This window comes from Phodopus roborovskii, unplaced genomic scaffold (assembly GCF_943737965.1).
Source record: "Phodopus roborovskii unplaced genomic scaffold, PHOROB, whole genome shotgun sequence".
Classification (NCBI taxonomy): domain Eukaryota; kingdom Metazoa; phylum Chordata; class Mammalia; order Rodentia; family Cricetidae; genus Phodopus; species Phodopus roborovskii.
The window spans coordinates 19,233,854-19,810,569 of record NW_026125295.1 but is presented as its reverse complement, the minus strand read 5'-3'; the positions used below and the strand labels follow the sequence as shown (position 1 = coordinate 19,810,569).

At 44.8% G+C, this 576,716-nt stretch overlaps 1 protein-coding gene across 1 annotated transcript; it reads right to left on the bottom strand.

Moving 5' to 3' along the window:
- Positions 1–95,771: 95,771 nt before the first annotated feature.
- Ephb1 (EPH receptor B1) lies at positions 95,772–511,947 on the bottom strand. Its single transcript, XM_051206222.1, has 16 exons — positions 511,521–511,947; positions 390,723–390,787; positions 366,011–366,692; positions 240,349–240,504; positions 216,935–217,270; positions 189,579–189,703; positions 181,857–182,019; positions 177,344–177,452; positions 176,480–176,544; positions 164,288–164,410; positions 150,737–150,984; positions 141,729–141,944; positions 109,645–109,794; positions 102,854–103,047; positions 101,193–101,348; positions 95,772–97,261 (listed from the first exon to the last, which is right to left on the bottom strand). The coding sequence occupies exons 1-16, from the start codon at positions 511,576–511,578 to the stop codon at positions 97,153–97,155; spliced, it is 2,955 nt and encodes a 984-aa protein (XP_051062179.1). The 5' UTR covers positions 511,579–511,947; the 3' UTR covers positions 95,772–97,152.
- Positions 511,948–576,716: the final 64,769 nt, after the last annotated feature.

Here is a 576,716-nt window from a genome sequence, read left to right as displayed (position 1 = left end):
TGATGAATCAGGGAATGGGAGGGCTTAGGGATGGAAGCCTCAGAGGCTGGAGTCAGAAAATTAAATACCATGGAACCTTGGGAGAGTAACAAGGTCAAGTTGGGGGAAGAGAAGTTGGCAAGACCCCTCCCCCCAATTCCCGGATTGAGCATTTAAAGAGAGTGAGTAAAGAGATGTCAGAGAATCAAAGAGTTCAGCATGTCAGAGATGGGTGATGGGTTTGTCCGTCTATTGGACAGAGGCACTGTGGTTGGCTCTGAAGAGACAGACATGAACAGAGAAGTTTGTCCTTGAGGAGCTGATGGACTTGGATATGTGAGGACAGTAATAGGATGGTGAACAGTGTTCCTTTCTGTTTGTGGAGCACTTACTGTGGTGAAAAGTAATTTATACAACAGCTTGCACTGTTGTTACAGAAGCTTACTACTTCACTTAATTGATTAAAAAGAGAGAGAGAGAGATGACCTATCCAAGGTCACCTGGGTAGCAATTGTAAGAGCTGGAAATCAAAACCAAGCATTCTTCTGGTGTTAAATGAAATAGGACTATTTCCAGGATGGGATGAATCATGAATCTCTGCCATGTAGCACAGAATAGCCACAAACAGTGAAGCTCAGCATGGTGAATGCCCCATGTTGCAGGGCTGCCTCAATTCACTTTATGTGGGGCAAGCAGGAAGATGCTCAGATTATTGTAATTCCCAGGTGCAATGGCAATTGATCAGCTCTGTTGGGCTTAGCAGAGGATGAAGGGAAGGATGCTTTACAAAGACCCAATCATAGCATGTGCAAGGAGGCAAGTATGGCCATGCAGTGGTCCCTCTACTTGCAGAAACACCCTCCATCTGGTCACCTGCAAATAGGTGTGTCAGTCCTGTTTTTCATGATTCACTATAACATTCATCTGTGACAAAATCCACTGGTAGGTGATTCTTGACTGGACAGCTGAAAGAGTCATCTAAGTCTTTCTCGGGGTATCTGAAGGCCAGAGTATGCATCCTGCTTCTTACTAGCTTTGTATCAATGGACTAGTTACTTAACCTTGGTACCCCCCCACTTCTCCAATTTTAAAGTGTGACTATAATACTTATTTTTAATGGCTTTGTTTTGTGAACTTAAATATGTGATATTAATCTAAAGTGTCTGGGTTGGGACCTTGTACAGAATGAGGGCAAATAATTCTAAGCATAACTATATTTATATCTAAGACCATATTTATGTTCATCCTTTAATACTCACATGCAAATAATCTTACCTGCAATGAAAAATCCACACAGCACACTAAAACCTGAGACAGGGAAACACTGGGTTGCATGGACTTGGACTCAAACTCTCTAAGAGCTGTTGTGGTTTAGCTCTTGGATGGGACACACTCCTTGGTTTGACTTGCTTTGTAGCACACCACATCTTATGGTATAGTACCACACCATGCTCCAGAAAGAAAACTTTGAGGATTGAGCAAAAGACACATATCTATCTGATTAGATACTTGATCAAGGATTAAGTCTAACAAGGCATGGATCATGCACCCATTACTACTCACCTGTGAAAGCTTGTACAACTTTGCAAACTACAATGTGAGTTTCTCAGCTTTAAAATGGAGCAATGCTTCTACCCACATTAGCAGACATTTGTTAGAACTGAAAGAAATGTGCATAAATCTTCTACAAAAAAAGTGTTTCTTATAAAAAAAGTCCATTAATATTAATATCAAAACACTGCTAAGTTGCTCCCAATGGGTTGTGGATGCAGCCAGTATGCTACTATCAATGCAGCTAAAAGTTATGTGGGCAATGGGCTGGAATTTTTAGCTAGAGAGGTTGATCTATATTCCATTTTCCTCATGGGTTTACAGAACAGTACTCCCATTGATCCAAAACAAATTTAGATAAATTATATTGGTTCACAAATTGATCTTCTGTGAGAGTTGGCTTGGCTCCCACTGTCATGTTACCAAGAAGAAATCAACATCATCTTGAGATAAGGGAGACACAGAAGGATCAATCCTAGCAGTGCTTGCAAAGAAAACTCACAAAGCAAACTATGCTGGAGAGAACTCTCATCTGTGAGAACTGATAGGGTGATGAATGATGTTATTGACATCTGGGGCCACTGTAGGCAGGTAACCTTGAATTCTTCTGCCTCAGGTGTTGCATTCATGAAATGGGGATAATTAAAACACCCAATTCAAAAGTTTGTTGTGAAGATTAAATACATGTAAAGTGCTTATAATCTAGTAAGTTCTGGCTGGCCATTACATATTGCTAACAATACAAGAATCAAATGCACTAAGGGTTGCCCAGGATGGGAGTGGGAAAGAAGATCTTGGGAATTCTTTCTAAATTTTGGGAGTTCACCCTAAATTTTATCCACCACCCCAAAATAATTAGTACCTTTTAAATGCAGTTCCTTGAAGAGGGCATTTCCCAAGTGTTAGCTGTGGGCCTTGCAGGGCACATGATTCTTGTGGGAACCTACAGAGGAAGAACAAAAACTGTCAGGTAGCACCTCCACCGCCCAGGAGATTTCCATCTAAAGGACTCTAAGCAGCGTGCACTCATCTTATATAGGGACTAGACAATTTCTCTAGCTCAGGCAAGGGGAAACGAGTTGGATGCATGATCTGCTTTAAGCAAGAATCCATGAAAGGTTTATGGACATGTGGACATTGGAAGCACAGTTAGTGAGGCTACTCTGATAAGTTGACGAGCTGTGGGCAGACAAAGCAGGCTGCAAACAGGTGGTTTATCCCAAGGGGCTACTGCAAATAATATTGTCATATGAGCAACAAAATAAAGCATGCTAGCTGTTATGGTACTGAAATCCAACCCATATACTGTCATCAGCCTGGGACACAACATTTCAGGTGTTCAAAAACCCAGATCTAAAGATTAATGTCCACAACTACAGCAGGATCCAGGGCTATCCCATCCACCATTGTAAAACAGTGTTCATTTTGACTTATCGGTGGAAGATCATCTCAGTTGTCCACATCCTTAGGCCATTGACAACCAACTTGGAGAAATTATATATTATTCTGGAGACCATGGAGAGCTGCTGACTCCTGCTTTCCTTGAAAATTCTCTCTGCTCAGGTTGGGAACATGATTGACTCAGTAAAGGGCTTACTTTGAAAGCACAAGAACTTGACTTGCATCCCCAGAACACACATCAAAAAAGCCAGGCGTAGTGGCACATTCTGGCATTCCCAATGCTGAGGAGACAGAGAGGTAGATCCCTAGGACATGCTGGTCAGCCAGGCTCATCTACTTGTCAATTCTAGGCCAATGACAGACCTCAATAAAGGTAAATGAATAATGAAACTCAAGATTGTACTCTGGTTTCCACATGCATGCTCACTCATGTGTGTGTACACACATGTCCACATGCTCACCTACACACATACACAAAAATACAGTGGGCAAAAATCCTTGTTTCAGTGACAGTCGTCTGGTCCAGTCTTAGTGGCTGGCATGAGGATTTCCCCCACAGGATTTCCCATGGCTCTCTAAACCTGGTGGGAAGTGACACCAAGTCTGCCAAATCAACTCTGGATCACTTATCTGCTCCACTAGCCTTCCTCGGATCCCGATTTTGTCCCTGTGGTAGTTACTCAGCCCACTTTCCCATCCTTTTAGGGAAGATATCGGTGCTCTGATTTTTGTATCCTGTACAAACAGTTATTTTATGCTGCTAATTATTTTGTATGCTTTTTTTTTCTCACCTTAATCTTAAACCTGTCTTTCTCCCTGACTGGCCTCCTACAGCCTTACCTGCTACTTTGATCCTACCTCCTAATTCCATTGTCTTCCTGGGATAAAAGAGAGAGAGGCTGATGAAGTGAAGGGCTGCTATAGCAAAGGGCAGTTTGGACCTATTGGTGAAGCTTCCTTGAAGGTAAATTGAACAATGATTTCTGATTCTTTTAATTGGAAGAAGGAAGTGTTCCTCATTTTCTTTAAATATTTTTTAAATTTGGGTAATTTTAGTAAGGAGGTTGGTTATATTGGAAATTTTGATTGATCAAGAAATGTAATTATTTTAATTTGGACGTATGCTAAATATGATTGAATAAAACAACCATTTCCCCTTAGTTTTAAACAGATTATAGTATTCTTTATTCTGTTCTCTGGAGATGGTTATTTTGCAAGAGCTGGGTCAAATAGCCACTTGATTGGCTTGTTTTTCAGACTCAAAGCACAAAAATGATACTGTTCTCCTTTTCTCCATGAATACAAGAGAATGATTAAAAAGCAGTCCAATATAGAAATTTCTAGAAAATCTGATAGAAAACATCAAGGGGGCTAACCAGAATCCACCTACACAGGGTCCACCATGATGCTGCCCTTTCATCCATCAACCTGGACATTTTGTAATTCTGTCCTTTCCTCCCTATGGCTTCTATTACCCTCCTGACCAACCACTTGATTTCTTTAGACAACTCTGTCTACTTAGGCTTTCTCCATTTTTTTTTTCATTCACCCCTAATCTATAAACAACTCCTTGAGATCTTAGAATCTGTATTTTACCAGGATTCTCAAGAATGTAGTGCACAGGTCTGCAAGAACAATTCCTTGTTAAATATATGGTCCCTGTTGAGGAAGGTAATCCAGAAGGACTTGTACTCTACAGTTTATGACCATGGCTAAAGACCTAAATGCTTGTTTTCTGCAACTATATTATTGCAGTCTATGTATAAATAACTAACTGAGGATGGGAGTTAGCACATCTATCACTTATAAACAAACAGCTTTGGCAATAGGGACCAGGAAGACAACACTGGGCTTATGGATGGAAGCCCTGCAAGATCAGAGAAATGATGGCAGAGCAGAAACTCAGTTAGAGGCCAAGCCCTGATATCAGGCTACCTGCGTCAGAATCTTGATTTTTCATTCACTTTTTTATTATTATTTATTTTTCTTATTTTACATATCGATCCCAATTCTTTCTCTCTCCCACTCTCCCATGTTCCTGGACCACCCTCCCATCCATCCTCCCCCCCCCACTCCACATGTAGGGTGATGCCTTACAGGAGGGATCATCTATATCTGTCAAGACATTTGGAGTAGGGACCTCTTCAGTCACTTTCTAAATGAAATGTTTTTTAAAAGTGCCTTTACCTGGTATTGAACAATGAAAAAAAAAATGGTGCTGAGAACAAAGAACTAAAAGATAAAAAAGTTATCACTGTAGAAGGCCCCTGGAAAGAGCATCTGGAGTTCAACCTGACAGTATTCAGAAATTGGCAACTCTTACTAACATCACCTGGAATCTCTTTAGCAAGCCTCACAATGGCATTTCTATGTGCTTGTGTTTGTCTGGAGGATTACCTTGTGCATGGATTTAGCAGTAGTACTTGTTAGCCGTGTCATGGGACAGGAGGAGTCATAAGACAATTACACTGTGCTTAGACCTGTTTCAGGTGCTCTCTCCAAATGTGCATATCTCTGAGTTCCAGACGCCTTCCCCTTTAAGCCACAACAGTTAACAAACTATTCATCACCTTGGAAAGTTACCTTCTGCCTCTCTGTAGTTCACACATCACCAGAACCTCATTCCTAGGCAAATAGTGATCTCTATCATGTCATTACACATTGTTTTGCATTTTCTAGAAGTTTTTCATTAGTAGATCCATGAATTGTTTATCCTTTTTATATGGTCTATTTTAACAAAGCATAGCTACTCTGAGCAGCATGCATGCTGTGTACACAAACCAGTTACCAATTTTTATTGCTGAGTAGAATTACAGTGAGCGAGTACACCACATTTGTTTAGCCATTCATCTGTGGATAGAGCTTATGCTGTTTCCATGTTTTTCTGTTTTTGTTTGATTATTGTGTCAAATACAGCAGCTATGAATATGTATGTATCTTTTGGCATTTGCATTTCTACCTAGGAGTGGAATGACTGGGTCAAGGGTGGGGGTATGTTCCACTTTCTGATAAACTGCCTAACTTTGGCTCCCATTAGCAGTATATAAGGGTTCCAGATCTATGGTATGTTCTGCAACATGGTTGTGGTTGTTCTTTAAATTTAGACTTTCTTCTAGTGGTTGGCTCATAGTCTTTCAATGTGATTTTAATTCACACTTCCCTGGTGACTAATGATGCTGCACATCTTCTCATGTATTCATTGGCTATTTGAATATGTTCTTTTGTCCGCAGGATTTTAGCCCATTTTACAGGCTTGCCTTGTTATTGAATTTTGAATGTTTTCATTCAGTCAGTATTCTCTGAAGTGTATTGGTAAATATTTCCTCTAAGTAGATGAGTTTTTTACTGTTGTTGTTGCTGTTTTGTTTGTTTTCTTGATGATGTCATTTCAGACGTCAGAACATGAACACTCTTAAAACAGATGTATACTTGATATATACTAAAAGAATTAAATTGGATTATGGGGTACTTTGAATGAGAATAACCATATGCATTCATATATTTGAATGATCTCTAGCCAGTGTAACTTTTTGGGAAGGATTAGGAGGTGTGGTCTTCTTGCTGGAGTAAGTGTGTCACTGGGAATGAGCTTTGACAAGAGTCCATACCAGGTCCAGTGTTATTCTCCCTGCCTACCTGCTGCTATCCTTCTTGCCATGATGATCAGGGACTAACTCTCTAAAACTGTAAACAAGCCCCCAATTAAATGCTTTCTTTTATAAGACTTGCCTTGGTCATTGTGTTTCTTCACAGCAATAGAACAGCAACTAAGACACAAGATAACTACACCCATATTTGTTGTCTCACTATTTGAAACAGACATGTTATAGAATTGACCTAAACACACACACACACACACACACACTCACACACACACACACACACACACACACACACACACACACACACACAGAGTGATAGAGAAGAATACAATTGTGTGTTTTTTAGGAGAGTAGATAGAAGTGAAGATCATCATGTTAAGTGAAATAAGCCAGATCCAGAGACACGAATATCACATGTTGTGTTGTGTCTGAGATGTGGCAACTAGTGGGACAAGAGACATAAAAGTAAAATGAGGACTATTGGAAATGTTGAAGAGGAAAGTCTGGAGGAAAGAGAGGTAACCTGAGAGGCCAACTCAGATCCTAGGGTTACAAGGCAAACTCTTTTATTGACAGAGATATTGCTCTATCCCAGATGATTGATTCTGAGTCCATTATTTTTGTATGGTGAGGAAAAGATCAATATTTATTAACATTTTTCACCATATAGATACCTGGACCTCATTTTTGAAAGAATTTTCCTTTCTAGTGAATTGCCTCAGTTAAAAATCAACTACAAATATATATTGTGGATTTATTTACTTTCTCACTTGTTTATTTATTATTATTTTCAAGGCATTGTTTCTCTATATAGGCCTGGCTGTCTTGGAACTCGCTTTGTAGACCAGGCTAGCCTTTAACTCAGAGATTTCCCTGCCTCTACCTCTGAGTTCTGGGATTAAAGGTGTGAGTTATTTTGTCTGGTTTGGGATTTCTGGATTCTTAATTTCTGTCTCTATGATCTATGTATCTTTTCATCAATATCAAATGGTCATGCTTACTAAAATAAGGTCATATAAGTCCCATAACACTGTTCTAAATACAATTTGCTTGGGTTAGTTTAGCTGCTGTGAAGTTTTATATAATTCTCAAAATTTATAAACAGAATTAAGAATCTCCATATACTTTTTTTGTTTTGTTTTGGTTTGGTTTTTTGAGACAGGGTGTCTCTGTATTGCTTTGGAGCCTGTTGTGGAACTAGCTCTGTAGAGCAGGCTGGTCTCGAACACACAAAGATCAGCCTGCTCAGCAAATCTTCATATACTTTTTAACCTTCTCAATTCCTACAAGAGTTTTGATTGGAATTATAATGAATCTGGAGAAAAAATACTATCTAATAGCATTGACCCTTCTAATGGTGTTACAGGAAGCGGAAACATGAATAAATAAAAGTTCTGGAGGTAGATATCGGGGTTCAAGCTGAAGATCAGGGAAACAAAGCAACCGCCACAAGCTCTCACCTCTAGCTCAAGCTGAAAGGGCTGATCCACGCACAAGCTTTTTACCAAGTCTCAAATTGCTGCCTCTCCTCAGTGTGGCTGGAGAATGAATGCCTCCTACTGACTACTTGTTCCTGTCTTTTATAACCCTCTAGGCTGGGATTAAAGATGTGAGCTATAATTCTCTTTTAGACTTATTCAATCTTCTGTATATCTCGGTGGCATTGGAAGCATAGAGATCTGTCTACCCCTTAATCCTGAGTCCTAGAATTAAAGGTATGTACTACCATCTCATAGCTTCTGGCTGCTGGGATTAACGGTGTGTGTGATTCACCACTATGTGATCTCTATAGCTTGAGGCTGACCTTTCTTTTCTGAATCCTCAGCCAAACTTTAATAAATCAAAAATAATATATCACTATAGGAAACTCATATATTTGTGCATTTATGTTGATCTCTCTCAATTTCTCTTTGAAATGTTTTATAATCTCAACAGCCTTTGGCCTCTTCCTTAGATTATTCCTACGTAGTGTAGTTTTGGGATATGATTTATATAAATTTTTTAAAATTTTACTTTCCACTAGGTTGTTATTGGCACATACTAATAAAATTTACTTTTGAAAAATAATACTCTAAACTATTATCTTGCTATTACTCATTAATTTTCATTAATCCTAGCAATCATTTTAATGATTCTGTAGGATTTTCTATGTAAATAATCACATCAACTACAATTGAAAGGGATTTTACATTTTTTTCCTTTCTAGTTTGTAGTTTCCTCCCATCTTAATGCAATCACTAGAACCTCTAGAAAAACGCAGAATCAATGTAGTGAAAGTGGTCATTTTTGGCACATTCCTACTAGAGACAAAACATTCATTCAGTTTTTACATTAAGTATGATCTTAGTTATATTTTGTTTTGCTTTGTTCTTGTGTATTGATGTTCAACTTGAAACAGTTCTTTTCCTTTCTTAGCACCAATAATATGTGTTTATTTTGGCAATACAAGTCTATTAAAATTCCAGGAATATTCTTGTGGGTATCTTTAGAAAATTATGTGCCTATTACACCATTTCAATCGGAAGTTCTCATTGTCATTTATGGACAGTGCTACTTAGTTTTTCTGTTTCTTCTTATGTCATTTTTGGTGCATATATATATATATATATGTATGTATGTATATACATATACATACATACATACATACATACATACATACATACATACATATATAGTTCTCTTGTTCTCTCAACATACAGAGATTCAACAGTGGAAAACCTGTTCCTTGTTGAATATTGGTGGCATATGTATCTTTCTCTATTATACTTACTTGTTTAGTTAAAGTTGATCAGTTTTGTTGAGATTTTTAAAGAACCAGCTTTCTGTTAAGCTGATTTCCTCTCCATAGTATATAAAATCAGCTTTTATGCTATGTCTCATTATTTTTGCCCTGCCCTTCTATATTTTTGGGATTTATTTTGTTCTTTCTTATTTCTTAATCTGAAACACTAGGTCATTGGTTTTAGGGCATTCTATCATAGTACAAACTAAAACTGTGAATGTTTTCACACCATAAAGTGGCTTTTGGAATGTGGTTATTCCTTGAATTAAAACAAAACAAAATGGTAACCTTGAACCTGAGACATCATTTAGCTCAATTTATGTTACTTCCTAGCCCACAATACCTTTTCTGAAGGAAATAATTCTGTAATTGTTTCAAGTGTATCCTCTGCCCATCTTCTAGCCCAACCTGAATGGAAACCCATGCCTTGAAGACCTTGACTATCTCCTTCTAGCAATTTTGAATCAATTGGACCTGTTTATTCCATAGAAACAAAGGATTTCTTCTTTGAGCCAAATGGGATGTACAGTATCTCATGAAGTATGAATGTGCTGGATTGGGATGATGTTGAGTAGGGCTATTAGAATTCATAAGGTAGCATGTGGGGCTAAGAGTCAGCCTCTGGGTGCTGGCATAGCTCTGCCACAGTAAGGTGGCATATAGTTCTCTCCTCACTCTCTCTCTCTCTCTTTCTTCTCTTCTCTCTCATTCCCCTCCCTTTCCCTTCTCTTCTTTCTCTTTCTCCTTCCCCCCCCTCTCTCTCTCCGAGTCTGTCATGCCAAGAGCATGAGCTATGGAGTCCTCAATGAAGACTGCTGATGTCAAAGTCCCATATAAGCTAACACCTATATGGGCACATGTTGCCCAGGACATCTTTCTGACCTAACTTTCCTCCCTATTCTTGCTCTCTACTTCTCTATCAGAACTCAGTTTCTATTTGGAAGGATTGGTTTTAGCCATTGCACAAAGATCTGTACTCAGAAGGGTTCTTGGTAACGCTGATGCTCTGCTGTCACTTCAAAATTCTTAAGAACTTTACAGAAGGGGCCTTGCATTTTCATTTTGTACAGAGGCCTCACGAGTTCTGTAGCTTATCCTGTTTGGCCTGGAAAATTCCTTGAAGACACATGATAATGCCTTGGTGGGTAAAGTGGGCATCGCAGTCTCCTGGGAAACTGTTTACAAGTGAGCAGAGCATAGCACAGTACATGCAAACCAGGATGAGGTGTTGTGTTTTCACATCTCACTAACAAGTTCAGCAGCAAGACCCCACCTGCATGCTTCCTTGCAAGTAGAATTTTTGGAAGGCTGAGCTATATTTTGCCAGATATTCTTCATCATACACCTGCCCCAGCAAATCCCGCAGTACTACTCATTCACATCTAGCAACCCAAGAATCAACAGATTCCATATGGCAATCCTCTATAAATGAAAGCTCTTTTAATTAGTGATGGGACACCTCAAATAATTTCAACAGATGCTTTCATTTCATGAAAACAGGCTCATGCCTTTGCAACTGGGCAATATTGTTCTAATTATAGCACAACCTGCAGCCCGATTGGGTATGTCTCTCAGGGAGTCTTCCTTAGGGAGGGAACATGGGTTGAGGGAGATCTATTTTATTCACCCTCCCACACCCATGCCCTGTCTTATGTCACCAGATCATGCCTGCTAGCTGTTTCCTGCTTCCTAATATTTTGATTTCCAGAGCCTTTATAAAGTCAGGAGAGGAGCATAGAAAGAGCATAATTACTCAACAGCAGGAAATATTAGGAAAGGCATCGAGGTTTCTCTCTTTTCCATAACTTTCTTTCAAAGAATGGGTCCAGTGATGTAAGGAGGCAGGGCAATGCAGACATATGCTGTCTCTCTGAGCAGTGTCCCGAGAGTCTATGAAAGAGATGTCGAGGCCATTTTCTTTACCTAAAACTCACTTAAGTCAGAAGGGAAACACACACTATCTCTGAACAGACTGGCTTTATTTCTGGAAGTGTCAATCTGGTTCTGAGCAGTACTTGGAGAGAGGGCCTGATGGGCTCACTGCACGGGGTAAAGCACCTTGCTTGGGTCCCTGAGACTCTGGTGGCAGTTGCTGCCTGACTAGTTTGGGGGTTGTCTTCTACTTCTGTGCACATGGTTGGATTATGTTTCCACTTTTTCAATTCTATAGGAGTATGAGAGATACTTTGAACCATGAAACATAAGCAGACAAGAAACATGCCCCTTCCAGAGGGAATACATGGAACAACAAATCTCCTTCCTTTTGCTGTGGTAGTCACGGAATCAGATACCAAGAATAACATCTGTCCCTGAGTCCTTTAGTGTTCAGTCATAATAGAGTCTGGGGACAGAGCCTGAGACACTGCCTTGTTTGGCCATGCCACTCTTGAAGCTTTTGTTCATGCAGTATAATCAAACCTATCCTGATGAATCTACTGGTGAAGAGAGTGAGCCAAAATTAGCGCTCTAGTGACTTCCCACAGGGTCTCTCTGAGCTGAAACCAAGAGGGCCTTCTAGAGAGAAGACAGGGAATGGGCAGAGTAGGAACCAACCAGGAAGGATATATAATGCCTGCCCATCTCAGGAACACATATAATTAATTCTGGAAGTAGAATAGTTAGCCAAGACGCCCTCTGGCCATTTTTAGGCAAGAAAGGGACATCCGGACTGTGTAGGGAGGAGAGACAGAGAGGATGACTCATGACAGCTCAAGGGACAGTCTAAAAGGGGATGCAATGGGTGCTATCTCAGAGAAACAAAACAGACAACAAATGCAAAGTCTCCTGGCACACCTGACAGCCTTGCTGTCCCTGGTCATCAAAGGAACATCTTTCTCTTCACAGGTTGCACTGAACTCATTCTGGCTGATGAGGAGCCGGAGGTACACTTAGATGTGTCATGTGAAGGTGAGTTTCCAAGAATGGCTGTGGCTTCCTGATGTCTAGCCTAACAGTCTTGTAGACTCTTCTGGTTTACTTGTCACCCTCTGACATCCCAGAATCCAAAAATAAGCTCTACTTCTGACCTTGGATTGAAGACCCCTGATTTAAAGCAAATTTGATCTAAAGCTTAAAGCACCAGCTGATCATGGCTTCCACTGGAGAGCCCATAAGGACATACAACGATCCTTAAGTGCTTCAACTTTTCTTTTCTTTTTTTAACCAAGGCAGGGTATAAACAAAAATGAAAGCAAATAAGAAATAAGCGAGCTCCTTATTTCAAACCTCTACCCCCACACGTTCCAATCTGTTTTATTACCAAGCTAGTAAAAGTAATGGGGTTAAATTTAGATAAAAGCAAGGAGACATGGCAACTTTTATTTTAAGTGGCACATAACATATTTAAATTGGTCTCTCTGTGTAAATACTTGAAGCTGAGTCTCTGTCCAGCCTAGGAAGCTTCTCATTTTGCCCACTGACAGTGCGTTGCTGAACAGATGGGTCTTTGGCATCCACTGTCGGGCTGCCCACAAGTGTCTGGTTGGCATCTACTTCCTGCTGACTTAGGGGTATTGACAGATTGATGTAAACCAGAGTTCGGAAGCCTCCTTCAGCTCTGCTCAGAGGTAAGTGATTTGATAGGTGACCTCCAAGGAGTTCTTCCATCCTGAAAGAGTGATGATCTAAGATAGGGTCCCTAGGCAATGGACCTTGCCCTGCCCTGCTGCTCTGGCCTTCAGCTCTGTGTCACAGCTGCCACTCTATAATCTGGCATGGTATTCCCCGCATGGTATTCCTGGTCGTCTTCCCAGATGAAGACACAAAGAGATGAGCTTAAAGAGCTAAACAAAAGAGACTTGGGTTTAGAAAACTGTATCATAGCTCTCCATTTCCTTGGGTCTTGCTTTTCATTTCTACGAAATGGGGAGCTCAGGCTGATGGTCCTCTGGGAGCTTACAACACAGGGAAGGTACCAAGCTAGAGTACCATCCATGCAGATGGATGGGTCCATTCCATGGAGACTGATTCAGTGAAGCTGAGGTGGTGAGAGCTCCTAGGTGATGTTGATGTTGCTGGTCTGGGACCACACAGTTGGGACTGTGTTTTCCACCTTGCATTTCCTTATAGCCCAGTTTCTAGCCACAAACTCGTGAGAACAGAGACAGCAGACAAGTTGCCCTTTTTGATTAGTGGTGCTGTTCTCCTGACTCTTGGGCTAGGGACTGTCCTGGGGTAGGTAGGCTTGGCTGAGACAGATGAGGATCAGGGCAGTCAGGATACATAGGGTCCTGGGGTCTCCTGATCTGACCTTCAGAGCAGTATGATCACTTTGATTTTGCATACTCCTGAATCCCCTATCTCTCATGTCCTTTATTCTGATATGTGGAAAAATCAATGCCTGGAAGGTATTAGAAAAGCCATCGAATTGCCCTTACCTGCCACCAGGTGACACTTGATATTGATTTAGCTTATGAAAGTGATTCACAGGTTTGCTGAAGCCTGGAAAAGATCAAATGTTATGAGCCTCATGATCCCATCTTCCATCTCTGCTCTCAGCTAACACTAGAGGAGGTAATTGGGAAATAATAGACCAAAGAAGCCCCTTTTTTTTGGTATGCTCACAAAAGAACAAAATACAGAAGAATCATTTCATTGGGACACAGGTATCTTAGCATCATTCGTTTTTATTAAAGGGCAATTTCCCCTTTAAGTGCAACATTCTGTAGATATGACCATTATAGAACAACAGTTTATAGCACAACCAGTAAATCAAAGGAAAAATCACTGTGGAAGAGGAGCTCTTTGCAGATATGCCAGTGGTTCTGTGCTGGGAAGCCATCTTTTTAAAAAAAGAAGGGCAGGAGTCTGCCAAGGAGACCATACTGGAGTAGTTGGGTCCGCTGGAAAAAGCTATCTCTTTTAAGTAGAAGAATACTAGTAATAAGAGAGATGATTGCTGACTTGACTTCAGGCAATTCTAACCTCTTAGAATCTTGATTGATGGTAATAAACAATGAACTTATTTGTAGGGCTGTCACACAAGCTAAGATTGTGAAAAGGGCTAATGGCTGGTACACAGCAGAACAAGTGTTAGTCTGCTCTTGTATTGTCAAGGTGTTGGAAATAATAGTGGCTAAAAGTAGAAACAGCAGCAGGAGAGCCAAGGATCTTTTATTCCACATTGTAGAGCCTCTGCAGCCTGTATAGCCTTGTAGATCAAGGGAAGACCACATGTCCCAACCTCCTTTTGGCAGTCTAGAACCATGTGACAAGATTCTAGCCAATAGATGGCAAGCTGTTTCCAGACAGGGGAGGGGTGGCCTGCTTAGAAATATTTTTACATTATGCTTCTTGCCTATGTTGACCTTGGGTATGAACGCTGTGTTTCTTAGCTGCAAGATGGAGGAGGGCTACATGACCTGTACTATAGTTTATATGTGTGATAAGCAAGTCTTTTTGGACCAGAACCTTGGGGCCCAGGATTTTGTTACTACTGCAGTGTTGATACTCTCTTGGAAAACACAAATGCCTAGGCCATGTTAAACAGCCGCTTTAGAAGGATGAATAACTAAGTCGACCTCAATTAATTTCCACAAAAACATCACAAGTTCACTGGTCCCTCATCTTTTTGGATCAGTGCTGGAGTCCTGAAGAATGACTTTCTGTTGGCATGAGTTATACAGCACAGCTCAGCTCAGGGAGGAAGGAGTCGGGATTCCTAAAACTGGCTGCTGCTTTGCATGGAATTTCTTTTCCTCATTAGGGTAGGTCAGGGGTCCCTTCATTTAATCATTAAGGAATTCCATGTTCTTAACCACCAAGTTCCATAATGGAATCTCACTAAAACATTCTTCTTCTTTTTTTTTTAATCATTTGTGAAACTATTTCACATTCTTCTGTGCTGGTGTATAAAACACCATGAGTGAAATGAATATTGTTACATTAGAATTCTATTGTTTAAATCTGATTAAATACTACAGACTCTTTCCTCAGTAAATGTCCTTACCATCTCCCTCTATGGAGTTATATTCTCTATTGCTCCACATTCTCCATTTCTTACTGTGATGTTTTATGTCTACATTGTTTGCTATCTCTATTCCCTTGCCTTTAGGATGTGTTCTCCATACAGACAAAACATCCTCTGTGTGGTTGTTTCTTTGTTTATAAATGCATCTCCATGTCTGGCATTATAATCCACATATAGGATATCTTATAATGTGTTAGTTAATATTGGTAAGCTATCTTCTTTCATTCCTTTTTCAGTGTTGGTCTTTGTGTTAAGCATAGTTTCTGTTAAGGTGTTACCTTGATTAATTTGTATTAGTTATCAAATGCTACCATTTTTTTTGTTGTTGTATTTTTAGATAAAGTTTCTCTGTAGCTTTGGAGCCTGTCCTGGTACTTGCTGGCCTCCAGCTCACAGAGACCTGCCTGGCTCTGCGTTTTGAGTGCTGGGATTAAAGGCATGTGCCATCACAAATGGGCCCATATTTTTGTTTAATTAAGGTAACAGGGCATTCATATACAACTGAGGAATAATAAAGAGGGAAGCTTGCCTGGTAACATCTGATAACAAGACTGTGACATCATTGCCAAGACACAAGGCACTGCTATTGCTATTGATAAAGTCACCAACATTTCTCACATTTTCCTGCACCCCTGCATTTGTATGAGTGTGTGTGTGTGTGTGTGTGTGTGTTCCAATATAGGCTTTTATCCAATGTCACAATCAAATACTAAATGACTCTAATACCACAAGAGCCTCTTCTGCATGACTCTGATGACATCATTCTCTATCCCTTGCTTTGGCACTTTACAATCTCATCTGTGCTACATTTAAAAACCTTTATATTTTCAGGTCCTAGAGAGATGGTTCAGTGGGTAAGTATAAATGGAGTTCTTAATTGGTCTAAATAATAAAACTCCAGAGTCAGATATAGAGGAAAATACTAAGAGATCAGAAAGGAGGAGCAAGCTACACCTTACCTCCTTAGCATCTATTTCTGTTTCTCCGTGCTTATATCCTGATTGCCCCCAGCCATCTCACTTTCTGTGTACACCTAGCCATCTCACTTTGTCTGTCTGTACAGACCTCCAGACCTCTATGGTTAGCTAGTGGCAAGTTCCGTTCTCTGACCTTCAGACAGACTTTATTTGTACAAGCAAGATATCACCACAGGTAAGAGTGCTTGCTGCTCTTGCAGAAGACCAGAACTCAGTTCTTGTCATCTACATCAGATGGCCAGATCACAGGGATCCAATGTTTTCTTCTGACCATGTCTTTCTTAGAGTTTCTGTTGCTGTAAAGAGAAACCATGACCACAGAAACTCTTAGAAAGGAAACCAATGCATTGGGGCTGGCTTAGAGTTCAGAGACTTAGTTCATTGCCCTTGTGGGCAGGAAGAAGGCAGACATGGTGCTGGAGAGGTAGCATCCAGATCAGCAGACAACAGCAACAAAGTGCCACACTGGGCCTGGCTTGAGCATCTGAGACAACAATACCACACCTATTCCAACAAGGCCACACCTAGCAATGCCACTCTCTATAAGTCTATGAGGACCATTTTCTTTCAAACTATCAGAGACCTCTAGGGACACACACACACACACTAAATAAACAATTGGAATTGCACAGTACATACAATTGGAGTTTGATTTTTTTAAATATACCATTTTATACCATAAATTAACAATTTAGTAGCATTTAGTACCTTTTCAATCTGCCACCATAACACTGATTACATCAAAACCCTATGTTAATATAAAGGAAGAAACTATACCCACTGAGTTGTTGTCCCAGACCCACAATCTATGTCAGTTACTACTCTCATGCATGCTTCTATGAACTTAGCTGTCTGAAATATTTCACATAAAAGGATTCACAGTATATGCTCATTCATATGGTATTCTTCCCCTTAACAGAACCTTTTAGTTTTTATTGCTGTTGTATCATGTACCAGTAAGTCATTCCTTTTCGGGGCTGAATACTATTTCTATTGTACCGATATACCACATTTCTGTTTATTTATGTACCATTCATTGACATTCTTGTTGCTTCTATCTCCTGTCTACTGTGAGTAGTTCTATTCTTGAGCATTCATGTGATGCTTCTGCTTGGCACCCATTTTCAGCTCTTTAAAACATCTATCTAGGAGTGCAATTCGGGGATTGCATCATATGGTGATTTTCACATTTTCTGAGAAAGTGTGAAGCTGCTTTCTAAGATTGCTGCACTATTTCACATTCCCACCAGCAAGGTGTGATTATCACCAATGCTCCACATTTTCACCGGCAATTACTAGTTTTCATTTTGTATTGCACATAATGTAATAGCCACGGAGTGGTGTCTCATGGAGGTTTTGTAGCAATGATGGTCAGGTTTCTCATTAGCCGTCAGTGCTTCCTTGTGGGAAGATACCCATTCATGTGTCTTGCTCATTCCTTCATTTGGTTGTTTATATTACTACCATGGGAGTTCTTTGTGTATTCTCGGGACCAGACACTTCTCAGGTCTTTCCCATTATTATTCTATTTCTCCCCCAGTGCCTTTTGAAACACTTTTATTTTGGCAAGTTCTCATATGTCTGCTTCTTTCTTCTGTCTTTTGGGCATCGCATCCAAGAATCCTTTGCCAGAGTCATGGGGATTTGCTCCCGCAGTTTGTTCTACAAATTGTTTTTTAAAGCCTCTATATTTAGGGTTTTCAACCCATTTTAACTTAATTTTTTATTAATATACAGTCTCATTGATTTGTAACTTAATTCCTTTGCTGTGAAAAGCCAACTTCTCTATGATGGAAAAGATTACTTGTTCTTCCCTTGATGGATGTTCTTGGCACCTGTGTTTAAAACAAATTGACTATAGATGCATAGATTAATCTGTGGCCCACCATGTCTACCTCACTACCTGTGTCTAGCCTCATGCCAGTATCACAATGTTTGTATTACTGGTGGTTTTGTAGTAAACTTCAAAATTGGAAGATGCAACCACTACAACTTTCTTCTTCTTCTTCTTCTTCTTCTTCTTCTTCTTCTTCTTCTTCTTCTTCTTCTTCTTCTTCTTCTTCTCCTTCTCCTTCTCCTTCTCCTTCTCCTTCTCCTTCTTCTCCTTCTCCTTCTTCTCCTTCTCCTCCTCCTCTCCCTCCTCCTCCTTCTTTTAAAGACTGTTCTGCTTAATTCAGGGTGCTATGAAAGTCCATATGGATAGTAGGATCTGTTCCTTTTCCTTTTATGCAAAAAATACTATTGGGATTTTGACATGACTTGAATTAAATTACTAGATAGCTTTGGGGAGTTTGGTGATTTTAACAATATTTAGCCTTCCAATCCATGAATACAGATGCCTTTTCATGTATTGGGTTTTATTAGTTTTCGTTCAGAAATGTTTTACAGTGTTCAGTATACAACTCTTGCATGGTTCCTAAACTTGGTTAAATTTATTCTGAAATGTTCTATTCTTTTTATAGCACTGTAAGTGCTATTGCCTCCTTAGTTTTTTGTTTGGATTGTGCATTGGTAGTATGTGGAAATATAATTGACTTTGTTGTCCTACAGTTTGGCTGTATTTGCTTATAGCTTTTTAAAAAGAGTATCTAAATTATGTAGACAGACACAAACACACTTGTTCGTGTGGATGTTTTAGCTTCATTATTTCTCAGTTTAGGTACTTTTAATTTCTTCACCTTGTTTAAGTTCCCTGGATAAGCTTTCATGTGGATAGAACTGACAAACGGGAGCATTTTGTGTTGTTGATTATTGTGTGAAAACAACTGTACCTTCAGTATAGTATGTTATCTGTGAGTTTTTCATAAATGTTCTTTGTCAGGCTGAAGGCATTCCCTTCTAATTTTTAAATTGTAAGATGTTAGATTTCTGTATCAGTTGCAATTAATGTGTGCTTTATTGACCTTATTAACATGGTAAATTACATTGGTATGTTTATCATGTTTTAAAGTTTATTGCTTTTGATACAGATATATTTTTTTTGAGACAAGATTTCTCTGTAGCTTTGGGGCCTGTCGTAGACTTCGTTCTGGAGACCAGGCTGGCCTCAAACTCACAGAGATATGCCTGCCTCTGCCTCCCAAGTGCTGGAATTAAAGGCGTGCCCCACCACCACCTGGCTCATCAGTGAAAGCTTATTGAGGAATGAGCTGTAAGAATCTACTTAGTAACCTGTTATTGAGGAATGAACTGTAAGAATCTACTTAGTAACCTGTTATTGAGGAATGAGCTGTAAGAATCTACTTAGTAACCTGTTATTGAGGAATGAGCTGTAAGAATCTACTTAGTAACCTGTTGCTGCTATAGCAGCTTAGCACAAAGTTAGTGGGTTTTTTTCTAACATAATATTTTCCATTGATTATTCGGAAATTTCACATTATATACCACCCTGATTGCACTCACTTCCTAGTTGTTCCAGATCAGTTACCCTATACTTGTGGTCTCTTCCATTCAGCAGCAGCAGCAGCAGCAGCAGCAGCAGCAGCAGCAGCAGCAGCAGCAGAAGAAGAAGAAGAAGAAGAAGAAGAAGAAGAAGAAGAAGAAGAAGAAGAAGAAGACAAAGAAGAAGAAGAAGAAGACGAAGACGAAGAAGAAGGAGAAGAAGAAGAAGAAGATGAAGAAGAAGAAGAAGAAAGAAAGAAAGAAAGAAAGAACCACATGTCCAATATGCATTGATCATGGTCATGCTCACTGGAGCATGATTAAACCCCCAATAGCCAACCCCTTAAAGAAAACTGTATCTTCTTTTTTTTTTTTTTAAGAATTTATTGTTTCTTTGAGAATTCCACATTATATACCCCAATCCCACTCATTTTCCAGTCCTTTTATATCCACCCTCCCCCCCTTGTAATTCCCCCCCGCCCAGTCTCACCATGGAGGCTGTGGTGAGTCATGGTGTGGCACACAGTATACCAGTGTACCCTTTTGCCTAAACAGCTTTCCTTGCAAATGAGGAAAGCTGGCCCCAGTGGCTTGGATGCTGGAGAGCTGGCAGGCTTATCAACTCAGCCACCACCCAGGCCAGTCCAGAGCTCTGGGTTGGTCTACTCCATCTTTAAACTGCTGGAGCCTGTGAAGGGGCTGGTCCTGCAGAACCAAAGCTGCATGACCTCCATGACACAAACCAATAGCAGTGAACCCAAGAGGAGTCCTGGTGAAGATCCTGTTCTGATGGTGTAGCAGAAGCCAGAGGCCTTGAGATGAAAACTGAGCTTTTAAGTCAGTGGGTTTTAAGAGCACAACTTTATTCTGTTGTAGTTCTGGAGGTCAGAGGCTTAAAATCAAAGCATCACAGGGCTTCTTTCCTTAGGGGATTTCAAGACAGAATCAGTCTCCCTTTCCAGGTTCTAAAGAATTTTGCTCTTTTGCAAAGCCAGCTTTCCTCTCTCTGACCTCATTTTCCATCCCTCTCCCCTCTTCCAGGATCTCTCATCGAAACCACTCAAATAATCCAGCGTACTCTCCCTTCTTCTGGATTGTCATCCATACCCACAAAGCCTCCCTCATCATTTAAATAATATATATCTTTCAGAGGGCCATTATTCCACTCACTACAACTGGTCCTGTGAAACTTTCCTGGGGATAAATGAGCAAATGCATACTTGGGTCAGACAGAGAAACAACAGTACAATGTATCAATAATACCAAACTACAAATTGGCAAATTAATGAGTTTATTGGGATTGCTTATTGGGTTGTGGGCAAGGGTTTCCTTCTAAGTTCAGGGACAACTCAAAGGCAGTTTTATTGCTGAAGAGCCTATTCAAAACTGGGTGATGATTCATGGAAGCTTACTTCCGACTCTTTGCAAGGCTCCCAGACATCCAAATAGATTGGAGAGCCTCCTCCAGGCAGCTGGTCTGGTCAGTCTTCTCCCTAAGCATTTGATTATTGCTTCTACAATACTGGGAAGAACCTTGTGGTTCTTGAAAGTTTCAATTCTCTGGGGCTTATACAGTTGTTTACTTCCTGAGTCTCATGAACTTTCCTTCTCCACCAGAAAGGAAGAGTTGACTTCACAAAACCCACTCAATTATGAAAATTTACTTCCATTTAGATATCATTGTTCTTGACATTTTAAAATATCATCGCCTTCGATATCTGATGATGTTATAGTTCCTTTCAGTCTGTGTGACTCATAAAACACATGAGGGAAAAGGTTGTTTGTGGCAGGTGCCCTGTACATCTATTCTTCCCATTCCATCTTTAAACACTGAGATTACTTTATTTCTCACTTTACTTTTCCTTAAAGCATTATCCTTTGTCATTCATTAAAGATGTATCTATTAGTTATGTGTTATTTTAGTTGTCTAATGCCAGAAGATGTCCTTATTTCTCCTTTATCCTTAAAAGATAGTTTCACTGTATAGAATTTGCTGTTTATGATTCCTTTTTCTCAGTGCTTTAAAGTATTAAGCCATTTCTCTCTGCCCCTTGTCCCTCATGGCTTCAGATGAGAAGATCATCATTTTTAATAGATTGTCTTACACAGGTATGTTATTGACAGTCTGTTTTCAGTATTATACTTTTTTGGTTTACATAAATTTAATTATACTGTGTTATGACACAGATATCTCTAGGCTTATCTTTTAGAGGCTCTTTTTTTAACTTCTTGGATCTGTAAATTTGTTTATTTTACCAAATGTCGGAATACTTTGCTTTAAAGAATTATTTTTACAAATACAATCTCATTCTACTCTGTCTCCTTCACATTTGGACTATAATTCCTTGGGTTTGGTGAGTAGATCTTGGCCTATATTTGTAGGCTCTTGTTTCATAGGCAGACTAGCGTTGAAGCCTTTGTGGCAGTGTTTTGGTCTGCTTAGCTTATTGGACATCCCTTGAGTTCCCACTGGCTCCTCTTCAGTTGTGATCATCAGATACTCCTCCATGAGGGAGTAAAAGGTCCCCCAAGAGTCTTTCATTATTTCCTCACATACATCTTCAGAGTATTCTGGGTAGAGGATAAAAGTCTAGAGCTCAAGGGACAAAGGAGCTTGTAGAAACATGCTTCTTGCTGTAGCTTGGTCTCTGACCCTCCTGGCCAGTGTCTCTGTGTAGGAGAGGTGACTTCCCAACAAAGAGGTTTCCCAGATCAGTCTGCTGTGACTGAATCTTTTCTGCAGACTTCATCTGCCTGCATCTCTAGCTCATCCTGTAGATTGGGAACCTGTCATGTCTGGTGTGGAAAGTGACTCCCTGACTTCTTACTTCTAATAGCAGGGTCCTGAGAAGTTCTCCTTGCTGACTGTACTGGGTCTTCCTCATCTTGGTAGAGGCACTTCTGTTGGTTCTAAAAGACAGAGTGTCCTCGAGTTGCCATGAATCACCAGGTTGGGGTTGGGAATGCTGGCTTTAGTAACCTGTCTCTACTAGATAGATGAGGGATGCAAGGCACCCTGTCTCTGCTCTTCATCTAGTCTTGAAACCAACAGATGAACTTTTTTCTTACCACCACTTGGAGTTGTCTAGTCATTCCTTGCTCCATATATAATGTTTATAGGTGTGTTCAGTAGAAATAAGAAAGGAAAAGCTGGCTCATGCCATCTCTCTGAATAGATGCCACTATTTTTGATGAAAGCATCTTCTCTGCTCTCATTGGCCCCTATCATTGGAGTTTTATTGAACACATTCTGGATACTTCCCTTCCCTTTTAAATATGTTTGTGCTCATATTTCTCATTTCTATTTTTCCATGCTGTAGAACATTCCTTATATTTTTCATGTGCTAGTTTGGTTTTTATTTATGCTATCTTTCTGCTCTGTTACTTATGACTTTGGTTTTCTGATTTCAAATATTCAATCTCTTTCCCATCTCTGATCACTCTTTTTTATTTACTTTTTCCTCATAGGACTCTAAGAACCTGAGTATGAAGTGCAATTTTTAAGTTGCCTTCATTTCTTTGCTTGCATTCATTGGCTTCTTTAATTCATTGCATTGTTTTGCTTTATTTGGTCTCTCCCTCTTTCACACTGTTCATTTTTCTTCAAAGTCAGCTGGTCAGGCTGACTTTCTCCATTTATGATCAAAGGACAAGGCTGTTTGGTAGAGATGGTGGTAAGGAACGCCTGCGGTCGTGTACAAGGTTTTGAGAGAAGGGTGTTCCCATTAGTGTCTGAATGACTTGGGCCTAACCCATTTTTTGAGTGGCATTATACTAGTTTTTGTTTGTTTTGTGTGTGTGTGTGTGTGTGTGTGTGTATGTGTGTGTGTGTGTGTGTGTGTGTGTGTGTGTGTGTATGTGTGTTGTGCTGAGGAGGAGGGGATATACCCTTATGATTCCTCTCCATTTTCCTTAATAGCTGTGCAGTGGTCCAAAAGGGTATAGCTAGAATTGGATGCTTCAGCCAGAAAGTCCAGCACCAGCTAGCCTACTAGAGGTACCTTCCCTGAGGGCTACTCAAGCAGATCCCACCCTGAAACATCTTAGAATGATCGTGTAAATATATTTTCCCTAAAATATGAAGGACATAAAGCCTGTGTGGTTTCAATATATGAATGATTGTAGTCAGATATTCACTTTGTCTGCTTCTGTGGCCCTGACCACGCCCATTAGGGGTGGAGCCAGGGGCAGAAGTGACCTGTGGAACTAGGTCTCAGGAGGAGCCAGGGAATGCTCCCTTGCTGGACATGGAGAGGAGAGCATCCGGTGGAACTTGCTGGTGTTCATCTGTCTAGGTTGTAAGTTATTTCTCCCTGAATAAACACCTATTCGGCCTATTTGTTTATCCTGATCCTTGTTAAACCGCGATAAATTGTCATTCCTGAAGTCAGAGTACAGGCTCCATAGCCTGCTTGTTTATTTGTCATGTGATGAGTCACAGCTTCACTCTCCTTTAAGGGGATTTATGGGAATACATTCCATTAAAAAAGCCTAATCCTCACAAAATGGTTAAGTGATTAAAAATTCTGGCGAAGAAAATATTAACCAAAGATTTAAATACCAATGCTAGTAAGCACAAGGCAACTAGACACTTCTAACCTTTATTTATCACACCATGTGAGGTGAATAATGATGATGTCTTAAGAGCTGATGGAGATTTGGCACCCAAAGCTCACAACTGTCATGGAGAGCATTTGGAATACAAACTTTCATTCCTGATCATTAATGATTAACCTTACAATTTATGTGCATTGAGATATTTGCTAATGAATCTAATATATTTATATAAATTATAAAGTGACATACATTGTAAATATGATTTTTTAAAAATGAATAATGAATATGTATCTCACAACAATTTGAAACCACTGCTGCAGGCAGTTGCAACTAATAATTCTGATTGTCTCTCATGGCCAAACACAGGCTGGGAGATGTTCTGGGGTACCCATGGGAAACGTTGCTTTATGCTATGAGCGCCTTCTCCCTGGCTGGTTTTGAGTTACAGAACTCATTATATATGTATTATATCATCCATAAATTTTTTATCACTTCTTGTTTCCTTGATGACACTTTGGCTTAAATTGAGTGCTGCCTCCTTTTATTCCCCGCAGAAGTGATTGACTCTTGTGTAAGGACCTGTGGGTGGAAGGAGCCTTTGTGTAGACCACCATCCCTAATCTGAAGCCAAAGAAGATTGCCACTGAACTTTGAAAATGAGCAATTTAATACTGACTGAGGCCCCTTTGTACACGATACTTGCTTTTTAGTTTGGCTGGTATTTAGTAAGACAAAATCCCAAACAAACAGAAGCAGATTGAGCCAGGAACCAGTGGACAGAATATGCAAGCTTGGATTCCATAAGACAGTAGGGAAGTCCTGCTCCAACACGTGGCTGTGGCATGTTGTTAAGAGTTCGTTCAAGACATGGTGGGGATAGCAACCTGTTATTAGCATTGGGTAACGTTGTCTCAAGGAAAATAGTAACATGCACTTTTATCTTTTTTTGGAAGTGTATGTGTATATGTGTCAGAGGGGGCAGGGTTTGCATATCCATGTGTGGGTATGGGTGCAAGTACCCACCACGCATGTACCTGTGGAGGACAGAGGTTGAGGTCTGGTTCTGTCCCTCATAGCTTTTGAGGCAGGGTCCCTCAATGAACCTAGAGTTCACCAACTGGCTAGACTGGCCTGTCAACAAGTGTTGCCAATGTTCCCAGCACTGGAATTACAGGGAGCATTGCTATGCTAAGGCTTTTATATGGATGTTGGAGATTTGACTTGAACAGCAAATACTGTACCCATTGAACCATATCCCAAGCCACTGGAAGGTGCAGAAGCGTATCCCCCCATCAGTGTAAGGTTAACACTGAACTAGAGCAAATCATTTTCAAGCCACGCCAACCCCAACCCCAACCACAATGAGAATCACCTTTGAGCGTCCTTGCTTGCTCCAATCCTTGGAGGCTCCTGTGTTTGTTTTTTAATGAGAAAAGCTGTTTTTCACAAGAAGGCCCTCCCATTGTACAGTTTTATGACACTCACACTCCCTCTTAAATATGTCAGGTAGCACATTCAAAATTAGGATGAATTTAAATTAATAGAGTTTGAGATTCCTTTTTGAAGAATTTCACAAGGCCCTTTGAAATAACCAAGTGTCACAAACATAGGTTGAAACATAGACATCAGGCACAGAATATCCTAGAAGATGATACAGTTGTCAAGTAGGTATTTTTTTTCCTTCTGCAGTGACAGGTGGCTCTGACAGCTCTGGTTTGTCAGCACAGACATATGAGGATGAGGGGAATCAAAAATGAAAGATGCCAGTGAAAATAATCCCTTCTGTGGCTGGGAGATGATCGGGATACTTCTGTACCATGATGACATGCCCAAGACAGGATCAAAGCAAAATTTCTCAAGCCAAAAACAAAATTTCCTCTGATAATTCCCTCTTTCCAGCCTTTTCTGTATTGACTGGTCTTCCCAGAGTATGAGCAGGAAAGGGTAATCCGTTTAGGTCTATGGATTTTTAAAGGCCTCAAGCATCAGGAAAAGAGCAGTTTTTCATCTTATGTCCCTGAGTAGAAGGTCCCAGGAAATCTGGTGACACTGGAATGGTACAGTAGTGTCCACAGCCCAACATAACAGAACCTACCTTCCTAATTTGGTGATGCTTGCACTTGGTAAGGTCCATTTCTACTGAAGCCTTTTATGGTCTTATCTAAGAAAGACTTAGAACTATGGTTCTCATCCTGTGGGTTGTGACCCCTTTGGGGTCCCACACCAGATATTTACATTACAATTTAAAACAGTTGCAAAAATAGTTATGAAGTAGCAATGAAATAATTTCATGGTTGGAGTCACCACAACATGAAGAACTGTATTAAAGGGTCACAGCATTGGGAAGGTTGAGAATCATTGCCTTAGAGGAACAGCTCACCTCAAACTTTTTGGAATTATCTGATAGCAAGGGTTATTAGCTTTTAGGAATGAACCATTTGAGGAACCTTACTGAGAAAACAAGGGCCTCAAATCAAGCTATACCTGGGCATCCCCACCTCCAACCCAACCATAATGATGGGAACAATTGAAATCAAGTTGAGTTTTCTCTGGTCCAAAGTCTTTGAAATATGGATGGAGTTTAGAGCTGGGATGGATGCAAGAAACAAAGGGCTGCAACACAGGGAGATGGACTTCTGCATGGGTCCCAGACTTGCTCATTTATGTGATTAACCATGGCTTTGCTTTGCTTCCCATGGCTTTTCTGAATGTCTGGGAAGACATCTGTGTTTACTTCCTTCGCTGTTCTTCAAGTCTCATGACAAAGAGTTTCCCAGGTTCTTCTTATTATGTTACTGATGTAATGTTATGTTCCCCCTCTTACTCTTCTGCTATACAGTTTGAAGGCAAGGTTGATATTCACCCTAGTATTCTGATTTTTAGAAACCCTGACATCTATTTCCAAGCTTGTTTCCCCTTGGCGACTTTGTGCTTTGCAATATATCAGGCTATCACTTTATCTGAAAAACAGGGAGAGGGGTCTTCTCCAAAATACTATAAAAAGACAGGAAAATGGGTGTCTAAACTCTTAGGCTTCTTGTACATACTGAAGACTGAAACCTAAACATCTTACGAGTTAGAAAAGTTAAGCAAGCTCTCTACCACTGAGCTGCATCTCTGTCCCTTTTCTTATTTTCATTTTGAGACAGGATTTGGCTATGTTATATAGGATGGTACTGGATTCATTAAGCAGACTGGCAAACATCAAAATCATGATTCTTTTACCTTAGCCTTCCAAGAAGCTGGGATTATAGGTATGCATCACTGCAGAGCTTATACCATTTGACTGAATGTGAAGAAAGCAGAAATCTAAAGGCCACAGCAGGAGAGAAAGCTAGTTTCCAATTCTAATTTTTCTAAACATTCAGAAATTACCAGCCTTGGTTTGCTGGGAATGGAATAAAATTTAGGATGTTAGGGATTGTCAATATGCACTCCTTCTCCCCAGGAAGGCAGCAATTGCTATTGCTTCTTCTACATTTTGTATGATTGTAGAGGGGAGGAAAAGGCCTCTATCTGGGGAACAGCCCCATGAAAATTCAAGGGTACCATAACAGAAAAGGAACACTTATGCAAGATTATATAGAGAATATCTGGGCCACTAGGGCCCTTTTCACTTTCAGTCACCAGACTCAAGCAGCCAGACTTGACTTTCCAGAATGACAAGAAGATTCTTTTCTGGGGCATCTGACTGATATAGAAGGGTAGGTGAAGATAGTTGAAGATTCCTCAAGAAACAAGACAGCCAAGAGTCTGTGTTGCCAGTCCATGCCCTGGGGTTCCCAAACATCTGCAAGGGAGGTATCCTGCTAACTGCCTAGTGCTCAGCCATACTTCCAGTTTTCTAGCTCCATGAAACCAAAGAAAAGTGGTTACCAAGAATTTCTTTCAGAGAGAGAAAAAAATGTAACCTTAGATGCAAAAAAGGAAGAAAGAAAGAAACTACAAATGGGAATAAATCACTGGAAAGATTAGAAGATAAAATCGACAGGAATATTTACAAAATAGAAGAATAAAAAGTAGGCACAGACTCAAAAGGAAATCATAGGTCATTTGGGGACACCCTAAAGATGTAAAATCAAAGTGGTAGCCGTTCCCAAGAGACAATTTGGAAGGAAGACAGTTAACCCAACTGAGTGCTCAGGAAAAAGCTAGGGCCATATATATTACCATCATCAAATTATTATCATCTTGTAAAAAGTTAAATAAATGTGTGTGGTTGTTGAAAACTATTGGGAAGTGCGCAAGACCGAGCTGCAAAATCCTTGCAAGACGGTCACATTAGGATGATCCCGAGTTTCTCTGGCTTTCTGTCTGAAGATGCTTCCTTACTATGCTACAAATAGGTGGATTCCAACAGAAGCCAAGTTTCTCTAAACTGAGGAAGCAGATCCAGCTCTTATAGGGGCTGAGCATCCTGGAGTGATTGTTATGTGAGTACCTCTAAAGTCCAGCAGTGAGCAGATGCTGTAGAATGGGAGGCACTAGAATTTGCATCTACCAGAGTGAGAACTCCCTGTTGAGACATGGGAATATTCAAGCCCTCTGCTAAAAGGCTACATCTTAGCTACAAGGGTCATATTATTTTATAAGAAAGAAAAAGAAAGCCCGTAAGGTAGACATACACTACTTGACAAAATTTTTAATCCAGCCATTACGAAAAAATACTGGCAGAATGAGAGTTATACCAAGAACATAGAATTGAAATCGGCACCTTGTAAAGACATCTGCCTTTTTGTCCCCATTGCATCATTATCCATATTACCCAAGGCATGGAGGCAATGTCCACTGACAGATAAATGGATTTAAAATGTAACATGAATGATGGGATATTTACTTGTTAATAGCCTTGAAAAAAATGGACAAATTGCCATTTTCAACATCAAAGATGGACTTTGAGGACATTGTGTTCAGTGAGAAAAGCCATATTTAGAAGCAGAAATACCACGTGATGCAGCCTACACAATGAAGCTAAAACAAATGCATAGGAGCAGAGAGAGCAGGACAGTAGTTACTGTAGTCCTGTGGAAAAGAAGCCAGAAAGTGTTAGGTGAAGCACGCAAAGTTTCATCAGACCAGAGGTCTGCTGGATAGCACTGTGCAGGCATTAAACCTTGCCGCTTTATATAAAGCATTCGCACACAGATATAGACAAGTTCTCATTATAAAATAATATGTGAAAGGGGTATGAGGAAACTTTTGTGAAAAATTAATAGATTTATAGCTAGTGCAATGTCTTCATGGGTACATTAGACTCATTGAGTTGTATAGATTCAATATGTAAAGGTTTTAGTAAAACATTTTTATTTGTATGTGTATTTTTGTGAGATTGTATTTTAATTTCAGCAATTCTCCCTTTCCTTTCCTCTCTCAAAACCCTTACCATGCTCCTCCCCACTCTCCTTCAAATTCATGGCCTCATTTTTCATCAGTTGTTACCACATGCATATATGTATCTGTACATACATAAATATTCCTAAATATAACCGATTGAGTCTATATAATGTTACTTGCACATACATTTTCAGGGCTGACATTTTGGCAGTGGTCAAACAATTGGTGTATTCTTCTTTGGAAAAAGGCCATGCTCTCAGCTTTACTCAGTTGCCTTGTTCCTTGTGTAAGATTGAGGCCTCATATGCTTTTCCTTGCACAGTGACACCTAAGCTCAAAGAACATTGCAGAAGAGAGGGCAGAAAGTTGGTAAGAGCCAGTGGATCAGGGACAATGCTTTGAGATAGTGTGTGTATGTATTTTGGTTCATGTGAGTAGATGCCATGTGTGTATGGGTGCCAGTAGAGGATGGAAGAAGGCGTCAGACCCCTAGGACCTGGAGTTAAAGTGGTTATGAGTTACCTGATGTGGGAGCTGGGAATTTAACTTTGATCCTCTGGAAGAGTAGTAAGTATTCTTAACCACTGAACCATCTCTCCAGATTCAATGTATAAGTTGTTTAATGTCAATTATATGTCAATAGGGTTGCATTTTAAAAAAAGAGGAAAAAGTAATTATTTCAATAAATATAGAAAAATGACAAAATCCATACTTTCTGATTATTTTAAAGCCTTTCAGAATTAATAAAAATGAGTCACAGCAATCTGATTTTTAAAAATTCTGCCCTCCCCCAAGTCCTATAGCTAATAAATATCACATTTGACAACAAAATGCTGAGTGCCTCTTCCCTGATAGAATCAGTCTATTTTCTCTTGCCACTTCTACCAAGTTTGGTGTAAGAGGTTGCTGGGTAACAAATTCCTTCCAGGTAGGAAGTAGTCTTGTGGGACTTGGAACAGGAAGAACACTGTCATGAGCTGTTCTGGTCCATGATGCAAATACAGCAGATGACAATTGAAAATTCGGATGTCAGCTCACCAGATGTATAATTCTCTGATGGAGAGAACCCTGTTCAAGCAAGGCTTACAGAACCACAGACTCTGGAAACCAGCTGTTTCCATCTGTAAATTCACATGTGCAAAAACAGCTGTGGAATCTTCCCATTACCATACATTTTCATGTAATTTGTACATGTAATCTCATGATTGCATCTCAATCTTATTGGCACATATAACTGTGGCTGATCAGGAAGATGACTTCTTGTTAAACTGTATAATTTCAGTATTTAGAAAACATACTAGGATACGCTTCATAACCAGATCTGGTATTCCATGAGGACTGTAGGAAACTTAGATCCTGTATTTTATCACTGGTTCAGACTAGCATAAAGAGAACAATTTCTTCTAAGTTCTAAGATAAGCCACGTACAATTAAGAGATTCAAACCTTAAGAGCAAACTCTAACTAGACTGAATGTCTCTGTGAATGGATTGCAAGTTAGACTTTCACAGGTAATATTCAAGGAAAGAGGTGTAGATGTCTCGTTTGTTGAATCAAAGTTTTTTAGACATAGAGAGACCTAAATCACTTGCTGGTTTCTGTTGTCAGATCTAACTGATAAAACATGGACCGACAATACTCTCAAATTTCTTAAGCAATTAACACTCTTTACAAACTTCTAACCAGTTTATGGCACAAAATTCAAAGTTCAGCTAACTAACTATTTATATTTAAGTCCTAAAATCTATATGGAGGACAAGAATAACAATTAAGTCCAGAAAGAAACAACTTCATGTGTGAAAAGTTTCACAGATATCTAAGGCTACTAAAGATGGTCTGGCCTTACAGTCTTGATAGCCAGGGCTACGAGGATGGTCTGGACTCACAGCCTTGAATAAAAAATTTAACTAGCTTTTCCCTTGTGCTCTAGAGCTGCATACAGGATAAGAAAATGTATTTTTAGGTTTGGGATGTCTTCAATGCCACTGCCTGGGAAAATGCCAAACACCATGTCCCTGCCTATGTTGCCATGGTAAATGGCTCTGCTCTTTATCATTTACTCAAGGAATGCATTGTGACCCTCAAAAGAAGTTTCTGTAATCTTTTTTATTGCAAAAAAATTTGCTGTTGAATGTGTATATAAACTATGTGAACAAAGGAGTTAGAGAGAATTGGAATCAAAGACTTGGAGCTAGATAATTAGAATGAAAGAATTAAGGCTAGAGAATTGGAACTAGAGAATGAGAGCTGGAAATATAAAGAACATGGTCATTAGGTCACATACGTGAGTGCTTTTCCCTCAGATAGACAAAAACATATTCCTAAAGACCCTCAGATAAAACGTTTCCTAAGTCCTTGATGCTTTGATGGCATTCTGTCTGCAACCTTGGTGCAGTTCTAGGAGTTGGTCTCATAGACTGAAATTAGCAACAGCCACAAAGCCCCTATCCAAGTTTATTCTAATGCATGAGGGACTCTGACCTATTGAGTAGCCTACAAGTCCTACAGGGGACTCTAGGGTCACAGTTTCCATGAATCATCACACATCCTAGGGTGGGTTATTTGGTCATGTGGCTTCTTTTGTGTTGCCCTCGCCCACTGTAAGCAACCCTTCACTCATATGCCTATAAGAAGCCCTAATTAACTTATTGGTTTGTCAAATTCGATTCCAGTAGAATTGTACCCTGGTATGTTATTGTTTCTCTCTCTGGGGTAAGTAGAGTAGCCTCTGTATGCTACAGAGATCTAACACAGATTATGAATAATCAGTATAATTGCTTACATAGAAAACCTTAAAGAATTCACACACCAAAACAAAACACCCCTACAAAATCTAAGTTATGAACCTGGCATGGTACACAAAGTAACATCAATATACCAAATGGCATCAAGTATAGTAAATGACATCAAATGTACCAACATTACTAAGTACTTCATATACACATAACAGTTAGAATATTAGAAAATCACACAGTATGTGCAACACAGTCCAAGCTTCAAGACATAGTAGATAGAATATAAATAGATAACAAGATCTATAGATGATAGGTAATAGATCCAATAGACAACAGATACTACAGGATCAGAGAAAATATGACCACAAAAATACATATGAACTTTCCCACTGAAAAGAACAATGTCTGTTTCATCTGACTTTTTATCATTATGACAAATGACATTTCTGTCTTCACAGTTGCCCAAATCAGAAACCAGAAAGTCATTTCTAACCCAACTTCTCCCTCAAGCATCCCATCCAAACAATCACCATGTTCTGTTAATCCTTCCTTCAAAGACAGCTTTAATCTGCCCACTTCTCTCCCTCTGAGTTGCAATCACTCTGGTCCAAGCCATTATCATTTCTCACTGGGACTGCCTCCTAAATCCTTTCCCCAAATCCAATACATTTTGCACAGAGCAATCACAGTGATGTTTTCAGGAAGTATACAGGACGATGCCTCCTTCTACTTAACACCCTTCAAAGGTTTCCAATTGCCTTGACTGCCACTGAAGCTCCTACCTGAGGCAGAAAGGGGGCAATCCCCAGCCTATCCTGCCCACCTTGTTCCAATCTCCTGCCTGCAACCTGCAAGGCTAGTGGACATTATGATGTGGAAAAGCAGCCATTGGTCTCCTTTGTCAGCCAGTGCTTCAAGACACGAAACAGCAGACCTTGTGAGAAATGAAGCTGATAGTAGACCGGCCCAGGGTCTGTTTGCTTCAGAGGTCTAGAAAGTCCTGTCTTCGGGGGGGGGGGGGGTGGAGAGAGACATTAGATTGAGCCCTGGAGGACAAGAAAGAAGAATTCTATGAGAAAGAGGGGAACGGGGACTATAATAGTGACCAGCATAGGCAGGAAGGGTAGATGGCAAGAGGCAGGAGGAGTTGCTGTTATAAGGACAGTCAGTGTTTACACTGTGGTGAGGGAAAGCAGAGGAAGAATGTAGGGTTCCACTCCCACCCCCAGACTTGATGCTGAATACCACAGTTGACCATTTGGGGGAGATTTCTTTCCCAGCTGCTGAGTAGGGGCAGCTTAACCCCAAGTTGATGGAAGAAATGCCAGCTGTGAGACTTGGAGGTTCATCCATCAGAGGTGGGAGTTGGTGAGAAGGCAGGAGGAGCCTCAGCCTCTTGACCTAAGAACAACACTGGTATTGCACCCTGCATCTAAAACCTTCATAGATCCCTTGGTCCTTGGTATGAGCTTTCTGATGCCTGGGTCTCTTAGGCCAGAAATTGTGGCTAAAATTCATCAAGTGCTAGAGGCTACTCATGTAAGCAATGTACAGAGTCAATGGGTTTTGATAAGAAGTGGAGAAGGGATCAATGCCAGGTTGGGGCCAACCTGGCCCTTGAGTCCATTGCTTCCTTAACATTCTTCACAGACTGCCTGTTTTGAAGGCCCCCCTTTTTATTATCTCAGGGAAACTGGGTAGAAATGATGATTTCCCTGCCATCACAGCACTGTGTGTGTGACATTCACATACCATTGAGCATTGGTGACAATCATCCTGACTCTTGTAGCTGTAGATGGAACCCAGTCCTGGTCACCCTCAAAGCACCTCAAGACTCACTAGACTGTTCTCCAATCTCCTGGGCAAATCCACTTCTAGTTCTAAGCTTACACTCTGCTTTACACAACATCCACTGGGCTTTGAGGCAAATGGCTTTCATATTCAGCTATAACGAGGTACCACGAGGTTAGACTCACATCACAGGGTTTCTTACAGCAAAACTAGAGTAAGAGTTAGCTACTAAGGTGTCAAAAAAGAGGATGAGAAGTGTCTAGTGCATAGAGCTCATTAAGTCTTTGTTCTTGTTATTGTCATCATCATAATCACCCAAATCCATGTGAAGGCAAGGTCATACCCACTCTCTGCCAGCCATAGTCTAGAATTGAACAATCTCTTGACATAGAGCCACATTTCTCCAATAACCACATGAGATGACCTTTCCTATATGTTAGTACCAATCTCAGGTAACACATGCTCAGCAAGCATGCTAATGTCCACTTCCTGTAAACTTCCTGTAGGCATTACACATCCTGGGCTTCCTCGCTGAACCAAAATGCCCTGGTCTATAGCCTGGTGACTAGGAGTGAAAGATAGCTCAGAAGCTCTTTTCCTAGAAGGAGGAAAGGGCTTTTCAAGGGCCCCAGGGAGGAAGTGTCTGGGTACAGGAGTAGTCTCAGAGCATGGAAGTAGGAAGATACTGAATCAGGAGCTCCAACTCTGTGACTAGACAGGACACCAAGGTGAGGACCAGCAAGAGAAGGGACTTTGGGCACACTGACTTCAGGTTAATAAACCCCAAAGGCAGTCCACAGTCAAGAGGAGAAGACACACCCTCTCCTTCCAAACCCAGGTTCCTAGTGAGGATGTGGAACATTTCCTTCCTTATTTGTTTGTTTGTTTGTTTGTTTATTTATTTATCAAAACAAGGTGTCTCTGTATAGCTTTGGAGCCTGTCCTGGGTAGATCAGGGTAGCCTCAAACTCATCAGGGACTCGCTTGATGAGTGGAAAGGGGAGATGTGCCTTATGCGACAAGGCACAGCCGAGGGAGGGCAGAGCTGGGTAATGTCTCTGTGTGTCCCTTACAGAGTTTAGAAGCTCAATCAGCTACTTATTCTTGGGAAGCTGAGGTCAAGCAATCTCCATAGCTGGGACAGTTCATGGCTTACCCCCACAGCAGGCTTCTTCTACAGAGCTGCTCTTAGAGAGGGAAGGCTCCAAGCAGCCTTCCTGCAGAACACTGTGTGTGCCTGTCTCCCTCCCTTCCCTGGAGATGATGTAGAGTAAGAATCAGGTGGAGCCAGTGTCTCCTACTTTTCTATAATTTCACACAGGAAGGCAAGTGGCCAGGGCAGGGTAATTACCCCTGGCCTTCCCATCTGTGCCGGAGAGAAGCCTGGCTCACAGCCACCGGCGCTCTGATCTATGCTCCAGACAAAGGAGCTCCTGACAAGCAAACTGACACTGCCATTGCTCTCGTGCCAGCAAGAGACACAAGTTTAATTAAATGGGTTGCTTAAAGCTGTGGCAGAAGAGCTGGGACTCAGACGACCCTTCTTCTGTGTGACGTCACCCTGCTCGTGGGTGCTCTTTCTCTGTTCCTTGGGACTAATCTCCCCTTGGCAGCTGCCTTTCTCTGGCTTCCGACCACTGAGATTTCTTTCACTTGTGCCTTCAAAGCCCTTTGCAAAAATACACTCCAAGGCCAGAGCCAGTGGGAGGTGTGGGGAGGAAAGAGCGCTTTCTCTGTGGGTCCTCTCTTCACATCCTATCTGACCCTCTCCGCCCAAGCCCTCACCACTGTCTGATGTGTGCGTTGCCTAAGAGCAGAAAATGTGAACACTCTACTGAGCTTTGGACTTTAGCTAAGAGGCACCCAATTTGATCACAGTCTATAGGCATAGATACAAGCTATGAGAAAAATAAGACACATCTCTCAGCAATCTCCTTCTGTGATGGCCGAAGGAGCCTGACGATGAGCGAACTTGGCATCTCCAGAACAATGGGGCCCTCATCCCCAGGATGCTTTCTCAGCGGGATACTGGGAGAAAGACAGTTATATTTCTGAATAGATTTATCCAAGTTCCAGAAGGCTTATCTTCTGGGGGTCATGGCCAGATACTCCCGCATCGTAGCCCACTACCTATGGCCTGAGCTTTGCTTATCTCTGAATTTTGCTGTTTTATATAAAGGTCTTACTAGGCAAAGTGACTTCTGCCTATGTTCTCAGCATGATTCACTGGGAAGGCTGAGGTAGGAGGATTGCTGTGAGTTTAAGGCCAACCTGGTCTACATGATAAGTGCCAGGCCAGCCTGTGCTACATAGTGAGGCCATTTCAATAATAATAATGATTAATCAAGGCCTGAGAAAATTACCCAGGGGTATAGTGATTGCTGTGCAAGCATGAGGACCTGAGTTTGTTTGCTCCCTAGGGCACAGTTGTAGCATAACTGCAACTACTGATGAGACAGAGACTGGGATCTCTGAGACCCATTCGCTGACTCAACTAACTGACTTCTTAAGTTATGGGCCAAAATAGACCTTGTCTCAACAAAACAAAAAGGTAGATAATGCCAAAGTTGTCCCCCAGTTTCCAAACAGTAGTGCACACCCATGCATGCACACCAACCCACCCGCACGCACACACACACACCATTATTGTTCATAAATATCTCCTTACTTGGAAGTGTTAGGTAGGGTATTGTGTTTCTTCATTGGCCCCTTGAAACTGACCGATCCTTAGCAGGCTACCATATTGAAAGTAAAAAGGAAGAGAAAATGAATAAATAACCCAACTGTGTGTGATAGCTGGGTGTCAGAGATGGGTGGGAGACGATGCTATTCCTGGTGACTTATTCTCAGTAAGAAATTTATCGGGACAGGGAGAATGTTTAATCAGAGGAAGAAACAGATGAATCAGCCTCGTCACATCCACCTTCTGCAACTGCAATGGCTGCGGAAGGGCCAGGAGGAAACAGGACTTTTTCTACCCCTCTTAACAGTTTTAATTTTTTAAAGGCATTAAAATTCTTTTAAAATAAATGAAGAGTGTTGAAGGTTTTTTTTTTTTTTTTTTTTTTTTTAAATAACTGTGACTTGACTAAAAGTTGGATTGAGAACGTCATTTTTTTTTTCCGGGAAATTTCCCCTAGCCTTTGAAGTACTCCCAACTATAGACTCCCTTCAGAGGGAAAATGGTTGTTTTGAAAGTTGCCTTTTAAGCGGCAGCAACGTTGTTTTTCCTCTACAGAGAGCTGCTCTTGTGCACTTCAAAAGCAGAGCGTGTCAGCCTTCACCACCCTGTTTCTCCCCTTTGAAGTGAGTGTGGGGGCCGTGGCTGTCTCCTGATCACACTCGCAGAATTTCCACTTCATAGTGTTCAAAGCTCTTTCACAGCCATTATCTTATTTGATCCTCATTGCAACCCCCAAGGCAGGCAGGGAAGACAGCTATCCCCATTTCGCAGATTAGAAACTGGGGTAGTCAGAGCTGGAAGTTTGTCTTCAAGTGATAGGACTTCCGGAATAGAGGTGGTTAGGACAGTGCTTAGCCTTCAGTGGCTCCCTCTGGGATCTTCTGAAGAACCAGGCCTTCCTGCTTCCTCTAGCATCTGGAGGATTAGGGACTGGGGAGTCAGAATAGGCAGCATCCTGAAGCATGGCTGAGTCCAGTGTGTATGGCGTATGTATGCTCTGAGCCCTAGAGATCGAGGTAGGAGTTCACTCATAAGACAACACATGGAGCAAACTAAAGTCCCCCAAGCAAAGCACAGCATTGGCAGATTGTGCCCCTTCACCCTACACACTCCAGAAATGCTACCAGCTCTATGACGTCATCTCTCCTCACCTCTGTGCTTAACAGAAGCACAGGCTTGGGCCCTTGGCTCAGAGGCTACTGTTCCAGCTAAGCCTGGTGGTATTTTCTGTTGATGGTATTAATACTAATGGTATTTTCTGTTGGTTTTAAAGCCAGTCTGTGTGTTAATTTTTGTCCACAGCTTACCTTAGCGCTTCCTCAACCTCATGCATCTTGTATCTGGTAACTTCTCCTGAGACCTTGACAGAAAACTGAATGAATCCAACATTCCATGGTGAGGGAGTGTGGGGATGGCAGGATGGGTGACCCCAAATACTGATATTTCTCTCTCTAGACTGGGGGATCAGAGAGGTTTCCAAGAAAGAAAGACCCAGTCTGGTGACTGAAGTGTGAGTAGGTGCTAGCCAGGAAAGGATGGCGTGGAGGGGCAGGGAGAGGGAACAGGGAGAGAGGGCATGCTCAGATGAGAAGCCAGATAGCGGTAGGGGATTCTTTGGGGGCTAAAAGTAGCTCAAAGTGACTAGAACATAGAGTTTGAGAAGAAAAGGAGGGCTAATAGATGAGGCCATGCCATGAGGGCTTAGTCATAAAGGAATGAATTTAAAATCTTGGACTTTTTCCCGAAGGCAATGTGCAGCCTTTAATAAGGGTTTTCAAGTAGGAGAATGTCAGCCTCGAATTTGCATTTTAGAAAGATCATCATCCAAGTTGCAGTCTGGAGAATCGAGCATAAATAGGCAGAGGCCCAGCCTGTGCCACAGGATGCTCTAGACACAGGTGACTGGGGAAGCAAGCAGCACACCAGTCCCTGTGTTTTTGGATTCTCTAAGCTCTGTCCTCTTATTTAGCAGGGTCATCAGAACCTTCAGTTCTCTGCCTGGGTTTTTGTTTGTTTGTTTGTTTTTTAGTTCCCCACAGCCATGCCATTGTAGAGCTAAGATCTGAGGATATTTCATTTATATAAGGAGTACCCATCTGCAAAAAAAAAAAAAAATACCCTGTTTCTGTCAAGTCAAAATTAAATATATTGTCCATCAAGTACCCAATATCTTTTTTTCAAGATGCTTCTCAAAATGGACCTCTGCTTTCCTTACTACCAAGAAAATTAGTCGGTGGTTTTTCTATATACAAAGTGAGGGTTGTTGGGAAGGACAATAGTGATTAAACAGTGAGGGTCCTGGATCATCTAAGGAACTAAAAAAAGAAAAAAAAAAAAACAAGTGATAATGGGGTGTTAAGGTTAGGTGTTAAATGTCCCCAAAAGCCCATTTGATAAAGGCTTAGAACCCACTGTGGTGCTACTGGGAGGTGGGAGAACCTTTGAGAGGTGGGACTAAGTGGAAGGTCCTTAGGTTACTGGTTGGGGTGCTCCCAGTCTCTTCCTGCTTCTGGGTTCATGGTATAAATCATTTTTTTTCTGCAACAATATGTGTTGCAAGATGCCCAAAGTAATAGAATACTAGAATTTGGATTAGAACCAATAGGGCCTTTAGCTAAAATAAACCTTTCCTTTTAAGAAATTAATTGCTTCTTTTTGTTGTTGTTATAATAATGAGAAACTGACTAATTAGTACAAGGAGATAGTGAACTTGGAAATAGGGGAAATGTGGGTTCAAGTCCTGGCTGCCTAGTTCTTTAGCCCTGGGACTGTGGGCAAAATGCTTCATTTCAATCAACTTTGCATCATCCTTCTAGTGTGGCGGACATCTAGTCAGTCTCATCTCAACGAACTTCACTAATTTGTAAACTGTGGAAACTAAAGCTAGCACTTCCTCCACTAGGATAGAAGAGTGAATGAAAAAACACATGTAAGTGGAAATCACTATCAATGCCTTTCTCCTACCAAACCTGCAGACTTCATTTCATCAGACTGTGAAGACTATGTAAGCTCCATTTTTTTTCCTGCTTTCTTTTTAAATATTGGGAAACTCAGAGCTAGTGCAAAGCTTAGCAAGTATCTAGGACTGTGCTCTTATTGTTCACTGGGTACCCCCATTCTGCTTTGTATGCCTCTCTTTGTCCCCCCCCATCCCTGTGTGTGTGTGTGTGTGTGTGTGTGTTATTAGTGCTTGAGATAGGGTTTTGCTGTTGCCCAGGATGTCATTAAATTGGAAACTTTCCTGATTCTGCCTCCTGAGTAGAACATCTCAGACGTTCATTTAAATTGTATAAGTTCATGATATACTTACTTAATAATTTTATTTGGTTATTAGCATTGTGCCAGGGCAATACAGCCCCTTGGTATGACTATGGAGAGTTGTCTTTTGTTCTAGTCTTTGATCATAAGTATAAACTTTATCATTAGCTGTATGTGGAATGATGGGTGGGAGAAACTGTGGATGGTCTCTGACAGGAAGAGTCATCTATCTTAGAGCTGGCCCTTGAAAGAGTCGTCTGGAACAATGCATTGAGCGGGTACCAAAGGCAGTGAGGCATGCAGGCTCGTGTAAAAGGTAGTATATGATTGACAAAATGCAAATGCTTTAGAACAGTGCTGGTTTTAACTTAATTGGGTCTCTTGCAGTATCACCAAGACCCAGATCGTCTTTCGTCTATCTCTCAGCTCTGTTCTCTTTCATGTACTAGCTTTCTGCCAATACTCACATTCCAGTAAGATGTGTGTGGCTCAGGCCTACAGGTGTTCAGTATCAGCCTCCAGCTTCTTTCTGCCCTTGTCTGAGAATTTGTAAGAAAGCCTTTATGCATCTCATTCACTTTAATTGAATTACTTTATATTGCCTCTTTATTTCTTCCTCATTGTAGCTAGTGTGATTTGATATTCTGACTCGCTAAAACCATCCCAGGCTAACCTCTAGAATTAGGGATGGGTCATTTTGTCTCACTTGAATGGACCAAAAATGGCAAAAGGATGGTTTAAAACTTAATGACATTTTCCCAGAAGAAGATGAGTGGATGCTGTGTGGAAAATGAATGAGTAAAGGAGGGCTAGGGCTGGGCCAGGATCAGTTCCTGCCTTCAGAAACCTGAAATCATACCCTGCTCTGTGACAGTGAGTAGACATCCCATGTGAGATGGCTTTCTATTAAATCCTGCCAGGGAGAAGCATTGGGAAGACTAGAGAAAAGGGAAACTCGGCAATTTTACTTTTATATGTTCTATCATTCTCTTTCCAATAACAATGGATGGTTTGCATCTGCTTCCAGCTCCCTTTGTCCTCCACCATTTTTGCCTCCAGTTCTGCATGTTCATTGTTTGTAGATATAACTAGAGTTAGAGTCCCCACATTCTGGAGGGCAGGTGCAAAGTCTCTCTCAGAGGGAAATGGTTACTACAGAATAATGGCAGAATTAGACCAGTTTATATAATCGCAAACCCAGAAAATAGTCTTGGGAAGGATTTGTAGTGTGGAACACCAGAGAGAACTGTCTACAGCAATGGGGCAGACTGAATTTATTGACATGGTTGCTTAGTTAGCTGACTGAAACCTAAGCTCAGCGATATTGACATACTCAAACACCATGGGTGTGATATAGTCTAGAAGAAAAGGTAAAACTGCACGGGAAAATAACATTGTTGTGACAGGTTTACCATGTACAAATTCCACACTGAGTCCCAGCAACCCCACCTAGAAAGTTATAGTTGCACTCCCTATCTTAAGAAGAGAGTTAGTGTGAATAGCACCAGGAATCGTAAACGGGCTCTGATGTAACCACCCAGGGACCTGGAGATGTTCCCACTCTGGAGTGTTCTTAGTTGGAATGGAGTTGACAGAGTTCTGAAGTAACTGAAGACAGCATCAGAACAAACTTCTAGGATAAGGTGACCATAACTACCACAATGAGCAACATAAATAAAAGAGTCATCTTTGGTTAATCTTGGACAATGCCTTCTGGACCATAGACAAGAACAAGATACACAATCTATTAAAATATTGTTTAATTTATATAAGGGGGAAAGCTAGAGTCCAGTAGTCAGAGACCCAGATTGAGATTCCAAACCGGGAATTCCTGATCCAGGTTTGGAGGAAAATTCTAGTTCACAGGCCCAGAGCCTTTGGGTACTGCTGAGGTCAGTTCCCCAGATCAGAAATAACATCAGCTATTTCTTTATCTCTTCTTCACAGGAGAAGGTGGTACCCAGAGTGTTCAAGAATTGCTAGATACTGGCCCTGAGTTACATTATTCATTTCAGATCCAAACACCACAGTAGTCTACTGGCAAAGCGAATTCTTATGAAGATTTGAAGATAAATTAGGCCCAGTGCAGCTCACAGTAATCCCACTGGGTTTATTGATCCTCATTATGCTTATTTGCAAGTTCTTTAATGCATAATTAGAACAGACTACTCAGCAACTAATAGAACAACCACATTTGTTCCTGGAGCTAAGAATTAAGGGTTTAGTGTCAGAAAGCCTTAATAGAGGCTTCTAGAACTTATTTTCCTTTATGAACTAATAATCTAAAAGCAAGACCACATCTTAGAAGAAACTACAGAGATTAAAGGCTTGAACTGTACAAGGCGGGTGGTCTGCCTACATCCCATTTGAAATTGTTTGTTGGTTTGTACAGACGGTAAATGGACAGATCTTGGAGAATGACTGCAAAATTCCATAAACTTAATCAGATGCTCACACCCACAGCAGCTGTTGTTTCAGTAGTGAAATCTCGCAAGATGAAAATCAGCATCACCCATGGAAACTGTTAACTATTGTGTAAGACTTTGTCACTAAACTAAGGGCCATAAGAAGTGGTTCCCTTTCACCTGACAGGGTCTGTAGTGCACTTTCATTGATGCCTGCCCTTTGCAGAGCTATCAGTTCTAGAAAACAATGCACCAGACACGAACTGCTGTTTTTAAAGTGCCAGATGTCTTAGAAGTTTTGAGATACACTAGTGCCCAAGCATTGGAGATGCATCCTATAACATCTTGGAAACTTGTTGCCTGGGTGGCATGTTTAGGATGCCTATGATCTAGAGCCCAGGAAACCCTGTGGAGTTGTATAATTGAGTGTGTGTGTGTGTGTGTGTGTGTGTGTGTGTGTGTGTGTTTGTTGGGGGGGTGATAATTAGACTTTTGGCAGAAGTAAAAAAATTTATGAGCACTCAACAAACAAAACTTAATTCAAAATCAACGTCCACTGAATCTGTAGTGTGTCTAGCTGTGCTTATCCATGTGGCACTATAGGACTCCACTGCAGCCTTGGCTCTGAATACACAACATGTGCACTTTGCACTGGGCATATGTCAGACCAGTAATTTTTGCCTAAAACACTCAGCTCAAATTTAGGACTATTGTATGGTATGAAATCTTGTGATTTTATTGTACATGCCATTTTTTTTACTATTACAGAAACATAGTGGTTTGAGTGTGGAAAACAAAGGCTTCTAATATTTTCCTACTATCATTCCTCAGCATGTAAGTGTTAGATTTGTAAGTCTTTGGATTAAATTGGGTTAAGAAGTTTGAGCTTAAAAATACTGCTGAGTTGTTAGCTCAAGTTTCATAAAAAAATAAGATTAAAAATCTTTTGACTGGAGACCATGACAGAATTTCCAACAATTTCAGATGAAATTAGACTGTGAGAGGGGAAAGTTTAAAAAGTCATGACCTACATCATGACTAGGATATGAAATAGGAGATCACATGGGATATGTCCTTCAAAGTGAAACACCATCTCTCACTATGAAGATGAGACATTTCTGGAGCTGCCTTAAATTCAAGATATAGCATATAGTGTGTGGAGAGTAGTGTGAATGGAACTTAGAGAAAGAGAAGCCCTTGTTGGCTCATCAGCTTCTGCCCAAGCTCCTCTAGACTTACTTCCTGTGACTATAGGTCCAGCATCATGAATGTTCGTGTACCTTTTGTAAGCCTGTGTATGTATCTTCCAGTAAGTTGCACAGTGGGGAGACTTGGGATTCTGGAAGAAAACTCGTTTCTCTTCTACAAATAACTTTTCTCTTGTTATTTGTACCAAGTACTGTTAAGGTGACACTTGATTTGAGATGCTCATCATCAATCAGTATGTGGGAACCATTGAAGAAAGTCATAAGGTTCTGTATGTATCGGAGCTGATTATGTCAACACCCACAGGAAGAAGAATGCTATAATTTTACTGTCTTGCAAGTTTATCACTGTTTGTCAAATATTCTAGATCTTGTCTCTACAATTGCCTTTCATGTCTGAAAGTGGACAAGCTTTTCTCCTTTAGTTATTTTCCCCTCACCTTCAATAGTTGGCTCATAGTATCCCACAGTTGCAAAATAGCTGATGAATGATAGAACATTATCCATAGTCAATGCAAGTAGAGATGATAAAGAAAATTTCAGCCAGCATTCCTATCCATCACAAAACAGACTTCTAAAAAACATCTGCTTAAACCCCATTGGCTATAACCATAGACTGACAATCTCTAGCTGCAATGGAAGATGGGAGACTACTTAATTCCTTTTCTGTAGTAAAAAGTAGCCCGAGAGAGAGAGAGAGAGAGAGAGAGAGAGAGAGAGAGAGAGAGAGAGAGAGAGAGAGAGAGATTGAGAGTTGAGATGGCTGTTTGGTCCACCAACCCCAGAATCTGACACAGGCATAGCTAGTGATTCCCAGTTCTTGGAGAAAGAAATTGCCTTGTGAAACCACATCTGGGCATACTATATCATCATCAGATAGTAGATGCTGGCCATCTTTTTCTGTTCCAGCCCACAAATACAGATTCACATCATCTAAAACTATCAGGAAAGGTCTAGGGCATTGAGACATTGTGTGTGTGGTGATTTTGTGAGTAAAAAAGGCATTCCTTGCAGTCTGTTTTTTTTTTTTTTGCATTTAAAGGTCTTTGAAAGAGAGTTGGGTCAATACTAGGGTTGTACTATTTGGACCAGGTTGATTTCTGTCTTTGGTATAAACAGTTGATGACAAGATCAATACATGCCTTCGTGTCTGAGTCCTGGGTTATCTTATCTTGCAGTTTTCAATTAGGGATAATGGAATTCATATGGTACTTGCTTAGACTGAGGTGCCTAAGCCTGCAGCTTACCAAAAATAAAGTTGGAATCAACTATGAAGTTTTATTCAATGAGATGATGGGCCTAAATTCTGGGGAAGGAAGAGATTAACTTCTTGAAGTTCATGAGGTATACTGGGGTAGAGGACATATTTGTCTAATTACATGGGGAAAACATTTTGCAAGGACTTAAGCCTGTAACCAAATGCATATTTAAAGAAATGCCAGAGCTGGAATCCATCTCAAAAAGCTCTGCTGGCTTCAGGCAATGAGATAGAGTGTCATTGGGGTGGGGATGGGAATTGACACTGTCTTCAATCTGTCATGGAATAGTATTGGATTGTCAAGTCTCACATAGGCATCCTAAATTACCACTATTTTGGAGGGCTTGCCATAAACCACCCTTTGTATGTATTTGTGGCAATATTTTAGTAGAAGTTTTAAAACTGAAACATAAAATCCACATGTAGCAGAGCACAAATCATAAATGCCTCATGATTTAGACACACTGATGTCACCTCTGCCATGATAAAACGCAGAATATTAGTAGTGTCTCAGAAGCCACCCTTCACATTCTTTGTCAATACTCTTCCCTCCAGGGTGACCATTATCCTGATTTTTAATAGGGTAGCTATAATTCTCTTGCTTTCAAAATTCATATGAATGGAATTACAGAGCATGTAGTGTAGCCCTTTGTACTTGGCTTCTTTCACTCTGTACTGTAGTGATGGGATTTGTCCATGTCTAGCACATAGTGTATCTATTATTCTCATTGATGAACAATATCTCATTGTATGAATACATCATGGTTACTTTATTCCTTCCTCTGCCATGGTCATCTGAGTATTGTCAATTTCATACCATCATGCACAGCATCACTATGAACAGTCTTTCTTTGTAAATTTTTATTGAAAATAAAATACAGCCTGACCCAGTTTCCCCTCCCTCTACTTCTCCCGGATCCTCTCCCCCAAACCTCTCCTTTCCTGCAGGACCACTCCCCCCCACCCCGTTTCCTCTTCAGAAAAGATCAGGCCTCTAAGAGAGGACAGCCAAACAGAACAAAGCAATACAATAAGTCAAGACAAAAGCTCTCCCATAGGGGTTGGACAAAGCAACCCAATAGGAGAAAGCAAGTCGCAAGAGCAGACAAGAGTCAGAAACATATCTGCTCCTACTATTAGAAGTCCTACAGAGACACCAAGTTAACAGAGATAATGTACACACAGAGACCCATGTAGCCCCCATGCTTGCTGCCTCAGTCTCTGTGAGCCCTGCTTCAATGATTTGGCAGGCCATGTTCTTCTTGGGTCCATCCCCTCTGACTTCTACAATCTTTCCTCTCCCTCTTCAAGGAAGATCTCTGATCTCCAAGGAGAAGGATCAGATGAAGACCTCAAATTTAAATTATCTCTCTGCATAGTGACCAGATGCGGGTCTCTGCATCTATTCCCATCTGCTGCTGGAGGAAGTCTCTCTAATGATGAGCAAGCAAGACACCAATCAATGAGTATAGCAGAATACTTTCCCCCCCTCTCTCTCTCTCTCTCTCTCTCTCTCTCTCTCTCTCTCTCTCTTTTGACAGTCATGTTTGGTTTTACCCTGGGTGTCTGGGGGTATCCCAGTCTTTGTTCCCTGTACATCCAGGCAGTGTAGGACAGAGGCTAACTCTTGTGATTTAATTCAAGTTAAATCAAACACTGGTTACTCTCACAAATTGTATGCCAACAGTTCCCTAGAACATTTTGCAGGACAAATTGTAGGTCGGGGGTTTTGAGGCTGGGTTGGTGTCCAAACTTCTCTTTCCATAGCCTGAAGAGTACCTTCTTTCACAAAGGAGACTAGAATATAGGGGTGAAGGCAATGTTTAGGTACTAGCTTGAACTCTCTTTTCAATAAGCTGTGTGGCTATTGTCCTTAGCAATGGAAACTCACTTTCAGTTTTCAGAGCTACCTTCTGTCCTAGCATCAGCCTGGAATATTTAGGGATTTCCATGGGACCCTACCCCTAACTTCCTCCAACAACAACTCAACCAAATGTAACCTAGTCCCACCACTGGAATGGCTGGCTACAAAACATGACCGTTCAGATTCTGTATCCTCCATTACTAGGAGTCTTTTCTAAGGTCACCTTCATATATTTCAGGAAGTTTCCACTGCACAATTTCCATTCACAGTAAAACTGCACTAGTTCAGGGGTGTGGGAGGGTTCTCTCTCCCCACGCACCCCATTTCCAGCTGTCTCTCTCTGACATATTTTCCTCTGTCTCTCCCCCAACAACATGATCCTTCCTGCTCCTATCCCTATTTGCCCCTAGTCCACTCACAAATTTATTCTATTTCCCCCTCCAGGGAGGTCCATGCGCTCCCCCAGATCCCTCCACTTTATTTAACTTCTCTGGGTCAATGCATTGTAGCTTGATTATCATTTACTTAACAGCTAATATCCATTTATAAATGAATACATACCATATTTGTCTTTCTGGGTCTGAGTTTCCTCACTTAAGATGACTATTTTGTTGTTGTATCCACTTGCCTACAAATTTAATGATGAATTTTTTTTAACAGCTGAATGATACTTTATTGTTTAAAGGTACCACATTTTATTTACCCATTCTTTGGCTGGGGGGGCATTTTGGTTGCTTGCAGTTTCTGGCTATTATGAATAAAACTGCAATGAACACAGCTGAGCAAGCAAGTGCTCTTGTGGTAGCTTGGAGTGTCCATTGGGTATATGTCCAAGAGTGGTTGGTGTTTTAGTTAGGGTTTCTATTGCTGTGAGATACCATGATCATGGCAACTCTTGCAAAGGAAAACATTTAACTGGGGCTGGCTTATAGTTTCAAAGGTTTAGTCTATAATCTTCATGATGCATTGCATGCAGAAAGATGTGGTGTTGGAGAAAGAGCTGAGAGTTCTGCATCTTGATCTTCAGGCAGCAGGAAGTGAACTGACCAACAATGTCACACCCATTCCAACAATACCTCATAGTAATACCGCCCACTATGGGCCAAGCGTATGAGTCCATGAGTCCATTCCTATTCAAACCACCACAAGTGATATAGCTGAGTCTTGAGGTAGATTGATTGTCAGGTTTCTGAGAAACTGCCGTATTAATTTCCATAGTGGCTGTGAGAGTTTGCTTTCCCACCAGCAACGGAGGAGTGTCCCCTTTGTTCCACATCCATGTCAACGTGAGCTGTCACGGAGCCATGTCACATGAGCCATTCTGACAGGAGTAGAACAGAATCTCTAAGTTGTTTTGATTTGTATTGTCCTGATGGCTAAGGATGCTGAGGACATTTCTGAGCCATTTGAGATTTCTCTGTTGAGAACTCTCTGTTTTGATCTATTCTCCATTTTTAATGTTTTTTGGGGGGGCATTGATATCCAATTTCTTGTGTTCTTAATATATTTTGGGTATTACACCCCTCTCAGGCTGCCTGTTTGTCTGACCCACTATGTCCTTTGCCTTACAGAAGCATTTTAGTTTCATAAGAGCCCATTTATTAATTGTTGATCTTAGTGCCTGTACCACCAGTGTTCTCTTCAGAAAAGTGTCTCCTCTGCCCCAATATGTTTAAAGCCATCCCTCATTTTCTCTTTTGTCAGGTTCAGTGGGTCTGGGTTTTGTTGAGGTCTTTTCTATACATGATTTTTGGTAGAGGTTGGCCACATTTCTATAGAATTGCTTATATATTTATGCACATATGCTGTCCCACTGAATTTTTGTTAGATTGACACAAACTAGAGTCATCAGGGAAGAGAAACCTCGACTGAGAAAACGCCTCCATCATATTGCCTGTAGGCAAGTCTATGGGGAATTTTCTTGATTAATTTTTGATGTGTGAGTGCTAGCCAATAAGGTGTGGTGCCACCCCTGGGCATGAAAAAACGGGCCAGTAAGCAGCATTCCTTCATGACCTCTACTTCAGTCCCTGCCTCCTGGTTCCTGCTCTGAGTTCTTGCTTTGCAACTTCTCTCAGTAAAGGACTATAAACTGTAAGTTGAACTAAGCCCTTTCCACCCCAAGTTGCTTCTGGCTGTGATGTTTTGCCACAGCAATAGGAAACAAGCTAGAACACATGCATGCATTGCCATCTCTTATTCAGAATTAGTAACGATTGTCTCTAGGGAACTTGGAGTTGGGTCATCCTCTAGAAGTGTTTGGAACTCTTGACATTTGCTGGGAAAGAAGAGGTCTGGTTAAAAGAAGAAGGCATTCATGGAATCCTAAGGGCTTCTTTACTAGTCCATGTTGCTTTTCTTCCTATCTGGCTCTTACTTCTAGATGTGTCCTAGAAATTCTCATTTAACTCCTTTAGCTGTTTGTAAACATAGTCAGACTCCCACTATGTGCTGGACGCTGTTAGCTCTTTACTCTATTTTTCTCAATTAAAATTCTACAGGGCCATGAGAAGGTTTGTCTCATGTACAGCTGGGAAAACCTTCGCTTAGAAAGTGAAGCTACAATGCAAGTCCTGATCCTCAAGCCATTCTGCTTGTTTCTTTCAGTCGTGCAATTGCTTCCCAGCTTACTCCTACACCTGGCTTTGACAAATTTAGACTTCACTAAAGGTGGAACAATGCATTGACACTCTTCCTCCACCTTGCTCTTCTCAAGCACCAGAGGCAGTGTGGGGAGGAAGACTTGGTAACACTTCTCAGTGAAAGCTAAAGCTTTGAGACTATTAGAAAATCTATAAAGCAGCATCAGGGAACAATCCAAATGAGGCAGGTATAAAGCAGGTGACGTGGATGGAGCTTTATTGAGAAGCAAGTCCGTGCTCCTGAGGTGCTCTGGACCTAGTGTTGATCAGATGCTGTCCTGAGCACACAGGACAGCCATTTGCTCAGTAAGTGCTGCGAATGATTTTCACATCAAGATGCCAAGCCCTCGAGATGCAGAGGGGTGAACAACGTGGTCTCTTCCCTGGAGGATCTTGTAATCTACTGGAGAAGGCAGTTGGCTAAACAAGTAATTACCAAGGTGCCTTGACAGAAATATGGGATGGACCTGGCACAAAAATGTGGACAATCCTCTTGGGGAAAGGGGCTGAGAACAGAGTTAAGAGGACTCTAAGGAGGATGCTTCTAAAGACATAAACAATGGAAGGCACAGACATCGGGTACAAAGGAACAGCGCCACTGGATGATAGAGATGAGATGAGGGACCCCGCCCTTGTGTGAAGACAGGTGGACATTAGTGAGTTCCTGGAGAGGGTCCTAACTATTGCTAGTCAGCACTATTTCCACCAATTACTGGTAACCCTGGTGAAAGGACTGCATTAGTGTGGAGAGCAGACCTTGCTCTTCGGTAAGATGGCTATTTGAGCACAATGAAGTAGAAGTGATATCCATCCCCAACCCCAGGGATCTCTGGAAACCCTGGACTTCAAGGTATAGACTGCTTCCTCGGGCTGTCAGGCAGCTTTTCTAAAACTCCTGCAGCTGAGCAATGGGAGCCTTCTAAGTATCTGTCCTCCAAAGCATAGTGCTCCTCGGGGACCAGTTTTTCCCGAGCTGTGTCTGAGGGGCTGCACATTGTCAGTGCGGCGAGTGTTCACACTTCCAGCTAGGAGGAAATGTGACACTATCAGAGAACTAAAAAAAATGCTCAGTCCTCCCCAGGGAGGTTCTGTAGGCAAAGTGCAGAAAGGGTTCCCTGGGTGAAGCCTCCCTCTTGCCAAGTGTTTATCCAGAGCTGGGTTCATTCTTCCCAGTGGAAAACAGAGGATGGAAGTGTTCCATCCAAATATCTCCCAGTGTGGGTAGAAAGCAGAGGTCCTGAAGTTCTGCCACACTTCGGGGGTCGGGGAGGTCCTCGTCCCTGCTTCCTGGCTCCAGCAATGCCTGAGAACTCTGCTGTGGAAGTGATAACAGGAGATCTGAATGCTCACAAAAAGTAGTGTATAGAGGAATTCCTGCTGGTCATGGCCACACCTAGTGGCCCAAGAGTCCCTGCGACTACAGTCGTAGAGCTGCAAACTTCTCCTCTAGACCAAGGGTTTACCTGTTACTGGGCAGATATGTCCCCCACTCTCCCCTATCATGGACATGATAGAAAGATGTCTCAGGAGGAAGGAAAGTTGGGCTCAGTGTAGTGGTGGTGGGTTTTCTATACAGACACCTCTTCTCGAAGTGGACACATGGCCCATGCTAGACCCATCACATACACTGGCCTGAGAACTGTCCTGCTGGCGAAAGAGACAGGAAAAGATTGACGTGTCATCTGAGAAGGCGACACGGCTGCCATGGATACAAAAGCCTCATCCCTAAGAGTTCTAAGACAAGCCTCTCTGGCCTCAATTCTGTGAGCTTCCTCAGGAGCCTCTGATTAATTACATAGACTCTCCCTCCCTGGGGATTTGATATTTCTCTCCCCCCCCCTTAAAGTCAGCCCGGAAATGGTTTCTGTTGTTGCAGCAGAATCTCAGCTGATATAGAAATTGGTTCTAGAAATTAGTTGTAGGCAGCAGGCCCTCGGGGTATGTGGAATTGGTCATGTCCCAGATGGAATGTGTAAGCACAGGGACGCAGAGCAGATACAGCAATTCCGTGTTGTAGTTACCTGAGATGACACTAACTCAGTGAAGGGACAGCCCTGAAACTGCAGAAACAACGCGGAGAGGGAGAAGGGGGGGGCATCTGATACCCTAAAGCAAGTGGCCAACAAATATCTCTCTATAACATACATAAACTTTCATTGCTTGGGAGTGGCCATGGAAATTGATTTACAGCTTTATCCACCATAGACATGAATGGGTGGGACTTGTGACACTGCCATAGGGTATCTGTGAGCACGGGTACCTCTCCAAACCCTTCCCTCATCTCTGTTGTAGAGAAGCGATGCTGACTCTGTTCCCAGCTCATTGCTTGTTTCCCAAATAAGCCAGATTTGAACTCTCCACGGCCCGAGGGGAGTAAAATGAATAATCAGGATATGGATGTGCAAAAGTTACCCTGGAAATAATTGCAGGTCCATTGTCTGTGGAAATGTAGGGAACATCATTTTTGAGAAATAATGAGGGCACAATATAACCTTAAATGAGTCAGAGTTATTTGGACACAGAGCCTACTTGGACCTGAACTCTGCCACTTGTGTGAATAAGAATCTCTGCTGAACTGGCCCATTGCTATATGGCACCAGAAAGATGGAGGGGCTTAAGAAATGAGGAAAAGATTCAAAGGCCAGCATTCTTGCTATTACCATTGAAAAGCCTCAAAAAGATTCTGATTCCCATCGCCTTGAGGATAGTAAAGAAAATGCCAGAAGCTTGAAAATGCTCTGCTGGCAGCCCCCTCTGGGTCAAGATCATTGTGTGTAGATGACTCTGAGCCAAAATATAACATGTTGTCCTTGGGGATGAAGGAATGCAGGGGTGACAGATACAGGGCACACCTTGAAGTGAAGCCACTTTGGATGTTCTGATAGTCAGTAAGGGAGTGTGGCAGCCAGTTCTCTGTGGATGGCCTTCCTTGTGGCCACTGCTAGCTGTGGTTAATCCACCGCATTCCCTCCACACGTCCTGACCACCTCAACCTCTGTATTGCCAAACGGAGGACATACTGCAGTCAGGACTCCAGTGATCTCTGTGGCCTGAAATAACAAGGATTTAAGTCTCACCCAGCCAACACTGTTTTCTTTACCAAGAGTCAGTTAGGGAAGAGGCTGACAGAAAGGACAATAGTCATCACCATGACTTGGGAACAGTGGCTTATAAATAATACCTACTGTTATGCTACCAGGACAAGCCCATATCTAAAAGAACCTGCATGTTGGCAGCAAAGATTAAAATCCTCTTGCTGGACACATCCCCTTAGCTAATGGGAGTAAGAGGATACTCATTTTGGTGGTTTCTTTTCTTCATTCATTTATTAATTCACTCATCCTTCCCTTCATCACCCAATCACCTTCTTCATCAGTACTAAACTGCCACTCTACTTAGGTGACCATGAGGTAGATCCTCCAGAGCCAAACTCCTTGGATTGGAGCAGCAAGGGCCAGTTCCTGGGGGAGCTGCTTATGGGAATGGGACCATGACCAATTCGAGCCCACAGACTGTGTTCCTCAGGAATTTGTTGCTTCTTGGTCGGTTGGGTTGCAATTAGCCCAAAGCCAGACAGGGAAAGGGCAGCTTCAATACCGGTGCTGATGTGTAGGCTTCCAGCTTCCTGACAAGGGTATGGGAAGCTATGAGAATGCCAGACCTTGAGGATCAAGTCCTGGGTTGTTCACTCTTGGCAGTAGGGCAAGCATCCCTAAACCTGGTAAGGCTATTTATATGGCTTAGGTTGGCCTATGGTTTTGTGGAGGGGTTCCATTGCTGCCAGGCCATGTATATCCCTCAAATCTGCTCCAGTTAAGTGGAAAGAATCTGTTACAAAGAGTGTAGAATCCCAGGTTGATGGTTAGAAGGTCATTACATTGTGGCATGTGCTATCAGGAAGCTCCTGAGTGGCACCACTCAGGCAGGAAGAAGAGACAGCTGGCCCAGGTCAATTGGAGATTGATTTACTTGACATGCTATGTTCTATGTCTATTGAATTTCCACAGATGGCTGATCTTCAGTTGATATCATAGCAGACAGAAAGAGAGTGGTAGGATGGGCTGCCTTCTTGAATCCTGGATCTCTCACCTGATCCCTATAGATGGACTTATGGACAGGCACAGCCTGGCCAACCTTGAGGACAGAGACAGTTCTAAGTAGCAGCTTTGTAAGGAGCTGGGATCTGCGGCTTGTTGGCCTAGAGTTAACAACTTAGAGTTTCATCTTACGTGTCCTGAATTGAAATCTGAGGCACTCCCCTTTTACAGCCCATGGTTCTCTTATAATCATCTTGACCTTGGTCATTACCCTCATCCTGTGTTGAAACCCTAAGTTTGAGTTCCTGTATGTATCTGAGCTATGGCAGGCCTGGCTTACATCAAGTCCCTCAGGTATTTATCCTGTCCTTGTCTGTGTCTGAGGTCCTGACATGGCTCATATTTCTATCTTGATCTCAGTGTTTGTTCCCTGCTAACCTGCAATTTCATGCTCTATCCCATCCCAGGACCCAGCCTTCGTTACCCCCAATTTCAGTATCAGCTGCCAGAGCCCTCTCTGCTTCAGACAGGAAGTCTCATGCCACATCCTCACTGCGGATGTCTGTCTGTCTATATCTTGGCATGCCATACACACTGGTCATCTCCCCTGCCCTCAAGATTTTAATATCCCAGCAATTGGAGTCATTCCTGCTTCCTTGCATCTTCCCACTGTCCCACCTGCTAAGACAAATTGTCAAGAACTCCTTCTACATCTTGTTGCCTGTACCAACTCGGTGACTTAAAGGGTTTGGGCTGTGCCTTGTGCTGGATGTTGGGCCTGTCTCTTATGAAGAGGAAAGCTCTGTCCTCTGGTAGTCACCTAGATATAAACTTCATATAGACCAGAAAGAGAGGGGACATTTGCCTGTCTGGAGGACAGGAACCGTATTTTATGCTAAAAGGCCTAATTACATGCTTCTAGGTTATAAGGGGGCACGTTGACAGGAAGCTGCCAGAGGTTTCCCAATAGCTAACAGGAAGGGCTAAGCTGAGTCTCAGATATTGACTCTGTCTTGCAATCGAGTACCTAGTATCACGTGATAAACATTTTAAGGCACACACAGAATTAAAGGCAAACAAGGCAATCATAACTGTAGAGCAGGGTGTAATGGAATGAATGCTGAGTGCCAAATAGTCTGTTTCAGCCCTGTGCCTGGTTAGAGACATAAGAGTTACATTTGTGGATACTGACTGGACCTCTCAGTGGAAGAGGTCACATATGGCCACCAGGAAGAGGTGGCAGGGCCATTACCAAGCTCCTGATGGAGACAGTGTCTTGGGAGGTGGGGTGGATCTGAATGGACTTGCTCCGTTATTTTTCTGTGCTTAGACATCCATGTTCCCTCCGAGGCTTCTTGTGACAGTGTAGTTATGAGCAAGGGCTGGTCTGTGGTGCTGAGGTCTGGACCAGGTGTTTCCAGATTCTTGACCTCTTAACCAAAGGGATGACGTTAAAGGCTCACAGATTTGTAAAAGAAGCAAGGTAGTTTTATTTGGAGTGAAGTGATAGTGCATCTGGAAAGGGAAACAAAGTCAAGACTGGCTCTGGCCACATGAATGAGAATATACAGGTTCACTGATTATTGTTTGGGAGTTCCTTTGATGGAACTAAAGAGAAAGAGGAACTGATTATTAAAGGGTGTATTCATGTATTCAGTTGGTTCTCATTTTAATTGATTAATCAGGTCAGCATTAACTTTTCCTACTGCATGCCCCTTTGACAATGCATATGGTTTTAGTCACATGCACACCAATATACATGGGTATAAGATGATAAATAGGGGATTCTCCATAAACGTTTTCTAGAGAACACAGTCGTGCCTTACGGAATGTGCATGCTAAGCCAGGCATCTCCAGGCTGGAGATGCCCTTCTATTCTTTACACCCAGATATATTGAGAATACACCTGAGTAGAAACTGTCTGCATTTGACTTTTTCTATGGTCAGGGAAACTTACACTATTGTTCAGAAACTGGAATATGTAGAGATGAATGCTAGTGGGCGTCCAGGCCTTGCTGAGGTTGTTAGCTGCATAGGGGAGTGTGTAGTATATGCAAGTGAGGAAATTATTGACCAAATGCATTACTATAAGAAGAGTATGCACACCCCCAAACAACCGAGCCCTGTGTCTGCCTGCCTCAGCCTTGGAAAAGACAGACTTAGGCTATAAAGATCCTTCATTTCTGTCCCTTAGTTTCCTCAGGTAAGAGATGGAGACTCCAACACTTACATCAGAGGACTGTTAGGCAATTACTTGAGATGATGTACATAAAGCACTTAGCATGGTAGCTTGGAGCACAATAAATTGTCAACAGATGATATCCTTTCACTTAATTCATTGCAAATTTTGGTGCCCAGATTTTATGTTCATTAAGAATGAAGGCAGTGTCCTTTTCACTTATCATTTTCAATTGCCTGATGTTTGGTTCTGAAAGGATCTTTTTCCTATAGCCTTGGGAATGGTTCATCTCCTTGACAAGCCATTGTCCAGCCTCACCCTTCACCCACTCACACCTTTCAGAAGGTGCCACAAACCAAGTCAGACATGCTGTGTGGGAGAATTTGCCTTTCATGATCTGTAATCCTTAAGGACATCTGATAGTGCATTTAAACCTCTCATAAGAGGCGGTGCAACCTTTCTGTTAAGGAGAACAGGAATGCAGAGAGAGCCTGTGTACAAGGGTGTGTAAGGACATTCAATAAAACACAAATCTAAACAGAGGAAAGAAGGATCAAGCTCACACTTTTTAACCAGAGTTCAGCATGGAATATTAGCTTTTTAAAAATAATTTATTTAAATTCATTTTATGTTCATTGGTGTGAGGATGTCAGATCCCGTGGGACTGGAGTTAGACAGTTGTGAGCTGCCATGTTGGTGCTGAGACTTAAACCCAGATCCTCTGGAAGAGCAGCTAGTGCTCTTAACTGCTGAGCAATCTCTCCAACCCCAGAATATTTGCTTTATTCTCTTTCAGAAACTGAGTAGAACTTTATGTGGTCTATCCCCCTCAAAACTATTAAACATGCATGTGAACCATACTCTCTTTTTTATCCAAATTAAGAAATAAATTGTCTAATAAGAATATTTGTAAGATCATCAAAAGGGGACCAGGCAGAACTATAGGAGGAATGAAGCATCCAAAAAGAGGGGTTAGGAAGTGAGATGATGGCATGCCCTCTCCTTACCCTACCATCAGTGACCCATGTATAACCACCAAGCAGACCCAGGATAGAGTCCCACCCGCCAGCAGGCATCATGTTCCATACATGAGCTAAGCTTAGTATCCTGCCAGGCTGGGTAATTAGATGTCAGCTGGGGATCATTGTCCTTCATCTTTTTTTCTTCACATCTTTCTCCTTCTCCTGGTAAGGATGAATGGAAGGGGAGGTTTTCATGTTATTCTCTTACATTTCTCCTTCATTCATCAAACAGTTTTCATCCCTCACTGTCAAGGTGCGTGGCTTTGAGCTTAGGTTAGAGAACTATTGACCATATCAGCATAGCTGGAAGATGACACCTCCCACTGACTTGCTTTGCCTTTGTCTTTGCACACTGCCTCATGCTTTGATACTGAAGAGGACAGATAATCGTATTCACAATGAAAATAAAACCCCCACCCCATAAAGCCAGTTTATAGTCACAAAGAATGGCTGGTCTTTACTGTCTGCCAGAGTGATGCCAGGTACCAGTCACTAGGGATACAAGACAAACAGGACAACATCTTCTCAGTGTCCTCACTACCAGGTAAGCATCATGTGACAGAGAGACCACTAAAATCATCCAAGGCAGAGTGATGTAGGGCTCTCCCTGCCTTTTTTCCTGTTCTTCACATGAGTATCTATGAACCAGTTAGTGTGGCCTTTGCACACTCCTCTAGTACTGCCTGTCTTTTTATTATAGTCCCTTAGATAACCCACATGACCTGAGTCACAAGTTCTAATTCCGAAAAACCTCACTGGCCTTTGTTGATACAACCATAAATAAATATTATATGTCTGTTGCATTTCCTGATATTCAGCTCCTAAACGTCTTACAATCTTTTTTTTTTTTTTTAATGTATTCTACATGTTGAGATGACTGGGGCTGGGAGACCCTAGACAGTTCTAGAATGGGCCTAATTATCAGAGAGACCAAGAAGGGTTTGGAGATTGACTTGATGGCCACTGGCCAATGATTTAATTATCTTGTGGCCTTAAACCCCCCAGAACCATGGTTTTTGGAGAGTTGTCATGTTGGTGCACATACTAGGGTGTTAGAAAGATGATGTCCCTACAAAGGGCATGGACGTTCCATACCATCTCCCATACCTTACCCTGAACATGTGTCTCACTTGGCCATCCCTGAGTTGTAACAGTGTATTCCTGAGTACTGTGAGTCACTCCAGTAAACCACTGAAACTGTATAGGAAGTTTGAACTCTTGAAATTTATAGCCAGAAGAACAGGTGGTAATCTGGGATTGGCAACTGGCTTTGGAAGTGAGAGGGTTTTGTGAGACCAAGTCCTTCATCTGTGCGATCTGTGCAAACTGTGGGTAGCAAGAAGGAGGAATGGATTGAATTATAGGGCGCTCTGATAGTGCCCTCAAATGGAGACTGGACTCTGTGACAAGCTCAGTGCCTACATTTTGAGTCAGCACTATTTTTAATGACATCTGTTCAATCTTGTTCTTACTTTCCTTTGTAGCAAGAAAACCAAAACAAAAGAAAAAGACACTGGAGAAAGCTGGTCCTGGTAGGTTTTGTCTTGGGTTTAGAACTAGGGATGGTTCTGGAGTTGGTGTAAGGACATGACTGGTCTTGCTGCAGGCAACTCTAGCCAGCAGTTCACTCCTTTGACCAAGCACAGATACTCTGGTGCTCATAATGCCTTCTTGCCTGCTGCTTTTACAAGTAGTAGCCCACCAAAAGCCAATGTTACCCACGATGCTCACCTGTATCCCCTAGTGTGCCTTCCTTCTTTTCTTTGCCCTTCAGCAGCCACCTAAGGTCCCTGGTGCCACACAGTTTCCAAGCAAAACTGGGACAGGAAATCAGCACTCTTCCTTTCCCACAGATCCACAGCTGTTCCTGCTCCACGGGTGGAGAGCCAGGCCCGCCATTTCAGGAGAGGAACAAACTTAGGTGCCACTGATTTCTGCCAGCAGGAGGATAGGATGTCTACATCCCATTGAAGGACATGCCCAGATCTTTCCTGGCCACGTGGTGAGCAAAAATCTGTCAGTGAAGTCTGCTGCCTTGGCAGTCAACATGCTGCAAGTTCATCGAGAGCCCAAGAGCCAAGAAGCTGGAGTTAGAAAGCAGTGTGGCTGCAGACAGACTGTGAGAGTCTGGCACTGCAAAGAACTCATGGGCAGCACGGTCAGGCACCAGACACGGTCTCACCGTACCTTCTAAGTGAAGAACACCCAATTAGAGCCAGGATGGGCGTGAAGAATACCAAGAGACCTCAGGGCTTCTTGACAACATTCAGATGGCTGTTTCCTCCCGATGCACTTTCGTAGAGAATTCCCTTCAAGCTACCTCTATATGTTGGGGACATTTAATTGCCCATTCCCTTTGCCTTGCTAAAAGGGGCTAACTCTGTGCTGTGGTGACTGTTCAAACCAGCAGTGCTAGCTCACAGGGTGGAAACTAACAACAGGACCTATGAGAAAATTTTCCTTGTATGGAGAGAACTTTCACTTTCCCAGAGTGTCTGCTTATTAGCCTGAGTTTTGAAGTTCTCAGGAATCAGGCTTAACGTGACAGCGTTCCAACAATCTGAGAGTATTAAGAGATGCAGTATCTCCCCTTGGCTTGGGAAATCACACACTTCTCCGGTGAGTGTTCCTAAGGACCTCTCAATTCTTTTATTCAGCAGATGTTTGTATCTCATTCCTTGAAGTGTGGTGAACAGCCTGTGGCATAGCATCATCTGGTGCCTTCTAGAATACAGGGTCTTAGCTACCATGTAGGCCTCCTGAACTGGAACACTCATTCTATTAGGACCCGTGGGTGACTTCACACATATTAAATCCCAGGAAGCAGTGTTTTAAGCACACTTTATGGTAACTCACAGACACAGTTAGGTTTGAGTATTCAGAACTCCTTGAAGGTCTGTGTGTTAGTTGTTTATTCCTCAGCTTGTGGTGCTATTGGGGGAGGTGGTGGATACTTTGGGAGGTGACTAAGGACAAGAACATATTTCCTAGCATATACACCTGGTCTTTAATTCCTTCCTCTGCCCTCCTTCCTGTGAGCCACGGGGTGAACAGCCCCCCACTGTCATAATGGCCCATGTCAAAATGCATCCAGAAACATTGAAGCCAAGAAACCATGGACCTGGACTCCTGAAACAGTCAGATAAATACAGCTATAAGTTATGTATTTTCTCATAACATTAGAAAACTAACTATCACAACACAGAGACAAAGTAAGAGAGTTGACAGAGACAGTAGACAACCTTTATGCCAAATAGCAGGTGAATGATTTGCTAAGTTGTGATAGATTAATATTACAAGACATAATGCATTATCACAAGAATGATAAACTACATAGATACCTGGGGATGTGATAGTAGCAACCTGAATGTTAGTTTGCTAATAACTAACGTTTACAGAGAGCACTAACTACACCCTGGACTCCACTCAAGGCATAGTCACGATCCCCTCTTCGAGTCACCACAATAGTCCCACAAAGTGGGACTGCCATTTCGATAGTGGTGAATTGGGCTAAGGGGAGGCAAGTAATTTCGTGTGATCATAGAGCTAGAGCCTAAATAATTTAATTCAGAGCCTATGAGCCTAAGCACTGCTTTAGTCCAAAGATAAAGCCAGTCACAGAACTGTGTCTTATGCTGTGACTTCACCACTGAAGACACATTTTGAACATTCTGTGATGTTGTCATATTGTGTTTTTGTAATAAAAATAATAAAACAGCACACCTCAAACTGATGACAGTTTGATCCAGCCCCAGCAGCATTCCTATATTTCTATCATCTTGCTTACAATGCTTATAATGTAAAAATGATACAGACTCATGATAAAAAATCAGATATATAAAAAGACATAATGAAAACTAGAGGAAACCCTCCCCACCCCCACTTTCCACTTCTGATGTAACCACTCTTAGCAGCTTCTTGCACATCTCTCCAAAAAATATGTTCTGCATCTAAAATAAGGAACACATAGAGGTACTAGTATAACATAATATACTATAATATAATACACGTTGCCGGCTTAGCTCAGATATAGCTGTGAAAGCGGTCTTGTGATTGGCTTCTGTTTTATTTATGATCAGTTGGAACACCCAGATTTTCTCACATGAAGTGTTATTAAGTTTTCATCTTTCCATCTTGTGCAGTTTTTTTTTCTCACGTAAATGTAGGATTATTTTATGTCTTCATATTGAATTTCTTGTAGCCAGTTGCGATCTTACATTCCTTTGAATTGAGTCTTTTTTATTTTTAACTTCTGATTCAAAAGTGCAGAAATCCTTCTCTCAAGTCTAATAAACATGCCTTGGATTTCTTGTCTTGGAGGGAATGACAACTTTAGGCTGGGGGCAGAGGTGGCTCCTGGGCGTTGGTGGTTGGGGGTGTCAGTGTAAGTGAAGCAAAAGAATATTTCACAGAATGTAACCTGGAGATTCATTCTTACATTTTGTTTCTCTTTATCTTCCAAATATTTGACAATGGGCATGAGTTAATTCTGTTTCTTAAAAAAAGAAAGACTAAAACGGGAATGTTACAGATTTGGTGTTGTTTCTTTTTTACTCCCTGCCTGGACAAGACTCTAGCTACACACTCCTGTTTCTGCACAGCTGGAATATCTCTCATACACTTGTGCTGCATGAATACTCACGGAGGCGGTCTGCTCAGGCCCATGAAGAGCTGGGCTTTGGGATGTGAGCAGAGGAGGCGCTTCAGTTATGATGTTTCTCCAGCGGACCACTAACGGTATGAAAAGCGCACCCTAGGCAGTGCATGGTCCAGAACACAGAGCCCTTGGAGTACATGGGAACTCAGTCTGACAAGAGGCTGCTTCCAGAATCAACTGACAAACCCTTGAGTGGGGAAAGTAAATGTAAAATTAGGAGGATTTTATACTGTACTGATATGTTCAGAACTGAGGGAAAGGAGAGGCCAACGGCAGCCGCCTCCCTTCCTCCAGTTGCTTGGAACCCTGTCTCTTTGCTAGAGACACCATCATTGCTGCTTCAGCTGTGCTGCAGTCTGCTTCCACCCTTTGATCACCCGCCTGATACCACTTTCTACATCACCCGCCTGATACCACTTTCTACAGGGCGGGTCATAAGGTGGAAGCCATTCTCTCCGACGGGCCCCACTATTCTTTCCCTCAAAAGCCCATAGTAGAGAAGAAGATTCGGCTTAATCGTGAATGATTTATGTTCCCTCAACTTCTTGTGTGGCAAGTCCCAACCCCTGGTAACTCTGAATGGGTTCTTATTAAGGAACACGGCTTCTGCAGGGATAGTCAAGATCCTAGAAGAGTAGAGCAGGCTCCTAACCCACAATGAGGGAAATCATTATGAAGTGGGGAGGCTGGGACACAGAGACAAGCCTAGGGTGACACAGTGGGAACATGAAGGCAGAGATCAGGGAGAGGCTAAGAGACAAAGACCACAAAGGGCCGCTAGAGCCCTGGGGGCCCCAATTGCTCTTGGAGTGCTCTGTCCCCCTCAACAGCCTCAGAAGAAGGGACCAGTCACACTTCCACTTTACTGGCTGGGCCTCTAGAGACACAAGAGACTAAATTCCTGTTCCACACATTCCACAGGTTGTGGTACTCTGCTTCAAGGGTCCCAGAAGCTAATATCTCAGCCATTGGGCAGAAGACCAAAGCTTCTTTGCTTAGCATCCCTGCTGGGGCAGTTCTGGCTCTAGGAATCCCTTCCCTCAGAAGCTGGGCCCTGTATCTCTTCAGGTTGAATGAACAGGTGAGGTGTTCTCTTCCAAATGTTCCCATGCAGGATGAGACATTTATCTCTTGAAGAAAGGCACTGCATCTACCCCTGCTCATGCCTGCCAATCAAATAATCCAGTTCTAGGCCCTGGGTCCATTTCCACAACTACTTTCCTTTGTACTTTGTAACGAGTAGTTTTTCCCCCGCCGCCGGTCAGGTCCCAATTCTGCGCCAGCCCCCAATAACATACTGAGACACTGTATTTTATATTAATGCTGTTGGCCAAGTACTTGTTTCTTATCAGCTAGCTCCATCTTAAGTATTAACCTGTTTCTATTAATCTAAGTATTTCCTCATGGTCTCATCTTACCAGAGAGAGAGGCCACCGGCATTCTGCTTTCTCCGTCTCTCCATCTTGATTCCTCCTTCCTACTTCCTCTAATCCTCCTTGTCTCTTAGTCCAGCCTATCTTGCTTTCCTATTGGCAAACAGTGCTTTATTCATTAACCAGCATGAGAAACATATTTACAGAGTGACCTCTCCCATCAGTACCTCCTGTGACTGACTTCCTTCAATACTAATAGTGTGAGTCCTCAGTCCTTTCTGCAATCACTAGTGAGAGTGTCGTGCTGCACTGTCTTCCATTACACGCTAAGTCCATTCCTTATCCATCAGAAATGAGCATTCCCCAGGAAGCAGACTTATGTCCCAGTATACCAAGCCACATCTTGACACACAGGCAATCCTGGAAGGGCAACATGTGCAAATGCCTTCATAACACAAAACCATAGAGGCCTATGGGGCACAGTTCATTTACTTGGATAGAAATTTCATCAAAATATGAAATAAAGGAAATCCAAATCAGTATATTAGACAGATGGAGCTAAGTTCTTAAAGATTACCTAGTTCTGTCTAGTTCAGCGGTAGAGTGCTATCCAAGCTTATACTAAACCCTAGGTTTGATCCCCTGATACTACTGGGTGTGGTGGCACATAGCACTTGGGAGGTGGAGGCAGGAGATCAGAAATGAAGGTTATCCTGGGCTACACTGGGAATTCAAAGCCAGCCTGGATACATGAGTCCCTATCTCAAAACAACAACAAAGCAAATAGTCCAGCTTAGGCCCCCCTTTTACTTTTACTTGAGGTCAGAGAGAAAATGTCTTGGCCAAACAGAAAAGTTGTCAAGACCAAGAGCAGGGTTCAGGGTTTCCATATCAGTTTTGGATGACATTGACCATGTATCTTTAGGTGTAGGGGTCTGGTGAGAGTTTATAACAACCCTAAATTATCTAATCATAGCTTTACTTTCTAATCTCTCCTATATATATATATATATATATATATATATATGTATGTATGTATATGAATAACCCTATATATAGTGTTAATATTGTGTTATTACATAAATTACATTATTAGAAAATTTCATTGTGTAGTAGAGAAATTACAGAGGGTGACATCTGAATCGGTTAAGACACTCATTGCTCTCTTGCCTTTAGCATTTCCAATGGTACCACAATGCTAGACAATTTTATTTTTTATGTCCCAATCAGATGGTACTAGTTTTAGTCTAAAAATCTTGCCTTTTATAACATAATCGAATGTCTGTCTTATTACTCTCAACTGTAGGCATTAACTACTCCCATTAATATAGAGGGTAGGAATGAGTCTTTCTTTCATTTTTTGCACATTCAAATTGTATAACATTTATTTTTAGCCTGTACCTATAATTTCTGTTACCAATTATTCATGTGTTGATTCAAAAATAAGTGGCTAGCATTCAATATATTATGAATATGTAAATAATGAAAATTGGAGATACCAATACTGTAGGGTTTTTGTTGTTGTTCACCTCAAAAACTATACCTTCCGCTTTGTCGTTCAGAAGGACAACTTAGGAAAAAAAAATGTATCATATTCCTTATCTTCACTGCTCTCCCTTCAACTCTCCTCTTCCAGGTTGTTACATGCCTCATTTCTAATTTGCTTTTAATGATAGGACCATGTTTTTCTTGGGCAGTGTTCCATTCTTCTGAGCTATCCCCAGCTCCTTTTCCATCTGACTAATAGATAGCCATTAAGTACCCTGCTCAGGCTGTTGACTGAATGAACAGCCTACCTCTCTGTGAGGAGCTGGAAATGTGGAAATGTGCTGTCCTATTTTCCTGTGACTATACTCTAGTATGACTTTCCAGCAGTACCCTTGTCTTGAGAGTCTGTGTTTTCTTCCTTATTTTGTTCAGGGGGAGACAAGGAATTTGGGGACACATTCTCAAGCATTCTCTGGGTTGTCTAATCCATTGGTGAACTTGAGACATCTGGGCTCAGTCGATGCATGTCCTTTTTCCCTGGGACGTTTAGGATTTTCTCTTCCTCCTTGGAGTTCAAAAACTTCACTAAGTATTCTCTCAGTGAGAACTGTTGCCTTCCATCCCTCAGCAGAGCCTGTTCATCAACATTCCTACTCCAGTGCTGGGTAATTTCTTCTCCTTTCCTTTGTGGTTTTCCATTCTCTCTCCATTTGCCTTTACCAGCTTTTCTTTTAACTCTCTTGTATATAGATGTCAGACCCTCTACAACTTCCTTTTGAATCTTTAACTTTCAATTACAGTTTAATTTTGCTTTATATTCAGAAACAATATTATCTGAGGCCGGCTCTGGCTTCAGCCATGTTCTTGTTATTCAAAATACACTATTGTTTTGCATTTCTGTAATTGTACTTGATTACTAAGAACACCTTTTGTATTCTGATTGTGCTTTCTAAATTATCCAGTTCTTCTAGGGATACAATTTCCTGTTCAATTGTTGTGTGTACTAAGAATTATTATTATTAAGTACACAATATTCTGAACTTGTCTTTTGCTCATTTTTGGATGACATCCTGACTTGACAATGATTGAATCAGAACCCTGGAGTCACCCTAATTACTTGTAATAGTTATATTGTATTTTTCTTTCTATTTCCCATATGTGCCATTTTTAACAATATCCTGCATAAAAGATAGATTTTTAAAAATAATTGGATATTATAGGAATAATACTGCAATGATTCTCTCTGTAGGGATATCTTTGTACATTTACATTAGTATTTAATAACTGTATTTTCAGATATACAGATTACTAGTCTAATAGTGTCTCAGCTAGGGATTCTATTGTTGGGATAAAACATCATATCAAAAAGCAATTTGGGTAAAAAGAGTTTATTTCCTCATCCAGGCAAATCAGGATAGGAGCTTGAGGCAGAAATCTAGAGGTACTCTGCTGGAGCAGAGTCCATAAGAGAGTGCTGCTTACTGACTTGCTCCTCATGGCTTGCTTAATCTGCTTTCTTACACCAGCCCAGATGGACAACCAGCCTAGGGGCAGCATGGCCTACAATAATCTGGGTCCTCCTACATCAATCATAGTCAAGAAAACTCACCACAGGGATGCCTACAGGCCAATCAAATGGGGAAATTTTCTCAACTGAGGTTCCCTCTTTCAAAAAGAACCTAGCTTGTGTTAAGCTGACATAAAACTAGCCAGCACAGAAGGTGTGTGTGTGTGTGTGTGTGTGTGTGTGTGTGTGTGTGTGTGTGTGTTGGTTACCCATTTGGATATGTATGCTTAATTCTCCATCCACTGAATTTGTATCTATTTTTGTGCCCCAAAGAAAGAAAAGAGTTCTGTGCCTTTCCTAATCCCCCACAAAGTAGACTATTGGACTCAAATAACACGACCAATGAAAAATGGTTTTACAGGGTAGACCAATTTACATTTTTTATTATGAGTAATATCGATCAAAACTTTTATATTTTCAAAAGTTCTTTGCAATTTAAACTTATGTTAACTAGTGACTTCTGAACTCCATTTCTATCAAGTTATTGATGTTTTCATGGAAGTTCTTTTAGTGTTAAAGAAATTAATCTTTATTTTTAGGGAGTTAAAAGCACTTATTTTCAGTGCTTATGAAGTTTACCATCCCAGATTCTCAATAGACTTTTCAAATGGGAATAGATTTAAATTTCAAGGAAAAATGAATGGAGCACCAAGTCCCTACATCTGCCCACCCTAGTTTTCCCTACTATTAATATCTTACTTTAATTTAGCTTTGTTGATGGCTAAATTGTGATATATAATTATTAACTATAGTCAATGTATGTAGCTTTCACTTATTTCTACCCATTAACTGGTATGTTCCATGATCTTTGCACATTACATTCAGTCATGCCTCCATAGTCTATTCTTGATGTCACATGCTCCTAGACTTTCTTCTTTTATGACCTGGGCAATTTCAGTAAAAATGTTGTGATGTTTTATACAATATCCTTCTAGAGGAGGCTTGTCTGATATATTTCTGGTCATTAGACTTAGAAGCATACACACTGTAAATGTGAGTTATTATTATTGCTAATGTTGCCTTTGGGTAGCTAGTAGAGGTGTTCAGGTGCTTCAGCCAAGCAATGACTCTGCTTCCCTCTTACTTAACAATTTGGAAGGAATCATTGCCTGTAGTTCACACCTAGGAATTTGATTTTTAGAACCTCTGTTTGTAGATAGAGGATCTTTGTGAATTATTGGGAAATCACCTACATCTACATACTCAGAGAATCTTTGTGAATTATTGGGAGTTCTCCTACATTCTCAACTTGTCTGTTCTCCCCATGTGCAAGTAAATGTTAGTTTATTCAATCATTTGTTTATGTCAGTGTGGACTCTTGAATATTTGTGTTATACTTTTGCTTATAATTATATACTATTTTACTTATTTTGCTGTTCTAGCTAATCAAGTCCTCTACTAGAGGAGAATTTTAGTGTGGTTGTATATACTGGGCCTTTGGGAACTCTTTCTGTTGGTTCTGTATTCCTTTTGTATATCCCTGACAGTGCACATTTGCTTGTTTTATAAGCATTTCTTCATTTTTTACTATATCAGGATGCTCTAGCCTAATATCTTCTATTTATCATAACTCAGTCCTAAGTTCAATTATTTATTTTCAAGGATCCCTCTTTTCTCATTGGAAAAACCAAGGTCTAGTTTCAAAGTATGTTCATTGCTATTAGAGCATCATTTCTTCCAGGACCTTTTCAACTGATTAAACAAGGGTGTGTGTGTGAGAATGTGTGTGTGTGTGTGTGTGTGTGTGTGTGTGTGCGCGCGCGCGCACGCACACATGTGCAATCATTGGTTCTATCTATAGTTTTTCCATGTGCAGAAGGCCCTGTAAGTGAAGTCATATGATATGTACTATTTTTTGAAGATCACTAAGAAGTGTATACTTAAGATCCATCTGCATCATTGTGTGGCTTACTAGTTCTTTTCTTTTTATTATTGTATAATTACGCAATATATGTACACCTGTCTATTCATTTATTGAAGGAAAGTTTAATCACTCTGGTTAAGAGTAAATAGGAATAAAATGGTACTAAGTCTTTGTGTGGAAATGGTTGTGCGTGCATAAATAGGCTTTTAAATCAAGTTGGAAGATACCAAGAAGAATGTTTGTTGGGTTGCATAGTAAGAGTGTGTTTGACTTGATAAGAAATTGCCAATCTCCCTTTTAAAGTTTCCACACAATTTTACATTGCCATCACAATTATTGAGTGCTCAAACATAAATGGAGCTTTTTTATTAGCCTCTCCAAGGCCCCCAAAGCATTGCTGAAGAAGAGACAGAAAGAATGGATGCTGGAAGATGAGGAGGGGTGCTGTGAAATATCGCCATTCATACATGGCACAGAAGCAAAGCCTTTGAAATCTTGAACACCCAGAAGCTATGCATACATGTGCCACGTATGTTCAAGGTTGGAACCTCTGACACCCTATCATGCATGGGGGGATACATCCGTGAGGTCTCAGTCCTTCCAGAGGAGCTATTGACAGTGGGGGGAGAGGGTGACATTTTTTCCCAGTGAAGTAGACACTGGTGAGTTACCTCTCGCAAATAGGTTCCATCCATGCCAATGCAAGTGATCCTAACTAAACTCACAGGATCAAAAACAGGCAGAAATATTTTTTATTTTAATAAACTCAAATGTACCAATATTATTAAGGATTATATTTTTATATGTTCATCAGAAAACCTATAGCATATAGGCTTTATCTTTTTGAGAAGTTTCATAATTTCATATTTTATACTTAAACCTTAAACCAGGCCCATTTCCTGGTTAATTTTTATAAAAAGAGAAGGTGTTTCTTTTAAGCCTGTAGAGGTATAATTCTCTAGCCCCATGTGCTATTGTGCATCAAGTGCCTAGTGCTTTTGTACCATTTTTCAAAGATCAGATGACTGTAACTAAAGTCTATTTTTTATGTCTCCAAAACTGTCAATTCTGCTTAAAACTTTTGATTATGTGTTCTGTATATAAAAGTCTAAAGTTGTTAAGGCTATTTAAAAATGTATCATGTCTTTGATTGGTATTTTAGACATATACAATTTTATCTTAATTTGATCTCTTCAGTATTGAATAAAGAAAATAGTTAATGAACTTTCATCTGGGAGTTTCAGAGTCGCCTGAACACTGCGTGTCTTAAACTCCATCATTTCTACACTGACACCAAATGCCATCCTTCTCATATATACAGTGTGGGATGAAGACAGACTGGCTCCATTTCTCCCTTACTTCTTTCCCTCCACTGATACGTTTCCCTGTTAGATGTCAACAGCACACTCTGTAGATTAATATTCATCTATAGTAAGTCTTAATATTTATTAGACTACTTTCCCTTTACTATTGTTACTTTTCAAATTTTGTTAGATATTTCTTTTTTTTAAGTGAGAAGTTTTGTTAGAAAGGGGAGGGAGGGAGAAGGAAATAGAAAAGAGGTAAACCAACAGAGAGAGAACAGAAGAGAAGAGGGAGGCAGGAAAAGTTCTGTCTGCCCAAACAGAACAGTGGGAAGCTTGTTAGATACTTCAAAGTGGTTATTTTTCCATATCATATTACTTTTCTGTAATCAACATATATTCTTAAAATATGAAAAAGTCCACTCCAGTTTATCTATTTCAAAATAATGGTTTCGTTTTCTAAGGTCCAAATTGATATTAAACTAAGAATAACTGTCTTCCATCTAATATTGAATTTTCCAGTCCAATAATACAATAGCCTGTGCATTATTAAAAACTTAATTTTGGTCTCCCAATAGTACTTTAAAGTTATTTTCACAAAAATGCTATCCAGTAAGTATATTAAGTGAAAATGATCTAATCATACCCATCACAAAGCCAAATTGTCAGTCTGGATAAAAAAATAAATAAAACCTCCATTTGCTGCCAACAGGAAATACTTTAAACATATATATTCTTACTATATCTATATATTAAGAATAAAAGCAAGGAAATGATGCAGAATGTTGTCATTGATCAAGGCGAAGAGGCAATTCCATGTGACAAAGATATTAACACATCAGGAGAACATAGTTCCAATATTTATTCCACAGCAACAGCATTGAGAAACCTGATGGGACTATAAAAATATGCAAGTGAATCCATGCTTACCTGTGTTGGTAATTTCATATCTCCCCTTCTAATAATTGATATAAAATTATTAAAGAGACAGAAGACTTGCACATCACCATAAGCCACAGGAAAACCACAAAGGCCTCTTTGATGAGGGATATCCTTCTGTATATATGTTTCTCGTATTGGTTAATAAATAAAACACTGTCTGGCCAATGAGGCAGGAAAATAGGTGGGACTAGGATGAGAATTCTGGGAAAGGTAGGCAGAGGGAGCCCATAAAGTCAATTGCCATGTAAGGATGGGGAAGAAAGGACACAGCAGGCATTCTCCAGTAAGATAAGATCATGTTGCAATACATAGGTTAATAGAAATGGATTAATAATTAAGTCAGAGCAAGCCCATAAGAAGCCCTAGTCATCAGCCAAGTGATTTATAACTAATATAGTTATAAAGACAAGAACCTCTGCAACACCTCTTGGCATCCATAGGGAATTCCCCCAATTGTTCAAAGAAGCAAGTCTGCAGGATGCGTTCCTAGCTAGGAGCTAGGAGTAGAGAGAAGGAATGCTGGTTATTTTTCCTTTAGGATCGGGGCAAAGCAGTCAAGGCACACCCACACTTATTCCCAAATTCCTTGATAACTTCTCACTGGAGGTCCTAATCCAGAGAAATTATAGTGAAAGGAGAGGAGAGAAGGAGAAGGAGATGGGGAGGGTAAGAGAGAGGAAAAGGAAGAAGGGGATGGAGAGAGGGGGCAGAGAGGGGATGTCCAAAGTAGAAAAGAAAGAAGGAAAATATTGAGTTAGCACACAAGTGTCCATGTAGAAACCCCAAAGGGTGTACACAAAGCTACTAGAATTATATAAATGATCTTAGAAAATTAACTTAAAAATAGTATTTCTATCTACTATAGATGAACACTTGGAAATATAAATTAAACAGTTCCACTTACTACAGCATCATAAACATGACTCGCTAAGAAAATACTTCTCAAGATTTGTATGCTGCAACGATAAAACATTAATGAAAGCTATCAAGAAGGCTCTAAATAAATGTGGAGATATGTCTACAGATCTATAAATTCAATGTAACCCTATTGAAAATTCTAGCATGTCTTTTAGAGATCAGAAAGCTGATTACAAAATCTATATGGAAAAGTAAAGGAATTAGTACAGCTTGGGCATCCTTACAAGCACACAAAGGGCAACTGATCCCTTGTTTTGAAACTCTAAAACTACACCAATTAAAGCAACATAATATTTGGAATGATGAGACATTCTGATGAATAGAACACAAGAGAAATAGCACGGATAGATCCAAACATTTATGATCAATCACTTTTCAGTGCCAGATCCACACAGTTTGATAGATAAAGGATAGACTTCTTGGGAAATGTTGATAGACCAGCTGTATAACTACATGAAAAGCAAACAAACAATAAAAAAAGCAGAGTCTCAGCCATTATCTTATAGATAATAACTGTGTATAGGATCTCTAATAACTATTATCCTTGTTCATCAACATATAATGTATGCTATGTATTAACAATAATGTGAATCACAGGACTAAATAAAAAAAACCAAGGCTAGAGATAATTTTACCTTTGTTTAGAAAATGATATTTTTTAGAGAAGACAAAAGACATCACAAGCTAAAAATTTTTAGAAATAAGTTAAATTTAATCAAAATGAAAATTTTCACATTTGAACCTTAAGAAAATAAAAAGGGAAATCATCACAGATAAATGTCTGCCAAGAACAACAGAGGGAAGACATTTCTCCAGAATGCCTAGGAATGTGTCTTTGCTCTTAAATGCCTTAGGTTTGATGTGGTATTACATGCTTGGTTTTGTCTCTGCTCACTCTGGCTTTAGTGAGATAATCAAAATGCTTACTAAGGCATTTATGGTCTCAAGTTTTGTGCTTAGGTCTTTTATATAATTGTATTGATTTTGGTGTATGATGTGAAAATCTAATTTTTCCACATGGATTTACAGTTTTCCTTGTGTTTTCTCCATTGTAGCCTTGTAAAATATTAATTGGTAGTCTATGCTCTCCTTTGGCCTACATATCTGTCTTCAATAACATACTGTTTTTGTTACTATATCTTTGTAACATGTTTTGAAAACATAATGTATACATTTACAGTTTGTTTTGATTTGCTGAAGACTATTTTGTTGACCCCTGATCCTTTTTATGATACTATGTAAATTTTAGAATTAGTATTTCTGTTTTTATGAAAACTAGAAGAATTTTGATAGATATTATGCCAAGTGCTTATATTGCTCAAAGTAGTGTGGACATCTTAGTGGTGTTAATTCCTCTAGTCCATGAGCATATGACACTTCCTACTTCATTTATGTATTCCTCTATTCTTTTTAGAGTGGACTATAGTTTTGAGTGTTGAGGTCTTTTGCTTCCTTGATTAAATGTATTCCTAAGCTAATGTTACTATAAGTTGAATTGTTTTCTTTATTTCTCTTTGTGATAAATTGCTATGACTTTGATAACAATAAGTATAATCCTCCTGTGAAGAGACCTTAAATCCGATCAAAGAGTGACTGGTTACCCTATTGGGCATATCTTGTCCCACAAGTTGTTGTCTATTATTGTAGCTCTCAGAATTCAAAGCAGGGAAGATTGTTAATAACTTTACTCCCTTACTGGGTCAGTATCAACTTGATTTATCATATCCCATGACCAAAGTGTATAGAGCCTTACCATCAAGTTCTTATGGGCAATTAAGAATAATGATAATACCCTGTACATTTTTAGGAGTCTCAGATGCCCCTGACCAATAACTCCAAGGAAGATTCTGGGAAGAGCAACACACACACACACACACACACACACACACGGAGTGGAAAGAGAGAGAGGAAAAGAGAGTTATACAATGGTAGGTTCCCATATGACATTTTCAAACATCCTTAGTTTTAGTTATCTTTCTTCCCTGAACTGATCTCTGCCCTACCTTCCCATCCTTAAATTTCCACCCCTTTACCCATTCATACCATCTATGTTCAACTATCCCCAATCCTTAACATCTTTTTGAGCATTCAGAGTTTGGTCGCTTTCAGCAATGACAACAAATAATGACAGAGATGGTATTTTTCTGGAAGAAAAGGATGACCACCTCATCAGCTGGTTGATGTGATTTAAGGAAAGCAACATAGTAACCAAAATGTATGTTCAACCAGGCAATAAACTGGCCTCCACCTTGCTGTCCATCAGTGATAAGGCACTGGGAAGGCGGTTACAGGTCACACACTAGGAAATAGGTTCAACCACAGCTGCTTCTATAATATAATCTTAGGCTGTTATAACTCCTTAGCTGTGGGGATTTCATTACAGATACTGTGGTTAGCTTTATCAAGGTCACCCCATTGTGGTGCAAAAATAAAGATATTTTCCTGGGATCAAAGGCCTAAGAGATCTTTCTTTTCAAATAACTTTCACTAAAACCCACCCACATTCCCCAGTTGGCACGAAAAATATGGAGGTTTGTAATCAAAATGTACAGAAAGAAGGAGGGCTGACAGACCTTTAGCTGGTTGACTGGAGACCTGGAGACCTGGGTTATCTCAATCCAGTTGAAGAAAATCTGGAAGGGCTCTCTCTTCCTGGTGAGCCCTCCTGCTATCCCTGTGAGAGGACTGGAGCAGGTTCCAGTTCCATTTTGGTCATGCCTGTTGTTTACAGTAGGCACTGACTGGTATAAGAAACATTTCGCTAAGCCAGAAAAACTCCATTGGATAACCATAAATGAATTAGTACTCAGTGTTTTACAGGCCTGCATTGTATTCCCAATGATGATGAACGTGACCCACTGCAGAATAAAAAATGGGCCATGGAAATCTAGACAAATGTTAGCTGTCAGCTCTGCCACCTTGGAAATTTCCCTCAGTTTGTATGTGCAAATCAGATGAAGATGTAGAAAGTGTTATGGTCTTAAATGAGGAAAGATTCTTCAGGTCAGTGCAGACTCCTCAAAGGAGGCTAGCGCATCAAGCCCAAGCCAGCCAATAGTCACAGACATTAAGGTCCTGTAATTGTGGCTGCTGAATCACACAGTTCCAACCCAATATGATGTCAGGTTTGCTGAAAGCAATTTGAGTTCATTTGCCAGTGTTGAGAGCAATCGTTGTACTGTTCCCAATGGAAAGTGGCTGTACCTCATCTATTGGTGTGGGGCAGCTTTCCCTAATCCCCCTGATTCTTCTACTCCCACTTCCCAACCTCAGCTACTTTAACATAGAGATGATTTGGGATGGGCTCAAGGACTACCTCATGTCTAATAAGCACCAACAGCCACCTGTCTGAGCATGCTAGAGAAGGCAGTGTTGGGAGCAGGTGCCCCATTACCCATCCTATACGTTGCCTGGATTCGGCTTCTAGAGCATGAGCAAGGATAGGAACAATGTGGGAAATTAACATATTCTTGGGGTGGAATATTTTTAGGTCAATCAATGTCCTGTTGCTGTGGCTTGCACTGCTGACTGTGTAAATGAAACAGAAGCGCTCCTCATTTAATCATGTATGTCTCCAAACTCCCAGGGGACATCTTATGGTCGTGGTGTACACAACTGAACACTGTGTTTCTTCCTAACATGCATACTTAGGATATTTGCGAGTTATTTGAATTTCTTCTTTGGAAGCTTATCTATTAAGATCTTGTGCTCATCTTTAATTGTACTATCTTGTTGAGTTTCTTTAGTCTCTTATGCATTTTCGATAATAAGCATTTGTCAGATGTTTTCTTTCATATCATAAATTCTTTCTTTGTTCTATTATTTACTTTGCTGATCAGAAACTTTTCCACTTATTATAATTTGACTTACCTACTGTAAGTATGGAAAAATGTAGCCTAATTTTCCCTAGACTCTGCCCCCTAGCAGTGAGTAGGCAAAAGGTCATTCTTGACTGTTTACGACAGGGCGGTTTACAGACAGCACCTATGAGTGCATGAGAACAGGAAATGAGCCAAGCCACACTACCCAGGAGTCCTATTGAAAGCAGACTTCCTGGGCTAAGCGCGGGCTTGGATAGTTCAAATTGATTGGTCCACTATTGCGGTAAATAAGGATCAGGATAAACAAATAGGCTCCACCCCCCAATGGGCGTGGTCAGTGCTACAGAAGGACTACCTCACTACAGTCCACACTGGATGCTATGAGATGATTGGTTTGTAATGCATGGGCTTTGTTGTAACCCTATAAAAGGTACCTGAACCCTGTACCCAGGGTTCCAAGTCCTCTACCCCACGTGGAATATGGCTGCGGACCCCAGTGCACTGGAATATAAAAGACCTCATGCTTTTGACCGCTTCTGGTGAGTGATTGGGGGGGGGGGCACCTTTCCTGAGTCGGGGCATGAGGGTCCATGCCCTCTGCGGGTCTTTCACTACTTTTGCCTATATTGCTCCTATTGTGGGATCTCATTCAAAAGAAACATTGTCACTACTGTAATCTGGGTAGAAATGAAAATGTTCTAAGAGACACTTGTGTCTCTCCATCTGACTTTCAGATTATTGAAACAATGAACCCCAAGGAAATGTGGGTTTCTCCAGCGATCTCATGCTTAGAGAAGGCGAGGGATCTAGCCAGAAGGAAGCTTGTCTTTTGAAAAGAGATTCCACACAGCTGGAACAACATCTCAGACCCCTTCCATAATGAAACTGAAACCCAGATAATGCTGGGTCAGTGGTGGCTGTGGCCTCACCTAACCTGGACTCTTTAGCTCTGGGAATCTTTGGCCTGTTTCTTTTGTCTGTTTGTTTGCATTTTGCCATTTTGTTTTTGACTTTGACCTTACTCCAGGACTTGAGGGATTTGCTGATCTTTATTGTCCCTCTTATCAATGTGACCACATTGAATGCATCTCCTTTTTGGGCTTTGCATATGTACTTTAGCTCTTTTGTTGGCTTATTTAATGGCCAGATCTGACATGGGCACAGGCTGTGGTCCCCAAATCTGATAACAATACCAATGTCATAAAGTGTTTCTATTATGTTTTCTTTAGGTACTTTTATAATCATGGTCTTACATTTTAAGTCTTTAAAGCATTTTTTGCACTAATTATTGCCTAGGCTAAGAGACAGGGGTCAATCTTCTGCTTAGGAATTTCCAGTTTCTCCAAGATCATTTAAGGAGAAGACTCTTCCAATTGTAGGATTTGGTGACTTTTAAAATAAATCGGTTGGTTCCCAGCATATGGATTCCTTCCTGGGATCTCAATTCCATGTCACTAGTTTATGCATTAGTTAACTATAGTCTTAGTAGTTTTTCTTTCATATGAGCTAGATTTTGACATCTTCTGTCCAAAGCCTTTACTACATTGACGATGATGTTACAAGGCTGAATCTCAATGACTCTGGTTGTAGTGTGGTCGCACTACTGCTAGAAGAGGGCATTAGATAAACCACAATGAAGCTTAATCCCTCTTCTTCTAAGGAAGACTTCGTTGGGCTTTTCCAGCAGATTCTTCATTCTCAGGTGGATCTTTAAAAGCACCAAGGCTGCACTTGTCCAAAGTGTGTGACTGATCTGAGAAGTCTTGTTACATCCTGGGACTTATGACCTCATTCTGTTGGAAAGTGGTCACCAAGCATCAGTAGTCAAATGAAAATACCATTGTTAAAGGCTTAGCCAGGATGGCTCCAGCAGCATATTGAATGCAGATGGGTAATTGGCAGTTGTCCTCCCTCCAGGATAAAGTTTGCCTATCACTGCACCACTTTGGAAGAGTATTGTAAAGCACCTGTTAAAGCAGTGTCACAGATATGCCATGATGCAGCAATTTCACCTTTAGATGGAAATAAAAATGTATACATGCATGAACAAAAAAATAATACATATATACATCAAATGATACCGGTAACAATATTCATTTTACAATTATTCACTGTAATCAAAAACTGGGAATAGCATAAACGTACCCTAACAATAGAGAAAATAAAAAAATCTCAGCATATTTATGTGACAGAATATTATATGTTATTAAATAAGTAGATTACTGTTATAAGACTATCAATGGATTTTGGAAATATGATTTGAGCAAAAAAAAATCAATCACAGAATAATGTGTACTGTATTATTCCATTGAACTGAAATTCAAAAGAATTCAAAACAATCCGGGGGCGTAAAGATGGGGAGGAGAGGCTCGATGCCAGTGGCTTTCTGACTTCCTAATCTGGTGGCAGCTGCGTGTGTGACTTTGCTTTATAAAAATTCATCAAGCTGTCGAAGCAGCATTTGGATAAATTTCCCTGTATCTATTACACTTTAATCAAAAGTGCTATGAAAAAAATTAGAGCTGTTGCTAATAAAATGTGATGGAGACTGGGGCAGATCCACAAACAGGAAAGTGATACACTAGCCCTGGGTGGTAAGGAAGCATGAATCCAATGTCAGTTTCTAACATATTAAACTCCTTTCTAAATCAAAAGTGAGACATGCCATGATTTCTGGAATTCAAATTTGATTTCATGGATTATCCTTTCTATAAAAGTTTGGAAAAGTGGAGAATCCATTTACATTTATAATTCCGGGTAAAACAGACAGACATTCCTTTGTCTAAAACCTACATTATGGCAGCAGCCAATATTACTGTCTATTATCAAGCAATAAAGATACATTTGCATTAACAGTATAATCATCTGCAAACACTAGCATTGAATTTTTTCAAGACGTTCTAGAAAGCACAATGAGGAAGGAAAATTAAATAAAAATTAACAACTTGAAGTTAATACTCTCTGTTAAGATTGCCATGATGGTGCACATCTTTATTCCCAGCACTCAGGAAGCAGAGGCAATGAGTTCAAGGCCAGCCTGGTCTACCAGACCTACATAATGAAATTCTGTCTCAATAATGATTGTGATTGATGATGATGATGATGATGACAATGAAATAATAATCTCTGTTAAAGTAAGATGTACCATATGCCTAAAATATAAAATAATGAACTCATTAAAGAACTATTTAGTAATATTACCTTTCAACAAATTGAATAATTAAAAAGACATGTATTTAAAAGTAATTCAAAGAATACCAAAGAAGAGGGTTGGAGAGATGGCTCAGTAGTTAAGAATATGTACTGGGCTTGCAGAGGACCTGAGTTCATTTCCCAGCATACACATCTGGTGGCTCACAACCACCAGGAACATCATCTCTGCAGATCTGATACCTCTGGCCTCCACAAACACCTATACTTACATGCATATATAACCCCCCATGAAACACATACACACATAATTTAAAATAAAAATTGAAATATAACTTTCATGGAGATTCAGTAAAAAATGAAAGGCATTTGTAATAAATGTCCAACAAGGTGTATAAGATTAAGATACGATTTCTAACTAGAAAATGGGTCTTCTGTAGATGTTCTTTTTCTACTATACAAATTTAATGCTTATAGTTTTACCAATAAACACACCTGAATCTGGGAATTTCACAATTTTATCCCATAACGTGCCTGGAAAAATATGCAGGTGAAAATCATTATGAGAATTATGAAAAGTGAATAAGGATGGATGACTCATGGTACACCTATTAAAATGTGCAATGAGGCTGCAATAATTAAGATAGTGCTGTGTTAGAATAAGAGCTGGCAGATTAATGAAGCCACTATGATGTCCACAAACATCATGTGTGTGTGTGTGTGAGAGAGAGAGAGAGAGAGAGAGAGAGAGAGAGAGAGAGAGACTGCCTCAAAAGATCTGCTTCAAAGATAGCAAATGAAATTAAGGTAAGTTACCCAAATCCTCCCCAACCATAAACATCATTCTACTGTGTTCAACATGGACATCTCGCTTACATGTGGTCTTGTAAAATGGTCATATTCTACGCACACTTCACTTCTCTTACTTTACTCACTCAACCTTTGACATGAAAATCTATTCAGGTTTCCATATGGAAATTTAGTCTTCTCTTGTCTGGAGCACATGGCACTCTTTGGCATAGATATACAACATTTTGCCTATTGCATCCTCTGTATACAGAACTGGGCACCCAGACTGTCCCAGTTTCTCATCAGACATCCTCTGGGCCAGGAGATTTGCAAGTATATGAGATGCCTTCTTCCTCCTGATTCTTCTGTTTTTGTCTGGAACTTACACCTTCTCTTGGACATGAGTTTTTACCTCTTCAGGATGAGTTCTTTCCCCTTGGCAGTGATACACCCTTCCATCTCATCTGGGGCTAGAACTACATAGCCTGGTACATACTGGCTGTGACATCTCCCTTGTCTCTCTGGTGAGTCTAGATTAGCACCATCAAAGGAATCAAGAGGTGTGGTGAAATATAAATACTATAGTAAATATATTGCGAAATATAAATTACAGAAAATTTTCACACTGAGAGGCAAGGTATGCTTCAGAAAACAGTATTTTAAGATCTATTTCATCAAGATTAGAATTAGAATTTTGCAACCCACATTTCTAAACCTCAGCTTTCTTGCTTGGGCAATGTTAATATTGGTACCTAGTGCATCACAGAGGGTTAAGGCTTCAATGAGATGGTTCATCGAAATATATTACTTCTGGGCATTGGTGGCACATGCCTTTAATCCCAGCACTTGAGAGGCAAAGGCAAGTTGATCTCTGTGAGTTCAAGGCAAGCCTGGTCTGCAGAGATAGTTCAAGGACAGGCTCCAAAACAATACAGAGAAACCTGTCTCAAAAAACAAAACAAATATATATATATATATATATATATATATATATATATGTATGTATGTATATGTATATATGTATGTATATATATATGTACATATATATATATATATATATATATATAGAGAGAGAGAGAGAGAGAGAGAGAGAGAGAATGTATATTACTGATCTGTAAATATATAGGGCCAAGTTTTCAAATATACAAAACCAGAGGTCCAGTGGATTTTGCCTAAAAGTCCTGCATCCTGGCCAGTTAGTCCCTTGTAGGTTTCTATCCTATTTACCTTTTAATTAAAGTTCCAAGCCACTTCCTTTCTATTCTCTAACTTTTCTTTTTTCCATAGGACTTTTTACTTTCAAAGAAGTTTGATAATTTGGGCATTTGTTCACTGCTAGTTGTCTGTATTTCCTTCACAGATCCTATTGAGAGCATGGACCTATTATTTCCTTGCTGGTAGATTGTGAGTTCCTGAAAGTAGCAACTAGGCTGGATTTAATGACAATTTGTGTGTGTGTTAACTTTGATCATGGGAGAGCTATTATGCCGATTAGTTTTATTTCACCTTGGTACAAGCTAGAGTCATTGGAGAGGAGAAAGCCTCCATTGAGAAAATGCCTCCATAAGATCATGTAGGCAAGCCCATGGAGCACTTTCCTAACGAGGGATTGATGTGGGAGGGGCCAACCCACTGTGAGTGGGGCCACCCCAAACAGGTGGTTCTGGATTCTGTAAGAAAGCAGGCTGAACAAGCCATAATTGATAAGCCGGTAAACAGCACCCCTCCATGGCTTCTCCCCTCCATGGCTTCTGCATCCGCTCCTTCCTCCAGATCCATTCCCTGCTTGATTTTCTGCTTTGGCTTCCCTAGGTGGACTATTATTTAGGCTGTGTAAGCTAAATGAATCCTTTTCTCCCCCCAAGTTGCTCTGGTCCTGGTGGTGTTTCATCACGCGGCAGTCAAAACCCTCACCAGGAGAGCTGTTCTTTAGATACCTAGAGCTCCATGATAAACTCACAAGTTCTGGAAGATGCTCAGAAGAGTTGGTCATGCAGGGGTCAGATCTGCCCAGAAACCTACCTGTTGTTAAGGAGAGGCTTCAGATGCTGGTGTTTATGGGTCTATGGAAGAGATGCCCAAGAGCTGACCATCTGAAAAGAACACAAGTACATATGAGGGGCAGGAATCTGATCCCATGTCTCACCTCCACTTTTCTCTTCTCCCTTGGCCTCCCCCTTTCTTCATCTTCTCTGCCCTCCTCTCTCTTCCCATGCATTGCTTCCTCTGCTTTGGGATGTCAGGGTCTCCACACATTTGTGAGCATCTTCACGATCAGCAAAGCTTATGAAAACCCAGTTGTTAGCTCTTCCCTGAGTTGTTGGTTCAATACATCGGGAAGGGGCCTGGAGAGTGTGCATTCCTGTTTCCTTTAAAAACAAAATGAAACAAGAACCCTTGTTTGCTTGTCACTGAGACAAGGTCTAACTCTGTATCGCAAGCTAGCCTAGAACTTGTGATCCTTTTGCTCCAACCCATCCAGTGTCAGTATGGCAGGTGTAAACAATCATGCTTAGTGAGAGGATTCCTTTCTAGCTCTCTTAGGTGCTGCTGCTGCTGCTGTGGTGGCCCTGGACCACTTCTTGAGAATCACTTCTTAATAGACAGCTCATCCTCCCCAGTCAACCTCTTACTGTATTCCCCTGCCTGCTTCTCTGTGATCCTTCTCTTTCATTGTCCCACCCCTCTATGCACAAATGATGCATGCATACATACAAATACATGTGTGCTCATATGCACACATCATATATATTACATTATAGAAGTATATATAAAGTGTGTGTGTGTGTACAAATATATGTATATTTTCTGTCTTCCATTATTGTGAGGTCAGTAATTTTCCTTTTGTGTAACTTGTAACTGGAGCAGATCAGAGAAGGAAACCCCAGGTCCCATTGGCTGCTATACTATATCCCAGGCAGAAATTCTCTTCTCTCCAATGCACTTCTGAAGCCCTTGTGCCACCTCCCTGCTGCTGAGTGTGATGCACTTATAGTTAAGGTGGGAGCTGGAGCCCCAGGTCCCTCCACAGGACAGGACAGGCCTCTGCTCCTCCCCACAGAGAATGCCTACAAATCTTCAAAGACCACAAAGGTAGGGGGAGCAATGATAGAAAGTGAATCCATTACGGGGCGTATAAGCTGACAGCTTCAAAAATAATGATCTGGCTTTCCTCTTATTTAAAACCATCCAGCTGCCCTGCTGCTTTTCATAGCTTCTGCAACTGACACTCACTAACGTTTGGAATTAAAAATACATAAGTGTTCGCTGAAAAGCTGCTAATTTGAAGGTCATTAGCAGCCCCAAACATATTTCTTTTATTTATAAAAACTGCACGTAATAAGGCTATTCAAATTTACCCTCATCCCTGGCTCTTCCCTCCAGGGCAAAGCTGCCTGCCTCACCTTGGCCCTGACAGTATGCCCTCCTCTTGGCCTTCACTTCCCTGCACCTGCCCTGTGCCTGACACCTGCCCGGCAGCCTGTGGTACCCAGAGGAGCCTCTGATTGGGATGATGTACATGTCCATTAGAGCTGGTGAAATGGTAGTCCCGTCTTCCCAGGAAAGGGCAATCCCAGCAGTTAAGCAAGGATAGGTTCAGAAGCACTTGCCATAGTAATGGGGATACTTGGGGAAATTTCCCCCGTGGCTGCAGCTTTGTGTCCTCAGTGCTTAGGTCTGTGTCCCTGCAGCCTGGGAGGCACACCTCTCCCTGGAGCTTGTCATGCTCCCACCCTTGCAAATTCCCTGCTGCGTCACTGTGATGGCCACCAGTCAATGCTCACAGTTGGCCGGCCCTCTCTGTGTGCTTTCCACACCTCCATCATCTCTGCATGCCCTGGAGATTTGGCTTTGCAGGGCTGCCAACAGCTGCACCCTAGGGCCTATTCTTAATGTGTGCATAAAACTGCTCTTACTTAACTCTCTGTCCCCCTGGTGGCTTCCCTCTCAGCCCAGTCCTCTGTATGGCCTCAGCTGCCTCCTTTCAGCTGTTGGTTTCATGAGGGAAATTACCAGGAGCCCAGCCTGTCAACAGCCTTCTTGCAAATCCTACTAGGGGGATGGGGAGAAGGCAGGGAGGCTGGGGGTTGCGGTTGCCATAGAAATCTAGAAATGGGACTGACAGTTGAAAAGCATCTCAGGGAGCAAAGAAGAGGAGAAGGAAAGGGGTGAGTCTGTGTGAGTGGGAGCTGACCAATGGGAAGTCACACTGAGAACATTTGGGAGAGGGGCATGTGGACCTATTTGTTCTAGCTCAGGGTTTTGAATTCTGCCAGTAGGAGCAAGACTGAGCAAAGAATGGAAATGAGGGATGACCCAGAGTCTACAGAAATGTACCAGGGCCTGGGGCAGTCACTATGCCCCAATTCATGGGATGCCACCAGCTCTCTGGCCTGGAGACAGGAATAGCCCTGTGTATGAGGTGTCCTTGAGTCCCTTCAAGAATTGGGCTGGGCAGAAAAGGGAACACAGTGTGTTCTTCAAGATTTTACACACACACACACACACACACACACACACATTCATTTGAGCTTTCTTAACTGATTCTTTTCCTGTTATTGCTTCTTCTAATTGCATGCGCACAGCTTCCTTTTGCTCTCACTTCTTAGTTTGGACGGGAAAAGGGACAACTTCCCCATTGTGGGTGAAGTAGAGCAGTCCTTAGCCCAGGCCAGATGAATGGCTCAGTGAGAGGGGGTGATAACATTCCCAGCAAGGCCAACAGAGAGGTGATGGTGAGGTGGGGTGCTGGCATGATGCCAAGCCCTGGAGATAATTCCTCCATGGTCAAAACCAGTATTCCCACATGTAGGAGTGGATGCTGTCTGAAAATAACACTGCACTTGCCCGTCAGCTCCCTAGCCAGGAGGCCCAATCTTTAAAACCAGTCTCTGGGCCTTTGTTCAGTGGCCCTTCTCACACCATTTGTGGGGTGTAGAGATGTTGGTACAAGATCTTGGGTCAGGCTAGCCTCAAACTCATTATGTATCTGAGGTTGTCCTTTATTGCCTGATCTTCCCAGGTCTCCTTTCCAAGGGATTATAATAGACAATGTTACCACACCTGTGTAACACAAATTAATAAAAGACCCAAAGACAGATATTGGGGCTCAAATTTCAACTTGAGTGTCAGAAAAGAAAAACAGCTGGCTACAAGATTTTTTTACTTCTACCTCAGGCTGAATGGGCTGATCCTGTCTCCATGAGCTCTCACTAAGCCTCAGACTCTAATTTCTCCTCAGTGTGGCTGTATGAATAGCTCCTACTGACTTTTATACCTATAGTGCTGGGATTAAAGGTGTGAGCTATAATTCTCTTTTAGAATGATTCAATCCGGGTGGCCTTGGACTCACAGAGATCCATCTACCTCTTAATCCTGAGCCCCAGGATTAAAGGTGTGTGCTACCACCTCCTAGCTTCTGGCTACTGGCATTAAAGGTGAGTGTCACCACTGACTGATCTTTACAGCTTGAGGCTTGCTTTGCTTTTTGAATCCTCAGGCATGCTTTAATAAATCATACGTGACATATCACTACGTATTTGGCCATCTCCATTTTCAACTTATTAATTTACTGTCTTTGGTGGTTTGAATGAAAATGACCCAGTGAGCATCAGGGAGTGACATTATTAGGAGGTATGGCCTTGTGGGGGGAAGTGTGTCACTGAGAGTGGGCTTTGAGGTTTCAGAAACTCAGGCCAGGCTCAGTGTTGCTCTTTCTTAGATTGTGGGCTCTATTAGAGAAAGATGGCTGAGAAGTCACAGGGATTTGGCACTTACTTACTACAATGAGTGAATGAAGAGAAGAATAAATACTTGGACTTCCTTGATGGGAGATGTCATTCTGTAAATGTGTTTCTCATAGTGGTTAATGAATAAAGCACTGTTGGCCAATAGGAAAGCAAGATAGGCAGGACTAGGAGACAAGGAGAATTCGGGAAGAGGTAGGAGGAGATTCAACATGTAGGACCAAGAGAGCAGATCCTCTCTCCAGTAAGATAAGACCATGTGGAAGTACTTAGATCGATAGAAATGGATTAATATTTAAGACAGAGCTAGCCAATAAGAAATGCTAGTAACAGGTCAATATCTTCATGTCTAATACAATGACCCTGTATGTTATTTGGGGCTGTTAAGGCTGTGGGAACAGGCTGGTGGGAAAACAACTCGTAACACTTCCTTTAACATTCTTCTCAAATGGCCCAGCTCTTGCTGCTTCTCCAGAGACAGGAGCATTTTCACAGTGATGGATTCCTTGGTACTGACTATTTCTTTTCCTGGTGCCTAGTCCAGGGCCACTGTGCTTTTAACACTGTTCATAGCCCTACTGCTTTTCCAATGCTCAAGAGTGGATGATACAGGCTTCCTTATTTCTACCTCTTTATGAGAAAAAGGAGTGTTTGAGTATGGTGCAAGCATCTAAAACTCACAAATGAGGATTATGTGACAACAGTAGTTAGAACCAGGATCCAGATTTACTTGATGAGATTTTTAGCAATATTTTCACTTCCTATTTTTGCCACCTCTCTGACCCCAAGCATGGCCCCTTTAGGCAAGCAACTATATGTAGATCGTCTCTGAGATGAGCAAGAGCTCTTACCAAGAGGTCTTACCAAGACCACTATCCATATAACACAAGAAATCCTGTTTTTGTAAATAAAATTTTATTGAAATATGGCCATACCCATTAATCCAAATACTGTCTGTGAATATTTTCACAGTACAATAGAGAGAGAGCTTAATTGTTGCAACAGAGATCACATGATCTAAAATATTTACCATCTGCTTTTAGACAGAAAAGAAAATAATTTGTCATCCCCTACGACACTGAATCTATAAGAGAAGCTCGATTTTGTAGTTCTTTTCCATGCTGAGTTTCCTGCTCAGAACCTCAAATGGTTAACTAACTCTCAGCACCATATGACAGTTTACAAATAAGACCAAAGGAATGATGTTCACTCAAATGAAATCAGCTGTACAGTAATGCCCCCTGGGCCAGACAAGTTAATGCTTGGCAAACTGCCCCTGTCTATGAAACATCCCAGCAGGAGCTAAACCCCATGGTGGGGATAAAAACAATAAAAAAGAAGAAAAATCTTGTTAATTGTTAAATTGGATGTCAGAGAGAATATCTTTCAAAGCTGCAGTAGACACTGCATTTGGAAAACATCATATTTGAGTGAGACTGGAGGTCACAATGAGGCAGGGGACCCTGCTCCCACTGGGAAAAGTGAATGCGGAGTTGGTGCCATCTGCCACATCCTTCAGAGAAACCTACTACAGGTGCCCTGTTCAGCTGCAGCACGCTCATCTATTGAGAGCACAGATGAGACCATGTGTGTGAGCTGGCATGCACAGAGGCCTGAAGAGCTGTAGTAAGCACGGCTCAGTCCTGAGCTTGGGAGAAGTGGCATCACATAGAGGGAAGGGGAATGTAAGTCCACAGTAGAACGCTTGCCTAGCATGCACAACAAAGAAGTACAAACAAAAAGATAATGAAAACCAGTGGATAGGAGTGGTTCTTTGTTTCTTAGGTGGGCAGAAAATGATGGCAAAAAGACCTGGGTTAGATTATTAAATTAAGTAGAGAATTCTTGGATTCTTATGCATGTAACTGAGAGTCTAAAGCTGGCCAAAGAGAAGACAAGACACGGTTTTACTTGAATAACTTCTTTCAAAAGAATGCTTCATAATTTCTGCTAGATAGTGCATAGTTTTTATATTAGACATATTTTTCTTAAGTATACATTACAATAAACATGTAACAATTGTAAAGAGTTTGGACACTTACATCCTAAAAATACTCTGCCATTTGATGGTTCACTCGGCACATCATGGAAGCCCAGCAGGTTGACCCCTGAGGATGTCTTTGCAGTCAGAGAAAATCTGTGGACAGTTATTTAGCTGAAGAAAACTCTCCTTGTTGACTGACAGGCCCAGAAATTGGGCTTTAATGAAAAGATTTCATTTACTACCAGGAAGAAAGGGCACTGGCCTGTTTGAATGAGCAAGCCATGTGCCCATGCAACACAGTGAAGAAAAATGTCTTGAATTCATCCATTGGTCCATCTGAAAGGCAGCCTGGGGATCCACCCAGGAACAAGAGGAGGCTTGAACCAGTCTTGGTACACATGCAAAGTAAGGGGCAGAAATTATTCTGATGATACATACACGCAACTGTGAAGTTCACAAAGCCCCCAATCCTGCAGAGATTCAGGAATGACCTTTATCAGAAGGTGAGGAGACATTTACTACAAACCCAAGGCCTGATTCATTTTCTATTTTTTGGCCATATTCCCAAATCCTTAGATAGAATAAACTAACTCACAATGGGATCAGGTTTTGACTATGCTCCAGAAAAACAAGAGCTGAGTTATGTGCCTTTATGTTGTTAATTTGTGGTTTATATGTAACCCTTCATTTCACCCTGGCAGATAATACCACCTCCAATTACAGACATATCATCTCAGAGTGTGCATAAATCATGTGTGCTTCATGATAGACACCACAGATACTCGCAGTGTGTAGGGTATTCTTAGAAGGCATCTATAACTTGGGTAGTGGAATTACTGGATGATTTAAAGACCACACTTCAGACAAATAATCTGAGTTCAAATCCATCTCTTCATCATGGTCTAGATTTGACCAAACTGCCTGGACATCTCTGAGCTGTTTAGTGAATTAATTCCACAAATGAGTATCACAAAGTTATCAGTTTGGCTTGACTTTGTAGTAAGCATACAAAAAAAAATTGCAATTGCTGTCATCAAGTCTGTCATTGAATTTGCGATTATTATTTTTGAGAACTTTTAAAGTGGTTGCAATTTCAGTCTCTACCCCAAGAGTACCTCCCCTAATGAGCTGCTGGAAAGACTTACTTTAAATTCTAAGTATAGAACACTTGCAGTCGACACTTTCACACCTAAACCTGATATGGGATTCCTAGTCAGCACATTCTCCAAACAGCTCTTGACTATGGTCAGAGATCCCTGAGATGTTTGTGATCAAGTAGGAAAGTACCAGCTGGCTGGGAAACCCTCCGGGGCTTTAGAGCTTGGTACTTGAATACTCAGCTTCCTGTATTCAGATATTTCCTACTCCATGTGGGGAAAGAGGCAACTGCTTGATCATGGGGTGGGCATGCTATCTTTGGGAGTCAATATAGGATCTCAGCAATTCAGCAATAGGTGAACTCCCTTCCTACATTCTCAAGTCCTGTCTGTCTGTACAGTTAGACTCAGGACAGTGTCTAAGGCGGCCTTCATTTGGTTTGGAGGCCCCTGATGTGAGCAGGTAAGTCTCAATTTGAGTTTCATATACCTGTTTAACCTGAGCATTCACCAGACTCCTCAGTATCCTAGGTAGGTTGTGGCACCCACCTGAGCAAACAACCCAGTGTCCCAACTACATCTGGTTGAGCTCTTTCTTCTGTGAGTGCTGAGAAGACAGTTTCAAGGATATTGGTAACCAATAAATCCCACACTTGCGCAGAAAAAACAACTTCTCTCTGTTTTCCTAAGCTACCCGTTAGTGGGCCATGCTGCCTCCTCATCCCTTTTCTCTTTGACATACCACAGTCAGAGCCCAGCTGGCTGGTTCTCCATCCCAAGGCTGAATAGACTGTCTCCACGCAGGCTTAGATTTGCTCTACCAGGCTGAGACTTTGTTAGGAGGGCAACACTGACTCAATGCTATGCCTTTATAGTTTATACCTGACAATGTACAAACCCTTAGCGTTCAGAATCCACCCTGTGAATGTTTGTCCTTCATGAAGTTGAAGCCCTGATTTGTTCAACTTTCTATCATCATCCCCAACTTCCTGGGACTCTAGGGGCTAAGGCCAGGTTCTGCATGAAGGCTAAGACCCCAATTCTGATAAATAGATGTCCCAATCCCACAGGCCCTATTGTTCTTCCTATTGTCAGGCTCTTGTTTCCATTAGAATGTCTCTAAATGCCCCCTTTATTGTCAAATAACGTTCATTGTACATACCTAGGGCTTTCTCTCTCTCTCTCTCTCTCTCTCTCTCTCTCTCTCTCTCTCTATCTCTCTCTCTCTGTCCAGACCCCAGTCCCAGAAGACTGTAAATAATCTAAGTCACTGTGTCCTTTGGGACTGAGTCCTTCTTGACCTGATTATGCCATCCCTACCATAAACATTTCTGTGCTTGGTGCAGAAGGTTTAAAAAGTGAATTATGGTCCTATCTCCTCTGTCCAGGAGCTCACTGGGTAGGTGAGCCAGCTAAGTTGAGTATAAAGGAAGAAAGGACTATTATGTAGAAAGCAGAGACAATGACAGGGCCACCTTCACAAGACATACTGGAGCTGGCCCTATGCCCTCTTAGGCTGGGGAATGGAGGGAATTCTAGCTGTAGAAAATGTCTTGAGACAATAGTCACAGGGATAGAAAAGGACCAACCATGGTCAGGCAGCAGACTTGCCTTGTTAGTAACCTTGCTGGAAAAATAGGTTTGGCTCTCCAGGGCATGGTAAAGAACTTGGGCTTTGTCCCATCAGTAATGTGCATCCATTGTGGGGCTCTACCCAGGACAGGGGTCTATGATGCCATCTCACTCTTTCCTCAATGGCTCTTTTTCCTCTGCCCACTTACCTATTTCATCAAAAGCAGTATCCCTGCCTTGTCGTTCCAGCAGGGCCTCAGCGAAACCTGTGAGTTCAATCACGGTGCTTCCACACAGGAGGCCGCAGGAGCTAAGTGATTAGATTGTGAGGCAATTGGAAGGTGAGCTTGAGTTCTGCTAGGAACTCATGGCGGTCCTTATTTCATTCATCTTCCAGACCAAGTTTGAATTGCTTCACTTGGAGCCAGGCACCCTTCCACCTGCACTCCCTGCCTTCTTGGGGCCTGACCCTCTCAATTACCTTCCTTCTCCGCTGCTCCCCACACCCATCTCTTTCATTAGCTTTTAAACATGCCCAAGTCCTTCCCATTAAGGAGTAGCAAAATAGCAACAAGCAAAAGAAGCCCCCTCCAGCTGTGTTTGTGTATTTCTTCACCACTCACAATCAAAGAGTAGGGTGTTCTTTTTCCCTCTCTTGATTCAACCATCATCTTCTGCTACTACCTCTCTGGTGAACTTGCCCTTAATAAGGTCAGCCATGCCTTCCTGTAGATAAACTCCTGGGCATTCCCTCTGCCTCTCTCTTGGATAGGGTCCCTACGTCGTCCAAGGTGGCACAGAATTCATATCAAGCCTCCTGCCTCAGATTTCTATATGTTGGGGTTCCAGACATGTGCCACTACAGCTATTCCCATGAGTACTGGTTACTTGTTTTGTTTAGGGGCATGGTCTCCGTAGTGATCCCAAGTTTGCTATGTAGCTAAGGATGGCCCTGAACTCATCCTCCTGCCTCTATCTCCCTAGCCCTGGGATCACAGGTGTGCGCCAACATGCCTGTCTCTGTTGGGTCTTTTTCAAAACTCACTTCATACTGGCCTTCTTGGAAGCATTGGGCCTTGGGATGGCTTTTCCTTCCCTGAAATGTGTTCTTGCGCCTGCATGGACATCACAAGCTCCTTATTTCCCATTGCCTCTGCGGAGGCTCTGTTCATGCTCCTCTGCGAACCTTCATTTGTTAAGATGGCTGTTAAATAGGCTGTGTATCAAAACTGCATGAAAGCTCTCTTCTTTTTCTACCTTCCCACCCCAATGCAATAGTATCTTCTGCTTCCATGGCTTGACTTACTGTCCAGGAAAAGGATGCCTCCAAGAGGTATTATTACCAGCCCGGATTTCTTAGCCAGAGTGTAGACCTTTGTGTCCTGAGCAGTTCAGATACTGTCCTCCTTCCTTGGGTTGCTTCCTGCCTGTACATTCCCTATCTCAATTGATGTATCAAACCCCATCCACACACCTAAACAAGATACGAAGACTGCCATTTTAGCCCTCCCCTCACTAACTCCTAGCAGCTAACCCTCTTCTGCTGACCTTGCCTGCTTTGTGTTTCTTGGGTGGATCTGTTTCTTTACACTTCCTGCTACTTCTACACCCCCCAAGACATCTGTGGTCTTTGGCCTTGATCATCAGCCTCTGGACTAACCTCTCCAAATTGGGTTCAGTATCTGCCTTTATATTTTCTATCTGCTGGCCAGTGGCTTATATAAAAAAAATGGATGTTTCTTGCTTTAATCCACTTTCTAGCCCCTGCTTCAGAGTAAAACCCAGGTCCTTTATCCTCTTATATTATAAGGCCAATCATGGTGTAGGCCCTGCCCAACCCTCCAGCTACCCACAGTCAGCCCTTCATTCTTGAGCCTCAAAGAACAACCTATGACCGCACAAACATGACATTTGACTTCTGAAACTCGAACAAACACAAGTTGTTCCCTCCACTGCTCATCCAGACCCCAGCTTGGTGACTCCTTCCACTCCAGTTCCAGCTAAGCAGAGCCTATGGGATCACCTTCTTTGACTGCTCTGGACAAGGATGCTTCTCCCATGACTCTGTCCATTTACCCATCAAGTCATTTACATAGTTGCATTCTGCTGTGAAGTCAATGCCTGGAACTTGGAACTGCATTCATGGTCAAAGGCCATTTCTAGCGCTACAACCTTTGCTCACATGCAGGCAACTATGACTTCAAGAAGACCAGAAAAGGCAACTTAAATATTCTTGAGGAGATGGCAGCTCCTCTTCCAAGAGAACAGAATGGTATGGGTGTAGGAGCTTAGTGGAAGTTTGTTTGACTATACATTTGTTTTGTTTGAGTGTTTTAATTTTTATTCCTTCTGCTGAACAGGAGGCTGCAGAATTTTGAGTGAGGGTGTCTTCTGGAAGATTAAATAAATCTTGGAAGAAAGAAATTGTTAGTGTAGAAGGGCTGTTAAAAGACATAGTTCTGGTAGTATGGCTCAGTAGAGAGAGAGAGCTTGCCTAGCATGCGTGAAGTCCTGAGTTTGATTCTCAAGAAGACATACACTGATCATGGTTATATCTGTAACCCAAATTCTTGGGCGGTAGAGACAAGGGATCATGTGATGAAGGTATCCTAGACTTATAGCAAATTGGAGGCTAGCCTGGGCTGCATAAAGTTCTGCCTCCAGCTCCCCAAAGAGAAAACAAAATGCACCAGCCAAGTATTCTTGGTCAGAGGAGCACTGGCAGTCCCCATGGTCTCACCACAAGTTACCCTGGCAGCAGTCCCCATGGTCTAACTACAAGTTACCCTGGCAGCAGCACACAATCCCCAGGTTCAGGAGTTCAGGACACAATCAGGATTGGCTGTCCTCTGCCTCTGCTTCCCCCTGCACTTTGGATTTGCTTCTGCCATACCAGGAACAAGGCAAGTTAGTTTCTGTCTCTTGGAGCCTTTGTGCAGTGACTAACACTCAGGAAAATTGCTGCATCCCTGGCTGGAGCTCTGTGGAAGACTCTGACATCGTGTTAAAGATTCAGGCAGGGTTGAAAGGGAGTGTTTTAAACATCACAAAACTAAAATTAGGGTAGACTGGGACTGATAGCAGTTAAAAGTAATAGAGGAAGATCCAAATGAAATACCTGGGGATTAACTTATTTTAAAGCATGCTGTCTAAGGTCATGGATGTCTAGAGGTGAAGTGACGACTTACTAAACTTCTTCAGTTTGAACTTATTTCAGGCACCAAAAATCCTAGTACCTTTTATAAGCCATGTGGCATGCTAACAGAGAGCACCAAAGCAAGAACAACCCGTCCTGTGTCCTCTTTCACTGGGAATTGCCAGTAATTGTGATGGTCTAAGTTGTGACTCTCAATAAGTTGGGACCACTCCAGGCCCCTTGATAACAAGGCAAGCAGAGAGAGCTGTAGGGTAGTGAGGGGTTCTTTCCAAGGTGGGCAGTGGATGCCCATGCCCCATTATTCATCCCCATCACCCTTGCTCTGAGGCCTGAGCTCTACCAGTGCCTAGCTTTGTCCTCAGATCTCTTCCTGGTCTCTCAAGACTTGGTAGTGGTGAACGCAAATGCCACTGATCTCAAACCTTGCATGATCTTCCAGTATGACCCACACATCATTTTCACCATTTGGCCCCCTCTCTCTGACCCTGGGGATTCTACTCTAACACTGCCTGCAACCTCACTGGTATCTGGGAAGACACAAACCTGTCTGCTTTTGAAAATATCCCCATGACTTCTAGGGATAGGGTTTGGCACCATCTTCTGTGAACCTTCTGATCTCTTTGGGTATTGGGTCCTTGAGAATTCTGGATGTCTGTGGGCTGCTGGGCTGCTGGGCTGCATTGTAGCCTTCACTTTACTCCATTTGCATGGGGCTTAGCCAGTTGATGACAGAGCTATTATTTTGAAATGATGATGAAACTCCTAGGTTACTCCACAAGTAGCCTCTTAGAACAGACAGAGCTACCAGGAGCTTGCATTTCTTATTAACACTACAGTTTTTCCCTCTTGAGCTCTGCCTCACTGACCCTCACCCTACTATTCCTAGAATTTTATGTCTCCATAGATGCTGCTTTCTCTGCCCTCTTCAGGAGTCTTCAATCCTCCTCTGAATGCCTGAGTAGGAATGAGAAGGAGAGAGGAAGGAAAAGAGAGAGGGAGGGAGGGAGAGAGGGAGGAGGAGGTGAGTGTATCTAAGGCTTCCCCACATAAGCCACCTCCATTTCTGTAGTCCCTGGCCCACCTGCCATTGATGGACCACACCTGCTGACTCTTGGTGGTCTCCTTCATTTGATCCACACCCTAGACTACTCTGCAAGGTTGCAGATTGCATCCTGTCAATTTGGCTTTGCAGCTCACAAATCACTCCTTATGGTTTAAGATCTGGATGTGTCATGGGATGCACTCATGAACTCAGCAGCTATGGCTGCCTGCACAAGATCGAGCCAGTCAACATCCCAGCACAAACCCTCACCCATAGCTGAGGAGACATTAGCAATTGACGGCTGCTGGAAGAGAGTCATTTTTCTTCAAGGATATGACCGCTGGTAGGTTGCCTAAGGACCAGAGGGTGGCCCTATATCTATGTACTTATAAGAAATATCGCCTAGGTTCAGTGGGTTGTAAAAATAAAGAGAACAAAAATATTGGAAGGGGGCTGTAACAGATCTCAAGAGGACTTGGAGGAGAATGTGAGATATAGCTAGATTCACAAAATATATTACATACATATATGAAGTTCTCAGTTAATAAATTAAAATATAATATTAAGAGTAGTGCTTTGAGCCAAGAATGTGGTTCAGTCGATACAGTGCTTATCCTGAGTTCTATTACCAGCAGTCCCACCCTCCCCCCCCCACACACACACAAATGTCTCAGTTGGATGATGTTGAGGCAGCACAAGCAACTGAAATCTAGAAGGATAGATTCTCACTGCCAGTAAGTATCCTTCCTAGGGAATTCTTTGAAAGTTGAGAAGGAAGTCCCCTGAATCCAATGTACAGAGACACCTCTCTGCAGAATGCTCTGCCAGCCAGTCATTTCTATCACTTCATACGCAAGAGTGTGAGGGTTCATGCCTCTCTTCCAGGGAACCTGGAAGAACCCCAGCAACTAATTTCCTGAGCCATGTCTTCACACAGAGCACCTTGAATCCTCGGGGAAGAAGGGTTAATGTACTAAAGAGCTTTCCACAGTGTGATCCCTGGGTCAGCTGCATCAGAACCATTTGTAAGTTGTTCAAGTTCTAGGTTCTACTCCAAGCTGAACATTTATAAACCCAAACTTGAGCTCTGTAACCTGTGATTAAACCCCCAGGGGGTATAGTGTCGAGCCACACTTTGGTATAAGGTCCCACTGGGGCAATGGTGAGGAGTAGGCTCAAATGTCTAAGTTAAATACTGACTCCATTGTCTTTGTTCCTGAGATCTTGAGTCCAACAATGGGAACAAGGCAGCATCTGCTATGACTTTACAACTCTGGGTGAAGAAGAGAATTCAGATATGTAAAGCATGCAAATTAAATGCCTGTCTTGACTGTTTGCTAGTGACACCTCTTAGAACCCTTCCTACTTCTTGCTCTCCGTTGGTTGGGGTGGCACTGGGGAGCTTTGACTCAGACACCAGGTAGGGGTTTCTGCAGAGCAGACCTGAAGTTGTTGACAGTGTGTTCATGTCAGTGACACTGAGAACTGAGCCTCCTTCCTGGGCTCTGCAAATCCCTCCTGTGTGCACTGTGTTCTCTCTGTCCTTTCTGAGACCTCATGCTAACATCAAACCACCTAAAGAGTTTGACACAAACTTCATGTTAACCCTGCTTTGACCACAGGAAGAGGGTAGGCTGGCATTGATAGTGCTAGAGAGACTTTGGGTAAGAGATACTGCCTAAAGAATGTGGTGACAAATGGAAACTCATTCCTCTCAAAACTGAGACTATATTGGTCATATGGCTTAGGCTTGGGAGACACTCAAGGACTGAGGTCTTCGGGGGGTTATTAGTAAACTGTGCATATAATTGTTAGTCGATGAAGCAGAGGAGATTTTGTCTTCCACTGTCCTGGCTGCAGGATGTCCTCTGCAGACCACATGGGAATCTGTTGAAGGGTGCTCTGCTCCCCCCCACCCCACGCCCAGCTTCTTCCATCCTTCAGGGATCAACCTTATAGCAGTGTTTTAAGGTAAGCTCACCTGGGTGGTAGCTACATCTTCAAGCTATGAACCTGTTTGAAGGAGCTTCTTGCTAGTCTGGAGCTGGTAAAGCAAGGCCAGAACTCTCCCTGTGATAGTTTTAATCCTGAACTCTGAGCAACCTAGAACCTCCAGGGATGGGAGTCTCAGTGAGGTTTGCCTAGATCAGTTTGGTTTGTGAACCTGTCTAAGGGGAATTGTCTTAATTATGTTAATTGATTTGGGAAGACTCAGCCCACCATGGGCAACATCACTCCCTGCCTTTGGATCCTGGGACTGTAAAAAGTAGAAAGGACACTAAGCACAAAAGAGCATGCATGCATGCATGCATTTTCTCTTTGCTCTCAACTGTGTATGTGATGTAACGTGACCACCTGCTTTGACTAGCTGCAATAATGGATTATCACATGGAATTGTGAGCCTGATAAACCTTTCTCTCTTGGGCTGCTTTTTTGCCATGATAATTTTATCACAACAACAGAAACTAGGATAATCCCAAGTCAGTTTCATAGGCCTAGAGGAAAAGGCTCGCACAGCCTTAAATATGTATTAAGATTGGGCCCAAGGTTCCTGCTAAGTCCACACACCTTCCTAGCTGTGTGTCTGCAGACACAAGCAATAGCAAGCAGTCTAAAGTTTAGACATCAACTTCTTAGTATAGTGTGTGAACTAAAACCAGGGTCCAGGGATACATACTCCGACAACATCTTACATAAACCCAGACATGCTTCTGCTCTTTTTAATTAGACAGATAAAATTAGCAAGGAGATTAAGGTAAAAGGAGAAATTAAAAATATTTAAATGTTAGGTGGAATTTACAAAAGTGAGCCAAACAATGAATAATGAGGTACAAGAAGGAATGTAAAGAGAACACGGACACGACAGAGACATTCCTCGGATGTCACACGGCTTCAGCCAGTCCACAGGCCAGGCAAGAAAGGATTCTCTCCCTTGCCACCTCTAAAATCGCTGGTTCCAAGGATGTGGAAGAACATTCTCCAGAAATCCTTTCCTTCTCCTTTTCTTCAGATCTTGTCAACAGTAACTCTTCAGTCAGCATCATTCTCCAACGGCCCACACTGCATCCAATTCAAACCACTCACCTGTTTCCTGTCTTAATTTGCAAACTCTTCAGAGACTTTGAAAACTTCCTTTCATTTGACTTCCCTGCCCCCCTCTTTTCTCTTCCCATTGAGCCAAGTGGCCAGTGGGCCAAGCAGAAAGCCAGGCCAACAGCATATTCCAGCCCCCCTGAGGCCTCCCAGGGCCAAAACTTCCCCAATTCTTTTTTCTTGTTTGCATCTGTCACGAACAAGCACAGTCGTTTTATAACGCAGACACACATTTGTGTGCGCTTGCACACGGAAACAGGTTTTTCTATTATTTTTCCAATTTGTGGTTTCTTTTTTTTTTTTTCCTTTTTGCAGAAAATGCAAACAAAAGAAAAACAAGGTTTTCAATTGAAGGTACATCTCTTCTTCAATATGAAGACATTAATTGAATTGGTTGGATCCCCATGCAGTAGTGGTCAGCAAAGTCCTTTGGCAACTGACAGAACGACATCTGGAGACTCAGGAGCTGGGTTTTATTTGAAGAACTTCCCTACACGAGTCATGAGCAAAGGGAAATGGATGTGGGGGAGGGAGGAGGGACTCTCAGGGAAGAGTACAAAAGGAGAAAAGAAAAGAACATCATTGGTGAGGGAGAAGATGGAACAGCCCGAGGCTTGTGTCTCATCCCTCCACCTCCTTCCCTTCTTCCCGAAGGCGGGTAACTCCAGTCCCCCTTGGATAAAAGTTGAGTTCACCTTGGTTCCCAACACATATATTTTCAGCTTCACTTCTGTTAAACATCATCTTTCTCTATCTTTATTATTACGTGTCTGGTTTCCCACAGCATCTACTTGCTTCTGTTGTGGAGAAATGACGATTGCCCATGAGCAATGGGTCCAGTTCATTCTTCACAGATGAAAAGTTGTTTCCCAGCCCAAAAGCTGATCTTTCTTGCACACTCCACAGTGGTCAACCTCTGGTTTCCCTTTGACCCTGGTCCTTTTCCTTTCTCTCCTCCCCTATGAATGCAAGTGTTCTCATGCCATTACCGATGGTGATTGACTCATCTGGACCCTCATTGAATGGATGCTGCTCAGAATCTTCTTCTGATGGCCTGCCAAGGTGACCCCTATTCTCAGGAGGTCTCTAGAATGGCAAAGAAGTCAATGTTAGAGTTAGGACAGCTTTTCACAGCTCAATTTTTTTCACTAAAGGCATGCTTCTGAAAATAGTAGAGTGGCCATAAAAATGTGCTAAAAATCCCAGAATCTTAGGTGAAGTTGGGCCAAATATTTAGCAATAACATGACTACATATTTTCTTTACTTTGTGTATGTGCAAATGTGTATGATTCTCTAGTGGGGGGGTGTATGCACATATATGTACATGTATATGGAGGCCATATTGAGTGTTATTCCTTAGTCGTCATCACCTTGTTTTATTTGTTGTTTTTATGAGATTGTCTCTCACTGACTGACCTGGGGCATGCCAATTATGATAGTGTGGCTGGCCAGTGAGCCTAAGAGATCTTTCTGTCTTTCTCTCTCTCTCCAGTCCTAGGATTCTAAGTGAATAGCACCTTACCCAGCTTCTTTTACAGTGATTTTGGATATAAAACTCAAGTCCTCACGTTTGCCCAGAAAGCACATTACTGACTGAGCTATCCCTCACCCCTACCCCCAGCACCCAGTTATAGTATTACCCTGTTCAAACTCATGGCTTCTGTTCACCCCTCCTGCCCCACAAAATCTGCATGAGCCATGCTATTCCTCACCCATGGACCCAGAAACAGCCACTTCATGGAGGCCATGACCCTCAAGTGGACTGGAATTTTCCTCTATTCGCTGTCTGACTCTCCAAGTACACACTCTATGGGGCTTTGGTTATTTTGTGGAGCTTTCTGCCTAAATTAGTGAACACCCACTGAGACTGAAAAGCTATGGGGCTTGCCTGGCCTTCTGATGTTTCCCCCTGAGCTTCCAATCTCTGACTCGGTTTGAATTTTAATGCCATGCATTTTTAAGAAGGGTGATCTTAAAATAACTTTAAAATATCTGCCCAAGTAGGAATCCAAAGAATATGTCTTGGGATAGAGGTTCAGACTGGATTCTTGTGCATGCTGTGAGAATGAACACAAACAAGTTCATGGCTTAAATTTGACCTCAAGGAGACCTATGCATCTTTTCTTAGCTGATAATAATGTAGAGTGCTACTATATATTATCCTATCCAAACCTGCAGGAATGCATTTCTTGGTCATTGAGAAACTGTAGTCCCAGATAGTAAATTTAACAACAACCAGGTTTTCTGAGCAGACGATGGGCCTAACGCATGCTTGTTAGTGCATGCTATTCCATTTGTCTCTCTACAAACCAATGACATGGGCACTATTCTTACATGTGCATTTACACACCAGACAATGTCACTCAAAGAAGTAAAGCCCTGAATATCACACAGCAGGTAAGCAGGGAGAAAAGTACAATTCAAATATAACAGCCTGTGGCTCCTCGCCTCCCTAACAGGCTTTTCAAACTCTTCTATGGCACTGATTATTTCTTCCAAGCTCCCCAACCCTAGCACCTGCAGGCGTTTTTGTACACTGCACTTCCTGGCAGACCCTGGGCTGGATCTGTATCCACAATGCCTTCGTCCTAGCCTCCCCTCCCCTCCCCTGCCCACTGCCATCCCATGTTAGCTGTAGTCCATCTCTGAGGAGTCTGCAGCTGCTTGAGATAGGCAAATTGCCTGTGTCTTTTGTAGCAAATACTTCAGGAAAGCATGCTTGAATTTTGAATCCACAAATTGCCCCACCACCACCTATTTTATCAAGCTGCTCATTCTCTTTTCTTTTCTTTTCTTTTTTTTTTTTTTTTTCTCTCCATCTTTCATCTCTCAAGAAACAAACTGAATTGCTCCAATACTGTGTGGCTGTTTTTACTTTGAACTAAATCCCTTAATTTTCAGTTTGACTTTCCTTTTAATCCTCATCTTGTTCCTTTTTTTTCTGTGACTTTCCCCAGACTGAAGGGACAGCTTTATTTGACTCATTCAGTTATGGAGGGGAGAAGGGAAAACATGTCCCCCCCCAAAAAAAAAAAAAACCTTAGGCAGACGAGAGTGAGCAGAGCTGAGTGGCCCTGATTCTATGAACACCTACACCTAGGCCCTCTGATCACCCAGAAACATCCCTCTATGCTCTGCAGGATGAGAAGGCTGGTTCTTTTTAACTATATTTCTTTTTGTTCTATGCTGCCAAATTGGCAATCACTCAAAATGAGCAGGTCTGTCTCTTTTAGGGGTCACCTGGAAATGAACCTTTATCAAACATATACTACTATTTAGTGGATTCAGATGAAGATAGACATTCAATCCACCCCCTGCAGAAAACCTAAGTTCCATCACTTATGATCAAAATAAACCTCACAGTGATAAAGCCTGACAACAGATAGGGGCTGCAAGCAGTCAGTGTTAGAATCTGTCCATCTACACTGGAGTACAAAGCTAGGAGTGGATCTCCACTCTTCTTCCGGGATGCCACAACTGGCCTGGTCGTAAGAAAGCCCTAATGGCCAGCACTGTGCCTCAGATATAACAGTTGGCTAGTTAACATGTGTAAGCTGCCTGCTGGCCTGGTGTGTCCTCTGCCAGAGGAGATGTGTATCCCAGGCCTCAAGAATCCACTGTGATGTTGTTAGTATGTCCTGTAGCTTGGGTGTGTGTGTGTATGTTTAAGAACTGATTTCCTGGCTTGGATTATTTGAGTACAGAAGGCAAAAGCAAAATCTGGCCCTGGTCCTTCCGCGTTTCCTAACCTTTTGTCACAACCAGAATCCACCTGGGGAGCGCTGAGTCTCCTGAGCCCTGATCTCATCACATAGCAATTAATCAGGAGCCTGCAGGTGGCACCAGGACTTTGGTCTTGTGTAGACCAGGCTGGCCTTGAACTTGGTATGGTAACTGAAGATAACCTTGAATTCACGATCCCCTTGTCTCTCTCTACCTCCCAAGTGCTGGGATTATAGACATGCACCACCACCCCCAGTTCACACCATGCTGCTGGTTGAGCCCAGGGCTTCATGAATGTTAGGCAAGCGCTCTATTGGCTGAGCCTCATCTCCAGGCTTAGGCTTCTGTACTTCTTAAAGATTCCCAGACTACTCCAGTGAGTGGCGAAAGCTGAGACCTCTTTTAGCCCTTGGTGGTTGGCGGTAGGGGGGAGAGTGGTAGATGTATATTGAGCTAGCAGTCTGAAAAGCAGCCTTGTGTCCAAACTTGCCTCATGTGTCACACTACTTCAAAATCTGATGAATGAAAAGATTGGAGCTAGATAAATATTTCCCAAACTGCAGTTCCATAAAAACCTGTCCCTCAAAACTATGGTTCTAGGGTATTTAATAATTTGAAATGGGCTTCTTTATTTCAGGGTTTCTCATAGCCTTTATAATGCTAATATGAGCAGTGAATCTCCACGAGGATGATAAAGTGTGTAGTAGTTCCCAAATTTATTTGACCATGGGACCTTTTTTCCAAGGAGAACCCATTAACATTTCCCACAGCTGGTGCTGCTTGCAACATTGTGGGGAAAAAGATGGGCCACATGGATCTTTAAGAACCTGTCTAGCTCTCATCTTATTTGAATAATTTTATTTTGTATATTCCTCCACACCCCTGTGGGAGCGGCAGATTGGTAAGTAATGAGAGGGGGATGGAAATGTGCTTGTGTATACAAAGGTTGTCAAAGTGTGAGGATGATGCCATCTAACTCTGTCTCAAGGGCTGGCTGCTGTGTTCTTCCCTTCCATCGGGATGCTCTCTTTGGTGGGCTGAATTTATAAACTTGAATGGGAAGAGACCTGATGATTAGGCCATGATTATGAAGAACTCTCACCCAGGACCCAGAATACATCTCTAGCAGCACCCTCAGACCCCTTCCATCTCCCACCTCCATCTTACCAAAGTACAGCCGCACAAGGCTGGTTCTACACATGGATGGGGCTTTGACCCATGTCATCTTCAATAGTAGGGAAGGGGCCTGAACACCTAGATCTGGGCTGGACAAAGGAGGGTCCCTTCACTTACTCTGATGTCATCTGGGTGACCAGTTGGAGGGAGGTGAAGCCAGCGGTGAGGAAGCTGTCCCTGTACTGGACCATTTTGATGGCACTCAGCCAGTCATCCACGGTGGTAAAGGCCGTGAAGTCTGGGATAGAGCGGTCAAGCAGGGGTTGGGAAGGCCTGGTGAGACAGAGAAGAACAGGTGACCTCACCAGTGAATAGAGGTGGTACTCCATGCCAACCCTTTCTCCTGCCACCACCTCCAAAGCTAATGGGCCAGTATCACAGGCCAGTCAACAACGCAGCTTGGCACAGTATTCAGTTGAAGGGAGGCAAAGACTGCCCTTCATCCAAAGACGTGAGCCTGTAAAAGATGTGTATAGCCTCGCCAAATCTGCGGCAACTGTTTTGTTCTTCCTGCTATCTGGAAAGCATGGTGTGGAACAGCCTGATCACAACTGCCCTTTTCTGAACAGAGTCAAGGCAGACACACAGGGAACTGAACCAGCCATCTTGATGTCGGCTATCACTCCAGTTTCACATCCAATTTCCCTCTAGGCCACAAGAGTTTACTTCCCCTATCTCCACACAGCATTACCCTCTTTAAGATGCTCTCTTGAGCTCTTCTTTACAAGGTTCACACTGCAGCCAGATACGCTTTTCAAAATATAGAAATGATCACATCAAAGCTCTCTCCTTGACTGTAATACATGCTAAACCCTTCAATGGGTGTTCATTGTTCTGAAATTGAAGGTAATGCCCAGTACACCCTGAGGGTGCATTTATTTCTGCCTGCCTTGCCAGCTTCTTAAACTTCATGTTTAGCAACTAGCCCTGAGCTTCTGACTCTCCTCTCAGGCTGAGAACTTGCTCTTTGGTCCCATCTCCATGCTCATCTAGTCAATGCACTCTGGCCCTTCACATATCATCTGTAATAGCATCACTAGATAACCTCTCACTGCAACTGGAGGTGTGAGCTCTTGGTGTTCTGCATACAACCCTGCCACTAAGATCTCAATGCCACTCTTATTTTATGGGCATTGGATTGATGTCTGCTGTTCCTACATTATTTAAAACTCTACAATGGCAAGACTACATTCTACTTTTCGTGTAGAACCAGAGCTAGGTACAAAGACTGGCCTGTAGCCACCTGCTACATTTTGGTTGAAAAGAGAAATTAACAGATGAGTTCATGCAAATATATCTAAGTGAATGACAGTAGACACTGTAGCTGACAGCTGTTTTGTGCATTCATATCAAATGGATCTGCCTTGTGTTTCTTTTCCTTCTTTTGGTCCTACAGCAATTGAGCCTTTACTTATCTAACTGTTGGCAAAACTTCAAGCCTATAGCTACACTGGCCTAGACAATTGGTGCAGTTAAAACAAAGGTGTCTCCTGCAAACAAGATCATCTAGAAATGTTCAGAGCCCAGTACTCAGTCCCCTGGAGGCAACAGATGGTAGAAACCTGACCAGGTCTCAGAATACCTGCTCACAATGCACACATGGAATATATTTTAGAGGGAGGGAGGATAAAAACAAGGCAAAATTATGGAAATGACTTCCATTAGTGGACAATCTGTACCACTCTGAATTTGCTCCCAATAGAACAAAGGCTGCCAGCCATGCCCCTGGTAGTGAGAACAATCTCATCTAGGCATCACCCTCTTCGACTAGGACTCACACAGCGGTGATGGTTGCCACAGTCTTGAGACTAGCTGGGTTCCGGATCATCTTATCTAGGGTGTTGACAATCTCTGCAAAACGGGGCCGGCTATTGCGGTCCTTCTGCCAACAGTCCAGCATGAGCTGATGCAGGGCAGCTGGGCAGTCCATAGGAGGGGGCAGCCGGTAGTCCTGCTCAATGGCATTGATGACCTGTAGTGGCAAACAAGAATCAATGTCACTAGGGAAGGTGTTACCAGCTAGTCATTAGAAAAGATAGAGTCTCCTCCAGCCAGGTTGGCATAGGTGCCTTCATTGGCACCACACATCTCCCACTATGTGATTTGTTGTGATCTTGGTTTCCCTATCTAGGAAGCAGGCACCAGATCTTGTCCCTTTGTGTCCCCTGCCCCTGGTACAGGGCCTGGTACAATTGAGTCTCTGTAAATGTTTGTTTAAGAACAAGAGGCTCAGTGGGCTAGAAGGATGGCTTTTTGGTTAAGAACACTTGCTGCTCTTGCAGGAGACCCAGGTTTGGTCGCCAGTGTCCATTATCAGGCAGCTCTCAACCATTTCTAACCCCAGTCCCATGGGATAATGATCCCGCTTCCTAGATTCTTTAGTTACTGCCTGTCTATGGTGCACCTACAGACAGAAAAACATATGCAAATACAAATAAATAGGTTTTGAATGGGTTTTGAGACTAGAAGGTGGCATGGGAAAGATGGCTCCAGTGTGCACTACTCTTGCGGAGGAATGGGTCTGATTCCCAGCACCTACAATGGGCAGCTCACAATGGCCTGTAGCCCCAGAATTCCAGCTCCAGGGAGATCCAATGTTTCTGGCCTCTGAGGGGACTAGCACTGCCATGTGAGCACACTTGTATGTGCACATGTGAACACACACAACACACACACATAGAAAAGGCATAGGAGCTATGCACGGTGGGGCACACTTCTGTAAATCCAGCAATTTAAAGGCCGAGGAAGATTCTGAGTTCTGGGCTAACCTGGGCTATATAAGAAGACTTTATCTACAAAACAAAGAAAACAAAAGGTATGGGGCTCAAATCTTCCTTCCTGAAAGCAGGTACTAAACAGCAGTGACAGACGTTTTGCAGAAACTTGGTGAACAGGTTATTTATAAATATGGTTCAAGAGCCTGAGATGACCCCCATTCTTTCAGTCCTGAGGGAAGGGAAGGGAGGAGATGAATCAGCATTGCAGGTCCCTCTCCATGCCTGGTCTCCTCAGATGCTTTCAGGGCAAGGCTGCCCTAAACCTCCTGAGACAGCGACATGGAAAGGACTGGAGGTTGAAGCAAACAAACTCTTCAGTGCGGTGACAACAGCCTCCAAAGCAAGGTGACTTCACAACGCCAGTGAAAACCACTAATCCAGTGTGGGTGGTTCCCATCCCTTCCAGTGAAAAAATAAATATTTGTAAAACTTTTGGGACCTTTCAGTGCTGTATCCTTCAGTTTTGCCTGTGTTTTCACATTGTATTTTTTAATTCTCAACTCATGCAAGTCAGTTTTGCCTGCTATGTACTTTTTGAATTGGGAAAAGGATGACCCAAGTTCTAACTGTATGATTGGACGAGGGCATACTTACAAAACAACAGAAAGTGAGGCATCTAACTAGCCTTTAAAGTGATATGGCTGTTGAAATGTAAGTCAGCTCACAGTACCATATCAGGCAAAAGGGTGGGAAGTCTACCTGTGCAATGTAGGCTTGCGTTCATAAAAAATAAAAAGTTATAACAAAACAGAGCCCAGCAACTGCATGGTGACCTTGGTCGGATATACTGTGGGGTAAATTGCAATCACCTCTGCTTGTTTGTATTTAATTGTCTATAATAATTATGCATTGATTTTATATTAAACAGGTGAAGTACCTTAAACCGCAAAGGAAATTATTTGGAGTTCGATGATTTTCTGGTATTTTTACCTCAATTAAAAAAAAATTAGATTATTGTCAACTGATTGTTCATTTCTTTCTGACCTTGTAAATTGGTCAAACAGTGAAATTCTTAATTAGCTTATATTTGTACAGTTTGTATGGGTGGTACATACAGCATGAAAAAGTATTACCTGAGGTTATTAGAGATAATCACTGTATTATTTTTTCCTTTTAACATGATGAAAAAGAACATATAATTCACATTAGTGTTACTACTATGTAAAATGATGAGTGACTGGGAACATTGTCTTTTGAAGAACATATTGTGCTGACTAATTTTTATCTCCTCCAAGCTGTTGTCAGTCAAATTCCTTTCTATCCTCTTTGGAGGACATTATGGCCCTTTTTTCCCCATGAAGAAATGGAGAAATAAGTAATTAAGCAATGTGCCTGAGACATGTGGTGAGTAATTGGCTGCAGCTAACACACACAGGATACCTAGATATAAGGTGTATGCAATCTAAGCCTAGGGACCACAGCACTCTGCTGGAACCTTTGGGGTATCCATGGGCTGAAACACAATAGAGCTAAGGGATCCATGAGAACCAGAGACTGACTGGGCATTGTTCCCATTAACCTGGCTCACAGATAATATGCTCTTTTCTAACTCCTTCCAAACAGCCAGACTGGGGGGCATGGAGTCTCCATTCATTGTGGACACAAGTGGAATTGTTCAGTGAGTGCACACAATTGCTTTCTCTGGGTCACCTAAGGTCAAGCTAGGTGTGGCCAGTAGGAGGGGCTAGAGTCCAATTTCTAAGTCCCATGGAGTTTAGGGACTCCAAAGTCTTATGCAAGATAGTGGAAGGCATTAGTGTTACTCTACACTCCTGGCACTACTTACCAACCAATTTTCCCAATAGGCAAGTCAACTCCTCTCAGAGGAACAGTGCTGAAGAGCACTGCCAAGGAGCACTCCACTGTGTGGCACTGTGGATCCGAGCACTCCAGACAGGGTATCAAGAGGTGGGGTCCATGGATGTGACAAATTTTCTGCCCATGAGCTTTAGACCATATCTCATCTCTTACCATAGGAACTTTCTTTCCATATTCTTGCTTACAAAGTGGAATTCCACTCCATCAGCTTTTTCTTCTAAATGATTCTGTTGCTATTACCCAAGTTGATACCCAAGCACTTATGCATCTAAAGTCTTCATACTTTGTACTAGCTACATTTCTCATGGCTAAGAGTGGGTAGGAGGAACTATTTTGGCTCACAGGTTTATGGAGTTAGGGTCTACTGTAGCAGGAAAGTCATGACAGAGGGGAAAGTCAGTTGCCGATTGCTACATTGTACCACCCAGGAAGCAGAAAGCTTGGGCCAGAAGTGAGGTTGCTTATGGCCTTCAAGGCCTGTTTCCTATTGAGTTATTTCCTTTAGCTAGACCTCAGCTCCTGAAGATTCCATATTATCTGAAAAACAGCACCACTATCTGGAAGCCAAGTGTGAAAACACATGAACCTATGCAGGGCATTTCACATTCAAACTGCAACACTTGTCTTATGATATCTGGAATGGCCATGTCTTCAAGGCTTGTTCAGTAGCCTATGATGCTAGAAGGAGGTGGTATACCCTTCTGGAAATGTCACATAGCTAGGGAAAGAGTACATCACTGAAGACATGCCCTTCAATGAAATATTGGCAACCTGCCTTACTTCCCCCTTTCTTTTTTGTTTCCTGACTCTGCTAGTTGCTGAACACTTTCCTCTGCCACATGTCACACCACCCTGATGTTCCATCCCACAGTTCTGAAAGCCATGAAGTCAGACAACTGTGAATGACATGTCTACAATTTTTTAAAAATGAAATAAAATAGACTTTTTTTTCTCTTTTAGAATCATTTCTCCTGGGTATTTTGTTAAAGAAATGAAAAGCTGACTAACGCAATATTCAACTTCAAAGGGAAAAATGCCTTGGTCCTCCTCCACCAGTGTTTGGGCAGCATTCGCCTGCTGGTCCTCATCTTTGAGATGATTTCACTTGAGAGATTTTTTTTATTCTCTTTTTAAGGATCTAGAGTTTTTTTTTTTTTAATGTTTGGAGTACATATAACTCATAGTGATTATTAAAGTATCATTAGATCAAAGACATTGCTAGACCTCTATTAGAACTAGGGGATGATTCTCTGTCACCCTGCCTCACTTATAGATGGGAGAGTCGTGCGGAGAAACACTCATATCTAACTATGACAAATACCAGTGGCCACATTTGGATTACATTGGAAGACTTGACCTAAGGCCAGAACCCAGAGTATCTTGCCTAACAGGAATGAAAATCAACTGGGAGGAATTCTAAGTCCCTTCCTTGGCTCAGAGTAGAATAAGATCATTAATATTAAGATGAGTGGAGTGGCCAGCCTGGTCTACAGAGAGTGTTCCAGGACAGCCAGAGCTACACAGAGAAACCCTGTCTCAAAAGAGTGAATATTAGAGTAAGATCAAACAGCATTTCAAGGGGAAAGAAAGAGGGAGGTGTTGGAGTGGGTATGAGAAACAGTCTGGGCAACTTAATTTGAGCTTGCTGCATGGTCTGCTATAACTCTTGAACACTCCCTCCAAAAAATTTAGTGTAATTAAACATCCTAAGGCCTAACCAACATGCTGAGCTAGGAGAGAGATTCCCTATGTTCACATTACCCGAAAGATAGGGGGCTTGAGGTTGGATTAGATCCGGGAAGCTGCAGAAAGTCCCAAGTGTTTTCAGGGATTATTGGAAGTGACTATAGCCTCTCTGGCAAGTGAGCAAAGTCCCTCCCTCAAATTCTGGGTTGAGTTCTTGGCTGTCACAAATTCCTGTTCCCTGTGAGTGAGCTGGAGGGAGGCGGTACCTACTAGGCCCTGAACTGGGAAGAGTGATGCTGGGCAGCGCAGAGCAGTGGAGGAAGCAGGGCAGAGTGGGTTAAGTTGAGCTCTGATGTTTCAATGAAACCGCAGCTCCTCTCCACAGACACTGCCACTCTCGTTATCTCTGTCAATCAGATCCAAGCAGCAGAAGTTCCAAGTTGCTCTCTCTGGCTGACAAACTCTCTGTACATGTTCAAAGACCTTCCTCGGCTCCAGAAGCCCAATTACCAGCACTCTGACTTGCCTCTGCAATTCTCTTCCTTAAAGCCTTTTCAATTGTCATCTGTAAAATCCTTCACCGCCGCCACCTCTATGCTTTCTGATGAGTGTGAGTGCAGCCCAGCCGCCGGGAGCCCCTCCTGCCTCCCCCCAGGCCAGGTCCCAGGGGCCCTCTGAATGAGCATGATGTCACCTCCTGTTTCCATTAGGAGCAGAATTGCACTTGGTTCATGGCTTGGGGCTTTGTTTTAGAAAAATACAACAAAATGAGAGTTATTGACTAGTTTGAGGGTGTTCACTTACCCTCTGAGTCTCTACTCAAATATTAAATATCCAGGAGGCTTCCTCCTCCTCCTAAATGCTCCCCAAACTCTCAGTACATGCCACTGGACTGCGAACCCCTCAAGAGTAGAATCAGCAAGTGCAATGCTTTAGTCACTATTAGCATGAGTTGACTGTGTTGAATGATTGGGGAATTCTTGAAACCCAATGTCAGAAACTCTATTTGTTTTCAGCAAAGGTGAATGCATTGCCTGAGAATATCTCAAGTGTCAAATCTCCAGTGTTGGTTTTGTAATCCATTCTATGTGAGCTGAATTGTTCTTTATCGGATTACGGTCTCTGGGTGGGGACAAGATGGGTCTGCTTTGTCTGGCTAGCATTTTCCACTTAGACAGTATAGATAGAAGCTGTGTGCAGCCAATTTTATAAAAGCAGCCCAGTTGCTGTCAGCTCCAGCACTTACTGATTGGACACACTACAGGAGCGGAGGTGAGGTGTGGCTAATCACAGATAATAGAGGACCTAGACGCCACATGGTTGGCATCAGGACCTGGTTAAGGACACAGTCATTTCATCGGCTCTGAACTGAAGCACTCCACACACGCCCATGCCCAGGACTGTCCCACAATCACCCGAGGTCCTCTTCTTATAATTTTGCTGGAAAATTACCACCTTTCTCAGTGTTCTGAGAAAATCCATAGACTGTCTGGTGTGGGGGGGGCAGTTTTTACAAGTCGAGGAGTGCCTTGGAGGCCACCCTGGTGTGGATGCACTTATATTGTGACTGTAGGAGCTGAATGAATTGGATCTATGCTGGGAACAGCTCTGTCTCTTCCAGACTATAACCTTGGAAAGAAAAGAACTGTTCCCATGAAGGTGGGGATGAGAAACAGGAGACACACATGAGCAGGCTTTGCAAGTCGCAAGCCTCTGGGTACCAAGGGGAGAGTGGGCATTCAGAACACAGAGGAGGACGAGTTAGGGAGGATAGCCTTGGTCAAAGATGGTATTGAAATCCAGGCAAGACTTTTGATTGAAATCTTATTAGACCCAATCACCCTCAAATCCTTCATCACTCTTTACAATGAAGCAAATTTCCCTCCTAGAAAGAACATCACCCAAATGCCTCTATTTATAGCATCTTTGGTGACTTCTACCTTCCATTCTCACCCTCTCCATGGAGGGCAGCCTGGAGGGAGATGGATGACCTCCCCATAGATGGGCCCTACTCCTGCAGCATGCCTGAAGTTGACCATTTTGGGAAGCTTTCTCACTGTCTTCTTTGCTGATATTAATGCTGGCTCGCCAAGACTGGGCCTTACACTGTCTCTCTTTAAGCTGATGCCAAAAGTTTCAGAAAGGCAGTGCAGGATGGGGACCCAGTCCATGACTTTTAGACTAGCCCCTCCTTCTGATCCCCATCACATAAGTGGAAGCCTTGGTACTCACAGCATGAACTCTACTTGGATAAGTCTTTACAGCAATTAGATGTGGCTGATACTTACATCTTGATTGGACATATCCCAGTAGGGTCTCTCTCCAAATGACATGACTTCCCACATGACAATCCCATAGCTCCAGACATCGCTGGCTGACGTAAACTTGCGATAGGCGATGGCCTCTGGAGCTGTCCATCTCACAGGGATCTTTCCTCCCTAGAAGAAGGAGAAACCAAACTGTTTCAAAAAGTAAAAAGAAACAAGACACAAATACTCCACACCATGCCCTGCACTGCCCCAGCTTGTGAATCAGGAGAGCCAAGAAACTCCTTGACCAGTAAGCAAGAAATATTGAGGGAGGTCTACTTAGAGGAGCTTCAGGGGACCAGTAAGGCCTATACTAGCCCCATGGACATTCCACACGGGAAGGGCATGGCAGCCCCACCCTGATACCCAGCCCTGATTCCATTATTAGTGCTGGTATGGTGGTGTGAGAAGAGAGTACAAGCATTCTAAACTCACTAGAATCACATCAGATTGGCTACCCGGGGTGCAAGTTATGGTTGTCACTGTCTCAGGTCAATGGAAACACCACAGTTTTGGATCAAGAGGAAATACAATGAACCCAAAGGTGTGCTGGGGCATAATATCCAAGGACGCCCCCTACTGAAAAGTCACAGCAGCTGCACCTCTGCCCATTCATATGGTGCTCCATCTCAGAGGGAAAGTTTGCCTAGCTCCACATCCTGCTTATAGACCTGGTTGCAATGAGTATGAAGGGCCCTGGCCTGTTTGTATGATGGTCACCCCAACTGTCCTTCAGCAGAAGTCAGGATCTGGGAGATCCTGTTTCCAAAGGGCTGATTTGGTTTCCCCCCTCTTTCTTGTCCTGAGTTCCATGCTGGATGTGTCTAACTCCATTTTCTATTTAGCTCTTAGCTTGCCTCTAGACCTGGTCAGCACCACTAACCTAAAAGCTGAAATCCCTCTTTGCCATCACTTAGCAAATGAGCAAAAAGCAAATGCTCTTTCTGGGACCTCTTCGAGAAAGATCTAGGGTCTCAGGGAAGTGCTGCCCAGAGAGGATACAAGCTGCTATGAAGATACATGCATAGTGGGAAGGCAGATCAGAAGATAGAAACCAAAGATGTAGTTAATGCAATTGAAAAGTGAGGAGAGCCGGGGCGGAGGTTAGCTGTGGGGGCTCTGAAACCTGGGATACCAGTTTGGACACCAATACTAGCCTTTTCTGCCTGTGTGACCAGGGCAAGTACTCACCCTCTCTGGACTCCTGATCATGAGCACCTGTACAGTCTGGTCATCACATGTCATATGTGGCTCCTCTTCATACAGGTCTGATGCCACAGTGCCTGTGCGTTAACTACTGTTTTTTACTAGAGAGCAAGTCACTGACCAGACAAACTCACTGCAGAAGGGAAATCCAGACTGAGAGTATGAAAAGGCTCAAGCAGTCTAGCCTCAGAAGGAAACAGAGGGTGGTGAGGGCAAGGCACCGTTTGGTCTGCCCTAAACTCACACCGACATAGACTCTATATGTTAATGTGATCTGTGTCAAAGCTGTCACTCAAACAGATCATTCCCTGGGACACATGTGACCTTTCTTTTGGCTCATCATTCCAGAAACCAGCCATTTCACATCACAGCACTGTTCTGTGTATGGGCAGTGAATCACTCCATAATCCCTGAAACTAAGACACTCAAGCAATGGAGACTACACCAGGGGCAACGGACCCCATTTTCTTTCCTCCCAGGACTCTTGCTACAGCTGTGAGAGGCTAACGTTTATACTGAGCACTCTTACAATCCATTCAAATCACCAAAATCTATGATGGAGTGTAGCAGAAATGCCTCAAAAAATATTTAAATGGTTAATCTACAGGATGGAGCAGGGGAAGCAGCAGTAAGCATTAAAATGCATTTTTATCTGGCTTCCTCTCCAGGGCTGGAAGGAATAAAGGCCACCTGGCCTGGACCTCCCCATCGGCACATGTCCAACTTTCTGCAAGAAAGAAGTCCTGATTTCCCCTGGGTATTCCAGGAGGCTTTTGTGGTGGGAGATGTTCTCAGCTCAAATACCAGGAGCATGGCAAACGCCTGGAGGATGGGCTTAGGCTGCCCTGCAAGGGATGTTCTGTTCTCACCATTCCCAAAACATGACGATATTTACTGGCTTTGGCAATATGGTACCCATGATTGGGAAGAGAGGTAGAAAATTCATCTGATGAGCCATTAACTGCCAAACCCATAAATGTCAGTAAGTGGAAGCTCAGAGACCCTTGTTCTATGTTGCCCTTGAGGGAAGGGTATTGCAACATCATGAGATAGCCTGGGCTTCTCCAAATGCAAAGGGGGTTTGCATTTTTAAAAATACTTGGGTTGGGCCAGGGCATTAGATCAGGATCAGGCAGTAAAGTGCTTGCCTTGAAACCATGAGGACCCAAGTCTGATCAGCAGAACCAATATAAAAAGGCCAGATGTGGTGGCATGTGCTTGTAAAACCAATACTGGAGTCAGGCATCTGCCTGGGGCTCATGGCTGGCCAGCCTAGCCTACTTGGTGACCTCTAGGCTAGTAACATACACTGCCTGAAAACACAATGTAGACAACACCCAAGTTAACTGAGGCAAGAGAGAGTAGAAAGTGTGTGTGTGTGTGTGTGTGTGTGTGTGTGTGTGTGCGTGTGTATGAGAGAGAGAGAGAGAGAGAGAGAGAGAGAGAGAGAGAGAGAGAGAGAAATTCAAGGAGTGGAAACTTATCAGTATGTGTGTTCAAGACTGAGAGAGAAGGAGGTCTAGGTAGAGAAAGCCCATAAGTAAACAGGACTTTGGGCTTGCTTATCTTTTGTGTGTGTTTATGGGGAGGCATGAGGGATGAAAGTGTAGTTCTGAATTTCAAAGAGATGATTTGGGAGTCTGGAAGTGTCCTCCTCTGCCAAATCTGGAGCAGACCCCAGGGGCTGTCAGCGACAGCTGTTGAGCTGCTCCCTCTTGCATGCAAAGCAGCGCGCCAGGCCCACTAGCCGGGAGCCTGGAGCCCTCCTGCCACCTCGCACTGTTGGGCCTCACTGAACATGGAGCTTGGCCTGTCACCCCCACTCCCTCCATCTCAGCAGGTGGCCAGGTCTTCCAGAAGATCTACTCTGGACAAGGAAATGATGGCCTGTCATGGTCAGCTCTTCACCCTGGCTGAGAAACCAGGGTGCACTGACCTCTGAGGCAGAACAAAGGGAAATACGAAGTCAGGGAAGCATGGGGTGGGTGCCTTCCCTCCTGAGAACCTCACATTTCCTTTCTGTTTTTTTAAACACCATACAGGCGACATTGCCTTCTGATGCTCATCGGTAATTACAGTAATAGTTATGATTACTTAACTTGTCTTCAATTATGTGACAGGAAATCTATTAGGTTAGAGGATGCTGACCAGCCCCATGAGGGGCCAAAGAAAAGGAAGAGGATGACACTAGCAGGCCGGGTGCCCGCAGCCAGGAAGGTCTTGCTGCTAGAAGAGGAAATCTGGACCAGAAGCCAAGACCAGTGCATCCTCATGTCTGCAAAATGTTCATTAGGAAGGCATCAGCATCCTTGTGGACAGAGAAAGATTGAGGAGACTCTAGATTCTGGACCAGGCTTTGCACAGTACCCTGTCTCACTTCCCCCAGGGATGCTGAGGGCACAGGTATACACTTGATAGGCAATGACATATTAGTCCTATTAATCTTTGTTTGCTGTGACCAAATGCATGAGAGAAACAAGCTTTCTCTGGCTCACAGCTTCAGAGATGTTACTATCTGATGGTGGGGAGAACAGCTTAACAGTCACTTCATGGCGGGTAGGAAACAAAGCAGGAGGCACACAGGAAGGGGGAAGGGTAAGGAACAACTTCCAGAGACCAACTTCCTTCAAGTAGGTCCCACAGAACAGACATCTATGCAGTATCAGACTCTGTCTCCAGCAGGATACTGGGGACATAGTAGTTGTGAGACTCAACTCCTACCTCAAGAGGCCAAGTTTATCCCTGCTACCAGTCAATACATTGTCTTGTCACAGTAAGCACAGGTACAGTACACATCCTCTGATACTCAATTTAGAGAAGTTTCTGGGTGACAGGCAGGGTCATGTTCTCTCTCTCCACCATATTCCATGAAACAAAGTCTCTTTACTAGTTACTAGTGATTTCTGTCCATGGTGATCATAGACTTCTTTACAAAATACAGGAATCATGGTGCAGGCATCTCTTATAGCTTGGAAATGATAGGTTTATGACAAGAATGTCACACACTGGATCTGAATTTCATACACTCACTGCTCTAAAATATGTTGGAATTTTAATGGACCAAGTATAAAACCAAGAATCATGTTATTGTTATCATTAATTAAGGACCTACTAAGAGTTATGAGATGGACTACATCACCAACAAGAAGATATGTCCATCTACTAACCTGTCATTGTGACATTTGGGTTCTGGAGGATATAGTCAAGTTAAGATGAGGTCATCCTGCATTAGAACTGGCCCTAAGTGCAATGCTGGATTCTTTATAGGAAGCTCATGTTCACTCATGGCAGCGAGGGCTGAAAACCCTGTGAAGATGGAGGCAGAGATGTGGATGGTGTATCTATAAACTAAGTCACATGAGGGACAGGTAGCATCTAGGAATGAGACACAGAAGAGATTCCCCTCTATGGCCTTCAGATGGAGCGTAGCCCTGACTAAATGGGGACCTTGGCCTTCCAGACTGCAGAATTGAGAAACTGAATTCCTGTTATATGAAGTCAGGTTATTCTTCTTTCTTATGGCAACTGCAGAGAGCTACTGCATGGACTACACCCATGTGTGTGACACAGCTGTTTAAAGACACTGCTCCAATCTCATAGGTGGCAAACTCTTAAAAGATACCGCGATTAGAGAGTGGTAGGACTTGGAGATGAGGGGTACCGCCAACACTTTATATCAAAGCCTCTCAATTAATCTTGGGCCCCTTGTAATATATATTCAGTTTTGTTTATCAGACCCAGCCACGGTCCACACCATGGAGGGCTCTTCCTTAGCATGTAGCAGAGACCCAAAACCTAGGTGTCAACTTCAGCCAAGAGAGGCACACTAAACATACCTGACACTGAAGGCAAAGCCAACGCTTTTCTCCATACCCAGGTGGCCTAGCCTAGTAGTGCTCAAGCTTGTCTGCCCACTGCAATCACTCAGGGGCAGTCTTTATTGCCTTTATAACCTGGGGACAGTTAATCCCAGGTACCTTCACTTGTGTAGATGAAATGATGTCCCCACTCTACCTTTACTTGTGCAGATGAAGTAATTCTGGGAACGATGTCCAAGAATTGGTAGGTTTAACAGGAATCTGAATTAGAATAGAGTCACTGTGGGTGGTTCGAATACGTAGACATGAGTTGCCTCTGGGACCACAGAAGGGGGTGTCAGCCTTGGCTAGCAATGTCTACAGTGGGGGTGTGAGCAGGTGGCAATGTGTGCATTAGATCTCACTAGATCTCAAAATGCTAAAAAAGGAACAGAGGGCAAATTTGTCTTGCATGTCAAGTAGGCAGATTGGACACACCCCTTGGGGCAGTGACCATCCTGGCTGTAGCTGACCAGCCTGGGTGAGGCAGCCACCCATGAAAGCAGTCCTCGCAGTCCTGTGTAGATAAGTTGGGGCGCAGATGGGCCCTGTCTTCCGAGCACATCTACGTGACAGGGCCCCCTCCTGTTCCTCAGTCACTGTCTGCTACTTTGGGCCAAAATGTCTGAAGTGAGACTAAGTGCCAAATGAGAAGAGTATTTTAAAGCAAATGGCCGGTTTCAAGGTACTGGCAAGCACACCGACCCCTTTTTCCTCAGCCTAACAAGTCAAGTGATTGTTTTCCCCCTTTAGATACAGACAAGAAAGTTTCTGCTTAAAGGTCCTTTACGCCCACCCTGCTCTGAACAGCCAGTGGAAACAGCGCCTCCTGGCTGTTGAATTGCAACTGAACCTATGTAACAAAGAGGCGCTCCCTAGGAATGCCAGGAATTTGCAGGTCTCTCCACCTTTGGAAAGAGTCCATCCAGCCCCTCTGCTACCTTCATTCTAGAAGCCAAGCTCTCTTGAGAGATGCTGCAGTTTGTTTCCCTGCTAAGGATTATGAGAAGGAGGACTCCACGAGCAGTGGGCTGGCTGCTGGGACGGGTCAGTTTCTGGGAGAGTGTTCTCATCTGTCTTCCTAATAACACAGACAAGCAGCCCAGGAGAAGGCTGGGAGAAAAGACAACCCAGAAAAAGACACCCTGCCTTGGTGACTGCAGAAGAAATTGTTTCTAAACAGAATGCTTTTCAAAGCTTTTCTTGAAGCATTAGCTGCGCCTGCAAAATGAATGACACAATGTATTTCGTACAAGTAATAAAATATGTGATTTGAATAACTACAAATGAAAAGATTTACAGTCGGTGGGCTTCTGGCTGCCTCTCCCCTGAGCTTTGTGTGTGCTGAAACCCTTCTGCAAGATGCTGCAAAAGGTAATTGCAGCCCAAACATCATTTCCCAGCAGCTAGAGAAAGGCCTATTTGGACATAAATTAACTAAAAATATGCGGGTGATAGTGTGTATTTCATGTGTGAAGAACAGAAAGGCCACTTGGTGACGTTTCCGACTGGGGGGAAAAAAATCCCAGTTCTGAACCAAACAGATGAAACAGAAGTCGTTTCTCTGCAACACAGTGACAGGAAAACAGCTGGCTTTTATTACCCACCCCCAAACAGCCCGGGCTGCACCATCATTATTATCTTTCATCATTCAGCACTTCTTGAGTTTACAATTAAAAAGAAAGAATGGAGGGATGAGGGGTGAACGGTTCCTAAGCTGCCTTCATTCATTTGACTAGTACATAGGTGGTACCCTTCCTTCCGGCTGGCCTGGATCAGCAGAGCAGGAGGAAGAGGGCACTGTGCAGCGAAGCTGGCAGTATGGGTTTAGTGATGGTGGCACGAGCAATGCTCTCCTGCATGGGACCCTACAGCTGGGCCTGCTACCAGAGCTTCTGAAGAGCCATCTTGGATGAAAAGGATCTAGAGTCTCTGCATTTTGCCTTCACAGATGGACTGCTTGCTGATAACCTAGGGCGGGGGGACCTAGACATCCATCTATTAGGGGTCTAGTGAACAGGGCCGGACTTCCTCGCTATGGAAACACAATGCCCTCATTTAGTGGTTGGGGACCACGAGCCTCTAGGCCCTTTCAATGGCAGGTGGGCATGGAGGATCAGGGAGCAGGGAAGAGGTGAGGTTGAAAACAGGCTCCCTGTTCACCCGGATGTCGTAGCCACTGGGTCACCTGCTGCTTCTCAGAACCTGCAGGGACCGCGCTTCCTCCTGGGGCTCATCTAACCCCTTTGCTTCCTGCTGCCCTCTCAGCTCCAGGCCCCTCTAAGTATCCGTACCATCTGCAGACAGTCCATTTGCTGGACCTCCATATCTCACGTGTCCACACCAACTTGGGAGCACTCGCCTCCATCCTCCTGTCTCCGTATCTGTGTTTCCAGCAATAACACCCATCACCCCCACCATTCTATTCCATTTCTATTTCTGTGCATGGAGGACACTGGATCTTTCTGCTGTCTATCACTGGAGTGCCCCCTCCTACAGCTGTGCACCCCACAGGGCTTCTTTCTGACAGTGGGAAGAAGATGGGGAGGCTTCTCTGCCTCTAATTAGTGTTTCTCAACCTGTGTGTGGGGGTCATGACCCCCTGGGGGTCTCATATCAGATATTTACATTATAATTCATAACAAAGTCAAAATTACAGTTATGAAGTTGCAGCAAAATAATTTTATGGTTGGGGTTCACCACAACATGTATTAAACTTTAACTGTATTAAAGGGTCACGACATTAGGAAGGTTGAGAAACACTGCTCTACATAAAGCAAGGGATCTGAGACACAGACTGGTTTCTGCCCTGTCATCTTGGAAACTTCTGCCCAGCCATGCATAAACTGTGGAGTTTGATCTTTTGGCCTTACCAAGTTACTATGGCCTCTAGTATTTTCCCTCCTGTTTGTAGAATATAAGCACCCGAGGGATGTTGATTACATAAATAGGAAAAGTAGGTCTATTCTTACTCATATTGTATTTTCTGATGCCTTACCAATGCCTGCTAACCATGCCTAGAATCTCCATTCTTATTCCTATCCCTAAAAGCCAATTTGAAATGATCGCTCACATTAAACAGCTTATTTTGGCCTCCTGAACAGCAGCGCCTTCTTGGCATGGCTTCTCCCTCAAACAAACCCAGCAGTTATAACCAAGTCACTTAACCACTCTATCTTACTGTCTCCACCTGCCAGTGGGGATAATAATGCTTAATTATCTCCGAGGGGTGCATGAGGAGCTGTTAGCTAATGCTGGCTGAGTATACAAGTGCATGACTGAGGCTGCTCCACCTGCCTCCCAGCAGGACCCCTGTTCCCTAGTCTCCTGTCTTCCTTGAGAGGCAAGGAGCAATGGCTGGGGAGGATGGGGTGGAGTCATGCCCAAAGGCTACCTAGGGAGGCCGGCTTCTTCCTAGATGTCTTCCACACCAGAGGTGTGAACTGAATGAGATATTTTAAATCTTGATTTACAGACCCTGGGAAGGAAGGTACCCAGAGTACATACCTGATGAAAAGTGGTGGTGGTGGGGGGGGTCCTGAAATCTCCGCTCCTACACGCCTTCCCTTTTGATTGGATAATGGGAAAGAAGGGAAGATAAAGGGAGACGTGTGTTCCTGTGTGTGGACTGTGGAGGGAAAGCAGCATTTTCTTTTTAATCCAAGGGAAGAAACGGGATGGGCTCTGCATTACATTCTCAGACTGCACAGCTCCAACTCTCCCCAAATATCACTGTTGTCTCTCACCCTCTCGTCTCTCCCCTCCCTCATAAAGCATTAGCAAGCTCCAAGTGCAGATTGGGAGTAAGTAAAGGGCATCAATGGTGTCCTAGGCGAGGAAGGGAGTCGGAAATGGCCTTATCTCAACCATGGCAAAGGGATTTGGGAAAGGAACAACCTAGATTTCAAATCTACAAATTCATAGCATTGCCCCTAGGTACAGATGTAACACCCTGAGAGGAACACACTATCATGTGCACACTGTACAATGAATAACCTGGATCCTTCATGCAAAGAAATAGAGCAAACCTGAACCAGGGAGATTTCACTACAAATATACAAATGAGGGCCAAGGAGATGGCTCAGAGGGAAAAAGCACTCACTGCCAAAGTCAAGGAGTCAGTTCAGTTCTGGGACTGAACAGATTCCCTAAAATTGTCCTCTGACTGCCACACATATTCCATGGCATCCATATACACAGAGCATTAAATAAACGAAATAAAATATATGAATGATATTCTTTAAAATAGCATTAAAACATCAGTAGCATTAAAAGAAATAGTATTAAAACGTTCCTGATTGAAGGAGAAGTCAACATGAACTAAGGACATATCTGATCCCAGTACTGCAGGGAAAAGAAATGCTTAGGAAGATATTGGAGGCGTAAGCTAAAATAAAAATACAGATAGTGGATTAGATAAGGGTATTTTACTTGTGATAAATTATTAAGCAGGGAAGAATGTCAGAGGGAAACATGAATATATCCTTAATATGGGAATAATATATAGGGAACTGTCCAAGAGTAAAGAGTTATAATGTACTTAACACATCGCCTAAGAGTTCAGAAAAGGGTTTGGATCAAGGGACAACACTTGCCTAGGATGTACTGAATGTCAGAGACCCTGGGTTCCATGCCCAGTACTAAAAAAAAAGAAAGAAAGAAATTAACAATGGAGGGGAAAGTATTTTACAAAATAAGAATGTGAGTGAAAATAAAAAAAGAGAAGCAATAACATCCCAAGTTGAAGACCAACCTGGGGAACTTAGAGATTCAGTTCAAAGCAAGCAAACAAACAAAAGACCTGATTGGAGAGTGTGCCTGGGATATAGCTCAGTGGAGTTGGTATCATGTATTATGTGAGGTCTGAGATTCTCATCAACACACACACACACACACACACACACACACACACACATCCTGTCTGTGGACCTGAAATAGCAGCCACACACCTTTGGGTGTGGCTCCAGGCAGATGGAAGCAGAAAGAGAAAAGCTTGAGGCATGGCTTTCCTTTATACGCTCTTTCTGTTGGGTCAGTGGATCCCGTAGGGAGAGCATGGAAATGCTCTGGCGGTTCTTGGTATTTTTCTGTGTAATGATTCCTCAATAAAACCCATATTCTCTCTCTCTCTCAGACACACACACACACACACACACACACACACACACACACACACACACACACACACACTCCAGGAAGAGACACAGCATCTTTAAGACTTTTGGTTCCTTTCTTCACAGAGACTTGTATTCCAAATTGGACAACTAAGCCTCCTTTTTCTACAACTTCTGGGATTACTTTCTTCTTAGATGTGTGACAGGGAGTATGTGGGTTTTGTTATCAAAGATCTGATGGAAGGGGCTGGTTATAACAGCCATCTGAGATGGAAAACAGAAATACAGTGTTTCTTCCATTGTGAAATACCCAGAAGCCTTTGGGACAGCCATATTGCACCTAGGGTTCATAGGTTTCTGCATCATTCCACACTAACTATTCTACTTAGCTTCTCAAATATCCAATGATGTTTGCCACACTTTAATTTCTTAGTTAATTCCATAGACATTTACTGAGCCAAACACAAAAATTAAAGGATATTGTGTTAGAAGAGGAAGCCACAACAACTTCTGGGAGAAAAGAAGGCAGTGTCTGGTCAAGAACTCCAAGAGACAGGCCATGGCTTTTTTGAGCCCCTGGATAGGTTGGGGAAGAGGACAGATTTTAAGTGCAGTACTGAGGGCACAGGGGGGCAGGCCTGGGTCTCCAAGGCTGTCTTACTATGTTTATCTGCCCAGTACCACTCACACTGATAGTATTTCTTGAGCAAAGGTCTTTCCAAAACTTCCCAAGCAAAAAGACTATGACCTTCAGAATATTGTTAGGTTGAATTTCCAAAGAGAAAGGTGGAGAATTTGTTTGATATACTGAACTATCTAAATATTTCCTTGTAAGTGGTAAGTACTGACTGGTTATATAGTGGCTTTTAAAACATAATAATGCTCAGTCAATACTAAAATTGAGTCTAATGGGATTTATCAATGGATTCTAAAATTGGGGGAATATTTTTTGATGAGAAGTAGGATACCAGTGTGACTTAACAATATCTTCTCACATGGAAAAATACAGTATGGACAGTATATAACAAAGCAAAGTTGAATTGGACAGAACCTTGAACAGATGATCGAAATTAAAACATCGATGAAAAGCAGATGAATGTCACATTTCTACAGATACAGCAATAGAAGGAGGACACAACATTTTTGGAATAGAATGATGGCCAAGAACATAGAATCTGAATGGAATCATGAGAGGTGTCAGAAAAACCACAAGAACAAAAAGTGAGTGTATACTTTTTAAAAAAAAAGTCAACATCATAAAAGAAAAAGAAACACAAAGAAATATTCCAGATTAGAAGAGGCAAAAGAGACATGAAAATTAAAACTAACCCCTAATCCCTGCAGATTTAGAGGCTACTTACTAGTAGTAGAGGGTGGTCCCAACAAAATTAAAATCCTGTCCATAATGCAGACTTCTTAGTCATTAAAAAAAAAAAAAAAGATTCAAACAAAAAGTTTTCTGAAAATTTCCTTGCCAACTGATGATTTATCTTAAGAAATTATTTCACCAAACAGTGACATTCTCTTTTGAGTTGTATTTGTCAATAAGCCAATGAGAAGATCCCCAAGACAATTCTATGGCATCAAATAAATAAAATGTAATGTGTACCATCTTCTTTGAAGCACCTAAAGTTGATGGGGAAAATGTTCTGGGAATCAGCTTTTAAAACAAACTAACACTGAACACAGTCTGAGGAGTCTTCAAAGCCCAGTGGAAGTATGACAGGGGACAGAAATACTATCCTTGGAAACTGACTCATGACAGCAGCAAAAGCCTTGCTTGGAAGACACCTTCCATGAAGACACACTGCCAACAGCAGGTGTGTGTTGGGGGTGGGGAGGTGCTGTTACTCAGGTTAGGGATCTGGGTCCTGGCAGAGCTTTGCACAACCAGTGCTGCTCAGTCCCATTCTGTAAAATGCTAACACATGGAGAGAACACTGGCCACATCTCAAAGATGGACAGACACAAATATGGGGGAGAGTCCACAGTTCCTGTAGTTTTTATGCAGGTAGACGTTTGAACATGATCATTTTGTTTCAATCTTACTGAAAACTAAAATTTTCCTCCTTTATATGGCCATTTTTATGGTGTGACTATATATGCTGAGATCAAGTGCAAGCTTTCTGGAGGTGACTGATCAGGCTCTAATTTCCTAACATGTGGGCTTCTGCTAGGTGGTCATATGCACATTTCACATAAACCTCATTTTCTGCAAAAATGTACAATGGAAATAATGGAAGCTATGGGGAGAAAGCACATTTGGGAGAGAACACTCAAGGTCTAATGAAGACTCACGATCTAATAGCAGCATGGGGAGGAAATTATAAGCTTCCTGTGCCCCTCACAGGTCAGTCCAGAGAGTCTTTGTAACCTTATGCCCCTTGGGTCTTGTGCCTCTCTTTGGAAATCTAGGTCCCAGGGGTCCAAACTAAAAATTGAACCCAGGTTATAGGCTCTTTAAGTAACATAACAAATATGTGTTCAGCATCCTTTGCTTCACCAGATAACAGAATGGACAGTGAGATGACTCTGGGACCCACTAACTTGTCACTCTTAGCCCTAAATAAAGGCCTTTCAATCGGTGCCTCGTTCTTTCCTTTAGGTCTTCTCATTATGTGAAAGCTTCTTCTTCGATGGTAAGAAAGCGTGGGTCTATGTGCTTTAGGAACAAACACTGGTAAAAACCCCATGAAAACCTGACACTGTCCTGGTACCCTGTGTTCATTTATTAATCCCTGGCGAGTAAATCTGCACTGAGGTCATGCCCTGGAGACTGACTGTATCTTCCATCAGTGGATAAGGCGCACCAGAGGAGGTGGGTGCTAACAAAGAGACCCAGTATCTACCACGCACCAACTTCTCTGCTGGGTATGTTACATACTTAATATCCATATTTCACACAGCCATATACTTTTCACAGTAATAAATGTTTTTCCCCTCTATGACAGGGTTTCTCTGAATACCTCTTATTGTCCTGGAACTTGTTCTGTCTCAAACTCAAAGAGATATGTTTGCCTCTGCCTCCCAAGTGCTGCGATTTAAAGGTATTCACCACTACTGCCCCATGAATAAATGGGTTCTGTTACCACTTTACAGATTAGAAAACTGAGGCTCAAGGAGTAGGTATCCTACCTGGCCTATCACAGTATGTTAGTAGCAGTTGGGGTTTATGGTCTGAGAGAATTTGTATGTGAACCTTCACACTTATATGCTTAGCTGAAAGGAAACAAACGGGTATGCTGATAATTGTATTTATTTAGCATGTCTAATATTGTTGAGTTGATTTTCCCCAAAATCGGGTGAAAGTTTGTAACTAAGATCAGAAATCCTTTACTAATGATCCTGTTTCATCAGCTTTTATAATAACTTCTTAAAGCATTTCAAAGGACCTTAGGGGACCATGAAAGCATACAACCCTGCATCTCCTATGACTTTTACAATGGCTGTGTGATATAGACCAGACATGATATATCTTTCCTTTTGACAGATAATGGAGTAGAATCTCAGACACTTAGTGTAAGTCCACTCATGTTACTAGTGAGAGGCCTGGTGTTCACACCATGTTTTCTGGCTCAGTCTCCACCTTTGTTATTAGAACTTCTGAGGGAATCCCACACCACTTTCAGAGCTACCTACTCTTAGATCTACAGTGAATTGTCTCGTTAGTTTGGGATTTGTTACATCACATGCTATGAAAATATAAAATGAAAAAAAAATGAGCTTAGTCTTCATTACTGAAGATAATGATGAGGGTATTGAGTATCAGAAGTTAGCACATATAGATAACCCAGCAAAGACCAAGATTGAGTGATGTGTTTTACATGACTGAACCTACTCTCTTACTAAAATAATTTTGAATAGTATTAATTATTATAGGCTAAGAACATCATAAGTAACTATTATTTTAATTTAAAGGTAATAGAATTGTAGTATGTGAAACGGCCCAAACCAGTCCCCCTGGGAAAAAAATCTTCGAAAGTGGTGAGGCCCATAGTCAGGACTCTAGGACCATTCCTGGCTATGGTGTGAGCCAGAACCCCATGTTTTATGACCCAAACACACACCTCTCCTAGACAGGAAAATCTGTGAGGACGAATGCAGCTATTCCCATCCTTTTCTTCTTGGAACAACAATGAGAGTCTGCTGGGGTCACCTGGGGTCGGCTTGAGACATCTGAGGATGTTGGCTTTGAATTTTATTAGAAAACTCTCAGTGAGTTCATGACTAGGAGGTCACCTTGGCCCTTGTCACTTGGACTCCCTCCCTTCCTTTTTCTATACTCTTTGGCTCCTTGGCCACAAGAGAATAAAATGACTTTACAGAGAACTTTGAAAAAATAGTTGTGGCTGTGTAAAAAGCTGGGGCCGGGGGAGGGTTGCCGCCAACAAAGATGAGAGCTGAAGTGAGAAGTGGTGAGCAGCTTGCCCTGGCACGTGGAGCCCATGGCTTTGAACCCGAACTTCTCTCTATACCTTGTTTGTTCCCTTTTTATTAAATACACAGATGGCAGGTCTTCTCTAACTGAGCAGGATTAGTAGAAGTCTATGTGGATGCTCTCACTGGAGTCCCCTTTTCTGCTTTACCCTCCTCTCACAGGAAATGGTTTACCCGGGTGCTCTGTGGGAGGGTTGCAATGAAGTCTTCATGTCTAAAACCCTGCATGCCCCAATGCAGCAGGAGCAATGATTGCAGCAGAGCCTTTGATCAGCGCTCCAGGTTTCCTTCCCTCCCTCCCTCCCTCCTTCTCTCCCTCCCTTCCAGTCTCCCTCTTCCACCTCAGCCTTGGTGAACCTGCTGGCTGAGAGTACCTACTCTGTCATCAGATATTTGAATTTTGATTTCCCAGAGGAAGGGAATTCTGCTCAGCCTTGATAGTACTGGTTTTGAACTACCAAGCTCTTTAGAAAACAACAGCAACAACAAAAACCCAAAACAAAACAGTCTTGCCTCTGCATTCTCAAAATACTCAGCTATCCAAGGACCAAGTTTCCTTTTCTTGGATAAACACTGTGCCTGAAAGACCCACAGACTTTCTTGGTGAAGGCTCTCTGTGCTGGAAAGGTCCATAGGCCAAGCTCTGATGGTCTTGGAGTCCCTTCTTAGGCTTGATGCTTAGGACAAGGAGCCTGTTTTCTTTTGTATCCATATTAATAGCAATGCTCATGACTGCTGTAGAGCCAGACAGGATTATAAAGATGGGCAGGGCTTTCCAAATGTGAGACGCCCCCTAATTTTTACCATACTGGGACATAGCTAGGATGCCTTTACACACACACACACACACACACACACACACACACACACACACACACACACACCTCTTTAAATCTGAAGTCATAATTCTTATGCTCAGTATTCAGTGCCCCTCCACACTGTTTAGCTTAAATGGACAACTTGACATAACCTAGAATGACCTGGAAAGACAGTCTCCAGAGGAATTACCTACACTGGGTTGTCTGCAGGCATGTCTGAGGGGCATTGTCTTAATTAAGTTAACTGATATGGTCAGAGTCAGTCCACCACGAGTCACACCAATCCCTAGGCAGAGAATGGGCTGAGCTTTTGTTTAAGAGTGGAGAAAGTTAGCGGAGAACAGTTAAGCAACTAGGCATGAACGTATACATTTCTCCTAGCTCTTGACTATGGTATGATGTGACGAGCTATCTGAAGTGCTTGCCTTGACTTCCCCACAACAATGGGCTGTTACCTGTAATTGAAAGCTGCAATAAACTCTGTTTTCTCCTAAGTTGCTTTTTTCTAGGGTGTTTTATCACAGCAACAGAAAGGAAACTAGGAAAGCTCATACCTCACTTCTCCTAGATAAATTCCAGATGGGCTTCTCAGAACCCCCACATAGAGTATTCCATCCCCATCCTTTGTGGCCTGACCACTCTCTCATTGTACACCTGTCTGAGAATGGAGTTCCTCTCTCTTAGGATCTGTATTGATTTAACCCAGCTGTTGTAACACAGTTCTCCCAACTGTGTGGCTCAAAACAGTAGAATTTATTGCCTCATGGTTCTGAAAGCTGGAAGTCTGAAATTAAAGTGTCAGTTGGGTCTTGCTCATTCTGAAATGGTGCCTTTCCCTAGTTTCCAGTATTTACTGGCAATGCATGACACTCCTTGGCTCATGGACATGTGTCACTCTACTCTGTGTCTTTATCACACAGCCACCCTCTCCCTGTATGTCTCTAAGTGTCTTTTTTCCCCTATCAGATCCAGGAGCCACTGTCCCAATTTGATTTTACCATCACTTGATCCATTTTCATAAAGATCCAGCTTCTAAATAAGGGTGGGTGCATTGTAGGTATGTGGGTGGGCGGGGGTAAGGACTCTCGTATTTCTTTTGGAAGGGACACAGTTCTGATAAAGGGTTCCCTAGCTGAGAGGGCGAACCCATCTGCACTCATACTCCCCAACTTTAGCTGAACTTGCCAATGAACACATGGCTGCTTTCTGTCTTTTTCTGACCAGAACATCTTCCCTTTCTACAAAATCTCCAGTCCCTGAACCATTATCAACTTGCCCACATTCCTATCCATCCACTCCAGCATCTGAAAAATGTCTTTTGTGGTTCATTTTTGTTTTTTCACTTACCCTTCTGCCTACCTCTTTCCAGCCCCTTTCCCTCAAATAACCCTTTATTTTACTTTAATGTCACATATATTATCTCCTTTCCCTCTCCTTTTCTCCCAGCATCCATCCATCCCCCCTCCCTCTTTCCCTCCCTCCCTCCCTCTCTTAGGCCAGACAAGAGCACCAAATCTCATTATAGATGTTTGTGAGCCACCATGTGCTTGCTGGGACTTGAACTCAGTACCTCTGGAAGAGGAGCCAGTGATACCTCCTGAGCTATCTCTCCAGTCAGTGTTCATTTCTCTCTACAATCTACTTTGTGATTCTCTTTTCACAGCTAAATGTGATGTGTTCAGTCCTCAGGGCTCCCAACTCCCACTAAACATCTAACTGGGAAAAGAAATGATAGCCACATACTATTGCCAAGCAACATGCCAAATGTAATATTTAAATATCTTCTCCAGTAAAGGTCTTTTCTTATTACAAAAAAATCAGTGATCCTTGATTGACTGTTTCATTGATTTACTGACTAACTCTCTGTGGGACCTCAGCTGAGATGAAATCATCCCTCTGGGAGTTACATAGCTCATCCTCTAGTTATCTACACTCCCGCCCAAGACCAGTCCCTTCAGACTAGCTCTTGAGTTCTATGTCTAGTCTTTTATATCTTTGATGACTCCAGAGTCCAATGGCTGGGGCTAAACCACTATGGCCTTCTTTGGACCATTCACACAGTGTTCCCACATCCATATTGATTCATCTCTGCATCCATTTCTCCCAGTGAATCCCTTGGCTCTTTCTGCAGGACAGCTGTTTCTTCCCATTGGTATTTGCACAGAGGCTACTCACATCCTTACTTCCACATACTCTGCCCTTGGTGAAGAAGATGTGTCTTGACCTATAAACGGTACCCAAGCTAACTCCTTCTCATCTTTGGGTCTTAGCCCAGGGATTCCTCTCTTGCGATTCACTGATACATGCTTGATATTCTCCATGATCATACCAAAAAGTTATAATTACATCATATAATCACTTAATGCCCATTTTTTGTATGTGTGTGAGTAAGTATGAATGTATGTATGCATTTGTGCTGGTTCACATGTACTAGTGTATGTGCCTGCCCTGAGAACAGCCTTGAGTATCATTGCCAGGAACATTGTCATCTATTTTGACACCAATTGGGCTAGAATGGCTGGAAATTGAGCCCCAGAGATCCTCTTGTCCCTTCCTCCCCAACACTGGTATTAAAGATGTGTGCCAACATGCATGGCCTTTTTAGACTGGCTCTGGGAATCAAACTCAGGACCTCATATTTGGGAGACAAGCACTCTCTGCCTGACCACCCTCCCCCTGTTCCTCCTTTGACTTGGAATGGAAGTTGAGGATCCTTGTCAGAAACTGTGCCTTTTAGGCTTTGCATATGTAAGGTGATGCACCTTACATATGTGTCAGCTGTAATGTGACTAGGAGAGTCTGCACTCCCATGTGACCACATGTATATGATGTCCTGGCTCAGCATACTAGCTTGTGCACACTGCATACCCACTGGACCAGAGCAGAGAGGGGCACTGGATGAGAACCCTGACCAGCCCGTAGGTAGTAGTTGGCTCAGGCTCTGAAATTCCATACTGATCCCACCCCAGCTAATAATATACAGGTCCTGCTAAGAATAATTATGCTGAGCTTTTCTCAAAAGGGCACTCCAGTCAGGTCCTGCTGTCCCTATATGTGCATTTGCTGACAGAGTGACCCAGGGAGGGATCAGAAGGAGGAGGAGGGAAACCCCCCAGGGTAAGAATTATTTGAGTGGCAGAGCATGGGGCAGAATGACATTTGAATTATTCTTCCCTCTGATTAATTAATGCCAGAGAAGAATTTCCAGGGGGCCAGGACTCAGGTTAACCCTGCCTGCAATTAAAGGATCTCCCCATCTTTTCTTCGCTTGCCTTTGTTCCTCTCCATTTTCCCACCTACTCAGGACATGGAGTTGATTCCCAAGCCAAGTGACTGAAAAAAAGAGCTAGAAACCACTCTGAAAGTGGCCTCATGAGGGAGGCCACATCAGAAAAGAAAAAGGAGGATCCAGATGTAAAACCACCAGGAACAGGGAGGAGAAAAAGCTGGGCCAGGACCACTGGACACAAAGACATAGACATTGCTCTTTCTGAAGGATGTAGGTCATTGCCAATGTTCTATAATTTTTCTCTGTAACCCAGGTTGGCCTTGAACATGTACTCTGTCTGCCTCAGTCTCTTCTCTGCTCCCAGTGTTGGGATTACAGGTATATGCCACCATACTAGGCTAGAAACAACTTCTTTAAGAGCCACAACAAAGAGCAGTCACATGGAGATTTCTCCTGAAAAGTTTGCAGGAACGATTATCTTTGAGATAACTTTCTGCTTTCTCTGTGTCTTTTAAGTATTAAATATATTATGAGGGGAAAAACCATCTAAAACTAACTGCTAAAATAAGCAAACTCACTTTTTATAAGTCATGAAAGAAAAAATAGGTTTTAGCTTTTTGCTAAGAGCTACTTGAGATGTGTGGATGGTGGTGGTGTATGTTTCTGGGCAACCCTGGGTATAAATATGTGTTCCTCTGCATTGAATACAAACCTATGCATCACACACTTCTTCAGTGAAATCATGTATATGTGCATGTATATGTTTGTATGGATATACATATGTCCTATGTATATAGTACTGATGGAGAGCCACTCAGCTCAGATTTTGGAGAACGTTTATAGACCTTTATATCTGAATCTTAGCCATTTTTGCCTGAGAACCATGCATAGCATAATTGGCCTTTGGAGAAACACCAAAGTCTGGACAGCCTGGAAAAGGAAAGGCCTGTGCCTAGCACTGCCCCCTGCTGTTTTCCAGTGAATGGTGATAGCAGTTTATTTAGACGGAGACCTTAGGGGAAGAAGATGAATATCCCCAAGGCTAAGGCTTTGGTACCTATTGACTTCCTTTCTTTGAGTTCCTTCTCTTAAAGACCCCCCCAAGCAATTTCTGTGGACAGAGAATAACTTTCTGTCACAGACAGGTGTCCAGAATTACCAATTTTAGAATTAGCCAATTTTCCCTGACTGAGAAAAAATACTGGAGATAATTTCAGAGCGGGAAAGGTTTGTTTGGGTTCATGGTTTCAAGGGTTCTTAAATCCATAGCCATTTGGACCTGTTGCTTCCTGCCTGTGGTAAGGTCAAACATCATAGTAGAGACTACACATTAGCTTAGAAGTAAAGGCAAGAGAAAGAGGCCAGGGTCCCAGCATCCCTTTTCAAGACACACCCAATGACACAATGCCCTTCAACCAGGTCCTATCTCCTAAAATTTCCACCAGCCCCAAATGGCTTCAGTATCTGGGGACCAAGCCTTTAGCACAACAGCTTTTGGGGACATTAAAGACCCAAGTCATAAAAGCCACATTCTTTCCTTAAAGATCAATTAACGAAATTATAAGGTCAACTAAATGCCATACAAAAGAATTCCTTAAGTTCAGGTCCAAAGGATTGGGAAGATGAGGGAACTTTTTTCTCATGAATACATGACAATGAAAATGATGGAAACATATTTTATCTATTTTTTGATGCTATGGTATAGATTGCTCTCAAGAATAGAAATGACTGTTATTGGTCTGTTTCTGAAGTTATATATCTCCATGGACCAAAGCCTGATTTAATGAATGTTGCTTCTGTGTTTTTCTGAAGAGGTTTTGGTTGGGCAAGGATTCAGATATTGGGTAGGAAAATGTTATAGGATCAGAATAAGTTCCATGATTAGAAGCTGATATTAATTAGGGGGTCTGTGATGTGTCTTCACTGTCTCCTCAGACAGCAGTTATAATAGCTGGTGACTGGTGGGGAAGTTGTACAACTGATACAAATGTTCCTAACTCTGAAAAGACAGAGGAGTCCCAAGTAACCGTGGTCTTGAGGCAGTAAAGTACAAAGATGGTTGAAATTGTAATTTCTTTCCCTAGTAATAACTGGTACAATATTTACTTTGTATTTGTTAAAGTAAGGTGTGCTCGATAGTTTTATGTCAACTTGGCACAAGCTTGAGTAATATGAGAGAATGGAACCTCAATTGAGAAAATGCTTCATAAGATTGAATTGCAGGCAAGCCTGTAGAGAATTTTCTAGATTAGTGATTAATGGGAAAGGGCCCAGTCCATTGTGGGTGGTATTATCCCTGAGTTGGTGGTCCTGGGTTCTATAAGAAAGCAGCACTCCTCCATGGACTCTGTATCATCTCCTGCCTCCAGGTTCCTGCCCTGCTTGAGTGCCTGCCTTCACTGCTTTTGATAGTGAACTATTATTATATGGGACTGAATGAAATAAACTCTTTATTCCCCAAGTTACTTTTGGCATCATATTTCATCACATCAATAGTAGCCCTAACTAAGAAAGGTTGGTACCAGGAGTGGGGTATTGATGTGACAGAAGGGGAAAGTTGTAGAAGGGCTCTGGAACTTTGGGCTAGAAAAGACATTGTGTGTCCAAAGCTTGATGAGCTGGTTCATGAAATGTTGGAAGATAAATGTGTTGATTAAACCATAGATAATGAAGGCCGGGATTGTGAAAATTCAGAGGGAAGCAAAAACTCTACTGGGCCCATTTGTATGAAGAATTTGTAGTGGCTGGTCAACTGGAGCTGAATAATCAGCTGTGACTAGCAAGAGACTAGAACCGTTGAACCTTTGTTTTACTGGGATATTTGATGCTGGCTATCTGGAGCTGGGCAATTAATGGTGATTAAGAAGAAAGCTGCATCAATGAGATGAAATTTCCTGGAAGTGTTTCCTGAAAGTCAGAACACACAAGCTGTGTTCCAGAGGCAGCCAAGGTTGTACCTCACCCTGGCAGCCAAACTTGGTGGTGTAAAAGTCAAGCGGGTGATACTGGTTTGGAAGGCATGAAGGAATCATGTAGGGACTGAAGGGATCATGTAGAGAAGCTGAGACTTGGCACCACAAAGAGTCTAGGAGAAACTATTGGTGCAGCCCACTTGCAGCAAAAGACTCCAGAATTTTGGACACACCACCAAGAACATCAGTAGTGGTAGAGAAGAGACTGCTCAACCTTAGATGACAAGCTCTGTGTGTGTGTGTGCGTGTGTGTGTGTGTGTGTGTGTGTGTGTGTGTGTGTGTGTGTGTGTGTGTTGTAGAGGACAGAGCTGGATAAGTAACCAAACTCTTTGAAGGATCCTGGAAGATTGTGAGTGAATCTCAAACAGTGAGCATTGAGTTATATCTACTGTTGGAAGTTGCTTTTGCTTTGTTTAGATTGTGAATGTGCCCTGGTTCTTCCCTCTTGAAGTGAGAAGATATTTAATTTGGGATTGATTTTTACAGGAGCCCATAGCTGAAAACTTTGAACTTTTAAAAGAGATTTAAGATTTTTTTTTTTAAAAAAAAAGAGATTGAAGTTTGAATATGTTTGAATTTGTTTTTTCATTGTGCTATTTATGTTTTATACTGTGATATTAATATTAAAGTGTTATCTTTAGGATAAATGTGAAAGGAAAGGTTCTAATGGAAAAGTTTTATGTTTTTGTGTCAAGTTGACAAAGGGTCAGTTGTGCTGGATATTTTTATGTCAACTTGACACAAGCTAGAGTCATCTGAGAAAATGGAATCTCGATTGAAAAAAAAAAACAGATCCATAAGATTGGGCTGAAGGCAAGAATGTACAGCATTTTCTTAACTAGTAATTGATGAGAGGAGTCCCAGCCCATCCCTGAGCTTGTGGTCCTGTGACCTATAAAAAAAGCAGGATGAATAAGCCATGGAAAGCAAGGCAGTAAGCAGTACCCTTCCAGGCCTCTGCCTCAGGTCCTACCTTCAGGTTCCTGCCCTACTTAAGTTCCTGATGTCACCACTTTTCATAATGAACTATTATATGGAATTGTGGGCAAAATAAAGCCTTTCTTTCTTTACTGAATTTGGTCAGTATTTCATCACCGCACTAGTAACACTAACAAGGTATAAGGTTGTTGACAATTCTTGTGAAGTAAGATCTTAGCTAAAATATATTTAATATCCAAGCCATCAGAGTTAGAATTAAATGGGATCTAAGTGAAATGCAAAGTCTGGTTCCCCCACAGACATAAAAGCAATATCTCTGACATAGAGACACAGAAACCTGTCTGAGAAACCCTCTTGGGGACTGTAGTGCATTGCAAACGTGAGACCCATCAGTGCCTGCTGACACAAACTGGTCACCTTCTCCATGTTATCTTCTGAGGAATGGTCTTCAAAATCCTCCCTACTGATCCCATCACAGGGGCCTTCAACTTTTTTCCCTTGTTAATATGTTTGTGGGGGTGGGGGATGGGTGAGGAAACACTCCTGGTGGCTTGCCTAGCAACAATTATAAGCTGTGGTCAGAGCTGATTTGCCAGATTACCACACAATTTCTTAGAAATTAGAAATCTCACAAAATCCTTAGAATTCGAGGAGTGTGGGGATAAAAACCAGGTTCACAGAATAGAGCACAGGCCAAATCTGGCATTCTTTCTATTGTCTCCGTGATTTCTCCAACTAGATTTAGAGAGGTAGCTCCAGAAAGATTCTTTTATACCCCCCAAAGTCCACACAGACTCAACTGGGGAGGGCAATATTATATATTAACACTGTGAAATGAAGACATCTAGATCTAGTATGGAATCAGTTGTGGCTGGCTGGGTGATTCCCTGTAAATGTTACAGATTGGATTTTAAATGCCCCCCCAAAGACCATGTTTCTTCTTTCCATGCAGTGTTCAGACACCAGGGCTATGGGAAGTGACAGGATCATCAGGATCATGAGGGCTCTGATTTTATTAATAGACAAATTCCATTATACATTCAGTGCTTAATGGGCTCTGGAGGAAGATTATGTTATATAAATACTCTCTCTTCCTCTTTGTTTCCCTGATGCCATGAGGTAAGTTGTTTGTTTTACCCACAGTGACACTTGGCCTAATCCCAGACCCATGGTGATGGGACCAAAAGACCGTGGACTGGAGTCCTTGAATCTATGAGCCAAACAAAGCTTTCCACTTTAGAAGGACATTGTCTCAGTTATTTTTAACTTTTATGATGTTTATTTGTTTAGTGTCTTGTGTGTGTGTGTGTGTGTGTGTGTGTGTGTGTAGGCAGAAATCAGAGCAGAACTTGTAGAATCTAGTTCCTTCTTTCTACCATGTGGACTCCAGGGATTGGATTCATGTCTTCGGTGATTATCCACTGAGCCATCTTATCAGCCAGTATTTCAGTTACTTTGACACAACAATTACCACAGCTGTGAAGATGAAGGCTGAAGCTACGACAATAACAATTCACAGGGATAATGGGCAATGTGAGGGCAATGGTGAGATGATGCTGTTGACCACACTGTAACTGGATGACTAATTCATCCCAGGGGAGCCATGGCATCTGCAGAGCACATGAAGGGTGTGCCATGAGAGCACGTGTCCCTGGTTCCATGGGGGAAGATAGACTCTTATACTCCATGCCAGCCAGTTCAGGGGATGATTGTGACACATATGGGCCTACTCTGGAGCAGGTGTAACATGTGCACTGTCCAGGCAGTCAGTCAGTGTAGAAAAAGAAAGGCAGTCACAGGGCAAGATGGTACCTGAGAAATCACAAAAAGAAGGACAAGGATCGTGGAAGTATAAGAGCAGTGGGAAGACAGCTTCTGTCTCCCACTCAGAGGAACAGATGCCCTGGGAACAAGCTCCTCTTGACATTCACAGATGGGGACAGAGGCAGGGCAGACATCAGATATCAGACATGAGAAGTCAAGGAGCCAGAAGGATGGGACAGGCTTCGAAGGAGGCAAGCTTTAGATGTGGCAGAAACACAGTATGGGAGGAGCATCTGCTCAAGGCCAGAGGACGGACAGCAAAGGGGAAGGGCAGAGACAGCTTGGAAGTGCTTTGAAGACTTGGCACAAGTCAGGATGAAATAGAGAAGCCGTGAGGGAGCAGGACCTGTGGAAGGCAGGATCGTGGCTAGAGACTTCTCAGAGAGGCAGCCCAGGAGTGATGCTATAGGACAGGAACATTGACACTACTTCAGCAGAAAAAAACCATCTGAATACTAAGGAGGAAGACTGTGGTCACTATGGGGACAGGCGGGGCCTCTTTCCCTTCATCAAAAGAGAAGAAATCCTGCTGGATGGGGCAGAACTTTTTGTTCCCTCAGCAAAAAGACCCCATCCAGAAGTCTTCAGGATCTTCTTGGAATTCTTTACATCAATATCAAATGCTAAAGGCTGGAGATCAGATTTGGGAAAATGTACGATAATCAAAATAAAAGACATTTGTTACAGGTGTGGCGTCTTTCCTGAGATGTGTGCTCTAAGTTGGTAACACTAGCCAGAACCAAGTACCTTGAGAGTATGATCTGAGGTCGAACATCCAGAACTGGTTTTTAACAGTGTATAGGAGTGTTTGCCGAGATGCACAGCACAGAATGCAGACATATATCTGCCAAGAAATACATTTGTAGACAGCACAGGCATTCAGAGCCCAGCCCATCTCATTTTTCTGTATTAGTAGCCGCTCAGAACTCTTTCCTAGGTTCGTGAATTTATTGCAATCATAAGGAAGCACAAAGGAACAAATTTTATCTGTTCATTATTGTGGGAGCCTGTTGGGAAGGAAACGCTCCTGGGGCTAGAAATAGCAATTTAAAATGGAGAACAAACACCCAGAGAAAAGAAGTAGGGTGGAGAAGGATGTCAGAGTGCCAGATAGATGAAGGATGAGGGCCTAGGAGGAAAGACTAGAAAACTCTAATAGCTATTAATGAGGTCCTCACTTACAAAGAAACACCAGGTGAATTAGAAGATGCTGCTGCTGAAGGAGCCTTGAAGGAGCTGCATGAAAGAGAATTAAGGTAGAGAAGATTGTCTCATAGAACTGAAATTAAGGGCATGAAGCTGCAAGCTCCACTTTTGATATGGGAGTGGATATGCTTCTAATAAACAAAGCCTCCAAGAAATAATAACGAGTATAATTGAAGACAGAAAGTAAAGAAGAGGGGAGAAGGAGAGGGAAGGGAGGGAACATTCCCCAAACTTTCTGCAAACTGAACAGAACAAAGCTATACCTTTCGCAGTTTTGCCTATGGGCAACCTAAGTCTCTACCGTCTGCTCATGCAAGAACACCGGGGGGGGGGGGGGGGGGGGATCACTAGTTTTCCGGGTGGGAGAACCAAGAGAGAGCAACCAGAGTAGTGGCCATCAGAACTGTTGGAGAGGAAGGGACCTGACTGCTAGCTGACCCTCGGGGATGGATGTGCAAAACAGGCTAAAACTCACAGGAGCTAAGAGCTAAGATAGAAATACAGTTTGCTGTTCCAATACAACCAAGTTTCTTTCCTGCTAAATTAAGTGTGCTGACATTCTGCTTCCATGTAACAGAAACTACTCTCAACAGCATAAGAGTCACTGTTTTTAGTCCCAAATTTCTAGATGTACAGAGAGCCAAGGATATGGGAAAGACAGTGAAAGGTACCAATCCAGGGACAGATTACAGAATCAGAAAACTCTGGCCCTAGGAGGAGAAAAAGGAGATAAAAGATAAATTTGCAGAAATATTGTTGAAAACTTCCTGAATGTGTAAAAAGCACAAATAATCAGATTTAAGAAACTTAGAAAACCTTAATTGGGACAAATTTTGGAGAGAGTACACATTCCTAGGTACATCTTAGTGAGGGTAAAGAAACCAAATATTGTGAGGAGAACTTGAACACAACCAGAGAAATACATGACTCTGTGTGTGTGTGTGTGTGTGTGTGTGTGTGTGTGTGTGTGAAGATCACAGACCACTTCATAAATAATAACTATCCCAATTTTAGTCTGATGTTTCCTTCTGATGTAACTCAAAGTACACATCTTACCTTCAAATATCAGTTAGATGATTCCCAACCTTCTCTGCAATGTTACTTTGCTACTTTTTTATTAAATAAGTATGGTGGTACCCTATGTGTGTGAGGTGGGGGGGTGTCTACTCGAGCATGTACACACAAGATGTGAGGTCAAAGACTGTCAGCCAATGTCTTCTTCAGTCACTCTCTACTTTTCCTTTTCTTCTCTAACAAAGACTCCGTTTCTGCTAGGCTGGATGGTCAAAATGCCCCAGGGATCTGCCTGTTCCTTCCTTCCCAGCACTGGGGTGAGAGTGTCTGCAGCCACACCCAGCTTTTACATGGGTGCTGGTGAGCAAACCTGGGTCCTTCTGCCCGCGCAGCAAGTCCTTTAGCAACAGGTCCATCTCCCCAGCCCCCAAGTCAGCATTTGGAAAGAGACAACTGGAAGCTATGTAAAATGTCTGCCCCTTCCCCCAGATTCTCCTGGGGTTTTAGTATCCACTTATGTTTTCTCATCAAAAATAACCATGGATTGATAGTTGCCAGCTAGTAGCTTTTTAATAATATTTTAATAATGTTCTTTCTGGTATAAGGTAGCACTCTCTTGTCCTATTAGCATACCCTTATATTATTTCTTATTAGACCAGTTATAATCTGTTACTGTCATCTTGTGTTTTATATTTTAAGATTCAAATTATCACAGTTTAGACATTAGAATATGCTTCAAGCTGGAGATTTTGAATTTGGGCACATGTCTTCATCATTATTTGAATGTTTTCTCACTTTTACACACACACACACACACACACACACGCGCGCGGTGTGCTGAATCATCTCATTTTCTCTTCTGAGCCTCTGGAAGGTGCCATGTCTCTAATAACTCCCGGTTGCTTGAAGTGGGGTAGATAAAAATAATCAAGACCTGAGAGCCAGGTGTACTCTCGCTACACGGATGTCAGTGCTCCCAGGCATCTCCAACCCTATTTATTTGCCTGCCTCACAAAACATCTGCTCAGGCTTAACACTGCACAAACCATTCTAGCTCTCATACCTCCCATGTGTGCGCCCCTCTCCCAGGAGTTCTTACACCCAGCATACTTTTAATTACTTACGGTGGTGGTGGTGGTGCCTTCACACGTGGGTGTTAGTTGTCACTAGTTTATGATGGCTACATTTGTTGGTCCTGGCAAGGAGTGTTTTAGTGAAAGGACGGAAAGATAAAACCAAGGAATGCTAGATTTTTTTTTAAATATATGAAATTAGAGGAATGGAAGAAATTCAAAGGAAAAGGAAGTAGGGGAGGGTAAGCCAAGTTATATTTCACAAAGGCAAATCTATCACCTTTGGACAGTGTGTACAGTTCTATATGCACAGCAAGTGTGCACGCATGCATGCATGCACACACACACACACACCTCACCACACACAATGCACACAACACACACACACACACACACACACACACACACACACCACCACCACCACCACCACTACACCTCTATTCTTTGAATGATTTTCCATCATCCCAAGACTATAAATTCTATCAAAAGTGTCTGAGAGAGCCTACTGCTGTTGATCTCAGGCATTTTCTCATTCTCCAGTTACCAGGAATGGTGGCCTCTAACATACTTGTCCCTCTTGCCACAGGACCTTTAGAAACACTGCTTCTCTACCTGTGTAGCCTAAACTGGCATGCTCCTTTGAGGAAAAGAACGCTATACTCTATTTGTATGATTCCAAAGTAAGATGTTGAAGCCCAGTCTCTAGTGGGATGATATTTGCAGGCAGGCTTTTAGGAGATAAATGTGGTTAGAATTAGACCATGAAGATGTGATCCCATGATGGATTAATGCCCTTATGTCTATAAGGACATTTCATTTTGATACTCAGTTTTGAGTAGAGGTGTGAGCACTCTCTGTCTCTTTTAATTCACACACCAAAGTATTCAAGGACATGATTAAGAGGAGGGTCCCTACCAAGAGCTTGTCCAGACTGTTATCTTCACTTCAGACACTCTGGCTTCTAGAACCTGGAGGAATGAATGTTTGCTATTTAAGTGATCCAGCTAGAGGCCTTGCATTTCAGCAGCCAAGTTGACCAAGGCTGACCTATTTTCAGACCTGTTGGGACAGCATAATCTCCTTCTCTGGAGGTCCTCCTTAATCCCCCTAGACACTGTCGAGACACTGTGTTGGTGACTGTTTTCTTAATGCTCTAGAAGCAGATAGCTGTACTGTCATTGAGTGTATGTCTGATGAATGCCTGCGCCACCTCGAACCTCTATGCATCATGAAGCAGGAGAACCTCTTTTGATTCTGATCATATGCTTATGTAATATAGTACTGATACATACAAGGCATTCAATAATGTTTGTCCTTTGAATAAATTGTATTTTCAAAGCATAATCTATTTAATCATCAAATATGTTCATTGTTTCTATTTCTAGAAAAAGACAAACAGAAGACTTGGCATGGAAAATATGATGAGTCAAGTGGACATATGACCAATGCTCCTGAAGATTCTGAGGTTCAGAGTCAACAGACCTTGTCATATAGAGGAAGCATTTGTTAAAAAACATCCCTGCATATAATCTAAGCAATGTTTATAGTGAAATTGTGTGGCAAGTTTTCACTAAAAAACTTTTACTGTAAGCTACATGGTACTGTAAGGTAGATGTAAGTCTTATATTTGACTCCATCATTACTTAAGTGATCCAGAAGCATTAAAGTGTCCATTCTTCCAAAGACAGACTAAGCTCCACTCAAAGTCCAGCTGTGAGTACAAATGCGTGTGTGTGTGTGTGTGTGTGTGTGTGTGTGTGTGTGTGTGTGTGTGTTTGTTTGGACCTAGACCAAGGGATTTTAATTTTCATTTAAAAGAAAAGAAATTTAAGACTAGTCAAAAATGTTTTTAAGAGAAGGATGGAAGAATTGGTTTCTTTCAAATAGTAAGACTTTCATTACAATTTTGTTGTGTGATATTTGCTCAAATCATTATGACCACACCAATAGGAAGAGACAATAGATAAACAGATCAACAGAATCAACAGTTGACAGAAAGAAAATAATGTCAAGGATGACATATAATGTTTTGGAAATAAAGTATATATTGAATGAGGTGACATAATTGTTCACCTTGGCAAAGCTAAGTAAGCAGTGACTTGCCAATCCATTCCAGAATATTCTTGGTATTTGTCAACAAGATAGTATGGAAATAAACAATAAATTCAATAAGAATAAACTCTTACTGCACATAGCAAGAAGAGTGACTCTCTAAACATGATACAGAGAGAAAACAGACATCCAGGAGTGTGTCCTATATGGTTCAATTTCTATGAAGATCTAGATTGATCAGGAAGTTTTGAGTGTGTTTGTCAGGTGGGTGACCCATGGAAGAGACTCCTGTGGTAATAGATTCTTTATCTTGCTGGAGGTTTGAGTTATACAGCTCTATACACTTTTTAAATCCCAAATTTGTACTTAAAATGTGCACACAATTGTATGCAGAGACAAAAGGTGAGTGTCAACAAAAATGATATGCAGACAGAGGTATGGGCCAGAGTTAGATGGCGAAGTACACATAGCAAGATACTCCTTCTGGGATCCACAAGGAGTATATTCTAGGTCAAATTGTTTAAAGTTCTATGTATGTCTGAAAATTTTCTGAAACAAATGTGGTAAAATAATTTCATGTGTGCTAAGTATTTACATATAGCACAAACATCAACACAAAGCAAATTTACTGAAAACTTTGAGAAATGTTTCATAATTTTGTGTGAGGAGAACTTTAAAAGCAAACCATAATATAGAAGAAAAGATAGAAAAGATTGATATTTTTGACTATCTGAATCCCAGTGACTTTGCAAACCAGCAATACCTCGCGCAATTAGAAGAACAACAGGTGGACATCTAACTGTGTCATTTACCACCAAGGGGTAACATTCCCAACATAAACACCAGCAAGAACCTGGTGGAAAACATTAGGTGGAGACACTCAGAAAATGAGTTCTGGCAATTGAATAAAAATGCAAATTAAAACACAATGAGGTGGCCATATTATGCTATCGAATTAGCATAGTTTTAAAGATTGGTACCTTCCAGTGCCACTCAGAATGTCAGGCGATCAACACACTCTCTCTCTCAGGAGAGAATGGATATTCACTAAGACTTGGAAAGTCAGTCTGGAAGTTAAAAACAAAACAAAACAAAACAAAAAAATCCCATGGAATGCACAAGAATTCAGAAAAAGTAAGTATAGTGTGATCATAGAAAACTGTGGAAGGAAACACATCTAACTTAGTAACTTAGAAATGACATTTCCAGGAAGAGATTGGAACACTTTGGCCTCATGCTTATAGTTCAGAATGATGTTTATCATTTCTCCAATGGTCACACTACAAATAGTTATATAATTCTTTACACAATTCTCCATTTTGCCTCTTGACCATCAGAGCCAGGTGGCTCTTTAAGGAAAACTTTATGGACTCCTATCATGAGGAAGGAGTCATCATTCACTAATTTTTTTTTTTTGTACTTTGCATTTTGTTCTCTGCATTATTTTAACTTGTGCATTTCATTTTGGAGATATAAAGCAGATAGAAAGGGAGGCAGGGAAAGATATTGCTGGCAGTGAATATAAGTAGAAAACAAAGATACTAGCTAGACACCCACTGTAGCAGTCTAGCCCAAAGAGAGAGGACTCGTACAAGATCAGAGAGCAATGGAGGGAAGAGTGGGGATAATTTCCTAGGAGTAACTGAGGAGAAGGCCAGAATATTGAGGCATGGGAAGAAACCATTGGCGACTCTTCCGTTTCAGTCTCTAGTTAAATAGAGCCAGCTATGGAGATGGAGAGATGGAAAGGATACACTGGAGAGTAAAGCCAAACTCTATTTTGAATCTATTATGGTTCCAAAAGGAACTGTGTGAAGGAGGCAGTGGGATAGAGATTAGAGCTACTCAGGATGTGCAGGGGGAGACTGAGAGGAGATCAGATTTCAGCATTGCAGCACTAAGTATGGAGCTGGTACTTAAAGCCCCCTGCATGCCAGATAGGAAACTGAACCCAATTCTGATGACGCAATGCAACACCCAACTCAACTGGGAACTAACAGCCCCAACTTTGCCTAGAGCTGCTTCCTGTTGAAAGATGTTTCTGATGCCATACTCCCTTACCTGGATTCTCTAAATTCATCTGCTCCAAACTGCTCTTCCCACGAGCTAAGGAACACTGTGGTTTCCATGTACACACCAGAACTTTCTGGAAAACTTAGTCAAATTTTTGCCCAGACACTGGCTGCTGTTATTTCTATTGGATGGATGGGGTGCCCAATGTCTGTCTCCCTAATCAGTAAAACAGCCCAGCCACAGGTCCTGAGATACCTTCAGCAATCACTGACTCATACCATATTTCTCTGAGTGGACTAAAGACTCACCAAGGAGCTGGTGTAGGTGGGATCTGAGGTGTCATCCTGGAGGTAGCGAGAGAGGCCAAAGTCAGACACTTTGCACACCAGGTTGCTGTTGACCAGAATGTTCCTAGCAGCCAGGTCTCTGTGCACATAATTCATCTCAGATAGGTACTTCATGCCAGCAGCGATGCCCCTCAGCATCCCGACAAGCTGGATCACAGTGAACTGTCCATCATTTTGCTGTGATAAGACAAAAAAGAGATCAGAATCAAGATGGGCTTCAGCGGCTAAACAGGAGCCCAGACAGCATGGCCGATGGCTTGTCAGCCTTCTGTCAGCACCCAAATTCAGTTCACCACTGCTTCTTCCAGCTCCTCCCTCCTCCTCATCACTTTCCTTGAACGCTCTGCTCTCTTCTTGCCAAGCCCTGTCGATTTCATCTCCAAATTACATCTCAAACCATCCACTCCTCTCTCTTTCCACTGCCACCATTCCCAACAAGTCGTTGCCATCCATCACCTGTAACAGCCTCCTGCACCTGCCCCCCTACAATCCATTCTCTCCATGGCAGCCAGGGCCATCTTTTCAAGACATAAATCAGTCCTTGTCACTCTCTGGCTTAAACTCTCTAACAGTTTCCCATTGCATTAAGGAAAATCTCCCAATGCCATAGTACAGCTTAGGAGACCCTAGGGACCAGCTAATGCTTGGCCTTAGGCTCTAGACTAACACACTCATGCTGCACAAAGCCACAAGGACTGGAGAACTTTAGATTCTTTCCAAGGCAAGTCCTACTTGCCCTGGACTTCATAAATACCATTCCTTCTATTTCTTTCTCTCTAATCCCATCCCTAGGTGCCCTTTGTTTTCTGCTTAACTGTCCCTCCTTAAATATGATGTCCTTATAATTCCCTCTTCTCCAAATGTAATTAGCATCCTCTGAACATATTTTTCAAATGTATTACTATATTTTCTTTTATTTCACAAGTTTGAACTTTGTGAATGTATTGTAATCTTCTGGTCTTTGCTGTTTGAGTCTTAACTCTGAGCAAAAGAACTCCCATCTCTTGAGGTCCCCACAGTATTTTCAATGCTGAAAACTAACAGGAAAAGAAGGAGGAGGAGAAGACTCTACACCTTAAAAAATATAAATAGTTGAGTGACCAGCATCTCTTGTTATTTCCCAAACTCAAAAGCCTCATGCACTTTCTTTGAATCTTTTGAGCTAGAAAAGTCTACTTTGTTTAACCAAGCTCACCTCACAGGGATCAGTGAGGCTGAAGCTCACACACTGTGTCTGGTACTTGGAACCCTGCTCGTGTCCCGCACCATGTTAGGTTATACTATTTGCTTTCTACCATTACTGGCAAACTCACAGTTTCAAGCACGAATGCCCTGCAATTATACAGATTTTCCAACAAATAGAATGTATATTCTTCTTACTGTACATATACTCCTGGGTCTTGTCTCTGCAGACAGTGATTGAATCAGTGGGCCCTGAGCCTTGCCACCAAGAATTTCCCTTCTTATTTAGCATAGCCTCAGTTTCTCTCCAAAGGGTAGTAAGCCACACTTTCTGCCTCTGAAGTCCATATGTGAAGACCACAAAGCATAAAGACTGTGAGGAACCCCTTTGTATTGAATATCTACTGGATACATTATACAACACACCCACATCTATTATCTTATTTCAACATGGGTGGGCATGCCAATTTTTGCATATACTACAATGACCATCCCTTCTTCAGAATCCATCAGTTGCCAGTGATTACATGGGGAAGGTGTACTGGTTGGTTTTATCAACTTTATACAAACCTGGACATCAGAGGGGATTGCTTCCATCAGATTGATCTGTGGACATGACTGGGCAAATATTTTCCTGATTGATTATTAATGTGGGACTATGTCTGACTATGGCCTGTGTCACCACTGGACAGGTGGTCCTGGGTAATGTAAGAAAGAAGGTTAAACAAGCCATGGGGAGCAAGGCAGCAAGCAGCTTTTCTCCATGGTTCCGCTACTGCTCTTGCTTGGATTCCTGCCTGGGTTCCCACTGTGAAGGACTGTGGCCTTTTAGATGAAGCAAACCCTCTCCTCCCCTACTTTTGGTCAGTGTTTTAGCACAGCAACAGAGAAGCAAACTAGGACACACCCCATGGGCCAGGCTGCTCCCGACTCAATTCCTAACCACCTCCCAAACTGCCCAGAATGCCTTTTCTATGACATTGTCTTCCTAGGACCGAAAATCAAAGTGCAGTTTTGCTTTGTGGAAAGTCTGACTGATTTGCCCATCTGTGAAGGATGGCTGTACCAGGGATGGTTCAACACCTCCTCCTAAGTGAACTCCCATCAGCACCTTCTCCAGAAGCCAGCTGCCCTTTCAGGAGCTCCTCGCATTTCCCCTAAACAAATCTCTGCGAGATTTGCCTCCTCAGAAAGTACCCATGCAACTTCTGTAGAGTATAAAAAGCTTCCCAGCTTCAAGTCACGCGGGCTGGATTTTTTTTTTAATTCCATTTTTAATTTCTTCTTCTTAAGTGTAGGTGACTTTCTAGTGAAAATTGGTGTCTTGCTAAAGATTTCATCTGGAGAGGGCCAGTGATGCTCACACACATGAGAAGGCAGCTCACAAGCATATATGGCGAGTGTCTGTACGTCCACTGTAATTCAGTATAGTCTTTCTGAGTTTACCATGCCTTTAAAATTTAGACCAGACATCACTACAGTTTCCAGGGTGAACATGGACCAGAAGTAGTTAAAAGTTGAATGTCTGGTTAGATACATTTTGGATCCCAGCTCTGCCATTCACTGGCCTAAGCAAGTGCTTTAGCCTCCAGAGTGGTGACCCCCACACCTGAAACTTAAGGGCACAGTGTCCTCTCTTTCTGGACTCTGTGGGGCTTAAATGAGATCACAAGTCAGAAGTTTTCATTTGGGACTCTGTGATGCTCTGATGACAGCAATAGTCACTGGACCCAGGGGCCAGGCCGTCCTTTCCTCCTAGTTGCCTGCCTCCTCCATGGACTTCAAGTGTTCCCATTGAGGGATACCAGGGTCCAGTTCAAGGTTCCTCATGTTTTCCTGAGTGTGGGAGAGACACCCTAGGGTCATTACTCTTAGCGAGCCCAATGGGCATTCTGAGCTCAACATACAAAGGGTCAATGTTGGTAACATACCCTGATGCATACCTAGTGGTAATAGTGGATGATGGAGACTTAATGACACACACTTTAAATCTGGATGAATTTGAAAATACCAGTTTCCTCCATTACTTGTTTTAGAAATGGCAAATCATACTTCTCAGAATATGATCAGAGCCTTCAAACAGGCCCTGGGCAGAAGAAAAGGCAGGCAATATTGTATTGTTTTCATGTAGAAGATAAAGGAAGTCTAGAGGACCTACGTGATCAGACTTAAATCACTCTGTGTGGGTTTGAGTTATAACACAAGTCTAAATCCGGAGTGGCAAATTACTTCTGTGCTGACATTACATCTCTGATCCTCTGGTAATGGCTGCCTTCCGAGGTGTATGGAAGGAAAGGCTGCAGAAGCTTCATGGGGAGAAAAGCTACCTGTGACTAATGATGCTGCTGTTATCCGGTCTTTGAGCTCCCATCCTGTGCCTCGTCCCCTGGAATATGCTGAGTCTGCAATAGGCAACATGTTTTCCTTAGGCACCGTGGGGTGAACACAGCTCTACGAAAGGGTCATGGCCATTGAGTTTACTCTCTTGGTGAAACCTAAGGTTATAAACATGCTATGTTTCCCCTGATGTGTTCAACCACTTTTTGCTTGATTTATTGGAACGGTGCATGTGTGGAGGTCAAAGGACAACTTGGTTCTCTCCAACAGATGGCCTCTGGGGCTTAAACTCAGGTGATTAAGCTGGTGGCAAGCTCCTTTACCCACTGAGCCATCTCATGGTCCCTGGGAAATTGTTTTGAGAGACAAGTATTATCCCTTAAATTACACAGCATGGTTGTCCACGGGCTTTGTAATTGTGGAGATAAGAGCACCAGCATAGAAAATAAGTGAAGCAGAACAGCCACCACCTGGATTCTGGGAGACTTTGGGAAGCAAAGGGCTCCATGCTGAGCCCATGGGAACAAGCATGATACAGTGAGGAGATGCAGGCCCGGGTGGAGTGGTTTCAACTTTCTTCTCATACTGAAGTGCTTTCTACTGAAATTGCTTTCCTGCAAATGTGCGGAGCCACTTGCCGGTCCTCATATCAGACAGGGAGGATTTAGGTATTTCCACTTTCATTGACAAATCCACTTCAGGAAATGAAACCCTTATTTGATTTGTTTGAAGAGAATGAATCATAGATTTTTTTTTTAACTAAAAGAGAACTTTCCAGCTCATCCAGCTCAATGCCTTTAGTTTATAGATTGGAAAATTGAGTTAACGGACTCGCTCCAGGCCACAGGGTGACTCATAGCAGAAGCCGAGGCAGGGGCCTCAGTCTCAGGGCTTCTAATCTGATATCCTCTCCCAAGTTGCCTCCTTCTAGCTTCAGTCCATGGATGCACTTCTTTGAGGAAAAATATCCTCAGTGACCACCAAGAGTCTTACAGATGTGACCACCTATGAATGAACCAACAGTGACCACAAGGCTCTACTTGGGAGCTCTTGATCAGACATGGATCTGAGCTTCGGGGATGTACTGAAGGGAAGAGTCACCAAGTGGGTGCCATTAGATATGGGTACCAAGAAGAAACTCTTTCCTTTATTTAAAACAATTAGCAATGGGATCCACCTCTTGGGTGTTCCTAATCTTTCTAGAAGATGGGAATTCCAAAGTTCTGCAAAGACAGTGATGGAGAATGGGTAAAGATGAGATGTGTATCTCTGAAGCTCTGACCCAAGACCAGTGTGGGAACCCTCTCAAAGCTGCCAAGTCCAGGACTGGGGGAAAGGAAACAGCTGTATGATTTAAGGACTCTTTTTCTCTCTTCTTTGAATGGTGGTCCTAAAATTATCCTCCTTCCCAGAAGATGGACCCTGTAGAACTGAACTGATGACCTATTTTTTCAATTTTATCAAGTAGCAGATACATCAATTAATGTTGCTATGCTCCGGGGTTCAGTAGTGAGGCTGAAATTAGATTTATAGATTACCTGCCTCCATGAGGTGCCAACAGTCAGAAACGCTTCATTTCCCTGATGCTCTTGGCACTGCCTGCTCTTGCCACCCTTTCCTGGTTGTGCCCTCGCCTCTGTCTTTCTGTGTTCCCCTAGGTGTCCTCCCACTGCTCATATGGCTTCATTATCATGATAACCCCCAGTACCCAGCAAGTCTTTGTGTCCTGGGCCCCAGGTGGAAAATCCTCTGTCTTGGGGGAGGGGGACTGGGGAGTGTAAGAAGATGAGCTTTGATTCTCACAGGCTTCTAAGGATGACTCCTCCTGTCCTATAAGCGACCTCGGGAGGAGCTCTAAGTCTTTCAACCACATGGTGGTGGCTTTCTCTAAAGTAGAATCAAGTGACACTAAGGAAACACATGGCTCTGGAGAGGGTTTTGAGGCTGGTCCAGAACATTCTTGCCTTTCTATCCATGTTCATTTCACTGTCTCCACGAGATCTCTGATCATAAATGATTGTCCCTGGAAAAGCATGGAGCAGATTGGGCCTTGTTCTCAAATGTCTACAAGGACAGAGAATGAGATGCCATAGGCACACAGCACTTTTAGAACTCTCTTCCATTCCCTACAAATAATGATGCATGGTTTTCATCCAGACAACATTTACCATGGCTCATTGTACCAGGTACTAGAGTTTTCAAAACAGAGATCCAACCCTTCCCTCAAGGAAGCATGTGATTAAACCGCCAATGTACTGCAATTTATCCATTCCCATTTCTTCAACTCCTTCAACCCCTCCCCCAACTACATAGCTTAGGTAACAAGTGTGTACTGCCCTAAAAAGGCAGCTTCAGTAATGGGAAAGTGCAGCTTCCAATCCAGTCCCATTGCTAAGCCCAGTCTGTTCCTGGGAGTGGGAACAACCTTGCAACTGCTGTAGACTGTGAACTAGCCAGTGCTTAGTATACCTTCTGAGCATGCCAAGCTGTGCCACAGCTCACCATCCACATCCCCACAGATCTGCCAGACTCCCCGTGCCCTGGTCTCTGAGAAGTTTTCCCTCCCTTTGATACCTACCTCCCTTGACATCCCCAGGAAGACTCATGTTTAACTCTGTGACATCTCTGCCCTTCATTCATAGAAATAAAGTGTTAGGCAGGTAACAACTGGCAGCTTTGAACATGCAGGTTCGAGGCAGAGACTATAGCTGTGGTGGGTTGTAGTCTGTACAATGGTACTGGGTATAGCAAGAGCCCCCTTCACACCACCCCCCCGTGTGTGTGTGTGTGTGTGTGTGTGTGTGTGTGCCTGTGTGTGTGTGTGTGCGTGTGTGTGTGTGCCTGTGTGCCTGTGTGTGTGTGTGTGTGCCTGTGTGTGTGTGCGTGTATGTGTGCCTGTGTGTGTGTGCCTGTGTGTGTGTGTGTGACTGTGTGTGTGTGCCTGTGTGTGTGCCTGTGTGTGTGTGCGTGTGTGTGCCTGTGTGCCTGTGTGTGTGTGTGCCTGTGTGTGTGTGTGCCTTTGTGTGTGTGTGTGTGCCTGTGTGTGTGTGTGTGTGTGCCTGTGTGTGTGTGTGTGTGTGCCTGTGTGTGTGTGTGTGCCTGTGTGTGTGTGCCTGTGTGCGTGTGTGTGTGCCTTTGTGTGTGTGTGTGCCTGTGTGTGTGTGTGCCTGTGTGCGTGTGTGTGTGCCTTTGTGTGTGTGTGTGCCTGTGTGTGTGTGCCTGTGTGTGTGTGTGTGCCTGTGTGTGTGTGTGCCTGTGTGTGTGTGTGTGCGTGTGTGCCTCTGTGTGTATGTGTGTGCCTGTGTGTGTGTGCGTGTGTGTGTGTGCCTGTGTGTGTGTGTGCCTGTGTGTGTGTGTGTGTGTGCCTGTGTATGTGTGTGCCTGTGTGTGTGTGTGTGTGTGTGCCTGTGTGTGTGTGTGTGTGTGTGTGTGTGTGTGTGCGCCTGTGTGTGTGTACCTGTGGGAGGCAGAAGTCAGCACTGAGTACCTCCTACAATTGCTTCCCATCTTGGTAAGACGAGGTTTGTCATTGAGTTCGAAGTTTCAGTTAGGCTATCTAGCCAATCAGAGAGCCCTTAGGATCCACATGTCTCCTTTCACCACCCCAAGCCTAGTACTGTTGTTACATATATGTGCCGATGCATCTCTTTGTGTGGTCACTAGGAATCTGAACTCAGGTCCTCGTCCTTATGCAAACATGCACTTCACAGACTCAGCCATTTCCCTAGCCAGCTGAGATTGAAGATACTGGGTCATTGTTCTCCCTAAAACACAGGGACTGCTCTCTTTCTTTGGATCTTGGTGGGCCTGTCACTGTGATAAAAGTGACACTATATGATTTCCAGGATATACAAATGGTACAGCATTCACTGTCTCCTTGAAGGATGCTTGTTTTTGGACCCAGCTTGTTTCAAAGATATTCAAGCAGGCTATCAGGAAAGGTAAGGCTGATACCAAATTTAACCTCCATGTTAGTACAAGAGCGAAGGAGACCAGACAATTTCATATGTCTCCACAAGAAACTAGATGCTCAGTCCCACACTCTTGTCTCAGTTGCAGGTTCATGCGTGTCATAAATCATGTTGCTGTGCTAAGTCACGTGGGTCTTGGATGATTAGTTATAATGCATCAGAGCTGTATTCTTCTATTCTAAAGGCCCAGCCTGCAGTGTAGGTGTAGCCAGAGCACTCAACCAATCAATGCTACAGTATGAACCAGTGGTCCTTTGTGGTGCTTTGATCAGCATCCACAGCTGCTGACTGGATATAGGGACATGCATACTCCATTCACCCAAAGTCCTCACTGAAAAGGCTCTGGCCATTCTTTCATACTGTTCCCAGATCCTCTTCTCCCAGACTTGCTAGATGTTTCTCCATAGCCACGTGGTCAGGTCTGATTCCCATCTAGGCTTAGTTACCCCACTCTCCATATACCTCTGTAATATCTTGCAAGAAAATGGCTCCACTGTGAGCACAGGCTCTCGAGCACGTGTCCTGACACACATTCTTTATAGATCTCTCAACCAGGTTGCATCCAGGTACCTCCGCTTTCGCTGCAGGTTGGACTGGGGTCACACAGTTCTGTATAGATGCCAAGAAAGATTTCTGGGTGCCTGTGGCAGCCTTTCAGATGCCTCTTTGGATGGCAGGAGGCTCAGGGATTTTTCTAGAAGATGGCAACCTGTTTTCTTTCTGACTAGTCAACTGAAGAGGGCTGGGAGGTTGGCTACGCTGGGGAGAGGCAACAGCAGCCATTGGCATCTGTATGAGTCACACTGGGCCATGGAAGCCACTGAGAGTCTCTTCAGTCTCGGTAATGCATAAAGATACCTTTCTTTACTTCCACCATCTTGCTCAAACTATAAACATTCACTGAGACCCTCCCCCACATCATCCTCCCTCTGAGAAGACCTCACACTCTGCTTTGTTCTTCTCTCTCTCTTTTAAAAATATATTTTAGAATACACCCTAATTAGAATACGATGACTCCACTCCCCTCATTCACTCCTCTCCAGCTTCTGCATCTATGGCACAGGGAGCATCATGGAAGACTTGATGGACAGAGAGATTGTATGAGCCAGAATACTACCAGCAAGTCTGTTCTGAGGTTGCCCCTTACAAATACGACTGCATAAACAGGACCCAAACTACAATAATACTGGGACATGCTAACGAGGGACAGGGAAACCCTCATGGTGGGAAGTACCACCCCTACACCAAGAACTATAGACAACTAATGACAGCTGAGAGAGAGAGAGTTAGCCTTTCTCAGGTGGGAGACCCCGATTGGTTACCCAGTACAAAGTCATTCTTTCCTTTCATCAACAAATCTTTGCTAACCTTGCCAAGGTTAAACCTGCCCACAGGTGACCAGCCAGTCCTGAAGGTAGGTCATCCCCACAGGACACTTCTCCCCAGCACCTATGAGTCACCCATGCCCTGCAGTCTTACCCTGAGGAAAGAATCCAAAGCACCGTTCTCCATGAACTCCGTAATGATCATGACAGGCCGACTCTTGGTGACGACACCCTCCAGGCGGATGATGTTGGGATGGTCAAACTGGCCCATGATGCTCGCCTCGCTCAAGAAATCCCGGCGTTGTTTCTCTGAGTACCCAGCCTTCAGGGTCTTGATGGCAACATAGATTTCCCTCTTGCCTGGCAGTTTCAAACGGCCTTTGTACACCTCTCCAAACTCCCCTGAAACAACAAACACACAATTAGGCTCCTCCTCATCCTTCTCAGTCTGTGGAGCCACAAGGGGAGGCATCTTATCAAGAACAATGGTGCTCCAGGTAGGATTGTGATTGGAGTGAAGGCATGGAGATTGAATTCTTCCTATGCAATGGTGATGTCTAGGCTGTAATTAGTTCATAGGAAGCATGGAAGGAATACTAAAGTACAACCCTTACATCAGTTCTTAGAAATGGTTTGAGTAGAATTTTAGAACATATCCAAGTTTGGATTTTGTCCCACACTTAATAGTGTGTGTGTGTGTCAGAGAGAGAGGGAGAGAGAGAGAGAGAGAGAGAGAGAGAGAGAGAGAGAGAGGAACCCAGCTGAATAATGAAAGAAAAATGGTTTTGGCAGGGTCATGGTTCATTTTTAGCAGAGCCAGCCGGGTGCACAAATGTCTGGGGGATAGAGGCTCTGTGGCTACTTTAGCTGATTCTCCTACATTAAACATTGAACACATGGGTGGCTATTGTGTCCTCTGGAAAACAGGCCCTGAAAAGTTAGGAAATGAGTGAGTATATCTGTGAAAGATGAAAGGGAAGGAAGCAGGATTGGGCACGGACAGCCCCAGATCACAGCAATACAGGTCCCAAGCAGACCTGACAGTCTCAGCCAGTCAAACAGGCAATAATGAGTTCCTGTTCCCAAAATAGCCACCGCTGATATCTCCACCAGGCTCAGCCACTGGCTGGAGGCTGCCTGGAGGAGCTAGGCCTCTGCAGGAAAGCAGAGGCAGACCCAGTGAGTGCAGCAGCTCGGAGCCTGCCCGCTGAACAGTTAGCTATTTCTCCAAGTAGGCACAAGCTGAATACCTCCATGAGTGTGCCATAGGATTTCAAGTTTTGTTTTTGGTTTTTTATTTTTTATTTTTTTTCTTCAGTAAAATCGCTTTGAGTAAAAACAATTTTGATGACACCATTTCATAGCTGTCTAAAAGGAAATAAAAAAAAGTCTGTTGAATCCTGCTTAATGTGCTTTCAAAAGTTATTTGGAGATTTCACTTGGTTTTGTGACTTCTACTTCTTTCCTGGAAAGTAGTTAAGTGCCTCCTTGGAAGAAGGCTCCACTGAAATGCATGCCAAGGGTCTGTCAGGAGAAATGGGGGCTTCTGTTGGGCAAACTTTCCTTTTCACTTTGAGTTTCTGAGAGAAAATGATAGGGCAAACCGTGAACAATCAGATAAACTACTGGCCACGCTGAAGAAACATGTTAGAAAAGACATGTTGACATGCTTCTTCATGTTAGTCCGGCTCCCTTTGCTTTCTGTGACAGAAAACACTGAAGAAAGCTATGCAAAAGGACTTTTATGCAAAACTGCCCTGAATTCTATGGAACATGACAAAATGCGTGGCTGGAGGAGAAGCTGGCTTAAGCGCTATTAGGAAGATTTCCTCCCAGAGCTAATACTCAGATAGCTATCATTTGTAGCATTTGGCTTTGACTTTGAATCATATGCTGCTTTGGTGGGTTGCCTGGGGTCGGACTGAAGCTCACATTTAGAGCCTGCACACCCGCTGGAATTCCTGTTTCGTGCCTGGCATGCCAATAAAATGTCATTGTGTCATATGTATTGTTATTTATTTGGCCTTTGCCTTGCCCACACTCTGACCACAAACTATTGGGATTTTATCACTGCATCATCTAGAAGAAGCGTAGGTATTGGTGCTTAGCATTGTATGTAAAGGAATGCTTATAGGGGCTGGCAGGACAGCTCAGTTGGGAAAGTGAGTGTGGTTCAAGAGAAGGATCTGAGCTCAGATTACTGGCACTTAGATTAAAAAAAAAAAAAAGCAAGCAAGCAAGCCTGCCATGGTGGCGCACGCCTGCTGGAATGCTGAGGACAGGGGGATTCCCTAGAAATCCCTGGCCAACTAGTGATGTGGGACATCCTTCTGTATGCTGTGAATATGTGCTGCTTTTATTGGTTGATAAATAAGGTTGATTTGGCCAATGGCCATGGAGAATATAGCTAGGCAGGAAATCCAAACAAAGATACAGGGAAAAAGTAGGTGGAGACAGGGAGTAGCCATGCAGCTGCCAAAGGAATAGCATGCCACAGCATTACCAGTAAGCCACAGCCTAGTGGCAATACACAGATTAATAGAAATGGGTTAGTTAAAAGAGAGAGCTAGCCACTAATATGTCTGAGCCACTGGCCAAACAACTATATTTACTATTAAGCCTCAGAGTGTTATTTCATAAGCAGCTGCAAGAACTGATGGGCAGGACAGATAGAATCTGTCTTGTTGAACTGGTTGAGTGCCAGGTTCACAGAGACCTTGCCTCAAAATGTAAGGGATAGCAACCAAGGAAGACACCCAGCATCCACCTCTGGTCTCCATACACATACACATAGGTGAACATAGGTGATGAATACTGAATGCCTGTGTCGAGGAATGCTGGTTGGAAAACACTAAACCCATCTCAGGGAATGCCTATAAATACTGAAAGTAAAAAAAAAAATGAGTGATATATGTTGACTTTGAAAGGTGTTCACATTGCATTAAGTGAAGGAGAGAAGGGAAGCAAGTTACAGAACTTCATTTGCTCTGTGTGCCCACGTGGGAAGCATGCCATATATAAAAGGATAATTATGAAAAGTACATATCAAATATATTTTTAACATCAAATTACTTTTAAAATGGTTATACGAACAAGATGGAAATAAGATATGGGAGTAGAGATTAGTAAACTTGGTTTAGTTAATTTTATGTTGATTTGCTATAATAAGCATAACTTGAGTAGTTAAAATGCAAAAAACATTTTAAAGTCAAATATTAAACAGGCACCTGTCACATATATGTGTTTTACATATGTATGTGTCTACATATATATGCATATGTATATAAGATGCATATATAATAGAATTCATCCTTCCGATAACCTAATATTTAGTAACTATGAGTAAGCTAATTGATTAATGTATTTCTTATTGTCATAATGAGTTCTAGTCTCCTCTAGGAGAAAGGTATACCTAAGAGTTTGGGGAGAGGGATATATTACTATTTCTACTGGGTGGAGAGAGCCCACAAATATCAATCTATTGGTCAGCTGCTATGGCACACTTTATTCTGTCCAATCACCATGACATTGCTGCAAATAAAATGTTCATTTTACTAGTAAGCAAATTAGCAAGGAAATACCAAAAGCCTGTCCCCAAACCAGACAGCTGAAAGTCAGAGTCAGGACTCTGGCCATGCCCACTTCATTTCTTACCACTTGTCACTGGATAAAAAGTTACAATTCTGAGAGCATCCTGCTTGCTTACAGCTTCACGCAGTGACTACCCTACCAAGTCAGTCTCCAGGCCCCCTTTCCGGCCTACCCTCACTGTCTTCCTTACTGAGACGTGGTCTGAAGTCCAGGCCATCCTTAAACTGGCATTAATCCTTCTGTCTTGGCCTCCTGAGTGCTGGGATTACAGGCATGTGCACCCATCTCAGAATAATTCCATAAGTGGATGCCATTCTTCCAAGACTCTTGCTTTGGAGTTGAGCAGAATCAGAATATTTATCAGTCTGTGGGTAGTTTGGGGAAAATGCACCAGATAAACCTGATGTGACCCCAACCATATGCATTAACACCCCAGTGGAGAAACTGCTATATGTCAGTTGTCTCTGATTAGAGTGCAAAGACTTGGGTTTCATCTGGAGATTCTGGGTAACTGATCTGGATTCAGCCTGGGGAATTATATATTTACAAGTTGCCTATAGGATTGCCTATTTAATTCTAGTTCCTGGAAGAAAATAAAATTATAGGACTCTGCTCAAAAATTATGAAGGATTTCAAAATGGAGAAAGAAGAGCATAAATCTGAACCTTTCTGAACATGGGTCCCTGCATAACTGCACTGTCCACATCCCTCGCTGCCCAGGTGCTCCTGGGGTGTGGCCAAGGCTGAGAACTGGGAGTTAAAACCCCCAGTCTCCAGCAAACAGATTAGTGTACTGCACAAAGCCCCCTAGTCTGGGACTTACATTGACTATGTTGAGTTTACATGCTGGCTGCCTCACAGCTCATGGCCAGGAACAGGAACACAGTGTAGGCTTCATTGATATGAGTGGAGAAGAAGAGGAGGGAAGAAAACAAACTAGGAAAGCCTACTGTTGAGAAGTTGTCTCCCCTTCCTTAGGACATTAAAGAGGATTGATAAATGTTACTTTGCTGCTTGTTCTTTAGGGCTAATCTGTCTTCAAGTTGGTGATTGTAAGAATAGAACTTCCCATTATGTCTTCTATGGGGGTCTCATCTCATTCTTTGAAAGTAAGAAAATAAAAGCATGTCCTCTTTGGGTAAGGTGAGGTGGGTATAGTCCCTGGTGACTTCAGTGCTCAGAAATCTATTCTTCAGTAGCATAAAGAGAGAAGAGTCTGAACCAGGCTGTGCTGGGCACACCTTTAACTCCATCACTTGGGAGGCAGAGGCAGGCAGATCTCAACAAGTTCCAGGCCAGCCTGGTTTACAAAGCTAGTTCGGAACAGCCAGGACTGTTACATAGAGAAATCCTGTCTCAAAAACACCAAAGAGAGACAGGCAGGCAGACAGGCAGGCAGGCAGGCAGGCAGGCAGGCAGGCAGGCAGGCAGGCAGGCAGGCAGGCAGGCAGGCAGACAGAAACCTAATAGTTTCTAAGCCAGAAGGCTTCAAAGCACCAACTGCAAACTAAGTCACTCAGTATCAAGGCCTCCCTCAGAGATTCCCATAACTAAGTGGCCCCCTCAGTGCAATGGGGCAGTCAGGGGAGGAAGCTTCATGTCTTCTCCAGCCTGTAAGCTGGTCAGTGGGCCTTGGCTTGGCCCATACATCTCTGGAACTCAATGTTCTCATCACTACATAACGGGAAGAAGCAGAAGGCTACCTCCCATTCCACTTGGGAGTCGAGAGAAGGGTCTCTAAACATCAAACAGTTAAGGATGCATATGGGTGGTGAGTGAAAACCAAAGAAAGAGGAATGATGATAGAGGGTGTCTGAGGGACATTATGGGTAACAAAAGCAGGGAGACATAGGTCTCTTTAGCCTTGCAAGACAACAGGTTCTAACAGCTGTGGAAAGTCCTTTGCCAAGAACCCTAGCATGGAGGATATCTCCAACCAAGCCTAGTATGGTGAAATCTGGGGTCTCTGGCAATTAAGCCTTTCTACAGGCTCACAGGTAGGTGGGGGCCCATAGCCATACTGATATTATTAATGACAAGGAAAACACAGGACTTGTGTCATTCCTGATCTAAGAAAGTGTTATTCATGTGTATTCTTTAACTTCTGACTAACTTTAGTTCAGGTACTAACTTCAGAAACTGCCCTTGTCTGGGTGTCGTGGTATGCAGAAGACAGTGGAACATGGTTTGTGAACATCCTGGACTGTACAGTGAGACCCAGTCACAAAAATAAACAAGCGAGCAAGCAGACCAATCAACAAATTACACTCATCCTTATTTCTGCTTTCTGATAATTCCTGCAATTAGAACAGAACTTGGTGGTGCTTATTGTGTGAAGATCTGAAATCTTGAGGATTCCCCTGTTGTATGTGCTCCACATCTGGATCACACTTTCATTTCTTAATAAAATATTTCAACACATCAAGGTGCCCATAGGAACTGGTTCGGTTGGAGAGTGTTGGCAGTCAGTTATTTGGTGAAGATTCTTACCTACAGTAGGTACAGTCAGCCTAATTTTGATCAACACGAATCTCTGCAACTGACCTGGGTCCTTTCCCATCACCTCCCATCTATTAGCCCAGGGCTCAGTTCCAGCATGCAGCAAGTATGGAGACCAAGGGCACTCAGTGGCTCTTAGTGTGTCTTATATCTGGAACTTGTTAGGAAATACAAATTCCCTGAGTCCCACCAGATCTTCTAGAACAGAGGCGTGGTGGGTGTGACCCTGGAATCTGGATGTTAGCTTATTTTCAAGTGATTCTGATGTCTGGCTCTCCTCTGAGAAGCACTTTCCTCGAGGCTGTCAGTGAGTGCCTTCTAGCTGGTTCATCTGATACTCCTCTCTGACAGCTGTGGAAACTATTCCTTACAAGCTGCAGCCTTGCCAATGCCTTTTCCTACCTTCCTTGACAAAATGAGGAAGAGAGAAACAGTGTTTCGGTACCATTAAATACCTCAACTATTATATATAAAATCAGAAGGGAAGAATTTTCAATTTTTGGAAATGAAACATCCAACCTGCCAGCAGGTACTTCACGCATCAGCTATTGGCTGTATGCAGCAGAAATCTACACCCATAATTGCACCCCCATTTTTTAGCAGCATTTTGAAGTCTCAAACTGCCTTGGGGGGGAAAATGGAAAGCAGGAATCCTAGTTACTAATTCAGGCATACCTTCAATATGGAACTTTTAAAGAATAAATTTAAGCTAGGTTAGAAAGAATGGTTTCAAGCAAGTTTCAACACAGTAGCCTGTGCAAGATAAGTAGGTTATGACTAAGCACCAGAGTGATAAGGACTGTGGCATGCTTCTCATCATCTCCTGGCCAGGCACAGAGGACAGACATTACTAATTGAGCACAGTCATGTTCACCCTTTTGGCACAGTTCCTCGGATGTCCATTATCCAGGCGCTATAGTAAGGGCGTGAGATGGACAGGCTTCATGGTCACAGAAAGTAAAGAGATGGTGGGGGCCAAACGAACTTCCCTTTTCCCATAATTCTTTGTGGTTGTTAGACAACAGCATGCTTTTGTATCACATATGTTTATATATGCATACATGCATGGGATTACATATGTATATATAATGGTCTTATTTTCACAATTAAGCATATGTAAGTATAATTTTAAAAAAATGTTTGTTTGGGGCCTTATTGACCTTCTTAGGACATGCTTAGAATGAGAACAGAGACAAGGCGCATGTGGAGTGTGTTCTATGAAGGATATGCTTTTTCCAGGGACCTCAGGACTATAGGACTATATGGAATAATGAACTGGAAGGCAGTATTGTAATTCCTAGCAAAAAGGCCAGGGTACTCCAAGTGCTAGGCAGAGTTTACCATCAGAAGCAATGACTGAGTGTTTAGCTGCTCTTTTCCACAGCAACGGAAGTGGCAGTGAGTGCAGGGGTTTCATTTACCAGCTCTGGATCAGCTGCATCTGGGTTTCAATTGTAGCTGCATCATTAACTCAAGGGCAGCGCAGCCTGCAGCAAGCCATCCTCTGCATGTTGATGTCCTCACCCGTCTAGAAGGCCCATACACACATAAACATCAACCCTGACTCACAGGCTATTACCAGGATTAAATGCACAGCACTTGTGAAGTATACAGGGTAGTGCCAGGCACACGGCACAGGCTGAGAATGTACTGCACACTTTATAGTTCCTGGAAACATCTCCTTGGCCTCAGTTCCTCTTCTAGATCCCTTCCTGCTACCCTCAATGTTGCCCATCTTCACTCTAAATGATGCCGAGAGTATTGGGATACCAAGGAACCTTTCTCTGCAGAAATCCATTCAAAGATACCAGCCCCACACAGTGAGCATACATCCACCTGTATACATGACCTCTTCCCTTACACAGTCCTCCTCTGCAAGCAGCCTTCTTGTACGTAATCATCCATGGTGGAAGGACTGTACCCATAGCTACTGGAGATGGGCATTTATTCACTATAATACAGTCAGCATGTCCTTCCCTGGACAATACCTCTCATGGCATTCCTACCTACGATTTCATGCACTTAACAGCCATATATATGCTCAGGCTCCTGAATAGTGGCACAGGTTGCAAACTGAACACAGGAGTGCTTTTCATTCTGTAAGAACATATGTGGCAGCCCTGACTGATTCTCTAGGTAAGTCCAACTGATCAAAATTAACCGAAGAGCTGAAAGTGACCAGGAATGTGACTCCTATTAGTCTCACCCTTAGTAAGCATAAGCTGATAGTCTCCATCAAGACTAGAGTGGTGTGTTGCCTCCTCTACAGAGACTTGCGTTGATCCCATTGTCCATATGGGGAAGGGAATGGATTGGTTGTCCTTCACTCCAGTGAGCCACCTTCAGAGTGTCAAGTATTCACTGACCTTATTCCATCTCTCTAGTCTCTCTCTTTATTCCCTCCAGCTCTGTCTAGCTTTCAAGTTTTTTACCCCTGCCACATGTTTTTCTCCAAGTACCCTCTGTCATTGGCACATCTGACCAACATTTAGTTGAACAACGAAGTTGCACACACTGAATCAAGTCCCAGATTAATGAAAGCACGTGTTCGCTCTCTCTCTCTCTCTCTCTCTCTCTCTCTCTCTCTCTCTCTCTCTCTCTCTCTCTCACTCTCTAATGTAACTGTGAGCCCTATGAGGAAAGGTGGACATAAAACAAGTAGCTACATATTAATGACACATTAATCTTCTTGAGTGGTGTCACACCAGGCTCTTCAATGATTACTTTTCATTCTTTTGTTCAACATCCTAAACAACTTTTGAAGTAAAGGCAATTTGTCTATCTCATGGTTTCCAGATTCTACTTCACTGACCTTCACTCACAAGCATAACCAACACTTCCACACCCTAGGAGCCAGGCAGCCTCACTCTGCCTTCTTGGGACTTAATCTGGTGGTCCTATTTCTGGGCCCAGCCTCCATGCCAACTGCCCCACAGCTCCAGTAGCTAAACCTCACAGTAGATCCGTTTACTATACCACTTCAGCTTGGGTTGCATCAATGCCATCTCCCATCCCACCCTTCATCCCAGAATCAGCTCTCTCGGGACCTCTTCTCTCATCTAGACAGTCAGGTAACTGGTCTCCAGGTTTCAGGAGAACCCTTTCCCCACCATCTTCTCCTCACAGACCTACAGCAGTTCCCATGGTCCACTCTCTGAACACCATCCTATTGCTCAACCTGCTCAGGATCCCGCTTTTCCCTTGGGGGAAAATCTGTATTATAATTCTTTCATCTCTAGGCCAGCTTGATTCTCCAAACTAACCTGCAAGAAATGCTTTCTAGTAGCTCTGTCTCATCTGTTCTTACTCCATCTAAGCTAAATTGTCCTCAGTGGTCACCCAGGTCTCTCTTCCCCAAGTCCTCCCTGCCAGAAAGCCCCTCCTCCTATCTCCAGGACTATACCCTCCCTGTGGTGTTCCCCTCATCCCTCAACCTCTTCTTTCCTTTCTTGGAGCATGGTAGTGTATTCTGTGCTGGACAACAATCTCCCATGGCAGAGAGTGTTAATCATTGAATACATTTCCCAGCATCTACTACAGTTGCTGGCTTAATGAATGAAGGTTTTTTTGAACACTAAAATTAACCTCTTCTATAACAAGCATACATCTCTTCTCTGTACCCATATATTGTAGGCAAAGGCCTACCTTTAAAATAACCTTGAGCAGTCTATGGGGCAGCATCCCTTGTATACTCTAAACATGTGTGTGTCTTAGTTAGGGTTTTCACAGTTGTGAAGAGGCACCATGACCATGACATCTCTTACAAAGAGAACATTTAATTGGGGTGTCTTGTTTACAGTTTCAGAGGTTAAGTGAATTATCATCATGATCCGGACCTTGGCGGTGTGCAGGTAGATGTGGTGCTAGAACTGACAGGGCTACATCTTGCAGGCAATAGGAAGTCAACTGACTCACTGGGCTGTATCCTGAGCATAGGAACCCTCAAAGCCCACCCCCACAGTGACACACTTCCTCCACCAAGGCCACACCCACTATAATAAAACCATACCTCCTAATAATGCTACTCCCCATAGGATTATGGTGGCCATTTACATTAGATTGTGCAACCACTAGCTCTCTCAAAAACCAAGCAACAGGGAGAAACAAGAGCTCATGGCTAACAGTGTTTGCCAATTCCCGTAGTGTAACTATACCTACAGTGGCCAATGGTGAACATCAATGGTACTGCACATGGGCTGAAAAGACTGCAGGCTGACTCCAGCATGCCCAAACTGGAACATAATGTTCATTTTCCTCCTTGAATCACGTGACATTCCTTTTCCGTCACTGTCTCTCTCTAGTGCAGTGGTTCTAACCTTCCTAATGTTGTGTCCTTTTAATATAGTTCCCTCATGTTGTGTTGACCCAATCATAAAATTATTTCTGTTGCTACTTCATAACTGTAACACTGATACTGTTCTGAATCATAATGTAAACATCTGTGTTTTGGAGTGGTATTATGTGACTCCTGACCCCTCTCACTCCCAAGGGGGTAGAGACCCACAGGTTGAGAATCACTGCTCTAAAGTGTTCTACAAAGCCTTACTTTTTCTTTAAAACTAGTTTTCAGCCTTGAAGGCTATTTCTTTTGTGGCGTTGTTGTGGTTTGAATGTAAACTACCCCCATAGGTTCATTTATTTGAATACTTGATCCTGTCAGGCCTGCTACTTTAAGAGGTAGGGGATGAGGGGCTGGAGAGATGGCCTAATGGTTAAGAGCACTTGTTGCCCCTACAGAGGACCCAAGTGCAGGTCCCATCACCCATAAGGTAGTTCATAGTCATCCATAACTCAATTTCCAGGACATCTGATATAGTCTTCTGACTTCTGTGGACACTAAGCAGGTCCATGGTACCCACACATTCTTTAAGAGGTGGAGCCTTGCTGGAGGGGTAGATCTCTAGGAGCAGGCTCTGACGTTTGCTTCCTGGCTGCTTTTTTCATCTGACCAGGTGCTTCAGGCACCTACTGCCAACCCTCCATAATGTCCTGTATCCCATTTTAAACCATAAGCCAAAACAAACCCTTCCAATCTTAAGTGCGTCTTGTCAAGTATCTGCTCACAAGAAGAAAAGTGAGGAATACAGGAGCCCTCTTGATCCACCAGGACCCCTAGCCCACAGCACCAAGCACATCCCCCACAAGGCCTGGGGTGGGGCTTTTCTGTGCCTGCACTGTTATGGTGTGAAAAAGCCAACTGTGACCACTCCCTTACTGCTCACGAAGTCTGTAAGCCTTTAGGGCAGAGGAGCCATTTAGTCTTAGGAAATCCACTTCAGTGTACAGAAAGTGTCCATTGAAAGCTTTTTGATGGGAGCAGACAAGAGAAGGGAGAAGGGGAGGGGAGGGAGGAGGGAGGAGGGGAAGGAGGGAGGAGAAAGGGAGAAGGGAAGGAGGGAGGGGAGAAGGGACCATAGAGGGAAGATTGGTCGGCTATTGATTCTTCCTTTGTGGCTTTTGCTTTTGGGTTTTTTTTTTTTTTTTTTTTTTTTTTTTTTTTTCATATTACAAACCAGTGTTATCTTTCTGCACCAATTCTTCTGGGTGACTAAGAGAAACACTGCCAATTATATTGTGTAATTGTTACTTGTGCTTTTTGTTTGGCTACCAAACTCTTTATTAGCAAAAAGGGGAATCCAGTCTCAGTGAGGCAGAATATGGGGGAAAAGAATGTGTTGGCAGAGTGTCTTGTGTTAAAATTGCATCCTGTTGTGAACAGTGAGTTAATACCCACAGGGATCAGCCCTGGGATGGCTCTAAATCACAAGGAGATGAGCTTTGGTCGAGGCTGGTCAGCAGGGACCAGACCCAGTTCTTAATGCCATGCCGCTGAGCATCACGTAATTTGTTAAATGCATCCCTCTCAATACCCTGCAAGCCACACCAAAACACTGAGCCTCCTCTGGGCAGAATGCACAGACACAGCAACACTGGCAAATGCTATACACAATGGAAGCTGAAGGATAGAGTGAGACCATCAATTGTCCCTTTATGGGCATCCAGCAGTTGGTGAGCTCACCCCAAATTGTAGCTCCCTGGCAGGATCATAAATGAGAAGGCTCTTTACTCGTCCCCTGACAAAGGCAGGAAGGGTGTTGATGTGTGCTGTCTGGGATGAAATGCAGTCCAGAACACATCACTCTAAGCACATGACATAAATAACAACATTAAAATCACTAGCACCATTACCGCGAGCCATAACAACAATTAATAACACGGGCAAACAGAGAGCAAGACAGCAGGCCCGCCTCCTCAACACTCTTAAGTTTCCTGGAGAAATCAGAGTCTGTAAGAGCAATCCAATTTATCTAGTGCCCAACTTTCCAATGCACGATCCTTAAATATGTCAGTGTCTAAAGAGGAAGGGAAAATTATTGACACAGAAGTGGAAAGTCGTGGTTCAGTGAAATATTTAATGACAGTCGATGGGAAATATGTAGAGACCCTGGTAGATAAGATTCTAGTTGGCCAGTTGGAACTCCTGAAGGGTTGGTGGGTGTGGTGCAGGGAGAGTTCCAGGGTCTTCCACGGTGAGGCTGGAGGAGGCACACGGATGCAGCACTTAAGCAGATGGTGTCCTACTGGGGTATGCGTCCCAATGTGACTCCCAATTCCATGAGTGGTTCTTTGTTGTTGTTTTGTTTGGGGGATTTTTGTTGGTTTGGTTTTTGTTTTGACTCTTCAGTACATTGAGAGAATGAATGAGTGAAAGGATTATGAAATTTTCTCTAAAGGCAATGTATAATGTGGCTGTCTGAAGGATGTCACTTAAACATGCTTTGTTGAGTTAAAATGTTATTGGGAGGTGTCACTCCGTGGCTTTCCAGTGACAGGAATCAAGTACTTGAGTGCCAGGAGCAATGAAGAGGACAGCTTGAGCAATGGCTAGTTAGAATAGAAGAAGCAAAGACAAGGAATGCCCTAAAAGGAAATAAAGTTGGGAAGGAGACCCAAATCAAAGAAGTAAAGAGATTACTTATGAATAAATGATGTCTGGAATGTTTTTATCTCACAATAAGACATCTTACCTACCCTACATTAATTAGGCTGGGTCTATAGAAAACTTGGCTGTACAATCTGCTTTTTTTTTTTTTTTTTTTTTTTTTTTTTTTTTAAGAAAAGTGGGTTTTCTAGATGAGTCTTTTGGTGTGATTTCTCAGGAGCACCTCAGTGGTTAGTTCTAGTTTAGGCTGGGATGCCTTTCTGATGCCTGGGCTGAATGAGAGTGTGTGAGCATAGGAAAAGGAGAACTCAAAGTGGGGGGAGAATTCTTGGCCCAAAGTCACTGAGATGCCATTTTCAGCGAGTAGGATACTAGATCAGCTTTTTAAATATTTTATTTCTATCCTCATGACTAAGTACTCTACATCTCTCTCTTCATCTAGGTTTCCTGCTGTTTCCAGAGCTACTCCTGAACTTTGAAAACTACAGCCAACTTCCATGCTTTCCCAAACCTCCTTAGCCACTGTGATCAAGATCCCAAAAGATTCTGAGCAAAGTTCTTGCAAGTTCTAGTGGTCCGGATCCATCTTCTGAAGAGAATGACAGACATCTATAATGTTAGGGAGATGATGTTTGGACAACAAGATGACAGAAGGGGAGGGAAGAGCCATACCTGCTCCGATGACCTCTTCAATTTTCACAAAAGATACATCAATCTCCTTGGCAAACTCCCGGACAGCTTCATTGGGGTCCTCATATGTGAAGGGATCAATGTAGATCTTCATCCCTGGGGAGCCTTATTGGATGAGATAAGCAGGTTAACATTCCAGACAGGATACAAGTCACTGCTACTACTGATGTCCCCACCACCAGGGGCATCCCTGGAAAAGACCGGCCTCTTAATTAGATTTCGGTAAACTTCCTCTGTCCCATCTCTTTTTCCTGGGCCTCCCCAGACCCGTTCTCCCTAGACCACTCTGGTTCTCTGCCCTCTACTTCTCCTCCATAGTTTTTCTCTTTCTATGCTCCTGATGAAATGTGGGACAAATTACTTATAAGTGACAGATCGGGACCAGTTTCCACACCAGGCACTCACAGAAGGCAAAGAAGCTGATTGATGCCAACCAAATGCATTAGCAGAAAAGTGGTGGTAAAATGGTAGGGTAGATATCAATATTTATCAACTTGACAACTTTCCTGAGTGGAGGCCACTGTTAAGGTTATAACTGACAGCTGTGGTCCATGGCCACAAGAGGGATGAGGATGGATATTTTTAAAAAGGAAGAAATCACTATTAGAAACCCCTCAAGACAGAAGTGCCAACACCATATACCAGAAGAGAAAATGCAAGCAGAAATCTTGGAAATACTAATGTAGGAACGAGCAACGTCTACATAGAAAAAATGGGGTGGAATGAAAGAAAAATGGTAATTGAACCCCCCATGCCTTCAGACACACTGAAGTATGAAAAACGAATAAAATGGTAGATGAGAAATACATAAAGGAATATAGGCCTTGTCACTGATGTATACAATGGCAAGATAGATAGGTGTGCTTGAGGACAAAATAGAGAATTGTCATTGCAGAAAAAAAAAATACTTTCAAAAAGTAGAGGACAGGGGACTAAAATAGCAAATGGAACAAAAAACAAAAACAAATGGATTCGTTTGAAATGTAATTTTTCACCTTGCTTGATGTGTCATTAAGTGGAGTATAGAAACTGTCTCCACAGTGCCCGGATAGTGAAAGCTGGGGCCTCCAAAAGATAGGCTGTATGTATGATCTACTGCCACACCCCTGCTGCCTGCTGTGTCCTACTCATGGAGGTGACAGATCAGCCAGGGCAGGTCAGCTGGGTCTCCACGTGTGGTGGGGATCCAGGCCGAGGCTGCTGGGCTTCAGGTTCCAGAAACCTTTCCTCTGCAGCTCACCCACACCTTATTCCCCACTGCTTCCCAGCCTTCCACCCATGCTCCAGTTCTGTCATTTTCCATCAGAAAAACATCGGATGCCTCTCTGGATGTCTTGATCACCTCCTTATCCAGGAAAGGATTAAAATCCTAGGACACAATCCAAAGAAGGAAGGAAGGAAGATTCACTGAAGAACAGGGGAGATTTATGTTTTTAAGCCAAAGGAAGCCAAATGCCCTGACATGAGGAACAGATTTTCCTAAAAGATCGATTCCTTTGTCCTTAAGCAACTACTAATATTCTGGGCTGCTTGTTTGAAAGTAGTCCAGCACATTCTAGAAAGCTTCTAGTGGTGGGATTCAGAAGTTAGGGAGATAGTTCAGCTAGGAAAGTGCTTAGGCTGCAAGTGTGAGGACCTGAGTTTGGCCCTAACATCCATGTAAAATTCTGGGTGTATTGGATTGTAACTCCAGTGCTGGGGTAGAGATAAATGACTCCCCAGGGCTTGCTACCCAGCCAGCATGGCCTAAAATAGCAAAGTTCCAAAGAGAGATTATAAAAAGAAAGAAAAAAGGGGAAAGAATGAAGTTGGACAACACTTGCGGAACAACAAACAAGGCTGACCTTGACTGCTGTCCATCCAACAAATGGGCACACACACGCTCATGGAGTGTGCTTGCACCCCGCCATCCCCCACCCCCTGCATACCTATGCATACATGAAAAACTCTACAAAACCTGATGTCATCTTTGACTGTGGAAATGGACTAACTAAAATTTGGACAAAGCAAACAGACATCCTAACCTCTGTCTATGTCCAGTCAACACACTTCACGCTCGAAAACCATGCAATCAAGCTAAAGAAAAAACAAAAAACAAACAAACAAAAAAAAAAAAACAACCACACAAAAAGTCATAATGATTTAAGTAAGCTATGACTGCCTTGGGCCACATTCAAAGCGACTCTTGGCTGCAGGAGGCTTGTTGCACACCTGAAACATTTTATGTTCCAGGGGATAGCAGTATGTGTGCACATGTGTACGAATAAGAAAGCTCTTCAGTAGCGATGGATGAAGGGCAGAGCAGAGAGGAGGCATCATTGATTTCCCACCTGCTGTGCACAACAGGTGAAGAGCAAATGCAACTGGCCAGACTTGGAGCTGGTGAGAAGCTCAGAGCAGCATCTCCAGGCTGTCACAACCCTGCTTAGGGGGTCTCCTACAAATGTGCTAAAGGCCAAGCTAAGAAAGCAAATGGCTTATCTGGGGGATGCCAAGAAGTGCAGGAAAGGAAAAAGGAAATCAAATAGGAAACAAAAGGCAGTAGATAGGTGTGTCCTGAAGCCACTGACTATTGTAGATTATTATAACTGGCTTTATCTCCTCAAGGACACTCTGTGAACTTGGATGGCTGTCCACAAGGGAGCTGAGCTAGTTCCATAGCGATTGTCATAGTCAAAATGTAGGCACTGGATGACTAGTAGCACGGGCAAGAGGAAGACTCTGTGGCCGGAGAAAGATTGAGGCACAGAAATACAGATGTTGACAGGGGAGGTTAGCCAGCGTGCATAGAAGGATGAAAGAGGCAGACAATACAAAAACAAATTGCATAAAAGAAAACAGGGCTTAAAAAAGGAAACCAGGGTAGTGTCAGCAAGCTGCAACTTCCCCTCCTAATTCTCAACCTCTGAGATCTGCAGGTAACATTAAACCCCCAAAGTACTTTATTAATCCTGCATAGTACAGCAAGTTCAGACTTATCTCTTACAACAGCTTCTTCACCAATAGGGGAAATGAGACTTCCCTTCCAGCTTGCCTGTGAGAATAAAGACCCTATGACAAGTGTCAGGCCCAGCACAGCGCCCCATGTACGGGAAGACTCCCTGACTAATAGACTCATTTTTTTCTCGGAAGTGTGTGGGGAGGTAAAAAAGGAAGTGAGGTGTGGTGGACAGTGGGGGGATGTAAGCCACTTAGGGTTATATTAGTTACTTTCAAAATAACTACCTTGTTATTTTAGATCAAGGGCTTTTAAAGATGTATGCTAAGCTGTCCTGAAGGAGTTCTTGCATGGAAACTAATTAAACATTCTAGAATGGGCTGTAATGAATGTTTTGCAAGTAAAGACATATATGAGGATGAATGGGAAAGGATTCTGAGCTAATGAGCTTTAGAGATATTGGCCCCAGCCAGTTTGGGGAAGAAGCCATTCCCAGAAGGGAGACAGCTCATCTCTTGATGGAGCCTCTATTCTTTAGGCCAGTAATGAGCCACAAAGTGCACTTGATGGGAAAATGTCTACCCTGTGACATTTCATGCACTTAACTCCCCATGAGAAGTCTGAGGAATTGGAAAGTGTGAACGCATATGTGCATGCATTTGCACTCACCTGTACATACATGTAACATACTTGCTATGCTGTGTCTGAAGGATTTGGCTGTCACTGAGGCACTTCCTCAGAAGCCAAGAAGGCTACTTAAAGCCCAGGACTATAATCTGTTGAGATGCCCAACAAAAAGGAATGCCCTAAATCCTACATCTAATGTGTCATTAACAATCACTTCCCATTTTCCTCTACATTGGGTAAAAGCATTATGATGTGGAGGAAGGGAACTGGTAAAGTTCAATCAAGGTCTAAGAAATGGCTCAAACTTGGTGCCTTTCTGCTAGCCACAGCCACTTAAGAGTCCAGTAAGGCAGGAGGAAAAGATGGCCCTGGCCCAGGTCCTCAGGATGCAGGCAGGGAGGGATCATTGTATTCCAAATTAGCAGAGAGATTTGGCTAAGCCTATGAATACAATGGACCCCCTTGCAAATACCTTCTCAGAAGATGTCAGATCTCCCTAGACCATGCTCCCAAGCCCTAGCCCGCCTTTCTCAAATCCCAGAAGATGAGGAGGGAAAATAAATGCCTTTTGCTAGGCTGAACAGGTCATTTGTCTTTTGGCTCATTTTGTGTTTCTGCATAAATCCCACATCAGCCTGTTCCTGCTCCCACTTGCCAGTGAGCAGGTTTTAATTATCAGGAAAATGGTATTTAGTGCAATGAATCACCAGACAGTGAACAAGGAATCAAGTCAGCAACAGAGTAAGGCACAGACACTGGGAGACTGGGAGCAGAAGATGTTCTCGGGTTGTGAATGCTGAGGAAATTCTGTTAGAGGAGATGATGAGGATCAGAGGTAACAGACCCCTATAATACAGGGCACTTTATAGTGACTGATGTGCCCTTCACACCACTGTTAGTAACAGAAATACCGTTAAAGTGTTAGCCACATTTGAGTTTCCATTTTTATTTTAAATCAATGATTGCATATCTTTGGCCTAAAAGGGGCATGTGTGGACTTAAACTTCTGATCGCAAATGTCTCCATTGTTAGCGCTTTGTTAGTAAGTACACCCCCAGCTTTCCCATCCCCTAGTTTACAAATCTCCAATAAAGATCTAATTTGTTCACATGTTCATGGGGAGCATGGCTCCACTGCTGCCTGGTACCTTCTTTCATGGCATCCAATAGTTCTGGAAGCAGAAGAAATCCTTCTCTACTGTCAGAGACCTTGAATCAGAGGATCAACAGAAGTGGCTGAGATGAGCTCTGGGGATGCTGGAAGTCTTCATGGGGAAGTTTCAAAGGTTATGGAGACATTTACAAGTGCCAGTGGTGCAGGGAAAAACAGAGACCTGGCTGCTGTAAACAGCAGGTGACATGCATGGACTCAGAGCTAGGGGAGAAGACCCACTGACCTTGTGCAATCTTGGTGTGCATTCTGAATGCGGAACTAGTGGCAAGGACATCTGCAGGCTAGCCATGACAACTGATCCTAGGGCTTCACAGGTTCTAGCAAAAGCCAGCTGGCCTCTAGTTGAGGGAGGATTGCTAGAACCAACAGGGTTGTGCCAGAGAATGAGTGAGTTGGGTTGCTTCCAGTCATTAATATTCTTGTGTCCCAGCAGGTTTTGATGGGGTCATAAGGGGATGATGCCTGCCTGTACCTCATTCTGAATCCAAGAGCTTTGTCATCTTGTGACTCATGCAGTTTTGTCCAGGTACTTTAGCATGAGAGGGGAGCTATTTAGAAACATGTGCAGTCCTTAAGGGACCATCTCTGATACTCTGCCTCAGGGCATCAAGCCTCCCTCCTTTTCCTCACCACTGCTAGACATCCAACCCACACTGTGGCATCTACAGGAAAGCCAAGGCCTCAGGGTGCTTCATGTGACTGAGACATGAAATAGGACATGAAAGGGCACAATGCTGTGCGGTGCTGAATCAAGAGAACATGCCTGGTAACAGGTTGTAAACAATACAGAGACCGGAGAAAGCAGGAGGCCATGGACGCCACTCTTCAAAGTCAGACTCCTAGAAGCTCCAGCATTGGAATACATGTGGAAGGACAACAGCATGTTACAACAAAGGAGAAATTTGGAATCCTCAGAGAGAGGCTTATTGCTGAGGGTGGAGGAAGAGGGAGACCAGCTTGAAGCAAAGGCAGCAATGTTGATAGACAAGCACTGGGGACCCAGTTACCAAACATAGGTGTGACTACTGATGCACTGGGCACACAGAGCTGACAACTGTTTTATTGGCAGTGGGGGTATTCTGAGAGCAGGTCATTGGGAGCTTATTTTGCAGAGGAAAGGACGGTGGGCTGGGGAAATGGTTGTGAAGTGGCCTTAGCAATTACTTAAGGTGTAAGATGGCAGCGTCTGCAACCAAAGTCCTGGAAGGAAGCCAAAAAAAAAAAAAAAAAAAAAAAAAAAAGAGGAAAGAGCAAATACTCCTAGAAAATTGCTTAACCTCCATGCCTTGTGGGTACATATGGCCAGAATAGACATGTTCTTCCATGCAAGGATCTCTGGTGCTGGGCTGCTGAAGTCCTACTGGGACCCCAAAGGCAATAGATAATGGTCTTGAAACTACTGAAAGGTAGTAATCACCCATACATATGGGTGAATCTAGATCTTTCCATGTATTTGACATTTAATAAACAGTGACTCTAAACTCAGCTTCCTTTTGTACCAAGGAGCCTTTCCTTATATATCTACAGGCCTTCACTTATGTAAGATCTACTCTTTGTTTGTTTGTTTGTTTTTGTTTTTCAAGACAGGGTTTCTCTGTGTTGCAGCCCTAGCTGTCCTGGAACTAGCTCTGTAGGCCAGGCTGGCCTCAAACCCACAGAGATCAGCCTCCCAAGTACTGGGATTCAAGGCATGTGCCACCATTGCCCAGCATTGATGATCTTCTCTTTTCCTTCCAGAGTCCTCCTGTCCTGCTTATCCAGCAGGGTGCTATCTTTGAAGTCCAGAATGCATCAACCACCCAGAATGCAGTAACTCAGACATGCATCTGGGTGTGACTTCATTCCATCTTTCACCTAAGACAGGAATCTTTTTAATAGCATCTATTACTAAAAGTTCTCCAGCTCTAGCCCCATTTTAGAGGAACCTCTTTGATGGACAACCCCTGTGAATCTGGCAACACACTGCCACTGAGTCAGACACTTGCCACACCCGACACAGGCAGGCTGCTCTCCTCTGGACAGGTGCTTTGTAGAATGTGTCCTTCTTGAAACCAGGTCTCTAGGACAGAGTCCATGATTCTGAGTGGGTTCTTAACAGCACAAAGAGTAAATGCAAACATTTAATACAGCAAATGCCCAAAATGGGTGTTATTAGTATTGTTCTCAGGAGTGCCACTGAGAGTAAGCATGTGATCAGCTAGGCTTTTTTTTTTTTTTTTTCCTTTTTTTCACACAAATAAATAGTAAGTGGAACCATTCCCTATTTGTGCTGCTTTAGTTTTGTTTTAACCTAAACACTAGGTTCCAGATTTATCCTGCTAACATTTTGTCTTGCAGATTTCAAATTAGCATTCAAAGCTGTTGGGTAGCTCTGAATTTTGATTCCGTCTTTTATGGTGTTAGTTCTGCTTCCCAACTGTTACCTACAAACTCGATCAGCATCCCCACGCTTGCATCTGAAGTTAAAAAAGCAATCAAGCAAACATGGATTGGATTGGGCAAGAACTAGAATAACATCAGGGACCTTCCTCCTGAGTGACAGTCACTAACTCACTTTCTCTCCTTATGAAGACAATGTCTGTATCTACTTAACAATGTCTTCCATTATACTGTAAGTGCTACCCATGATTCTTGAATTTACTAAATATATGGTCTAATTAAAAGAGACAAGGTCCCATATTTTTTTTTCTTAATTACCTCTCGTCTATTCCTAATGGTGACAGAATTCAAGTTCATATTCTCAGATGCATGTGTTTCACAGTGTCTTGGGACATTTGTCTGGGCCTGAACTCACAACTATGTGTCTTCCTTCTGCTTTGTCTGAAGATTATCGTGTTTTCCAATCTCAAGTATTATGGTTGGTTTTAATGTCTATTTGCCATATGTCAGAATCATCTGATGAGGGAGCCTAACCTGGAAAAGTGTGTTGATTTCTTTGATTGATATGGGAAGGCCCACTCCAATTGCAGGTGGTACCTTTTGGTATCAGTGCAGCTAAAAAGGGCATGGCAGAAGAAAAATCATCTCACCTACCTTTTGCTTGCCTGACCTCCCTCTTAGCCCCTGAGTTAATCTGTCCCATTATTGCATCTGCTGCTGCTGCTGATGATGATGATGATGGTTTCTATACTAATATCAGAACCAGCATGCCAAGCTTTCTTTGGGACTAGGGACCAGCAGTTCTCCAGGAACCTTCGGAACTTCTGGTGCCAGATTGAGACAGCTGAGGGCCCCAGCTTCAATAGCTGGTGTGGTGTGGTGTGGGGTGTGTGTGTATGTGTGTGTGTGTATGAGAGAGAGAGAGAGAGAGATTATTCATCCCATGGGTTTCGTTCCTCTAGAGAAACCTGACAAATACAGGTCCTTACCTCATTTATGCTTTTTTCAAAACATTCTGGCAGACATTGTAATTTATATCTTCCACTCAGAGACAGTTTTCTTGGAACTGATCTCTTAGCCCTTAACCCTTTCACAAGCACCAGTATCCTTTCATCTCCAACCTCATGGAACCCACTCAGCTCAGAAAGCAGGAGTGGTCTACATCCCCTGAACACCTGTTGGCATTTTCCCAAAATAGAATGAGCCATAACTTCCTAAAGTTAGGTTCCTAAGCCTCCCCACCCTACCTGGATGATCCTCTCCAGGTCATCTGTAATTAGCCAACAGTTTGTAAAAACTGGACCAAGAAACCACAATAACACACTGTCTACCCATTCCTGAGCATGAGAAGCCCATGTCCCTTTCCACCCTTGAACATGAACCCCTTTATCAGTCTAACTGACGCCACATCCAGAATATTCTCTTTGTATCTCACACTTCAGGAAGTGTCTTTCCACCAATTCAAATTCCCCTTTACATATCTCTGTTCACCAAGTTCTAGGGCAGTAGTTCTCAACCTGTGGATCAAGACATCCACGGGGCTGCATATCATAGATTTACATTATGATTCATAATAGTAACAAAATTATAGCTATGAAGTAGCAACAAAAATAATGTTATGGTTGAGGGTGACTAACCACAACATGAGGAACTGAATTAAAGGGTTATAGCATTAGGAAGGTTGAAAAATCACTGTACTAGGGTCAGGGGTGAAATTTGAGTCAGTTTCTGAATACAACATCATGTTTCCAATACCCAAATCTGCCATGCGTTTACATGTTAGGGAAGATGAGAGTGTTGCAAATGTTTCTTTTCTGTCTCTTTCAACCTCTGCATTACTTTAAAAGGGTGAGTCTGGCAGACAAGAACCACAATCTTCTCCATAGTGCCCCCTGGAGGAGCCAGGGGAGTTAGGGTTCCCAGGCAATGGTGAACAGAGCTGAACAGATGTTCTTTGGCTCCCAGACCAGGAAGCCTTCAGTGCTTCCAAAGCTGTCCACACTCCACTCCATGGAGGACATTCAAATGGGGGTCCAGGCACAGGTTATGTATCTGCATTTACAACTGGGCACATTTGAGCCCTTTGACTCTTGGGATGGCGCCCAGAGGTGGGGACTCACAAATCACCAACTGGGGTGTGAGATATTCCTTTATACTTTGTAAATATATGTCACAGTGATTGGTTTAAAAGAAAAAATAAACTGATTGGCCAGTAACTAGGCAGGATTTTCAGGGCAAAGAGAATTCTGGAAAGAAGAAGGGCAGAATCAGAGGAGTTGCCAGCCAGACATGCAAAGGAAACAGGAGACACAAGATGAAAGAGAGGTAATGTCACGTGGCAGAATGTAAATTAATATAAATGGGTTGATTTAAGTTGTAAGAGTTGGCTCACACCAAGCCTCAGCTGTTGGCTGAGCATTTATAATTAATATTAAGCCTCTCTGTGGTTATTTGAAAGTGGCTGCTAGGACACAGAAAACTCCACCTACAGTAGGGCATCTGGGATTAGACATAGAGCTGCACCCAAGATTAGGCGTATTGAGCCTCTGCAATATGGGGATACCATGAGGTATGCATCCAGACTCAGAGGGTACACAATCCACCTCTCTCAACCCTCAAGCTTTGTCACTGGAGAAAGTCACTGTTCTTCCAGGATTACCACCAATCCCCTTGAGTGGTTGTGGAGACAATGGGAGTCGGAATCAAGGCAAGCTACTAGATTAAAGTTCCCAGTGTAGGTAATGATGACACCTGCCACAGCCATCCTTTCCACCTCTATCTGTCTGCCTCTCCCTCCCAGACAGGCATGTCCTTCACCAGAGCTTAAGTTTCCCTTCTGCTCTTTGTTTGCTGGGCCTTCCTCTAGCTGCATGGTCCTTTGATCATGATTCTCCAGTAACAATGGTTTCAACCAAAGAGATGGGTGTTCACAGGAGAAAAGTACAAAAAAATGTAACTGGGTGCACAAGGGTGTGGGCTTAGAGAACCCAGTTGTGTGGAGGGGGGGCAGGAGTCAGAGCTCAGGTGTGTGGAGAAAGGCAGGTGTCAGGGGTTAATTAAAAGAGAATACTTGTGCACAGAGGAGAAGGACATTTAGAAATGGTTCATACATCTAAGGTAGCCTAAGAAGTAAACTGAGCCTCACCACAAGAAACTCTACATCCACCTAGCAATAATAGGTGAAACTCACTGAGCAACTCCAGCCATGCTCACTGATGGTAGCAAGGACCCTATGGCTGCAGACTGGGGGGTAGTTCTTCTACAGAGTCTAGGACCCAGAGATACCTCTCTCTGTGGCTATTGAGGTGATGGAGTCCCTCATTCTCCCACACAGGGAGCCATGAGCATTTTAGAAACACATCTTTGTATACCAAGTAGCCTGGTAGAAGCACGATTCAAGAGAAGAGTGGTCAAATGTGAGGCTGAAGTTGTCAAAAGAGCATTATCACTGTACCCAGGATGCCTGGGGATCCTCTGTGCCCCCACTGGAAGGATGGCATACCTTTAGAAAGACAGTTCTTGGCTGAGTCACCCTGGAGCACTGTTAGAAGTCTCTAGACTTCTAAACAAAATTGCAATTTTTGAACCCAATCATGTATTCTTGTGGTCCTGGTTGCTTTCAGGCCATCAGGACCATCTATAAAAGTTTTATCCAAAGAGGTCAGGAACCAGACCTGAAATAGACATCTAGTGGCTCATCACAGGAAGAAGTTGGCCCAGAGCAGACAAGGAGGCAATGCCAGAAGCCAGAGCTAGAGGAGGGAAGCAGAGAGAGGGCTTTGGGACAATTCTAAGGCATCAGAGTGGTACCTGTCTTCTGAGAGTCCGATACCAAAGTCTCGCTTCAAGAGATGGCCTGGGGGTTTCTGATGCATTATGGTGCCATCTCCTTGTGATGCCTACCCTGCACACACCCTGGTCATGAAAGGCTTGACCTTGTATAAATCTTCAGCCGTATCTTGGTTGGAAAGCCATTTCTAGGGAACGCCTTCCTTTTGAGCAGCTCAGGCTCCTACCCTCCACATTAGAACATGTGCTCTTTCATAGCAGCACGGTTGCAGCTGTGAACATTGCATTCCTTCTTGTCTCAGGTGATCTTGGAGAAGGAAAGTCATCTGATCCATAAGAATTTTAGTCTTGGAAGCCGTTTTTACTTATGAAAGAACCAATCCAGAGAACGTGAACTGGAGCTTCAGGTTACATGTGCCTATGGGATCTGCTCACTGCTGAGTGCTCAGGATAAAAGAGGTCTAGGCAAAAAGGAGGACTGGAATATGATGTGGCTTATCGGGGAGAGCCCAGTGTGCTGGGGCAGATTCCTCGGACCTATGTAGAATCCGGAAAGGGTCCTTTAGAAACAGTGCCTATGTAAAGCTCTAAGGATTTGTTTCTAGAAGCAGGGAGGTGGCCCACCTATCCTCCTGGGGACTGGTTTAGACTGCAGTTCTGAAATCATTCAGGGGAAGGAGCAGCAATTTTGATATAGAATTATATGTATGATGGTGAAAGCAATCTGAGTTAAAGAGAGAAAAGCAGGGGGAAGATAATGAATGAGGGAAAACTTTTGAAGGTACCGTTTAAAAGAAAAACACGCTTGGGAGCTACCCCAGCACTTCAGCCTCCTGGGCTCTGTTATCTTTTTAATTCCCTGCATTCATGTTCTATGGCTTATCTGTGAATTTGGTTAACACATTCCCCAGCCGCTCAACTGGATAAGATAAGGTAGAAGATGTTAATAGAGAACCTTCCATCTTTCCCCACTGAGTGTGATTTCAGGATTCATTGACTTGCTAAACCCTGTCTTCCCCTGTCTCGAATATGGCTTATCAGTGCAGAAAGTCATCTCCCACCAGGAGTCCAGTGACTGCCCAGAAAGGGCGTGCAGTGGACAGCCTGTGGTCTCCAGGGACTTGCAGAGAGGGGCCACTTGGGCACCGAGGGCTTGTCAGACATTTGCTGTTGTACCTGATCATCACTAGAATGGCTCTAAGGACCACTTTACCTGCCAACAGGCTTGATTCACTGGATGAGTCTATGGGTGTGTGCTCTCTACTCACCTCGGCCTGTGCTGTAATGCTGGAGTTTATCACTGTACACAGCCTCTTTGCTGTAAGCTCGTTTCCTGCAGATAGAGAAGAGGTGCTTTCTTAGCAGGGTCACACCCAGGCCTCATGCCCAAACATAGGGCTCAGCTTGGGTGTCTCCTGCCATTTGAAACTGGGGACCTCTCACTGGAAGGTTTTGGTTTTGCCTTGGCTTACATTCTAGTTGACCAACACACATTCCCTTGGGCAGAGGTTTCAGCTTTCAAGTCAAAAGCTTGCAGGTACCAGGAAAGACTATGGGCATCTGCCAAGAGAGCAGTGGTGATGAGGGCTCCCATCAGTACCAGTGAACTGCAGAACTGCGTGGTGGGAGCCGACTACGAACTTTGCAGGCAATATCTGGGATAACCACCCAAGGCAGCTGCAAACAGTATTAAAAATTCACAAGGCCTTCAGGCCAGAGCTCAGCAGAGCTCAGCTCACAGCATCTCCTTACCCCCTCTTCTGCCCGCTTGCCTTTTGCCTGCTGCCCAGAGCCTGCGCTCTGTAAGCCACAAGACTGCTAGCACACAGCTGTGATGCTCCAGTGGGTCAAATGCAATTTTGTAACTGTCACTCTGAAAAGTCCTTGTGCATGAGGGGCTAAAAGTCTTGGCTAAAATGAGGTTGGAAGATGGATGCTGTTTACTTATAGTCTTGCCCAGTTCCCATAGCAGGGTTTTATCCAAGGCACAATGGAAATAAATCCTCTTGAGATTTCTAGGCTGATGGTTGGAGAACTTACCCAGGCTGCCCAACTGGGGAAAGGCCAACATGGGAGAAGGGTACATAGAGAGGGGCTTCCTGGGTTCAGGGAGGGTTGAGTGGAGGACCTACCTGCTGCACACGATGGAGATAGCCACCAGAGACACAACAAATACAACCCCGGCAGCTGCGGAGCCAGCAATCAGGGGTAGTTGCTCTCTCAGCTCTGACTTGTAATCATCTAGGAAAGAAAGAAAGGGATTAGAGTCTGTAAGGAGTAAGGTTCCCCCACCCCTACCCTGCCGCCGGTTTGGTCCCGCTGCCACACCCGCCCCAATTAAGACACAGAGACTCTGTATCTGATATAATGCTGTTGGCCAGGTCCTCTCTATGAACCCCACTCACATAGCTGACCAGGGTGTGTGATACAAAACTCACCAGATAAATGTATGGGTATGCACATACCTGGCCTGGGTGTCAGATATATTGGTACACCTGGGCCCTAGTTTCTAATGCTTCAGTAATAAAAAAGCAAAACAGTAGGGACAACTCTGGTAACTCAGGGCTGATGACAACTCTCTCCTAAGAGGTGACTCTTAGGAGCCTTCACTGCCTGGCTCCAAAGGTTTCTCCAAGTCCTCTTGGCTGTGTTAAGATTAAGACCAATGGAGGGGGATTGAAAGCCATGCTGAAACAGCTGTTGAAATGCAACTTGTCAACAGATTCATTGAGCAGATTTTTACAGTTTATCTGTAGTCAGCCAGCGCTGCAGCAGGAGCTATGGAGGGTGATGAGACACCAGAGAAATTGCCCAGCACTCTGAGCTCCCACTCCACAAGAAAAGGATTGAAGTTTCTGCCAAGTGCTAAAACAATGCTGCAATACGGGTAGAGTAGAACATCTCAGGGTCATAGAAGTGGGCAGAAATGGTTCAAAGCCTGGTTTTGCTTGTGCATTCTTTGTAGTCTTGGCGGGGGGATTATTTTACCCTTTATGATTCTCGTGTCTCTTGACAGTTGATAAAATGTCAAACCATATAACTGGTTCATAGTATCTGACCTATGTCACAGATGTACCCAAATTCTACTTCTCTTTTTTTTTAAATCCACACCAGCTGCCCTAATCAGCTTGTTACCCTTATTGTGCTGATGGCCTTTGTCAATGGATGCTGCTAAAACTCACGCATAGGGAAGGTCAAACTGTGGATATTTTATTATGATTAGGGTTGTCAGATACAAGCAAACTAAAGCAAACCTACACTCCAAATAAATAATGAATGATATTTTAGTATAAATGTGCACCAAATATTGCATGGCAGATATTTGTCCTCACACGCTATTGATCTGGAATTCAAATTAAACTTATCTCCTTATATTTGATCTGGCAACTTCAATGATAAACCTCACTACAATGAGGGTCCCCATAAAACCATACCAGGACCTTTGTGAGCAGAGGTGTTGAACACCACTATTTCTGAGCCTGTCCTCAAATCTATTGGTGAAGATCAGGATGTCTGCATGTTTCACTGGTACCTCAGCAAGGTCTTATGCTTATGCCCAGTTCGTCTCTCTGGGCAAAAAAGTAACTTCTAGAGGCAGTGCTGTGGGCTTGTAGTGTGTATGCATATGCATATACATGGTGTTGAGACCAAAAGACAACTTTGGATATCATTTCTCAGGAGCCATCCTCCTTAGTTTGATGTGTGTGTGTGTGTGTGTGTGTGTGTGTATGTGTGTGTGACACACACATGCTGTGAAGGTGTTCAAAGATGAGAGGTCAGATAAACTCTTCAATGATGTCTCCATTTATTTTAAAGACACAGTCATCACAGAACTTGAAGGTTAAATATTCAGATGGACTCTCTGGCCATCAAGCCCTAAGATCCCTGTCTCTCCAGCCCTGGAATTACTGATACAACTGTTCTACCTGGCTTTTTATGTCGGTGCTAGGGATTTGAACTCAGATCCTCACATTTAGACAGTGTTATACTTGAGCTATCCACTTAGTCTGCTGTTGGCTCTTAAAACACTTCATTCTATAAAGTACAGAAAGTAAAAAGACCGAAGGTGGAATTTTGGTTTCCTCAGCTGAGAGCCTTGTTTATGAATTTGTATTATGTATATCGAAGTACGGTTTTGCACAATGTGAGTGCAGGGGCCCATGGGAATCAGAGAGGGCATCAGATCCTCTGGAGCTGGAGTCACAGGTGATTGTAATTGTAAGTCCACTCCTGAAGTGAACGCTGGGAACTGAACTTGGGAAGGACAGTACACATTCTGAACAACTGAGCCATCTCTTCAGAAATAAAAAGCAGAGGACCACAATGATGAATCTTTGACAGTCTTCATTAATCAAATCTTCACAGAACAGTATGAAACCCAAAGGTAATGATCATGAGAATAATAATGGTTATAAATAACAGGGGGAAAAAACTAAGTCAAAGGTTAGCTCACAGTTGTTAAAAGTGGCTAGGGCACCATGTGGCAGTCACCTGCCCAGCATGGACACTAATTTAGAAGGGTCCCATGGGTCTTCCTGCCTCGATCGACAGCCATCCCACTGACCAATCTTCAACATCCCTCTCTGTTGCGGACACGCCTGCAGCTTCCTCGAGTGTCATCGCCAATAAAGAAGCCCCATCATTAAGATAAATTCTCTCAAATTTGGCCACTTACCAGAACTCTCTTATATCTCCCCTCTCTTGGGTCTGCAAAACTTAACTGCCAAGTATAAAACGAATAGCCTTCTTGGGGGAAATTTGTTACTTCTTGATTTGTCTAGCAGAATTGCCAAGAGACCGGTGCTCAGAACATTTGGAGTTTGGGGCTTTTAATCCTGTGTACCTCCTGATGCCAAAGTGCCTATAAATCTAGATGGTGAGTGAGGTGCAGAATGGGGGGGGCAGAGTCCTTATGGGAGAAGCAGATGGCCCGTGTTCCTCTCACCCCAGCAGTGTTATTAATCTCAATGAATGGGCTCACCTTTCCACCCCATCTCACCAGCCTCGAAACACGAGAGAAAATTCACCTGGCGTAAACTCAACAGGCTGCACTCTCTAGTCTCATGGTGGCCAGACAGCACATGCAAAGCATCCAGCTGTGTTGCTTCAAAGTGGGGGGGGCACCATCTGGGGTAACTGTTGCTCTCCTTAACCTCTCTCCTCATACCAGAGCACCCAGCCCTGGTTTCCATAATTTTTTTTCCCAAGAAATTTTTAGAAAAAATAATTTGATTTTTAAACATTTCTAATTAATGTAGAGACCTCAAGTCTTATCAAACACCCAGTCTAAGAGCACCGGTCTAAAATAGACTGCTTTGGGGGGAAGACATTTCAAATACATGGTAGCTAGCAAAGAAAACATGAGGGCTTCTAATTGGTGGGTTGTAGAATAGATTGATATTTAGAAAGTTATATGAAAATGGATCTCAAATGAGTCAATATAGACAGGTAGGTAATCAGAAAGATACAGGAATGCACAAACTCTGATAGGTGGCTAGCTAAGGAAAAGAGGTGGATAGTGAGTCTGCCAAGGCTGTGCACAAATCTAAGGTTGCAGAGAAATCAGATCCACTGAACTAATGATGGAGGTGCTCTCAGAGGATTAGGATGCAAAGTTAAAACAGGGGACAAATAAGTTCCCAAAGAAAAGTATTCTTTGGGTGTGTGTACAATAGTTCATATAACTGGCAACCTGGAAGGATCTAGAATGTCCCAAGAGACAAACATCTGGGCATATCTATGAAAGAGTTTCTAGCCTGGGTTGATTGAGATGGGAAGATGAACCCTAAATATAAATGACAGCAGGCAATGGGCTGGAGGCCTGGACTGGATCATAAAGAGAAAGGGGCTGGGTACTACCATCCATCTCTTCCTGTCTCCTGACTGTGGCTACTGTGTATGCAGCTGCCTCGGGTCCTGCAACCATGACTTCCCACTGTATGTCACCCAACTGTGCACCAAGATGGAACTCTTCTTCTGTTATTTCTGTCAGGTATTTTGTCACAGTGAGAGAAGTTGTTCAGGAGGATGGACTGAAAACAGAGAGAGAATCTCTCTCTCTCCCTCCCTCCCTCCTTCTCTTCCTCTCTCCTTCCCTTCCTCCCTCCCTCTCCCCCCCTCACTGAAAATACCTGAGCAGGTCCTGAGTGACAGTGACCACAATATTCTGAGATCCTGAACACATGGCCCAAACATTTGTCTCCTCTTTTTTTTTTTTTTTTTTTTTTTTTTTTGTCTCCTGCTGGAGACAGTGAGCTCGGTTCCAGAGTCCAAGCATAGAGGATATAAAGGTGAGAAGGAGGCAGTACAGGCCCCTGGACCCTCTGTGAAACATATGGTATCTCACTATTGGGAAGATGCAGAAACACAGTGTGTAGATCCACATGGGGTACCCTTCCAAGGCATCCATTCACGTGCTGAGAGACACAGAGACCAGACCACAGAGTTGGCATGTACCAAAACGGTCTACATGGCCCTCCTGGGAGGCAAGTCCTACTAAAGGAACACACATCACTACTCTAGTGGGACAAGTATCACACAAGTTTCTATGGAGTTGCTTTTCTTTTTCCCACCATTGCCTGCCATGTGCCTTTGCCATTTTCACTCCCAACACGCCCCCCCCACACACACACACACCTGCCTTACCATCTGTCAGGGTCTGGAAGCACATCTTGCCACTGAACTTGCCATAGCCAGCCACAGTTCGGGCGCGCACCTGGACCACATACACCATGCCGGGTCGTAGCCCATCAATTCGGGCCGTGTTGGTCTGGCTCCTGGCCATGGAAGAGTTGAACTCATTGTGCTCCTAAAGGAGAGACAAGGGAAGGGAAAAGGGTCACCAGGCAGCTCTGTGAGGGCACTCGGTCCTATCAGTTCTGGGTCTTAAACCTTCTGCAGAAGTGTCTTTCTCTGAATGAGGACAGCCTGCCCAGGCCAAGGGAATGAAGAGTCAGCTTTAGCCATGGGTGGGGACACATTGAAGAAAGAAATCTGAGGAAAGAGTTGAGCTCCCTCTGCCTGATCGGGAGGGAGTTCATAGAGATTTTCTGCCTATGCCCCAGCCCTCCCTCTGGGTTCACATGTAAAATAACAGCTCCTTTCAGCTTTGCAAATTCCATCACATCTCTGACCTCAACAATGGCAAGCTTTGCAGCCTCCGCGTGCCGATTGCCTGCCTCTGTTTCTGCTGAGGTGCAGTGCATTCTCTCCCTGCTACAGATCTACTGGCTATTCTGTACAATTACTGTTCTAGATGACTCCTCAGGTTCCTCCAAGTGTTCAGTAAAGGGCTTTGTCTCCATTCTGCTGAAGTAGCTGGGGTCATTCTAGATTGTCTCTCACACCTGCTTCTGCCTTCTCTTGGCCTTATCTGAATATCCATGTTCTAACTCCCTACCATCAGTCAGCACCAAGGACAACATGTCCCTTCACCCTGGGTCCTCATCCCTTCCACCAATACCAGGGATCAAGCTATCCTCCTGCCTGTCTCTCTCTAATACCTGATCCCTGTTCTCCACAGTCTCATCTGCCAGATCCATGTCTCTAGTGTGCAGAGACTTGTGTGCATTGTTTTTCCCTCTGGCTCTTCCAACCATGGGTACCTTTAAAGCATCACTTCATCTTCTAGCTGCTGATCGTGTTTAACAACACACTGGGGACTGGACTTTAGTAGTCTCCCATCCCTTCTGATGCTTCCCACCCACGTGACATTTGTCCAATGTCAAGGTTCTTGTCTTAAAGGGCCCCTGCTTTAATTGTCATCAGATGGAAAGGAAACTTCTAGACTTGGACAACCATGCCCTTCAGGATGAAACCAGCTCTAATCACTCATGTTCCCTTAAAGCCTTGGTCTTAATATTCCTCTGGGAACCACACCCCCAAGGAACCAGCATTTTGCTAGAGGTTATTTCTGCAGTCTGAAATGATCCTGTTTCCTGCAGGTTATTTAAGCTCACCCCCCCCCCAGCATCTCCTCCCTAGGGAGTCCTATTTCACTTCCCCTGCACACAGGCTCTTTATTACTGTCCTTGCTGTTTACAGCTCACCCTTAGCACCCTATACATCAGCCTGGTCTCTATTTCCAAATGTGAGCATATCTTTTCTTTGCAAGGATGCTGAGCTACTGCTTGGTGTGCAAGAACAAAAGCTTAGAGTTTGGCCCTTCTGTATGCACAGTGAATCTTGGGGCATGATGACTTCATTGAAAATGAAGAGGCTGGGATCACTGAAAACAGAGCAACCCCCAACCTCCTGTTCAGATCTGGGAACTGAGTGGTTCAAGAGGCAAGGACACAAATGAGAGAAAGGCGCACATGGTGATTCTACAACCCACATGCTCAGCCAAATCCCAGGGGGGAAACATGGGGAAGTAAACTAGCACAAAAGAAGAAACTCCCATTTTCCTAAACTATGTAGAACTGTGCTTTGTAAAAGCAAATCCCCCCCCCCCACTGGATTCTCTCATCTGGCCAGCCCATCAGGATGTTGTATAGATGGGTGTGTATGAGCTATGGGTCCAAAGAGTGGTTGGTCTCTTCTGTGGAGACACTCTGTGGAATGGATTGGAAGACACACAGATGACAGCAGTGTTAACTGTGTGTTGTGGCAGATGGAAACTGGCCGTGGGAGAGGGGCTGTGGGGATGTTTCAAAAGTAACCAAGCCCAGATTTGGGTGAGAGAGCTATTGAGAAGCAATCAGGAAAGAGTAGCATAGGTACCATCATACAGACGAAAGAGATCAACCATATTGCATTGGTAACTGGAGATCAAGAACAGAATAAAACAGACTAAAAGAAGGTCCGAAAGGGCTGAGGCGCATGAGAAGTGTATTGCCTAGTTTTGTGTCAACTTGACATTAGCTAAAGTCATCTGAGAGGAGGTAGACTCAATTAAGAAAAGGCTTCCATTAGATCAGGGTTGAAGGCAAGCCTATGGAGCATTTCCTTAATTAGTGATTGATGGGGAGGGCCCAGCGCATTGTAGGTGAGGCCACCCCTGGGCAGGTGGTCTCAAGTTTTATAAGAAAGCAAGCTGAGCAAGCCATGAAGAACAACTCAGTAAGCAGCACCACTCCATGTCCTCTGCATCAGCCCCTGCTTCCAGGAAGTTACACAAAGGCCCTAATGAAGGGGCTGGCCACTGAATCCTGGGGAAACATTGTCTGGAAAGGAACTTCTCGCTGGCCTTTGCATCTACTTGGACAGCAGGGGCTGAAGAGGATTCCCCTGAGGAACTGAGCAGCAGATGGAAGGCTGTTCACTGTAGAAGGGATGCCATCTAGAACTTGCTAATTACTGTTTTGACTCACTGAAGACAAGAGATCAGAAACTATGAGCATCACCTCATCGAGTTGTGAATAAGAAGAAAACACCATTGCTACAAATGCAGGCAGCTGCCTGACTTCTCCACTTGAGCTGGAATCAGATGGGACCACGCACTGCTTGAGATGAGTAATGCATTGATTGGGTGGCGCTTGCTGGGGGGAAGAGTGTTTTGATATATTGGCATTTGGATGGTGAGGACCAAATGTTAGCCCATAATCGTTTTCCAGTCCACACACTCTTGAAGCGGTTCAGTGATTAAAATGGGCATCGGTTCTTGTTCTTTGCCAAGTCATTAATCAATTCCAGACAAATGAGTGAGAGCGATGAGCAAGGTTGCTTATGACTGGTTTGATTATAAGTATGTGAAGATGGAGGGCACAGTTACTGAGGGCAGTGGTTATGTCTCCATTATCTCTCTACCCCACCCCCAGCATGCCAGCTCCTCACTGTCTGGGGGTCGCCAGTGCTAAGGGAATGAGCAAATGGCACACTTACCATCAGCTGAGTACAAGGCATTGCTTAGGTCTAGAAGCATTTCTGTAAGATCTTGAAATCTGAAGAGTAGAAATGCTCCCAACCTAAACCAACTGGCCCTAGCTCAGACAGTTGTTTTGAAGTGCTGGAGAGATCCAAACACTTAATCATAAAGACAGCTGAGGGCAGACGTAGATGCTGCCCCCCCATGGTTTGCCTACATGCACTAACAGGAGTGAAAAGTGCTACAAGACAGTCAACAAGAGAGAATGATGAATGGGAATATACTGAGATGGAGAAATAGATGAACATGGGAGAGGCATAGGGTGTGTCCTTAGTCCTCTGATCTGAGCTCTCTATTAATGAACTGCTGGGGGAATGCAGAGCCTCACTGGTTCGATACACAAAACTGAAGTGGAAAAGTGTTCCCAGCACAGGCTGAGAGTCATATTGGGCAGGAGACCCACAGGGGAGCTGTCAGAGGTTGCAAAACTACCTCCAATGCGCCAGCCACTTGCCTTATAAATAAAGTGCTATTGTACACAGCCACACCCATCTCCTGCTATGCTGCTTGTGGCTGCTTTCCTGATATTATGACTCCTGGTTCAGATGAAGGGAATGGGACATCCACAGGGAGAGGAGGTGGCTCAGGATGGGGGAATAGGGCATTTTATTTCTTTGGATTGGATCCAAGACATCTACTGGGCTGGATTCTATTTGTGTTGGTGAACCAGACATGACAATCATCCATTTTCCTTAGATGCCTTTGTGTTTAATATTACAACCCAGTATTATATTTCAGGAGTTACTCTGATACAGAAATCCTGAGCATAGATGATGAATTCATATAATCCCAGAAGTTTTCAGCATTGAAATATAATAAAAATGTCTGTAATTTGGTTGTGTGACTCCCTATATGTGACCTGTGTGGTCATTGCTGTCATTTAGCCTTTATGTGATTTAGTTCCATCATCTATAACTGATTATAAGTGGCTTATGAGTGTATTTCTTTTAAGGATCAGAACTAATATATCTGTGTGTATTTGGAATATAATAGGTACTCAATATATGATGAATTACCATTTTGGTTATTATTTCAAAAAGCCTTTACAGGCTAATGTCTTTTTCTTAGTCATACTGGAAACGGTCAAGGCAATGCAATGGATTTTGCAGTTCAACCCTTTGTAAGTAAAGAAGAGGTCTATTCTCATATGCTCAAGGGTGGTCAATGACTAGGCAAAGAATCCTCTGTGTTCCCAAGAAAAGCATCCCATCCTCTGGAGGAAGGACAATAACATGCTCCACTGAGGTGTGCAAACTGCCTCAGGCACTGAGTGTTATGCGTATGTGTGTGTTAATAATTAGTATGAATTAATGAGAAGCAAGGGGAAGGCCTAAAGGGGAGACTAATGTCCTTCATAGCCTAAGAAGCTGAGGTTAATTACAGTACTGCAAGGGGAGGAGATTTGAATGGAAATGCAGTCAGTGGCAGAGGCTGAGCTGGGCTGAGCTGGAGAATAGGATGCCAAGGCACAGAGGCATGAGCCACATAGATGTGATCCCAGGTTATGTCGAGCACTTGACCTCATCACAGCAGCCCACCAAAGTGTCTGCCCTGTCCATAGGAGGTAAGGGAGAGGCAGAGCGGTTGGCACCTGGAATGAGATATCCACCCCGCCCTCACTTGTTGCATTGATGCTCTCTGTCTCCGATCAGGAAGCAAGAGAGCAAACTGGGGTCCTGGACCCCAGACCTAGTCCCCCCAGGTCACCCCCATATCTGTCCCCACACCCCAATGGGCGTGGTCACTACAACAGGTGCAGGTGGGCTGGATATCTCAGTACAGGCACCAAAACACTCAGCCCCTTGCCAACACCGCCACCTGCTTTGCTGTATGATTGACCTATGGGAGTGTTTTTGCTTATTTTTATTCTCTTTATGTATACTTCTTTGTCCAAAGCAGTCATATAATGGTACTGAACACACTAGAATATGAAAAAAGTGTCAAGTCTTAATAAATAAGCCCAGGCACCAAATGGGCACATCTTAGGGAAATTCTTCTTCTCAGATGAAGTATAATTTCAACAGGGCTTCAAGATCACATGTAGTGTAAAAGGTGTTGAATATGGAAATGCATACACTGCACAGTAAACTGATAAGTGTAATTTGGTGGAACTTCTGGTCAACTTTGCTACAGGATGAAATCAGTGTCCAAACTCCTTGGAAGATTGATTCTTGCCTTATTATCTCCCCCTCCTCATTTTTTGTTTTTTGTACAAATAGATCCCTAACTTTGAATTAAATTGGGTATAATGTTGTCCTGGCTAGTTTTATGTCAACTTAACACAAGATAGAGTCATCTGAAAGGAGAGAACCTCGATAAGAAAATGCTTCCATAAGATCTAGTTATAAAGCATTTTCTTAATTAGTGATTAATGGGGAGGGCTCAGCCCATTGTGGATTGGGACACCCCTGGGCTGGTGGTCCTGTGTTCTCTAAAAAATTGGGCTGAGCAAGCCATAATGAGCAAGCCAGTAAGCAGCACTCCTCCATGGCCCCTGCATCAGCTCCTGCCTTCAGGTTCTAGCCCTGAGTGAGTTCCTGTCCTGACTTCCTTCAGTGACTGACTGTGATGTGGAAGTATAAGCCAAATAAACCCTTTCCTCCCCACGTTGCTTTTGATCATGGCATTTCATGATTCAGCAATGATTACCATAACTAAGACAAATGAGTTAAAATTACCCCCAGTTCATTGAATGTTCTGAATCAACTGTCTATGAAGGCCAGTGTTCTCTAAACACAACTGAATGTTATCTCATTAGCCTTACTGGCAGTTGCAGTTGTTACCATGATGTCAAGGAGCACACCTCCCCATAGGTAAGACTGGTGACCTACACTGGGCTGCACTCTATTTTCAGGGATGTAAAACTGCTACCATTTCACAAAAGCTGTGCCCTGCAATGGTTAAATCACAGGACCACAGTGGCTTGTCAGGGTGCTGGAAATCAGGCCTTTGCTTGTAATATGGTGCTGTTTTGCCGTTCATCTTTCCTCTCTGCAGGGCTGTGAGGTCTTCATCCCTGATTCTCTCTATATCCAACTACCCAGTGGATGACCTCACCTAGACAAAGGGTTTTAATACCATGTACATCCTATTCCCTCTCATGATTCCAAATTAAGAGTTATCTTCTGCATCGGGTCACCAGTTTCCTATTCTACGCCTCTACCTGGCTTTCTTACAGGCATTTTAGCCACAGAGCTGAACTTCTGCTCTTCTTTCATCCCAATATCCACTACTTACAGAGGTCTCCTCCTCAGTCGACGTTGCCTGCATCGTTCTCAAAGGCCTCTCTCAACCCATCCAACTTAGAATCCCGTTAACTCTTCCTACAGTGTATACAGTATATCTAGGAGCCAGCTAATTTCAACAGCTCGTGGTTGATGCTCCATTTCAAATATCTATCTTCCTGACAGATGATTATGGATCTAGCAGGGCCTATTTACAGCTTGAACGATGTTCAGAATATCAGTCACATCCTGTCCCTCCTCTGCTCTTAAACCTTCAGTGGCTTCCTGCCTTACTCAGTAGTAAAGCTTGATTCATTACAGCTTAACATGTTGGCTTCCCTCGTAATAAGCTCTCTACTAGTTCCAACTGCTCATATCATTCCAGGTGTTCTCATCTGCTTCTACTCCTGGAGTCACAGCTGTGATGGCATTTTAGACTCTACCATTCTTCCCTCACTGAGATAACTGCTTCATAACTTTACTTTCTCAGATACTGAAAGAGGTCTCGTCTTCTCCAAGAGGCTATGAGCACTTTACTTATCCCTGCCTGGCCTTTACTAAGCCATTCATCTGCTCTGTCCCCCTGCCCCTTTTAACTTTTAAAAGTTTATTATTTTGGTGTGTCTCTGTGTGAATGTGATGTGGGGGTGTATATGTGCCACTGTATGTGTGTAGAGGCCAGAGGGCAACTTACAGGAGTTGGTTTTCTCTTTCAACCTTTATTTGGATTCTAGATATCAAACTCAGGATATCAGGCTTGTTCACAAAATACCTCTTCCTTTCCAGGATCTTTCCAGATCATCTATATTTTTTATGCTACTATTTTTAATATGCTAATCATTTCCATATTTTGTATGTTTATTGTTTAGTCTGTCTCCCTGTTTTGGGAAGCATGACTCCTGATGGCAGAAATCACTAACATATCCTAGAATAGGACCTACCAAATAGTATCGAGATCAAACTCTTCAACAAATAAACAAATGCATCTGCTGTTTTTCTAAACATTGTGTTGGGTTAGTTAGGAAGTGCTGTATTTTCAGAGGGTTTTTATAAATGCTGCAGTTCACTATCATGAGTTTAAAGGCTCTCTCCCAGGTCAGTGCAGAGAGAGCCTAGGCAAGCAGGCCTGGTTTTCTCCTTAGGGAATCCCTGCCCTCCAGCACCCAATTCTTCCTCCCTATGGGTTTCCTCCTGCCTGTCTCCTTTTGCCTTCCCCTGGCCACACCCATGGAACAATGTTGGCTTGGCCTTAGAAGCCTGAGGTTAAAGCTTGCTCACCTTCTCATAGTACCGGATCTCATAGTCCAGGATGATTCCATTGGGCTGCTCCGGCTGAGGCCATGACAAAGTGATGCTCCTCATGGTGGCACTGACCTGGTGCATGATGGGGACAGTGGAGGGGGCTGTGGAGAGAAGAAGAGATGGGGTAGCCAAAGAGATACTCAATATGGGAGAAGTACTTATCTTTGGGAGATGAATAGAAAGAGGTGATTGGGTTTGATGCCTGTGCTTTCTCATTAGCAGAACTGGATGCACCTGCAGAAGATGATAATTTAGCAGAGGAAACCACATGTGAGCAGGGCTGGAGTGGATGTAGTATATCTATGGTACAGAAGAAAAAAGAATGTATACAAGGGCGAGCGATACAGCTTAGTGGGTATAGGCGCTTGCTGTGAAAGCCTGACAACTTGAGTTCAATCCCCAAATCTGGCATAAAAGTGGGATGAGAGAACTAACCCCATGAACTTGTCCTTTGACCTTCATGTGTGTACTGTGGCATATATGTCAACACACACACTTTAAAATCAGTCCAAAATAAGAGAGAATGGGTAGAATAGGAGGAAGAGACAGGAAAGCACAAGGTGCTGGAGTGCCCTCAGTGATGCAGTAATGGGCTAAGCTACTGCAGGGCAGAGAACCTGGGGTAAGAGAAAACAGCAAGAGAACTGATTAGTGCAAAGTAATTGTACAATAGAAAGGGACATTCCAGCAAATATTTCTTTCTGGTACTGCATGTGAGATTTTAGTGTACTTCAAAAAGAAAGGAGGTAGCATCCCTCATGAAGACAGGAACACAGAGCTGCAACATAGCCGCTGTCAGAACCCTCCAAATGAGAACATTTGCAGTGAAGAACTCACAGATGCAAACGAAGAAATGATACACAAAGCAAATGTTTAGGAACAGGCTAATAATTCCAAGATCAGCAGAGGTGATTATGAAATTTCTGTTAGGAAATAATATTTATGTCCCGATTCAACATTTTTCACACGGTGTAAGTAAAATGAAAACAGTCTGGAAATAATAAATGAGGGCTGTCTTCCTAAGGGAAGACGGGGGTAATGGATGAGGCTCAGTCTGCACTCTGCTCAGGGGCTGTTTTGTTTAGTCCTGCCACTTCTGCTGTGATGAAGGTCATTTCCTCACTCGAACTCCACTTTACAAGGGTTTCTCTGGGGACCACGGCTGAGTGACATTTACTATCCTCAATTTAAGTTAATAGATTCCCTCCAAGACCTGGAATTACAGAGCAGAGCTAGCAGATCACGCAAGGGGGAAGGCATGGACTTCCCCACAGTTCATCGGACTCTAGCACTGACTAAAGTCAGTCTGTGCCAAGGAAGGGGAAGCAGAGCATCATTCTAAAGTTGCTCCCAGCTGTGTGAAGCATACAGAATTAGAATTGTGGGAAATGCTACCACGAGTCCTTAGCATCAGAGTGTCCTCTGGGACTTTGGAGGTCAGTTTGCACAAAGCCTATTAGACACCATGTGTTAGCTGTAACAATGCACCTCTCTAAGCTCCTACTCCTAGAGTTGTAACTAACTAAGGCCCTCAGATGTGGGTGCCACTGTGTTTACACAGAGGCTTGCTTCCATCAGAGTCCCAGCTAATCACCAAGTAGCTGGCCCATCCCTGCAAAATGTGGGTTCCCCTAATAGGTACTCCTAATCAAAGATTCCACAACAATCTTTCCAAGGCTTCATGATAATAGGACAGGTGTGCCAAATTCCTCCTGCCCAGTCTTCCCTCTCTCCTTCCTTCTTCCCTCCCTCCCTTCCTTCCTTCCCTCTTTCACTAGAATTGGATGATCATTGTGGTCTGATGGCTCCCCTTAAAATGTCCCTACCAAATACTTGCTGCTAAGTGTCCTGCTGGGACACCCTGCTCTGTGCTTCTGTAACTGTCATTATTTATGTATCTTATTTATCCATATCTCAAATCTGTCTTCTTTTCCTTGGTCTCACCTCTCCAAACTAAAGTAGTCTAGATCATTCCTTGTTGCACATGTCAAATATCTAAAGAACAAGTCAGATTATACTTGAGTGTTCCCTGCTATAAAGAATGGTCAGCTGCTACAAATATTTCTGCCATAGCAAGACATGCTGCTACCTGCAATAGCTCTTACCATGTTACCTAAGCCCCTGTAGACATGAGATAGAGGCGTCAGTCCAATTCTCTCCCATTGTCTGCACTACAAGTTCAGTTTAAACTTAATATCTACCACATTTTGTGCATTCTATTAATTTAACTATTAGCCTTTGGGGCAAAACATGTCTGTATTGTTCAGTCCTGAAGTTAGAGTCACCTATAATCTCTAGATTTCCCTGAGGTATGTTCTCTCTTACCATGTCTGTAGACTTGGGTTTCTGTTGTGGAGATGTATAATCCTTCTTTGCTTTTTATGGTATTTTTTTATGTTGTTAAATTTGATCTACTTATCTAACAAGTTAAAAGAACTTTTTATCCTCATCTCAACTGAAATGCATTTTCTCTCCTCCCTTGGTATTATAGCCCAGCTTTGTTAAATAGTTACCATTTAATTGTATCTGCTGAGTAGTTGCTCATTTAGGTTCTAGACATACATTCATGAACAAAGAAAAATTCCTTTCCCTACTCTCTAACTGGAGGGATTCAGAGTCTAGACATAACAAACAAACAAGGAAATACATAAAAGATATTAAGTGGGAAAATGAAGTCGGGGAAGAAGAGGTGGGAGAAGAGGGTAGGAATTTGTGAAGAAACAGCTAAAGTGTCTGACATGAAGGCATCATGGCCAAGGGGAAGGGCCTTTGGCTTCTATTCAAAGTGACTTGTGTGACAACAGTATCATCTTCTGTGGTTCAAACAGAAGGTGTGGGCCAGACAAAAGCACAAATACCTATCATAAAGCCACTGTTGTGAGATCAGACTCCAACAACAGAGTGGCCAGAGCTTATACAGAAACAGCCCCCAACTTAATGATGCCTTGACTTTGCTTCCTCAACTCTACCATGTTGAAAAAAGTGATTCTTATTTAGCAGTTCTGATTTTGAACCTTTCCCAACCTAGAAACAGCAGCTACAATACTCTGTTGATGCTGGGCAGCAACAATGAGCCACATCCATGTAAACACACAGTGACTAGTCCATCATCCACAGTTATCAGATCACCTTGAGAGAGAGAGATAGAGAGAGAGAGAGAGGGAGAGAGAGAGAGAATGCTATGTTTGGTTTGGGACAGAGCTGTTTCATCAATTTATTAAGCTATATGAGATGTTTGATATATTGCTATAAACTAGGTTCTACATTAGATAACTCTTCCCAACTATAGGCTACTGTTTTGAGCACATTTCAGTTAGGTTGGCCTAAACTTGGTGTTAGCTGAAATAAATGTTGTGACGTAGCTATATTGTACCAGGAAACCATTCCTTCCTGGAGAGAGGCGGGAGCCTCATAAGATGTGGAAAGCTCATAAAACATAGAAGCCCCAGGAAGCTTAGAAAATGACAAGACTCACAAGGCCATTTCCCAAGTTTATACAAGTAATAACAATTTCTGGAGAGATGAGACTCTGTCTGGCGGAGCTGCCTGCAAGTCGTTCAGGGAGCTCCAGGGACTGTAGTTTCATCAGTTGTCACCCATGCCAGGGTTGGCTTTTCTGTGGTGCAGCTGCCTTTGACGCACCATGTTCCTTGGTAACCCCAAATGAAGTCACTGATGCACTGAACTAGTGTTGAGTGGGGTTACCCCTTTGGTCTATTATATATAGCCTCTCTAGAGTGATCAGAGATTTGTCTCTCCTGGAAAAATCATGCACAATGTAATTTTGATTTATTGTACCTCCAACTCAGTGGCAATGTCATGGGGATGTAGTCCCCTCCCAAGTTGAGGAATACTGGCATTGGGAATGTCTCCATAGATGCTGGATATAGAAGAAAGAGAATTAGAAATGACTGCAAGGTTTTTGTTTGGAACAGCCAGGGGCAAGGCTGCCATCAACTGAGATGAAGGCGACATCAATAGAAGGCCTGTGGGAGGACAGACCAGGTGTTCCACTTCGAACACATTACTTTTCAGGCGTCTAAGATGTCCCGTGTAGACACCAGGCAGGGGAGATATGTGGGTAAAGTTGGTGCTATTAGTATTTCAATAAATCAGAAAGGAGTTGAAGTGACAGATCCTGAACATAACTAGTGGAGTGGATGTGTTAAGATGTAGGGAATGAGGAGAAAAGAGCAAAGGGCCCTGCGCAAGTAAAGCCAATGGAGGAGAAGGAAAGCCCGAAAAGTGTGATTACCCTGGAAACCAAGCAGAAGGAAGCATACTGGGGTACCAAATATGTTAACTCTTACTGCTAAGTCGGGTACAATGAAACTGGAACGGAACCCATGATTTAGCCTCTGTGGTTAACCATTTGGATGGCACACATTCACCTTGCTCAAGATCCTGCCATCCTTCGCAGAACTATGTGAGGTGGTAAAGGTAGTTCAGAAAGTGGCACAGTCTCTCAGAGTTGCTCCAAGTTTCAGTGGGTCCCAGTGTGACCCCAGACAGGGACAGCTGAAGGGCTGCTGTTAACAGCTACCACAACTAGACATTCATACTCCCTTTGCAGACCGTGCGGAAACACAGTCTACACAGTGTTGGTTTCAGGAATTGACAGGTTTTTAGGATCCCTGTCTCTCCAGAGATAAAATATCATCTATTAATACTAGAAGACTCAGAGCTGGGAATATAGGTCAGTTGGTAGAGTGCTCCCTGGATACGCACCAAGCTCTGGGGTCAATCTCTAGCACTGCGGAAAAATAAGTATGATGCTACACATCTACAATGCCACTTTTTGGGATCGTAGGGGCCAAAGGATCAAAAGTTCAAGGTCATCCTTGGCTACATAATGAGTTCAAGACCAGCCTGTGATATATGAGATTGTTTCAAAAAAAAAAAAAAAAAAAAAAAAAAGATGGATGACTGCAAGATGGCAGATTGGAAGCACAGAGTGATGGTCATCCTCTCTGGGAATAGAATCAAACGCAGAAGAGCAGCTACTTCTTGAGGTGGGTGGTGACAAAAAGACACTAATGTTTTTCTGTAAGTAGACTTTAAAAATCTCAGAGGCTTTGGAAGGCAAAACAGAGGGTAAGAAAGAGCATCCCAGGACTGAGCTCAGTGGCTATTTGCAGAAGGCAGAGATGGGAGGAAGAAAATACAGTAGGCCTAGGCACCATGCAGAGACCCTGCTGAGCGGGGGTGGGGTGGGGGGGGTGGGGGTGGTGGTGGTGGTGGTGGTGGTGGTGGTGTAAGAATCAGAACCTGCATAGAAGACAGGCATGCAGGGAGCTCTCTTAGCATCACAATGTGTAGTTGTTGGAAAGTCATCTTGATCAGGTCTTGCTTGGGCTCACTGTTGGAAGAATCAAAGGTTCCATTATTTTCCTGTGTCTGGGAACAAAGTCATGACCAAGTGCAGGCCAGAGAGCCAGTCTGGCAACCTTAAAATGACAGAGCCACCTGAAATCCCAACCCTCAAGGGACTGAGCAGGAGGATTGATGCAAGTTCTAGGCCGCTTGGGCCTACATAGTGAGTTTCAGATCAGTCAGGATCTTGCAATGAAACCTTCAAAAATTAAATAATCATAATTAAATAACAACAACAATAATGATGAAAAAAAGTAAGAGTTCCACGAAGTGGAAAGCCATACCAAGCTGAGTCAAATAGAAGGGAACAAAGGTTCAGGCCAGTTTAGACAATCAATTTGCAAGGGAAGGTGCAGGCAGCAGTCTGTCCCTTCAAGTAACTGCCTCCAGGAGCTAAGTTTCTGAACAGACCTGAGGAGAGGGTCACGAGATCTGTGCTGCTTAGGTTATGACAACTTGACACAAAATAAGGTGACCTAGGGATAAAGACTCTCAACTGTGGGATTCTATTGGATTGGCCCATGGGCATGTCTATGGGGCATTTTATTTATAGGTGATTGGTGTGGGAGAGGCCAGTCTACTGTGAGTGGCTCCACCCTTGGACTGGTGGTCCTGAGTTACACAAAGGAGCGAGCTAAGAAGCCATGGAGAGCAAGCCAGTAAGCAGCATTCCCCATGTCTTTCCTTTAGTTCCTGTCTCCAGCTTCCTGCCTTGAGCTTCTGCTCTGAGTTCTCTCTGTGAGGAAACGTTTACCTGGAAGTGCAAGTGTAAATGAACCATTTTTTCCCCCAAGTTGGTTTGGTCAGTATTTTATCAGAGCATTGGAAACCAGACTTTAGGACAGAATCTCTTGCTATCCATGCTTCAGAGTTGATGGTTGCAACTCCATACTGTTTTCCCCGCCATTCAAACATACACAGAGTCCTGTGTAACAGCAGCCAGTGACAGGGCAGCCATCCAAATGTACATGGTACATGAACCCTGTGTGGATCTGGCTGATTGACAGATGGCACCTCCCTGTGACCAGGAGTTACAAATGGTTCTGTCGACATACCCAGTTGGTGGGTGAACAAAAGGGAAGCAGAGAAAAACAGACCATGCAGAATCCGTGCTTTTTCCAAAGCATGCACAGAACTGCCCTTTCTGCCTTCACACGGCACAGTTCACATGGCACAATTCACATGGCAGAAGGAAACTTACAGGGTTTTTTTGTTTTGTTTTTTGTTTTGATTAAAACTTTTTGTCATGCCTGCTTAGATTGAAATGTGTATCTGTTTTTCACCCCCCACCCCACCCCCTGCTTTTAAATATTTAATCCTTAGGCTATAGCTGTATCTCAGTTGGTAGAATGCTCTCTTACCATAAGAATATATAGGTTCATTCTCCAGCACCACATAAAACTGGATATGATGGTACAACACTATAATTCTGACCCAGGAGTAAGAGGCAGAAAGTGTTAGTATTCTGGCATTTGTACTGGCCTGCCTTTGGAGTTCTGCCAGGATATACCCTCAGCTGTTGCCACCAAGAGTACCGCCTGTGCACATTCACTATATTCCCTTTTAAAAGGGCCCTGCCCACCTCCCATCCCCCTATCTCTCTTTCTTTCTCTCCCTCTCTTTCTTCTCTCTCACTGCTCCTGTCCCCAGAGGCTGGTCTTCCCCTTCCCTTTTCCCCATTGTATGGTCCTTTGCCCCTAATAAGAAACCCCTCTGCTTGAACTCTGTTGCATGGTGTCTTTCTCTCTCAAGCTGCTTTTTAGAAATTACAACAGAAAGGCAAAGAGTTTAAGGCCATCTCAGTCATCTTTCCCTATTTAGTGAGTTCAAGGCCAATCTGAGCCATAGACTCTGCCTCTAAAGAAAGAAGGAAAAGAAAAAGGAAGGAAGGAAGAGAGAAGAGAAAAGAAAAGGGGTGAAATAAAGAGAAAAATCTTAATCTTTTTCCAATTCCTTCTCTAAATTCTTTCACTAGGTTATTTTCTTTTTTCATTCTCATCTTTGCTATTTACATTCTAAAACCTTTTATTTGATTTTCTTCTCCTTTTTGTTTTCCCTCTTTTTAATACTTCCTCCTTTTTAGCATTCAGGACAGAAGGAGAAATAAAGACCTTCTAGATGAACAGGGACTAAAGCAATTCATGACACTAAGTCAGCATTACAGGAGATATTTAGAAGTCCACCTCACAGTAAAAGAAGATGAGCAGAGCTCAGAGGACACAAGAAAGAATAAGAATCCTAATACCAGATGAGAAAATAGGAGTTGAGATGGAATCAAATCTTACAGAAAACAATAGGAAATAGAACATTCTTTTTGATAGTACTCCTGAATATAAACAGTTTTAATTCTCCAGTTAGACAAAGAAGAGTGGCCTATTAGTTGACAAAACAAGACCCAACTACTTACCACCTGCAAGAAACTCACCACATTGCCAAAGAAATACACAAACTGAAAGTAAATGGATAAAATGTTATATACCCAGCACATAGAATGTGAATGCAAGCAGAAGTGGTTATTCCTATATCCAACAAAGCAGACCTCAACCTGAAACTAGAAAAGACAAATGACATATATATTGATAAAGGACACATTATACTAAGAAGATATAATGGTGTAAATATATACACATTGATATTCATATCTTGTCCATAAATATACAAATGGGGATCAATACAATAATAATGGGTGTTGTGGTTTGTCTACTAAATTTCCCTTGAAGGGTCATGCACTTAAAGGTTTGCCACTAGCTGGGTAATGCTACTGAGATGTGAGTAAACCAGCAAGCCTCTGACCTACTCAACAGATTAGCCCACTGGTGGAGTAATAACCTGATGGCATTATTGGCATGTGGGCCTGGTCAGAGAAGATCACTAGGATATATCTTAGAAGGGAATATATTGTCTGTGGCCCCTTCCTGTCTCTCTGCGTCTTGGTTATCAGGAAGTGAGCAGCTTTCTTCTACCATGCCTTCCTGTTGCCTTGGTATCTTGTTTCACCACAGGCTCACAGCAGGGAAGCAAATAAAACATGGATTGAAGCCTGTTAAAGGATAAGTAGGAAGAAGCATTTTCTCCTTAAAGTGATCTTCCTAAGACATTTTTGCAGTGACAAAAATGGCTGACACAGCAGGTGACTTTGGTATTCTATTCTCTCCAATAGATGGCTATCTAAAGCAAAAATCAACAAAGAAACAGGAAAGATAACCACACTGAGGATCAAATGGAATCAGCATACATCTACAGAATACTATGCCCCAAAAATGCAAAACACACTCTTCTTGGAAGCTTGTGGAACTTTCCCCCAAAGGGGTTATTTCAAAGACTCATAGCAAGGTACAACAAACACAAACATACTGAAATATTTGTTTCAAACTTTGCAGTTCTCAATGGGGAAAAAACTAGAAATTACTGGCAGGAGGAATTATAGGTATTTCACAAATATGCAGTGATGGAAAAATATACTTTTAAAACACCAGTAAGCCATTGAAGAAATTAGGGGAGAAATTAGAAAAGAAGAAGTCAAATTATCTGAAAGACTCCACAATAAGATTATAAATTTAATTTAAAAATTTAGTTGAGTGACAGAATACAAAATCTGCATACAAAAATCAGTAGATTCTCTAAATACCAGTATGAATTCACTAAAAAAGAAATCAGGAAAACAACTGGATTAACAATAAACACAACAAAAAAATCTAGAAATAAACCTAAACCTAACCCAGGAGACTTTTGTAATGAAAACTCTGAGACACCAAAAAAAAAAAAAAAAAAAAAAAAGAAAGAAAGAAAGAAAGAAAGAAAAAGAAAGAAATAGAAGACACCAGAGGATGGAAAGATGTCCCCAAGTACCCATGAGTCAGCAGAATTGATTTGTAATGGAAAACAGCCATATTGCTGAAAGTGTTTCATAGGTTAAGTATAATCCTTACCAAAATTCCAGTGATGTTCTTCATAGAACTAGGGGGAAATAGCCAAACCCTAAAGCTCACAAGGAAGTAAAAATTTCCAGATAGCCAAAGCCATCCTGAGCAAGAAATGCTAGAAGCATGGAAACACTCCATTTCATATTATACTACAGAGCCATATGAATAAAACAGCATGGAATAGGCATTAAAATTGACCTGTAAAGCAATGAGGTAGAAGAAATAACCAGCAATAAACCCACACAGCTACAGAAGCAGATTTTGACAGAGATGGGAAAAATATAAATGTTAAAGAAAAGGCAGTCTTTAATGGCGTTGGGAAAATGGTACATCCTCAAGTAGATGGCTGAAATTTGAGCCCCACCTCTCACTCTACCCAAAATTCATTTCCAAACTGTATGAATTTAAGACCTGAAATTTGAAACTTCTAGAGGAAAATGTAGCAGAAACCTTGAAGATACAAGCATAGGCAACAGCTTCCAGGATAGAACTTCCATAGCTAAAAGAGAATAGCAATGGTTGACAAATTGGATTCATCCAATTGCAAAGTTTCTGTACATCAATAGAAACAACAGCAAAATGAAGAAGCAGCCCACACAAAGGTAGAAAATCTTTGCCAGCTATTCACCTGATGGTGATACTGAGTATACAGAGCCAAATGAACAAATAATCTAATCAATAGATAGACAACTGAACTCAGCAGATACTTTTAAAAAGACAACATAGCCTATAGATGGTGGATAAATACATGAAAACTACTTGACATCCTAGGCTATGGGGGAAATGCAAATCAAATGCACATTGAAATTACCATTCACCCTAGTCAGAATGACAATAGTGGGCAACAAAAGCAACAGAAGCTAGCAAGGATGAGGTGGGGGAAGCCTCATACACTGTTGGTGGGAATGTACAATAGTATAGCTGCTTTTCAAATTATTCAAGAAACTAAAATAAAAAAACATACAACCCAGATTGCCACTTCACTTCTGTGTATATATCAGAAGCAGTCAGTCAGTAGTAGATAATGTGCATGTGTACATACCACACACACACACACACACACAGACACACACACACACACACACACACACACACACACACACACACACAAACACTAATGGACAGGGGGACACTATTCAGCCACAAAGAACAGAATCATATCATTTTCAGGACAATAGATTGAATTGGCAATCATTGTACTAAGAAAACCAGGCCACATTTAGAAAGACAGAATTCACAGAGTGAATCTCATATGTGATGCTGTGATCAGGGTAATGCAAGCAAACAAGAGTGAAGAACTTTGGAAGAAGAACAGGACCAGTGTAAAAAGGGAAAGAAGAAATGAGAGGGATAAACAGGGAATAAATGTTATCAAAGTATCTTAGGTACATGAACAAATATGTAACAATAAATGCCATTACTTTGTATATTCTTGTGTACTGAAGTTTTGAAAGATTAATCCCAATAGTCTGACACCAAACCTGGGCTTGATTCTTCTCTATGTCTCTAATCTTCAGAAAAACCTTCATTCCAAACTCCACATACTTGTTAAACACTATGACATGCCTGCTCTGATCACTGGGGTCAGAATAAAGAGATCAAACCTAGTTCTGGAGATTCTTGGAGTTTAGGAGGGGTGGGGTGGGTCAAACTGTAAAGACAACCACAGGGCATGGCAGAGAAACAACCAATATCCCAAATCATGATTGCCCTTGTTTCTAAAGATGGCACAGGCCACCCCAGCAATCACCTACCAACTTCAAGGCCCGGAAGAAGGGGGTTGTGGTCATCCCTGTCAACATTTCTTGGACTCATAGTGATGACTTGATGGCCATAAGTACTTTGGAAAACTGTGTGTCCCATACAAGGAACTCTAAATGTCTTATGTTTCAATTATGCTGGGACTTAGCATGTTGGAGAAAGCAACAGAGAATTTCTTTATCCCCCTGCATTAAAGTTAGGGGCAGCTTATAGCCTGTCTCTGCCATCAGCAGTACCTATACTATGGACTTGGTTTACCTTTTCTAAGGGCAAACATCACCCTTAAATCTGATTTTTTTTTATGAGCTATGAAACCGTCAGGCAAGTAGAAAATAAAAATAAGCTCAGGTATTCATTCATCCAAACACCAGCTTCTAGAAAAACTAAGGCAGATGAGAAGATTAATTCTAGCAGGCAACCCCTGTGACCCTCCCACCCCCAAACATTGATTTCAACAGTCAGTCCAGGGTAGTCTTTTCTACATAATCCTCAGAGGAATGAATGGTTTTACTGAATGCTGGAAAGAATCTCTTTTGCAAGAACACACAAAGCTTTTGAGTAAATTAAACATTCTACCAAGAGACAGGAGTAATGAAAATGAAGAGTTCACAAGATTATTCAAATTTTTAAAAAAAAGAGCCATTTAAAAAAAAAAAGAAAGAAAAGATAAGAAGAAAGAATTAGTTTGGGGACTATTTAGAAAGAAAGTACTGAAGTCTCAGTAAAGATATTTGGCCTTAAAAAGAGGTTCTCAGAAAAATCTAAACAGAAACAAAACTTCCCTGCAGTTCTTCTTAGAAAAATACAGAGGTTAGATCTGCAGGGTTCCCTATCCACCAGGAGAGCCTGCAACCCATACCCAGAGTGCTTATAAGGATGCAAGAATCGGAAAAGACTGTAAAAGCAGTTGTCGAGTGGCTCTGGGATGGAGAAGAATCAAGGGCAAGTCAATCGAGAGAAGACCTTTGTCTCTGTTTTTGCTACTGAAGACTTTGGGAGATCTTACTCCCCAGTTGCCTTAGTAGCAGGCAGATCCAAGAGAGGGCATCTTATACAATATAGCAAGTACACAGGATGTTCTTGCCTGTTCTGACAAGTGGGATGTAGATAAATTGCAGATAAGGTAGCCCCAAGGCAAGTTGGAAAGGATCAGAGTCACAGCACAGGAAAAGTGCCAGTCCAATATTGGTCACTGTCAACAGTACTAGAGATGGGTGTCAAGCATCGCAATGACCAGGCTTCCATTTCTGCAAACAGTTCCAATGTTGACAGTGAGGCTTATGACTCTATGGCATCTGAGATGATGCCATGGATCTACTTCAAAAGCTCATCATTCCATATAAAGACCCTAGAGACCAGATGTGTGGAAGCCTTGATAGTGCCACCTGAATGGTTTGTGCTCGACCCCATAATTTAACAACAGATTCAACCACATTCAAGGTTTGCTTCTTACTTATTTTGGTTCCCTTATTCAATACTGCTATTTCCCAACAGACAGTCATTTCCAATTGCAAAATATAAGAATAAGTAAATGTGCTTTGCTTCTATGATAATTACTAAGTTCTGATGCATTATCTTTGCTTATTAGAAATTACTTCATAATCTCTTAATTGATTTTGGGTCAAAATAATTCCTTCAAGAGGTTTATCCATAATCCACTTTGGGATCTAACAAATGATACAAGTTTACTGTGTTAATGCACTTTCAAGACATTAAACTATTTACATGTAATTTTAAAGTACATTCACAAGCAAACTGCAAATCCACTCAAAATTAAGTTGTTCTGTTGAAGCATAATGTTTGAAGAAGTTATGCAAATAAGACATTGGAACTTTTTGAAGGTCACCAAATCTTTTCTAAAAAGAAAACAGTGTTGCTCAAATGGCTGCGAGCCCTGCCAGGGCTGGTCAGTTTCCAGGCTATCTCTCCTAGCTCAGTATGCTGTTGAGTTTCCTCTAACTTACTCAGTTTAAGAGAAAGGTTTCAAAGTCTCCAAAGGGAGAATGGTCTGTTGAGTCTAAAGGACTTCATATCTGGGTTTTCTCAGAAAACACATAAAAAAGGGATCCTAGCCTCACAATAACCCATTGTGGGCATGGTAGCATCATTTTTCTTGATTGTCCCATAGGAGGTGATCCTCACCATGGCCATTTTTCCCCAGAGAGGTATGGCTGTCTCAGCCTGAACTATGTAAACCCAAGACCTACTAACCACTTTTAACTGAAGCACTCCCTTTTGAGCTGTTTCTACCTTGGGGCTGTTAAGATAATACTGGCACTGAGCTGTCAGCATCCTTCCTGATGGCCAGAGTTCATGGTGCCAGAAGGTGTTATGCAGGTAATGCAGGCTTTCCCAGCTGTGGACTCTGTGCTGTAGTTCTGACTAGACAGGCAAGATGAATACACTGGTACAATAGTGACAAGAATGTTTTGTAGGTAACCAAACAGTTTTCAATTAAATTTGAGGGTCACTCTACAGATGGGAACACAACGACTGTCTGTTGTTGTAAAGTAGGTCAAAAGCCTACATATGGGAGGCCACAGATCACTGGAAGAATGTACTACTGATGTTTTGTGTAGCTGAACTGACTTCTGAGTGTATGTTTATACCCATAGACTGACCCTGATCTCAGCCTAGGTCATGCAAGATTATGTTTTGTATTGGGCAACAGTTAATTCAAAGACTCACAATGGGTCAAAATACTGAAAAAAAAAATGACCTTTCAATGCTCATCTCTAAATGGGACTATACCACCCTCCCCCCCCCCCCAAGGCCCAGAGAGCACGTGGATGAAGGCCAGAAAAATTTAAAGAGCTCAAGGTTGGAGAACAATGCTATGAAATGTGGCATTTGGATGAGGAATGGCCACAGATACAGAATATGCAGGAGGTATAGCTACCTGCAAAAGACTTCCACCCACCCACCCACCCACACACATATACAACATGGGGAGGTATGAAAGGGACCCATTGGGAAGAAGGAAAAGGAAGTTAACAGGAGAGTAGAAAGAAAAGGGAATAATGGAGCGTGAATATGATCATAATATATCCTATACATATATAAAAGTTTTTTTTTTTAATCATAAAAAAGAGTAATTCAGGGTCAGGGAAAATGGCTCTGTTATTCAAGTGGTTGCCTTATAAGCATGAGGAGCTGAGTTTAACCAGAACCACCTCCCCAGCAAAACTCCAGGTGTGCTGGTATACATTTACAACCCCAGTGCGGGGAGGGCAGAGACAGATAAACACCTAGAACTTTCTAGGTCCTACCTGGCCTATCTGACAAGTTCCAGGCCAGAAAGAGACTCTGTCTCAAAAAACAAATTGGAAAAACCCTGAGGAATGACACCTGAGGTTGTCTTCTGGCCTCCACAAAACCTACAATCCACATATGCACCTATACACATATTCACACACACACGCACACACACACACAGAGAGAAAGAGAGAGAGAGGGAGAGAGAGAGAGACAGACAGACAGACACACACACACAGACATACACACTCAGAAAGACAGACATACACACACGCTCACACACAGAGAGAGAGACAGATAGTCAGACAGAGACAGACAGACAGACAGACAGACAGACAGACACACACACACACACACAAATAATGCTTCTTCAAGCATTCATGTACCAGTTTTCTGTGTGGCATATGCTAGCCTTTCTCTAGAGGGTAAACCTAGGATTGGATTGCTGGAGCATATGGAAATAACAGCCTCCTGTACTCTGTCTAGAATAGCATTTCCCAGCCCAGTCGTTCTTGGACTCAACTTGCCTTCTTCTCCATAGACCACAGCTGTGAAAAAAGGTGGGATAAGGAATAATAAGCAGCCCAGGGACCCAGCCCAGTACAGCAAGAACGAGCAGGAATGGAGGAGGGCGGTATCCTGAGCCCTGCAATGATGCCGAGAGACAGGTCCCTCCCTATTCTAACGTGGCCTCTGCTTATTCTATGGTCTTGAGCTAACCGGAGGCCTCAATGTCTTTGAAGTTTGTATTTTTCAGCCACATATCAGGAATCTTAATCCTCACATTATGAATTTTCCGAATGTTCTGAGGCTGGGCCATGTGTGGTCTACCACTTGTGTCAGGCTGGGTACTTGGCATCCACCTGCAACTCCTCTTCTGCAACCAGAGCTGCTCACACATGCAAATCAATTCCTGGCCACAGCTCCTCCACAAGATAAGTGTGAGAAGCATGAGCCAATCCAGTGGTGGCCTCGGGTATTTATTTTATAAATACCTTTGAGGCAATAAATATACATGCCAGCCAAGTCAGGGTAGAGGTGCTAGGCAAGAACAGGTTTGGAGACAGGGAAGGCAAACAAAATTGGGCTACAGGTGGGAGACAGACAGAGAGAGAGAGAGAGAGAGAGAGAGAGAGAGAGAGAGAGAGAGAGAGAGAGAGAGAGAGAGAGATTCCAGAAGAGAAATGACTTTTCTGAAATGTGAAACTTGTTGTCAGCCTGTTTTTTTTTATCCAGGAAGTAATTTAGGAAGAAACAAGTGCTAGTTCCTGAGAATAAGACAACCTGTGACTTTGGGAAGGGAGGGAGGGAGGGAGGGAGGGAGGGAGGGAGGGAGGGAGGGAGGGAGGGAGGGAGGGAGGGAGGCAGGGAGCCATACCCTTTTCACCCAGTGGCCTGATCTCAGTATCCCTGAGGCTCCACCACAGCCCTTTCACAGACCTTGTTACTCTCCATGTGCCTCACCCTACTGTCCTAGAACTCACATCATATCCCACCTATAGAGCTCTTCACTTCCAACCCCTCGACCAGTCTTCCTGAAGCTTCATATTACCACGTTACCCTGGCTCCTCATTGGGAAAAGTTCCAACGGTCTGCTTAACATTTACAGGCATGGTAGGCCTTAATCGCTGCAGGCTCAGGAACCTGCTTCTCATGTCTAGCTGTGACCTGCCTTTGTGTACTGCTATCTTTTAAAAGCACTGCTCTGGGTGGCTTTGCCCAACTCAAAGCCCTCGCTGTTGATGACATCACAGGGGAATGTGCTTGGCTTGGGGTTCGGCATGCTATTACCTAACTTCCCAAACACTCCGTTCTCCATCGTTGGAGTAAGGCCTTTGGGGAAAGAGGTACTGTTTTAGCCACTTCACATTTAACCAATATCATTAACCATATTTTAGATGCCTAACAATACTTAGCTCCGACTCCAATGGCTGGAGATACCCTCCAAAGTTCCCAGAAGAGAGGGGCAAGAGTGGAAAATGGCTTAGTTCTACCAAACATAGATATTAGCATTTATGAGGGCGGGAGAAGGAAAACGGAGCTATGAATCCTGGGATAGAGGCAGAGAACAACTATAGGAATGGGAGTTCTGTATTGTATACATGATGAAGCCCAGGATGCTGAATTATTCCTCATCTCAGTGAGACACCTAGCTCCTAGAAAGCTCTGAAAGTCCCCCTGGAGCCTTGGGGTTAAATTGTGTGAGTTCCTAGAAAGCGGTGAATGACAGTTGGGAGAGGCGCATTGGGAGTGGCTGGCTATCTTTTCCCTCATGGAAAACACATCCACAGGGAAACAGAAAAAGCCCAAACCCTGTGTAGAAATGTCAGCCAAAGAGTCCAGGCCCACTGGTACTGGTAGCAAAGAATTTGCACATTGATGACTTGAGTTTCTGGTGGCATTACCATTCTAGAAAGAAACTCATCTAAGATGGCCCTGCCTTGAGAATTGGCTCTCCCTCTGTTGATGAAAACACATCCCACTGCACAAATATACTTGAATTTTACATTAGGAAGCCTGACTCATTAAGTACTTTTGGTGCAGTAACACTTCTGGTCAAAGTAGATTAAACAAATAAGCAATTAGTTTGGAGCCTGGATATGAATACAAAAGCGGAATTAATTATTTCTCTCATTGTTTTCTCCTATTGTGAACATTGGCTTCATGTTTTATTCTGGGAGTTGACCCTGGCACTTTCTTTCATTTCCTTCCCTAACCTGGAATTACCTGGGGTCAGAAAATGCCTTGGGTATTTAGCCTTACTTTCTTATTGCGTGGGATACTAGCTGAGTCAGAGGGTAGGACTCCATGAAAGAAAGTGAGGGCTGAGCTCAGTGATCTTCATACCCACAGGCGAAGAGTCATAGGCTCTTCCTTCATTAGGGTTTGGTTCCAAGCCAAAGGGATCTGTGGATGGCATCTTTTCTGAAAATACGGGTTTACTGCAGGAACCACATTTCTTCTATTGTGTCTCATGTATGTAGGAGGCCACCTATGTAACTGTGTGAGTTCTCAGAATGCGGTCCCAGATCAGCATCACCAGGGACCTGGTAATAATGCCAATGTTTGATTCCCACCCCTGCCTGAGCCAGGACCTGGGAGAAGTGGCCCCAGGAATCCAGGCTTAAGGACCCTTCCAGACCTTCACAGGAGTCTGATTCATGGTCAGGTTTGGAAAGTACTTATCTACAAATCTGGAAATCCCAAATGTTAAGCTCTGAGAGGACATACAGGTCATTCAATTTTCTGTCAACTCTTCGAATTTACAGATTAGAGTGCTGAAGGCAAGAGAGGGAAAGTGACTTCCTTAAGTCCCCAGCAAGTTGATGCAGAGCCAGAAATAGCCTGGCCTCCTTTCCAGGACTGATGCTAGCTGGCCCTCTGTACTGCCCCTCCACTGAGGAGCTCAGCAATCCCAGGGTCCCTTGAGGATGCCTTGCACCAGGGTGGGAGGCATTTAGCTCCTATCACTCACTGTCTTCAGGAACCCTTATGTTCTCAGAGAGACCAGGGGCAACCCCTCCATCCAAATGTGGAGAACATTGCTCCTGAAGGCAGAGACCATGCAATGCTGCTTATGGAATTTCTCCACAGCATCTTCTCCCTATTAAGGGGACCAGAAAGGTGACTTAGAAAATGAGGATTTACTAGAGAAAATGACATCAAATCTGAGCTGTGGGGCCCTGTGGAGTTGTGTGTGTCGGGGTGAGGGAGTTACTCGGCAGGAGAGACTGTCCTCTGCAGGTGTCCAGGATCAGGCTCCTGAGGATAGGGTGCTCAGAACTATAGCTCAGTTGACTTGCTCTGTTCAGCTGCCTCCTGTGGGCCTATCTGCCTTTCCTTCTGTAAGATGAGTATGGGTGCCTTTGGTCTGGCAACTGCTCACAGGAAGTTTCACCAGAAAGTTCCACAACCCACCACCCCCATGTTTGCTTAGTCCACAGTGTGCACTGGACGTTTCCTCACCAAGAGTTACTCCACTTTCAAAATTATACACTAAGTATTGTACTTCCTCAACACCATCTTGGATGATCCCTTATAACTCCTCCCAGCTAGATCTGCCCTTGTTGGTCCCATTTCCACCCGTGAAGTCAGCCCCCTCTGATTTATATTGCTGGTTATCCCACTTAGGTTCTGTCTTTCCAGTAATGTAATTCAAAGCATCCATGCCCTCAGGTATGCGTGTCTTCCTCCTTCTACACCATACAACTGTCAAAACTCAACAAGTTATAGATACATGGCCCCCTGTCGGGTCTGATCTCCAGGAGGTACACTGCTGGAAAGGTGACACAAAAGGGGAAGGCATGCATTCTGGGGGTAGAGGGTGTCTTTGTAAACACGTGGTTATCGGTTTCAAACGAACTCTCAACACGTTCTAGAAACCCAGAGTTCTCTGGTAATTCCATCTCCGATCCTCTAATTGTTCATCAGATTTTTGTCTACTCCCCTCAACTCTTCAGTCCCAATACTGTCCCCTTCGCTCTTGGCAAGCAAGCTTATTTCCCACTTCACAGAGAAAATTGAACCCTGAATATCCAACTGCATAAACAACACTTTGAATAGGCACTCAGATCCTCCACAGTTCGCTCCATGTAGGACCGAAGCGATCTTCTAGATGCTGTTCGCAAAGACTTCTACCAGCTCCTGGGATATCTCCTGGGTGGTTTCTAGCCATTGTCTCAGTCCCTTGCTCTGCTTTCTTTGTTCTCAATGTCAGCTGCCTGCAAGACCCCTCAAGGAAAGCTGCTCATTAAGTCAGATTACATTCTCCTCTCAAGGACCTGCAGCCCCATGAGTACACAGTTTCCGGGGCTTCTTCAGCTTCTTCAGGCAACGCTGGGCTTGCTGTAACCCCTGAGAGCTCCCCTCTCCCTATTAACTGAGACATCACGTCACAAAGCCTCAAGCCCGCCTCAGACCTCACAGCAGGCTTCACACAGAGACCTTTTCCTTGCTGTCCCCATCCTTAGTCTCAGCACTCATATCACCTGCCCCACGAGGAAACAAACAGACGCCAAGAGAACCTTACTGCCCCATCTCCACCTAGCTTCCCGCATGCCTGCTTCTTTACAGGCATCCGTCCCTTGATACAAACCCCACCCTGCCAAGGATGGAACCATCGGCTTATGAGGCAATGTCTGTGGATATGATCTTGGGCCACTGAGGAGGCTGTAGCAGAAGACACAGTGCTGAGGTACAAGAGTTGCATGGAGGAATGACATCAGTCCTATTCCTTCAGGACCCAGGAGAAACATGACCTTAATGCATGTGTGAGTACATCCTCCCTCCCTCCCTCCCTCCCTCCCTCCCTCCCTCCCTCCCTCCCTCCCTCCCTCCCTCTCTCTCTCTCTCTCTCTCTCTCTCTCTCTCACACACACACACACACACACACACACACCTTATTGCCCACCCAAGGACTCATTGCATCATCCGTGTGGCTAGCATTGTTTAAGGAAAGATAAACCCACACTAGGATTTTTCTATGGGGCAGACACATCACAGGAAGCCTAGCTGGGCCCTTGCTCTGTCCTTATGTCCTGGAAGAGGAGAAAGAAGAACAAAAATAGAAAGAAAGAAATGCATGGTTTAAAATCTTAGGGTTCAATGCTATGGCTACCACCCTACAGTTAAGCAGACACTGATTCCAAGCCCTGGGGTGCTGGCAGGGTCAGTCCCCTCTCCCCTGCAAAATATTTGTGGTCCAGCATTGCCTTTATTTACCCAGACATTTGCTGTGCCTTTCCCCCCCATCTTTCACATCCGCTCTGAGAAGATGCTAATTTTCTGAAATTAAACACTTAGCTTGATTACTGTTTTGTTAATTGCTGCATTCAAAAAACCCTCATGCTCCTGCCTGTTTAACATGGATGGTGCTGTGAAAATGACAGGCAGGGAGCTGGGATGCAGGTGGACAGACAAGGCACTGGAATGCCATCCCAGCCAGCCACCACTGTGCCCGCCTGCCAGTGGGGAGTGAGGAGAGCAGGCCAGGTCATAGTAAAGTGGCTCCCACAGGGCCACTCTGAGGTGACGCAGTACATAAGAAGTCCCGTGCCTCATGAGTACGCAGAGTGGTTATGGGCTTAACCCCATTTCATTCTAGTCCCAGAATGAAATGCCTGATGGAGACACCACTGAGAAAGCTGAAGCTAAATCCTTTGTTGGTGCTGGGAACTGACTGCAGGAGACGGAGACATTCGTTATTAATTTACTAACATTTGTAGAATGCTTCCTGTGGGTTAAGCATCTGGATAGACACAGGCTTCAAGAGTCAATATGACAGTTTCAGGGTGTACTCTCCTGCCAGGTGGCTCCTGGAGGGGGCTTGCCACTGGAATGTTGCAATGACTTGAATGCACATGCCCCCCATATTTGAATCCTTGGTCCCTGGTTGGTGAAACTGTTGAGAAGGATGAGGAGGTTTGGCCTAGTTGGAGGGGTGTGTCACTGGGGGTGGGCTTTGAGGTTTCAAACGCCCACACCATTCCCAGTTAGTTCTCTCTGCCTCATGAATGTAGACCAGGATGTATGCTCTTAGTATTCTTCCAGTGCCATTTCTGCCTGCCTGCCTGCCTGCTGCCATGTTCCCTGCCATGATTGTCATGGACTCCAACCTTCTGGAACTCTAAGCTCCCAATAAAGTCTTCTATAAGTTGCATTGGTCATGGTATCCCTTCACAGCAATAGAAAAGTAGGGCAGAAGTTAAGTGGACAGAAGTTAAGTACACAGCCATCAGAATACCTCTCCACCTCTCTACTCTTTGCAAGTCCACAGTGCCAATGAGAGTTATTTAATGATGTAACTTAAGTTTCGTCTGCTGCTGAGGGTTTTAACAGCCTCATGTGGACAGAATGGAAGCTCCCTACTGTCTCATTTTCAGCAGCCCCATTGCCACAGACTCGCAGTACTTGATCCAAGATGGAGTGCCATAAACAAAAAAGTCTCCAGTTTCCTGGTGACGCTCTTGTCATTTTAGTAGTGATGCAGGGGAGAGACATTCTCAGGTCTCAGCATCACTAGCTATAACTCAGTATCAGAAATAAAGAATCCCGAAACCCAATCTTTGTGTAGCCTGAACATATGAAGATCAAGCTAGGCCATTTTTTAAAAAAATAACAAACTATCACATATAACACAGTCACTAGAGAGCAACTGACACTAGAAGATGCCTGGTCATCTGGCTGATCTGAAAGGTCTTCAGATGTCACCTGTAGACTTCCAAGACACATTCTAATTGCCCCACTGCAGTCAAACACATGCATTAATTGCTATCTGAGGGAATAAATCTCTCCAGCACATATCTTAAAGGGACTCTGTAGCTCTTTCTCAAGGAAGCCGATGGTAGATGAGAAAGCCAAGTTTCCCCCGGAACTCTCCATGCAGAGGAAAACAAAACCCCAAAGCTGCAGAGGGCAGACACCCACAACCTGGGACCTCAACCTCACTGACAATACATCTGTGCCTGCCCATAGCATTTCTAAGTCAAGACCTTTCTAAGGGCACCTGCAAGCTTCTTCTCAATGGCAGGACTTAAGAAACAATCTGAACCTGCCTGGAGTCAGCAACGAGAAAACAGCAATGAAATGAACTATGAAATTGAATTAAGAACAGTGAAAATTTCATTTCCTTAAGTTTTTATTTTAAACAAATTTTCTTTATTTACTTCTTTCAAGGTTTTCTTTAAAGTCATTCCAGTCTTTTTAAAGCCCCGACTCCATCTTTTCCCCACTCTAGAGCAATTCTCATCCACTCTTTTCCAATGAGACCAGCCTTTGAAAATGAACTGGCTCCAGCATATGGAATCTTAACGTGCTACATTTTTACAGGCGGCGTGTAATATTGTTTTAATATTTAATTTTGAGATTTACATAATATCTTTCCTCCAAAGAGCTCAATATATTGCAATATCATAAATTCCTTTTCATATTCAAAGATTATTCTTTATGCATGCAAATACTATATTTAACCAAAGAATAATGCAAATTAGGTGATGGATTCAGAGGCATTGATGTTCTAGGTAATTCTTTTGTAGGAAAAGCGGTGCTTCTGAGTGACTTTAATTGCCTAAGAACTTCAGAAATGCCTTAAAAATGGACAAACTGTAGGAGCTTATGACTATTAACTGAAACAGCATAGTTGTTTTAGACAGCACTAAGTAATAGATCGTGTCTGTGTTGTGGACATGATGGATGGAATTGCACATGCAGGGGCCCAGCAGGCCATACACGAACTGTATGTAATAGAAATGTCACCCGTAAACCCAGCTAATGGAATCATCCAAGAAAAGGAGGCAGTGGTAGTATTCCACATACGGTTTTAAAAAAAAAAAGGCAGAGTGTGCCTCTGAGAGGAGGGCCTCCCTGAGCCAGGAAATGGGTACCACTGAGTCCTACCCTCATCATTATCTCATTAATGCAGACTTGGACCCCCTCCTTTCTCATGCTGATTCCAATCAACACAGTGTGGGCAGATGGGTATAGAAAGCATCAATCCTAAACAACAAAACTCAGGAGCCTTAGAAGAAAACATCTGAGGAAGGAAAGTCCTACAATTTTCTCAGGACACATTCCCAGAGATGATGTTAATCTCCCAGCCCATACCAGGATGTAGAGTGACTTTTCTATCTTTTGTCTCATTTGCTTGTCGCTATAATACCAGGAAACAGGCTATCATGGTTTTCATTTCACAGGTGAGAAATGAGGGATGTTGACAGTTATATGAATTTTGGAGAATCTTGTGAGAAGCAGAGAGGGGACCCAACCCAGGACTCTCAGTGTGCATCTAGGAGGTGAGGAAGATGCCTGCCCCAGGCAAAATGAGGCTCAACAGCACAGCAGCTCATGTTAAGGCTTGGGTAAATCAGATTTGCCCTTGGAATGAGAGGCTAGCAGCCATAGCCAACAGGCCAAATCCAGAATTGGATTTGTTTGGCTCTCAAGTACTTAAATTTTTCTAATCAGTTGTCAACGTTTTAAAGCCACATTTCTGGCTAATAAAACCAGGCAGTGCTGGGCATAGCAATACTTGCTGGAACAGTGTGGTGGCTGTATGTATGTCCTGCAGTTCTCTGCAGTCCCCACTGCCTTTCACCTAACCCAGCTGGTTTCTCTCCATTATTAGCTGGCTTCTGGCCTTTGAGTTTATTCTTTTTGGCTTGGATAATCATCCCAAATCAGGCCTTGGTGTGAGTCACACCCCCCCCCCATTCCAAAGATCTTCAGAACTGCTTGCCCTGATTCTGATGCTCTGGGGCGAGTCAGCAGATAGAGACGTGAGGTTTGTCATTCATTTAATTCTCTTTGATGGTTAGATGATCCAGCCATCAGAATAAATTGAGGCCAGGTGACAGATAATGACTGTGGGAGTTCATGGTGATAAGAGCCTCACTGCAGATGGGTTGGCCACAGTAACAGGCAAAGTTTTGCCTGGCCCAGCCTGATGTAAACCCACAGCAGCTGTATTCAGTGTGAGGATACTTCCCTCCAGCTCTCAGGTAAATCTGAGCTTGCATAATTGGTGATGAATCCTGATCAAAGATGATGGACAGTCTTTTGACACCTAAAATGATCTAGCTACATGGCAATAACTTAGAGAGTGTTTATAGGTTATATGCCCCCCCACCATAATGTGATTTTTGATAGGTTTGAGGATAAAATGGTGTCACAAACTTGAGTCTGAAATTTGGGAACACTATCTTCTGGTGGTTAGATGGTTCAAAAACATGCTAAACCTCTCTGCAAAGAGCTTGCTGGAGTGGACACACTGGAGGTGCTCAGTCAGGGTCTTTGGCCCTGACTGCATCCTGGGTTATGGTCCTCTCATGAGATTAGTCAAGGGAACCAAGGTCCTGGAATATCATGATTAGGACTGTGATGGAAGACAGAGGCTTTGAATCACAGGTGGCCCCAATTTATGATCAACTATGAGTGAAGAACTATGGACCCCGTACCCAATGGCATATAAGAGGATTGCAGAATTCCATCCCTTGGGAAACAGAAAGCTATTAAGTGGGAAAAACAGAGGAACCATGTATTTGTTAGGACAGGATGTAGGAAGGCTGAAACCAGGGTGTGAGATCATGGTAACTCTCTACACATTCTTCCATCTTAAGTCCTCCAAATCCCTGCAAGGCCCTGCTTCCTTATCAGAAAGATGGGTAATTAATTATTGAGTAGTTGTGAGGATCAAATGAGGCTACACATTCCATAATTCTTTGTGAATGTAAAAGAAATACACACATGAGGTATCCATGGTAACCTTTACTGTTTCTCCGTGAGGACCCACCCATTAGTGCCCAGACAGTTCACAGCTCAAGTTGTTCCTCAAGTAATTCTTACAGGATTTCAGGACTTACATTGGTCAGATTTTTGGCCTGCCATTTACTTTAAGACAGTGGTGGCCACAGACACTTACATGGATCACACTGTAATGTCGGGGGTGGGGGAATTGGGGAAAGGCTAATATGCCCATCTCAAACACTGAGTGAGCTCAATGGTACCCTGAGAAGGTTAGACATGTCATGACTTAAGGTTACACACAGGTACACCCACCTCATTTCTGACACTGAGTTTTCAGAATGCCTATTTCCTAACTATGGTAAGATTCATAGCTTTTGTTCACATTTCTAAATTGTGCTTGCAAAGGCATGGGATCAAGTGTTCATTTTGGTCATTCCTACCTTTAAAAAGAAAATGAAGTTGGCAGAAGATGACTTACCCTCATGTACAGAGTCACCAAATAGATACTCTTCCTTAATGTTACACAGCACACGGACTAGGAGCCACTAGCCAACTTGATATTTGCATTATAGGAATCACATACTACCGAGAAACTATTGCACCATTCTCTTGCCAATTATAAAGTTTGTGGTTTCAAAGTTTCACAATTATCCAAGAGTAATTCCGTATTGGAAGGTTATAATGAAGACTAACACAGGGGAAGGTTAGGAATAAAGGATCTGTTGGAGAATAAAGGGCATGAAAAGTGCGTTTGTACAGACACAACTGAGTGATATAGATAAAAAATAAATATTTTGAATGCTGGGAATGCAGAGCCCCTTTTAGGAGCCCTGGTCCCTCTGCTCCACTGAAGCCCAGGAAGGTGCAGATGGCAAGACAAGCAGATGGGCAGGTTCTGGAATAGCAGGGTAAGGGAAGGGAGGGGAAGAAATAAAAGCAAAGTGATGTAAATGGCAGGTTTATTCACACATGCTTAGAGAGAGAGAAAAGACAGCCAAGCCCAGAGTAACATGACAGCCTGGCGGAATTGTTATTCCCAGAAGCTGGGACACAAAAATATTTCAGCCAGTTTCCTGCCTTAACTCTCCAAGGGAAATACTTGCTAACAAAGACTGCCCATGTTACATGCTCAACATAATACAGAAAATGCCATTCCATTTTCTTGGATAAGGCAGGCTGTCACAACCTTTGTCTCCATGGCACCAGGCTGTGGTCACCAGCTGGAGGCTTCTCCACGTCCACTCATATTTTCTCACCATTCACCTATGCATCCAAACACGTGACCACACACATACATACAAACACACCCATGAACACACCACACCGCACCCGTACACACACACACACACACACACACACACACACACACACACACACACACCAGCACAGCCATCTGGACAGCTATGCTTTCCCATAACACTTTTTTTTTCCTTCTCAGTTCTGACAGCGTTAACCCAAGAATCATCTGCCATCAAAAATCCCTGATACTAAAAGGGGTGGGACAAGTTTGAGGATAGGATGCTTAAATGTAGGAAAGGATGGAGTAAAAAGAAAGAGGTCAAGAAGAGGGATATGGAATAGAAAAGAAAGCAAAGACAGATGCTTGGTTTCTGCTATTCTGTTAACAAGTTATCTTTATATAACATTTATTAAAAATCTGTATTTACAAATAAGATCATAGTCCACTGTTGATGACCCCGAACACCTATAGATGTGATATTCACTTGCCCTCTGAGTCTTGCTCCCTCACACAGAGGACAGCATTTCTCTCTCTTTAATTACGTATTACTTATTATGATGATTATTATTTACTGGCAGTGTGTAGCACACTATGCTTACAACACAGCACCTTACAACTCTGTGCATCGTCATGTCAGCATCTTGTAAATTCTTCCATTAATGAGTTTCATGGGATGAACAATTGCATCTAAGTATCACTGATTCTGTCTTGGCATCCAGTCCACAGCATGGCATAGAGTGGGTGCTAAATAACTATCTCTTAATAATGAATGGGTAAATAAATGAGTTAGCGCATGAATGGACTTGCTAAACAGACTTAAAAGGAAATGCATTGCTCTAAGAGTTGTAAAAAGCAATAATGGAGAAAGATGGGAAGGGTAAGAAATAAACACAGAGACAGAAAGATGTGTTCTGATCTATGCACACTGCAGAGCTACTCAGCGTCCTAGGCATCTTCCATTATTGTTTATCCTAGGACTCTGTAGCACTGTAGCATGCCTCTGGGAGGGCTGCACCCTGAAGAAACAAGAGTCTAACTGAAAATGAAGTTTGTTTCATTGGGCTTTCTATGAAACCACCATTGGTGTTCCAATTCTCTCTCCAAGATTCATAATGTTCCCATCATTCATTCCTCTATCTAATGACCCACCCATCTTTCTATCTGCACATGCATCTGACTCACCCATCATTCCACGCATCCATCTATATAACCATTGTCCCTCCATCCACTTGTCCAGTAGCACTTATTGAGACCTGGCTGGATGTAGAGTACCAGGCACTGCTCCAGCTTAGATACACATATTTGTTTTGATTCTGGACTCAAGAAAATTTCCTACTCTCCAGTTCACTCTTGAGGTTGAAAGATGATACCAATTTCATCCACAGTCACAAGCATAGGTCATCTGACACCTTTCCTCCTATGAGGAGTCCTGAAGGCAGGTTGCCAGGATGGGCATGGCTTTGGCTATGATGCTACATAGACATGGTGAGTGAAAAGCCAGCCACACAGACAAACATATACACAAAAACCTCCAGACTCACCAGCCTGGTTTGTGGTGATGTTGACGGAGACATGCTGTGGGGGGAAGGGACTCTTGCTAGAGACTCCATTGATGGCCTGGATGTCAAAGGTGTAGGGGGTGTGGGCCCATAGGCTACTGATGGAGACACGACACTCAGTCAGGCCCAGCTGCCTGGGTACAAACTCCACATTGTCATCACAGCGGGAGCAGCTCCGGCGGTCTGCTCGGCACTTCTTGCAGATGATGTTGTAGGTGACATCATCCCGCCCACCGGTCTCTCTTGGAGGGTGCCACTCCAGAATGATAGATGTCTCATTGACTATGGAGATGACATTTCGGGGACCTGATGGAACACCTGCAGGGAGACAAAGATAGGTCCAGTGAGGTTGAGAAGACGTCTCCTTGCTCAGCAACTCTCTAGGCTGCCTTTGGTGCCTGCCTATCCTCAACCCCATCCTATGCTCTCTACTCCTCAACCCCAAAGCTTCATGTTTAAATCCATCATAGAGGTAAAATACGGCAGACAAAGATGACAAGCTGTTCCCTTCCCATTATCCCTACTCTGACTTGCTTTCTTTTGATCAGGTGTGCCAATGGAGAGAAAACTTTAGAGATGTGAGTTCACATATTTTTATTTTTAGGACCAAACCCCATCCTCCATGAATGTTTATAGTTAATATGCATGTATCTAAGGCAGTTACTGCATTTCTTACCTTTTCTTCTTTGGAATATAGCTCAATGATATATGAGCAGACCCTCCCAAGCCCCTGCAGATCCTGGAATCCTACCCAAGATTCCATACGTCTTAGTAATCTTGCACATGTGCATGGTTCAGGGCTGTGTCGCTATAGGGCAGGCTGTTAGAAGAACTAGAGGAATGAGTAGTCACACTGTACCAGATTGATAACTGCAGACAAGAGGCAGCACTGGGGTCAGGGAGTCATTCACCCACCATCTTTGACCCACTGACACAAGGAAAGCATAAGCATGTGTTTTAGAGCAGCCAGCTAGCTATTTTATATGCATGACTTATTTAGCTGCCCCTCCCTCCAAGGAATCCAACCAGTAAGATACAGCAATCACGTCAAATGTTTAGGGAGACTGAAGCTAACAAAAGATCCTGGCTATTGGCCACAGGAATCAAAGTCAGAGTGCTTGTCCAGACCTGCCTATCTCCAAAGCTCACATTCCTAAGTGCAGACCTGCTCTTAGCACCTGCTTCCCCCAAACCAAGCAGTCTCACTGGGATGCTCATGGCTATTCGAGATTCAAAAAGTGGAAATGCCTTGCTACATAACTCTGCAAAACTTGTGCCCTGTAGGAAAGCAAAATGTTGCTGAATTAATGGCTACAATGTCAACATTTTCAGATTATGTTAGAGAACCTCCTTCCTCCCGAACAGGATTGATCATAGCTTCAAGTTTCCAAGCCTGAGCCTTGCATAGTGTCAATGTTCAACGGATGGAAATGAATCCTGCCCGGAAGCCCCCCTTCTGAACAGCAGGTCGGCTGGAGCAGCCGTTCCCGGTAGTAATGCATTCAGAATCCACACACGTGACCGTCACCAGCTGAACGAAGACATGTGTAAAGTGGTTCATGCTGGAGACAGGAATCAATTGCCAACACACAAAATGAGGGAATAACAACAAGGTCGGAGGGCACCAGGGAAGGATTCTGTGTTGAATCAGTCAACAGCAAGCAGCTAGAGCAGAAAGCAAATATTAAACCAGATTCTATTAAAACATGAAAGAAAATCAGTACTGTACTATATAAAGCCCATTAGGCTTGAGCTAAAGCATGGCATTCATGCACACTTGTGACAGGGCTGAATTCATGAAGCTTTTCTACTGAAGCCTTGAAAATAGTGTTCAGGAATTCTCCACCCATCTCTCCAGGGATACACATCTATTCTCTTTAAGCCAGCACAGAGCTAGCATGGGGAGAGTAGCCTGCCCTGTCGCAGATGTGCCTTACTGAGTCAGGACAGCCTTGCTGCACTGTGCAGTCTGGGAAAGCCCATTTTGGTCCATGCATGTCTTGAACATCTTTGTTTGCTTCAGGCCAGCGAGACTCAGCCCTCAAGCTCCTATTGATCAATGCCACTAGCTATTGCTTTGCCCTGCTTTTATAGCAGACAGACTTGCCTCAGCTACAAGCCTCTCCTGCACTCTCAATAAATACATCCTCTGAGTGGGTGCTCTGTGCTAGGTATGGAGTAAATCTCTTAAAAAGATGTTCCATCGGAGCATCCCATGGGATTCCGAGGCTATCATCAGGAAGCAGCCTTGGCTAAAAAGGCTGAGGCTTCATCAAGAGAGTAATGGTCTAGCCCTTGCACTTTTTAGACCTTCACTTCTCTGGAGCTCTCTTCTGTGTAAATGTCAACTTCATCCTGTCCTCTGACCGCAGGTTCCAACTGTCAACTTGCAGAAGTTTTCATTTTTGCAAGCCAAACACTATACCAGCATCACTGCACCTTGCTCTAGCTAAGCTTTTCCAGAGTAACTGTTCCTCCTTTCTCTGTCCTCAGCCACCTGATAGAGCTGCTTCCCTACTCCTTCTGTAACTGTGGTCCCTTTCTCCTTCACTTGACAAATTCAGGGGCTACATCTCAGACCACGACTACAAAACAACTCAGTCCCTGTGTTCCTCAACACTTGCATCCTTCAACACATGTGCCCTGTTTGTGACCTATCAGGGTCACATCCTTATCTCCCTTTCTCTATCTCCCAACAACTTCAGAGTAGCATAGGCCTTACTGATTCGCCTGCCTCACTGAAGGGCCTCTCAGTTCTCCTGTATTTCTTCTGCACACCTCTCTCATCCACTCTTTCTACCAGAGTGTAAAATCTAAAATGCACACAGGACCATCATGTTCCTCTCTTCAAAACACTGTGCCTTCCAGTTACCCAGCATTGCCACACTGCTTTCCAGTCACTTCGCTAGGGTCTTCTTCTAAGGACTCCATCTCCTTAGACTATTTACCCTTGTCTCTCATGGTGCAGCCTTTTGGAATGTTGCTACAATTTCCTGTGTGCCCTATGTTATTTGCCCTCCTGAGACCATACACAATGTTCTTTGTTCTTCCTCTAGTTCTTTCTCCTCCAACCTACTTCATGAACTCCAGCACATCCTTAGAGACCCAGGGTCTCTTCCTTGAGGAACTGTCCCCCAATGTCTGTCAGTCATGCAGTCTCTTCCTGATCTCCCATTGACTCATTTTTAGACACCTAACCCAGTTTTTACCATTGCCCAGTGAAGGTGTCTCTGTGTCATCCTCACCATACTATGGCCTCCTGATGAGGAGGTACCTGGCTTGTCTGAAATAGCCAAGACTGCATAGCTCTTTGCCCATCCTTTGCCAGTACCCAGTAGTCAATCACTGTCTTCTCATCTGGCTTTCCTTTTTGCTTTCTATGTGCATGACTAAAGGTCTCATATGCCCATCCTTACTAGTGAGTGCTTTCTGTGGGCAGATGAAAGGACCTCAGGTAGAACTTAGCATCAGTAGCAGTCAAGACCTCCTGAAGTGGCCATAAGTAGCAGAGGCTTTGATGAGATGAAGTAGGGAATGAAGAGCTGGCTCTGATAGTCCCCCCTCATCTGCAATCTGGGACAGCTTGGAAGACCTACCTTAGTACATGCTAATCTCCATTGTTCTGAGCAGCACAGAAAGGATGTCCTCAAGAAGGGACTTTCTCCCACATTTATTAGGAACAATTTTCATGTGACAAATGACTTATCTGTGTGTGCTTTGCACAGTGGTCATCTCCACAAGGCATGGCAAGGAGGGCAGGAGGTAGGCATGGTTGTTGAGTCCAATGGTGAATAAATCTTACTATTTTCTTCTAAGCAACCTTTACCAGACACCAGAGAATGGAGCACAGAGATCTAGGAGAAGGCAGCAGCATGCCTGATATAAAGCCTCCCCCAGCTTCCACTGGTGGGGCATGTCTTGTTTATTTCACAGAGTGGGTACTGGTGTATTCTTATGGAGATGACTCAAGTCCTGGCCATAAGAGTGACTGAGAATCCATTCCTTAATCGTTTACTCATTCATTCTTTCATTATTATAACAAAAAGTCTCTGGACTTTTCCAGCCACTTACGAGGCAAAGAGGAGTAAGAAACAAAGAAGGCAGACTTTTTCTCTGATGGAGCTGGTACTTAGTTCTGGAGATGGAAATTGGACAGAATAGAAGTAAACCTGAGAATAAATGGGATGCTTTCAGATAAGAATAAGTGCTGTGAGATAAAACAGCCCTGGAGCTCAGATCCCCAGGACAATGTTGAGCTCTGTCCCTTATTCCCAGGAGGTCTGCTCTGGGCCAGGAAAGCTAGTGCTTCATGGTTTGGGGTAAAAGAATAATCCCAGGTGTCTGGGCTCCTACATCTTAATGAGACATGCACATTCCTGAAGCAGTTTTCCAAGGCTGTCATGCTAGATGAAGAGATCATCCAGAGCAGGTCAAGACCCATGCATAAGTCTAGGGGCTAGGACCAATTTCTAACCATTTAGGTGTTTTTCCTGAATTGGGGACCTATGCTATTCCAGGACAATTCATTCATAATGTAAGCTTCCAGCAACATTCCCAAGGAGGAGACCTAAATGTTGTAAGGGGGAACAGAGATGGAGGTCAAATGATAGGAAGAAAATCTGCTACCCCTACCAGCAGAAGTCCCCCATCAAATGCCCGGCCAGGCTCAGCAACACAGTCTCCTTGTGTGAGCTTCCTGATCTCATGACTGCTTCCCCATTTTTCTTAATTATATACAGACAGACTTGAAGCCTGTCAGATCTGTTGCCACGGTTACTACTGATGAACATATTCTGTTTAAAAGGCTAGGGAAATTCAATCATTTGAAAGAATGGAAAAAGTGTTGAACTATGATTTTTCTGCTTAGATGAGGAGGGAACATAGTGGGTCCAGAGTTGTGAATATGGGTCTTCAATGTCTTGAAGTATGTGCCCAAGGGACTGACACAGTCACATGGAACTTGGATGTCATGGGGGCCTCAAGGTGTTAAACAGGATCCCTCTAGAGCCACAGTGTCAGCTCAAGTGTTATAATCTTGGGATAGGATCTCCCTGCTTCTTAATGTGATTTTGGTCAGGTGACTTTATTTAAGAGTGGAAAGACAAGGTGGGTGGCAGAAAGCAAGGAAGTTTATTTGTAGGTATCAAGCTGGAAATAAGAGTTCACTTAAGTCATCAGCCTGTATTGATGACAGGTAAGCTCTGAAAGCCAGTCCCTTTATCAGGAATCTTAATAAAGCCAACCCCTTGGTCTCAGAACTTCAAAATGAGTTCCAGACCCATCTAAGGAACAGAGAAGCCAGATCCTGCTAATCTGCACTGCTGCCACCAGGTCTGAATCCTTAGACATCTCCCTACATGCATCCCTAAGGATGCCAGCAGTGAGATGACGCTATCTTAGAGATTCCACATGCCACCGGACATGGTCTTCATGGTATTTGGCTGGAAAGGGTCCCTCCTACCCTGTGCATGCCTGATGAGAGAATCTGCTAAAGCAATCAGGTTTTTCTCAAAAAAATAAATAAATAAATAAATAAAAAAGTGAACATGTGCTCAATGCATGACTGTTCACACAGTGGGTGGGCTCACAGCCTTCTTAAGCCAACCATGAACCCCCTGAATGTTTATACCAATCAGTTTGGACATCTATGAGAAAACGAACTTGTACATCTTGATTTCCTCATCTTAAAAAAAACGAGACTGCAGCACAGTGGCTGGTACCTGGAAGAACTAAGTATGTTAGTGGCTACAATTGTCATCATTGCCATTGTTGGATTATCAGAAAACGCCATCCACTCATCTAAGACTTCTCTTGTACAACTATTCTCTCTAGGCACAGACACGACTTCCAGGATTATGCTGAGCACTGTACAAGTCATAAAGATATGGAGTGATATTGGGGAACTCAAATGCAAAACCCCACATCTGGGAATTGAGGATCCACATAGTTAAAAGTAAAGGAAGTGGGATGAAGAGTATTGCAAATGACAAGTTAGATCCACATTTTCAGATATTATCTAGATGTTCCATCTTCAAGCTTGGATCTAAACTTGGGAGAAACACTTTGGAGATTGCTTCTTCTAATTCTGTATATTCCAGGCTACTTAACTCCAGAAAGTGTACCCAGGAAGGACTACTCTTAAACATGGGCCTGTGTATCCAGAAAAGTCTAAATCTTGACACTTTCCGAACTTGTGGCCTCTGTATATACTTGTACCTGTGCTTTCTGATCTCCTGAAAGGTGGTATTCATAGTCTTCCTTGACATGCAGGCAAAGATGTCCCCTCTTTATTCATGCAGGATGTTTTATCTTCTCCTTTGTCCCTCTTTAGAAGAAAGGGTTGAGGTAGGGCTTGGGAATGAGCCTTGACTATTTTCAACCAAGAAAATCCAAACTTCATTTTTTTTTTCATGACTGAAAAGAGTTGAGACTGTAATTTGAATAAGATGACTACATGCTTAAATATAGACTGAAGGGCTGGAGGCATTAGAGGGTGAGAAAATGACATTAGGGTTAGGATGATGGGAGAGAGTGAGGTGTAAGTGCCCAGGAACATGTTGGGTGGTGTGCTCAGTGTAGACCCAACATTAGTTCTTCAAAATGAGGATCTGTCAGAGTATCTCTTTCCTCATTGCTCACTGTGGCAGAGCTAATTAAAGAAACTGCAACTGAGTGATTGGAAGGCTTCCTAGAGAAGGTGGAAAAGTCCTTGAGAGTCTGTAGAGAAATAGATGCGATCCAGGGGGCAGAGGCAGATGGGGGAAATACAGGATGTAGACGTTTTCTATGGGTGCACAGTATGTAGAAAATTTAATCAGTTTTATTGTTATGCCTTGCATTAAATATGTCTCACAGGGATGAAAGCAAGCTTGCTAGAAGGTGACATAACCTGGCAGAGGACATGCCCACAACTGTCAGAGATGTATGACAGTAATCAAATAGACATGAACACATTTCACATTCCCTTGCCTTTTCTCCTTTGGTAACTGATTATTTGAGAGCAACATCAAAACAAAACAAAACAATGCTTTCTTTATCCTTTCTAGCTGCCATGTGTAGCTATGACACTTTCCAACTGAGTTCAGCTCTCTTACTGTCCCCCACCCTCCTCACGAAGATGCCTCTGATTCATCTCCTATCTTGATCACACTAGGCACAGAAGCCCAAGAAGAGGTCAGACAGGGAGCATCAGTGGCTTTCAAGAGAGCCTGATGAGCTACAACGTGTTGCTTCAGGACCTTGGAGAGGGAATTGAGCCCTCTTCTAGGGAGTCTGCATTGGGCACCATAATAACAGGAGCCATTGGCAGCAGAGGTTATCAGATTTTGTAATAGGGTGAAAGGGACTGTTGAAGCCTTATTGGGAAGTTGAGAATAAGGTATTGAACACATGGTGAGAAGAGGTGAAACAAAACAGACAGAAAGGGGAGTCATTATAGGATGCCAGACATCTTCCTGCCAACAACAGACACTTGGAAGATCTCAGGATTTCTGGGGAATAAACAGACCAAGGATGTCTGCAATCTGTGGGTGATGAGCACTGAGTGTTCTGTCAATGTAGAGGAAGTCCTGGAGTGACCTTCCAGAGGTGGAGTTGTACCAAAAGTCTGCCTCCGAGACTGAGTAGAGCTTATCCCTTTTGCCATATTTGTCATCTTTTGAGAATCTTTCCCCGGGGGAAAGGAAGAGAGGGCATTGTGACCTAGGAATAACATATAGGACCCTAACAGTCCTGTGAACACACCCCTCCCAGGGAAAATTTCATGCCTTTTAGGAGACCACTTCAAATGAAGCCCAGGATCAACTCACTAGCAATGGGAGGTCTGGCTTCTTCACGTTAGGATGAGCCAAATCCTGCACATTTTCAGTAAAACCAAAATATTATAATTGCTCAGAAGAATTAAACAGGACTTCAGTAAGTGAAGGATTAAGATGGCACCTGCCAGTTACAACAGCTTCTTTCCTGCTTTGTTTTCTATTGCTGTGATAGAGACCATGACCAAAGGCAACTCAGAGACAAAGGGTTTACTTGGCTTATATAGCATGGCATAGCAGAAACTAAGGAGGAGCTCAAGGAGGACAGAAACTTGGAGATAGGAAGTAAAGCAGAGGCTGTGGAGGAGCACGGCTCATAATTTGCTCTTCATATTCAGTTATCATTTTTACTCCAGAACTACCTGACCAGGGATGGTGCCACCCACAGGATGGGCCCTCTCACACCCAACATTAATCAAGAAAGTGTCCCACACATTTACCTACAGGCCAATATGATTAAGGCTTTCCCACTCCCCAGATGACTCTAGCTTGTACTGGGCTGACAAGCTACCAAACATAGCTTCTGTAATGACAGCTATCCATTTTATTCATTATGTTGACATGATTATTTCAAATGTAACAACACAAGCAGAACTCTGCTCTCATGGAGTTTATATTTTGGTGGAGAAGTCAGATAAATGGTAGCTAGATGGTGTCTATCCCTTCAAAGGGTACATAAATGTGTGATGTAATTTCTGTCAAGGCTCTAGTAATAAAGGACAAGAGGAAGGAAGGAGATGTGCCTAGTGGGCACGTGAGCCTTCTCGTAGATGAGGTATTTTGGACAGACACTAACTACACTGCGGTGAATCAAGAACCAATAACAAGACTGTAGAGGGAATGTTCCTCTGGCCAGAGGAACCTATAGGCCAGAGTACCTATAATAATCCTGAGGAGCAAATTTGATGGGCTGGTTAAGGAAAATTGATGGGGATGCAGCTCTAAGAAGCTCCCTGGATGGGGGAGATGGGAGAAAGAATGGAGAGAGTAAGGTACCAGTAGAGGTAGATTATCAGATTCTCCAAATCCTGGGTATAGCTTGCAGGGATTTTATCCAGAGTGTCTCTCTCTCTCTCTCTCTCTCTCTCTCTCTCTCTCTCTCTCTCTCTGTGTGTGTGTGTGTGTGTGTGTGTTCATGCATCCATGCACAGAGGCCAGAGGAATAAGCCTGATGTCTGCTGGAATACTTTCCACCTTTTTGTTTTATACCAGCTATCTTATTGAATTTTGAACCAAGTTAGTTGCTAGCAAACAATTAAAACAATTAGTAATTTACCTGTCTCTCTTTTCCCAAGTGCTAGGATTATAGGTATGTACAGCCATCCTGGCTTTTTAACATGAGTGCTGGAATCTGAACTCAGGTTCTCATGCCTACATAGTAAGTTCTCTTACCCCCTGAACCTTCTCCTCAGCCCCACAGTCAGACTTTCTAAGTACCATTTAGTTGTGAAAGCAAGATAAAAGGCTATAAAAGCAGAAGCAGGCAGACCAGCCAGGAGACCGCAGTAACTATCCAGATGAAGGACAGCAGTGATTTAGATCAGGATAAAGGAAAAACAAAGGAAGGGCCTCAAATGTTTTTTAAATATTCTTTCTATAGACAATATCACCATGTTATTCCACAACTGGTGGACATTGTTGACCAAAAGAAGTCTTTGTTCACAAGTTCCTCCTTGGCCTGCCTCTGATTTGGTAGAAAACTAATATTGTTTGTTCCCTAGATCAGATTTCTATAGACATTGGTTAAAAGAAAAAAGAGATGGTATTGGTCAACATTCAGTAGAGTTCTGTATTGAACTCAGAATTATCTCTTAATAAACACTATGTATAAAGCATGTATTTGGCATTTTTGCATAACTTAGTGAAACTGATCTTCCTGATACTTGGAAAGTAGGAACTATTATCTGTGGCATAAAAACAAAGAATAAAATCACTTGGACCAACTTATGGAGTTAGTTGAGAGGAACTGGTGTATACAATTGCCTGCAGTCCTGTTCCCTAAGTGTTCAAAGCACAGGCAGAATACAATAGCACCTGGGATACAGGAAACTCACAAGCTGGTAGGAAGCTCCTATCACAATCATCTCAGGCCTTCCCCTTTAGGGACAGGAGAACCACTGTAGTCCCAGAGCTATGTCAGAAAATATGCACACATTCACTAGGGTCTCTGACATAGGCAATTCTACTAATCATAACAGTCCGTAACAGAAAAGAAATGATTAGTTGAAACAAGGAGGGACCCTGCTGCAAGGGATTTCAGGGGCATGGTGTCATGTATCTCACCACACCACATGCCAGTGTCTGTGTAGAGAACTTCTTGTTTCCCTTCTTTAATGGAGCTAATTGTCTGAGACAGAGAGATGGGTTCCACTTCCCAGGAAAAGAGACAGTTCCTCTCTCGAGTTGTATTGTTGCTGGGAGACCAGGTTTCTTGACTGATGAAGGTTTGCAGCCTTGGGGTTAACAGGCCTCCATGGCCAGTCTTGGGTCACTGTCCATTCAGGGGAAGCAGAGAAAGCTCAGATGAGGTTGAAGAGGGGGTAAACATTGATGGCATACCACTCAAAGAGTCCCTGAAGACATTCCAAACCAAAGGGAGATATATATCAGGTCATTTTAAAGACAGAAGTCCTGCCCTGGAAGCCTTTAAAACTGATGCAGGATATGGTTAAGACATTCCAGGTCCAATTCATGTCAGAGGACATTTTCCCTATGGTTTTCTGTTTAGTTGACAATATTCTAAACCATGCTCTGCCAAGGCAGCCTCCAATGTGCTTTCTGTGTCTGAGTCACACAATGTCAAAGGACATTGTGAAACACTTCATTCTGCTACTACAGGAAGACAGATATTACTTGGGCAAGGTCTCTATGGAGCTCCTCCTTCTGGCCTGTCATTCCAAACTGATACACTTGGGGCCTAAACCACCTGGAATTACTCAATTGCTTTAAAACAAGCTGGCGCAATCCAGAGCTTAGTGGCTGTCACTATGCAGGTGCCAATGTAAAGACCAAGGTCTGTTCAGGAAGCCAGGTCAAGGACAATGATACCATGAACCTCAAGACTCAACAGCTATAAACCAAGTCATTACAGGGACAAAGATCACAAATTGTGGAAAGGCACCTTGGCTCCTCTAGGAACATTTTTCAAGTGTGCAGCACCCATTAGAGTGAACTCTCAGGAATAGGACACCAATGATGGGAGAATATAGACTAATGAAAGTATATGTTTTAGGCCAGTCTATTATAGTCTAGTCTAGTCTATTTTTTGAGACAAGGTCTGATGTAGTCCAGGCTGGCCTGAGACTACATAAATAAGAATGATCTGAACTTCTGATCCCCTAGCCTGAGGTGACAGGCTTGAACCAAAACAACCTGTTTTATACAACATCAGGGATCAAACCCAGAACTCTGTATGTGCTAGATAAGTATTCTACCAACTGAGCTCACCTTCTAGAGCACCTCCTTTTAAAAGAAATTATCCAGGGCTAAGGAAGGGTACATTTCAATTGGCAAAGTGCTTGTTGCAATGCATGAGGACCTGGGTTTGGATCCTCAGCACCCACTGAAACATCAAATGTGTCAGAACATGTCTGTAATCCTAGGACTGGAAAATCAGAGACAGGAAGATACCTAGAGCATCCTTACAACTCAGCATCCAGCTATCCTAAGCAAATCAGTGAAATTCCTGTTTAGTGAGATACTGTTTCCCAAAAACAAGACATTCAACATAGTTGACCTCTGGCCTATACATGCACAAAAATCACACACAAAATCACACACACACACACACACACACACACACACACACACAGAGAGAGAGAGAGAGAGAGAGAGAGAGAGAGAGAGAGAGAGAGAGAGAGAAAATGGGGTGGTGGTGATAGCCAGATAAGCATCTGGGAAAGACTGGATAAGTCTCTGCTGCATAAATAAGGACAGTTTGTAGTAAGTAGAAATTAGACCTCAGGGCAGCTGCATGGTCAGGAACTCTTCTTATCATCTTCAGAGAATGTGGTACCCAGAGAAGAATTCTACACTTCGAAGTTCATCATAAATTACCAAGAGCCTCAACCAGGGACAGCAGATGCTTTTCTAGTTGTCTCTCATCTTTTGTTAAATGACTGTGATACCATAACAGTTGAAAAGGGGCTAGGGCTAAATAGCCATGGATGAGGCACAGAAGACTCTTCTAGACTATTTCATGAGTTCTAAGAGATGCACAGGCTGCCTCTCTACTGGCTCACAGGAAATATCTGTTTCTAAAGACAATTTAAGGTCAGGGAACAAAACAACAACAAATGAAGCTGAAAAGGGTAGAGTACTCTCAGGGAGTCATAGGTCACTCAAGATCAAGTCCAGATTCTGACATTTCCTACATTCACTGGTTCCTGGAATGTAAAGTAATCATGGATGTCCACATGTCCCAAGTGGCAATGCCCCTCATCCCAGTAGTCAACCTTTGTTGGATTCTGCCAGTGGAGAGAGGCTCACTACTTTTCTGGTTATGGACTCATCTATTACTTGTGAGAGTCTATTTTAAAAGAGAATGAGAAAAAAGTATCTCTTCACAGTAAGTCACAAAACCAATAAAATACCTAGGATCAAATCTCACAAAGCCATTGTAACACTTGTATGAAGACAACTGCAAAGCCTTACTGAAGGACATAAAAGAAAACCTGGCTGCGATGTCTTCAGATGACAAGCCTCAACACCATAGAAAAGACAGCAACCTCCAAAGTAATCCGTATATCCAATGCCATCCAATCCCCATTAAATAGGATTGCTTAATGAAATGTGCCCAGCTAGCTCTAAGGGCTGTCTTCAAAGAAATGGGTTTTTAGTAAATGACAAGATGATTTTGAGAAATTAATATTATCCAGAGGATTGGTTCATCAGCCATTGAGATATGTCATAAGGCTACCATCAAAAAACAGACCAGACCATCAAAGAATACAGACAACGAGGTGCAGGTGTTTAGTCAATAAAGAAAGAATTACCTCACTAAGATGTGTACAGTTCGGGTGGAGCAGATGGCATGCTGTCTTTTAATACTAGGGACAGAAATGTCAATATTGCATTCCACATAAAGATAAATTCCAGATACATGAATGAGTTAAACACAAACACTTTTCCAGAGAGTGAAATTGCAAGAACGTGTTTTTATACTCTCCTGATAATGGCAAGCATGAGACCCAGACAAAAGCTAGCACACAAGACCCCAATGTCAGAAAGAAATAGATGGTCAGATTTGAGTTCAAAAATTAAAACAGTTAGATATGAAAGAAAATTACCCACAATAGAGACACAGATAAGGGGGAGCCTAGAGGGCAGGATGCCACAGGTAATTAATGGTTTTCTAAAAGTCAGCTTAAAATAGAAAAGGCAAGGGTTATTCACAGCAAGTCCCTGAAGACAGAACAAACCAGCCAACAAACATATTAAACAATACCCACTCTTACATATGCAGGGACATACCATTCAAAATGAGTAGGAGGTCGGTTAAATTGGCACAGATTAAAAGTCTCACTAACATCCTGGGCCACATGGGGAAATGGGATGCAAACTAAATGGCTATAAATTCGTCAAGTCCTTTGGGAAAGCATTCTGGGAGTATCCACTGACTTGCTAGGTACATATAATTCAGCAATTCTACCTTGAGGTGCATATGTGTTCCCCAAGGTATGCTTGCACATTTGTATGGCAGAGTTATTGTTTATATTAACAAAACATTAGAATGAACCTGTGCCCACTCACAAGGGAATGATGGAATGGGGGTACATTGATTATAGAGGATGGTAAGACTGCAAATTCACATGTTAGGACAGACTCTGAGAAGAGTGCTAATTACAGCTTGAGGTTGAGACACAGCTCCAACCAGTAATGGGGTTAAGGATAGATTCTAAACCTGAGTCCCTAGCAGGGTCAATGGTCAACAACAGGAGGTACATTGAGTTGATACCAGTCTGACTGGCATAGTGACCAGAAAAGTTCCCAGCAGTAGACACAGCTCTGAGGCCCAGAAGTAGCTCAGTCTCACATTTCACTCCTAAACTTGGGTTTAGTGTTTAGCTGACTTGGTCCAGAATTGTATGTTGAGCCAACCTGGATGATGAGCCAGAAAGTCAGCTGGGACCCACTTAAGGAGCTGGGGGTCAAGACGGTTGTCCAGGCAGATTCAGAAGGGCAAGACAACATCAGCCTTTGTCAAGTTAGAAGGGCTCTCCAGAATCGTTTGATCTAAAATGCCTAGTAGCTTCCATTTACTTATTGTTGTCTTGGCTTCTACTGCCATTAACTCCCAGCATTCATCAGTCATCTATCCATCCTTCCAAGGACCAGAACCTGTACACATGACATCGGGGGCACTTCCCAAGACTGCAGAGGAGCATTCATGTCAAGAAAGGACCCACAAATCATAGGAATGACAGTTTTAAGCTTATTTTTAAAACATAGATAAAAAGGAAATTAAGTAGATAAGTTTACACCAATCCCTTCCTATCTCCGGAATCAGTACCTGAATTCACACCTGAATCAGTACCCGGGTCTCAAAGAAAGAGTAAGGACAGGAAGTATAAGTCAGGCTGGCCAGCACCATTTGTCCTTCTAAAAGTACAATGGCCTACAAAAAAGTCATAATCACTAAATAGATTTTCACAGGGGTAACTACAAAAGGGACACCAATAGGCAGGTACTGAATAGTGCAGAGTGCTAATTCCATTGGTAAGAGTCTTGTTGTGTAACCATAACCACGTAGATTTGAATTACCAGCACCCACATAAAAAGCTAAGCATGGTTGTCCATGCCTACAAATAAGCATTTAGGAGCAGAGGCAGAGACAAGTGGATCCTAACATTTCACTAGCTAGGCAGCCTGGCTGGAAAGCTGAGGGTTCCCTGTCTCAAGGCAATAAAGCAGAGAGTGATGGAGGATGACACCCAGTGTCCTTCTCTATGTAGAGGCACACACACAGAGAGAGAGAGAGAGAGAGAGAGAGAGAGAGAGAGAGAGAGAAGTGGGAAGTGATAGAAGGAGGCTGAAGTCATCCTCTGACCTCCACACAGCACACAATAGTGACTGAACCTGTACACACAGAAACAAGAAAAGAACTAGCTTTTAGAAGAGTGGCAGTGACCTGAGGATTGCGGGAAATGCTATGCTAGATTACAATAATATTTAGCTAACAAAGGAAATTATGGGAAAACAAAACGGTTTTCTTTAAGCGTGGGATTCACTGAGCATTGGTCCGCAAAGATCAACCGAAGGGCAGCACAATGGCAAATGTGCGAGGAGGTCCCAACATAAGGCCTGGCAGGTGATGGGGCTTGCAATAGAAAAAGGCCGTCTAGCACCATGTCTGAACTGTCCATCAACACAAGTATTAATGATTTTAAAAAGGAATAAAGCTTTCTCAGGTTGCCATAGAAAGAAAACAGGTGTAGGCAAGTTGGGGAAGCAAGCCCTATGGGTGCTGGCCTAGACGTTAGCAGTCTGCTACCCCATGTGCTCTTACCGCAAAACACTGAAACATAGTCACCGAGTGTGCTTGGCTATTAGCTTAAAAGTTCAAGCTAGACAAGGCCTCATAAGAGTTAGACCCACTTGGGTCAAACAACTGTGAAAAGAAATTTCAGATTACAGAAGTGTAAAAGCATTTACACAGGCAGTGCTGACCCTTCTCAAAACAGGAGTGACAGTTATGAATAGCTTGCATCTTGCAGCCACACTCCTTCTACTCTGCATCCACATGTACAAACCATCTACTTGGCTGGCACAGGGTGTGGTCCAAGACCCCTGCAGAATGCAGGGAACATCTTAACCTGGCTCTTATTGGTGTACAACCTTTGCTTAGATATTCTTCAAGAAAAAACAAAAACCAGAATATCTGCTCCTCAAAACTCACAAATGGGGGCTAGAGAGATGGCTCAGGAGGTAAAGGGTTTGTTTTGCAAGCAAAAGGAGCTGAGTTCGATTCCCCAGCATGCATGTAAAATCAGGCACAGTGGTGCATACCTGTACCATGAGCACTAAGTAGAAGCTAGAGGATCCCCAGCCAGACAGTCTGATAGAATTGATGAGCTTCAGGTTCTCCAAGAGATCCTATTCAAAAATGAAGGTAAAAGATGCTGATGCTGACCTCTGGCCTCCACGTGAACACACATACATAGGTATACACACCTGAACCCCCACACACAAAAATTATGAAACTGGAAAGCAAATTGTTTCTGAATGTGCAATGCAGATGAACTAACCAGTGTGACATCTGTATAGCGAGGCACACAGAGCATCCTTCAATAAAGCCCTGGTCAGCAAAAATTGAGCTAATTTTGAGGAAACAGCTTTCTCTGGGTGTGCTGTCAACCTAGCTTAACAGACAAATGATTAAGCAAAAGACTGACTTTGAAAAGTATCTAAAAGCATCTCCAATGCACAGCATCCAACAAGCAGGCATTTCCCAGTAGGTAACGCTGGCTTCCTGACCTAGGTGAAGAGTCTGCTGCCACAGGAGACTTTCCTGTGGGCTGGGGGTCTGAGGAGTGAAGCCCATCACCACCCTCTGATCTTCATTTAAGCTCTCAGCTCTCTTGGCCCATCTTACTCTCACCCCATCAATACTGTACATGGGTCTGCACACTGTTCTGACCATCTGAGTAAGAACTGTAGGAAGACATGCCAGAGCAGGTTTGGTTATTCTGAGCATCAGTGACAGCTTTCCTGGGACCACCCCAGCATGCAGATCCAGCCGCACACTCACCCACACTCTAATTCATTGCCACTCACACACAGACACTCATAGCTACACACTGGTACACTCACCACTCACGCACTCACACTGGTCTCCTGTGTGACTCAACACAATACCTCTTTCACATGCCCATGTATTCACACACTCGCACAGGCACACTTACACACCCACATTCTTCCCAAACACACCGTGCTCTCACATAGGCACATATACTCACAATTCCACCACTCTGCACAGTCACACAATCTCATCCACACACATCTGCACTTACATGTAGTTATACACACAGGCAATTGCACACATTTGCAGACACGCAGAGGGCTCTCATGCACACTCATGCATTCACACAGGAACACTCACACAGGCACATTCACACAACCAAACTTGCGTACAGACAAATACACACAGGTTTACTTTCATGCACACACACACACACACACATTCACTCAGGCACACTCATGGCATAAATATACACATGTATACATTCCTGCACATTCATCCACAATCACACACATATATACTCACATAGACACACTTATACATAAATACACACAGGTACACTTTCATGCACACTTATACACAGGTGCACACACAATGTATATCCACACACTCATATAGGCATACTCACACAGGAGCACACACTCGCATAAGTTAGAGTCCCTTGCACATGCATGCCCATTACATAATCAGGCACACTCACATAAACATATCCACATGTGTGTACTCACACAAACAGATACAAGTGTGCACACTCACAGGCACATAAAAAGCACACACACATAGAAGCCTACTTACATGCATACATCTCCCAGCAATCGTGCACACAGTCACACTCAGGCATGCACACACAAAGTCTAGCTCTTAGGCTGAGCGAAAGGGCTCTTGACTCTTCAGCAGTAGACTGCCGCCACCCTCCTCACGAGCCTCCCCAGCTCTGTTCTCAGAGGCCCCCATCTCTCTGCTCTCTTTGAAAGGGTGGCATTGGCTAAGGGAGGCCTGGCTTTTCACCCTGTGGTGTAGATTCCATCTTAGCTCATTTTTTTTTCCCAATGTGGAAGCACCATGTCTCAAAGAGGTACAGAAACTATCCCAGGTCACAGCACTAGCGCCAGGCTCATAGCCCCAACTGCTGCCACTCAGCTTCCCTTCCTCTCTATGGGTCAGAGGTAGAACAAGGACAGCTTCCAGGGAGGCTGACAGGGTGGGCCGCCATTGTACCTTCTCTTCTGAGCCCCTCATTCATCCTATTTCTCCACCCAAAGCTGCCAAGGGACACCTCGATGCATTTGAAGAAGGAATAAAAGAAACCGGACAAGCTCCAGCTTGCCTCTGTGATCCATCAAAATTTCTCCCATGTGGGTGACAGAAAAAAAAAGGGGGGTGTTTGCGGTCAGAAATGTAACAAGGTAATTATTTTCACACCAGTCCTTCTGCATGGTTTTTCACAGACAGCAATTTTATAAGGCATAATTATCTATTTTCGTTTGCTTCATAAATTCCTCCTTTCCATTTCGTCCCCCAGTAAACTAGAAATTATTTAAAATGAAGCCGTGCAACTGGATGCTTGGTCTCACTCGGCTGTGCAATTCTGCCTGTCTTCCCGCCTGCTCCCTCTGGCTGTCCCTGCCAAGGCACCCTTACCATCTGACCTTCCGCTGTCATTTGAAGGAGACAGTGAGTCTCGCTCCCTCAGAGCTGAAGGTTGAGCCAGGTGAGGTGGTACACACCTGCTGTTTCAGCAACTGAGAGCAGTAGCGATACGATCGGGAATTCAAGGCCAGCCTCGGTAGGTACATGAGACCCCAACCTTAGAAAAGAACTGAAGTCCAGTTTTGTGGGCCATTGCTCCCAAACCTGTTGGGGTTCTGGCTCCAAAGGCTCTCCAGTCCCTCACCTATGCCTTTTCCTCTCTCCTGCAGCACAGGAGGGCAACTGCTCATGTATTTTCACCGTGTGGTTTGTGGGCAGCCAACAGGTTCTGCTCAGGAATGAAGCAAAACTTGCCACCCCACCCCCGACTGCAAACACTTCACTTTTACTTTCAGATCTCCAGCATCCTCTTCAGCTGGAAGCCTCACTGTCTTCTGCACACTTCACACTTTCCAGGGATATAACCAAAGCAAGTTCTAACATCGATTGAGAGTTTACTATGAACCAGGCACTGGGCCAAGGATGCTATAATGCGATTTTGCTTAATCCCCGCAACAACTCTGAAAGGCACACAACAGCATGAGAGTGTGGGAATGAAAGAGGGTGGAGGAAAGGGAGGAAATGAGGACAAGGTCACTGAGGAGACAAGAGAGTTGAGATGTGAGGGAGTACCAAGCCCCTCTTCCAACCACTGTGTGTACATGCTGAGTCTCTATGCTTCTTCAAGACCTCTTCAAGATCATGGCGTCTTAGCTACTCCAGGACCCAAGGTTCTGGGGACTCTAGGCAGTGCACCAGGTGGGCAGCAGGAGGAAACTGGGATGCTGTGAAGATGTGTTTACTCTTTGTTCTCTTCCTCTTTCCTAGTGTACAGGCTGCAAAATCCTTAGCATCTCCCCAGAAATCAGGCAACTAAATGCAAGAAATTTCAGGATGTGGACTGGTCACTGAGGCAGGATTAGGAGTATAGGGCTGTCTAAGCCCCCAGACTTGAAGAGAGAGGGGATGAAGAAATAAACAATCAGAGATATATAATGAAGTTCCATAAAAACACTGGGTTCGAAGAGCTTCTGGGCAGCTCTGTGTGCTTCTTGGATGTGGCAACTCCAGGGTGCCTCATGCACTCATGTAACCCCCTTTCTAATAGTCTTTATGATGAGCTGGGAATCCCTGTTAAGTTGGGAGGATGAAGTCACTTGGGAGAGTATGGTGAAGTACTGAGCCAGGGTGGGGTAAGGGGCCATCAGCCGGGCGTTCTAATGCCATAGTTAGAACTATGTAGCCCTAGAAAGAAGAGGAGGGAAAAAATGGAGGAAGGAAGGGAGGGAAGGAGAGAGGATAGGAGGGATGGAGAGACAGATGGACGGATGAACCTATGGACAAAAGAACAAAGGAGGAATTCAGTGTCTGCAGGCCAGCAGCAGTCATATGAATTCAGACTCTGCAGAAATGAACAGCCCACTCTGCCTTTGCCTTTGTCCCTGAGGTCACTAGAGTCCATACTGCCCCGTTAGTCCTGCCTTGGGGTCCACCCCTCCTGACTTCATTGATGAGGCTCAAAGGCAGGCTTCACGGCAAGGCCGGGACCTCTCAGACATCAAAGGAATTTCTAGCTCTTCTAGTATATTAAAAAGAAAATACAGAAATACCCAGACAAGACTACAGAATTTCTCACTGTCAACTTTTAGATGGGATAAATGAAAAGTTTATGTGCCTATGTTCATTAGAAAGGGGGGGGGCAAAAACTCACCAATTTGATTAGGCTGACTGGCCACTGAGTTCTGGCTCTGCTCCCCTGCCTGCCCACCCTCCATCATGGCATCATGGGACTGTGAGCATGCAGAACTAGTCCAGTTTCATTCTGTAAGTTCTAGGATTGAACTCAGGTCATCAGTGTTTTACCAACTGAGCTCTCATTCCCACCCTATAGAAACATTTTAATATTACAAAAACATGTGATAGCCCAAAATATTTACACACACACACACACTCACACACACACACACTCACACACACACACACACACACACACACACACACACACACACACACACAGAGCCAAACCCAATGGTGTTGGCCTGTAATCCTCACTATTAAAAAGGCTGAGGCAAGAGGTTACCACAGGCTTGCTTTGGCAGCTTAATGAGACTCAAGTTAAAAAAAAAAAAAAAAAAAAAAAAAAAAAAAAAAGCAGATCAGAGAGTAGGGATAAAAACATTACTCAGAGGCAGCATGTTTGTCTAGCAAGAAGGAGGCCATAGGTTCAGTCCTTGGAATTGAAAGTACAATTATAATCCTTAGTGCAGTATAGGTGTTGTGACCTTGCAAGGAACATATTTTACATTTATGATTTTTTATAAATACACTTGTAAAATGTTTGATAGGAAGGAGTGGGCTGCTGATATAATGTCACTTCAAAACAATGGCCATGAGCTAGACCTGAGGTCCTTCAACACTGGAGGCCTTGGGCAGCTCTTGGACTCTCCTGTCTGCTGAGTTCTCTGGATCACAACACCAGGACATGGCAGGTGCTCCCTGTCTCTTACATTTATAAAGACAGATCTTTATCTTTAGTGCCCAGGCAGGTTCCAGTTGCTTCCCGCTAGGACAGATGAAGCCTCGATTTTCCAAGGGGAACCAGCTCTCCCAGCCTCAAGCTTCCAGCAGCCAGGTTCAGGCTCCTGCATGTCTCACTAGACCTGCCAGGCTAGCTAGGAGCCCTAAGGGCACAGTTCAGGGCTGTGCCTTTCTTCAACAGCTCTAGATATTCTCCTTGTATCTGAAAAATTATTTACTGTGGTGATGTGCTGTGCCTTTTTAAGAGAACAGATGGCACCTCCAATTAGAATGCTTTTAAAGGAAACCCTAATGAGAATATAAAAGCCAACAAATTGACTTTTTCATACAGTACTTCCCTGGCACACAATAAATCAAATATATAATGAGGCTCGGGGAAACTGTAGTTTTATTTATACATGTTTTGCCTAGCATTGTGTTGTACCCATGTTCTGTCCCCTGAGTCTCCTCACCAAATGCCTGCCCCTCCAGAATGAGGGCGACATGTCCAGGAGCTGTTCCTCGCCCTGCCTGCCATAGTCATGTGCGCTTTGATTTAGAAGTTTCTAGTCTGAGCCTTCCCTGTGTCTGAAGGCACAAGAAAAGGGGGGGGTATGCAAAGGTGCAATAGTCAGGGTGGCATGCTCTCTCCCCATCTAAAAAAGCAGAGGAGAGTATAGGGAAACCCCACTGGTGAATATTCCAGAGCTGGCTGGACCAGAGGCAGGAGGGAAAAGTCTGTGTGGTCTAACTTAAAGACAGTCTTGGAATATCGGTAGTGTGGACTAAGAAGCTTCTGTGGTCAAACTGGAGGAATTGGAATGTTCATACTTCTCCCAATAACTGATCCAATTTACCCATGCTCATCAGGAATGGGAGCTGAAAGATAAATCTTGGTAAATAAGTGGGTGAAGATGGAAATATGTTGACACACTGAGCTCCTGGTCATTGTCTTGACTTCTTCCAGATAACCTTATCACGAAGTTGGCAGGTTGGCAGTTTGTCTCCTCAAGCTAAGGACCCATATGGATGAGTTGATCTGTGGAGGAAGCCTGGCCAGGGGGAGGAGCTACAAGCAGAAGCCATGGCAGAGCTTCTAGGACAGAGGCTGCCAGAGGCTGGGTGGATGCCTTAGCTGCTGTGTGAACTGGTGTTAGGTCTGACCACCCAGGTAGTGGCACTCCACCTTAGCATCCTTAGTGGAATGCAAAGAAGAATGCCAAATATTGCTTTTTGGGCCCATGGAAGACTTCTCTCTGGGTTGGGGTGGGGGGCTCTTAGAAATGAGAGATGGAAACACCACCACAGAAAGACGGGGACTCGGGGCAGCAGGAAAGGAATGACTTCTGTTCATCTCCACCCACCTGAGAAGGAAGGCAGGGAAAATCAGTTTAGAAGACAACAAGCTTTTCCTCAGCTCAAATCTATAAGCATCGATTGAGCTCAGGACCTTGATCTAGAAGACGCTTTCATTTCTGCTCCGCATCCAGCAAAGGTTACATATGTTACAAGGCAAGGATTGAGAAATTCTTCTACCCAGTCCAGTTCATATTTTTTTTTCTGTCCATCAAACTAAAAGTGTGTGTGTGTATGGAATATACCTCTGTGGACCTCTTCACTGGCATTAGAGGGAACCAGTTTAAGGGATATAAGGGGAGGTGCCTGCTCACAGTGAGCCACACCAAAGCACCTAGTGCAGAAGAAAATTCTAGTCTGATTATAGGATAACCTGCAGTATTGATCCCAGAATGCAAAGGGAATACTGAGAGGCGATATCATCCCTGCTTCAGGGCTTTAACACTCAGAGAAGGAAAAGTTGCATAAAGTGCTGCTCAGGGAGATCATGTACCTTGCCTTCCATGCTTGTGGGAGAGAGGACCAGAGGGAAATTATCCTCTCCCTGCCCGGAAAGTGCAGCTGTTCCTCTGCTTTTAGAAAAATGGCTACTTTTTCTTTCCACCAGAGATAATGGGAGAGTGGATATAGCTGACGCATTAACCCCCAGTTTCTAGAATTTAGTGTACTGAGATGGACACTGTAGTCAGGCTTCTGGTCTTCTCATTTGTAAGAAGCTCATATGTTAGACACTACAAGGGACAAAGAGGATGTATATTTAGACCTGATACTCAAGGACTTTCCGTTGGTAGCTAAGGCAATTACAAAGCAAATGGACAGTTAATAAAGCTATGAGAACTTTCAGGGAAGCAGACACAGAGAAGTCACACTGAAGAGTGGCTTTTCAACCGCAGGGACCAGGCGTGAGTGGCATCTTGGAGGAGGCAACTGTAAGAATTACAAGTTATTTCAGTATATGAGTAGATCTTGATTTCACACACACAAAGAACCCTAGATGGTCAGTCTTAATTTTTTTTTTTGTGGGAAGAAGTTGTCCTAGAGGCATGTAAAAGGAAGGTCCTCACATCTGGAAAGAAGAGCTTGAAAGAGTTCAATCTTAACCAAAGGAATGCTGTTGGAAAAAAAAAAAAAAAAAAAAAAGAGAGAGCCCCCGTTTCAGCACCACGGCCAGCACCCTGCTTAGCGTTTCCTGGAAGGATGACCTACCTGCTCTCTTCCCTGCTCCAGGTCCACCATTTGTAATCAGACTCCCCAGCCCACAGCCCTTACTAGACACTTACTAGTGCACGCCACTTCTGGGGGATCAAAGTCTGCTCGGTAATAGCCAGTCCGGCAGGTGCAGATGGGAGATGCCTCTGAAGGGGAGCGGCTGTTGGACGGGCAGTGTGAGCAGCCTTCAGCTTCCTGGCTGGCCTTGAAGGTCCCCGCAGGACAGGCTACAACACAAAGATCATGTATGAGTTAATGGAAGAATGGCAACCAAATGCCCCTCTCTGTAAATGAAAATGGAGGTTAGGCCATCTGGGAAAAAAAAAAATGTTGCTGAGTTACTGCCTCACACCAAGATGCACGAAGTGAGCATATCAGATGGGCAAACCCCTGCTTAATAGTTCTCCAAACATCTTGACAGTAGCCCTTCTCGGCGATTTTCTCCTCTCAGGTGTGTCAACAGATTTTATTGGTAAAGTGAGTCTAATGTGTAGTTGGGTGTCTGGTACACAAATGTCTACTCCTTCCTTAACAGTTAGAGCATCTCCCTGAGCACTTGATGAAGGAATGTAGCTTCATAGTCTCAGATAGAAAGGGGTCTTGTTGGCGATGACCAGACTTCTGATTTTTAAATGTCATATTGAGACAAACACAAGAGGCACTGAGATGTGTTCATTAGCATTTGCTATGAATGACAGTTAAAAGACTAGAATGCACAAGCAATTCTTTAAAGAAAAAAATTAAAGTGACTTGAAGGTCACTGCCTTAACAGCATCATTCTACCTTAATTGCATTTTTATATGCTTTCTATGATAGGGCAAGTAAAAGAGAGGGCTTTGCATGTAGCTGTGTCATGTGCTTGGAGTCACCTTTTATAATGCAGCAATAGGAAATATTGGGGACAAATGACATAACTTGGTGCTTACTTAGGATGTCCCCATTTATGGGTACCTCTTCTAGCTTCTTAGAGAGCCAGGCTGTCAAGAGTCATGGCATGCAACGCTTGTCTCCATACTGCCCCACAAACTGTGGCTATGTCACATTGACTGAGACCTGGGACATGTGGCCTTATCCTTGCTGATTCCCCCCAAATTAGAACCCTATTGTCCCTATTTCCCCAAGGACTGCTTTTACCACTTCATTCATGACTTCTCCTTGTATCTCTAAAGCCAGCTATGATTAATCCTTCCTTAAGACTGGGTAAAACTTACTGCCCAGTCAACTTGTTTGGATTTCCAGCAAACCTCACTAATCCATTCAACAAATAGTCACTGTGCACCTTCCAAGACCCTGCCACAGGGGCCACAAGTTTCCTTCTAGGAGTTTTGGACCCACCATGGCCACACTATTTGACTTAGTTAAGGCTACTATTGCTGTGATGGAACACCATGACCAGAAGCAACTTGGGGAGGAAAGAGTTCATATCATTCACAGTCATATATAATAGCTCATCATCAAAAGCAGTGAGGGCAGGAACTCACCCAGGGCAGGAACCTGGAGGCAAGAGCTGGTATAGAAGCCATGGAAGGGTGGCCACTTACTGGCTTGCTCTCCATGACTTGCTCAGCCTGCTTTCTTATGGAATCCAGGACCACCTGCCCAGAGAGAGCACCACCCACAATGGGCTGGGCTTTCCCCTATCAATCATTAAGAAAATACCTCACAGGCTTGCATACAGCCCCATCTTATGGAGATATTTTTTTTTTAGACTCCCTCCTCTCTGATGACTCTAGCTTATGTCAAGTTGACATAAAACTAGCCAGGACACTATTATAGTGCGATATGATTGTCGCCTGAACAGAGCTCTTGTAAAGGTTCCACTTAGACCAAGCTCATCTTCTCAAATATATTGTTCCCTCCTGAAAAGTGCGGAGGATTCTTTAATAATAGCAGTAGCCACCATCTGTTAGTTCGCCTTGTTAAGTGTTTTACGTACATTACTCTATGGGGTGGCTATTATTATATCCATTTTGCTAATGAGGAAATTGGGACATGGAGAGGTTAAAAACATTCACAGGATCACTCAGCGGGAGGAAATGATGGTGATGGTACTCATGTAAGCTAGTTCCAAAACATCTACCACTTTCCTGCCAAGACAAGAAGAAAGCATAGTCTCCTATGTGGGGATTTCTCCATCAGCTGCTCACTTGAAGTGAGGAGACAGTCTCAAGTTATGCTGGATGTGCACTGGATGGGAGCCCACTGCAGATTGGAGGGAACCACTGTGAAATGGAATATTCTTGAATGGCATGAACCATTCCATGGAATACAAGTTCTTTGTGCTTTCAATGCCTATTACTTACAGAAAATATGGATCAAAAATATAGAGTAAAGTTAATTGTTTACTGCAGAATATCTCAGAACTTCAAAAAAGTAAGTTCTTAAATGCTAGGCTTCTCTTTTTCTTTCTTTTTTTCCCAAGAGGGCTCCTCTGTAGTACATCCCCTAGGACTCACATTCCCTAGAACACACTAGAATACACTGCTGTTTCACAACTGATGGGCAAACAATAATTACCGTTGTAATCCACATCAGAAATAGGCCACTCACTGACCCATGTTAACACATTCAAAAGGAAATCTCTGTACAAGATAAAGAGTAAGTTTGAATTTTCAAACAAAAGAATCAATCAATAAAACCCCAAGCAAAAAGCATCAGCTACCATACTTGGGACAGCCAAAAGATGACTCACTAATCGCCTTTTTCAGCCCACTCCCTGGGGCCTCTTCCCCTCTGCCTTGCCCTCTTCTCTCTCCCCATCATTCACCTCTCCCAGATAAGTGTGCACCCTTTTACATGGAGTCTATAGTGTGCCTACCCTGCCCAGTTCTGCAGCCACGGCTGCTTCCATGCAGCAGGATGCCTTCCTGGAAAGGGGAGGGGAGCTGGTGACTACTCATGCATTCATATTCAGTCCCTGCCACACTGTAATTTTCTTAATGTACTGGTCCAAGAAGAACAAAGTGTTTTCACTTTCTTCACAGCACTTAAAAGCCACCTTGCGTTACATTTAATAAGTTAACAGCATAAACAGTCATCCTAATATCCACAAGTGGAAGGGGGATTTGGAAATGCCTTTCTCTGTGATTTCTGATGAAGGAATGGGAGGCCTCTGCTCTGTGCGACTGGGTCTCTGAATTCGAAGGATGTCCCAAGAAGAGCAGCTAGAGGGGAGAGGGTACAATCTGAACTAGTTATTTATTTATCGCGTGTGAGGTAATATGTACCCCCTTCTTCTTTGTGTGCGTGTGGGGGGCATGCAGGTGTAAGTGCAATATTTGTACATTATTGTGTACACATGTACCTGTGGAGATAAGGGATGGAAATTAGGTATAGTCCTCAGTCAGTGTCCACCTTATTTTTTGACACAGGGTCTCTTGCTGAAAACGGAACTCGCCAAGTCTGATAAGCTGGCCAGCCTACGAGTTTCAGGGATCCTTCTGTCTCTACCTCTGTCCCCATCAGACATGTGCCACTGTACCCTGCTTTTTATTATGTGGGTTCTAGGGACGTAAACTAGGTCCTTGTGCTTATACAGCAATCAGTTTTCTTACTAAGATATCTCCCCAGAACCCCACAAGATGGACCATAGAGGTCCAGAAACAGTTGGAAGAAAGGTCTTAGAGAGATCTGACTCTATAGCCCCCAAAGACTTGAGAGCTGAGCCATGGCGGCAGTATTTTAGCTGTGCCTCCTAGATTTGCTGATTCTACCAAGGTGAACATCTATGAGTTAGATCACTCCTCAGAGCCTCTATTTGTCCATCTATATACAATCTATACTGCTCACAACTCGCATGCCAGCAGCATTTAGTAAACTCAAATATGTGATAGAATTGATACCCACATGTACCATATCAGGATAGCTCCTCTCAACCCAGTTTACACAAACCCATTTGAATGTCAAGTTTTCTTTGAAATAATTTTACAATTCAAAGTCAGAATAGACATTTGTGCCCTGATGAAGGCATTAAATCTTAGAAACAAATGAAAAAGCTGTGTCTCCGCCTAGATTGTTTATGTCTAGATGATTAATGAATCATTATATATAAATGTGTGTGTGATACATTTTACCTATAATTTCAAAATATTCACATTTCAAGTGTTAATATTTTATTGAAATCTGTGAACAGTCTGTTTCTAACTTGTAAAGACAGTCCTTCTAAAGTCCATGCACTGAACTTTAGGATTGTAACTTGCAATTCTGCTGGCACAATATTTTCTCATATAATTTATGCTTTAAATAACAGTTAATGTGGCAGGCAAGTCTGCAAACCCGTTTAAACTCATTTTGTATCAGATGCCACTAATCAGAAAGAGATGTCAACACCATTGTTTTTTACTAAGAAAAATAAGAAAAGTGGACTTCCCTTGAGAAAAGGCAGCTTTAATTAGAAGTGATAAGTGGAACATTTGCGTCAATTCTGGCAAAGACTATATAGACACATAGACCAAAGAAATTAATGTGAAGGGCCATTCAGGCTGGGTAAGCATGGCTCAGTAGACAAAGGCTCACTGTGCAAATGTGAGGCCCTCAGTTTGATCCCAGAACACAATCCCAGTACTCATATAATGGGATGAGAGGTAGAGTGAGGAACATTTCTAGGACCTCACAGAGGGAAAACAGAAAGAAACTCTGCCACAGACAAAGTAGAAGCTGAGGACCAACATTCCAGGTTATGCTCCTACCCTGTGACTTACACTTGAGCACCATAGCATGTGTGTGCCCCCTACACGAACATGTACACACACACACACACACACACACACACACACACACACACACACGTGTAAAGTAAGAAAGAGAAGGAAAGAAAGATGACTGACTTATAAAAAAGAGTAAGAGTGAAATACTGTTAGCCCCGTGTGAACACTTTTGAGGTAGATAACAGGTCTTTGACTTGATAATTAAATCTAGTTTTCTTCCTCCATAGAGATCTTGATCCAGTCATCACTATGATGAAGAGCATCGCCACTTGGCCACTGTTTGCTGACTTGTTGGAAGCCAGGAACCAGGAAGTCAAGAGGAAAAGGAATAGGGCTGCCCATGCAAATGGAGTTTTGGACTTTAGGGGCCTCCCTTTCTGATGGGGTGAAGTTGGCAATAGAACACTGCTTCTAAAGCAGATCTATGCTTGTGTGTACATTAGAGACCAGTCATCCAGGAAACACACCCATTTTGGGGATCCAGAAGGCAAGATTCAGAAAGGGAGGAAAAGGGATGAGACTCTGTTGCTAAGGTACTTGCATAAAGCTGTTGGTGTGATACCCAGCCCTGAGAAAACCAGACAGGGTGGTGTATGCCTGCAATTTCAACATTTGGGATGTGGAGGCTTGAGGGTCAGAAGTCCAAAATCATCCTCAGCTATATAGCTAGTTCAGGGACAGCCTTAGGCACAGGAGACTGTCTCCAACAACAATAAAAGATTCAGAAGGAGAGATGATGAAGACAGAGAGAGAAGAACTGGGGAGGTCAAAGAAGATCTGGGCAAGGAGCATTTGATTGCCATTATAAGAATGAAGGGGAAGTCAAAAGCCACTTATTTGCACTTCCCTGTGTATTACTGGAAGATAGCAAGATGACATCACATAGGACTATATTTCTGACACAGAAGGGGACGGACCACAATTGTCTTATTTCTTTAAAAAGGGGGGAGGTTACTTCCCTTCATTGTAAGCAAGCAGGTTCAGACAGAGGCTAAGCTGGCAGAGCAGAGTTGGGGGCAGGCATACACTCTGCATCCTCTCTCCCTATTCCTGGCTTCAGCAGAGGGAGGGGCTGTGACCTGAGTGCTTTACCCCTAAACCCATACATACTTTCCATCCTCCAAGCAAAACACATATTTCCCTCTCCCTTTAAGCAATACGGGGAGGCCTGCACGTGTCATCTCTAGCAGAAGGTCACCTTGGAATGCCCCCCCCCACCTGCAACTTCTCAGTGCTTCAAAGCTGTAACAAATTGCCCGCTGCTTACAATGCTCTTGAGAACGCCCCTCCCCTCCCGTCCCTGCACGAAGCTTTCCAGTGACATGGAATCCATCACCTACAGTACTATTACTTTATAAAGAAACAGATTAAGTGTCTCATAAACAGTGCAGTGATTGAGATAATGGAAAGCGCCTCTCGTCCCCGTCTGCAGCATCAGGTTATGAAGCTTCTCCAAGCAGCCAGGAAGAGGAAATTAATAGAAGCAAGAGGGAATAACCACTTTTATGCAATTTCCTCAGGAGATAGTGGACCATCTAATCTTTATTGGAGCCCTTTAACCTGTCACTCACCACTCACCAGAGCCTCTTTAGCTCTCACAATTTTTCCTGATATCTAAGCAAGATAAGACGGAAACCTCAAAATATTATTTGATAATTTTTCAAAGGTGGAGGGTGCCCCCTGCCTCCATCACCTCCCTTCTCAATGGAGGACTCAGAAAGCATTTTTATGCAGCAGAAATGGAGGAGAGCTTAACTATTCTTCGTGCATAGTCCAGGAGGTCAGCACTGCTCCGCAGGAAGAGACTCTCTCTTTGCATTTTAAATGTGGTTTTCCTCTCCACCACTGCCTTCTGTCCTTGCACTCTCTTTTTAATAATCTGATTACTTCTCTTGATCTAATTTTTTTCCCCAAATGAGTTTGCAAAGGTTCATGCCAATGAATATTCATCCCCTGCTTAAGATCCAGGGCTTCTGTCTCAAGGCAGGTGTAACTGAGCAGCTGGTTCAGGGAGGTCTGCCTGCCTCATGGGCTGACAGCGAAGTGGCTGAGCACATCCCTGCTTAGAAAGAGAGAGGTTCACAGAGCATAGCCCTGCCCCACCCTCATTACCTCCAGGGCTTGTTCCCACTCTGCAAATGTGTCTCTTTGCAGCTGCTTAGAACTACAAGCTAGTTGTGATGTTGAGGGACCATGCACAGGGCTCGCATGGCTCCTCCCTTAACTCTTGTGGCTAGTGTCTCCCAGGGGTCTTACACCATGAATTATAACTATAACCATCCATCCATCCACCACCTGCCCACCCATTTTTTCAACAATCACTCCACTCATTCATACATACATCAATGTAGCTCACTCATATATCAGTCCTTCCATCTATCCATCTATCCATCCATCCATCCATGCATCCATCCATCCATCCATTCCCCTACCCATCTATTAATTGCTCTGCCTACCCATCTATACATCCATTCATCCATCTACCCACCCACCCATCCATTTATCTATCCACCTGCCAATCTAAGTAAATATGGAACATTAATATAGTGAAATATAATATAGTCATTAACATTGTATCCTAGAAAAATGTTTTAGAAGTGAATTCTGAAGCTATATAAAGATGCAGAGATGGGAGGATGGGGCAGAGGGTAAAGACTGCACCAGAATTCACAAAGAAAGGGCCCACTTGCCTGGGAAAGCTGGGAGCATCTGTAGAAGTGGCCAGTTCTACAGGATAGTTATGGGGGCTGTGGAGGAAATGGGACAGGGGGCAGTCAATTCTACATCACCCATGGCATGTGAAGTCAAACAGGTCTTCCGGTCTTTCCTCCCTGGGCCCAGTGCCAAGTGTAATGGCCTGTGCAGTTGGGACACTTAGTTGTGTCATACGTTCGTGTCACTCATGATGACACTTGCTGAAATTGATGCATTCTACAGGCATCTTGACACAGACTGTAAGTCACAGTGCCATTAAGCTACTAACACAGCAGCAGTGGTAGCAGGTCAGGAATTCATTAGCATGGAAGATGCTGAAGAGGTGGGTTTGATATGAGGTGGGGGTGGAAAGCTTTGCCTCAATGCAGTGGAGCAACCACAAGACAGGGCCAAAAGGTAATAACAGAAGAATAAGGTCCCATGATGGAGGAGCAGGCTCTTCGGTTTCTCAGGGGCTGGCCAAGCACATTAAATTCTCTCAGAAGCTAGTGCAGGGTTTACCTGAAACCCTGGGCCAAGAGGTGCTTTCTAATGGTCTATCTAATGGTCTATGCTAATGCAACAGAATGCATATTTGTGTCCCCTAAAATCAGCTGCCATTTAGAACTGAAGCCTCTGGGGGTGATTAGATCTTGGTGGGTGAAGCCTCTGGATGCCCTTACAAGAAAAGGGGGGGTCAGCTTGATTTCTCTGTTCTCAGCACCATCTGCAAAGCAGGAAGCAGGCCCTCACCAGATGCTGCACACAGGCAACTTGATCTTGGACAGCCAAGCTTCCAGAACAGTGAGAAATAAATGTCTGCTGCTCAGGCAGCCCACTCTATACAATGTGCAATAGAGCAGAGCTGACCAAGATGAGAATCACCAGCATCTGGGATTGCAGACACAAGCAGTCTTGGACCTTGATTAAGACCAGCCACCTCAGGGGTTCACACCATGTCCTCCAGCCCATGTTGCAGTAGTTATGTGGGTCTGAAAAGCTTCTGGTTGCTGGAGTGTGCACATAAGCAGGCCATTTCACACCTCCAAACCCTAGAACCTCTCTCTGCAACAAAGGGCAAAGAATCATCCCTCTGTCAAGCTGGTGTAGAGATTTGTGTGAGGTTTAAAACTTCACATAGTGTTGCCTTAAAAAATGGCAGCAAGCTGCCCTCTGCAAAGGAGCTAGGATGAATGCTTTCACCAGTTGGCTATTGGAGACACTTACTGACCACTTGCCACAGACTTGGAGATGGGCAGGGCACTGGGAGACATCAGCACACGAAACTAGGAGCTGTTTTTCTGGGCCACAGATAATCTATAGAAAGCTACTAGTAATAGACTACCTGTGATGTTGACAGGGACAGAGGTCAATGCAGGAAAGGACCCAGAACAGAGAAGTTAGGGCAGGACTCACGTGGAGACTAAGACAGAACTGAATCATCTTGTGTGTGACCGTGTATTCACCCTAGACCTGTCCCCTACCCAGCAGACAGAACTAGGAGGGGTAGTCTTCAGACTCATACATCCTCAAGGGGAACTTCAGGACTCTAGGATGTCACCGGGGAAAGAACGCTGTCCTTGTACATGCAGCATTTGCAACCAGCAGACCTACCTTACAGCCTCTCAAGGGACAGATTGACTTTATCCCAACACAGGCCATGAGGGGTGGGGCTGGAGGCAGATGAGAGGGCATTCAGGAAGACAGTTACAGTTGGGAAAGAAAAGGACAAGGAATTGGAAGGGCTGAGCTAAGAATGACTGAAGACTCTGACAGAGGGGAACTGAGACCGTTCTCAGGCTAGTCAGTGAGTGGAATTTCATTGGGATTACTCATTGCCTCAGCCTGCCTCTGGATAGAAGGGAAAGGTGGAAGGTGCAGCAAGAATTACTGGGGGACAGCTGGCAGGCCCTTCATGTGCCCAGATCAGGTCTCAGAGAAGCAGTATAAGCATACCACCTGGATCTCATGGAAACATCCTGGAATCTGCACACAGAACACAAGTACCCATGCATGGGGCAGGAGACAATAACAGTCAGCACAGGAGTGGCTACCAGGCAAATGCTGGGCAGATACAGAGCCTGGTCCTACACTCTCCTGGGGCCCTACAACCTTGAAAATGTCAGCAGGAAATAGAGACAGAGCAGGGTCCTAGCAAGACTCAAGCCAGGCTAATGAGTGAGGGTCTGCTCACTCCCAGGGCCTTAAAGGGCTCATCAGTGTGGGAAGGTGAGACCAAGAGAGGCAAATAGTCTAAAGATTGTTTATGATCCTCTTTCTACAGAATTCATCCTACAGAGATAATCACATGTGATTCAAAACTATGGGGTTTTCATGACAGTTTATAACATGGAAAAGAGACAACCTAAAAACCATAAGTGGGAACATCATAATTTAACTTACTTTCTATTAGGAGGCTTAGTGACCTGTAAAAATATTGGTTATTTATTAGTGACTGAAAAAAAATCCACAAATAATAGAAAAAGACAGTATTCCTCTGTACTAGTAATAATGGTTTTTATAACTTTTTAAATATATAGTATTGAGATGAGAGTGGTATTTCTCATGTTTTCTGATTTATGTATTTTCTATTTTATGAAGTAAAATTATATTGCTTTTTTATATAGACAAGTATTTTCCTCAAATAGCAGAATGTCAGAGAGCTACTCTAATCAGGGGCAGTGTGGACAGGACAAGGCAGATTTGAAGGTGGGGTATGTAAGTCCCAGTCCCCCAAGGACCTCTAACTGCCAGGTTCCACTCTGGAACTGCTGGAGCCTGTCCCTACCATATAGAGAAAAAAGCCCAATCACCCTGGAAATCTCCACCTTGCAAAATTCCACCCTCTTCCCTAGAAACTTTATACAAGCCCTGTGGCCTATTCAATTTGCCATTATTTCTCAACTGAGCAGAGGCAGCCACCTCCTGTTTTTCCCCCTCCCAATAAATCTCTTGTGTGAGGTTTGTTGTGCGGTATGATTTTGTGGTACTCCTTGGCTCCCGAATGCCAGGATACTTTTCCATCTGAGCTGTAATGCTTACAGAGTATGAAGTGGGAAGCAGGTCATGAGGGGGGAGTGGGATACCGGTGGCCTAAAGACTGGCACAGAACACCCTCACTTAACTTAGTTCTCCCATGTACCCCTGCATCTCCATGTACTCAACTCTACCTCTTCGGCTGCTGTCCATGTCCCCCAGATCAGTGCCATTTATTTGGTGCATATCTGAGACCTCTTCCTTATGTCATCATCACCTTCACACTGGCTACGAAGCTGCTGTGCACAGAAAGCCTGCTGCATGGGACGCCTGGTGGAGCTTAACTCTCAGAAGTTTAACTCCCAAGTGTGGGCTTCAGCACAGGATCAAGGTCTCTTTGATGGCTAGTGACAAGGCTCCATAGATAAAAAGCACTTGTCATGAAAGCATGAGGTCCACAGGTCAGGTCCCTAGAACCCACACCAAGATGGACATGGTAATGTGTGACAAACAAGAGACTTTGTTGTTAAGACAAAGAGGAAGGTGAAGGCCCACCTTGGCACACGTGTACCTGCACACACAAGAGCACCACACACACACACACACACACACACACACACACACACACACACACACGAGTGGCAAGTAGTTGAGAAGGTGAAGCCACAGCCAGGCAGGCAAGTACAGAATGAAGGGAATGAGGAGAATGGTCGAGGGGGCATGGAGGGAGGAACTGATGCTCTCTAGATAGATGTCTCTTTCAAGGAGGCAGCATCCTCTTCCTGCTTCCCCATCAGCCACCAGTGAGCTGCTTCACTGGGTCCCTACTATTCAAAGCAGAGGAACATGAGGGCCAGACCAGTTCAGGCACCCTGATGAGCCCCAGGTTGTCTGTCCTCATAGGAGCCCCCCAGGAGCTGTCCTAGACACCCATTGTATTAGCAAGGGCAGGGGAATCCCTGGCCATCCTCTCCTCAGTCCTGTGTACCCCAGGCCCCTCCCCAGCAGAGCCCAGCTGTCAATGTTCTAAAAATGCCATCAGTCTGGTGGCTCTGTGCCCACTGTGGACAAGTAGGACATATGCTGGCCATCAGGCAGCTTCCTATGTTTTCAAACTGCAGTGTTTACCCTCAGAGAAAAGCCTTGTTTTTAAGCACTTCCCCCAACAAACACCTTGATGGATTCAAATAACTTCAAACAAGTTCTTCAGATAAACAATGGTAAGTGCTCACTCGGTCTCTAAGGGTTGGACAGGGCTGCTTGCTCATGCCCAGGCCTCGAGCACAAGCAGGTCAGCCTGTGGTGAGTCTTCTCAGGAATGACACCACCTTTCCCAGCCTCTTTTGCTTTCTCAGAGTAAGCTCAAAAACAAAACCAGAATGCACATGCGGACACATGCACACAGAGAGGCATGCACACATGCACGCACATACACACAAGCACACAGGAATGCACACCAGAGACTACACCAAGAGAAAAGAAAGAGAAGAGAAAAGAGAAAAAGCAGCTAAGTTTGGGTGTATGATACAAATCTCATCTCCCCTCCAAATCTGACTAGGCAAACAGGGCGTTCTTTTAGGAAGGTTGTTGTGAGCCTTCCTTTTCCAGGCCTTTCCCTCCGATATTTTGGTGAGCTCACAAATCACAGGCAGACAGTGTGAAAAAAGATCTCTGAAACAGATTACACTAGCCAACATGCAGGACAGTCCACTGCTCCTAACTGCTGCGGCAGACATCACTAATCAATCATTGCAATCATTCCTGACCAATGTCCTGTAGAACTCAGGATTTCTATTTCGTTCTTTATTTTACTTATTTTTGAGGCAGGGTCTCACTATGTAGACTAGGCTGGCCTTGAACTCACAGAGTTGTTGGGATTAAAGGCATATACCACCATGCCGGCCAAGCTCTGGATCTTTAATACAGTGCTGAGGTAGCCACTATATCTCAAAGACGTCTGCTGCATTTCAGACCTAGAATGAGGAAAAGAAGGAAGACGGTGGGTTGTCCTGAGGTAGGCAGTCAGGGGAACACCCACTCCTGCTCTACCTGCCTCCAGGACTCGGTCATTGGGGTGAGTCTAACCCAGCTCCCAGGGGCTCACCTTTGCCTCCACACCACCTCCCTCCACTTTTCCTTTCTCTCCCCTTGGAGGTCATCCCCATCACACAGCCTCCTTGCCAAGCGGGAAGCCAGGGGCCTAATTATGCTCTCGGTGTGCGTTGGTGAGAGCGGAATAATGGAGAAGTAAGTGTGCTACGAGGAGCCGTATCTCCAGAGAAGGTCGAGTGCTGCATAAGTAAAATGTAAGATTAAGATTCCCCCCTTCTGTGGTGTACTTGATAAAATAATTTCCCTGTGACCTTTACAGAAACCCAGGAGTAAAAAACAGGCACCACAGAGTCTGCAGCTTTCCCCCAGGTCACCAAGCCACAAACACATAAATCTGCCAGCGATATTATTCAGCATTCAAGGGGGACCAGAAGACCAAATAAATGACTTTTACTTTGTGGTAATGGTAAAGCAAACGCTTCGGGGCTGAGATATTCGTGTTGAATCACCAAAGCTGTCTGGACAGATAAGGGACAGGGGACCTGCCCGCCTGTGTAGCATTGACCTTGCTTGTGTGGCAGTACAGACATGGCAGTGGACCCACTTAGCAGAAGGCCAGAGGAGAAGAGCTTGGCAGGACAAGCAGGCAAGAGTGGCCAGGCGTTGAAGTCCAGTCCAGCTGGCTCATCATCAAACACCTCAGGAGGGTGTATATTAGACAGGGTCTTGGATCCTCCAACACAGGGATGGGGAATGGAGTCACTGGAGGTCTCAAAGTCACTCCTGAGAAAGTGGAATAACCCATGAGCCATGATGGGTGCTGGGATAATGAGTCTATGTGCACCCAAGTACAATAGCATCCAATTTCAATGGTGGAGAACAACCCACATTTGCTTGAGATTTGTACAGAGGCTGAAGGCAGGGGATTTGGCCAATGCCGTTTTCCTGATCTGTGAGTTTTACTCTAAACCTTGCCAACCCCAAAGGTATCTATGAGCAAATGAAATGAGACTTGCAGGTGTTGCGTAGGGAAGGTACCCCATTCTGAGCAGTGCTGAGAAGCCAACACTTAGCTTAGCCCAGAGGCTATAAAAGAACAATGATAGACATCTCAGACCACAGCAGCCTAGGTAGCTTGAACAAGATGGGAGAGGCTGGGTAGCTAGGTTCTCAGACTGACCATTCATCCCCAGGGGTTGAGAGGTAGTCTCTAGTGAGCCCATGTCCTTCCTGACTGCAGCCTCCTGGATTGACATTGTCGCCTTCAGGGGTACCAGTTACGAGTTACTAAGGGAGGCAGCTACAGAAAAGGTCAGGTGTGGTAAGGGTGCATTGCACACTTAGAATCTGAGTGTGCACTTAGGGGATCAAAAGCCATTCAGCTCCTTAGGGCCTGCACAGGGAGGCTGAGAAGGAGCAGAGGGACAGACTGAGTACAGGGCCTTCAGGAGTGGGAGATGGAGAGTGGGCCCTGAGCATCTATGAATTCAGAAAGGACATACCGGAAGCAAATAGAGATCAAAGGACTTAAGCTAAAAGAGTGACCTGTACCCTCAGTCAGAGGATGGAGAGGGAGTGGGAGAGGCGGGTGCTCTGCTTGCTCCCCCCCCCTCTCTTGTCTAGTCTGTTCCCCCTAGTCTATGTGATGGTACCACCTGCGTCCAGGGTCTGTCTTCCCACCTCAGTCATACCTTCCTAGAGATAGCCCCACAGGCATGTTCAGAGGTGGCTCTCCCAGGTGACTCTCAACCTAGTAAATTAATTGACAAGATTATCCATCAGATGATGGGAATTCAAAGCCAGCGCCAGCTCTGCCTGGCCCACAAACTCAGGCCCTTCCAGTTATTTACTGTGAAATGTCTGTGGAGGCTGTGGGTTTTCTTTATTCATGTATATGTGGATAAAGACTGGGAAATGCCCAGGTTCACATGCAATTGAGTCCACGTGAGAGGCTTGGGCACAGATGCATCTCTTTCTCTTTCTGATCACCAAGGGCATTCTGCCCTACTTTCTATGCCTCCAGGAGGAAAAAAATCACACACACACACACACACACACACACACACACGCAGAGGCCCATGACCTATGTCATATGTTGCTCCTGCTCCCCTCTGAGGCCTGTTGGCCTGGATTCCTGACCAGGTATAAAATCATGATGTATGGATGTGGTCACCGGGAAATCTGCAGAGGCCTGCTCTGGAATGGAAATTCATCTTTCCAGCGGCTTCTGGAGCAAAGGAAGGAAGGAAGCACACGAGGTACACATAAAGAAGGGAACTGTGTCTTCCAGTGGATGCTTGCACAGCCAGGGAGAGGCTGAATCGTTCACAGAAGCAGCTGTGCCTACCTCAAATGAGTAGCAGCTGAAGCTTCAAGAAAAGGAGACATTGGCTGCTGGTGTAATGGGACACGTACAGTTCCCATTCTCTGACACCCCCGTCCAGGTCCCCAGATGGAACTAAGTCTCTTTATGCCTGCCTCCCAGATAACTTCAGGATAGGTGGGAGCTACAGAAGTAGCTGCCCTGCTGTCTGTCCTTGTGAGGGTACAGAACAGAGAAGGCCAAGTAAGCTCTGTGCCTTTGAACACAGATGTCACCACAGGCAGACTAATGATCGTTATAACTCTGTGAAGTGCCGGGACCGAAGCCCCTCCTCCCCTTTCTACATACAATGCTCATTTGCTAATGACCAGGATAAAGGGCCATGAAACAATATTGCTCCTGTGTAACAGGGCTGTATCTCCATTCTCAATACGAATCCAGAATTTCATCAGGGGAACAAAGGCGACTCACCAAGACATGTCAATTATTTCATAATGACAGCTATTCAGCTCCTGAATTCATCAGTGGGGGTTTGAAAGGCATCGGTTCATCAAGCACGCATCTGAGCAGCCTCTCACCATTTGGGAATCGGGCCATAATTGCAATACCAACACTCTGACTTTCCATGGAATTTCTCAAGGAGACAAAGGGTTTTGACACATCCTTTCCCCATCCAGTTCTGAGCCTCATCGCAGGTTCGGAAATAACGAAAGCACTGCCCACCCCCACCCCACTCCCAGACTCCAGGGGCAGAGATGGGAGACTGAGGAGCTCAAGGCCAACTTGGGTCGTTTAGGTTCTAGTAGAAGAACCAACTAAAAGCTGCCAGAAGCTATAAGATGACTGACAGCTTCGAGAAGCCCATATGGGGTTGAGAGGTGAGAGGAGGGCTTCCTGGAGGAGGTGACAGGTAATGTAAATTGTGAAGCATGAACAGTGATTTACTTGGCAAACAAAAGAAAGAAATATATTCCAGGCAGAGGGAACATGGGCAATGTGAGAAGGTGGTAAAAGGGCTCACAGATGTCTGTCAGCTGGCTAGTGCTCTCCATGATGACCCATTATTGACCTAGTAAGGATTCTGATGTTGTCCTGTGGACTGACACCTGGTGTCCCAAATAGGCTGGAAAGTCTTGAACAGGAGAACTGCTGGGCGGAGCCTGAAAATGAGCATGACCCAGGAGTGCCAGACACCCTCATGCTATCTTCTGGCTGCCTGGCACTCCCACACCCTGGGCTGTGCAACATAACCCTTCCTACTCTCCTGCTTCCTCCTGCATGGATGTCATTCAAAGACCCTGTGGGGCTATTTGGCTATAGACGTACTGGAGGTTAGGCCTGGCTTGGGCTTCCCAGCCTTCCTAGTCCTGAGTCTGGGCCTCTGCCTCAGCTCCTGCAGACTCTGCACCTCCTTAGTCCAGAGCAGAACCAGCCAAATGCAAGGGGACCAACCTGCAGGTATCACCTCCCTTATGCTAAGAAGGCCAAGGAGCTCCTTCCTCTCTGAGGCTGGCCTTCCCTCTGCTCAGGAGATGCCTCTTCCTGGAGAGAGTGGCTCTCTGCTCTCAATCGGGACTCTACTTCAGACCTTCATGGGCCCCACTGTGGATTTATGATTTAATTTGTGTGTATGGCTCTAAGAAATGATTTCAGGGCTGGTCACTTAAGAAATGATTAAAGACCATCATTTCCAACCAACAGCACTCCCTGGGGAAAGGGAAGTGGTTTGAGACAGAGGGAGGTGTTAATAATACGCTGAGATGGATGCATAGCCAGAGACAGCCAGTCACCTGGGAAGAGAGGTGTGGCGAGGATGGGCCGGATGTGAGGCTGAGGGCTATGTGAGTGCCCAGCCACACCTGACAACGCTGACACACTAGATCTCAGAGGAGCCACCCACATCCGACCTTCCTGATGCTATCTTTGCCTAAGCTGGCAGATTTCATCAGATGCAGGCCCAGTGAGCAAGCAGCCCAGCCTCCTGCCCTGGCATCTTTGCATCTCAGAGCAGTCAACGCAGGACCTGAATGTGGGTGATCGCAATGAGGAGGAAGGAGATGGCTCATAAAGGCACCCTCCTACCAGTAACTATCCACGTGTTAACACAGACCGGAAATCCACACGCAGGACTTCTAAATCACCCCTGGCATCTCCTCAGTGCACAGCCAAATGTCACACTGTCCCAATTTATGAGGTGTGGTTATAAAGTTCCAAGGCCAGTAATGAGCTCGCACAGATGAACTCAGCCTCCCTCCAGGAATTCCTCAATGTCGGTGCTGTTCTCGATACCTCCTAATGTTCATCAACTGACTCCTCCAGGCGAGGGCACATAGGGGCCAGGACCAAGCCTGCCTGTGTCCGTGCAGATGAAGGCAGGCCACGTGAAAGCAGGAAGCCTCAGAATGTCACAGGAGGCAACTGTGAGGCCACTGAATTCATCCTCAGAGTCACCTCTGGAGGCCTGGTGCATTGGTGAGGCTGTTGCTAAGCCCTTGCAATCAGGGAGATTTTGATGCGGCCAAACTGAACCTCAGGATTGTCTGGGAAATGGGGCGAAGGAGGGCAAGGAGAGCTTTCCAGTTTTCTGTGTCCTGTAAGCTGGTACAAAGCATGATACTGGTGTTAATTACAGCTCCCAAGGCCCCTCCAACATCCATCATCATAAAGATGCTGATATCCTTTCCCAAGGCTTTCTTGTAAATAGCAAGAATGCACATTCTCAAGTATGTTCTCTAACACCTCTCAAGAAAGGCTCGAGAGAAGTCCCTGGAAGTCACAGGGCAGAACCACAGGTGGGCACTGCAGCATCCAGTGTGATCTGCCCTCCCTAGGCTACCCTTGTTTCTAAGGTGCTGTGAGTGCTTAGCCTAGGCTCAGGTTTGATGCTCCTTGATCATATGCCTGCTTTCTGTCAATCACCTATCCTGCAGTTAACACCACAGAGGACAGCTAATGCAGTTCCTACCACTGTGACTGTAATTGAGATGTGACCACCCTCCTCTCCAGACTAGGTGAGCTCAGGCACCCAGGAAGCCAAGGGTAGGCCCAACCCCGCACAGCAGAGGCAATGCAGAGACTAGGCTCGTCATCCGAAGTCAGGCCTCCCAAAGAGATTTTCCCATTAGTCTGCAGGGCTTCTCCATCAATAATGAGACCAAGCATAATGAAGATAAATATTTTGCAATGAACGGTCGCTTTTTCACATGGGAAAAAGCCATTCAAATTAAAGACACTTTGGTCTCTCTCTTTCTCTTTACATTTATTTCATTTTCTTGGCAAATCTCTGAGCTGAAAGAAAAATCCTTCCTTTAAAAAAAAAAAAAAGAATCAGGCAGAGGGAGGAATATAGGAATATAGCCAGTAGTGAGGGCAGCTTGCTGGAATTGCTAGAATGCTGCCACAAGCACCACACCCAAGGTGCTCCCTGGGCACCTGCTCTCGGAAAGGAAGGTCAGTCCCAGGACAGATCGGCCATGGTCTCTGTGTGCATCAGTGGACAGAGTAGGAGAGGCTTGGCCGGCACTCAAGGGATTCATCTCCTCGCATTATTATTGTTTTTAATGTGTAGGATTTTAATGAACTTGACACTAACTCTTGCCTACTACTACACACCTAATTAATTCCCTAGTTGGAGGTGTGTGAGAGCAGCATGTGGGAGCACCATTGCCTCCATCTGTCCCCAGCCAAGGAAGAGGTGCTCCTCCTGATGGGACTGACTCTCTGCCCTACTGCCTAGTGTTCCTGTCCTAACGGTTCAATCTCCTTATCTTGTAGGGTTTTCCTTTTCTTTCCTTCCCTTTTCCTCTCCTTTCTTTTCCTGATTTTTGAACAGGGTTTCAAGTTATTCAGACTGGCCTCTAACTCCCTATGCAGCCAAGCATAGCCTTGAACTCCTGACTCTCCAGACACTACCTCCTGAATGCTGGGACCGTGGGCATTCAGCACCACATCAGGCTCTGCTGTGTTTTCAGCCTCTGTCCTCTGGATGGCTCACAACCCCTGCCCCAAAGCCCACAGCCTCCCTAAACCTCTCTTCTCCCAATCCAGCTATCATCACACCCTGCCCTCTTACCTTCTGGGCTACAGTCCAATTCCCTCACTTTCTGCCCCAGCCTTTGTCAGAAACCATCTATTCATTAGTTCTCTAGTTTTCCCAGTTGTAGCTTAGCAGTCTATTCCTGCCAGAGTGATCCCACACCATGGCCCTCTCCTGTCTAAACACCTTTATGGCTCCTCGCAACAAGTAGAGCCCAGAGCCCTGAATTTTCACTGTCCCTTGACATGGAGAAAGCGCCCAGTTTGCTTTTGCAGGTCCTCGATCTCCTCGTTTCCCCCAGAACTGCCAAAAGTTCACAGTAAAGGGGGGGGGGCCTGAATCCCTGGGAACATGTCTGGACAAGGCTTTCTGCTTCCTCTGCCCACACATCGGGTTACCTAAGGAGCTGAAACTCCTCAGGGCCCTCTTCCTTGAAAGCCATTCTGCTTCATGCCAGCCACAGGCATCTGCGTGCCTTAACCACAGAGTACCCTGCCCTAGGTATGGGTATCACTGCCTGCTTCCCTTCCCTCCATCACCCTGATGAGAGTACATGTGCGTCCTTGCCTGTCAATCCTAAGCAATGTTTGTGTGGACTACTGTAGAATGAAAAAACAACTGGGTATATTCAGCATGTTAAGAGCTGACATGTTTTTTTGTTTTGCTTTTAATTTTCCCTGCTATATGACTCTTAAGATCTAAGACAATTTTTTTCACGCACAGCCCACTATCTAGAGCACCTTCACTACCAATGATAACCCTGAAATGTACCCTACTCCCTACAGCTTCCCCCCAATCACGCCTTTTCCATGAATATATCCCCATCCCCCAACTGACAAGAACATCTTCCAGAACATTCCCTCAGAGACGGTGTGGAGTTGGAGGGAATGGGGAATATCTGTGTGTACGTCCTTAACCTTTGAAAGCCTCAGGTTCCCCATCTATAAATTCCAAATAATAACAGGGCCAACCAACTTCATACAGCTGCTGAAGATGGACTGTGGTAATTCGGGTGATTTGTGTAACCCACGCTAGGGTTTCACCTCCACCACCACCATCATTATTGCCATCATCTCCATCACCACCATTATCACCATCATCTCCATCTTAGTGTTTCTCATTGAACTCCTGTGAGTAAAGGGCTTTACCTAAGTCAACTTTGTACACTGTGCTCAAGGTCCCACCCAATTCAGGTCCTTGTTAGGATTTTGGGTCCTTGTTACCTGTTTGACTGTCCTTTTATCTTTGGTCCTCATGTGTGACCACAATGCCCCTACTGAAGCCACGGGGATTCTGCATTGCTCCTGGCTTCATCTTTTACATTCTCTGTAGGGGTCTTCTGAGGTAAAGAAGGACTTTCTTTAAGTCTCCGAGTCCCTCCTCCTCTGCCAATCACCCATGCTAAGGAGAGCCTGCATTGCTCGCTCCTCTCCAGCCTGGGCCTTCTGCTAGGATCTCCCCACTCCGGCTGCTGTTCCATCTGCCTCATGGAGAGACATGCACAAACCTCCTCTGCTTCCTCTGCCTTGCTCCAGGAGCTGTGCGACTCTAAGCTGCCTGCATGCCATGAAACCATCTCCTCCATCCTGTGTCTCCTACCTCCTGATGCCTCCTTGACTCCACACACACAGTCATTGTCTTGTGAGTCTGAGAAGATTCACACCTTCACCTAAATTGTCTGTTGGAAAGTTAAGCCCTTTTGCAGGTTTGTGGCCCGAAAGCCAAAAACTGCATTTCCCAGAATGCCAGGCTGAAAGGCATGGATTAGAGTGGAGTGCTGTAGCTGGGAAATTCAGAGAGTACCAGGTTTGTATGTGCCGTTGACCTTTCAGTACTAGAGGTGTCCAGGACTGTCACTGGCAGAGGCTGTAGGTTACTGACCCTTGAAAGTGAGTGGCTAACCTTAGAACACCTAGTAGTCTAGCCTGAGCTCTGGCTCCCTGATCTTGCAGTTTTACAAAGAAGCTGGGGATGCAGCTCAATGGTAAGCAACATTGCATTGCCTAGAGAATTTTTAGTTGTTTTTAGTGTGTGTGTATGTGTGTGTGTGTGTGTGTGTGTGTGTGTGGCCGTGTAGCCTGCATGTAATCTGTACTTCCCAGTGTGTGCCAGGTGCCTACAGAACCCAGAAGAGGGCATTGGCTCTCCTGGAACTGGTCTTAAAGACAGTTGTGAGCCACCATGTGGGAACAGAGCCCAGGTCCTCTGGAAGAGCAGTCAGTGCTCTTAACTGCTGAGCCATCCCTCGGACATCTCTCTGGCCCAGCTGCTAGCATGTTTTAACTCTCTGGGTTTGATTCCAGGCACTAGACCTTTTGCAAGCATTTTAATTCTTACACAAAACTCCAATTCAACCCTAGGTAACCTGGAATATTCTTACAAAAATTCCCTTTGCTATCTCCCCCACCCCCAGAGATGTTAACAAACGGGTTTTCTTCTAAAATAGATCTTTAAAAATTTCCCCAGACTTATGCCTTGCTTTCTGAGAGTTCGGAAGCAGCAGGATTACAAAATGTTGCAGACTCCATTGTTCTTGTGAAGATAGGAGGGTATGAGGAACCTCATCTCTCCCTCCCCTCCTTCACAGGTTCAACTCCTTGGTCTCCAGGTGGAGATGGCTGGAGATTTGGAACAAAAGGTACCTGTCTGAACTGGAAGAGGCTGGATAAAGTAACAGTGGGTACCAAATACACAGAGATGGTATGGCGGATGCTGTGTGGAAATCACAAGACTCTGTTTTAAAGACAACACATTGACTTCTGACAGTGAGATAGCAAAGTACTGTCAGTGGCCAGGACTCAGGATGAGGGGCTGTGCTCAGGGCCAGACACACTGTTGTGTATGAGTCTCCTACGAGCCTTTGAGGCAGGTGCTGTCCCAACGCCCTGTGACAGATGTGGAAACCAATGTACAGAGAAGATTAAGTACCCTGACCCTGGCTTAAGCTTCAGGAAAATGTCCTTGAAGCTTCTAACCATGACCCCCACCCTGTCACTGATGTAAATACTAAAGATGCTGAGTGGTCTGCCACCAGCCTATTCTCTGGAGCCTTTTCACACTCTAATCATCCCCATGCTCAGAACCACACTCTCCTGAGACTGTTCTGATAGGAGCCCCTGCATCCACTACCTCTGCCCTGCCCTACCCATTCCCAAAGGTGATATGATTGAAGCAACATGTCCTTGATAGTCAAGCCCACTTAGCTTGCCTCCAGAAGCACTTCCTTTCATGCAAATGCCCCAGGAAGCATTCCCCCTCTCATACAGATCTGATTAACCTAGTAAGCTGCAGGAGTTTGGTTTGATCGGGACAAGGAGGACTTCTCTTTTATCTTCCTGTCTCCTCCACCTTCTCCTGGACGCCCCCTTCTCTTCTGACCCCTGGCTTGAGGCCACTCTGCCTCCTCTTGGAGGCTCTCTTTGCTCACATCACACCTCCAGCAGACAGGATCTCTGTTACAACACTGCCCTTGCTTCAGAGGTGCTTTGCTGTGCTCAGTCTTCCATCTACGGCCACCTCCGTACCTCTATTTGCGTCCTGTGTATGTAAGTGAACTTGGAATGGCTGTTTCTACTCAGGCACCATGGACTGCTCCCACAACCTGCAGAAAGGGCACATCTGGGGTGACAGGCAATAGGACTAGAGGCAAGGCCGCCACAATGAGTGGGCCACATCTCCAGGTCCCACTGCAGTGCGTCAGGGCAGGCACGCAGGAATGGTAATTAGCGTACGCATAGCCACACACACACACACACACACACACACACACACACACACACACACAGATTGCAGAACCATTATTTTGTGATTTCCATAACGAGGCCTTTGGAATAATAATCAAGCTGAGGGAGAGGGAAGAGCATGGCCCTCCCTGAGAAATCGCAGATCTGTGCTGTGGGGTCCCTGGCCCAGCTCTTCATGGCCACATGGGAAAGAACAGCTAGGCTTCAGGAAGCAGAGCACTGACTGAGTGCTCCCCTCCTGCGGGGCTGCTGAACAGAGCCTCTCAGGGACCAGGTGTCAGCAGAGACATGTAAAAGGCTACATGCAACCCCAGTCCCATGAAGACATGATCTCATGGGCTGTGAGTTGGGCTTTTCATTGAATAGAAACGGGAGCCTTTTAGATGGAGCCATGGGTTTTATATGATGGGACCTAGGTCCCATTTGGATGGAGGCACGAGTCATCCTTTGAATACACGCATAGATGCCGTTTAAGTGGAGGCCCAGGTCTGCAGGCTCAGAGCTCTACAGTCAACTTAATGTCCAGCTCCCTGGGCATCCATTCTCTTTGGACCAAGACTCACTGGTGGGCTGCTCACTAGCATTCTCATTTACTTTTACTTAAGTCTCATTCTTAACCCTCACACTGTCTGTGGTTCAGCACCAAGACACTGAGTGTAGAGCAATGCGATGTGTGATTACAAGGGGTTACAAGACCCCTTACCATAAGGGCCTGCTCTGTAGCTGCAGGAACTAGAGAAAAGGAGAGTAAACACAGATAAGGAAGAGAACTCACAAAAATCAACAAGAAAATCTCCATACAAGATCAAACAAGGAGTGCAGGTTAAATGGAATTGGCATTGCATTTCTTTGGTCACACTATACAGCTCTGGCTGGCGCTTAACTTGTTGTCAGCAATCCTCATGCCTCTGTCCCCCAAGTACTGGGATTATAGGTGGGCACTACCTTTGAAGTCACACCAAAAAGGTAAATATCTTCTTCACTGGACCTTTTCATGCCTGGCTCTTGTTATTGCAAGTGCTTTGTCTGTGTGGTCAACTATGCCTGGGGGATGATCCACACCAGCTGCCACCTCTCTCTGCCTTTCTCACATGGGTAGTGCTGGTAAAAACCTTCCTCTGTCCATGTGTCCATAACCACACTGGCCTTAAGGGGACGCCTTTCAAAAGTCCTGCCCTATATGGTTATGGTGGAAGCAGGTATTAGCCTGGCAGAGCTCAGGACAAGAGGGCCCTAAATTTGGACCTGGCTTCTGGCCCCCACTGTCTAGTACTGCAATCACAGACATAAGATTAGGTGTGTAGCAGGTCCTTCTTGCCACACGGGCCAGGGATGCCAAGGCCATCCCGGTTCTATCCTTCTAGAAGACAAACAGCGTGGGCCTCTAGGAACACGGTTGCCATAGAGCATGGTAGTGTCCCTCGCTTTTTCCACCCCCCTATCCCCCACTAATTGGGCACAGTGGCTGAGCTTGTCTTGAAGACTCCAACCTTCTCACACTAAGCCACTCAAATGAACTCTCGGAAGAAACCTGGAAACAGTGAGTGCTTGGGCTTCAATCCAGGCTCTGAGCTAATTGCTTTTTGGGCCCCGGATATCTGACTTTACCCCCTGGGCCTCAGTTCCAGTGTCTGCAAAATGGAGAAACAATAATAGTGCCTACTTCAAAGACTTTGTAAGGATTAAAGGAATTGTTACCACAGTGTGCTTTCCTATAGAGCCTACCACATAAAAGGCTTCTAAATTTGGTCTCAGAATTCTGAGGTACTGGTCAATACTCAGAAGCAAATAACTAAACAGATGGCAAGAATCAGCCTTTGGGAGAAGGCAGCCATGTCTCTAGTCTCAAAATCCATCAAGTGAAATGCAAAAGGTCCCCGCTACTCCCAAGCCTCTTCCTCTAGCCATTGGGTGCAGCACTCAGATGGGCCTCCACAGTCTGCTATGGTTCCTCTTGTAGGGTCCCAGGAATGTGTCACCACCAAAGTCTTTTAGGCTGTCCCGATCTCCCATCCTTCATATTTTCCCTTCATTATACTTAATCTGCCTGTCAGCATCTCCTACCACACCTGCTCTTTGTCTCACCCGGAAGCTATTTCTTAACCAGTCTCAGTTCCCCATCCCATGGCCCAGTGGTGTATATACTGGAAAGCAGGTACGCCCGTCGTAGGAACCAGCTTCTGGAATGATGGAGGAGGACTGACATGAGAGCTGACAAAGGACAGACAGACAGACAGACAGACAGACAGACAGACAGACAGACAGACAGACAGATAGAGACAGAGGACACGACTGCTGGGACAGTGGTGGGCTAAAAGTGGCTGAAGGGGGTGACAGAGCCAGAAGCCTGGGTAAGATGTTCTGAGCCACAGCTGAGACTGACAGGTGAACTTGGGAGATGCCTCTGGTTGACACAGGGTGGCAGGTTGAGACAGGGTGGCAGGTTCCCAGCACCCAGCTCTGTTGCCCCACATTGCAGAGGGGCAATCAATGTTTCCAGGAGGCTGAGACTTGCTCCAAGAGGTTCTGGGGGAATTCTCTCCTTTTCTCTAACTCCAATCTTTCTTCAACAGTTTTGTGGAGGTGTGATGAACATATCATAAAATGTAATGTCAATGTGTAGTGTGGTGGGTTTTCAGTAACTTTTTGGAGTTGTACAACCACTGTAATATCATTTTAGAACACTGCCCATTACAAACATGAGCCCCCGCCTCCCATTTCAGGAATCCATGAACTACTTTCTGTTTCCAAAAATTTACCCTTTCTGGATAATTTGTAAATTCGCTGTATTGTGTGTGTGTGTTTTTTTTTTTTTTTTTTTTTTTTTTTTTTTTTTTACTGTTGTTTCTCTCACATCTCATATACTTAAATTTTATCCATACCATAGTCCCTTTGTAATGTTGTGGGATAGTCCATTGAATGGATATACCACAATCTCCTTATCCATTCATTACTTGGTGAGCATCTATATAAATCCTACTGTGAACATTTGCATGCAAGTATTTCAATCTCTTAAGTAGCAAGAGGGGGTAGAATTGCTGGGTCATGCAGTAAATTTATGTTTAATTTAAGAGGCTATCAAAACTTTCCCAAAGTGGCTATACAGTCCTACATTGATAGCAGGATTGCACAAGACTTTGGATTTTTTTTCGAATTCCAAACTTCTGTGCATTCTAGTGAAGTACTGTGTTGTTGTAGTTTTGATTTGCATCTTCCTGCAGACTAATGATGTTGAACATTTTCCCATGGATATATTAATCATCTCTCATTTCAAGAAATGTCTATTTTGCTCATTTTAAATTGAGTTATTTGACTTCTTGTTCTTGCATTTTAAGTATCTTCATCTATTTTAACCACATGTTCCTTATTAGACATAGAATGGGCAAATAGATTCTATCATGGCTGGGCACTGTCTTCTGATTTTCTTAATGGTGTTTTCTGAAAACCCAAATTTTCATTTTATGGAATCTAATTCATCAAGCTTCTTTGATGTACTGTACTTCTGGATTCATAGCTAAAAAGTTACAATTTCTAAAGTTACATTTTTTCAATAGAACTTTCACATGTTTTATTATTGTTAATATTGTTGTTGGGGGTGGAGAAATGGCTCAGCAGTTAGGAGCATTTATTCCTCTTGTAGAGGACCCAGTTCCAATATGCAGCACCCACATATTGGCTCACAACCACCTGCATATCCAGTTCCAGAGGATCTCACACCCTCTTCTGTCCTTGGGCTTCTGCATACAAATGATACATGAACACACGCACACAGAATGTAAATAAATAGTTAATTGTTTATTATTATTGGTGTGTGTGTCTGTGGGCTGCAGCTTGCTTATATGGGTCAGAGGACAATTTTGTGGACTTTGTTGTTCCCTTCCACCTTTCTGTGTGATTGAGGAACCAAACTCCTGTTGTCAGGCTTGCACTACGGGTGCTCTACCTGCTAAGTCACCTCAGTGGCCCTCACAGGCACTTTGTGCTTTCCTATTTCTGTTTTGCTCTGATCCTTTCTGCATGAATATTTGTGTGTAGGAGGACGAGGTTAGGGTCTCAGGTTCTTTGTTTTGTTTTGGGTATTTTTTGTTGTTGTTTGTTTGTTTTACACATGTATAACCCCTTGACCCATATTCTCCCTTCTAGCACAGAGGCTGTCTCTCTGGATGATCTCCAACCATTGACATGACTGATTGCTTAGGCATCCCCAGCTGACTCAAGCAGGACAGAGGGCTACATCACTAACAGGCTCCAAGGAGAACAATTTGAGGGCTCCCCACCATGTGAGGGGCTGCAGGTCCAGATGATCACCCTCTCTTCCTCCTTCTTCCTCCCTCCCCCTCACTCCACCCCTCCCTCCATACCCCTCAGTGTGGCCTACCCACCATTCATACTCAGCAAGAACTAATAGCTGACAGTGAGACTGGGGGTTGATGGGGAAGAAGTAGGACAGTAGATTACTGCTGGCTGCATCTCTTTTCCAACCTCAGGTCTGAGAGGAGGAGTGGATGTCCTGTAAGCCACCACACCCCATTGTTAGTCAAATCCCTGTGCCTAAGAGAGCAGAGCATGGACTCCCTTGGCTCTAGCCACTGGTAGTAGAGATGTTGTGGTGGGAGAGAGCTCTCCCTCCTCTCAGAACCTCATCAGGTCCATGCAAGCATCAGATAAACGGATTTTCTCCCCAGGGACTGGAGCCACACGCTGACTGAAATGGGGAAATCAGGGCTATGAAACTAGAGGGCAGAGCACAGACAACAGCTCAGTGGCAAACCTGCTCATTAGGAAGCTGTTATCGATTCCCAGGCAATCTAACCCTGGCAGACAAAAGGGAAAATGCCAGCAGATTCTGGCAGTCTAGTTGTCTGAATTCCCCGACGCTGGTGCTGCCAGGGCACTGGCAAAGTGGCCCCAGCTCCAGGGAGGGTAGCAGTGGCAAGTGGAAGGCAGGGGCTACAAAGGTGTTACAGTCCCAAGGGGGAATCCCTGGTTCTATGGAGAGTGGTTGTGAAGCTGTGAGCCCAGACTTCAAACAATTTCCTGTGCCCAATTCCTAGACTTCACTGTTTCAGAAGCTATTAGATACCCCTACAAACCTTTCCTAATGTAATGGGCCACTGAAGTTTCCCCTAAGTGCCAGGAATAGACTAAGGAAAGCCCATAGAGAATTGCAAGTATTTTCACCAGGGCTCCTTTTGAGTAGCTGTCTGGACTGTGTGTAGTGAGTTATCTTGGAAGTACCATTTCACCCTCCTTGTGTACACCTTGCATCTGCCTTGCTTGACCCCTTTAATGTTGTTCGTGAAGCCTTTATAGGTAACTTGTAGTAGGAAGGAGACACAGCACTCCCACTTGTAAAGTTTGGAAAAGACCTGATATGAATTAGTGTAGGACCAAGCCTAGTGAGCATAGTGGCTCACATTTACAGTCCCAGTACTTGGGAGGATGCTGGAGCAAATGCATGAACTTGAAGGCCAGCCTGGGCACACAGAAAGTTCCAACCAGTCTTGGTTATAGCATGAGACTGTCTCAAAAAAACAATTTAAAGACCAGGACTTGAACAATAGTTCAGTTGGTAAAATCCTTGCCACACAAGCTTGAAGACATGAGTTAAGATCCACAGCACTACACAAAAGCCAAGAGCTAGGCATACATCTATAACCCAGCACTGGGAAAGAGCCTATGACAGGAATGTCCCCGGGGCTTCTTGGTCAGCCTGTCTAGTCAAATTAAGTGAGTGAGCTCTGGCTTGAGTGAGAGAGCTTCTCTCAGAAAGTGAAGTAGAGCCTGGTCAAAGAAATCATCCATTGTCTACCTCTGGCCTCGACATATATATATGGCATGTGTATGCCACACCAACTCTGACACAAACAGGCACATACACATACATGAACATATGTACACACACACACACACACATGCACATACACAAGTACACACAAATAAAAATAAGGCCACAGCAGAGGATTCCAGGGCAAGCAGGTTAGCAGGGTGACTCTGGATTGGTGACCAGTGTCTACCCAGGAGAGAAACACATCAGTTGCTTTCAGTAAAGAAATAAGTCAAGATCTAATTGCAACTGTTGTGTTCAGTAGCAGATGGGTAAAAGTATTCCTAACAGCAGGGACTGGGTTCTATTTACTCAATAAAACCCTAGAGTACTAAGGAAATATTTAAGGAATAGAATTAACCCTAAAACAAAATCATGCAAGGGTTTTGCATACAAAAATCTGGAGAACGAAAAGACTAGCAATCTGTGGAAAGTTCTCAAGTTGCATGTGTTCACTTCTCTACTCACTCAACAAGCCCCTACTCGTTGAAGCGCATGGTGTGTGCTTCAATCTGTGGAGTCACAGTGGCTCTTCTTCAGCGCATGGTGTGTGCTTCAATCTGTGGAGTCACAGTGGCTCTTCTTCAAAGAAGGGTCCTCCCTGGTCTAGGGGATGGAGGGTCCAACTCATTATTTTCAAAGTGATCATGTGAAATAATCAGGCATGTACCTGCTTTTCATTTGAACATGACCTCCACGATGGCAAATTCCTTCTGTTAATGGCTGGGGAGATGCCCCAGGGGGCAAAGTATCTGCTAATGCAAGCAACAGGATCTGGCTTGGGCTCTCGGGTACCCATATAAGAAGCTGGGCACAGGAGCATGTTTCTGCAACCCCAGCTTTGCGGAACTAGAGATGATGGGGGAATCCCCAGGCCTTGCTGACCAGTTAGTCTAGAAAAACTGGGAAGCTCTGGATTCAAGGAGACTTTGTCTCCAAAAAATAGCAGTTAAAAAGATAACTGATGTTGATCTCTGACCTCCACACATGCATTTGCAAATGCATACACACAATTATGTGCATAGGCAATAAACACATGAATAAGTACAAAAACAAAGATACTCCAGTTACTACATAAGGGAGGGATGGCAGCAATGGAATGTTCACACTTTGAAAACACTGATGGAATCCTGGATTCTGGGCCAGCCATAAGAATCATGTTCTCAGCATCTCAGACAGACAGACAGACAGACAGACAGACAGACAGACAGACAGACATGCTGTGGCTCCATGCAAGAAAATGAGGATGACATATTGTTTCCAAAGAAACAGCCTGCACCCCATGGAACCTCACACTTCCTCTTTACAGGAGATAGGGAGGCCCAGTGGGCATCACAGCCAATATTGCAGCTTGGCAATCCAGACCAAGACATGCTTTGTGGGACAGACAGCCTGGTTTCTTCAAGGGACAGATTTTAAGAAAATTCAATAGACTCAGAGAAGATATGGATTAAAAGGTACTCAAACGGTACAACAAGTCAATTTCGATTTAAGGACCTCTTTAGGAACCAGATGCAAACAAACAAAAACGAACAAATGAGACACTTGGGGAATTCCAAAGACTCCCTGCATATCTGATGGCAGTCAGGGATGGTTGTAAATTTTCTTAGATATGATAATGGCCTTGTGGTGATTTTCTCTAAAAAGCCCTTATCTTTTAGAGATACACTCTGAAATATTTACTGATAAAATGATATGATATATTGGATTTGCTTCAACTTAAGGGCAAGATAGAAATGGACTGGCCTTGGGTTAATAATTGTGAAGGCTAGATGATGGGAGGGAAGTGGCTTCGCTACTTTTGTGCATGTTTTAAATTTTCCATCCTGACTATACTTAGAAGTTTTTTGAATTATTACTAGATGGAAAGTATAGAGGATGCCATACAAAACCAGACGATGGGAGACAAAGAACTAGCCCTCTCACTGGAGTCTCCACTGCTCCGAAAGGTTGGGAAAAAGAAGATTGTCAATGCCTCAGCAAGAAAGCAAGAAAGTTTCAGACAGTGGTTTCCTCCATTGGAAATCAGACAAAGCTGGGCTGGAGATGGCTCAGTGGGTAAAGGCGCTTATCACCTAGCCAATAACCTGAGTTGAATCCCCGTGACCCATATGAGAGAACCCACCCCCACTATGTGTTCTCTGACCTCCATACACATGCATGACCCCACGCCTGCACACACAAAGAAAATAAAATAGATTCAATAAAACATTCTTTAAAAGAAGGAAAACAGGGCCGACTCAAGTAAGAAAGATGACCAAGGGGCCAGTCCTTTAGACTATAAGGTCAGAGAAAGTCAGAAGCAGTCAAGGGCATGCCTAGGACTGAGGTCCTGGGTCAGTGAGGGAGAGAGCTTGCTGACTAAGCATGAAAACTTGAGTTCAAATCCCTAGAACCTACATGGAATACTAGGTCTGGTCTCCTGAGTCTATAAGTCCAGCACTGTAGGAGAGGGAGGCAGGATGATTGCTGGGGCTTGCTGACCCCCAGCCTAGCTCCAGGTTCAATAAGGAACATTATCTCAAAGAAATAAGATAAAAAGTGACAGAGCAGAGCACCCAGTGTCCTCCTCTGGCTTCCATGCATGAAATACCCATACATGTACACACACACACTAAATAAATAAACAGACAAACAATAAAGGACCTGTCTGGTGGAAGCCGACAAGTGCAAAGGTCCTGAGGTGTGCTTGCTTATGTGAGGTGCCAGGACAGCAGGGAGGCTGGAGTGTCAGTAGGTTAGAGGGCTGGGCATGGGAGGAATCAGCCAGAAAACAGAGGATGGGAGAGCAATTTGGTTTTATCATAAACAGGACTGTTTTAAAGGTCAGTGGTTGGTTCATTGGTTCTCTAAGGCCAGCATCTGATGCCTGTGAGCAGAAGACCTTAGCAGAGACAAGGACAGAAGCAGAGATGCAACACAGTGCAGACTCTGGAGATAGACCCCTGGAATTTGTAGTTGGATTAAAAGCAGGGTGCAAAAGCTGTGGAGGAGTGGAATCAAAACTAACCTAACTTTGCCTAAGCTCAAAACTAGATCTGTGGTACTGCCATGCACTGTGAGGGTGAAAAGCACAGATCAATTAAGAGTAGGGTTGTGGAGGAGAAAGCCCAGAGTTCTGTATGGCCCACACTGTGTGTGAGATGCCTATCAGCCTCACACTCAGGTCCACCACCACATCTCACTCTGGGGCCTGTAGTTTCCCTTTGTGAAGGCGGGAAGAAGCTACACAAATTCTTTCACCCACTCAGCATATTCAAAGCCTATCTTCTTTAAGAGCCATTTTATTCCCAGTAAGCATCCACATGTCTTAACCTAGTCACAAGTGATCTTTCCCTTCTCTGGATTCCTGGATCTGTCTCTCAGCCTCATGTTCCATGGCTCTTCAGCTAATGCTGTGCTTTCCCAGACCTAGTCATCCCCCAAAGACTGCAGATGAAGCTGGCCTCATCTTTGGATCCAGTTGAAGGAAATGAACACTTGGAGGCAAGGCTGCCTTACATTCTGCCAGCAATCCTATTGAATTGTTGAAGACCGTGCCAAAGCCATGAGCCATGGCAAGGCCGAGTCACACCAGTACAGGAAGGCTGACCAAGTGGTCTCCTTGGCTCTTGAGGAGGATGGCATTCAAAAGTGCTCTACTCCTCCCCCCAAAACTTCCAGGCTGGAAAAGAGGCATGCTCCTCTGCCCTGGGATAGCTCCCATTGGTAGCTGTTCTTCAGGAACACTTCTTCCAAAACTCCTTTTCCTTGGCTCTGAGGGACCGCTCACTCTGGCAAGGCAGTCTGAAAGAATGGCAACACTTGGAGCTTGCACAACTAGTGACCTAAAGAAGGGTTTGCTTTGGCCCAAATTGTGAGATCTTTTTCTGCTCTTAATTGAATTGATTACCATTTGAGAGTGCACTATAAAGATTGGTTCATAATGGATGAAAGACCCAAATTTAAAAAGCTAAAACTACAAAATTCTTTGAAGAAAAACAGGCATAAATCTTCATGTCCTTGGACAGGGTAATGAGTTTCTCAGCGACGACACCAAAGCATGGCAACAAAAAGAAATAATAGGTAAATTGGATTTCATCGAAATCAAAAACTTTCATGCTTCAAAGGACACTATCAAGAAAGTGAAAAGACAAACCACAGAATGGGGGAAAATATTTGTAAATTATGTATCTGATAAGGCTGTACCAACCAGGGTGTGTAAAGAACTCTTACAACCCAACAATAAAAAGACAAATAGCTCAGTTTAAAAATGGGTGAAAGTATAGAATAAAAATCTTTGAAGATATCCCAACGGCCCCAATAAACACATGAAAAGACAGTCAACATCATTAAGGAAATGCAAATTAAGGCCTCAATGAGATACTACTTTGCATTAGGACGATGGATCTACTAAGGAAGGAAGACAGACAATAAAAGGACTGAGGGCATTGTTGGTGGGGATGCAATGACACCGAAAAGAAAAGGAGTTATCAGTTCTGGTAGCTAAGAATAGACTTAGAGTGTGACCCAAAACTTCCAGTCCCAGATATATACCCAAGTATCAGCATTATTTGTAGTAGTCAAAAATAGAAATAAATTAAATGTAAGTATCAGCATTATTTGTAGTAGTCAAAATAGCAATAAATTAAATGTCCATTCACTGATAAACAGATAAGATACAGGAGCTGTATACACTGGAATATTATTCAGTTGTGGAGAGGAATGAGGTAGCTATAGTCACAGGGTACCACCTGGATAACTTTAAAATGTGTTAAGTGAACAAAGCCAGTCACAAAAGGCCATGAATATATAGCTTCATTGATACCAAATGTTTGGAGTCACCAAATCCACAGAGATGTACAATAGATCATGGCTGCCAGGGCTTAAGGGTGCTGAAAATGATGAGTGGCAGGTTAATGGGCTTCTTTTCAGGGTGATGAAATGTTTTAAAATAAGATAGTGGAGATGGCTGCATGAGTTTATAAAAACACTTTAAAGGGTTTTTATTTCTTATATGTGACCCAAATCACCACAGAAGACTTGTGACAGGGTGTGAAGAACACTCTGGTACTACCCTCCCCCCCCACACACACACCCCAATGGCTTGCCTCTGGCTCTCTTCACTAATACACAATGCCATCTAGGAGCATAGGGGCACTGCATCTGAGAATCAGTGGTCAGATGGGCTCCTATCTCTTCCACGGGCACACTAATGCCACTGGGACATGATCAGGGTCACATGGTGACAGAGGCAGGCATGCACATAGTCTATATCTTCATATTTCAGAGTGTTGACAGGCGGGTCTAGCTCCTGTAGTCACTTAAGACAGCAGATGCTATTCAATTACTATATTGTCACCACCATCACCAAACCCATTACTAAGTGCATACCTGTCCCACCTAAAGCAGGTGGAGTTGTGCATCTCTATCAACTGGACACCTTGTGACAGGCAGGCTGTGCAGCAATCAGCCTCTAAGTCTCAGCAGGAGTAAGATGCTGTCTGCTTCACTCCCTTCTCTCCTGTCACTGTCACTACCACCCTTTCCTTCCTCTCCCTCCTGCTTTCTCCACTCTGTGTTTCTTGAATTGGTTCAAGCAGGCGGAGTTCACTTCTCGGGTAATGGCTAATTGGGAGACATGCTTGTAATAGTGTGAGCTGCCAGGGAGCAGTTCTGCAGGAGAAAACCGACCCCATGTCACAATATCCCGGGCAATGTGGTACTCAGGCACTCTTAGTGACACCTGAATTCTAAATGTCAGCTTAGCAGCCATGGAGCAGTAAATGATTGTGTTCCACTCAGAGGCTACTCCTTCAGTAATGATATTTCTCCTGCTTGTAATGTAAACCCGCTAGAAAAGCTGGACCTCGGTTGCTTGGTTCCTAGAACAGAATTAGGAGGGGAAAAAAAAAGCCACTGTGCATAGGGGACCAGCCTGATAGACACCATGCACAAGGTGCATAAGAAATGCTGGCTGATGCAACTAGCTTGGAAGGATCCACATGGTTTGATTGTCATGGACTTGAGTGGAGAGGATTGCTACCCCTCACACACCCCTTCTTTCCACTGCATTCTGCTCAGGTGTCACTGGGTATTCTTAAAGAAAAGCTTCCTGTGAGCCAACAAATCCGGGGAAGAATGTTACAGTGAATCATACTGAAAACCAGACTTGCTGGCCACTGTCACCATGCCTCTCCACTAAACTCCTGGAAGGTGAATAGCATACTGGACTACGCATGCTCTGGGGAGTGCTGCAGAGGATACCCACCAGGCATCCTGCATCAGTCTGAACAGAAACTGTCCCTGAAAAACCCATACACCGACCAGGAACCTGAACTCTGTGGAGCTAGGGGTGCTGTGGCAGGGCCCCGGGTGCCAGAGGCAGGTGGACGCATGAGGCGGTGACAGCCAACGCTGAAGAAACATGCTTAGCTTCTTATACTGGAGACTTGTGAGCAGTCCCAGGTGAAATGTTTTTAGAGTCTATGGCTTCACCCGGATTGGTGAGATGGGTAGAATAGATGAAGAAACATTCATAGGGGTAGACAGGTGCCTATTTCAAGAGGATAATATGGGCAAAGTCTAAGAGATGCCCTCCAGATGGCATTAATATCCCGAGGGAGTAGGAGCCCAAGATATTCCCCCAAGATCTGCAATGGTGGTAAAAGAAATAAAAATAAGCTAGCAACAGATCCCGGTGGGACCTGGCCCTCCGGTTCAGGGCCTGAAGATGTTCAGTGACAGCAAGGGAGTGACAGAAGAAAGATGAGAAAGATGGACAGAACCCGGTGTCTGACAGGCAGGCCACCATGCCCAGTCCCAGCACGGCCAGTTAGTAGAGGAGTTAGACATCAGTGTTGGGATGAGGGTGCTTCATTTACCCTCTACCACGTTCCTCAAGTGAAGTTACATGCAGAGAACCGAGGAAGAATGTTGATCCAGACAGAATGCACTAGCCCCACCCAGAAGACTGAGTGGCAGACAGAGCACACCAGCCCCACCCACAGGACTGAGTGGCAGACAGAATGCCCCACCCCAGAAGCTCAGGGCTCCCCTGATCAACACTACCTGGCTTTTCCAGGTTCATTTCTCTGTCTCCCAATCTGTGTGTCCAGCTAACATTTTTCATTTGGCCCAATCCTCTACCCACCCCCCATAGGTCTGGTCTCACTCCAGAGAACCACTGGCTTTGGAGGGGGCACATTGTGGGCAAAATCCAATATTTCGGTATGTGATTACTCTCTACAGCTGATCAAATGTGATTTTCCAGTTGAGAGAGAAAAATAAACTCACTAAAGAAAAAAGAATTAAATAGAAGCCACTCACCTAAAAGTCAAAGGATACCCACTATGGCCTGAGCAGCTGGGAGCTCCGTTGTCTGGAGTGCCCTGTGAAGGGGCACGCTTCTGTATATCTGTGCTACATGTGTAGACATCTACAAGCATGGCAGTGCACACATGCAGCGGATATGACTGTGGCCTTATGTAATGTGGCCACCACACTCATACTGAAGTCCTGGAAAGGCAACACGATGGATGGCTCTGAATAGATGGACAGGGGAGCCAGGCTCCAAGATGGCCTGGTCCTCTGAGGGAGGAAGGAGGCCAGACAGGAGGGAATTAGTCTTCTCCAGAATGGGAAAGAGAAGAGACAAGATGGGGGATTAAATAAAGAGCAGAGGCCAGAGGTGCTGGGGACGTTGCTATGTTAGTAACAAGCTTGAAGAGCCGAGTTTGACTCCTAGAACTCATGTTAAGAATAGGCTGGGCATAGGACATGCAGCTATAATCCCAGCACTGGGGAGGGGGAGACAGGTAGATTCTGTTTCTCTCTCCACTCCCACCCCCTTCCTCTCTCCCTCTCTCTCTCTCTCTCTCTCTCTCTCTCTCTCTCTCTCTCTCTCTCTCTCTCTCACACACACACACACACACACACACACACACACACACACACACACACTGAGGCAGAGAAAGAAACAAAGGAAGAGGGCCACAAGAAAGAAGAAGGGGACAGAACAAGTCAGTGACACAGACATAATGTGGCCCACTCACCACATCTTCTGGGTTCTAAGGAGCACCTGGAACTAGGAGTTAAGGCATTAGGGACCTAGGGACGTGATGACTGGCATTAATTGTTCAGGCACACCAGGAACTTCTTCTCAAAGGAGCAGAGAGTAGAGAGGGGAGAGGGAAAGGACGAAGAAGAAAGGAGATGCCTTGCTGTGCGGTCTCAGTGCTGGATGCTGGAGGCTCCAGGTCACCCTCTACCATGGAGCCCCACCCAGCTTTCATCTGGCCTCCCACTTCTGTTCTTCTTCCTTTAGTCCCTTTCCTATAAACAGTCCTCATGCAGGGTCTTCTGGGGGCACGGACACTCTCTAAAGTTACCCTGAGCAGCACATGGCACCTGGAGCTCCCATCTTTGCACCCATCTAGGAGCCTGCATTGGTCCCGCCCTCTGCCTAGCTCCCTCCTCCTCTGCCCAGGCCACCTGGTGGGGTGGAAACCAGATGTGAGGGCCTGAACACAGGTTCTGCTTTATCAGGGGGGTAACTGAGCAGGTCTAAAGGGGACTTCCAATCCCTCCACTCCCTCAGTCTGCGCAGGTGGGCGCAGAGCAGAGCTGGGAAGGGGCAGGTATCCCTGAATATTAGACACTATTCCAGGAGGCTTCTCCCAGAGCAGGCTCCCATCCTACCCTGCCTCCTCTATACTCAAGGCTCCCTGCTAGCAATTATCCCTGCTTGCACAGCCCAGCCTCCTGCCTTCCATCCACTCCCCCATTGCCCTGCCTGTCTCATCTGTGTCTGAGAGGGCTCCAAGAAACCCCAAGCATCTTTGTGTGGAAAATGCATTAGAAAGCATGAAGTCTATTGGAAATCTAATGAGACCAGAATAGAAAAAGAAAGACAAATTCAACTTCTTTCTCCCAGTGTTGGCTTTGATGCTGCTGCTTAGGGGAGCCTGGGAGTGGGCGGGGCCCTCTGTGCTCAGAAGTGCACTGGATGAAAGTCAGCAGACCTGAGTTCACCTTCATGCCAGCTCTGGTTCTTTGGTTGGGGGGAAGGGGGCGGGTAAAACCTAGCTTTGGGAGTAAAGCAGAGGGCATTTCATCTCCTGCGCCTGTAATGGGTTCTCCCAGATTTCAAAATCTCACTGAGGAGCGTGACTAGCTCCCCTGCTGCGGAGGGAGCCCTACCTTCTTCATGCCCAATAGACAGAGCTAGCCCTTTAGATCTGCCGAGAGGAACTTGATGCTCTTCTGTTTAAGCTTATTGGCCCCACGGTCATAAAACAACCAGCAGCCTGGGATACTTTCTGAGGGTAAGTTGTATGATTGGTGAACTACCAGAGTGGAAATTTTCAAGCCACAGCAGAGGGTGGGGTGGGAAACCCCAGATTGGAAGAGACCCAGAGAAACGCCATGATGTTACCTACACCCCTGTACTCTGGCCTTCAGAAAGGAGTCCAAATAGGGAGATAAGGAAAGAGCCTCCCTAGATGCAGGATGGAAGACAGGCCACTCCTTGGCCTGCCTGCAGTAGATGCCTGTACTAGTCACCCTACCTCAGACCCTGCAGAGGAGGCTCACACACAGCCCCTAAGACAACCACCTGGACAGTAGATGTCTATCTCCACAGTGTGAGGACAGACTTCCTCTATGGGTATGACAGGCTTATGTCAGACCTTTACATACATGACCCTAGTCATCTAACATTCCTGTAGACAAACAAGGATACACTGTGGCTTGCTCAGGACAAGGAATTATCAGGACGACGTTCATGACAGTCTCTATCAGAAGCCACGGAAGGTACCCTGGCCTTCTGCCAGCAGAGTGGATGGCTAGGTTGGCAACAGAATGGCTCTACTCAAGGTGGACCACTCACTCACAGGGTGGCTTTAGTGGACTGGTCACTAATCTGCACCTCAGTGTTCTCATCAGAAAAATGGAATGAGAGTTAAGGGACCAACTCCATGAGGTCACAGCTGGAAGCAAGCATGCAATTGCAGGGAAAGGACTGAGCCCCTAGAGAGTACTTGGGAGGAGTGAGCCAGCATTGTGGTTGAGAGGATCCCCAAATATATAACTCAAAGGCAGGCTGAGATTTAGGTCCAATATGTTCTTTGAAGTGTTGTGCACAATCATTTTTGGAAAAACAGATACAAACCAAATGTCCAATGTTAGAGAAATTGTTCAGCAAATGGTATAATAATACCCAAAGGTAGGCAGCCAAATGGGCAGCCAATAAAAAGAAGGTCCTGGATTCTGTTTTCCATATCAACATGCCTAGAAAAGACTGTTGCGTCCAAAATATCATCAACTAGATAAAGAAACTACAAGGGAAAGCAAACACACCAAAATACCAACAGAATTGTGTGCGTTCTGTTGCCCACTTCTTTATTTTATTTAACGTCTCAGATTTTTGGACAGGAGACATCTGTTAATTCCAGACTAACATTTTAACTTACTTAACCTGAAATAAAAGCAAAAGCAGGTTAAGGGGAGAGGAAAGCATAAAGATAAATACTGGCCTTTGGAAGAAGCGCCTCCACCAAGGGGAAACACACGGATGGGATGAATCCCATGCAGAAAGGGAAATCGAGACCTGCGATAAATCTGAGTTTATGAGGAATGAATATGCAGTGTTGGTGAAAATTGTGTTGTGTCTGGAAATACGATAAATGTGTATATGATGTGAATCTCATAATACATCTGCAAGCTCACACCAAGAGGTCTCTATGAGCTGTCTCCAGGTGAGCTGGGCCATCCAGCAATGAAGGGGTTGCGCCTGCGCTTGAGGCAGCTGCCCTCCTCATCCACTGGGGTGCAATGCCTTTTGAGGGCCAGGCAGGCACAGTGAAGCCAGGCACTCAGCATGCAGAACCCCTTCCTGGCATGTATCAGAGCACTCTCAATTTCTCCTCTCTCTACCTGGTTTTCCAGCTCCCTAGGAAGCTGCATCTCATTTTTGTTCTGCCCCGTTCTGCTTCAGCTCCATGTCAGGCCCCATTCCTCTGCCACAGACCCAGAATTAAGCCCCAGGATTAGGGCTCAAACAAGAAAAGAAATGGTCACTGACTAGGAACAAATTGCATGCAGCGCCTTGTTCAGGGACCTGGGACCCAGCACTGACACTTGCCTCCTTGGACACAAGGAACCACGTATTTGGTCATAGACAGCGTAGAAGCACCGTGTCTTGAATGATGAGTAGCGTGACTGGAAAATTATTTTATAGAACTGAACTGGTCAAAGCAGAGTTTTAGGGAAACAGAACATCCCATCCTCCCTTCTCCCTCTTCTTACTCTTCTCTCCATCCCCACCGCATGCACTGTGGTCCGTGGCTATTTCAAAAGATATTAGGGGCCCTGCAAGAAGACTTTAGAAAGAGAGGAAGCTAAAGAAAGTCACTGTTGGCACAGTCCTTTTGTCTTTGTGAGGAATCGGCCATGTGTACAACCTCAGGTGCCGTTCCTCAAGATGCTGGTTTTTCTTCACCTTGCCTTTTGATACAGGCTGTCTTTCATTGGCCTTGAACTTGCCAGTTCAGCAAGGCTGGCTGTAGTAATCCCAGGGATCTACCTGTCTTTGCGGCACTCTCTATGTACCACCATGACCAGTTATTTTGTGGGTAGATGTGCAAGTCAAGTCCTCACGCTCACATGGTGATCGCTCCATCACTGAGTCACCTCCCCAGCCCAGTTTTCTTCTTTTGTAAAATCAATACTTTCAACTGACTAAGCCCCACCCACATTGTGTAAGGTCATTTGTTTCAGTCAAAGTCTATTGATTTACACGTGGGTCTCACATAAAATATGCTTTCATGGAAACATCTAGAGTAGTGTTTGACCAAATATATGATACTGTATCTTGCCACATTGACACAGGAAGTTAGCCACCACCCCACTATTATATTTTTATGAGATAGAAAGATAATCTTTGGCAATACCCTGCTTTGGCCTAGAACTGGCAAAGCCTACACTCAAATTCAAACCCTGTGAGCAAATGCCATCTTCTTTTCACTCTTCTCCCTTTAATCAGAAGTAAGCAGATGCCGCTCCTGGTTTCCATTTCTCTGACTTGCCTTTTACTCTGCTCCAGAGGTTTCCAGAGCATAGCTCAACTCACAGGCCATCTTGAAAAAGACATCCATCATGATGACCAACTCTGAAGCATTCCTAAAATTACTCTCCCCACACACACCATGGAACCAGGGACTATCCCAGTACATGCACTCAGTGCCCCATTTAATACTCTGACCTTTCACAGAACAACATTATGATGACGTCCTTTGTGACTGGGTCTGACTATTGTTCGGCTCTCTCCACAAGAGTCTGAGGCTTTCCTTCCAAATACCTAAATAGAACCAATCCTTGCCTCCCTGAGACAGATTAACACTGCCTTGGCAGACGGCATGTGCTCAGCCCTGAGGTTGGCCCATTAGTATATAACCTATAGAAACAGCATAACCATATGGTTAAAGGAAAAAAAACAGTCATCTCTTCCTGATAAGACCTCACTTTTCCTGTTCTATCCTCCACCAGAGGATGGGAGTGAAAGATGGTCTTATTATAAACATTCAGAAGTGATTTGAGAAGTGACAGAATCTTTTAGAGCAATGAGGTGATGCATCCAGGCGCCTTCTCTGCTGTTTAACTTCCTGACAGGAGGCCCAGAACGTGTGGAAATTGATTGTCCTGTACAAAGTCAAGTAAATAAATAGCAATGCTTAATGCAATCATTTTCCATATTGCCTCATCAAAGCCCACACAGTCAAAGCCATTTATGAATTCCATAGGTCCCTCCTGTAGTCACCTTTTCAGCATGCCGCCACTCTCAAAGATGCCTTGAGGTGGGGAGAAATAGGAGAAGAGGTGCTAATCAATCTTGAAGCTATGATCGGAGACGATTTGGAAGGAAGACAGCTCGTTGGAGCCATTCCTAAATTCAGGTAGGAAACCTCCCAGGCACTGAGTCGTTAAGAGAATCATAGGAAGAAAGATGGGAAATTTATCATTAGGAAATAGCATTTCTGGATCCTTTATGTTGCTTTATTTTTTTAAAAAAATGAAAAACAAAACAAAACAAAGAAAAGAAAACAACCAACGTTGGAAGGTGGTTAGGACCCTAACTCAGGGTAAGGGTAAGCTGAACTGTCCCTGCCAGTAGAGCTTGTTGGGTCTCTTATTTCCCTTCCTTTCAGCCATTCTCGAAATGAAGATTACAGAGTGCTGGAAAATTAAGGATAGATACATTCTTAGCTGGGGCAGAAGGATAGACATCTGAATTGTTCTAGAACATGAAAAATGTAGGCAGTGGAGGTGGCTCAGGGGTAAGGTGTTGGACACACAAGTGTGGGGACCTGAGGTCAGATTTTGAGAATCCACATGAGGCCTGGTCCACTAGTGCATGTCTATGATCCCAGTGCCTCTACCATGAAATGGGAGACAAACACAGAATCTCAGAAGTCACAGGCTGGCTAGCCTGGTGGAGGCTGAAGTTTCTTGTGTCAGAGCTGCTCGGTCCCAAATACTCAGCATCCGCTTCCCAAATTACCACACAGAGGCTTCCAAATTGCTTCCAAATGCTTGACCAATGGTTCAGGCTTATTAACTAGCTCTTACATTTTAAGTTAACCTATATTCCTTATTTACTCTCTGCCATGTGGCCGTTCCCTTTCTCAGTACTGTATGCCCATCTTGCTCTCTCCATGTCTGGTTATCGACTCCTGACTCCGCCCTTCTCCTTCCCATCATCCTTAGTTTGGTTGCCCCACCTATACTTCCTGTCTGGCTACTGGCCAATCAGCATTTTACTAAACCAATTCCAGTGACAAATCTTTGCAGTGTAAGAGGATTATTCCACCACAGCCTGATGTATGTACTTATACCAATAGCAAGAGACCCTGTTTCAAATATGATAGACCTTGAAAAGCAACATGTAAGATTGTCCTTTAGTTACTCATGTAAAAAAAAAATACACACATACATACATTATAAACATATTCACAAAGATGAAAATACTGAAAATATAATATGGCAAAATAAATGTATTGGTATTTTCAGTATTCTCACAAATAAATGAGTCACACTTAATTTCAAGGTCAGCTCTCAAATCAGTCAGTATATAAAACAAAAGCACATAAGGGAAGCTCTCCACCATCCATCCATAATAGATTGCTTTTACCTCTTTATTCTCTCTGAAGTTATACTTCAAGTTCAGAGAAAAGCAATATCATGGACTAAGGGGCAAGCCAGACGTTGCCCTTTGTCAAGTTACTTAGCAGTAGCAGAAACATAAGATTCAAAGACAGAAGTTAGTTCATGAACCATGATTTCCTCATGGGCAGAAAGCTAGGCTTAGTCACCTCTGTTCTCAAGTAGAACCTGAGTCAAAGTCTGTGCTCAGGACAATCTGATGGACAGACAGATACTCATTCCTTTATGAGCATACTTTAGTGTATAGGGGTTCTAAGTCATGGCTCCCCAAGTACCTGGTGTTCCTCTAATGTAGAAATGGAGTCTAGGCCTTCCCTAGCATTTAGACACTGAGGGTGTTGGAAAAAATTTATATGATAGCCTCTATATTGTGATCTTTACTGAGCAAGGCCTCCAGAAACTATGTGCTTTCAATTTCTGTCTCTTGAGATCCAGCCACCATGGTATAGAAGGAAAGGATAGGCATGGTTGTTCTAACACAGCCCCAGTTGACTTCTTAGCTAACAGCCAGCAACACCCCCAGAACTGTGAGGGAAGACGCCCTCATGATTACCTCAGATCAAGCAATCAACTGAAGGAAGTTGTCCGAGGGCTAGTGAACAAGAAGTGTTGAGCTGAGCCCAGCAACCTCCCAGAGGCATGGCAAAGAATCATGGTACTACTATTCTTCCCACTAATGCCCGTGTTTCATAACATATCATAGAAACAGACTAAATGACTAAAACTGTACTAGGAATCAAAGATTTAGACAAGGCAATTCTTTTCATAACAGCAAAAATAAGATCTAATCAGATTTCCATCTAACTTCACTGCTGAACCTGAGAGCTGCCTACTGGTGGGCAAGAGGAAGCATAGACAGTTATACTAAATGGTGTACTACTACATCTAGACCCCAAAGATCCCAGGACATGGTGATCAGAAGTGCCTTCTGTAGACTCATAGTAGATAGCTGGCGTCAGTATCCCCAAGGAAGCAAAGGGCTATAATGCTGAGCTCCTTTGGTTTCCATGGCTGCTAAAAATGTGTGCTTGGTAATAAAGTTTACATTGAAAGCAAGTAAACATGAACCAAGTAATGGCTGGGCACATGAGCTGTTCCTGTGACGTACAATATGATGAGAAGGTACAAAGTTGGAAGAAGCAGAAGCCTCTGGGATCCACGACAGTGTGACACTTCATGGCACACAGGACTGAATCCCCACATATTAGAACAGAGTGGTGAATGTGGTAGCAAGTTGTCCATTTTGCCCCTTCTACTCCACAACATCTGCTCCAAGAGAATTATCAATCTGCCACTGTTGTCATTTGGAGCTGAATGCCTTGTTTTGGGGGAGGGGATATCCTTGCTTTGTGGAGTGATGAACAATATTGTATCTTCCTATGATTATCCAATATACCTTCTTGTTATTATGTGTGTCTGGGGCAGGGCATGCATGTGTGTGGAGATCAGAGATGAACATTATCTTCCTTGATCACTCTCTACCTTGTTTCTTGAGACAGGGTCTTTCTCTCTCTCTCTCTCTCTCTCTCTCTCTCTCTCTCTCTCTTTCTCTCTCTCTTTCTCTCTCTCTGAACCTAGAGCTCACTGATTTGGTTAGATTGCCTGGCCAGTAAACACCATAGATACTCTTCTACTTCTTCAGACCTAGGATTACAGACTTGTGCTTCCATACACAGCCTTTTCACTTGGCTACTGAGACTCAAACTCAGGCCCTTATGCTTGTGCGACAGGCATTTTACTGGTTAAGCTATTTCCCAACCTCCAACCTTCCAGTTTTGAACATCAACATATTTCCAAAAATAAATGTTTGCTAAGGGAAGATGAAAAGGTGAAGGAATGAATGAGTGGATGAATGAATGATAGCACTGGAGGCATGTATCAGGCCCCTGAGTTCTGGGGGCTTAGTGCTGGAGGAAGCACTTAACTGGTCAGCCAGTCCTACAAAGGTTCTGAATCCCCAATGGCTCTTGCTGGCTGTGCAGTTTGATGCTTTTCCAATTAGCAAAAGGACTTGCCGATGCCAGTGGACCTTGAATAGGGTCACAGGAATGGGTCCGCTGATAAGCCAGGCCTGTGAGTGTGACACCAGGAAGTTCATGCACCTGTCTGCCAAGGCGCTGATTCAGTCTCTTTGTCAAAGTCTCGATTTGGAATGACAGGCTCTCACCTTCTGTCTCCCCAGCTGCCATCTGCAAAGGTCACTTGCTCTAATTTGCTTGGCAGTCCTCCTCTTTTGACCCTTCTCAAAACTGTCACTCCTCTTCTTCTTATTCCAACCCCATCAAGGCCTCTCTTATTTTTTGTGGGGGGGTCACTAGTCTGTTGTGAACTGTTCCACACTAGGGTGGGTTCAGTGAGGCTTTGAAAATAAAGGTCAACAGATTTTCACGAAGGAGGGGAGAGGAAAAGAGGAACCTTGGGAACCTGGCTCACACTGTCCTTCCACGGATTTGTGTGTCTACCCCCTCTGACTCAGCCACACTCACTATCCTGAGCTTAAAGCCACCAAATGTGGGCTAGGGTTATGCCTGCAGGCAAAGAGAGAGTTAGGTAAGACAAGCAAACACCACATAACCTAATCTTCCTCCTTTTAGAATAAGGGACACACTACTTTCTAAGTGTTTAGGCCTCTTTGTTAAGCACTGGACAGTGGCCTCACATGACCTGTCAGCAGCCCATGGAGTCAGCGTAACAGTCTCCAGGACTGAGGAGAATAAAAGACACTTCAAGGTCCTTGAACTTTGGGGACTCAAGGGTCTTCTGGGGGGCTTGCAGAGTTACAGATTGTCTGCCCCTGATGTTTCAAACTTAGGAGGTCTAGTCTGGTGTCAGGAAATCAACACTCCTCATCCAGATTATTAGTACCTTAGAATAGAAAGCCACCAGTTCACTAGATCAATACCAAGAGGCAAGCCTGGGCAGAAACTACACACCTCTGGTATCAGAACCTAGGGTCTTAACTTGGTGTTTTAGGTAACCCTGTAAGCCAGAAGATCTCAATCTTCACAGACAGAAAAATGATCTAACATCTCACTCATTAAATATTTGTCAAGCATGGCCCACTTGCCCAGCCACATCCTTGTTATGATGACACCAACTAAACTGAGAAGTCATCTTTAAGGAGCACTATGGCCAGCTAAAGACAAAGCACCTACAATACTGTGATAATGATGGCAATGAAGTACCAGCACATCCATAGTTTAGACAGAATGGCAGTCTGTTCTTTGAGGAGTCCTCAAACTCCTTTTGTTTTCAGGGCAACTTTTGACACTTGAAATTTTTTGAGGATGCTAATAATTGATTTGTTGCATAGTAACACACACAAAAAAAGTTTTAATGAGCATAGTTTCATCTTCAAAAATAGCCTGTAGCGTGTTATGCCCGTGTCAGCCGAAGAAGCTGGGTCTCCGTTGCTTCAGCACTCAACCTGATGCTATGTTACCTTGATTGAATTAAATGAGGGAAAGTTACCTGACAGACGTGCAGTGATGTCACACAACTTGGTGAGTTAAGGTAAAATATGGGATCTTATATTTAACAGATGAAATATTTGCATTGTTACATTTTTAAAACCATCCATTCATTTTGAACTTTGATAGATTTTTTTCTGCATAATTCAGTTCTAGGTCATGTCATAAATACCACAACTGAATTATGCAGCTCTTCTGAATGCTGACACATGAAATCATAAAACTATAGGGCTGGGCTGTGGCTTAGTTGGCAAAGTGCTAGCCTGTGCCTGGCACAGGTCAGGTAGCATGTTTGATTCTCAGCCCTGCATAAACTGGGTACAGTGGATCGCAACTCTAACTCCAGCACTTGGGAGATAGAACCATGAGGATCAGAAATTCAAGGTCATGCTTGACTATATAGAGAGTTCAAGCTCAGTATGGGCTACATAAGACCCTGTCACAAAAACAAAATTATATTTGTCAGAATGACCCATTAAATAACAGGTACTTATTAAGTTGACTGAAATAAAAACTTTTATTTTAAATCTCAAATTCAATCATTGTCAGCTCTCATAATGAGGAGCCCTTATTTTTATTCCCAAGAAGTGATCTGCAAATTGGAATAGTGTGTGTTTTATTGTTCCTTCAAGTAGAAATAATATCCCAGTGCTAGGGAAACAGCTCCAGTAGTTATGAGCTCTTGTACAAACAGGAAGACCCGAGTTCAGACCCCCAGGACCCATGAAGAGGGCAGGTGTGGTCACATGGCTACCTATAATCCCAGAGCTGTAGGGGCAGAGACAGGGCATTCATTGCGGCTTCCTTCCACCAGCACAGCTCCGGGTTCAGAGAGAGACCCTGTCTCAAAGGAGTAAGTTAGAAAATGATAGAGCTAGCTAGACACCAGACATTCTCCTCTGGCTTCCACACATGCATGTGCAGGTGTTGGCAGGCACACACACACACACGCACACGCACACACACACACAGAGAGAGAGAGAGAGAGAGAGAGAGAGAGAGAGAGAGAGCAAGAGGGAAAGAGGGAGAAAGAGGAAGAGGGAGAGAGAGAGTGTGTGTCAGAGAGACTGGTTCAGTTGCAACTCAAGTGCTCTGCTGAGACAGCCAGGGTACTCCAATATGCAGCCGTGGCCCTTTATCAGCACTTAGCATTTCATCATATAGAAAAATAAAAGCTCCAGGGTGAAGATTTTATAAAAATTACCAACTTTGACCCGTTCATCGAGGAAATTCTTACATGAGAGAGCCTTTTATTATATCTTATTTTATTTTATCTGAGTGGCAGGAGGCAGAGGACATGACGACCACCAGGACACTTGGGTGCCACTAGAGACTGGAACCCAGTTACCCAGCAGCCAATTTCTTGCACTATCCACACAAATACAAGCACAGTGTCCTCAGGACCTCCCGAAGGCTCTCTGGGCCTGCTGTGGAGCCCTCTTTCATAACCACAATGCTTTAGAAGCATTAAATTCCTTTGCATTCCTCAGGCATGCCCCGGACAAACACTTAGCTTGTTTAATGCCTCAAAATATTAAAAGCACAAAGGTCAAAGTGGGGGAGAGAAATACATTTAGGGAAAACCCATTTCTATACTGTAATGCACGAGCTAAGAATATAGTCAAATTAAGCAGGGTCTTAATTTAGCTTAAATGGCATTACTTTAAAAACAGCCAAATGTGTTCAGACATTACAGACCTAATTAATATGTTTTCTGGTAATAATCAGTACCATTTATCAAACACTCATGAAGGGCTAGGCATTGTGCAGAAGACCTTTGCCTACATTATCTTGTTTGATCTTTTCAACAACCCTAGGAAACAAGCACAATTACCTGAATTTCCCAACTCAGGGGTGGGGGAGTGAAGGGAAGTACCCCATACTAATCAGGATTGATACAGTAGCAGATCTGGGACTGAAACCTTTAGTTCTGTTGGATCTGAAAGCTGTGTGTGTGTGTGTGTGTGTGTGTGTGTGTGTGTGTGTGTGTGTGTATTTCTATGCATATGTGTATATACATGCATGTGCATGTACATGCATGTGCACCTGCATTTACATGTACACAAGGGTGTTCATATGTGTTGAGGCCAGAGGAAAACCTATGGTGTCATTCGTTACCAGCTGTGGTGATTTGAATGAGAATGCCCCCCCATAGGCACACATATTTGAATGCCTTTTCTGTAGTCGGTAGAACAATTTAGGGAGAATTAAGAAGTGTGGCCTTAAAAAAGGCTGAAAGGCACTTAAGGAAGTGCTCAACATCCTTAGTTATCAGAGAAATGCAAATCAAAACAACTTTGAGATACCATCTTTCTCCTGCCAGAATGGCTAAAATTAGAAACACCAATGACAACTAATGCTGGAGAGGATGTGGAGAAAGGGGAACACTCCTCCACTGCTGGTGGGAGTGCAAAATCGTACAGCCATTTTGGAGATCAGTATGGTGGTTTCTCAGGAAAAAGGGAATTAGTTTACCACAGGTCCTGGCAATTCCCCCCTTAGGAATATACTCAAATGATCCACATCCATGCAACAAAGACATATCTGTTCAACTATGTTCATAGCAGCACTATTTGTAATAGCAAGAACCTGGAAGCAACCTAGATGCCCCTCAATTGCAGAATGGATAATGAAGATGTGGCACATCTACACAATGGAATACTATTCTGCAGAAAAAAATAATGGTATCTTGAAATTCGCAGGCAAGTGGATGGCACTTTAAGAAACCATCTTGAATGAGGTAACCCAGTCACAAAAAGAGGAACATAGTATGTACTCACTCATATATGGATTTTAGACCTAGAGCAAATGATCACCAGCCTATAATTCACACCACCAGAGGAACTAGGATACATGGTGTATTCTAAGAGATTCATATAAAGTCCCTCACAGAAGCGGGAAGGGACAAGTCCCCCAGAGCACAGGGGAAGTGGGGGGGCAGTGAATGGAGAGAGAAGTAGGAAAAAATGAGAGGGAGGAAAGGAAAACACGTGCAACCAGGAAGATTGAGCCTGGTTAGGAATAGAAGACAGGAGAGAGAGGGGAGAGACAGACAGAGATAGAGATAGAGATAGATAGATAGATAGAGAGAGAGAGAGAGAGAGAGAGAGAGAGAGAGAGAGAACATAAAATAGGTAGCCAATATTGGTTTGAAGAGAAAATTGAACCCAAAGAAAGGTCTAGAGAACTACAAGACTGCTGCCAACTAACAATTTGAGCAACCGAGGAAAGGCTACCATAAATGCCCTTCCCAGATAGTGAGATCAACAATTAACTTATCCATGGAGCCCTCATCTAATACCTGTTGGAAACAGGAGCAAACACCTATACATAAACACTGAGTAGAACTAGAACCCAGATGCAGACGGAGAGGACAAAACCAGGTGGCAGAAACACATAGAGACAGCAGACCTGAACAAAGAGGAGCTAACAGGCCCCCAGACTGATAGCTGGGAAGCCAGCATGGGACTGACTCAGGCCCCGCTGAATATGGGTCTCAGCCAGAAGGACTGAGCAGTCTAAGGGACCTCAGACAGTGGAACCAGGATGTATCCCTGGTGCACAAAAGGACCTTGTGAACATATCCCCCATGGAGGGATAACTGCCTTAACCTAGAGACAGGAGAGAAGCCCTAGTCCCTACTTCACATGACATGTCAGATCTACACGATCCCCACCTGGATGGCATTCCCCTACATGTGGAATTGGGGTGGGGGGATGGGAGGGGAGGGTGGTCAGGGTGCATGTGAGGGGGCAGAGAGGGTAAAAGTGAGTGAGTGAGGATGGAAGGATGGAGGGAGAACTGGGATCGACATGTAAAATAATAAATTAAATTTAAAAAAAAAGAAGTGCGGCCTTGTGGGAACCGGCTGTAAGATTTCAAAAGCCCATACCACTTCCAGCTAGTGCCTCCCTCACCGCCACTCTCTGTCTGTGCTTGTTGGTTAGATATAAGCTCTAAGTTACTGCTCCAGTGCATGTCTGCCAGTCTGGTGCCCTGCTCCCCACCATAAGGATCATGAACAGCATGCTCTAAAATCGCAAGCCCCAAACGAAATGCTTTCTTTTATAAATGTCCTTGGTTGTGCCTGCCTACCTGCTGTCATGCTGTTCATGGTCTTGTCCCCTGAAACTAGGAGCGAGCCACCAATTAAATGCTCTTTTCTTGTAACTTGTTTCAGTCATAGCATTTCTTCACAGCAATAGAAAAGTAAATACACTTTCAGTTTGGTTTCTATTGCTGGGATAAGACACCATGACCAAAAGCAACTTGGAGAAGAAATGGTTTATTTCAGCTTACCGTTGTAGCCCTTCATGAATGGAAATCTGGGCAGTAAACTCAAAGGCAGAAACCTGGAGGAAGAGGTAGGAACTGAAGCAGAGGCCATGGAGAAAGGCTGTCTACTGGTTCAGTCCTCCTAGCTTGCTCAGTTTGCTTTCTCCTGAACCACCTGCCCAGAGGACAGCACTGTCCATAGTGGGCAGAGTCTTCCCGTGTCACTAATTAATGAAATGCACTACAGGCATGCCCATAGGCCAGTCTGCCAGAGGCATTTTCTCACCTGAGGTTCTTCTTCTCAGATGACTCCAGCTTGTGTCAAGCTAACAAACAAACAAACAAAACTAGCTAACACACCTTGTCTCTCACTGGCCTGGAACTCCCAAGTAGGCTCGGCTGGCTGGCCAGCAGGCCCTGGAGATCTGCCTGTCTCCACCTCCTCAGCTTGGGAATTGTATGCACACCACTATGAAGGAATTTTGGGGGTGTAGGCTCTGTGGATTGAATTCAGATCCTGGTACAAGGACTGTACCAACTGACAATTGCAGTAGCCCTGAAGCTATGTTCTTAACCTCTGCTCTGCTGCACACTGAATCCTGCTAACCCCACAGTTCATGCTGAGACAGCTCTGTGTGCAGAGGCTAGATACTGTCATTATCCACAGGGACTGGTCCCTTGGTGGATGCAAGGAGGGCTGCTCATCTCCAGGAAAGCACAGCTTGGTCACACTTGCACACCATTCAGGAGATGTTTGTTTGTTACAGTGACGATGGTATCACAGGCTCCCCACAAACCATCCTGCTTGTGACATAAACAGAAATCCCTGCGCCTTAACATCATGGGAAGGTATAGCAAATATTGGTGGCTCTCTCTCTCTCTCTCTCTCTCTCTCTCTCTCTCTCTCTCTCTCTCCCTCCCTCCATCCCTTCCTCTCTCCCTCCCTCTCTACTCATTCCCTCTAGTCATCTGAAAGTGAGCCAAATTCCATTTTAATTAGAATCAATTTCTTGATGAATTCACTGCTTGGACATGCATTATACAAACTCTACCTGTCAATCAGCTACTACCCTACTTGCACTCAGGAGCCCTGCCTTGGTAGTTAAACCACGGACGAGTGAGGAGCTCAGAAGATACCATGAGAGGGCGTGGGATGGAAGTCACAGGAAGCCAGCACTGCTTGGCCTGGAGCCTCTCCTGTACTGACTGTTTACATCCAGCACCAGGGAATAGTCACATCAGCCACTTCCTGCTTCTTCATCCCCAAGCACTAACTCAAGAAAGGACTTGTGAGTGATCTAAGGCATGACAGTCTGGCTAGCATGAAGATATGTTCCAGCCAGAGGAGGATAAAGTTCTTTGGAAACAAAAGACTTCCATCAAAAGAAGCCATGCCGAGAATGCCTATATGAATGATGGAACAGGACTTTCTAAGGGGGAAGCGAGGGGCCGTTGGAACAAAGTCCTCAGGCCATCCACAAACCAGATATAGAGACAGGTGCCTCCCCAGCCAGGGTGATCAGGAAGGGCCTCTATAAGAGGCCAGATCAGGAGAGATTATGTGAGAGCCTAGGGAAGGAGGAGAGCCTAAACTGGCGGGTCCTCAGTAATGCCTCATTCTCAGAAGGCACCATGCATCCTGGAGGGGATGTCTCGCTCTAAGAGAGACCACTGATATTATGGAGAGCTCCATTCTGGCCTCAGCTTACTCTTAATTACTAACTCTCTGTTGTGGGATCTCATTCTGCCTATAGACTTGGGTTACCAGCCCTAGGGTGTGTTCTTGAATTTATTAAGGTGTGACATAAAAAGACAAACTCAGAGAGAGAGAGAGAGAGAGAGCGCAAAGCAGACACTGATCCCTTTGCCTTCACCCAGCTGTTCTGCTCAGGAGCACCAACCCTGCCACCTCTCTGCTGCTTGGATGGACTCTGACCACTCCAAGCTCCAGTGAGAGCAAGGGAGTGAGAGAGCCCTTCCCCTCCAGTTTATCAGCTGTCACATAGCAGGCAAGATCATGCCTAAGGCTGGTACCTCAAGGCTACAGGCAGAATGAGCTCCCACAACAACTTTCAAAAGACAAGGGAGAAAATTATCAAACTCTAATTAGGGGCTCAAATACCCTCTTCTCCTTTTGCTATAAATATAGGACCTAAGCAAGGGGACAAAAATCCTGCAGGTAGACAGTGGGCTCTCACAAGTGTAATGTAGAAGGTCTAACATTTGCTTGCTGTGGGAAGTTGTCCAAACCATTAAAGAAGAAACGTTTGGGGATGGATGGGTCAGAAGGCTTCTCTCCATCATAGGGAGGGCACACTTGCTGTTTGGGTGAAGAAGCATAGAGCAATGGGGCACGTTGCCCACTTCAAAGCAGACGAATTGCACCCCAGGGATGTGTTCCTTGCAAACTCAGTAAACACAGCTCACTGAGCAAGACCCTGTCCCCCCATGGCAGATGGGAAGCCCTCATCAGCAAGGATGTGGGTTATACCAAGGACATCTAGCTCAATGGGAATTTCAGACAAACCACAGAGAGCCTTTTTAGTGTGTGTACTCCAAATATTGCATGGGACATGCACTAAAGATTTATTCCTTGTGAGAAATCCACTTGGCACTTACATGGTTTGACTGCACCCCCAAATCCTGTGCTGGGAACTTAATCCCTAATGCAATTGTCTGGAGCAGCGTCATGGGAGGGAGGCGATTAGGCCATGAGGAACTCTGTCCTCAGGACAGATTTATGTGTTTTTGTGGGAGTTGGATTTTTTAAAAGGAACCATTGACATACACTCCTCTCCCTGCCTCCATCTCTCCTCCTCCCTCCCTCCCACTAAGTCTGTAAACACAGCAAGAAGGTCCTGGACAGATGTAGCAAGCCCCTCTATCCAAGATGCCCTAGCTTCTAGATCTGCAAGCCAGTACACTTCCACTCACCCAGCCTCTGCTCTTCTGCCGGGGCAGCAAGAAGCAGGGACAGAGAGTCTGAAATGTCAGTGTAACTAGACATCCTGGATTTTATCTGAAAACCTCTCTCGGCATCTCAAATCTGATGCTTCAAGTCTTTGGCTTCCTGCCTGCAGAACTTGACAGTCTGGACCTTCTGCTCACTCTTCATAGAGGATAGCCTGCTCAGGGCTAGCAGGGGAGGGTAACACCTTGAGGAACTTTATAAGAGTCACAGAAGATATTTGCCTCTGAGGAGCTTCATCCCAGGAATTAGCTTAAGTGAAGGCCAGGAAACCCAGTACCACAACTCATTTTCCCACTGGCCATACAAGCACTACACCCTACGGAGTGACTGCATCCTTCCCCTTCCTGTTTGCCAGAAGCCCCAGGAAGGGAAATCAAGCCTCAAGCAGTGGAATCATCTCTGACCAGCAGCGATACACACACACACACACACACACACACGTATATGTATACGTATACGTATACGTATATGTCACAAAAGAAAATCCCCTCTAAAGGTATTCATTAAGTAAAGTCCCAGCTGAGCCTACCCTAAGGGGCTCTGGGCATTCTGCAGTGGCCACCACTAATCCCCATCAAATTCCAATGCTGTAGGAAGAGGAAGGAATTATAGATGTAAAATTGTTATCGTGAGGATTCAGGCGGATTTCTCCTCGTCACGCTACTAAGAAGAATGCCTTTCGAATATAGTTTGCCTCATGGTCTAGAAAGAGCTCTCCTTTGCATTATCTTTTGGGGCTGGGCAGAGCAGTGACTGGCCTGCTAGGGCAGTGATACTATTCTCTGAGCCCTTGCAGCTCCTGCCTCAGGACTCCTCATCACCATGGCGTGGCAGGGCTATGTCCCCAAAGTGGACCTAGTTGCTAACGTTGTAAATGATTAACTCAGCCCTCATACTTTATTTCAGGGAAGATCATAAAAGGAGCAGGACTGTAGGAGGGAACAAGCCCAAACAAAAAGTATGACTTAAGGGGGAGGGGGGTGATGCCTAACTAGGAGAACATGAAAGTTTTATTCTAAACCTAACTTCAGAATTCCTGAGACCGGGAGCTAGGGAGGGGATTCAGGCAGTAAAGTGCTTGCTGTACAAGTATGAGGGTCTCAGTTTGGACTCCCAGGGCCTTCACAGAATCTGGGGACAGCCAAACATGTCTGTCGTCTGAGTACCGGAGGTGTGGAGACAGGAGGAACCCCTGCAGATAGTTGGTCATCAAAGAGTGAGCTCAAAGTTCAATGAGACGTCTTGTTTCAAACATAAAGTGAAGAGTGACTGAAGAAGATGCTGGATGTTGACCCTTGACCTCTACAAATGCATGTGTACACATAGGAACACATACCATAGGAACACATACATTCACTTTCTCTCTCTCACACACACACGCACACGCACACGCACACGCACACACGCACACACACGCACACACGCGCACACACGCACACACACGCACACACACACACACACACACAGAGAGAGAGAGAGAGAGAGAGAGAGAGAGAGAGAGAGAGAGAGAATGGAATCCCTATTTTAAGTGTGTACCTCATGGCTTGTTCAATGACACTGTACCACAGACACAAAACTGCATTCTGACTTGCTCAACCTCTCCTTTTCTACCAAGTTTACTGAACACCCAACTAAACAGAAAAATCTAGATGGTAAAGGAGTGGATGAAGACTGACCACCTACATTGTCTGAACCTCAGTTTCCCCATTAGTAAAAAGTCTGGGTCTACATGACTTCTAAATCTCTTCTGACATTTTATCCTGGAAAGTAACAACAATGACCTTTAAAAGCCAGATTCATGCAAAAGCAGTCATTTTCTCCCTTACATACTTGATGAGAGTGACCCCCCCTTTTTTCCCCACAAAACATCTATCCTTGAGGGACAGTTCCCTGCTGGCTGAAACCTTTTCCAAGTTTTGAGGCCAAGACCATGGAGAATTGCATGAAATCCTCCCCAGAGGCCAGAGTCTGATCCCAGCATCCCTCCTGCCTGGTGGAGATTTGAAACACGAGTAGATGTCTCATTTCCCTGTGCTTCTGGAATAAGGAGATTGAGTCTCAGAGCAATTCACCCTGCTGAAACACTCTGTGTTGCTTCCAGGTCTGGGCTCTTACTCTAGTCCCACTGCATGTACTAATTTTCTTATTGCTAAGCCTGGCCCGAGGGTGGTTACATCCTATGATGGGATGCCCCCACTCCTCACTTCTCCCCATCTTGAAAAGGTCTGATTACAGAATATCAAACCATCATATTGTCCCCTCAGCTCTGTTCTTTCCCAGTTGGTCTGGATACATCTGTCTGATCAATCAGTCAGGGGAACAGAAAGCTACCATAATGGCCATGTGATGACTGCTCATTCAAGCCCCACAGGCCACCTTCATCAGCCTGTATCCCCAACATCCTTCCTCTGGCTTCACAGTTGGATATCTCAATCTGGTTGCATGATGCCAGTTCAGCCTGCAATTCTGTAGTTTTCCTAAGTAAGCACAGAACTCAAGGGAACCTACCCAATGTCTAAGCAGCAATTCCAAGGAAGAGAGAGACCAGGATATCAACTGCTGTATGAGCTGAGGCAGGAGAACCTTCTACATGTGTGATGACCAAGGTAGGGAAGCAGCAGCATCTGAACTATGCAAGTCTGAAGATACCCATCTAACTCCATCACAGGGCACAATAACCTGCAAAGTATAGAACATTCACAAACTGTTGGAGATAGTGCCAAACAGCAGAAATAGCCACACAGGCCAGCAAGAACTGTCCCCTGACCCTGACCCTGACCATTTTGGACAAATAAGTACCAGTTCCTCCATTTCCTCAATCAAGTATCCTTATGTCAAGTTCAGCTGAGGTTGAATGATAGATAAGTGCCCCGAGACTGTTTCCCAGCCTGCAATGTTACAGTGATTCTCTTGTCCTTCTCCAGCTCTTCTTAGCAGCTTGGTGGCATTGGCCTGTTCTGCCTGATGTCATTCACCATCCATTAGCTACAGTATAAACGGGACACTCCAGGCCTCCTAAGAGACTGCTCCATCAGCTTTACCATGCCACCCATGCCAATGACCTCCATTGCCATCTTCACCCAAGGATGTTCTTCTCCTTGGGTATCAGGAGCAGCTTCCCAGATATGTCTTCAGTCTTTAGCCTAAAGCCAAGTGGCCATTAGGAAGCACTTGGAAGATATCTAGGGAACCAATGAATGGATGGAAAGATAGATGGAAGGAGGGAGGGAGAATTGTGATAGAAATAAAATACACTTTTAGTGCACAGAGGAATTGTACACACAGACACATTATTTTCCTCTGAGTTATCAATCTAGCCAGACTAGATACTCCAGTAAGCCACATGAGCCAGCTTCCTCTGCTGCCAGATTACTCCTCTGAGTGGCCAAGCAAACTGCTGTTCTCTTATCCATAGAGCCCCCCCATGGGCTGGTGGCCTGGCCCCTGCATAGGTTCAGAGGCTTTGGGATGGCTGATGACTACCCATTATGGAAGGACATCTATGGTGCCAGGAAATACAGATCAGTGGACAGCAAGTCTCCAAACGCTGGCCTTTCCCAGCAGTAGGATCCAGGTCCCTTAAGAATGAACGTGAGAGGGGTTACACTGGTGAGCATAGACCCTACTTGGGCTCCAGGCCTAAGCACATGGAACACTGGATTTCAGCTTCCTTCTCTAATTAGTCAAAGATGCACTCCCTGGGGTATACTTTAAGAATAAAGGACCCCCTGATTAAAGGTAATTCACTTTTCCCAATTCCATTTACCATCACATGTAATTATTGTAAATACTGGCTTAGAATAAGGAGCAGTTTCTTCTTTTCCTATACAAGCCTGGCTTCCCTTTCTATGGCACTAGGCAGTGAAATCTCAGCTCTGCAGGTGAAAAGCCAGTTCCTCTTAAAGGAAAGGGACAGCAGACAAAGCCCTGTGGACAAAAGACACCCTAAAGCACGAAGCAGGGATGATGGCGGGTTGCCACAGCCTCTCTGGGAAGAGAAGAACACAGAAGGCAGAGAGATTGTTCGGAACAACCTGTTCCTGCTCCTGGTGGGTTGCATGACCCACCCCTGATGCCCAGGACAAAGCCATGTGACTCTAAACTATATTGGGGTGAGAAGAATGAACTCAGAATGTGGGAGTGGAGACTTGGGGTCTAGAGCTGGCTCTGGGAATGGACGCATTAGCCAACAGCATGGACAGGGTACACTCAGAGGGAAATCACTCCATTGGGAGTCACTTCTGAGCACTGAGACTGTTTCTCAAGGTGGGGTGTCACAGGTTAACTACTCTGCTCAGTGACCTATCATCTGCCCTCCTTTCTTCAGGCCAAAAGTCCCACTCAAGCCTACAGTCAGGGGCCCAGCCCAAGGGAGATTCCACAGAGCCCCCCAGGTGACACACTGTCAAACCAGCAAGTCAGCTACAGGGACTGGGGCCTTCACCTGCTCCCATATTCACACCCCCCCCCCCATCTTGGGGCCTCAGAAAGCACCTGCTGTCCAGAGTCATGACAGCTGCTTTGGCAGAGCCTGTCCAGGGTCCCTGTGGCTACTGCAACTTGAGATCTTGTCTAGTCAGTAAAGCACAAGATGACTTGACTATCAATTCCCCAAGGATCCATCTGCCCCGGTTGCTGTGTGAGTATTCAATCTCCAATCTCTCCATACCTCCCGGCTGACAGCACCTGTCTCTCACAGTATTCAGAAATTGTTTATATAGACTCACAGTCAAGAGCTTGCAGTCCCCCACAGCAGCAGCCTGAGCCAGTCTCGGTAGCACATAGGCACGTCCCCTCTGAGAGCTTCTTGGTAGACCTGGCTAGACTTCTAAGCCTGTTGCCCCTTGCCCTCCACAGATGGGGGTGTATATTTTGTGTCCGGTGGAGCATGAACGTCTGAAGGAGGCAGGGTGATTTATCAGAGATATAAACACACAGTTGAAATTGTGTCAATATTTCTCCGCATAGTGGATTCTGAGAGATGCCCCCTGTTTCTCTGGTAAATCATATACATTTTAAGTCCCCAAATGCCTAAATATATATTCATCCAGTAAATCAGCTCAGCTTTGAAGTGGCTCATTTCTTCCCCGCAGAAATCGAGGAATACAGGATACAGTTGCTAACCCTGTTTTTCTTCCTCTCGTTAAAGAGAGAGAGGGAGAGAGGGAGGAGAAAAATGAAGTTCTGAATAATGAATGTTTAAATATTGACGAAGGTGTGACACTAATGGTGTGAAGGAGTCTGTTTAGCACAGTAGCACCTCTGCAGCAGGATGTGTGCAGGGGGAGAGGCGCTGAGCTAGACCCTCTCGAGTCCTTTCCAGCAACAACGCTCCCTGAATCTGTGGCACATAGTTGTTTGGGGAGCTGGGGCAGACAAGCACCGGACTTGGATGGAGTCCTCTGGATGCCACAGGAAATCGCTGATTTATTGGTCTTCATTTCCTGATTCCTCCTCTCAACCCATTTGCAAACAGTGTATTCAGAAACTACAATTTCTCATTTTCTTAGAGTATATTTCCCCAGACATCCTCAAGGATGGCTCACCGCCTCCATCTTCCTAGGAGGATATTAAAACCCACAGTGAAGGATGGACTTGGGCAGCATGCTGAATGCTGTGCTTGGTGCACAGTAGGTTCTCAGGCAATAATGATTCCTTTCCTAAAGCCTCCCGAAACTTATGCCCATTGTCTTTCACAGCCACGTCCCAGGAGGCTGGAAACTTTGTCTATAGAGTCAGGAGGATGAGAGTTGGTGAATGAACATGAACTTGAACAGCTGCCTGGTATGACTCCTTCAGGGTTGCACTGACAGGCAATTTGGGAGGCTCCAGTGGCTCTGAGAATGGAAGACATGGGTTCCCAAGGAAAGGTGACCTTTCTCAGGGGCATATGTTATCCTGTCTTCAGGGTGACCTTGGCTTTGAGTTCATTGTCTGTTGCTCTGCCTTTAAGTCAAACCCAGGGTAAACGATCCTGACTGTCACTTTAGCAGAAAAGACATCTTATTCCCAGCTTGTCAGCTTTCCTCCTTTTTGTGTAGTTGGGGAAGGATCCCCTTCCCTGCCTCACTGAGAACCTCAGTCTTGAATAAGATGAAAATTATCCATTAGTGTCATCTACATCTAAATCTCCAATCCAAACACACTCCCTGTTGCTAGACCCTCACAGAATTGACAGTGTAGAATTGAAAAGGTTTAAATTCTTCCTGGGCAAAAATAAGGAGTAGGAGACTTAGCACATGAAGAGCAGGGTGGACACCATCTCAGAGGAATGGCCACAGCGCCCTGTGCTTCTGAGGGGCTTGGGGTGTTCCACCACTAAAAGGCAACACACAAAATGTCAGGTGACTGGAGAAAGCAGAGAAGTCTAGGAAAAATCTCTAGACTGTCCAACTGACCCAGTGAACAGGTCACGGGTCATCTTGCTGCCACACCACCCGGCAGTGGCAATCGTCCATCAATAGGCTCCAGCCCCCCCCCCACAAAGACCTTTGATCACCTTGCGCTGCCTCCTGTTACAATCTGCAGTGGGGCTGCTCAGATACGTTTGCTTAAGCTTGCCATCTGGGCAACTCTGTAAGTGTGAAGGAGATCTAGGTGAAAAATAACAAAGCAGATAATGGAAGGAAATACCTAAAATGAAGATAACTATCCCCTGAGAGGCAGGGAGATATTACACTCATGAAAAAGAACGGAGTTCTATGAAAAGAGACATAGACAGGGAGGCAATAGCCAGCTCAAAGCATAGCAGTCCAGTGGTTGTATGGCAGAGTGGAGGATGGGCAAACAGTCTATAAATCACGACAGGGCTGTGTGAGGTGGTACATGCCGGTACCCTCTGAGATAAGGGCAAGTAATCAGAAGTTCATAGTAATTCTCAGATGGCTACATGGTAAATCCAAAGCCTGGATTATATAAGATCCCGTCTCAAAATTAATAACAAAAACAAATTGAAACAATAAAAACTCAGAGATGTTTAAAATTAGTCTATATAAGTACTTTCATACCTGTTTAAGAAATAGGAGAGAGAACTGATAAAATGGATCAAGTTTCCCCAAAAGTACCACAATAAATTTTATCACAATAAAAGAAATTAGATACCAGACAAAAATACCCACACAGCACTCAGGTAAGCTGTCATAGATAAAAGAAAACTAAAAACTTCAGAGGAAGAAAGTCAGGCCCAAATGAAGACAAAGTCAGGAAAATCAGATGATTGCTGGACATGCCAACAGCAGCTCCAACAGGTGGATGAGGCCACAGCAGTGCCTTCAATCTCCAGAGGAGTATGGTTTTCAGCTGAGAATTCATTCCAAGACATTTGAAGTACAGGAGCAGAATGAGCAGAATGATGGTCTCTTCAGACAGGTGAACATACAGACTGTACCTTCCAAGCACACTTAGGAATAAAACATCTCCCAAGGATGCACTCAAGTTAAAAGAGAAACGGGCCAATAAAGATGAAGGCATGGACTCAGGAGAAAAGGGGAAGCAGTTATGACAGTGAAGCCCCTCCAATCAGAAGTGTAACATGGCCAGGGGCGGGTCATCTGGAGTGGGGGTGGGTCTTCTGGGGCAGGGGAGGGTCATATGGGGTGGGGGTGGGTCATATGGAGTGGGGGTGGGTCTTCTGAACATCCAGGCACTTGGAAGATAATGTTGGTTATCTCTGAACTGATGAAGTTGAGTTTATAAAAAAATAAAATAAAGTCATTATCATAGGTAGAAAATTAAAAGAATTTTTAAAAGGGAATAAATGATCAACCCAATTTTTATGGAAGTGTATATATAAAAGCAAATAACCATATAATTCTACATGGCTCAATAATGAAAAACAGTTGCACAAATATGGTAATCTAAAGATGATCATGGATTTAAGCACAAAGTTACTTAAGTATATCTATAAATATATATTTCTATATAATTGACAAAATGAATATACATTCTACATTACATATATACAAGTGTCAAAAATTCACATGGAAAACTGACACTATTACAGATAAGTAACAGAACAAATAAAAATAATAGATGAAAGGATAAATAAAAGGTGAAGGTAAAGAACATGGAAGGACACAATAAAAGAATTAAGTCCTCCTCAGCAGTCCACAAGGAAGTCAAGAGCTCCCAATGCTTAAACTGATGCCAATTTTGTGTACACAATTTAACCCTGAAACGCAAAAGAAGCAGATTCAAAGGGTTAAGAAACAGGATGGGAAGGAAAAGGCAGTGAGAAGCTTTTTTGTTTTTCATTAAAAATGATCTTCTCAATGAATTCTTTTAATCCATTACTTGGACAAGCATAAAACTTAATTTAACAAATACAAAGCTCCTATTCCTACAAGTAGGCCTACTGCAACACGAAAGAAGAGAGAGAGTGCCAGACAACCCCTGGCATGGGGTAGAGGGTCAAAGTGGGCCCCAAAAACCTGCTTCACTCTGGATGGGTCCCAACATCTGTAATAAGTGTCTGCATCTGTTTTCTAAAGAATGGAGCTGATGAGGTAATGGAGATGGCATTTTAGTGGATTGATTAGAATGTCTCTCTTTGGGGGTAAAACAGAATAAAAGGTAGCACAACCACAGCCATGTTCTTATAAACCTACACAGCCCTGAAAGGAACTGTTCTAGTGTTTTCCTCAAGTCTCTCAAAAGAGTTTGGACAAGGTGACCATTGCAGTCAAAGGGTCTTCCTACAGTGACTGACATTCCAAGAAAATCTATTTCACAGTTTGCATTTACAGAGGATTTCCAGGTAGGTTCTGGGATGGACTAGGTGCAGACAAGAACCACGTGGCTCAGCTCACCTTCATGCATGCTACGAGCATGTGTCTGACATGCCTTGGCAACCAGAAGTGCAGACCGTATGGACTTAAGGCTATAGAAAGACCCTTCTGCAAGGCAGCCCGCAATAAATCACTTCATTGGGTATTTTCTGAGTCATGGCCTGAGGCTGGGAGAATCATCAAAAGCACCAACATTGAAAAACAGTTCTCCAAAGAAACAGTAATTGTTGTTTAAAGACCAAGTATACAATTGCAGAGGGTGAGAAAATTCACAACTGATGGGAGATGTCATTCTGTAAATGTTTCTCATGCTGGTTAATGAATAAAGCACTGTTGGCCAATAGGAAAGGAAGATAGGAGGGGCTAGGAGATAAGGAGGAAATAGGAAGTAGTAAGGAGGGGTCAAGATGGAGAATCTGGAGAGAATAGAACCGCCAGCCGCCTCTCACTGGTAAGACCACGTGGAAATACATAGAAATGGGTTAATATTTAAGACAGAGCTAGCCTATAAGAAACAAGTAACTGGCCAACAGAATTGTATCAAATACAGAGACTCAGTGTGTTAATTGGGGCTGGCGCAGTGGCGGGACCAGACCAGCGGCGGGAGGAAAAACCGTACTCCTTACACACAACAGAGGAGAATGATAGGAAAGGGTGGCTATCCAGCAATGCCCAGTGCTGTGTCTCCCAGATCCCAACTACAACATCAGTAAAACTAGAAATAAAAACTCAAAAACTCCTATAAAGACTACAACTTGACACACCGAACCCTTGCAGGATTTTGCTGACTATAAAGCCACAGGAGTGGAACCCCAAAACAGAGGCTTCCATAGTTTCATAGTTTCCTCCTCTTCCTCCTCCTCCTCCTCTCATTTCTCTATTTTCTTTCTTATTTTTCCTTGGCTCAAAATATAAAGTAAAGCAGGAAAGATTTGGTGGCTGTATCTTTGTTGTTGATATAAAAGGCTTCCTTAGACCTTGTTCCCATTGTTGGGTTTCAAAAAGAGATGATGTGGGTATAACTTCTCTACCCCCAGGCCACCTCATCTTGGAAACACTTGACAATGGATGTCTGGAGAAGTTTTGGTTCTTACCTGAGGGCAGCAATGTTAGTGGCATCTAGTGGATAGAGGTTAGGGACACTGTTAAACATCTTAAGATGTGCAGAGCAGTATCTACAACAGACTTTTCCAGACCTAAACCCAGGTGCGCTGAAGAGGAGGAAATCACTCTCCTGTACAGGACCTGGTTTCTGTTTTAGACCACAAGAATGTGTTTCTTCATCAACTTGCATAATCAAATATACCAGTATCTCTCTTTCTGTCTGTCTGTCTCTCTCTCGCTCTCGCTCTCTCTTTCTCTCTCTCTTTCTCTCCCTCTCTCTCTCTCTCTCTCTCTCTCTCTCACACACACACACACACACACGGGGGGGGGGACAAAGAAACAAAATTTAATACACTAGGTTTGAACACTAATATTGTTTCATTTTAAGGATGTAAAAATCACTAAGTAGATAAGAGGGGAAAGTAAAAGGAGGGGATGGGAAGATGGCTCAGTAGGTAGAGCACTTGTTATAGGAGCCTAAGAATCTTAGTGTAAAGCCCTAGGACCCATGTTAAAATAGAGGCAGGAGGATCTTGCCCTGGTCTAACCAAATCCATACCAGATTGAGAGAGAGAGAGAGAGAGAGAGAGAGAGAGAGAGAGAGAGAGAGAGAGAGATTGCTCAAAACTTTTGTTTCGATTTGGTATTTTTTGTCTGTTATTGTTGTTGTTATTGTTATTATTATTATCATTGTTTTCATGTTTTGGTTTGACTTGTCATAGGGAGAGAACATAAGCAACCAGAGAAGTTTTGCCTTCACATCATGGATGCAAGACAAACGTGAGAAGGGCAGAGTCCGGTCAGTGTCTCCTGGGCATGTAGACTAGTGTGCCCAAACATTTATGCTCAACCAACCCACTGTCAAGTGTGGAGCAACAACGATCAAGAGATGCATGGACCCTGACGCTCCCACAGGCAGCACTGGAAAGAACTCTTAACCTCGCACCCCAATGGACTTGCAGAAGGAAACTGAGCGTGGACAAGCAGGGGTGAGTGGTAACACCCATCCAAATGCAATGTTCTCTACATTATTACTGTAAACACGAGAAGAAAGGACTAGCTGACAAGAAAGGGAAGGCAACTAGAAACAGTATTTCTCCTCTGAGGTTTAAAGACATCTCTGTATAGCCTGTGCTAATAATGGGAACACCTCAACCAGTTTTCTGGATTAATGAAAAATGTCAAAGTGTGACAGGAAAAATGAAAACCTGAAGAGGTCATTTATGAATGAAACAAGACCTACTAAACTATACATCAGAAAACCAGCTCAAGGCTGATGAGCTGCATGGGTGGGATTTTTCAAATATTTAAGAAACAGATAACTCCATATATTAACTGTTGTTTACATTAAAGAATATAAGTTTTCTTCTAGTTCATTTCCTAGATAGTATATAATCTTATACAAAAATGTGTCAACATGAATAAAGAAGTAGAAATGTTTGCAGATGAGTAAATACATGTAAAAGCTCAATGGGCCAAACACAATGCCCAAAGTGATCAAATCTAATGAGCTAAACTTGAAGTAATAGTTCCACGATTATACATACATGTATTCATGTGCATTGGTCAACAAGAAAACAATGGGTTTACCTTAAAACCCATGTAATGTGCTGTTCTTCACTATGTGTTCAAGCAATATATATATACATAGTTCCCCCAGCTTTCTTTTGTAAACATATACCATTATAAATGGAGGGATGACAAAAGACAGTTTCATTAAAATCAGGGAGAAATGAGCTTTGTCCCTCTCCCTGATGTCTGTCCCTCATTGGTAAGATCAGACCAAGGCGATTCAAAATGAAAACAGAAATGAGAGCTGGAATCATTAGAAAGGAAGTAAGGACTAGTCATCACTTCAGACGATATGATTAGAGACACAGAAACTGCAAGGAAGCAGCCCGAAAATATCTTACAGTTAGAAACAGATTTCATAAAAGTGAACCATTATAGGGGAGAGGGGATTTTCTGCAAAACCAAAAATAATTAGTTTTAAGAATCCACTCACAATAGCACTAAAAGACATCGGGAACAATCAAAGGCATAGCGTCACACTACACCGTGGTGCAGAAATGAAGAAAAGCTAAGAACGTAATAAAACACGGAAAATGAGGTTTGGCAAAATGAGACATGTTTACTGGAAGACGGCATGAAATCAACTCTCCAATGAGCATGCAATGCTAAAGCAAACAGTGAAACTACTATCAGCTACTTGGTGCTAATGTGAAGGAGCTTTCTGAAAAGCAAAGGGGGAGAGAAGGCAAGTGAACCCCAAGAACAGGTAAAATAATGGTAGAGGGAGCTGAAAAGACTGGAAAGGAGGAGGGGAGGGACTTTTCTAGGCAGAGCCCTGCTTTCCTACTTTACAGCTGTTACAATTCACAGCTTGGCCCTTTCCGATCTGGCTGATAACAAAGTACTGTAACAGAAGTCTCCGAATGGACCCAGACACATTGAAGAACTTAATAAATTACAAAGAAGGCAGTAGAAGCAAATGCACTACGACAATTGGCTCTGGGGAATAAATAGAATTAGGTTCTCACCCTACTACTGTTTACTAAAACACAGGTGGACAGGGGAGTTAACACAAACGCTAAAGCCATTTGAAATAGGACTATATCCATGCATGGCTTTGTGATTTAATTATTCTAATGTTTTAACAAAGCATTAGGCTTTTCTTTTATAGCACAGCAGAAAATTGAGTTGTAAATTTAACCAATGGACACACTAAGCATTAAAATCCCAGGGAGGGGATAGATTACAAGAAGAAGGCTCAAAACAGCCAGGACTGAAAACTTAGGCTATTAATAATCCCAGCAGGGACTATGAGATGGCTCAGTGGGTAAAGAACTTGTCTTGCCAGTATAACATCCTGAGTTCAAATCTCCAGAACCCACCCAAAAGGTGGATGAAGGAATGCATGGGTCTGTAGTCTGAGCATGCCTGCAGGAGATGGGATGAGACAGGAGAATCTATGGAAGCTTCCAGGCCAGTTCTGCAGCAGCCACAGAATGATCCTGTCTCAAAGAAGGTAGAAGAACCCAATACCCCATGTTATTTTCTGATTTCCACAGGCCCACAATGGCATACATTTTGCCAAATTCACATATACATGTACACACACACACACACACACACACACACACACACACACACACACACCACAGAAAATATTAATGGTAGATCAATGTTCTGGGATGTGGGATAGCTTGAAAACACTCAGTAAATAAAATAGACTAGTTACAAAAGAGTCTACATTGCCTGATTTCATTTATATGAAATGCCTAGAGTAGGCAAATCCATAGAGACAGAAAGGTGGATTGGCAGTTGCTTAGTGATATGGGTGGGGGTGGGTGGGAGTGGGGTTCAAGTGGAATGGGGAGTGACTGTTAATGAGTATGGGTTCATTCTGGGTACGATTAAAGTGCTTTAAAGTACAGTGTAATGATGATTGTACAACCAAGTGCATATATTAAACAGCACTGAATTGTATACTTTGATGGGTGAATTATATGCTATATGAATTATTTCTCAATAAAGTTGTTATAAAAAATTTAATGGCAAATGACCAACTGGGAGAAATGCTGATACCTCATTGGACCTTTAGGCAAAAATCAATGAACAGACTATAAATGACCAGCAAGCTGGCTAGCAGGGTTCGTTCTACTAAGGTAGCAGAGGTTTAAGACAGTATTCTCAACACAGGTGTGGAGACAGGAACAGTCTCATCTCCTGTAACAACAAAGCCTTCATTTGTGCACCCTGGAAACCAACTTGGGAGTGGGCACTGAACCTGTTCTCAAATACTTTCTCTTCAATTCACGTCTAGGAATCAGAGTCCTAGAAAGGTGAGAACAGACCTATTAGGATGTTCATAGCATCATTATTTCTGGGTATCTGTAATATCCACAAATCAGAAAGAAATGAAATTCTCAAAAAGGGAGAAATGACTAAATAAATTATGGATCAGCCACAAGACTGAATATTATGCATCCATTAAAAATGATGTTTTCAAATAAATTTAACGACAGGGAAAACTATCACAATGTAATGTTCAGCGAATGAGGGATGTAAAATTGCTTACAATATGATCCCACACACGCACAGTGCTGAATAAAATATACCAAGGGGCTGGCAGACATTATTCAGATGGTGGTACTTCTGGGTAGTTTTCATCTTTATATTTCCCATGTCTTCCATGTTTCTTACAACAGGGTTGCTTTATTTCAATAATAGAAAAAAATAGTATTTTCTTCAAATATTCATCTACAGAGAAGCCTTTGGCCAGAAAAGATGAAAAACTACAAAGCAGTTCCTTGAAAGGCTGGTATCTTCCTTCCCCCCAACCCAATGTCTTTATTTGGAGGCATTTTCAAAGGCCTCCAGTTCCTGTGGACACCTCTCTCTAGTTACAAGCCCTACCAAAGGCTTTTGTAGTGACCTTTCTATTGTTGTGCTAAGGTATCCTCCATGATCAAGGCAGCTTACAGAAGTAAGGGTTTATTGGGCTTACAGTTTCAGATGGTGAGTCATGGTGGGGATCATGCCAGGAGGTACACAGGTATGGTGCAGGAGCAGTAGCTGAGAATTTACATGTTGAGACAACAACAGAGAGACAGACAGACAGACAGACAGACAGACAGACAGAGCCAGAGACAGAGAGAGCCTAGCATGGGCTTTCGAAACCTCAAGATGACACACCTTCTTCAACAACGCCATTCCTCTTAATCCTACCCAAAAGGTTCCACCATAGGGATCATTTTCATTCAAGCATCCACAGTTGCCTAAATGCTACAGCTTATTTAAGGATTCTCATGCCTAGACGGCTAAGTCCCTTTTTGTACCATTTGGTGATTATATTAACAAGGGACACCTTGAAGATTAAAGATTATATTAACAAGGAACACATTGAAGACTAAAGACTGTCTACCTGCTGCCATGCCTCCAACCATGATAGCCGTGGACTCTTACCCTCTGAAACTGTAAACCCAATAAACTCTTCTTTTATAAGCTGCCTTAAACCCAAGAGGGGGGATGATTGGTGTGACTTCATGTCTCCAGAGATCACACCCAGTCTCCCTCCTACATGGGATACCTTTTTATGCTGGAGCCCACTTAATGGCTGTGATGGTGAAGCCACTGTCAGGGAGATCACTGTGAACACACACTGTTTGCATATAGACCTTCCACTGTTGTCTCCATCTTTCTACTTCTTCTGCCTGCAGCCTCTCTTCAGCCTGTAATTCCTGTCTCTGTATCCCCATCATCTGCCAGGACCCATTCCCACCCAGCCATGAGGACCAGATGAGATCACCACAGACAGGTTGTGGTCAGTCCTGTCACAAAGATCAGTAAACTGGTTACAAAGCCAGGCTGCATGTTATCAAGAGAATAGGATGTTGGGCATATCCCATGAAGCTTGTGGATTGAAAAGGATATGTAAAGAATGGGCAGTAACAGTCACAGGTGTAAAAAGAGAGGTCAGAGTCTGCTGAATATGCACCAAGAAGTCTGAAGTTTTTTGAACCTGGGAAGGCACCATGGGAGTCAGAGGTCCTTTAAGGGCTGGAACTACGTGTAGTGGGGTGTGCTTTGCAATCCTAGCACCCAGGAGGCAGAGAAAAAAGCATCATCACAATTTCAAGGCTAACCTAGTCTATACGGTAACTTTTAGGTCAATTGATGATACAGAGGGAGACCCTGTCTCAAACATAAACAACAAAGGAGAATGGAATTGTAGTGGGCCCAGAAGAGGAGGATAGTACTGTGAGAGCTTGCTCTTGAAAGGAGGGCAAAGATGGAGGAAAGGCCGAAACTGAAGGAAGTTTTGTAGCAGCAAGATCCCAGAGCAGGAGGAGCATCGAGGAGGTCACCCTAGGCATTCTGTCCAGGAAACCTCCTAGGGGTCAGCTCTTACTCTATTTCCCCACTACGGTAGCCAAGAGGCCTCACTGGACACTCGACAGATGCGGACTAGCAATGGCTGTGGCCCTGTGAGTATATGTGAGCCAGATAGCCACTTATCCTACAATCTAAGCCCCCGGGAACCTGTGTAAGAGGTGGGCATTCTCCCTTACATCAAGGAACTGGCCACCTTCACCGCTCAGACTGAGCATTAGCTCCCACCTGAAAGACAAGGCACAGAACGCGAACCTGTGTCCTTGACATTAACATCAATGCCAGTGACAGAGCCCAATAAAAGTACCTTAATGCAAATGAATATATAAGGGTCCCCATTGGGCCCCTCTCCCATCTTCCTGTCTTTATTCCCTCTATCATTTCATCTAACAAACACTGATTAAGTGACACAATAGACAAGACTCTGTGGCAAACATTTGGAAATGTCACAATGAGAATACTACTGTCCTTGGCCTCAATATAGTCAGCTTCTAATCAATGAGACAGAAAACAAAGACTCATGTTCAGGTGGCAGGAGCTTTTCCCAGGTCCCTGAGACCATGCTGGGATAGAGGTGTTCTGCAGGAAGGAGACAGCAGACAGAAAAGGATGTGGGATTCTAGCAGTCACATCAGCGAGGGGTCTCCCCTGGGCCCCTATCCTCAGCACTCAAGTGTCGAGCCTCCAAAACAGGTGCTAAGCTGAGAGCACCAGGGCCAGCCAACCCAGCCAGAAAAAGCTCCATTTGGTTCCCCTGCCTACTCTGCCTCATTGGCACCTGAATTTAAGATTCATCAGAGGGCTCTGACTGCCTGGGAAATAATGATTTATTCTCTTACGCTACACACATGCTCGCTCTCTCTCTCTCTCTCTCTCTCTCTCTCTCTCTCTCTCTCTCTCTCTCTCTCTCTCTCTCTCTCTCTCTCCCTCTCTCTCTCTCACACTCACACACACACACACTTTGTAATCTTTTGTTCTTGGTTTCTTACACATTTAATTACTTTAGTATAAATCTGATTTGCCTCTTGGAAAAAAATCCCTCTTTTGTTTCCCTTTAATTTCCCGTTCTTTCACATCACATTTGACAAAGTTGGGAAGAGACAAGGAAGACAGATGAACACAGACAGGAAGTAGGGAAGCTGCCTGGCCAGCGAGCGCAGGCGGGCATGATGACGCAGGCCTTCAGCACCCACACTGTGTTATAAATTAGGAGAAGTGCCCTGGACTTATATTTAATTCAATAACAAATACTGACTCGAATAAAAATAGCTTGTTTTCATTCTGGGAGGGTGAGGCCTAAATTTAAGCAATCTTTTCCCATTCTGCCTGAGGAAGGAGACTGCCAATTCTGCCTCCTCCTCTCCTGGTAAGTTCCAGCCGATGCTTGGAAACAGAAAGGATGTTGTTTTGGGGAGGGGAGGGAGGGCAGTATGGAAATCTCTGGAGAAGAGAACCCCCTTGGCCGGGACCCTAAGGAATGAGTCGTGGGGTATCTGTAAGGGAGGCATCCAACCTGCCAATGGACTGAAAGGCATATTTTGATCTTGAAGGAAGAGCAATACAATCTTCTTGAGAAGAGGGAGGCTGTGAGGCTTGGATCTCAGTAGCTATGACAATGCATCAGTTTGGCTGAGCTGCCCTATGCCATAGGCAAGGCAACCTGCTGGTGGCTCTTCTCAGCCTTGGCCTCCTCCCAGCTGAGTCCACTATCACTTGTGCTTAGCGCCCACTGGTCGGAGCAGTGGTGGGTGTTATCACGTGAGCCACTACTTCACTTAAGCCGCCAATGCCCTGATCCATGACTAAACCTCAGCCCAAACTGAGTTTTTACAGTCAAATCAGCTTGGGTGTGTCAAGTCTCCTCTGATCTTGGAAGCTATGCAGGGTCGGGCATGGTTAGTACTTGGGTGGGCGTCCTGTTTATTTTGTAGGACATCATGCAGAGGACAAAGTCTGGGCCCACCACACCCACTGCCCCATCCTGAGTCCATGCTTTTATTCTGTGTAGCTGTGCCTCGTTGAAAATGCACTTTTAGCCAAGAGTATTTCAAAGTGAACAGGTAGGTATCACCTCTTCAGAAAGTCCTTCCCTGATTGTTATCTAAAGCACCTATGGTCCATAGCATTCTTGTTGCTGTCACTCTTTAGAGGACAGAGGTAGGGAGGAAAAGGCAAAGGGGGTGATTATGGTCAAGGTATATGATATACTTGTATGAAAATGTCATTATGAAGCCAGACTCTTCGAAAAAAAATCAATATATGCTAATAAAATATAAATGCCCCCGGCTATTTCCAAGTTCATTCAAGCTGAAAGATTACAACTTTGGAAATATGCTCCACATTCCCATGATTGCTGGCTGCCTTTTAGGATAGATGTCAAAAGCCACTGGGTCAGCAGTGAACCCCAAGGAGTCTGGGGGTGCGCAAGGACCAAGTGACATGAAGGATGGTCCAGCAGGCACCTGGCCACGTGAAGCTTAGCAAGAAACTGGAAGCCAGAGCTGCTGTCTGTCTACAGAAGGATGCAGAACCCACTGGGTTCCATAAGCAAAATGCAAAGGGGCAGGCATGGATGACCACGTACAAAAGGAACGCAGTTGGAGTTGGGAACTCCTAGTGCACTCTATACCCACTCCCACACATCCCCAAGCAACCCAGGTCCTTTGGCCCCTGAAGACAGAGGTGTAAACCTGTGATTGACTGTGACCAGCAAATGTTTCCCTCCTGAGGTCTATTAAATAAAAAAGAAAGGAAAATAAAACCAGAAAGCAAAACCTGGAAGAAACAGTTATAACAACCCATAACAGCATGGGTGATTTATACCTACGTGAAAGCTGGGCCCTAGGTGGGCTGTCACCGTGGACTGTGCCAGGACTTTGCTTCAAGTGACATCCCACAAAGTCCTGTGGGTACCTGCCTTGTGAACAATACATATCCCCACAAAGCAGGCAGGTTTCAAATTGCAGAACATCCAGAAGAGCCAGAAGCTGGACAGGCATGTTACCTCTCCCAGTGCCCGCTGTGCTATAGCGGATGTTCTAAATTATGAGTGGGCAAGTCTCAGTCCACCCAGGGCATGAGGCCTTCTTACCAGAAGCAGCTTTTTCCCTCACATATCCTGAGCTCAGGAAAAGATCAGTCCCTTCCTAGTATCTGCCAGCATCCCTGGCTGCCATAAAGACAGAACAGGAAGGCTGGCCTCATAGCTCTCCAAATCAAGGCAGGCTGGGCTGCAAACCCTAAGCTATAACCCGAGGCCCTGTGTACTGTGCAGCCCCAGTGGCCGCTTTGCAGATGCCCCTTTGCCTCTGGGCATACCGTTGTGACCCATGCCACCATGTGTCTCACCCCTCCCCAAACCTTCGGGGTTAAGCAGGTGAGCAGGTGTCTCCAGATAGTGGAACTGAGATCAGAGCCCAGGCCCAAGCTCTGCAGAAGAGAGAGGACTATCTCCAAATCTTCCCATTTCTCCCCTAGGGTGGGTATGCACTCCTTTACCCTACCTCCACCTCCCTCTCTGACCTCCATCCTCAAGCAGGAAAGGGTACCCAGGTACCAGGTAGCTCTCTTCTACCCACTGGACATTTGTCCCAGAAATAGCATGTCATTTTCAACTCCCAGAATAGTCTTAACCATCACATCACTAAAAAAGTACCTGGAGAGAGAGTTCAGTGGTTAAGAGTACTTGTTGTGCAAGCATGAGGACCTGAGTTCAAATCCCCAGCATGGTGTAAAAAGCCAGGCATGGCCATATATGTGCCTGACTCCTAGCACTGTGAAGGGTAGATGTAGGAGGATCTCTGGGTCTTGCTTGCCACCAACCTAGCTCCAGGTTCAGTGAGAGATGCTGTTTCAAAGAAGTATGGCTAAGAGTGACAAAGAGGGACACTCAAAGCCCTCCTCTACCTTCCGTGCAGATTCACAGGTGCACAAACATATATGCACACCACACACACACTCGTGTGGGGGCAGGAATAAGCTCTCCTGCCTGATAGGCTGTTGAGTCAGTGTTAAATTCTAGTGTTTACAATGTGCTAAATCCACACCCAAGAAGAAATACTGCTGCCAACATGGGTTTAGCTCCTGGTTACTGGGGAAGCTGGAGGCAGTTTCTAGGGAGAGGGGCATGTTTGAAAATAAGATAAGCATCCTTCCAAAGCTAGATGCCTCTGAACCATGTAGCTAATTGTGGGGGAGTTAGAGGAAAAATAAGTTCTTCGGCAGCTCGCTGTCTCCTCCCACACAGGTAGGGCTAAATATGCACAGAAAACACAGTATGCTGCTTATTTTACTGAGGGAGATATGTCTATTAACTTTCTAGAAGAAAGCGGCCAATGGAGAGTGTCCCAAGGGCCCACATACAAGCTAGCCCTGGGTGGAAACCACTTCATTCAATGTATGCCATGTTGTACTACACGCCTGGTGCCAGCCAGCATGGCTGACTGGGCACACTCCTGGCAGCAGGCAGGCAAAACCAGGCAATCCACACCAATATTAACTTTGTGATGACACCTCAGAAAGGGGCTTCCTGTGGCCTGAGCCAAGGGCTAGGCCTTGGAGAAGTTATGACACCTGGTGTTCAGTGATTCTCTCAAGGGACTGAACTTGAACAGTGTTGCCCCTTCATCATTGACTGCTCCGGTTAAGGAACACTCCATTGAAATGGCCACCAAGTAGAGATGGCCCCCATAAAGTACATAGGAGATGCTTAATGGCTGCTTCCTTGCAAGAAATAACATAACCGGGAACGGTAATACTCAAACCAAGTGTAGTTCATATTGCTTTATCCACTTGAAAATGTTTGCAACCCACTGTGAGAGTGCAGCAGTGGTGGTCACTACAAAGCACGTATTAGAAAATGTAGTGGATTATGGGCACGCATTGAATGATTTTACAGCATTGATGCTATAAACCTCCTTAGACCCTGAAAAAGGCTGCATTTCTTGTATTCTGGATTTCTTGTAGAGAAGAACGTGGCCTCCAGAGAGTACAGAGGAAAGGCTAGACTCTGTGGGACATTCAGAGGGAATTCTAGTTCTGGTTCTGGCCCAAGTTCCCTCATAACTGAATGAAAAGTCAAGAAAAGATGCAAAGGTCTTAGTGGGTGATGACTCATGGGATAATCAACATTTGGCAGACTCCAGTGCGGGACACACGCATATGTCATTAGTATGTGGAGAAGAGACCACCCAAAACATACATGAGCCTTGAGAGGCAAATGGAAGAAGGCTTTGCTGATGCCAGGGCTTGAAAATGCCCCCACAGAAAAATCAGACTACAACTTCAGACATCCTGGAGAAATTACTAAACATCGGGGTAAAGGAGTTCCAGGGACATCCAGAAGGAAAAAGGCAAAGGAGGTCAAAGCAAAGCTTTCTACAAACGAACCAGAGCAACAATTGATGGCCTGTGCTCAGTGCCCTGGAGGGTCACCAAAGCCATGTCCACAGATTCTGAGCAAAGGCACTGGTGTGACCTGTGTCTGTGTGTGTCTGTGCTAAATTTACCCAAGCAGGGATCCACCTCACCAAGGAAATCCAAAACCTGAAATGTCAGAGACTCAGTACAGAAAAGCTGTAGGGAAGCAGAGAGGAGGGAGCAAAGAATGACTGGCTTAGCTTGCTTCCTCTTGCTGTAACAAACACTATGGCCAAGATCAACTTGGGGAGTAAGGGTTTATTTCAGTTCATTACCCATCATCCAGAGAGGACAGAATGAAAACTCAAGGCAGGAACCTGGAGGCAGGAACTGAAGCAGAGGCTTGCTCTCCAAGGCTTGCTCAGCCCATTTTCACGACCCCAGCGGGGTGGAACTGGCTGTAGTTGGGTGGACCATGGCCCTCCCACATCAATCCTTCATCAAAAAAATAGCCCTACAAACATGCTTACAGTCAATGTGATGGAATCATTTCTTCAATTGAGATTCCTTCCCGCAGATGACTTTAGCATGTGCCAAACTGATCAAAAGCTAACCAGAACAATGACAGATGGAACCTGATGAACTGGGTACAGGAAACACAACCTGTTTGCAATTCTCCATCCAACAGCAGAGGCACTGACGTCATAAGGGGGCCTTTCTAGAACCCAGACCCTTGGGCTCCACTTCACACCCAATGTACCAGAATCCTCACTTCAAGAAGACACCTGGTGGACACTCACACTTTAAGCTCTGAACAGAATGGCTCTCTGGAATGATAAAGCACAGAGGAAGGGCAGCCAATGGTCACCCAGTGGACAGAGCAACGGCTCCAGGACATTGAGGCAGGAAATGTAAGATAATAGCGCACACACTGTTAAACCCGAACCCTAACAAGATATGCGGGGGGGGGGGGCAGCTGGGGCTCAAGAAGATGAGAAATTTAAAACTGAGACTGAGTTTGAGGTTCTGTCCTTCAAAGAAGAAACTTGGCAGGATTTTCTTGGTGTGGGGAGGGGCAACCTCTAATCATGGAAGACATTTCTGGAATTCAGCAATTTTTGTAGCATTGTTTTAATTCTTGCCTATTAAAATCTAATCAAACTAAACATACTACTTTCAATTTAAAATGTATATGGTATGATTCAATTTTTGCCAGACTGTTTGAATTGATCTAATTAGCTATCATTCTATCAGAGAGCTATGGACCAAGTGTTAATGATTTCTTCTGGATGGCAGGAAGTAATTTGGTCGTGTGTGTGTGTGTGTGTGTGTGTGTGTGTGTGTGTGTGTGTGTGTGTGTGTACACGTGCGCTCTTGTCTATTACTTAGTTTTCAGATAACAAATAACAGCATATATTATCTTCACAAAAATCTTAAGTGCATAATCAGAAAGGCCCATTTCTAATAACAGGTTTAAATAATGTTCTAAATAGTACTCAAATCCATAAATCTCAAAAAATACTATTTAAATGAAGTTAAACTAAATTAAGTGATAGACGGGAAACAAGAATGTAATCATTCTCACCACTAAACACTGTTTTCAACAGGATGTGAGGTGGGTCTAGCAATGCTTCTCAGCTTTTTCCATTAGAAGCTTCTCTGGGGCATAGGGGATAGCTCAGTCTGCAGAGTGCTTGCTATGCATGCATGATAACCTGAGTTCAGGCCTCAGAACCCATGTCATAATACTGAGCATGGTGGCTTGCATTTCCAGTTCCAGCACTTGGGAGGCTGAGACAGGCAGATCCTGGGGCTTGCCAGCAAGCCATCCTACCTAAATTAGTGAGCTTCAAGCCAATGAGAAACATTGTCTCAAAGGAGGCAGACGGTGTTCATTAAAATGAAATCCAAGGTTGTCCTCTGGCCTCCCAGTGTGTACACATATAGGCAGGTGGGGTACACACACGTACGTGTGCACACTCATACACACACACACCACACACACACACACACACACAAAATGAAATAAAAAGTTTCTCTGCAGGTGCAAACCCTTTTATCTCCAGAGCAAAGGTTCCCAAGCTCACTGCCTGTGACCCTAGCTATGGCAATCCTCAGAATTGCCTAGAGCCACCAAGGCTTGCCTATATAGTTCTCATCACCTCAAATAACCCAACCAGAAAAGCCCTCAAATTTTACCACTTTCACTATACAACAAAGCACCTAGGTTCTTTAACAAAGCCCCCCCCCCCCAGAGCCAAGCTCCACACAACTGGTTCAAACTGCTTGTTTCCAGATGTATCTCTAGGGAGGTTGATAAGACATGAGAGCCCAATCTCTGGGCTCTCGATGCTCTGGGTGGACCCTGTGCTCTTCAGCAGCTCTTGGTCGATTCTGAGGAAATTGAATCAGACTCTGGACTTGAACCAAGTGTCGGCAGAGGACCAGGTGATGCTAATTGCAGCTACAGAGCCACAGGCTCCTCCTCTCCTACCTGCTCCTGGACCCAAGCTCTTGAGCCAAGGAAGGGTATGGTTACGCTGTCCCTCTCCCTGAAGGCAGCCCACACTCTGACTGTGCAGCAGAGTAAAATGGGAGAAACCAGCCATGGCAACATGACCCACAGGCATGGGGTGCACTTACCATGCTATCACCTAAATAGACCCATCTCAAGGGACACTGAGCATTTCCAGCAAAATCTCTCCACTCAAGCTGCTTTTAAATTGGGCTCCTCCTTTCACAAAAAAAAAAAAAAAAAAAAAAAAAAAAAAAAAAAAACAACCGAGCAGCACTAGGCCAGGTGGTGACCTGTATCTTCCTAGACCACATTCTCCTTCTGCTGGTCCCTGTGTCATTCCCACTTCTATGGGAAATGTCATGCAAGTGTTCAGAATAGCATAGGACATATTTCCAGGTGAATTCTTCAACAACTTCTCATAGCAGTGACTGACTTCCACCGCTCCCACTCTGCTGAGAGGAAATTGCTTGGGCTGACTGGTCCTGGAGAGATTGCTATGGGCTCTTGGATCCCTGGCATTTTCCACCTCCATTTCAGAGAGAAGCACATTCCAGCCGTGTGTAGCAGATGAGTCTTTGGAAACTGCTTACCAATATGATGGATGCTGACTTGAGCTCTCCAAAGCCACTGAGTGAAGTGGTCAAGAGCATGCATTGCAGGCTGGGAATGTGACAGAGTACTTGCCTGCCATCCTCCAGCTGCTGTCTTGGATGCCTGCACTGGGGCAGTGCAGGGGAAAGCACCCAATCTGGAGACCTAGCTGACCGAGCCTAAGCTCAGGTGGTACAGCCCCAGGAAAATTACTTCGCCTCTCCCTTGACTTGTTTCCATCATCATGGCTGCCTCACTGTAATCCACAGGATCTAAAAGGAGTTTATACCACAGGTGTTCAGAGGACAATGGGCAGTATCTAACACAGACACCATGTGTGTTGATAGTCTCAAATTTTAGCACCTGTTTGAATGCATCTAGCGTCTCTTCTCTTTCAGTTCAAGACCCTTAGTTCACAGGTTGCCCCATAGGCTCCCTATTGCCCATTGCCACCTGGTTCTTCCTTGTAGTTTGCACTCAGATTAACCCTTACTTCCCTGTTTTGTCCTCCAACTCACCCACAGTACCTGTCCCCCACCGCCCCATCTCAACAGAGCCTCTGAATCCCTGACGGTTTTGTCATGGATATGAGGGCCGGCTGAAGCTCCAGCCTTCCCATTAGTAATAATTCCCTTAAATAACTATGCTGTCGCTTTGAGAAATGGGGTGGTATCACCTGGCACTGCCCTTAGTCCTGACCCGATCAACTTTTTAATCCATAAAATGGAGGTGAAATACTTAACGGGATGTATATCAAATCTGGATGTGACAGAAAGCTGGAAGAAATGATCAAAATGCCAGTGAGTGAGTTCACATTCAGACCGATCTCTGGGGACTGGAATTCTGGCCTGAGGCCAAGGGAAGGTGTTCTTTATACAGGTCAGGCATAAATCTCAAATGTGGGAGGGCAGCACTGGCTTTGTAGCCTACCACAGGGAGGGGGTGAGGCATGAAGGTGACCTTAAGTTTCTGGAATTCATCCATGGCAGGGCTGCGTCCCAGAAGGACCCACCCACTGCACTCTGAATTTAGAAGGAATCCCTTCTACAGAGTTTGGGTTCTTTTCTCTTTTCATAAATCCATGGATTTTGGCCATTTTTACTCCCTCATCCCTTTCTCACTCCTGTTGAACCCTTTCTTTCCAACAAGCCCCCCCCCATCTTCATGCCTTTTGTTTGTCTTGCTTCTTGCTTTGTTAGCCACTGAGCTGAATTAGGCTTGTTTGCATAAGTATACGTGAATGAGAAATAAAAAGGAAGAACATGACTGCTTCTAGGTATGGTGGAGAAGGCTTATTGTTGATAAGAGGGAGAGCATGGCCAGAGGCAGACACATCTGGGACAATACAATGTAAACATGACCCTGAGCTGGGTCTGAGGGGAGAGGGCAGAGCCAGGAGTCCAGGAGAGCAAAGGGTAGCCAAAAGGTGCCAGGTAACCAAAATGGCTCGGTTATATAAGGAAGAGCAGCTGAGGAATGGACAGCCCGGCCTCTGGGTTGCAGAAGCTTTTGGGGGGCTGGGGGGGATGCAGGGCATGCCAGCCATATCTTCTAACAAGTAGGGACTGAAGGATGCTGGGAAAACCTGAAGACCAAGTCCACTTTGATATGTGCAATAGGCACCTAAGTTAGACCTTTTCCTGGTGATTGAGACCTAACAATAGGTGAGAGGTTATTTACAGGAGCAAGAGCGGCTTACCAATGACTACATTACTTAAGAAAATGATTCTCCTCTCCCAGCACATGTTAACTGCCAAAAGCTCTTTAAGGAGGCGTAGGGCCTCATGAGTCCCTTCCCTATCCATTATGGGATGTTGATGCTCCCTCCCCCCATCTTCTGCAGGTAACCACAGCTGCTTTGAGATCGTAAGTGCCAAGGTCAAATCCCATCTAGAAGACATGTCTGTGCACTCCTGCATCCTCCAGCTCTTAACTTCCCAAGAGAACCTTCTCTGGGTAATAAGAATGTCGGGGATTAGCATGAACAGGACTTCACTTCATTCATTGGCTCATGGACCCACTTACCATTTATTTCAAGTATTATCTTTGCAAGCAGCTGGCCTAAGAACTGCTGTGAGAAGGACTACATTTTCTCTGGTTATTCAGAATGTTTCAAATGAGGGACTAGACTCCACCAAGAGGGTAAATTAACAGAGCACACCCTTTGCAGGGAAACAGGATAGGGTGGGCTCCTGTCATTAGCTCAGGCTGAAATGTGTATGGTTCTCAGTAGCTGGACCTCTGAGGGCCGCTTTCAAGCAGCATTCTGATGCCCATGATGAGTTGGGCAACAGGTGTAGATCCTTTCAAGTCCCAGCCAGCCAGCCAGCATCCCTTTTACCTCTACACTGCTTCTTAGTTGCTTCTGCCTTGACTTGGTACCAAAGTAACTCTGGCCTATAGAGTCTCAGCCCAAATGCATACAGCATAAGCACATAAAGACTTGTAGATTGAACCTATGACCACATCATGTTCTAGTTTTCAAGATGGTAAACATAAATGTTTGGGGTCTGGGATGATGCCTGAGGTCTGTAAAATCCTGCTGTGCAAACATGAGAGCCTAAGCTCATGCTCTCCAGTCCCTACATAAAAGCTTGGTACACTGTAGCCCACCTGTGATGCCAGAACTGTGAATGAATGAAGGCAGAGACACAGGAAAGTCCCTGAAGCTCATGGCCAGCCTCCTAAAATGGTCCAGGGTCAATGAGAAACCACAGCTCGAATAATGAGATGGAGAAACAGGGGAGGAAGACACGATGGCTCCTAGGATCTCCATACCCACATGTGCACATGCACACTCAACATGAACATATGCACACACACACACACACACACACACACTTGATATGTCCTCATGGATCACAGCTGTATGCAGCACAAACACTGGGGAGGGGATTCAGTGACTATATCAAAAAGGCACAGTGCACATCCTCTCCAAACCATATCCCTATTTCTGAAGTGCCTTATCCAAGATATACTTGCAACCCTGCAGGATGTTTTATTGAACTGCACCATACATTTTACTTTGTGCTTCAGCAGTATATTCCTATCCTTTATTGTCATTTTGGAATAGTAAAATGTACATAACATAATATTCCTCATTTTAACTACTTGTAAGTGTGCATTTCATGTCATAAAATCTATTCATACAGTGGCACAGTTATCACCATTATCTATATACTTGAATACTTTTATCAGCCCCAATACAAAAATCCATTCCTATAAACAACAACTCCCCATGTCTCTCTCCCCTTTACTCTTGGTAGTATGTAGTCTGCTGTCACACTGAATTTACTTGTTCTAGGGACCTCATGAAAGTTGGATCACACAATATTTTCCTTCCATGATTGGCTTATTTTTACTCAGCATTGTGTTTTCAAGTGCTGCTTCTGTGCAGAATACAGCAGTAGTTCATTCTTTTTTATGACTGAGTAATTTTCCATTGGATTTGCATACCACATTTTGTTTATGTGTTCCTCTCTTGATGGGACTTGGCAGGATTCCTTTTGGCTTGTTATGAATAAGGCTGCTTTGATCACTAATACCAATATCTGAATCTCTGCTCTGAATTCTTTTGTGAAGATTTCTTTTGATGGCAAAAGATTAGATACAACCACACTAACCATTGGCAGTAAGTAACTAGTTAAATAAGTCACTGTATTCACACATTAAAATAGCACATCTCACTTTACCATGAGCTCCTCTTGGAGTCTTGGTATGGGACCATTTATAAGTCATAGTATCATGAAAGGAGTAACAAGAAGAAGAGAGGTAATGGAGGCTGCAGCCTGGGGAGGAAGTACGTGCATGTCTAATGCACATACTATCTGTGGAAGGCTCCACCAGAGCCACTGAATGTGGTACCCTAGGAGGTCACTGGGTGTGGTTTCAGCAATGATGGGAGCTTTGCTATATGCCTTTTGTACTGATGGAAATATTCAAATGAACTGAACACTTTGCCCTCTTAAAATTAATAAATACTTTAAGTGGGGAGTGACTTTTCAAGATGCTGAGTGTAGAGTCTGGGGACATATCAAAATTGGTCAAGTGATTGCTACACAAGCATGAAGACCTGAGTTCAATCACCAGCAACCACTTTGTATGGTGGTGCATGTTTAATCCTGCTGATGGGGAAGCAGGGGTCACAGGTTGCACTGAAAAACCTTGTCTCAATAAATAAATAAACACATATATAAACACACACACACACACACACACACACACACACACACACACACACACACACACACGGTAGACAGCTCCTAGGAATTAACACCAAAAGTTGACCTCTGGTCTCTACACTCACATGCATAACACATGTACTTGTATGGGAAAGCACACAAAAACTGACAATGTGTCATGACTTCAGCAGAAGATGGGGGACAGCAGCCTTGGGAAGTGGAGGCAAAAGACATTTGTCACTACAAGCCCTAAAATGTAACCAGTGGCATCTTCAAGAACAGCTCCTTGATGCCACCAAGTTTTTCTACCTCCATCCACACTTCTCCTCTTCTTCCTCTGGTAACTGGAAAAGCCATGTGGAGATCTGGGAAGCGAAGGGAGTGTGAGAACCCAGTCTATTGGTACCTAGCCAGAAGGAGAGAAAAGTCATGTGTAGGGCTTCAAAGTCACAGAGATACCCTGGCCTGCTGGAGGTCAGCACTCTACCTCAGGAGCAGCCTTGCTGTCTGTCCCCTTCCGGGATGGATATGTCCAAACAGTGTCTGCTAGGAACCAAGTGCACAGACATCACAGGATGATAATCGAATCATATGTGAAAATGAGCTGACGAGGGGAGACACAATAAAAGCCAGAGGAAAGAGAATGAAGGTGCAAGTTGCTGAAATAGTTGCTCCATATTCCAAGGCTTTCCTGGCTCCTAACAGAGTTGGAGATTAGTGTTGATAATAGCTTCACCATAGGACCACAAAAAAGTCAATGGAGCTGGGACCAAGGCAGGATCCATTTATCTTCTTGGGGTGAAATAGAAGGTGTGATTTTAAAGAGACAAATTATACCAGATGCAGGTAATTGACGGGCATACACAGAGCCATGTGAGGAGGGCCGGCTCACACAATTGCACAGTACCCAGCCTTACTCTCATCAAAAGCTTCTTGTAACAATGCCAACCCCAGGGCGCAGTTCAAGTGCCCTAGAGAGTAGTAACACGAATCGAGTTCTAGAATATGCTGCATTAATTTTGCATGGTTAATTATTTGTGTGAAAAGGCAATAAAGAATACTGAAAAGAAAAGGCAATGCATAGATCTTGCTTTCTCGCAAAAGTGCTTGCCCGGGACAGGGTTCCAGAGGTCACTTAATCTATCCCTCTGCCTCTTGTTTTAATGGACTGCTAGCCCGTTGAATAAAACTTTTCTTCCTTAAAGGACTTCACGTGAGCTCCCTCATCGACCGACACATACACTTCTCATCAGCCAGGATGATCCCATCACCTCAACAGTGTCAATATCTGACACCTCGGAGGCTCACTAAAGGTGCTGTATTGATTCATTGATGAATTTGTTAATTAAGTGAGGCTGCGTGCTCAAGCATGAGATGCACATCATAAGCAGAAGCTGGAGTTCCCACACTCAGCTCTCAGCCAGTTCCAGCTGTCAGCTACATGGGAGGGTTCGGGTGGGTCCCCAAATAATTCTAGTGAGAGGTGGATGTAGACTCCAAATGCAGGGAGAGAGACGCTGTGAAATTCCTAGAAAGTGCCCATCTAGGGACAAGGGACCCAGGACAAGGGCAATTTTCACAGTTTATTGTGCATCAGCAGCCTGGGCACTTGCCATCTGGAGACAGAAGCAACCCTTGACCAGAAAGGTAAGGAAGATCGGACTTTGCTCTGTGGGAGAACTTCACTCAGGGTCTTATCAGGGCCATTTAGGAAAAAAAAACCCTATCTATCTATCTATCATCTATCTATCATGTGTGTATGTGTGGAGTAGTATTATAGTATTATATTTGTGCTTGTGTGTATGTATGTAGTATATACATGCTTTCATATGTATGTGTGTGATATGTGGTGGGTGTGCATGTGTGAATTCGTGTGTGTGTGTGTGTGTGTGTTTGTGTGTGTGTGTATGCAGGTACCCACATCCATGTATGCCTTGAGGCCACAGAAGAAGGTCAGGTGTCCTGCTTCATTACTCAATCGCTCACCACCTTCTTCCCTTGAGACAGGGTCACTCACAGAACCTGGAGCAAGGTTGATGGCCAGCCAGCATCAGTGTCCCTCCTATCACCACAACCCTCCCCACCCCCAGCATTTAGGTCACACTTAGGTCATACCTGCATTTGACCATGTTGCCTTTATGTCTGTTCTTGGCATTTGAATCCAGACCTTTATGTCTCTACAGGAAGCTGTCATCTGCTGTGCCATCTCCCCAGCCCAGGGCCACTCTCCCTTGTCCCCTGGAAAGGCACTCACTGCAGGCCAGCTGAATCAAAGCGCTTTGGTGGAGCTCCCCAGTGCCATGTCTAGAAACTTCTTATACCCTAGGCTGGTTTGGACAGCACCAGGATCGTCCCTTCATCCCTCCCTTACCTGTTTCAGACTTGGCCATGCTTTGGCATCCCCTCACCTCATCTGGGTCTACCTCTTCCACTTCAACAAAGCCCCAGGCCCAGAAAATGGCACATCTCAGCATCTCCAGATACTTTTCTACAAGCAGCTTCCTCCCCCACCTCCACCCAGCACTCTGCTTCCCCTCCACTGTCTGAGTGATTCCCATCCATCTCCCTCCCTTCCTTCTTGAGTCCACACCCCCTCTATTTGCCCTTCTTCAGCCTGCTGGCCCTGCTAACTCAAGAGGGGATTTTCTCAACTACGCTTCTAAAACAAGGGTCAGCAGAGATGAATCTGGGATCATTGAATTGACTCTTTACCTTCTCAGCCAGATCTCTCTCACCTTGTGGGACTAGACCGCTTCATCCACCAACCCTCAAACTTTCTGCTGTGGTCTCCTGCCCGTATCTACCTCACTGGCTCACATTTCTCTATTTCTCTTTATGCTGTTGCCATGTCCCTCAGAGTCCAAGAGGTGCTCTCTCTCTCTCTCTCTCTCTCTCTCTATATATATCTATCTATCTATCTATCTATCTCTCTCTCCCTCCCTCCATCTCTTCTTCTCTCCTTCCTTTCCTCTCGACAATAACATACCAATTCAAAAATTTTTTTAAATAATGCATGTTAAGCACCGTGACTGTGTTAGATGCTGTTGGTGCAATGGCTAATAGCAGCCCTTTCCAAATGCTCAAAGATAAATGAGGGAGAAGAGAGACAGATGCAGGATTTAACACTTTATATGGGGGAAATGTGGGCCCAATATAGGGATCACAAGGCCCAATGTTCTCACAATCTTTCAGCAAAATTATTATGATGTCAGAAAGATGTCAAGCCTTTACAATCACCTCCTTTAAACCAATCCTGACAAGCCACCCAGTGACAGGATGGGGTAAGAGGATTGTCACATCACAGATGAGTTGAGCAAATGCAGTCAGGTGATAAGACGCATGCACCCCTATGATTCTATGCCAAACACAGAAACTTAATGAACGAGAGAGAAGACAACAAATGTCCATGGGCTATTATTGTGTCCTTGTCCCCTAGGACCCAGGGCTCCTACTAAAGGGGACGTTGGCAATAGAGTGAGTTCAGAAAGTATCCATGCTACCCTTATGCTTACCTGCCCTCTCAGAAATGACCAGACCAAGCACGGATACCACATAATGGGGAGGAGAGTGATGTGTTCTGACAGCCTCTATTCTCCAGGGCCCATCACCATGGGAATAAAGAGAACAGCACTGAGGAAGTGGCTTGTGCCAGGTGCTGTATTTCTCACACCTTGCACTGAGCTGGAGAATCTGAAGAAGCAGATGCCGTGGGTCAAAGGAATATGTGCCCTGAGCAGAGCAGAGATACAGAGATACATCAAGTGAAAAGCCAGCCAGATATGAGAAATCGGCCTAGCACATGGACACATCCATCTCCATAGTGGGCTAAAAAAGAAAAAGGAAAAGAAAAAAAGTGAAAGAATTAAAGTGTTCTAGGAGTAGGCAGAAATAGAGTCCTAGGGCAAGCTGCTCACCTCTGTGAGTCCCAGCCAAGCAAACCCTGCTCAGAGCAAAGGGGAAGATGCCATCTATAACAGGATTGGGGTCATCTCTAAAAATGAGATACTGTAGAATTGAGGGGAAAAAAACAAGCCGCTGTTTACTAGTTTAGAAGTATATGGGAACATCATGGCCTCCGAGGCAGAGAAGCAAAAGAGTAACAGGGAAGGGAGATCAACAGGCTGAGATGAGAGGGAAGACAGATTCAAAATGGATAGGCTGCAAGGAAACTCATAGTAAACACAGAAACAAAGCCGCTCCACCGGCAGGAGAGAACCAACCCGAAGTTCAGAGCTGCAAGCAGCAATGTAGAAAGCAAACGCGGAAGTGAAGGCTATGAGGCAAAGGGTGGGAGATCTGAAGCTAGAGGGTGGGAAGCCGCGGGGAGATAATGAGAGCTCCTAAAATATCAGCCACAAATGAAGCAGAAGAGAAACGGAAGGCGGAATATAATAAGACACTACGGAGCTGAAGATGGAGACTCTGTGCAGGCAGATGGGCTCCCCAGGCAGTCGGGCAAAGGAGACCCAAGACAAGATGTACACTGGAAAATAAGAGATAATGTCAGAAAGGGGGAGAAAGTGGGGGGAGAGTGGAGGGAGGGAGAAAGAGAGAGACACAGAGAGAGAGCGAGACAGAGAGATTGTTTGGAAGTGAGAAAAGGCTTTGGATGTCGCAGTGACGGTCAGCTGAGGACTGATGGAACCAGAGATGCTGAAGGCAGGACCTCCCCAGGGAGGGCGAGAGGGAGCTGTGCTCATGAAGGAGACAGTGACACAACTTTGCTCTTGAAGAGTAAGCAGAACCCTTATTCCTTACTAAATCTCCAAGTGAAATCGTTGCCTCCCTGCCGTGGAAGACCGTGCCTTGGATGACAAACACCTGGAAGTATTTATGTAGCTTTAGAAAGTAAAGAACCTTAAGAGAAGGGACCATAATAAAAAGCACACAAATTGAAAGAGACTAGAGGATTAGAATACACAGCAATGTTAAAATGTTACTCTATATGTTTCAAGCTAGAAGATTTTAAATCAATACGACAGTAGTATAAAACTCTGAAATCAGTAGCAAAATACATAATAATATACCTCTAAGAATGGAACAAATGTAAATAGGCATTCACAATAGAATAAACTCACGAAAACTTTCTTAGTCCAACTTTCCTAAGTTTGGGGGAGGTGAGATGGCTCAGTGATTACAAGAACTTGCCAAAAAGCCTGAGGATCCCAGTTTGGTCCCTGGATTCTGTATGGTAAAAGGAAAGAAGAATAATTCCTGCGAGTTATCTTCTGACCTCTACAGTCTACAGTGGAAACACACACCCCACCCCATCACTACCTCACATGCACAAAACCACACACACAGTAAAATAAATATAGTAAAAGTTTAGAACATTTAATAACAGTGATTGGGGATGAGAAGGCAGGCCAGATGGTCAACACTTGTCCTGCAAATATGAGGACCTGAGTTCAATCCTCAGACTCTGTTTTTGACTGTTAGGTGTGATGACATATGTTGATGGCTTTTATATTACTCTTTACTCTTTTCTCTTTGGGGGCTTGCCGGCTCCCAAATAAATGCATGGAGACTTATTTTTACTTATAAATGAATGTCCTGCCTTAACACGGCTGTCTACCTTTTGCCTCTGGGCTTTTACCTTTCTCTATTCTATATCTCTTTATTTCTTACTCTAGTGCTGGCTGTACAACTGAGTGACTGGCCCTTCTCCTTCTTTCATTCCTCCCTCTTCTTCTCTTCTCTCCTGTTTATTCTCTCTCTGCCAGCCCTGCCTATCCCTCTCCTGACTGGCTATTGGCCATTCGGCTCTTTATTAGACCAATCAGGTATTTTAGATGGGCAAAGTAACACAGCTTCACAGAGTTAAACAAGTACAACATAAAAGAATGCAACACATATTTACATTATTAAACAAATGTTCCATGGCATAAAAGAATGTAACACATCTTTAACTAATATTCCACAACACACACACACACACACACACACACACACACACACACACACACACGAAATGTCAGTGCTAGGGAGGTAGAGACAGGTGGATCCCTGGAGCTTGCAAGCCAGCCAGCTTAAATAATCCAGTAAGTTCCTGACCAATGACAGACCCTGTCTCAAAAACCAAAGGAGACAACACCTGAGAAAGAGCACTGGAGGTTTCCCTCTGCCCTCTTCACAGATGCACACACACGGACATGAATATACAAACACACAGATAATGACATATTCACAGCATTTTAAATAAATAACTTAGCATTTTCAACTATTAGACTAAGAAATAATCAGCACAATCACAGTGACTAGAGTTGTAAACACTAGGGGACAATAGCTTGTCACTCTCATGGGTATCTGAGATACAATTGAGGTGGCATCAATACATCACTTCTGAATGGCATGTCATCATATTTTTAATCAAGAAGCCAAAAATAGAGGAAACTTTAAGCCTTAAGTCAAACCTCTTAGATTTATCTTGAGGTTATCATGAGAAAATACATGAGCACCTCATTCAATATGGTTTATAACAACGCATGCAAATTGAAATGGTATATATGACTGGCTGGCACTAATCAACAATGGGTAGGTGAGAGGCAACATGTTTCTTAGGAATGCATCAAGTTTATGGTATTGTTTCTGGTAAAAAAGACTCGAGTGCCAACTAAGGCATAAACTCACTTATTGTGTGTGTGTGTGTGTGTGTGTGTGTGTGTGTGTGTGTGAGTTCATGTGTTGATAACTCTTGGGAGTCAGTTCTTTCTATCCTTCTGTGTCCCAGGGATCACACTCAGGTTGTCTGACTTGATGACAAGGACCTTTACCCACTGAGCCATCTCCCTGGTCCATGGTTGAGCATTTAAAGTATAATTTAAATACCTAATAGTGCAATTGATGAGTTATAGGACAGGCAGGTCAGCTGTGTGAGCCACTGGAATGCCCTGATACAGAGAGGCTGCCCTGCTGTCTCTCACTCCCATCAGCACTCGGTTTCTCTCCACCCCTAACCAGAATTTGTCATCATTTTCTTTTATTTCACCCATTCTCAACAGGATACTGATCCCTCATTTGTCTCCTAATCTGCATTTTTCCTGATGACTGATGATGTTGGACATCTTTCCCCATGCTTATTGGTTATATAACAAAAGTGAAAACATATTCATACAAAAATGTATACATAAATATCCTCAGTACTTTATTTATAAATCCCCTAAAAGTATAAAAAAGTCAAATGTCCTTAATAGGTAAATGGATGGTTAAACAAATTTTAGTACATCCATATAGTGGGATATCACTCATTAATAAAAAGGAATAAACTATTAATGCACACAGAATATACCCACTGCTGTAGGGAAAAATATTGAGTGAAAGAAAAGGAATAAATCAATTCCTAAAAGCTATATTCTTTCTGATTCTATTCACATAGCATCTTTAAATGACGCAGTTTTGAGCAACAAATTGGCTGCTGGGCTAGGGAGAAGAAAGAAGAATAGAGTATGGCATGGTTATGTAAAACACATCACTGGGGATGCCTAAGGTTCTGGTCTGTGGTGATCATTTAGTTCTACACAACTGACAGGATCTGGGGCCGGGGGAGTGGCATAAGTGTGAGGACCTGAGTTTGAAGCCCAGAAGCCACATTAAAAAAAGAAAAAGCCAGGTGTAGTGGCACATGCTTGTGATCCCAGCACTTCAGAAAGGGGTAAAGGCAGGTCCTTCAGGCTCACTGACCAGCCGGCCTAGCATAATCATTGAGCCCTAGACCAGCGAGAAACCCCATCTCATAAAACAAGATGAGCACCTTCAGGAGATGTAGGACCAAGGTAGATCTCTGATCTCCACATCTGTGTATACACATATGTATATGAACATACACCAACACATGGACACATACAGGGAAGCGATCTACACACACACACACACAGACAGACAGACACATCCACATACTGATATCTGATGACAGTTGTATCAATGTCATTTACCAAGCATGAAATTATGCTTGATAGTACCACTGGTACAACTCATATAAAGAGTGCATAAGTCTGTATTAGCTCTCTACAAAAATTATTTATTTTAATTAAGCAACTAGGTGTGACAAGGTATGTGCACAGGATCACTGGAGTTGCAGGCAGTCATGAGCTGCCCCATGTGGGTTCTGGGGACAGAACTTGGTCCTCTGGAGGAACACTATGTATTCTTAACCACAGAGCTGCCTCTCCAGCAGCTTCAAATGACTATACCTCAAAAGAAAGTTTTAAAATGCAAGCGGATACAGAAATTAAGCAAAGATGAACTAAGGGAAGTGCTGAGATCCAGGTGTCTGCACATTTGAGGACAGGGACTGCGTAGGGCCTCCTACTTGAGGAACAGGTAAGGATAGGAGATAAGGGTGCCGCCCGAGACCCAGACTGCTCAGAAGGGGTGAGAAGCGATACAGTGGGAAGACTCGGCTCCCCCCCTCACTGTGTCATTTATTTATCCTATCATTTATTCATTCATTCACTTCTACATTGAACAAGAAACACTGCAGCACAGCCCTCAGGATAACAAGATAAAAGGCAAGCTTTCCTACTCCAACCAGGAAGAGGCTTCAAGGCAACAGGAATCAAGAGCTTACCAAGAAGCCAGAGGCAAGAATGGGCATTATGGTCCAAGAATCCCAGGACTTTTAACACAGTTGAACCATAGTGTCAGAAAATGAGTGAGTGTGCGTGTGTGTGAGTGGGGTGTTAATCCAACCTAGGATCCCACAAGCCCTGAGCACACTAAGGAAACTAGGCAATTCTGCTGGTGAGCCTTCAAAGTCATCTTGCAAGGGGGAAAAAAAAAATTCAAAAGCTGCTACAGGCAAATCACAGGGAGGGTAGTGAGGGCTGTGAATTGGGGAGGAGCAGGAAGTCCCACTCCACTGTACTGTATAGGCCCAGGCTGCACAGCCCTCAAACCCTTAAGTTTCCTGGGCATCCGTAGGAACCAGTCCTTGGACACAGAGCTGTGATGGTTTATGGAGTGCTGAGCTTCTGGACCAAACTCCCGCCCATCCCTGATCAATTGCTCCCTGTTGCAAGCTGATCTGGTTCCAGGTCTTTATTTTCTGGACCATAAATTTGTCCTCTGCATGACTTAGGAGGCTCTCCTGTGCCAGGCATTTATAACATACAGGTACCTCTGCAGCCTGCAGACCCCATTAGTGTGTTGCCTGCCCATTTAGCTGTCCCCTCTAAGGCACCTGAGGTCTGTTTCCCTAGACCTCGCTGGCAGGGCATCTGAATAAGGCTGAGCATTTCCAGGGCTGTGCTGCTGCAGTGGTAAAGAGGGTGGGGAAGGGAACCTCTTCAGCTTGGCAGGACAGCATCTTGCATGGTGGGGAACAATCCCATAAGATAGCTCTCCCATCCAAAATCACCCAGGACCATAGGAAGGAGCCTGGCGTCTACCAGTCAGCCCCAAACACAACTGGAAATGTGAAAAGATCTACAACACACCCCTTCATTACAGGCCTGGGGACCACTGTGGCAGAACCAGTGTAGCCTGGGCCATGAGAAGACATTAAAGCACTCCTGGGGAACAGATTTGATTTTAAAACAGAGATCTGGGCTTTGTCCCTAGCTTGTCTCACTGTGCTTGTCCTTCTGTGCCATACTCTGACTCAGTTTCCCACAGGAAGCTACTATTGCAGTAGCAGCCTCAGGGGAACTTGAGGGCAAAGCCCTAGGACAGATCCTTCCACAGTAGAGGGGCTGTTTTGTGATGTGTGAATGCTCAGGGCAGCCCCTGGCATGTTCAGGCTGCTCTGTGGATATCTATGGAATCATGTCTTGTTTTCACATGAAATAAGTGCCCAAGCAAGTTTCTTCACCACACTGACTGCAGGTTTGGTAACACTGTCCCAGAGCCAGGGGGAAACTCAGCATCCACTCTTTGCCCTCAGAGAGTTACAACAACAGAAGCAAGCAGCAAGGCCAACTTTCCACAGTACACAGCTTGATAATGTGACATCCTGGAAGAGGCAGTCCCTAAAAACAGATTCCAGCCCTACCTTCTTCACCCACAGAGGTCCTGAGCACCCTCCTCCCATGTTTGAACAATGTCCTGAAAGGGGGGGGGCAAATAGCATCACTTCTATGGTCCTATGCTATTTGTTAGATTGCAACATCAAACTCATTTACAGCGTGACCTTTAGAAAAGTAAAATGGGAAAGCCAGTTTGTCCTCACAGGTGGCCTGAGATTAAAGTTTCTAAAATGCAGCTAGAAAAGATGGAGGCTGAGTCAGAGGAGATCCCTGAAGCAAGCAGCCCTGGAAATGGACAGCTTGTTAGCTTAGCCACTCCCCTTGGGAGGTCCTGAAAAGTGGGAGAGAAAGACACAGGCGCAGAGCAGTGCACAGCAAATAACAATACAGGGTCTGCCCAAGTTAGAGAGGTCAGCGATACTCCCCCAGGACCTGGCATTTGAGCTGAGATCTGCCTTGGGGAGGGCTGGAAAGGAAGGAGGAAGGACCTGGGCAGGGAGATCAATACTCTAAAGGCCTCAAGTTAAGGAAGGGGGTGAGGCAGGCAAGGAGCACAAAGTGGGTGGGCAGGAGGGCTGGGGGATGGGTACTGTTCAGATCTAAGGGCACTAGCAGAACAGGTGAGTCAGGGTCCTGAGAGTGAGGACCCTCTCATTTGCAGGTCTCCAGGTGGCACTAGGAAAGCCATCCAAATAGACAGTCTTCATCCCAGCCCAGCCCAAACTGTAGAAGACCCACCCTGGTAAGGAGCATTTTAAAACAGAGACAGACAGATACAGACAGACAGAGACAGAGAGAGCATGTGTGGAGTGACAGAGAGAGAGACAGAGACAGAGAGAGAGAGAAGTCCATAGCATCAAAGGCTGTGCATATCACCTTAGCTTCCTGGACCCCCTTCCCAGATAGAGAACGGTGTGTGTCTGGGTAATTGAGCTGTGGCTGAGGTGTGAAGACACACGTGGGCCCCAGGTAACATGGGTAGAAAGCTAAGGAGAATGGCCCTGCTCTGCAGCAGAGCCCACAGGAGTCTGCACAGTCTGCCTTGCTAAGTGTGCACAGTAGGAAAAAATAATGGCAGGGCAATGAGACCAGCTCATTATTGGATGCATAAAAGTAAGAGAGAAATATGAAAATGTAGCATGGAAGAGACAGAAAACTACCGCAGGCTAGAAGAAAATATAGCACCCAAAATAGAAAAAAAAAATTATCCATAAGGGCTTATTTTCAGAATTCAATAATACAAAAGCTCAAAAACTAGACAATAAAACAACAGAATAAAATTTAAAAGAGAGATTTCAGAGTTAAGGAAACAAATTATAGATCAAAATGGCAATATTATAAAACTAATAAGGTAAAAATGACTATAGAATTGAATTATTGACATAGAAGAAATAGGTGAAAAGTGAGTCACCAGCAAAGGAAATAGTGTGTGGAGGCCAACTGTTGTCCCTGGAGGAGAGGCCGAGCCAGAGCAAGCTAAGAGGGGAAGGCTTTGAGAGAGTCAGTTAGTAAAGTACCTTTCACACAAGTGTGAGTCCAATCCCCAGACCCTGTGTGGAAAGCCAGGTGAGGGTACTTCCTGTAATCCCAGCTCTGGGGAGGAGAAGACAAGAGGACCCATAAGGACACAATGCTTGGGACAGTGGGGAAGGGTGTTCAGGTTCAGTGAGGTACTCTGTTTCAAAAAATAAGGTGGAGAGTGATTGAGGATGCCTGATGTCTATGTCAACCTCTGGCCCCTCCACAAGCACACACATGAGAAACAAAGAAGGAAGGGAAGGAGGGAGCCAGGGAGGGAGGGAGGAAGAGGGGAGAAAGGAAGGAGGGAGGAAGGGAGGGAGGGAGAGAGGGAGGAAGAAAGGGAGAGAGGCAGGCAGGGAGGGAGGGAGAGAGGGAGGGAGGAAGGGAGAGAGGGAGAAAGGGAGGGAGGGAGGGAAGGAAGAAGGGAAGAAGGAAGGAATGAATGAACATGAAATGAAAAAAAAGAAAGAAGAAGAAGAAGGAAGAGTCAGGATCCCAGGCAAAGCCTTGTCAACAATTGAGCTTTAATTATGAATTATTCAGCCAGCAAAGAGGGCAAGAGTCACCTTTTCAGGAATACACAGGCTAGCTGTGGGTTTCCCTTTAGCCAAGTTCCTAGGCAGGTCCTCTTGTGAATACTGAAGGAACTCAGGTAGCCAAGTGATTGGGGGTGGTTTATTTATTTTAGGCGTGAGTGAAGGGGATCCGATAAGGATGAAATTCAGTCAATTAAGAGAAAGTCAAATTAATGAGTCTTCTATAGAAAAGTCTGGTAAAGCAACAGGAAGTAATCACATTATTTTAGTCACAGAAATAAAACTAAACACATCAAAGTTGGTAGAAACATATATATATATATTTAATTATAATTAATAATATAGTTATATATATATATAATTTCTTTAAATTATAAAGGACTGGGAGGGCGAAGCAAAGAAATAGAATAGAGGTTTAGCAATGTTCTCAACTTTCCTAGCTGGGATTTAATTGGTATTTGTAGTGGGATATTCACTTTTTTTCCTTCTGTGGCACTGATCACACCCATTGGGGGGTGGAGCCAGGGGCGGAAGTGACCTGGGGAACTAAGTCCGGAGGAAGTGTGGGAGAGCCATTCTTGCAAGCCTCATGCAAGGGGACAGGAGTACTTCCAGAGGAATTCTTGGAAGCAGGAACCTGTTGGTGTTCACCTGTCTACGTTGTGAGTTATTTCTCCCTGTTCGGCCTAATTGTTTATCCTGATCCTTATTAAACCGCGATAGGTATTACTGAATATGAAGCTTAGGCTAAGCATGGTGATACAGCATGTCACCCCAGTACTCCAGAAATGGGGGAAGAAAGCGCTGAAGTTCAAAACCAGCTTGAGCTACTGAGAGACACCTTGGGGAAGCAGGAAAAAACGATATAAGAATGGAGGGAAGAAGGGAGGGAGAAAGCTATTACAAAATGGCAGTCTCGATGCTTTCAGAACATTCTTGAAGTAGTGCATCTATGAGAACACACACTTGAATTCCCAGCATTTAGGCAGCAGACACAAGAAGACAGGAAGATTATGACTTTGAACCTAATCTGGGCTCCCTGGGATGATGCCCATTGCAAAATAAAAAAAAAAAAAGAAAGAAAACATCAGTGTGAATGTGTACACACATAAGTGTGTGCACACATGTACCAAACTTACACACATATAGAGAAAACTATCAAACTCTAAAGTTAGTTATGATTTTCTATTTTTTTTCTAACTATAATACTGATAGATTATAGATAAATATCTAAATTGATGTTGACTCAAATTCCAACATTGGAAAATTCTGTATTATCATGCATCATTTTTTAAAAATTTCCATTTTACACATATTATATACACACATATTACCATTTCTGAAATGTTGATAGATGTGTCTAACTTTAATAAAAATAAAATTCATTATTCTAAAATAGGAATGTCACATATGAAGAACATCAATAGTATTTTGAATATGTTAATATTATAATTATGATCTCCATGTTAGTGATTTCTACCTGCTAGTCTCTCTTTGTTAACATGTTTTCAGAATCTCCCTCTCAATGAGTTCATTAGGCATTTATAATTTTCCTCTGGTGTAGTCAATGGTCACACAAATTCATCTTTTCCTCCAATCAAATCTTCATAGCCTTTCCGACATCGCCTACACAAGACCATACATACCTCTTTGCTTCTTTCCACCATGATGCCAGGGACACATCATAATTTGGAGCGTTGATGCCTTGCTAGGATTGTTAAGTATCTTAGAAGAGTTATGTGGGTATCTAAGTCCTCAGTCCCCGTAGAACATAATAGAGCCTGTTCTTGGACTTTGATAGCAGACTACACACATCTCATCTCCCTTTCTACAATAGGCACAGACACAAGAAGGCACTCCCGGGTCTTCCTCCGAGTCTGCTTATGAAACATCTGCCTTCCCCACCCTCTTCTTGCTCCTACTACCCATCAGTCTCTCTATTTCTAAATTATCCCCCAAAGCAGGGATTCCAGACCTGAATGTCTTGAAACAGAAATTTCCCCAAGCATACAGAAATAAGTCAAAAAATACCAAAATTTCATTTAAAAAAAAATTGTGGTTGGGAGGGATTATTGTACCACAAATCAGTGACAGGATGATATAAGTAAACACCACATTGATATGATACCCAAAGACTTGCACCATGTATCACCATGGCTACCCAGCTATAATAAACAGGGAGAAAGAAGAATGGGTATCTTCTGGTACTGGTGGCCCTGCTTCAATCTAATGGCACATCATTTACTGTGAGTGCTCTTATTAGAGTGGTTAACACTTCAAGACACGATTTATAGGCAGAACAAAGATTAGTCCTGCCCATGTTTTCTCATTTGATTAGTGTAAGTGCTAGTCTTTTGAAAACATGAGTTAGAGTGTACCATAACTACAGATGATGGTGAACATAGTGATGCCAAAGCCAATACTATACATTGATTTGTTCAGCTGGTTTCATTTGCATCACTCCAGCCCTCTTCTAGCTCATGTCCAGCCCACAGTCCAACACAGTATATTCACTGTCCATCCTACAGCCCCACTGGGCTGGTAGGAATCTCACAAGACACAGCCATGTACAGTGGCTCAGAGAAATGGAGCTACTAGCTCTAACTGAAGGGCAAGGCCTTAGACATTTCTTTCCTCTTAGTTGAGGATCACCAAGACTATGGAATATAGCTAAGCTCTGCAATTTCTATTTGACCTTAGATAAGCTAGTAACAGCTCTGCGATTCAAGGTCTTCTGGCAAAACAGGGCTGATGAAGGTACATACTCTATTAAGTTGTATTAGTTTGCTCAGGTTGCTTTAACAAAACACCATATGTAAGTAGCTAAACCAAAAGAAACTTATTCTCCCCCACTGATGGAGATTGTAAACCTAAATCAACATAACAGCAGGGATGGTTTCTGCGGAGACTAACTCTCATGGCTTATAGGTGCCATCTTCTTGCTTTGACCTCACAACATCTTATGTCTATGTGACTTCAGAGTACAAGCTCTAATGACTTTTTGTAAAAAGATAACAACCCATTGGCTGAGGATCTGACCAGGTTGACCTAATTTAATCTTTATCTCCTTCAAAGTCCTATCTCCAAATACCATCACATTGGGGGTTACAACCTCAACAACAACCTTATAGAAACATAAGTCAGCCCATGACACCTGCTATGGTTAGATAAACTAATGTGTATAGTGTCCTTAAGACAGTGTCTATCTATTGCATGTTCAATAAATGTGTTTACAGCTATTGTCACACTCACCTAGTCCAGACAAGCTACCACTATAGAATAGTGAGTGTTCAGTATCTCATGCCTGAAGTACAGGGATAGATATGTATCTCAATGAATTTCTGGGGAAGAATGGAAAAGACCTTCATCCTAAGGTTAGTTCCACAAATAGAACTACTGAGGTGAAATGGCCATGTGTACACAAGAGTTAAATGTAATGCAGGAGATCTTCAGAACAATTAAACTCTCATAGACTCTCACAAAGATTACATTTTGAAATGTTTGTATTCTGAGATGATACTGCTCTTTCTATCTCTCTGTTTCTTTGTCTCTGTGTGTGTGTGTGCATGCATGTGTGCTAAATTGATTTCCCTTTAAGACATGATGAATATATGATAGAAAGTAGATCTCTTGTGTGTGTGTGTGTGTGTGTGTGTGTGTGTGTGTGTGCGCGTGCGCGTGCGCATGCATGTATGTTACTATTCTTAAGTGGAAACTTGCAGTACCACAGTGATATTAGGGACCAATTTGAGTCTAAAAGACTGGGCTGGACTGAATTCTAAAATGATTTGGAACATTCAGGTTTTCTACTGAACCTCCACTGGTGTTTCCAAGTGCACTGATTGTTGTTGAACATAGTCTGCCCTCAGACAAGCATAGGAACCCTCCTCCTCCACAATACTGGGGTGCTCACTGTCGCACACATATATAACACATATATAGATGCACATGTTTGCTTGAGAGGACAGGCAATTAAAGCATCCTCATTTATGCTGTATTCCACTTGACAAGGATGACTTAGGAGGTACCATCTAAGAGATAAGACACAGAACTGGCCCACTGTTGATAGATTTACTGCATATACTTTGATGCTTCCCAAGTAAAAAGAATGGTTTCATGGGATAATCATGAGACATCCTCCTAGCATTCAGAGTGTCTAAGAGTCTAGAGGACAGTCTCTCCTTGTGACTGTGGAATAAGGCTGATGAGATGGCGTGTGAATTATCACACCCTGACCCATGGTGTTAACCCTGAATTTATACCTTAAGACAATGGATGACACGCACACCTCATGTATTTTATCACTAAATTGTTAGCATTTGAATGTGGCTGATGGCCATTCTCTAACATGATTTCTGCTGGGCTGGGACCATGTGTGACTCCTGGGCAGCAGCTTCCTGGAAAGCCTCAAAGTCATTTGTTGCCACGAACAGGCCAGTGGTCCAGGTTTGCACTGCACTTATCTGAGCATTATGGTCCTTGTAGACCAGCACTTGAGGTAACACTGAACACAGAGCAAGTCAGCCTGCATAAAAGACAGGTGCTTGTGAGAGAAACACACTTCAGTAAACTAAAAATTAGAGGAAAAATCCAAAGTCAGACACAGTGGGGTATGCCTGAAGTCACAGCACTGGGGAGGCTGAGGGTAGGGTCTACCAGCCTGGGCCACATAGAAAGACCTTGCTTCAAAAAAATACTAATAACAAACAGTGATAAAAACACATGAACCACTCACTTGACTAAATACTTAGCGAGGGTTCCCTCTGTCTCAGCCGATGCATGAGAGGTTATACTCCTATTTGCCCTTGCTAAAGCCATGGAATGGGATGGAATGGAATTCTGCGTAAGAAATCTGAGGCATGAGGAGCCAGAGATGGAATAGATATGGGAATGGCTTCTTCATCTTTACAAAGAATCTATGGTGAAGTGATGCATACAGGCCAGCTCACCATGATACTAACAGAAAACACACACACACACACACACACACACATATCAAGGAACAGACAAAAGACTTAGGAAAAAGCCAAATGTTATAGGACTGACTAACAATCAAAGGGGGCACAGAGAAGGAGCTCAAGAGTTAAAACCAAGGAAGCCAGGTTCGATATTGTAACAAGCATGGATTGACCAAAAATGTTTCACCAGTGCGGTAGTTCCCATTGACCCAACATCTGCCCATCCACACTTCCCTGCTGAGGACACTAATGACACGCGCAAACTCTAGCCATGGGGTGCAGTATAATGCAAGCTCTGCTACATCAGCGCTCTCTTTACCTCCAAGGCCCCACACTCATTTCCTTTGTGGCCAACTTAGCATCTTTTCCCCTTATACTTACTCCTCCCACTCAGTATGAGAAGCCATCTCTCTTGAAGTTTTTCTCCCAATCCCACTTCTCCTCCATCCTCCATTCCCTAGAAGTATGTGCTTAGATCTACACTCATCTTCAATGTGACTAGCACAGCCCATGGCAAGCTGGGAGCTCTGAGCACTAAGTGAGTGAGGTCCCTTCCCTTTCTGGGACCTAGAAGTTCCTTAGCTCCTCTGAAGAGGCTTCGTGGAATATATGACATTTTACTTCATTGCCTGCTCACCATACATTGTCCCAACCCTGTGCACTGACCTTCATTCTTCCTTCAGATCCTACCCTAAATCTACTTCTCCTTCCCTGAGGCCCATATCATCAAAGCATAGCTGTGGCTAAGGCTCCTGAAAAGCTCCTGTCAGGGTCACGTTCATACGGTTTACCTGGATGTGGTGACTTCGTAGGAGGAAAAGAGAACCATGCTAGAAGGGAAATCACCTCTGGGGACCATAGCTCAGGTGGGGGAAGAAATGTTCAGGGTCAAGAGTCACTCCCTTGGTTATTTTCCAACCTTTGGATTTCTTTGGTAATTTCAAGAGTATGCCAAGAAACTCTCTACAGTCACCGAAGAGTCACTCTGCTTGCTTGCAGGACATGGCATTTGTTTGATCTTCTCCAGGCAAATCCCCAACTGAAATCACATCTACCTAGCCCTCAGGGAAACCAGGGAGTCCTGTGTGAGAAGTGGGGGAGGGTCTACCCTCCACACTCACGTACCCAACATATACTTTGCAGATAAATTGCTAAAATGGAAGATACAGAATTCACATAATGGGTGTGGCTGTGTCGCCCACTTGATGACGATACCCACGCGATGACAATACTGCAGAGGGAATCCAAGCTTCCTGAATACTTGTCCATGCGTCTGGCAAAGCAGCTCTGTCTATGAGATTTTGAGTCACTATTGAAATAGTCCTGGGACAGGGGCCTATGGCAGAATTTTCAGCAAGAAAAGGCCCCATTAGAGGCATCCCATGAGATGTCAGGCTCTGGTGAGATGTTGCACAGCTCAAAGATCTAGCCAGTGTTCTGCCTTGTGTGGCAGCCTGGAGGGGATAAACTTCCCCAGCTAAGCTTCAGGCCTCCTGCAGACTCTCCAACAAAGCCTTGCTCCCTTCACTTCTGGTTCCCCATTTGACTTGAAAGAGTATATCTCTGCCCCCACCTCATGATTGCTCTCCTGAGAAGAGACTCTGGGCATGGATGAGTATAACCACAGATGGTACAGGAGAATTAGCATTGAGCCCCACCGAGCCATGAAGGGAACTGAAGAGGTGACTATTTTACACCTGCAATTAGTCACACATGCAGAACTGTGCTCACAACCAGTTGCACCTGCAAGTGCTTAATTACTAAATAGCAAATGCAATTAGGTACTTACACATGATCTCCAGGACCAAAGTTGCCAACCCAAGAGTCATCAGGGAACACATGGCCATGCGTGCATGCATTCACACACTTACACAGAGAACATACACATGCTTACTGACGAAGTGCTGAACACAGAACAAAGCCACCTGACCCCCATGGTTACAGACTGGAGATGCTGAGGCCGTAGGGGCCCTCCTTGTTAAAACTGAGAAGCCACATTACAAAAATCTAGGTTACACTAAGCCTTATGTCAATATATAGGACAACTTCTAAGGTGCCAGCACAGATAAGAAGATCACAAGATTGCAGATAGTCCTTTTGATAAAGCCTAAGCAATAGCAGGAAACAAATTGGCCCTGGGCACACAAGGCTAGGCTGTAGAAAAGGTCCACACTTTCAGGTCTTTCCTGTTGTTGATCCTGTTGTAAACCATTATTCAGCCACACAGGACAGAGGCTCTCGGTAATTGTTATGTTCACAGTTTATTTTTTAATCTCAAACACTGCTTTGGAAAGTCACACACAAAATCAGAGAGTGACCTTTAAGAATTCTCTCCAGCCCCTCCTTTGTAGGCCTTTCTTCTTCCCTCCAGCTCCTTTGAGCTGTGATACTGAGTTGTCGTGTTTTTCAAAAATATTTCCTTAGCAGCAGCCGAGTGAGGAGGAATGCATCTGTGTGTTTAATTGTAGTCGCTTCCAACGTGGTAGACTGAAAAGCCTCTTTGGTGGTAATGACACCTGTTGAGGCACACGCTGGTAGATGAGGAAGGACTGGTAAGTGGTTAGAGCAACCCGGGGCCCTGCAGACACCCTACTTAGGAGGTGAGCTTGCCTGCCTCCTCTCAAGAACCACACCACCCAACTGTGACACGTCCCTTCCTAGGTAAGAGACTCACAACACACCCTTCATTCCTTTCTTTCCTCTTCTTTCCTCCCTCCTTCTTCATCCCTCCCCTTCATTCATTAAAAAGAATGGAACTCTGTAGGTTGCCTGTGAACACCAGGAACCTGTGTCTGCTTCCCCAGAGCTGGGACTGCACTGTGCCTCACCCTGTATCTTTCAAAGTGGGTTCCAGGGATGAAATGTATGTTTTCGTGCTTGCAAGGCAAACACTTCACCAGCCGAGTCATAGCTCATTCTCTATGGTTTGGGATTTTAAATGTTCCCTAAAGGGCACATGCTAAAGACTTGGTCCCCAGGCTGTGGCTGTGTAGGGAGGTGGTAGAACTTTTAAGAGGTGGGACTTAATGGAAGATACATTGTTAAGGGCATACCCTTAAAGGGGATATAAAAATCATGGTCCTGCCCCCTCTCTCTTGTTGCTTCCTGGCCACAGATGAGAAAGATAAACAACTTTGTTCCACCATATACCTCACTGTGATATACTGCCACAAGCCTCCTTCTATCATATACCCTCACTGTGATATACCACCGCAAGCCCCAGAGCACCAAGACCAAAGTCACAGACTGAAACTTTGAAACGGTGAGCTAGAATAAACGTTTCCTTCTTTTAAACTATCTTTGAGATTTTGTCACAGCCACCAAATGTTAACTGATAACAGATATAACAAAAGCAATATATATCACTTAGAACAAGTGCATGTAATTGTGAATGCAACACCCATCAGGACCTCCTTCTCCCTCTGCCAGAGGACTAGCAACAGCAAACTGACTCTGAGAATACAAGAAAAGGGGGAAACAAACCTATTCTGTTTTAAGGCAGTATAATCCGAAAGAATGTTTGTTACTGCAGCAAATCCTCACCTATGCTGACTGATAGAAGTACAATAGCTTCTTAAAACCTAATAAAAAAAATCTAGCATGTGTTTGAGTTGTGGTGAGAGAAGTACTATGTCGGAAAGGAAATTGGAAAGGTCAGTTAGTGGGGGCATTTGATTGTTCAAGAAGGGTGCGGCTGTCAGCATATGTTTCAGGAGATTCAAGCACATTGGCAATAGCATGGTACAAGAAGGAAGACCTACACAGTCTAATACACTACTTGGCCTATGCTCATCTCCCTAGTGTAGCCTTCAACTCTTAGAGCTTTAGAATAGTGATTTAAAGCCCCAGGAACCAGGCCCAATGGCTCATCTAGAGATTCTCATGTCAGGGTCATGTGAGATGGTCCTACAGTGTTATGGCTTATATGCATCAGGCAGAGAGACTCCTCAAACCATATGAGCCATAGAAGTCATGTAAACTTCTGCCTTTGCCACTGGAGCATTCTCTTTTGCAACCCTGACATGCCAAATTGGAATTCAATTGCCAAAAAGCCACCAAGTTACACAGAAACCCATACCACCTGGGCTGGGGCAAGGATTATAGCCCATTGATTCTGTTAGCTATTGCTTTCGGACCTTCCCTTATAAGAAACATCTGGAAGAGTCTATCTCCTGGCTAGTCCAAGCTCACAAATAAAGTCTCAGTCAGTGGAGCAGAAACAATGCCTGGTTACACTTGTCCAACATCCTGATGCAGAGAAACTTGTGCATACAAAGGCAACTGTTGTCTTGTGCAACCACTGAGGCTGTTACTATTGAAGCAACAGGTAACCGAAGCCCACCCCTACCGGGTAAGGTCTCCAGCAGGGCAACATGGCAGTAACCCAAAGCACTCTCACTGGAGCCTCAAGAAGTCAATGTATAACAGAAGGATTAACTGCCACTTGGCAGCCAGAGGGTCTTGTGTTCATTTGCCACTCTATGTGTTTCCATTTTTTCCTCCCAAAGAGCAAGGATACAAACCTCCACAATAGCAATTCCTTCCGAAGATTATTGTGAGTAAATGGGAATGTGTGGTTTGCTAAGTCCTGTGTTGGTACTGTCAGTACAGTGAAAGCAACCCCATCCAGATGCTTTCAGGAAGAGCATGAGTTATTTATGAAGAATGGAGTAAACCACACATGCACACATGAACACATGTACACACACACATACACACACACATGCATGCACACAGACACCCACACATGTGCACAAACACACACGCACTGGCACACAAACTCACAGTTACCCCTTCATGAAGACAAAGGAATTATCTGGAACAAAAGTCTAAAGTTGCAAGAACTGAAACATATCAATCTGGTTGGCTTTTTCCCCCTTTTTTCTCTTTTTAAACACATTCTTTTACCAGAGTTATAACATTGCACACAATAGCTTCCAAAAGATCTAATCACTAGATTTCTTCTTAAGATTTCTAGGGTAAAAATAGCTTAAATATAGTTCTCCTGTCAGTCAAATCACAGGGTAGAAGACACCGTATACCATTCTAAATATAAGTTGAGGATATATCTTTTCCCCAAAGAAAAATACTCCAAGATAATGATTTTTTATTTATTTTCCCTGCATATCACAAGAAAAAAAATCACTGACTTCTAGATGCTGGGACCAAAGCCACAGAGCCACCCTCTGTGAGAACACCATGAAAAAGGACATGGAGGAGAGCAGGTCTGTTTTACTCTTCTGAGACCACATAGCAGCAGGGTGGCCTCTTTTCTCCTTATTGGATATCTTCCCACATTGATCCTTTCTTCCATACTTCATTCATTCATTCATTCAACGCACCTGTTTCTCATGCTTGGTAATACCTCCACTGTACCTAGCACAGGAGTTATCTGCCACCATTTTGACACCATGGACCTGAGGTGGTAAGGTTGAAGGAAAAGATGCAGGAAATGCAGGAGTTGGTACCTATGAGACATGGAGGTATAAGAGGCCAGATGTGGTTCTGAGATTCCTTTAGCACTGTGTAACAATAAGGTAGGGTGTTCAGACATGATCATGAGTGGGACAGGAGCCCCAAAGAAGACTCTCCCACAGATGGGCAGGGCCAGATGTGCTTGAGTGGAATATCCTTGGAGTGGTTGTGGAAAGAGAGCATCCTGGGACCAGGACAGGAGCCAATGAGACCAGAGATGCCTTAGAGTAACCAAGGGAGAGAAGCGCAAGGCACCAAGGTTCTTCACGGTGGAACTGGCAGACTTGTTACACTGATGGATAGGGAAGAGGGCAGGTTCTTCAAAGGGGGTAAGGAAGCCTTGTGAACACCCCATCCTAGGCTTTGAAGCTCCATGCATGGTACATGTCTCCCTCTGTGAGGTGATCCAGCCAGAGGCTGGTCAGCTTGTTGAAAAATGCTAAGTCACCTGGACTCCTTCAAATGCATCCAGACACAGGGAAAAGGGACAAGACAAGAGAGGCTATGGGTAAAGGTGGTTTGCACAGGTAGAGGCAGGACCACACTAGTGGGAGACTGTCTCTATCCCTGAGGGAAGGAGTGAGGTGGTTTCTAATGTTCAGTGGGTTCTGGTCATGTGTGTGTGTGTGTGTGTGTGTGTGTGTGTGTGTGTGTGTGTGTGTTCATGTGGAAAGGTGCATGTGGACATGTATAGAGGCTAGGGGACAATCTCTGTTGCTCCTTAGGTCTCTTATCTTGTTTTGGGGAGAGGCTCTCATTGGCCTGGAACTCACCAAGAAAGGTAGGGATCTGCCTCTCCGGAGCTGGGATTACAAGTATTTACCACTGTGAACATTTTAGTTTTGTTTGGTTTTTCACATGGGCTCTGGGAGCCAAGCACACACATTTATGCTTACAAGGCATGCGCTTCAGCAACTGACATATCTCCCCAGCCCCCAGTCTCTATCCCTATGTGTACATCTCTGGACAACTGGTCTACCCATCTGATGGTAAGGGGAGAAAGAAGGCAGAGAGGGAAACACCTAGGGAAAGTACAGAGAATGAATCTGCCCACAGGCACCACACACTAATGGAATCCCAAACCAGGGCATTTCTCCTCTGGGAATAAAATGGCACTGCAGGATAGACCATGACTCTGAGAAGAAAGGACTGAAATGCTGTCAAGATGGAAGGAAGATGGGGAGGTAAAGTGGAGGGGAAGGAACTAAAGAGGGCCTCTTTTTCTGTCACTGGGGGTGCTCTGCAAGCAATGCTCTGTGTCTTGCCTTGTCTAGAAACAAGAAAACGAAAGAATGGATATTTGGAACTCTGCCGAAGAAGAGGCCAGGACGGAGCGGTTTGGAACGCAGGATGGGAGTCCACACTTTCCTTCCTTAACATCCACCCATTTGCAGGAAGAACCAGGCCGGGAGCTGGCATTTTTCTGAAGCACCCTTCTCTGTTGCATCCCAACCCACTAGCTGCTTTAGCAACAGCCACCAGGACTGATTAAGCATGAAGCAGAAGCTGACATTCTGCCCAGCGGCCTCTTCCAGTGTAAACTGTAGCCGGGATAGCAGCTTCAAGGACTTTTATCTCCCTCTCTGATGAGCTACAAAGGTAGGAATGCAGATGAAGAAGCTACAGTGACAACCTTCCCAGTGTCAAAACACTTGCAAGGAAGCCCGGTTTTACTGCAGTACATAGACAAGTTTAAATGGTCATATTTTGAACTTTGATAAAAACAAATCTCCACTAGATATAAATGACCTTTAGGTACATGTTTCTGTGGAGAACGCAGCACACAGGAATCAAAGTCACAAGACTGACCAGAAGTGTAGGTAAATGGTAAAAAAAAAAAGAGGTTTCTCCATCTGGGCTGCCATTTGCATTAGGATCTTGTTGCTGTTGGGCTTTGGTTACAAAACCAGGCAGGTGCTGAATGACAAGCCTTGCCTCCACCCGCACCCAGTGCCGTTATCCTAGAGTGGCATCTTATAAAGAGCTGTTTAGGGAAACGTGTGGTGTTTCTGGAAGAAATGTCTGGACCATGATGGGTGTTACAAAAGCACAGATGGTATGGGGTGACTTCTGGGGAAGTGAACCCTGAGATTCCCCCCAAATGAAAACTAGCCACCTGAAAAACAAGACACATTTAAGCCACACAAGACAAACTGTTCTGCAGCAATTCAGATTTATCTATGAGCAGGTTAGAAAGTTGGCAAGCTGGCCAAAGTTCCCTGTCATCTCAGATTTGATTGCCTTTTGCCTTTCTGATGAATGGGTCCATCCCAGAGCTGCCTTTATTGGGCCAGGAGAGGAGTTGATCTCCCACAAAGCTGGAGACTGCCAGGCTGCAGTGCCCAGGGGAGTCTCAGTCCAGCTGCCTGTGCTCCTGACTCTTTCCCTCTGCTCTTGCCCAGGAGCCAGAGTCAGAGAAACCCTGGGGTTGTTGTTCCCCTACCTAACCCCTGGATCTTTGAACTCATGGAAGGAATGAGCTGGTCCCAGTTTGTGGCCATAGTTCCCACAGATGGGGACATCAGAGCAGAGCAGACTTGTTGACAGCCACTAGGGCCACATGATGTCAGTACTTTCTGCCATACATCATCTTTTTCTCTGCCTTGTTTTCCCCCTTCTTCCAATAGCCCTTTCTAGTCACATGATCCTATTTGTGCATGCTCAGACTCATATACAGAAGATTTAATGCAGGCTGCATGCAGGCACACAGGTATACCTCCCACTAGGCAAAGTCTTTTGTTCACATTGTTCGATTGGGTTTTTCTGGTATTTTCTCATTACTAATAGTCCTTCTTTTAAAAAGGGTGTTCTTTACTAACTTTGTCTCCATGGTGTCTTCACCCACAGTTATCTGCCTCCTGGGTTTATTGGGACAATTAAATGAGATCAAGGAGACAGTATTCTGCCCAGGCCAGGAATACACAGCAGGTATTGGGCTGGTAAGTGCTACATGGGAAAACACAGGAGATATTTCCCACCCATTCTCCTGCCAAGGCCGACCACTCACTCCTATGAAGCTTGTGCTCACTCTCTGTGCATGCTCTCCTGAGCCCTGTCCTCAAATCCAGCCTGTAGGACAAGCTCTCCTCCTGCCAAAGATGCTCTGCTACCAGATTCAGGACTGCAAAATGGAGGACTATCCTGACCCCCAGCTCATTAGATATGGCATCTGAGGTCCCTGAGCTCTCCAAGTCTCCAGAAAAGAGTTTCCAGCATCGACTCCCTAACTCAATAGAAAAAGTCAACAGCGTTTGAAATGGCTTTCTTCCTACATTTAAAAATAAGATCATGAAAAGTCCCCTAGAAAAATCAATGCTGGCTTTTTTTAAAACTCCAAATCAATATGATGTGTGAAAGTTCTCATTAAGACAGAGGTGGGGGAGGTCAAAGAAACAAGGAGAATCTAAAAGGAAGAGGTGGAGAGAGGGGAGGAGACAGTAGGGGACCTAGAACTGTGCTGGCCAGGCCAAGAGGTGAGAAGGGGGGAGCAGGCAGGAAGGTTAAGATGCCAGATGCAGAGCACAGGGTTGGTGACTACTATGGAAGGGCTCCTTTCAGGACAAAGGGACGTGCTGAGTGGATCCAAGAAGCCTTGGGATTGGCCACTCCCTCCAGAAGCCATTCCCCAGCCTTAGGAATTTGGGGACAAAAGGACAAAGAGGGTATGGGAAGACAGATAAGGCGCTATATTGGGAGGCAGACTCTAACAGAAAACTCAATTATTATGTCCAGCTGGTATTGGAAAAATAATCAAAAGTCATTTTTTGAAAACAAAATTGTGGGGTAAAGGGATGACAGGTTTCCAAGTATCTTAGCCTGACCTCTAAATCTTTGTGTAGCTGGAAATGACTTTGTACCCCTGGTCCTTCTGTCCCCACACCCTTAAAAATTCTCTATAAAAGATGTCTAAGGAGCTGGACAGTGGTGGTGCGCACTTTTAATCCCAGTTTAGGAGGCAGAGGCAGGTGGATCTTTGTGAGTTTGAGGCCAGCCTGGTCTACAAAATGAGTTCCAGGACAGCCAAAACTATTACACAGAGAAACCCTGTCTCAAAAACACAAACAAACAAACAAAAATGTCTAAGGGTTAAGGTAGGCCTTGAAGGGTTGCTAAGATTTAAAATGTAGACTTGTTGCTGCAGGAGTGGGGAGGGGATTTGGGATGAGAAGGTAGCATGGCCTGTATAAAAGCTGTCAATCAGAGCTGAATGGCTGCATGGTGAACAGTCTTTGGGGGCCAGCAGTGCACAAAGACTTCGCAAGCATTCATTACTATCATTCCCTACTATGCTGAGAAACAGACTACCATTATGCACATTTTATAGTTGGAGAAAACAAGGCACAGATAGGGGATGTAACCTACTGGGGGTCATACAGCTAGTACTGGGTTTGGGGCCTGTGATAGGCATGTGCATTCTTTGTGTGTGTGTGTGTGTGTGTGTGTGTGTATGAGTGTGTGTATGAGTGTGTGTATGAGTGTGTGTATGTGAAGAATTTGGAAAGATTTGTTCATAGGGGGTGATTGGCCTATTCTGGGACTTGGGAAGATAAATCTGGAGACGGACATGGGTTTGGTTAGAGGCCACAGTGACTAGCAGCAGGATGACACATGTCCCTGGGATCAGGGGCAAATTTAAAGCACCACATAGCACTCTCTGAAGGCTCTCCCTCCAGCAGAGTCACTGGCTCCACTGACCTTTGGACCATCCTTTCCTAAGACAGGCTCCCTCCTTGTGGTGGGTCAGAGCAGATGTCTCAGTGTCTCTCTGAAGTGATAAGGTGCTGTCCCAGCTCAGGCCTCTGAGCCTGGAGCTGCCATTGCCCCCACGTTTGAATAGTCTCTACATTGTTTCCTATCCAGGCTCTCTGAAAACTCCCAGTTGATCCTGCCCCTGCCACCCCTGGGTTTTAATTCTACTCAGATGACTTTTTTGAAAGCGCTGAATACAGACAAGGAAGGCTTCTACTCCTTCGTTCTCCCATCCTCCCACCGCCAAGCCTACAGTTGGCTCCTCAATCATACAGAAGCAAAGAGCCTTTTAACAAATCATTGAAAGTGCCAGGGACAGAGCCCAAGGCTCTGGCAAAAGCCCTGGCCCCGTGCCACACCTCAACTGTTAGGGGAAAAAAATTTCCAGGATGATCCAGGAATCCACTTTAGGCTTTTCCCCTTCATCATCAAGGTCCCCCTGCTAAATCACTCCTAGGAAGGCAATAAAAAAATGGTCCTTCTGGTATCTGGACACGCAAATGTCCTCTTAGACCACAGAACTACTAAGGCTGGGGCTCTGATAGAAGGATATTTGTCAGACCAAAGAAGAAAAATAGCTACCAACATTCAGCTCAATGAGTATCAGATTTATTGATTATTTGTCAATAGTACTGGGCTATGCAGGTGCACCAGGGCCCACAACAGTAGGATTCAAAGGCCAAGCAAAGCTATCACAGACAATGTTAGAAGGAACATTTCACACCCAAGAGAATCCCCTCCCAGTCAAACAACTGCACCCTGTGTCCCATTATCCACCTAGATAACAAAAGCATTTAATTAATCCCTCAAGCCCCTTCTTGTGACATAATATAGAAAACTGCAATTGTTATGTTAAAAACATATGTTTGCTGAATGCAACCCCTCAAAACATGGTGTAATTTCTGTGACCCCATTTTGATATTATCTCTTAAAATTCTTATGCATCATCTCAGAAGGAGACCCAAAGATGCAGACACTCTCTGTTCAGCCAGGAAGCCTGTGTACAGGGCTGGTACAGAGCAAGGATGCAGGGCTGATGCAGAGTAAGGATGCAGGGCAGGTGCAGAGCAAGGATGCTCTAAAAGAGAATGAGAGAGAAGAGAGAGAACCTGGTAGGTGAAAAGAGGCGGCTTTCCCTAGGCAGATCCTGCTTCAGGAACAAGCATGCCAACCAGTTCTGGTCCACACCAGGGCAAGGCCATGCTCAGACTGCAGATTCCTATTTCCGATTTGTATTTAAAAGACCTCTGTTTAAGTGGTCACATCTTTTAGCAACCCATAGAGGAGGACATTTTAACAGCTTAGCTTACATTTCTTTCTTGAGGGGCAGGGGGTGGGGTGGAGTGGTGGTTATTTCAAACAGTGGTGTATGAAGTCCACGGAAATATAATGTAAGAACTATTACAGAGTTGAATTCACCTCTTCTCTGTGGGTCTCAGCTGCTCCTCCCACTGAACTGAAACACAGTCATAAAAAAGAAAACTAGCCCACGTGGTCCATATAATGGTGGGAGAAGACAGACGTGGGAATATGATGCAGTTTGCTTTTCTGTAGAGAAACAGAGCAGACGCCTTGCCAGTTTGGAGGTAGACAAAGTAAAGGGCCGTTTGTGGGAACCCATTAGATTTATAAAGCAGTACTTTGGGTGAGAATGGAGAGAAGTTCTCTTCGATCAGAAGGCCTGCTGGCCACTTCTCACTAGCCAGCACCTCCTAACCAGGGCAGCAGTTCTGCTCCATCCCCTGCCCTCTCCGTGAACCTATCCATTTAAGAACACTGGGCTTGTTGCACAAACACACCATGCCAGTGGCCTGCCAGGCCCATCTCCACCCAGGCAGACAGACAAGTGCCCCAGTCCTGTACAGAAATTCGAGAGCAGACCCCAGGGGGACAGTGTCAGCATCAGGCATCTGCTCCACCTGCTGAGGAAAATGCTCAGGGCAGGGCGATGTCAGCTATGAGAAAAGTTAAAGGAAGGGTCAGAGTGCAGAGAAGCCCCTCCCTCCACTCCCACCCCCTCCAGAGCAAGAAGCAGGAAGCAACTAAGCTCCCACTCCAGGTTACTTAATCAGTCCTGTTTCCTCCCTTTTCAGTTTGCTTCTCAGATTGCCTGGGCCTCGCCCTGATAAGTTAAGCCTTCTCCCTGGCACCAAAGCACTATTGGGCCCCATTGAAAGCTTCCTTTCTAGCTGGCTTTGGCTCCTGAGCAGCTGTTCCCCTTGGCCTTGCTGCTGTCCTGTCTACAACAGCATCTCCAAAGTCCTCTACTGTGCGGGACAGAGGGCCGATTAGAACTCGAGATAATTTTCCCAAGGCATTACAGCACTTTCTTTCAAGAGGCATGACAGCGAGAGAGGGATAAAGCTTAAATTTCAAGGAGCAAATACTTTTAAGACTGGAAGGGAAAATGGTTTAATTGCTTAAGTTCTTATTAGCCTCCAACAATATGGTGGGCGGGTGGAAGAGAAAAGAGTTGGGGTGCATTTAGCTTCCACAAACCTGTTTTGCCTGATGAGCTTGTGAGACAGGAGGCCAGACACATCTGATGGCTGCTGCTGGCCTCAGAGAACTCCACCCACTGTTTCTGGGCCTTCTCTAGCTGCAGCCAAGAGGCCTAGGGGATCCCCTCTTTGCTCTACAAAAATTTATTGATCATTCAGGGAACATCAGTTAACAAGCAGAGCTCCTCCCTGCACTCAAGAACACACACACACACACACACACACACACACACACACACACACACACACCGTGCATAGGTCCCTGCCACATGCTACCACCAGAGCTCAGAACACCTAGGCATCAGTGGCATTGCTGTCAGCCATGACTTCCCACAATTCATTGCATGGTACATGCATCTATGGCCTTGGCTTCTGTAATGCCCCAGGGTCTGGGGAGATGTGTGGGAATATTAGAAAGAAGCCAGATTGCTTCTTCTCTGGTGTAGCCATTGCCTTAGAGGAATGAACCAATTATTCTTTTACCTTCCTACTTCCAGTCTTCCTGACTAGTTAGGTCCATCTGTATTGTAGTAAAGTTTCCATGGTCCTCATTTTCATTTCATAACAAATCAGAAACTTATTTCATTTAAGAATATGCTCTGGGCTGAGATGGTGCATGCCTTTAATCCCAAAACTTGGGAGACAGAGGTAGGAGGATCTCTCTGAGTTCCAGGCAAGCCTGCTCTACAGAGTGAGTGCCAGGACAAGCTCCAAAGCTACACAGAGAAACCCTAACATGAAAAACAAAAACATAAACAAAAACAAAAAAAAAATATGCTTAGAGGTTAGAAGGCAACTTGCAGGAATTGGTCCTTTCCTTCTACCATGTGGGTCCTGGGGAGTCAAACTCAGATTGTCAGTCTTGGTAGCGGAAATCTTTACCCTCTAAGCCACCTCTCTGGCCTGTTTCATTTTCTTCAATGCTTAAGGCCCTTACTACAAAAATTTTGATAGTCGAGAGCACCACCCCCACCTCCATATATTTTGTGCTGACAGAAAATGTATCTCACAGATGCCCAGTCACCAGGGACCAACTTCACTGCCTTTTCTAGAGAGGACTCTGCTAAGTTAGTCATTCTGGCTGTCACCAGGCCTGCAGTGTTAGCCCCGTGGACTGGAGCACTACACTGGGGAAGCACTCAGTCCTGCTTGCCGTGAGATGAGTGGGTGAGAGCCAAGCCTGTCCTGATACTGGCTGCTGCTTCCCAGGCCACACACCAGCCAGCACTCCAACACAAGGCAGCCGGTTGCTCTGGGAAAACTTGGTGAGATAGCACAATGGGAGCCCCACCTGGAGCCCATGAGGGCCAGATAGGGCCAGTCAGGGAGTGTGTGTGAAAGAACATCTTGATTTTGTTCAGAGCCATTCCCCAAGCTGAATCTTCCCAGTGTCCAGGCTGCTTCTGTGTCGGGGGTGGGGATGGGGGTGCAGGGCAGTGCAGCCAACCCTGCCTGGGAAGGCAAGGCTCTGACTGCTCACTCTCCAGCAACCAGAACAAAGGTTATCAATAAAAAGATACACTGAAATGTCCACCGTTAACTGGGAGATTGTGACAGTGAAAAGATGAGCTTTGGAGTAGATGGGGGCTGGAGGGGGTGGTCACAAGAAACTGTCACTTCTGGTTTTCTCCCACCTTACAAGGGAAAAGTAAGACAAAGCCCTCTTTGACATTTTGAAGAAGCTTTGCTCTTTATTTTGTCAAAATATCCCTCCCCAGTCCCTCCAGGGCCCTCCCCCGCCCCTTTCTACACTGGCTCTCAAGAACAGACCGATTTGCACGGGGACTGGCCTCTCTTCCAGGCTCACATTCTCTGGCTCTAATTAGCAACTGCTTTTCTTTAATTTTTGTATGTGTGTTCAAAGACCAAGGGAATGAAAGGGGAGAGCAGAGGTCTGTGTGAAAGGGGAGAGCAGACGGCCTCTCCCTCGCCCCTCTGTGTGCCCAGGCGCCCATGTTGGTAAACAGCACACAATGTCTGTCTATAGAGCCTTTTGTGGCCCAGAAGGAGGGACCAGCCCACAGTTACAGGCAGGAAGGCAGACTGGGAGAGGAAGGATTGAGGAGACCTGACACTGGAAAAACAGATGGCTTGGGGACAGCCCTCTCCAGCTCCCTCTCACGGGCCAGGAGGAAATGGGTGGAGGGATGTCCAAGTCAGTGGTCTGGCCTAGGCACAGTTGCTATCAGCCCTCTGTGTGGCAAATCTGCCCCACCCCACCCCCAGGCCTACAGCAAGTCAGAGGCAGGAGTACTGCTCTACTTGGCACTCATTGCTCATTTGTAGATTGTGATGGGCAGGCAAGAAGAGGCATTCTGATGGGAGGGGGTCACTTAAGTCAATTATCCCAGCACTCAGCCCCAGCAGGCTGAGGCAGGAGGGCTGAAAATTTAGCTGCCCTGATCTGCATTGCAGACCTTGTCTTGTGATAAAAAGAATCAGAGGAAACCAGCATACCTTGATGGAAAAAAAAAAATGTGGGGAAAACTGTGAAGGCCAATCACTGAAGACAAAACACTCCCAAATAATTGCTTTCATCAGCGAGAACTCGTAGGCAAGCAGGTAGGCTGGCTGGTGGGCAGCCATGCTATGCGAGAAGGGTACCATCAACCTGCATAGTAGATCAGTGATTCACAACCATGTGCGTCACACCCAGCAACCAACAGATGGGATACTGGTTCTTAACCTGTGGCTGGAATGAAAGATTTGAAAGCAAGAGGAGCGGGATTAAAAGAATTCCTATCAATAAAGACAAATCAAGGCACCAGGGGATTCTAAATTCTATGATTCCAAAGTTAAGATAATTTAATTAATGATATTATTATGAACATGCATAGTTATGTATTAATTATTTTGATGACAAAAACCACTCTTGCAATATTTGCAATTGATTTCAATGATAGTCATTGATTTCCTATATTTTACTATGTAAGGAATTAATTGCGCAAATGGAAATTCAAATCTAAATAGTTTCCCAGAGGGGGTGAATAAAAACAAGGAACGGAGAGAGAAAGTGGCTTATTAAAACTCTGCCCATGAGCAGCTTTTCCCTTTCCTCTCTTTGGAATCAATCTAGAAGGAAGACAGCTGAGAAAACTGAACAAATGAAGGAAATGAAAAGAAAACAGGGCAAACAAATTTGGCTCAAGACATGGAGGGGAAAGGCAAACAGCCAATCAGGGGAGAAGTGCTCCAAGCCGCAGGGGCTCCACACTGGAGTAGTATAGGCATGTGTGTATGACAGACCCGGAAACCAAATGCAAGCCCCCAAACCACCTAGCTCCCAGAACAGGCAAATTTTGCCAAGCTCATGATTTGGCAGCGTTCTTGCATATTCCATACAACTTGCACGAGCCGCTCCATCCGTCTCGCACAGAGAGCAGATTGTCATTTCCCACTTGAAATACACACACTGCACTGACCTTATGTCCTCTGTCAGGCGGAGATGTTATCACCAGCTTCTAGGGAAAGGGTTTCAGAACGGGTGGGCTTTTGGTTGTTCTGCTGGGTTTGTTCTGCGTGTTTGTGCACAACGTGTCGCTGTATTGGACAACAGACAGACAAGGCCTCTACCATGGCTGGTAACTGTCTCCATCTGGTTTTGCCATCTTTGACTTCAAAAGTGCCTGCCTAGAGCCCTGTTCTGGGTTTTTCCAGCACCATGCCCCTCCCTTAGGCTAAGATGCTTTCTTAGATATCCTCTCAATGAATGCCCCCCTCCTCTTCAGCTCACACCCTCCTTTCACATATTTTGCATCAGATGTGTTTTGTTTTGTTTTCACTTGACAGATGGCAAGACATGGCCATTGCCTATTAGAGCTTTCAAGGAGGGGGAGAAATTGTGTGTGGGGGGGGCTTAGGTAAAAGGTAGTTCATTCTGAGTGGTGACTGCGGCCACTCTGTGGACCTCTTGATCCAGTTCTGGCCTAGAGGAAAAGAACATTATCCATGAAATCCCCAAGAGCAGGTCAGAGTCCGGGCACCTCAGTGGAGGCTTCTGTGAAGTCACCTCCCCCAGCAAATTGAAGTGACTCTTAGCTTTTCTCTAGTTAGGAGGGGTAGCAGGCAAAAGAAACAGCAGTCCCATGCCATATGTGGCCTTGGGAAAGCTGCTCGGCTTCTCTGTGCTTCGGTGTCCATGGGGAAACATGGAGGTACGAACTGCATGCCATTCATAGCAGTAAGGATTTAAGAGAATCTGGCAAAGCACCTAGCTGGGTCCATGACACAGCCATGCTACATCATTTCAGCACAAGATAACCCAGAGAAGCATGCTGACGTCAAAGCCACCAGATTCTGGAAATGAAAAGGAAAGCAATGCTAAAGTTTATATAAACACCCTCCTACGTCCTTTCAAACATACGCCATTAATGCATTAACCTTTATTCTAGTCATCGTCATTATGTGCAATGCTGGAGCGTGCATGCCATAGAGCATGTGTGGAGGTCGGAGACAATTTCCTGGAGTCTGTTTCTCTTCTACCATGGGATTAGAGGATTGAACTCAGGTCCTTCAGCGAGTGTTTTTACCTGCTGAGCTTGTATTGGTATTGCTGGCCCCACACTGGAGCATTGATACATCATTTCTCATCTATTGTTTTTATTTAAAACAATGAAAACATTTACTATTTAAAAGTGTGTTGAGAAAGGAAGGAGGAAGGGAGAGGGGGACAATAGCAGCTAGAAGAAAGGGGGGGGGGCAGAGGAAGAAAGATGGAGAGGCAGGGAAGTCCATGGCCCACAGAAAAAGAGATACCGCAGAGCTGGAGGAGAAAAACCAGAAGATGCTGGAGGCAGCACTGAGCAGCATCCCAGGCTGAGGCAGAGGCAAGACCAGGGCTTTGGCACATTGGGAAGATGAATGTCCAGGACACCTGCTCAGAGGTGGAGGTGAGTGTGATTTGAGGCTGCTGGGAAAGGGAAAGGAGTCTCAGGTCTAGAAAGGAGGGGTGGTGAATGGGAGGGAGCCGGAAGAGGTGAGGGCGGAAGGCTGGTTTAAGAAGAGTGTGCCACCAGGATGAGGCACCCTGAGGTCAGTTGAAACCATAAAGAGGAGTGGAGGGGCTGAGCCAGGAGGGCCAGAGCTAGAAGATCCACAGAGAAGAGTAGAGAATCCCAAACTCAGTTCAGAGGCAGGAGGGGAAGAAAAGGAAAAACAAAAATGTTCCCACCAGACTGGGTATTGGCTTTCCTAAAAGTAGACCGCAAGAACGACACAATCCTCCAGCATCAGGCACCTGCCCTGTCTCTTCTACAGACATTCATTGTCTAGGAAATGCCTGAATAGGTGTGTGTAAGGCATGCGTACAATGCAGGGAACACGGGAGATGGGCAGTGAGCATGTGCAGGAGGCCACGCAGAGCAAGAGGGACAGGACAGAGGAACGCAAAGGAGACTGGAGGGAGCAGACTCCATACCGAGTACCATTCAGTACTCCCACATCCATGCTGCTTTCTAGCAAGCCAGGCCTTCGGCAACTTCCAGAGCTTCCCAAGGTTTAACGACTCTCACTGTGAGGTAAATGCAAATTGAAACCGGAATGAGATGCCATTTTTCATCTACCAGATTGGCGATGATAGAAATGATTGATATTTTATTATCTTGGCAGACGTATGGGGAACAAGAACTTATACACTGTTGGTGGGGTGCAAAACAAAGTTTTTGCTAGAATATGCCTTTTTGAGGGAACACAATTTGGGAATATCTATCAAAATTAAAAATGTATAAACTTTGACTCAGCAATTTTACTTCAGAGAATTTGCTGCATTCTTAGCTCCTAGAAAAGTGCTTGGCACAAAGAAAGCCCTCAATAAATATTCATCGAGTAAATTAATTAATGAATTTATCTTGCCGATGTACTCACATATTAGTTCAAAGATTAATACGCAAGGGTATCTATCCCTGTGTTGCTCAGAAATAGCAAGAGATTGGGGGGAGGGAGACTAAATGCATATAAATGAAGAACCAGTAAAATAAATAGATAAGATGCAATGAAATAATAACAATCAGCACAAACTATTTTAACCTTCATTGTGAAGCAGGAAGTGAGGGGGCAAGGCCAGGTACAGAGCTCCTGTCAAGTCCCCATGGGGGTGGGTCAAGGGTTGTTTGTATCCTGAGTGAGCAAATCTCAGGTCTCCTCTGCTAGAGAAAGTTTAAATTGTAATAGTAAGAAAGGCTGCTGTGGCATGGTGGAGAGGTGGTAGTCCAGCATAAAAGGAAATTTACCTACCTGGAGTGTTTTCTAATACTAAAAACAGGCAAACTGGAGATGTAAAGATCTGTGTCAAACTTCTGCCCCAAGAAAGAAAGTCACAAAGATGAATCAGGCTGTCCTGGGGACTGTGAGAGTTCTATCCCTGGAGGGAATGACATGGGTCAGTTGGAGGTGATTCACCCTGGGGCCCAGATGACATGGGTCGGGTGGGGCCCTGGTCTAGCCAAGAAGGGGTCTTCTCTATAGAGTTCTCCAGACCTTCACTCCACTTGTGGTCCAACATCTTCTGGCTATGGAGGCTCTTTCAGGGAGGAAAGCAACATATGCTGGGAATTAAACCTGCTAGATCTGAAAATATAATAAAAATATATGTAGGAAAGGTCCAGCCGCCACCAGTGAGTTTCCAAAAGCAATATGGTCATGAAGATGACCCAACCTACTTGACTTCTAGACTCCAATGAGGAACAGAAAGACCAGAAACATGGAGGCCTGCAGATGATAGAGCAAGATGCAGCTGAAGAGGGTATGGCTCGGCTGTGACCAGGAACACACACTGATGTTGGAAGCCCTGCGTCAGTGATCAGGTTCAACCGGAAACCAGAAGGCTGACTTCCTGTCCACCTTCTAATGAACACCTCAAGACTGAACAGGGTCCCGAATGTCATCCAAAAAAGTTTCCTGAGGTAGTCTGTGGAACCTCCTACCTCCGGAGCCTGTTGCAGGTGACCTGAGTTCTTCCTAACCTCCCTGAACCTGCATGCAGAGAAGAGGCTAGTCCACTTGCAGGTACATGGACACAGCTTTCGGCAAGCTGAGTAAATACTCAGAAGGCAAATGTTCTCTGAAACTAACCCTGGCTGTTACTTTAGCCAACAAAGAGAACACAGGTCACCTAAAGGCCAAGAGCTGTCTCTAGGGAAAGGTCAAGGTTACTTCTTTCAATGTCCCATTCAAAGCCCTGACAGCAAAGGCTTGTGTCCTTTGCCACAGCCCTACTATGGCTTTTCAGTTGTCTCCATCCCACTGTACTGAGGAAGATCCAGGTGCACCAGGGGCTCTGTCAACACTGTCATCAGCCAGTGGCAGCAGGAAGTAAAACCAAGCAGACTAACTGAGCTCCTGGGGCCCAGAACCAAAAGTCACAGGTAGGCTTGGATTTAGAGTGAGTTTCTTCTGACTGACTCACTTCCCTTTGGTTCAAAGAAGTGTGTGTTCAGAACCCGCAGAAAGGGACTCCCCAGCACCAGGGAGCAATGGCATGGAAAGCAGAGGATACTATTCCTTGGAAAATGTCCCTCCCAAACCCAAGAGTTACAAAGCAACAGTATCAAGAGGCGGATCCTTAAAAAGGTAACCTTGGTCCTGCCTCAGAGTAAGGTATCAGAGTTTGTTGACTCCCGTGAGGGGGGGGGGTAGGGGTCGGGGGAGGGAGGCAGTAGCAAGAGGAAGGGAGGGAGTGGGAACTGGGATTGGTATGTAAAATGAGAAACGATTATTTTTTAAAATTAAAAAAATGATAAAAAGAAGAAGAAAAAAAAAGAAAAGAAAAGAAAAGAAGGCAAGGAACAAACCAAGCTAAGGCAGGGCACTTATAACTAAGAAAAAGGGGGGAAAGTAATTATGAGGACCCCTATCCTATGAATGGAGGGCACAGTGGCCCTCCTCTTCAGAAGATGCAATCCTTGCTACTGTAGAACTGAACCTGCCAAAGACTTGGACTTGAACTTCTTTAGCTCCAAACCTGAGGGAAGTGGATTTGAGCCCATTCTGAAGCACCCTATCTGTGACATTCTATTCTAGCAGCACTCACGGACCAGGATGCTTAGTGTGGCTGAGCTAGAACACAGCCTTGAGGAGTCCTTGATGCGGATTAGAAAGTCACATCTGGACACCACTGTATTCTCTCCCCTCTTTCTCTGACACAAACCCTTAGGCCAGGGAGCTGGGGTCACCCTCCAGAACTGGTGCGCTACTTAGATGGTTTGTAAAGTGTTCTCATGCTGTCTGGAAAGAGTGGTTGAGTCCAGTCAGAAGATGACAGCCAACAAAAAAGTCCTGGGCAGATGCATGGTGCAGAATTGTGTAAGGACATCCAGAAACCACATACAAAACCATGGCCAATATTCCTGTAAACATGTTTTAAAGGATGGTTAACTTCAGCCTAGTATAGTCTCAGAACCAGAGGCAGATGACAGTATCTCAAGACCTGAGTTCCAATCCCAGAACTGACAGTATTTGGCTAGTCCTCTCCATGGACAAATTCCACCCATGCCACTCACTCGCTCAGTTCCAGACCTCATAGGTTTTCATGAGCAGATGACAGTACAGTCAACAGCCACCTTCAGGCCCCCCGCTGAACTCCTACCCCAGAGGTATTCCAATACTCACATCATAATGCATATTCATTAAGTCATGGATGGCCAGGCTTAATGCAAAATGCAGACTTCCTCCAAGACAGCCCTTCTGCCTAAAGGGTGTTATCACTCAGTGGTCATGGGCTGACCTGAGATAGTCAAGACTATCTGGTCAACAACAGTGGGGTGAGGGTCTTCTGGGGGGCAGAAGGGGAAGTGCAGAACCTAAGGGGGATTTGGACCCTGACACCTACATCCTATGCTGACTTTAGAGCTCAACATGTTAGTGGCAGTGCAGCTAAGGGGCATCCTTCCAGCTCCTCTCGCTGTCTTTCATGGTGTCACAGACCATTACATCCAGCCAATTACATATGACTCCACTCTGGAGGGCACCGGGCACGGCCACTGTAGGAAGCCAAGGAGACCCCCGGTGGTTTCGTAATGAACTAGCCTATTGGGAAATCCTATGAAGCTCATCTTATAGGGCTGCAGTGTTAATGACCTTGACCTCCCTTGACCCTGAGAATAGATGGTCTCCCTGGGGCTTGAGGGGAGGCCAGCTGGGCTGTGGACTTTCTCTCGCCAGCTGACTACCGGTGTGCCGGGGCATTGGTAGTGTTCCTCAATGCCCTTGAATGTGGCTGCCAGCACAGTGGCCTGATTCATGTGCACATACATGGGAACACATATGCACACGAACATACACTGTTTCCCAGGGCCTCCCCTTTCTCCTGCAGAACCTCAAGAGGAACTGTCAAGGATTCTTAAGTTGAAGCTAATAATCCAAAGGGGTATGGGAACAGGCCCTAGAAACCCCCTTTGAATTAAATTAGACACATTTTTCTCCACCTTTAAATCCTGCAGATTTTTCATTGTAACTCCCTTAGGCTTATAAAGTGGCTCATCTCAGCTGTTCAAGTTGACAAAAGGTATAAAAATTGTTGGAAGGTTCACAGTGTCCCTTGGCTTTCCATGCATGAAGGAATTTACATGTAGGTAGAAAATGACCAAAGAAAAAGGTCCCCACTTGGTGTGTGTGGTGAGGTTAAAGATGCAGCTATTCTAGGGAAGGAGAACCTTTTGGAAATGTCAGGGTAGAGCCTGCACAGGTAGGGCTGCCAAGGACAACACTGCTTCTGCAGGGAGATGGAGAGCTGGAGAACCAGGGAACAATTCAGAACAGAGAACTGTCCTGTTCTCTAGGATGTTCAAAGGCCCTGTCAGCATCCATGGTGGAACTGATCATGGTTGGACTTGAGAATTCCTGGAAAAGCCATGGAGTTTCCCAGCTACGCTCAGCTCCATTGCTAGTTTGAAGTCTGAACAGGAAATAGGAATTTTAAAGGTGGGCTCCTGTCAGCTGCCAGGAGTAGTGCTGTTCCTACTGTTCTTGGGGTCCTGGTACCAAGTAGCTAGTGCTGCCCCTCTGCAGGAATGAATATTCTTTTCAGTAACTTCTGACCAGTCAGCTTCCTGCTCCTCTCTCACCTACTCAAAATTCCTCTGGGGCTCCTGACCAGCTTCAGCACCAGGTCAATTAGCCTCTGGCCTGCATCCTATCTGCTAAGGTCAGAATTCTCTGGGCACCATAGATCACTATCCTCTGCCATAGGTTGAGGCACCTGGGGCAGGCAGGAATGTGGACAAGCAGGGATGACAGACAGGGCTGTGTACCCTATTATTCCCTGAGCCACAGCCCATCACTTCTACCTAATGCCCCATGGCTGAAAAGAAGCTCATGAAGCAGATCCTTCTGGAAGCTTTAAGGGCAAAATCAGCCCTTCAGAGAATACACAAGGCTGGAACATAACACCCCCCCACACCAGGGCCTGCTCTGGAAGCCATGGGCACCCACAAGGTGTGTTGCAGCCTGATGCTTCAGTAGAAAAATGAGTCTGTTCCCAGTAGGCTCCCTATGATTGCTAGTTCCAGCCCTGTGCCAGTTAATTTTTTGTCAACTGGACATAGTTGAGAAGGCAGAATCTCAATGGAAGAACCGCTTCTTCCATGAGACTGGCCTATAGGCAAGTCTGTAGTGGCACTTATTTGACTAATGATTGATGTGCGAGGGCCCAGCTCCATCCAGGCTGTGCTACCCCTGAATAGTAGTCCTGAGTTCTATAAGAAAGCAAGCTGATCAAGTCATGAGGGGAAAGCCAGTAAGTAGTGTTGCTCCTTGGCCTCTGCATCATTCAGTTCTTTTGCCTCCAAGTTCCTGCCCTGTTTGAGTTCCTACCCTGCCTTCCCTCTAACGATGGACTATAATTGGAAGTTATAAGCTTAAATATAAGCCAACATCTCAGTTGTTTTGGCTCATGTTGTATCACAGCACCAGAAACCCTAACTCACAGCCTCACCATCTTCCCTTCAGGCTCACCTTGACCAATATATTTTAAGGTTTGCTCAGCACCAGCGTGTGGTCGGCCTAGCACACAGAGAGCTAGGCTGCATGGGGTCCACACAAAGAACCACTTCACCACCAACTTTAGTGCAAGGAATGTGGCACAAAGCGAGAGAGAAAGCTGTGTTTTTGTGTTAATCTGCCAAGCTATGAGCACAGGACCTGAAGTTGAACTAGATGAGCCAGCTCCCAAGTAATTAATAATTCCATATTGACTGACACAGGATGAGGTCACAGTTGGTGATAGGATCAACATGCCTATAGACTTCTGCCTGGTGAGTCTAGTCCTCTCTCTCTCTCTCTCTCTCTCTCTCTCTGTGTGTGTGTGTGTGTGTGTGTGTGTGTGTGTGTGTGTGTGTGTGTGTGTGTTACAGAAAGGATGAGTCAGAGGCAGGCTTTCAGCCACAGAACCTTCTAGAAAGTATGTGAGCAGCATCCTAACACACATGTTCTACCACCCAGCTTCTGCCTGCTGTCTTCATTGTTCTCTTCTCACATCCTCTCTCCAAAACAGGAAGTGCTCCAGGCCAGAACAGCTCTTGACTGCCTGGGCTGCCTAATTGGTCTCCAGGTGCCTCTGCATAACCTGCTGACTGGTCACCATGAATTTGACAGATACATTGGTTTAAGCAGATGGAAAGTGAAAGCAAGAGAATATGGTTCCTTGCCCATCAGAACAATCACTCCTTAAGCACACACACATACACACACACACACACACACACACACAGAGAGAGAGAGAGAGAGAGAGAGAGAGAGAGAGCAAGCAAAACAAAACAAAAAATGAAGAAGCAGAAAGGATACTGTTTTACAGCCACTCTATAGTTTCTACGTATTCAAAGTCTCAGATGCAAATATCCCAGAGGCTGAGGGTGGGGGATTGGCACGGAGTGAGAACACTCTCGGGCTCCCCACAATGAGATTCAAGCAACAAGAATTCCCAGGCTATGTCAGGACATATGTTGGACCTCCATTGCTTTTCACCTGTCGTCTCTGCCATTCACCATTCTCCAGGACCCTGTTCTCCTGAGGTGGCCACCCCAGAATGGCTCTGAAGGACCAATCCCACTGCCTACCTGGCAACACAATATGCTCATATAATGTGACTGGCAGCCTCCCTTTGAAAACACGGCATACAGACCAACCTCAGTTCTCTCTACACTTTGTCTACCCCAAGGGAACAACATCCTACCAAACTCTCCATCTACACAGGGGTTGGGTCCCCTCATTCCAGCCAATCCTCACCAGAGCAATCTGGCTCAGGCAACCGAGTTCTTATACCAGCAATTGATGAAATGCAAACACCAAGCTCCTGAGACAGGGATGAAGGGCTTCTCTTGCTTTCCAAGGGAAATGGGCTTAGCTAGGCTGTGGAGCTTGAGAAACCGTGCTACTACCCAACTGTCAGTCTACACTCTCAGAAATACCACAAGAATGTAGCTACCTGTGCAATGAGACACATGCTTCCCATCTTTCCTCCACCCACCAATGAGTTTACAGTAAGTGGTTACATGTAAAGTTCAGCTATGTTCACAACAGTCAGAGATTAGAAACATCCAAGCAAGCCCATAAGAGTGGTTTGGGCCAAGAAGGAAGAATGAAAAGAAACAATTTGCATTTACATATTTGTCCCCACAGGCCCTCCCAGAACAACCATGAGAGGTGACTGACAAGTGGTGTGGACAGCAGAGCTCCCCAAAAGAGTAACATTCCAATTAGCCGAAAGAAATGAAAGCCTGTTTCCCAGAGTCCCAATTAAATCACAACCAACAATGCTTGTTCCCATCCCTGCCACTCTGCTTGGGAAATAATGAGAAAAACCGGAGGGACCCGCCAGCAACTTCCGTGTGGCAGCCCTTTGAAGCCAGAGAAATGCACCCCAGCATGGTTTGTAAGCATGCCCAGTAGCTGCTGCACCTGTGCCTTTAAGACAGCCTGGTGTCTTGGTCCCCACTCAGACCCTGAAGAATGCCAAAGAGGGTGCCCTTGCCCCACCCCCAACCTGTGGGACACAGAGGAGCTCTGTGGGACCAGCCCGGGCTGGTTTTAAAACTGTCTGCCTTGATTCATCACTGGGTCTGTCGTGCTCTCCTCTGTTTCCACGCCATCCATCATGGGTCCCAGAACCAAGAAATCCAATAAAGACACAAAGGCACAGCTCTGTGTTCCCAGCAGGCCCCAGAAAGGCTGTGCGAAGGCCCCAGCCCAGGCAATTAGCTGAATCCATGGGATCGCGTGCTGATGGGCTTTCAAAATCCCTTGCCAGGCATTTCACAGGCAGGTGTTTGGGGAAGGAGGGAAGGAAACAGACAAGGGCTGGCCAGCCCCGGGTGCTCCAGCAGCACCAGGGGATGACCTGGTACTTTAAGGAGACCTGTGATGGAGGAGCTAATTTCACTCCCAAACTACAAAAGACAGGCGGCAACCCTTGAGTTACGTTACAATGAAGATGTTCATTCCCAGGCCTTTTTAAACAATCCAAATTTCTGAAGGTCATAAGCATAATGGAACTCATCTCTCTTCCTGGCCCTACATCAACCTACATTTAGCCCCAATGGCATAGACAAGACAAGAGATATAGGATTTCTAGACCCTTCCATTCATTCTGGGACCAAATGGAGCCAGATCAGCATATTTACTACCACATATTGAACAAAGGCAATGTAAGGTTCGGAGATCTACTGTGAGCATGTAATACCTTAAACCTCTAATGTGCACAGTTTGCATCAGTCTGGCTCACTCAGAAGCAAAGGTACCTCTCCATACACAGAACATTCCCATTCCTGTCCCAGTAGCTTCATCTCCTTCCAGGGCCTGGCACTGAGCCCCTGGAGAAAGACAGTCATGCCAGAGGGCTTTGAGTTAATGAGCTACATGGCTTCAGGACCAAGTTCAATACTGTGGGAGCTGGACTGAAATGAAGTAAAATATTTTCCAAATTCAGTCACTTCTCAATTACCCTTGAGTGAACTGTCCATGACAACCCAAATACTCCATGTCCCCTAGAGCTTGAGCCTGAAGAAAGATGCAAAGAGTATTGTGTGTGTGTGTGTGTGTGTGTGTGAAAGAGAGAGAGAGATTGAGATTGTGTGTTCCCAAACCAAATATAAATAGGTGATTATAATTTCCTACTGTTTACAATTTTTCTCATCCCTTCCTCCACACATGCATACAGACAGCTGTTCCCAACTGGGAAACTATCAGGTCCAGCACTAGGGACAGAGGTTCTTCTAAGATTTCTAATAAGCCACTAGACTCTCTCTTTTCCTGAGACCCTGAACCAGAAGCAGGAAAGTAGTGACCTTGGACCTCCCCAGGTGGGATGGAATCAGACATGGAGGAGCCCCAGACTTACCCTTGCAGACCACACTGTTCTCTGGCTCATAGCCAGGCTTACAGGTACATCGTCCAATGGGCACCATCCACTCTCCATCCCCGTTGCAGTAAAGTTTTATGGGCACATCCACTTCTTCTGCATTAGGGATACACGTGCCCCGGGCGATGACCAGAGATGTGCTCTCTGCTCCTGTCATGGTTTCCGGGAACACTGCGAAATTTTGCACAATGCTGGGACACTTTTTGAAGAAGACCCGGACAGAAAGCAGAGACATGCAGGCTCCATAATCCTGGAAAGCGAGGTAAAAACCATTCCGGGTAAGAGGCCCAAAGCTTCTGACTTCTGTGTTGACCTTCATCAGCCTTCCCCCAAAATCCACCTGGGAAAAGCTCTCATCTGCAGCAATGGTGTCCACTTTGAGGTAGGGCGCTTCAGACCAGAAGGCTGACTTCTTGGTGGCAATGACAGAGTCGGTCTCATAATAGTACAAGTTGAAGGTCTCCTTGCAGGAGCCTGGGACATTTGGGAGGCTGCTGCAGTCCCTCACAGTGAAGCGCATCTCCGTGTAGATGCGATGGGCGCCCCGTCTGTTGATAAAAGTGGTGAGCAGCCAGTTGTTCTGGTTGGGTTCAAAGACGTTGCACACTTGGTAAGTACGGATAGTGTTCAGGTTTTCATCGTAGCCACTGACTTCTTCCCACTGTCCCAAGCAGGCCACAGGCACACATGCAAAATCAGAAAGGAGAGAGTGAGAAGACCAAAAGAGGAGGTGCAGAAGAGAATCCCAGGCCTTTGGAGGGGCCATAAGAGCCCACCACTCAAGAGCCCACCAGTCCCACCGCTCCACTTAACTAAAAGAGTTCATACAGGCATATCTGTGTCTTAAAGATTTCCAGAGATTCAGAGGCACAGTTCTCTACAACCCACCTGCAGATACAACAGATTTAATTGCAGAAAGCATTCCCTCATCAAACTTCACCATCTCACTCTGTGCACATCCTTTATTGTCCCTCATTGAGGGCAGGCACCATACTCTTGGCTACCAATAGCCCCTTACTCTATGAATCAGAGATCCAGTTATAAAAGAATTCCACAATGGACATCCCCATCTGTGAACCTAATATCTTTATTGTGGAAAAACTCCTTTATATAACTCTGTAAAGCACATGAGGAAAAACTTTCTTATTTGTTTCTCAACAAACTTAGATTCTCAGAACCGTTCGTTTTAGAAGAGCAATCTCTTTGAAAGAGCTAGACCGTAAAACAATGGAGGCTGCTAAGAGATACTCTTAATGAAGTTAATTAAGCCCCTGTGTGGAATTTTCAAGCTGAGATGTAGTGGAGGAGCAATCTGGGAGGACAGCACTTAGAAAGGAAGGACCATTGCTTACCCCGAGAGAGACAACCATCTTTCATATTGGGAAAGAGAACTCACATTTCAAAATCTTTATGTAGCAGAGGAAGAGTGGGGAATAGCACATTTACTTCCCATCCCCCATGAGTCCCACAATGGTTCAGTTATCTCCAATTCATGGCTAGTAAGACATCTTGCAATTTCTCAGTGGTACGTGGCTATAAGAGACACTGAATAGGAGGGATGGTGCTTTCAATGGCCTAGAAACTTTTAGAAGGGGATTTCTGCAGCAGGTGATGGGAGGAAGTTGATAACTGAAGGAGTCTTTACCCCTGGGGCTACAAAGGAAGACACATGGTGTCAAGGAAGACATCTAGAGAGCTGACCCACATACCCAGGCCTTCGGGGCTCTCTAGGCCCTCCTGCTCCAGAGTCTCTGACGAGCTCCTTCCAGAAACCCTTGGGGACCAAGGGTCCATCTTGATTTGCTGCCTAGATAAAGTCTCAGCTCTCCCATAAAGCAACCAAAATCCCATCTATCACTTGATTTGAGCCCTCCCTCTTTCCCCCTCCCCACCTCCATAGCATAAGCAGATCTTGAATTTGCTATGTAGCTACTACTGTTGCTACCTCTGCAAAGGTATTACAGGCTACTACTACCACAGCTGTTGGTATAGGTAGTGCTGGAGGTTGAACCACAGCTGTCTTTAGGTAGTGCTGGAGGTTGAATTCTAGGCTTTGTGAGCACTAGGCAAGCACTCTGCTAACTGAACTACAACCCCAAGGCTCCTTGCAATCACTCTATGGCCCCCAGCAGCCCTCCTTGCTCAACTTATAACACCAAAATGTTAATGTTGCCAAAGTTGCAAGTGGCTTCCAGCTCCAAGCTCCATCTTTATGTGTTTGAGCTAGGATGCCTTTCTGATCTTGGCTGGAGTAACTGTAAGTCTGAAAAACCTCCTGGCTCCCAGCTCATTTTACCCAGGCTGGACAGCATACCCCATCCAGGCACTTGTTCTACCCTTTCTCCATCCATACAAATGTAGACAAACTGACCCTGAAGCATCCCACCCCACCCCACCAGCGTCTGGTGGGCCCCTAAAGGATCACAGCATATAAGGGGCATTCAGCATCTGGACCCAGCATCAGGACAGATGTTATGCACACATGAGGATATGCCTGGGCAAAAGCTCTGCTCCATAGCTCATGTGGAGTATAAATTCACGCTGTCAAACCTCACCTGGGCTTTGTTTAATTTCTTATTGATCTCTGGATGTAGAGGAGCCACTTTTTTTTTTTCTTTCTTAAAGACTGTGTTATGTTCTATTTAAATGTGTTTGTGGAAGTTTCATTCTGCTTGACTGGGTTTTGGAAACCAGAAAACAAATAGATGGGGGAGAAGTTGCTGACAGAATTTCAGATTGCTCTCAGGCTTCCCTCCCTTCCAGCACCCACTCAGAAACATTTCCCCTGCTGACCTGACATGGCTTTGGAAGGAAGGACGGGCAGCTTTCTTTCAGTGTTCTAGAGTCATTTAAACCCAGCAGGTCTCATGATCCATTGTTCCAGGAGGGTCTCAGCATAAACGCCAGGGCTCTTTGGTTGATGCCCAGATGAAGCCCGTGACTCCAATTGGGGCATAGGTCTAGTCACAGCCAGAGCCTCTGGCCAACCAACACTAATGCAGCTCTGCCTGGGAAAGGAAGTCCTACCTTCCAGGCTCACCTGAGTGCCAAGGTATTACCACTGAATGTCCTGAGATATACAGAATGAGGACTTCACTCTGCAGAGCTGGGATATTGAGAACATTCATCTTCGAAAATGACGCTGATTAGCATTTTAAGACCCAACAGAGGTAATCGTTTCAGACATTAACCTCTCTGGGCCTCAGTTTTCTCATCTGTAAAATGAGGGATCATACTGGGTGACCTCAAGTTGTAAAAATCCTATAGATCTAATTGATTCTGTGACAGCTCCTAAGGGAGTGCTCAAATCAAATTACAGGGGAAGGAGCTGTATATTCAAAAGGAAAGAGAGGAAAGAAACGGAGAATAGCTCCCCGTGGTTTGGGGGAGAAAGGAGACTACAACTACAGCGCTGTGCACTAATTTCTCTCCGGCTTCCATTCTCTCTCCTCCTGTCAGCTGGTGCTGTGGGGGTGGGAGAAGGACGAGGGAAGACAGGGCTAGGGGAGAGATAAGTGCCTCCAGGATAAGTAGCAATTACAATGGGGAGGGCCTTAAAGAAAGAGAAGATTTCAGTTCACGGAGACAGCTAGGATGGGCTGGCACTCCCAGCAGGGAGGGACAAACGCTGTTATTTGTTGATGATACACGGCATCAGCCTCATGGCTTTATTGCGAAACCTCACTCATTCATCAGTGGAAAATGTTTTTGACACGCCAACTTTATGCCAGGCATTCCATTAGCTACTTGGGGATGAGGCAGTGTGAAGCTTAGGACAGAGGGAGAGGGACAGAAATTAGAACATATCAAAGTAACTAAATAATTATAACTATGTAAATTAATGGGAGGTTATGAAGTACCAAGAAAGGGGTGTGTATAAAATGCAGGAAAGTCTTCCAAAAGTGTCTCCAAGTGGATAGGTAGATAGAAAAGGGTTGTCTTGGAGATGTGTGCTCATCCTAGGGGCAGAAATGGGCACAGCATCTCTGCCTTAAGGCACACAAATTACAAAAGCCCTGTGGTGAGGAGAAGCAAGCTGGTGTCATTCATTCAGGGATGAAGTTCACTTGACAGAGTCTTCCAAAGCTGCAAATAGTAAGCATGGTAGGAATAAAACCGAGGGACGCAGGACATGATAGGAACTTTGGACTTCAACCTGAGTATGGAAAACATGGAGGAGTTCTACAGCGGAAACACACAGCTGACCAAAGTCTCATGTTTAGAAGCTATCTCAAGGCAGAAACTCGGCTAGAGGGAGGCCTATGTGCATGGAAGGAACATTTGCAGATCAGTGTCACCCAGCTATGAAAGGTGAAGGGATGGGGGAGGAGACTTGTGGAGATGGGAGAGATATTTTGGGGAGACTCTCCCTGACAGTGAATAGACCAGACCTCAGGGCTCATGTGCCCCATAAACACCTTTTCATACTATCTTTGAGTATCTTAGATACTTAGAAATGCTGGCTTCCCTGTGCCTTTCCTCTAAAAGCCCGAAGTTTCTATGGCTCTTGAATAGTCTGACTGAAGACATATTCAGTTCCCTTTTCAGGACAAGTATTGTTACCATTAATCTGTACTGTCCAAGGGTAGGCAGATTTACAAAACTTCTCTGTTCAGTCGTCATTTCCCAGACTCCGGTTCTAAGCCCCTCTCCCCCACCCCCATGTTTGCCCTGCTGACATCACACAGCAGTAAAATACCATGAGAGGCTTACCAGATTGCCAAGACGTTACAGAGATGAAGTGACAAATTGCCACATCTAGGTTAGGAGGTGACCAAGAAGATGACAGGAAGTGGAAATGGATAGCATTGTTGTTTGTTTGTTTTCTAATTTGATGCAGCTGCTTTTCTCAACATTGAAAAAGTTTACCTAAACTCAAATTGGTGGGCAAGGATAAATCAATTTTTTACCAAATTTTGGATAACTGGGTAACCATCTTGGGAAAACCAGCCACCCATCCTCCATCCATTATTCCAGAATAAATTCCCAATAAATCAGAGAGTTAAACATTAAAAACAAAACCATAAAAATACCAAAAGAAATTGCAGGGACAATTTCTCTGCATTAACCATAACACAAAACTCAAGAGACCACAATTTGACAAATTGAGCTTCACCAATTTTCTTCACTTTTTAAATGGGCATGATGGAAACCCATTTGAAAGCAAAGAGAAAATAAATAGAGAAAAGTTGATAAAGAAACCCCTCAAAACTATTTATAATGTACCATGAATAACACAGTAATTTCCCTTAATACATAGAGAGCTTGTATGTCAGTAATAAAATAGGGGCAAAGAATACCAACAAATGGCTCACTGAGATGCAGACACACCTCTCAGTTATATAACAGGATGTGGCATGTCAGTCAGTCTTGCAAAACATGGTCTAAGCCATGTTTTGACTTTTTTGTTGTTGATGGTGGTGGTTAAAGAATAAAAGCTTGAAGACACTGTATTTAAAAGGATATCGGAGATAAGAGTTATGATACACAGACAGGAGAAATGGCTTGCTCCCTTTCAGAAAACCAGAATTCAAGACCCAGAACCAACATGTCAACTCAAAAACATCCATGCCAGTTCCAGGGGGATCTGGTGCCCTCTTCTGGCCTCCTTGTACACCGACACATGTGTGGTGCACATATATACATGCAGACGCACATTCATACAAATAAACTAAAAATAAATCTTTATAAAAGAATTCTGATACACAGCTGTATGGGAGGAAAATTCATACCACTCCAATCAAAAATTACAGCCACTCACAGCCTTTCACTCAGCAATTCTACTTGAAGGATCATTCCTCAGATAAAATTCCACATATAAAATCAGATATGTACATAGTTATTCTCTCAAGCCTCCACAGGTAGCCATGCCTCTGAGGATCACATTCCATAAGCCTTCCCAGTATCTACTGACTGGTAGCTTTGCACAGTCATGATGGAGTGAAGAGGCAGTCAGTGAAATAGAATTTCTCACCAACCATTATTATAAATCCTATTTGTGGAGTACCTCTCCTATTTCATTGCACATCAATCTCTCTATACCCACCCTTCTTGGATCACTCAATTTAATTCTTTAATGTGACTGAAGAACTTTGTTACTATCCATTAAGTAACAAATGCTTAAACAAAGTATAATGTTTCCTTATGGTGGGATATTATTCGCAATAGAGGGAGTAAATTACTAATGCATATTAAAACGGGGTGAATCCCAAAAACATTGTGTCAAGTGAAGGGAGCTATGTGCCTTGAAAGGCCATGCATTATATGATTCTAGCCACATATAGAGTCAGACAAACCAAATATACATATAGAAAAATAATTTCCCTGGGCCTGGGAAGTCAACTGGGGAATGACTACAAATGGTACAAGTGGATAAGAATCTTCCTTAGGGTTGAAGGGTATATTCTGAGATGGGAGTATGATGATCACAAACCTTTCAAATTTACTGAAATAATTTAATTATATGCCTAAAATAAATATATATATAAAGATATGATAAATACATCACTATAGCCAAAAAATGAACTTTATTCTTTTGGGCAGCTGATACCTCAACTCCCCAACAATGCGGGCTTGGCCTGTGTCATTCACAAATACCACACCACAGAAGCCCACACCTCTGTTCACCCTATACCCTTACCCAGAATGCCCTTCTCACTCCTTTAGCCTTCCATACTTCAGCTTCTTAAACAGTGGGTCACCACCCTATGTGTAATTATATGAATGCATGTGGTGTTCTCTCTCTGTCTGTCTCTGTCTCATCTTTCTCTGTCTTTCTCTTAAACACACAGAAGCTCACATGCATGCACACATACACACACATGCACATGCAAATTAGCAATAATAAAAGGTTTATGAGTATACAAGGACCAAGTATTACACAAATCAACATGTAATGGATCCAAAATACCGCTGGCTTCTGGCAATGCTCAGCACCCTGTGGCACATAGCTTCACTGCTGTTTTCATTCTGTATACACAATGTACACACAATGTACACACGTCATGCCATGCAAGGCCAACAAACTCAAACATCTCAGCTCAGATTTGAGCCAATCATGTGCTCTAACCAGCGTTCTTACTGCACATAAGAGTGTTCTATGCTATATTAATTACACCAAGATGGCTTAATTGCAGAAAACAAAGACCGTATTCTCCTGTCATTACTCCTCAGCATGCATAAAATCAGTACATCTTTGCATTCTATTTTGTTAGGGTGCTTAATTTTTAAAACTATTTGAGTTGCTGACTTGAGTTTCATTTTTTAAAAAAAATCATTAGGTGAACTTGGACTTGGGATTGGAGCAGAATTTCCAACAACTTCTGAAATGACCCTAAACATGCTTTGTTTGGTACTCTGAATTAATATGAACCAGTGTTCTCAGCATTGATGATCATAAATGCAAACTATTGATCCACCTTGTGGTATTGAAGATGCTGATGTCCTGCACTATCAAGTACTTAGCCAAAGAGTTAATCTTCTTAATCTTCATATCTAAAACACGTAAGCATAACCATGCCATCAGTGTGCAAATTTGAATCTGTCTTTAATAAATGCTAAGATTATACAAAATCACAAAAAGCTGTTTTAAAATACATTTCTTTGTGAGTCTGTAAAAGTTTGGTTTGAAAACCTAACTTGTAGGCCCATGTATTCAGGTTTGCATGAACTTTCCTGGGGCAAATGGTGTTGAAGAAAGAAGTTTAAGAAATTCAATTCTAAACCAAGTACCAAATATTCCTTCAGTCTATCTTGTTTCTGGAAGAACAAATGATGCTAAAATGGAGGCAACGACAGCATCTGGAGAGGCAACAGATGGCCAAGGAGACATCTCTGTCACCAGGTCTCGAGACCTAAGTAGTATCTAAAAGTGATCCTTGGCTTCAGAATCCCATGCCAAGATGGGACCCTCACACCAGGGGCCATCAGTCAGTCACCAGGCCAACTGTGTTCAGAAAGTCCAAGCTCAATTTGCCATTCTTGCAGAATACTATTTCTCCTAACTGGCCGTTCTCTTACATTCCCAAAGCCACTGTCCTATGGCATGGGCATACATGGTCTGTCTTGTTTCTGTTTGATTTTGTTGTTGTCATCGTCACCACTGGTGTTTTATCAGAAAACAGTGGCAACACATAAGGCAAGAGATGTCAAGGGCTCAAGCCAAGACCACTTCCTCCCACATGCTATGTCCACTTCTAAGCATGTCCCCTAAAGTTCTGGCAGGATGTAAAACCTTTACCTAATCTGCCTTCCACAAAACCATCTGATCTCCACTACACAAAGCCTAAGAATGACACACCTGGCTAGACACCAGTCAGGAGGGACAAGACCTTTTAACAATTAGAGAGATGGGGGACATTCTGTAAATAGCGGCACACAAGTCAGGTGGCATACACATGCATGGCAGGACTGAGTTCTCTACAGTCCCTCCTTCAAGGGGTACCAGGCCTCACTTCCTCCACGATGACATCCCCAGCTTACCTCTGGATGGAGATTAGTTTTCAGAATGCTTCAAGCATGGGTGAGTTTATTCCAAACAATTTAACAATTGGTAATACACTCTTTCAAACTATTCTTTAATTGCTTTGTGTGTGTGATTTTGGTTTCTGCTACTGAGCTGTGAGTTCCTTGAGGACAGGGAATTTGTGTTTTGACTAATTTATTAGTTCGTGTCAACAAGCAACATCACTCTATGCATGGAGCTTCACACCACTGGTGCCATGTGTCAATGTTTCATTCAGAAATGTCTAGGACCAATGAAATACACTGGTTTTCTGTGTACTCGTCTCATCTTTTTATCCTAGATGCAAGGAGCCAGTTGCCATGGAGTACCTCACCAGTTTCACTGCTCCCCAGTGTTCAGGCTGCCTGCTGGACCTTACCTGCAGATACTTGGAACTCACCTTGTTCTCTGCAACACCGTGCCCACAGGGCCAAACTCTCCATGCCTGGGAATAGCTGTGCTCTTCTTTCTCCACTGGTGTCATTCCTGTTTATCATGGGGGATTAACCAAAATCTTCCTTCTAGTCCCTCCTCCATGGAGCTTCTATCCAGTGCTCTCTTCCTTTACCCTTTCTTCCATTGACTCTTCTCTCCCCTCCCAATGACTCTCCGAGTCACTCTTTTTTATTCTTCCAACCCTATGAATATTCTCCAACACAAATCCATCTCCTCCATGGTCATACCTATGAAGGTTGGGAACAGTGTTGAGGGCCTCACTCTGTTCCTAGCGCGTATCCCTCAAAACAATGCCAGAGTTCATAGTACCAGAACGTGTGGTGAAAGCTACCAAAGCAAGCAACCAATAGTCTACATAGAAAAACCTGTGAACCCTGGCCATGGCCAGCATGGCATGATAACCCTCGGGGTTCAGTAGTGGCATCCATACCTTGGCAGTAATCAACAGCTTTCTTATTGAACTTAAGGCCCTGCTCAGCAAGAGGGAAATCACGCCCAGGGCAAATGAAGTCATAGATCTTGGAGGACAGCCTACACCTACTACTTTACTAAACCAGTATAATCCCTAACTACTTTCTAAATATTTATCTTGCTCACAGATAATGTAGTCTTCACACCTCCTTAAGGAAACAGGAAGACCATTACAGAAAACCACAATTAATCAAAATTCGGGGTTGTGGAGCCCAGTTGCACCTGACATAATTACAACCCAAGTCCCCAAACTCAGGGATCACTGTGGAAGGAGGAGGCAGAAGGACTGTGAGGGCCAGAAGAACAAGAAGCTTCCTTGACACCGTGTCTCCCAAAAATGCCAGAAATTACACCATTGAGTCTCATCAGCGTGTCTGCCTCAACAAGACTTGACCAAAGGCATGAGGCCCCTGCCCTAGACAGAGAACTACAGTCAGCTAAGGCATGCTGAGAGCAGGAGAAATAGTCTTCCCCATGGAAGAGCAGGCCCATAAGTTATCCAATACCAAATGGTCAGTCCTGAAAAAAACGTGTACATACAAGTAACATTATATGGACTGAGCAGATCAACAAAGAAAGAGAGGGGCATGAATTTAAAAGAGAGCGGGGAGGTTAAGTGCACAGGAATCTCAAACAATAAAAGATGTATTTAAAAAGATGCTGGAAGCCAGAGGTAATGAGTGGAAGCTCTACTGTGTTCTGCCTCCTTGGCCACTGGTGCTTCCCTGGGATTTACTACAGTGCTATGTAAGGAAAAGAAACAATCCACCTTGCACATCACACAGACTTGAAACAACCTTTCAAAAGGCACTATTATTGATGCAAATAGCCCATCTGTCCTTGAGATAAGCATAATAAAGAAAACAATGACACCCATTAGAAAATACTTGCTCAGGCTTTCTGACTAGAACTTTGATGAATGGGAATGACACCTTTAGGTGTCTTCAAGCTCTAGGTTTGGAAGTCAGAGCTGCTCTGTTGCAACATGACATCAAAACTCATATATGCATACAGACCTATCTCCTTTCAGGACCACTATCATGAGCTCTTCCCACCAGGTTATCTGCATTGCTTTTTAGAGAACAGCCTCCAGACACTGATACATTCTTTATCTACAAGGGTGGCTTTTAGTTAGAAGCATGCAAAGGTCATTTGTGGTCAGTTTTGATAAATGAGGTTGATGACCAGACTAAGCAGTATGTATTGGCCAAATATGAAAAATCCAGTGAAGTTAAGAGATCTGGGCCATTTCTACATGGTCTCTGAGGACAATTCTAGCCTAAAAAGCATGAGGAGTTCTAGAAAGACCTGATAGTTAGCCCTGGCCTGAAAAATTAAAACACCCTCCCTCCTTCCTTCCTTCCTCTCTCTCTCCCTCCCTCCCTTCCTCCCTCTTTCCCTCCTTCCCAGAATCCTCACTAAACACAAGAATGCTACAACCTAGCAACTTCCACAAACCTGTTTACAAGGCTTTCTGGGCAGGCTCACCTCCTCTGGACACTTTTACTTAAGATAAGGACAGAAACAAATGAAATTTGGACTGGAGGGATGGCTCAGTTCTTAAAGTGCTTGCTGCATGGCCAAGGTACCTGAGTCTGGATCCCCAGATATCATAAAAAAGCCAAGTATGCCTCTACACCCCTGCAACCCAAAGCTAGGGAGGCAAAGGTGGGCAGATCCCTGGACCTCATTTGGCTAGCCAGTCTAGCCCAATGGATGAGTTCCCAAATTCAGTAAGAGACCCTGTCTCAAAACATAAGGTGGCTGGGCATTGAGGAAGACACTTGATATTGGCCACTGGCTTCCACACACCTGTGTGCACACACATACTTGGGCACCTACTATATACTATATTCACATGATCATTTACACACACACACACACACACACACACGCACACGCACAGGCACGCACACACAATTATTAAAATCAGCTTTCCTGCCTCTGTTTAGCCTGACAAGATCCCAGTTATTCTAACCTGTGTCATACCCAGCTCAATGAACTCATGTCTAAAACCAAGAACAGAAAAGACTGAAGAATTTACTCATCCCCCAAACAACGTGTGAGGTATTGGTAACACAAGCAAAAAACAAATTTGCAGCCCCTATAGATCTACTATAGTAACACGGTGAACCAGAGAGTGAACAAACGATACAAATATGAATTCAGCTCTGTGGCTACCTCCTCTAAATTGAAACACTCCTTCCCAGAGGGAGGAGAAAGGCTCGTAAGACCCAGAAGCTTAGACCTCAAGAAGCTCAGAAAGCTACGATACTCCCAAGGGCCCTCCCCACATTATATATGCTGGGGGTAACTCTTGGGTGGAGCTGCCTGCAAGCCGTATGGAGCTCTGGAGGTATAGCTTTGGTGAGTCCTCACCCATGGTGACAGGGGCTTTTAATGACATGGCTGCTATGGAATCACCCACTCTCCTATAACTTTGCATTCATATTCTTGTAAGTAATCTCAATAGATTTATTAGTTCACCATGCTGGAACTGACTGGTGGAATTGGCCTGGGGAGGGGCTGCTTGTTTGTTTGTCTTGGTGGGGGGGGATCTGTTGTTGGTGTCCTGTCTGAGCTGAATAGATTTTTTCCCAAATCTTTCTATGAAAAGTTATGCAACAAGGTTACATAGTGTTACAGGCTGTTAGAGAACATGTGGGAAGATGAGCTGTAGCAGTCAGTGAGGGGGATGTCTAAGAAGGGCTTCTAACATTTGAGTGACACCTACCAGCCAGGCTGGAGGTCCATTCCAGACACAAGAACAAATGCCCAGGACAAGTGGCCTGCTACATGTCAAGAAAAGCAGGACAGCAGTGTGGCTATAAGAACACAGAGTCAAGAAGACAGGAAGGAGATGAGGCGGGGAGCTGGGCCAGGGACAGGTGGCCTCACCTCAGCTAACTATAGTCTTGGGACCACAGACAACTTTCTGACCTTTCAGTTTCTTCACCTGAAAAATACTATTTTCCTTGGAAGGTGTGGTGAGGCCTCACAGGTCACAGAAGTAAGTCTTGAAGAGTCTTCAGCAACTACCACTTAACTGCCTACCAACAATTACTATTCCTAGTGGGACGGCCATCATTACTGTTAAACGCAAGACCGGCCTCTAGCTGAGTCAACCGGGTGTGGAAGCCATCTTGATCCTAGATAAGTCATCCTGCCCTCAGCAGAATGGAAGGACCAGAGACCCAACCTCCTTCTCCACACAGACCCAGGGAGACAACCAACAGCCCTTCTCTTCTCTGACAATTTCCCAAGCTTCCTCTGAGTCTACTTCAGCATTGACCATCTCCTTCCAATCAGGCTTTCAGTGGGTCCCCATCATCTACTATCTCAGATCACAGAAGATAATGCCGGACACAGCTCAGAGGCCCTGGGTCCACTCTGCAGTCTGTAATTGGGCATCACCTGCAGTTAGGGGAAGCTGCTATGTTACTAGAAATTGTTGCCACTGTGCCCTGTGGGAAATAATGGAAATGTGATGGCCTTGCCCAATCAGGGGAGATGGCTGCCTCTCTGAACATGCCTCCAACAGTGTTCAACTTCATCAAGCACAGAGGAGCCCACAGTTTCATTAGGGCAGCAGATGGGCCAGAGGCACCACGGTCCAGCTTCTCACCAATCAGCGTGGACTCCAAGAAGAAAGCTCCAGGATAGACAGTAGGTTAAGCCTGAAAGAGCTAGGAGATTAGACAAGCTAGAGGGCTAATGAAAATGTAAAATGCGGTCCTTGGGGCATAAACTCCTACATGCCCAGAGGGACCTATCATTTAGCACACCAACCAACCAAGGCAACTTTTCCCCAACAGCTCCCCTGCGGGCCTGAGCACCAGCTCACCTCTCAATAGGCTTAATTTAGCTCCCAGATGTGCTGGGCTGGGAGAACAGGAATGGCCCCCTCACACATGCAGTGCCCTGAAAAGAAGGGTGGCTCACGGGGACAGCGTTTCTTTATGGCCAACATCTTGAAAGAACTTCATATTGCCTACCGTGTGACACAAACCAGAACTCTCTCAACCCCAGACTCTCATAGCATAGATTTACTTTCTGGAGTGCACACAGGTTTCAGATGAGTAAAGGGGGCATAATTAGATTATGGAGAGCATGTACATAATGCTACTCAATATAGCCTCTAAATTTTAGTCTAAAAGCAAAACTCCGCAAGATCCATTTGAAGCAGCTGTCCCATCTCTACTCACAGAGGCCTCTGTCTCCTCATGTCCTCTCTAATAGCATCTAATGCTATATGACTTTGCCATATGCTTTCCGAAGGGAACATGAACAAATGTCTCTATTCACTGCTAGTTGGGACACTAACAATGAACCAAATGAATGACTCTACCCGAGTCCAGTAGACTGGGCTACTTACAGGGTTACAAGTGAGGGGTTAAAGGAACATGGATGACTCAGAGGTACCTGTGTCACCCCACTACTGGATGGTGTGGAAATGAGGGGGTGAGAGAGAAGGTCCCAAGTGAGTACATTTGTGCTTAACAGACAAACTTGGTGCAGAGGCACTGCCCAACAGGAAACAAGGGCAAATTCCCCACAGCAAGTACCCAGGATTTACCCAGGAAACCAGGTACCAGCGTGGCTCCAAGGGCAGAGTCAGGAAGACTGGGAGGAGAGGAGGCTTGGAGGAGACCAAGTGAGAATTGCCTCTGCAGTCCAGCCCAACTCAAAATTGGGTCATGGTGTGGTTAGCACCATGGTGTAAGTTCACCAGCTCTGGGCTCAACCAGCCCCAGCTGGTTGACCAGAGGCAAGTCTTGAACCCTCTCCAAACCAGTTTTCTCCTTGCAGCACAGGTAAACTTAAAGTACCTACTCTGTGATATGACTGAGGACTAAACAGGATTTATAGTAGAGATGCTTAAAAACCCAAGTCACCGACTTGGGGAGTTGGTCAGTCTGGACAGCAGACCCCCGGCGAGACTTGCTTGGTGGGCTTAGTGCTCCCTCAGTGGTGTATGATCTGCAGCTCTCTCCTGTCTGCCTGGTGGTCTACCCTTTGTGCTTCTGCTTTCGTGACCATCGTGTGTGTGTGTGTGTGTGTGTGTGTGTGTGTGTGTGTGTGTGTGTGTGAACCTCGGTGCACGTACGGTTGGGAGTGCTGGTCATGGCCCACCCTCACCCCTCTTGGAGGGCAATAAGACTCCCTTTCCCTCTCTGGATTAGAGAGAGCTCAGGGACACCATGATATGAAAGCCACCACATTCCCAGAAGGCTCGAGGTCCAGCTGACAGGCATCTCTATGTAGCCTGACACATTTCGTACCCCAGGATCTTCCAGCACAGTGGGGACAGAACTGACCTATGCCTCAGGGGGAGCGTGTGGGCCACACACACCCCCCACACCACTGGGAGCGGCAGGGTGTACCAGGCCCTGCCTGGACTGGGGTCCCTGGCCATTATGACAGCTGCTGCTGCTGTTGACACTGCAACAGTGACAAATTCATCCTTCTGACAGCATCTTTTTAAATAATTCACAGGGAGCTGGGGATTAAGACACTGTTTCTCTCTGTCTCTGTTGAGATTTAAAATACCTCCAACTGGGGGATTTAAGGAGAATATAATGGCCTGGCCCTCTAGGGTCTACCCTCCCCCTTTCCTCCTCTTTCCCCATTTCCCAAACTCATCCCCCACCCCACCAGCCAGCCCTAAAACAAGAAGGTCCAGAAAACAAGAAAGAAAGAAAGAAAAAAAAAAAAAAAGGGAGGGAGCCAGTGCTTGGCTGGTCACTATGGCAACGGTGGCAGGGTATTCAGCTACTATTATCCCAGTACCTCACACATGTGATTATCTTAAGCTGTCTATTGAATGTGGTTCGCACTGCTGCCCAACACGGCCTTGTTCGACAAGGCCGGGGCGGGAGCAGCAGGCCCCAGGCCCCAGCTGCCTAACAGAGCTTGGCTCAGCCCCTGGTGCCGCTGATGGAGGGCACAGAGTTAGCCCTTGAGAAACCAGTGGCATTTTCCTTCAGCTTAGGGGATCGCTGCTCAGAATGCCTAGCAGACAGCAACCTGAAGCTGGTCCATCGCACTGGGTCATGTGATGAGAAAATGGGCTTCTCATTCTGTGAGCTCATAGCACATGGGCCATGCTGGCTATAGCCAGCTGGAAGTATCCTGGAGAGGAGAGAGCCAGCCAGGGAAGGAAGGAGGGGCTCTTGGCCCCATTCCCATTCTCAAGAGCTAACTAAATCTGGCCTGGGAAGAAGGATGTTTCCCCTCCAGTCTGCTGCCCCCTCCCCCAGCTGGATGGGAATGTGGCCACCTCATACAACCTGCTTTGGAGGACTAATTTTTTCCCGTGGCGGCAGGAACTTCATGCCAGGATACCTGTGGCGGACTCTGATGCCTACTGAGAAAAATTACCGTATTTCTTCACTTCCTAGACCTGGCTTTGGATCATTTCTAGACTAAGGTGCCTTGGTCCTCAAACATTCCTTGAATGACAAGATCACTCATCAATAACCACTGAACACATCCTACCATTTCCAGTGTCTCACTGAAAATTCAGATCCCAGGTGGAGCCCATACTTCAGTTACTCTCAGATTAGCATCAGACAGTGCCTGGTGGCAAAACAGCATCATCCATGGCTCACACTTAGCCCATTCTGAATATCTAAGATCACCCTGGCCTTTCCTCCACCTGCAACTCCATGCAGATATGCCTAGCCATAAACAGATCCCAGAATCCTGAAGATTTCCCAGTGTCTCACCCCGGCTCATTGTCGCATAATGAATGAATTGTCTGTGCCTAAGTGCACACACAATCCATTATCACTGGTCAGGTAGGAGTCAAAGCTCTCAGTCAGCAAGACAAATCCAAACACTCTAACATCACATTGACTGTTCCACCCTTTGAGACACCTAGGCATGGCTGAGACTTCCTTGTCCATCACGATGAATCAGGGCCAAGTGCATGGAGATGAAGATGCACCACACTCACACACACACACACACACACACACACACACACACACACACACACACACAGAGCTCTAATGAAGAAGGAACTCATTCAACAGAACCAACACCAACACCACCAAGGTCCCCTCACAGCCCTCCTTTTGGAGTGTCCTCACTTCTGAGTGATTACCAGGTTTTAGGGGACGGGAACGGGTGTGTGAAAGATTCTGCATCACTGTCTAGATCCTGCCACCTACAGATGCCACCTGTTTCTTCTTAGATTTCTGGTCAGGGCTCACATGATCTGTGAGTGAGGCTTCCCACTTCATGCCCCACCTAGACTTACTATCTTCTGCCCGTAGACTCTCATATCACAAATCACCTGTTCCAGCTCTCCCTCTCAAGTTTGATTAAGGAAAAAAAAAAAGTCTGACTCATTGGGCACTCTCCGTAAGTACCACTCTCAGGGCTGTGGTTGCAGCACATCTCCCGTCTCCCTTTCAGAGTATTAGGAAACACTGGCCTCTGCTCATTGCCTACCTGCCCTCTGGTTCCTCAAGCATCATACTCCTCCACCTACAGTGGAACAAGAGTGAGCTCTGTGGTCAGACAGGCCTGAGGTCAGTCTCGGTGCTGTGACTTTGAGTAATGACTCCGAAATTTCAGGACGCCATTGAAAAATGGAAGAATTATCACCTACCTTCAGGGTCCTGGTAAGAGTCAGTGAGGGGATACATGGGATCCTGGGACCTGGTACGCCAGGCCAGTGTTTAACTGAGGGTAACAGGTAGTGGCAGAAGTTAATGGAAACCCTGCTTTCAATAGCAGGGTGTGTTCTCTGGCCTTTAGTCAAGAAAAAAAAATGCCTGATAGAAATGCTGTAATGTTTATCTTGTTCCCACCCCAGTTGCACCCAAGCTAAGCCTCTCTAAAGAGTCAGGGCTGCCACTGGCACTAGTCAAGGCAAGCAGTATTGCCCTCAGTTTTGTGGTTTACAAAAAAGGCAAACAAAATGAAATCCTTCCTGTGGTTCTGTAAATAAACTCTAATATCGCTCAAGTTACAAATGTAGAATATGGACCCAGAGAAGTTAAAAACCTTAGCAGGAAATGGAAATAACTCCAGAACATCAGCGTCTTCCAAATCCTGGGCTTGCTCCTTTATAAAGACAGTGGGCAAAGCTTCACCAGGGAGCTGCCCCGTTTCTGCAGAGATTCATCCATCCTTCTTAGGGTCTTCACTTTCTTCTGATGACCCTGACATTCCTTCGTCTGTTTCCTCCTGAGCAAATTCTCTGGGCAGGCACACATGCTCTGTGTGTGTGTGTGTGTGTGTGTGTGTGTGTGTGTGTGTGTGTGTGTGTGTGTGTGTGTGTGTTTGAGAGTGCATGTGTGGGGTTTACATATGTATGCATGTTTGTGTGTACCCATGCATATGTAAGTATGTGCATGCGCATATGTGAGGCCAGAGGTTAGTACTGAGTGCCTCCCTCAGTTCTTCTCCATCTGATCTATTAAGACAGGAGTCCTCCCAAAATCTGGAGCTCACTGATATGGTGGGCCAGAAAGCCATGTGGGTATCCCTTGTCTCCACGTCCTCAGCACCAGGATTACAGGTGTATGCATACAAGTCCAATTTTTTGCATGTATGCTACAACATGTATCCAAACTCAAACCTACAAAATTGTATGTTGGGAACTTTGTCAACTGAACCATCTCTCTGACCCCTTCTCTGAAATCCTAATTCTGCCTCTCCTTGCATCTGATGCTCTGCCCTCACTCAGGTTTCCTGAGTAGCTGTGATTTCGGGCTGGAAGAGCTGGTCCACTCTGCTTCATTTTGGTGCCAAATTTCAGGAACCCTGCTTTCTGTCACTGTCCAAAGAGCCCCTTGCCCTTAACTCAGGAAGAGCTGTGAATTGGTCCCCAGGCTAACATGCCATTTGCAGAAGAATTTCAGGGCTGGGATAACTTTTCCATGGGGGGATTGAGAGAAGACATAAGACACCTACCTGCCCCAGTCAACATGGGTTACACCTACTAGGGTGCAAACGAGCCAGATCTGGCCTGGGGAGGGGACACACAGACCCCACCTGCCTATGTGTTCCAACCTGAATTAGAACCTGACATAAGTGAGCTACTTAGGCAATTGCTTCTTTCTGGGCCATGTCTTCTCCAAAAAGGGAGAGGTGGGCCTGGAGTTTTGGGACAGACCTAAGAGGGAGATGAATGAGTCTGTGGGTCATTGCTAAGGGAAAGAAAGGAAATAAGTGTGACATCAACCCCCTCACTCCCACAGCCCCCATATACATACATACATGCACACATATACACACATACATGCACACATATACACACATACCCCCCCACACACACATACACACACACAAACACACCACGACAATCAACCCACCTCCCTCCCTTTGGCTCCCTCCATCTAGTGCCCACCAACCTTTCTGCCTCACCAGGGCCTTCTTCCTTCCCAGAGCAGATTCCAAATCTCTCGGACCACCCTCCATCTCCTGCAGGAAGCCCCACCTCCTGGCTCTAGTCCTGAGCCCCTGTGTCTTTGTCTATCACCGTCTCTGTCAGGCAGGTGATTTTAAACTTCCATTCCTAAAAAACGCGTATTATATAAAAAATGTTTTAAGTGCCTCTGGTGTTTTGCTCCTCGTTGCTTCATAAAAGTGACATTAATAGCCAGGGAAGAGCTCGGCTGAGTGCAATTAGGGAGGATGTTTCAGGTATGAAAGCTGTTTTGAGCCTGCTAATGTTTCCTAATTACAGGCCTTTTGGTAGAGAGAAAAAGATAAAGAGGGGGCGGGAGCCTAGGGTGGGCTCTGCCTTAGCTCAGTGGTTTACCTGAGGAGGGGAGGGGAAGAGGGAGAGATCAGAGGGTCAGAGGCCACCAGCAGGGGGACTGGCCTCTCTTGGCTGAGAAAGGCACACTGATTCCTGGGTAATAGCTGAGGAAAAGATCCCATTCATGACTCATACTGTGAGAAAAAGCAAACCTTTCATGCTCTGTGCCTGAATTCCTAGACCTCATGGGCGACTGGGCTTGAGTGTGCTACAACTCACAACCGCGGTTTGTCCTAAGCAGGCGTCTCGTTCCTTAGTTGTGCCCTAGAGGATCAACGTACCAGGGGTTAAAGGGCAACGGGGATAGTTTTTAGCCGTGTGGTCTAAGGTAATTTATCAGCGGCTCATTTTAGTTTCTTTAGCAGTAAAATGGAGCCTGGGAAAGCCCTGTGGTTGGTTCACTGGGTTAGGCTTGCCGTTTGTTTGTTTGTTTCATTTTTCTTATTTGCCATCTGATAGCCTTTCTGGAACTTACACCCCAGTTGCCCCTGGAGAGCTACATCTGCTTTCCCTGCAGTCCCTGAGCTTCCACTGGGCCTAGCTCAACACAGGGCAGATGCAGGCTGTATGTGAGCAACAAGTACTCTGAGGGTGGATAGGGAATCCAAGCCCAGCCAGGGAGGCACACGAAGAACAAATGCCAGGCTCCTAGGTCCAGCAGCAGGGGTTTCCTCTTTCCTAGCATAAAGGTGGGGCATGCTAAAGGGTAGGAGCTGCTGGCAGATGCATTGTAAGAGAGAGGAGCCACATCAGACCAAGGGAAAGTGTGGGGAGGAGACAGAAAAGGAAGGACAGAACAGGCAGGAGTGGGGTGGGGTGCTGAGGGGTCAGCCCACCCCCAGGACCTAGACCAGCCCAACCTGTAGTCCCACGCCACCTGGACCATCGGGGCTGCTTCCTCCAAGGCTGGTCTGTGCTTTTCTGTCACTGGCCGCCAAAAGTTCTGATAAAGGCAAAGTGCTTGTTGAGGGTAGCCACCAGTACCCAGCCACCAGGCCCCAAGCTCTCAGGCCAGCACACAACAGGAGAAAGCACAGCTGGCCCCGCCCCCTACCCTCCTGCTCCAGGCACGTCTCCAAAGTCAAATAGGGGAAATTCCATTCACAAAAACCCTTTCTCTCACCCACAGTTAAATCTCACTTGGATCAACCCCTAAGTCAGCCCAGGCAGTTCTGTCCTAATTAGCAGGATTGAGTCATCAAAGGAAGTAGGGGGAAAAAATTCAGCCCTCCAGAAGGCTGGTAATAGGCTAGTGCTTCCTAAGTAGGTGCCAAAGAAAACTTATTTACCTACACTGTGTGATGCTATAACTCCACAGAGCAGAGGAGGGGAGGGGTGTAAAGGTCTGGCCCTGGTCACACAGGCAGGGATCAGCCTAGTGGGGATGTGAGCAGGGATCTGATGTCACAGCCTGGGGCCTAGACTGCTGCTCCACAGGCTTGTCACTCACCAGCCCAGAAAAATCCGAATTGATTTTGTCCGGCCTTGGAAGAGACAGACAGTCCCTGGAGTGGCTTTTCTCCCCCAAGTGTACTTTTCCTCACTCCCAGGAGAGCCCACTGGCAAGGAGACCTTGAGGACCTGAGGATGGAGGACACAACCAAGACTGCTGAGTAGCCCAGACAGTCAACACCTGAACAACTAGAAAATCCTACACCTGCCCGTGGTTTGTGCAGAGAGTGAATGGCCAGATAAAGACCTGCAGGTAGGACTTTTCCCTCCTCAGCAGCTGGCTCCGGATGTTTAGCACTCATCAGTTCCATAATCCTCCACACCACAGAACTGCCTAGAAAGGCCTGGGTAAAACTCCTTCAACTTCCTCTGTTCATACACAGACACATATACACACAAGCACTTATGTCTACACAAGCATATACATACACACATAAATAAGCATGTGTATTCTGATACACACACATACTGACACATGTATAGAAATGTAAAGGCATAGGAATGTACATGCATATACAGATAAATATGAGCATATACACAGATATGTACCCAGACACACAAATACATACAAATGTAAACATATATAGGCATATATATACATATAAATTATATACAAAAACACACATATACATGCATATATGTACACACACATATACAAATACACACATAAAATATACATATATGGAAATATACACATATATACATATGTATAATGTGCTGATTACACAGACAGAACACACAGGAGCCCTGTTCACTCAAACCATGAGCTTGCCAGGCTCGGTTCTGAATCCCCTTTCCAATTTCCCTCTATCAAGCCTGGCTGAAGAATGGCTAGCGTTGAAAAAGTCAGCTCCACATGCCTCTGGCTGTGAAGGTGATTCCGAGAGGCACCATAGATGCACATGGAGTCTGGAAGCACACAAAGCAGTCTTTGAAGATGAGAACTTCACAGATATTCACTCTTAGAGACTCACATCATAGACACAGGAACTAACACAAAAGAAGGCCATCCATGGCTCAGGTGCAACAGGAGGTGAGCTCTGCCCAAGCTCTTTAAGAGTAAAGGCACTTTGGGCTTGGATTTCCAACAAGGAAACTGAATACACCTGGCTCTCAGAGGGACCCAGACTTGCCACTAACTCATTACAGTCAGAGCTTGAAAAGAAAGACACCTTCTGGGTGTCCATTCTCCTCCATCGGGCTCATCTCAGAGATTGTGCTATTTGCATTGCTAACTAGCTCTTTAATGACAGTTGGATATTACAAGGCCTAGAACTAACTCTTTGTTGGGCTACAATGAACCTATCCTGGGCATCTCTTAGTGTAGAGCCCTGGGATACAGTTGCAAAGAAGTATCACTTACTCAGCTGTCAGACATTCCTGGTCCCTGCACCCTGCTAGGCTAACACCAGCCACACAGAACTAGAGCAGACTCATCCCTTGGGCCTTGAAAACATGAACAACTTTTTTCTCTTACGGCAGGTTGTGAGAGGTCAATGCTGTGACCTCCGAGCCACAATGGGAGGAGGACTCAGGAGGGTCGCAGAGGGGATAGAACAGAAATGACACATGCAGGGCACAGGGTCAGGGAGGAAGGCAAGGGCAGAAAGGGCCAGGCAGCAGCTAGAAACAGGACTATAGAGGAGCATGCATCCATAAAGGCCACCATTTACAGTGTAGTGATCACCCCAGACTCTCTGAACTCACCCCTGACCACAGGTCCTACACTGTGGAGGGCTGAGCAGACAAGGGTGGACCCAGCCTAGGAGGGAGGGTCCTGGAGAACCTCACTGGGATGTCCTCACATAGGAACTCAGTACCTCCCTGGCTTTGTCCATTTATAATGCAATTTTTACCTTTTACCTTTTTCCTCTGTTTACCAGGTAGTGTGTGATTTTGATTAAACCAAGAGGCTTACATTAAAGGCGAGTGCTTAAATATGTTCTGATTTTGACATGCAATATTATAGTCAGCTTTCTAACAATAGAAGTAAAAACAGCTTGTAGGCTAAGTACGGATGGTTAGCCAAGGCCAGGTCATATTCTGTGGAGCCCAACAAGCCAGCCATGAGCTGTGGGCAGCATCCATCTCAGTGACAGCTTCCTCCCTTTGGTGAGAATGGAGTGATTCCTTCTCAAGGCAGAGCAAACCTAACTCAAAGTTCCCTCCAGGCTCACAAAATGATACCACCCAGGCCCCTTCTCCAGCTTATTGAATCATCTCTTACTATAGAGAGATAATTCAAGGCCTGTGCCCACCATCTTTTCTACTGGGTCCTAAGTAGATATGAACCATCTACTACATCTTTCAAGCTTCTCAAGTGACCTGAGCTCCTCTGGGTCTGAAGTTTATCTTCTGCTCCGGGACCTCTCATCAGCTCTGAGGGCTACGCCTTAAATCCCACCCCTGACATAAAGCCACAGCTTCTGGTCCCACTCTAGTCGTGCCTCCACACCTGTTCTACTGCCTCGCCGGGGTTCCATCTGGTACAGCAGTCAGTTCCTAAGATGCCAACAGCCTCTGGCTATCCTCAGCTCCTCTGCCTTGCAATCTCACCGCCACAGCTGCACAATGTAACTCTGGGTGCATCCACTGCCACATCTCCTCCAGATAGTGTCAGGCAGGTGACAGAGACCCCGTAGACTGGCCCAACACATATGTATGGCTGGCCTTCACTCGTAGCTTGGCCCTAGCCTCAGCTTCATTCCTTCTGAGCTTACCTGGCCTCTCTGCAATGGTGAGTAGCAACTGATATAAATGCTCTCCACCTCTTAAAGTTTCATACCTCAAGATTTCATACCTCAAGACAGCTTCACTGTCTCAAACCTCAATCCCAATCTCGGGCAGAAAGTACGAAGTTAGAACAGATTCTACTTTATGGCTTTCTTCACCAACCTAGAGCATACTCTCCTCTCCAGATACCTTGATCTCTGCCTTTGGACTTTACCAGAATACGAATTGCTTCCCCCAAAGGTAACTGTGTCCCCAGTCTCTTTGGTCCTCTGTGTCCTCTGTCTTCACTCCCCTTCACTGCCACAGTCTCCCTCACTTTACTTCCTTCTGACTTAAACTGTTTAATCACTGCTTCCTGCCTTCTACTCTGGTGCTCTCTGAAACCAGCCATGTAGGTCACCAACAGGCTCATTGGGGCTGGACATAGTTGGTATGTTTCATACCCAGCAGCCTTTGCTTCTCTTGCCTCCTCTTCCTCCTCCACACACCATCTCTTCAACGAAAGGGTCCTCCTGGTTTCCTCCCATTTTCCAGGCCACTCCTGGTGTCATCTTTCTGTGTCTGACCCTCCAGTGGAGTTATACAGCCAGAGTACGCTCCTCCCAGGGACACTGCAGCTACACCTTGGACTCCCATCTCATTGAGCAGAGCCCTTCGAAGAAGGCTACTGCCCGAGGTCAAATGCACATGCCTGTGGGTGCCCCGGGACATTTCAAAGTCAACACATCACAGCTAAGCCTGCTTCTTCCTATGCAGTGTCAAACAGAAGAGATACACCCCGAACTTATCCATGAGCATGGTTGGCTTTCACAGGAGACCATGAGCATCACAGAGCTGTTCATCACAGCTATAGGGTCTGACCAGGTACATGTACACAGGCCAAAAGAATTAAGAATGTGTCTCTAAGGCAAGCTCCAGGTGCAAAACAGCCTCAGCACTTCTAACTACCAGACCCTTCCTCATGCCCTTGGTCTTCCTGCAGACCTGATGGGCACTGCCAATCTCTGATGTGTTACAATGGCATTCGTGTTAATGTCCCCCGGTCTGACAAGTCTATGGTCTGTGTTGCCCAGGAGCTAGTTGTCTAGAAAGACTGGGTCACGAGATGCACTACACCACACATAAGGGAGCAGATCTGAGACCCCCATGGTGTTGCTCTCTGGATAGGTAGTACACCCAGCATTCTCTCTGTGCACTGTTCCCCACATGTATGGCTTTAGGAAAGTCCTACACTTCCCAGTCACCCTATAGACTCAGGACCTCCCTGCAGGACCGAAGGATGCTAATCTGATACTCACCCCAGAGGCAGGATTGGCCGTCCATCCCAGCTCTGCAGTGGCTGTCCTTGTGTCCATCAGTGTTTCTGCAAATCAGAAAGAGAACAGTGCATGAAGCGACACCTGATAGTAGCTGGTGCCAGAAATGGCATTGGCTATCTTCCCACTCAGGCTCCTTTGTGACAACGGAGACACAGTGAGGGGACAGAGTCTGCTGAGACCCGCTGCAGACCTCATGCTCTTTGCACTCAGATCTTTATCCCCCACATCCAGCATCTACCCATATCACCTCACTCTATCCAGGGCTTTCTCAGGACCAAACTACATGCCTTCCTCTAGCCTTACTGGGTCCTCTGTGTGTCATCTTCCTCTGTACCTAACTGTTCTTCTCCAGCCTCACCTCTCTCCCCACTAATTCCCCTGCTTCCTCCCTGTTGATGCCCTTAGTCAATTCCCAGACACCAACTGCTCCCCTAAATCTCTACCTTTGCACAAGTCTCTTTGCCCACCCTCTTCCCCAATAACCTGACAAGGGTTTAGAAATTTTGACAAAGGATAAGTCCAAAACAGGCATATACTATGTTCTAACCCTAGCACCAATGCAGGTAAATATCTCTTTATCCTGTTTGCCTTCTTAACCTCTTGCTTCTAACCCATTCTGTCCCCATCCCTAGGCAATGACTGATCCATTGTCATCATAAATCAAGCCATTGTCTTTACTTTTCTGGAAATTGAATTATATACTATATACAGCTTTTATCTGGCTGCTTTCAGGATAACAGTTTTTTGTTTTGTTTTTTTTTTGTTTTGTTTTTGTTTTTTGTTTTTCTTTGAGTTTCTCTGTACTGTTTTGGAACCTGTCCTGGAACTTGCTCTATAGACCAGGCTGCCCTCAAACTCACAGAGATTCGCCTGCCTCTGCCTCCCGAGTGCTGGGACATGTGCCACCAGTGTCCAGCTGACTCAGGATAACAGTTTTAAGATGTACTCATATTCTGAGAATACTACGATTATTTCCTTTGTTGTTACTCTTGTTGTTATTTGGGTGGGGAAACTTTTTTGAGCTAGGGTCTTGTGATGTTGTCCAAGTTGGCCTTGAACTCATAATTCTTTCCACTCCAGCTCTTGAGTGCCTAGAGAACAAGTATGTATCACCACATTCAGCTTTATTGTTTCTTATTACTAAGTAGAATCTCATTTTATGAATGTACTTAAATTTCTTCATATATTTGCTCTTTTCCAGGTTGGGGATATTGCATGAGAATAGGAATAGTCCTTCCACCAACATTGCATACTATGCCTTCTTCATGGCTCAATAGTATTCTATCCTCTGTGTGTGTGTGTGTGTGTGTGTGTGTGTGTGTGTGTGTGTGAGAGAGAGAGAGAGAGAGAGAGAGAGAGAAAGATATTTTTCAACTCCATCTATCAGTGGTTGTCTTGGCCGATCCTACATTTGACTATTATGAGTGAGTAATGCTGTAACAAACACAGGCATGAGGTTTCTCTTTGACACAATTATTCCATTCTTTTTTGCATACATATTCAGATATGAGGTTGCTAAACATTATGGTAGCTCAGTTTTTTGAGAACCATCCTCACTAGTGGGAGTGAATAAGTTCACCTTTTTTCTCCTCCCTTGAAAATCTTTTTCCTGTGTGTTTGCACTGAACACATGTATGTATGAGTCTTCACACATGCATGGATGCACATGTATGCATGTGTGTGTGTGTGCATGCCAAAGTTTAGCATCATTCTGAGAAGTGGGAATCCAGTTTCATTCTTCTGTACGTATATATCATCCAGCTTAGACAGATCCGTTTGTTGAAGAGACTGTCCTTTCTCCAATATATGGTCCAGAAACATTTGTCAACAGTTAGATGTCTGATACTATGCTGTATTTATTACTATAGTTTTGTTGTATGTTTTGAAGTCATGCATTATGCATTCATTCTTTTTTGTACAACACTGCTTTATGTATCCTGAATCTTGTCTCTCTCCATACGAATTTTGTTATTGTCTTTTCTGGCTCTGTAGAGAATGCTATTGGTATTTTGATGGAAAATACATTGAGTTTGTGGATTGTTTTGAACAGAATGGGTATTTTGACAAATGTATTGTATTCTTCCAATCTCTAAGGAGGAGTTGTCTTTCTGTTTGAAGTTATTCTATGACACCATGAATTCCAACAGTTTTGCATGTCTGGAGACATTTTTTCTTTCCTTCACTTCCAAAGGTAAACATAGCTGGGTATAATATTCTTGATTGGCAGATTGTTTTATCTCTGAACTTTCAATGCACCATATCATTCCCTCTTAGCCTATAAGGTTTCTGCAAAGAAAACTCTGCTGTTTGTCTGCCATGGGTGTGGGAGAGGTCTGGGGAAAGGCTCTTAAATACAATCTGGCAGTTTTCACTGTGTTTAGGATTCTCCGTATTGTAATTTTCATAGTTCAAGTCTAGGCAACATAGAGAAGACATCTGTAGGTCAAATCTATTTGAGAGCTTTTGGGCTCCCTGGACCTGGATGTCTGTATCTCTCCCAAGGCTGAGGACATTTGCTACTATTTTGAACACTTTCCCTGTGCCTTTCCCCATCCCTTCACTTTCTTGATCACTGATAATTGTAAAATAATTTGCACAATGGTGCTCCAATAGTCTTAACATTCAAGCTCCCCAGCCCCCCCCCCCAACCCCACGCTCCTTTTGTATGACCTGGGATGTTTCAAAAGACTCAGCTTCCAGTTCAGTAATCCTTTCTTCTCACAGATGGAGTCTGTCGGTGAGGCTCTTAACTGTTTTACCTTTGATTTCCCGAGTTCTTCAGCTCCAGCCTTTGCTTGATTCCTTCCCACGGCATTCCTCATTCATGTTGTGAGTCATTTTCTTAAAAATTTCACCAACTCGTCTGTTTGTATTCTCCTGATTCTCATTGACTGTCCCCGGAATCATTATTTTGAATTGCACATCAGACATCTCTTCATTTTTTCTTTTCTTTGGGGTCTTTTGCTAGAGTAGTGGACTCCTTTGAAGGCATTGTGTCTCTGTGCTTCTTCATATTTCATGTGTCTATATATCTTGATGTTTGCACATCCCAAAGATTATGTGTCTCCTCCAATTGAAGGGCAGCCTTCATAGGAACATCTTTCAGCTGAAGATGTTTCTTAGTGTGGCTGTCTGGTGAACTAAGTTGGATTTAGTTCCAGGTTAGTGCCACAGTGCAGGCTTTATATAGATTCTTTGACTGGAATCAATATCTTTTAAGATGGTGCATGTGACAGCAGAGCCCATCTGATTTCAGATTGCTTGGGAGCAGGGACATTCTAGAAGCCAAGAGGATGTAGTGATTGGTGCATAGAGCAGTGGTGATAAGGTACCTACTCCCTAGACTCTCGTGATGAGAATAGCAATGCCAGGGATTTAGTACCTGGTTGCTTAGGATCAGTCACTGGTGGTCTTCCATTATAGCAGTGGTGGCACTAGGGGACATGGAGAGCATGGGAGATGTGTCCCTAAGACTCATTGGGGTGAACATTACTGGAAGCAAAAATCCAATGAGAGGCATGCCCTTGGGCCACCCAGTGGTGTACTCTTGAGGCACTAGAGGACAGGGGGACCTCAGGAGCCAGTGATGTTGTATGAGGCAGGAGAAGTAAATGGCAGGGAGGCATTGGGTGGACAGGCCCAGGTCCCAGAAGGCAAGCGCTTTGTTTCTATGGGTCTTAGGGGTTGGACCATACACTGTGCTGAACCACCTGTCCCTATTGTACAGGGCACTACATGGTTCATATACTGAAGTCACAGTTGTACTTCTAGGTCTAGTTGGGTTCAAGAAGCTTTCATGCATTGTGCAAATTTGGGTTGCACAGGGCACCCAGGATGGGATCAGGCAGAAGTTGATGCTTCCATTGGGGAGAGGCATATACATTTCTACGGTAGCTCTATCCACAAGAGGACACAATTTGCATCATTCTAGTACTCAAAGGAAGAGGAGGCAATGTAGGATCCTTCTGAGAAATGCTATGGTGCCGACTCCAGGCAGCAATCTCAACTTAGCCCCAGCCTATCATGGCTATGGAATCCCCTTGTAGCTAGGCTGCGTTTGTCCCCAGAAATGGGGTTCTGCCAGGGATACTCTATTGACCATTCCCCCGTCCCAAATGGTCATCTTCTCAACCAGGGGGTCAGGGTCATGGTTCCTGTTGTTCTTTGCCCCTCTCTGAGCAGCTATCCAAGGTCTCTCTGTCTTCACTCCCCCAGCACCCCCTCAGCCTCTACTCCACTATGGTGGTTCCTGGCTGGGGCAAGCACTGCTCACCTCTATCCAGCCTTCCTGGGGTCTCCTCAGAGTTCTTTGTAAGTTGTGGACTGTAGTCCTTTTTCAGATACACATTTCTGCAAATATTTACTCTCATTCGGGAACTCATCTTTCATTTTCTTAACAGTATCCTTTTAAAAGCCCAAGGTTTTTCGTTTTGACAAAGCCTAATTCATCTAGTTTTTCTTTCATAGTCTACTATCCTGATAGTTCTTTGCCCAGCTCAAAGGTAAAAGTTTTTTTTTAACCCAATACTTTATGATTCATTTTTACTTGATTTTTGATACATCATAGAAGATATAAGCCAATGTGATGCTCATCAAATTGTTCCAGAGGTGCAATTTTCCCCTATGACAGGAAGCCTTGCTCGGTTGCTCAGGCTGACCCAGAACTCCTGAGCTCAGGTGACCCTCATGCCTCAGTCTCCTGAGCAGCTAAATGACAGGTATATGGTCCAGCACCTCACCAGAGTGATGTCTTTGACAAACCCCACACACTCACGGAGATGTTTTACTCATTCAGATTCCCCGGGGTGCAGAGCTATCAGAAGAGTGGTACAGCACATCCCAGATGCCGAGATGCAGAAAACACAGGGTGTGGGTAGATACAGATGATCCTTTTTTTCCCCCTCCCACTACATCTCCTATCCCACGTGAACAGCCATCCCATACTTACTGCTTTAGGAAAGAGATATGAAGACAGAAAGCAGTGTTAAAACCTTTGGACTTGAAGAACACAAGCCTCGAGGCAGGAACTAAAGGTTTAAAGGGAAACTGGAGGTGAAGTGTGGGACTGAAATGAGGAGAGAGTCAATGGTGCCATCGCTGAGATGCTTCAGTGGGTAAAGGGCTTGCCAGGGAAGCATGAGTTCAGATTCTTAGCAGCCATGGAAAAGCAGGGCACATGTCTACCCCAGATTCCAAGCTCCAGACACAGGACCCTGGACATCCACCATCCCAGCAGGTGAAAACACAGCCAGTGGCCTTGCCAGCTAATAGCCACTTGAGGAGGAACCTGAGGGCCAGAGAAAATCTAATGAAGGACTACAAAGAAGGATATGCATGGAGGACAAACAAGGGCCAAGTAGCCACTAGGAGCCTGTGTGGAATGCATGCTACAACCATAGCAAGCTTCTCCCTCACACATGACATTGTGTACCATGCCTGTGGCACAGCTAGCATCTCTGCACCAGGGGGTTAATAGCATGCATCGGAAGCTGCCTGGGAAAAGGAAAAGCTACATCATTTTGCCCTCTCTGGGCTTGGGTTAGGGTTGAGCCCAGTACTATCTCATGAAAAACACCAGAGCAGGGATCCTGTCAGTTTGTTTTCCCACTCCAACTGCCAACAGCTGGGGTCCTTGCAAAGAGCAAGTTTCCCTTCTCTCCTCATCTCCACTTCAGGTACTAATAACGATCATAATGACATACCTCATTTACATAATACACTTCTCAGAAGATACTCCGGGAGCCCCTGTAGAAGCTCATCTCAGTGATCATTAAAACATCTCTGCCAGGTGGGTCTGAAGCAGGAACAAAAGTAGAGGAAACCGAGGCGCAGAGAGGGACGCTGCTTTCTAAAAAGTCACACAGCTTCCCACGCTGCCACAGAAAGCCTCAAATCCCAGCTCAAGTCCCACCAGGCAGATCTGGAAGCTTCCTAATGCTCTGGGATTGAAGAATGGATGAGGGCACTTCCTGTTTGGGTCATGAAGCCATACACGCTCCCAGAATGCAAATCAGCACCAACCATAGAATCTCACTGAGGGGCACTCTGAGTTGGCTGGGGATGATGGCAGCAAATGAAATGGGGTCCAGAATCAAAACTCAGAATGGCATTTCATTTGCAAACCTTCCAGGGACTCCTTTGTTCTGTTAATTCCATAAACACAACCTCAGCCTCCACAACAGCCACAGGCACCAGCTTCAGAATGTAATTGAATCTACTTAAGAATATAGTATTTTCCACACAGTCTACTGGACAGAAGCTGTAGCAAGAGGTATCCATCTCCCTACATCCCATCCAGCATGAAGACAGAGTACCACAGACAGGTGGACCATCCACTCCGTGTGAGTAGTGATTTGGGGAGGTTTACATCTCTCTGGAGAGGAAGCGACCACTCATTTGCATTTATGGAGCATATTGAGAGTTCTGGCAGAAAGTTTTGGTGGAAGCACAATTAAATATTTACCGCCACTTCTGCTCTCAAACAGTGGCACAGGGACCAGACCAGCTGGAAGGGCATGTGTTGCTGTCAGATCCAAAGATGCCTGCAGGGGATAGGGCTCTGGGATTCATGCCTGTCACCTCCTAGGCTCTGCCCCTGTGGGAGCTTGTGTATAATGTGAGGGGGGGGGACAAAATAAAGCAAAACACTGAGTTTGGGAAGACAGATCCAAAATAGGCCCAGGACCCAGCTCTCACGACCCCTGTCTCTTCCGTCTTCATCTGAAGAATGTGGTCTCATAGGGAAGCTAATGGAGAAGGCGGATGCAAAGCCTGTTATCACTGCTGTAGGAACTTGATTACTCCCAGCTTTTGTTCCTGGTCAATGGGGAGAATCTGATGCACTGGTACTTACGGATGCCCGTAAAGTATCTCTAGGAAGGCAAGGACACATTTCCCAACCATCCCCTCTCCTTTTCCTTGCATGGTTGAAAGAGGAGTGAGTGGTATACATTGAGGATACAGCGGTAGGTGAGAATGGCTGTGTGCCCTGGATGAGCTCATGGGCAGGAAATAAAAGTTACACCAGGCCTCCTGTTCTGGCTGTGCCCACAAGAGGGTGAGTGGGCCCTGCTGATCTTCTTGACTAGGCAAAGGCAGCTTTGGAGAAGGAAAAGTAAAGTAGCCATAGACTATTGCACCTGCCCTTCACACAGGAACGGGGGAGTGGCTTTCAGATCAACCCTGGGAGGGGCAAAGGCAGATTGAAGGGAATGGAGTGGGAGACCAAAGTGAGAGACAGAAGGGGTCTCTGGCAAGATCTGGGCTGGCTACCAAAAGGAAGATGTGATAAGGAGCCTGGCAGAATGAACTCTTTACCCCGGGGGACAATTTTCTTTAGAGAATGCAGCACAGGGACCACATGACCCACTGAGCCACCAGTGGGGCCACACCTGGGGTCTAGGTGGTACATTCTGTTCCAGGCTCTTCTAAGGGAAAGGAGGCAGATGCTGCCTTGCTTTGATGGCAGTTTCTTTCTGTCTCCATTGGCATCTGTGGATGTATTGATATTTGAGGGGAATTAGATACCTGTCGTGATAAAAGAGAGATAAATAAGCTCCCTTTGTTCAGCTCAGCCATTCTTTTTTGGAGAGACATAGATTAGACATTCAGTTGATTTACAATGTCCTTCCACGGTAGTAACAATACACACAGACACAGAAGAATGAGGGAATAGTGGCTTCTAGTTGTTTCTGAGGCAGTACCTGATGTGTACTTGACAAGACAAGCCCACCAAACATGGACCAGTGCCACCACACTGTCCTTCCCCAACAGCCCACAAGACTCCTGAACCTGAGAGCCACAGCAAGGTGGGCTTTACAAACCAGGCTCCCAGCACCTGAACCAGAGTAGCTGAGAGTCCTGCCCCAGGGCAGACGTGGCTTAAATAGCCCCAACTCCTTCCTTTGCAAGGAATCATGGGAGGGGACTGTGAGTGGTGGCAAAAAAGTGTTCAAGTATTCTTGCACAAAAGTTTTTGAGGGGTAAGTGGAGGTAGAGCTCAGTGCAGAGTCCAGAAATAAAACAACAACAGACAGACAAGGCAGCCCTTAGGGACCTTGAAGCCAATCAGGAAACAGAAATTAACCCATGCAAGTAAATCTGCAATTCTCTTCTCAGTGAGTGACAGGAAGGTGGTACACAGGGACACTTATGAACAATGAATTTTAAAAGGGTAGGGTGTTGCAAGATATTTGATCGCTTGGTATGAAGATGTGTCTCTGTCTCTCCTTGCCTGCCTAAGACACCTTCTGATTTGTTTAACAAAGGGCTGAACTGCCAATAGCTAGCAGGAGAGAATAGGCTGGACTTCTGGGCAGAGATAGGAACTCTGGGAAGAATCTGAGAAGTGGAGATTCCCCAGACATACATGGAGGAAGTGCATAGTAACAAGCAGACATGACGAGCCACATTGCAGAATGTAGATTAACATAAACAGGTTGGGAATGAGCCTAAGCCAGGGCTAAGCTTTTATAATTAATACAAAGTCTACACATCATTATTCTGGAACTGGCGGTCCAAACAAAGTCTGACTACTGCAGGGTCATGGGTAAGCACACCTGAGCCCTGACAGGCAGCTGGCACTTGTTCCCCATTTCCCATTTCTTGGCTCTTGAAAGCACAGGGACACAGATTACTGCTGCTGCTGCTACTACTACTACTCACACTCACACACACACACACACACACACACACACACACCACAAAAACACATGCATGCACATGCACACATGCATACATGCACAGCCCTAAGACCTAGTCCATATTGGCAGGTATAAGGTGGCTCTCCCTGACCCCAGTGTGCTGGGGGCTATGAGTGAGCACAGCTAAGCTTTCTGCCTTTCCCAAGGACCTCCATGATACCCCAGGCCTAGCCCTGTACATTGGGCAACCCAGACTTGTTAGAGCCCCTGGATGACATCTGTCTGGCCCTTCAGATGTTCTGTGTCCCTCTGAATCCTCAGCTCCTGCAACAAGGCCTCAGCACCAAAGGTGACCAAGCTTCCTGCAGTAATACAGACTAGCCGCCTAGGATTTGGTCCCTATTCCTCTAAATTGGCTCAAAATGAACCCAGGAGGAGGCTTTGCCAACCCTGATAGGGTTAATTGACTATCAACTGTTAAGTACACTAAGTACACCATCCGGGCTCTTGTTCCAGCAGCTCTGAAGCCAGGGCCCAGTACAGCTGCAGAAGGCTGAGTGAGAACGTACTCCAAGTAGGTTTCCACTTCCACCCATGGGCCCACCCATCTAACATCCATTCTCCTCATCTTTCTCCACACTAACTTCCCTCCAAACTTTCCTGTCACCTTCCCCTAGCACCCATGTTTTTGAAATCTCAGAGATATTTGCAAGTATGTAATATATATGTACATGTCTGTGTATGGAGGTATACTTGCACATGTGTATGCAGTTGCACATAGAGGTCAGAGATTGACCTTTTATTCTTTGAGACAGGTTATCTCATTGAGCCAGGAGCTCCATGACTTGGCTAGGCTGTCTGGCCATCAAGCTTCAGAGATCCACTTGCCTCTGCTTCCCCAGCTTTGCTGTGGAAGACTCCTTCAGCATACTATGAATACATATTACTGTCATTGGTTAATAACGAACTGACTGGCCTAGAGCTGGGCAGGAAGAGACTGGGTAGGAGAGCCAAACTGAGAATTCTGGGAAGCAGAAGGGTGGCGTTTATAGTCCCCAGAAGACACAGAGAAGCAAGAAGTGCATGCTGTACTGAGAAAAGGTACCAAGCCACATGGCAAAGCCTGGATAAAGAAATATGAGTTAATTTAAATTTAAGAGTAAGCTAGCAACGAACCTCAGCTATTGGCTGAGCATTTGTAATTAATATTAAGTGTCTGTGGTGTATTTGGGAGCAGCTTGCTGGACAGAAACATCCACCTGCACAGCTAGGTGTCAAAAACCTTGTCCCTTAACAGTGAGCCTCCCCTCCTGCACCTCTCTCAGCCAATAGGTCTGGGCCGTGAGAGATGCTCTGAATCAAGTACACTCATTTGACTAACACCTATTTACTAGCTCTGCCAAGTATAAATCTTAGGCAAATGGAGGCTATTATTATGCAGGTCGCCATTGATTGATGGGTGGTAATGGCCAGCAAGGAAGAGAAACAAGCTTGAGTAAACTGAATGAGCCAATCCAACCCATCTGTTGAATGACTGATTGAATGAGTCTGAACAGGCATTCAAATTGGAAATACAAACTGTGAAATTTGCTCTTTGAAAGGACATACAGATCTGCACAGTCCTCCCCACCACGCCTTTCTTCTTTGGCCTCTTTTATGTTCCAAGGTACAATTAATTATGGTAAATAAAAGAAGCTACAGCTTACATGGGTCACAGCACGGTGCCCCAAGGGGTTGGGACAGGCTCCAGATCTAGCACTTGGGGCCTACCTTAGGAATGAGCAGGAAGACCTGGGTGTGGTTCCAATTCCCCTCCCACCAAGGGCCTTTCTGAGCCAGGCTCCTAGAGAAGCAGGCACATGCCTGGGTACAAGATTGGGGCTGGGTACTAGGAAGTGCCCAAATGCCTGGAAAGGGCTCTGTTCTCTGACCAGCCAAGTCTTATATTTAACATGTGATTTATAAGGATCCACTTCCATTCTGGCTCAGAGGGCCTCTATGGCTCCTAGTTTTCACATATAAGAAACATAGCAAGTAACCAAAGCAGACCTCTGTCCCAGGGTGACCTCTGCATCGACATCCCTATGTATGACTGAACCCTGCGGGGGTGTGGGAGCATGCAGGCTCGTACTCTGCAGGAACATCTTCACTAATAAGATATGGAGCTGACTAAAAGAGGTTTGCTGGAAAGGCTACAACAAGGCACCACTACCCAACCAACTTAAAATCAACAAAAAGGCGTTGGCCCCTGTTCTGGAGGCCAGAATTCTCAAAGCAGGCTATCAGAAGGGCCATACTTCCTCTAAAACCTGTAAGGTAGAGGCATTCCTTGCCTTCCCTAGTGGTCGCTTGGTCATTGGTGTTTTGTAGCTGTGTAACTCCAGTCTACCTTCAGCCTGGACTTCTCTCCGTTCATTTACTGTGGATGGAAAATTTATAAGAACACACCAGTAGAGGAATCTACCCAACTCTGACATGAATCGATCTTAACTAATATCAGCAATAAACCTGTTTCCAGCTGAGGTCACACTTGGACATTTTTTCACCCAGGAAACACAAATCAACGCCCCCCCCCATACCAGCAAGGGAAGGACAGATGCTCTCCATTTGGTCCTCCATACTCTCTCACCTGGCTCTATCCTGGAAAGAACGTTTGCAGGCTGCATTAACGGGGCATTCCTTCACCAGCAGAACTGGAAAGGATGTGAGGTTTGATAGCCCACATGTACATTCCCAGCTCCTCTTCCTTAAATGTAGAGGGTGGTGACCCCCTCCAACAGCTGTGGTCTGGTGACATGGCTCCTTTTAAGCCCACAGATGGTGAAAGCCCAGGACTGTTGCTAACTTCCAAGGGCCACACTATCGTTGTTGCCTTCAACTCTGAGCAAACCCTTATAAAAATGCATTGCAGGACTTCACATGGGAAAGAGATGAGCAAATATCCGTTTACTCCAGACAGATCACAGACAATGGTAAACCAAAGCAATGATTCTATCCAAGTTGGTTGAACTAGTAATTTTGTTGAGGTTGCTTTCAGCCACTTCACTGAAAAGCAGACTCCAACATGAGCGATGACTTGAGAAATTTGAATCCATGGAGCTCCCTGCACAGCTTGCAGGCAACTCACATGGGTAGAGGCACCTCTCCCTGCCAGTTATTTCTGTTTCTATAACCCTGGGGAGTGGACCTGTCCATCTTGTAACTTTGTTATGTTCCTTAGTCGGGTAAGCTACATGGGTACTACTGCACCACTACCCCCAACGAGGAGGAAATACCTATACAGCACACCCTTGTTTCCCCCTCAGTTACCTCTTTAAACTATGCCATTCATTTCTTCCTAGCCTCTTATGACATTTGGGATTTAAATAGGTAGCCCCTGTTAGGCAGCACCCACGTCTTGGGTCCTCTCTTCATCTAGTCCCGCAGCTCTCTGCACAAAAGGACAGTCACTTGACAGCGTCTTAACCATATTGGGCTTGATGCAGACAGACCTGTGAATGAGCCTTAGTTCTAGCACCATTTACTTGTATGATCTCAAGCAAGTTGCTCAGACTCCTGATGTTCAGTCACCTACTCAATGAGGATAACATCTGCCTCGCAAAGATAATTGGTAAGAGTCAGTGAGATATTCACCAAATACTCCCTGCAGCTTCTGGAAAGTTCTTTGTAGTCCTGCAAAGAACAGTTGTATTGGAGTGCATGACTGGTAATGAGGAGCAGGGTCTCTTCATGGCCCAAGTTCTTTGGCTCTACCAGGGGAGATCTGGCCAGCTTACATACATCTAACTCCAATGCTCATTGTGAAGGGCAGGCACTATACTACCCAGCCTTGCTTCTAAACCAACCTCAGTAGTTATAGTTGGCTGAGAAACAACACTCAGCCATTCAGTCATACTTTATGTCCTCAGCACTCTTTAACTACGACATGGATATTGTAGCCTTAACCACGCCCATACATTGCACATGGCAAGGATCTGGGATGAGTTTGCAGCCACAGCAACAACATTTCCTTTGGTCAGCCACTCCTCAAAACAATATGGATGCTGTGTGGCCTCACCTAGATCTGAAGCCGTGGGGAAGTCTACCAAGAAGGAGCCCAAAGGTCTACATAGTCTATACTCCAACCTATGGCATGCAGAGAGGCTTAAGAACAGCACTGGGTCTTTTGGGCTCCAGACACTGGCTGTGATCTGGAAGAACAGAACGGCCATACTACCATCACAGCAGCCCTGACACTGCCCTGCTCTGCACCCTGCCTCTTCCTCTTCCTTGAAGTAGGCTCTGAGATCGGTAGCTGTCTTTGGCCTCCCACAGCCAGACCTACGAGACCAGAGCCCCTTTCCAGGGCTGCAGGAAGAGACTTTCTGAACTAGCTGAAAGTAGATATCCACGCAAGAGTCCCTGAACTATGTAGGATGGCATGTGTGTCTCATGGGTGCAGAAGGAAATAGATCTCCACACTCCACAGGACCCACAGCCTGTCTTGTCCCCTGAGCAGCAGGGCCAGCAGCCATGGCTAAGTACAGCATGAGTCCCCTGGTGTGATGCTTCATGCTGGAAAAAGAGGGTTGAGGAATCAGTGGTTTAGGAATAAGAAGAGTCTGGGGAACAGATTCCTGTCTTGCCTACTGTCTTGTGTGCCCATAGTGTTGGGTTCCCAAATAGCAACTGAAATTGAGACTCTCTTTGCTTCCGCAGCACTTGGGAAGGGAGTGAAGAAGGAGTGATTTTCCAAGAGGCCAAAGTCAGAACAGTGTTTCAGAACAAAGGCAGCCTGGAACCCAAAGGTGCCTTCCCAGATACAAGCTGTAATCTTCCTGCAGCTTGAAGCAGCCTCATAAGGCCATTCTTGAGGCCATTCTCAAAAGGAAATCAATCCAGGAGTACTCTCATCTGGCATTAGGTGGGATCCCAGTGCAGGGCCCGCCCACAGAAGACTGCTCTCTTGAAACCCTGAAATCTGGGGCCTCCATGCAGCCTTCCATGCCCAGGCAGAGCCTGCATTAATCCTGGCACTCCCATCCACTGAAGATGCCTAGTTCTCCCTCCTCTGGCCGGACCACCCACAGCATAACTTCCCACCTCCATGAGATTTGTTGATGGAGGAGAGGCAGCCCTTCCAGTCTAACAATTGATAGCTTCTCTCCTACAATGAATGCCAGAGCAAACTCAAGAAAAAGAAGATAGAAGACAGCTGTTGGGAACGTAACTATCCCAAAGGGCTTTGGTTCTGGGTCCTTCCTTCTTTCTGTCTCAGTTCCCTTTCCAATTTGTTCTCTGTAGACGACCAGACCCTCTCAAGTTCAGGAGCATCTTTCTAATATCTGAAGCTGTGTCACAGCCAGAGAACTCATGATGGGTCTTTAGGCCTTTAGAGCATCAAATATCTGCATCCAAAAACCAAAATAGCCATAACATGCCAATAGGCGCAGGCATGGCAGGCCTCAGAAACCTGGGCATCCATCTACACATGGCCCCATACTTCAGGGGCATTGACCCAGATCTACAACCAAGCTTCCTTCCCAGAGATGCCTCACTCAAGTTCTCTCAGGTCATACCCCTCTGCCCAATGCAGTCACTATGGGTAGAAAGAGGAAACAGAACCCTAGGGATTCGAGGCCAGGGGACACGTCATTCAGACCAATATCCAGCAAGCCAATTGTGTAAACCTGGCCAAGAGCCCACTGCTGTTTGTTTACCTACTGACAGTGTTGTAAAGAGTGTCAAAGAGCCATTAAAATGTAGCTGGTATTTTCCATGAGTTTCCAGCCCCATGAGTTCTAAGGGAGATGAAATCTGTTTACCCTAGCCACCCTGACAGAACCATGAGTTTGTGCTGCAGGACCACACATAATCAGCTTACTGTTCCTGCCCCTCCTGCATGCAGGAAGGGAAGGGCTCCCACTCCACACAGGATGCAGTCACCCAGTGGGCATCCATCACCTCAGGGAAGAGCAGGGAGGAGAGCCCACATGCCCATGCAAAATGACTCTCGGAGGCCCTAATGAAGGCCAGCGATGGATGATGGCCTGGGCTTGTTAATCAGCAGCAACACACTGCTGCTGTCTGCCTCTCCCTGCCAGGCCCTGCAGGGCCCTCAATTCCAAGTGATCTGTGGTTCAATGGTTCTCAGATGGCACTGGCTCAGGGCTTCCACCCCAGAGCCGCTGTTCACACTAGCAGCAGCAATATCTGCAGAGAGCTGGGCTGTGGTGGGTGTGATAGGAGAATGGCATTCAGCTAGCAGAAACACAGGCTGGACACTTCCCACACTCCCACCAGGGACCATCAGGATTGAAGTAGCTACTTAGAGCTGCGCCTGCCATGCCAGGTGGCTGACACTGGCCCTTCCTTGATACTCCCTTAGAGTTTATCATTACCAGCACTGCCACACCGCCACTTTTACCCCGTGGTACAACTCTCCTTGACAGTGTTTGTGACCTGCTTCACTGTCCACCTCCACTTCAAAGCCTTAGGCCACTCCAGCTTTGACATGGCTGTGCGCTATGTCATACCCTATGTGGTTTCTGGCTTAGGATGCAGAAGGATTTGTAGAGGATGATGTCGGGCTCTGTAAACTTCCCACTAGCTCTCTACATCCTCACAGTCCTGTACTATCCAATAATAGTCAGTCTGGCAGTAGATTCCTGATGCAGGGACCACACCCAATGAGCTCAAAAGACCAGGGTTCCAGGAGACCTCTATGTGTCTCAAGCCATGAGGCATTCTATCCTAACTCTCTATAGGCTTCTATTGGTGCCCATCACTCTGTTGTTTCTCACAGATCCTTGGTGCATGGGGTTAGCTATGAGTAGCTTGTAATGACCTATCTAAGTTCTAGTCCTGTTCTTTGTACAAAGTGCATGACCACTCTCATCAGTACAGAAGTTTGAGGGGAGGTAGTGATGGGATTAATGGGATACTATCAGCAGATCCATGAGAGAAACCAATTGGGTGTGGCCCAGTTTTGGCTATGAGATTACAATTCTGGCCTGTTGTGCAATTCTGTGCTCATGAGCACAGTTCCCAGGGCTCCCTACAACTGCCCTTTCTGAGTCTACAGTGCTCACATCTTCAGGAAGGGACCTTTGGCCAATCCATCCCTCCTTGTCATGGAAATCATGTCTAGTCCTCCCTGTCAATCACACTCCCAAAGCCTCTCTATTATCACCAACATCTCTGAAAATATAAAGCCTGAGAAGACTTGTTTGTTTCCTGATTGATGTCATTGACTTTCTCTTGGCATCCAGCATTTCCTGAGCTCCCAAATGGTCACATTGCCATAAATGTCCTTCCCATGAGCCTCACAAATCTCTCACAATGTTCACCTTTGCACACAAATGTCCCCAGATGAATTTGAAGGTCTGGGCAAAACACTGTCACTGGCCTTAGGGTGGCCTACAGATTTCCATAGCTGGGCACAGGCAGGTCACAGAGTCCTCCCAGCCTTTTGTTCTAGTCTAGCCGGGAACACCAGGTGTACCCCTGGTGGGGGGTGGAAGGGTCTGATGAAGTCCAAGGCCAGAGCCTGCTGGGCAGTAGCTGCAACACTTGCAACTTGGGGCTGAACAAATCCTATATCCCAACCAGGATGCCCTGGGCATTAGCACAGCATTCCTGGTCCCAGAGCTGCTGTTACTTTTATTGATGGATTCCAGGACCACGGTAATTACCAAAGGATCAGCATGGCCTGAGTGTTCTTTATCTACTCACGGGTTTCCTTGTGAACCTCACTGTTCATACCACTCTCTCCAGGTGAAACATGCATTCTCAGAACTGGTCCACAGGACCTGGAAGTCTCCATATATCTGCTCTCTTCATTCTGTTGGTCCCATTATCCTACCCTGCCCACCCTCCCTCCTTGTTTCCCACTCCTTTCTCTCTTCTCTCTCCCTTTATTCTGCTGCTGCTGCTTAACAGGGTGCTTCTGGGATGAATGGTGTTTTCAGGCCTGGCCAGGAATACATCCGGCCTTTCCCAGCCCCACCCCTATCCTTACCGTACTGGGGGCGGTCTGTGGAAAGCTGGGCCAGACAATGGGCCAGTGGGTTCACTACAGAGCTCACAAAAGCCCCATTGCCCTCTGAGCAGCTCAGAGTGACAGGCATACGGAACAAATCCCCTTGCTGTCACGATGCCTGCGTGGGATCCTACAGAGCCTTGGGGCCTCTGGGCAGCTAGACTAGAGCCCTGGGCACCAAGCCCAAGAAGGTCAACAGAAAGAGGCAAGCCAGAGTCCTGGGGGGGATGCAGAGTGGAGCAGCCAGAGGCTTGGAAAAACCCACCCTGTGCACCCACTGGTGATGGTAAGGCTGTCATGGCCAAAATCATGGTTCTACATACAGAAGGCCCCACATTGAGAGTCTGAGAGACCAGGATTGCTGACAAAAGGATGAAACATGCAGCTTGATGCAGCACAGTCCAGGCACTGGACACAGACAAGAATCCTTTCGTGGGTGACTGAGTCAGATGCTGAGTTAAGAGATCAAAGAAGGGGACCCCCACCTAGCCACAGCATCTCAACCACCAGCACTCCCTACATACTTGGAAAGCTGCTGGCTGAGAGCCTTGTACCTTGAGTTTAAGGGCAGCAACATGTCAGAAGCTTGGAGAAGACAGCCCACATTCTAGCAATCTGGAGGGTACCATGCAGATGAGGAAAAGGCTTGTTCAATTAGATCTCATCTCCTGGTCCAGCCCAATGTCTACTGCAGATATGTCCTGGGATTCCAGTGAATTTTTAAATTGGGTAAGACAAAGGAGCCTTCCCCTTCCTTGTAAGATGTCTGGTCTCTTCATTTTCTTCGTTTCCATGAGCAGTACCAGCAGGCATTCCTGGGAGGGAAGGGCTGCCCTTCCCCAGACTCCCCCAGAGTTGCTCTGTTGCACGTACTGTCGTGCAATCATGACAGCAGAAAACAGTGAAGTGGCTGTATGTCCCCCTGCATCCCACCCCATGGCAGGTGCTTGTGAGCTAAGTTCACACCTCAACAAAATGACATGCACCTTCACTCTACAACACACAAAGCTTGGTGTTACATCTCAGAATTGCCAGCAACAACTGAGTTATGTTTTCTTTATGCTTCACCAAGCACCTTCTGCTTGCCTGGTCTTCCTTTAGAAAAATAATGATAAAAAGCGTTATGTACCAGCAGACAAACACACACACACACACACCTGCCTCTTCTAGAAGCACCCCTGCTTAGCCAGCCATGGTACAACCGAGACACAGCTCTAGGGCTGGATGCAATAAACATAAGCCCTTGTGTCAGTTGTATGATCCTGGACTGCTTACACAACCTCCCTGAACCCCAGGCCTCTCATCTGTAACATGGATACAAACATATGTGCTTCCCAAGGTTATGTGAAGAGGGCATGAGACACTTTAGGGAAGAATTTTATTTCACTCCATCTCTGTATTGTTTGCCTATGCTGCCTATTATCTTTATGTGGTTGAATAAGTTTAAGGCATGCTTTTTTGAAAAAGCCAGTCTAGCTCTTAGAGTTTATAAAGTCTGTACAAGCATTAGCACACCTTCAGATGACTATTAGATTACTAGTGGCCTTACTGCTGGAGATCTTACCATATGAACTGAACAGAATGTTATCTGTTGAATGAGGACTTGCCTAGGCTGCTAGGGTCACAGTGCCATGCTGGTCCTAGAGGAGTCCATCAGGTCCCCACATACACCCACACATACACGAGTGGCCTCAATTTACCATTGACCCACTGGGTGATATGAAGCATGCTTATATTGTCTACAAACGGTAGCTGGCAAACTTTGTATCTCAGGCTTTGTGAATCATAACATCTCCCCTGTGACTAACTGAACTCTGTTACTGTTGTCACAGCCAGTACACAGGACAGCCTGTGGCTCTGGCTTGGATAAATGTGCTGAAAGAATATGATTGATGACATTTCATTTTTTTTCTTGTAATTCTTGATGAACCAATTCATTATTTTGTTGTACAACAATCCAATACCCTTACAGCTATCATCATACCTATAAACTTCCACAGAAGTCTCTGTGACCTCCAGAAAGTCCCCAACCAGGACCCTAGGGATACTCAATGAATAAAAACAGAATTAAGTAAATTTCATATTCACAAGCTCCCTGAGCAAAGTGTGCACACAGAAGATGACTGGCCTAATTTTGGCCTATAATGTTGTCCTCTTGGGCTAACTGATCTCGGCTAGGTTCAAAAGGAGTTTGAGTCCTTCCTAACGGGTATAAAGGACAACAAGAGAAACATGCCAAATACAAGCCTCATTTGCCACTAATGAACTTGCAGAGAAATGTGTGTAATTAGCATGGGTATCAGCTGGGGGTCTGTAGATTTGACACATCAATGGAAATGCATCACCGTGGGAGAGCTCAGACCGGCTGGGAGCCTTGGGCTCTGATGTGATGGGAACTACCAATCAGAGGCATGATGAAGGAGATCTATGGAGAGAAGATGCAATACAGCAAAATCAGGTGGCAGAGGAGTGTAGCAGCAAATGGGCAAAGCAGGCTTCAGAAGGGAAGCAGATGACAAGATGCTTAGTCAAAACAGGTCAAGGACTGCCTGGGAGTCACAGGGAAGTGGCAAGGCTCTGACTGACTGGTGAAGTCTTGCAGGTATCTGAAGAGAAATAACTATAGCAAAACTGGTCACTATAAAGGGGAGCTAAGTCCCAAATGCCTCCAGCAGAAGGAATTAGTGGATATAGAAAGATTGGAAAACAGCTAGAGATGAAAACAAAAACCAAGGCAGAGTCATCAGGACACACCAAGGTCATGGATAGGGTAGTTAGGAGGTGGATGGTCAGAACTTCCAAGTGAGACTACACTCACATCTCCAATGATGGGGAGCAACAGCCACTGAAATGGATTGAATTGTGCCTGCAAAAGGTTAGTTCCAAAGCCAGGCAGTGGTGGCACACGCCTTTAATCCCTTTAAACTCCAGAAGCAGAGACAGGCTGGTCCCTAGGAGTTCAAGGATAGCCTGGATTACAGAGTGAGTTCCAGGACAGTCAAGACTGCACAGAAACCCCATCTTGCCAAACTAAGGGGGGAAAAAAGATACTTCCAAGTCCCCATTTCCCATACTTGTGAGTGTGACTTTATTCAGAAATAGGTTTTTGAGATATCATTAATGATTGAGATCATCTTAAGATTCAAGGTGGATCCAATATTCAGTACCTGGAGAGAAACCTTTGATACAGAGGGGAAGACATGAGTGGACAAGGACAGGGGTAATGATTAGTAGTCATTGTCAACTTAGCTATACATAGAGTTACCATGAAAACACAGCTCTGAGTTTGTCCATGAGGGTTTTTCCATGAAGGTTTCACTGGGAAATGAAGACAGCCTGAATGAGAGTAGCAACATCCAGAGTATGAAATACCAGACTGATTGAAAAGGAGAGAGCAAACTGGCCACCACCATGGGTCACTCTCTACTTCCTGACCACCATCTCTGCCGTGATGGGCTATGCTCTCAAACAGTGCTCAAAACAAACTCCTTCTTTTTCTTTTAAAAGAAGAATCTTTCAGATCCTATCTATTTTGTTTTTTATGTGTATGGGAGTTTTGCCTGCACATATGTCTGTGCATCATATGTGTTAATGCTCATGGAGACCATGAGAGGGCATTGGATCCCTTTGGGTGTGACTTACAGACAGTTGTGAGCTGCCATGTGGATGCTGAGAATTGAATCCAGCTTCTGGAAAAACAGCCAACGCTCTTAACCACGGAGCCATCCCTCCAGACCCCAACCCTTCCTTTTCTAAATTGCTTTGCTCAGATGTTTTGTCACAGCAGCAACAACAAAATAGCAAATACATCAGGAATTGGAGTTATGCATCTGCAAACCAAAGCATGCCAACTGCCAGCTGCCAAGGGAAGTTCAGAAAAGAGGTGTAGGATAGATTCTCCTTGGCGCCTCCAAAAGGAGTCTATTCTGGCAATGCCTCCTTTTTTACACTTCTGGTCTCTGGAATAGTGAAACAACATTGCATTGTTAAGCCCCCATGTCTGTGGCAATTTTTAATGGCATCTCTTGAGAGCTCTTACAGTGGGAACAGTGACACACCCTGGCTGAGGTCACAGGCCAATCACCGAATTTGCCACCCTTAAGCAAACCATGACTACTCACTACTTGTTCAGTGCCTAGAATGTCACAGCTGGCTGAGGCAACTGAGGTGGTTTCTGGGTATGGCAGGGCACTCAGGGACAGGCAGGCAACCATCTGAGCCACTGGTTCCGAAGGCTATGGCGTTTTTTTGGCTTGGGATGTCTGGTACTGATTTCAGGAACACCAGGGCAGTAGACTAAGAAAGTTTAGTGAGGAGTAAGTCCAGCTGGATTCAGGGCCAATGTTCTGGGAAAATTGTAAGACTATGGTTTCTATATGCCCTGAGCAAAGTCCTTCATCACCTTAGACTACACAGGATTCTTTGGAGATAACTTGTGCAGCTCACCAGGACCCTGTGAAGAAGAGCAGAATGGGAAAGCTTAGGGTGGACACAGAAGGCTTCTTGCAAGAAAGCTATGTCATGGGGATTGGGGGTTGGGGGAAGAAAGGATGGGGTGAGGTTTGAAGACATGCCTCCCAAACAGTGATCTGTAGAAATGGAAAAGAATGTGTTGAAGGAAATACCATTTGTGTGGGCCTATTAGTAAAGAGCTAATTAACACAGGTAAACCAGTGTCTTGATGCACAATTCTTCAGAGAATGGTGGGACAGGGGAGCCGAGATGCGGAATTCTGGGAACAAGAACAATCATCGGGGGCTTCCACCGGGCAAATGTCCTGGCTACCAAGGGAAGGGCCATGCTGAAGACAGTAGTGAGTGTGCTCATAGCAGGGTCACACTGCCGTGGGCTGCTAGAGCCAGCCTTGGACCATTCTGACTTGTTTCCATGTTGCTTAGAATATGGCTATGAAGGAAGCCTGTGTTGTATCCTCCAGCCACTCAATCACCCACAAAGCCGCTCCAGCTCCTGCTGCCTTAGATCCTCCCATTTCATTGGCCTTCCAGACCTCCATGTCTATGCACACACCTTTATCCAGCAGGCATTCTCTATAGATGCATCTGACTGATGGATGAATGTTGTCATCTAGTAATATGGCCAGGGGCCGAGTGTGGAAGCCAGGTAAGCAGTGGTTGCAATGGACAGAATCCATGATCAGCCAGGAAGCTGGGGGCCTGGGCATTCACAGGTATGAGGTGACAGCTTTGTGACATCTCCTGCTCAGATGTCTTCCTGAACTCTGTGGCCAATTATAGAATTCACTTCCTCATTCACACTTTCTTGGCATCATAAGACAGTGCCCTTGGTTCATGTGCGAAGTCTCTGCACCTGTGTCCTCATAGAACATCTCTCACTCAATACACTTTCCCCCCACTCAGAGCCATCCAGCCCTAGCTCAGCAAACATAAAGGCCTAATAACTGCAGACCTCCCACCACCCTGGGGTTCACCTGCCACGGCCCCTCCCACTGTGCGGGTCACAGCAGCACTGGCCCAGGCTGACCCCCGCCCACAGCAGCCTCCACCACGGGCAGTGTGCTAGCAGCTGCTTTCTTACACAAGAGCCTCAGTGAGATTTGAAAGGGGCTATGTCCCTTAAACAGAAGAGCAGATTTTAAACAGGGAATTAACAGCAAATTAAACTGGTTTCATTGTACTCATTCATGCGCAAAATGAGTGTGGGAGGTAAATGGGGGAAAACCAAACAGACCATGAGTTGCGATAATCAGAGGGCAGAATCCAGTTCCCAAAAGAAAAAGATCCCTCAGAGGAGGAAAGTGCAGCCTGGAATGGCTTCCCAATGTGTCAAGGGCACTGCCTTTTTGCCCACCCAAAGCCAGCATCCTTGCAGGGTTGGATGGTACAAAAGGCCAAGGGCCATCGCCTCTTGTGAAAACTGCTACTGTGTTCATGGACAGCTGACTGCATTGCCTCCACATGTTCAGTCAAAACCATCAGGGCAACAACCAATTAGGCCCACAAGCCTCCTAGGCTTCGCCTTCCCAGACAAAGTCTACGACAGTGCCGTCTCCATGAAACTGCTCAGCCCATGGGTTAGAAGAGTACCCATCAGTGTCCTGGGAGTTCACTGGGACCTGGGCTTAGCAGCAACAGAATAATAATCAAATTAAAGCATCAAGAAGCTTTCAAGAATCCCATCAACCTCTTTATGTCCAGCTCTACCTACTTCGTTTATTATTTGATTCCCATCTCCACAGGTGCTTGGACCCCTAGCACTGCAGAATATAAGTACAGCCGGATGGGGGAGGACTCTAAGCCCAGGACCTTTTGAGAGGTTATTTGTTGCAAGGGCAGGGATGCTCCCTGCTAATTCGTGGGAGGGGGGCGGGGGGGAGTGCAGGTGTGTGTAAATGGACATGCGTGCATGTGGAAGCCACAGATCAATGTCTGGTATTTTCCTCTATGTCTCCCTACCTTATTTTTATAATTTTTAAAATATTACTTTAGAATTCCATATGCAGGTACATTGTATTTACATCATTTCCACCTCTTCCTCTCCCAGTCAGCTCTTCCTTATCCTCAACTTCTTCTCAGATCCATGACCTCTCCTTCTGTGATCATTATTTTTACATATATCTGCAGCTTCTGGAATCCATTAGTATTGCTTGTGTGTACATGTGTTTAGGGCCGACCACCTGTGAATAAATAAGCAGTCAGGGTGATTGTCCCTGGAGAAAAATTAGTCTCCTTCCCTCAGCAACTATTGGTTGCCTGTAGTTTTTCATCTAAGCTTGGGGCCTTGTGAAATTTCCTCCATCTACATTGGCATGTAAACCGGTATAACTGGTGTGGCCATCATGTAAGTGTTGTCTAGCCAGCCATATGGTTGAGATTTAATGGAACCGTCGCCCCTGTCATGGCTTGAAGACACTATCATGTAACAGGCATCCTGGTCCTCCAGCTCTTACAGCCTTTCTACCCAGGGTTCCACGATGTCTCCAGGGCCTTGGGTGTTTGCTGTAAAGGTGTTAATTAGGGATGGACACCCTACTGTCACTTATTCTCTGCATTTTGACCTCTATAGTACCTTCTATTGCTACAAAAAGAAGTTTCCTTAGTGAAGGGCGAGAGCTACATATCTGTGGGTAGAAGACTAGGTGTTAGGAATGTGGTTAGACCCCAGACTGATTTGGAAAAATGGTTGTAGTAGCCTTCTAAATTCTAAGACCTTTTAAGCCATGGGTAGTTATCTAGGTTTACAGTACCTGGCTTGAGTTCCTTCATAGTGCCTGGGCCTGAAGTCAAATTGAGAAAGCCATTTGTTACACCCAAGTTATAGGTGCCACTACTGCACCCTTGGAGATATCTAAGCTACTCACTGTCGTGGTTCACAGGCTTAACAGCTAGGTAGGAACATTGATTGTTTTTCTCCCTTGGCAGCTTGCATAGCACCTCTGGATATTATGAAAATTATTCCTTAGGAAGATGCCTCCCCGGTCAATTTCAGGTCATTATCTACAGCTATAGGGTCTTACCTTCGAGTCTGGGGGGAGGGCAACCAACAGAACACTATCATTTTGGTGGTTTGTTGAACCTCCTGACCAATAATTCAAAGGAAGGTTTCCCATGACTGTCACTAGGGTATTTATAGATAGTCTATGGCTCCTTGTGTGTGAGGGCATTACCATCCCACATTGCATAATTTGATTTTATACACACATGCACATTTAAGACAGGATCTCTCACTAAACCTGGGCTCATCAATTCGGCTAGACTTAACTGGCCAACAAGCCCCAGGGCTTCTGACTCCCCAGGCCTAAGATTACAAACATAGCAGTCTTGTCTAGCTTTTACAAAGGTGCTGGGGATCAAACTCAGGTGCAAGAGCTTTACCAAGTGAACCATCCCCTTATTCCCCATGCTAACTCATCTTTAATAACTTAGGGAGCAGCTAAGTATGCCCATGTGAGCTGTGTACATCATCACAGCCCAAGTATTGGGGCAAGCTGGGTCTTCTGTATGAAGGTGCCAGAATCCTCTAGGTTGAATGTAAATTATTAACTCCTCTCTGTCCCTTGTCCACACACACACACCCTAAATTGCAGAGGTATCTAGAGTTCAGAAGCCTGGCAGCTTCTCAAAGCCCATCTTAGCACACACACACATACACACACACACACACACACACACACACACACACACACACACACACAATGAACTTTGTTAACTCTGGCTTGGTTCTGGCCAAAGCTCTCTGGAGAATGACAACATTTCTGTTGATACTTATTTTTTTTTAAGATTTATATTTTTATTTATGTGCCCATATGTGTGTGAACATGCAGGTATCCACGGAGATCAGAAGAGAATGTCAGATCCCCTGGAACTAGAGTTACAGAGATTTGTGAGGGTGATGGCACCCAAACACCAGTAACAGGAACAAGCACTCTTATTAACCACTAAGCCATCTCAGCAGCTCCTCTACATCTTCTTACTTCATCAGAAATAAGAAGGAAAAGAAACTAAGCTTTAATAGGACTGAATATACAGATGGACCCTGTGCTCTCACCTTGGGCTGTGAACAAGTTCCCTGAGAGAAGCCTGTGAGGGCCACCTGATGAATGGTGACAGGAAAGTGACATACCGAAGCCTACAGATGCCTGCTGAAGAGCATGTGTGAGTCTTAGAACAGTGAGTAAAGGGGCTGAGGATACAGCGTAGCAGAGCGCCTGCCTGGCGTGCACAGTCCCTGGATCCAAATGTCAGCAACCCCACCCTCCCACACACACACTCTTAATAGGATAAACAACTTCCCGATACTCCCACAAAAGAGGCGCAAGTTGAAGGACATAAATACCACAAGTAAAAGCCACAAGCCCGAGACTGCTGACACTTGCCCTGCCCCGGGTAAAAGCTCTTCATCAGCCATTCGAGGAGCTAAAGCCAAGAGAACCTAATCACATCTGACAAGAAATTGGCGCAAAAAAAAAAAAAAAAAAAAAAAAAAAAGAAAATATTAAATAATCAAGAAGACTATTTGAAATATGGGTATACATCCACTGTCGTTAATGAGGAGCTGCTCCCTAAGCATGCATTTTGCCTTGCCATGCCAGCTAATGAAATTAAGAAGCCATTTTAATCACTGCAAGATATTTTAAAATATTGTTTGTTTCATCTTTATCTGATTTTTAATTTTGTTTTACTGAACATATGGAAATGCACAGGGTATATTATAACACTTGCATGCATATATTCACTAAATGCATAAGGATGAAGGTACCACAGCTCATGCTTGGTTTGGAGCCCTGGAGGTGGAGACTTTCCCCCACCTCTGTGAACAGCGCCATCCTCATGCTTGCCCGCCCCAGCCCACGTACCCTCCTGGACTCCAGGCTCCCCTCTATTGGCCTCTCTGCCATCTCTTCTCACTGATTCTTCTCTGGGTCCCCCTAGTCCATCCTCTTATCTGTGTGCTCATGGTATCACTGCTCTGCAGACTCCGGGCTCTCTCATGACCCATACCTTCCCCAGGCTCTCACTGCTGCCTCGCCCCCATTCCTTCCAAAGCCATTCTCCATCTTACAAATATGCCGGGCTTCCTAAGCAGAAAATGGCACAAAATCTGTCTCTCACACAGAGGCTTTTGAAAGCTTCCCATGGGTCTGGAGGGGGGAGTGTGGAGCTCCCTCCCCTCCCCCTTCTGCATCTTCACGGGTGTCAACATTATCAGAGACATCCACTGCTCCACTGGTATTACACAGAGGCCACTGCTAAAGGGGCACACCCACTCCCTCTATCTCCTGGACTCCTTTAAGAGGAAGTAAAAGGGGCTGTGTCACTTTACAGACAGAATCTGAGCCCTGACCAAGTTCCCACAGCGCTCCTGTGCCTCTGCGCCTTCTTCCTGAGCAGCCTTCGATCCCTGTAGTGTTCTGCTGGTCGCCTGGCTCCCTTTGCCCGGGTACCATCTTTATCCTCCTCCTTTCTCTTCCCCCTTTCTTCCTCGAGTGGCTTTAAGTTGGGTGCCAATGCAAGGTGATCGCCACACAGGCCAGTGCTGGCTGCCAATCTAGCAGGTAAGAGCCTGGGCCTGTCCAGGCCTCTGGGTCTAATTCCCAATGGGCAGGGCATCCATCTCTCATGCCACCCTACCCACATGCCACCACCAAGGACTTCTCCCTTAACTGCCACCTGCATCCTGCCTTTTCCTGGCCCCGAGTCCACTTCACGCTATCATCTCTATTCAACTCTTTCTAAAAACTGAGCAGCAGTAAGCACCTGCACTGGGCTAGACCCTGCGGGAGATCTGAAGAAGTAAAAGGAAAAATCTCTGCTCCCAGCAGCCCCCCCTCAACTTCCCATCACCTCAAACACTCAGCGAGCACAGACATGATTCTGAAATAGCCTCTGCTGCCTCCCACCTGGAGAATCCATTTCCTCAAAAAGTTCTACATCTAAGAGTGTGTGTGATCTATGTGGTTAAAAGCAGGAAAGGGACCATCGAGATGGCTTAGCTAGCAAAGAGGCTTGCTGCCAAGCCTAACAGCCTGAATTTGACTCTCAGGATCCACAAGCTGAAATGAAAGAACAGATTCCTGCAAGTTGTCCTCTGACCTCCACATGTTCATCATAGCATGTATGCCCACATGCATATATACATAAATTATATAATAACTAAGCTTATGTGTGTATATATATGTGTGTGTGTGTATATATATATATATATATATATATATATATATATATATATCTCATATTTTTTAAAAGGGAATGAAATCACCCTTATGGAGTAACAAATGCCATCCTCTAGAAGATATTTATTCTACCTTGTGGGAAGGAAAGAAGAGATAGGGTGGCTTAACTACAGCTTAATACATGTGTGAGTCAAGTAAACCCGAAGGGCATTCCAGGGAGGGGGAACAGTAACAGCAAATGAACAGCAAAAAGCACCAAGAGCTGGTGAACAAGCTGTCCAGTGAAGGACTTGGAAAAATTGATAGGGATGGAGGAGCATTGCAAGCTAGCCGCAGTTGGACCAGCCTCACACTGCCTAGAATACCCTGTAAAAACATCCCATGACCCCTAGGCCCCTGTGGCTGGGGAAGATAAAGATGAACTTCATGTGTCATAAATTTAAGACAATGTCTTCTTCCTTCTAACACTGGGAAGCTCCCTGTAAGCCCCTTTGATGGTGTGAAGAGGTTCTGAGCCCTCTTCAATTCCCCTGTCCCATAGACTAGCACACGGAGACATCATGACAAACCAGCGTGTCTTCCTCAAGTGTCAGACATTCCAGAGTTGGCACTCAGCCTTGTCTAGATCATGCTGTCCATACAGAGTCTCCCACCTACTCCCTGCCCACATGCTGCCAGTGCCAGGAGCATCCAGAGCTGTGCCCACTAGTCCCAAGCACTATGCTCACACATGGCACAGCGGGGTCCACATAGCTTCCTCCCAACAAAGGAGGATATCAAGGTTTTCTGGGCACCCCCCATGACTAACTTCATGTCCTCAAAAGCCCTGGAACTTTTCCTCTTAAAAGAAAAAAAACCGACAACCCAAGAGGGCAGGCATCTCCACACGAGCAGCCGTGTTCCCCTGTGCAGGCAAATGAAGCCTGCACAGACATCACTCTCCTCTCACAGATGGGTGCCTGGAAACCACAAGCTTGCTTCCCGACTACAGACCGTGCCAAGGCCCACATCACCTGCTTATGGGCAGATTCTATAGTTATTTGCCAGGGAGGGAGGGTATCCAGGGCTGGCCATCCACCAAGCACAGAGAGATGCTAAACCCTGCCATTATGTAGGGCTCAGTTTTAGAAGGCGTGGTCAGTGAGAAGAGGACCTATGGAGACCAGTTGGAAGGATACACAGCCCAGCCCAGAGCTGCCATCAGCGCTTGGTGCTTTTGTCGTCTGGAAATGTGCTTGTTCCTGAAGCCCACTTCCAGGAATGGGAGATGCCGAGAAAAAGATGGCTAGGCACAAGGTTGACTAGCTGGAATCACACACCATTCCTCCCACGTCTGATCACTCCTCTACCTCCTAAGCACAGTCAGCCCCACCCAGTTGTAATAGTCTTCCACTCCAGTCCATCCCAGCTGGCAGAAGACAAACAGTGATTTGCCTTTACAGGATCCACTTGAGTCCCTAAACCCTGAACACTCTAGGGATTATTGAGAAGCAAAGAGTCCAGCTTTGACTGGCTCGTCCAGTCCACGCTGTCTTAGCTGATAATGAGAAGAGAAACTTCTACTGGAAGGGGCTTTTGAAGACCCTCTATTGATCATGGCATGGGCAGCTCCAGCTGCCCAAGCAGAAAAGTGCTCTTCCCCCTAGGAGAGACTGTAGACATAGTGATTAGAAGTAGGGCCCCAAATCAGTCACCATCTTCTCTGTGTAGCGAATCCCAGGGTTTCCAAGCCAAGATGAAGGAGGGTGTATAAACAAGAACAAAGACCCCAAAGGGAGAAGTAACCATTCATCTATCATTCATTCGTGGCATCAATCAACACTGCAATAGAAATGGTGGGGACTGGCGACTTCACGGCAGGGTGGACGGGGTGGCTGCCCACAGGAAATGCCACTTCAACCTCTGCATGAGCTTCAGAGAAAGCCTCCCAGCTCTGGAAATCCAGCTCACCTCACATGACCTGTGTGACCCCCCCCCCCCCCGCTTCAAGAAAACAAAACAAATCAAACAAGAAAACTCTCCAAGGTGCAGTCCCATGCCAGTCTTCAATCACCCTGGGTAGCCTTGGGCTCCCACTCGGGCCCACCCCTACTAGTGACTACACAGGTGGATGTCACACTGCCTGATCTCCATGCTGCTGCAGACCCTTCCGCTCCACTGTGCACCCTGCAGAGTGCAGCTCAGAAACTTGGAACTGGGCTAAGCCTCTGGCTCTGGGCTTGCTTTCCAGTCTTGGCTCCTCACTAGTCCCCATTGGTGGTGGACTACATAAGCATGGGGTATGATCACAGAGCCTTCCTTTTGGGGTCACTGAGGATCCCAACACACTGACTCCAGATGGTGCCATCAATAACAGAGATCTCACGATGGGGCATGTACAGCTGTCGTGACTATCACTATTTCCACCCCCACTGGAGTGTCACCTATCCTCGGCCTTCTTTCAGAATGACGTAATGGTTTCCTGATAGCCCACTGAGCTTTACGTCTCCACTTTGGCCGTTCATGGACTGGAGCTCCTCCCCACCCTGCCCCCCATCTCCTATTCCCCAAAGACTTTGTTCACCAGTTCCTGAGATGACAGAGCAAGCACATCTGGGCAGACTTGCTAGAAACTACTACAGGTTTGGTGACAGCAGAGGTAGCAATCTGAATGCCCAGGTGTATACTCAGTAGTCTTCAGGCCCAGGTCCCTGGGTCCCTACAAGATTCTCCTTGGTCTTGGACTCTACAGAGCTGAAGTCAGTAAAGGAACAGCTAGGGGCTTTAGTCCCCAGTGAAGATGCTCACGTGGGAAATGCCATGTTGATGGCCTCTCTTCACATGCCCCCTTGTCCTTGGAACCCTGAAGAACCTGGCCTGCTACTCTACTGACAGGGCTGTGTCTTGTTTCCCCTGCTACAACTCTCCATCAGGCACAGAACAATGCTGGTGACGTCGGAGGATATCCCTGCTCCTTGACCGTCTCTAAAACCTACCCCAGGCTCCAGCTCTCTTGTCAGGTGCAAAGATGATGAGCAAGAGCGGTTTATGTTTGGATATGTATTTTGAGATTTATTTTCATTTTTAAAAATTGCACGTACATCTGTATGTACAGGTGTGTGTGTGTGCATGAGGACACTTGAGCACACGTGCCTGAAAAAGCCAAGGGAGTTGTTAGTTCCCCTGGGGCTGGAGACCCAGGAAATTACAGTCGGCCTAACACAGGGTGCTGAGAACAGAACCTGGGTCCTTTACAAAAGCAGTATGTGCCCCTACCCACTGAGCTATCTCTCCAGCCCTGGGCATAAGATGTTAGGGCAACATAAGGCGGGGCAGTCTTGTGATGGGACTCATGCCGGTCTTTTCCATTTGAATTTGAATTGGACCAAATTCCCCATCCCTTGTAAGTGCCGAGAGCTTGCATGTTTCTGTATTATCAGCCCCACCTTCCCTGGCAATTTAAACGTGAATAGAAACTTGGGATGCCCTCCTTAACATTTTTGGCTTTTCCTCTTGAAGCATATGAATGGAGAATTCACTCTTGCCTCCATGAGTACTGGAGAGAGAGAGAGAGAGAGAGATCTTTGAGCATGTTTAATGGAGAAAGTACATATTTCCAGGTCTTGTATCTACACACAAAAGGTCCTAGAACTACATTTTACCTTTCAGCTCCATCCAAGCCTGGAAAATTTCCACTTCAAAGCCTGAGCATTCTCATTTTCTTTGTGGGGGAAAAAATGCATTGGTAACAGTTGGAGCTTATTCTCCTCCAAGCTGGGCTCTCTCCAGTGATGCCAGAGGAGAGAGGGACAGGCACATGCTCTCCTACCCTCTTCTGCACTGAGCACCCTTGTGCGCCTCTGGACCCACAGATTCTCTGTGCCTGGGCAAAATGTTCCACTCACAGGGCAACCAGTGGGCCAGGGGATGGGGGAGGAAACGCAGTAAGTTGGATTGGGAAGAGCCACTTCCAGCACCACACCCACCACAAGGAGACAGCAAGCGGTGTGGGGGCGGGGCACAGATGCTCTCCCAAGGCAGACTTGTTTTGCTTTGTGTGGTCTCACTGTGTAGCCCTGGCTGACCTGGAACTCAATATGTAGACCTGTTAGGCCTTGAACTCACAGAGCTTTGCCTACCTCTGTCTCCCTACTGCCGGGAAGGTATGCACCATCACACCCAGTTTTGTTTTAATTTCATTTAAATAACACATTTTATGCACTCATTATACATAAAAGGTCTCACCATGACATTTTTGTTTAAGTGTGTGTGTGTGTGTGTGTGTGTGTTAAATGCGTGTGGTATGTGCCCATGTACATATGTACCCATGGTTGCACACAGACCAGAGGGGGAAATCAAATAGAGTGTCCTACTCTAATCACTCTGCCTTATTCCTTTGATAACAGTCTCCCCCTGCACCTGGAGCCAGGCTGGCAGCCAGCAGAGCCCAGCAATCCTCCTGCCTCCTCCATTCCCTACAGTGTTGGGATTACAGGCATGCACAACCATGGCCAGATTTTTGTAAGGATTCTAGGGATTTGAACTCAGAACCTTATGCTTGCAAAGAAAGCAGTCTTCTTACTTGCTGAGCCATCTTGCTGCCTCCCTGGGACATTTTCATATATGTACATAATGGAGTCGATCCTATTCACCTCCTCCTACTCTCTTACTTTCCTCCTGCTCCTGCTGCTCCCCTTCCTCCTCCTGGTGAGTCCTTCCTCTACTTTTCCTCGTTATGACCCAGTGAGAAATATTAGGGTTGCTTACAGGAGCGTGGGTTACACTACAAAGAAAATGTCTCCCCATTCCCCAGCGTATAAAGAGATTGGGAGTGGTTGCCAAAGGAGATGTGGCTGAGGACAGAGAGACAAGAGCCTTTTCCCTGCAGAAGCTGGAGGCTGGAGACTGTTTAGTGAACTCAAACAAGAAGCCATGAGGTCCAAGTGTAATAGCTACCATTCTTCCTTCCCAGGGAAGAAAAGAAAATGAGAAACTAGAGAGAGACGTGCCAGCTGGGGAAAGACAACCATAAAAAGGAGACGTTTTCCAGGAACGAAAGCAGACAGCTCTTTGCCGTTCCTCTGCGGATCAGAGGTGACCACGGTGAGATGCAGAGGAAACCCCACTCTCTGTCACTGTGGTAGTCTCGGCACACGGGACTGAGGAGTGAGGGTTGAAAAGCCTAATGCGGAGAGTATGGTAACAGCCAAAGGCTGGTGTTACACACCAAGCCCATGCTCCAAACACAGCTCCCAGTTGTTCTCCCAGAACATTCTTTTCATTTGCCACAGCCCAGCGGAAGAACCAGCCCCATATCCAGGCATTATAAACAGCCATTACAGAGGGGAAATGAGCGCAAAGGATGCGTGCATCAGAGACATGCACACAGTGCTGCTGATTCTCCTGGAGTCTGGGGTGGTAGAGATGACCTTTTGGAAGGTCTCTAAGCTAGGGAGTTTTAGGTTTTCTTCTTCTGTTTCAGCATCTTCATTATCTTCATTATCAGCATCTTATTAGAAGGGGCTTCGGATGAGGAGAGTGAGGCCCAAAAGGGAAATAGCAATCTCAAGATACTAAAGCTTCGGGGCTGGTCCAACAGCTCCTTCAAAGGCTGTGCTTTGTGGATCACTGCAGTGTAGATGCAGGGATCCCAGGCAGGGGTCTCTGAATGCCAAGGCACTTCAGGATGGAGCCACCCACTCAGTGCATTGAATGTGCCCTGTGCTAAGGGAATGGCAATCTGAGAGAAACACAGACTTTCCCAATGTCCCCTGCTCAGGTGGGAAGGAACCCCACGTCCTGCTTAACCAGCTACACAGAGGAAAGGAAGAACATGCCATGCATACAGGAATGAGGGAGGTATGCATCAAGGATGGGAGAGAGGATGCACAGGAAAGAACGCTCCTCCCTATGCCTTACTGAAGACTCTGCTGCATTCCGCATTCTGCCCTTGCCCTCACTCACAGTCCATGGTGCATGGTGTTCTGTGAGGTTCTGTGTCAGGACTGCAGATAAAATCCAGAATGTAGTAGGTAGGCGTTCACACCTCACTCATCTTACAATCTGAGGGGACAGACAGACATCCTGCTAGGAAAGGGCCAGATTCACCACTGTCACAGAAGAGTCCATGAGCATGTGAATGAAGCTGGTAGTGAGAGCTGTCACTAGACACAGGGAAGAACATAATCTAGAATAGACTTAAGGCTGAGACGAGAGAGAGAAATAGAAAGGGGCTGATGTAGGGAAGGGAGCTGGTGCTGGGAAGACAAGAAGCAAAATGTGGTTCTAAAAGTCCAGATGGCCCCAGGGACCCGGCACCTCCAAGCAAGAGTGATGCTTTGTAGGTAGGCACCGGAGAGGGATGAGGGTAGGGAAAGCCAAGCACGCAGGGCCTTTTAGGCCTCTTAAGGTGTTCTTTGTTTGGGCTGACAGACTATTGGCTTGTTTTCCTTATTCTCCTCAGTGCAAAGATGTGTTTGAGGCAGAAAGGGATGAAAAACAGACTTGTTCATGCAGTTAACACAATCTAGGCTTTCACTCTTCCTGTGTTTCCTGGGTGCAAACACAAAACAAGGTTTTAGTGGTCTACATTTGATAACCATATACGACTAATTAAGTCTATAATCAAGGCAAACTCTATGCCCTAGAGACCATAAGCCCCCAGGCCTGCACTATGGGGAGGTGGCCCGTCTTGGGGCCAGCTCTTCCTGTATTGTTCTTATAACTTAATTGGTTCTCAGATGGATGACATGAGATTTTTCATTATATTTGGATGGAAGATGCAGGAGGCTGATAGTGTGTGCGTGAGCAAGTGCTTTTGTGCAGGCTACCCACATCTTCTGTTTGCAAGGGGCCTGACCCAGTCTGAGCAAATGGTGTTGAACTAGCGAGGGCTCAGCAAAGCAATCCATTTATTATAATTCTGCAGAGAAGAGGTCCAGTAAATCAAAAAGACAACCTGACTGCAAACAAATTACACACCAAGAGATAGCACAGAGGGAGGGAGGAGGAAAGAGAGGAGAAAAAAAGAAGGGGCAGAAAAGGCAGAGAATAGAGACTTAGGGAAATGCCAAGAGCCAGAAAGAGGGGAGAAAAACAGAAGCCTAATTTGTCCATCAGAAAGAAAAAGAAAATGAAAAGCCTCCTACCAAGAGAGATCCCATGTACTAGAAACCAGGAACTCACAAACTAAAAAACCAACTCCCCTTTGTTCTCTGGAGAGGTCACCCAGGGAGTGATTGATGGGCAGTTACTTTCTCCTGTACAAACGTCCATGCTTCTCCTTTTTTATGCAAATAGATTTGGGGACCTCTCCTTAACACAGAGTTAACCTGTTATTGGCACCCCTTGTACAAATATGTAGCCAGTCTAAGGATCCCGGGAACAGCTGCCCTTTTGCTGAGCCAAGGTCAGCCAAGATGGGTTTCTGGGAAGGAACTCTAGAGCTATGACAGCTGGTGGGTGGCTGTGATGGAAGCTGACATATCCACAGCCCTGACAAGGACACTAAGCCACACTTAGCTTTCAAGGACACAGTAAGGAATGGTTCCACTACCACCGAAGTCTCCCTTTGTCTGGAAAGGCATGTTCAGAGATCCAAATAGCTCCTTTACAAAATCAACCTTGAAAAGGAACCCGCTTAGAAACTGGAAAGCAGCAAAAGGAGCAGGGAAAGGTAGAAAGGGGAGCTGGCTAGCTGGTGACAGTCACATCACAGCTCTTCCAGTCACACTCATCACACTCTCAAAAGCCCAGCTAAAGAGAAAATGATAGGAGATGCAATAGGAGGCTGTGCCCACACTCATTTCAAGGACCTTGAACAAACAATCCCAGGCTTATTACTTGACAGGACTATGAAGAAATGTGGCTCGGTGTTCCTGATGAAGCTGTAAGGACTCCAAGTAGATTTCTGGAGTCCAAGACCCAGCCTTATGTTTTTTGAACATGAACACAAAAGCTCTAAATAACTAATGGAAAATAATTCAACAACGCCCTGAAATAAAAAAAAAAAAAAAAAAAAAATAGGGTTTGTTTTAAGGCAAGGATGGTTCAATATCGGATAACCATCATACTAACAAATGCAAACTATTATATCTGGATGTATACTGGAAGGTAACTAATGGGCTAGTGAGATGGCTCAGCAGGTAAAGGCACTTACCATGACCTTCTAGAGAGCTGAATTCAATCCCTAGGACCCACAGAAAGGTAGAAGGAGAGAAGCAATGTCACCAAGCCATCCTCTGACATGTCCACACACACAGCTGCACATCCCCCCCCACACACTTTTTAAAAAGAAAAGGCTACTTGATGAGAGATAGCATTCTGTAAATATGTTTCTCTTATTGGTTAATGTATAAAATACAGTTGACAAATAGGAAGGCAATATAGGCAGGACTAGGAGTAAAGGAGGATTCTGGGAGATGTAGTAGAGAGGAGAGTCAAGATGTAGGGATCTGAGAGAAGAGGTTCAGATCCTCTCTCCAGTAAGATAACACTTACATTAATAGTAATGGGTTAATATTTAAGGCAGAGCTAGTCAATAAGAAACACTAGTAACAGGCCAACAGCTTTATATCTAATACAGTGTCTCTGTGTGTTATATGGGGCTAACATGGCTGTGGGACCAAGCTGATGGGAAAACTGCAAGTAACAGCTACTCATAGTGTTAAAAATCCTATTTCTTAAAAACAGAATTTAGCATAAAATAAAAACAGTTTCATACATTCTGCCTTGGTGAGTTACATCTTTTCCTACCCAAAGAGTATAATGTCCCGTAAAAATTAGGAGCAAGGCAAAACTGTCACATTTACCTCCATTACTGAACATCATGGAGGGGCAGCAGGTAAAGCAATTAGCCTCAGAAATTAGGTGTATGGGTTGGAAAGGAGGAAACAAACACAGTGAACATTAGTAGCTAATATAATCATACACCTGGCAATCCCAAGATAATCAACTGGCAATCTGCTCTGAAACAGTAAAAGGACAGGTTATTAAAGGAACACAAAGAAAGAAATGCTTTCTATAGTTGCAAAGGGGATGAACAATTAGAAGACATGAAGGAGGGAAATGTCATCTTTAACAGCAACAAGAGACAGAACACTTGAAGGTATACCCTGAAAGAAAATGATGTGGTCCAGAGTCTCAGGAAAAGAATCGTGAGCATCACATACATGGTAATTCTTTCTTAGAGGGTCTACAAACTCAGCTCACTAAAAGTAGGAGACTGAAGCTTAAACAGAAAAGATATCGGGCACATCTACTCTGCAGCAGCATCAGGCTCTAGGCAGGGGTCTGTACCAGCACATATCCTATGGACTAGTAAGTTTGTTTCTAGGAACAAGATCAAGAGAGCCAGAGGAATCCCCAGACAGTTCTGCTCTAAGGGGCATGTACAAGAATGTCAGCGGAAGCGTTCTTAATGGTAGGAAACTGGGTACAAGCTAAATGCTTACCAACAGGAAAATTAGCAAATTGCAATGTTTTTGTTCAACAAATGCCACACAGCTGTGGCAATAATGGACTGGGGGAACTTATCTCAACCTGGATGAGTCTCTCAAGCATGATACTGAAGAGTGGGATTGGGGGGAGACTAAGAGGGGTAAGCACAAATCAAAAAAACATACAAAACATGACACCACTTTCAGAAACATTTACAGACATTTGGCTTTATTTGGTACACATGCACAAGCCTTAGATGGGAATAAAATCTGTGGAAATACAAGACACAAAATCCCATGACTAACCCTGTGGGAGGATGGGGCTACAGAGAACTGATAGCCCTCCCCTGCATTGGTAGAGAACACTGGGGATATTTGGGGAGCTGGATCAGGGACCGATAGACCAATATTTCTAACTAATTTTTTCATTGTTTTTATTTATATTTTTAAAGGTCTCAGATACAGTTATTTTAGCAAAAAATCCAAATAAGCAAGAATAATTGGAAAAAAAAAGAAACATATTGTCTTACCACATACTGTGGGCTGGGGATTGCTCAGTGGGTAAAGCACTTGCCACATAAATGTAAGGACTGGAGCTCAGATCACCAGAACCCACATAAAAGTTGGGCAGATGCGGAGGTCTGCCTGTAATTCCAGTAGTGAGTGAGGCAGAGACAAGTAATCACCAGAGAATGCTGGCTGAACTCATGACCTTTGCATAAGTGTCACTTTAAGAAAGTGGGAAACCAGAAAAGCAAATGCCGTGTCCAGAGGGAAGCAGCGGTAGTATCTCGTTCCTAAATAGATGAGGCAAGATTCCCGGGGCCATTCTGAAAACTAGCTGCTACTATGTTTGGGATGAAGGACAGCCAGAAATAGGATGCCATTTGTATAGGAGGGAATGGGGTGTGTAGAGGACAGCAACTTGTTGCAAATTTGCACAATGAGAAGCCGTTGTTTGGGGGAGTGGTGATAAAGGAAACCCCAGCTTTTGTGGTTTTAACTCCGCAAGGTGATGCATTTTGTAAGTTCATAAAAAGCTGAAGATTAATGAGCCCAAATCCATGAAGTATTTAAAGCTCCTCCAGAGGAGAGAATGCCATCAATATTAGAGTAATCACCGAACAGAAACTCAAGTGCCTTTAAAAGAAGATAGGCTGGTCGTATTCTCCATTTGGAAGAATGACATTCTGATTTCTGGGGAATTCGAGATAAGAAGCCCAGTCAAGCCTCCACTAGGAGATTTGAGGCCACATGGAGGAGACCCCCAGCCAAGAGCCAGCACAGCTGTCAAAAATGGGGATCAGGTCAGTGAAGAGCCTCCCACCTCCAGCTAAGTATATCGTGCACACGGCCCAGGCAGAACCAGAAAAGGAGCTACTTGGCCCCCCAAAAAAACAGCAAACTAGTGCACTGTATTGAATTTTTGGTTTTTGAGACTGGGTCTATGTGGCTCTAACTATCCTGGAACTGACAATGTAAACCAGGCTGGCCTCAAACTCCCAAGTGCTGGGATTAAAGATGTGCACCAGCAGGCCTGACTTTAAGGAAGGTTTGCTGTGCAACAGTGGGTAGCCACTGTTCCCTGTGTGTTCCACACCTTTCTGCATCTGTAATGTTTTGTTTATGTTGTTCCTAATCCCCTCCCAGTCAGGCAACCTCACTGTTGGGAAGGAATCAAACCTTCCTGCCTTAAGTTGCTTTTGTCCAGTATTTTGTCACAGCTGTGAGAAAAATAACTAGTACATTAAGTCTCTCCTAGGGCTCTTCCAACTATTAACTGTGTGACTTTGGGTACCCGATTCACCAGAAAAAAACAGATCAACACCACCCCCCACCAAGCTGTGATAAAATGTGTAAAACTAGGGCCAGGAGATGACTCTGCCTGTAAAGTTCTTGCTTTGAAAGCACAAGGACCTGAGTTCAGGCCCCAGCACCACGTAAATAGCTGCATATGGTGGCACTTACACACACACACACACAGCTGAGAGGGCAGAGGCAGGCGGACCCCCGAGGTCCCTCTGCCAACCAGCCCAGCATTATCGGTGAGTGGCAGGCCATTGCCAGACCCGATCTCACTGGAAGAGTTTGACATCCAAGGAATAGAATTTGAGACTTCTGCCCCCACGCATGAGAACACATATCCTTGCAGGTTCACCCACATACAGAGGAACACACCGGCACATACAGGTGCGTGCGCGCGCGCGCACACACACACACACACACACACACACACACACAAACACGAGTGCAAATGTTTTATATATCTCCCAATATCTATAAAAAAAATGTTCAAAAAGTGAGTTGCTATTAAGACTGTAAGTATTTACTCAAGAAATATCTGTTACTATTTATAGGAAGGAAAATATTTAATGTGTTAGTTGGTCCCTTGGCTTTGTCGTGGATTCTCTTTTATTTACTTTTTAAATCTTTTCAGTATGGCAAGTGGTCATGGCATAAAATAGCTTTTCACTCTTGTTTCTGCCACTCATGAGCTGTGTGGCCTGGGGTGAATGACTTCACCTCTCTGTGCTTCCCTATTGTCAACCATGAAATGCAAGGACGAGATGCATACTGACTTTTCTGGGATTGTTTGGAGAAGTAAATTAGTTCATTCCTTCCCAACATGCAGCGCGCCACAGAGTTCAATAAATACTAGTAACAGGGACTAACCCCTGGGTCCAGAAGCTGCTGCTTGGAGTGTGAACAGGAAATAAAGCAGAGAGCTCTCTGACCCAGTGCCTTCTGTACCCGAGGGGATGGACCTCTGAGCCTTCCTCTTTCTCCTGAGCCGGGGGGTAGATCCTACCTGCTCATGATTCATGTTTTATTTTTCTCTACATTGCCTGCCGCTGAGTCACCCCACCCCCACCCCAGATCCTTTAGTTTTAATTAACTGTTTAACCATGCCCAAGCTCCATAAGTGTGCAGACTTAGCCTCCCAGCATTACCCAGGTAAGGGTCTTCCTCAGCAGCCCTCCCCCTCACACACATCTCAGCAGCCTGGCCAGGCTTCCCTCCACCACCCTGACCAGTGAACTTTAGCTAACATCCCCCAAAGGATCACCTGCAGTGTCGGGGGGGGGGAGTGGGGGGGGAGCGACATCCACCCTTAGGGAGTCAGTCTCCCTGGCTTTTCTTCACCAGAATGAGATCTAATGTGACATCAATAAGGAAGCCCACCTGGTTTCACTGACCCCTCGATTTCCCAGACTTCCTGAGCCATGGGACTCTTCTTTGTCATAGTATCAGTTATGGTTATGGTCCCGGGAAAGGAAACCCAGGTAGGGAGCCCGGGAGTTAAGTACTGTAGAAAATGATCTGCAGTTGGGGAGCCATGCCTGAGCTTGGAGCTACCTCTCACAGCAGGGGCTACTAGCTGTGCAGCACAGAAGGTGGCTCCAGCAAACACCACTGGGAAGAAATGCGGGCACAGGCCAGGAAAGGAGCTCTGACACTCTCATCTAAGACCCTTGATATTGTTTATTCTCCAACTGCTCCGCTGTTGTTTTTTTTTAATGTCAACATGTCGCCTGCTGTTTGAATTTCCTGATGTCACACTCAGCCGGTTCTGCTGTTGCTCTTGGTGTCAACAGTTCGCCGATGCTCTGTCCATTATTCCGCCGCCTTATGCACACCTCTGTTTTCTTTTGGGGTTGTTTTGATGGTTGTGTCTTCAAGCTCCATCGGCTTCACATCCATGCCTTGTCGATTCTCCTGTCCATTTCTAGATGTCTGTTTAGATACTGTTTGTGGATCTGCTGTGTCTCCTTCACCTGTTCATATTCCACCCTCTAGCAAAACAGAAGTCACCCTCAGCACCATCAGAAGCCAAAACTTTCTGTTCCAGTTACCTGAGAACTCCAAGCAATGCCACGCACTGAGATCCACAATAAAGCAAGGGAGTCACTGTGTACTGCCCCATCGTGTTTCCCATCTGGGGGGGCTAATGTTGGCTCCTTCGTGCCTATGTTCACATGAGGCTTCCGTAACTGCTTGCTGAAGTGGCCAACCATCGGTGTTCAGACTGAGTCTAACCAGGTAAATTGCCCAATTTTGGTTCATTACTAGGATGCCTCCCTGATGCCCACATGTGCCGGGTGTGAGTAGAGAGAGGCTCCACCCATGCAATGGAGCAAACAGAGAAGTTTTCCAACAGCTTTTCCACATCACCCTGAACCCTAGCCTTTTAAAATGCAAGCATTCAGATTAGGAAATATGATCTGGATCATTAAGGTTTTTTTGAAAGGAAATGGTATTATTACATCATATTCTGTCACTGCTTTCTGCTGATTTTTGATATTTTATTGAACTGCTGATTTTTGATATTTTGTTGAACAAACTAAATGGGGCCTGATGCTCTTCAGTCTTTGAACCCTGACTAATTAGAGCCCTGCATTCTCTCCAACAAGAACACACCACCTTCTGATCAAATGAACACCTCAATCTGGGGAACGGCAGTCAGGCAGCTTTGGCTTCAAGCAGATATTTTCAAAGAGTTAAAAAAAAAAAAGCTTGAGCTCATTTATGTATAACAAGCATATGGACATAAAAAGGTTTCTTGGAGGCTTAATGAAGTAATGGAATTGTGATCCTTCATGGACTCAGAATTCTTCCAGCTGTTTGTTTCCCAACAGGGAACTTGGCAATCCCCACCTCCCTCCTCAACATGGCTGCTCTCTGAATATACTGCAAGGTGGTAGGTGCCACGGCCCACATTGGGATCCGGCCCCGGAGTTTTAGCATCTCCACCTGGCATTCTGCCTGAAGGATGGAGAGTGAGATGGGCGGTGGCCTAAGGTAGTGTCACCAGATCTAGAGGGGATAGAGCTGCGTTCACCTGTCCAGCAGCATGATTACATCTCTATACCTTTCCAAATCAGAGATATAGCTCATGACTCAGTTGCCACAAGACAATGCATGAAATGTCATTAATGCTGAGCCCAGCACCAGGTAGGCTCCTACAGGGCTCCCCGTTACCATCCCTCCATCTCTCACCTCTGAAGCAGGTGACACTTGCTCTCTAACTCTCCTTGCTGGGAGCTGCTCCATGGGCTTCACAATAACCCACAGGCTACATAGGAAAGCCCAGTCTAAAAGAGGCAAAGAGGCTTTGGCCAGCACCACACACACTCCCCAGCTCATCTCTCTGCTTGAATTCTGATTGCTGAAGTACAAACCATGAAGGACAATTTTTAAAAAGCTAGCTCCTCCTCCAAAATTTTTTAAAATACATTACTTCATTCTTTCTGGAAAGGATTAAATTTGATCAGGCTTGCAATCTCAGAATTATCAAAATATAAGGATTAAGCAGGACATTTCAAATGCTTTAATCATCTTCAGCATTTCTTCTAGGAGACCGCATGACCGCTATGGCTGGAGCATCCACATCCCATCATGGCAGGCTGTCGCATTTCCAGACTGCCTGAACCCAAAAGTGAGACACAGTACCAACTCTGCACTTAGAAGCCCTCTTTCTTATGGGAATCACACCTGCCTCTAAGACAGTGGTTCTCTACCTGTGGGTCGAAACCCTTTGAGGGTTGAATGACCCTTTCACAGGGGTTGCAGACAGGATATTTACATTTACTTCTGCAAATCAGATGTTTACATTATGATTTATCACGGGAACAAAATTATAGTTGTGAAGCAGCAATGAAAACATTTTATGGTTGGGGGTCACCGCAACATAAGGACCTATATTAATAAAGGGTCAAAGCTTGGGAAGGTTGACAACCAGTGCTCTAAGATCTCAGGTCTACAGCTTACCTTCATTTCTTCAGCTATGTTCCTGGAACATTATTCCAACTTCTGCTCTGAGCAGATGGCAGTTTGTCTCATGGAGGTGGAGTGCCAACACACTGGGACAAGTAAAGTAGGGAACCTTACAAGGCCCCTTCCCATTTGTAGAGGGAAGGGACAATGGGGGTCTTTACAGCACAAGTCTCAGGTCATTTCAGAGTAGATTTCGCCCAATTCCACATTGATTCTCCGTGACAAATCTGTGGGATAGCCATCTGAACTCTGGTGTTTTATAATTGGGAATTTTTATAGCTTTAATTATTTCCTATGTTCTCTTGTCTTTTTTATATACAATGAATCATTCTGGTCCTGAGAGAGGGAAATATATAAAAAAAATCTTTTGAAAGTTATTGCTGTAATTTCCACAGGTGGCGATGGGATCCTTGAGAACCATGTGTATATTTTGTTACATTTTCCAAGCTTATTTTTCATCCCCACTGGTTAATGAAAATGTTATTCCTCTCTTACATTTTGGGTGTTAATTTCTGACAAGTGTTTTTGGTTTGTTAGCTGTGGCTGGCTATTGCCTCTTTTGTGTATTCCTAGCAATACTCAACTCTTTGTCGGATGGGGTCTGATTCACCCCTGGCTGTGATTAACTGTATCAGTATTTGGGGATCTAATTTATGTTTGTATGATTCCTCTAGTGTTTCCATTTTCTTTTCTAATTATCCATTTTTCTCCATCTTTTTTCCTGGAATTAGGACTGAATTAGCTTGCCACTGATTACAGCCTTGGACACATCCCAAAGAATATTGTTGGACAGCTCCCCGTTAGCATTTTGTTCCATGAATTCTTTGTTTGGTTTTTGCAATAAAGCTTTATTAACCCTCCGTGAACCCTTATTTCCATTTGCTCAGCCATCTCTGATTGGAGACTTCGCCAAGCCATGGTCATACATGGCAACAGTCACTCACACATTTTCTCCTGTTGCCTGCCAAGTCGAACTCTCTTTACAAAGTCAGAATTCAAGGAACTGAAACTAAGATCCATGGCTGCACTGAGATGCTGGCTTGCCTTCGAAGTTACTTCCTGCTTTCCATAATACATTTGTTTGCCATGGTGGTGAGGATGACAGTCGAAGCAGGCATGTGGCTTGGCCTGAGACCAGATGGGGATGTCAGTAAAGCTCCCCTGTAATGAGGTTGGGCTCACCCAGCATCAGGCATCAGCCTAGGTCCCTGTACTGGTTACTTTTCTCATGACTTCGACAAAAATCAGTGATGGAAGAAGTTTAAAAGAAAAAGGATTGGTGTAGGGGGCTGCTCACAGTTTAAAAGTATCCCCCAAAATGTGACTCCTGGGGGGGTGGATCTCCAAATCCAGCCTCGTGATAGTGAAGACAAAGCAACACAGGGCCTTTATGTCAAGTGAACCTAGGCATAACTCCAGCTTCCGGGTAAAATCTCATTTCCGCTAGTCCCCTACCTCTGTTTGCATACACATGCTTCATGCCCATCCCACCAAGCATCTGTCTCATAGCACTCTACTCCATATATCCTGCACACTCACTGAGTACATTCACACGTACCTTTCTCTCCTGTTGAGTCCTTGGACCCACTGCCCTGCTAGGAGATGATCCGTCCTGATTTTGCAACATTAATACTAAGGCTGGAGGTCATTATTCATAGATGGTTTCACCACAGCTAGGAAGGCTTGGCTGCTCAGCATCCTAACTGGAACAGAGGACCAGGACAAGGATCTTGAAAAGAGCCCCTCCGTTATCCTTGATCTGCCAGGATGAGTGTGGAAGCAGCTCTGCTTCCCTTGAGATGAGGCACTAAGTGACTTGACTATGACTCTGGCCACTAATGTAGAGGCAGTGCCTTTGCTGTCCCAGCTCCAAGAGTCCCCAAAGCTATTATCACCACCACCACCCCTCTCTCTCCCCCTCCCGGTTCTCTACAATTCTATAAGTGTTCCTGCCTTCAGCAGGAGACCCTGGCTTCATCTTCTCCACACTGCCCACACGCACCTGGCTGCACTGCCAACAGTGCCTCCATCTGCCCAAACTCTCCCTCCCAGCTGGTCTTCTGCTCTCTCTACTTGCCAACACAAAGGCCTGGTGAGAGGCAGGCGGGCAGGTCAGCTGTTCTTGGCTGGTTCAAATGGGAAGAGACCAGAACAACATTTCGTCCCCTGGAAATGATTTCCTAAGGGTGCCAGGAGCCCAGCTCTGGGCAGTGCCCCAGAAGTGTGAAAAGGCTTGCCTACTGACTACCCATGTCAACAACCACGAGGAAGGAGATGAACAGTCTGGCTCAGACAGTACAGGGGACTCTGAGTGTGGAAGGAGGCTACAGGCATCGATGCAAACTCCTGCTACACAGACAAGGAGAGAGGAGAGATGCTCAACAATGAGACCCCATACTGTGTGTAAGCCATCAGACAGCCACTGTAATGAACATAGTCCCTGCCCTAAAATTGCTCCTTCCTAAAATCCTCACATAAGCAAAAAGGAGGAAGCAATCTGAACAGTGAAAGTGACTTCCACACCTTCAGATGAAGAGTGGAGAAACCACAGCGCATCCATGAGGCATCTACACAGGGGTCTTCCTTAGGTTACTCACACCAGCCTGCTGCCTCCTGGACCCAAGTGACCCATGACTCCAGTGCTACCCACAGTCTTCCGAGTGAGAAGTGTGTAATACTTAAAAATACATTACCAATATTTTAAACATGTGTTGTTTTATTCAGACTTTCACAGGAAAACCAGATTATAGTAAAGAGTGAGTATGACCTAGCCACCTTTTCTCCTAAAGTCACTGAGTCACAGGCATGCCCTGGTCAAAGAAGCCTGAGTGACAGAGCTGATACCTGAGTTCCACCCAAAGGCCAACCCAAGGACACCTCTCCTCTCAAAAGTTCTGCTGCCCGGAGATGTTCCTCATGCTCCTCTCTGCCTCTGCTGACTCCTCTCTGCTGACTAGCCTAGCTGGCAAAACCTCCTCATGAGTCTTATTCCACCAATTCCTGGAGACCATCTCCTTGTTCATAGTGAGTGTTGCTCTTCAATCTGAACTGTCACCAGGCATGCACCTACTGGCTCAGAACATGTAGCCAGGGCTTTCAGTTAATCGAACCACGGTGCAAGTCTGGCTGCTCCAGAAGGACAGCAACTGGAGTTTGGAGATAAATCAAATTAAAGGCAAGACCATCTCTGAGGAACACAACAGCTCAGAGCAGCAGTTCATAAACGGACAGCAGCATGTATCAAGTCCCCACAGCCATATTTCCTCAATAAATAACCTACACTATTATTGCTGAGATGTAGACTCCCTAAAAAGATTGTTGCTGTGTATTAGAAATCAAATCAATTCAGGATGAATCTTTAGACATTCTGGGAATCTCAATTGGGTCCATTGTACTCTAGAAGAATCTTCTCTTACTTGAGGTAAGGATGTAAATTGCTTCAAAGCTCATTTAAATTATACATCCTAAATTATATTCAGAAAACAAAAGGGTTTGGGGTTGTGGAGACCACGGCAGAATCAATAAAAGAATTTGGTGTCCATCTGTGAAGCATGTTTTCTCTTCTCGATTCTTCTCCTCTTCCTTTTCTCCTCCTTCTCCCTTCCCCTGTCCTTAGTCTTTGAGGATGATCTCAATCTCTGTCACAGCATGGACAGTATTGTGTAGCAATTTCCTCTGAGACAAAACATTCTGTCTTGGATGGAAGCTCCTTTAGAATCAGGATGTTCCAAGGGGACATAAAATGTTCCTGCAGGGAAGCCTGTTAAAACTAGCAAGTAAACAACTCAACAACTTTAGGAAGTCCCTGAAACTGACCAGATGTACTAGGCTGCCCCTTTCCCCAAGCTTGCATTAGCAATAAGGACTGCTGAGAGACATTCTGGGACCAGCTGAACTTCCTAGGAGAAGCAGATCAGCCAAGCTGAATAAAGCAGAGAGCAGCTCAGATGCCTAAAGAGGTTCAGAGCCACAGAACTGCCTGAAAGAGACACTCTCACCCACTGAGCTGCCTGGAGTCTGGCAGTGAGCTCCAGGTTCCAGTTTTCATGAGTCATCATCCATACTGGAGTGGGCTTCTGGAGAGGCAGCTATCTCTAAGCTATCTACTCCTGTAAGTGACCACTCACTCACATTCCTATAAGGAACCCCAATCAGATGCTGGGATCGATCCAGTGGTATGGTGGGTTGAGTAACTGGCACTATTTGGAAGTGTGGCTTTCTGAAGGTTTGGAAAGAACTGTATCACTAAGGGTGGGTGTTGAGGTTTCAGAAGCTTAAGCCATGTCCAGTGTCACTCTCTCTTCCTGCTGCCTGGTGATCCAGATATAGAACTCTTGGCTCTATCTCCAGCACCACGTCTGCTTGGGTATTGCTATGCTTCCCACCTTGATGATAGTGAACTAAACCTCTGAAACTCTAAGCCAGCTCCATTTAACTGTATTCCTTATAAGAGTCGCCGTGGTGATGATGTTTCATCACATCAATAAAACCCTAAGACAGATGATATCCATACTTTGGTCTGCAGGCGTTCCCTATCTGGGGGTGAATAGACATTTGTTCACATTTCCCCAGGAACAGTGTTACATAGCAGATAATTAAACTAGCATAACTGTAATTTAGTGGCCAGCTCTATTTTGAGAGTTTATGCTGAGAGGTTCATCAAATATCAAATATATAGAAATGTTCACGGTACATTGTGACTAAAACGTGAACTGTATTAGATTCATGAGCTCTCTCCACTTCATCTTTTCTCACCACGGTATCTTAAATTAACCATGCTGTCATTCATTCTATTTCTTCTGCATACTCTTGGGGTGCCAGACCTTGTGCTAAACAAGGGATCAAGGGATGAACGGGTGTGGTCCAGTCCAGTACAGAAATAATATTCTCTTACAGTTCCTTGCGATAAGGGCATAATGGTGGGAGAGGTATCAAGTGCTCACCCTTTATTTTAATTTATGGAAAGGTGTTGAAGGAGTCTAAGCAGAGAATGACATGATTACTCATGTAATTGAGTAAATTAGATGTCAAGAAAGCACTGTTCTGGCCATGATGTTGTTACTTGGATTGTCACTCAACTGGCAGCACCCAGTCTAGCTTTGCTTTATTTATTGGGAATCTGTGGTGTGTAATGTGATAGGTTGGCCATAAAAATGTCTAATGGCTACATGTGAAATGGCCATGTCTTTCAGCTTTGCATGAAAATGGCAAATTCTGCTTAATGTTCCCAGACTCTTGTGAAGTCTGATTAATTGTACTCGATCCAAAATTATAAGAACTAGAAGCAGCCATGGAAGAAAGGACTAAGTCAAAGACTTCTCCCTCACATGGTAATTTACTTTCAGGGGCTCTTAGGAAAGTCTGGGTTAGCCATTTCAAGTCACTATGGAGAGAGCTCAGGGACCCCTGAGTGTGGGATCATTAGTCCACTGGTAGCTAGGCAGATCTGTTGATTTTTTGTGACAGATCAACTCTCAATCACAGGCATCTGGGGAGGCTCAGAACAGAATGGACCAAAGCAAAAACAGCAACGTGGGATAAGACTGAAAAAAAAAAATCACAGATTATGGAAAAAGGAGTTCCCCCTCCACAGAACAGACGCAGGTAACAAGAGTACAAAAGAGGCAATTTGGTCATTCTAGTGTTACCACATGGACACCTTGTTCAATGCCTCCAGACTTTTCTGCTCTCACTGTTGCCCTTAGATGTGTTAAATATTGGTGGATTAACTCCCCTAAGGGGTCCAACTGTTCAGCATCACAATCACACCTACAGGGTGTGGTTTCTGTAAAGAAACCTTATGTAGCTACCCATAACCCTACTTGTCACCCCCAACCACATGTGTACACTTGCCCCATCAGCAGTAACAGGCCATGATACTGCACACTCTGGGGTCTACACACGATGACTTCAGGGAAGAATGACATGAGCCAATGACGTAGACTTTCCCAAAGGACCCCCTCACTCAGTTTTTAGGAGCAGAATTTGGAGGGTCTGTCTTGAGAAAGTAGCATATTGGGGACAAAAACAAAAATTTTAGAACAAGACAAAGTGAGTGAATTTTAATTCTGCTGAACACAAGCTTAGATGACCCCAGGTAAGGTCCTGGGACCTTTAAACCTCAGTCCTGGATAAAAAGGCAGATAGCTCCTACTTGTTCAACTATTATCAAAATGGGAGGTGATCATGAATTCACCCAGTAAGTATTTGCTGGGTGCATACTATATCCCAGGTGTAACTGGGGACCCCAATTAGTGCAGATGCCAGTGAAGCTAGCCCTTCATGCATGCAGACTGTGGATTAGGAAAACTAAAAAAGACAGGCAACGGGATTTATCACAGCATGATCTATGAAAACATAGCAAGACAAAAGAATGTGCAAGGGGTCTCACCCCATCCACAAGACAATGGAGACATCTCTGTTCAGCTGGTATTAGCAGGGGCTGACTGATGAAGACCCTGTCCCAGGAATACCCAACAACAATAACAAAAAGCAACTCTAAGCATAGGAGTCAATTGCCACAGTGTAGTGTAGTAAAGACCCAGTAAAGCAGCCACCATGGCCTAGAAAGCCCTAAGAGCAAAGGATAGGGTGGTTGAGGTTGCAGAGGTAGGTAGCAAGGATCGGAGCACATGGGAATAAGTTTGGGCTTCATTCTTAGCATGCTTGGAAGGCATTAGGAAAGTGGGAAATGAAGAGAGGGTCTGAATTCAGCCCAGTCTGGGTGAAAAGGAGTCTGGAGATTTGATACCTATTATTGCCTCATAGCAAACGATGCTAGAGTCTGGGACCAGGTGAATGCAGTAGGGAGTGGACAGGTCCAGGAGGCACCTAGAATCAATTGTGTCTGTAAGTGGTCTAGACAGGGGCCAGAGAGAAAGGGAGGTGTTAAAGGTGACCTGTGTTTTAGGGCTAGGACAAGGGGTAGGTCATACTCCCAGGTAGAGAATGTGAAAGCTGGAGAGGGAAAGGACCCATCTTACATCTGCTCTAGCTAAAGAGGGTATCTAATGAGATGTGCCAGTAGCCACACAAAATCCAGGTGGAAATGGCAGTCTCCTTGTAATCCCAGTGCTCAGAAGGTAGAGACAGGGGGCCTCTGGGACAAGCTGGCTAGCTGCACTAACTGGCAAAGTCTGAGCTCAGTAAGAGGCACTACCTTAGTAAATAAAGTGGACAGTGACCAAGAATTATAGCCAACACAATCAAGCATATACACATGCACTATACACATGTGCATATAGACACATATGCACACATAAAAAAGGCCCTAGTCATCATCATAATCAATAACAACCATGGCCATCATTGCATATAACATCATTATAATAGCACAAGGCAGGCTAGCAACCAGCGTCTGCTTCAGATCTGGATCCACTCTGACAAGGGGTTCTTCGAGCTTCAGAGCTCGCCACTTCTTCCCCAGCTCTATTGCCAGCATCTGGGACCACAGCTACCCAAGTTCCCTGGTCCCAGCCACTCCTCCAGCCCATAGAATCAGCTTAGTTGACCCATTTATTGGTCAAATGATGGAAGGTACCCACCTGCCTAGACACAGTGGCACATGTGCAATATAGGAAAGACAACGGCAATGTTATAAATAAGTGATGCTCTCCTCGTTAGGCCCTGAGCTGTAATCATTACCCAGCTCCACACAGCTTCCCTGAGCTGCAGCTGGTTTAAAAGGTCATTATCTGATATTGTTTTAGCAACTAGGTATTTCTACAGCCTCCCTCTGGCCTGCACTTTTCTAATCTCCGCTACATTATTAAACAGGGGCCTTCCTCGCTATGTGGTAACCCATGGTGAAGAGCTCACAGGCTGCCCATCCCAGGGTTCCCAAGCTATTAGAGGAGCCAGCAAGCCTGTCTGGTGTGATGACTCCAGCTGGAGTCAGGAGGAAAGGAGGAAGTGTGGGGTCTCTGCTCTGCTACTCTTATGCTGTATAAACAAGGCAAGCTGCTTAAACACTGTGGGCTCCATGAAAAATGAGGAGGATGTGAGAACAGGGTGCTGACACTGGGTACTTCCTCTCGGACTCTGTTTCTTGCTTGATTTATTCCTTACACCTTCATGTGTGTTGGATAGCTCTGTCCTGGTGTGACTTATTCATCTGAGTCCTAGAGAGCCTGGCCTGTGGCTTTCTGAGGCTATACTGGCCTAGTACATTTCCACAAAAGGGATCCAGGAGGAGTTAGAAGGTTGTGTCTTCCTGGATCCCTGAGAAAAGGGTCAGTACCCTTTCTGGGATTTCTGATGGATAGACCTTTCAGAATGCTTCTTGGCTAACCCCGGGGGCAGGGTTATTCCATCCTTTGCCTACCACCTGCGGCCAGGCAGTGACATCCTCTCATAGCTGTATCCTAATGAAATACGCGTTGAGTGGCCAGGCAAGAACCATGTTTTCCAGTATCTCTACTCTGACCCCATGGACTCTGTCCTGAGTATCTTCCTTTCCCACACTGCCCACAGACTCTCCTCATCCAGTCTGGACATGGACCAAAGTCCTTATGCCTCTCTGAGCTCTTGTATCTCCCCTAGGGAGGCCAGAGTTCATTCTTTTCTCTCCCATACAGACCCAGACCACTCCTGATATCTACTGGCATGTTCTGCCTAGTACGAGCAAATTGAAGCAACAGAAATTCTCTTCTATGATCTTAGCTGATAGTTATGCTTTATTCTTCTAACACAATCTGTAAAATGTTCAAGCCCTACGTCATGGCCCCAGGGTCCCTTGTACTCATGCCCCATCAGTTACAAAGAACGCTCACCCAGAGTGTGCTGTGTTTCTGCTCACACCTGTTTGCCAGCTGTGTTTATTAGACGTGCTTAGTTAAATATTAATAAGCCATAGAAGTATGCACGAGAAAAGCAAGGGCTATTGTTCCTGTTACAATGAGACAAATGCCTTGAAAAGATACAATATTTGAAAGTTGCTAAAAACAAAATCAGTGTCCCTTTTTGGATAGGGTAAGACAAAAGCTAGAAGAGCAGGAACAAAATGTCATTAAAATCCAGCATATTTTTTCATTCAGTCAGATTTAGAGTCTTCAAGGTCTCGCTCTATTATATGCAATAGTAGTGAGTGTTTTAGATGTGAAGGAGTGCCATCTCTCCAAGCTCTCAGAAAACCAAGGTGTTTTAGATGTGAAGGAGTGCCATCTCTCCAAGCTCTCAGAAAACCAAGAGTTGGGCCTAAGCTTCACCCTCCCTGGGACCATTCAAGGGCTGTTCCTGGGCATGCAGAAATAAAAACTTGTTAATATTTTCTACTGAATATCACTGGAGAGTTGTGGGCCTAGGAACCACAAGCTGCCATCCTGATGTGGTCATGTAGAATGACTTTGGAAAGTGGCATCAGCTCAGGAAGAGTGGCCGACAGAGGAAGAGAGAGAATCCATGGTGATTGTTTGGACTTTCTGGTTTAATGTCAATAATTCTGTTTGCTTAAGTCAGGCTAGATCTGGATTTCCACACTCACCTGGGTTTTTCACCTCTAAGAGTCCTTCTTTTCAGGACGTCATCTTTTACTCCACATTCTCCTCCTACTCTTCATTCCCCTTCATCACCAGCATCATCATCAATGACACGTAACTATCTAATCCTTGCCAGCAACACTGTGAGGCAAGTTCCACTGTGAGAAAACCCAGGAGCCAGGAACAGAGGTAGAAGTATTAAATGACTTGCTTAAGGCTGCCAAATTTATTAGAGGCAGGGGCAGGATTTGAACCCAGCTTCTTATCCCTGGGGTGAGCATTTATCACGCCATGCAGACTCACAGTCCAAGTATGCAGAGAGGCTTCTCAGTAGCACAAGACACCTGTGGGCACTGCATGACAGCAAGGCACACTCCATGGAATCATTATTTTCCCACCAGGAAGTCCCTTTTGTGCCTTGTACAAACATCAACTATTACATAAGCCACTAGTGTATTGCATCCAACCATTTACCAGCCTAGGTTTTGAGCTATTTAGAAAACAACACAAAACTAGAAATGTGTTTTCACTCCCATTTGTAGTCCCAGAAGCTGATACACAGTACATGCTCAATAAATAGCCACGGTGCTAAATAATGCAAGCCAGACTCATGCTCAGGATTTTACTCCTCAAGCCTCCCAGAACTCTCCCAGCTTCTCACAGACTCTCCCTGAGGTGTGGAGAATGAGGCACCGCTCACCCCAACATAAGCACGGTACTTCGTTCTCCCGTCTCCCGTTCTCCAGTTTCCCCCTGGTAGCCTTCCTTGTATGTTACAGTTTCAGCACCAGAAGTCTACTTACTTACCCAGCTACTCCACTGGGAACCAGGGCAGTGTCCATTTGATGGACATGTCTGCGCCTGACTTAGGATCCAAACAGCTGAGCCCAACACACTAGCAATTAACTGATGGAAGATGGTAAGTCCCCCTCAGTTACGCTTCTTAAGTTAAAATATAACTCCTTGTTCATTAAAGCAGCCAAGACTGAGATCCTAAGTGGAATTAATCATGTCCACATTCAAAACTCTGATACATAATTTAAGAACAAGAGGCCAAGAAAGATAAGAACTTAAGGACAATTGGGTATCTTTTCATTAAACCTTAACCCATCCATCAATGACTCACCTAATCCCAGTCTGCTGCCATGACTGCAGCCAATCTGCCTTTAAATTCCCCTTAACTCTTTCTCAGAGGCAGGGGAATACATCCTCTGCTGGCTCCAATTCTTGCCCATTCCCCTTTCTAGAGCGAGCTGAAGTCACTCTTGGAAGCAGAACCCAAAGAAAAGGGTTTCACTTCTCAAAAGCCAGGGAGGCAAACCTGACGCTCCCACATCCACACCACTCTCAGCATAGGACAGAGATGACAAAGCAACCTCCCAGTGAACATTCCCCCAAAGAGCTGGACTTCAGTCACTATCATCAGCCCTCTCTATAGAACGTCCCCACTTACTCCTTCATGCCAGTTAGTCACTCTTTTCCCCTCTGTGAAATTTAAAGTTTCAATTCCCAAGTCTTGAAGTCAGAGCTAAACTTGAGATTAAACTGCTGGGGAAGGGGAGGAACTGGGACCTGAATCACATGCCAGTCAATGAGTCAGATACCAATGATCAATCTTGGCCAGATTAGGCAGGTTCCCTGATATTCCTCTCATCATATTTCCTAGACTAGAGAATCAAATTATCCTGCCCCAAAACCAAGAAGCATGGCTCCAACAGATGTTACTCAACAAGGCATTATTTGGGGAAGGGAATTAAGGTCTGTGATAAGGTTATTTGTTTAGAAGACTAATAGAAGAATGTGCTCCACAGAAGGTCGGGTCCATATCTAAAACATAAGAAGATGTATCACAGAGGTCTGTGGCTGTGTCCTCCTCCATGCCTGTAATTCAACAAGCATCCACCATTCTCCATGGGAAGGGTCAGTCTGGGAAATGAGTGACAAATACAGTGGAGCTGAGGGCGACTGTCACAGGCTGACCACTTAGTGGTACTTGGGAGGGAGTTAGGGATAGAGGTAGGTTCAGGCTGAGATTCCTGTTTGCTAAATGCCTTCTGATACTGGCATCTCCCACTCCTCCCCCCCACACACCCTAATGGACTTGACTGAAGGAGAGAAGCTGCTGCCAGAGGACCTGGACCCTCGGTTGCTTTGGGCCATTCTGCTCCTAATGTAGGAATGCATATAATTTGTCTACTAATGAGGGTTTGCTCTCAGCAGTCTTCAGGGACAAGCAGGTATAGTTAGAATTTTCTTTGGGCTGTCCAACCAGCTCCCAAATAAAGACATGGAGACATAATAATAATAATTATTATTAATTATGAATGCTCAGCCTTGGCTTAGGCTTGTCCTACTAGCTCGTTTTAACTTAATTTAACCTGTTTCTCTTCATCCACATTTTGCCTCGGGGCTTTTTACTTTTTTTTTTTTCATTCTGCATGTCCTGCTTGCCTGCTTCCTCCATGTCTGGCTAACTGGAGGGACCCTGGTGTCTGCTTGGTTTCTCTTTTTCTTTCTCTCTCAAGCCTAAATTCTTCCTCCTACTTACTCTCCCTGCCCAGAAGCTCTACCTAAACCACCTCCCTCATTATTGGCCATTCAGTTTTTTATTAGGCCAATTATGTACCTTAGGTAGGCAAGGTGAAACAGCAACACATCTTCACACAATTAAACAAATCTGACACATCTTTGCATAGTTAACTATTCTGCAACAGGCAGGTCTATCCCCTAAACAATGACATACAGTCTCCTAGGTTGGGCCACTAACACTGGTAAAACACCCAGAAAATGCAATCCTGTGGCGACATAAAGAGCTCCCTGCCAACTGCTTAGGAGACACTCTGTCATTAGGAAGCTTAAACACAAAAATTAGCACATGCATTAGTTAGTAACCAGACCTCACTTCTGTGCCCAACTCACCCCTAAGCCCCACCTTTGCCCAGTGACTCCTTGACTTTCTCAGAGGATCTAGGACCCTAGGAATTGCACAGATTTTCACCATCACACACACAATAGGAGAAGACAAGTGTTTTTTGATGTTTTGATCTTTTGGTTTGTTTTTTGCTTTTTGGACTCTTTTTGGGGGGTCCATCTCCCAGCCCCCAAATAAATCACACATGGAGGCTTATTCTTGCTACTTGTCTTAACTTTAATTATCTGAACTAACTTTTGCCTCTGGCCTTAATTTGCTCTTCTTACTTCTGTATATTGTACCTTCATTCTTACTCTGTGGCTGCCCCTGGCATCCTCCTCCCCTTGTTCTCTAGTTGCTCCTTTTCTCTCGTCTAGATTTCTCCTTCTATTTATACTCTGCCTGCCAGCCCCACCTATCCTTGCTCCCACCTCAATATTGGCCGTTCAGCTCTTTATTGGGACCATCAGGTGTTTTAGACAGGATACAGTAACACAGCTTCATAAACATAAGTCACACACCTAAAAGTAACATTCCCCAGCAGACAACAGGCACTGGACACGAAAGAAGTGGGCCTTGGATGTGGGCAGCATTCCTGAGCCATGAATTCCCTTAAGAGACTTGAGACATACATAGTCCCACCTAGAGCAGCCCCAGAAGTCGATGCTTAATTTGTTTGCCATAAGCAACTGCAGATGAAAACCAGAAGTTCTCAAAATAGTTAAATGAGTACTCATCGTCAGGTTGACACACCACATCTAGCAAAAGAAACCGGCAAAGGAAGATAGAGGCAGGTCCTAGCTGCTCCTCCATCTAGTCCAGTCTCGTACCCATTGTCTGGGGCTGGTGTTCCCTGGAACGTGGGCATGAGAACATGAGCACACATTCTCTGCTCTTCCCACATGCTGGCTTGAGGGTGTCCTTGGGTCTTCCTTAACTCGGGCATGAACCCCACTTCTCTCCCATATGCTTACCTGCTCAGAGACAGGTTCCCATGAGAAGTCTCTTCTCACCCTTTTTTCAGATAAACTGGCTAATCTCATTACTTTGATTTAACTGAAAGATGCCCAGGAGATGATTAAAGCACACCTCTGGGTGTGCCTGTCAAGGAGTTTTCAAAAAGGATTTGGTTTTAAGGGCTCTGGACTGGTGGGCAGATTAACCCTTGGATGGTTTCCTTATCAGGTAGCATTGTGGGGAGGTGGTAAAAACTTAAAAATAAAATGGGGCCTTGTGGGATGAATTGGTCACTGAAGACATGCCTCTCTCCCTGTGGGAAGGAGGAGGTGGTATTTCTTTCCATGGCCCATGTCTGCAGCCTCCTTTTCCTGATTCATGGCCATCATGTTCCCAGATGCTCTGTCTCACCACTCAGCCCACACCATGATGGACTGACATCTCTGAAACTGTGAGTCAAATTAAACCACTTGTTTTCACATTGTGTCAAGCATTCCACCATAGCAATGAGGAAAGCAGCTAAGAACCCTTCCTTTAAACCCTCAGCAGTGGGATTGTCAACCATTCTGACCTTTAAAAGGAGCAGCTTTCTTTGGCTGAACCTAAACTAAGAAAATGCAAGCCCCAAGTCTAATTAATCCCCTTTAGTATGCAAAGGGGAGGTAAATTAAGCTTCCATTTTGCATCTTATTTATTTGACTTACTACAATCTTGGCAATCTTTCCAGATCAGGTTACAGGGACCATCCTTTATTTATTTATTTATTTATTTTTTTAAATGGCCTGGAGTATTCTTCCATTGTGTGGCTATTCCATTGGCGACTGAACCAGTTTCATATGGTTAGACATTTGGGTTCTTGCCAATCTCTTGCCATCATAAACAATTCTGGGAAGAACTGTCTTGGATGTCATTTTGCACAGGTGTTAGGATATTTGTAAGATAAATTCCTACAAATGGAACATCAGGGGTCAATGGGCAGATGTTTTGTAAATTCGGTCGATTTTTTTTTTTTTTTTTTTTGCCAAAAAGTTCTCATTAAGAACTGGGCTAATTTACCCCCCTGCTGGTGACAGATGAGAATTCCAGGATGTTGGTTTGTACATGTTTCTCCAGATCCACTTTCCAAAGTAGTGACTCATGGCTGGCCATGAAATCAAAGTTGTGAGTTGCACTTCATATTTTTAATGAAACACAAAAACTTTAACCAGAGTAAAAGTAGAAAGAATTAAAAGATCACACTAATCTGCATATAAGGTAAAGGATTCTTTGGAGGGTTTTTGTGAGAAATAGAAATCACACACACACACATACACAAGTACAGTATTCATAACATTGTATGAACTATTCATTTTCTATTTTTAAAAAATGGCCCTTGAGTGAGATGATTTGGCCAACTGTTTTAATGCAAGTGTTTTAAGACCACAAAAGGTAGACTGGACTAAACAATGATGTTTAGTGGGCCAGGTATATTAAAGACAGGTATTTCCTGGCTGGTATGTTTGTTTGTTTGTCAGGGTTCAGGCTGGATTCAAAGTCATTATGTAGTCTAACCTAAAAATTATTCCTTATCCCCCTGCTTCATCTTCTGCATACTGAGATGACAGGGTTAAGTGCATTTTTACCAATAGTTTCAAGCTAATCACAGGCTTTCTGGGACAGAGTGTAAGGAGCATTTAGTATTTTACTGTAGGGTCACAGTCAATGATTTGTGTGGATGCATGTGTGCGTGTGTGTGTGTGTGTGTGTGTGTGTGTGTGTGTGTGTGTACATGTAGAGGTCAGAGGCCAACCTAAGATATCATTCTTCAGAATTGTCCACCTTGATTTTTGAGTTAGAGTCTCTCACTAGGACTTTCAAATACCAGTCTAAACTGACTGGCTAACAAACCTGGGATTAAAAGCATGTACCATGCCCAGCATTGTATATGGGATCCAAGGATCGAACTCAGGTACTTATGCCTGCAAATCAAGATGTATCCAAAGTCATGATCAAAGAAGTCTCAACAACAATTTAAGCTCTTAAGCCTCTTTGAGAATCCAGGGAAAGCCATGGAAACCCAAGAGAGTTCAGTCACATCTCAGTTCTCTGACCTCCCAGAAACCCATCCAGATGTCCCTGATTTGGGGTGAACGCTGAGCCATGCTGTAAGCCACAGGGGACAGATCGGTGGGCTCATTTCTAAGCCTGTTGACCAGGAAGCTGGCAGAGAGTGGATATACAAAAGACATTAGTGGTGCCAAACAGAAAGCAAGCCATGTGTGCTCCTGCTGTATCCACACCGCTTTCGGCAGCCCTGGGAATCTGGGCCCTCCTGCTGATGCTGGGTTCTGCAGGGAGGAGGACACCCCTGGGAGAGGTTTTAAGCAGGGAAAAGAATCCCCTCCTTCTAGTTCATTGATCTCTTTTTTTTTTCCTTCAAGTCTGTGATTTAGCAGAGAAATGGAATTGAGAAAGGGAGAAATAGAAAAGAGAAAGGAGGAGAGGAAAGGAAGTGAATAAAAGACAGGTAGGTCAGAGAAAAACAGGAGGGGAGGCAGCAAAGCAGGGAGATGAAGAGAGAGAAAGAGAGGAGGGAACAAGGGTGAGAGGGAAGGAAGGAAGAAGAAAGGGCCTTCCCACAGGTCAGCTCCAGCACTCAACAGTGCCAGCTCCCCAGACCCTGCTGCAGCCAACTACACCACCCGCCGTCTCTAAAGTCTCGCGGCCAGCACCTGGTGATTTTCTCCTAAGAACTCAGTTTATACAGGAAGCTTGAACCAGGAAGCCTCCCTGGGTGGGGAAGTGCTAAGGGGTCACCTAGGGCTCTTCCTCACATTGACCCTTTTCCCTGTCAAGACAGAACTCATCCCAAGAGGAGTGAAGTATATCATTTTAAAGTTGATGAGCTGATTGTTGGTTTTGAAAATGTTTTGAGGTAGGTGTAAAAAGAAGTAAAGGTCAATTGCTACCCTTGGAAAAAAATGGGAAGTCGACAGAGAAACAGCTGGAAATCAGTCCTGCTTATTAACTGAAATCCTCCTCTGTCCACAGAATCTCAGGCGGCTGTGTAGGTGTGTAAGTAGACGCATTCCACTTTGAAACCTGGCAGCTGAAGGCAGCAGACAGTCTAGAGAGGGGAGACAGGAAACCCGCCTAAAGGGGCCTTCCATAGAGGAATGGCAAGAGGCAGCTTGAAGGCAACATCTTTATACTTCAGGCAATTTAAGTTAGCTAGAAGACAGATGTGACAGAGCAGTGGTGGTGTGCACAGAGGCAGGCTGGGAGATGATGAGGGAATGTGAGGCTCTGAAGGCCAGGCCAAAGGATGTAAGGGTCCAGCCCAGGGACCCCTGGAGCAAAGCCACACCTGGAATGGTCCCCAAATAAGCCACATCACCCATAACAGCCCCAAGTTCTATAAGGCAAAGGAGAAGGAAAACAGCACCCACAAACACTCAGGTGGCTTTGGGTCATGGGGACTCTCTCAAGAAGACACATGTGGTACCTACTACAGTGCATCCAAGCTGTCCAATTAGAGCAGGCCCTTTCAGTCACCTGCTCTGTAGACCCCTTTAGTTCCAGGATTGTGAGCTTCAACTGGACCATGAGGCTAAGAGACATACCAAGAGGGGGTCCCATTCCCAGGGCTTCCAACCTTGATCATCAAACCCTCACAGCCAAAGCAGCATATCCCACTGGTACTCCAAGCCACCCTATGACCAAGGCTGGTGGTGCCTCTAGCCCCTGGGCCATATTGGCTGCAGCTTGTCGGAAGCACTTTAATTAGTACTTTATTTTAATTGATGATATATTTTAATTGGTATTTCGATTTAATTAAAGTTTTATTCTAATTGAGTGGGGCTTTTTTTTTCCTTGCAAGGTTTGAAGAAACAGAAGAATAATAGCTTGTCCAAAAATAAATCTATGACCAAATGGACTGGAATCGCCAAGGGGTAGAGACAAAAACCATGGTTGAAACAAACTGTAGTCTAATCCAGGGTCTCCTGAAGACAGACTAAGGATAGCACTAGACAACCATGACCTCTTCAAGAACAAGTCAAATGGACCCTTTGGGGGCTACAACCCTGCAACATTGCTTCTATTTCCCTGAAACCTGAGTGGCCTTCTCCATGCCCTCATCTAGCACTGGAGGCCCAGGGTTTCACCCATGGACCTCACTCCAGCCTCAGTGCTGGGCTATGTGCTCCCCAGAAGTGAAGGCCAAGGCAAGGTTCTACCGTTCTGCGATTTCTACACAGCCCCTCTGTTCTCCACTATCCCCCAGGAGGTGCGAGAATCTAAAAGGTGACTGAGTACAGAGAGGCGGTTAAGATAGAAGCCAGGCCCGAGCCTGTTTGGAAGTTGCTAAGTTCATACGTTCTCCCTTCCAAAATGAACACCCAGGTTAGACTCAAGACAGAAGTTCAAGGAGGGCGTAGCACTCTGGCTATCTTTGCATCCCTTTTTTGCTAGTTATGCCCGCCATTTCACCACCCCATCCTTTCTTTTTCTTGTCTTTATACACCCCCACCCCCACGTCAGCCTCCTTTGCTAGAAGCTCTGTTGCTCTCGTCCTGAGATCCATTTGCCTCCTCCGACAAGTGCTTTCACTGGAGTTACTGTATGCCTTGCCCAAATAGTCCTGACCTGGAAGCTCAAGGTCTCCCTACCTGCCCCTGGGCTTAAGTGGGAATTCCACCCAGCCAATCAGCAGGCGATGCGGCCAAGTTGTGTTTGATCACCTGTCTTTCCCTTTCTTCACTTGGACCCCTTTGCCATGACAGTTGCACTCAATCGCTTTCTCCAGAACAGGTCCACTTTAGCATCTTTCTGCTCAACTGTTTTCATTTTTCCTGACCCTAGGCTTGTCCCTGATCTCTGGGCCTTTACAGTCCCTTTTCTCCCATCTACACTCACTTCCTTTAGCCCTAAGATTGTGGCATCTGGAGACCCAGCCCGGCCCTCTCTCCGGCCTTCCAGTGCACCTGACTTAACCCATCTGCCCTTCCTTCTCTGAGTACCCCTTCACTTGCAGGATCTTCCATCACCAGGCACCCATCAAAGCCTTCACAGGGGAACACAAATGGCCACATAAGCAACACATCAAGTACTTTCAAATTAAACAGTGAGCCTTGAGATGCCACCTTCCACCTAGGAAATCTGGGGTTGAGCCCAGGCATCCAAGAGGGACAATGACAGGCAAGATTGCTGGTGACAGGCAACCTTTTTGAAAGTGTGAAGAGTCATGTCTTCTGACAAAGTCGGAAGATTCACACAGTCAAAACGTCCCTTGAAATCCCGAGGAAGGGACCATGCTGAAGACCAACATGTCATCTTCCCATGTGTCTGACCAGCCAGGAACAGATGGCCTCTTTCTTTGGCTGGAGACCAACGAAGCAGTTGGTGAAAGCTGAGAGTGCCAGAGAATACAAAACCATACATCTTTAACGCCAGTGTGGATCACACTGGGTGTGGTGAAAGGCTCCCAGAATGGGGTGGGGGGTGAAAAAGGCTGGCTGAGGGTCGTTGGGCCCCTTCACAGTATGTGTGTTGGTAGAGAATTCTGGTCACTTAAATATGATTATTTTCCACAGCTATAAAAAGTATCCTTAAAAATAACTCTTTTTTCAGTGTTTACCAAAGAAAACAATGAAGTATATTTAAAAAAAAAATAACTAGATGATATCTTTCTTTTCAGTTTCACAAAATGGGAGCATAGTTAAATATCATATGGCCACTTGATGGACTATTACAAAGCCATCAAAAATGGAAATTATAGAGATCATGTAAAGCATGGAAATATTAACAGTCAAACAATGAAGAGGGGTAAAAACAAGACACCAAATTATGAATGCAGCTCTGAAAAGCTAGAGGCATGGAGGAATTTATGTAAGTTGTGGAGGGTACCTCCCAAAAAACGTGAATTTAGTGATTGTATAACCAAGATCATTACTTTAAAAGAAAAAGAATTAGAAAATAAACGCTTGCTAATTGGGTGAATAGTTGCTCTTAAGCAGGAAGAACCCTAATGGTGCAGCTGGCAGGCTCATCGGGACAGAAGGCAAGGTCTCCAGGCTCCAAGGGAAGATGCTATTTATGTCACCCTATGACTGGCCAGGGTAGGCTCCAACAGAAGGCTCAGTGAGTCTCAGCCAGAATTGGGGATGCCTGGCTCCATAGAGCAGCACTCTAGGGCAGACCCTCTAGGGAACCCCAGTCAAGATCCACTGAACCCATGTCAGGGTCCAGACTTGCTACACAATCATGATCAGGCTAGGAAAATGCCATTCCTTCCCAAGGTGAGTTCCCTGAAGCCATCTAGTTAGCATCACCCTGAGGCTGTGCTAGAAAACTCTTCTGGCTCCTTGGTGATTGTAACATATGGAGATCTACCAGGGAGCAAGCAGAGAAAGAGGGAGAAGATGAGACATCATGCCACAGGACCCCAGGTCAAAATGTAACTCAATTAGCTACCACCAACTGGCAACTGTTGGAGAGAAGATAGGCACGAAGAACTGGGGGAGAAGGTCAGGGTTTCTCCACCCTTCCAAGGAGACAGGGCAAGCAAAAGGCTGTCCATACCGGAGAAGACGTCTCATGAATACCTCTTGCCATTTATCTCTCTCTTTCAGCTCACACCAGTCACCCTGTGGGGAATGGGACCATTGCCTGAGCAGGTCTCTCATAAACGGCTGTGGCCAGAATCAATCCCACCACAGGGACCTCCATCACCCAAGCAGAACCAGCTGCAGGGCTGTCCAGAAGGCAGAGGGAGGTCATCTCTGGGGAAGGGGGTGGATGCAGGGCAGGCCCTACAGCCCACATCACTACAGAGCTTCTAAGTTCATTCTGTGTCCGCTCCTCTAGGTATCTCCCTCACTGTCTCTTATCTCAGTAGCTTTCTCTTCCCTCAGAGCTCTAGCTCTTCTCCATGTGTCTCAGTTCTGCCCAGAGCCTTCCTTGGTGCCTGTGCTCCTGTTAGCGGCCACATACTCCCCGGAACTGGTTCACATCCCACCCGTGGTGCAGGCATTTTTGTTGGTGTGAGAATCGCCTTCTCATCCTACGTCACACATGAACCACTGACTGGTTAAGGATGTCAGCCCAGGGCGAGCGACTACTTCCGTCTTTGCCTTGGCTATCTGGTGAAGCTTCCCATTTGGTGTGTGCCGCTCTACAGGGACCTATCAGGAGTGGGGCTGGCTGGGCATGAGACAGAAGCAAAAGTTCACAAATGTCCACTCCAGTACCATGCAGGGAGCCACTGTCTGCTCACACACCTATCTGAAATTGAAAGCTGTTACATCCCAAGGGTGCAGGTGACACCAGAGTCCAAGAAAGCCTTATGCTATTGAGTATTGGAATTCCACTATCGCCTGTACCTATTAGATAGTAGGAATCTGCACAGCTGGTCTGCTGGGGTGAGGAGCATGCCCACAGTGTAGCACAGGTATTATAAGCAGTGTTGGAGACTTGTTTTATATACCACTCTTTCTGAGGGCTGTTAATGTGCGTCAAATTGTGGGTCTGGCATTGCCTAAAGTGATTTCATGAAGGAAACTACCATAGCACTTTCCTGGAAGCTCTGTCAAGCCTTGTGACCTCATCAGTATTTTCAGGTAGGTGACTGTCACCTTCAGCATGACCCTGCTCCAGAAACCCATGCTAGTGAGATTCTCAAATGTGTCTCTGTTCCCCTGTCTGGTGAGAGTGGGTTGTGGTCCTCTGTGTGTGTCCCTTTGAGAGCTGGAAGTGGCATGTGGAATGGTATGTGAAGCTGCCATCACTGAGTAATTAAACTTGGAGAAAGTGTCTGATGTCCAGGTAATTACTGCCGAACATCTGCTAAATATGGCCTTCCATTGATGGCGGGTGTTGTGAGGCATGGGAGTGATGGTGTGTTTGCACTCGACATGGCAAGGGATGATTTAAAATCTGTTCCTATCAGCAGCCACAGCAAGGCCCTTAGGTAGATGAAAGAGCCTGGGACAGATGCAGCAGGGACCAGAAGCCACTTCCAGGAGGAGACATTAGACAGCCTGTCTGCTCTGGAATAACAGCATGGGGTGAGAGTCTGGCAAGAGACAGGAGCCCCAAAGAACCAGTCTGGTCCAGTCACTCACTGTTAAGGAAACCGAGGCATGCCTGGGAGAGGCAGTAACCACAGAGTGGAACCAGAGTCAGTGGGGTGACCTAGGATGAGAGATCGAATCTCACACCAACAAAAATGCCTGCACCACGGGTGGGATGTGAACCAGTTCCGGGGAGTATGTGGCCGCTAACAGGAGCACAGGCACCAAGGAAGGCTCTGGGCAGAACTGAGACACATGGAGAAGAGCTAGAGCTCTGAGGGAAGAGAAAGCTACTGAGATAAGAGACAGTAGAGGGAGATACCTAGAGGAGCGGACACAGAATGAACTTAGAAGCTCTGTAGTGATGTGGGCTGTAGGGCCTGCCCACCACCCACCTCCCCCACCCCCTCCCCGCACGGATGACCTCCCTCTGCCTTCTGGAGATGCCTCACTCTGGTTCCTGTTGGCTACCTGCTACCTTTATTTTAGCTCCCCAACCATGTGAGAGGGTCTCAATCCCCCAAGATGACAAGAAGCTGCCTGAATGACGCCTTCAGAGGATATGTCCTTTCTCTGCGTGCATTCTATAGAGATGCCCATAGTTTACTGATTACAGAAAAGCACAGCCTTTCTTCTCAGTTTTCATAACCCTCTTGCTCATCAAAAATAGTGTTGTCCCATAGAAGTAGCAGGCAAGTCACGTGGGTAATTAAAGCCTTTAGCCGCTCCATTATTACAGGTTTGGGTTTTGTTTTGTTTCTATTTGTTTGTGTTTTGAGACAGGATCTCACTCTGTAAATCTGGCTGGCCTGGAACTCTCTATGTAGACCTGGCCGGCTGGCCTCAAACTCGAAGAGCTGTATTTTCCTCTTCCTCCAGATCAGATTGCGGAGACTAAAGATGTGTACCACCATGCCTGGAGATTATGGTATTTTTTATGATGAAAATAACTTAAATGATTTATTTGTTTTATCCCAGTATGTCTTAAAACATGTGATCCATATCAAGTTGACAGGATATTCCTTTTCCACACTAAATCACCAAAGGTGCGGCGGATCTTACACTACCAGTACCTCTCAGCACGCTCACTGTGTTTCAAGTGCTGGATGACCAAGCGTGGCGGGCAGCTGCACTACTCAATAAAGCAGCCTTCAAATTAGATCTCTTTCTCATCAGCCTCCGAGTCCATTGATAGCAGACAAAAAACAACCTGCGAAGTTACAGGCAATGTCATCTCTTCCAGGCTACAGGAAGCTTTCTGCAGATTTACTCAGGCTCATTTGCCCCAGTCACCAGCCTTGAGGTGACGCCAGGGCGCCAGAAAGCTGAGCCATCTGCTAGTGGGGACATGGGAAGTGCTGTCTGTTCTTATCTTAACCCACATGATGCAGGGCCCACCCAAGGAGAGCCCTCTGGTCCAGGCCCTCTACACTACACACATCCCTGATACAGTCTACTCCAAACCAGACGCTGTGCCTGTGCTTTCCAAGTGTCCACATTTGCACCCTGACCAATATCCCAAAGCTTGTCACATCCCCCTTGTCCAAGGCACTGAGTCACAATCAGAATGCCTGTATCAAGAGTAGGAACCATCCCTTGTAGTATGAAGAAACAAGCAGCTGCCATGTGAATGTGTAAAGCCTCAGTAACTCGGACAGGGAAGAGGAGCCTAGGAAAAGGATGAGCACCTTGGGCCTTGATTCACACATTACTCTTATGAAGCTGTCATTGTGAGTCAGCCACTGTCCCTCCCTTGCCTTCCTTCCCTGCCTTTGGCTAGCCTCCAGGGACCAGAAGAGCTCCCATATCCGTGTTCTCACGGAGGTCCTGGTGCCTCCTGAGATTAGGAAGCTGTGCATAAGCAAGCCAGTGTCTTGGGATTCTTTTTTTCAGCCATTAGTAGCTATATGACCTAAATAACTCACTTGGCTTTCCACAATCTGGGAAATGGGCATATTAATATAACATCCCATAGGGTTATTTGGGGGGGTACTTGGTACTAGCTTTGGGCCCTGGAATAGAAATTCTTTGGAAAAGCAGACACATCTCTAATTCCTAGCTTTGTTGTCCCCGCTCTTCTGTATTTGGCATCTCCCGTTCTGTGACACCGCTGGTGAGAGGGCCAGAAAGAAACCAGTGCACAGACAGAAGGATATATGGGGGGGCTCTAAAATAACTCCATTCTACTTAGGTGCTCACTCAAGCTGCAGACACATCTGTCACCCAGTAACGATGTGGTTGCATCGAGGTGACTTCTGGTATTTCTACACAGATGAGTAATGATGATTCACAAGGGGCACAGTCCTGCAACCTTATCACCTTATAGTTCCTCATCCATCCTACTTCAGGTTTAGTGGGAAAGTCCCTTCCAGTCTACCTGAGAAAGCCAATGGGCACCTTCGACCTTCCAATGTGCCTGAAATCTCTTCGCATATCTGGAAGAAGCCAGTTCCATCGCTTCATTTCAGAGCACTGGCATCTACACTGAATGTTGCTGCAAGAATTGCCTCAATCTGCATTCCCAGTGCTGCCGGGAAGCCTCCGCCGTAAATCTCACGTTTTATTTATAATCTGTTCTATCCTAAAAAGGTTAAGATGGCTCATAAGATTTCTGGGGGAAAAAAGTACTATAAGCTATATTAAGTAAACAAGTAAATATTGTAGATTGCTAAATTTGAAAAGGAAGTCATTGACCACTATGTATAATGTGTTCAATTTTCCTGAATATGTGTATTTTCACTTGTACACCTGTGTGCCCATGGGCGTGTGTTGAACATTCATGTATTATAGGAACGACAAGCTGTACAAAATTTAACGGGTTGTCACAAGAAACAGGTGGAGAATTATAATTGACTTCATTTCTTCTTTACATTTTTCTATATTTTCTTAACTTTTTTATAGTGTCTATGTATGTATTATAAGAAAGAAAGCAATGAACATATCTCTAAAGAAAAACAGTTGAGACAGAAAAAGCTCAACCAAGAATAAAGACATAAATTGTAAGCCCCTGGTGAAGCTAAAACAACTCATTTTCCATGGCCAAACCACACGTTTGGAGCTCGATTTTCTAGCAGTCAATAGATAAAGAAAATCTGATCAGTTACACGGGTCATGGGGTGCACAGGACATAAACAGAATGATTGCTCACAAAAGCCTGGCTGTTCCTAGTATCAAAGCCTAATGCAACGCCTCCCCTGGGTCCCCACTGAGAGCTTGCTATGTAATGCAGCGAACATTGCCAGCTACACCCTCACAGTCAACACCACCAGGAGCATTGTGGGGCGGCTGCTTCCTGAAGCTCTTCAGTGCAGGGTAAGGGCATCTCACCCAGGAGCAGTGCAGTGAAAAACAATTTGTCATGAACTGAAAACCACATGGACAGGTTTAGCATGGGTCCAACTTAGTCCAGAGACACTGCAGACCATCAAGACAGGGACATAGATTTTCCTCCAGGGAACCCTCTTCTCCCACATAGCTCAGAGCATCCATTCCCTTAAGTTATCAAACAAGATTCTAAACCTCTAAGAGACTGCAGACACCACCTCATCTACTCACTTGCTTATCTCACATGTATCCATGCCCACACACACATACACACCAGGCCCGATGTACCCCTTTAATACAATCTAGACATCTAGAAGCCCCAAAAAGCTCCCCTAGCACCATCCCACCATCGTCCCAGGCCTCATGAAAAAAGCCAACTCCGTTTTCTTTACATGAGAAGCCTGGCTAATTTCCAGGGTAGGAGAGAAACCCATGAGCCTTGTCACATACCACAGTACACAGTTAGCAGTAGCCATCTGGATTGAAAGATGCTGAGGCTGAGAATGGGCTCACAGTGAGGACCCTAGGATAGATGGTCTTTGGCCCTGGGAAGAAGAGGAAATGTTGCCCCAGGATGTGATACTCTCCCTGGATGGAAACTGGGCCAGGATGCTCTGGGTTCTATGCCAGCTTTCCATATGACTTCAGACCACATACACCATACACACACACACACACACACACACACACACACACACACACACTGCAAGTCTCCTATCAACAACCACTTGGAAGTCTCATGGCCATCTGAGTCAGCACAATCAAGTCCCAAACATAGTGCATCAGTAACCTTTTCTGTTTCTATGACAAAATAGCTGGCAAAAGCAACTTAAAGGAATGAGGTTTATTGAGCTTATAGTTCTAGGATCTAACCAAACATGGAGAAAGAACCGCAGCCAGTGAGAGCTCACAGCTTTGCATTCACCCTCACAAAGGCTAACGTTCAGTTTGCTTTTGCCTTTTTACTCAGTCCAGGATACCAGCCCATGGGATGGTGGTACCCAAAGTTAACATGGGTCTTCCCAACTCAGTTTACCTTGGCTGGATTATCCCTCACAGACATTCTGGGGGCTTGTCTCTCAGGGAATTCTAGACCCAATCAAGTTGACAATTAATATGAGCCATCACGCAAGGTTATCTTCCAAACCGTTCCCATCTCATCAAATAGAGGCAGGCATACATCACCTGCAAATGCTAGCAATCTGAAGGTCATCCTTGATACTTCCCTATCTCCCGTGCTCAGTTCATTGCCAAGATCTGCTGACTGTATCATGGAAACATGTCTGCTATTTTCTCCCATCCCCAGGTCCATAAAGAAAGGCATACCTTGTTGTGCCCTGGACAGTTTCACAGGCACCGTGATCTCCTCTCAATTTATCTGGCTAGCTGTGTATCACAACTCACACTGGAACACCAGCACCTTCTCTTCCAGGAGCATGGCTCCTAAATGGTCTCTCTCCTCTACATGGACAGAGCATTCCTCAGGAAAGCTGTGGCATTCCTGTCTACCCCCTTTTCTCCTTTCCCTCCCCATGTCTGTTTTCTTTCTATTTTGTTTATGCCCTGTGTTCTAGTTTGCTTTCTATTGCTGTCACAAACACCGAGATGAGTAACCTATGGGAGGAAAGGGTATGTTTCAGCTTGTGCTTTCTATTCCATCACTGAGGAAAGCCAGGGCAGGAACTCAAGGCAGAACCTGGAGGCAGGAACTCAAGGCAGAGCCTGGAGGCAGGAACTGGAGCACAGACCAAGAGGAACACTTTTTTACTGGTTTGCTCCTCATGGCTTTCTCAGTTTGCTTTCTTATACAACCCAGGACCCCTTGCTCAGGGGTGACACCATCTTCAGAGGGTGTCCTCCATATCAATCTTTAATTAAGCAAACGCACTACAGACTTGCCTACAGACTAATCTGATGGGGGTGTTTTCCTTAATTGAGGTTTTCCAGGTGACTCTAGCTTGTATCAATTTGACATAAAACCAGCCAGCAACTTCTCTTTGGTTCTTTGGCTTGTTCCTACGTTCATTCTCTCTCTATCCCTCCCTGCCTCCTTCCCTCCCTCTCTCATCTATCTATCTCTATCTCTCCCTCCCTTGTTCTTTCTCCCTCCCTTCCCTCTCCTTCTGTTCTTCTCCCCACTCCCTCCCCTACTCCGTTCCACTTTCTTCTCCCTCAGATATGACAGTCAAGCACATTCAGTGTCGACAGAGACCTCACCTGCCCTCTGACTATGCAGAAGGGGGTTGGGACCGACACTCAGAAATGAAGCAACTCAGAGCAGCTGACCACAGGATCAGGCCTTGGTCTCATGTCCTCCTAGTCCAGCATCCTCTTCCATTCACAGTCCTCTGTTTATCTACTTTTCTTTGTCCCATGACCCTTATAACAGTAGCCCTCTGTTAGCCAAAGACAGGGATACTCATTCTTTGTTCAAGGCTTTGAGTGGCTGGGTATGCATCTGCCTAGGAAAACCCAACTCTCTCTCTTCCCCTCTCTTTGTGCCCTCTCTCTGCCTCTCCATCTCTCTCTATCCCTCTCTCTATGTCTCCATCTATATGTCTGTGTCTCTTTCTATCTCTTCTTTGTTTCTATCACTCCTTCCCTTTGCGCTCAGTCTTTGCCTCTCTTTCTCTCTTTTTACACTTGTTCTCCTTTCTTCTCTCACAATTATCACACACTGGCACCTGCCATAAGCACCTAAGAATAAGCAGAGCTTATCAAGAAGTGGCTTCCTAATGCTTCCAGGGGGAAATCCTGCACAGAGGAAACAGGAAGCACGGGTAGGGCTGGAAGAGGAAAGAAGTGTTGAGAGCCCTTGGTCACAGGGCTTCACTCTCTCCAAATGTTACTCCTGGGGGTCCCATGTCTCATCCTGGTGAGACTGATGCCCCTGCCCTACCTGAACACATCTACAAAGTTCCTCTTCATGGCCCAGCTACCTCACTGCAATGGACTCACCAAAATACCATGCAAAAGGTCCCAACGGGAACAAAGGTAGGCAGGAGGGAATGGCTGACCCTCTGCCCTCCTCCCCTGCAGCCCCATATGGTCTTGGCATGAGAGGGCTGCAGAAATCCAATAACATCTTCGGAGCCCATCCAGATTTAACAGAACCATCTGTGAAAACAAAGCTTGCCAGGGAGGGAGTGGTGGGGTACACTGTGGCTACAGATTGAGGGTCAAGCACAGTGCCAGAAGGCAGAACAGTAGAAAAGAGGGTACCATTGAGATGGTCAGAGACATGAGGAACAGCCATTGGACAACACCACAATGGCATCGTCTTTCCTGTGGTGACCACTTAAAAATGTAGGAATATACTCTCCAGGTGGGTCCAGTGCACAGTGAGTACCAAGTGGGAGGCGGGGCATGTAATCTGAACTTGGACAGACTCTGGAGTCCAAGGGTCCTGCTGCTAATCCACTTTTGGGCAGAGATTCAAGACAGACCTGGAGCAAAAGATGCTTTAAGATGCAGGGCTGATCTGCCGGTTCAGGGAAACCTGCCAGGCCTGTAAAGACTACCAAATGACCATATGGGAGCATGGACAGAGCTACAGCAAGGTAAACATATTACAGTAAGTTTTCCAGACCATCAAGATTTTGCAATTTCTTTTATTATCTTCTGTCAACGTAACTTGTAACAAAGGGGATTTGATATTGATGCTTTCTTTTAAAGACTTGACATATGGAAAAAAAATAAGAAATGCCTACTCTTCATTACACAGGGAGAAGTCGGGATGTGTAAAGATTTGCCCCATGGTAAGCTAGCAAAAGCCCAGGGGGTGGACCAAGTCTGTAGAAGTGAAGAAAAACTTCACTTCCATGCAAGCAAACCCAGGGGCATCAGGGGCATTGCACATAAAAGAGGAGCTCCAGGAGGGAGCAGGGGGAGCGGGAGGTAGTGATATATTATTTATGATTTATTAAAGCTTGCCTGAAGCTTCAGAAAGCAAAATCAACCATGAGCCATAGAAGCAAGGCACACCCCTTTATTCCCAGCAGTTAGAAGCTAGGAGGTGGCGGTACACACCTTTAATCCTAAAACTCAGGATTAAGAGATAGACAGATCTCTGTGAGCCCAAGGCCACCCAGATCTACACAAGAGTGAATCAGTCTAAAAGAGAATTATAGCTCACACCTTTAATCCCAACACTAGGGAAATATACAGAAGCAAGGGCTTTGTTCTTCAGCCCCACTGAGGAGAGGCAGAAGTTTGAGGTTTGGGAAGAGCTCGTGTGTGGATCAGCCCTTTCCGCCTGAGCTAAAGGTGAGAGCCCGATGCTTTGCTTCCCTGATCTTCAGCTTGAACCCCAATTATCGGTCTCTGGGTCTTTTACTTTTTCTGCATGTGTTACACCAGGGAGAGAGGAGGGGAACAGGAAGGGAAGAAGCTAAGGGGCAGCTGACAGAAGCCACAGAGAGGAAATCCTAGAAAAGTGGGGATGGCAGGGCAGAAGAGAGGTCCTGGGACCATGGGAGGGAGCGCACAGAGGACTTGGCAGTGGAGGAAACCCCAGAGGAAATCCACAATGAGACCTAACCACCTGGGACATTTGACCTCAAGGAATAGCACAAGAGGAAAACACAGGCACCCTGTTTTTCTCTGTCTCCCTGAAGCCCAAATTCATTGTCTCCTCCAAACATGGCCTTACAGGCCTTGGGGACCCTAAGCCTCCTTTCTCTCTTTGATGGACTCAGACACTAGAGGGACCCAGAATCTGATTCCCTGCTCCCCCAAACACACTCAGATCTCAAGTCTGAAGGAAACAAGGCATGACCTAACAGGGGAGGGCGGGAAACGCTGCTCCTGGTCCAGGCTGGTGGCCAAGGCCCACCCTCCCATTGAGATGCTGTTTCCCTTCCAGCTGCCCCTGTGGTGCTGGCCCTAAGGGCAAGCAGATAAACAGTCTCCTGGCTCTGCCCCAACAGGCAGAGGGTCTGCGGCAGCTGACTCTGCTCTTTGGAGATCCTGTCTACACTGCCTCAAGCCCTCTGAGTAGCCACTAGGTTCCCAGGGAATGAGGATGGAATGGGTTATGACAAGCCACTGAGAGAGTGTCATTGTCACTCTTCTCATTCCTCCAGTACAGAACCCCCAAACTCCCTAGCGCTTTGGGAGGAAAAGTTCAGGAAGGCTGGCATTGCCACCTGCACCAGCGTTTCGAAGGCAGTCCCCAAGGCATCTATGGCCCCTCTCACCATATGCCCGGGATGCTGGTCTCTTCCTGGCCAAACTCCCCTATTTCCACTTGTAGTCCAGCGGACAGAGTTATGGAGACAAGCCCCATCCTGAGCCCTCTCAGGCCACCTTCCCAGGGGCAGAGTTGGTGGTCACCTTCCTTTCTCCAAGGTGTTGGCATGCAACAGTACCCTCGGCTAGCCCATGATGAAGCACAGAGGAGAACTGAGGCAGGCTCCTCACGGGAGCTCCCAGCTGTTTTGATGTGGGACACAGATGACAATGTCAGTGAGCGGTGGGGAAGGAGTTTTAATGCTGCTGTGTTAAATGACAGCCATTGTTCCTTGGGATGTCATGATCAAAGGGAAGAAAGGGGGCTTTATAAGAAACCATGTCGCTTTTTACGGAGCCCCAGAGGATTGGGGAAGAGGCTCCAAGGAGGAGGAAGAAAGAATGAAGAGGAGAGCTGCAACAAAGAGGGGGCAGATCCAGCCTGGGGTCTGCAACCCTGCCTCCCCAGAGTGAAGTCCACAGAAGTGGCTTCCCAGAACACTGGAGTTCTGCTGCTAAGTGACCCCTAAACTGGGCCCAGCAAAAGTAACAAGGGGTGAGTGATGGCCCTTTCTCCCATTACAGAGGCTTCCCGAACTAGACCCAGAGGACACAAACCTATGTCCTTCCCCCTCCTCCCCTGCCTTGGCTTACCTCCCTACCCTTACCCTCCCCAGCAAAGGCAACAATACAGGCAGCTCATCCTGAGAGTAAGGATGGAGAGATGGGCCCCAGGACAGGTCTTTACAGTGTCCAGGCTGAGCTGAATCTCAGAAGGCAGCCATAAGAGCCAGGCTTTTGCTGACATGAAGAACTCCTGACCCAAGACTCCGTAGCTGTGCTTCTGATTCAAGATTCTCAGTGTAGCAGCAACAGCTCAGAGAGGGCTGTTGCTGCTATCCCCAGAGATAGCGCAAAGAGTCACACATCCAACTCCTGGCTCTGGATGCTGGCCAACTACTCTTAAGCCAAACACCTCTCTACCCATGGGCAGGCACACTCCCATTTCTCACCCTGGCCCCACCCACTTCCAAGTCCCATGATCTGTATGGGTTCAGTTCCTCTTCTGCAAGGACCAGAGAGTTCTTCTCTGGAAGCCCTGCCTTGCTCTTAATAGCCTCTGTTGGCTGCATTCACGGCGGAGTCTGCATAGGCTGCAGGAGGATCTTGGAACTTGCTCAAAAAGCTGCCCTTTTGGCTCCACCCAGAGCTACAGCCCAGTAGTCCATGTCAGCAGGCCCATCGGGTGGTTTTGAGACTGATGTCTGAGAAACATTTGTCAATCATGCATATGCTGATACTGTGGGCCTGGGCTCGGCACTCTGCGGGGTCATGCTGCAGTCCCTGTTGTTGAACTAGCACACCACACCTTGTGCACAAGTATGGTTTCCACAGCACCCTTGCATGTCACCCTTGTCAGCATCCACATAATGTCTTGCAGATATTCAGTCTATATCCTTTAAATAGAGGACAACAGACTCTGAACAATCTTCCGCCGCCATCGAAGGAACAGATTCAAGCCATCGAAGGAACAGCTTCAAGCCACCAAAGGCCTTTTGCGTGAGGGCTGGAAAGATGACTTAGTCAGTGTTCACTGCTCAAGCATGAGTAACTGTGTTTGGATCCCCAGCACATACACAGAAAGCTGAATGTGTCAGTGTTTTCTTGTAATCCCAGCACTGGGGAGGTAAAGACAGATGGATCACCGGGGCTTCCTGAAGGCTAGCCAGTGTAGGCAAACCACTGAGCATCAAGTTCAGTAAGAGACTGTGTCTCAAGAAATAAAGTGGGGGAAAAAAATCTAGGAAGATATCTGGTATCAACCTCTGGCTACTTTATGCATATAGGCACACATACCTGCACATGTGTGTGCACAGACACATGAACACATATGTGTGCACAGACAGACGCATGCACACAAAGAACACAGGAGACTGCATTATTGAATGAGGTGTCACAAAGAAGCCTCCTACCTAAGCCCCTCTGAGTGGGTATCTAAAGGACTGGGCCCACCAAAGCAGGGCACGAACTAGCTTGCTGGCTCAGCCGCTCCCTCATCTCTGTAGCACCATTATTGTACCAGCACCACAATAGCAAGAAGTTATTTCTAGTTTAAATTGTCAATATTAATCTAATGCCTACAATGAATGGAGTGGTGATGATAAACGGGGTGTTGAATAAAGATGAAGGCTCCAGCAGCCTAGGAGAAAATTCCCTGTGACTTAAAGTTACCATCCTGATTAAAATTTCCATTTTATTACCCTAATCAGCAATCTTTGTTCAATGTGCTACAATTTCTATTTTCTCCACTTAGAGAGATAATTAACAACACTATAAACATATTAAAAGTAAAATGTTTATTAAAATTACTCTGTTATCGGTATTTAACTTCTTTTTCAGCAATGTGGTGCTTCGTTAAGACACGCCCAGGCCTCCAGAAAGACTTCCTCGTTCTCAAATGAATCATCCTCTTTCTCCCTGCTGGGAGCCTGATCCTGACCCCAAAGTCCCTGGAAGCACACAACCCTGGTCCCAGTCACATGCGCCTATGATCTGTCAACTTAATCCTGCTTAATTGCATTCCATTCAACTGAAATATCTTTGAGCATAAAAGAGTCACTTCCCCATTGTTAATGAGTGGCTGGGCTAGAAAAGACACAGTTGGGAAACTGAGGCATAGGAGAACACAAAAATGCCTCCCCATAAGGCACAGTCACAACTCTCTGGAATAGGAAAGGTAGTTCATGAATAAACAAACAGCCTGACGTGTGTTTTAAGCCAGAATGAGAAAACTGTCTGAGTCTGAACATTGACCCTTATTCAAACATGGAATCTGACTCCCCTTATGGGCTATCTGTCCATGAAGTATAGAAGCCTGGACCAAGGTGGAAAGGGCCCTCACAGGTCCCAGGGAAGCATCCTAAGATCTTGTGGTTTCTGTCTTCCTTCTTGAACTCATCGTCTCAGGACAGATCAGCCCTCTACTGTTACCTGATTGCATCCTTAAAACAAGACTGACTGAGCTAGGAAATAGTTCTGTTAGTAAAGGACTTGCCGTCTCAGCATGAGGGCCTGAACACTGTTCCAATAGCCCACCTTTTAAAAAGTGGGGAGTGATGTCATACACATGTAATACCTGTGCTGGGGAGGTGGGCACAGCCAGATGCCTGGAGTCACTGGTCTACTCTTTTGGTGAGTCCCAAGCTAGTGAGCGAGATCTTACCTCAAAAGCGAGTGGCTGAGGGACAACACTCAAGGTTGCCTCTGGCCTCCACATGCATAATTATACATGTGCATGTACATCCAAACACAGACACATACACTCACACACAGAAGAACACATTCACGTGTAGGTGTATGCTTGGCACACAACAACAAGGCTGACTTGACTGGACACCAGAAATTGTCCTCCAAAAACTACCAGGAGTCTAGAGCAGCCACCACTTCTACAGAAAGCTTAAAGCTCTTTGGCTCAGAGCTTCGTGAATCAGGCATGTACAGACTGGGGAACTGAAGTTTCGTGGAGGTTGGTGGCAGCCCTAATGCCAGCTGCCTTCTACACTAGCACAGGCTCAGACCACAGGTAAGGTCCTCCTTCTGAAACAGGGAGCCAGCCAGGCCTCTCTGCTGTGGTTGCAAGCCCCAGAGACCCCATGTCAGCCTATCTGTGTGTGATGGGGTTTTTCCATGTTGTGTGCTTTAACCTGGAGCATATCCAGGTGTCCTGGAGTCTCCGCAGGGAAGATCACACTCTGTCAGTGTGAAGCTGCACCCACCCTCTGACCTCACTGGAAGGAACCTGCATTGAAGCTGACCACACTTGGGGAAATGGAGGAAGCAGTTCAGAACACAGGCCCAGGGGTGAGGGCCATTCATCTCATGCCACCAAAGGAAATGAAATCATTATGTCTGCAGCTACAGAATCCAAAGAACAAATTTCCTGCCAGGATAATAAATGGATTCTTTTGTTTTTTCCCCTGGCTCCCATCACATGACCCTCCTTCCTCATTCAGGTGACTTTATGGGACAAATACCCAGAGGTTTCAGTTTCAACCTGGGAAATTGACTGGGGTGGGGGTGGGACTCATCAGCAGCCATCAATGCCCTGTCGCTCGTTTCCTTCATCTTCCTTCCTAAACACCTCCTACAAAGGCGTGGGGCTCCCCTGCTCTCCCCCCCCCCACAGACTTCCGTAAAAAGATGCCCTCTCCACCCCCAAGATAAGAGGTCTTGTGGTAACTCTGTGGAGAAGAGTGGGGAGAAGCCATTTTACCACAGAAGAGATGTCACACAAGATGTACTCTGCAAACAATAATGAATAGTAAATATGAGCTATAAAGTTCTCAAGGCTGGCAGAGGAGCACCAGGCCTATGCTCCATTTGATGTGCATGGAGGGAGCCATGCAGGACTGGGGAGGTACGGCAAAGGCAGCGTTATGGGCAACCTGGGTTCCACTGGGCTGCACTAACGTTCTCCCAAATGGGGCCTCGGAGCCCTGCCCTGGCAGATGGCAATGTGAAGCAATGAACCACTTCATAATGGGCTTCTGCTCAGCCACAACACGGAGCACTCAACTTCTGAAATGGATCCGGATTTGCAAAGAAAAATCGCTTCTGGCTTAACACCCAGCCAGAGCCTGGCGCATGGCAAACTAAACCAGGAAAATCTGTGGGCTGCCCCTTGCGCTTCTGCCTCTTGGCCTCTGAGATGAGTAACTGCCAAAAAATGACACTCTACTCTAGTGGGTTGAAAAGGCAACTCCAAAGGACAGGGTGACACCCGATTTTCTCAAGGATGTGGCACACATTAGGACATCCTCTGCAGAGCAGAAATAACCATAAAAGGACTTCATTTGGCCTGGACACAAATTCCTCTACCACCAGCATGGTGGGGAGGGGTATGGAGGGAGTAGTTCTAGTCACCCATCAGAGGGCAGAATGTTTCCTTTGTGAAAAACACAATAGGACCTTGCAAGGTAATCCCAGACTGCACTACAAAACTTGACTTATGAGAGCTTTTAGGCAAACGTGGAGTAAAGGTGATCCAAGTCTTGACGGGAACAATTAAATTGTGCCTCCCAGGAAGAGAGTGTGATCCTGTGTGTGACTGCCATCACTTGAGGTCAACTGCACAGTCTCTCAGAAAAAAAGTCCAGCCTGCAGGAGGTAAGTGACTCTGTGGCTTATGTCCCCCATCCCTAACTAAAGAGTCCTAAGGCTACAGCAGAGAATCATGGAAGTCAGATCTCTGACACCAATTGCCACATCCTCCAACTTCCTTCTATACCTCAACCTCTCCACTTGTGCCTGTCATAGCTCTTGCCTATAACTTTGTAAACTATTGTTTATGGCTTTTTCTTTCTCACTAAGCATTTCTCCAGAGCATCCAGCCAATCTCATTTATCTTGGCTTCTTCAACAAGATGGATGGATGAATGACTGGATGGGTGGGTGGATGGATGGATGGATGAGTGGGTGGCTGGGTGGATGGATGGGTGGGTGGGTGGGTGGGTGGGCCAGATTACCTAAATCATATTATCTTGATCAACAGCTATGTTCAAGAAAGAAAGCGCTCAGTAGAAACTGCCTCTGAGTCTCTGGATTCAGCATTCTTCAAAGTGGCACTGTGAATATACTGAAAATTCACAGGAAACCATGTGGAAATAGTCAAGGAAAATACAACAATAACAACAAACCAATTGTCTTCACAGAGCAATGAGTTATTCTTCGTTCAAAACTAAAGTTCTAGAGTTGAAAAATACAGCAACTGAAATGAGAAGCTCACCGGAGGAGATCACCAGATGAAAAGAAGGCAGAGCCAGTCAACTTGAAGTCAGAGCAAATGGAATTATCACATCTCAAGAGCAGAGTTAAAGAGAAACACAGGAATCCACTCTCTGACATCAAACAGATTTATATAAGTGTTAAAGGAGAGAAGAAAGGGGACAAAGAAAAATGTTTTTAAAAATCAAGTTTCAAATTTGACAGGAAACAACCATCTATACACACTAGGAAGCTTAAAAACACTGTGAGGTCAACATAGGAAGAGTCACACCTATGCATACCACAGGGAAGCTAGAACATCTGTATGAGGCAAGAAAAGCAATCAGGACACACAGAGGAACATGGAGGGGGCAAACACTTGACTTCTGAGGCAAGAGAGACCCAAAGGCAACAGAATAATATTCCATCAGTCAAGAATTCTCCATCCAGCAAAGTATTCTACCAAAAATGAGGACAAAATAAAGACAATCCTAGATGATAAGACCAAGACTCTATTGCTAACAAGCCTGCTTACAATATAAAAATACTAAAGAAAATGCATTTAGGATAAAAATAAATGAGACCAGAGTGTAACTAGGAAGCACAAGAAAGAAATTAAAGAATCAGAAGTGGTAAATATTAACATTTTCTCTTAACTGCATAAAAAGGCTTAAAAGTAAAATAGCAAAACCTGTCTTGGTAAGCTTATGGCACAGAACACAGAGGAGGAGTCCAGGCACTCCTCATAGAAGCCACTTTAACCAGGTCATGAAGGATATGTTAAGAGATGGTAAGAAAGGCACTCCGGGTAGAGAGAAAGAACCAGCTAATGGTGTAGACGCAGGAAAGCCATGCTTGCAGAATAGCAGTTGTGAGAGGTGAGGACCTGGGCTTAGGGTTGGAAAGGTCATCTGGAAACAAGTGAAGAAACTCATGGAAAACTGACCAGAGCAGATATGACCACGTTCTGCCCAATCAAAGAGAAAATATCAGTGCACACAGGTAACAGAACTGGACCAATGAATAATGTATCTGGAATTACCTTGCAAGGTCCTATTGTGTTTTTCCTCATTGTTCTCAAGTCTGGAAGTTTAAGGTCAAGGGTCTGGTTCCCACTACATCCTCAGAGTCAGAGTCTGGTGAGCATCGGTATTCTGGTTCTTAGACAGTACCTTCTCACTGCATCCTTATATGGTGGACAAGACTTCTCTGGAGCCTCTTTTAAAAGGCTCTGCCCCCATAACCAAGTCACCTATCAGAGGTCCCACCTGCTAATATCATCTCTTTTGGGGGATTAAAATATCAATTTATTAACTCATGTGGGCCACTGACAGATCATAGTAAGACTGTAACAAACTGTATTGATGTCCATAAAGATGCCTAACTTCCTGTGCAGATCTCAAAGTTCCCATAGGTGACCTCAGACAAGTATAAAGCAACAAGCATTGAAGGACCCAGACCCTCACCCAGCCCCCTGCTTTGGCAGTCATGATAGGCTGCAGAAAATACCCAGCAGGGCTTAGGCCCTTGATTCAGCAACATGTATTGAGCCCCCAACCTTGCCCTAATCAGTGGGAAGCAACCACCAGATATCTTTCATGTAGTAAGGAACCAATCAGAAGTTAGATGGCAGGTGTAGTAGTAGTAGTAGTAGTAGTAGTAGTAGTAGTAGTAGTAGTAGAAGAAGAAGAAGAAGATACAGGGTGTAGCAACCACCCTGGGAGGACCTCTAGGTAACAGCAACCTTTCTGCAGCTGCAGCTGACCAATCAACTCAACCCTGGAAGTGTGTCAATCCTGAGACTGTTGCTATGCAACTAGCAGGCCACCAGAGACTCCCCTTGCTCTACCCCAATATATGCCCTGCCCCACTGCTGCTCAGGGTCCCTCCTACTCCACCCATTATGTCAGATGGATGGAGGACCCCAGTTAACTCCAGTTAACTTGTAAATTAAAGACTCTTTGCTTTTGCATTGGATCTGGTATCTTGGTGGTTTGGGGGGGGGGTTCAGAGTCTGGGCACAACACCATAAGTGGCAGAGAACTCAGAGGTAGAGAAATATGGTAATTTAAATTAACCCACACAATACCAACAACTCTGATGTGCTTGCATGCCAAGCCCCCTAACTTAGGCTTGAGTGCAAAGCAAGGTTTCCAAGATCACAGGTGGATTATACATCCCTACTCCTGTCACAACTCCAGCTAGAAGTGAGGGTGTCCCCATCAGAGCAGAGGTGACATCAAGACAACAAGAAAATAGGCAGAGGGCCTCTGAAGTTCTAGCCCATCTCCACCTTCTGTCAAGAACTGCCATTCCACTTTCCCAGGAAGGTTCCCTAGAAGGAGAAATAGCTCGACTAAGTCCTTCTCAGTGGTGACCAATCTCAGTACCTCCTGTGCTGCTTCTGTGACATGCCTTGGGACAAATTTTGGGGCAGGTGGAACAGGCTCCCAGTACCCAAAGCCCTGCTCCTCTAGAGCTGAGAAGACAGCATCTAACATGCAGATGTCTCAGTCATCACCTGTTGCCCACATCAGAAACCATGAAAAGCCCTGACCAGCAAAGGACATAAGCTGCCAGTCACTTAGCTACAAGGTCAGCTCCAGGCTTCTGAAAGCTGTAAGGTGCAGGGAAATGAAGCCAGGAAAAGAAGAACTGAGAAGGTGGTGGGCTTTGGAAGGAGCCATGGTTTTTAAGGAGCCCCAAGATGGGACAGTACCTCTCAGTGTGAAAGCTACCCTTCTAGAGACCATGTGCATTAGTGGCAGTGTGGGGGCACAGGTCTGACTGCTGTCCCTGTGCCTGAGAGGCAGAAGCATAAGGATGGTGAGCTCAAGGCCAGTCTAAACTATATATGGAGACCTGTCTCAGAAAAAAACAAATGAACATGTGTGTTGAGAGAATGAGAAACAATGGGTAGCTGATTGCCACAAGAAAAGCAAGCTATTCTGGAAATAAGCAAGCAGTTGGCAATTCCCAGCCAGGGTCACTAAATCTCACCCTATGCTACAAGTGCACAAGGGACCCTTAAAGGGAAGGGCTGCCACATCTGTCACTTAGGGACAGGCCGAGCGGCAGTCAGGGACCTTGCATTTATGGCATGCACCACTGCCACACACTGTTAAAACAGCACCCAGATTACAGGCGTCCTTACCAACCCCATAAAATACATTTTATTGGTATTGTTATGGTTCTGACTCAGACAACTTCATAAAATTTTCCTTCTCATGGAGTGGGTGCTCATATTCACCCACTCCTTGGAAAGCCAGGAGCTCTGTTGCTATTGCTAAGGCCTATTTTACTAAGGGTAAGCGTGGAGATACTTACTACTCACATGGTATATGCATGTTTGTGTGTGCGTGTATGTGTGTTTGCTTTTGTGTACATTTACTTGTAGGTATATATGTGTATGTGGCTGTGCATGGAAACCAAAGGGCAACCTCCTGTATCCTTTCTAAGACGCCATCAGCCTTTCCCTCAAGAGCAGGTAGGCTCACTGGCCTACTGCTCTACAAGAAGATTAGATTGGCTGGCCAGGGAGTTGTCACATGTCTGCCTCCTTGGCACTGGATTATACATGCACCAACATACCAGGTCCTCTGAAAACACTTTACTAATGGAGCCATCTCTCCAGCTCCTCTGAGAAACTTCTTGAAAAATGGGGCATACCCAAACTATTTGAGATGCCAGTTTTGTCATTGATTTTGTGCAGGGAAAATCCACATTAGGTGATGCCCATGTAGCTAAATAGGTCTGTGCCACCTGTTTTAGATCAACCCCAAACTCAGACATAGTGTGCTACAGAACATATTCTGCACTGGACCCCATGAGAAGGTGGTAGAGGTCTGCTACCTGCACCTCAATGCCATATGCTTCCTGAGAAAATCAAAGAGCTGCAATTTAGACACTACAGAGGATGGGAGAAAGAGGTAGAGGAAGGATGTAGTCTGACAACAAAATGCCCCCTCTCTGCTCCTGCCCCTGAATCAAATAGTGGGGTGCCCCAGGGTGTCCTTGTCCATCCTGTGCACATTGAACTCCTGACTTGTTACATCCCCAAGACTTAACATCAGAATAAAGATATTTCCACACCCCATCCCAAGGCCACACACACACCCAACAGGTGACATCATCTGTAGAGTTGGGACTCCTTTTAGAGGGAGCTCCAGGGGATGGGTCTTGAAACATACTCAACAGGTGTGGCTCTGAGTTCTGTTCCTCACTGCTCATCATCCCTGCTCTCTGCCAGCTCCTCTCTTAAGACACTGCCATTCTTTCTTCCTACCCAGGCGCAATTCTCTCTTCCTACTCAGGAGCAGCTGGTGGAAGGCAGGGACCAGGTTAGATGCTCTGGGCCTTAGAATGAGTCCCAGCATAGCAGGGTCTTCTGGATGCCCAAGAGCAGAGGTAGTTACAGACAGGCCACCTAACCCAGACAACTAGTCCACCACCTGTGCATTTACCAAGATTCACTCCCTTCCTACCAGCAACACAGCCAGTCAAAGACAACAAAGGAACCAGACAGAAAACCAAGCGATGCTCAGATTCCACAGTGAGAGCTTCACAGAGCGAGGCACTACCCAATGGTAAGCATGGTAAAGCCAGGGATGTGTTTGCAAAGCAGTGGTACCATGACCCGAAACAGGAAAAGAGTATAACAAGAGAGTTAAGTTCTTGTCACATCCTAGCTTCAGGTTTGGCCTATTAGCCTCCCTGGATCTGTAAATAGGAGTGATACTGTTGGATTGTACACTGAGAGTCAAATAAAATAACACATATGAAACACTCATTATGCAACCTTTGGCACGTGGTAGGCATTACAAAAACCTTAAGTGTCCTTCCACCCGACTATTATTAATTGGTAAATACGTATGTATCAATCTATAGTAGAAAAGAAATCGTGTACTTGGACCACCCCTCTATGTTTTATCCCTGGTGATTCTATTCAAATTGTCCTAGGAATAGAAAGTACACCTTTTGTTTCTAGCTTAGAAGTCTCATGTAGAGGGGCCGGCTTGCTCTCTCCACGCATCTGTCACTAAGCTGCCTTTGCATGGCTGTGCCTGCTTTGGGCTCATCATCAAACTGGGAGGCATGATTTGTCTTAGATCCAGCCACAACCATGAATTTTCCAGATATTAATTTTCAGAGAGTAAGAAAGGCTCCGTGTGATTGATTTTATAGTTCTATTAAGTGAAGGATCTTTGAGAGGAGGGTGCTGTGCAATTACTCTCCGTGACTTCTGAACACAGCACGAGGGGCCAAGGGTCTCAATTTGTGCGTCACAGCTGACAGATTCTGGGAAAGACTGACTCACCAACATGCTGGCAAAACTTTAGTATAAACTGCTAAGGAGATGTAGAGAAGACATCTAGGAGATGTCTAGGACATCTAGGAGAGTCAACAGACTTGGGAAGGACAGGCAACTAGGAAGCCAGGGTACCCTCTTGATGCTAGTGCTGACACAACAGGAGACTAGCTAGATCAACATACTTTTCAGGACCTCATAATCATCATCTCTGAAGGAGAAGATGGACTGAAATATCCCCCTACCCTGTAAGAACGTGGCTGCCGTCAATTGTTCACACTTTTTCTGTTATATCTCCTTGATCCTAGCTTCTGTCTCCTGTGTGGAGTCCAGACCAGCATTTCAGAAGACCTATGCCAACCCTGCACTACAAAAATCACTGACTATGGAGCAAAAGAGCATTGGAGGGCAGGACCAAGGATCTCCCAAAGCCTCCCAAGTAATTGTGAAGCCAAATTCTTCTGAAGAACACCCCTGTCCCTGACCTCCATATTCCAGCATCCATTCAAGCTTAAAGCCCATCCATGTACAATAGCTTCTCTTTAGACAACTATGAAATGGGGACAAGGACACAAGATACAGATGTTTAGATGTTTATAGCATACATCTTCAAAAGAGAATTTGCACGATTTTAAATTTTCCTTCCATGGGAACTATTGAAAATTTCACCAAACAGCCCAAACACCTTCCCTGAATTCTCAGTCTTTGGGGGCCTAAGTAGAACTTTCTTTGAGACTCAGTTCTCCCAGCTACCAAAGCCTCAAGAAGTCCCAGGCTAACCATGGCTTTCTTCTCTGAGATAGCATCCAATGCAGCAGGCTTGGCATTTCACGAGCTCTACCCTCCCCTGCTGTATCTTGGTGTAGCTGTCCCTCTCTATTTCCAGAGACAGACAGGTCAGTACACAAAATACCTTGGTCTCTGTGTGACCCATCGGATGGTCACCCTAGAATCTGCATAAACCTCTGTGTTCATGGGAACAACCAAGGAGATAGATGGCCAGTCCTGAAAACACACAGATAAGTAAAATTATACAGACTGAGCAGGCAATATTAAGAATATACATACATACATACATATTCATGACTTGCTATTACATGCATTATCATATATATATGTATATATATATACATGTACATATATGCTTGTAATGGCAATTCATGAAAAGAAGTCATGAACTTAAAAGAGAGCAAGTAGGGATATATGGGAGGGTTTGGAGAAGGAAAGGGAAGGCATAAATGATGTAATTATATTGCAATCTCAGAAAAAAAATCAAACTCGTAGGGCCATCAAGATGGATCAGCTGGTAAAGGCACTTGCCTCCAAACCTGAAAACCTGAGTTTGATCCCTAGGGCACACACGATAGAAAGAGAAAATTGATACCCACAAGTTATCCTCTAACCTCCACACATGCACCATGGCAGAAGGGCCCATATGCATACAAATAAACTAATAGATAAACAGACATAAACAAAAGATAATGTAGTTTTTAATTAACTCCATTTTTAAAAATCACTTTTATTTTTTTAACCAAATATGAACTAAAGGTGAAAGGCAAGATCCCAGTTCGTATCCCTTCTGCCATGGGTGTTTCAGAGGGCACTGTTTCCATCAGACTCCAGACCTGGGCCAGTGGTCTGTCTTTCACCACAGAGGACAGATCCAGAACCAGCCACACCAATCCCTAGCCATCATCCTTTTCCAGTACCAATTCTGCTCGTCAACACTTCAGGAGAACACAGCAGAGACAGGTATTTGCTGATAATTTTCAATATATCATCCAAGCCAATTAAAGTCCCTTATTCAAACTTATCAGAATGGTAAATCCTAATGATAGTGGCCTTTTCTGTGGGCAGAGAAACAATGTCTTCTTTCTCTAGACGATGTCATTCCAGATTAATCATCAGGGACTGGAAGAGCTAGAGAGCTTCTGTTTTGTTTCTGGCCAATGAATTAACTGAAGAAGGGGGTATATACGAGACCCCACCATGCAGGACCTTACGTTCCATATCTTGATTATAATCACACTAATTTGTATTTGTTGATTTTTAAAGCAAAGATTCATATTTACAACTGAAATGCGAAGAGAGCATGTACAGGCCCTCACTTAAACATCATCTCTTGAATATAAAGACTCATGATACATAAGTATGGGGTTTCGCTGAAAATAGTCTGAATGTCTGTTTCTGTTATACTTTATTTGCCTAACAGAATAGTTTTTAAACTTGGGCCAAATCATCTATCGTGTATCTTTTAGACAGGAGATGGCTTACCTCTTAATTTGCAAGTATCTACTTCAATTTGTATTAATAACTGAAGTTCCTAAAGGGTTGTTATTTTTTAGATGTAAAATTAAAACAAGATAAATGAGGTAATTCTTCTAAATGCACTTTTTAAAACCCAATGCATATCTGATTTATGAAAAACAAGGTGATAAAAGCCATTATTACAATTTACTTTTTAATTGAGAAAGCTGAGCATAATGGGTGTTTAAATCATACCTTCCAACCACTATTGTGTCAAATCAATCTAAGAGTAAAGGACTCTAACTGTGTCTTAGATATCTACTCAGTGTATTCCCTGGAGCATTGGAAGGCTGTGCCCAACAGGTACCCAGGGTCAGCTTTTTAGGATGAAGGCCCAAGCCCTTCTATGTCCACATGTCTTTTGTTGGCATCTGTCTTCAAAACAAGCGTCCACGGAAGGTTCAAACTGCTGGCTAAAACATTCATTTACAAAGATTTCATTGTGAAGAGTCTTGCTGTCTATTGGGAGAGCTCCTATCACGTCTGTGTTTAGATCAAGGTAGCACTCATGCTAAGAACCCCCAACTTGTGGCCAAAAGAATCCAAAAGGGAGAGAAATGGGTTCCTGAGTTCCAACATAGGGGTGATGGTGTGGGGCTCTGGACAACTCAGGAAATCTTGATCCCCGTCTCCTGCCTCTCTTGATTTCCCTCCTTCCTTAGTCAGCCCTTTCCCCTCACAGAGGTAATTCCAAAGCACAAAACAGAAGTTGGTCTCCTCACCCACCCGTACCTGTCCCACCTGGCTTAATGAATCAGGTACTGGAGCAAAGAGAGCACAGGCATTGATTCCTGATTGATGTGGGTACAACCTTGGTTTGTGCCATTTCTACTGACCTTAGGTCATTCATCTGGCTTCTCTGGGCTTCAGGGTCTTAATCTTGAAACTGGTGAGCGCGCTTGTGGTCATGACTGTAAACTGTGCAGGTAAAGATACTAGCACAGTAACTGATTGAAATATGAGCACCAATAAAGGCCGTGTTCACTCCGGTATTAGCGCATTACTCAATTCCAAACCCTCTATAGGGCTGAAAAGTGACTACTGCATGGGCTGGATTCTAGACTACTCCACCACGAAATGTGTCCCACTGAGGAGCGGGTAGAAGTCTCCCAAGTTTTGACCGAATTGCACTAGAACAGACCTCATTTTTCTAAGGTACCCACCTCTCCAACTCTACAAGGCAGCCACTCCCACCCCAGGCCACCACTCAGTTTAGGCACTTCCATGAGGAACAGCACACCTGCTCCAATGTTAACCCTGCCTCTCCCACCTGGCTGCTGGTAGCACTGGGAACCTAAATCCTAGACGCCCTGTGGAAGCCAAGAAGGAGAGGCTGCCAACCCAAGGTACCACGGGGCAGTCAACCGTGATAGCATGCCTCTAAATTACCCCCTGTTCACTTCACTGGGGAAGTAACATTTGTTTTTATTTTCCAGGACAGACAGTCAATCACTCGTATGTGACAGAAATAAAGATAAATACCACCCGTTGAACTTTAAATCAAAATGCTAATCCCAGGCTGACTTCTCTGTCAAGGTCTGACACTGAAATAATTCAGCACACTTTGATTATGCCTGAAATTAATGCTCTGGTGGAGATTATGTCTATTAATCACAGATTTTGATAGGACAGTTGCACAGATTCCTCTACTAGGGATGGCCAGTGAAGCTGTGATGGCCAAGAGAACTGTGCCTGGGTGTCCTCAACTCACACATCACAAGGCAATCTCCAATTAAGGTCTGAAATGACTACCTGGTGCTTCTGTGGTGACAAGGCTCACAGTGTCACTCCTGAGCAGCATTTATGGGGTGACATGTTCTGAATACCAGAAAAAGGCGAAGCATTTTCACCATGTCTCTATGGAGGTTCAAGCAAGAAGAAGTTGAGCTGGCCAACATGAGGTGCCAGAGAATGACCCACAGGGATGACACTTCAGGTCCAAACAACCAATGGTCACATTCCAAAAGGTCACTGGGAGTCAAGAGTTTGTTTCCTATGACAAGGAGTGGAGGTGGTGTGGTCCTTTGCTTTGGAGATTTACTGGAGGGGCCAGACTGAAAAAGCAAATATGGATTCCATCTGTACAAGACTTTACTCTACCTCCCCCATCTGCCCTTTTATGCAGCAAAAGACTTTGCCCTCCTTACCAAGGTCTATCCAAGGCATCTGAGACGTGCCTGCACAAAGCAAACGAAGAGCACCGTTGCCATTGAACTTTTTTTCTGGAGACTTTAGTAAGGCCTCTAGAATAGACCTTCCCATCCTATGCCCCTGGAATAATCAATCCAGCAGCCTTTCATTCAGCCTTCTTCCCCATCTTTGTGACTGTTAAGATGTGGATGTAGTCTGTCTCTGTTGAAATGCAACCCAACGTAACATTACCGAGAGGTGAGAACTTTATAAGCCAATCAGGCCAAGAGAGTCCCTCCATCATAAAGCAACTAATATAGTCCCCAAGAAACTGAGTTAATTATCACAAGATTGGGTTGTTATAAAGAGAATTGGCTCCTTGGTTCCCTCTCCCCTCCAGATGTTCACATTGAGCTTCTACAGTGAGATCTTCAGCTACAAGCAAAACTGATACCAATATCACGCTCTCAATCCTCAACAAAAGCCTCTTTGTAAATTTCCCAACCTCAGCTATTTTTATAAAGTAGCAAAAAACCAGTCTGAGATAGCAGCCTTCTGACCACCACCCACAAAGTGCCAATGATACTTTCTTTTTGTTGTTGTTGATGATGGTGGTGGTGGTATCTGTTAGATGTACATATATAGTGTATACATCTGGGCACATGTGCATATGTGTTCACATGTGTGTGAAGGACAGATGTCAGTGTCGGGAGTATCTTTCCTCAATCACTCTCCATCTTTATTTTTTGAGACAGGGGTTCTCACTGAGCCAGAAGCTCTCTGATAGAGCTAGGTTGGCTGACCAATGAACTTCAAAGATTTACCTGTCTCAGCTGGGCATTGGTGGCTCATGCCTTTAATCCCAGCACTTGGGAGGCAGAGGCAGGCAGATCTCTGTGAGTTTGAGGCCAGCCTGGTCTTCAGAGCTAGTTCCAGGACAGATTCCAAAGCAATACTGAGAAGCCCTGTCTCGAAAAACAAAACAAACAAAAAACCCCACAAAGATCTGTCTCTTCCTGGTACTGGGATTAGAGATGGACTCTGCCACGCCCAGATTTTATGTAAATTCTGAGGATCTAAACACAAGTCCTCATACCTGTATTCCAGGATTTTTTGTCGCTGAACCATCTCCCTGAAGACTAAAACTCTTCAGTGGACTAAAAGTTGAGAGCCCACACTTCTTACAGTGCTTTCCTGCCCTGTCCCACCAGACCCACGTCCTTTAGAACACACAGTGCCTTAGCAAAAGAGTAGTTAACAGAGATTCAGCACAAGAGTCAACCCTCCACTCTTTTGTTAGGCATGCATCTTAGGTCCTAAACCAATGGTTCTCAACCTATAGGTCACAACCCCTTTGAGGCCAAAGGATTCTTTTATAGGGGTCATCTAAGACCATCAGAAAAACACAGATATTTACATTACAATTCACAACAGTAGGAAAATTCCAGTTGTGGAGTAGCAACAAAAATAATGTTATGGTTGGGGGTCACCACAACATGAGGAACTGTATTAAAGGGTCAAAGCATTAGGAAGGTTGAGCACTGCTGCTCTAGACCCCCCCCCCCTTTTCTCTTGTTAAATCCCTCCTTGTACTTCAACACTCAACTTCCTAGGCAGCTGCTCAAGAGACACTGGGCTCCTTAGTTGGACCCCACAGTATTCTGCCTCCTTCTATCCTTTTACATGAAGCAGTCACCACCCAATCTTTCCCTCTGTCCAACTCTCCCATAAGAATGAACTTGGTTTAGCCTGAAATAGTGCTTCGTGCATCTTAGTCCCAGCACAATCTTTGGACATATTAGGTGTTCAATGAAAGTTTACTGCCCTGAACCAATCATGCCGTAAAAATCTAACCATCCTTTAGTGCACTGTTTCCATGGGGAAAATGTGTTCCAAGTTCTTCTAGCCTATTGGAAGCACATCTCACCTGAATCATTGTCACAATGACATGAATGTCAGATCATCTAACATGTTCCCACTGAACTGGAGGACCTGCAGGGTCACAGGTCAATGTAAGGGCCCTGGCAGTTCAAGAAAGTGGATTCCAGGTAGATTTGCCTCTGCTCACTCATGGGAGTGGGGGATGAGAGTCCAATAAGAACACAAGATGGCTCATGGTATTTAGCTAAGGATGAACCACAAAACTGGGATTCAAGCCTCAGGGTTGGGGTGGAGGCTAGGCATCAGTGTAAGTAATACCACAGTTCCTGTGTGGCTAAGCAACAAATCACAGTAGTGACTCTCAGATGGCTGCAGCTGGAACATAGAAGAGGGTCACTTTTGAGCAAGTCTCAGTGGAGTGTCATGATGAGAGATGAAGGCTTGGGGATTGCATTGTTTCAAGATCTATCCCAGCCTTTTTTGTAGTTCTGCCCTGAGCCTAGCTTTGGCCTCTTGGACATTTAGTTGGTCTCGCCTTTGCCTTGGTTCAGTTCTGATGAAAGTCTCTGCAACAAACCCAACCTTATCTTGCATATTACTGTTGGAGCATGAGGTTCAGCAAAGCAACAAACATGAAACCCAGTTGCAATTAAGTTCCTAATAAACAATACATAATATTTGTAGTATAAGTCTGTGCTGAACAGCACATGCAGTTAGTCAGAGCATGCCCTGGGCAGCATTTTGGACATACTTTAGAATTGCTTCTTCTCTGCAACTCAGGTTTAATTGGGTAACCTATCTTTTATCTGGCAACTCTATCTTGTGAAGACTCTTACCAATGCTGCTCTCATAAGATATTAGAATGTTCAGATAATTTCTAAAAACCTCGGTTGATATGTTTTCGGATTAATAGCCCCAATTTCTCTCAGGCAAATCAGTAGCACTCAAGCAAGTCAGCTCTCCCTTCATAGCCTGGACCAAGAAAGAATACAGAATCTCTTCTTTGGGAAATCAGAAAAAAACACCTCAGAAGCATCTCTCTGCCATCAGGGAGGAACAACAGTTAAATGTCATGAAGTCAGGGAAAGCTCCGGGCCACACAATGCTCTGGTGACAGAGGAAGTTGATGTTTTCCATTTATAGAAAAGTGACGCTTGGGAAAACAAGAAGCTCAAGTGTCAATGCAATGGTCAAGAGTCTTTAAGGAAGTATGGGCAACCAAAGCTGAGGCAGAGGCACGAGGGCCATCCCTGGATGAAAACAAGCTTCTGATGCTCGTTTTCTTTCAGTCAAATGGGGGACAAAGAACTTGAGCAAGTTTGTGGTCTTGGGGAAAGGAAGCTAGAGAAAGCAGGGATGAGAAAGTGTAGGAGGCATAAACCCCAAGTCCACCCAACTACGCGGTCAAGGAGCTGGCCTACAAACAGTGGGATCAAGGTCCAGCTGCCCTCTAGTCACCCGAGTCAGCTCATAGGAAGTGCTGAGAGACCCCTGCCAGTGTTCTCGGAGTCCTGGGAGCCACATGCCTCAGGAGGATAGTGGATTCTAATGACACCACTGAGGGGGGCACAAGTTCCCACAATTATAAAAAGCCACTGTCTTCTTCAAGGGAGAGGAAGGGGCAATGAAAGTGAGATGAGAATCGTTATTCTGAAGGACTTACCGCCTTCCCCCACCACCCCCTCACTCGCGCAGAGCATATACTCTGGCTTCACCTGGCCTATAACACTTGTTCCAACCATGAAACCCTCATTCTTTATGGGGAAGGGGAATCGAAGGAAGGTTTTGGTCGCTTAGTGGGAAAGACCCTTCAGAGTCCTGTGGCCCACCAGACAACTGCTCAGAGGGAAGGGATGTGTTTGGGGCCCAAAGTCAGGTAAGGAAGAGACCTAAGGATGCTCATCCCTGCTGAGGGCGCTCAGAACTCTTTCTTACACATTTCCTTCTTGGGAAAGGATCATAGGTGCACCCAATCAGAAAAGCACATTGCCTGTTCTAGTGACTTCAGCCAGCTTACTCTTAGCCCACCCATCACTTCGCTGGGCTGTGACTCCTATCCCACTCCAGACTGGTCGAACTCCCGCATAATCTTCCATAAAGCTGCCCCTTCCTTGGGACAATATGCACTTATGTAGATAAAAATTTAAATCAGGAGCTTAGAATGTGCCAAAGTTGGTCAGGAGCTTGGCTAGCATGTGCAAAGGCTCTGGGTTCAATACCCAGCACTGAATAAGCAGAGTAAGTTGGTCCACACTTGTGGTCCAGCACTTAGGAGGCAGAAACTGGGTGGGGGGGTCAGAACAAAAGCTCAAGATCATCCTTGACTACATATCAAGTTCAAAGCCAAGATGGAATACGTGAAGCCCTGTCTCAAAAACAAATAAATAAATTCCCTCAATAATACTTTTAAAAGAGGAGAGAGGTTTGGAAAAATATCCTTTTACGGTAAAAGGGAAGAGTAGAAAAATTAGAAAAGCTGTGACGTTGTCTATACTGGACAGGAAACTGCAATAATACTGTGTCCATGTTCAGGAGGCAGAGCACATTTCTTGTGAGGCTGGTGACAATCTGCTCTGGGTCGCACTCTCCTTGTTTCTGGTGGTTTTCTGGCAACCCATGGTGTATCTTGGCAGAGAAACACATGACCCAGATCTCTGCCTTCTTGCCCACATGCTATTTTCCTAGAGCATGTGCCTATGCCATTTTCAGAAGAATGCCAGTGGTCTTGGATTGAGGGCCCACCCTATTCTGATATGACCTCACCTTTTCTTCACCAACCGCACACACAGGGACTCTGTTTCTAAACAGGGCCACGCGCTGAGGATCCCAATGTAAGGACTTTCAACTCTTTGCTTAGGGGCCACAATTCAGCTCCCAACAAGTGTATAATGCAGTTCTTTGTAATTTCCATAAGTCCTGTAAGCCTAAACTTACTTCTAATTTAAGTAAGTTTATTTTGTAAAGATGATAACATGAAAGTTCAAGAAGGATAGAGGGAAGAGCATTGTTGAAAAGGGGTGTGGGCCCTTCTTAGAATTCTAGAGGTCCTCCTGCAAGCATCTTTTGGTAGATGGGGTGACCTTCCCCAAGTGCTCATGCCTCCAGTATAGCATCCCCAACCCAGTGTTGTGCCCATGACTCCAGCACAGAGCCCCAACCCAATGTCATGCTCATATCTCCAGTACAAACAGAGCCCCCAGTCCCAGGCTGCTATTCCCAAGGGGCATCCCTTGGAGGGAAGATATGCATGACCTTGCTTGAGAATATGAACATTTTCCCTTCTCAGACAAGCTCATAGCAGGCCGTACTTGCCCAGCATCTCAATAGATGCTCGCGGTAGTTAATTAGAAGAATGTTGCTAAACAAAGACAGCTAAATAATTGTGTGTTTCATAGAATTTTATTTCTTAACTAGTATCTCTTAAAAATAGCACACTCCATATGAGAGTTTTCCTTTTATTCAAATCATGTTAGAGAAATTGTGTGTTTCAACAGTGGCTCTTCCACTTACAGGAAGGAGGGGCCATGGGGGTTAGCAGATGCTCCCCCCAAAGAGGGCAGACAGGAGGCCCCACCAGCCCTGGCTCCACACACTTCTGACTTCTCTGAAGCCTCCAGGGTATGACCCTGAGAACACGGTAATATTGGTGGCAACTTCCTAGCTAGAAATTTTCTATATTTGGAACATATCAGCAAGGTATTCCACGTGTCATGTCCAGATACAGTACCCATATGGGTCCAGAACTATGCTGAACACTCTCCAACAACACTACCAGACCTCTTCCATAGCCCTCTACCTCCTTTGGGCTAGAGAGAACTTTTTATCCCCCACATCTTTCATGGAGTAATTGTCCATGCAGTCTGGACCACCACAGAAAGGAGAAAAAGCAGAGGACAGGATGCCAGGTCATGTCTGCTGCTGGCCACACCCCTAACCCATATAAATCTTAGGCTGCTCTCTCACTCCAGACCTGTCAAGTGACTAAATTGAGCCAGACACTGGAAACTAACACAGATTTTTAAGAACAGCAGCCCAAACCAGAAACTAGGATGATCTAGAATGGTTCTAGTGAACCAAGAAGAGAACAAGCAGACATTCCAGCCTAAAATGCTCCAATTGCTTTATTCCTGCTTGGGCAACTGTGAGGGCCCATTGCCATCTCATTATGGCACTGTATGCATACTCATCATGGGTCTATTAAGACCCCAGGATCTTTTTTGTTCCCTCTCATTTGTGGTTGGTTTTATCTCCTTTGCTGCAATTATTTTCACTGACCCTTCACCAGAATCCCCACATGCCTCCAAAATGTGATCGTCACATTTATTCCAACTTGAGCATAAGCCCTTTTTCTGGGAGTTGTCCTGTGTGCCAGGCCGATGCTTTTTCTCGATGGGGGAAACCACAGAAGGGAAGACGGGAATCTGTTCCGTGGGACCTTGAGGAAGACAGGCTTTCTTCTTGATCCCCTGGGTGCTGACACAGATCAGAGGGTAGGAGAAAAGATTCAGATGGAAGGTGTGAACAATAAGCATGGGGGAAAGAAACACAATCAGAGCGATGCCATGCCAGGACAGAGGGGCAGTCAATGTGAGAATGGATCCTAGGCAGGGTACAGATGAAGGGCTGTGAAAACAGTTGCTTACTCCTGGCCAGAACCCACATAGCCTTACTACCCTAACCGTCCTTGGGGTCTGTCTTTCCTATTTCATTCACCTTTTCCCACTGTTAGTCTCTGTCTTTTGAGACACATAATCTGAGCTTCCCAGGGAGAAGAAATGTAGATCAATCAGTGAGCCTCTAAGCATGGTGATGAGGCGTTCAAGTGGGCTGGGGACCAATCGGAATGACCTTCAGGACTGCTGGAAACCACCAGTGAATGTCCTTGTTTCCACTGTAGTTGAATCAAAGGTCTTGCTGGACCAATGTAGACAAAATGCTACTCAGGAGGTAAGGCTGAAAGTCCAAGTAACTGAACCCTAATAGCATCCTGACACCAGCCATGTATGGACTCAGCATCATGCTATGTTCACACATGTGTGTCAGTTTTGTTTATCATCACTCAAAGTCGAAGCCTTCTCAAGTTAGAGAAGAAAACACACTCGATGAGATGGTCCCAACCTCTGGCTCACCTACAAAACAGCAATGTGAACGTGATGAAGCCACTTATCTTCCACGAGCCTCCATTTCCTCACCTATGAAATGTACATAAGATTTCCTGAGCTGAAGTTTATGGGTGCTCAGGCCCTTTCAACCCTGGCAGGATCTGCCGCATGGGACTGGATGCAGTGGGAAACGGAAGGATCCCAAGCAGAGAATTCACACCAAAGAGCATGGTCCAGACCCTACACGGGCTGGACAGGGCATAGAGCTCTGCCCAGGGACCCACTGCAGTGAGAACTCCAGATGGAAGAGGAGACACATTTATGGGCCCAGCGTCAGAAGAGTAGAACTGAAGACTTTTACACCAGAGACTGCTGTGGGCACAGAGAGGGGAGCGAAAGGGAAGTCACTTATACCTCGTGGCCTTTTGTTTCTGCCACACAAATGAATGACCCAACCTTCTCCCTCCAGGAATGGGAGGAGAATAACTCTGGGTTCTGTGAGCTACTTTGTACTCCCAGTGGGAAAGCGGCTGTATAGCTCTAAGGGGGTGATTAATTTTTATCTCTCTAAATGCCTCAGTATCATTTGCCAAAAATGATGATTTATTATTTAGACAACCTTTATATTTCCAAGGGGTTTTAACATCATTTATAGTGAATGAAATAAAACTGATGAGGACTTTGAAAACTAGGCATGGGGAAGAGACGTGCAAGAACCTGGAGTTATTTATCTACAAGCAGAGAAGGCAGATGAAGGACACAGCAGGAGCCATCCATTATATGCAGAGCAGCACTACAGAAGGGCCATCCATCCTCCATACAATTAGGGGAGGAGGAAATGGGATAGGCTTCTGGGGGGAGGGGGCGGGGAAATGTTTTCTTCAGTGGTGTAGCTAGCCACTGGTAAGTTTTCTGTGCCCCTGCTAAGTGACCCTAATTAAACTCATCGCTTCATTAAAAGGAAAAAAAAAAACCCATAAAAGTAGAAATGGAATTCATTGGGAAAAGGAAAGAAATCAGTACGAATGAGAAGATAATGGGGTGAATATGAACAAAACACACAGTGCGCGCGTGCGTGCGTGCGTGCGTGCGTGCGTGCGTGCGTGCGTGTGTGTGTGTGTGTGTGTGTGTGTGTGTGTGTGTGTGTGTGACAGATAATGGAATTACATATAACCTATTGTTATATGTAATTAGCATGTGCTAAGAAAACATTTCTTTACGTAATGGGATGGATGACATTTCAACTAGGCCGATGTAGTCTGGACATGTGGCAGTGTCAGAAAGCTTTGCTTGAACAGATATTGGTTCTTAGCCCATGGAAAAGCTGATTTCGCCTTTTACAAACAGGTAGTTGAAGAATCGCATCTTCAGGAATAAAAGAGGATGACTAAGGGGCAAGCATGGTCTTTCAGAAGGAAAGGCATACTAATAGAGCACACATCCCCTACCATGAGCCAAGCCACCAAGGAGTTGGAGACTGGAGTGTATCACTGTGCAGAGAAAGCAGATATGGGACTTGTGAGTGGAGGGGAAAACTGGCCAGACCCAGTCCCTCCACAAAAAACAAAACAAAAAAAAAAAAAAAAAAACAACTTAGGTCTCTAGATCATGTTGCATCTGGAATGTGGAGAAGCACTTGATGGGATGACGGACCATATGGAGATCTTGGGCCAGGACAAGTACAAATCAATGGATTCATAGCTGGCAGAATTGTGGTACCCAAAGAGGGACCACCACAAGCAGCATCTCCCATGGGATATTACAGGTTCTGCCTTCTTTGGCATCCTTATCAAGGCTTAAATAAAACCATGAAAGCAATGCTTATTTAATCTCAACAACTAGAATGCTTGGCCAAAACCAACCAGCTGAAATGAACAGTTTTGTACACTTGGGTTCAAAGCCATCCCATCAGAGCAACAGTAGATCCGTGGACTGGCAATGCTACTGCCAGACCTCACACCAAAACCCAAGAGTCTGGGCACAATAGACACACATCCCAGTGTCACCAGCCTGCCTTCATTTGAGACAGACTCCCAACAGGAAGACCTGCCCCGGTCATCTCTTCCTGGTCATGGTGGCCCTCAGTCATATGCTGGAACTCTGGCTGCCAATGCTGTACCTGTCTAGTCTTGTTTTATATGACAAATTCAATTGTTTGTATAACCTTTGTTTATTGAGTGTAACAAATTGCCCTCAAATCTTAGTGGTCTGGGGCAATGTTTTATTATCTCTGAAAATTCTGCAGGTTAGATAGACTCAGCTGTGTGGTTCTCTCATGGGCAACCGAGGTGGCAGGCAGTCAGATGTTGGCAAGGTCTGTGGTTATCTGAAGCCTTCACTAAGCTCAGTGCCAACATGGCTCACTCACATGGCTGGCAATGACTGGACTTCCAACTAGGATCTCACCTGGGGCTGTCAAATGAAGCCTCCACAGCAGGCACTCCATGTGGCACGGACAGTCACAGGTTCCCAGATCATGCTCAAAGCCAGAGTCTCCGGAGAGGAAAGCGGAAACCATACGGTGGACATGTCCTGACTTTAGAATTCCCAGAACATCAATGTCCTTGCCACATGTCACCCATCAGGCCAGTAATCGGGACAGTCCAGTTGCAAAGGGGAGAAAATTGGACTGCCCTCCAGCTGGGTCAAACTACAGAGAGCATGCTGAATATGCTGAACGGGAGTGTGGCTTCCTCAAGGGCTCTGACAGACCACACATTTAACAATGTGGAACTATGATGAGAAGATTCCAACCAGCAAGAGCACCACCATCAGTGTGCCCTGCAGGGTGTCCCCCTCCCCCAGCAACGCTAGCCCTACATCTTATAAATTCTTTGTACAGCAAATGCCACCATTTCCCCCATCCACCTTCTTCCCTACACTCTCTTTCCAGGAACTCACTCCCACATCTCCCAGAACTTGACTCTCACCTGGCCCGGCCCCTTTCTCATCCCCATTTTGCAATTCACGTCAACAGGAATTAACAGCCTCACCGTACTGGACACACAGGAAGCCACCCAGCACTTAGTCACTTGTAAAAGCCAGGACTTAAAATGGTAGAAGTGTGAACCTTTCTATAAATATTCAGAGAAAACTCCCAGGGAAATCACATTTGTTTTTATTATTTTGTAAGCCTGCAAAGAGCAGTCAGTTGCTCACAAAGCCCATTGTTCCAGATGGCACTGAGCTTTCCTCCGAGGCCTGGTGGGCAGTGAGCAGTTAACTGCTGGCCTCCAGCATCTAATAGATCACATTTTAAAGCCTCCCACCTTGGTCCCCCATGACTCTCCTTCTTGTTACTCTGTCACCTCAGCCATCTCTTCATAGTGTCATAGCCTTTTGCCATGAACATGGATGCAATCACAGATACCTGACTTTGGGCAGTAACAGTCTTTGTATTAACGTTTCCTGAGAGGACTTCAGTATGAGTCCTCATCTGTCATACCAGTTTCCTGAGTATCTATCGAGTTCTCTCTCATAAAATGTCTCGTGGGAATAATAGAAAGAATCCTGACTGGGGCCAGAAGAGTTGTCCAAGCTGGGCCTTTGTCTTCCCATTTGTAAAATGGAGATGATGATGTTTAGCTTTTAATGTTCTAGTGAGGGGCCCACAAGTATTTCCTCTGCTGCAGAACCCAAGACAAGACCCATGCTCAATAGGCAGGCCTCCTTTCTCCTGGACTTCCAGAACCTGGTCCATTCCAGTAAATAGGAAACTCCAGAGGCCTTTAGGGATGGTAACCAGAGCTGGAAATCTGGGCTAGTGAGAGGATCTTCATGGCATCAGCTCTGCCATTGCACAATGATGTCCTCTTCTCTCCCCATCTTTTTCTGTCATCATCTTCCGCTTCTGGGATCTGCCAGGCAGCTCTACCTAGGGAGGGCTTGTCTCTGAACTGACTCCTTCCCATAAAGAGATGAGTAGACCTTTGCTGCAATCCAAGCACTCTTCAAAACAGCTCTTGATCCAAAGCAATTGTTCGAGAAGCTACAGGTGCAGGGGACAGTGGGGAAAGGGGTAACCTCAGTGCTTGGGGAAGGAATGTAGAAGGTGCATGGTCCTAGTTTGGTTGACTGTGGCTGCTTCCCTGGAGCCTAGATCTGAGGCAAGGGTGCAGGTGTTGCTGGGTAATCAAGATTATGACCCTGCAGGACTCTTGTTCTGTCCATCTACAGCAACCACCTGCTACTGGAACTCCCATGGACCACCCCAGGGCTTCTGAGAAACACACAAACCTCCTACGAGGTAGCAGAGCATAAATTTCTTAAGAGCAAAAGCAGGCTATTTTAAAAATAGAAAGGTCTCCAATGTAACTTAGATGTGTGTCTCTGCTGAATGAGGCAGGATGGAAACAGAAAGCACTTTGGTGAGAGCAAGGCTCTCTGAGGAGAGGCTGGAGTGGTCCTGCTCACAAATGGCATAAGATTATATTCTACCACTTTAAATGTCACATTGAATAAAATCACAGGCATTCCTGGAAAGCATGTATGCAACTTCCTGGCCTTAGGGAGTAAACTCCTTTGCAAAGGAAATAAAAGAAAGAAGAGTATGTACATATTGCTTAGTGCCCACCACCACTCCACACAACCCCATCAACTTAGCTCACCACACCAATAGTCAACCATGGAGACTGGAAGAGACCAGGGACCCATGTGTCCTGGGTGTGTGGCATCTGTCCGACGTCTGGACCTTCTGTGTTGAGTCACTCCTCATGCATAGCAACACAGAGAGTAGCCCAGAGTCTACAGGGTACTGACATGGTTTACAGGGACTCATGCTGAGTTACCATTCCCTCATAGTAACACAGAGGTAACCTGCAGCCTACAGTGTGGTGACACTCTAGATGAGGAACAAGCCATGAAGGCTGTTCAGGAAGGTGAACTCAGAGTGGTGTTTGCTTCCTGAGCAGACTTTGTACCCAAGACAAATCCTCAACTCTGAGAAGAAGACAGAGAGTTTAAGGGGGTCCTCTACCTCACTCCCATCATCCTCTATTTCCATGGCCATCTCCGTTCCACAGTTAGCCGACATTATGGACACAGCAGTCCAGGAACCACCTCTGTTGCTGACCCATTTGTTGTGTAGGCCTAAGCACTGCCTTCCCCCACTTGTTTTTGTCCACAATTGTACCAAACTCAAGTTAGAAAAAGGATAATTGAGAAAGACTGGGTCCAGGTTGGTAGCAAACAGTTGTCCCAGACTCCTAGTGTCACCACTCCCAGGCACACTGACATTAGCCTGGGAACTTTTCCCACCCAGGAATTCCCAGAGAACAGGACACTGTCACCTGCGAACATTGAAACCAGACTTACACAGAAGTAACCCTCCTTCACACAGGAGATCACTTCCTTATTCTCTGCAGATCTCTAACCTGCTAGATAAGGACAATGCACAGAAACCACCTCCCAACCCTGGTTCCCAGGCCTTCAGAAGCAGCCTGGACTGCACCTCCAGCCCTCAGGAGTTCCTCCAACCCACTCTGAGGACCTCGAGCCTTCTCTTGCCTGTCATCCCAGAAGTCTATACCCATCACAGTAAACCTTCCAAGAAACACATAAGTAACCCCACAGTCTCTCAGAAGCAGCCTGCTCAATACAAACTCCCTCTTTCATGAAGCCATCTGATGTCTGTGTTGTTATGCAGAAGTGGGAACAGAGGGTAAATATTCTGAGTCAGGAGGAAGTTCAGAACTTTTCAGGAAAAGAGGAAGCCACTGAGGCTGATGAGGACGTACTGCAGGCATCTCTGACAAACATAAATAAATCAACCAGGGCAGTCGAGAACTTGCTGTTGAAGAGTCTCTGGCCACTAGTTTTTCTGGTTGCTTGACTTTGGGTGGAATCATCTGGATATATTTTGCCTGTGACTGAGGTCTCAGCTCCCACCCCTGAATTATAACCTCTAAGCATATCCTGCCCTATTCTTTGCATAAAAGCAGTCAGCTTCTGGTCCAGAGGGACAGTCTTTAAATGCTGGGAGGTAAGGAAGAAGAAGGAGGGAGGGAAGAAGGGAAGATAGAGGACCTGAGATTAACCTTCCCAGAGGAGGCAGCCGGCATTCTGTCCAACATGAGAAGCAATGGACAGAAGGACTGACGGTCACAGCAGTCATCAGGCGTAGAAACTGAGGCAGGAACGGAATGCCAAGCATCCTGCATGAGGCCGGCAGGAGACCCACACTCAGGTCTGTCTGAACCCACAGTCTGCCAATGTGTGTTCTACCCAGTGAGGAAGCAGGACAGGAACAGAGCCAGGAACACAGGCTATGACTCTGTCACTTACCTTCGACACTTACATACAACCTTCCTGGGACTCAGTTTCCACCCCCCATGTGGGCTGGTGAGTGGATGTCACACCGCAACAACAGGTCACAGTGGCAGGCTGTATCGTTCATTGTACTACCCTGCTGATTTTTTTTTTTTTTACTTTGGGAAATATTCATAATAAATTGGGAAACAGCAAAATGTCCTGAGGTCAAAGCTGATATATGACCCCATCAAAAAAGGGAAAGGAAAAAAAAAGGTCCCTGGCATCAAAATAGCAGAATAAAAATAGCTACATCAAACAGCTGTGCCAACCTTCTCGTGTCAGGGGAATATAAATTGGTTTAGCCTTTTTGGAGGGCAGCTGGCAACATCCATCAGACTTTTAAACAAGCCAAGTTTTTCCTTAAACTTTCTGTTTTAAAACGATATTGATCACCCAGAAAAGTTATAAGACTCAATCTCCCAAATACCTTCTACCCCGATTCCACCAACTTTCAACATTTATTTTACATGCTTGTCCATTTTTCCTCCCCCCCACACATACTTTAACAAATACAATATATCACAACATATATGTGTTGTGTATATTACACACGCATTTGCTTTCCTTGATGACTCCTCCAAGACCTGGTTGAGTACATCATGGTATTTGGCTGACTAATTCTAGAATATTGCTTTCTTAAGAAAAAGGATATTCTCCCATTTGACCACAATGTCATTATCAAATTTAGGAAATTGAATTTTTGTTGTAATTATTTCATCTAATTAGATACTCTATTTTAATTTTAGAAGCTCAGATTCCAAATCTGTCAATTGCCCAATGTGCACTAGAATAAATTTTTCCTACCTTAAGATTACATTATTTGTAATATATTACAGTCACTTGTCATATGTCTTTGGTTTTCTTTAATCTGAAGACATTTCTTTAAAATAATAATAATAATATCTTCAAAAGTCTGACCTGAGTTGACTACATTGTTAAAAGCATTTCTCTGGTCTTTGCCCTGGAGCATCTGAGCACCTGGAATTTCAGTAGTTATGAGATGGGAGGAGCTTGAATCTGAATTTCTAACACACTCCCAAGGGAACACCACACCCTATTTTCCCAGCACATACTTATGGGTTGGCCAAGGAAAGATTTCGTTCAAAGCTGACCTGGACCCTTACAAAAAGCCTCTTGCTTTCCTTTAGATGAGGCCTATAGGCCATGGTGTCTGGAAGTCAGAATGCATAAAGCATGCTAAGCTGTACCTCACAGGAATACCTCTCAGATTCTCCACACAAGTGCAAGACAGAGGAGTTGTCACTGGCGGGGGGCTTCTAGGCCACTGACTCCACCTCAGACAGCAAAGCCCTTAAAGAAGGAAGTCTCTGCACTCTGCCTCTTCTATTAGCACAAACCCACTGTCTCCCTCAAACATCCGACATAACTAAGTACCAGGTCTTACCACCAGGATCTCGCTTGAACCATTGCAGTTCCAGGCAGCTGCCACTTCCCTGTGCCACTGTCCCTGCTCTCCTCTCATCCATAGGCTTCCCCTCACAAGAGGTCCCTTCAACAGTAGGTCCCTGATGTGGCATCGCAGGTCTTTCACACTCAGTCACATCAGTTTAATATCCATAACCAGTTCTCCAAAGTCCCTCACTGCCCCTGTTTTTTGACTGCTGTGTCCCCTGTTCTATCACCATAGAAACACTAGCATCAGCCTTTCCCTGTGTGGTCCTGGGCAGTGTGGCAGTGACCGAATTAGCCCACCCATTTTACCAGACATCTGCCTATGCCAAGTCCCAGGCTTGATTTTGGAGGACTCAAAAAATAGCAGGCACTGGGGTCTAGGCAGATGGCTCAGCAGTTAAAGTCTTGCCAGGTAAACAAGACGACCAGAGTTCAGATTCCCAGAACCAGTGTAAATGCCAAGTGGGCATGGCAGCTAGCCCACATGTTCCAGTCTTAGCGGGAGGAGAATGGATTCCTGTAACAAACTGTCTTGTGAGGTTAAGAGTTACCAGCAAGGTCTGGGTTCAACCGGGAGACCCTGTTCTCAGTGAATAAGGTGGAAAGTAATCAAGACTCTAGATTAGCCTCCCCCACCCCATGAGACTGTATGATACACATAAGAAAATAAGAAAGCAAAAATTAAAACATAAATTTCAGACAGCAGAGGCTTCTGTAAGGCTTAGAGCAGGGTGTGATGCCACAGCCTCAGGCACATATTTGTGGAGGCCCATAAAAGTGGCTCCATTCCATCTTGACTTAAGGTCAGAGAGTTTGAGCCTGTTAATGCTCATTCAAGCTTAAACCATAGGATGTTTGGCCTAAGGTGTGGTTATTGTATGTCTTGCCTAGGCAACAGGGTATTTGGCATAAGGTGAGGCTAATAGATGTCTCGCCTAAACAACAGGATATTTAGTTTAGGGTATGGTTACTTGATGTTTGGGGTATTAATGAGGTAATTACATGTGTTTGTTCCTTGTATCATGGAAAGAAAGCCTTTTGATTGGGGTATATAAGAACTTGAAGCAATAAACTTGGGGGTGATCACAGTATTCACTGGATGCCCTCCCGACTCCATCTTCTGTTTCTTGTCTATTTCGTTCTTCAATCCTCACTCCTCCTTTCAAGCACGGACTAGACAAGTTGGCTGGACTGGACATATATGTGTAAGTGGTGACAAAGGCCCAGGTAAGCACACAGTCTTTGATGATAACACACAAGACCTCTGCATCCCTCTTATGTGCCCCTTCCTCTACAACTGCCATGTGTGAAGTCTCTCCACCACTGGTGAGTGTAAAACCCTGAGTCCATCTTGTAAAGCTCAGGAGCAAACCAAATGTGAAACCATGACTCTAATGCAAGACAAGTCAGAATGGCTGGGAGTGTCCAGAAGTCCAAGAGGCCAAGAGGAAGGTGTTGGGTATCCTAGAGTGTGCAATGCCCTGTCGAATAGGCCCAGTGGTGGAAGAGTCTTGGGGTGCACCTGGGGGTGCTTCTGGTACAGCATCTGACCTCCCCTCACAGGACACCCTGTGAAGAGGAATTGTGCCTTTCTCCATTAAAGGGAAACCCCGAGGGGCAGGGAATATGATTCAGTCGATAGTATCTGCAGCATAAGCATGAACATCTGAGTATAGATCCTTGACACCTATGTAAAGAGCCTGGGGCAGTCACACATATCTGTAACTCTTGTACTGGGAGTGGGAGTGGAGAGACAGTCAGGTCCATGGGGCTCACTGGCCAGCTAGTCTAGGCATTTGGTGAACTCCGGGTCCAGTGAGAGATCCTGTCTCAGAAATACAAGGTAGGGGGTGATAGTGGGAGATTACCAGTGTCAATTTCCAGCTGCCACACACTTCACACAACTGCATGCACACCTGCGTGCACACACACACACACACACACACACACACACACACACTGCACAAAGAAAAAAGGAAGGGAGGGATGGAGTGGGAGGGAGGAAAGAAGGAAGGAAGCAAGCAAGTCTGAAATCAAAAATAGCTGAAATAACAAGAGCCTGGTGAAGAACTCTGCGGAGCTCTCCAACCTTCTCCTGCATCCACCACCATGAAGGTGGAGCTACCCTGCAATGGGCTTGTCACACACACTCAGGCATACAGTGGAGAAAAGGTTGGAACTGGGGTGACATGTGACGCAGGGGCATAAACACAAACACAATCCCAGACAATCTGCACTATGGACTCCTGCTGAGGGCCACACACTCCCACGACAGAAGCCTACTTCCTAAGACCTGACTGTCCTCCTCGGCCTGGGTATACACATCCTCCCCAATAACTGACAATCCATCCCCAACTCACTCCTGGAATGAAACCCAGAAGGTATAGTATATAGTTTTACAGAAAGACAATCTATAGTCCATGAGGCAATGTTACTCATCAGGCAGTGGGTGGGCGGAGTAATTCTGATGCCTCCAGTCATCCATGGGGGGAAAGGTCCCATGACGGACATCTGATCTAAAGAGCACGAACAAAAGATCTGAACATCTATCTCACCAGATAATGTCTATGAATGGAGTGATAAGCATACAGAAACACCATTACCACTCACTAGGTAAATGAGACTGGAAACCAACAATGTCACACCGTCTCACACACACACACACCAGAATGACAATACCAATTGTTTGGGAGAATGAGGGGCAACTGGAGTCTCACACACTGCTGGTATGTGCACAATGGCACAGTCACTGTGGGACACAGATTGACAGTCTCTTACAAAGCTAAACATACATTTCTCCATAGTATTCAGCATTTCAACTTTTCATTTATCCAAGAGAAATGAACATAGCTCACATTCTGTATCTCATGGGCATGTACTTGCTCATGGTAACTTTACTGATAAACAGCTGAAAACTAGAAACAAATGTCTATCCACTGACAAGTAGATGAGGCAGTTTAGATACACGTCTGCAGTGGAATAGTACTCAGCAATAAAAGGGACTGATGTGGCCACATAAAAGGATCTCAGATGTATCTGCTAAGTGAAAAAGCCCAAACAAAACAGAGAGAGTACCGTGTTATATGAGCTTCTGGGAAAAGCAAAACAACAGAATGAGAAATCAGACAATAGTGAAGGAGGGAAAATGATAACACAGAAAAAGGGTGGCTGTGGGCGTGTCCTACATAGTGTTTATGTGGTGATGTGTCAGCTGTGAAATGTCACAGTGAAAACTTCATTGTCTGTGAATTAGACCTCAAGAAAGCTTCTACTTCCAAAGACCAGACCTGGACTCAAGAAATCCTTCTCCCATCCTTAGTGTCAGGATTGACATTCAGCATGCACATGCCAGCATGATCCAGTGTGTTAAAACACAGGACCACTTGCGCCCTGACCGTCAGTTCCCACTGCCTGAGCCTCTGAGTTAGCCCCATGCTGCAGCTCGTCTCTGGACCCTGGTACTTCTCTTACAGCTAAAGAGCTAATATCTGCCCAACAGAAACCTTGTGAGACAGTTACACTTGGCTCCACACCAAGTGATAGGAAAAGAAATGGTTTACAGCCCACTCTAACTCAGTAGAAGACAGGCTAAGCTACCACCAGGCCCACTTCATTAGACAGTACCTTCTCCACAGGGAAGAGGCCCAATTCTCCACTGGCAAAGAAAGTTAAAAAAAAAAATCAGCTTGAATTTCAGAATGGCTCTTGGCCTGCCAAAGGCCTCTGGGTGGTAATTGGTGCCCTGCCTATCTGTGTCATTAGCATTTCACAGCATGGGATGAAGAAGAGAGCTTTGAGGGATCTGAAGGGAAGGAAAAAAATCAATCAGAACAAGGCTGGGAAACACCGGTTTATGTGCAAGAATCACCGAATAAAAAAGTGATGCCCAGTCCCAGCCCAGATAGTTGGCATCCCCATATGCTTCCACTTAGGCAACGGGTCACCACTGTCCACATGGTAGATGGAGAACAGGAAGCTTGGTATGAAAGAATTACAGCCACACAGGCTCCCAAGGCCCTCCCTCACAGAGTAACCCTCCAGAGAAAGCCAGCCCCTCTCTCCCCCTTAGTTAAGCAGGGACATGAGTTTACCTGGTCTCCTAGTTGGTGTTGTCAGCTTGACAAGATCCAGAATCCCAAGGGATGGACCTCTTAGGGTGCCCAAGAAGGGACTATCTTAATACATTCATTGGGGTGGGAAGGTGCATCCACAGTGGGTGGGACCATTTCTGGTTGGGATGCTAGGCCACACAAATAAAGAAAGTGAGCTGAGCAGCTGTGGGTATCCACTGCACTTCTCACTGAGATCATAATGTGACCAGATGTTTCAGGCTTCTGTAGAACTGACCTCCACATCCATTCCTTCCTTAGATTGCTTTTATAAGAAGAGTATTTTGTCACAGCCACAGAAACATAGCTAAGATGCTGGGGCATCAGCACCTTTGCCAAACAAGGATTACACATGAATGATGGGGGCTTTAGCAGGGCCAGGGCACTGGTGTCCACAGAGGGACTAAGGGAATCCAGGCTGTCACCTCCGCTCCGCACCATTGTATCTCTCTGTCCTTGTCTGGAGCCTGTGGTGGCAGAGGCACACACAGCATATCCGTTCGTTGTTTCCAGCGGGTGTTAAGTAATGAAGACAACTTCCAAATGAGAAGAAATTAAGCGCTGGAGCTGAGTCTCTGCTTTGTCAAGCTCGGGCGAGCCAGTGCCTCCTCGGAACGCGCGCTTTGTGCCTGATACATTATGACAAAGCCGTAATTGTTCTTTCAGTCTTTCCCCGATATTTCATAACAACGTGAAGTGGGAGTCACAAAGGTCAGTTGCACTGTAGAATGAGCGCTGTTCTTATTGTCCTTTTCTGAATAGTGGCTTCCATTTGCCAGGTTGCTCCATGCCCATGAGCTGCGGCAGTCAGGCCTGGTGGTGTGAGAAAGAAGCTGCACCCCCAACCCAGGGCAGGATATTCCATTTTGCTGATTGGTCTTGTACCACCGTCTAGCCACATCATTTGTGTAAGCACACACATGTGCAAGCATGTGAGCACATGCACATAAGTGTGCACTGCATAGGCAGACACACACAGGCATGTGTAGATATGCAGGGCACACATACACACCCTATCTCTTTCTTCTCCCAAACAATCCACTCCAAACCCAGGAGTGGAAATAGTAGCAACTGTCAAGTCCACAGGAACCAGGTACAGACACATCTGTTTTATCCCTGGGACAACACCACTCCTGTCTGGCAGGAGATAAAGAAATCCTGGGACTTTCAGTGAAGAGCATCTCAAACCTAGGCTAAAGCCTGACTCTTGGAGATGGGACAATGAACTAGTGGGTAAAAGTGCTTGCTGTGCAAGTATGAGGGCCTGGGTTCAAATCCCCACCACATGTTTAAAACTCTTAGCATGGCTGCTTGTGCAACTTTAACCTCAATGCTTAGGATTAGGGGATGGAAACAGAAGAATTGTTGGGACAGGCTAGCCACCAGCCTAACTGCAGACTCAGTGAGTTCCCAGCTCAAGGGAATACAATGGAGAACAATAGAGCAGAACTCCCAGTGCCATCCTCCATGCATGCACCTCCTCCATACATGCACAGGTTCACAGACCTGCACAAACACAGACACATACATCACAAGCAATAACACACACACACACACTTTTTTATTTATTTTGATAGTTCTCTACAATTGGCAGTGGAGGCTCACCATCTGTGAGTGAGAACTTGATAGAAGCATCCAAAGCCCAATTAGAGTTCCTCGGGCATGTTCCAGGTACACACAGCACTTGAGCCTCAGCTGACAGATCTAAATAATGGGCTCAGTTCTTGTCCACCCACTGACAGGGTTCTCTTACTGCAGATATACATTAGAGAACAGATTTTAGGAACCAATGGATTATCTGGGCACATCTGGATGCACATGTCATATAGGACTCTGCACGTCCAGATAATGTTGGAGGTGAAGGCTGAGACACTCTGGGGGAATGCACCTGGAGTCTGGGCAGGGCTCTGTTTGAAGAACTTGGGTACCACAAAAGAGAGCAGCAGAGCCCTGGCAGTCTGTGTGAGAAAGCAGCTTTGTACCTGATCCCTCAGGCATCATAGTTGCTAAGGAACCATTGAGATGCAAATAAATTGGTAAATACTGCAGCAAGATGCCAGATCAGGGAGGAGAGGGGAAGGGATGCTCTGACTAGTCAGGTGAGTAAAAGGAAAAGTACTTTCTCCTGATTAGGAAAAGAAAACCACTGGTTTCCATGTGGAGCAGCAGAATTGTGCTACTGTGTTTTCAAAAAGAAAAGAACAAAAACAAAGAACTTCTTTCTCACTTGGCTATGAGTAGAGGAAAGTTTGAACCTAGAGCAGGGAGCCTGGAAAGTACAAAGATTCCCTCCTGATGTGCTCTAGGCAAATTTTAAATACTTTTTTTTTTTTTTAACCATTGAGAAAGTGCCACTTAAGGTACGACAGATGTGATCTAAACTGTGTAAGAGCACTTTTCTGTGCAAGCATGAGGACCTGAGCTCAAATCCCTAGCACCCATGCTTTTGGGGGTGTTTTGCTTTGTTTTGTTGGCTGTTTTCAAGACAGGGTTTCTCTGCGTAGCTTTGGAGCCTATCCTGGAACTCGCTCTGTAGACCAGGCTGGCCTTGAACTCCCAGAGATCCTCCTGCCTCTGCCTGCCGAGTGCTGGGATTGGAGATTGCACCGCCACCCCCCCATGGCTATGTGTATAAAGAATGGATCACTGAAGGCTCAGCTGGGGACTCTGTCTCAATGGAAGAAGGCTGACCATAACAGAGCTCTTAACTGGCCTCTGGGTACAGAGGGGGACACAGCCACCACCACGAGTTTGGGTGTTCTGCTAGGGAAAGTAAAGGCCTGCCATACTGTACATATTCTAAAACCTAAAAGGAAGAAGCGTTAAAAAGCATGTCGAGAACCGTGACTGTACTCGGCTGGTGGGAGACAGAAAGCCTGGGGTAGGGGTAGCTAAGCAGTGGCCAGAAAGAGGAGAAATGACCATTGCGGTGATCTGCATGTGTGCCTTTCCTTCATTCTTGCTTTCCGCTGAGCACCCAACATCTAAGTGAGGTTAATTTAGGTGCACCTGTGTCTGCACTGGGACCCAGGTAGCTGCAGTAGGAAAGAACACATGGCTCCTTAGCACTGCTTTTACAACTATCTCCACTGTAAGGACACTCTTCCTGGAGAGTCAAGGGAGGTCAGCAGAGACTTCAAAGCACTGAACCTTTACCCCAGTGCCAACGTGCTCCACCAACTCCCCACTGAATCCGATCAGTGTCCTCACCTGGGTGTTTACGTTTCCATCACTTTCTACTTCCTTAGCTTTCACCACATCTCCAACCAGGCTATCTCAGCCCTAGCCACCACCTTCCGGACCCCACAGCACACATCCTTTCCGTAGTGTGCGTGTAGCGGCTCTTGCTCCATTACCCAGTCACCCAGGAACACAGAGTGAGTTCGGTAAATGGTTGCCAGTCTTACACTCGTTTCTTCTTCTATAGCAACTGTTCCCGTACGCTGACATTTTTTGTGGGGAACCTGCCCTTTCACACCTCCAGTCAAGCAGCTGAGGTGACTCCAGAGCTAATCGCCCCACCCTGACTGGCTCTAGGTCATGTGTACAAATGTGCTCTATTGCACCTGTCTTTTACACAGTGCTGGGTATCTGAACTCAGCTCCTTGCACATTTGCCGTGCAGCGAGCACTTTACCAAGTGAGGCTGCTGCCCTCGTCTGAGTTCATCAGAATGAGGTGTGGTAGAGTCAGGGTAGAGAAAGAAAGGAAAGGAGACAGCCCACAGCCCTATCCTGTGCAGTCTGGGCAACGGCTACATTGCTATCTGTGCCTGACTGTTGTTGGGAGCTCCTTCCATGGAACACTCCGGTCAGATGTCAATAGCTCTGAGTACATAATGACTGGCATTGCTGTGAACTGGCCCCACCCCACCCTCACTGGGCCCCTTAACTCTCTCTGTATCTCTTTAAAGAGTTTCCTAAGTTGTCCCTTCAACATTACTGTCTGTTTTATATCAGGACCCTGGCGTATACAGACAAGAACTAAGGAATAACAGTAGCCTGGGTCCGCAGGCAGTATGTCGTCCCTGAGAATAGTCATGACTCCACCCTCAAATGACCCAGCAATAACAAATGTCCCTAGTCTGTTTTTCTGAAGCCTGAGTTGAGCATCTGCCACTACAAACAAAACATATGGCTGGTAGGTAAAGCCTAAAGCCTTTGGCGGGAAACTGTAGATGATCTTCATGAGAAAGAGGACAGGAACAGCCTGAGCCTCTCATTCTACACACCCCCACCTCTGAGGACACCCTGGCCCTCCTCCAAGAAAATTCACACCCCACACACACATGCCCTGTCTCTACCTCACACATGCACAGGCTACCCCATCTCTCTCTGTCTCTCTCTCCCTCACTCACACACACACACACACTCCCACACAGTCTCTCTCACAAGCACAGTCTCTCTCTCTCTCTCTCTCTGACCCTCTGTTTCTCTTATCTCATACTCACATTACCTCTCTCTCTCACACACACACACACACACACACACACACACACTGTCTGTATCTCTCACACATGTGAATGCATACTGTCTCTCTCTGACTCTCTCTTCCTCTCTCAGCTTTTCTATCTCATATGCACCACCTATATTGTCTACGCCTTTTATACACACTCTCTCTCTCTCTCTCTCTCTCTCTCTCTCTCTCTCTCTCTCTCACACACACACACACACACACACACACTCCTTCCTCAACCCTTTCTGGTTTGAAGCATGACCCTACCCTCCTCTCCCAGTGACAGGTATGGAGCTATGCACACATCCACCTGCATCCTTCCAATGTCCTCTCAGAAGCAGCCTGTAGTTTTCGAGCCTCTGTCTCCCCCACCAGTCCGATGTTTAGTGAGCTCCTGGAAGGAATGGCCGTGTTCTTGATCTAGGTAGTTTGGGCCCTCGGTATAATGTTTCGCACATAGATGCTCAACTGATGTGCTCTGGGCAAGCACTGATAAGGCTGGTGACAGCATCTCACTCCCTGCCCCTTTATAGAATCTGTGCTCTCCAATCTGGGGCTGGCTCAGTCCTTGTGTGACACTCAGAGGACAGACAGTTTCACCTGTCATGTAAAGCAGCCTCTTCCACAGAGGTTCAGCTGAACCAGACAGAATTCCAGTCAAATCAAAGCTTCTCTCGCATGCACAGCATGCCTGCTTGCTATGGCTGCCCTTCAAACAGAAAGAGAGCCTCCTGCCTCCAGCCCTAAGCTGCCCAAGCCTGCTCTCGGCACTCACAGTCCACGCTATCTGCCCTGAAATTATGCCGTTTGACACTGTGACCCAGTGGCCTGAAGATGGAGCAGCACCCTCAATCTGCACTACTTCGGGCACCCTGTGGGAGGTATCTCCTCCACCATCCAGCCTTCTCCAGCACACCGCCACCACCCCCTCCTGTCTCATTTTCTCTATCATTTTTCTTCCAGGGCTTCTAAGAAATTCCAGTTACCAACTGTCGCACAAGTCAATCCAAACTCAGTGTTTTTAAGCATTGGTGGCATTCATCTCCTGAACCTGAAATTCACACAAAGCTCATGAAGAAGCCTCCCACTTTCCACTCAGGGAAAGTGGTGGCTCAAAAGATGGACTGGCAGCCATCTGAAGACTCATTTGTATCCAGCATTTGAAGCCGGTCATGGGCAGGAACCAGAGCCAGGGGTATGCCTAGGGCATCCCTGTGACTTCTCCATGCCACCTAGGTTTCCTTACAACATGACAGATGAGATGAGAGAGAGAGAGAGAGAGAGAGAGAGACAGAGAGAGAGAGAGAGAGAGAGAGAGAGAGAGAGAGAGAGAGAGAGAGGAGCTCTTTATGATCTTTTATGACCCCAGCGGATGGGTACGCTATTCATGATTCACTTTTAAACATTCCATTGGCCTTTTTTTTTTCTTTCTCTTCATGAAACCAACTCACATAATTTACCCACCTATGTGGCCTAAGCTGCTGCTAGCAAGATAGCTGAGAGATAGAGCCTCCACCATCAAAGCATCTTAGAGCTGTAGGACAGAGCAAAATAAACACACAATTACGAGGCATGTGGGATGGGAGGGGGGGGGCAGAGGAAGTTGCAATAGGACTTGCGGCAAGGAATACTTCCAAGGAGAGGGGTCCGCCGGGGTCCTGGAGAATAACTTAGGTTTTGTCTGAAGAAAATCAGCGGGGAACTCAACAAACACATCTGAAGCCCCAGAGGTACACTACAGCTCCGGGTCAGGTGATGTGGAGGTGAGGGGTGAGCAGTTCAAAGCATGTAATACACGGGTGCCTAGAAGGAGCTGGAGAGGGCAGAACTGGGGACAGAGGGCAATAAGGAAGAGTCTGGGTGGTGAAGGGTCTCTCTTGGGTCCTAAAAAGCCAGGGAACCAGCAAAGGACGCACGCATTCCATACGAATATGATGACACCAATTACCAAGTCATGGTCTGACACCCAAAGAATGTCCTCAGCAGTGACCCCTTGGTACTTCCTCCAAACTGAATGAATTTTCTGGTGATGCTGACACCCGTTCTTTTCAAGCTCGCTGCATACCCCTATTTCTGTAGTGCACTCATCCTCAGAGAAAATCCTGGAGGGGCTTCCAGTCCTGTGGCAGACAGACAGGAGCAGCAACAGATTTCAGGGGGAGAAACAGGTCCCTCTCCTCTCCCCCCAGCTCACCTCCCAGCTCCAGCCTCCCTGGGCATCAGAGGGACAAGAGAAAAGGCCTTATGCTGATGTGCTGGGAAAACAGCACTAGGGAAAGCCAGCAGCGAACAATTAGCTGCAGTGTCCAGCTGTGGCTCTCAGACAAGGCAAGCGTTCTGCAGCCACTGCCCATCTTCCTGCTGCTCCTGTCCAGGGCCATGGCCCTCAGAGGGCAAGCCACTGTGTGGAGAGTGAGGGAGAGTGAGACACTGAGGAATTGAACACATCCGGGGCAGAGGTTCAGTCCAGTGCCCTCCTTTGAAGCTGTCAAGTCTGCAGCTGGCCAGAGGAAAGGGAATTGTTGGACAGTTAGGGAACCACAGGACCCAGGCTGAGACAGGTAGGGCCCTAGGGAAGAAACAGGGGCACACATCTAGCCTCAGGCCCTGCTTCTAGCAGGTAAGACCATGGAGAGAGACACAGGAGAAGTGTGCTGTCACACACACACACACACACACACACACACACACACACACACACACACACACAAGCCTAACTACCTCCTCAGCACCAAGGACAGTCACAGGTTCCACTCTTGCAAGCATTTGAGCTCCTGAGCTCAATAAAGACAAGACCCAGAGGACATGTGGCAAAAGAAACCAATCTGTGACCCCAGAGGCAAGGTGAGGTTCACAAACCCCGAGGTTGCCCTCCATCTTACAGAACTTCCGGGCTCACTCTCCACAGAGAGAAGAGACCCAATATCAGAACAGAAAGAGTGGCCAATGGGGTAAAACGTTCATGTTAAAAGTAAAAGCTCCCTACTTTAATCCACACAAAAGCAATGTAAAGTAGGAAAGGCGCTAAGTTGAGAGCTTGGCAAACCAGTTTGGCTCTCAGCTGAGGGCAGTTAACCCTGGAGGCCTCTGCTCCCTTACCGTTATCCCAGAACAGGTGCTGAGGGCATATGCACCCAAGCGTGGGCAATGCTCTGTGATGGAGTGGGTGCACAGTTCTGGCTCTAGCACGGCCAGGCAGAGTGGTTCCAGGACAGGCTGTGCCCTGTTGTCTCCTGTTCTGTTTCCCCTGTGTCGAGGCTGCAAGCAAAGGCATCTGCTTCCTGCTCCCTGGAGCCTTAGCAGCCCTATAGCAGACTATGGAGTGTGTCTCTTTCCAGTACAAAGACCTTGGAAGTTAGTGTTAAAGTCCCTGCTCTCCTTGCTTACCCACTCCCCTCCCGACCGCCCACCTCTGCCCACTTCTCTGCTCATTATCACCTCCACTGGGGGACACAGAAGCAGAGCAAAGAGGTTAAATTCAAATCAGTCATTTTGTCACTTGCCGCCAGAAAGCAGGAGGGGAGAGATGAGAGGCACACACGGGGCCTCAGGTGCAATCTGCGGGCAGAAATGAGTCCTGGTAATTCTCAGGGAATCTCCTAGATGTTTTCACATCGGCCCAGTTCTGCCACAGAGAACTCTGGGGGAGCCTTCTACGAGCCACCTCCTTAAGCAGTTGTTAATGGTGTTGTCAGCAGCTACAGAAACTTCCCCTGACCGGGGGAAACATCTGTGCTGGCGACAGAGACAGAAGCAGGGCCTGCTCCCCCTGTGGCAAGGGTGCCATCCTGTCGCTCTAGCCACCAGCAGGGTCAATAGAGTGTAGTGAAGGTCCTCGGGTTGTCAGCTGGGGGCATCGTCCCCTAACACTCCCGTGGGTGCTTGCTAGTAAGTAAGAGGTCAGGTGAGGCAGAGGCTTTGGGAGTGGGACACTATGGCAGATGAGCAGCGCCTGTGAGAAGGAATGCACGGCCAACCTGATTAGATTTGCTAGGGGATTGATGAGACAATGGACGACATCTGTTTCTCCAGAGAATACCGACTGATGCGGGAACATTCACCCTGAATGTGGGTGGCACTATAGGCCGAGGGCACTGACCTGAGGAAAGGAGAGGAGAGAGGGAGGGGACGAGGCTAGCCCAGTACCAGGCTCGCCCCTCTCTCTTGGGGTATCCTCTCCATCATGATGAGGACTGTGCCACAAGCCTTCTCCGAAAGGTGCCTAAGTCCTCCCAAACCAAGTTATCTGTGTCAACTGTTTCTGTCACGGCATCATAAAATATAATGTAGGACCCATTTGCTGGACTGGGATGGAGATGAAAACTCTTTAAAGAAATCAGAGACAAACACATCTAATGTAACTCTGAAAGGCACCTGGCAGATAATTCTCCTTGCTGCCAATAGGGACCATGCTATCATATTGCCTACATTGCCTACACTTTCTGCTGGCCAATGGAATATCCTTGAGCATAGTCTGCCACATAGGAGTGCTGGGCCAAGGCCCTTCTTGATGCTGACCAAGTCCCTTTTCCTTATTAGTCTAGGATGCCCAGACATTGAATGTCTGAGATGACCACAGCAGAATCTTCAAATGCCTGCCTGTGAGAATCCATGCACTAGCCTCAATTCCCTGGGGGCCACCTTGCCTCTTAGGACTTTCATTGCAATTCTCAGTCTGCCCACCACTGCTCAGCTGCTGCTTTAACCCTAGGGTATGCCAGCTCCATGTTTCTGCTATTCTGTCTACATGGTTGCCCCCCCATCTGACTCCACATTGTAAAAACTGAGGCATGGGAAAGGGGAGTGTGATCATGCATCTGATTCCTGAACCTTGGTTTCACTGCAAAGTAGGTCCCCATACACAGAGGACCCATTCATTCACTGTCCTCTAGGCCTCCCAGGAAGATGTGTCCTTTACAATTTAACCTTCAGAGATGTGACCAACAAACCAGCAAGTTGGTCCTAAAACATCAGGGGTTTTGAAGGCCTGAGTGGCCCTGAGCCAGCCACTCGGGCTGTCGTCCCTTTCGGTGCAGTAGAACACTCTAACCCGAGCCCCACATGTGACCGCAACCGAAATGGAATCCGCAGACAGAGGGAGGCATTTCGCATGCAAAATTTTTCTTTTAAATATGAAATCTCTCCCAAGGCATTACTTTATTATTATAGTAATTTCCTCAGAAGGGCAGACATCCAATGCTCTGTTTCTCCACCATCTTTGGAGACAGGAAAATGTAATAGAAATATTCGGGTTCCTTAAGTGGCTAGTGCAGAAGAGGGGAGAGGTAAAGAGAGTGTCTCCAAGGATGTAGACTCTGGGAATCCAGGTGGGAGGTTTGCTCCAGATGGCCAGGTGGTGACAGCTAAGGGCCTGGGCCATCTCCTTTGAGACCCTGGTCTCTTGAGTCTAGAGGAGAGACATAGGGGAGCTTTGTGGGAACTAGTCCTTTATTTTCAGTGTTGAATCATTCCATTCTTCTCTTCTCCAGGACCGTGAAAACCTGGAATCCCTGCTCATCAGTGAAGAACCCAAAGCCACTGGTTGAGCTGGTGCCAAGCTCCTCCCACCCGGGAATGCAGGCTGAACCTCCTGCTTGTACATCCTATGCTTCCAGGTGAGTGTGGGTAAGAATACAGACTCTACAGCCCGACTGCCTGGCTCAACCACTCACCAGGCAGGTGCCTTTATCAAACTATTTGTATCTCGGGCTTCTCGTCTATAAAATGGGACAGGGCTCGATGATAAAAATAAGGCTTATTTGGTAGAGTGTTGTAAAAGCTGAAAGGAGTGAGTTTCAAAATCTACTGGCATCGGGCTGTCTGCCTCTCAATCATTAAGCATTTTGATCAAACTGCAGATACCAAGCCATTCCAACTCAGTGCAGACGGCAGCAAAACCTGACCAAGTTTTTCTTGGTCTGACGCGGACCCATATTTCCAGGAGGCACCTGCACCGGGATCTCCTAGGAGACCTACACAAAGTGCAAATGTCCTGAATTCATCCAGACCTGCTGAACTTGGAGCCAAGAACCTTCAGCAAGTTGCCGGGGCACACACAGGCTTCCAGACTTCTTAGAACCCCTGCCTGCAATGGCTTTCCCTCTTTGGAGTCTCAAATTTTTTCTCTCCCTCTTTTCCCTGCTAGAATAACATGATTTTCTTGAGTCTTCATGCTGCAGAGAACTCTCTGGGGCTAGTACAGATGGTTTCTTCAACTTAATATGCAAGCATCTCTTCCATCTCAGTAGCGTCTCTCTTTCACATAGTACAGAGTGTGTTCTCAGAACGGGTACCAGTCAAGTGGTCCAAGCATCTAAGGTTAGGATGGGTAGGTCCTAAAGCTATTGGGTAGTGCAAGGCACTGAGGCCAGGTGGTCTGGGTGAGAGTCTCCAAGTGACAGTTAGAGACAAAAAGCCAGAAGCCATGCTCAGGCTTCATGGTCCTGTCTAGGATACAAAGGGAGAGGCTCGGAGAAGCTGGTGCTTGTCAGGGTCCAGAAGCCCTGAGGGTGTCAGGGGCTTTGCCCATCTATCTCACTCCCCTCTGAAAGCCAAGCCAGCAAGTCTTTGCCCTGTGACGCTTATACCCTCCTCCTGCCTCACAGAGCACACTGGCTGCAAAGATAGACAGGCAGGAGGGAGGGACGAGGGAAGGACTGCTCTCTTTCAGTCTGGTTTTCCCACATAAGGGCCAACCAGCTTCCTTCCTGGTGGCGTGTGAATTAGAGCCCCTCCGCCCCCACCCAGCCCTTGCCCCTCCATTAGCCTGGAACACACCAGCTATTTCCCTCTTCCTCCATCCCTCCCTTCTTTCTCTCTAACGGACCTCCCCTCCTTCACCCAGGCATACATAGGTCACATAAGGACTCGGCCCACATCCCCCCATCTGGACCACACAGGACAGACATGGCTCTTTTGTGCCTGCCCCAGCTTAAACTGAGAACCTGCCTGAAATCCACCCCAGAGCTCCCAGAAAGAAGACAGACACACAAGCGGCTGAAATCACCAAGGAGAACGCTGCCTCCCCCAGAGCAGAGTTTGGGGAGGGCCCTGCTGCCTGTGTAGGCAGCTCATTGATCCACTCCTCTGAGAATTATTCTGTACTCATCACAAACCAAATGAGGCTGGCCCCAACCCAGGCAGGCAGGCAGGCAGGCAGGCGGGAAGGCGGCTCTGTGTGTGGAGAGGAGAAAATGAACCTGCCTGTTGTCATTGGAGAAAAGGAGAGAGCAGAGCGAATGGTGTGTTCTACCCCTGCACACTTAGCAGGGGCAAGGCGCCGCCGTTTTAATATTCTGCTGAATGTGGTGTTTCTTTTAACCCTTACAGCGATGTTCAAACCACAGAATAAGGCTTTCCTGCCAAGCAACTGGTAAAGTCCCCCACCCCCTGCACCAAGAGGAGGGCCACAGCTCTAAAGTGGACCCTGCCAGCAGGCCTGGGTGACACTGCCCTGAAACCAGGCTGAATGTACACAATGGCACTTATGAGTAGCTCCATCGCGAAGGCAAGGGGGCTAAGTCAGGGAGAAAGAAAACTGTTTAGGGAAGAATGTGTCCTGGTGCCTAATTTGTTCCCACACATTGCTTTAGCAAACTGTTTCCACCTATATATATGTTTCTGTATGTATGTATGTTCCCGCCTTCATCTATTGAGACTTCCAGTCAAAAGCAGACTTCCTAAAGTAGACCTCTATCTGCTCTCTGAGACCAAATCCTTGGCCCTGCAGAGGTGCTAAGAGTGGTAGACCTGGCCAGCCTCAGACCAATGTGCCACCACCCCAGCCCACACAGTCTTGTAGGCCAGCCTGCCATGCAACTGCTCTCACCCGGCTTTGTTGCAGGGTTGGTTATCTCTCGCTTTCTATTTCAACTGCTTCTGCACGTGTCTCTGGATGAGTCAACCTCAAGCCCACGCTGGGGTGCTGACCACACTCTATGCCGGTCTAAATCCTGCACATCCCAAAAGTCACACACACACACACACACACACACACACAGAGAGAGAGAGAGAGAGAGAGAGAGAGAGAGGCGCACGCCCACACACACACACAGAGAAAGAGAGAGAGAGAGAGAGAGAGAGAGAGAGAGAGAGAGAGAGAGGGAGGCGCGCACGCCCAGGAAGACCAGTGGCCTGGCAGGGCAGCAGGAGGCCGAGAACAAACAAAAAAACACCAAGAGAGAGCTTCCTATGCATTAGTCACTGCTCCTCTCATCACCGAAACCACAAGTACCAGGCATAGCTAAGCATCGGGCGTGGGGTATGCCTGCTTCTCTTGCAAAGGGGCACTGTATTCTGGAAAGATCGGGGACACTGGGCCAATGTTGGTATGGAGTTTCAACTGAGCTAGTCAGTTCACCTGGAATTCACAACCCAGCGGAGTCAGCTCTCAGGACAGGAACACAGCAGGGGAAACCGGGAGCTGCGACCCTTCCACCCTGAGTGTCCTGGTGGAGTCCCTCTGGTAAGCCACGTCCATGAGGGATTTGGGCTTTTAAGCAAATCTCGCCTCACGTTGCTCCCCTTCAGCTAACTCTAACTCCACTCCCCTGCTGCGATCTCCTCACCCCCACCCCGGGAGGCGGCGGGCAACGCAGCTCCGCTGGGAAGACTGGGGGCGGGAAAGGGGGCGGGAGGCGGGGAGGCGAACAGGGATTTCCCACGGGGATTCGCGGGCTCCTTGAGCGCCTGGGCTCCCGGGTGCGCCGGGCAAGGGGTCCGCTGAGCGGGTTTGGCTAGTCACCAACCCGAGGCACAACCACAATGAGCCAAAAGGGATGGTGTCTTGGCTAGTGGGCTCGCAACCACCACGCCGTCTCTTCTCCTCTAGATGAGTTTAGGCAGGACCATCACTCACTGCTCCAAAGAGAGAAAGGTGTCCACCTCGCTCTTGCTGTCCCTGGAAGATTGCAGCCTGGTAGGTTCTTAAGACTGACCCCACACACACACACACACACCAGGGTGCGGTCAATGAACCCCCCCCCCTTGCTTGCCAGCCACTTGAGGGGTATCGCTCGGAGCTTCTCTGGTCTCCCGCACACAGCTCTTTGCCTGCCAAACCCAGAGTCCGGTAGCCTCAGACTGACAGCGAACTGGGAAAGGGAGGCGGCGCGCCACCGCTCGCCAGTGCATCCAGGCCCGGGAATGAAAGAGCCAGCCCAAGGTGCTGACTCTAGGAGCCCGGTGGCCCGAAGTATCCCTTCCCAGACCAGTTTCTCCCGAAGCTCGAGAGCTTGCACCGCAATGCAGCGGGATCCGGGGTCTCTGAGCCGGAGATGACCAGAGATCGTGCTGTCTGGAAGCACAGGGGCGCGGAGCCTGGAGACTCTGAGAAGCAGAGGGTGCCCAGGTGCCCAGGGTCGGCCCGGGGCATACCTGTGGGTACCACCCCAGCCCGGTGCCCCGTTTCCTCCCAGGCTCCGGGACATCCTTGCCCTCCGGCACCGGGATGCCTGGCTACACCAAGCAGCCAAAGGAGCCCCGTGAAGCGTGCGACACCCGGGAACTGGAAGCTGGCAGCCACCAAGTTGCGCCACGAAGGGTACGTTACCTTCCATCGCGGCCACTGCGGATGCCAGGAGGAGCAGCAGCAGGCAATCCAGGGCCATCGCCGGCCAGCGGCCCCCAGGCCGAGCCCGAGCCGAGACGCGCCGCGTCCCGGGGCGCCGCTGCGCTCCGGGCGGGTGGCTTCTCCGTGTCCTTTCTCGCTCTGGCCGGGACCGGACTCCCCGGAGCGCGACGTGGGCGTGGGCGGGAGTGTGCGCGCGTGGGGCGGTGCGGGCGCGCGTGGATGTGGGTGTGCATGTGTGTGTGTGTGTTTATGGGGAGAGGTGGGTGTGTGCGTGCGTGTGTGAGAGAGGGTGAGGGAGAGCGAGCCTGGGAGAGCGCGCGAGAGCGTGTGCGTCCTGGTGTCACATTGCGAGCTACAGCGAAGCCTACGGGAGGACAGAGCGGGCCAGACTGACGGGGGAGGGAGCGGGATCCCCCACCATCAGCTCTCTCTCCACCCCTAACACCTCCTGTCCAATCAAGGAATCAAACCTGCAAAATTCCCTCATCCAATCAGGCGCGAGCACCTCCTTACACTGGCATTGTTAGTTTAAGAAAAACTTTTGCTTGCAAGACTGTGCGGGAGGGTTGGGAAGGCGCTAGGAGGGGACCGCGCTCCCCCTCGTGGTGATATTGGAGTACTGCAGCCTTGCAGCCTTGCTCCCCAGGCTGGAAAAGAGGGGGCTCAGCCAAGAAGTCAATTGAGGTCCCTTACTTTTACAAATACCCCCAGAGCTACTTCTGACTACTTCTATGCAGTGTGCCTCCCCTCGATAGCACTTTACTAATCAATTTTGTTTATCGGCGAGTTTTGTCTGGTTTTGTTAACTCAGAATCCCTGGTACCTTAACAGTTCACTCTTGGCATGCTTCTGTGGATTAAGTCAGTGAATGTTTTTAAACTGTTGTGGTTGCTGCTCAGGGCTAGCCAGGATGCCTGATAGGCTTTCTTTCTATCACATGCCTAGCTGTTTGTCTCCAGAAGTCTCTTCCCAGGTGGATCTCTGAGCATGCACTCTAGGGCCTACCCTCCCCAGGACAGTTTTGGTGGGAAGATCTGGAGTTACAAGGCTAGTGATGAAGAAACAGCAGGAAGTCAGGTAGTGGAGCCTGAGAAAGACGTTGTGGACCAGGCCAGGAGATGGGTGGGAAGGGCTGGGTTCTGCAGCCACCGCACAGGGTTCTGGGAATGGGAGTGATTCTCCCACGGTAAGCTCTCATGACAATGCTCCATTTGCTGTCTGTTGATAGTGTCAGTCTGTTTCAGAGCAGACACTGGCCTTGAGGCTTGTCAGAGATTGTGTGGCAGAAGTTCTTGCCTCCTCCCTCACCATCAGACTTCCTACAGGGTTAGGGATGCCCCTGCATGACTCACCTGGGAGAGGCTTCAGATGTCTCCCCAAACCTTTCTCAGGAATTAGGAGGTTAACTATTTGGCAACTCTCTTTTGAAGACCTTTTGGGGACATCAATTCCCCACCCTGTGAATTTAGTCTGTCTTTTACTGGCACTGTGTCTCCTTCCCTTTACCTCAGCCACACTCATGTCCCTTGATTCTGACAGGTTCCTAGGCTGCCTGTATCTTCCCCTACCCTCCATCCACCCAGCCTCAGAAACTGCAAGATGCCAGTGACCCCCCCCCCCACTTCTTCATCCCATCCTCCCTGCTGTTCCTTCAGTTGCCCTCAAGCACCAACTGTGGCTTGAAGTCTCTGAAGCAAGGGAAGACCCCTCCAGCATGGGTAACACGTGCCTCTCATTCAGATTTTCCAACGCTTCCCACAGTCCAGTTTCACTGCCCATCAGTCTTGCTGATTCTTGCTTTTTTCCTTCTTCATCTGGTCAGCTCCCAAGAGTGGAATCTCTAAAGCTCTTTCCTTGAAGCCCCCCCCCATGCACCCATGACCAACTCCTTTGCAGCTTTCCCTGTTCTTCCACTCACAGCCATCCCTATGGATGGATGGATGGATGGATCACAGATAAATGGATGGATGGATCACAGATGGATGGATGGATGGGTGAGTGGATGGACAGATGGGTGGACAGATGATAGCAGAAGGGTGGCAGATGCATGGATGTGTGGTTTCAGGCTCTTTCTCCCCCTTTACTCCTTCAAGCACACCCAGCAAAACCCCCTTTCTCGCTTCCTCTTCCTTGTGCCTTTGTCTCAAGTCCATAAATCTTAGTTTCATGTCACATTGCCTTTCTCTGAACAACTGAAGAATCTCCAAAAGACCACCCTGCTCCCTGTAACCCTGATGTGTGCTGCTGCCACCTTAATCTTCCCTAAACTGATCTTGATCTTATCTCCTCATAGCATATCAACCCAGCGACTCCCCCATTGTCTCCTTCAAGGCTTGACTCTTCACTGTCTCCATACCAGACCTCAGCTAGTCCCACATTCACACACACACACACACACACACACACACACACACACACACACACACGCACACACAGGAAATATTCACTGAGTCTTTGTGATGCACAAGGCATACCCTGGAGAAGACTTGGGACATGATGGACAGGGAACTTATTAAATGGTAGAGGAATGACAATAAAGAAATAGTCAATGGCATGCAAGCTGCCAGAGGACTTGAGGATAACACAACAGGGAAGCTGCTGTGGGGTGATCAGGTTGGAAACATTGTGAGTTTACTGAGCACCATGTAGGAGGCTTATTTACAAAACCGAAAGTAACTGAGTTCAATTTCCAGCCTTCTATTTCTACTCAAGCCCCACCTGTCAAGAAGCCTTTTCTGTGATCCCTTGCACCCACATCTTCCAGCTGCATCTCTGTGTGTACTCAGGACCTCTCCCTGATCTGGCTGCAGATATGACTAGGCATTGGCCACCCATGAAACGCCATACCTCAGAAGTTCCTTGGAGCAGGCCAAGTAGAGGCATCCAAAAAGAACCCTGCTGGGTCTTTCAGGCTGTCTAGCAAATGAGCAGTTCAGCTCTCTGAAAACACCAGTCTCCCCAGCCTCACAGCGTGGCCTTTAAAGTTGTGGGGAATGGGAGGCTCCACACACCCTCCAGGGTGATCTCATAACCCTGCTGCTCTCTCCACTCAATAAAGCTTGGGCCAAGAGTTTCAAATTGTACCAGAGCCTCCTCTAGGGACAGCTTAGAGGTGATGCACCCGAGTAGCAGGGGGACAGGGCTTCCGTCCACATTTCCTTTGTTTTGTTTTATGTGGTGCCTCTATTGAAATCCCTTCTAATTAGAAGGAAATGTTCTGCAGCTGGAGAAAGGAAGGTGGGTGCAGGTGATAAGAGAGGGTTGGATTGTTATGGGTGATAAGATCAATGCAGAGGACTATGGGAAAAGTTTCTGTGACTTCTAGTACCTGCTGATGCTTTCTGTTAGAACCTCAGTTTGTGGCTGCCCGTTAATTTCCCTTAGAACTCAAGTAACTGACTTTTCCTGAACACATTAATCATTGTTGTTGGGTTGTTTGTTACTATTGTATTTTTTATTGCTTTTGTTATTGTTGTTGTTGTTGTGTGTTTGTTTATTTTCGTATAGAATGCATTGATCTTTTTCTTGCCATGAGTTATACCCCAAACAGCATGACAGGCATGAGATTCCAAGCCATGTTTCACCCCACTGTCTACCTTAGCTGTTTTTTCTTTCCCTGGTGTCAAATGCTCACTTGTTCTCTTGACTAATCACTAGGCTATTTGACATCACTAAATCACTCCTCCAGAGTGACAGATGTGTACCACCAAGGCCAGGAGCTGAGGGCTTTCTGAAGGGATAAAACCCTTTCAATGAGACACAGAGGCCCCTCTGGTTACAAGGCTTAGAGGAAACCAGCCAGTTCACTGCTTACAACTGAACCATTTGGGGTCTTAAAGCAATTGCATAATTTCCATCACAAAGCTACCTGGTTAGAAAGTTCCCAATCTACCTCAATTTACACCCTTTTCCTAATACACTCAACCATCTGCATTCTACCTTTTAGCTTAGAGAAGGGCAAAGCTAACTACCTGGAGAAGACCACCTGTGTGCTTGTATGTCCAAAGGCACTATTGCTCCCAAACCCTGTCTTTCCCCTTTTAAAATCTATTCTCCTCATAAATTAATGCTTTTGTTACATACTCTGTGACCTGGGCTACCTTTAATTAGATTATTAAGCTGCAAGACACATTCTTCATTAATTCTTTTCTGAGAGGCATGTGGACTCTTTATGATTCATTTGAGAGGATGATAGACAAATGATGAAAAACTTCCTCTGCCCTCTTCATTTCTTTCTACATTCACTAGTTTCTTGTGGAATGCTGGTGAGAGCCAGTGATGTCTGGAATCCAGTCTCTTTCTTTAGGATCCCTAGAACCCTCCTTCTTCCTGGGAAGAGAGGTAATGGACCAAAACATGCCCTGAGACTTCCTATCCACAATGGCCTCTGGATAGAGGCTTTCAGCCATCTGCATGTTCAGTCTCAGGGCAAATTTCCCAGGAGACACAGATGCATATGAGGATTTACATAAGAGGTAACAAACACTGACAGGCAACTGCATGGCCAGGATGTGGAAGGAACTGACAACACTTTCAAGGTAGATGAAGTGAGATTGAGAAAGAAATGATCAAGCATATGTATGCCACATGCCAGATTCGCTTCCTTAAAAACAAGCTGCTTTAAAGGTGTGTGTGTGTGGGTGTGGGTGTGGGTGTGTGTGTGTTCTTTGAGGATTTCATACAATGTGTTTTGATCATGCTTACCCACCTTCCCCCAATTCCTTCCAAACCTACTCCTCACTTCCTTACCCACCAACTTTGTGTTCCTATTCATTTATTTGGTTTGGGTTTTGTATTTTAATTAACCCATCAAGCCCAGTTTATGCTACCCATATAGTCTTGTATATGTGATTAACTAGAGCATGGTCAGCTTCTCAAGAGCTACACTCTCGAATAGGAGAGAGTAAACTGACTCCCTCTCTCCCAGCAGCTGTTAAATTATCAGTGGTTCTTCAGTTAATGATGAGACTTGGTGCCCACCTTCCTTTTCTGTGCTAGGATTTGGTCTGATTTGAGCTTGCACGGGTCTTGAGAATGCTATGCTATCATAACTGCTGTGAGTTCATGTATGCAGCTACCTTGCTGTGTCCTTGTCTACTTGTAGTCATCCACCACCCCACTGGGCACACACATCATGGGTGTAACTAACAACTCTCTGTTTCTGCTTGGATTTAAGTCCCACTCCACATGATGAAACCTGTACTTGTACCATTATCCAACCAAGAACCTACAGCTAGACAGGTCTTGAGCCCTGAGAGAGAACCTATTACTGTTATTTGCTAAGTGGGCATGGTATTTAAATCTACTCCTAATGACACACCGTTATATCCATAGATTAACACTCAGTGTCTTCTTATTCCAAGGAAAACCTTTAAAATGGGAGAGACAACTAGCTGAGGTAGACTAGCTCAGGATGACACAGTTCATTTCAGAACCAAAAGAACAGTCAACTGACTGAAGTGGACACAGCAGTAATGAGTGTGCGTCTTATTAACTAGCTTTATCCTGTGACACACCTTAGACCAGAGTGCCACAGAGGTAGGATGGAGGGTGGAGGAAGCTCAGTAGAGCACACTCCCCTCTTGTGAAGCAGCTGACAGCTGAACACTGCTGGTCCTGCCACCACCGTAGTCCTGCATCAAGCCAATAGACGGACTAAGGATTCCTGGTCAACCCACTCATCCTGCATCACAAAATCCACTCCAAAGTAATGGCTCCCTCCTTGAGGTAAGGAAAAGGGGTGAGGATGGCCCAAGGAATGGTGAGAGCAAAGAGCACCGCCCCAAGACCTGAGAGAGGATGCTCTGTGAACTCTAGAGAAACTTCCAGGGAACTTCTTGACACTCCGAAGACATAAGCCCCAAGGGCAAGAGAATGAGGTCATCAGGAAGAGAAAACATAGCCAGCAAAGCCCTCTCTTGGTCAAGAGATAGATCAAGACATAGAGAAGGGTTTTAAGGGATTTGACTGACAGAACACGCTCCCATATGGATGTCTCGGTAAGAGCTGATGTGTTGCTGCTGAGCTTCGCCCTGGTTATGTGAAAAAGCCTTCCTGAGCATGCCTGCAAGAAGACAGAAGGGGGCAACATTCAGAGAGAATACAAGCCACCTGCAGAACAGAAAATGAAGAACCAACACATGTAAAACTGAACTAGCTGTTTGCAAGAGTCCTGAAACAATTCCCAGAACAGTTAGAAGTTGCTAAAAGACGCACCCATGCAAAAACCCATGAAATGTGACTTTTCTTTGCTTCGTGGCAATGTGATAGTCACACCTAGATGTTTTTGAACCATATAAATACTTAATAAGAAATTCATTACATTTATTTATTTAAGGGAGGGAACACATGTCACAGCATGCTCATGGAGATCAGAGAATAACTTGCCTCTGACAGTTCTCTCCTTCCACCATGTAGGTCCTAGGAACAAAACTCAGGTTTTCAGGCTGGGTGGGCAGTGTCTTTACTCTCTGAACCAGCATTCCAGATTCCATATAGATGTTCTAAAGAAATCTTACACCTACCCAAGAACACACACACACATACACACACACACACACACACAATAAGACAGATTGTTTAGGAAATTAGTAAAGCATGTCCATTCTTACAGTAGCATAAACACTAGTTTCATAACCATAAATTCAAAGAAAATAGAGCATTTTGGATGATTGGGCCTATGCTACTTTGTTTTGGTATAGCGCTTTAGGAGTGAAAATTGGTGTTACAGAAAGAGTGTACCCAGCAAACTGAAAACAACAAAACACTTTTTAGTTATGTTTCAGGTGTCAGAAAATGTGTAACTGTTTAGAAAAAGACACCTGAAGATTTATTCCAGTTCATAAAGAGGTGAAGTTTGGTGTTATACATTAAAATAATTAGATATCTGCTTGTACAGTAGTTTTAATTTTTTATTCATCCTCCAGAGCTACAATATTATACTCTTTGACCTGAATCTCTTCTCCTCTTGCCTCAATGGTATCCGCCATTTTAACTGTTCCTATATGTTTTTTCCAGGCAACATCATGAAATATTCCTGCACACACACACACACACACACACACACACTTAGTTTGCTTTTTTTTTATCATTCAATATACTCTGGGTTTATTTATTCTGCAACAAATGGAAAAACCTCCTTTTCAAGGCTGAACAATGATTCATTATATATAAACGTAATTTCACTATTATCAGTTGATGGACATGAGTTGTTTTAATATCTTTCCTATTATGAATACTGCTGCATGAGCACCAGAGTGCAGACATCTCTGTTGGGTGCAGCTTTCATGTCCCCTGAGTATAAACCCAGAAGAGGGACTGTGGCTGATGCGGTGGTTTTATTTTTAGACATTTGAGGAACCTCCTTTCTGCTGCTCCTGCCGTCACTTGCTGTCCCTTGTCCGCCTTTTGGATGGTACCCATTCCTGTGTGAGCTGACACCTCTTTGACACATAGTGGATTTGAGTCTCATCTCCCTACTGGTAACTTGAGTATCCTTTCAAACACTTACTGACCACTTGGGACAGGGGGTGGGGAGAGGCAGGGGTGAAGCAAGAAGCATGTACTTGTGCATACATGTACTGCTGTGCAGACACTCTGGCCACCATTTCCTTTTGTGTGTAAGAGAGACTCAGGGTTCCTGGCTGAACCTCGTGCTCCCTGAGTCATCTTCACAGACGGGTCAGCAAGCCCCAAGGGTCCTCTTCTTTCTGCCTCCCCAGTGCTGGGATTGCAGGTTCTCACCACTGGAAGTGTTTTGTTATTGTTGTTGTTGTTTGTTTGTTTGTTTAATGTAGTCCCTGTGGATCAAATCAACACACTTTTATAACAAGCATTTCACCAACTGAGCCATCCTCCCAGTCCTCACTGTCCATTCTTGGGTCTTTTTTTTTTAGGTGAAGGACTACTCAAGTCATACCCCCTTGTTTAGTTGAGGTGTTTCTTTTTGTTCAGCTGTTTGCTACTGAATTGGGTAAGCCCCTTGCATAGTGTGGATAGTAACCATTTTATTAACATGCAGTTTGTGAATCCTTTCTTCCAATCCCTGGGCTGCTTTTTCACCGTGTTGTTTCCTTTTCTGTGCAAAACTCTCTAGTTTGCTCTCATTCCAGATACTTGTTTTCGCTTCAGCTGACTGGTGAATTCATTGCCAAGAACATCACTGCCAAGGAGGTTTTGTTTTGTTTTGTTTTGTTTTGTTTTAACCCTGTTTTCTTTGGAGTGCCAGGTCTACATTTGAGATGGGAATTCATTTCAAGCGGAATGTCAAGTGATATAAAAGAAGGTCCCTGACACATGCGCCTGCGTGTGTAGAACCCATCTTCTCAGCATCACTTATTGAACAAAATCCCATAGGTGCTTTCTCAGGGTATCTGTCAACACTGAGGAGCCCATCCTCACCTGGGCTTATGCCTGCATGCCCTGCTCTGTTTCGAGGATATCAACATACACTATTTGTATCAACATATACATCTGTGTCAACACTAAATCACAGACTAGTCCTAAGCCATACTGTTTCCATCACTATAAATTGTCAGGCAATTTGAAACCAGCAAATATGGTGCTGCCGACTTCCGTCTGCTCCCTAAAGATTGCTTCAGATATCTGGGGTCTTTTGTGGTTCCATACACATTGAAGAATCTGTTTTTTCCCTTCTGTTCCTATGATGAATTTTGGGGTGGAATCTTGACAGAGCGCACACTGGAGCTATATATTACTTTGGTTATTATGTATATTGCAGCATTATTCATTCTTTCAATCTGTGAATGTAGGCTATGTCCCCATACATTTGTGTCTTCTTCCGTTCCTTTTATTAGCATTTTATAGTCTTTAGTGTATAGATCTTTCATCTCTAGAGTTGAATTTATTCCCAAATGTTTTATTCTTCTAAGAGTTGTTAATGGGAGTCTTTTCTTGACTTATTTGCCAGGTTGATTGTTATTGGTGTGAAGAAAGACCAACTGATTGTTCTGTTGATTTTATGTCCTCTTAATCTGAATTAAAATGTCTCAAAGCAAAAAAGTACATATATATTCCTAAAATCCTAACTACTGAAACCTAACTCTGAGTATTCAGATTTCATTAAATCAAAACCAGAGAGAAAAAGGAAGGAGGTGTTGACCAAGCAACCTGAAGTTCCTGCTACAATCAGGGTGGACTCAGAAATATTTCCATTTGAGCATCTGGAAAATACTGAAATTGTTTCAAAAGGTAAACATTGTTTAAATTTTAAATGTGGTTTTCAAAATATTTCTACAAATATACCTTAAAGAAATAGAGAAACACTTTTGAAAATATTGGAGACAATAAAAGCAAAATGTCACCCTTACGTTAAAAGAAGAATTGAACAAAACTATAAATAAACCAAGAGAAAGTTTCCGTTTGAGCAATAAAATTTTATAAGAAATTCAGAAATACTTCCAATAACAAATGTGAATGAATTGAGTCTTGACTAAAAGATATGCAAAAATGGCAGGCTTCAGGCAGCAAAATGTAAATGCAGAAAGAAAATAAAATTATATATATATATATATATATATATATATATATATATACACACACACATGTGTGTATGTATATGTATATACATATATATGTGTGTGTGTGTATATATATATATGTATATATATATATATATATATATATATAGCTTTACACTTCAATATGTATGCCCTAAAATCCTAAATCCATCTGAATTTTGATTTCCAACTAAGAGTGAAAAGAAGACTTTTCAAACGAGACTGAAGGAATTTACCACCAAGTAACTGTCTGGACAAGATCCAGTAAGTCAACTATTCAAGAAATGAGAAAATGAAGGAGGGGCTGGAGGGATGGCTCAGCAGTTCAGAGCACTGACTGTTCTTCCAGAGGGCCCCAGTTCAATTCCCAGCACACATCCATAACTCTAGTCCCAGGGGATCCAATGCCCTCTTCTGACTTCATGCACATGGCACACAAACCTACATGCTGGAAAAACATCCACATATGTAAATAAGAAATCATGATTTAAAAAGAAAAGAAAAGAAAAACAGAAAATAAATGAAGAATAACTAAGTCAGAGGAAAATGAGAAAAGGAACCATTGATTGGGTAAAGGATTGGTATTGATAAAAAAAAAAGAAGAAGAAGAACAGTTTGATATGAAAGTTAAAGAAGCAGAATTTTGTAAACAGTAGAACCATTCTGAGGCCATGCAGAAATAGTGAATACTTTTATGTTATAAACCAGCCATGCCTAAAGTATTAATGGTGTCCACTTCCAAATAAACAGTGGGAGCAAAAAGGGATAGTGAAAGTTAATCACTACTGTAGAAAGGAGGGAAGTAGGGGGCTGGGTAAAGCAGACATGTATCATGGGAGAAGATAATGGAATTAAGTTCAAACACACCAGCACTGAGAACAAATACTGTGTGGTAAGCTCATCATTCTAGAGGACGAACATCACATGAGCTACGAAGAAATCCATTATCCACCGTTTAAAAGGAAACATATCCAAAGCCATAATGACTCCCATGTATTCAAAGTAAATGGATAAGAGAAAAATGCGATAGGCAAATATTATTTTTAAAAAGCTGGCACCACTAGATTAATGCCAAGCAGAATAAATATTAAGGAAAAGGCATCATGAATAGTAAAGAGCTAATTGTTTGAGAAAGACACACGAATCTGAATGTCTATGTAGCTAAGGTATGGGCTCTAAACAAGCAGACTTTCAAGGAGGAGCTGATAGATCTGTCAATAGAGAGAGTAATTTTTACCATGCCTCCTTTTGTTATTGATACCTTGTAAAGACTGACCGCTTATGAGGCCACAAAGTGCTATGAAGACCAAATAACTTGCCACCCAGCTAGCATTGCCTGACCTCAAAGCCATCCAATTAGAAATCAATAATAGAAGAAACTAGAGAGGAGTCATGATGGGAACTGAAAAGATGGCATAAGGCGACGACAGGAAGATTTCATAGCGTGCACTGGAACATCCGGAAAACCAACCGGAAGGCTAAGCAACTCACTCGGGGAGCTCAGAAAAAGCAAGAGGGCTGCGGTTAGCTTTGTGGAAACAAAGAGCAGGAGGACAAACACACAAAATGATAGGAATAGGGAATGCATTGTTAACGTGATCTTCATATTTCACTCTAAGGAAGAGAAGCCATTTTTTTTTTAAGTCTCCCAAGCAATGTGCTACTGTGTACCTGTCCATGGCTTCAGTCCCAGCACTCGGGGTAGAGAATGGAAGATTTAGGTTCCAGACCATACTGAGCTACATGGCAAAACTCCCACTGCCACCCCACTTTATTTTACTTTATCTTGTTTTATTGTTGAGGCAGAGCTTTTCTAACAAGATTGAGCTACTTTGCCAGGGGTAGGGAATGTAATGGGACACAACAAAAATAAATATTAGAGATGAAAGGGGCATATGCATTCAAAGTAAACTCTGAAATACTATGAGCCACTTGAATGAAATAGTAATGTTTCTTGAGAAGAAAATACAGCATATCAAATCTGATTCACACACACACAAAATGAAAATAGTTGAGTAGAGTGATTACTATGGAAGAATTTGAATCAGCAATTTAAATCTACCAGGCTCTGAAAAAGGAAACAACATTAAGTCTAAACGTTTTGCTAGTGAATTCCACTCCAAACACTGAAACAGTGTGACTCCCAAACCTTGTCAGGAGGTTGAAATATAGCATCATCGTTGGGCTTGTCCCAGGACAGACAGAATGCTCCAATTTTAGAGAAATATATTCACATCATTGACTGACTAAAAGACAAAACACATATGGTCATCTCAAGATCCTGAGACAAAACTTTGATAAGAATGCAGAATACACTTTAAAGATATTGGGTAAAAGAGCTGGGGATATAATTCAGAAGTAGGGCTTTGCATAGTGCATATGAGGTCCTGGATTCCATTCATAACATCGCAATAAAAGAGTAAGGAAGAACAGAAACTTCCTTGGGATAGGACACATGAAAAGCTCCAGATCAAATGTACTTTTATCCCGGAAATCATCAGCATCCCATCTATAGACAGGAAAGAATGAGGCTTCCTCTCTTGACCACGACTCAGCACTCTACTGCAGGCACCTGCTGGTCAGTTGGCCATACGGAATAGAAGTGGGTGACAAAGGAGAGGGAAGATGTCCACCGCAGGTGACAGTAAAGTGATGCATAGATAAACCATCAGACCACACAAGACATCAGCAAAGCTGCTGGCTGCAAAGTCAATATTAAAAAAAAAAAAAATGCTTTTTTTAAAGCATCAACACCAAATCATTTTAACAATATAGCATTTTAATGTTTGCAAAGCTCAAACATTTCTGGAAACAAATCTAAACCACTTTTAGAACAATGCTTTCTTTAGAAAGCTTCAAGAAACCTATGTGAACACATTATTAAAACTTTATTAATACATTTAAAATCACCAAGGAGCCAAACTAGGCTCAAAAGGGAGAGTGTTGTTAACCACCTCCCCCAATTTTACCTGGAAATTTAGTTCAAGTGTAGAATATACCCTTAGTATCATTTTGAGGAATTTGGCAATTTAGTCATGAAGTTCAAAGGCAAAAGGTAGGACTAAGCAGGACAAACCAAAATAAACTAGATGAGAAGCTTCTTCCCATTTTCAAAACTTACAATGCCCATAATTAAGAAAAAATACAGAATTCACATGGTGATTTAGCACCAACACATATATAGAAAACTTGCCCTCAAGGAAAGCACTATAAATATCAAGGCCAGATAAGCCACCAATAAATGTTGCAGACAGCATTTAAAAACTGCGATTGAGTTTCTGTCCCACACCAAATGTAATCAACTTCAGGGATATTGGAAACAAATGTTTAAAATGTGAAATGTTAAAATATTTTTGAAGAAAATATTTTAGAATACATTAATGAGGCAAGGGTGTAAATGGGGATTTGCTAAAGTATGGAAAATAGAGACCACAAAGGAAAGTACAAATATGCTTATATGGAAAAAAGGAAAAATGGTTGAAAAAAAACAGCAGAAACAGTCGAATCTCACAGTTGGAGAAAATATTTAGAACCTAGTTTAAAACAAAGAAAGGTATATAGCTTACAATATATAAAGAATTTCTGGGAACCAAAAAGAATTATCTGTTTAAAGCCATCCAGGCGTTTACTTGGCAGCCCACCCACTAAAATTCAAACCATGTAGAGATTAAAATGGTTCCCATGCTAAAATGTCATGCAAATTTGTGGCACCTTCCATATTTTTAAGCCATATCCAAAAGAACAAATGTTGTATGATTCCACAGATATAAAATATTTCAAGTTGGCAAACTCAGTGACACTGTGAGCAGATAAGAGTTTGCCAGAGATTTGGGGGGCAGGGGGATGATCGGGAGGTGCAGCTTAGTGAATACACAGTGTCTATGCAGGGCGACAAAAGGGTTTTGTAAATAGATGGTAGTGATACCTGCCTAACATTGTGCATGTAATTAATGGTGCTGAATTTCACACTTAGAGTGATTTCAGTTCAAATTCTGTATGATTATAAGGTATGACCACAATAAAAGAAGATATTAAAAGGGTAGCAAGAGATTCAGATAGACACTTCAGATAAAATACAGATGTCCTAACAATATCTGGAGAGATGTCTGTAAATGAAAACAACACCATGATGATACTTCTCACCTACTGCTAGGCAGAAATAATCAAATGAAGGTAAAAAAAAAAAAAAAAAACCGAGAGCTGGTAGGACATGCAGCAATGGGAGCTGTCACAAGGCGCCTGTTGGAGTGTTAGTCAGTTCAAATGCTTTGGAAAGGAGGAGGCCATCACTCCCTGAAGCTTTGGAAACACGTGCATCCCATTGCCTTAATTACAGTGAAGCACAGGCTGCCATAGCGAAAATAAGAACAAAACATGGCTTCGAGGTAAAGAAGCTTATTTTTCTCACACATCTCACTTCAGATGCTCACAATCGGGCTTAATTGGGTAACTCCGATTCTCACAGCCTTTCGGAGATGCAGTTCTTTCCAAGGCTTTTTCTGCAAAGTTGAAGGTGGACCACTGGATGCAAAACCTTTGGTGTTTGAGTAATGAGGACAGAGTGTGGAGGAAGAACACTCTCCACCATGGGCTCTGATTGAGAGCAGCAGACTGGGAAGCTGTTAAGGGTCATCAGCCGAAAGGGAGCCCGGGAAATGTGGGAAGGAGCAGAAAAACATTCTGATGGACAACTGGGGTGTCTGCTATACCCTAATGGTATTTTGATGGACACCTGGAACTCTCTGCTATATATCTTAAGACTCAGCAATCTCATGACTACATATGGCTTGTGACTCTATTGTGCAAAGGCAACAGGAGACATATGCAAGAAAGATCATGGGCATACCATCTCATTATGAAAAATGAAGAAACAACCCAGATGCTCATCACCATGGCAAAAGATAAAAATAGAAGTCAAGGAAAATAAATCGTGGCATACCTATTTACTGAAGTAAAAATGAACAAGTTACTAGGACACAATTGGTAAAGGCCACAGACAATGCTCCTAAAGGAATATTAATATGCAACTGTGTTAGGTACTGGGGTATTGCTTTATAATTTGTATTCAAATTATGTCTACAGATGCATATAATATTCATTACTTTGCATATATTTACAATAATCATTTATTATGGTTACCTCTCAAAATAAAATAAATATAATTTCACTCAATAGGCTGATAAGAGCAATGTTCATTAATATTCCAAGGATATGGACAGATGGGTAGTAAAGTATGGATTGTGACTTTACAAAGTGTTTTGGCAATGGTAGAGAAAACTTAAATTGGACATTTCTATGAGCTGCAAACTCACTGCTCAACATCAGACTAGAGAAATAGCAATGGAGTTTTGAGGCAGCAGGCAGAGGAGCAACTTACAGCACATCTTAGAACAGTTAAGCCTACATGCAGCTAAGGCAGTGACTAGCTCCATAATGACCCGCCCTCATCGCCAACCAGGACATAAAGGTAGTGCAAATTATGGCTGCCTGAGTAGATCTCTGAAACTTACAGAAACAATGGCAGAAGATGTTTGTGTATGTACGTGTGTGTGTATGTGTGTATGTGTGCGTGAGAGAGAGAGAGAGAGAGAGAGAGAGAGAGAGAGAGAGAAAGACAGACAGACAGGCAGACAGAGAAATGCATTTGTTCTGAATTTTCTCCAAATAACATGCTGTTTTGGAATGCCTAATATGAGAAATTATTTTTAAATATTAATTTTTAAGACATTGTAACCCCCAAAAGCAATTTCGAATCTAAATAAAACTAAATGATACAACTTATCCATTCATTCAAAAGTAGTTTTAGGTCTGGGGGGTGTCACTCAGCAGCAGAGTGCTTGCCCAGTGTGTGTGAGGCCTCAGGATTGATCCCCAGTGTGGTTAAATAACGACAGTTGTACAGTAGTGGTTCTCCAGTGCTGCGATACTTACTCTTTATTATTGATTTGATTGGGTTGAGAAGGAAGCGTATTTACAGGTGAGTCTGTGAGGGGCTCTGCAAAGATTTGCTAATGGGGGAAAGACAGGCCCTGAGTGTGGCAGCACCATCCTGAGAGAAAGTGAACGTGAGCAGGCATTCTCTCAGTCTGTGTGTCTGTCTCTGTCTCTCCCTGTCCTCTGTCATTCTGTCTCTCTGTGTGTCTGTCTCTGTCTCCCCATGTCCTCTGTCTCTATCATTATCTCTGTCTATCTGTGTGTGTCCCTCTGCCTCTCCCTGTCCTCTGTCAGTATCTCTGTCTCTGTGTGTCTCTCTCTGTATCTGTGTATGTGTGTGTGTCTCTCTGTCTCTCTCTGTCCTCTGTCAATATCTCTGTCTCTCTGTGTGTGTCTCTCTGTCTCTCTCTGTGTCTCTGTGTGTGTGTGCCTTTCTCTCTCTCTCTCTGTATCTGTGTGTGTGTGTGTGTGTGTGTGTGTGTGTCCTTCTCCCCTCTCTCTCTTTCTCTGTTACCGATGCCATGAGATGAGCAGCTTCAATCACATGCTGCCACCATGATACTCTGCCTTACTGTGGGCCCAGAATCAACAGAACCAAGGTCTATGGACTACAATATCTGAAATAGTAAGTCAAAATAAATAATTGTTCCCTTTTATGTCATTAATAACAGGTATTTTGTCATATTCTGTCAGATTACAGACTACAGAATATAGTCGTGACTTAAAAGCGAATTTCCTTCCTTACAAAATGCTCATTTCATAGACCTAATCTCATCACAAATGAATTTTAGCAACCACAGTACTCAACAGAACAATATATTTTCATTAGGAAAAAAAAAAATCCTGTTTTCTTTTTCCCTTTTTTTTAATGTGAGTCAACTGGAGAAATTCAATAATTATTCAAGCCCTTGGTTTCACCATCAGAGAAACAAGTGAGTAATGACATTTTGTTCAAAAGTCAGGTACAAGGCATCTGTAAGTAAAAACTCTGATCATTTTGTTTGCAGAGCCTGTGTATAGCTGATCAACGAGGAAAAAATAGAGGTAATTTATCTTACTTTTCACAAAGAGTCTAAGGTACAAAATGCTTGTCATTAAAACCAAAAATACAGTCCAGATCAAAACACTGTTAGGTGATCACATAGCTAATTGGCGCACGAGAAGCAAAGGGGAATAAGACATAAAATCCACAAGTGCTCTTCAAAGAGGTCACTGGGAAACGTGCGCCTTTCTTCACACTCTTGCTGAGGACTCGGTGACTCGAGAAGACACACACAGCAGAGGTTGTATTTATTGCTTCTTAATTTTTGAATTCTTCATGTCAAAAAGATAGAATTAAAAATAGTTAGCTTCCCTAATCATTAAAAAAAAAAGTCCCAGATGGGCACCACTGGCTATGATGGAAGGGGTTCTGGCTCCCCAGAGAACTCCAGCCTGGGTCTCACAGCTGGCCCATTCCTTCCAATCCCTGCCAGTATCAAAGATGGTTTCAAAGATGGCTTCCAACAGTGCTACCCTTCAGCTTCATCAGAAACCTTTGTCCTCAGCCCCAACCCTACTGCTCCATACCACCAAGAGTAGCAGGTACTCTTGGAATTATTTGGTTCCTAACAAAACCCGGACCTCGAGGTCAAGCCATAGCAATAAAACCAGGTTTGCTACTAGAGACTCTAGAACTGAGTTGCCTGGTATAGCAGCCATCAACTACACATGGCTCCCAAGTACAGAACATGCAGATAGTTAACATGACATGCACCATTAGTGTAGAACACATACCAGCTTTAAAGGATCTAATCCCAAAACCATAAATATAACCAAGCATTCTGATTTCACTGTTTCAGAAAATCAGAGTGTACTTAACACCAACATGGCTGTGACATCATTAAAAAAGATAATCTTATGAGACCACCATCATACATGCGATTACTCTTCCATCAAAACATCGTTTTGCAATGTATGACTATATGTTATTGGTAATTTTTATGTCGACGACATATTGAAATGATGACATTGCAACATACAGAGGAGTTAAATTGTATTGTGAAAATAAATTTCATCCCCCTTTTCACCATTTCAATGTGGTTACTAATTTGCTTTGCCTTAGATTTCTGTTGAACAAAAACTGCCACAGGAATCAGCTATGGGAGCTATGGGGAATGCATCTGGTTCTCTGAGAGCAGGGAGTGGCAAGAATTAGGCCTGTGTCATGGTCCTGCACAGGTGAGTTATGGCAGGAGGCCTCCCCAGAGAAGAGGCAATGAGTTAATATCCTACACTACTGCAAACAGCTGCCTTGAGTTAAGAATCAGGTTTTTAAGCCTGTGTGCTACACTAAAGAGTAAACTGTTTCTTGGCTATGTGACTTCAAACAGGGGACAGAACATGAGCGGAGCTATCAGAACTCAGAAGGATGCTGTGGAAGGGAACAAGAGTCAAATGACAGCATCCTCCTCAAAGAGAGGGTCAACTAAATGATGCCACAAAGCATCAATAGGAACTGCTTCCTTCTCTTTCACTGAGAAGGACCTGCTTATCCTTAGCCAAGCATTTGCAGGTGAGTCAAGGCTGTTGCTGCTGTTAGACACGGAGCTCTTCGGCATATGTTTATTGAGTAAATGTCGCACGCTGGACACTAGGGAAATAGTGTCAAGCTAAACAGACAGGTTTTCTGTTCTTGTGGTGTTACATTCTAGTGGAAGAGACAGCCTCTTCCTGCAAAAACTAAGCAAACAAACACAGTCAGATGACTGTAGCTCATATGAAGCAAGACTACAATGAAAGGATAGCAATTGGTGAGATGGGACACATTACCCACCTGGAGGAGTCGGCATTTCATTGAGAGTCCTAAAGCTGAGTGTTAAATGGGAGGGAGAGCAGGGAAGCTGAAGACTATGTGAATCAAAAAGATAGGATATAGGGGTGGGGAATGGCAGGGCTCAGTCACGTGAAATTCTCTTTAATCTGAGTTCTGATTCAAGTGCCATGTCCATGGAGATGGTCTAAGATGGGCCTAACAAGGTAGCATGTGTTTGATCCCTCCCCTACGATCAGGTAACAGCAGTGCCTGGAATTTTATAGTCCAAAGAGACTCAACCTTTCTAGGTACCATTTTGCCTGTGTTATGGGATTGGCTTCAGTGACTGCCCAAGCTCCTTCCCAGGCATGCTTTGAAACTGGGCTTAGCCTTCTCCAAGAGTGATTACTTCTCCGGGATGGGAGCCCACACAGTGCACACTTGTAAGTGAGCCCCAGCCCCAGATTTAAGCAAACTCATGGTAACAAACAGAAGCAGGATCTTGGAGCCTCAGATGGGATGGGAGCTCAAGCAGCTTATGATGCCTTCCCACACTGCTACCTCCACGAGTCCACAGGCAGTTGATGTGGGGCTGGGGCTTGCCGGCAGAGTTGTAGGGCTATAGAAGATACTATGGCTTCCCAGCTTTGGGATTTAGTGGAAGCCTCCTGAAGGAGGCGTAGGGGTTCACTGACAAAGCCTTGAGACCTGTTCTACCTACTGGAAGCCAAGTTCCCTACCCCTCACCCAAAAAGGCTACAAAAGTATATATAAATGGCATCACATAGAACCAAGCTTTTTGGGAGTCACGCTTCTGCTCCTGTGTTGGCCAAGTTCTCTGCTTTCTCTTGGAAGTAGACAAACTCCACAAGGAAAATCTGTGCCCTTCTGTAAACCATCTTGGGAGGTAATTAGAGATATATTGGAACCCCCACCCCATGGTGCCGCTGGGGCTCAATTCGTGTGTGCCACTGACAGAGTCAACACAGAGCATCCTAGGAAAGTCTCTTGCATCTGAAACCAGGCATCTTCCCACACCGCAGGTTAGACTAAAGGAGAGGTAGTAGAGAGCAGGAAATGAAAACGGGGAGATGAAAAGGGAGACAAAAGAGTGAAACATGGAACTTTGCCTGCCTGCCTTGCCAGGTCAACTGCCTCCCACGCAAGGTATCCACAAGCCAAGTGTCTCCCTTGTAGCCTTTCTAGTCGTCCACCATGGCCTGCTCAGAGACATGTGATCTCAATGTTGCTGTGAACAGAAGGGATGACCAGTCAAGTCTGGCAGGAAGATCCAGCCCTACATCACTGCACCAGGTGTCTGGCATTAGGTCCAGCTCTTCTCATCCACCACCTCTCCTGGTACCAAGTGAGTGTCACAGTGTCTCCAGGGGAAAGGGTAGTGGAGCAGCCAAGGCTGTTGTTTCAGACAGGCCTAGCTGGGATACTCCTGCTCAGGGCACCTGTGTCAATTTTAACCCCCTCACTGCACAAGACTGGATTCTCTGTACAGTGTGAAGGCCTGCCTGCAGCTTGAACATACAAGCATGTTGGCAGGCAACATCACACCAGAGAGGCGCCCTCTAAGTCCAGGATCCAAATGCATGAAATGTTACAATTTCTGTTTAGGATGTTCTAGCATTTCTCAAGAATCAATAAACTGCAGTTGGGCATCTCCTGATGGAGTTAGTGCTTTCTTCAGGTAGAGATGGGCATGGATTCCTTTTTGCTAGTCCTCTGTCTGATCCTCCACACTGGAGAAGGGACAGAAAAGGTGCTTAATTGATGGAGTGCAAGCAGGAGACTGGATTGTCCTGCCCTGAGGACAATGCCAGGAATGGAAGAGAGGATATTGCCTGGCCTGGTCTGCATCTGTTCAGATAGTCTTCAAGTTTACCTTCTGGCCAACATGGACTGAAATTCAGGATCAAATTTAGAGATGGTTGCTAAGGGAACTGGAGGGAGTATTTGGTGTGTATATCTTTTCATTGTTTTCCAAATTAGCATCAACACAAGCTGTAACTTTGAGGGACTTTGAAACTAATTAGCATATGGACTGGCCAAACAAGCAAAACCAGCAGAGGCAACTCAATGGGCCTTGTGATGTCACATTACTGGAACGTTTGCTTACATCGTTCCTTCACCACTTGAGGATGAGATGGGGCCTAACACCCTGAATAAGGGAGATTGATTTGCAATACATCAATCACCCCTCCTGAACTGGGGTGCAGTCAGCTGATGGCTGTGACTAGGAACTGAGAGAAAGAAAAAGCAGTTTGAACAGTATTTGGTAACAAGCTAGATGGATGTCTCAGAACCATAAGGGGAAGGAGGTGAATTATACCATCAGTGACTGACGACAATAGAAACAGCCGAAACTTGAGAATAGAGTCAAGCTAGCAGGAGAGAAATGGGAACAGGGTTGTAACTGTTGTCAATGTTTGCATTTCAGGTGGTTTTCTTTGATTGCTTGCTTTTTGCTCTCAGTAATGCAGCATTGTTGGTATGATCTTTTTGCTAGTGCTAGTTGGTATCTAACAACTTCCAGACATGTTTCCTCCTTCCAGAAGTAGCATCATTATGGAAAGAGACTCCCACAGTCCTGTGCCCTGGCTCCACTCAAGAACAGCCAGTTAGTGGTCGACATAGAAACCCCAGTGGAACAAATTGTTACCAGCCTTTTCCAGAGCATCTCCTTGGGCATCCGATCTGAGAACTGCCTTCTGGGTCTCCACATAAGTCAGAAAGGAAATGAGCAGGAACAGATTTGATGGAAAGGAGCTGGCACAAATGAACCCTTTAGAGCAAGCTTTATTAGGAGAGAGGGCCTCCTGATCATGGGGGTGGGGTCATGATCCGGAGTGGGAGATCAATTAGGAGCGATATAACACCTGTCCTAGAGTTACTATTGTTCTATAAAACACCACGACCAAAAAGATTAGGGGAGGAAAGGGTTTATTCAGCCTATGCTCCCATATCACTGTCTATTATCGAAGAGAGGCAGGACAGGAACTCAAACAGGGCAGGGATCTGGAGGCAGGAGCTGATGCAAAAGACTATGGAGCGATGCTGCTTACTGCCTTGCTCCTCATGGCTTGCTCAACCTGATTTCTCACAGAACCAGGACCTCCATCCCAGAAGTAGCATCACCCACAATGGGCGGGGCCCTTCCCTATCAATCACTAAATAAGAAATGCTCTCTAGTGTTGCCTTGTCTTAGGGAGGCAATATCAACTGAGGTTCCCTCCCCTCAGATGACTTTAGCTTGTGTGACATAAAACTAGCCTGCACAACTGATCGATCCTGTGTCAGCTTGACTCACAAACACACTTCTGCTAAGTCACAACCTTTCCTTTCTTGTTCATCCTCCAGAATTACACATTGATAAAGATATCACTGGGAGTGGATCAGACAGGACAGGATGGGAGGAACTGGGAGGAGTAGATGAAAGGGAAACTCCTATCAGGATATATTATATGAGAAAAGAATCTATTTTCAGTTGAAGGGAAAACATAATAAAGAATCACGATATAAAACATTTTATAAACTTAAAAATGTCCCACACCCTTACAAATCCAAACACTTTAAAAGTTGTCTCTTTAAAAAGTGCCCAGTATCTTTTAAAATCTAAAAATCTCTTTTTAAAAGTTTAAAGCCTCTCAATTGTGGGCACCTGTAAAATCAAAAGTAAGTTAACTGTTTTCTTATTTCAAGAGGTAAGAACTAGGGCAATCACAGTCAGAATAAAGCAAAATCAAATTCCAGCAATGTAAATAACTCAGTGTTCAATTCGTAGGGCTCAGTCTCGATCTTCTGGGTCCCTCCAAGGGGCTTGGGCCACCTAATACTGTCCCCTGCTCTACAGCTTGTCCACTGAGCTGTGGCTGGTGCCACGCCACTGTTGATGCCATTACTGTTGCTCATCCCATGGTACTGGCATCTCCAGAATTCTGGGGTCTTCTACTACAACCAGGCTGTACGTTTACCAACAGCCTCCCTTGGGCTCTGTCCACAGTTCCACACCTCAACTTCTCTTCTTGACCCATTTAATCCCGGGGCTTCCACTGCTGCTGAGCCTCTGCCTTCACCAATGGCCTCTTCTGGCCTCTTGCAGTATAAGCCTGAGCTGCTCTCTATGACCCCTTTATGCCTTCAGTCTGTACACTGATTCTGAGGAAATGCTTCCCGATAGCTTTTGCCACAAGGGTACTGGTCTCCTCTTAATCACCCACTAATTTCTAGGCTCCAGCTAAACAAAATCAATTAACTGAGTAACACGAAGGTATTCACTTCAGTGATGCTGGTCTCTTGTTAATCATGACTGACTCTCCAGCTCCAGCTGACCAGACACTATAGATTCTTCACACAGATGGCCCGGCAGAGTCTTTGCTTCCCTCTGAAATTCCCAAACCAGGCCTTCATCCTATGTGTTTCTCTCAACATTCTTATTTTCCAAGTTCCCACAGAATAGTTCACCAAGCTTTGAACACTCAGTGGCTTTTCTAGCCCAAAGTTTCAAAGTCCTTCCACAGCCCTCCATAAAACACACCGTGGTCAGGTCTGCCACGCAATGCCCCACTATACTGTTTCCAATTTCTGTCCTAGTTAGGGTTACTATGGCTGTGATCAAACACCATGACCAAAGCAAGTTGGGGAGGAAAGGATTTATTTAGCTTATGATTCTACATCATTGTTCACCTTTGAATGAAGTCAGAATAGGACCTCAGACAAGGAAGGTACCTGGAGGCAGGAGCTGATGCAGAGACCATGGAGGAATGCTGCTTACTGGCTTACTCCCCATGTCTTGCTCCGCTTTCTATCGAACCCAGAACCACCAGCCCAGGGGTGGCACCACCATGTAGGCCTTGGCCCTCCCCCATCAATCATTAATTTAAAAAAAATGCCCTACATGCTTTTTATAGAGGCATTTTCTTAACTGAGGTTCCTCCTCTCTGATAACTTAGGCTTGTGTCGAACTGACATAGAACTAGCCAGCACAACATCATCCTAGAGACAGCAGCAGGGTGGGGCCTTGAGGGAGGAGAGAGAGAGAGAGAGAGAGCAAAGGCAGGGGTTCAAGGAGAACACCTTCCTTTCAAAACACAAGAGAAGTTGTATTATGACAGGTACATGTGGGGACCACCAGGAGAGACAGCCACCGTGTACAGCATGACAGGGACCCTGAGCATAGAAGCAGGCCCTTCAGCGTCTGGGAAACAGAGGAAGCCCCTTAATCACTCACACAGGTTTTCAGAGGGTGGTAGCAAGTCCCACACCATGTGCTTTAGTCTGACCTAGTCGGCATGCCGAGGGCACAGAGCATAGACCTTTCTTGAAACTGCAAGGGGGAAGCCCCGGGCTTGCTGGCTCTCTTTTCCGGCTGAGACCTGTGTGCTGTAACAAGCCTCTGAAGGGGCCTGTCAGTTCTTTACGTGAGAGACTAGGGGAGGGGGCACAGCTTGAGTTGGGGGTGGAGCAGCTCAAGGTTTGTGATCAACAGGGGTAACAGCCGTAGTGAGACTGCACGTGGGCACAACAATATTTTCTCATTTGCTTTGCACCTTTTTTCCCCTCGCTGATGTGGGTGGTTTGCCTGGATGAGAGCTCCAGGGATCCATTTCTCCTTCCTAAGAATGGAACATGAATTGTCACATCTGGCATTTTACATAGGTGCTCAGATCTAAACTCATGCCCTGATGCCTGTGTGACAAGCACTTAACCAGCCAGGCTGTCTCCCCAGACAGTTTGCAAACTTTTGAGCGATGCCATCTTTTGTCCTGGCTATCATTACTCAGGCTACAACAATTCAGGCTGTTGGGTTGAGGCTGTACAGCTGAGGTTCCTGTTTTGTCACTAAGAGTTGGAGTGCTCACACTTTTAGACGCTTCTTTCCAGTCCCTTTTTGTAGCTGGTAAAAGCACATGGAACCTTTCTTCTTGCAATCTGTTCTACCCTGGCCTTTTCTATTTGGCCCACCTGGACAAGCCAGGCTCATCTCTCTGTGGAGCAGCCAAATAATTAGCAACTTTAATTGTGTCTTCAGAGTACCCTCACAGCAGTACCTTCATTAGTCTTTGATTGAATAGCTGGAGCCGGAGCTCTGAGGAACATCGCCTAGCTATCTACCTAGCACCACAGTCTTCAGACAGAACTCTGCAGGACATCACTAGCTATCTACCTAACACAATGCTCTTCATGGGTGGCAGCACTTTCCAAGAACCACACATTTGGAGAAGATACTCTAGCTTACATCATCCACAGGCACCTGGACATCTGTGATCACAGGTTTTCCCACAACCTGGGCCAGTCAGGAGTTAGGAAGGGATGCCAATGCCAACTGGAAGAAAGGTTTTCAGGGTCTTTCATCCCTGTGGACCTGGAGAGAAGAAGTGCCTCTGATCACTTTTGAAGCCTTTTGTTGTCTTAATTCCAGCTCCAGGAATTACCCTTAATTAGAACATCACTTAGTAACCCAGAGTGGCCCTGACTTGACTCCACCAAAACAAACTCACTGAGAAACTCATGCAGTGATTTAGGGTAGGTGACACAGAATAGAGTTGAGGAGCTTGCCTGCTTTCCCTTTAAGGAATGGCAGCCCAGGTGACCAATCAATAAAATAACTTCAGGAGACTGACAGGCCTGTGATTGCCTTCAAAAATCGGAGCTTGAGAAATCCAAATCAGCAAGCAAGGTCTGCAGAATCGTTCACTGTTGCAGGTAAGTACTAGTCCTCAGCTAAAGATAATAAATACTCAACGATGGGATTAATGGATAATGCTACCCGTACCCTGCAAACTGCTTGCCCCTAACTCGTTGCCTAGAGCCACCACCCAAGGAAAGCACAAATCTCATGATCGCCCCATTTCTGAGGCTCCCAGAGCTCCCTATGCGATGTGTGTATTAGTTACATTTCCCTACTTCTATAACAAAATGCCTGGCAAAAGCAACCTAAGGAAGGAAAGGGTTGTGTTGGCTTGTCGTTTAAGAGGGTACAGAGCACCAGGATGGAAAGGTATGGCTGCAGGAGCATGAGACAGCTGGCCACATTGCACCAGCTGTTAGTAAGCAGAAAGGTGTGTTCAGCTTACCGTCTCCTTTTTATATCACCGTGTGTTCAGGGGTCTCGAGGCACTTGTGAAGAATGGGTTAGGCTAGAGTGACTGAAGCTGGAAGGTTCCCTGGAGTCTGGACCATAGGTTCTTTACATATTCAAGAGAAGTAGACTCTTAGGCACTGTGGGAGTTAATGTTGATTGTTTATATATATTCTTAATTTAGGATCATCTAGGACACACGCCTCTGGTTATGTCTATGAGGGCATTTCCAGAAAGTTTTCACTGAGGAGGGAAGAGCCACCCTGAATGTGAATGACACTTGGACTGAGATCCTGGACTACATAAAAAAGCCACAAATGTTTCTCTCAACTCTGGCTGACCTCTACCTAGTATACTCTCTCTAGTCCTTACCATTATACAGCGTCCCACTCAGGTGTCCCCTTCATGAAGGTTCTTCTCCATGGCTGAGCCAGAGTAGGTACCCCTACATATGGAGAAACGGGTTCTGGGACCATTTCTCCTGTCCTCATGGAAGGGCTTTGTGAACTCACAGCATAGACACTTGCAAACACTCACTTATGAATAACAACAAATCCCTTGGCAAGAAAACCTGGCCAGGAAGAAGCAGGGTAAATAGTCCATTCTGGCTTATCTGTGACTCTCAATCAAAACAGCCAGAAACCAGTTCTCAGCAAAGCCTGTGGCTGAAGCAATGTACGGAAGCTCAATATTGGGCAGACAGAGATGGAGAGACCCAAAGATGTGGGATATTGAAACAAAAGGCAGAGAAAGAGTGCCGTGCCAATGCAGGTTTCACGGTACAGCCAGGGGTTGGGCTCACAGGGAAAGAGGAGAGGCACAGCTGGGAAACTTAGCACTGAAATACAAAGAACAAAGGTATCAGCTCAGGTGACCTGGGAGCTGCATAGCTACAGAGCCAGCCTGTGCTCGAAAAGGGCTGTGCATGTCTCAGTGCACAAACCTGGAGCTGTGACAGGGTGCCTTCTTGTGAAGGTTGAGCCTGGGCTTGCTGCTTTGGAAAACCTAAATCCCTGCATTTTCTTTTCCCTTGGAATCCATAGCAAGCATTCCCATGCTGTCCCAGCTAGCCCCTACCTTGTAACCCACAGTAACTCTGGCCTGACTCCACTGAAACAAAATCACTGAAAAATATGTACAGTGGGTTTAGGTAGGTGACAAGGAATAGAGTAGATGCGTGTTAGGATTAGTTTTCCTGCCAGCCTGGTCCCACAGCCGGTCAGCCCCAAATAACACAGAGACACTGTATTAGATATAAAGCTGTTGGTCAGTTACTAGCATTTCTTATTGTCTAACTCTGTCTTAAATATTAACCCATTTCTATCAATCTAAGTATTTCCACATGGTCTTATCTTACCGGAGAGAGGATCCAGACCTCTGCTCTCTTGGTCCTACATGTTGCTTTCATATTGGCCAACAGGGCTTTATTCATTAACCAATAAGAGAAATATATTTACAGAATGACATCTTCCATCAGAGGAGCCTGCTTTCCTTTTAAGGGTTAGTAGCTCAGGTAGCCAGTAAAGTAAATAACTTTAGAAGACTGAGCAGTTCTGTAATGCATGAAGGCTGGGGCTTCCAGCAACCACAGTGCTAGTGTGGGATTTGCTGCCTCCTCCACATGGTATAGTTTGCTGCACCACTCTCTGTGGGGGCTTCTTGAGACCCTAACACGAAGCAGAGCACATTCTGGACCCGTGAGCAGAGCAGATCTGTCAATAGTAGCCTCCAGCCAGTTCGATTTGGGTTCCATGCTATCTTATAGAGCAGAAAGACACAGTTATCACAGCTGTCTCCAGCCCCAAACCACTAGCATTGACCTACTAACACGCAATACAGAAAACAACAAGGTGACTGTCCCCGGCCTTTGCCCTCTCCAAGATGCACACAGCCCGAGAAGACATAGAAACAGGTCCAGACTGGCAGAAGTTGTGACTCTTGGGAGTGATGACACAACACTTTGTTTTGTTGTTGTTATTTTCTATTAAGATCTTACAGTCTTTTCAAAGCTTTGCTGACTGCTTCTAGCTCATTGTTCTTGTCTAATTACAGACATGTTGTTGTTGTTGTTATTCTTTCCTTTAGCCAAACTGTCTGATTAGTTTATATTCTCTGTCTTTCTTCTGTTATGACCTTCAATCTCCATATCACTTTCACTTCTTGAAATAGTCTTTTTTTATAGTAATATTTCTAATTTTTCTTCCCTCTAATTCTTCTTACATTGGTTTATTTAGTGTGTGGAGGTCAGAGGACAACTTGTGGGAGTGGGTTTTCTCGTTCTACTGTGTGAGTCTTGGAGTTGAACTCGGGTTAGCATGCTTGGTAGCAAGCGTTTTCTTCCTCTGCTTTCATTTGAAACCTCTTTGTCTCTGTTGTTTGTGGCCTGTCCTTCCTGTCATCATCATAGTCACGGATGTTACACTCGATGCTTGGGTTTTATTTTCTTTCTGTATGTGTTCACTCCTGTGTGTCACAGATAAGGTTTTGTTTTTTGTTTGGTTTTTGGTTTTTTGAGACAGGGTTTCTCTGTGAAACAGTCCTGGCTGTCCTAGAACTCACTCTGTCTACCAGGCTGGCTTCAAACTCACAGAGATCAGCCTACCTCTGCCTCCTGAGTGCTGGTTTTAAAGGCATGCGCCACCAACGCTTAGCCACAGCTAGGGTTTTTATTTTCTTTCTGTGTGTGTTCATCCCTATATGTTACAACTCCCACTGTCGGTTCTCTCCTTTCAACCTATGGCCAGGGATCAAACACAACTACAAGTATGCTGTGTGGATGCTCTGCTCTGAGCCTTGCTCTAGGCCCATACAAAGATTATAGATGCTCTAAACGCAACCCACTTTACTCAAACTTCAGCAGTACCTGAACCCAAAGAACAGGAGAGAATTTTAGAAAACAGCCAACAATTGGGATCCAAGTAGGACTAGCTGGGGAAGGGTGATGTTGAAGACCTATCCTGCAGATTCACCCATAGAGTGACAGCAGAGAGAAACAAAGCACTGTGGACATCACACTTGTGACAGACTATATCGAGGGTCACTCCCACACCCTCTAAGATAGTAAGGTTTGATGAGTAAGCACAGAACATATCCCTCTATCTAGTACACATCTGCCTGATTGCCTAGAAGTACTCCACTCTTATGACATGTGACACCCACAAGGAATGAAAAACACAGGATGCCGGGCAGTGGTGGTGCACGCCTTTAATCCCAGCACTCAGGAGGCAGAGGCAGGCGGAATTCTGTGAGTTCGAGACCACCCTGATCCACAAGGTACTAGTTCCAGGACAGGCTCCAAAGCCACAGAGAAACCATATTTTGAAAAACAAAACAAATAAAAATAAAAGGAAGGAAGGAAAGAAGGAAGGAAGGGAGGGAGGAAGGGAGGGAAGGAAGGAGGGAGGGAGGGAGGGAGGGAGGGAGGGAGGAAAAGAAAAACACAGGATTACTGTGACTGTGTCCAAATACATAAATTGCCATTGATGAAACAACAGGAAAACTTTACAACAAAACCCAACTGGAATGCATTCAACACATCCAAACAACCTGACAGCCCAGAACACTGACAAGAAATGGCTGGTTCCTGATACAACCTAGATATAAAAGTGGAAGATCTATGAATCCAAACAGATGCTCAAATAACAACACAGAGTGAGCACAAGAATCATGAAAGACCAAGACAACGTGACTCCTCCAAAAGCTCATGATTCTCAGTAGCAAGCCTCGAGAATGTGGAAGGGGATGAGACACCAAATGAACAGCTCAAGGGATTGCTTCAGGAGACACGAATTACAAAAGAATACAGAAAACAACTGAATAGTGATAATAAAGGATGTAAGTGAGTTCAATGAAGAAGTCACTTTTTTTTTTTTTTTTTTTTTTTTTTTTTTAAGAACCATGGAAATCTTGAAAGTGAAAGAAGTCAAATAAAAAACTCAGTGTAAGGTATCACAAACAGACCACGTGGGAAAGGAATTCTGAGGCTTGAGGATAAGAGTCACTAATTAGAACACCCACAACACAGTGAAAAATAAGAAACTGTATATGAATATATGAGTCTCTGGGACAAATTTATTTCTGGCACAGAGACAATATCAAGACCCAGATTAAAGACTTAGAAGATCTATTCAATGAAATAATAATAGAAAATTTCTTAAATCTGGAAGCAATGTTGGACATCCAACTGCAGGAGGCTTTTAGAATCTCAAGCAGGGATGTCCAGAAATTCACATCAAATTACGTTAAAATGCCAAGAAGACAGAATGAAGAAATCTGTTGAGAACTGCCAGAGAGAAGTGCCAACTCACTAAAAATGGCAAATCCATTAGAATAATAGATTTCTCACCAGAGACTCTGAGAGCAGGGAGGCCATGGAATGATGTATCTCAAGTCTTGGAAGACAACAGCAGCCAGCTCAAATTACAGCAGTTATCCTTCTGAACTGTAGAAAAACAAAGAGCTTCCAAGAAAAGCATAGACTAAAGGATTTTCTGACCATCAAGACAGTAATGCAAATACTACATAAAGGCACCCTACACACAGAAAAGGAAGGTAAGCAAAACCATGAGAACCCACAAGAGAAAAAGTCCACCAGAAGAGAAACGCAAATGAGAATTAGGAAAAAGCGAACTAGCATTAGTACAACAAAATGAAGAAATGACTTCACATTTATGACCTTGCCTGTAAATGACTTAATTCTCCAGTTAAAAGGTGTAGACTGGCTGATATTTAAATGCAATATCTAACAGTTTACTGCCTGCAAGAAACACAGCTCTCAGGCAAAAGATATGCACAAATTGAAAATGAAATGGGAGGAGAAGCATATTCTAAGCAAGTGGAATCTAGAAGCAAGCCATATTCATGTCTGACAAAACTGAATTCAAGTCTAAGCTACACATGAGACAGTCCCTGAGGCTTGGTGGTCTATGAGTGGCCAGCTAATGAATGAGCAACATGAGAATAATTGTCCATTTTAATGGGATGTCAGCCTACACTTGAATTAGGCAGACTATTACTCTTCTATGCTAAAATTGCCACAGTGTTTGTAAAAAAACATTTTTCTTAGGGCATCAGCACCACCTACAACATTCCCAGAATGGGCTGGGACTCGGAGGGTGGAGCTAGCAGCTTAGTTTTAATAAACCTTTCAGGTGGATCTGTTGTCCCAAGACATTTGAGAACCACTGCACAGCCACAAAAAAAAAAAAAAAAAAAAAAAAAAAAGCATCCCCATAGGAGGAAAAGTCTCAGAATATTCTGGAAGTGGCAAGAGCTCTCCAGTGCTGGCGGAGACAACAGTTGGTGCACAGTGAGTCCTGTCTGGAGGCTGGGGGGGGGGGGGTCATGTTTCTTTCTGAGGACCTGAGCCCTCAGAGTCACTCAGCCAAGTTTGTTCCCCCAAACTATCACATTTACATAGCCATAGCTTTAAGGATGGAAGTATTGTCGCTGGCCAACACAGTTGGGCAGAAGATAATTACTCTGTCAGGTGAATAGCTTGAAGGCTAAATTGAAAAAGCAACAGTGGGAAGATGAGTTGAGGGTCAGTTTGAGGATTTGAGTTGGAGGAGATATTCTGTTCTCTGGCCAAGCTCATTAGAGCATGCCCCTTCCTGATTCCTTGGACTGTTCCTTAGTGGGAAAATCAAATATGGTCTGAGAATGAGAGCAAAAAGTCAGTGCAGGTGTCTCAGGTCTGCACGGGAAGGCCTGACAGGGGAGTAGAACCTGCAACAGAGTTTGGACAGTGAGACAAAGATGAGTTGACTGTTGTCAGGACAGCAACACCAGGGGCTGAACCCCAGGTTAGACAAAGCAAGAATTCCCTCAGGGTTTTAGAAACCTCAAATTCAACTTGAACTTGTGGGGGGGGTGGGGAGGTGTTTCTGAAATTCCAACAAGAAGGGGTTAACAGAGATAGGAGGACACGGGGGGGGGGGGGAGATGCTTGCTGACAAGCCAGCCTAACTGAATCCATGAGCAACAGGTTCAGTGTGAAATTGTGTGTCCACAAATAAGGATGGTGACCTCCACATGCATGTACACACGTCTACACACAAACAGGTATGTACAGTACACATACACAAGCGCATAAACACTGTCAATACCCACAAATTTAAAAGGTAGTATTTGGAGAACTGGAGAAAAATAATACTTATCCTTCCTAGCCAAATGATAAATGCTAGAGGGTACCAGGGTTTCATGCCTTGTGGACTATGCTGTCTTATCCTGTCCGGATCTCTCAGGAAGGCAGGCACCGGATTCCAGAAGACACTCCTTAACTACAGATGTGACACAGTTTTTAATGAGCTTAGGAGATTTCTTTTTTAAAAAATTAATGGATTAATTGGACTGTTATATAAAATTAAATAAAATTTTAAAAAAAATTAATGGAAAAAACCATCCTTGTCTTCTAATTGAGTTTGAGAAACTTTGTTTTCTGCATGCAAAGAAAGGTCAGCGGGAAAGGTCACCAGCATGGGCCCAAGCAGCTTCCTGGTACTTTCTGGAAAGTTGAGTTTATTCTCCAAGGCTTGAAATTTTATCTGGACTATTTTTGGGTGCTTCAGGGCACGAGGTTGGTATTTGGTTTCCTGTTTTTACTTGGTTTGATTCACTTTTGTTGTTTGTGGGACTGTTCTATTTTGCCTTAAATCCTCTTATAGTTTGCAAGACTGAGGTCCCAAACTTTCTTAGGGTTACTATTGTTGTGATAAAACACTATGACCTAAAGCAACTTGGGAAGGAAAAGGTTTATTTTAGCTTACACTTCCTGTTACAGTCCATCACTCCCAGAAGTCAGGGCAGGAACTCACTCTGGGCAGAACCCTGGAGTCAGGACTGAAGCAGAGGCTGTGGGGAAGGCTGCTTCTGGCGGTCTCACATCTGATGGCTCGCTCAGCCTGTTTTCTTCCACATCCCAGAACTAGCAGCCCAGGGGTGGGCGTTCCCCTATCAACCATTTCATCAAGAAAATGCACCACAGGCTTGCTCTAAGTCCAGTCTGGTGGGGCATTTCCTCTATGAGGTTTCCCTCTTCTCAAATGACTCTAACTTGTGTTGACTTGACAAAATGCCGTCTCGGACTGGGGCCAGCTGGTTTCTCTTGGGAGCTGGGAGAAAGGGGGTCTGCCTTGCCATGGCTTACGCTGCCTGCTTCTGCTATCATATGAACTTTCCTCTGCCACATCTGTGTCTACTCTGTGTGTGTGTGTGTGTGTGTGTGTGTGTGTGTGTGTGTTCATTCATGATAGGTAGGTGCACATGTGTAACATGTGTAAGTGTGCACATGGAAGTCATCCCTCTGGTGCTGTCCACCTTGTTTTTTTTTTTTTTTTTTTTTTTTTTTTTTTTTGAGTCAGGGTCTCTTAGTTGGCCTAGAACACTCTAGGCATCTCAGTGCTAGGATGATAGGCGTGTGCCGCCATTTTTACATGGGTTCCGGGTATCAAAATCAGGTCCAAATGGTTTTAAGCAAGCACACTATTGACTGAGCCATTCCCCTGGCCTCATGCTTCCTCTTCTCATACAAGCACCAGCCATCTTGGATTAGCGTCCTCTCTGATGACATCATTTTAACTTGTTTACCATTGTGGTGACCCTATCTGTGAATATGGTCATATTCCAGAGTGCTGGGAGGTGGGACTTCAGTATGAACTGTGAGGGTGAGTATAATTCAACCCCAAACATCCCTCGACCTCATTCACACACATTCTTGCATGCTAGCAGCATGCAAGAAAGCAATATTTACTTGGCACCTCTGGCCCGTTTCCGCCTAAGACATAAGAAGTTTCCAGGTTTCAAATGGTATCCACCCTTGATGAAGCCTACGCCAGGAAAGCACCCTGGGGAGGAATACATGTTTCCTCTCTTAGGCTGCTTATCTTTAGCTGCCAATATTTTAATGATCTGGACCCTCAGGCAGTCCAGTCTTCATGAACTTACTGATCAGACAGGCAAGGTCCTCCTCCTTGTGCTGTAGATGATACTGGTGTGTCCTCTTTCACACTGGACACTATATGAATAACCCAGGGCTCTTTGGTAAGGTTTCTCCCTTCTCACTGTGCCCAGCAAGCTGTAAAAATCTCAGAACTGCTCGGGCGCGGGCTAAGAGCTGCTGGAAGGCTTTGCTTCTGGGGGAACGAGAAACAACAAGAGAGGGAGTTAAACAAAGCTCAGTGTTTTGAGTAAAATGCAAAGGGAAAAATCCGTCCCCCCAGGTTCCCCCTGCCCTGCCTTAAGCACCTGAGGGTTTAGAGAGCCCGCCCTTGGAGACAGGTAGAGGAGCTCTCCTCCTTGGGGATCAAATGGAGCAGAGGCAGCAGCCTCTGTTCTGTTCCGTTCTGTCTGTTGTGAGTCTCTCCATTTACACATTGGAGCTGGTCACCAGTGTCGTGTCGCATGGGTACATTCTCACTCCTCGCTGCCCCTAGTGGACAAACTGCCGGTTGTGGCGCCTGCCTTAGCCAAAGCAAGAGGTTTCACTTGGTCTTTTGGATAAAGTTAAGTTTTTCTTAGCACAACTAGAGAACCCCTTCTCAGGCCATCCTCCCTAGTGGCTGAACCCAAGAGACACAAGCTTGAGTTTCAGGGGCCCAGGGGCTGTGCCTTCACTTTGGAGGAAGTCCAAGGCCTGACCTTCCCTTCTAGCGGCAGCTGGTCCCTGTCCCAGCCTTCTTCATGTTCCAATCCATGTTTGTGATAATTAGGGGCCCTGAAGATTTAATTAAGGGATCGTGTTGGGAAAACCAATGGGCAGGGCTTGGTAGCCTGCCAAGGGAGGCTTGTGGGCTGGGAGGGAGGTGTGAGTAGGGAAGCAGAGAAGGTAGATGTTCAGAAGAGTCACCTAGCAACAACAGAAGCTGTTCCAGGCCTTCCACAGACACAGAGCACAAGTGGAAGCTATCATCTCACTGCAAAAAGACCCCTCAGCTGCTTCTGCCCCTACTCTCTCTCCTCTCCCCCCCCCCTTCTCCTTTGTACAACAGCTCTTTGAGAATTCAGCTTATTTATTCTAGGATAAATGAGCAGATGCTTCAGACACTGGGACACTAAGTGAAGGGTCACTCCAAGCCAGAGGCCCTAGAACAGCTTCCCCTCACCATCATCTACAGACAGTGGCAAGGAAGATATTTGCACTAAACTCTGAGATGCTCTCAGGTCTAGAGGAGGAACCGCTCTTGCCCTGGCATGGCTGCCCACTCTTACAAACTGTGGGACCTGAAACAAGCCCCTTAGCCTCTCCAGCATCACCTCATGTCATTGTTATGAGGAGTAAGCAAGCAAATGATCATGCATTAACACTCTCCCTGGGGGCATGTAGTCACTAGTCCATACATGCCATTTCTCTTTATTACCACATTTATTCCCCCATAGCACTAGGTTAGGACCGTGCCTATGGATAAGATTATGCATTTAACAAAGATGGCTGGCTTTTTCTTGGGCCTTTTGACTTCATCTTCCTCACCTGAGCAGTGGAGGTGAGGACTCCCTCTGCTGTGATCTATAACACAAATTGAAAGGCTTACGGTCAATTCAAGAGTACGCACTCAGGTCAGCCTTGTCTGATTGTGGGTTCTAATACTGTGTTTCAAACAATTATTTAAGCTCCCTGTGCTCCAGAACAGGGATAAGCAAGGAAGACACCTTACAGGCTCTTACAAAGGTTTAAAAGGATCTACTAAATTATAACATGTGTGGCATATCATCAACGCAACAGGTATTTTCTGATGTTCCCCTTTAATTAAAACAGGTATTGTTGCCATTTCTACCAAGAGCAGTGCACAAAGTGATTCTGCCAGGCAAGCTTAAATCTAGGTGTCTCTTTCCTGTTTGGTGAGTTTTCCATTCCAGTATCTTCCATTGGTAACAAAGGTGATGGTATTGTTTTCCTTGCCAGGAAAATCCAGTGAGTGACGGCGCCAGAGGCAAAGGCATGTGCTCTGCACAGAACTGGCTCATGCAACGGCTTCAGTGAGCTGGTGTGTGAGGTCCCACCTTAAAAGACCACTCTTGAGAAGCAAAAAGCCATTTTATTTATTTTCCCACTGTTGTGACAACAGATTACTGTAGATTTACCTAGCAAAAACAGCACAGAGACATCATCTCCTCATTTTGGAGGTCAGAAGGTATCATAACTTGAATGATAAATATTCCCCCATAGGATATATTTGAATACTTAGTACCCAGTTGGTGCTTAGTTTTTTGTCAGCTTGACACAACCTAGAGTCATTAGGACGATGGAGTCTCAATTGAGAAAATGGTGATGGACTGAGATATCGAACTGTAAGCTGAAATAAACTATTTCCTCTCCAAGTTGCTGCCAGTCATGGTGTTTTATTACAGCCATAAAAACCCATAGCCTATTTAGGAAGGCTATGGAATCTTTCCATATGGGGCCTTGCTGGCCGAAGTACATCACTGGGGAAGATCTTGGAAGTTTTATCGCCTGGATCACTTCTTCTTGCTCTCTCTTCTTCCTGTGCAGATGAATGTGATTAGTCTGTCCTGACTATCAGACTGGCTTCCTGCTGCCATAACTTCCTGCCAGGCAGGACTGGGAGCCAGACAAACTCTTTCTTCCCTAACTTCCCTAACCCTAATCAGGATATTTTATCATAGCAACAGAAAAGCAACTGATACTGAAAGCTGGTGTCAGGATGGAGGCAGGTGCACATTTCTCATGGAGTTTCTAAGAAAGCATTGTCCTTGCCACTTCTAGCTTCTGGGGGCCACCTTATGCACCTTGGCTTTGCCCTCTTCATGCACTTTCAAAGCCAACATCTGACTTTCTTACATTCTTCTCTTAAGACTCCTGTAGTCACAATGAACTAACCAGAATAATCTAGTACAATCTTCCCATTTCAAGATCATTAATTATCACACCAGAAAAGTCCCTTCCAGCCAGAAGGTGGCACATCCACACATCATCAGGACATGAGGTATTAGAGGAGCCATTATGCAGCCCACAGATCTCATGCAAAATTGCCTAGGACAATCTGTGAACATCAAGGCATGATCCTGAGATGCCACTTTGAAATGTTGTCTATTTGTATCAGGGCCAACATGTAAGACTTTGAAGATGTCCCTGAACTCAGATTCAGGAGACCTGGAGCAGGGCATAGTCAGTAAATACTGTAAAACCTTACATGACTAATGAATGGCCTTGACTTCTCCACCTGAGTCTTGGTTTTTGAATTAGCTGCTTTCCTCATTGCTGTAATGAATATGCAACAGAAATCAATTTAATGGAGCAGGGATTTGTTTTTGGCTTACAGATGGACAGCACACCGTCCATCAGAGCAAAGGAGGCTGCTTGCTCACATCCAGGCAGATAGGAGAATGGGAGAGATGAATGCAGGAGTTCACATGGCTTCACACACACACACACACACACACACACACACACACACACACACACACACAGAGTTTCTGGTCAGGCTCATGGGAGATTGCCATAGCTCTTGGTTAATGCCCTCACAGACGTACCCAACCGTGTGCCTCAACTTCCTAATCTAGTCAAGCTGACAACTGAAATTAACCACCACAGGTCTCTGGAGTGTGAATTGGAGACCCCTGCCCCCCATATACCTCCCATGGTTTTCAGAACGGTATCGTGAGGGGAACTCAGTGACAGCACCTGGAAACCATCCAAATCCAGTTGCTGCTACTTCTGAAATCGGAACAGTGCACCTGAGGGCCCAGAGGTGACCATCACCATGCCTGTCATATGCCTCTTTGCTTTTGCAACAGATTTGACATGAGACTTGAGAACTCCATGACTGTAGCCACCCTAATCTCACTACCATGACTGCATCAACTATAGTAGTAAGCACTAGGAAGCCAGGCACTTGGTCTGTCTTGTTCAGTCCTCTGTCCCTACGGCATACAGGAGAAGGGCCGGTAAACCGCTATTGAACGGGAAATGACTCATCTTGGAGTGACCTGTCAACTCTGAACTCCTTCATGGCAGAGACATCTTGATTCAGCAGCCGCCTAACACAGGGCAGCCCTGGGGGGAGCTGCACTGGCTTCTTGTAGCTGTCGTAATAAACTACCACAAACTTCCTTGTAAAAGAAAGTGTTCCCTCATGGTTCTTCAGCCTAGAAGTCTGAACCCAACTTGTGAACAGGGCTAAACTCCTTCTACACACACTAAGAGAGAATGCTTCCACAGAGGTGGTGGGTCTTCAGCCTGTAGCAACAGAACTCCAAGTTCCGCCCCCATCTCTCTGTGGCTTTTTCCTCTCCTTCCTAGGAATTTTCCTTGCCTCAAAATCCTTGAGGTGAGCAGTTAGGGAGTTGGCTCAGTAGGTAAGAGTGCTTTCTGTATGAGCCCAAGGACCCAAACTTGGATTCCTAGCACCCATATGATAAAAAGGCAGGTGTGGCTGGCTGTCCATGCCTACGGCACGAGAAATTGGGGGGGGGGGGTTGGTGGTAGTTAAAGCTAGAAGGATCTTGAAAGCTTGCTGGCCTATCTGGTTCAGTGAGAAGCCCTGTCTCAAGGAAATAAGGCAAAGGGATATAGAGAAAAATGACCGATACTGTTCTCTAGTCTCTTCATACATGTGTACAGTCTCACATACATGCATAACACACATACACACAGACACACATATAAGTGTGTGTGTACATCGTGTGTGTGTGTGTGTGTGTGTGTGTGTGATAATATCCCTAATGTGGTTACTTTACTTCTGGGGAGGGGGTAGAAGCAACCTCATGGAAAATAAGGTAACATTAAATAGGTACCAGAGGTTAGGACCTGGGTATAAGAGGGTCACTTTAAAACTCACTATAGAAATTCAAAGTGAGCAATCCCAAACCCTAAAATACAATTCAAAATGCTCTGAAATCTGAAACATTCTAAAACGCTCATGTACTCCTCAAAACTTTTCAATTTTTGGAACATTGCAGATTTTCAGCCCTCATATTGCCCTAGCAATAGAATCTAGGCAATTATTCCAAAACATGAAATACTCTGGAATTAGTAACACATTTGAACCTGGATGTTCTAGATAGCACGTATTAGGTTTGTAGCTGTTGAATAAACAAGTTAGTAAAGAGGGTATTCCCTTGGCCTCTTAGGCACAAAAGTATAGTCTTGGTCTTGTCACCTAGAAGGCCCCAGAGCTCCTGAGTCCTACAGCTGAACCTGAGCCCCAATTCTTGGGGGTCCAGACAATATGTATCCCAGGGATCTCTGGGCTTGGGTGTAAGTGGTACCTCCAGGAAATGGAGATGCCTGCCTTTAGATAGGGAGGCCAATGGTTTGAGGGATACAGAACAAAGTGAGAATATTCACACTTACATTGGAAGGGCAAGATGCCCTACAATGCTAGAAAGCCCCAGTAGGACCCTATGTGTGATATAACAAAGGTATGGTTACAAAGGAATTAGCCAGCATAGCCAAATAGAATAAGTGAGACCTGGGTAAGTGTGGTGGCAGTCCTCTGCAGAGTAGTTAATGAGGCTGGTGCAGCACCTGGAATGTCCATAGCCAGGATCTTCCGCATGAAGACGGCCTATCATGACTCACTAACCCAAGCTCTCGTTACACGCATGTAGAGCTGGCCAATGACACATCAGTGGCTGCAGACCCACTCCTCCTCCTGGCCCCCACTTCTCCTCTGCACAGGAAGCACTACTGTTGCCTCTGTGTGGGCCCCACACTCATGTGACCACGTTACCCAGAGTCACCCAGGCCCCATGAGTGGTAGAGAAAGTGACAGACGTGATCAGAGTTCAGTGCAGAACTCGAGCACTGCTTAAAATAACGCTAACCCGGGGCATGAATAATAAGTGGTTGCTGAAAAATTGATTCAGTGAAATTCTTCTGGTAGAACATGCTATCCTTTTTTGGAAGAAATTTTGGATACATGTCATCAGGAGCCATGACTTCGTGGGAAGGGGGAACCGGCCCAGAAGACTCAGTAAGACACCAAGAGGAGAGAGCGGGACAAAAGCAGAGAGAAGTAAGGTCGGGGGAGACGGGGGTGAGAAGGCCAGAAAGTGGTGAGCAGTCAGGGGTTTAAGACAAGAAGGGTTGCAACAGCGCCCCTGGGTCATTGCCTTGTTTCTGCCAACATTGCACCAGCTCGCTGCTTCTTCGCCCCACACTCCACCCCTAGGTCCTCCCTGAAGGCCCTCCATTCTGTGGAGCTCCCCTCAGGTCTGCACAGAGGTCCATCCAACCCTCACTCACACGGTAGTCCTTCTAGTGACTGTCACGCGGGCCAACTTCATGTCAGCACCCACTCCTGTGTCACGCCACAGACTGCTGGCGATGTCCTGTAGAGTCACCTCCCCTCAAGAGGGCAGCAGCAGCTTAGGGTTATCCAGATGCCTTTGTCTTCTGCCTGGCTGGGAACTCGCTGGGCTTTGCTGACACACTTGTCTATGGAAGCACCCATTCTTGATACAGGAATCTGCCACTGTCCTGGTTCCCATCTTTCCTCCTTGCCGCCCCCTCTCTGTCTTCTTTCCTCCTCTGCCTCCATGGAGGGTCACAGAAGGCTCAGCACTTGCCCTGGTTCCTCTCCAGCTCTGCGCTCTACAGACCTAATAACTCCTGTAGCACAAGACTCACGCTTCTCTGTCGAGCCCTGGGGCTATGTTCTGTGCATGATTGTGTGTTAGGCTATAGTTCTCATTGTACCACTTCAGGGTCCCTTGTCCCCACATCCCTGTCAACACACACACACACACACACACACACACACATGAGACAGAGGCAGAGAGACAAAGAAGCTCAGAGATAGAGAGAAGCAGAGAGACAGAGACAGAGGCACACATGCTTACCTACACAGATGCACATATGTATACACATACATGAACACACATATGTATACAGCTTACAGTATACAGTCATCCCTCAGTCGTTCACTAATATGTACACACTCCTTTTCTTCAGGACTGCAAACTTTGGGATAATTCTTGACTCTTCCTTCCCTCCCCTAGTATTCTGATGAGCATCGGGTCCGATGCATAATCCTCCTGAAGTACTCATCTTAAAGCTGTGCCTGGCCCAAGTGTCCAGACCTCTGAGTCCCAGCTGTGAAGTTCAATATTGGTTGACTGAGTTGTTTGCTCAGCTGCCTGGTGGAGCTTTGGCACAGGTGAGCTGTACCTGAAAAACCCTGCCAGCTCCTACCATGTTCCATCCCACTTTTATTCTCTAACAAAACCCTGAGTGTATTTCTGCGCTAATCAGCTGTATGTTCAACCATAAAGCTGGTTACTTCTAGATAGCCAGTTCTATCCTAAGAGTGACACTGTTGCATCCAAGTGGCCCTCCTGGTCCCAAGATGTTAGGGGCCCTGAGTACCCAGCTGGTCCGCAGTGCAGAAGATGTGGCAGTAAAGCATGAGCGGTCCGTACTTAGCACAGAGAAGACAGACCCAGGTGCCCCCCCACCCCCGTGGGACTCAGGAACTGGGCCACAGCCCAGGCCTATGAAATGCTACACAGACTCTCTGCTGTGCAGTAACACCCAGTACCTGTATGCAAATTTCTCCCACCAGCCCTGGTCCCTCTCAAGAGCTGAGAGGTCAAAATATGAGACAGGCCTTCAGAGAGATGTGTTCCCTTTCCTGGACCCAACTAGACTTTCGGATGTCAGGACAGAAGTGGTTTCCATCCCCAAATTCATCTCTGAAATGCACCGTGGACACAGTCCTCCATCCCTGCACACAGGAAAAACTGGTCCCCCAGCAAACAGATAAAGATACTCTTCCTACTGCCTGGTCCCTCTAACCATTTACCAGGGTTTAGTGCTTGATTCAGATTCCCTTGGCTGTCTGTGCAAGGCTCCCCTGGGGATGCTTTCGTGGTCTCCTGGGACCTGAAGCTCGGCTGCACTGTACAGGTCAGGAAGTTCAGGCCTGGGGAGATAACTCAGCTGGAGCTCCAGCCCAAAGTGTAAACGCTGTCCTACTGCTGTATGTCTGTAATCCCAGTGCCAGGGAGAGACAGGGACAGAGACAGGCAGACTTCAGGAGCTCATTGGCCAGCCAGGCTAGCCGAATTGGTGAGTTCCAGGTTTGGAGAGACTTTTCCTCAAAAATAAAGCCCAAGGTGTAAGCCTTTCACCAAGTCCCTCAGGCACAACAATCTAGCACTCTGACTGACTGTTGCCGAACCTCGGAAGAATCTTAAACATCCAACTCACGCTTACCCAGCAGCAGGTACCCTGGTCGGGAAGCCACAACGGCTTCCCTCGGGATCTTCTCCCCACCTAGCAGCCAGGCTGAAAGAGAGCAGAAGAAAAGAAGAACTGGAGCTGCAGCCACAGCGCAAGGCTTCAGAACGCTTCTGCTGTGCAGAGAGACCCTAGCCCCAGTCAGCTGGCAGAGAAGCCCAGACTGAGCAGAAATCAATACCATTCAGAGGCCAAGTTGCTCAGGCTGTCCTCAGCCAAATGCTACCCCCTCAGCCGAACTGGAAAAAAAAAAAAAAAAAAAAATGCCTACCACCTGAAGAGGGGGTGCCATGCACAGACACTCCAGTAGAGGTCAGCCCTGAGAGAGGGCAGGGCTCAGCAAGTCCTACTGGGAGCTACACAAAGGGCTCAGCCTTCCTGGAGCTACACAAATATCAGGTATGGAGCCCTCAAAGATCCAGAATGAGCAGGTGGAAGATAGCAATCTTTCATCCCCCCGACCCTTGCTGTCCACCGGGTCCTCCATAACCAGCTCTCAGAGTGTCACACCCGACACTTTTCCTCTGACGTCAAAAGCAGCTGAACTTACACTGACCTTACACTGCCAGGGAGCCCCTTAACCTGGCCTTACACTGATCGGGAGTCCCTTGTCCTGGCTAAGACGCCCACAAAGAAGGGTCCCAGAATGCAGCTGAGATCTGGAAGTCATTTGACAGTCTCTCACATGTCTTTGAAAATAGCTCCCAGCCCTCCCTAGAAGGAGGAGCTGGATGTTTGTGTGCCTGTCCCTGTCTAAGAGTCACAATGATGAATGCGGCAGAAGGCAGGGCTCTTTCAATGGACACTAACAAAAGTTCAAGGCGCTTTATTCGCTTTTCTCATCAGTGTGACCAAATATCTGACAGAAGCTGCTTAAAGAGAAGAAATTTACTTTGGCTCACAGTTTTGGGGGATACACGTCTATTGTGGTATGGCACACAGAGACTCAGACTCACAGTACACCACCCACATATCTTAGCGAGTCAAGCAGAAGGCTCAGGCAGAAACTGGAAGAAAATCTCACTTTCAGTGCTACCACCAATGATCCTCTCTGCTAGCCAGGCCATACACCCCAAAATGTACCACCTCACAAAACAGTGCCACTGGCTGTGAAGTAATTGTTCAAATACATGAGCTTATAGGAGACATTTTGCACGCAAACCATAGCACAGCATAACCGAGCTCTTACAACTTCAGCGTATGGAGCATATAAAGTGGGGATGCCTTGGTCTCTGAATTGCCCATACCTACTCACCTTCTCCGCCTCCAGGAATGGTACCTGAGGTCCCTCTGGGAGAGACTACAGTCTCCAAGATAACATTGGAAAGTTGTAGGGCTCAGCATCTCAAACCCCAGGCTGTCTCTATCAACCCACAGGGGGAAAGGAACTCAGGGGCTATAAAGTGGGAGGCATTCCTCACACCAAGGCCAGTCTGTGACAAGATAAAATGTGTCTCCCTCTAAAACACTGGAGACTATAGCCAAGACTCAAGGATATCTGATAATGCACCCCAGCACAAGAGGACAAGAAAGGAAGCTCAGGGACCAAGACCTAATCTTGCCCGTGTGGCCCAAATCATTGAAAGTTCCCCACTGCAGTGTGTGTGTGTGTGTGTGTGTGTGTGTGTGTGTGTGTGTGTGTTAGAGCTGGAAGATGGAGATCTGTACCCTGCTAGACTTTGTTTTACACTTAGCAAGTTCTTTGGGCTCAAGGACACTATTTTGTCATATTTTCAGACTTAACAGTACCACTTCATGTTACCTAAGGGATTCCCTAAAGAGGAAAGTCAGATCTCAAGATGCTGCAGCGACACAAATGCCTAGACCCCCCTCCACACATCACACACACACATACACACACGCCTCACAGACACCCACAAGATGCACATACATATCGATGTGTGGCTTGCACATATGTGCGTCCCACATAGCAGTGCCCTAAACCAGCATTGCAATGGTGAAGGCCAAGCCAAGCATGTTCTTGTATCCAGCCCTGTGTCCACGGGAGTTGCCATCCCTCTCTGAGCTTTTATTTTTCTCATTTGTAAAAGTTCATATCCAGGGCCCTTTATGAGGTTGGGTTGAGAAAGCCCCACAAAGGCCTGAGATCTGTGTCTGACCCTTGAGTGCCACTGTAAGTAGGACCCCAGGAAGAGCTGGGTGGCAAGGGGTGCTAGGAACCAGGAGGCACTGGCTCGGGCACTCAGTGACAGACCCTAGCTGCGGTTGATGTCTTTCTGATTCCAGGGCTCCACGTCAAATGAGTCAGGGATGGAGGCATGTGGACTCTCAGAGAAACAGGTTAGGCATCATAAGCCTGGCTGCTGCTTGCTCAGGAAGGCCCAAGAGCCAGTGGAGGCAGACATGACCACGTAAGACAACGAGGGGTGGGGGATAAATATAGAGGAAGAAAACTCCAAATAGAGTAGAGTGGTGACAGATGGATAGAGAATGTGCAGAGATGATATATATATATTCAACTTAGCAAGACCATGAGGAGCCAGCCAGCCAGACACTTACAGACATACACAGCTGAGGACAGAGGAAAAAGGGGACAGACAGAGACACCTGTCTGCCTATGACCTTTGTGCCCACTATGTGCCTGGACACTGCAGTTGCGTTTCCTCCAGGCTGCTGGCCACCAGACCCACATTGTGCCCGAGGGGCAGCAGAGCATGAGTGGATGGGAGGGGTAAAGCAGGTCATGAGCAAGCAGAGGCAGGCGTGGGGAACATGGCTGCTTCAAAGGCTGATTCCCAGCACAGCCACAGTTAATTGCCAAGCAGCCTTCACTTGTCGGCCCTGACATTAATGGTATTAATGAGACCTCAAGTCATTTTCTCTCTGGATACGATATTTTCATTCTATAATTCCTGTGCCCAGAGAATCGGGACATCTTTCTGGTCCTGGCTTTGCCTACTCTGTTGGAGTGCGGCGGTCCCTGAAATTCTTCCTGTCCTCTTTACATGAATGTAATTAATTCTTTCTAAAGGGAATAAATGAACGTGCTGTCTTCATGGACAATCACACACACCCCTGGGCCTTTCACCTGCAGGAGGAAATGGCTGCCATCCATCACTGTGGTACATGGATGGAGGAAGGGAGAAGTAATGAAGCAGGCCTCAGGCTAGGAGATGCCCAGCCCAGCCATCCCTCTTGCCAGATCTCCTCCTGAACAGGAAGCCATTCATGGCTCATATGTACAGTTTGTATGTGCTGCATGCTGCCCTCAGGCACAGGCTGGTGGGAGTGATGGACACATCTGATATGGGCTCTACCACCCCATGGACTTTCCCAAATGTCCACTTTCGGGGATTCTGACACACCTGAAAGGATTTCCTCTTGATTCTCTGGCCTCCTCTTACCTCTCTGGGCAGCTCTCTTCATCTTTAAATTACCATTCTTTAAATGTGAGGGCCCCTTGGTTATCACTTTTGTCCAATGTCTCTGCCCACCTTAAAGTAGTAACTCCGGAAGGTCACTCTGGGCATGCACTTGGCATACATGCCAGCCCTCGTGGAAAGATGAGGAACAGGATCTCCTGGGAGCACAGCCAGACACACAGGGATGATAACGATTCATGGTCTCCATGTTTGAGAAACACTTGAAGGACCTAAGAAGCCTGGACCTTCTATAATAGTGTGGTACCATGACTGGGATGATTCAACAGTGGAATTTTCTGGAAACAGTGCCTGAGACATACTCAGCCTCAGAAGAGTAAGACAGACAATAACTGACAGTCAGGGTGGTCGAGACCATCCTTGGTCTCTAGCCCAGGCCTTTCCTGTGGTTGCAAATAAGCATAGCCAAACCTCCACAGCCACATGGATACATAACAGGCACCTCAAGTCCAACAGGTGCACCCCTTACCCACAGCAACTGCACCACCCTTCACTCTCTACCCCATTGAGCTATAACACAAAACTATATCTCACCCATACTTCAACAGTTATGGTATCTCACCCACCCCAGCAGGTTAAGCAGCGGTATGAAAACCCTAGCAAACTACAAGTATGCGGATCCCTCAAAAAGCTAAGCAGCCAGCTCAAGGGTGTGGAGATGGTTCATTGGCCAGGACCTAGAGAAAGAGCCTCTGGGTGTGCCTGTGAGGGATCTCCGTGACTGGATGAGTTGAGATAGACTCACACTAGATGTGGGCACACTATTTCATGGTGGGTTATGAACGGAATAAAACAGAGACAGGAACTGAATGGTGTGGACACAATGTAATCAACTGTCCCATGCTCCAGCTGCCATGCCTTCCCTGCCATGATTAACTATGCTATGTAACCATGAGCCAAAATGAATCCTTTCTCATTTAAGTTACTTTGGGAAGGCATTTGTTTTTTTAATCACAGCAACAAAAAAGTAACAAAGACAGATGTATTCCAAATATCAGTGAAGGATACTCAAACAAGTTTGCATACAAATACTAATAGCAGCCATAGTCACACTAGCAGAAAGATAGCAAGTATACAAATGTCCATGAATGGACGAATGGATGGATGAAAAGTGTACGTGCGTGCATGCATGCGTGCGTGCATGTGTGTGTGTGTGTGCATATATATGTTATGTATCTATAAGAGGAACAGAATACATGCTACACCCTGTAGCTTGAAATCAGTACACTGCAAGGAATCAGAGCAAAAATGTCACACATTATATAATCCCATTCATATTTATATGAAATGTCCGAAGTCGGGAACTGCATACTGAAAATATGTTAGTGGAAGCTATACAGTGGAGAGCGGGGAATGAGAAGGGGCCATTAATGGACACAGAATTTTATTTTACAGCGATAGAAACGTCTCAGAATTCGGAAGAGGTGATGATGGCACAAAATCATGAGGGTAATAAATGCCACAATTGTTTGAATTTAAATAGCTCATTCTTGGGGGACCTGTCAGTCTTGGATATGGAGCTCTTTGTGTCAGCAGCTTTGAAACACTCAGCACATCTAGGCAGGGGACACATAGTATAGAGTTGTATGGACCAGAGAAGATGAGTGGGCGGCTTGGAGAAGCCCTTTGTTCCTTCAGACCCTTCTTCAAAGGAGCCGGCCCCCTTCCTGCCTCGCTGGGGAGAGTCTTCAGTCCCTCTAGCATGGACTTGAGTCCAGGGAAAGAGGGCTTTTCCCTGCATGGGGTCCAGGCGCAAACACTAAGGTAAACCCAGCTATCCAGAAGCTCAGAGGCATCTCTGGCCTGGCCTGTGGATTGCTGAGAGAGAAAGTCCAGGAATGCTGCTGTACAGGGCTTGGTTCATCCCTGCATCAACCCTGCTCTGGCTGCTCCTGGGGTGATGAGCTGGAGATGGGCCCTACGGGGATGCTCCTCCAGAAGATGCCTACAAGGACACTGATGAGCAGGCCAAAGAGTCCAGTGAGAGTCTTCCTTCCCATGACACCTGATAGCCCTGTTCAGCATCTGGCCTGGTCTTGGATAGAAAAGCTTTCTGAAGGAAGCAACCCCGAAGAGCTCACACTCAGAAAGCTGGTGAGCGGACGCTACTGGTGACTCAGGCAAGGGTGCCACAGGCTGTGGGATTCAAGCACCATGATGAATGGAGTGCCATTCAGCTCAGGGAGCCCTGACTTGTTAGCATCCCATCTCTCTAACACCAGGCTCAAGGCCTGTAGGTGCTGGCAGTAAGAGAGCAAGTAACACTAGAAGACTAGCCCTTGCCACAATTATTGCAACCTATGAGGGTCTCAGGGCACCCTTCCCCCAGCACAGTTACATGGCCTGGAAGCTCTGCTTCTTTTTGTCTCCCCTCTCTATGTCCTTCGGCCTGGCCAGATCACCCGGTCTCTAATTTCCAGCTGGCGACCAATTTTCTGCTTGCCTCCTATTCTTTCGTCATTCTGCTCTATGGTGCTTGCAACTTCCCCTCACTCACGTGCATGTGGCGGCCAGAGGCCAGTGTCTGCGTCTTCCTCAGTTATTCTCTGTTTTTTTGAGACAGAGTCTCTCAGTGAACCCAGAACTCATTGATTGCTAGACTATTGGGCGATGAGCTCCAGGGAGCCCCTCTGTCTCTCCAGCACTGGGTTCATAGACTTGCCGCCATGCCTGGCTTTTTACATGCATGCCTAGGATCTGAATTCTGGTCCTTGTACTTGAGTAGCAAGCACTTTATTGACTGAGGCATTTCACCTGCTCTGCCTCCCTTAGAACAAAACAAAACCCTAATCCCTTCTGGCAGGAGAAATAAAGAGAGGCAGGAAGTGTCTGTGTCTTTGTACAGTTCCTTTGACTACACATACTGGACGCATGCCTTGAGACTCAGAAAATGAACAAGATGATCTTAAACTGTATTTACCTTTGTCCCAAGGCACTATGGTTCTCGTCATTTTCCATGACCTCTCTCCTTCTTACCACCCTCCCCTTCCCAATACCTCTTTCTGCTCTTTAAATCACTGCCGGTGGCAGTACCACTCTGTCCCAGCCGATCCTCCATGGTCCCCTCCAGAAAAAACCTTTATCAGGGTCTTTGTCTAATTCTGTGACTCTCAAGGTCTGGCCCCCACATCATGGCATCAGCATCCAGTGACAACAGACTAGAGTTCACTAGCCAATTTTAACCAGCCCTCCAGTGTTCTAGTTTGCTTCTCCGTTGCTATTATTAATGTCATGTCCAAAAGCAACTTGGAGAGGAGAGGGTTAATTTTAGATTACAGGTTATAGTTCATCATTGAGGGAAGCCAGGGCAGGAGCTCGTGGCAGCACTCAGGAGACAGGAGCCAAAGCACAACCATGGAGGGGTTCTACTTAGCAGATTACCTGACTTGCTCAGCTACCTTTCTAATATAACCCAGGGACGGCACTCTACTTAATTAGCAGTCAAGGAAATATCCCACAGACATGCCCACAGGACAATCTTCTGGGGATAATTCCTCAACTGAGGTTCCCTCTTCCCAGGAAACTCTACCTTGTTGAGAAGAAAGTATAGCAGGAAACAGTATTGACTGAAGCAAGAAGACCTCTCACATGCTTGAAGGGCTCACCACACAATTGTGAGGACCGGAGTTTAGATTCCCAGCACCTATGCAACGACAATGAAAGCCAGGTGCCTACAATCCCACTGCTGAGGGTGTGGAGGCAGGAGAAGTCTTGGAGCTCAGTGGCCAGCCAGTCTAGCTAAGTTCGTGCACTCTAAGTTCTGTGAGAGGTCCTGCCTCAAAAAACATAGTGTGGTTGAGGAAGACACTTGTCAACTGACTTCAGGCCCCCGTGTGAATGCACACAAGTACACCTACATACAAACATATACGTATCACACACACATTCTCTCTCTCTCTCCTCCCCCCTCCACACACACAGAGTGAATGAGGACTTCAGAGGATAGTCCATGTTAGGAAAGCTCATGCAGTGTTCAGAGAAGAATCTGTATAGAACAGTACTTTGTGATTGTGAGACCCTTATCTTCCACTCGCTGACAAACAATCTTTGACAGTTTCCAGTGGGAATTCGGGGTTTTGACAACTGTATCTAAACATGTTGGGGGTTCTGCATAAATCACCCATCCATGGTCCCAGGAGGCCACACAACCAATTCTTACTTCTCCAGGAGTCTCAGCCATGCTCCAACATATCCACCTAGAAACCTGAGAGTTCCTTCCTGTACCTTCTCTGATAGCCTGGAGTCATTGAAATTGCCATTCACAGATCTCTGACTATCGATATCCCATCTACTATCCTGCTTGCTCTTGGAGCACTTGTGCTAGCCACCTCCATTACCTTGGTAAGGGAGGAAGGAAGGCTACAGAGCTACTGGGACCCCAAGAGCAATGGTTCTTCCGATTTGCCACCCGTTTCTCTAACAGAAGTCCTTAGGGTCAGTCATTTCACCTTAAGTGATACAAAACACCGAATCTCCACTGTAGGCTGGACTTTGGTGATTTCCTATTGGGATTCTGTGCTTGGTGAATCAGGATCCATGGTAAAACAGCGCACTCATATACTGGGTTAGGCCAGAGAGAAACTCTCAGTCCAGAGACTCACAGGTCAGATTAGTAGATCAGTGTGCCACAGAGATCTCAGAAGATAGCTCTGTAGCTTCCTGGAGTTGTCTTTCACCAATGTATTTCTTCTGGAGATGGATTCTGCAGAAGGCAAAATGGAAGGTGCTAGAAAAGGGGGAACTTTCTATTCTAGGTTGGAATGTTTATGGAACAGAATCAGGAGGAAAGGAGAGCTCGGGAAGACATTGTTCTAGTGGCAAAATGGCCTTAACCAGGCCCCTTTTAACCTAGGCAACAGAAGTGGCAAAGGAAGATGGGTGGTTTGAGGCCATAGCCAGAAGTCTGCAGGAAACCACTACAGCCTGTAATAATGTAGGTAGAACATGGACATTGGCTAAGCCTTGGGTCTCACACTGTGGCTCCATTAAGTAAGTTCCAAAGTTCCCTATGCTCTTCATGAGTGCTTAAAATGAGTCCCAAAGGTCCCCTTATCTCTTCTCATTGATGAGCTGGGTCCCCATCTCCCACCTGAGCCCCCAGAGCAAGGCTTTTTTTTTTCTGCCTCTGGTTGCAGCTTCCCAGCCAGACTTTCAGCTCTGCTACCAAAGAAAGTTTTCTAGAACCATGGTGGCCACATCCTCTGATTTTGAAGACCCTGCTGTTCCCCTGTTGTCCAGTAGAGAAAACACAGAGTCTCAATTCTATCTACCTCTCCTATCCTCTGTTGTCTCACAGCCAACTACCCTGCTTCCTGCCATTCTTTTGTGCCACCAGACACAAAAATGCTAACCTACATGAATTACTCTGTCTCTCTCTCTTTTGTATCTCTGTCTCTCTGACTCTTTCTCCCTCTTTCTCAATTCCTCAATGTCAGTTTCTAGTCAATATCCACCTAAATCTTAGATACAGCACTCCTACAATTCAGTTTTACAATTAGTTAACAGAACAGTACTTTTACCCTGTTTTTTAATTTGATTTTGCTCAAGAGATTGAGGTAGGAAGATCACAAATTCAAGTTCTGCCTACACTGCAGAGTGAGTCCAAAGGCAGCCTGGACAACTTAGTGAGACCCTTTTTAAAAAAACAAAAGGTAAAGAAAAGGCCTAGAGATGTAGCTCTGAGATACAGAATTTGCTTAGCATTTGTGGGGTCTTGGGTCCCCACTGTGTCAAACAACATGATGGTAACCGTGAGGACAAAAAAATCAATAATAATAGTGGGAGGATGATGTGAACCTTTGTGCTGTAATTTGCTTATGTTTGGAAACGTATTCCTGTTGACATGTGTAACTAGTTTATTGGGTTTTATCATTTTTCAGCTAATAGACATGTAAATTATTTCCATTGTCAATAATGCTACTGTGAACATTTCTAGACTCCTGCTATGACAGGGGTTTCTGGAGGGCTCTGGGTTTTGAATAGATGGATCACAGAGTACACACCACTCTGACATAGACGTGCCTGACAAAGTATCTAAAGCCAGGCCACACTCGAAGCAACTATGCTTAAGTTTCCATGAGTCCACACCCTCGCCAATTCCTGGTGTTCTTTTTCATTTTTGCCAACCTGAGTGGTATGAATGTCATCATAGTGTCTTGCATTTCTTCCACGTGTTATGCTGTTAACTTGGTGTCCTTCAGTGAGTCACACATGTCAGCACTTTGGCCATTCTATCAGCTCCTCTTCCTGGATCTGGACTCTCCCCATGAACTGCTTTTGCCCAATAGAATGCAACAGCAGTGATGTGGGGCCAGCGCTGGGCAGAAACCTCAAAAGCTACCAGTGGATGTGAGAGTCTGGAGTCAACGTGTACGGTTTCCACGTACCGTGCTACACAGACCATACAGAGAGACAGCGAGAGGTCACATGGAGAAAGAGTGGCCCTAAGAACGAGGGGTCAAGCCCAAAGAGTTGCATAACTTCCAAGTCGTTCCAGCTGGCACCTCACTGCTAACCACCAGAGCCAAAGGCAGGGGACAGAGGAAGCCATACTGCACCTTCAGATCCAGCAGGCACCGTGTGGGACAGAGATAAGCTGTCCTTACTATGTCCTTCATACTTTCTAAGCGGTTAAACACTGAAAAACAGTTTAGTATTTTAGCATTTGTTTTTGAAGCCATCAAGTTTCATGTAGTTTTTTTTTAGGCAATGAGGTGACTGAGTGACTTAATTGGTGAGGTTGGACATCTTTTCATAGGCTTACTGACTATTCAGTTTTCTCTTTGGAAAATTGTTTATATCTTTCATTTATTTTATCTGATTTTCCTTTGGGTTTTGTTTTTACTGAAGTAATTTATACAGTATGGAAATGAATCCATTATTGGTTTAATTTATCATAATTTATCATCTCTGGCTTCCTGTTCAACATTGTATAATCCTGTGATAGTTTTGAGATCTTAGTTATGATACAGTTGAATTCACCAATACTCCCTACTTTATTATTTTTGTGCTTTTTGTGTTTTGTTTCAGAAATCCCTCCCTATCCTACAGCCACAAACATTTATCTCTGTCTTCTCCTGGAATATTTAATGCTGTGCTTTTTCATTTTTATTTTAAATCCATCTGAAATAGTCTTTACTTAACTAGTGGGTGAGAATTTAATTTTATTTTGTTTCCAAGTAAACAACAGTTGACCCAGGATTATAATTGCATAGTCTTCCCTTCTCCATTGATAATAAGTCCACCTCTATCATAAAGCAAGCTTCATACTGTGTAGATATAGTAGTTATATATTTTATATATAAATAAGCATCCACATATGGTTTTGTTTCTGGGATCTGGGCTCCACTTGTTTCTTTCCTCAGCCCTGTACTAATGGCAGATTAGTTCTATTATTATCATCACATTTCTAGAAACATTGTTATCCAATCATATTTGCTCTTTTTTAATTATTCTGACCATTTTAAGCTTAGTCTTATTTTATTATCTGAGATAAGATAAGAATAAACCCTACAAAGAATTTGGCTTATAGAATACTGTTGAGGAAATTCATATTTGTAGCATTGAATTTTCCTGTTCATGGATGTGATCTACCAGTTCATTTGTTTAGGGCTCTCTCAACAGCTCTTGATGAAATTTAATAATTTCTTTGGGAAGGTCAAGAGCATTTGGTCTTAGATTTATTCTTTTGGGCCTTACATTTTTTGTTGTTGCTAATGCAAATAGTATTTTTAATTTTATTTTCTGACTATTCATTGATGATTAGTAGGAATGTATTTCATCTTTGTATATTGACCTTATATCTAAGAACCAACCATCCATCATACTTACTTTAATGTTTCTACATAGATGATCACATAACTGCCAGATGGTAATTTTCATTTCTTCCTTTACAATTATTTTAACTTGTTGTTTCTTTTTCTGGGTCTTGCCATATGAGCCAATAACTTCTTGGTGGCTGGGAGGCTTGTTTTTTTCTTTCTTCTAATTTTAAATGCATCACTTTTAAAAAATCTCAAGAAACCACACAGCATTTCCAATAGGAGCCCTGAACACCCATACAAAGTCTTTGATTTTTGTGGGTTTTAGAAACACGTCCATGATGATCATATGCTCTCCTTTCATCTGTAACCATTTTTACTCCACTAATTCAGCCCTGCAGCGCTGAGACAAAGTTAATTTTTTCCTCCTGACTATTACATTCAAATCTCTAGTGTTTTGAATTGATTTATAGTTTTCTTTTCTAGCATTATCTTATCTTTTCCAGTATCAAGGAAATACCCGTCACACTTTGTAGATTGTGCTCTCTCCAGTCTCTGGTGCAGCTGATACTATGCAAAAGAGTCTGGTTATGCTCTTTGATTTTTTTTTTTTTAAGAGTGTTTCAGTTGACAGAATCTAAATTGCTGATCCAATTACAATTAAACCCCATTATTTTATTCTGTCTCTGAAGATTTGTCTACTCGTGGAAAAGAATAAAATCCCCATGTCACTTACCTGTGGTTCACGTGTGGTTATGTGTGGACGTGCATACCGTGGTGTAAAATCTACATCATTCAACATGCATGTCCTATGTCACGCAAGCAATACTGCCTTGTCACTCTGACGTGCATACTGAGTGCCACATCTTTCACATTGCAAGGGAGGGGCTTCTGTTAGTGAGTTTTCTGTTTAAAATGCTCCCAAGCATAGTCTTGGAGGACTACATAGAGTTCCTGAGTATAACCAAGCTGTCATGTGTTTTCTAGAGGAAATGTGTTCATCAGATCAACTTAATCCAGGCCTGAGTTATATTGCAGTTGGCTGTGAGCTCAACATTAATCAATAATTCAGTACCTTCAGGAAAAAAAGAAGAAATCACTGATCTGTAGATGAGGCTTTTCCAGAAAATGCTGAGGAGTGTCTACCACAAAAGATGAACTTACAGACAATACCAGGAACAGCTGAATGTGTGGAATCATGGGATGATAGGGGGAGGGGGTTTTAAGGCATGGCTGACAGCATATTAGGGGGCTGGAAGCCAGGGGAAATTTCCATTTCATACAGGGAAGGAAAATGTTAAACCCTTTTCAGCTAGAGCTTGATAGAAGTGTAAGATCAGACTGGACACGTAAGAAGTTTCAGACAGGGCAACAAAAGGAAAGCTTGTCTCAAAAAAAAAAAGTCATAAATGGAGCTGGAGAGTTGGATCCATGGTTAAGACCACGTGGTACTCTTTCAGAGGACCTGGGTTTGACATGGCAGCTCACATCAGCTATAACTCCAGTTCCAGAGGATCTGATGCCCTTTTTTGGGCTTCAAAGGCATCTCACATGTGATGCACTGACTTACATGTAGGCTGAACATTCATACACTAAATCTAAAAAATAAATATGTAAGCTAGCATATATATATATATATATATATATATATATATATATATACATACACACACACACACACACACACACACACACACACAATCAATTCTCCAGTATCTGACCTCTCAAAATTAGCTTTCTTACTCAAAAAATAACATTGAGGTACCATTATAGTCCATTCAAGATAATGTGCCAATAGCTTATTTTTGTTGTAAAAAGAGCCATTGAGCTATGGAATTATGCCTTGGTAGCACCAGTATGCTTTGGCATATTATAATCAATGCTGCCATTGGCATCCAACTGCAGGTTTGTGTATAAGTTTACACTTCTCTGGTGTAAATGCTCAATTATGAGATTTCTGAGTCTTAGGATAAATGTCCACAGATTACTTAAGTCCTGTGTTTCTCCCTGCTTAATTCTTCCACCTCTAAACATTCGTTCATATCTAATTACATTGGCCAATACATCAGGAATGATGCTTAGTCATATTAAAGACAGTAGCCCCTTTGCCTTGATGGGAAGACCTCCGAACTTTTCCTGATCCAGTAAGATTCTAGCCTTCGTGTTTGAGACTTACAACTGTTAGCATATTGAGGATCTGTCCATCTGAATTAGTCTCCTAAGGCTGACCTAAACACCACAAGCTGTGGCTTCGAAAAACAGCGTTCTTGAAGGCTGGAAGCAGGAAACCAAGGTGTAGGCATAACCTTCCTCCCCTGAAGCCTTCAGGAGAGGGTCACTGGCTCTCCCTACCTTGGGACACCTAGTTGGTGATCCTAAACTTTGCTTAGTTAGCTACTTCATTTCTTCAGCTCCTGGATCCTTTGTCACATGGTGTCCTTGATCCTGTCCTAGTTTGTGCTTTGTGCCTACGACAAAACACTGACAAAAACCAACTTGGGGAGGAAAGGATTTATTCCCACTTACGGGTTGGAGACCATGGAGGAGGCTGGGAAAGGAGACCAAGGAAGAGCCAGATGGAAGGAACTGCAGCAGAGGCCATGGAGGAATCCTTCTTACTAGCTCACTCTCTGCCTTGCTCTCCCTGCTTTCTTATACAGCCCAGGACCACCTGCCCAGGGGTGGCACCATCCACAGTAAACTGGGCCCTCCCGCATAAGCATCAGTCAACTCACCCACAGACAAGACCACAGGTCCCCACCTGGGGTCATTTCTCAACCGAGGTTCTTCCCGGGTGTGTCAAGGTGGCAACTGAAGCCAACTATATCTCCCCTGTCCTTTTCTCTTCTAAGCACACTAGTCATATTGGATTAGGAGCTCAGCCTGCTCCAGAATGACCTCATCTTACCATATCTGCAATGATCCACCACCAAATGAAGCCATCCCTTTGTGGCCTTCCTTTCTATCTTTCTCTACAGGGCACTGACAAAATCTTAATTGCTTAAACATTTAAGTAATTTGATAGTTTTGCCTGGAAGCCCTGAGGATTTTTCTTTGTCTGTCATGCCTGCAGGTTTATTAATATAGATTTTATATTTGAGATTTAATCATTCTGGAACAATCTTCCAAGTACATGTGTAAGGAGACAGTCCTCCATGGGGTGCTCATGTTCCCCTGCATACTGCAATGAGGCGCTAGAATACTTTTCCATTAATCATCCCCTAAGTGAGCCAGTGTCTCCCTCCTGAGCAAAGGTAAGACATGCTTGCTGCCCAGTATAATGGAGCGAGAGGAGGGTGTCTGTGTCTGTTATAAAAGACTCAAGTCCCCTAAGCACAGGTTAGTTTTCTGTAATGCTCTGTGTATAGACATCACCTGATCCTCTTTACATCACCCTTTGAGATTCAAAGAAAGTATAACATGGCAATACTTTGGGTACTGCATTTGCTCTATTAATTTTGTTCTCTATAGCCCGGGAATCTTGTGTTTTTGCTGTCATTTATAAAACTGGGGTGAACTAAGTGGACGACTTCTAAGTAAGAAACCACATGGGGGTTACATGTCAAGAACCATCACAGTTCTTGACATGTGACCCTCCTTTTAATTGCAATAAGTTCCACATACATATGGAATGCTATATCAGATAGAAATATTTATTGTGTTTGTTTTTCTTTACTTTGATTTCACTCATACGTAGGTGGAAACTTCTTGGCTCATCTTTCATGTCAATCATTTTCTTTTAGAACAATTCTGCTTCCTTAGTTTGCTTTCATTATTTTGACTTGTTTTTTGTTTTGTTTTGCTTTGTTTTTGGCAGATCTTCTGGCTTTACTCAGCCCTGTTTAAAATTTCACTTCATTGTATTTCTTCTTTGGCATCTTGCAATGCCATCTTCATTTCTGAAATCCTGTTAACTTCTTTGCATCCTTTCCTGAGTTTGATCAGCTCTCTCTTGCAAGATTTGGTCTCCCATTTTATCCATTTCTGGTTTTAGTTTTTTGATTTCTGGGTCTAGTTGTTTTCCTTTGTCTGTTTTTATAATCTCAAATATTTTCTAGTGTGGATCAGAAGATCGAGTTGTAAGTTTCTTGTCCTTTGAGTGTTAGTTAGATGACAACTGTTGTGGATAATAGTGTTCTGTGGAGTTAGCTTGCTTACTCTCTTTCCCTAGTCCTGTACGTTGTGTTTGGGGGGTCATGGTTGAAGACTCCCCTACTCTGTAGATTTGGCATTGTGCACTTTCTCTGTGGATAGTGATAAGGGGGATGGAAAGTTCTGGTGTATGTTAACCCTTTTTCATCCTAGGTCAGTATTTCTCCTCTCTTACCAGCATTTTTCCCTCCTACCGCCACATCTATATGGGACATTATTCATTCCTGTCCTGGCTAGACTTTTTGTCAACTTAAAACAAACCAGAGTCATTTCAGAAGAGAAACCTTAATTGAGAATGTGCTCCAACTAGATTGGCCAGTAGCCGGGCCTGAAGGGTGGAGCATTTGTTTTGATTAATGACCATTGTGGGAGGGTCCAGCTCACTGTGGACAGTGCCCCCCTAGGGTAGGTGATTCTCAGTTATATAAGAAAGCAAGGTGAACAAGTCTGTAAGCAGTGTTCTGCTGTGTTCTCTGCACCAGTTCCTGCCTCCAGGTTCCTGCCTGGAGGTCCTGCCGTCAATTCCCTTCATGATGAATTACAAGCTGTAGAATGTAATAAACCCTTTCTTCTGCACATTGCTTTTGGTTATAGAGTTTTAATCACAGTAATGGAGAGCACACTAAGACAATCTCAACCTATCTTATTGTCCCCTGGAGTCCACCCTTCTCTGAAGCTGTTAGCTGAGTCTCACTGTTTCAAAGCTACTTTGCCTTCTGCTGGAGCATTAACAACTTGAACACAGACCTCTGTTCAGCCCATTTCCTGTCAGACCTTCTTTGCTGGGAGTGATTGTGCTTGATTTATTCCTGTTGTCTTCATTTCTCCTTTCATAGATTTTTCTTAAGCTTCTCCTAGCTCCACACCCACACTTTTCAGGAACAGGGGCTCTGTTGGACTATGACCCTTACCAGCTTACACTCAGCTAAAGCGATGGTGCACTTTCTCCTGGTAATGTGAAGATGTGGGTTGGAGGCAGGCTTATTCCATCTCCCATTTGACTTAGTTGATTTTTTAGATAATGTACAGACCAGGGAAGACTCAAGTGGCTCTCATTATTCTCCAGATGTGTTAGTGCTCCACCAGCCTAAGAATTTTACATATCTATTTTGATTTTGTTTTGACCAGTGAGCTACTTAGGTTCTGTTTCTAAATGTTAAAATACAGGAAGTTGGGGTTGTTTGTTTGTTTGTTATTGTTGTTGTTTTGTTTGTTTGTTTGTTTTGTAGATTTTTGTTTTCTAGTTTCTCGCTTACTGCATGGGGATTAGATACACAATCTCCGAGTTGCTGATTGTCTTAGAGTTTCTACTGCTGTGATAAAACACCATGGCCAAAAATAACTTGGGGAGGAAAGAGTTTATTCAGTTCTACAGCTTAGAGACCATCACTGAGGGAAGTCAAAACAAGAATGTAAACAGAGGAGGAACCTGGAGGCAGGAACTGAAGCAGAGACCACGGAGGAATGATGCTCACTGCCTTCCTCCTCATAACTTGTTTAGCCTGCCTTCTTATAGCACCCAACACCAGCAGCCAAGGGGTGGCACCTCCCACACTGAGCTCGGCTCTCTCACATCAATTATACATCCAGAAAATGAACCATAGACTTGCTCACAGGCCAGTCTGGTGGGGCACTTTCTCAAATGGGGTTAGGGAGAAACCTGGCCGATGGAGATGTCCTTCTGTATGCTGTGAATATATGTTTCTCTTATTGGTTGATGAATAAAGCTATTTTGTCCAATGGACAGGCAGGATTTAGCCAGGTGGGAAATACAAACAGAGATAGAGAACAGTAGTAGGTGGAATCAGAGAAACACCATGTAACTGCCTAGAGAGCAAGAGGCTCGTGCATCACAGGTAAGGCAAGACCACGTGGCAATACACTGATTAATACAAATGAGCTAATAATTAAGAGAGAGCTAACCAATAAGAAGCCTGAGCCATCCGCCAAACAGTTTATAATTAATATAAACCTCTGTGTGTTTATTTGGGACTAAATGGCTGGGGGACCAGGCAGGTCAGAAACTTCCATCCATACCTGATGCTGGAGAAATTATCAGGAATCCTTAAGGATGACCCCAAGTAAGACTCCTAGCAATAGTGGAGAGAGTATCTGAACAGGCCTTCCCCTTTAATCAGATTAGTGACTACCATAATTGTCATCAGAGAACCTACATCCGGTAACTGATGGAAGCAGATGCAGTCATCCACAGCCAAGCACTGGGCTGAGCTCCTGGAGTTCAGTTGAAGAGAGGGAGGAAGGATAATATGAGCAAGAGGAAGTTAAGATCATGATGGGGAAAAGCACAGAGACAACTGACCTGAGCTAATAGGAGCTCACAGACGACAGACTGATAGCTAGGGAACCTGCATGGGACTGAACTAGACCCTCTGAACATGGGGAGAGGGAGGCTGATGGTGGCACATGAACCTGTGGGGGGGGGCTGGTAGTGGCACTAGGACCTGTTGTAGGGGCATGAACTGGCTTTTTGGAGTCCATTCCCTATGGTGGGATACCTTACTCAGCCTTGATACTGGAAGGAGGGTCTTGGTCCTACCTCAACTTGGTGCACCAGACCTTGTTGACTTCCTAAGGCAGGCCTTATCCCCTATAAGGAGTGGACGAGAAGGGGGAGAGGGACAGTAAGAAGGAAAGGGGAACTAGGGTTAGTATGTATAATGAAATGTAATTTTTAAGAATAAATTTTAAAAAGAACAGTGTGAGGTGTCTTTGTCAGCTTACGACTTATCTATCACATCTTGTTTTATATACTTTGAAATCGTGCGTGCTGCTAGGTGTATTGAAGTTTGTGATGACTGTTTCATCTTAGTAAATTAAAGCCTCCTTCATCACTGCACCCTGACCTTCATTGTTAAAAACTGGCAATTATATTCGTATGTTGTGGTTACTCCAAGGAAACCTTTTTCTACCACTTCATTTTCAGTCTTGTAATTCCCTTTAGCTTTAGTGTGCTTCCTACAAGCCCCATATGGATGGGTTGCCCTAAAAAAAATGTGTTAAGACACAGTTAGTCAATATGTATTTTTCAATTTAACCTAACGGGTCTGTATTTTAACTGGAGTTTGAGACACTCCTATTACTTCATAGATACTTTTCTGTGCTTTTTTCATTTATTCTGATCTTACTGTCCTTTTAAGTTTGGATTTTTTTTTTAAGAAATTGATTTCTTAGGGGTGGAATGGTTAAGAGCACTTGTTGCTCTTGCAGAGGCCCTGGGTTGGTTCTCAACACCCATGTGGTAGCTCACAATCATTCAGAACTCCAGTTCCAGGAGATCTGATGCCCTCTTCTGACTTCCACAGGTATGCACATGGTGCATAAACATATAGACAGACAAAGCACTCATGCACATGCAATAAAACAAATCTAAAAAGAAAAATTTGATTGATTTCTCTCATTGTGAACAAAAACATTTATCTGCAGGTTGATGGCTCCCTCAGTCATACATCAATGTTTTCTCTGTCAAGGCCAAGTAAAATTAAATGTGTTGTCATGTCTATATATGTCTCACACACACCAATTCTTTTTACGATCTAAAAAGATTTGTAGACAGGGATTTTAATATACAGATGGATAAATAAACATGGTGTATGTAGGAATCACATTGTTACAGTTAGGGGACAACCCACAACCATATAATGGAGTGACCGGAGCCTGTTGGGAGCTTCCTCTATCCATCTTCCTTAACTATTTCCACTCATGATGAGTAAATGTTTACAGAAAATGAATTCATGCTGGCAGGGATGCCTGATCCAAGCCCCTCTGGTAGCTCAGGCTAGCAAATTAAAATGTTACATGATACACTGAAGTCACATGTTGGTTATATAAGCTTCAGGTGTGCCTGAGTGTCTGCAGGTGGGCCAGCCTCCCACACCTGTTATGGTGGTAAGGGGTAGGAGTTTCTAAGTTCCTGACCTCTGAGGTGTCAGCATATACAATTCATAGGAACACACACTCAGCATCTCTAACTTCTAACTTCATCTCAAGGGTTTCTTAGCATTTACTGAAGATAATCCAGATTCTATTGTAGTATGCTTGCAGGCTAAGAGAACCAACACTGTAGAATCCCACCCCCCACAAATGCTTGCTAGAAACTCTAATGCAACCTATCCCTGACTTACCAAATATTATCCCAAGGTTAGACCTCAGAAGCTGGAGCAGACTAGGAAAATCCCCACAGAAAGATCATGGGGAGGTATTACCTTCTCCATGATCTAGATAAAAAAGCTGCTAACTTGTTCAAGTTCCTGTCTCCCACAGGTGTAGATCATTGCAGAGGTCCCCTGGGTCTTCGATCATCCCCCCTCTAATCCTTAGCCATGAGTCTTCCTGCCCACAATTATCCAGAGGTCTTCATTGCTTCCTCTTCAATCTCAGATCAATTATAACAAGCTAACAATTCCCCGTGTTGAGCAAATTCTAAGTTCTTTGTTCATGCTTCAGTAAATCTGAGATGCTTGTCTTTCACTACAACACTAATGGAAAAAGAATGGCCCTGGCCCTGTCAAGCTAAGCTTTAATGTCTAGACCATTCTTTATAAGCTGTGTGGCGTTGGTCCCCTCGGGTTTCTCTGATATCTCTTTTCTTTATTTATAAAACATGGTGCGTATAAGTGCATCTTTTAAACACATTATTCTACTAAGAATCATCTAAACTAATAGGGAAAAAATAGCAAGGTATATACTTGAAGAAGAGCTTATCTTTTTAGAACACAATAGAAAAAAAGTCTACAGAAGAAAGTTGCAAACCTCATCTGCATCAGAATTAAATTATGGCACATGTATTGAATATTATGCAGGCATGAAAAATGAGCAGACACGTTAATCCACACAACTATAAGGGACAGAGAATAATTTAGCGAGAAAGGTAGTTATTAAACAGCATGTGTAAGGTGTTGCCTTTGGCACACATAAAAAAATAACAGTAAAGCTATATTTTGTTTCTTTATCTTAAATAATTGAGTGACAGAGGCTAAATCTTATATGAGCACACAAAGATGGTGGAAGAGGTTTAGGCCAGGGTTGGGGACAGGATTTTTCATCACATACCATTTTATACTCTTTGGATTTTAGAATCATTTGAAGAAATAAAAATTAAGTTAGACATTTTTTTCAAAGTAAATATAAAGCCACCCATGGTGGAACATGACTTTAATACCAGCACTCCAGAGGCAGAGGCAAGTGGATCACTGTCTGTGAGTTCAAAGTCAGCCTGCTCTACATAGTGAGTTCTAGGCCAGGAAGGGTTCCAAAAAGAGACGGATCTCAAAATTAAAATTGTGTGTGTGTGTGTGTGTGTGTATGTGTGTGTGATTTAAAACCGTAGTCTTCCTTATGTTGTTGTATGATAATTAAGCTTGTGTGCATAGTATGTGTGTTGTGTTTACTGATGTGAGCATTGCTAATAACAAATCTCCATGAAATGTATAAGCACTGATTAAATGAAGCTTGGTTCTCTTTTTGTGGTTATTTTTTCTAATTATGAAATTATGTCTTTGGATTGGAGAAAATTTCAAAGTAAGAGAAAAATCCTCAAGAGATCATGATCACTTGTTAGCCCATCAATAGGAGATGTTTATGCATACTTTGCATTTTTGTTTATTAATCATTCATGGTTTTACATATGCAGTTTGTATAAGGCAATATGTTCAATGTCCTGCCTTATATATGCCTTATGCAAAGCCATCCCTTAGAGATGCCACTTTTAACCTCTGCATTATACACGGTCATATAAATAGCCTTTGTCACCTGTTATTTGTCCATGTTCCCACACCCTGCCAACTCCTTGAGGTTAGGGACATTGTCTGATGCTGCTCTGTGTCCCCTGTGTCTGGCACACAGAGGGATCTTGACAGATGACTATGGAATGAACACACTAATTATCTGACTGTTACATAACCAGTAGCTTTTGGTTGGCATTTGGGTCATCTCCAGTGGCTCAGTCCTCTAAATAGTGTCAGCAAAGTCATCGTCCACATAAATCACCAACCACTGAGCCCGTCTTCACTCGTTTTCTTAGGCAAAATTCCTAGATGTGGAATCGCTGGCTCCCTGGATAGGAAAAAAACTTCAGGTTGTTGAAATCACATTGCTAATTTGCCTTCCAAAAAGTTGTCCCAGCCTGCAGTCTTAGGGCCAAGGTACCAACACCCCCTTACAGAAGCGCTAGTCTCTGACTGAGAAAGCAACAGGACCCAATAGACCAGACCCAGGGAGACAAGTGTGGGATAATCTCACTCACGTGTACCACCCAAACTAGTTGATCTTATTCAAACTGGAAGAATGGAAGTCACCAGAGGCTAGGCCAGTAGGGGAGGAATGGAAAGTAATCTACCGACAGGCAGCAAGTTGTAGTTATGCAGGAGAGATAAGTTCCAGTGTTTTGTGGCACACTAGAGTCACTCAGACAGAAAATATCTACTGTGTGTTCAAAAAGAAAAAGAAAAGACAAAACAGGAGAGGTTTTGTTTTTGTTTGTTTGTTTGTTTGTTTTGTTTTGTTTTTGTTTTTTCTAGACAGGGTTTCTCTGTATAGCTCTGGCTGTCCTGGGACTCGCTCTGCAGACCACCTCTACCTCTGCCTCCTGGGATTAAAGATAGGTGCCACCACTGCCTGGCAAGAAAAGGATTTTGAATGTCTTTTTGTTTGTTTGTTTGTTCGTTCCTTGGCTTGTTTATTTACCACAAAGAAATGATGGGCATCTGAGGAGGCATATATGTTCAATCCCATTTAAACATCCAGCAGTTTACACATTTACCAAGTATCAGATGGTACCCCATAAATATGGATAAACGGTTGGTTGGTTTGCTTTTTAAGGAAAAGGGAGGAATCCAATTGCTTTCACGTAGATTAATTACTTTAAAGAGGTTCAAGATGTTTTCAAATTTTAAGCAACAGAGGGTTGTTTCTTCCCTTTTTACTAGAAGCTTACCTATTTGTCTTTTTCCTCAGTTTCATGTCTTTCTTCTGTAACGCAGTCTTGTTTGGAGTCTCGTGATTGCCTTTCACTTCACCATTTACCTAACTGTCTCCATGGAACTGTTTTACGTTAAGGGGAAATATATATATATATATATATATATATATATATATATATATATATTGGTATTTTTCCAAAACAAAGAACAGAAAGCAACCTCCATTGTCAATGGAGGTTACATTGACAATCCCAATGAATAGAGAGCCAACTGTGGTTTTGCTGTGGTGGGAGTAGGGGTGGGGGGTGTTACCATGGCAATGCTGGGGGATTGAACCCAAGGCCCTTCACATGTTAGGCAAGCCTGTTACCATTAAGCTAAAACCCCAAACCTTTTTACAGTTTGTACTATGAGACAAGAATCTTGCCAAACTGCCTAACCTGACCTTGAACTGGCTGTGTAACCCAGGAAATCCTTGAACTTCCTGCTTTTACAGGCCTGTACCACCAAGACTGGCTTCTAATCTTGTTTTATCTGTTTCTTCCTTACCACACATAAAGATACTACTGTCGTTGGTTTTGTTTTCTTTTGTTTTGTTTTGTTTGTTTTCTTTTGTTTTGCTCTTTGCCAGAATAGTTTAGAAACTTCTTAGACTCTGTAGCACTTGTGGACAGCCAAGGAACGTTTAAGTTGTTTCCTAAGTGTTTCTCTAAGAAATGCACATTAACATCATGATGGCTGGTTCGTTTAGAACTCTTCAGAGCCCCCCCCTTCCTCAAGCCTTCACATTCCATTTCATCTTTCCTGATGTAAAAATGTGGTTTTGTACTTTTGAGTCCACCTGTACACGATCTCTGGGTCACTGGTAAAATACTGTAGCTATGCATTTGGGACACTGAATGGCCAAGGCCTTGTCAAAATCACCCCGATCCACAGGAGAGAACAGTCAGTTTGCATTTGCTGAGAGGTAAACAGCGACTCTCCCAGGCCTGTGTTTGCTAACTGATCAAACCCATAATTCAATAGCATTAACACTGTTAAATCTTAATTCATCTTCATTACATGGTGGCTCATGTTGAGAGTAGAAACTAGGTTTATTCTCTTCCTCTCTCCAGTGGGATTCCTTTGTCACCCTGGAGCAGCAGGACCTTCTGCTCCTCCTTTCGAAGCCTGGGCTTCATCTTGGGGGACCTCCAAGATGGTGGCAATGCCTTCATTTCTTCAAAGCTAGATAGAAGTCTGCTCTGCACATGCGGACTGCTGGCAGGCAGAGCAGAGAAAGAGTGGGGTCAGGGAGAGATGAGAGCAAGACAGCAAGAGTGGTTTTTAAAAAGTAAGTGCTTGCAAAGACATAACTGCAGCCAGGCTGGAAGAGGAGAAGGCCACTCCA

What these genes read in the sequence shown, in the direction of transcription:
- Ephb1 (XM_051206222.1), bottom strand. Translation starts at nt 511,578, where the DNA reads ATGGCCCTGGATTGCCTGCTGCTGCTCCTCCTGGCATCCGCAGTGGCC. An exon ending in AGATCCGGTACTATGAGAAG is followed by an intron (nt 182,020 to 189,578) that starts GTGAGCAAGCTT and finishes TCTCTCCTTTAG; the next exon opens with GAGCACAATGAGTTCAACTC. An exon ending in ATCTCCATCGTGTGCAGCAG is followed by an intron (nt 176,545 to 177,343) that starts GTAGGTCCTCCA and finishes CTCTATCTGCAG; the next exon opens with GAAACGAGCTTACAGCAAAG.